The sequence below is a fragment of the Lepidochelys kempii genome, chromosome 3 (genome assembly GCF_965140285.1).
Source record: "Lepidochelys kempii isolate rLepKem1 chromosome 3, rLepKem1.hap1, whole genome shotgun sequence".
Lineage (NCBI taxonomy): Eukaryota > Metazoa > Chordata > Testudines > Cheloniidae > Lepidochelys > Lepidochelys kempii.
Window position 1 is genome coordinate 205,679,424 of NC_136382.1, and position 505,758 is coordinate 206,185,181.

General features: G+C 44.3%; 2 protein-coding genes across 3 annotated transcripts; both read left to right on the forward strand.

Moving 5' to 3' along the window:
- Nucleotides 1-11,505: 11,505 nt before the first annotated feature.
- SCP2D1 (SCP2 sterol binding domain containing 1) lies at nt 11,506-11,979 on the forward strand. The gene has a single exon (XM_073336762.1). It carries the CDS (start codon nt 11,506-11,508, stop codon nt 11,977-11,979), a length of 474 nt encoding a protein of 157 aa, XP_073192863.1.
- Nucleotides 11,980-151,523: 139,544 nt separating this feature from the next.
- On the forward strand, nt 151,524-480,897 carry SLC24A3 (solute carrier family 24 member 3). Of its 2 annotated transcripts, none has more exons than XM_073339750.2 (17): nt 151,524-151,977; nt 194,549-194,686; nt 353,389-353,465; nt 385,262-385,336; nt 390,162-390,246; nt 392,522-392,625; nt 427,361-427,435; nt 433,847-433,872; nt 435,628-435,681; nt 436,374-436,519; nt 444,479-444,639; nt 445,251-445,515; nt 447,477-447,643; nt 449,723-449,837; nt 451,116-451,228; nt 473,001-473,066; nt 473,892-480,897. In XM_073339750.2, the coding sequence occupies exons 1-17, from the start codon at nt 151,773-151,775 to the stop codon at nt 474,039-474,041; spliced, it is 2,022 nt and encodes a 673-aa protein (XP_073195851.1). In that variant the 5' UTR covers nt 151,524-151,772; the 3' UTR covers nt 474,042-480,897. The 2 variants fall into 2 exon arrangements, with proteins under 2 accessions (XP_073195851.1, XP_073195852.1); XM_073339751.2 differs by having other exon boundaries at nt 436,374-436,507.
- The last annotated feature ends 24,861 nt before the right edge of the window (nt 480,898-505,758 follow it).

The following is a 505,758-nucleotide window of genomic DNA, read 5'->3' on the forward strand; positions in this document are numbered from 1 at the left end:
TCAGTAGTTTTCCCACCTTCTCTATCCAGAAATGCTGCAAAACCAGTCTCTTGCATGTCTGTCCGTTCCTGGTATGAACCAAGAAGAGCAGAGCTGTATAAAAACAGACAGCATTTAAATGTTCAGAACCTCAGCTAGTATTCTGTTAGGGTTCATTTTGATTTCTCATCATTCTTAATCCTAGCTGGTTAGCTGAACCCTAATTCTGGCCCAAAGAGTGACTCCATCAGGCCTGATTATCTTGTGTCTATGGAAGAGTACACTAGGTCATTCCTTAGCCAGACTAGAGTTAGCTGTATTGCCTGAGAGGTTCAGATGATGTACCTCCTTCCCGCTCCCTGGAATGTCGCTCTCAGAGGCTGTGATGTTGCCAAGAGAAGAACGCACAAGACAACTCTATTCTAGTAGCAAAGTGCTGGCTGATGAAAGCCAAGTGTTCTTCAGAAACCTGCTATTGAAGGACAAGTCTGCCAGACCCAGGGAAATACAGAGTAAGCACAGTCCCTGGTTAGTCCAGTGCAGAGTGCCAGGAATGTGATTGTCACCCTGGGCCATCCTAGCCAGGAACACACCCAATCACTCAATTTTCACAATTTTTTGTGGTGTCTGCTGCCGTGTCTCCAGGCACTGGGGATACCCCTAAAGTATTGCCGTATTACTAATTAAGTAAAGAATGGATGTGTCCCAGGGAAAATTCATCAGCATTTAGCTAAAGATCTTCTGCTAGAGAATAAAACATACAGCTGGGCCCTCTATCTGTCATGCCTGCTACCCAGAAGGGAGCTGTAGCTCCAACACCTCTCCATTCTAAAGCCTCCACAGCTAACCCCTCCGATAGTATTCCCACCCAGCAATTTCGTGCCAAGGAAACACTCCACACTGCTTCTTAGCTCAGGCTGCCAGGGAGCAGGTCTCATTTATGGCATGGGTTGATAACTCTGTCAGCCTAATTAGCATAATCAGACACGCTCGATTCCAGGAGGCCTCTAGGAAATAGAACTTTCCCATAGCTTGTTTGAAGAGTCAGGCCCAGTGGTTTCCAGGTTTGGCAAATCCAGTTAAACTTCTTCCTGCATCTTGTTAGATGGGAGAAAAAAAATGATCTGTCAGGATGTTCTCTATTGCCCTTCTCATCCCTCTGTGCCTGGGAACTCTTACCCCCATCAAACAGCCATTTAAGGACATTGATAGGCAGCAGAGCTGGTAGTTTGAATGTGTTTACTAATGTCCTCCTGATGGTTGTTCAGGTGCCATCTCATTCATGACCCCCCCACTCCTTTTGGTGACAATACAAACATCTGAAAAAACAGAGGGTCCACATCTAAAAAGTGTTAAGATGAGCAGCCCCTCCACCTCCTATCCAAAATGTACAGGAATGAGAAGAAGCATGCTGAGAATTTTAAGTGATCTATAATGGCACGGTCCAGGACCAGGAGGAAGGCGCACACACAGTTTATGTTCTGTGCACCATGTCGTCGATTTGACTGCATTAATCTTCTGGGGTCTGACTTGAGGAAAGAAAACAGGAGGAGTTAGGCAAGGACACCCCATTCCGGCATGAGCATATTTAAAAAAAAAACCCGTAAATCCCACTGCAACCCATTTTTAGTAACTGTGACCCCCATTAACCCAGCACGGGACTCTGTCTCTTAGCAGTTGGTCTGTATAAGAATCTGGTTCTACTTCCTGGTAACAGAGCAATCAACTCAAGCAGTAGCAGCTCATGCTCTTAGATCCAGCGGTCCCAAATTCAGTCCGTACTTACCTTCCTGTAGCAGGGCAGACACCCCTCTCTGGCCCTGAAAGAGTTAAAAGCCAGCCCTTGGAGAGGGCTGGGGCTGAGAGCCAATAAGAAGAGGCTGGGAGGCAGCCAATCAGGGCCAGGCTAGGCCCTATAAAAGAGCTGCCAGGCCAGAAGGCAAACAGTCTCTCTCTAGCTTTGGAGAGAGATGGACCAGCTGCCTGGGAGCACAAGGCTCAGCTCAGCTCAGCTCAGCTCAGCTCAGCTCAGCTCAGCTCCTGCCTGGCAACTCCCCAGGCTGAGGCCTTGGGAAAGACCTAAGCAGGTACTGGGGCTGTGGAGGTGCAGCCCAGTGATAGGCAGAGGCAGCTGGTCCAACCCTCTTGCCAATGATGAGTGGCCATTACAGACTGCAGTTTGCCCCAGGGAAAGCGGGCTAGATTGCGACTGGCAGTAGCCACTGAGGCAAGGTGGGCTTAGAGGGTTGGGGGTTCCCCTGGGAGGGGAGACCCAGAGTGTGGGGGCACTGCTGTGGGGCAGAACCCCAAGGTAAAGGGCACTGGGGTCTGGGAGGGACATGGGGCCTGAGGCAGGAGAGACACGGGCCAACAGGAGGTGCTCTGAGGGCTGGAAAAGAGCTAATTCCTGGGATGACCACCAGGAGGCGCTGCAGCAGTGAGTGCTAGATCTGCTACACTTCCCCACTTGTGTTACGCAACACAAGCTGAAGATTCACGAACACTGCTCACTATAAAGTACAACAGATCGAGGACCTTAATAAGAAAGGTTGCTTATCATTAATGTAGTTCAGTGGGGATGCCTGTAGATTCCCACCCTTGGCAGTGAGTATGTATGGAAGATCCCCAAAAAGAACTGCAGTATTCATGGACAAGCAATTTTACATAGTGTTTTAACACACAATTAGTACTTATTAGTACTATCCTTCTGAGGCAGTCAGATTTATGGTAATAAGTTGAGCACTGCTAGGACAGGATTGATTTAGTGTTCCAAGACACTCCAAAAATGTGTTAACTTTGCTGTCAGATATGTAGCATAGCAAACCAGATGATTTTATGCAGTGGTAGAAAGGTTCCAACTGCAGTCATTTGAATGCCCTGCATAACTCATGGGGGTACTCATCCAAAGCCCACTGAAGCTAATGAAAATCTTCAGTGTAACTTGAAGGACAATATGGAGAGGCTAAAAATGTACAGAGAACACAAGAAGAGTTTGCACAGTACAAGGACTTCTATAAACAAAAAGAAGGATGGGGGTGGGGGGAAAGGGAAGATGCTGAGAAATTCTGAGCAGAAGGAGACAATTTAAGAAGTTCAAAGCTAATAAACAAAACAAAATTCCAGAATTGGAGCTGATCAAGAACTGGAATTGCCAACATTTCGAAATCTGCCTTTGTTCCAAAATGGAACAGCAACAACAACAAAAAGTTTGGGGTCAATTGAAACATTTTGTTTTGGTACAATTGAAATGTTTTGACTTTTATATTAGACTATAATATTTCCAAACAATGTCAATTTGAAACGAAAATCAAAACGTCCCATTCCAGTATGGTCAAAGCGTTTCGACCTTAACACTTCATTCTAAGGTTTTCCAAACAAAATTTCATCAAAAGCAACGTGCTCCCGGGGGAACGGTTTGATTTTGATGAAATGGCATTTTCAGAGGGAAAACTGTTCTGTCAGAAAAGTTTTGACCAGCTCTGCCCCACCTAATGTATCAGAGTAAAGCTTAAACAGGCTAGAACATTGTAAGCAAAGCATTACACAATAAGAAACCAGGCTCCCATGCATCTGTGATGAATCTGCTGAGCAATAAGAGTTGAGAAGAGAGCTGTGTAATAGGTGGTGCTCTTCTCTTACTCCATAGGGCTCTAGTCAGCATCAAGGGAAGGTTCTCTGTCACTTGGAGCGTTGGTGATGGGTGATTCACAGAGGCAGGGTGTCTGGGTTGCCCAGGGAGGAGCATGCTGGTTGCCAGCTGTTGGAGTGTCTCAGAGGGTAGCTGGCTCTCAGAAAGGGTTACGGGCCCAGCTACCTCTGACAGGATCCACAAGGGGAACTGAGGCAGCTCAGGTTCACCTGGGAGTAGTTAACTCACTGAGACGGGGAGGCAGTTAGTCAGGCAAGGAAGATGCTGGGCATGCCAAAGGTTAAGGACCTCAGGTAGAGGAAAACCTCCTGAGAGGAAAGGTGGCTGCCAGAGAGCTCGCAGGGCGAGGATCCCTCCAGCAAACTGGTGAGAAGCTGCCAGACAAATGGACACCCTAAAGAGGCAGAAACAGGGCAGGAGGCTGGGGGAGGCTACAGAGCTAGGAAGTAGCCCAGGGAACAGCAAGGGATGGGAGAGACTGGTTCTAGCTGTACCAAACAAGGGCCCCGAGCTGGAGCCCAGTGGAGCGATGGGCCTGGGTTCCCCCTGCTAGGGACTTTTAGAGAAGAAACTCCTAAACCCAGGAGACCCAGGACTGATTAGCTGCTACTGGAGCCACACTCAGCTGCAAGGGGGTGAGCAGGAGGCAACGGGGCCCCTTCTACAGACTGCCCCTTGGCACCCACCCTCTGTAGAGCCTGAGAAGCTGTGATCTTGATTTCCTGGGCCATTAGCTGCTTGGAACGGTACCAAAGGCTAGAGCTGGTTTAAATTTTTCCCATTTTGATTTTTCAATGTGATTTCTCAAAGATTCAGCTTTTGACCAAAAGTTTTCGTCAGGGTTTGGTCTGATCTTTAGCCAGCTCCAGAACGGGGCAATTTTACTTTTGTAAAATTTCAAAATGTAAAAAAAGACCATTTCTTCAAGAAGATTTTGTGTCTTTTTTTTTAAAGTGGGTTTTCAACCCGGGACTGTTCCGAGTCAGCTGGGTGAGTGCAGTGCTCCAGAATCCCTATGATGAGGGAGTTTTACCACAACATCATCTTCCTCACATGCTTCACTTCAAGCACTGTGCATGGTCCCATTGACGTCAGGAGGGTTACTCAGATACTTGATGTGAAGTACAGCTATAAGTGTTTGCAGAAATAGGGCCTACCTAATTGTCACTAATTGAACTGTTTATGTTTAGCTCAACCCTGGCAGTAGATGTTCTTATTCAAGAATGCCTTTTAAAAATTGCCAGATTGGATAAGGTCAAGGTACCAGCCCTTGTATCAAATAACACTGCCATCAGCACCAAGATTTTAGTTCCTTTGCTTTAGCATTGAATTTTATTTTCTCCAAGTGAAAACAGTTCCACAAAAATCAAACAGCTAAGCCAGCTCCTTTCCCCTGCTGCAGGGGCTCCTGCAGAGGCGTACCTGTAGAGCTGGTTAAAAATCAGAATTTGCACCCTGCAGGAAACTGAAATTTCAAAGTCTGATTTCATCCCAAGCCAGACGAGGACAAAAAGTCGAAGCCTCAGATTTTTTTGTGTGCAAACCAAAATAAGCCCCCAAATATTTCATTTCAACCTCAGCGAACACTTCATGTCGACGGTTATATTCTGATTTGTGCACAGTATCACAAAAGTCAAAACACAACATTTTGATAATTTCCCCATCCAAAATTTCGATGGGACTCAATGCACTCCTGTAAAACATTTCAGTTTAATCACATCAGCGGTTTCCAATAGTTCTTCAACTGTTCTAGTGGAAAATCTCCCAGTAGCTCTATTTCCTTATTCTCTACAGGTCTCTCTCTCTCTAGCTAGCCTCAGGCTGCCCACTAGCTAGGCCTGCTGGGAGATATCTGACTCACATGCTCTTATTACATGACCACTGGATGCGTTCCCTTTTCCTGGGAAGGCAATCTACGCTTGGTGTAGGCAAGGCTGAGTCCCCAACCCTCTTAAAGGGCCAGCTCACCCTGTAAAAGGTCTCATACAAGAGCTAAGGCCCCGATCCTCAAAGGTGCCTGGCTCCCATTGATATCAATGGGCATTAGGTGCTAAAAACCTTTGAGGATGTGGGCCTAAAAGCGAAAGGCTTCAAAACCAGGTCATAATGAACTCTTTTTGCATTAGCAGTGGTTGCCACAGCGAAAAAGTGAGCTGCAAACCTTGCCGAAAGCAGCTGCAGGGGATTGGGCAGGCGTGTGGGAGGCGGTCATTAAGAAACACTGCAAATACAGCCAGGAAGCTGCAATTAGGGATGTTGTCACAGACAAAAAAAATGCCCCAAAGACCAAAATTCTAAAAGCGTCTGTGATCAAATCAAATTGCATATAGCAGTGAATCAAAGTGGCCCTAATTATCCGGCCACAGTTACAATCAGCACAGGTGTTCATTCATAAAGGGAGGAGGTTGCTAGGCTGCCATGGCCCCTTTTCCATGGCGATGCTCACCCCCACCGCAGCATGGCATAACCTAATTTAGTTGGCCTTCCTTTATGAGGTCTGTGATTGTCTTTGGATCTAAGACAACCCTCCCCCCCCACCATGGTAGCCATTACAGTCTCTCATCATAACAACAGCTACAATAGTCACAGCTTTCATCATCTGTTCACCACCCGAGGGGTATGAGAATGCTTCCCTGCAATAGACAGACGTTCTTAGGGGGTGTCTACACTGCCAAGGAAGATGTACGGCAGTGAGTCTCACGCTGCAGGGCTCACAGCTCAGGGTCCAGCCTGGGCCCAGATGTCTGCACTGATATTTTTAGCCCCAGAGCACAAGTCCCGCGAGCCCAAGTCAGCTGACCAGGGCTCTGAGAGTCGCTGCTGCGGGGTTGATTATTTATTTATTGTTGCAGTGTAGATGTACCCGTAGGCAGTTCATGATCCTTTCTCTGTCCCTCTCCCTCCCAGCGTCATAAAGGCAGGAACAGTAGGGGACAGAACATCGGATGCAGCCAGTGTTAAAGAGTCGGAAAGGTCATCTGTGTAAGGTCATCGTTGTCGCTGTGGTGACGAAAACCCTGGCCTGTGTGGAATGACTGTCAGCCCCCCTCTTTGTACACACAGGGCCAGAGTCTCAGCTACACTGAGGCCCCTTTTACAGGGCCCTGGCAGCTTAAAGAGGTTTGAAACCACAGGGGCCCTCCCTGGCAGGGGTAGAGATGGCATACGGGCTTGACACTGGCCCTGTTCCCCATTGCCAGAGTAGCGGATGGATTGGAGACATGTCAGGAGCACACTGCAACAGCATGTCTAGTCCCTGCTTCCCAAGTCCAGGGGAAGCACAGAGTAAGTTGGGTGAGCCCTGTGGCCAGCCCACGCGTGGTCTCAGACAACAGGAAGCACAGGGGTGTGATGAGTGTTTAGTGCCTTGGGTGTCATCTGAGGTAATTGCCTGTGAGTCCTAAGAGTCCAGCCAATCCACAAGCCAGCCTCTAACCAGGTAGCCCTCAGGTAGGTATATGTTCCTAATGAAAGCAGTGATTCCAGTCTGGTCATTACCTTGCCAAAAAGAAAAGGAGTACTTGTGGCACGGCTGCTACTCTATTACCTTGCCAGGGATACTCCCAGCTGCCTGGTAGTTCTGGCAGACAGCCCCGGCACCATCCTGGGCCTGCTCCAGCTCCAGCTCCAGTCCTGGCCGTTACCCGGCTGTTCTGACCAGAGGTGGCTTCTAACTGCATTTGTGCCCCCCACCACCATGGAAATGAAGAATCAGAACCGGAGCCTAGAAACTCAGAACCACATGGTTCTCCTGCAGACACAGCCAGCCCCATGCAGCATCCTGCCATTTGCCTGTGAAACGCTTGAGTATCACTTATTCGCAGAAAAGGTCTCAGCATAGATTCTGCTGCATCCTGCCATAACCAAGCACTAAGTCACACGCTGTTCCAAGCTGGGAGAAGTGCAATGAGCTGTAGCTAGGTCATTGGCTATTTCAATAGAAAACATCAAAGGCCATTTCCTTTTCCTACTCATTTGTTCAGTTAGTTTTCAGAAGCATTGACGAAGATATTTCAGTAGAGCAGGCACCAGCAGTCCACTGGGCTGCCATTACAACCCGTGCTTTGGTCCCAGTTATTTCCACCCCCCCACCCCCCTGTGTTACGTCATTTTACATTGTTTTGCAGGCTGAGATAATCTGGAGAGAAAATCTCTGTTATCAATCTCGAGCGCTTGTGTTTCTGAATGATGAACATCCAAGACATGAGGCTAAGTCCATGGGACTCGGCAACCATCTCACTGCGGCTGACGATAACAACAAGACTTGCGGCTTTCAATCGCCAGGCATTTGGCATTGTTGTTGATCCTGTCAATACTATGCTGAGGGAGGGAAGTGGGAACCTCCCCATGGCACAGCTGGCAGATGGAAGCAGAGATTAAAAGCCAGATTCTGCTACCCGTACTCGGGTCAAGTAGTATCCTAGAGAAGATTAGATTTTTCCGTCTAAATGGGCCGGATCCTCGGGTCTGGCTGAGCTGTGCTTGGAGCAGTTCCCAAGCCGGCTGGGCAGGGCAAATGGCTGCCCAATGCCACCTTTGTTGTCTCAGAATCCTGGTAGAAGCTGACGTTTGGTTGAGTCTGTTGTAACTAGTGCTGGCAGGAACAGCCTGATGGGGCCAGTCTGCTGGCCAAGGGTCGTGAGAGTACAAGATGCTTCAGCCATGCTCTCCCGACACACCTGTAGGCCATGCTCTCCCCTCACCCTCAACCCTTGTGCACCTCGGATCTTGCCCAGTCTATCTCGAGCTAAACTTCTCCTGTTTCCTCCCAGACCCTCTCCCCTCCCACTCTGCTTTTTCCACGAGCAGCTCCTCTGTCCTACCCACATCTCCAATGCACTGGACGATGGGCGTTCTTTGCACCAGCCCGGGCTTGGTTCCCTTGTTTAGCTGATGGTTGCAGGCTGATTTGTTGGTTCGTGGCACAGAATAGCTCATGGCTTTGCAGCTGTGGTGGCAGTGGGTTTGCCTGGGTTTCTTGCTCTACTGGCATTGCCTAGGAGAGCGAGTCAAATGTGAGATGATATAGGGGAGGGAAGAGAAACTATATGCCAAGAAACATCACCATTAGACAAAGAAGTTTGCATAATGTTTGGGTGTATGTGTAGGGTGAGGGTCTAGCCTGGAGAACGGAAAATGAAAGCCATAGGTAAAGAAGAGGACAGTCGTTTGGAATGTCACCTAGCCATACAATCCATTTGAGTCCCCCATGTAGCAGTGCGTTGCTGTCTATCTGAAGCCAGCTTCTTCTTAGAATAGTAATACCCAGGTTTTGTACAGTGCTGTTCATCAATAGATCTCAAAGCATTTTACCAAGGAGGTTAGAACATCATTATCCCCATTTTACAGATGGTGAAACCAAGGCAAGGAGAGGGTAACTGACTTGCCCAAGATCATCTTGTAGGTAATTGGCTGAACCAGGAAGAGGAACCAGGCTTGAATGTCAGGCCAATGCTGCCTCCAACAGGTGATTAAATTACACTGGAACACTCCCACACCAAAATCTGATGCCCTCAACACCTCTCCAAGTGAGGAACAAATCCCTACAAATGGGTAAATTTTGGGGAAAGATCCTGGCTGTGATGGCAATTTCTAGCAGGCTTCCAAGTCAAATGAGCTACCCCATTCCATATGTTGGCAAATGGGCTGCTATGAAGCCTAGCTAAGCTACAGCAGCGTTCAATTGTGTGCTAGGAAGGGAGACAAGTTTCTAGTGAGAAGACCCAGCTAGAGAACACGATGCTGGTGGAAGGAAATGTTCAAAGAAATAAAGTTTTGGTCTGTGAATGGAAAGTTACTGTGCTCCCTCAGTCAAAGCAGCATCCAAGTGAGATAGCAGCGTCAGCCACACATTGCTTCACATCAGGAGAATTCAGTGCAGTGTTAAAACTCAAAAGAGAAGAGGAAAAAAGCTGATTGGAGTGAAAGTTAAAATTCCCTCAAATCATTACAGCACAGTCAGGGAGCCACCTGCTAAAGAAACTCTCACAGTGTCTTCATTTTCATTTCCAGCTTCTCTAGATAGCTTCTCCAGAGAATGTAAGTAGAGGTGTAGCTAGGCACCAAAGCCCGTGTATGGACTTACAGAATAGCACATGCACGTGTGGATGAAGTTCTATGGCCTGTGTGATAGAGGAAGTCAGAGTAGATGATCTAAGAGTCCCAGAAAATCTACAAAACTCTGACTCATTTGTGTCTATGAGAAAACATCTAATTTCAAAGCAGCCAGATTCATATACAACTAGAGATGGATGAAAATTTGTGGCTGGTCTAGCAGGATTGGTGAATTCTCAGTGAGGAAGGATGGCCTAGTGGTTAGGGGGCTGACCTGGGACTTAGGAGACTCTGTTTCAGTTCCCTGCTCCATCACAGACTTCCTGTGTGACTTTGGGCAAGTCATTTAGCCTCTCTGTGGCTCAGTTCCCATCTGAAGAAGAGTGAGGCGCCCCTGGAACAAAGAAACTGCCCATTGAAACATCATGAAAATAATGTGCCTATGACTGAGTCGGTCATGGACTACATAGATATAGATGGCACAGGGGTTTGGTGAGGCTGAATCATTAAAGATTGCGAGGCACTCAGATACCTCAGATGGGTGCCATATTAATACCATAGACTTGGTTTACACCTAAAACGTAAGTCAGTCTAGTTATGTTAATTTTGCGCCCTGTGTGATATAGTTAGGTCGACCTAGCCCCCATTATAGATGCAGCGTGGTCGATGGAAAAATTCTTCTGTCAACCTAGCGCCTGCCTCTCGAGGGACTGGATTTACTACCACGATGGGAGAGCCCCGTTTCTACAGCATAGTGGTACAGCGGCGTAGCTGCAGCTGTGCCATTGTGGCACTTGCAGGATAGACAGGATAGTGATCCTGGGTAGCATACAGAGTCACTTTGTGGGTTGTTGTTACTAATATTTTAAAAACTTCTTGTCTCTCGCAAATGTGTAAAATACAGAACAGGAAAACTGGGAGTAAGGCTGTGGCATATGGAGCTTTAAGACAGAGAGTTTGCCTGGTTACTGCGGCTTTAAAATTTGGATCATTCTGGACTGGCAGGGCTCAAAAGACAAGTCAGAAGGCAACTGTTGCAGCTGGACTGGATTGGAGGCTGGACTCAAGAATGACGTGACTGTGGCTATAGCTGGTAGGTAACGAACCCCCTCCTCACTGTGCTAACAGTTCACTTTTTGATACTGTATTATTTTCTTGCTGCTGTTGTTCTGATCCAGTTAAAGTTACGGTGAAAAATGTGTAATTGTATTATTAGATACTGGGACACGTAACAAAGGCTACATATACACATCTCAAGGTGGCTATGCACACACATTTTGAAGAGTTAAAGACAGTCACAAATACTCAGACTTGGTGTCTGTGACTGCTATATTGTGTAACCCTGTGATATATACAGGTTGTGTGTAGTCTACAGCCCACAGTTACAAATGCAGTATTCCTGAATTAAGCGTATAACAAACATCCCATTGCTAGCCAACAACAACAAAACCCCCCAACTTATTTCACAACTATGATATAATCATGGCTGTTAAGTAAAAAGCATGAAATGTGACAGTAAATGCAACCATCCCCACATTTTAACACTGTAAAGTATTAACCAATAAAATTACAGTATGCAAATGAACTAACACTTTAGGCTGATTGGCTGGGTTACCTCTGATGTCACAATGCCACCACCCCAACAATGATTTCACATTATTGAAAAAATTTAAATAATACCTTTAATACAAAAGCAGAAGGCAAGGTTTACGAAAGAAACACAAAAGTACGGTACAATAATCAGCAGACAGACAAATCAGACAACGGTTCATTGTTGGTATCTTGAGGTCAAATTGTAGTCTGCAGCAAATCTGCAAAGAGAGATGTGGAAGGAAAGAAAGAAAACGTACCTTCAGACTAAGATCAAAGAGACAGAAGAAGCCACTGGCTCAGGCTCCTACATGGCTCTGACCTCCACCTCCGCTAAATCTTCAGGGAAAGCCGCCGGCCTCCAGAGTGATCTTATATTTGAGGAAATTGGTCGCCGTATTAAGGAAATGGGAAGCCAGATGGTCAAGAAAGTGAATGCCATATTTCAGTGGGACATCACTAGAGATGGAAAGATGGTGGTGCAGTGGACTCTTGACTTAAAGACTGGCTCTGGAGAGATCTACCAAGGAGCTTCACGTTGTCCTGCTGACACGGTCTTTACCCTTTCCGATCATGACTTCATGCAGTTGGCCCTGGGCAAGATTAAGCCCCATAGGGCACTCTTTGTTGGCAGGCTGAAGGTAAGAGGCAACATCATGTTGGGTCAGAAGCTGGAGATGATTCTTAAAAATCATGCTAAACTCTGAGCTACACAGTGCCTTACTGGTGGCAAGAACGGCCAAGACTGAATTCCTTTTGTCATACAGCAGAGTTGCTCACAATGGAGACTGAAAAAAGCACATCCTATTTTAATGCAAATTCTTACTATTCAAGTTTGGAGACACTCTACAGCTAATTTGATTGATCAATTATTATTGTTACAGTAAACTGGGAGTTAATAGCATAATGCACCATGTCTCTCACTGGTCCTCAATGGAAGCTTTCGTCATGCATTTGCTTAGCCGCAGCAAGCATATGGAATGCGTACAGTGCTTTACATTTCAGTCTCAGGAAAGTATGTGCCTGCCACTCTGAGGTTCAGGAGAGCAGGGTTCACACCCTGAGCTTCCAAAGATGACTGGGGCTGGGAGCACTGCAGTCATCACCCGCCCAGAGAAGGTTTTGAACCTCCAGTGTTCCTCCACAGCCAAATGGGAAAGTAGTGGTGAGACACTGCCAGATTCAGCCCTCGGGTAACTCCACTGAATGCTGGGGATGAATATGGCCCATTGAGACATGTTCAAGACGGAGTTATGGCCAGTACTTTTAACCAGAGGGAGGTCACTATAACATGGATTTGTGGAGGCAGGTGGGGGAGGCAGGTACCAGTAAATCGTAAAACTGGGGGGAAGACATAGCATGGGCAATCTCTAAACATAAGGAGATCACTTCTGGAGCATGTCATTAAGGCATGTTCAACATTAGTTGGAGAAGCCAATGGGTGCTGCGACTTCCCCAGAGTTCTGGAAGCCATGCAACACAACACCTCAAAAGAAGGTGTTCCATAAGGCTGAGGAGCTCAAAAGTCCAATTGGCTGCCTTGCATGATGTTTTTATGGAGGAATTGCTGTAGCTGAACAGGCCAGGGGCTCTTTTTCTGACACTGGCCAATTCCTGACCACTGACCAAGTCTGTGAATCCAGTCATATGTGAAGCATAAGGATTGATAGGCCATGTTGTTTTATCTTAACTTGTGCGAATGTAGATGCTATTCTTATCATAAGTCTAATCCTTTGTTGAAAATTACTAAACTACTTGCCTTAATATTTTCCTGCAGCAGTGGGTTCCACAGGTTAAGTGGGCCTTATATAAACATCCTTTTAATGTTTTCCCCCTTCATAGTATCACCTTGTTCTTGAATGATGGAAAGGAGAACTATGAGCACCTGCCCAGGTTTATCTCTGCCAATCACTAATTTATATATCTCAGTCATATCTCCTGTTACTTTTCCCTTGCCAAGTTAAATTGTGGAGTCCTCATAACACCCCTGTAGGATAGGTGTGCATTTTACACATGGCATATTGAGACATAGACAAGTATAGTGATTTACAAATCACTGGCAGAGATGAGATTAGAACTCAGACCTCCTGACTCCCAGCGTTTTGCTTTCACCACAACACCTAACTGCCTTCAGTGCCATAACAGTAGTAGAGCTGGGCAGGAGCTGGACTTTTGGTTCTGTGGGAATTTCCATAATTTTGAAATGTTTTCCATTCTGAAAGGGAGCAAAAACAAATATATATTTTTAAAATTTCCTTTGAAATGAAATTCTGAAAAAAAAATGGGTTGATTGAAATGTTTGCTTTTGATAAAAAACAAACATTTCATTCTGATTTTGACCTTTTTAAACTTTTTTAAAAGCATAGAAACAATGATGAACTTTGTTTCAACAAGTCTTTTTGAAATGGGACATTGAAATGCTCCATCCTGAAAATGCTGAAGCGAGACGTTACATTCTCAAAACACTTCATTTCTTTTTGTACAAAATTTTGTAAAAATTGACACTTTTAAAAAAACGTTTTGATTTCAACAAAAATAATGTTTTTCACTGAACAAAGTATTTTGATGAAAAATTTCCACCCAGCTCTAGGTGACAGTTGCTATGTTATTCCACATCCCTTTCTCAATGCAACCTAACATCTTACTCACCACAAAGCAAACATCTTTGCTCTGCTTTCCAATAGTGATGCTTTATCGAGATACTCAAAGGTATTTAGGCTCTTAACTTAGGACCTTAAATATCTTTGAGGACCTGGGCTTTAGATCTTTATCCCGAGGGGATACAACCAGTTCAAAAATTGTCAGTGTGGCTGAGTAGTTTGACTTGTTTTTTCTACAGAGCATTACATTGCAAGTTGTTTGCGCTGAATTAGCAATGGGCCTGAGTCAAACCCTATGAGCCAGCTCTCCTGAACTTTGGGGAAACTTCAGATCCAGACTGGCCGGTGCCCTTGGTAGTCAGGGCTCTGCTGTAACTTTACAATCTGCACTGAATAAGGGGTGAGTAGCTGCCCCAGGGGAAGAGCAAGGAAAAATTGCCACTCCAAGTCACCATTCCCCATCCGCACGGGGAGATGTAAGTCACATTGAAGAAGAGAAAGGGCTGTGACAATCTAATCCTTAATGAGCTTAACCTAAACTCCTGATCTTCTGAACCTCCAGGAGGCTAAGATGTAGCCTTTGCTACTCAGGTGTGTGTTACTGAATTCCACTTTTCAGGGAGTTGCCCTATTCTCTAAGGACTCTCTGGAGTTTCTGGTCACCCTCCCTAGTAGTCCTGACTAACCTAAATCAAAATGCACATTTGTCATAAGAACTCCTTGTTCTTACATTTGTCCCAGTTTGGGGGATAGGTCTGCTTCTAGCTACGATACCCACTTCAGGCTCACGAAGCTCTTGGTGTCTGTATAGAGGTTAGAATCTGCCATTCCATGGTATTCCTGTTGGAAACTTTGCTAGAGGATGATTCCTGCACAGGTTGGTGTGATGTTCACATCTTAATGCTGGCCTGAATGTCACTGATCTTTAGTTCACTGCAAGATATCAAGTCAGGAGGAGACCTGCCTGATTCTAAAAGAATGAACCGTTCACCCCAAACTGAGCCAAACTGTATTTTTGAGGCTTGAAATAGTGCCTAAGGGCCAGATTTTCAAAGGTATTTAGGTGTTTAAAGATGCAGATAGGTGACCAATGGGATTTTTCAAAAAGATTTTCAACGGGAGTTAGGTGTTTAACCTGTTTGTGTGGTTTTGAAAATCCCACTAGATGCCTATCTGCAGCTTTAAGCAGCTAAATACCTTTGAAAATCTGGCCCAAAATGTTTAAATATTATTTGAAAATGGGACTTAGTTTCCTAAGTCACGTAGGCCCTTTTGAAAATTTTACCCAGTGACTTTTCAGTATTAAACTGAACCTAACCCACTCACCAAATATGTGTATCATGGGATGTTGTGAAGGTCAGAAGTATAACTGGGTTCAAAAGAAAATTAGATAAGTTCATGGAGGATGGGTCCATTGATGGCTGTTAGCCAGGATGGTCAGGGATGTAACCCCATGCTCCCAGTGTCTCTAAACCTCTGACTGCCAGAAGCTGGGACTGGATGACAAGAGATGAATCACTTGTAACTGGCCTGTTCAGTTACTTCCCTCTGAAGCATCTGGCATTGGCCACTGTCAGAGACAGGATACTGGGCTAGATGGACCATAGGTGTGACCTGGTATGGCCATTCTTATGAGTTTAAGGCCTGAAGGGACCCCCTGATCATCTAGAGGCCCAGGGGCACCTAGCTATGATCTCCTTTTCACACTCCTTAGTTAATGCGAATGGGACTCAAGCTCTTAACCAGGAGGTGATATGGGCCAGTTTGCTAGCAATCTGGGTTGCATTGGTGCTTCGGATCACTGATGTTTTGGAAGAAGTAAGGATTTTTTCACATATAAGGAACATTGACCAGTGACCATCTCATTTCTGGGAAATCCCTTTGGAGTGTTTAAAACCCTGAATTCTCCTTCAGCCTCAAAGCTTTTCCAATAGAACAAGCCCTGTTGGGTGAATTGGAATCCAGATGGGAGTGTCCTGCCAGCAGTGACAGCATTAGTCCCTTTTCTCAAGGGACAGAACCCCTTTGTCCCAGGTGCAGCAAGGAGTCACCTCGAGTGAAGGCACCAGACATCACAAACAAGAACCCAAGACCCAACCTCTGTGAAGAGAGGGGAGAAACCACTACAAGCAGCAAGCAAGCAGGGAGGACACTTGAGCCACACCTCATGGTTTGGCAGGACAACAAGAATAAAATCCAAGGGTCTGAGTCTTCCCTGCTGAAGTCAGTGACAAAATAGCTATTGAGTCTAATGCAAGGATCAGGCCTCAAGTGATCAGTCTAGCACCACTCTCCTTTTCCATCATGCAGATTACTCGCTCATTCTCTGAAGTCATCCTCTCCTGCATAATCGTGTATAGAGGTCCCAGTTGAGATTAGGGCCCCATCGTGGCAAGCACTGTACATCCACATAGAAAGAGACGGTCTCTGCACCAGAGCGCTTACAGTCTAAATAGACAAGATCAAGGAAGGATTAATATCCCCATTTATTGGGAAAATGAGGCACAGAGAGATTAAATGACTTGCCGAAGGTCATACAGGGAGTGTGGCAGAGCCAGGAATTGAACCCAGAATTGAGTGCCAGTCCAGTGCCTTTACAAGACTTTCCTTCCTCCTGCAAAAGTGGTAAGCGCCACAGAAGGGGAATGCTGATGCCCTGTGCTGTTCCTAAATGGAGCTCCCTTCTGTGCTTAGAAGCTTTAGAAAAGAAGGTGACTTTGCAGGATGATTTCTGATCTGTGTGCTGCACATGTAGTGTCGCGGGGTTTGTTTGGATTGGGCAGGGAACACTCCCTCAGTACAGACACAGCAAGGATCTGATCATCTCTGCATCTCAACGGCAAAATCCAAATCGTGCTTTCAGGAGAAGTGTCTGCACCGCTGAGACATGGTCGGCCGATGGAGGTCTTTGATAAGGCACTAGTAGTGTCATTTGCAGTGATAAAAGTTTGCTATCTTAACTAGTCGCTTCTGTTGGTTTTTATTTACTCAGGCATTTGAGTGCAGTTTTGGGAAATTCACTGAGACAACCTCAGATGAAACCTTTAGCAAGAGGAATGATAAATATTCAAATGAGATCTCAATGAATTTCTAATATCCGTGAATGCAGCCATATGGGATATTACAAGAAGCCAGCAGATAAGAATGCTTTTTGAATTCTTATGCTGGCATACAGTGACGTTTGATGTTTGAGCAGATTTGGTTACATTTGTACCAATAAATACTAAACACAGGATGATATCATTTCATTTCCAGCCAGGGATACCCAGTACCAGAATATCTCACTCAAGCAAACCAACGTCCAATGTAATTTCAGAACTGTGAACTAAATGTAAAACAGGGACCGGGAATCTTTGTGGAGATGTAGACAACTTGTGTTGGTTGGGTTCAAAGTTGAAATATGTGCAAGAGCCGCTGTATATTTTTGACTTGTAAGACACAGATGGTGGCTTTTTTAATAATTCAGAAGAAGTTATTAAATATATCAAGAAGAAGGTAGGAGAGCAACGCTGAAAGAGACCAGGACATGCATGAGGCTTGTTTTCTGGAGAGTTTAACTCAAGTCTGGGAGCTTATAGAGGGGGGATTTTCCAGACACTGCAAATACAAAGTGGATCGCTCATGCTCTGCTCTGAGTGTCCTGCAGACAAAGCTCCCAATCCTGCAAACTGCCTGGAGCTCCAGGCATTGAGGATAGCAAACAAACATACTATTGAGGGTTCTGCCCTCTTCTTAAAGGCACAGTTTCCATTTCTATTCAGGGCACATGGTTAACAATGCATCCACTAGCAAAATACAATGAGTACAAGTGCCACAATAAAACAAATATTTAAAAAACATAAACATTCACTTCTGAATATCTTCAGATAGCAGTTATTCCAGGCTTGTCACATGTACAACGAGATGTTGGTCAGATGAATGTATAACTTACAAATGTTTTACAGGTATCCTAGTAGAATATGCAATACAACTCCTAATTACTTATCAATGTGGAGGTAATCTAGGGACATTTTAAAGAAGTTAAGGGGCCCATATCTGAATTTAAATGTGCTATTGTTTCTATTGTAAATATGTTAGTCTGTTTTAATGTTTCTGCTACAGCTCCTTGTAATGTTTTCATCTGAGTCCCCAGCATATATGGCTGTTGTGTTATATTTCAGTATAAGTAGGTTTTTATCTGATGCATTTTACATATTGAGAAAATAAACATTTTAAACAAAGTACGTGTGTGTGTGTGTATTTGTGTTGGTTTTGATACATCTTGGTATTCTGGGGGTGATTCAAGCAGATTTGTTTCCTTTACAAATGGGTTCAACCTTTTCTGTGGTGCTGCCCTGAATTTAGTGGTCTCTTTTTGTTTGTTTGTTTAGATTAAAGAACAATACAAATGCCCATTGGATAAACTCCAGGCACTTTAACAATTAGTTAGATTAACGATGGTAAATAGTAACCATCTCACAGCAAAAAATAATTGTAGACAAATTGTACTGGGAGGGCTTGAGCTCTGTGTTGAGAGCCTGGGGCTAAACCAGTCTCTATTGGAGGATGGGCCCCACCTGAGAGGAATCAGGTGATTTCTGTATAAAAGGAGCTGCAGCTCTCCTGTGTCTGTAAAAACTGCAGGAAGCAAGAAGGTTCTCGCAGAGCCCTAAGTTAGCAGGGGAAAATTCAGTGCAGGCAAGGACGCTTCAGGGAAGAGAAGGAGGAAGAAAAGCTCTCCTAACAGCGAGGGCTAGGAGAGACCCTGACTAACTGGGGAAAGATCTGGCAGACATTTGGGGGAACTTGAGAAGAGAGGCAGGAAGTAGCCCAAGGAAAACTGCAGCAAAGGTAAAGGAGCAAATCTAGCTGTTCAGTACAGGGGCCTGGGCCAGAACCCAGAGTTGAGGGTGGGACTTGGGTTCCCCTACTGGCCCCAAGAAGGGGGGTGTACAAGCCCATTGCAAGGGTTATTGAGCCCTGCATAGGTGCAGTAGGTTGAACTGAGGACTGGCTGAGGAAGAGTCCCAGAGAGGGCAGAAGGATTTTTGTTTCTGTTGAAGACATTTTTGGACTTTTAGTTTGGGACAGTTGGGACCCTGGAAGGGGTGGACTAAAGAAGGTGACCCAGCCAGAGAGCCAGGTTACCATCTAGGCTGACCAGATAGCAAGAGTGAAAAATCCGGACAGGGGTGGGGGGTAATAGGCACCTATATAAGCAAAAGCCCCATATATAGGGACTATCCCTATAAAATCGGGACATCTGGTCACCCTATTACCATCTGGTCCCTCATGGTCTCTCCTCCTTGTGTGCTCCCACACAGTCCCTCCTCATTTTGCTCATTGTGTGCTCGCTTGTGATCCATCTTTCTCCTCCTCGCATCCTCCCTCATGGTTCCTCCTCATTCATTGCCTTGTGGTTCCTCCTCATTGTGCTCCCTCATGGATTGTCATCCTCCTGCTCCTTACCTGCTCCCTGTAATTCATCCTTATCCTTTTCTCACACTTCCTTATGGTTCCTCCTCCTCTCATGCTCCCTTAGGGTCATTTCTCCCACCCCACTTTTCTTGCCCTCTTCTCCCCCCCATCTCAGTCCCTGCAGACTCCAGTCCGGTTCTGACCCTGGCTTCCCCAGCCTGTCCTGGATCTGCTGCTGTCTGGAGCCTGAGTGTGGTGGGATTTCTAGGCAACCACTGGGCCTCAGCTGCTGGAATCACAGCATGGTTGTATTGTCTCCTGTGATGAGATGCAGGGACAAGGAGGATAACCAGAGAAGCAAAGAAATTATCAAGGGCAGGATCCAATGGCCAGGCCCCTGCCCGCAGACCACTATACTCCAAACAAGAAACTGTAACCGCCAATGAGTCTGGGCCAAATACTACACCACGAGAGAGATCAATGGATCCCTGTCCGGTGCTGGTAGACTCTTGGGCACAGGTTTGCACTGTACGCTCAGTATTGTGGATAAGAGCCACGCAGGGAGCCTGAAGAACGTTGAGACCTTTTGGTGGTGTAGTCCCAGGTTCCAGACCAAACCAAACTCATCTCAAGATCATGGGAATATGACAAACCACTGTTGCTTGGGACACCCTCCATCTAGCCTGTGACTTCCTGTATCATCAAGGAGAGACAGTTTGCCATGACACCTGTGGGGGTGAAACGAAGGTATACAAGGTCGCCATGGAGACGAATGTGACTCTATCCCTGGGGAGTGAGATGGTTGTTCCTGCAGAGGTGAAAGGGAACCTGACAGAAGGGCTGAAAAGGCACGATGGAACCCCCACCATTAGGTCGACATGAATTCCTGGTGGCCTGGATCATAGGCAAAATATGAGAGGCTGTGTTGCAATGAGAGGTGCCATTATGACCCCCAAGTCATGTACCAGGGAATGGGGTTTGGTACCTGGCACCTGAAGGTGATTGTGTATCCACAGGCAGTGTTCCAAGTACTGGCAATTCAGCAAGGTGCTGGGAAAAGAGGGAGTCACTGAGACAGACTGAACCCGGGAGTGAAGCAAGTGCTGGAGAAGCTACGCCAAGCCAATTTAAAGGTGAAATCAGTAAAATGCATTTTTTTTCTGTAATCAAGTAAATGACCTGGGGCATGTCTGTGATCTCAGAAGATTTGTAGTGTGGGGGGGCTGATGGGAGTTCTAGTCGCCTGCTTAGCAGATCCATCACTCAAATGTGGGTTGAGAGGCATGGACTTTGAGAGAAACAACTTAAGATTCTTCCTTTTATGTTTCTACTTCTTTTCTGTGCTTGCAGAGAGAGAGAACCTGCCCAGCCAAAGTCCCATTCTTGGGTTAATGCTCCTATCCCATTTATGAAGAGATTTCAGTTGCTGTTAACTTCTGAAAAGGAAAATTGGGGCTACGTTGGGTACAAGCAGCCGCCCACAGCAGTGAGGCTCAGGGCCCAAGTCTACAGACTCGGACTCGTGCTACGGTGCTAAAAAGCGCTGTGTAAACATTTGGGCTCAGATTGGAGCTCGGGCTCTATAGCCTAGGGAAGTGGGTAGCTGGAACCCATAGAATGAGCCCGAGTCTGTAGACCCGGGCTCTGAGACTCGCTGCTACTTTGCAGTGTAGACACATCCGTTGTGGCTTGGAGTTGAAGTTAAAAAAGCGACTTGGGAGTCTTAATCCTATTTTAAAAAATGATCTAAACATGGAGGGCCAGATTTTCAAAGGTTTTTAGGTACCTGAAGCAGCAGATAGGCACCCAGTGGCATTTTCAAATTGACTGCAATGGGAGTTAGCTGCCTAACCTGTTTAAGTGGAATCCCACTAGGCGCCTCACTGCATCTTAAGGAACTGAAGTACTTTGAAAATCTGGCCTTTCGGAGCCTATATCTCATTGAAAGTCAATGGGATTTTGTCTCAGGCAACTAGGACCCTCTTTTGAAAATGGAACTTAGGCGCTTTGGAAAATGCCACCCTAGGACTACATGATTGCCCAAGGGAGTCAGAACTCAATTTACGCCCTTGGCCTGTGTCTTTGATCCAGGCATGTGATGGTGTTTTTATTATGTGCATTGCAGCAGCAGCCAGAGTCCCCAGCCAGGAATGGGGCTCTGTTATGATGTGGCTCAGTGCATGCATCTGGTGAGATGCAGTCCCTGCCTTGGAGAGCTGGCAATCTATTTAGACAAGACAGACAGGGCGGGATGGGAAACAGAGACATGAAGATGGGAAGGGACATGCCTAAGGTCACAGAACAGGTCTCCTGAGTCCCTGTCCTGTGCTCTACTCACTGGATCATACTGTGCTGCATGCTTTTCACCCCACCTCCCATCCCCCATCTGGAGCAGGTAGCCAGGGACTGGGCAGAACCTTGGTTCCGTCCCTATCACTGACCAGGGCAGCTGGGGTGGAATGGGGCATGTCATCATAGAATCATAGAAGATTAGGGTGGGAAGAGACCCCATGAGGTCATCTAGTCCAACCCCCTGCTCAAAGCAGGACCAACCCCAACTAAATCATCCCAGCCAGGGCTTTGTCAAGCTGGGCCTTAAAAACCTCTAAGGAAGGAGATTCCAACCACCTCCCTAGGTAACCCATTCCAGTGCTTCACCACCCTCCTGGTGAAATACTTTTTCCTAATATCCAACCTAGACCTCCCTCACTGCAACTTGAAGCCAGTGCTCCTTGTTCTGTTATCTGCCACCACTGAGAACAGCCCAACTCTATCCTCTTTGGAACCCTCCTTCAGGTAGTTGAAGGCTGCTATCAAATCCCCCCCTCACTCTTCTCTTCTGCAGACTTCTGCATTTACGGCTGGTGCAGGCCAACAGTAAATGAGTCCCTCGTTGCTCATGGCCAGGATTAAAGACACTACCCAGCCCTTTGATAGCGGGAGTTCTGAACCTAAGGGTTTCATTCTAGCCGTGGGAGCAATGCTTGGGTGATGCCAGAGCTGAGCCCCACTCATTCAACACTGCCTCCTTTGATGAGAGATCAGATTCAGTGCAAATGAGCTGGTCCCTTCCAACCCTGATATTCTGTGATTCTGTGATTCCCACCCCCCGCCCTCCATTTTCGCCAGTGAATTCCAACACTGGAAGAGAGGCAAATTTCTGACTCTCTCTCTCTCTCTCTCCAAGCATCTGACTTGGCTAATCATAACAAACATCTGTCAACTACTAAAAATAACCGCTTTGTACCATTTTGCAAAGCATAATATTTATATAGCTCAGCAGTATAATTAAAGTAATGTTTAGTTAACACTTGAAAACAGCTGGAAACTCACCAAAGCACATTGCAAGATTTATAGCCCATATTAATAGCCTGCTTGTTAGGAAGCGTTGGGGAATTTTGCAGACTTTCAATAGACACTGAGATGTAGAGCCTGATCCTCAGTGGGTGTAAAGTCAATGGAGCTACACTGATTTACAGCAGCTGAGGATCTGGTCTGTGGATTAGTATGTAACACTGGCTTCTCACCATGCTTAATAAAGATCCATTTCCTGCAAGTCTGCATGCTGCATTTCATATTGCTAACAAAACACAGAGGAGCTCATGTAAATTCAGGCCCCTGTACAACAGTGACTCTAGGACAGAAACTGCCCTGAAAGTAGAGTTGCCAACTCTGACTGAAGCTATTCCGGGAGATCCCCCCAACATGACATAATGTCATTTTCTTAAAATATCCTATTAAAATCTCCTGCATTGCTTTCAATAGTCACCGGGAGATTGATGCTGAATATTCCGGGAGACTCCAGGCCGAACCGGGAGGGTTGGCAAACCTGCCTGAAAGCCTTCTGTAGGATGGCCTTTATCTCTGGTGGGTGCTTCAAAAACTGTGGGTGGAGGGCTGGATCTCCCCAACCTGTCACTGGAAGAAGGAGTAAACTGCAAGTGTAAACCCACAATGATTCCACTCCACTCTGTGGCAATGGCCCATGTAGGGGACTTTGGGTCTCTAAACGTTGATGAGATATTGGCAGGAGCCCATAAGCAAAAAGCTGTGTCCTCATTCCTGTATTGGTCTCTTCCACCTGTCCTAGCCTAGGAGTGAATAAAACTAATTGATTTCCATCTGAATGATCTCTCAATGTCTTTTAGCTTAAAATGCTCACAAGATGTGCCCTGTAAGAAGTGTTTGTACTGTGATTTAGGGAGGATTATTTAATTAGTTTAATTTTGGATTAAAAATAATCAGATGGAAAGATGCAATAGCAATGTAATGGGTATATTGGCCCTTTTAGAGTAGAGGGCCCAGAAGACTCCATACTAGGGAGCCGCAATGAAAAAAGACCCAGGAAATAGCCTGGTAGAGGAAAAGAGGAAATAGTGTCAGGGAATTAGGAATTGGATGGAGAGGAGGAACCCCAGGACACTGTTCCTTTAAGGGCCTGGGATCAAGAGCCCTGTTGGTAGGGTGTGGCAGACACCCCTCTCTTCCAGCCAACCAGGAGGAGCTGTCTGGAGGAGGGCAGTATATAGACTGCCTTCTCCCTCAGGGAAGAGTGTAGCAAAAGAAGGAAGCTTGGGGCCAGAAGGCTAAACTCCAAAGAGAGAGAGCAACGAGAAGTAACCCTGTGAAGATCTGGCTGTAGCAGGAGAAGTGCATGGTGTGGATGACTGAAGAACTAAAGATAAGTAGGAACCTTTGGCTGGCAGTGATGGACTTTATTGGTGGGACTGTTTGAGGTCATTAAACCAGCCTCAAGTGGAGGGTGGAAGGACTAATCAGAAAGGCTGGGGGGGTAGTGTCTACAAGGGGCCCCAAAAGGGGGGAATGGAGAGAGGCTGCTGCAAAGAGAATCCGGCCAGGAGGGGCTGCTCAGGAAGTGGCAGCTCTGTTACAAGCAGTTTTACTTCTTTGTCAGGTGAAATGGTTTTTAGTTGTGGAATTGAAAGGAGGAAATATTTGAGACATTTATCGTTTTGTGGTGGAAAGCGATCCTGGCAATATGGCAACGTGCTTCTCGCTCAAATGAGCTGGTACTCCTCATTCTCAATGGCATGTTTCCTCATGTTGTTCTGCTCTGGGTCTGGATGCTTTTTTTTAATGGTAATTACAGCAGTCGGCGCTCAAGTGCTGGTAGAAGCTCAGTGGGCAAAGGCTTTGACTTGCATGGGGCTGACAGTGTAGAGGGTCGGAAGCACTGGCCTTGTGATTGACCAGCGACACCAGCTCAGCAGCAAACCATCCAGGTGAGAGGATGATGGTTGGCCACGTGGGGACATTTTTAAACATACTATTTTTTTTAGGGTTGATGCTTTCAGTGTCCCACTCTTGCATGTGTACGCACACACATAAATTGTGTTCACTCTTTGTCTATTTTTAACTGATCTGTTAAAAATCTCCTAACATCTCTCCTCCTTGCTGTCTCATTTCCAGTTCCCTCTGGAGCGATGCTGCTCAAGGAACTGAAAGTGCAGTTTAGTTGGTTGTTTAATGTGGCTACCTTTCCACTTGGCTTCTCAGCAGCAGCCAGCCCAGTGGGTGACAGCAGGGGTCTCATGGCAACCTAGTGTTGTCATTAGTGGATCATCATGGTGTACAAACTACAACAGTGCTCCATGATCCACTAATGACAACGGGCTGACACTGGGCTGGCAGGTGTTAGGCTGTACTTGGGCACAGGCCTCCAGCAGATCCCTGGTATCCATGGCAACTGTGTTCTGAGCCCTTGACCAGTTATGTGGGGATGCCAATCCCTGCCCCCAAAGGAAATTCTTGGAGGGCAAACTCATGAGGCCAGGCTTCACACAAGCCTCAGTAAAGGTGGCACAGCCCAGACAGGGGGAATGGCAAAGGTGGCTTTGTGCAATGTTTGTACCTCCCTGTCTCAGGGCTGCTCTGAGAGCCATGCTGCCTATCGGCTGGTCTGCAAAGTGCTCTAGCCACTCCCCTTTCTGCCTCCAACACCCCCTCCTGCCCCTTGTATGCCTCTTCATTGCAGGCTACAAGAAGGGGCAGGACTCTGGTCACATTACTTTAGCCTTACTCTACCCCTGTGGAAATTCCTCTGGGGCTGCCAGAGCAACGTATAGGGGCCGTCACGGGGATCAATATCTGGGCCATAGAATCTCCAGTCCCTCATGTGGAATTAACCTGCAGAGGCACCAATTTAGCCTTTCCTCTTTTGCATCCAGTTTAACCTCTTGAACCGGGCAGAGCAACAGAAGGATTTGCTGTGACTCTTTGTCGGTATCACATTAACTGTGTACCGAAATGGCAATGCCTCTTGGCTTTCATCTGCTAGTTCAGACTCCATCACCATACACACCCATGCGTATACCTGTTTGTGGAAGGGTAAATAACCAGTTAGTGGAACAATGTAGCTGGAGATGTGGTGGAGAATCCACTACTCAAAATCTTTACTTGAGGACTGGATTTCTTTCTAAAAGGCTGGCTCTAATTCCCACGCAAGCCGTGGGCTTGATGCAGGAATCACTGCATGAAGTTCTCTAGCCTGTGGTCTACAGGAGGTGAGAAGAGACGGTGACAATGGCCCCTTCTGGCTTTGGAATCTATGAATCAATGTGCTTATAGAAAATAATTTTCTGCCTTGATAAGATGCTGTATTGACATCAGTGGAGACTAAGGGTCAGATGCTCGGCTCTGCTAAATCAATGGAGCTGTATTGATTTATATGACCTGAAGATCTGGCCCAACGTCTGCAATGGCATATTGCCCCTTCCTTCAGTAAAGCCACTGGAAGGGATTAAGGGCAAGGAAAGTTCCAAATTGTTCCATGGGATTTTGCCCTCTAGGGAAAGAGTAATAGGGGTCCATTTCCCAACCCCCATGGATCCTGGGGGATCTGCATGACATAGGAGCTTAGAGGCAGTCTGCCCACACCCACTTTGCTCTTGCCACACTCTTTTCCATTCCAAACTGGAAGCAATGAAGGCGTTTGGCTTTGCAGGCTCTAGGCCAGTGGAGGGCCATGGTTACAGTAAGATGATTCTCTTGGGGCTGATTAGACAGAATCTTTGGTCAGATATCACTAGCGGTGTGGTACAAAGTGGCTGCAGGCCACCAAGGATCTGGCTCCATAGATCTACTATAGACCCCTGCTAAATGACTGAAATTCCAGGGGGCGGATTACTTGAGCAGACCCAAGGCATTGCCATAATATAATCCCAACCATCAGGAAATTGCAGTTCCTGGTTGATGAACACCCCAGATGCTGGGCCTGATAACTCTATTGCCTTGTACGTCATGTTATCATTCACACCTGCTTTGTGTGTGTGTGCTTCTTCACACATTGCAAAGAAGTGTAAGCACTGGGGGTTGGTAATACTGCTCAAGTTAAGCACATGCTTAATAATAAGGTCCCAAAGCGCTTTACAAAGGAGGTCAGTATCATTATTACAGCAAGGCAAAAAACTGCAAAATGCAGATTTGGAAACATGAAAGCAACATCATTTGTGAAACACTTTGATGAATTGTTCATGGGGGAGGGATCCCAAGATTTTGAAAGAGTCTAAATGACACTTTTGAAATGAGTTTTTTTTTTGTTTGAAATTTCCTTCATATTTAAATGTTGTTTAAAATTAAAAACCTAAGAAAACCTCTCAATGTAACAAAAACATTTTGGTTTTCCAAAACGAAAAGCTTTTGTTTTTGTTTGACTCTAAATGAATTCCCCCCACCCCTCAGAATTACCAGGGAACCAAAAAAACCCACTTGATGCCCAGCTCCCATAAGAACAGCCATACTGCGTCAGACCAAAGGTCCACCTAGCCCAGTATCCTGTCTTCCGACAGTGGCCAATGCCAGGTGCCCCAGAGGGAATGAACAGAACAGGTAATCATCAAGTGATCCATTCCCTGTCGCCCATTCTCAGCTTCTGGCAAACAGAGGCTAGGGACACCATCCCTGCCCATCTGGATAATTGCTATTGATGGACCTATCCTCCATGGATTTATCTAGTTCTTTTTTGAAACCCATTATAATCTTTGCCTTCACAACATCCTCTGGTAAGGAGTTCCACAGGTTGACTGTGCATTGTGTGAAAATATACTTCCTTTTGTTTGTTTTAAACCTGCTGCCTATTAATTTCATTTGCTGGCTCGTAGTTCTTGTGTTATGAGAAGGAGTAAATAACACTTCCTTATTTACTTTCTCCACAACAGTCATGATTTTATAGACCTCTATCATAGCCCTCCTTAGTCATCTCTTTTCCAAGCTGAAAAGTCCCAGTCTTATTAATCTCTCCTCATATGGCAGCCGTTCCATACCCCTAATCATTTTTGTTGTCCTTTTCTGAAACTTTTCCAAGTCCAATATACCTTTTTTGAGATGAGGTGACCATATCTGCACACAGTATTCAAGATGTGGGCGTACCATGAATTTATATAGAGGAAATATATTTTCTGTCTTATTATCTATCCCTTTCTTAGTGATTCCTAACATTCTGTTTGCTTTTTTGACTGTGGCTGCACATTGAGTGGATGTTTTCAGAGAACTATCCACAATGACTCCAAGATTTCTTTCTGGAGTGGTAACAGCTAATTTAGACCTCATTTTATATGTATAGTTGGGATTATGTTTTCCAATGTGCATTACTTTGCATTTATCAGCACTGAATTTCATCTGCCATTTTGTTGCCCAGTCACTCAGTTTCGTGAGATCCTTTTGTAACTTTTCGCAGTCTGCCTGGGACTTAACTATCTTGAGTAGTTTTGTATCATCTGCAAATTTTGCCACCTCATTGTTTACCCCTTTTCCCAGATCATTTATGAATATGTTGAATAGGACTGGGCCCAGTACAGACCCCTGGGGGACTCCACTATTTACCTCTCTCCATTCTGAAAACTGACCATTTATTCCTACCCTTTGTTCCCTATCTTTTAACCAGTTACCAATCCATGAAAGAAACTTCCCTTTTATCCTATGACTGCTTACTTTGCTAAAGAGCCTTTGGTGAGGGACCTAGTCAAAGGCTTTCTGAAAATCTAAATACACTATATCCACTGGATCCCCCTTGTCCACATGCTTGTTGACCCCCTCAAAGAATTCAAGTAGATTGGTGAGGCATGATTTCTCTTTACAAAAACCATGTTCACCATTCCCCAACAAATTATGTTAATCTATGCGTCTGACAGTTTTGTTCTTTACTATAGTTTCAACCAGTTTGCCCGGCACTGAAGTCAGGCTTACCGGTCTGTAATTGCTGGGGTCACCTCTGGAGCCCTTTTTAAAAATTGGTGTCACATTAGCTATCCTCTGGTCATTTGGTACAGAAACTGATTTAAATGATAGGTTACAGTCTACAGTTAGTACCCCTGCAATTTCATATTTGAGTTCCTTCAGAACTCTTGGGTGAATACCATCTGGTCCTGGTGACTTATTACTGTTTAGTTTATCAGTTTGTTCCCAAACCACCTCTAATGACACCTCAATCATGGACAGTTCCTCAGATTTGTCACCTAAAAAGAATGGCTCAGGTTTGAGAAGGAGTACTAGTGACACCTTAGAGACTAACCAATTTATCTGAGCGTAAGCTTTCGTGAGCTACAGCTCACTTCATCGGAGAAGTGAGCTGTAGCTCACGAAAGCTTATGCTCAAATAAATTGGTTAGTCTCCAAGGTGCCCTAGTACTCCTTTTCTTTTTGAGAATACAGACTAACACGGCTGCTACTCTGAAACCTGTCAGGGTTTGAGAATCTGCCTCTCATCCTCAGCCATGAAAACCGATGCAAAGAATTCATTTAGTTTCTCCGCAATGGCCTTATCGTCCTTGAATGCTCCTTTAGCATCTGGATTGTCCAGTGGCCTCACTGGTTGTTTAGCAGGCTTCCTGCGTCTGATGTACTTAAAATTTTTTTTGCTATTACTTTTTGAGTCTTTGGCTAGCTGTTCTTCAAATTCTTTTTTGGCCTTCCTAATTATATTTTTACACTTCATTTGCCAGAGTTTATGCTCCTTTCTATTTTCCTCACTAGGATTTAACTTCTACTTTTTAAAGGATGCCTTTTTGCTTCTCACTGCTTCTTTTACTTTGTTGTTTAGTCACGGTGGCTCTTTTTTGGTTCTCTTACTATGTTTTTTTAATTTGGGGTATACATTTAAGTTGAACCTCTCTTATGGTGTCTTTAAAAAGTTCCCATGTGGCTTGCAGGGATTTCACTTTTGGTGCTGAACCTTTTAATTTTTGTTTAACTAATCTCCTCATTTTTGTGTAGTTCTCCTTTCTGAAATTAAATGCTACAGTGCTGGGCTGCTGGGGTGTTTTCCCTGCCACAAGGATGTTAAATTTAATTATATTAGAGTCACTATTACCAAGCGGTCCAGCTATATTCACCTCTTGGACCTGATCTTGTGCTTCACTTAGGACTAAATCAAGAATTGCCTCTCCTCTTGTGGGTTCCAGGACTAGCTGCTCCAAGAAGCAGTCATTTAAGTTGTCAAGAAACTTTATCTCTGCATCCCTTCCTGAGGTGATATGTACCCAGTCAATATGGGATAGCTGAAATCCCCCATTATTAGTGAGTTTTTTATTTTAGTAGCCCCTCTAATCTCCTTGAGCATTTCACAGATAGGGAAATTTTATAGGGATTGTCTTCAGCACATGCTTGAATACTTTGCTGAATTGGAACATTAGAGAACAAACATTGCAGAGTAGCGTTCATTGAGAAGTTGTGTGTGCTGGGTAAATAATTTTTTGAAATGCACTTACTATGAGGGGGGAGGGGAAAATATGTGGCTCTCAAACCAGTGGTATGTTCCAGTCCTGTTGATTAGCCATTTGTCTCAGCCAGTGGTATTGGTGTATGTATAGATCTGTTTGTGTGGGAGGAATTGTAATTGGGACAGCTAGAGCCCTACCAAGAGCTGGGGATTTTGTTTTGATGGGAAGCAGGCCTTCCCCCAGTCCACACGTGTGTGATTAAACCAGTTACGCAGGGAACACAAGGGAGCCATTTACTCATTTACAAAGTTAAATATATTGTAGCTAAATATTGTAAATTGCCTGGCATGTTTGTATAAGTGAGGTAGGGGATGTTGGGTTCAGTAAATCAGTTCCATGGTAGATCTGGTGGGGCTGTGGGCCTCTTAATTCTGTTTCTCACATTCTCCTCGGTTTCATATTGGATTTCTTGACCTGCTACAGCCACCTTTGTGCTTTCTCCCATGCTGCCCCCTGCGTGTGGGACAGCCTTCATGAATGGATTGACAGGGCCAACAGACTCTCCTCCATCAAATCCCTCCACAGGACTCACTTCTACTATAATGCCTGCAAGAAATGAGCCACGTGAGTCTTTCTATTAATGAACAGGTCCTATGGAGAGATTTGCTGTAGCAAGAATGGTGAGTGGTACAATGCAAAGCACTGACCCCATGTGGGACTATCATTCTGCTTCACTATAAAGCTGTTTTCTTGGAATCCCAGCTCACTATTATTAATTTGTATTATGGTATTATTTAGAGACCCCAACTGAGATCAGGGCCCCACTGCGCCAGGGGCTGTACAAACATGTAGCAGTACTGCCATCCCCAAGGATTCAGAAATAATGAGTTTGACTAAAAATAATTATGATTTAAAAAAAAAATCTGGGGTTTTTTATTTGTTTTTTGGTATTTGACCCCTGAGGTTACCCTTGCTTCTCGTTTTCCATGGTTGCTATGTAACCACGAGGGCATATTTTTAAAATGAAAGTTGAAATTCCCAAATCCTCTCTTGACTCCAGCAACTGTAATTTTTTAAAAAGAAAAACACGAAATATGGCCAGACTCACAACCAAATCACAAAGAGTTGGTGACACTGAAACAGCAAAAGACCTGCAGAGTTTGCCATCACCCTAGAGAAGTAATGGGAAGGGAAACCAAGGCAGAGAAAGGTGAAGTAAATTGTCCAGGGTTGGACAGAGACTAGAGGGGGAGCCAGGATTAGAATGCTTATCTCCTTACATCTAGTACAGGGGTGACCAACCTGAGCCTGAGAAGGAGTCAGAATTTACCAATGTGCATTGCCAAAGAGCCACAGTAATACATCATCAGCTCCCCCATCCCGTTCCCCATCCCTCCCCACACCTCTGGATCAGCTGTTCCGTGGTGTGCAGGAGGCTGGGGGGGGTGGTGGTAGAGGAGCGAGGGCACTGCAGGCTGAGGGAAGGGGGCGGGAAGGGGTGGAGTGGGGGAAGGACCTGTGGCAGAGCCAGGAGATGAGCAATGAGCACCGCACCCCCCCCCCCCCCGGCACATTGGGAATTTGGCGCCTGCAGCTCCAGCCCCGGAGTCGGTGCCTATCCAAGGAGCTGCATATTAACTTCTGAAGAGCCACATGGCCACCCCTGTCTAGTACAATGGCCTCCCTAGTGGGCCGCACTGTCTCCCACTAACAAGCTATTAATATGTCTTTACTTGATTCTCTGTCTCTCCCCTGCTGTCATTTTTTTTTAAATACAAAATATACTGCAGTAGCTGTTCTCAAGAAGTTGCTTTCTATCCAGCTAAAAAGTCCCTCTAGTTCACCAATGCAAACCTATGGCAAATGCTGAAATAAACATTTAAAAACCCGGAGCAGTAAAATTGAATAACAATAGCACAGCTCAGCAGGCAACTGAATTACTATGTTAAAAACTCTCTCCAAACAAAGTAGTGAAAGCTACAGATGTGTTGTCACTTAATCATGAAATGATCATGTATAAAATTGGCTCTTTAGAAGGAGCACTGAGCATATGCTACCTTCATTCTTCATTCCTTCAGTTGTTTTATACATGGCCTGTTGGTGTATACGCTTGCATGTGAATTTGGACTGAAGGGATGAATGTTGTCACTATGTGGGAACATGGCAGAGACATAATTATCTGCATCATTTCCCTTTGTCTGGGAAACCGCTTTTGGGGCAGGAAAGAAAGTCCCTTGTTCTCACCCTGCTTCATCAAAAAGGGATCTTAAGGCAGCAACCTTTGCAAACCTGGGGCCCTGAATCAGCACTGATTCTTTACTCTCTTTGGCAAAGCACTTAAGCACATGTGGTGAGGCAGAAAGGCCCCACACCAGCAGAGAAGGGGTTAAGGAGAGCCTATGGGCCCAGCTGGTCCCGCCCTGCTATACCAGCAGCCAATGACAAGCCTGGAGGGGGAATAAAAGGAGAGAGCCTGGCTCACTTTAGGGCTAACTGGCAAGAAAGGAGAATGGAGCTCAGCTTGAAGGAGGCTTTGCTTGCCTAGAGATGGTCCTGCTAGCTACAGCAGCCAGTGGGGAGTAAGTTAGACTCCCCAAGGAGCAAGTGTGACACAAATCGGAGACTGTTTGGGAATCAAGCCCAAAGGAAAGGGCATGAATATCCCCCACCTCCCCTCCGAAGACTGGGTGGATGGCTCAGTATTGAGCTAGGTTTCCTTTTTGTTAAATGTTTTGAGGCTGAGTCCATCAACTTCCCCTCAGAAGGAGATCAGACAATATGCTGGTGGACCAGAGCCTGCCTCAGTGGACTCCAGAGATAGAGACCCCCAACCCTGAGGAGATGTATGACCACATCTGGGCACTCAGAAAATCCACAAGGGGGCGCTGCTCTAGCTGAACCTTCACAATGTGCTTAACTTCAATGAGGCTTAACTAAATACTTTCTTAAGAGGGTTGGTGCTGCTGAATCGGGGCCCCAGGCTTGAAAACGGATGTTGGGCCTAAAGATTGCTTCTTGATAGAGTGGGGTGAGAACAAGGCATTTTGTTCTCCTATGCCAAAGCTGTTTCCCAGACAAAGGTAGAAATGCAGATAATTATGCCTCTTTGCTCAACTGGGTCCTGGGTGTTTAAAGTTAGACTCCCAACTCAGCTGCAGTTAACAGGAATCACTATCTTTGGAAACCAGACACTTGGGCCCAGAGTCACAAAGATATCTAGGCACCTAACTTCCTACTGAGGTGCTAGGCCTTAGGTGCCTAAATATGGACTTGGAATCTAAATTTAGGTACCCAGGTTTGAAAACTTTGGCCACAGTGATCACTGTGTTTTGAGAAGTTCCTTTGGGTAAATCATCGTTTTGACTGGTTGGGCAAATTGCATGTCAGAATTGCTGGTTCTTATTGGTAACTAAAAATCAGTTCTAGTTAGGTAACCATTCACCTGTCAGATGTTCTGGAGAAATTCATTGATTTGTTTTTTTTGAGGCCAGAAGGGACCATTATGATTTTCTGTATAACACAGGCCAGAGAATCTCTCCTATAATTCCTGCATCAAGCCAATAACTTGTGGTTGAGCTCAGTCAGATCTCTTAGAAAGACAGCCAGTCTTGATTTAAAGACTTCAAGTGAATCCACCATGTTCCTCGGTAAGTGGTTCCAGTTGTCAGTTAGCCTAATCTTTGGAAATGTGCAACTCATTTGTAGTCTGAATTGTCTAGCTTCAGCTTGCAGCCATCAGATCTTGTTCTGCCTAAATCTGCTACATTAGAGCTCTTTCTCAGAAATCTTCTCCCCATGTATGACGTCTCCCCCGCCCCCGTCGCCCCCTTTTTCACTGTCTTATTCCAGGGAATCAAACACACACAAACAAAAAGCTCTTTGTGAGGGTTAGATTCATGTATTTACTTGCTTCCCCGCCTTCTCCTGACTTTTGCTTGATAGATGGCTGTTTGACTTTTTGGGTGCCACAAAGAAAAAGCAAGGGAATAAAACTGAAGGAGAAAAAATTAGGGGAAAGAAACCCTGGTCATTAGATTTCTTTGAAGGAAAAGTCTCCTATGCAAAGCAGGCTTTTCTTTCTGTTAAAATCTATTAGATATGAGAAGTAAAATAGACATGCCTGGAGGTCAGTGGCAGATCAGCTCCTAACTCCCTTAGGTTCCTTTGGAAATTCCAGTCTAATTTAAACAAGTCACTTATCCAAGTAGATTGATGTATTGGAGGATGGCATGTTTGACATTATCACAGAAGGATGAACACACTTCAATACCTGACTAACCTGCAGAGCTGTACCTGGGGAAAGGCTGAATTACCTATGTTGCATGTGAAGATAGATCAGAAGTGTCCAGTGAACCAATGGATAGGGAAGCCCTGTGAGCCGCTAGGTTATCCAATCGGATACAGCATGCCCACTGGATTTTTAAAAACAAATAAGTGGCTGGCTATATGCTTAGCAGATCTCTGTCTAAGCATCTTGGTTGCTCAGAGAGCATGAAGGTCCCTGGAGTGTGTAAATATGAGAAGTCCTTATGTAAGAACTGGAACTGATGTGCACAGTGACTCACTCGGCTTAGCATGGTAACATATTGGGTAGCGCATCCACCAAGGAGGTTCTCATGGTGAAGTTGCATAAGGGTATCCTTGACTGGCTCCGTGGTGCAGGTGAGCCCCCCAGTTGGTGTCAGCTGGCCAGGGTGGAAAGGTGACAAAACAGTTCTTGGTACAGGGCAAGCACTGGTAGGCTGAAATTCCTTTCCACTGAGGTCAGAACAGAAGGTATCATCAACTGGCCTGGAGTTGTGTATGTTACCATGCCAGGGATACAGGCATGGGAAGGACCTGGGGATTACAGTGGACGAGAAGCTGGATGTGAGTCAGCAGTGTGCCCTTGTTGCCAAGAAGGCCAACGGCATATTGGGCTGTATTAGTAGGAGCATTGCCAGCAGATCAAGGGAAGTGATTATTCCCCTCTATTCGGCACTGGTGAGGCCACACCTGGAGTATTGTGTTCAGTTTTGGTCCCCCCACTACAGAAAGGATGTGGACAAATTGGAGAGAGTCCATTGGAGGACTTAGGGCACATGACTTACAAGGAGAGGATGAGGGAACTGGGGTTATTCAGTCTTCAGAAGAGAAGAGTGAGGGGGTATTTGATAGCAGCCTTCAGCTACCTGAAAGAGGTATGGATCTAGGCTGTTCTCAGTGGTGGCAGATGACGGAACAAGAAGCAATGGTCTCAAGTTGCAGTGCTGGAGGTCTAGGTTGGATATTAGGAAACACTAGTTCACTAGCAGGATGGTGAAGCACTGGAATGGGTTACCTAGGGAGGTGGTGGAATCTCCATCCTTAGAGGTTTTTAAGGCCCGGCTTGACAAAGCCCTGGCTGGGATCATTTAGTTGGGGTTGGTTCTGCTTTGAGCAGGGGGTTGGACTTGATGACCTCCTGAGGTCTCTTCCAACCCTGATATTCTATGATTCTAAGATTGGAGGCCAGATGCTCGGATGGTGTAATCAGTACTGCTCTACTGAAGTCAATGGAGCTACAGTGAGTGACACCAGCTCAGGATCTGGCCATGGATTTTTTCTCTGAATTACAACAGATGATATCAGTGTTTCTTTCCACATATTTTTTACTAACTTTTGATTTTTCTGCAAAGGTGACATATTTAAAAAAAAATCAAACTCAGAAATGAATTTAAAATGGAATGAATGTAAAAATCAAAATTAAGAGAAGGAAGAACACTTTGTTTTATAATGACTTATAGTGCAGTAGCACCTAGGAGCTCTCGTCATTGACCAGGACCCTATTGTGCTAGGCAAATAGACTCTCTCTGTTTAAGAGGGCTTAGAATCTGAATAAAAGACAAGAGACAACAGGTAGCTAGACAGTCAGATGGGGAGTACAAGGAGACAGCACTGGGATAGGCAGTGGTCTCAGCGCAGCTGATGATCCATATTGACACAAATCACTGTTGCTGAAGGGGATTCTCCTTTAGCTCAAGTGGCCGGAGCCTATGACTTGAGAGCAGGAAGGGTAAAGCTATTACCATGAAGTTCCGAGTGTTCCCCTGCCATGGTGCAGCATTGCTCCAACACTGGCATTCGAAGATGGCCCCAGATGTGTTACCATCCTATCCCAAACTTCTCTTTGTTATTAATTGACTGGTAGAACTGATGTCAAAACAGGGTCCCAGTTGTCAACAAGTGTATACGTTACCTTCCCCTTCTGTGTACAATGATTATCAACAGAGCTGGCTGAAAATTTGGGGCATTTCAAAATTTCAGTGCAACATTTTTTGGTGGAAAACATTCATCAACACTTGGAATTTTCAAACCCGTTCACGAAGAACTTTCAGCATTTTGAAGCCCTCTCTCATGATCAACAAGGGGCACTTTTCCCCCTGGTGTTTAAGGATGGCCAGTGAAGTCAATGACATTGATTAAAATGGAATTTTCCCAAGTCTAGGCATGATCAGTGTGAAAACCTCTTAGCAGCGCCAAGAGACGGCTGTAATAGTGGCGTGACTGATTTGATCTCTGGGTGAGATTAACAAGCCTTCTACACTGACGGTCACCTCTGTCCCTTGTTGGCTGAAGCAGGATGATTGTAGACCCTGGGCTTGGGGATCACCAAGGGGAACAAACACCGCTCTGGGGAACGTAATGATGCTATTAATAGTTTGCACATCTCTCCACACAGGGGACAGCAGGAGCAGCTTGAAGGAGCCTTCACAGTCTCCTGACACTCACTAAGCACTGACATTTATACTCTACTCTGGATTCCCCCTCCCCTGTTCGCTTTATTGTCACTGACGATATGTTCCTTGTCCTACCACTGCAGCCCCGCAGCTGCCCGGCCTCACACTCCCAACACGCTGTGCCCCACACTCTGCTTCCCTCTGATCTGCTTTCTGTCCTACTTCCTTTCCACCCCTCCCTTCACTCATTCTCCTTTTGTACTCCTGCAATCCCTTCTTGCCTCTGCTGTTAAAAGAGCTGCCACGTTTTACCCCTTAGGTATCTGCATTTGAGGGAAGGGCCAAGATAGTCCTCTCTGGATGTGTCAGATATCTGGGGAGCCTGCTGGATGTAAGGTGCTATGTGGACATAAGGGACACAAATCCAGCTACTATCAGAAATCCTATCTCCACTGAAGGCAGTAGGAGTTTTGCCACTGACTTCAGTGGAGCCAGGGATTCACCCAATTATCGTTTCCCCAACATGGTGTTGCATTAATTTGGACCTTGCTTCAACTGTGGTTTATTATTCTGGTACCCCTAGCAGCCCCAATAGGGGTTAGGGCAGTGGTCCCCAAACTTTTAAGTGTTGCCCCATGGCTGGGGCTGGGGTTGGAGACAGAGCCATGGCTGGGAGCGGGGCCAGGCGTGGGGTTGGGAGCTGGGGCCGTGGCTGTGGCTGGGGGCAGAGCAGGGCTGCATGGCACTCCCTCCTTGCCCCCCATGGGGGCTGGCCTGGGCCCACAGCCCCCCCAAATGTTCCTCTGTGCCCCCCTAGGGGCGAGCGCCCCACTGTTTGGGGACCACTGGGTTAGGGCCTCATTTTGTTCGATGAATGTACTATTCTGGCAGGTGTCCAAGGGGAACAACCACCGCTCTGGGGAATGTGATGATGCTATCAAGAGTTTGCACATCTCTCCACACAGGGGACACCTGTTCTGTAGTGGGGGTGCTGAAGGCGGAAACCATATATTTGGTTGTTATTACTGCTTCATGCCCCGGGGTGCTGTGGCACCCCCAGCACCTCTAGTTCCAGCCCACCTGGTCACCAGGCAGCTCTCGCACAGTCTTCCAAGTTTTTTCTTAGTGCGTGAACAAGTTTTGACTCTTGGAAAGACATGCTGTGTTGTAGGTAGTTCTTGTTATGAAGCCTAATGTGTGGCGGCAGTGAGTGGCCTTTGGAGAGGGAGCTGTGTGAGCAGCAGAAGAGTTTGCTCTCTGCCTTGGCCTCTGATTAAAGTCAGTTCTTGAGGCAGAGTTGCTCCCTGGGAACCAAGCACTTGAGCTGAGATTTCCTGAAAGACGAGATTGTGCTTCAAGCTGTTTGACCACCTCTGTTCCATGTATATGTATAACTAAAACAAGACGAGAGAAAACAGCTGGATGCAATGAACAGCTGGGGCAGCATAAGGTAACAGCAAGACAGTTAAGATCAGCGTAATAAGAAGAGGCCAGAGCATACCAGCTGCTTTAATCATTAAACTCAAATAATTCTTTTCCAAATAGTCTTTCTGATGTCCAGCTGTCCACCTTAGCCATTGATGTTTTTTTTACTCTACACCAGTTTGTGAGTGAGATTTAGTGCCTGGCACTTGACTAGATATACATATTTTTAAAAGGCATATAAGAATTCAGTGGGGATTTGATAAACAAAATCAGTTTCTAAATACCATTCGAGGGAGGCAGTAGATGAAGAAACTGGGAAAAGAGGAGTGTCAGCACTGTCTAACGACTCCTCATTTGCTTTTATTCATCTCTTGCCATTGTTTGTGATTGCGGTATTTGCAAGCCGTTCATCTGACTTCCACGTATGAATATTCCTTGCAATTTTCTTATATTGTTTCCTAATTTCACATTTAGAGCAGCACACAACCGTGCTCTGGCTGCTGTCTCGAGGACGTGGAATCTGGCTGAATAATCCAGCCCTGGATTTCTCAATTTCTGGAGCTTGTGTGTTGCACAAAATGGCATTCAGTTTTGAAAGGCACAAGCCTTCAGAAGCTGAGGATGCCAGCTGGTGTCTTTGAACATGCAGCACAGAAGGGAAATCACAGTGGAATTATGCAAAGCAGTTGCTTTGCAGTTGTTGATCAGAACCAAATGCTCTCAGGTTGTCGCTGTAAGGATTCCACTGCTTAGTCTTAAAATACAGTGTTCACATCGAGATGCCATTTCTGTCGAAGAGGTCATTCCACCTGACAGCGCTCTGAGTTAGTTTCCCAGATCTGAAAAAGAGTCTGTGTAGTTCAAAGGCTTGTCTCTCTCACCGGCAGGAGCTGGTCCAATAAGCTCACCCTTCTTTTCTCTCTAGTATCCAGGGACCAACACTGGACACAGCTAGATTCCTTGGCTGTGTGTTTTAGCAGGGGATGTTCTAGGACAAACAGTGGTCACCTTCAATACCTTGTTGCAGTTCAGGTAGGAGGATAGAGAGCCACATGTGGTTACAACAGAACTCCGTGTTTTATTAGCAATAACACAGAAGAGAGATTGTGGATTGTTCTGCTCCCTGTCCAGCTGGCTGACTGGGCTCTGACTCTGTTGTTAGCACTGCGTATCAATCACCTGCTTTCCAGACACGCAGAGAGGCAAAGGCAGTAACAGGAGAGCACTCAGAGGGAAGGACCTGGAGTCGCAATCTGCAGGACTGCTGCATGACGGCACCCAGCATAGGCTCTGACGAAGGGGCTGCTACCAGAGCAGGGTGAAGAGCAGATTTTCTGGATCTCTGGTGACTCTGAGCAAACAAAAACAAAAACCCCGGTTTTGGATAGAATCAAGAAAGAAATTTTCAAAACATTCCAGTGAATCAAAAAGTAGAGATAAAATAATAATTGAGGGTGAAGTGAAACACTTTGTGAAATTTTTCTGATTTTTGACCATTTTAAAGGTTTTATTTAATTTACTTAAAAAAAAAATGGAAAATTTGACATGAAAATTCCTTTCAAGCCCAAACCCCATAAAAGGTTTTGGGTTTTTTTCTGGAATTTTCTAGGTTCTTTTGACATGAACAATTTGGTGAATTCAACAGGAAGTCTGGAAGCATTTTGCCAAATCTGCATTTTTTCCCCTGCTGCTCTCCAAAAAAGTTGTTTGGAAAAGCTCTGCCCAGCTCTAGGTGTGACCCCCTCAGGGGATCTGTTAGCAGGGCCGGGGGCTGCATTATGGCTTGATCAAAGAGGAGTCCTGAAACTTTATCCTACCATGTAGTCCTGGGCCTGAGAATCCCTGGTCTTTTGTGTTAGTTCCTGTCAGCACAACACCCACCCCTTGCTTGCCTGAAGAAGAAATGGGGCCAGCATCTAGCTAAGTATCCTGCTGGGAAGAACTGCAACGCTTCATGCAGGAAGAGATGCAATGGGAGGAATGGGTGATATTAAAACAATCCTATTATAGAACTCTTTCGGTCAGCTATTCCACTCGCAGCCATTGGGCAGCCCACTTCAACTTTGCCTGCTGGAGATCTCGGAAGCTGCCTGCTGTCTGCCTAATCCTGACATCGGGATGCTTTGCTGAGCCTGCTAACTGCTGAACGCTCATTACAAATGATGCCCTAAATTGCACGTGCCAGGGTGAGATGGACCAATTAAAGGCGACTTGCTGCTGCTTAGTTGCCAGACTCTGAGCAGAACTGAGTCAGGTCCCAAAAAGAATCGATGTGTCTGCCAGTTGGGAGGTTTTGTATCTTCTTGTACAATGCTAGGCATTTCTCACCAGAGGAAGAAATACAAGAGCATGTCAGTTATTCTCAGTACTACCTCTGGGTCCCAAATGAGATCAGGCCTCCCCATGGTAGGCCTCCTACAAACTGATAGGAAGAGAAGTCACCGCCGCAGAGATCTTACAGGTTCCACAGACAAGACAGATAAGGTGTGGAAGGTGAAGTAACTCATCCAGCAGCTCAGTACCAGACGCAGGAACAGAAGAAACATATTGCACAAGCTTCGTATCAGTTTTGTGTGTTGGTCTGTCACAGAATTCATTCTTACTGCATTACGCTTACAACAGTGACATTTGGGCCAGATTCTCACATACAACCTTAAAGTGGGTATAAATTACAGTGAAAGAGTCCTTAGTGTAAGGGCTTGTCTGTACTTGAAAGTTAATTTGGATGAATGTAGGGTGTACATTTAAAGCCCAATAGCTATTCCTGAATAGCCCCTTGCGTGGACACTTATTCCTGTTTAGCTTAATCCATGAAAGAACCTAGCACAGAAGTGGATCATGCTAAAGAGGAACAAGGCACTTCTATTCTGGACTAAGTGTGTCCGCACATGCATCTGACGAAGTGGGTATTCACCCACGAAAGCTTAGGCTCCAATAGGTCTGTTAGCCTATAAGGTGACCCAGGACTCTCTGCCGCTTTTACAGATCCAGACTAACACGGCTACCCCTCTGATACTCCACACATGGAGTTATTCTGAAATAGCTATTCCTAAATAACTCTGTGTAGACAAGCTGTAACTGAGAATCAGGCCTATTTGGTTTTAAACAAACACGTAAAGAATCTTTGCTTTGAAAGTTGTGGAGTATCTAGGAATAAATAAATAAGAGTGGGCACAATGACATCAGTGGTATATATATTGCACAGCCGGGAAAGACATTTATTTTTAAGGTAATAAGCAAGAGAGAAAAGAGCAGAAGAAATAAGTAGACCCCACTCTTCAAAAGCATGGGAACTTTTGTGCTCATGCATCCATATTTGCAAGCACAAGAGTTTGTGCACCTGCCACAAGTTGGCCATGTGCAATTTTGAAAGATCTGGACCACACTTGATTTGGACATTCTATAATATCTGGGCACACTGTTACATTCCAGTCTAATTCTAAGGCACATCAAAAACTTAAAATTACAAGATGACTTAAGCTTGTAATTTAAAATTTTTCCACCTACTATTGAATGGTCCACATGTTGGTGCAGTCTCCTCTTGCTGGCTCAAAGTTATAGGCTAAATATTGACCCAGACCTTGGACATAATACAAAAGCGTAATGTCATAGGAGCAAAAGTTGCTGATATTCCTCAAGATCCATATCTCAACCATCCAAAATGGATGAATAACTATCAAGAAACTCTCCTAAAGACACCGCCCCCGGGGTCAGTGCTGGATGCTAACTTGGGGTGGGGGGTGGAGGAAATATGCTTTTGGTAAGCACAATAGTGGAAGAATAATTCATGTCTCTCTGAATCTTACATACATAACCTTTCCATACATAAAATGCCATAGTCCATCTTTAATAATGATACATTTTAATTTAAAAACTCATATTAAGATATTCTAACTTATTACACTATAGCAGGTCACAATGGGAGAAGGTGGACACCGATGGCTGTAACAGGCGCACAAGTCTGTATGTATTTGCTAAGTGTACAATTTGACAGTTTGGGTTTTTTAAAATAAGATGAGTGACCAGGAGAGGTTAATGAGTCACTAAGAGGCCACTAGCCTAGCCTGTATCACGCGGCAATTTGCAAATGGATGGATGATTGTGGTTGAGCAGTGTCCATTCAAATTAATTTGGGGAAGATATTTCATGCAGAAGGGATGGAGGAGAAGACGGGCATTAGTGTAATGTGGTTGACATGGGATAAGGGCCCAAGCTGTGCAAATTGGTCAGCTGACAGTCCTTTGTACCACAAACCTAGCCGCGTCGTTACAGCACTGCTGAGAGTCCCAATGTGACCTATTGTTTTTTGTGGACGTTAAGAGTGTAAATAGCCTTGTGGCTCTTGGTTTTAGTCTCTCTGTGCCTTAATCCCCCATCTGCAGCCTTTATGTTGAATCCTTTTCTTCCTCACCTACTCTGTCTTGTCTATTTAGACTGCAGGTGCTTCTTGTCAGGGACTGTCTCATAATATATGTTTGTACAGCACCTAGCACAATGCAGGCTTTAGGTAATACTGTGATGTTCCTTGGAAAGGGCCTACTTAGAAATGTAGCCAAGGAGCTTTTGCCGTCTCACCCCTTCTAAGCCCCTCAACAGGGAGGGGAATTCTCCACATGGAGGACGGGAGCACACCCTCAAAGACCATTTGTGTTCCAGACTGACTTGTTGATGTATACTCTTTAAAATGAACAACCTGGGTCTGAAATACCTTTCCGCTGTGGACCTCTAAGACAACAGAGTTGGCTGGATTGCCCTCGCTGTCTGTCCTGTGGTTGCACCAGAACCGAGTCAGCAAGCTGGGCCTTCCCAGTTCAGGAGTCAGGTCTATGGGAATCCCCCTCTGAAAATGCCTACTGCCAGCTTCCTGTGGCTGTCTGCTAATCTGGATACAAGGCCTAGGTATTCAGCTCCATCTTGATCTCACCAACGTTTCCTTTTAGGATCTGATTTTTTTTAGGCCCATTTGTATCGAAAATCCTGGTTCCCTGGGCACAGAGGTCAGTTCAGTTTTGTTTCCTAGATACTATATTTGAGAAAAGAAAGAAATCTCTGGCATTAATAGCTCACTGGGGGAGGACGTTTTCTCAGACCTCTGCTTCTGATCCATAAAAGGGTTTAGCTTGATGAAGCTATCCTTGAACTGTAGGCGTCTAGCCTGGAGAGCTCCTTATTAAACCACAAATTCTCTTAAACGTTCATTGCCCTCAAGCCCTAACCTCCTTCTGTGAACTGGCTATTATGACTGGCAGCATAAAAGTCACTTCTGCCTGTTTGTGCCACTTCCTTTTGTGTGTGAGAGGAGAGAGCGAGCACTGGCAAGGGCGTCTGGGTTTGTTTCCCTATCCCATTTAACATCAGTGAAATGGTATCCAAATTTAGGCCGTCATTGTGAGGCTTTCTGCTTTGTGTTAGCCACAGTAATGTTCAGAAGTTGGAAAGGGCAGATGAACTGCAGGGAATCTCCCATCATTCACTTCATTTTTAGCGCCTCGTTTTCCAAGTGACCTGTAATTCCACCTAGTCTACACGGAGGGCTCTGAAAAAGAGTTTCTCAACAGCTCTTGCCTTTCAAGTGAAGGGGAATATATTTATTCCTGCAGAACTTCTGCCCCCCAGAAATGGTAAAAGCAAAACTAAGCATGTAGGTAGTTTAATTTTTAAGGGCCAAATTCTCTCGGGAGACGTCTTCGCTGCCAAAAAAGGCACGTTCTTAATTCGGGTGAGCTAACTCCTTTAGCTAACTTGGCTTAAAAGAACAATGAAGGCTTTGCAATTTAGCTTTTAACTCGGGTCAGCAGCTCAAATTAAAATCCATAGGGGAGGTTGGGGTGGAACACCAGCTGCTGACCCAAATTAAAAGCTGAGTTGTTGTGACTTCACTGTGGTTTTAACCTGAGTTAGCCAACGTGGGTTAGTTAGCCTGAGTTAAGAACCCAGTTTTTTTTTGCAGTAAATGTGTACCCTTGGGTCCATTCTTCTCCACAATGCAAATCTCTTCGGCATGTTTCATGCTCATGCCATGTGCGGCACTTCCCTTTGTGTCAATGGTAGATCTGTGAGGTGCAGGGCCTGTACTCCAGACAGCGATTCTGTAAACTCTGCATTGTGAAATCACATTTTTATTGCCTCGCTGGTTTCCAGGTCAAAATTCTAAATCATTTGGGTAAATCTCCACAACTACTGAAATCCAAGGATTTATACTAACTGAGGACCTATCCCCATTTGACTATTTCTAACACTAGCCCTGCAAATTCCCCCTGGGATCTGAAAAGCAGGCTGGATTCTTTCACTCTCTCGCATCATCACCAACAATAAAGATTCTATAGGCAAGATGAGAATGTCCCCAGTTACACCTGCATGGTCCATGGGACTGCATAGGTGTAACTTGTCTCCAGTGGAGTTGTACAAGTGAAACTGGGCCACTCTTTGCCCCAGGAGCAGGCATTTCTGCTGATGAATGAAAAGTAATAGAATCCAGCTCACTCTCCCATAGCACTTTTGCTTCTTCAGGGCTCCTAGCAATCAAAAGCACTAAAAGTTTACCTTTCTCCTCACTTAATAGCTATGACTCTGAGCACAGGGAGAAAATGTATTGAGCAAGAAGAGGACATTTCACTTTACAAAGCAGAATTGTACTCAAATGTGAATATACTGGACCTGAATCTTCTCTCAAGGCCCTGGGCCGAAGCTCACTGAAGTTGACTTCAGTTGGCTTTGGATCAGGCCCATTTGCCAGACTAAATCAAGAGTAACCCTGATGAACTCAACGTCATTACACTATCATAAAATCAGGGCAAGGGAGAGGAGAATGAATGCTCATTTGGTTGTGATTCGAACAATGATTGCGATGAAGGTTTTCAGAAAGCAGCTATTTCAATTTTCAGGTACACTGCTCACATCTGAATGCATTGGTGCTGGCATTTCTCCTTCGGCTTCCGGGGCTGAATGAATCACTTTATGAACAAAATGAAAATCTCCAGTTCTGTTCTTTAATGTAGTAAATTATGTATTTATACTCTGTCTTGAGGGGGCAAGTTAATCTTTGTTTCTGCTTGTCCCCTTCTCAGGTTGTCCCCAGACATTTGAAGTCAAAGTTCCTTAACCCAGTGAGAGATCCTCTTTATTCCAAATGGCTTTTGAAAGTGCACCCTGACAAAGCCATCATTTTTGAGGGATTTAGCCTTGCTAAAGCCAAGAGAAATCTTGTGCCTTCAGAAAACTCTAATCTCCAAGTTATCTGTCATCACTAACCGTTTTTGCCAGCAGATCAAACATAATTTAGATTTGTTCTGCACGATCCGCAGGGACATTACGGTACACTCTCTTGTAGCAATCCAGCAGCAGCAAAGGGAGAGAAGTGGGAGGGGGAGCCTTGTTTGAGCTTTAATCCTGCAGGCCAAAGGAGGAGTAGGGCATTGTTTGAGATTCCTAACAATTTCAACTGAGCCTGCACTTTTGCTGTGTTCTGATTGCTTGCAGGGAAGAGGAGGCTGTCCGATAATACTTGGCTTTGCAAGCTGATTAGGTCACCCTTCAGCCTGTTAAATGCTTCAGAAAATTAAATCTTGTCCTCAGCTCTAGTTGGGAGCCACAGACTGTATAAATGAATCCATCAAAACGCCTTTCCCCGCCCCCTGTGATTACTGCTTTTCCTTTAACCTTCTGAAAGTGACACGGATGTGTTCTCAGTTCAAGTCTTAATTCAAGGCTATCAGGCTTTTAAGTCATGCCACAACCTAGTTCTACTGTAGCAACATCTAAATAGACAGTGTGCCTCCTTGTACCTGCTAAACACTTCATTGCTTTACCTCCCCAAAACTTAACTGCCGAGTCACAAACAAGTGGTAAACTAGTGTGTAGATCTTTAATGATAGGTTCTACCCCATGTAGATTCCCATCAGCCCGCCCCCTTTAGACGAGTCTATGATGGAATGCACCCCTGTATTGACACCCCACATACTATTGTTGTAATTTTTGTACAGAATATGCCTTCTGAGGTATTTTTTTTTAAAATAAATGAATAATTCATGTAACATCATGATGAGATGTGTGTAGTAACCTTACATGTAAAGTTATAAATGTAAGCTGAAATCATGACTGAATTGTGTTTATCAGACAAATCTGGGGACTGGGTAAACCTGTTTCTCAAAGATGAAGGACAAGCTGATGCCTCTAGCTAGGTGTCATCAAATCTGATGGGCCATCACGTATCAAGTGACCATTCTTGAGCAGGAACAAACAGATCTGCATCTTAGCAAACAACAGTATGGAACCTTGTTCACTGCAAGACTCCTTGACGCCAACCTCACAGTGGAAATGAACTTTATCTAGGGCTAACCCTCAAGAAAATGCATTTCAAAGGGTGACTGAACTACAAAAGGGAGGGGCAATCCTCTATCTCTCCCTATCCATCTCTCTCCTTTTTACTTAAGAAGACAAAAGACACAGCCACTGGACTTTGGCAACAGATCCTGGCTTGAAACTGGGTTGGCAATGCTGCTGGGAATCTGTGGTAAGAATTTCACCTTGAACCAAGTCCAGTTGAGTTTAGAAAGCATTTTATCTTTATTTCTCTTGCAACCATTTCTGACTTTAATGCCTTATACTTGTGCTCACTTAACATCTCTTTGTAGTTAAATACACTTGTTTTAATCTTTAATTAAAACTAATCCAGTGTTGTCTTTAAACTGAGCTGTGTGGGTAGCTCCATTTAGGGTAGGAAACTGCTGTATGCTGATCCCCTTAGAGGGACAATGGACCTAATGTATCTGGACTGTCCAGAAGAAGGTTGAACAGTGCAGAACACATGTTTTTTGAGGGAAATACAGGACTGGGAGTGTGTTGGGGTCACCCATGTGAGCAGTAACCAAGGCAGCTGGAAGCCAGACTGTGGCTGGTGTGTTGCTAGCAGGCTGTTGGGGTCAGAGCTGCTGGACCAGGGCTGTGGCTACACACAGATGCTTAGCATACTGTTTGGCTGTTTGAGGAGTCCAGGTTGGGAGCTACAGCAGCAAAGCATTGTGAGGCACCCCAGCTTGCAGAGCAGGGGTGACACAGCCTCTCACTGGTCTGGATTGCACCTCAGAGTGTCAGAGTCCACAGGCCACTGACTGACACCATAGCAAGGGGGTTATTGGCTTGATAACTTTGCTCTGAGCACCTTATCCTTGGTTGCATAATCCAGCTGCTTCTGTCCCAACTGACACTAGCCCACCTTTAGGCCAGTTGGTTTTAGATGAAGTTTGCTGCATGTGCATATTCTTGTTGTTTCCTGCCTCCTGTGATTTTTGTTTCCACCTGTGGAACAGTCAAAGCATCAAAAACCATTGCCAGAGCTCCTGGGGACTTTTGGCCAAATGCATCCTGGCGCTGAGACTGAGAGGCAGCAGCTTGCATCTCCTATATTTGGGAGGACAATCCTCCTTGCGCTCCCTGCAGCCACAGCCTGTCTGGGGCTTGCAGCAGAAGGGGACTGTCCAGGTGTAGGACTCCCCCAACCGTGTCTCCTCCTGCTCCAGGGGACTCTGTAGGGCCAGCATAGTGCTTGTTCTGCTCCTCATGCAGAGACCTTTATACTGGTCCTGTCTTCTGTGGGGGTAGGACTTTCACGGGTTTAAAGAGAAACACTGAATCTGCCCTGTAACACTAGGCTGGAAATTAAGAAGAGATTCCTGGTTCAATCCCTGTGGACTCCCAATACCTGCATTCTTCCGTTAATTATTTAGTACAAACTTGCTCCTTTCTGACCCTCCCTGCAATGCACAGAATGAGTCTCTCGGGGCTACAGCCTGCTGTATGGAGAATGGACTTGGTGTTGCTGTCTCTTTTCCTTCTCTGAATACTATGATGCAGCAGCATCTGGAGATTTCACTCCCATGCTGTGTACTGCCTACGGTAGACCATTAATGACTGAGATGAGGAATCTTACCTGGGCCTTCTGTCCAAAAGGGCAGAACACCAGCAAACAGATCACCAGCTGAGCATCCACTGCTGAGTGCCTGCACGTTGGAAAAAAATTGACCACTAACCATCTCCTTCTTCCAACCCCCACCAAATAGAAATAGCTGCTGCTGTTAGAACCTATGCTACATCATCCTGAAAAAAACAATGGCGTATAAAACTCCTCAAAGTCCATTTAAAATGCCAACCACAATGGAGCTCCCTCCCATCTTTACAAAGAACACTGAAAGGGAACATGTCAAGGGAAAGTGAGAATTCAGCAAACAATTAAAAATCAGCCTTCCAAATGTTCTTTCTGGGTGCCACACAATTCCCTGGCTGGTTGGGTGTTTGGTGCTGATGTCTCATATGTTGGAGACCCTAAAGGGTTTTCATCTTCCTCTGCAGCATGGGGCACAGGTCACTTGCTGGTTGGAACTAGAGCACCCGGTTTATTCTCTGTAGCTTGAAATGTTGAAATCAAGATTTGAGGACTTCAGCAACTCAGCCAGAGGCTATGGGTCTATTGCGGGAGTGGGCGGGTGAAGTTCTGTGGCCTGCAATGTGCAGGTCAGACTAGATGTTCATGATGGTCCCTTTTGGACTTAAAGTCTGAGAGTCAGAAAACGATTCTGGTGTTGAGCTGCCCTGTTATTTATGAAAGATTATTAAAATCAGCACCATTTTAGTTTTGTGGTTAAGCCACTGGACTGGGACTCAGGGTTCAATCCCTGGCTCTGCCACAGATTTGTGTGTGAACTTGAAGTCGCTGAATCTTTCTGTGCCTCAGTTCCCCATCTGTAAAAGGAGGACAATGCCAGAGTTGCAAAGGTATTTAGGTGTCGTGTGGGATTTCCAAAGGTGTTCAGGCATTGAACTTCCAATGGGAACATACCCAACGGGAGTTAGGCACCTAGGAGCTTTGAAAAATCCCGTGGGGCACTTACCTGCAGCTATAGACATCTAAATACCTTTGAAAATCTGGCCCTTTGCCTCCTAACTTGCAGGGCTGTTGTGAGGATATATTCTTCGATGATTAAAAGAGTTAGAGACTGGACCAAATTCCATTCCGGATTCTCCATTTCTTCAGTGGAATTCCATCAGTAATGAATGAGAGAAAGGACTGTCCTGTGGTTATGGCACTAACTTAGATTCAATTCCCTGCTCTGCCACAGGCTTTCTGTGTGACCATAGGCAAGTCACTTAGTATCTCTGTGCAAATGGACATAATACTTCACCAAGGTGTTATGCATTGAAAAAGATTGTGATATGCTCAGATATGACAGCAACGGTAGCCATGGAAGTACCTAATATGCACTCGGGTGACCAGATGTCCCATTTTATAGGGACAGTCCAGATATTCAGGGCTTTTTCTTCTATAGGTGCCTATTACTTCCCAAACCCTGACCCAATTTTTCATACTTGCTGTCTGGTCACCCTAAATATGCACAGAGTTTGCTCTTCTGGCTTCAATCTCTCTTAGTACATCAAGAGCTGCTCATCATAAATTGCTCAGTTACACTGGGAATAAATTCTTAATGGCTACTTGCAATGTCTTGATTTAAGAATTCCACTGAAGAAATGGAGAATCCGGAATGGAATTTGGCCCAGTCTCTAACTCTTTTTTTTAGCTACACCTGCAAGTACAATATACAAGCTGGTACAGCCACATTAATATCCTGCACCTCTGAACTTTCCATCAAAGATGTCTGCCATAAGGCACTAATCAGTTTGCACTAACTGGCATGGGAGATGGAAATGTTCCTACAGAAGGTACTGCCAAAGGGTCCTTTGGGGGCATCCCGTCTGTCCTGGGTAGAAAATGCAGTTGAGGCAGGGAGCATGCAAGAAAATTACCTTAAAATGGAAGAAAAAAATTGAAAACAAAGGAACATGAGGGAAAACAGAGGGAGAACACTACCATTCAGTGAGAAGGTTGGACATCTCTTCAGGAACTCGTGAAAGTGCCCTGTGGTAAATCTTGTTTCATGCATGTATTATAATCCCTAATAGCACATGGCGGGGGAAGGGGAGGAATAAACTCACCTCATTCTCTGGGCATTGGTCACAAAGACCAAAGATTCAGAAATAGGCCTATAAGGCCTCACCGTCATCATCCTCAAACACGGATAATCTACCAAGGACCATTGAGCCAGCCAGAATGACCATCCCTGATGGCATCACACCAGGCATGTGCTGTGAAGTGCCCAGATCTGGCTCAATCCTGTGAATCCACTAATCGCTAGAGTGGCCCCCAGGCAGTGCCAGGTAGAGTCAGGACACACACCTCTTTGCATGTCAATGGAGATAGTGAGAGCACAGTGTGCAGGGGTGTTTTTGTCCATGCAGTTGACCTAGCCAAAAAGCACGCAGTGCCACTTTTTACTACAATGAGTGACTGAAGAAGGGCAAGATCTCTGAGATTATGACATTTTGCAGAAAGTCAAGACATTTTATGCTTAGGATGTGGTGCTGACAGCGCATATGGAATGCCTCGAGCTGCTCCAAGTCTGCCTGTAAGAGGGTCCAGGTTTCTAACTTGTAGAGCAATACGTGCAGTATGTAGGTCTGATAGATATCTGATGGATAGATTCTGAATTTTGTCTCAGTGCAAAGATGTTTTTGCATCCATAAGCATGGACTTCATGCAGGAAATGGCAAGACCTATTAGTTGAAGAGCATCTTGTTTGCTGTGACCAGTTGAACTTTGCTTGCAGCCTAGGTAGGTGGAACTTGTCAATCCTCTCCATGACATTGGAGCCATTTGGCTTTCCAAAGGGGAAGACGGTCACCATTTTACCACCTGATTCTGCAGGTGGAGGGGCAAAGATAGGTAGCACACAGTTCCCAACAGTTCAGCCCTGCATAGACAATTCAGATGAGCACAGAGCCAGCCACACCACGGTGAACTTATTATGAGTACACCATTAGCAATAGGTATCTCAGTCTCAGGGAATATGCGAGATTAATTAGGTTCTGATTATTAGTCATTCTTTGCAGTTCCTAGATGTAGTCAGTTCCCACTTTTCTATACTATTTTAATTGCTGCTGTTAAGATATGTCCAGGAAAACATGTTGGATGAATGTTGTCTTTGTCAGGCCAGTTGACAGCTGTTTTCACAAGGGTGCATGTATTTCTGGGAGCTCTCCAGGTACAGTTGATTCTCAGTTGAACTTTCTTCATTAGAAAGAGTGAATGTGTAGACTGTTTTATAAGCAATCAAAGACAGTGGGAGTTCTCCATTAGGGGGGCTTTGTTGAGGCTACTATCCTTTGTCCTGGGGTGGGTCAGCTAGACCTAGATACCTCTATGTTCATTCTCAGCCCAAGTCCCATGCTGTCTTTTGACTAAGCTTTGGTCACTTTTTGTGAGCCCCCAGGCATTTGAGGATGATTGTTCAAACTGTAGTCAATACTGAGACCTTTCTTATCCAAATCTAGTTCATGGAATTCTCCCTCCCCAAAGAGGTCCTGGAAAGATTCTGATGATTTTGTAGTTACTAATGCATACTTTATACAGCCTAGGACAGAGACGTGACTAAGGGGTTGGTAGAAACCAACCAGATAATAAATCTTTGTTGTCCCATGTGGAGAAATCTTGGACTGTTTTTACTTTCTGTTTTATGAATCTGAGCTGTGATCTCCATTGATTTTTGCTACTTTTCTATTCCTGTTTGAGCTACTCTTTGGTGATTGTATAACTACAACAGCCTGAATTCTTGTTGAAAAGCGAAATTGTCATATGCAATTTCACCATGCTGTGGGTACCACTACATACCTGAGATAAAACTAGGCTAGCACATGCATGCTCAACACCTGAGGTTTTTCTCCATGGAGAGAGGCTGGGAAGAAAGAGTGATAAGAATCTCCTGGCTTAGCTTTTGTGGCCTTGATAGACCAAGTGCTACACACCACATCTCTTTGAAATATCCTAGGAGCTTAATATCTTCATATCCCTTAGCAAAAAATGAGGTGTCCTGCTCTTTGAGAAGACACTCTTGTTGGTCTCGTGCCCTTTAACCAAACAGTTCCCAAGATTACGATCTGCAGCATCTTCAGCCCCAACTCACAATTAAAGACGGCTAAGCCAGGCAAAAATAACAACCATTCAGATATCTTTCTATTGTAATATAAAATAAAACAATACAGAATATTAAAGCAAACGAGCTATGATATAAAGCGCTGCAGTCTGTGCAATCAGATCTGGAGGTAATAAGCAAAGATTTATGGTCAAGAAGAGGGCATTCTCCTTGATGCTTTTTGTGCCTGTCACTTACCGAGAGAAAGTAGAGATTTCCTAAGAGTTTCTTTAATTAGACTGAACATTTCATTTAATAAAATAAGTAACCCAAACCAGAAGATTGTAACTTATAATTTCCAAGTCTCATGTGGATGAGAATAATTATAAGTATCTCCTAAAATTCAATAAAGGTAAAGACAGGTTTGAAATAACTGAAGTTGTAATAAATTATTATAATTTTATTAATAAGCCTCAATATAGCTGCAAAAGTGGTTATCCTCAAATAGCAGACTGCTACCTCTATGAGGCATGACCACCAGAGGGTGACAAAGGGCCCAGCTTGTGTTTGTGTGGGTTATATACACATCAGTCAAATTAAAGTGATACTGCAATGTCTTTGGTGTGTGGAACAAATATTGAGAAAATGCAGTATGGTCTAGTGGGTGGAGCCCTAACTGTGCCTCAGTAAAATAAGGATAATGACATCTGCCTCTTTTGTAAAGCTCTTTGAGTGCTATTTTTAGAAAGTGCCATATAATAGCTAGGTATTATATCATATAAGGACATAATGAAGGTGGGAGATGTTGCTGCTTTTCTTTCTCAACTATTAGCATCTAGTTCCTCATTTCACCAGTGACTAATTTAGCATTACTTTCTATCCCAGTGGAATTGGATATTTAGAGCCTGATCCTCTTCCATCTGAAGTCGAGGGGAAATCTTCCACGATGCAAGATCTGGTTCTGAGTCAGGCTGCCTTCTTTAGGGTGCCGATTCAGCAGTCCATCCCCATTCAGCAAAGCACATGCTTAAATCCCATTGATTTTCAATTAGATTTCAGCACATGCTTGAAGTTAACGATGTTATGACTTTCCGGGGTGCAATACAGACCAGTGAGGGGCTGTGTCACCATTTGCGCTGCAACCTGGGGTGCCTCTCAATGCTTTGCTGCTGTAGCTTCCAACCTGGGTTCCTCACAAAGAGCCAAACAGCATGCAGGTCACCCCCTGAGTGTCTTTGTATAGCCACTGCCCTGGTCCAGCAGCTCTGACCGCAGCAGCTTGTTGGCAAACACCAGACACACCCTGGCTTCCACCAGCCTGGGTTACCACTTGCAGGGTGACCCCAACACACTCCCAGTCCTGAGTTTTCCCCCCAAAAGTGTATACTGCACTGTCCAGCCCTCTCCTGGACAGTCCAGATAGATTAGGTCTGTCACCCCTCTAAGGGGATCAACATACAACAGTTTGCCATCCTAAATGGAGTTACCCAAACAATTCACAACATAATCAATTTGAATTCAAAAATAAAACAAGCTTTTTTACAAAGAGAGATTTTTAAGTGAGTACAGGTAATGAGGCATTAACGCCAGAAATGGTTACAAGAGAAATAAAGATAAAATGCTTTCTAAACTCACCAAACTAGACTTGGTTCAAGATGAAGTCCCTTACCACATGTCTTCAGTACACTGCTGACCAAATTCTCAGGCCAGGATCTGCTCCCAAAGTCCATCGTCTATTTCTTTTGTCTTCTTAGATGGATAGGGAGAGAGAACTGGGGATGTTTTTTGCCCCTCCCTTTCATAGTTCAATCACCCTTTGAAATGTATTTTCCTGAGAGTGACCCCTAAATAAAGTTCTTTGTAGCTGAGACCAAGGAGACATGGAGTCTGGTGGAGAAAGAAAGCTTCATGCTGTTTCTTTTCACCTGTTTATGCTGAAATGCAGATTTTCTTTCTCTTTGTTCTTCTCCCTCTTACTGTCTGAAGACTCTGTTTACATCTAATATGCAAATTGAGGTAAACACACAGCTCTTTGTTTAAGACAGGCCTGCTTGACCAGTTCTACCTAATCAGGGCTTTGTGAGTTTGAACATGTGCCTTTAACATCATGCAGGGGAGAGATTTTATAACTTTACACATAATGTTGCTACACACACTTCACCATGATATTATTGACTAGTGAGTTGTTGTTTTTTTTAAAATTATACATCACAAGTCAAATTTTGTACAAATATTATTACAATGTATGTATGTATGGTGTGAATACAGTGGTGCATTTAGTCACAAATGTGCTTAAGTGACTTGCTTAATAAGGATGGATTTAATCACATGATTAAATGCTTTTTGAAATGGGCCCAGAGACAGCTCTCAAGAATGGAGAAAGGAGGGCTAGAGGGAAAATTTTCAAGATTATTTAGCAGTTTTAACACTCACAGACCCTCATTCATGGCTTCTGAGAAGAACAGGTAACACACCGGGTAGAAAAATAAATGTGAGTTTTGTGAAGTGATACTGTTAGCTTGTTATTAGCATTAAAACTCTGCATGGACATATGTTTAATCTGAATCATAATGCAAATGCTTCATTAGTCATCCAGTAAATTAGATTTGTTTCTTTAATCTTTCTTGTTCTATGAATAGCTGTAAATTTTCTTCCAAAGTCCTCTTAAAAAGTGGCGGTGATGCAGTTCAACTTGTCTGTTCCCAAAAAACGATAGAGTATTCTTTAGAATTTAAATAGTTCTGACCAGATCTAGTTTCTGCCTTGGTCTGTATTTGAAGCTGAGGGTTCATACTGATTGCTTAGTCTCTTAGGTTCATGCCAGGCTGAGTGTCACTTGTCATAATAAGAGCTACGTGACAAAAGGAGTTGTTTGGCACTTAATGCTGAGAAAATATGTGACTTTTATCATTAATTGATTTAGGAGACATTGTCCACAGCACTGCATGTCCATAATAACCCAGCTGTGTATTCTCTCCATCCTGGCACTGAAGATGAGTTTAATTCTATAATTGTCATACTCCTTGCTGCATTATGCATTCAGCTTCACTCTTCAGAAAGAAACATCAAGGAAGATACTGACAATTAAAAATCTGCACAGTAAGCTTCGGTGCCACTTGAGTTTTCAGCTAGTAAAATACAAAGGTATAACTGCCAACAGGAGCTCTCTTCATTAAAGGGACATTACCAAACAGAAGCCAGGAATGAACACTGTGTACATAGGTAAGCTCATAAAATGTCATTTTCTGGGCATCTTGTCTCCTCTTGGCTGCTTGTTGGCATCTGACTTCCCATGTGACACCAGGCTGGAGAATTTCATCCTGTGATTCCTGTATCAAGCCCATATCCTATGGTTGGCTAGACAGAACATTAGAGAGACAAGGTAGGTGAGGTAATATCTGTTATTGGACCAACTTCTGTTGGTGAGAGAGTCCAGTACAAGGTATTACCTCACCCAGCTTGTCTCTCTAATAGCCTGGGTCCAACACGGCTACAGCTACACATCATAGATAGAGCATCTACTTTAGAAAGACACTTATCTTGATGTAAAGGTTTCAAATGATGGAGAACACAGCATGTCTCTAGGTAAGGTGTTCCAGTGGTTAATTGCCCTCACTTTGCTGCTGGCATATAAACAAATAGGTAAAAAAAAAAACCACAGACAGGGAAGGTGGGGAAGGGACATTAATGTTAATGTCCCTGTATAGGAGAAAGGACCAGATTATCCCTTGCACTGCCATGAGTGGAAGGGACTCCTATCTGGCACAGCTGAGGGGGTGGGTTAGAGGGGACATGCCACTTCAATTTCATCAGCCTCCCCCACCCCTTATCTTGACCCTGAGAAGGCTCCACCATGGGTGCTGACCAGGGGCAGGAATGCGTAGATACCGCAGTGGTGAGTGCTGTGTATATGCACAGCTATGGTCGGGACTGGGCTGGAACAGCAGATGTTCGCCGCAGCATTGTCTTCCTGGAAAGCTGCTGGGAGCGGCCCATCTGATCACACTGACCCAGTCTACACCATCTGACTCCCTTCCCCGCTTCGGGCATAGAAACAGCTCCCCATCCAGTAGCTTCTGTTGCCCCAGGGGGCTGGGGACCAAGACAGAGGTGCAGGGCAGCCAGCATTGCTCGTGAGACACACAGGACTTGCATTGGGGCAACATGGCCCTCAGGGAATCAGAGCAACTCTGTGAGTGCAGTACTGGTGTGTTCCCAGTTCCCTATCGGGGCAACCCCGGGAGGAGCCAATCTGGCCAAAAGTCATTGGGGCCGGACTGTGCCCTTTTTTTATTCAGCTGAGCAGGAAGTAAAGAGGAGGGAAAGGTGCTCTAGGCCGCCGCTTGGCCTCTGCAGCTGTTGGGTCTGATGAAGAGTGCAACCCCTACCTTCCAGTGCATCTCCTACCTTCCAGATTTCCCCAAACACACACTGCAAAAAAATGTGTGGGGAGTGGGTGGAGCTTGGCTTTGCCTCACCCTGTCACTGGAGTGCACCATATCTGTGTATAGGTAAATAGTGAGTAGGTACAGTGCCAGTAGATGGCGCTCAAGAATTCATAGCATGGTTCCTGGTTTTGGAGGACCAACAAAACTTGCCATGCTCTGCAAATAGCTTCTTATAGCAGCTCTTTATGCCAGATTTTAGCTCTCCCCAGCTGTCCAGATTAGCTGGCCAAGCACAAGGTAGGGAAATAAACTGCATCCTCCTAAGGGGCACAGTAAGAGGGGAGGAATTGTCACAACTGAGTCCCAGTTCCTTCTCGAGGCTGCTCTGGGATGGAGCAATCACACACACTTCCCCTTGCTGAGGCTGGGCCTGAATGCTCAGTCTGGGTCTTAGAAAGGAAAGGCACTTTATTCTCCAGCTCACAGCAGGCGATGGTAAATAATGGAGAGTAAGAATTAAAAATACCAAACGACCCTCCTGATAAACAGTTTTCAAATGAGTGCAGTTCTTGGCAATGTCCCTTTCAGTTCAGTTCTAAGACTGTATCTCTTGCCCTTAGCACTGTCAATTCGAAGCACATTTCACTTTCAGAGGGCAGCTTGGATATTAGTAGCTTGTTTGTGTTTGCTAATTTTATTAGGTATGGATTGTTTATCATTAACTGAACAGACCTCTCGTCCTTTCCCCACAGGACAGCTTTGAATAATACATGCCGAGTCTCAGCAGACCCACTGCTGCCACAATATTTTAATAAATACACAACGCTGCATTTGTCTTTCCTGTGTGTGCCAGAAGAGGAATTATTTTGGATACTGATATCAACCCAAGCAATCAGCTGTTCAATTGACTATTTGCAACTGGATCCACATGGCTAACAAGAGATGATAAATTCTTTCCCTGGCTCCTCTGCCAAGACTGAGAGATCATGGCAGTCACTGCCTTGACAAGTGGATTTATTCTCAGTGACGATTCACTCTCCTCTCTATCATCCACGCAAGGTGGTGGCTTGTCCTTCCCCAGCTGGAATACTGGCATCCCAAATATACAGGCCATTTTCTCACACTTTTCTTCGTTGGTTTCTTCCATGAGAAATTATAAAGATCACTTGTCTGAGTACATGTAGTATCAACTTACACCAGAGCTGGTTGGAAGACAGCCCCTTTTCCCCCCCTGTAGAATATTCTGATTTTTTGATATCATGGGAGATGTAGTCTGGCTGGGGAACCCAGCTTATAGAGGAAAATGGGGACATGAGAAACCCAAACTAAAACTCCCGTGAGGCACTGTGGCAGCATTTCCAGGTTGAACTATAACACTTTTTGGATTTTTTTTTTTGGCGTGTCTGTTTTTTTGATGAAAAACTAATTTTCAGGGGAAAGCAGACTTTTAACAAAAATCATTCAATCAAATACTCAATTTCCCATCAAAAAGCAGTTTTCACGGAAAATTTTCAGCCCACCTTAATCCACAACCTTCTGTACTATGGGCTTATTTTTGCTTTCATTGAAGTCAATGGCCAAACACCCGTTGCCTTCAGTGTGGGACAGAGATGCCCCAGTGAACATCATGTCTGAGGGCCAAGAAAATTATACAAGTATTATTTGTATAACAATTGAGATTAGGGCCCCAATGTGTGAGACTCTGTGTAGGCACATATTAACAGACAACACATGCATAAAAGAGTTTACACTCACTCTGTATGTCTACACTGCAACAACAACAACAACAAAAAGATGTTCTTTATTCAGATTAGTTTAATTTCAAGTTAAAATAGCAGGGAAGGCAAGGCAAGTTGGCTTTTAACTCAGGTTAACAGCTTGAGTTGAATCCATGTTTCCCCTATTCGGTTTAACTTGAGCTGCTAACCCACTTAAAAGCTGAGTTGTCATGTCGTCAGTGTTCTTTTAACCTGGGTTAGCTAGCCCAAGATAAAAACAGATATTTTTTTTGCAGTGTAGACATACCCTAAAAGGAGGAGGTAAACAAAAGCAGCACAATCATCCCCATTTTATAGACTGGGGATTAAGGCCAAGATCGATTCAGTGATGTGCCCAAGGAGTCTATTGACAAAGCCAATACTTGGAACCTTGATTTCTTGACTCCTACTTGAGCATTTTATCCATTTGTCCATCTTACCTCAATCAGCAATCTGAAGCTGTAATGACTATCGCTTCTGCCCTTCCCTCGGATTATTCTTAAGGAGTGTGAGGAAGTTACTAATTGTAAGGTTATCAATGTAATTTTTTATTGTGTAGGGTATTTTCTTCTTCTCTTGAGGGAAGTGTGGCTGGGTTAGTTGATCAGTGTTGTGGCAAAGGTATATCAAAGACATGTGCCTTACATGTGCTAAGAGCGATAGAGAAAATGTGGTGATGGTTATTTTCACAACATACAAATAGAGAAGTTGGATAACAATGGCCACACTGGGTCAGACCAATGGTCCATCTCGCCTGGTATCCTGTCTTCTGAGAGTGGCCGGTGCCAGATGCTTTAGAGTGAATGAACAGAACAGGGCAATTAGTAAGTGATCCATCCCCTGTTATCCAGTCCCAGCTTCTGGCAGTCAGAGGTTTCGGGACACAAAGACCATGGGGTTGTGTCCCTGATCATCTTGGCTAATAACCATTGATGGACCTATCTTCCATGAACTTATCTAATTCTTCTTTGAACCCAATTACAGTTTTGGCCTTCACAACATGCCCTGGCAACGAGTTCCATAGGTTGACTGTGCATTGTGTGAAGATGTACTTCCTTATGTTTGATTTAAACCTGTTGCCTGTTGATTTTATTGGGTGAGCCTTGGTTCTTGTGTTATGTGAAGGAGTAAATAAAACTTCCCTATTCACTTTCTCCACGCCAGTCATGATTTTATAGACCTCTATTTCCCCTTAGTCATCTCGTTTCTTATTGGAGGTGGCCAGCAAATGGTATCATGATTGGTCTCTGAAGGATTAGCTTTAAGGAAGGACTCTCTAAGAAAAGGGGAAAGAGAGCCTAAGAAGGAAAGTTGCCTCAAGTGGCTTTTTAGTGACATGCATAGCTAGTACAGGTGCCTAAGAAGGCGTGGAACAGAAATTTCTATCTAAAACTTCTTCTGTTCTAATGACCTGGGGCTAATGATCCAGCTCCATTGAAGTGGGACAGATTCCCCTTGATCTCAACGGGCTTCAGATCAATCCCTCAGCCTGCTCTGACTGAAGCTAGAAGGTATTTCAAAGCCATGCCCCAGAGAGATGACTTGGTGTCTGTGACATGACTCCGCAGGGAAATGCTACTGAAACAAAGACCCTAGCGTTCGGGGAACAGGTCATTGTTGTTCTGGAGGAAATTCTTAGTGAGACACAGTAGGAAAAGGATGTAAGTTACCCAGGCTACCACTAATGTCTTTGCACCGGCAGATGTAAATGGGTGTAACTTGAAGAGAGCTACGTACACCCGCCAGGATCTGGCCCCGTGAACAGTTCCATGTTTGCTCTTCCCTAGGAGTACCATCCCCATAAACATCTTGTTTGCTACTGCTGCTGCAGCAGCAGAAGAAGCTGTTTAGTTAGCACTATGCGGCAGATTAGGTGTAGTCTCTCCATAATACACATGTGATGTGGGACAGGGTGATGGGTGACCCCAAATCAGTCACCCATATGTGTCATAGGCCTGGGCAGAGTGTGGGAGAATGGGTCCTTCCCCTGGGGCTGTGGGAAGCCGTGGGGGTTGAGGGGTTTGTAGAAGCCGTCCCACACTCACCCAGCAGTAACAGCTCTTGTGGCACGAGGCTGGCTGGGCCCGCTTCCCTGCTCCGAGCATTATGACCTGGTACATGGAGTTGCAGTGCTGTTCAGGTCTGGCCCAGCCACCCCTCCACCATGATGATGGGCAGCCAGAAGGGCCAAATTTGATTGAGTGGCGCCGTGATGCCACGTGCCAGGTTCCAATGCCACTCACACAAATTTGACTTGGACAGTCGCCAGTAGGGGGCTGGTTGGGCCAAACCTAAACAGCGCTGCGCCCCGGAGGTTGCAATGCCAGGAGTGAGGAGCCACGCTCAGCCAGCCCCGTGGGACAGGAGCTGCTGCTATGGTATGCATGATGTACTTATTTAGTACTTAGTACAGTCATGTGTATATTATATATTGTGGGTAAGAAATATTGAGTAAGCCATATGGTTTTTGCACTGTTCCTGTTTACTGGTCCTGACATGCCATCCATGTTTACAAATGGGTCCTGAGCCAAAATAGTTGCGAACCTCTAATCTAGGGCGCAACTTCTGCTAAGAATTGTACGAGTCCTGCCTCTTTAAAGGCTAAGATGTAGGTGCTAAGGTAAAGGCAAAAACGAGCTGTCTGCTCAGTTACCCATTCGGCTGAGGACAGTAAGCAATAGAAAGGGAGTTAATTAGCATTCCGAAAGCATCTCCTCTGCCAACAGACAATCACTTGGTGTAAGATGGGGTTGAAAGTCCCCGGTGGTACAGATCAACCCTCGGAGCACTATGTGGGGGATAAGATGCAGAGGGGGAGTGAAAACTGTTTGAGCTGCAGCACTGAATGTAATCCCGAATGAACTGGGAAACGGACCCCCTGGGAGAATTGCTTCAGAGGTGGCGTGTCTGGTATGGTAACGCATCAGGCACATCAAAGAAACCTGAGAGGTATAATAGGGCTGTGAAGGGAATTTGAGAGATCTGAAACCAAGGACTGACAGGCTGGGAGGCTGAACTGGTCACTGAGGGAAAAGGAGAAAGTTCAGCCTTAGAAATGTACAGGTTTATTTATTCCTTTCATTCGCTGTAACTCAACTTAAGGCGAACCCAGCTGGGTGAGCTTTTGCAGAGTTTCATTAGGCCAGCTTCTCGGCTGATGTAAACGAGAGCACTCCATTGATGTCAGCAGAGGCGTCCTGATTTGCGCCAGCTGAGGTTCTGGCCCTACATGTGGTGTTTATCCCCTTTCTTTGGCTTTGATCTGTTGTTCTCTCGCACATCTTAATCAATTTTGTTTCTAATTAGACCACTTGGGTCTGAGGCTGGGGAATTTCACGTAGACTGGGACAGAGAAGGGAGAAAAACAACCTGCATCCTCTAAGAAGAGGCAGCGAAGGAAGGGAGCGTGGAATGTCTCTCTGCTCAGGATCCTCAGGCAAGAGGAGGTGGGTTTTTTTTGCTCCAGGGGTGTTCTCCAGCAGGTGCACAGGAAGGCTTACTGGCCAGACGGGAACTGAGCTGAAGGTGGGAATGGGGACCCCTAAGATGACCTCTGTGGTTCTACTGCAGCTGTCTGAAGCCACTTGCATTCACAGACTCCGTGCCTGTCCCCTGAAACAGACATATGTGCGTCGTTGTAATAGAGCTCAGGGTCTATTACTCCATAAACAACAACTTCTGCCATCTGAGCTGAAGGAGACTCCTGTATCTGAGGCCTGGGCATGCTCCAGTTAAGTCAACAGGGGCTCAGTGAGAGCAGGAGCATATACCATTAGTATTAGGGTGCTTATCCTATTTACAGGCTGGCCACTAGGTGCAGAGTGCTAGGGTTTATATCCTATCTATAGGACAACCAGTGGAAGGGGGTATAGTTGCATACACATGAGCAGATCTGATGCTCACCATTACAGAACACAATGGTATGCCACCAGCTAGTACATTACAGTTCCACCTCATAGCTTTGACATGGAAACGTAGTTGTTCCCACCACCTGTAGGACATGTGCTTTGGGGCTAGGCCCCTGTTGGGGGATATTCTCACTCTATTTCCTGTGCTGGTCGCAGAATTTTCTGTTAAGTATGTTTAGTGCTGGCTGAGGGGCACACCATCTGGTACATCCCATATCCTCAGCTGGTGTAAATCAGCAGAACTCTGAAGTCACTGGAGGTATGCCAATTTACACCAGTTAGGGGGATGACCCAATTTTGTTAAAGTGGCCAAAATCCAAATGACAACCCAGATTCCACCATGACTCAATGAGGTCAGTGTGGGCTGTAGAGGGCGTAAACAAGGACAGAACTTTCCTCTCTCGGTTTGCCTGAAGCCTGCACATTGCAGTGACTGCTATTAACATTTAAACTCCACAGGGACATAAACAATCTGGGCCAGAGAACAGTGCATCTAGCCCCAAAGCATTGAAATGAGCGAGCCTTGAAACTTCTGGAGAATAACAGAAGTCAGAAAGGATATCTTGTTCCAACTGAGCAAATTAGAGATAATACAGGCTGCTTCTGGCATAGATGACCCACATTATACCCAAAGCAAACCTACTCTTGGGGTGTGCATTCATCTATAATCTACTGGTTGAATTTCAGCACCTCTTCTAGGTATTATGTACTGTCTGATTACTTTTATAGTACAGCGGCTTAAGATGTTAAACTATATGAAATTTGCAAGCCCTCTGTGTGTGTGTGGGATCATATGTACAAGTGACTGCGTTATCCTCAGCATGGTGAGCTTGCAGCCAGCATGATCATTTTGAGCCGAAACCAGAAGTGTCATAAAAATGTGGCTCATTGCCATGTGCTCATGCGGGCATACGAGAGACTCGATCGAAATGGCCTCATATGGAGTAAAATGAATTTCTGGACAGGGGAAAAAATACAAAAAAATTCATCTAAGTCCCTTTAATCATAACACTTGAGGTAAAGAAATGTTAAATTATATTTGGGCTACCAGAGGGTCTTCTTTAAATCAAGCCAGGAGGCTGTTTTATTGCCTTGTGCTCAACAAATCTAGAGTAGTTTTGTTCTCTGTAGAGGACCAGTAAGGCTCTTTATACAGAATAGTAAAACAAATGGCCATGTTACTCTTTCCAAACGGCAGTCAGGCTATGAATCCACAGGGAAAACCTTGTGCTGTGGAAAATTAGAAACTGAGGACCATATTCTCATTTACACTACGGAGCTGTTGTAAACATAGGTGCTGGACCTGGGGGTGCTGCTGCACCCCCAGCTTGAAGTGGTTTCCATCATATACAGGGTTTACAGTTTGATTCAATGGCTCTCAGCACCCCCACTATAAAAATTGCCCCTGATTGTAAATGCAGATTAAATTGTCACCCACCTTGCGGCCCATTACATCGCCAGAATGGTGTAAAGAGGCCTTAGTGAAAAACAGAATCTGCCCCGACCTAAACAAGGATGGCCAGCTGAACTGGGGTCATGACACTCACATGCTATATCATGCTTTGGAGCCAGACCACATTGTGGTGGGTCTGTTTTAAACTCTCAGAGTAGAGGTTTATTTCATGATGATAACTGTAGCACAGAAATTGTGATTTATATAGATCTGTTCATGGGGAAGGGAGTGATATGCATTGACTGGAGATCACACCCCTTTTCTTTATCTGAGTTTTCTCTTTTACTTAACCCTCAGCAATCTGAGAGATTTCTTTGCTGTGTAGGAAATCACACTGAAAATCAGAAAATTGATGTTGACTGTTTTTAGTAGAGCTCTGTAAAATATTTCACCACAAGCTGTCCTGACTACCATCTTTTAACACAGTCCTTTGTGTTATTGTTCTTTCAGCTACAATAACCTTTATATATAAACAGCGTCAGGCCAGATCCTCAGGTGGAGTAAATCTGCATGTCTCCATTGAAGTCAATTAACACCAGCAGAGGATCTGACTCATAATCTTCAAATCTAGCTCTACATGCCAGGGATTATGATTTTTATACTGCAGATCTTGCTTACTTCACCTGCTTTCCTGCAGTATGTCCAGTAGAACCTCAAAGTTACAAACGCCTCAGGAATGGAAGTTGTTCATAACTCTGAAATGTTCGTAACACTGACAAAAAGTGCTGGTTCTTTCAAAAGTTTACAACTGAACATTGATTTAATACTGCTTTGAAACTTCACTATGCAGAAGAAAAATGCTGCTTTTAACTATCGTAATTTAAATGAAACAAACAAGAAACAGTTTTCTTACCTTGTCAAATCTTTTTTTTTAAACTTTCCCTTTATATTTTTTAGTAGTTTACATTTAACACAGTACTGTACTGTACTTGCTTTTTATTTTAATTTTTTTTTGTCTCTGCTGCTGCCTGATTGCGTACTTCCGGTTCCAAATGAGGTGTGTGGTTGACTGTTCAGTTTGTAACTCTGGTGTTCGTAACTCTGAGTTTCTGCTGTAATGCAGTCGAGGAAAGTCACTCCTAGAAAGTCCCCAAATCATTGCTTGGCTTCTATATTTGGCCAGGAAGTGTGAAGAAGAATCTTTCCAAGGTGCCCTGCACATTTGCATTTTGTTTCTGTGGCGCCTTGTGCATTAAGGAACACTGCCGGGCTTTTGTTTTTCATGTTTCCCAGAACTAGTTGTGGTCAAAACACCAGTTGTATTGAGGAACTGATCAAAGACAGTCTGAGTGAAGGGAAGTATTGCAATAGGATGTAACAAGCCTGTAATGCTCATTCATGTTCTAGATTACTGCAAGGGAAGCACCAGGCATTGGGGAAACTATAGGGCCGGTGTAAACCAGCATAGCTCCCTTCCACTTTAAGTGTAGCTCTACAGAGGGCTGTGTGTCTATCATACTCGTTAGCCCACCAATGAACATTGCATGATAACAAGCAGAAGGAGACGTTTAAAGAAAGGACAAAAGCCAAAGCAAGACAAATCAGTTGTTGGGACTGAATGCACACTGCAGCCCCAACGTTTACTAGTGACACCTTGCACTGCTAAGTGCCGGGCATCTGAAAGAGCTTTTAAAAAGGTGCCATTGCTCCCATTTGATAGACAGAGCTGCTGAAGCAGAAAGCGCTTACAGCTCATGTTCCCCTAAGCCTCAGCAGCATCCTGGGGCTAGTGTTGAAATGGTTTTGTCTTGGCCAGGCTGCCGGTTTTATCATTTTCATCAGCAGTTGAGAGAGGGGCAGGCAGATGATGAGCAAAGTTTCACTTTCCTGATGCCGACAGAACCTAAGGGACTTGCTCACCATGAGCCAGTGGCAGAACCAGGTGCAGAACCCTGGACCCTAACCAGTGCTATGGTGCTTTATTTTCAGGGATCAGCAGTATGAGGGGACCTCCCTATCTCATTTGTTCCTCCGCAGTGCCCAGGCGTAATGCAGCCACCACAGATCATGGCAATAAGATTCCATCACATATTCCCTAGTTCTCTCCATCCGGTAAAGACCCACATCTGACAGTGTATGCTGATGTTCTCTTTTTCTGTTGGCTGCACAGGTCCTAGAAAATAGGGCTAGCGATTTGGAGAGCCCTATGAGACTAATGACATTTACACTGCCATGGAGTGCGGGAACAGTCTATAGCCCTTGGGGCAGGCAGGATACAGCAGGCTCTCAGGCTGAATTTGGAGAAAACATAAGTATTCAGGTCCAACAAAACTTCTGCATACAGGAGCAAAGAGCGTTCGTAGGCAGCCCATCGTGTCTCCTACCTGCTCGCTCCTTAAACAAGGACAACAGCTGTGCCATCCCAAAGCAGTGATTTGTCTCTGTCGTCCTTGTTGCATTGCAACTCTAGGTGACACAGACCAGATTTATTTTGGGCGAAGAACATGCTGCAGTTCCCTGTCCAGCCAGGTCACGCTGTTTCAAGAAGTAAACTTTTTAGGGTCTATTTCATTTGACAACACAGTCCTGCAATAGCACCGCAGGACGTAGAGATGAGGGGAGAGCTTCCCACCACACTGCCTTGGTTCATGGCCAAACGAGCTCCATTTTATGGTGATTAAAAATAAAGACAAGGATGTGAGAGACAGAGTATGGGTGGGATTCTTTACTGCAGCTCACTCAATGTGCAGGCCAAAAGCAATGTGTTTCATTAGCAAACAATGATGTGTCAGACAGATCTTATTAAGCATGGTGAGAGGTCAGCGTTGCATGCTCGGGTGTGTTTGGGAACAGCCAGGCTGTAGCTTGCATTCCTGAGCCCCTGGTGTCACACCAAACTAGATCCCTTATGGACCTGACCCGCCTTCCCTTGTTCCACTCATCGTACTACAGGAACAGGACAACAGTGGCTTTAATTCCCCCTCCCAATTCTGGGCTAGTGCAGGAGTCAGTGTGGCCCCTTGGTGTAAATTAATTGGTCTCCTAAAGGCCAGCAGTGTAGTGCTCTGCATTCTGGAGCACCCCAGGGTTCCCCAGTGTGTGCCACACTACAGCCCTGCCACTTCTGCTCCCTGTATCGGAGCTTGCATGGAGAGCCACTGTCTGGTATTTTACAGCAGCCCTACACAGCATCTGTGCCAGAATAATTCTGCCCCCCTGGCTGCCACCTGAGCAGTGTATCGGGGCTACAGCACAGTGGAGAATCTCTCCCCATATGTCTGGGGCTCGGAGGTGGGAAATAAAACCTGTTCTAGTAATAGCAAAGTGCAGGTGGAGAGTGGATCTATTTGGATGAAGAGGAAAGAAGACTTTTAAGGAAAAAAAAATTTGCATCTTGAATATTTGATAATCTGCTGTTTGAGTGAGCTTTAAAATTCCATCTCCGTATACGAGAAGGGAACTGAAAATTGTGTATCCCCTATTATTGTGGGTGCCATAGAACCCACAATATTTTGTGCTCCTGCCTGATGGCTTTGTCAACAGCAGTTAAATAACAAGCCCAATTCCCAGGGCTGTGCTGACAGCCGTGATTGATGCTGGCGAAGTGCAAAGCCAAAATAAAAGTTGAGTCAAACTCAACCTTGTTCCAAATGTCCCTCATTCTAACCAGGCCACGGGGAGGGGCCATTCAGCCCTGAAATACGTTTGAAGTCATCTTTCAGATATTCTGTGGAAGCTGTGTGAAATCCAGTGGGTTATTGGAGAAATCCCAGAATGCATCATTCTAGGACAACACAGAGCTCATAGGGCTTGTGTGCTGCTAAGTTCATGGTAGGTGTGATGTCTGTTCCAGTGGGGGGCAGGGTGAAGGTGCCTTTCACCTCTTACCTTGGGCTTTCCAGTCTGTCTCGCTCCCAGCCTCCTACTCCATGCACCCAGCCTGTCTGCCCCTTCTCCTGGAGCATGGGCGCTTCCCATGGGTGCCCCTTCTCCCAGAGCTCTGGGGCAGGTTCATCCACCCCCTGAGGCTGCACCACCCCTGACACAGGCCACTTTTCCTCTGGAATGATCCAGCCCACTGCTTCCATTTCATTTCTCTTCCTTTATCGGGGTGAACCCCAGTGCTCTCTAAAATGGAATATAGAAAATGGCCTGGGTACTTGGTGCATAAGCTGGATGTTCAGAAGCGCAGGGTAGCACATAGATCTCCTGCTAGCAAGCACGATCCAGGTTGGAAAGCAGACTGAATGTAACCAGGAGACAGAGTGCACGTTGTGGGAACACTGTGGAGCAGAGCCGCATGCTTATTATGTAATTCAGTACTAGTGCTGGGACATAAGCCATTTAATTCCCATGTGATGAGCTCCCCTGAGTCCTACAATAAGTGCCCAGGCCTGCCAACACTTTCAACACTGCTGCTGTATTGTGGGAGTGCTTGTCACCCCCCCCCCCCCCCGCAAGATCCGAGCCCCATTGTGCTAGGTGCTACATGGACACACAGTGAGAGCCCATCCCTGCTCCAAAACTAACTGAAAAAGACAAAGGGTGGGAGCAAGGAACATGGATGAGCCCTCTCATGGTACAAAGCATTACCCCTAGCATCAAGGGTCTGCACAGCTAATGCCTGTCTCCTGCACATTAAAGCCAAAAAGCCAGGCTCCCGTTGGCGTCATTGAGACTCCTGGTTTGGACTATTCTTTTCCAGCAGCATGTTTTCACCACTCAGGCCCCATGGCCATGTGACTTTTCATGCTGATTCGCAGGTCTCGTGAGCTTCAGAAAATACCTACAGTCCAGATCCTCAACGGTGTTTAGACACCTAACTCCCATTGGTAGGCTCCTAAGTCTCTTTGCCCAGTAACACTAACTCTCATGATGGCAACAGGGGATCTGGAGGCAATAATCTTGTTTCTGTCATTCATGGCTTAAACCTTTTCCTCTCCTTGTTGGTTCATTACTGCCTTTTCCCAAGCAGACAGTTTGTAAAGTCCCTGTAAGAGGGGAAGGAGCCTGGTTGGTAGCAGTAGTTAAGCATCAAACAGCGTGACAATGGCGAATACCTTGAATCGCTACTGCTGACGGGAACTGGGAGGTTCTCTGAGGAAAAGCCGTAGTGGCCAGCTCTGTAAAAGAGCAAAGTGGGGGCCAAGGAGTGAAATGTTTGTGCTTTGAAACACTGGGTTTCTCAGTCAGTCAGTCCTGCTTCTTGGTTATGTAAAAAATGCAAGTTGGAGGCCTAATGGGGGACACGTCAATGTGGTTGTTCTGCTGCACTCGTACCAAGAGACCAGCTGCTCCTAATTGCAGTGGCTTGGCATGGCTGCATTCTCAGCACCACACACAGCCAGCAGGGATTGAACCTAAGACAGCAGGATCTTAAAGGACGAGCAGGGACTGCCTGAGCTAAAAGACCCACCACTGTTAGCTAAGGCTCATCAATCTCTATAGCCCAGCCGTCAGCAGAGAGAAACAGAGCACCATGCTGAGTGGAGGTGGGTCACAGGTGCAAAATGTCTCCTTCCCTACCACCTGCCTGTCCCCCTGAGTTGTCCCCTTTGTGCCATGGTGGCCCAAACCTCCCGGACACTGGCCCTGTCTCCCCACTGAGACATATTACCCAGCTCAGGGAGTGCTTTGTAAGTAGGGACTGGGCATGACAGTGGAGGGGTATGGAGGAGGCATGGCCAGCACATGCTGCAGTCTGCCCATCCCCTGTTGACAGATGAGGCCTTGGGGACAATTGGCAACTGCTGCAGGTTACAGCAGATCCCAAACTTCCTGTTCCCCTCCATCCCCTCACACCTGCTGTGGTGAGTAAATTTCTGCTGCAGCCCAGAATCTGGGCTTAAGTGAGGTTGTATGGTTTGTTCTTGACACAACAAACAACATGAAGGAACCAGAGTCCTAACTATAGCTGCACACTGCTACTCTGGCTCTAAAACATAAACTGGGTGAGCGCCACTAGAGGGCCCACAAACTGATTAATGGGCTACTCTTGCTAGATTTAAACCATTAACATGGCTTATGGAATTGCCCCTCTGGCTTACAAGATTGTTGAAGGTAACAATTCTGTGCTGTGAGCAAGTGAACCTACACCGCGGACTCTTCTACTTCATCATTTGACTATTCGCAGAGAGAGTGGGGGGTGTGTGACCTAAAACAATGCAGAGAAAACAAATCCATTCAGTCAGTTTATAGAATAGCACTTTCAATTGACTGTCGAATGCCCCAGTTCCTGTGAGTTTCCCATCTGTTTCACAGATTTCTTGCATGGGGCAATCAGAAATGCTTCCTTATGCATTAATGTGGCAAAGAGCATCTCGCTATCTTGCTGACTCAGGAAGAAGCTGTCCGTATAACCATAGGCGCCGACTCCGTGGGTGCTCTAGGGCTGGAGCGCCCACAAAACATGTTTGCGGGTGCTTAGCCCTCACTGGCAGCCAAGCTCCTCCTCCCCCCGCAGCGCCTCCTGCCTGCCGGTGGCCCCACCACCGATCAAGTCCTCCCCCTCCCTCCCAGTGCCACCCGCGCACCACGATTAGCTGTTCCACAGTGTGCAGGAGGCTCTAGGAGGGAGGGGAAAGAGTGGGGATGGGGTGTGTTTGGGGGAGGGGGCGGAGTGAGGTGGGTGAGGCCTTGGGAGAAGGGGTGGAGTGGGGGCTGGGGGGCGGAGTGGGAGTGGGAAGAGGCGGGGACTTGGGGGAAGCAGTGGGGGTGGGGGCAGGGTCTGGGGCTGAGTGGGGGTTCAGCACCCCTGGGGAAACCTGGAAGCCGGCGCCTGTGCATATAACCCAATTAGTGCAGCTGCATTGGAGAGGAAGGATGGCCTTGCAGTTGAGACACTGCACTGGGACTCAGGCTTGGCTTCTGTTTCCAGCTCTACCCTCCACCCCTGTGTGACCCTAAGCAGGTCATTTCATCTCTCTGTGCCTCAGTTCCCCTTCTGTAACATGGGGACAATAATTCTGCCTCCTCTGTTTGGACTGTGAGCTGTCTGGGACAAGGTCTGTTGTCTCTTGTTACGTTTGTGTACACGACAGCATAGCACAATGGCACTCGCATCTTGGAATCTGCAGAAAGAGATGCCACGGCTCAAGCAATTTTTTACTTTTATAACTGATATGGCAAGCCCAGGGGTTGTGGGGCTATGAACTGCCAAGCCTAGAGGTGCCGGGGCTCAGTCCTAGCATACCCTGGCACAAATTAAACACTGCCTGTTCCTATAATACTCCCTGTAACAGGGTGCGTTTGCCCTGTGGGCTGGACAGGCTGAGCTAAGACCGTCTGATTACAGAATGAGCCCCACCTGCGGGGAATGAGGCAATTCCCCATAAAGAGCCAGGCTTCCTGGTGATAAAACCCCGCTGGGGAAAGAACTGGAGTGAGAGCTACATAGGAAACTCAGTGCAGGCAAGAAAAAGGCCTGGGGGAGACCCTTAGTAACAAGGGAAGTGACTGGGAGACCTGGTGGGATCTGAGAAGAGTGTTTGGAAGCAGCCCAGGGAAAACCGCAAGCAGAGATAAAGGAGCAGACCCAGCCTAGAACCAAGAGTCAGGAGTGGGGCTGGGTTCCCCTACTGGCCCAAAGGAAGAGGGGGAGCAAGTCCATAGAAAGGATTATTGAGCCCCCCAAAGGGGCTGTAGGCTGAGCTGTGGAAGAGCCCCAGAGAAGGTGGAAGGACTCTCCTCTGGTAAAGACGCTTTGGGACTTCTAGTTTGGGACAACTGGGACCCTCAAGATGGTGGCCTAGCTGGAGGGCTGGTTTGCCAGGCAGAGAAATCGCCATAGCAACCATCAGCTCAGGGTGCTAGCCCAGCGAGAGAGCTGCGATGCCGTGCCTGGCCACGAGGGGGCACCCTGTGGTGAGTGAACTGGGTTATTGTCCCTCAGAAATGGAAAGTAATAATGGCGTTTGTTCGGATTGCCCGTTCCCAAAGGACAGACATGAGGCAATTGACGGTCTTTATTAGAACCAAATGTAATTGTGCATAATAATGAAGCAGTGCACCGTTACCAGTCTGAGTTATAAGTTATACAGTGCAGTAAGTGTGCACGGTACTGTATCATGCACAAAGACGGAGTCCCTGCCCCAAAGAGCTTACCGTGTAAGTGAAGACAAACCGGAGATGACAAGTTATGGGCATGCGGGGCAGGAATAAGGAGGAGAGGCAGGACAACATGACTACATGATCCCTCAGGAGCCTGGGGACTGTCTCAAAGGTAGCAAATCTGTGTCCTGTTTGTTTTCATTGAGTTTATTGCTAAGTGGAGAAAGCAGCTCTGGTTTAGAGCCATCCTTGAATGACCATGGTCACAAGGGTTTCTTTCATCCAAGAGGCCCTCGTCTGTTCCCTAACATGTGTGGCTGGCAGGTCCTGGGAAGGGGCAAATCAAGTCTCTGGTTAGAGGCAACGACAGCAGAAAAACAAGGCTCAGCTGTCACAAGGACCTGAACTAGTGGTTGAGGAGAAGGTGCCCCTCCAACTGGCCACGGGTGGGAACAGGAGGTGCTGACTCACGTCCTTTCAAGGAGTAGCACTGCCAGGGAGCTGCCTTCAGGCAACACCAGCCAGGGGTGGGGAGGGGAAATCCACACAGATGGGGCTGTTTTAGGGGCCAGCAGTAAAGCTGTGTCTCCTGCCATACGTAGTCCAGTGCTGGATGGCACCACTTTGTCATCCACGAGCCGGGTTGGCAAACTGGACAAGAGGGGAAAAGTCATAGTGGGAGAGTAGAAATCATCAATTTTGTAACGTCAAACGGCAACATGGCATCAGCCCCTCCACACACGCACTGTGAAGTATACTGTAACTTTAAAACACTGCTGAACAACTGCCATTGTCTCCACCGCCAGCCGCACCAGAGGCTGTTGTGTGCCGCCAAACTAGTTGCAGTGCTGTTAAAAGGAGAACGCGCCTGTTTGTTTAAACCAAGCGCCTGGCTGCGCCTCACAAGATGTGCCTATCTGATAAACATGTCTGGGCTGGGGAAGCGGTAGATGAAAGCTGTTTTGTGCAACGAAGCCAGACACGAAACAAAGCCTAGAGGAGACTGTGATTTCCAAACTGCCTATCCCTCTGAGTGAAAATCACGGAGTGAAGGATGGCTTTGGCAAGGACTTCTATAAATGGCATGTGTGTCTGGAATTCCTTCAGCAAACATTTCCTTATACTCCCTGCTTCATCTAGTCGATGAAAGGCTGAGGGGATTGGCAGTGAATTCTCCTTTCCTTCTCACCACTAATTAAATTCCCTACCCCATCTGTACAGCACAGGTGAGGCTGGATATGTTGTAGATGTGTAATATTTAACATTATAGTTCAACCCATTGTATGTTAGGGGCCACATCCACTTCAATGGAGCGAATGCTGATTTACGTCAGCTAAAGAATTAGCCCTCAGTTCTTCGAACATATGCAATGGGTTCCACGGTTATTCCTCGCAGCTCTGTACTTTGGCATCTTTTTAGTGCTAGAAGTTGTAAAGGATCAGCCTCACTTCAGGTTAGGCCCAACACTTGCTTTTGTTAAAGTGTTTTACAAACCCAAATATGAACCGACGTGGTTTCATCACATTTAAAAAAAAAAAATTAGGGGAAACTTGTTTTTATATTTCAACATTCTCCATGTGATGATGCAAACCCAAACGCCAAACCAATGCCCGGTTGTGCTAGCAGCGGAGACCCAGAAAGCACCTAGAAACAAAAGTGAAACTGACCAAACTGAAATGAAATGTAAATGGGGAGGAGGGGGGAAGCAAACAGAGCATAAATGATGGCCAGCAAAAATAATTTAGGTTTTGAAAGTGATTTTTTGGTCTAATAAACTAGGATTATTAACACAAGAAAGGATTCATTTTTAAAGATATAAATCTGAATTTGACAATCTCCCTTAAGACTTTTTGGGAAAAAGTTAAACATGCACAGTTTATGATTATAAAAATGGGGGTGTGACTGGGATGATTTAAAGTCTTTGAAGGTCTCTCTGCTGAACGGGTAGTGTCTGTAGGATATGCCCTAGGGGTACCCAGGGTTAAAGTACCTCTCCACCCCCTGCCCTTGGTATGAAGCAGGCTTGTCTCTGCTTGCTGTGGATCAGCCCCTTGAATCTCCCAGCCTCTGCAGCACAAGAACTGCCCCACCAGGCCTCATTTTCTCTGTACAGGTAGCAAGAAGCACACACCAAACCCCAAGTCCTGCCAGCATTTCCTTCAGCATCCAGCCCCGATCCACTGGCCACTCGCAGAATTACCAGGCTGCTGTCCCCAAGGAAACAGTACACACTAGCTTGCCAGCTCTGTCTTAGGACCATCACTTTGTTTAACACTGCGACCCTGGCATTTATCTATAGAGAAAACAGATTTTCAAGTGAGGGTGAGTAAGAATATTGGAAACAAATGGTTACATTTAAAACAGAATCATAACACGCTTTCTAGAGACTAAACTTAACTAACAGGCTAGCCTCCAGTCTAAGCTTGTCTCGACCAAAGTTCTCTCCAGTGTTTTCAGCCAGGCTTGGTGAAAACCCCTTTTTTCATGAAGCAAAACCACTGTTCTCTTACTTACTCAGTGAAGGGTGTTGTCTTTGCCCCCCAAATACAGTAGAGCAAGCCTTAGATGTGCATCTCAGATAGGGTTTGCCCTCCTGCCCTCCCCATACTCCTTCTGCTGTTTTTTCTCTTCCTGTTTAGTTCCTTTCTGCAGTCCCCACAACCCTTCATTAGCATTCATTTCAGATGGGTGAAAGGAGCCAGCTAAATCAACACTAACCTGACAGGAAAATGGTTTGTCACCTTTGCTGGTGACCAGTCCCTAGACATACACCTTATCATTTTCCGTGTCTGTATATAACTCCTTACAAACAGCCGTACATGCGTCTTGCAACAATATCAATGAGCAGGGTGACACCAGCTCTTATTTGAGATGTCACATTTACACTCTAGTTTGCCCAAGAAAGTCATACTAGACTCAGAAGATTCCTGTAGCCCCTTCCCAGTTGTCACTAAGTGGTGCCTAGGTCACGGTCTGTACAAATTATAAGTCCTATGTGTCTGTCAGGCCGCAAACTCCATTTTGCATATGCAGCCTCCTGCCTTCTTAGGGCCTGTTTGCCTCCACCTTGGGTTGAAAATTTCAAAGGCTGGTGGCAAAAGAGGAATGGTAGAGGATAGTTGACTCTTCAATACCCAACCATCGGAAGTCTAGTCACTCTAGCCCAGTGGTACCCAAAATTTTTACCTCACACCCCCCCTTTACCCCTATCTGTGGCTCCGGAAGGTTGTGGCTTCAGAAGGGGGGGCATGGATAGGGTAAGGGGCTGAGACTGGGGCCACAGCTGGGAGCAGGCATGGAGAACAGCAGCCTGGGGGCTGGGGGCAGAGGTGGGTGGCGCTCCCTCCCAACCCCCTGTGGGGGCTGGCCCAGGCCCTAGCTGTGCCCCCCTGAATGGTCCTCTGCACCCCCCCTAGAGGGGCTCACTCCACAGATTGGGGACCTCTGCTCTAGCCCAAAGACTAGTCCCTGCCCAGAAGAACTGGTTTAGCCGGAGGGAAGTCACCTTGGCAATGAAGACCCCTGAAAAATTTATGCTCGTGGGAAGGCTGGCAAGGATAATGCCTGCCACGGGAATCTGAAGGCTTTAAAGGGGCAGGAGCTGGTCTGCATCGGAGGCCATTTTGTTTGGTCCATGAGGGGGAGACCACTTGCCATGTAACAGCCCGCTTGAAAGCTTGTCTTTCTCACCAACAGAAGTTGGTCCAATAAAAGAGATTACTTCACCCACCTTGTCTCAGCGTTAAGAGGCATTTGAACAAATTCCTCTAGCTAGGGACTAAATCTCTGTTTTTGTCCTGCCTCAGACTTGTACAGGGAAACAAATTAACTGTGAGAGCTCCATGGCTTTTTAGTGGCAGCTCTTAAGTAGCATTTTCCTCCCTAGGGCCTGCAGGAGCTGGAAAGATCCATGGGAAACCCAGCTTCGACCTCACAGATCCACAGCCACTTTGTCTATCAAGTGCCCTCAGAAGGGTATTCATCACTTTGCTCTTGCCTGCACAGGGCAGGGCCAGGGAGCATAAGTACCTAATTCTGCCACCGGCCAGGTGCATGGTGGGGTATTTTCACTCTCTCAGAAACCACTATGAAAAGACAGGTTACTTATTTAGACGGTAAATTCTTTGGAGGGAAGAGACTTTGTGTTCAGTTTGCACAGAGCCTAGCGCAATGTGGTTCTAGTTCATAACTGGGGCTAGTAGATGCTTTGGTAGTATCAATAATAAACCAGATGGTCTATCATTCATCTTACACCCCTATATTTGCTTTACGAAAACCAAGGAAATTGGCCAAAGAATGAAAAGTATTATTTAAACCCAACTTGTATTTGAAGGTCTGCGCCTGCTGTCCTTCTTTGCTTAGATCCAGCTGAGCTCCGCCTGTGGAAGGACTGCAGGATGGAGACTGAAGCCATATGAAAACATGCTGTTCATGGATCTCTCAGAAAAGGAGATGCACATTTCTCAGACACTGCAGAATGAGATTTCCCTGTTTCTCTTTAAAAAGTGACACTCGGGGGTTGTCTTCAGTGCAAAATTAATTTGAGCTGAGTGTTGCCCTTAACTCAAGTCCCGTCCACACATGCAAACCCTTAACTTGAGTGCTGTGATGCTCTTAACTGGAGCTGGATGGCCTAAGAGGGAGTATAGGCTAATGCTGGAGTTAGTACAACTCATCAGCTGCTGACACAACAACTCGGTAGTATGGACACACACGCGTGCCCTTTGAATGCCACTGGTCCTCCAGTGCTATCCCACAATTCCCCCCGTGTGCCCAGAAAGAACAGGCAACCTCTCCACATGTCACTGGGAAAGAATTCACAAGGCGGCTCAGCTTCCTACGGTGCAAAGAACCATTGGATGTGCTCCGACGTCTGTCTTAGCGGCTCACACAAGTGAGTGCAACACCATTGTGGATGCAGCCGCTTGTGTGTTTTATCATAGGGCGGGTCTACGCGACTGCTTACGTCACTGTAACTTGTGTCGCTCAGGAGTGTGAAAAAGACCCTTCCCACCTTGAGCAACGCAAGTTACCATGACCTAAGCGCTGTCCATACCAGCGCTGTGTTGGTGGGAGACACTCTCGGAGGTGGAATCATTATGCCAGCAGGAGAGAGCTCTCCCATTGGACGTGCTACAGTGACACAGCTGCATTGGGTGACCTGCACACATTGTGACTGTCCCCCCACCATGTTATGCTACTGTGAGAGGAGTGACTTGAGTGTAGATAACTCAGCAGTGAAGACATACCCTCTGAGATGTCTACAGCCCTGAAGGCACGAGCCAAGGTAGGCTGTTACAAATTCAATGTAACAAACTTCTACTGAAAAAGAAACTTGTGAGGCAGCCCTCCCCCCCTTTTCTGAGCAGATTTAACACACCAGTCTGGTAATGTATTTGGCCTGGCATTACATGCTCCTGAGTGTTAGGAATGTAGCAGGGTATAAACATTTATACTGTCCTTTCTAACCCTATCGCTTTGATCTCCTCCATATAGTTTTCCAGCAATGCCTACTGGCAATGGAAAAATGAATTAGCTTGAGCTAATTTGTTTTTCCTTCATATACAAGTGCACTAACTCTTGGGAAACGACATGCCAAAGCGGGGCTCCGAGGCTGCTGTGCAGATGTGTGCAGCTAAATCAAGCTTTAAAAAGACTTGGAGAGGTGGGGTGTGGGTGTGTGTATGTGGGGGCAGTGTTTAAAAATGTGTGTGTTCTTCAATGCTAAAATCTTAACTGCTTTGGGGAAAGAATGTGTCTAGCTACGTGGCCTTTTCTGCAGGCCTTTATATGGGAACAGAGAAGAATGTTAGAAGGATAAGACTTTTCTCTTGTACACACGCAGGAAATATAATTATCGGGCCACATCCTCAGCTGATGTAAACTGATGTAGTTTCATTGGATTAATTGGAGCTACTCTGGATTACAGCACAGAATCTAGTCCAATGGCTTTCTATCTTGCTGGCTCTCTACTGCTGGAATATGCATGTTGGGCAAATGACTGTGGCTATTTAGATTTTGCTACTCTATAATATATGCTTATTGCTTATTTCTATGCACAGCCAAGACTTTCACAAGTGACTAGTGATTTTGGGTGCCTGGGAGAGGTGCCATAACATGGCCTGATCTTCAGAACGTGCTGAGCCCCCAGCTCCAAAAATTAGGCTTGTTTGCGGTGACTCAAATTGGCACCTGAATTGTAAGGCCCCCCAAACCCACGAGTCATACTTGAAAACCTTGGCCTGTGCCTTTCAAAGGCTTAATGCTTCCAGTCACCTCCACTGGGTTGGTGTGTCAGCCCTCGCTCCCCAGAACGAGCTCAGTCTCACATGAGACACCACTGGACCTATTTAACCAGGAGATAATATGGTATTATCCTTGTATTCTAGCTTGGTCATATCTTGCACTGATGGCTGCAACCTTCGGGTTAGGTGGAGAGTAGATTGGCCAGAGCACTGACAATGTGTGAGCAGTCATGAGAAGATCCATTCAGAACCGTGGTCCTGGGCTGTGGAGGTCAGATCTGGACTTTCCCAAAACCGGGGAGTGGTTCACAGCCGGAGATTCTGCTCATGCCCATCTCTGCTGTATTTGTGGATGCCACAATTCTTCAACCATAGCATCATTGTTTCCTTAGTACCCAAAGCACTTTGAATGACGACACAAGACTACTTTTTTTTTTTTAAAGGACAGAAGCCCCTGGCCTGTGCACATAGCCAAGACGTTTAATTGTGTGCTTAACTGGCTGCAGCGCACAGTACATTTACTTTAGCACAAAAAATGTGGCTTAAATTCCTGAGAGTAGAACAGGAGTTAGCCCAATGACAAATGGTGTGAATACGTTAGCAGGGCAGAGGAGATTCAATAGGCTATATGCTCGGCAGTGAGTGATCTCTGCAGTTCTTAAGTCATTCATTTCCCTCCCGCTAACTTCAGAGGTAATTAAAATACCCTTCTGTCTTCAGACTGTCTTGAAATCCACAGGAAAAAAGTAACACGCAGCATTTGGTGGCCAGACAACCTTCATGCTGTGTATCGATGAAGGAAACATGATGAGCATAAACCCTTCCTTCTTCTTCAGCTGATAGGTGGGTTGAATCTGGCTTACACTCTGTGTGTGTGTGTGTGCACGCACGCGTGTGCTGCTCCCTTTGAAATGCCCAATGGTGTGCGTACAATGGCAAAATAAAGCCCTACCCCTTTATCAATGTATTGCAAAGCCTGGTGCTATGATATTCACTTCCTGTATCTATGGAAGAGGAATGCATTACACTAATATTTCTTTGTTCTCTGCCTGTCATGTACCTGCCTCTCCAATTGCTTACAAGCTGTAGTGCAATATATGTGGTAGATGGTGTGTGTAGCTATGTAATGGGTTGGACGGATTGTCAAGAGCAGTTTTGCACCAGGGTGGGGGTGGTGGGGAGTCAAGAAGGCAATGGGGAAGAGGGGGCGGGAGAGCATGAGGCATTGAAAATGTTGTTGTAGTCTAAAGTAAATCAAGTCTTGCTCCCCCACTTCCTGAACACCTTTCCCTTCAAGGTCATGTGTTCTCTGTCAACCTCTCCATACACACACACACACATCAGTTATGCGGGCTTAGTATCGGTATTGAGACGTGTTTTACGCTGGCTTCTCGAATAAATGTAAGAGGATTGCTAAATGACTGACTTCAAATAAGGGATCACCGGCCTGAAGAGGTTGAGAAATACTGGTCTTATTGGTCGGGTACTGCATTGAACTTTAATTTTAGGGTAGTTAAAGAGACCCAACAATTCAAGAAATAAGGAATTCGGGCTGAAAGTATAGGGCTGTTCTTTATGTCTGGAGAAGCAGGATAGCTTTGTGGTTAAGGCACCGAAGAATCAGGTGATGTGGGTCCAGTTCCTGGCTTTGCCACAGACTTTTTATGTGACTTTGGGCAAGTCGCTTAATTGCTCCGTGCCTCAGTTTCCCATCTGTGAAAAGTGGATAACAATACTTCCTTTGTCTGTCTCGAGAGATTATAAGGGCTCTGGAACAGGGTCTGTATAGCATCTAACACAAGAGATTCCTGATTTCAATAAGGGCCTCTGGGCACTATTTAATACTAATAATCATTATTACAGGAATATACAAAATGGCGGAAATGGACTGATGTGGTCACAGCACAATCCTAAGAGCTTTTGCTGGCAGATTATGAATAAATGTGAGAATTACACAGTCCATTCCTGGACAATTTGTGATCAGGAGACAAAGGTAAAGTCTGTCCGGTTAACTAGTCCTTTTGATCCTAACCAACTTGCTCCACTGTAGTTGTCGTGCAGAGTCCAGGCTGTAACTTCACCCTTAACTAGTCATGTTGGGGTACCAAAAGCATCACACACAGCATTTAAAATCATCTGCTATTTTGAGGTCTGTGCAAGGGATGATGCTACAGGTGGAATTTCAGTATTAATTCTGTATGTTCTGGCTCATGTGGGTGTAAGCCAGTCTTTCATGGTTATTTGCATGCACTGTTTGAACACTAATTCCTTCTGTTATGGTCCTGTTTAAGAGGAGAAGAGCTTAGCACCAACCAAAATACAAGCTTTGAAAAGTACCAATGATCCTGTGTAGATACAAGAGCTTAAATCTGTATTTTACCATAAAGATGATGATTGTTATTGAAGGTGATTGGTTTGGTAAGAGTTGAGAGCATTCTCCGTGCTGCACAAGGCACAAATGAAGACATGGCCTCTTCCTTTAAGGTATTATAAATCACAAAGGAGCTGACAATGTAAAAGCATTGTCAAGGCCATAAGGAACACAGTGTCAGTTAATATGCATTTTTCAAGCTTACATAACTAGCCCTTCCTCCTTCTGGTTTCCCTACTTCGTTTGGGTTGCACCCATGAATGCCAGAAAACAGCAGAAAGGGGCTCACTGAATCTACAGATGGGCAAATTGCTCTTTTGTGTTTGAAAGGCGAGGACACACTGTGCCTGCCAACCATTCTGCCACCTCCCAGAAACCTCCTAACTACCTTCACAAAAACCTCGTTGTTCATCTTGGGTGCAAGTGATGCTCTAGTCCATTCAGACTGGTGGGGTAATCGTGCTACTTTATTGTAATGTTGTTGGACTGGCAAAGCATCGGTAGCTCATCATGCACCTGGAAAGAAGGAGAAGCAAAGTGCTACTAATGTAGCGTGCCGGGTCTTGAGCTTTCGAGAATCAGAGCTTTGGTTGTGATCCAGAGGTCTATTGTGTGGTTTTGATTTAAGATCTACTGCTTTCCCTGTGTGGTCGTCTGAGACAGCTGCTATTGTGGTTTGCAAACTTTCTCACAACACTGGTAACCAGAAGCTCCTTGACTGCAGTATTTCAGCTGAGTGGTTAGAGGACCGTCTGCCAGCTTTTGGCCACACACTGGAGCAGACTTAACCCAATAATAGAGTCTCTAGTAGAGCCATTAGTAGTTGGAGTCATTGTGTGTTCATTCCAAAGGTTACCGCAACTTAAACTCATGCTGGGCTGCTAATGTTCTACAGGCAGCAGCACTGGGGATGGGAAACTGTCCCTGGCCAGGGCAGGGGAAGCTGTAATAAGCTTATCTCAGCAGGTAGGCTACCTTGCTTATCTTACTGAGTATCTTCATGCTTCTGTCGATCCAACTTTCTTCGTACTGAGTGTTAAAACAGACTATAGCTTCCAATATTCCTGGGAGGATGACTATAGATATGTAAACCTTAATTGTTACATTTCTTCATGTTCCATAGTTCCTGACACCAGCCATTTTTTTAAAAATGAAACTCTGATCTTTATTGAAAAATGAAACCTCCCCAGCAGAACTGTACTAACACGAGAGGTTATTTGTCCTTCGTATAACTCCACAGAGCTCAATGGAGTTTAAGGGCCAAATTTATTCATAATGCCATGCAGAGTTTGTCAGGGATTAATTTGGCCTATTAAGAATGAGGAAAATATTGTGAGCCAACTGTCTGTACAAAAACAGGCCTATAAAGGATAAGTAATACTTGTGGTAGGCTATGGTACATTAATTATCTGAGTAAACCCACCACAGTAACACTTGGTTCTACTTTCCTTCTGCTAAGACCTGGCAGAACAATGCTTGGTCAGACTAAAGTAATCTTTTAGACCTGAGCCTCTGCTTTGAAGTGACACCCGGCCTGCATTTGTATTCTCAGGACCCCAAATGAAAGTGTGGCACTGAGATACCAGAAAAGGGGTGAGGGGGAACCATACAGTCTGCAGATGGAAAAGACCCACTAGTGTTAGCCATCTAGACCAGTCGCTCTCAAACTTTCTAGACTACTGTACCCCTTTCAGGAGTCTGATTTCTTTTGAGTACCCCAAGTTTCACCTCGTTAAACCTCCACCATTGGACTTGAGTCCTCACCTGCAACACCTAGGCCTGGGCCTCTTTCCCAATGGAACAATCATATCAACTGCTGTCGTAACCTACAGGCTAATCCTGCTATTGGTCTCAGAACAGCTGGTTATAAGCCACCACCTGTTCCTGTGTGGGGGATTCTCACTTCCTGAGGGGAAGGGTTAATGCTTGAAGGGCCAGCTTTTCAAGAGAGCTCAGGGCCCAATTTTCAGGAGCTCAGCACCCAAAACTGGGGCCGGCTTTTCCAAAGTGTTCAGCAGCCTGTGCTGGGTTCCTCCTGGGTTTCCCTGGTAACTGGAGTATCAATGAGCCTGCCTGACCCACCAGCCTGGGTTCCCTTTACACTGTACTGCTGAGGCAAGCCAGCCAGGCCCTCCCTCAGGCTTCAGACTACACTTTTACCAGCACACTCACAGGTAGGGACACACCTGGCTGCAGAAACACACAGAACTTGAAATCAGCTCTGCATGGGAAGACTCACCCTGAGTGATAAACAGGCTGGCAGATTCTTAAGGTACAAGCTGCCTTGGCTTTCCCAGGTTTTCATACACAGACTAAAAATCCCTCTAGCCTGGGACCATTACTTCCCACAGTTCAGTCCTTGCCCCTCGGGTGTTTCCAGGTGTGTTGTTGTAGGGAGAGTGAGGTACCATCACAATGTCACTGTCCCCCTTTTATATCTTCTTCCCACTTGCTGGAAAGATCTACTGCTGTAATTTGGGTCAAACAGTTCCCATTGTATAATGCTACCTCTGAGAGGTTTCTATTGTACCCAGTTTATGGGGTAATTCTTGTGCATCTCCTCAATAAGCCATGAACATTGTTTGGCCTTTTTACTGTTGTACCTGAAAGGCTGCTTGTGGGTGTTTTCAATCTCACAATGTGTTTCAGTAACACATACACAGCCAAGCTTCATAACTTCACATATGATGGTAGCACATACAATCCAAGGAGATATTAATGTCTAGCAGATAAAGACTTTTATAGTGATACCTCACAAGACATACTTTGTGAAAAACACATCCTGATGACATGACAGTGGTGAATATTGGGGTGCCAGGGTGTCATACAGCCAATGTCCCAAACTCTTCTGAAAACATGGCACCCACTGTAAGTGCCTCCAGGCCACTGCACCGGCTTGGCCCCACACAGGTTTGCCTCAGGATTTCTAACAATGAAAGGAGCCTCCCCTGTTGTTCCCTTTATCCCTGCAAAAAGGCTGCTCTCAGACTAACTCATTGACAAAGTTAAAATAAAAGGTGAAGAAAAGCATTTGTGTTGGAAACTGCTCAGCAAGTGAGCCCATCTTGATCGCCTTTCTGTAGCACAGCCTGTGTGCTCTGAGGCGTGCTGATTTGCTGTCTGTGTTACACTTTCATGGCAGCCTCTCCAAAACAAGAAGCCTGAGGTGAAACAGAAGCAGTCCTTGACACATCACGTCTAAACAGTATTCTATACCTGCCTGGTTGCAAGATGAGCTTGTGGCTGTGACAGGCCACAGAAGACCGTGTGAAATATCCTAACCTCCAGCAACTCATGTAAATGACTGAATTCATCTCTCCCTGCAGCAGAATGACCTCTTTCCCTTGGTGTCAGAAGGAATCCAGTGGGCCATGCAGACAGGGTCTCTTACTGTCTCCCTGGAACCGAGAAAGCAAACTTGTTTCCTACCTTTTCTTATTATTATGGTAGCGCTAGAAGCCCCAGTCATAGAGCAGGACCCCATCACGACAGCAGCTGTTCAAACACGGAACAAAGAGGGTTCCTGCCCCAAGAGACAAGACAAGAGACAACCACTGGATACAGACAGGAGTACAAGGCAGCAGTGGGTACGTCTACATTTGACCTGGGAGGTGTGATCACCAGCTCCCTTAAATGTACCTATTGGCCACCATGATGGGCAGTGATCTCAGAATGCCTGCTGCCTAACCATTATTAAACCCAAATCCTACCAAAGCAGGATACTCCACTGCACATGCTTCTGCCCCTGGGAAGAGGAGAAGAGAACAAACTACTCATGGCCGATTGTGTAGTAGTGGTGCTTAATGCATGTCTGGAAGGTGCTTAGCTACTACAGGGACGAGAGCAGTACAGGGATTTCTGTGGAATAGAACAAGCCCTCTTCAGGGAATTAAGCGTAAAAGATTTTATTTGCTGCAGCTATTTTTCTTTCTTTCAACGAGGAAGAAAAATCATTTGGCCAGAGGAACAAGGGAGCACTGTGGGGACTAGCCAATATAGCTGGGAAACCAGTTACATTGTTTGCCCCTGGGCGACAGACCGAGATTGCATACAATAGGGCACTTGGAATTGAAAATGGTCCTGCATTTGATTGTGAAATCAAGCCAGTCAAAAGTGGTGGTGAGGAGCAACTGCAATGATTCAATGTAATGACCCTCTACCTGTAGCTGAAATAAATATACCAGCCCTGTGTTTGCTAAAATAGCAGCAGAACAGGGAAAGGAAAGTGCCGTTGAGGCACAGGTATTGAGGTTGGAGTCACAACAATTTTTGTTTTACTGCGTGAACCTGGAGAGTCAGCTGCTCAGCCACTATAAGTCAACATATCTCCACTGACCTCAGGAGAATTGTGCCAGTTTACAGAAGCTCGGGATCTGGCCCCAAATTGAATTTCTTCTTAAGCAGAATGCGCCTTCCCCAGTTCTACTGTACTTGTACCATTACTATACTTGATTGTACTTTATCCCGACAACACCCGTGTGAGTCAGTGCAGGGCTAGTATCCCCATTTTACAGAGAGGAAATTGAGGCACAGAGAGACTGACTTGCTTGGGATCCCATACATAGTTTGTGACAGAGCACAGAACTGAATCCAGGCCTTCCAAGTCCTGATATCAGCGCCCACCACTCTGCTTTGCACATGAAGCAGGAGGCTCTCGGGAGCAGCTGGCCAGGGGCTCCAAGGCAGAGGGCAGGAGCAGCGCGGGGAGGGGCATCTGAAGTGCATGTTACTTGATAGACTGCTGGGCAGCCACACAGCTTAGAGGGAACTTAGCTGACCACTAGGCCATCCTTCCACTCTTCAGCAAAGTATTTACGTGTGCACTTTAGTCCATCCCTGTTCAACAAACACTCCCACACAGGCTGAATTTTAAGCATTAAGAACGTTGTTCAAGGCCCACTGAAGTCAAATCAACACTGCAGTTGTCAGTAAACACAAGATTTCCGTAGCCGTTTTGCTAACACTTGCAGTAAATATATTGGTGGGGGTGGAGAGGAGGCAGGCATACTTTTTTGCTAATGTCCGCAATTGGTTGTGAAAAGGTAGGCCACTTTTTTGGTTTTAAAACCTTTTTGTTTTTTTGAAACAAACCAACCCATTGTAAACAATAAAATAACAACACTTACTAACACCTGCTATGCAAGTTGCTTTGACTCTTTGGTTGTCTACTTCCTGATTTCTGACCCATTGGCCTTTTGGCAAGAAAGCCCATAGGGCCTACTCCTCCTCTCAGTTTCACTAGTGTAACTCAGGTGAGAACTGAATCCGGCTGTTACTGTCCCTGAATAGTCCAGCTGAAGCCAATGTAACTCCAACTGTAAAGGTTTGCGGGACTGGCCCCCAAGTTTGGGAGGCCATAGCTGTCTGCCTATATCTGAGCCTGGGGTCTGTTCGTGCCAGTGAGTGCTCTTGAAAAGTGATGGGATGTGGAGGGGTATAAATTAAATATCTATAACTTATACTGCTGGTAAACAGGTTTGGTTTGTTGCATTGTACAAACAGAACTCAGCTCCTCAGAAGAGCATTTTGCCAGCTTGTTTTCATCTTACAATTGCCCAGCAAAGATCTGTAACTATTCAGACCTTATTTTCCCCCCCTTTAGTTTGGAGGCAAATGCTGGTGATAACCTGCAGTCATGACAATTCTATGTCAACCCCCCCTACTCTCATATTTCCTCTCCCCTAAACATTTTCACCGGTATTGCTGCTATGAGGTCTGTTTGTGGCTTCAGCAGCTGCTGTTTCAGTTGCCAGGATGCTGCTGCACAGCTCCCAGACATTTCCCAGGCCCACATGTCTTAGCAAGTGCAGCTGGTGCTTTGGTAGTAACGAGCAAAGAAAGAGGGTCATCAAGTCTAAGTTCTTTGCTAACAGACGGCACAGGACATGCCTCCATTCAGGTAGCATTCCTGGTGATTTGCCAGCTTGTGGCAGTGAAAGCTGCCAGAGGAACTCACAACCTGGTTCTCTGCAGCCTGTGTCTTGAGCACCTGTGTAAAGTGCCACTGTTGCGATTTGCACAGGTCTAAATGATGGCACATGCTGCAGGGCAGGGGAGGATTGGGCCAAGAGTTTCTGCTGAAGGGGAGGAGGGGAGGTGGAGAATATTATCTTCAATTACTGCATTTAAGCCCTGTAACCTCTCTGCTCCCAGAAACACCTCAGCATCCGATCAGTGAGCCAGATTCACAGCTGCAACAAGCTGCTTGTCTGCGCCTCCTGATTGCAGGGGTGAACAGGTGATGCTGAGGGCCCCACAATGCAGAAGTGGAGAATAGGGAGGGAGGAGAGAGAGGATGTCTGCACTGGAGGGGATACCCTTCCTATGAGGCAGCTTTAGAGCTGCTTTTGCGGCATCACAGAGCAGCCAGCTGCGGGGCCAGGAATCCAGCCCATGACGTGGTGTGGAATGTTTAAATACAATGTGGCAGGACAGGAGTGGATCAGCAGGGAACTATTTATATTACTATCAAGTAATTAATGTATCTGAACCCATTGGTGCTGTTCCTAAAGCCCCAGCTCTTGGAGTCAGGTGCTAAGTTTTTTTTAATGAAAGCTGAGATTCTCATGTTAAGTTTCTACCAGTCATCTTTCAGGATAAGAGCTTGAAAATATGACTGCTAGATGCTATGATACCAGAAGTCTCTAAGGTGCCACAAGTACTCCTTTTCTTTTTGTGATGGTAGATGGTATGGTATGTGACTACGTTGTAAAGGAAGTTTGGCTGGGAAAGCTCTAGTGAAAGCTGGGGAGAAATCTGTAAGTTCTGTGGTGTAACAATGAAGAACTGGAACTGAAAGCCACACTGGTGGATGCAAAGTGACCCTGGCAATCTTAAGAAGCCAAGAAGGGTGATGTTGCCAAGGGAAGCAGAGGAAGCAGTGGTAGTAAACCCAGAGATAGACCAGGAGATAGAGAGGTGGGGGAGGAAGGAGTCCAAGGAAGCAACTCCAGGGTCTGAAACTGAGCAGACCTGGATTGCTAGTCATAGAGTCTCTGGGCCAAACCCGGAGTTGCAGGCAGGCCTGGATTTCCCCTACCTGCCCCTGGCAAAGTGGCCCAGGACCTGAAATTGGAATAGAAGACTGTCTGAGATGTGCCACTTGTAGGATTCGTTACCTCAGAAGTGTGTGTGTGTGAAATATGTAGTGACCTGGCTGGAAGGCTGAGTCCCAGAGGTAGAGGGACCAAAGAATGCGCAACTGATGACCTGGGGCAAAAGCCACAAGGAGGCGAACCTGTGGGGCCCTTCACAAGCTGGAAAAGCTGTTTTCACTGCTGCCAGCCTCCAGGAGGGGAGGGACAACCCTGAAAACATCCGGGATTGATGACCCTTTCTCTCTCCCATCTCCTGCCAAAGGAAAGGCCAAGAGACTTTCCAATCTGCCCCTTTACTTCTGCCTGAGGGGCCTGATCCAAAGTGTCTTTGGTGGGCTTGGGATCCAGCTCCCACCCTGTATAGAAGAGCTTAAGGCCCAATACTCTGTGGTGCAAATTGGTGCAGCTTCACAGAGTTCAATGGACTTTGCCAGTTTACTCCAGCTGAGAATCTGGCCCTTAGCCTCATTTGTCATCTTGGACCCCAGCCACCAGACCTCCTGAGCCTTTGCTATTTGTGATGAAGGCTTTTGTACCATGTTTCAATAAGACACTTAAACCCTCCTTCTTTTATTTTCTATTAAATGTCACTAATTTAAATTGTCACAGCTTGAGGGCTGCAAGCCAAAGCCTCTGTGGTCTCTTGTGTAATGGCAGCCTCTGTGCTGATCAACTGGGAGCAAAAGAGCATTTGTCCTGTGGGAGACAGAGGAGCAGCTGCCTGTGGATGCTTGAAAATAAACCAACGGGGGTGGGGGGCAGGGTTAGCACGAGTAGCGCTCCAGCTGGAATGACGCTTTCTGGCGTTGTGCTCCTTGGCAGGAGCAGAAAGGGACATGCACATCTCTTGATTTTTCCTCCCCATTGCAGTGGTACTGGAGTGGGGGGGGGGCAGGGTTACAGGCTGTAGGGGACGGGGACTTGGAGATTCTTGAGGGGACAGATTGTATTCAGCTTTACATTAGCAGTTTGAATCCAGTCTGTGTTGGCAGAGGCTGATGCTTGGCTTTCAAAGGACTCGAGGGCACACACCCAAATCCCATTGAAATTCAGTGGGAATTGGGTGCCTAACTCCATTTGACTTCTCTGAAAACATCAGCCTGGAAGTGTCCCTCCCTGCCTGGTGTCCTGCATGAAGGGGGTTGCTGGTTTCCACCCAAATTCTAGAGGGCAGTTGTGCATGTCACATGACCCGCCATCACCATTTGCAGGAGGCAATGTAGCACTCGTATGGGAATGCCAGGGTTAGATTTACCTGCACCCTGTCTCCTTAAGGATTGAAGGCCTACTGAGGTGATCAAAAGGGAGGGGACTGTTATGGGGTGCAGATGTGGTTGCAGCTACCAATTTTGGAATGTTCCAAAAAGACTCTGCAACAATGGGGACGGTGCAAAGCGGGGATGGGGTGGTGTTTTTTTGTTTCTGGGATGCTACGCTTAATAAAACTCCAGCTTTAAGATTGTCCATGGTCTGGTTGTATAACATGAGCACCCAGGTGGGTGATGGTAAGAGAAGCCAAGAGTTAAATGGGTCTGGAAACCGAATGCTCCTCGAGGTGGCTGAGGCATGCACGGTGTCCAGCCCTTGCAGAGCATGGGCTCAAGCTGGACTGAGGAGAGAGAAGGGAATTCATGGCCAGGGCTGTCTCTTTCAGAAGCCCCAAACTGACTTGGAGAAGAGACACCAAGAGAAAGCAGAGCATGAATTTATCCCAAACTAATGGAGGAATTTCCCTCCAAGTCTGCGCAATACAAAAGCACCCTTCCCCTGTTTCTCTACGGCTACTCTCTGGGTGGGATTTTCAACAGCGCCTACGTGATTTGGGAGCACCAGGCTCAGGTGAAGTCAATGGGAGGTGAAGTGTAAATTTTCAAAAGTGACTGGTGATTTTTGGATTCCTTGATTCTTTTGGGTGCCAAACTAGAGATGCCTTCAAAGGGTCCTAATTTTTTTTTGAGGCCAGGGGCTCAGCATGCTCTGAAAATCAGAGGGCCCTTTCCCCTGCAACCTGGGAACTCAAAAATAGAGGCATCTAAAATCGCTAGTCACTCTCACCCGAAAACGTAGGCCTGTGCTCTGAAGTCACTTTAAGGTGTTCTTTGAAACTCCACCTTCTGTCTGTAGCAAGGGTAGTCTCCTCAGACAGTATCTCAGTGAAACCTAGGTGTCCTGAAGAACTGTTCTTGGTACAGGGCTTCAGAAACGCATTTAAACTGGCTGCCCTCATGGCAGGAGCAATTTGGTGCTGGCACAAAGACTAATATTTAGAGCTACTGAGCCTAAAGGAAGTGAGGAGCCCACAGCATCTATGGAACTCACACCCTACATGGTCCTACATACTCACACCCAAAAGCTTGTCTGAATCCAGAAAATTTAAAGCTCAGTTGAGGCCCTTTTAAAAAATTGACCCTTACAGTCTTACCTGGTGTATTGAAAGTATATACGTTAGTGTTTAGTGGCCCGTGATATACCAGAGGTCAGAATAGATGACCTGATGGTCCCTTCTGGTCTATGACTCTGACTTTCAAAAGTGGCCACTGAAAATATTTCCAGTGTTGCCAGCTCTCATGACTTTAGCACAAGTCAGGGAATATTTGGTGTTTAGAAAAACACCCCACCTCCCGGAGTCACATGATGGCATGAGAATCTCCGCTTCTTTTTAAAAATAGTTTCTAATCCATGTGGCCGTGGAGAAAAGCCCTAAAGGCTCATAAACCAGAAGGCAACAAATTATTATCTTTTCTTTTTCTTTTCTTTTTTTTAACCATCTCATGATTTTGAAGCAAAGCTCATTAATTTTTCTGGTGGTCTGATTCGTGATTTTTGAACACTTGGGGTTGGCGATGTGGTAGCTACTCCCCTGAGTCATCCAGTATTACAATAGTTTTCTTTATCACTTTGTTATTGCGTGAGTTGATTGCACAAAGAATCTGGGATACGTTCTCCTGCAGTCAGGTGGCTGGAGATACTCATACTGGGGATTATACCACTGGGGCTCCAAATGAAGTCAATGCGGTATGTGTAAAGCAAACACATAAATAGATAGAGAGCACAGCACAGCCAGAGCAGGGAGCAACAAGAATCTGCCCCATTGCATCAGCTCTGCAGAAAAGGCTCTCTATGAAATACAACTCCATGAAGAGTGGAGCTGAGAATAAAGACCTAGCAGGGAAATGCTGAAGCTTGGCATTGGTGTGAGAATAATGCCTAGATTCCATAGTCAGTAAATCTATATAAATAATAGAATACCAGGGGCTGGGTGTAATAGTAGAAAATAAAGGCACTGAGGCAGGCCTTGTAATCCTAGCCCATCCTGACAGGAGTTTGTCCAATCTGTTCTTACAAACCTCCAATGATGGGGATTACACAGCCTCCTGTGGAAGTCTATTCCAGAGCTGAAGTACCCTTATAGTTAGAAAGCTTTTCTTGTTATCTAATCTAAATCCCCTTTGCTGTGGATTAAGCCCATTACTACTTGTCCTACCTCAAGTTAACATGGAGAACAATTGATCACCATCCTCTTAATAACATCCCTTAATTTATTTGAAGACTTATCAGCCTTCCCACCCCCAGTCTCTTTTCTCAAGACTAAACATGACCAGATTTTTTAACCTTCTCTCATCTGTCAGGTTTTTTAAACCTTTTATCACTTTTGTTGCTCTCCTGTGGACTCTTTCCAGTTTGTCCACATCTTTCTTAGAAAGTGGTGCTCAAAACTGGACAAAATTATTTCAGCTGAGTCCTCATCAGCAGTGAGTAGAGTGGAACAAATACCTCCCCTGTCTTACATACAACATTCCTGTTAATACACCCCAGAATATTTGCTTTTTCTCAACTGCATCACATTGTTAACTCATATTCAATTTGTGAACCCCTGTAGTCCCAGATACTTTTCAGCAATATTACTGCCCAGCCACTTATTCTCCGTTTTGAAGTTGTGCATTTACCCTGCTTCCTAAGTGTAATACTGTGCGCTTGTCTTTATTGAATTTCATCTGGTTGACTTCAGACCAATTCTCCAATTTCTCAAGGCCATTTGGATTCTAATCCTGTCTCCAAAGTCCTTGCAACCCCTCCCCAGCTTGGTCTCACCTGCCAATTTTGTAAGCACACTCTCCACTCCATTATCCAACTCATTAATTAAAATAATGAACAGTAGTGGACCCAGGACTGATCCCTCTGGGGCCCCCATGAGATGCATCCCCCCAGTTTGACAGCAAACCAGTGATAACTACTCTCTGAGTATGGTCTTTCAACCAGTTTTGCATCCTCAGTTCCATGTTTTCACGTTTATTTGCTTGTAACCCTTTCTGACTTTATTCTTTTGCTTGGCATCTCTTAACCATCTTCTTTTGTGTTGTACTGTTAATATAAACCAGCTCAGTGCTGTGTTGAAATGATAGGGGTATTTATCCCAGTTAATAAACTGTGGTGTGCTTTTTTGTCTTCAGAGGAACAAAGAAAGCTTATTATTTCTCTGAACTGTCCAGGGAGGGTGAAATATTAAATCACATGTTTTGGGGAAAATTCAGGTTTGGGGGTGTGTTGGGGTCACCCTGCAGGCAGCAACCCAGGCTGGGGCTGTAGACCGACTGCTGGGGTTAGAGCTGCTGAACCAAGGCTGTCTAGTACACAGACACTCAGGGCATGATCTGCATACCTGTAGGCTGCTAGCAAGCATCTCAGGCTGGGAACTACAGCAGCAAAGCCTTGTAAGGCACCCAGGGTTGCAGGACAAGTCATGACAGAACCTTCATTGGTTTGGATTTCACCCTGTCACACCCACTTTATAGCAATTTCATGTAGACAATATTTCCCTAACTTGTTTATGGGAATGTCATGTGGGACTGTGTCAAAAGCCATACGCAAATCAAGATATATCATGTCTACAGCTTCCCCTCCCTCAACTAGGCCGATAACCCTGATAATCATCACTCAGCGTGAAAGGTGTTCTGTAAATCTATACTACTGATTTATTTTCCCCTAAGTTCTGGCCTGCTGAATTCACACTTCATTTATTGTACAAATCCAACCTAACGCCCTGTGCTGTGCGAATTGGTGTCGAGGCTCCGTTTTAGCAAAGGAATCGCAAATCCTCAATGTTCTGCAAACAGCATGGTGCTTTGGAAGGAATGTGTTTTGCCATGTGGAAGTGGGCATTTCGACAGATTATTATTTGGCTTTTAACTACCAAGGCCTTTGAATGCAGTATCCCATCGAAGTGATCAAAAACAATCTACTTTGGAACAGATGACTGTAAACAATGCCCAAGGAAACTCAGCGAGAAAGGAAAATGAAAGCTTTTTCAAAAGAGATGAAACAAAATCATTACACAGAACAACTTCAGCATCGTTGCCATTAATAAGCTCAACATATTGAGCCACTGCTTGTGGCGTTACAAACTGACCTCCAATTTTTGCTACTAATGGTAAATGTAAATAACGGGTACCACTTGTAGCAGTAGAGTCTACAATGAAGTGAGCTTAGTACAGACCACCAAAGCCTCTCAACAAAAGTATGTCGTACATTTAATAGCACCCATAGAATTCTTTTGGAAGTGATTGAGAAGTCAGAAACACTGACCTCTTCAAAATGTCCTAATTGCTGGAATCACAGCAATGTCTGGAAGCCCCAATTATTAATTATTTGTATGACAGTAGTGCTTGGAAACTGCAGTCACGAACACTCAGTGTGCAAACACACACAGAAGGGCAGTCCCTGTCCTGAAATATAAAGAGAGGGTGGGAGGGAAAGTAGAAGGAAGTGACTTGCTCCAGGTCATGGCATAGCTGGGGCCAGAGCTCTGATCTCCTTGACTCATCATTCAGTGCTCTACCCACTAGATCACACTCCCTCTTCCCTTTTGAACAGCTGCCCTAACCAGTCTGTTGCAGCACCGACACCCCTGATGCACTGTTCTTCCACTCTGCTCACCTCACTACCTACATTCAGATTTGCTCTGTGGAGGTGGGGGTGCTAGAGTGACCAGATAGCAAGTGTGAAAAATTGGGACAGGCGGTGGAGCGTAATAGGTGCTGATATAAGACAAAGCCCAGAATATCGGGACTGGCCCTATAAAATCAGGACATCTGGTCACCCTAGCCGGTGCTCATATTAATGACAGTTTTCTGAGGTTCCCTGAGGCCAGAGCCCTCCGCGTCTCACCTGCCACCTATAGTCACTGGCCGATTATCAAGAGGTAAGTAATATACATGATCATTGTATTACAGTAGCACCTAGCGGCCCCACAGTGCTAGGTAGCATACACTCATGTTGTGAAAGTCAGTCCCTACCCAAGGAGACTCCAACTTACATTGGCAAGGCAGACAACAGGGAAGAGAGGAGCTGAGGCCCAGAGAGATGAAGGAGCTTGCCCAGTGTTGCATAGGGAATCTGTTGCAGAGCTGAGAACTGAACCAAACCTTCTTGAATCCAACTAGCCCCTTAACCACAATCCCTTCCCACACAGCACTTTCACCCTGTTAGTTACATGCTGTGTCTAACGCAGCTGCTACTGAGCCTCACAAAGTGTTTTCTTTCGAGTGGTTAAAAGCAGCCCCTTAGTTACTCATGCAGCCCCCATGGTATCAGTAGGGTGACACAAGCATAAACTAGGCCCCTACTGTCTGAGAGAATTAAAATCATCCTAGTCCAGATTGTCTAGTGTAGGAGACAGCACCTTGCAATCACTCCTGAGCAGAGCTGGGCAGCTTTAGCCATTCATAGGGTGCTCTTGTGATGTTCCCCTTGGGAAGGGGTGGAAATGCTGGATATGTTGACTGGTGAAGACAATCATGGGACTGCCCATTGGCTGATGTCAATCAGCTTCAATGGAGCTGTGGCTGATTTGCACCAGCTGAGAATCAGGCCCACAGATTGTAGAACTACACAGCCTGGGGATCTGGCCTGTTGGCTTCAGTGGAGCTATGGCTGACGTACATCATCTGGGGATCAGCCTCCATTTACTCTCCTGTTCTCTTATCTTCATTGCCCATGATCAGCATTCAGTGATGCAAGTATTAAGGGTTGTATTATTACCAAGTTTTATTAATATTTTCCATTCTTTCTGTTTCATAGCTGATAAAAAGAAACTCGACTAAAAGCAGATATCAGGCAATTTAATTAGCAGACATATATTGTGGGGGGGAAAATTGCACATAATTACCATGTGACATTCACTGGAAATGAGGAAATGTTTTCATCTCTTAATAATTACCAGTTGACTCACTTACCCACACTATGTTAGATCAAAATCTCTACAACACAAGTCTTAGGTTTTTTTAACCTTGAGTTTCTAATAACACATACGCTGCCAAAAAAGAAATCCGCTTAATTAAGGGATGACAACCTGGAGAGATGTTTTACGTGTTAAGTTAATTTTTTCTATACCGACTTCACCATAAACTGCAGATCAGACCCTCCTCGAATACACAATCACTTCAAACTGGAGATAAGCAAACTATTGGCCGTGAACAGTTTGCTCACTGAATTGAATTTTTTTTTTTACCTCTTTACAAATTTGTGCAAAAACAAGATCACACTTTCCACAAATTGGTTCATTGTCTGAAGTTCTCTGAGGTCAGTAGGAGCTGTTGGGTGCTCAGGACTCTTGAAATAGGAGACAGGTGTCTAAACATGAATTTAGGAGTTAATTATAATATCTTGCCCAAATTTCTCCATTGAAAATACATAATCAAACAGGATTAGAGTTTATACAATCACCACGTTCATGCAGCTTGCCTGCTGGTGCACTGATAGTGATGCCTGTTCAGTTTTTTCTCATTATGTCCTTGTGCTCCCCTGTCAGTCTGTATCCATCTGTTATCGCTTGTCTTTGCAAGCTCTTTGGAGCAGGGACTATTTATCTTTCTGTTTGTGCCTAGCACAATGGGGTCCTGATCCATGACTAGGGCTCCTGGAAGCTATGATCATACAAATAATTTAACAATAATAATTAATAATTCTCTATTGGTATTCTCCTATGAAACATTGCAAATATTACCATGAAAGATTACCATTCAAATGTGCGTCTATCTGCAAAGGGGGAAAGAATACATTGGTATATTTACTAAATATGTCATTATAAACTCACTTAAATCCAGCACATTATAGAAACTAATAAGAATACCTAGCTTTTATATAGCACTATTCATCAGTAGATCTCAAAGCACTTTCCAAAGGAGACAAGTGTAATTATCCCCATTTTACAGATGGGTAAACTGAGGCACAGAGCTGTGAAGGCCTAGATTCTCAAAGGTATTTAGGCACTCACTCCCTTGAAATCAGTGGGAATTAGGCACCTAAATATCCTTTGAGGATCTGGACTGAAGTGACTTGACTAATATCACCCAGCAGGCCAGTGGTAGAGCGAGGAATAGAACCCAGGTCTCCTTAGCACTCAGGAATGTGCCTACTTTAAGCACAGGAACAGTTCAATGGGACTACATGCATGCTAAAAGTTAGGCACATGCTTAAGTATCTTGCTTCCATGAATCTGGATGAGCAATAATTCACTAATGATGCCCAAATAGCATTGCCGAGTGACTTCTGAGCAGTAGTTCAAAGTATATTATCAGAGCCAAAACCGGTTTATTGATTATAAGGCCTTTATCCCATTCACAAGCCTGGAAATATCCACAGATCTGAATGCTGCACTTCAAATTTCACCCAAATAGCAGAGTGTCTGCAAAATCACTGAATGGGTGACAGGGATGGATCACTTGATGATTACCTGTTCTATTCATTCCCTCTGAAGCACCTGGCATTGGCCACTGTTGGAAGACAGGACACTGGGCTAGATGGACCATTAGTCTGACCCAGTACAGCCGTTCTTATGTTCTTAATACTCTTGCCTTCTACTTATGCAGACTAATAGTGACATCTTGTATTTTATGAAGGCAGATCCTCACTATAGTTCTCATATTGTTCAGCAAAAAACTGCAGCACATGCTTGAATTTAACTTAAAGTTGGGCCCAGGATAAGGATGGGATTCTCAAGAGTGCTCCCAGTTCCCATCTAGGGTCAATGGGCCATGGGTACCTCACTTCTTAAGGAGATTTTGACAATCCTACCCTGAGGGCTTTGCTCAGAAGGAAAGATTTAAGCATCTGCTTAAAGGCTCTGCTAAATTGTGGGCCCTGGTGATTTTACAGCAGCTGAGGATCCAGCCCTTTACTTTGAACGGGATCTTAAAGTGGAACTACAGATGGTGACAGAGATTAGAGAGAGAAGATGGTTTTCTAGCATTCTGCTGTAACTCTCATTGAGACTTAGTTCTAGTGGAGATTCTTTGTGAGGCTGGGACCCTGCTGCAGGAGGGTCCCTCTGGCACACACCCCTCAAACTCTCCCTACTGCTACCCCCAGTTCCACCCCCCTGGTAGTAGCAACAATGGCAGTGCTAACGGAGACAAGACACCAGTGGCCACTGGTAGCAGTGATCACAGTCCCTAGAGCTGCTCTGAGCAGGTTAGGAGGCCTGGTGCTTAAAATGCTTGAGATCCTTGGAGCCCTGTATTCATTTTATCTCCGGCTGTGCCGACTGGTGAAACTGCACCCAAGGTAACAACAGCTGGCGATTTGTAGGAGGAGGAAAGCCAGTGCAGAGGCACAGCCTAAGAGTACAGGTTTCAACGTTTTCTCTCCTTGCGAGGGCAGACTTCCCACTTCTCTTAAGTAAGCTGATGAGATCATTATTTAATGAATTGAATCAATTTGAAGTGTAATTAAATTTACTGTCCTCCAGCAAAAGGGTGTCACTGCAACCCCAAATAAGAATGGAAAGATCTTCAATCCAAATAATGGTCTGATCCTACTCCAACTCTTATTGATCCAAAGACTTCAGTGGAACTTGGATTGGGCATTAGGTGACCATGGTGTCTTTGCACATGGCATTGAGAGGTGGAGCCTAAGGTTAAGGTAGTTTTTTAAAAACAGCCAATCAGGAGAGCCTGACAAAAGGTTACTTGACATATCTGGAGTCACCGAGAGAGAGGATTGTGGGTAACGGGTCTTGAGGTATAATGAATAAGAGAGACCATTTTTCTCCCCACCAACCGTCCAGTTGCCCTTAACTCCAGAGAGATGGACCTAGATGAGATTTCAAAGAGGCTGGATTGTGAGTGCTACCAGCTATCATGAACAGTCATGTCTTTGTTGTAACTCAGTGTTCTGCCAGTACTACCAAGACCTTATAGTCAGTTTTCACTAATAGATTTTCTGTATAAGCCAATTAATCTTCATGTTTCCTCTACAGCGCTTTGTGATTGTAGACAGGAAACGTGAGATCCATAACTATAAACCAACATAAGAAACCACAGCATGGAATATCTTGAGTTTACAATACCCATTCAGCTCTTTGCTTCCATTCACACACAACAGCTATCACAGGAGTTTTACAAGCACTGCTTGTGATTGGAGCTGAGTGCATCATTTGCAACAAATGATGAAGCCAATGAACTATGCCTCTTTTCCTGTTCAAGAATTGCCCATGAACAGACTGAACAACAAACACATCTGGGAAAAATCAGGGTTATTCACTGAATAATTTCTGCAAAGAATTCTTGGTGTACAGCTTATTCCTGAGCAGTTTGTTCCCAATATACGCTACTTGAAATTCAGGCTGTCTTCATTGGACCATGTGGGTTATATGCTCTGCTTTCTCTTCTCTGATTGGCTAAGTGTAACTCTTAGAATTGAGTTTCCATTGTGAAGACTTGTGATTTATGAATGAAAAATTAGCTTTCTGCAAACCCTCCCTTTCCATAATTACTTTAAAATATGCTGTTTCTATGAAGATTCCTTCCAGCACACTTGTTTGCTGGACTATTCATAGGAAGCAAACACACAGTGGAATTAAATGTTTTAAAATTCAAATGGATACTCACATTGAAATTTTTCACAGTACTCACCCAGTCCTAGTTGTAACAGTTGATTACAACATCTGGGAGCAGAGCTTTCCCTAGGCCAGGTTGGATCAATGTAGTGAATTATGCTGTCCTTCCCATATAGACAAGATGTCACAAGCACTGCACCTGCATCCATTCAACCAGTCCTCCTAACTGTATCTCAGAGTGCAGGGCCTCTGGTTTGGAAATTACCTTGGCAGTATTAGGTTGGTGTTTCACAACTCCTCCAATTCACTGGCACAGCGACAGCTGCAAGGCTTTCTGATGGTGGATATTTCAAAGCAATTTTGTCAAAACCAGTGTCATTGTGTGGATACGACAAAGTAGGTTCTCAAAGGACCCTAATGATTTGGAAAACTCCAAGGCTTTAGCTCAAATGCTTAGTGATGGCCAAAAAACCCCAAACCAAATCAAAACAACATGATCATTCCCCTCTATTCGGCGTTGGTGAGGCCTCATCTGGAGTACTGTGTCCAGTTTTGGGCTCCACACTACAAGAAGGATGTGGAAAAATTGGAAAGAATCCAGCGGAGGGCAACAAAAATGATTAGGGGGCTGGAGCACATGATTAATGAGGAGAGGCGGAGGGAACTGGGATTATTTAGTCTGCAGAAGAGAAGAATGAGGGGGGATTTGATAGCTGCTTTCAACTACCTGAAAGGGGGTTCCAAAGGGGATGGATCTAGACTGTTGTCAGTGGTACCAGATGACAGAAGAAGGAGTAATGGTCTCAAGTTTCAGTGGGGGAGGTTTAGGTTGGTTATTAGGAAAAAAATTTTCACTGGGAGGGTGGTGAAGCACTGGAATGGGTTACCTAAGGAGGTGGTGGAATCTCCTTCCTTAGAGGTTTTTAAGGCCCGGCTTGACAAAGCCCTGGCTGGGATGATTTAGTTGGGGATTGGTCCTGCTTTGAGCAGGGGTTTGGACTAGATGACCTCTTGAGGTCCCTTCCAACCCTGATATTCTATGATTCTATGAAAGTTAGGATGCATAAAGAATAGGATAGAGAATAGAGTTGATAGGAAAAATGTTATTTTTTCAGACATTTTCCGCAGAAAACTTCAAAAAACCAAAATTATCAGATTTTCAGCTAAAAATTGAAATTTGAAATGTTTCAGCCAAACCTTGAAATATTTTCATTCTGAAATGCAGCTATGGTGCCGCAGGGAAGTCATAGTTCAGGTGCTGCATGCTCCTATTCTTTATAAGCCAACTCCCTGGCTGGACTGCATCTCCCACGATGCACCATGGTCTCCCCTTTTGCTGGTGGGAGGGGGTGCATCATGGGAGATGAAGTCTGGCTGAGGAGCCTGGCCCAGAGAAGAAAAATGAGAGCATGAGGCCTCCAAACTACAACTCCCATGAGTGACCTCAGTGCCATTTCAGATGAGAAAAAAAATCAAATCCTGAGTGTTCAGTTGATTGACTAAAAACTGAAATTTTCTATGGAAAGCAGATACTTGTTGTGAAAATCTAGTTTATCTGGCAACCCTTTTTTCTATCAACAAACAATTTTGAGAGAGAACTTTAGACCAGGCCTAACAGAGAATAATACTGAAACTATTATTGCCAATATATAACTGATCATAAGCCCTCATGTAGAATACTGTTTTCAGGTTTGGGCACCCTCTCTCTCTAAAAGGATACAGCAGGAATAAGGGTGTTCTGAGACGTGATTAGAAACATGGAAAGACTTCCATGTGAAGAGAGCGTGAAAAGACTGGGGACTGTTTTCCTTAGAGAGGAGAGAAATAAGAGCCAAATAATGAATGGTCTGGGGATATTAGATGAGGCATTTCTATTCAACCTGTCTCTCAATACAGAAACAATAACTGCCAAAGAGAAACACACAGATTTAAAATTTTATAAGAGTGTAAACTTTTTTTACTGGTACATGCTGAGGCCAAGAGCTTAGCAGGATTCAAAAACAGGATTGAATTAGATGATAAGAATATCAAGAGTTACAATAGCAAGGAAAGGATTAAAAAAAACCAACAAACAAAATGAGGAGTTTGGAAAGGATATAAACTGCTTCAGGGCACAAACCAACCTATAAGCAGGGGTGGGCAAACTTTTTGGCCTGAGGGCCACATCGCGGTTCCGAAACTGTATGGAGGGCTGGGTAGGGAAGGCTGTGCCTCCCCAAACAGCCTGAGCCCTTCCCCCATCCGCCCCCTCCCACTTCCCGCCCCTGACTTCCCCCCTAAGAACCCCTGACCCATCCAACCCCCCTTGCTCCTTGTCCCCTGACTGCCCTCTCCCAGGAACCCCTGCCCCTAACTGGGCCGCCGGGACCCCACCCCCTATCCAACACCCCCGGCTCCCTGTTCCCTGACTGCCCCGACCCCTATCCACACCCCCACCCCCTGACAGCCTCTGCAGGACTCCTACGCCTATCCAACTCCCCCTGTCCCCTGACTCCCCCCTGGGACTCCCTACCCCTTATCCAACCACCCTGCTCTCTTAACCATGCTGCTCAGAGCAGTAGGACTGGCAGCCGTGCCGCCCGGCCAGAGCCAGCCATGCCACCACGCTGCCCGGCAGGAGCTCGCAGCTCCGCTGCCCAGAGTGCTGGTGGCACGGTGAACTGAGGCTGCAGGGGCCATAACTGCTATAACTACTGGGGCTTTTCTTGGAGGCAGATTATCACATCGCTGCCTCTGCAGGATTTCTTACACCCTTTCTCTGAAGCATCTGGTATTGGTAACTATCAGAGACAGGATACTAGACTAGATGGACCCTGGATCTGATCCAGTCTGTCAATTCCTACATTCTTATTGCTTTTAAGCCATGTCTCTGAATAGCTGGCTATTTTTGTCAAATAGGATTGAGACATTATGGGTCTCCCCATATGAAGTAGCAGTTTCTGGCCAAGCTGGGCTGTGGAGAGGGAGGGAGTGATACATGCTTTGGTTCCTGGCTGGATAGAATCTGTTGCATTTAATAGAAACTGGCTGCTGCATCGCCCTTTGCTTCTTCTTGTGCAATTTGTGTAGTGCTGAGCACTGGCTCTCTGTAGTCTTCCTTTCCCGAGTACCGTTGTCATTGTGGTGCCCGCTCCCCACTGGCAGCAGCCTTGTGGTTTGGCTGGCGTGCCGTCAAGATAAGGGGCTGTTGAATTCTATCTGTTCCCTACATGTTTTGCGGTTGGTGTGTGTTTCAGCAGGAGAGCGCAGAGCTCAAGGAACACATTTTGGGGCCGCCCAACAACAACTGACAGTGGAAACATAAATAGTTCCTGCTAAGGGATGGTGTTTGCTTTGATCCATGTGCCAGCCTCAGAGTATCACAACAGTTTGTTCTTTTTCCTCCTGTCGACTTGCTTGTTTAAGCTGTTCTCGTTCCTGGTTCAGGGTGTGTCTTTGGCTCTGCTACATTGTGCAGGGCCATCAGCCTGCGAGACTGGTAGGTGCATACATAGCTGGGAATGAGGGAGTGCACCTTGCAGAACCCAATAGGGGGTCTGTAGTGATCGTACTACGAATATCTGAGTTATAGCCAGTATCTGAAACATAGGCTTGTTTAAAGGAAGGACATCAGGGGAATGGTGTGACCTCCTGCACGAGCTGAGGGACATTTGTGTCTAGGCCCGTAGGTGGCTTTTGGATAAGGCAGATGTATGCAGTTTGTCTGGGTGCCCCGTCTCCTTGCTGTCAGTGAGATGTACCTGCAGTGGGTATGTTGAGTGAGGGGGTGTGCATGAGCCATGGAGATGCCTGGTTAATTATTTAGGTCACTGGGGGTTAATTTGACTGTACATTCTGACATAAACAGCTCAGGCTGTTGTTATCCAGCATACTAAGGTCTCCATTTTGGTTGATTTGCCTGTAGCCAATGAGAGAGCCTTGTTTTCCCATCAGTCACTGCCCTTCCTTCACCCATTGGTCGGATAGGCACACTACTCTCTGCCCATGAGCCATGTGCTTAGCCATTAATTCCCCTTCTGAGATATCTAAATTGACCCATTTTCCTTCTGATCTTAGCCCAGATCTTGCTGCTGAGAGAGACACATTTCTAGTGCATCCGAGGAATCTTTTAGTACATCAGGTAGAACTAGGAAGAGAGAGTACTCTTCAGTTCTGGCCCCATCCTTTTAACTGACTGCAGGGCATGCGGGGCAGGTGATGCAGAGCACGCAATGTAGTGTTGATTTTCTTGTAAATGGGGAAAGGTGGGTAGTGTTCAGTCAATGCCATCCCAGGTTATTGTTTGTGCATTTTCAACCACAGGAGCTAGTCCGTTTCATACAGAGCAACTCTGCCCCCTCCCCATCTTCACATAAAGATCAGAACTCACGATGGTACAGGGGACTGCCCCGGTTCAATATTCTGCTCACTGGTCCAAGATGCTGCTATCAGTTGATATTTCCTGCTGTGGTCTAGGACTTCCTTTTCATGTAAGGATTTTGGGTTAAAGTCTGCTGCAACAGTCCCCTTTTCTGCATCACTTCTCTTCTGAGCAGGCATATAGCTGATGGGATGAGTTGTTGATACTGACCCAAGTGGCATTTGCATTTCTGATACTGTCTGTCTGTCTCCTGGGTCTACATGTGCTTCTCCCATTACACATAGACTCTGCTCAGCCTCCTGCTGAAATGCTAGTGCCCCAGAATAGTGCAGGTGTGCAATAGTGCCCCAGGGGAGCAAGCGCTATCTGGATGCTGAGTGTGTAGTTAGCTTCAGGCAACTCCGGCAGTCAGAGCAGTAAGCAAACTTTCAGAAATCCTCTACAGCTTGCCCATAGCTTTGAAAATTCCCCTGATTTTTAAGAACATCCCCCTCTGAGCTCCCCAGTTTTCTGATACAGGTGCACACCAGCCTGCAATGTGTCTGAAGATGGACACCCACAAAACAGAGGTATCTGAAAACAGTGAACACTGGGGGCAGGGTGTGCCATTTCAGAACACTGGTGACAGCGCAGGGTCTAGCCCAAGCAGCAGCAGCAGCTTATAGATCTATCTTGAATATTTCTTTGGCCCTAGTCACTGTAGTCTCTGAGCACCTCACAATCATGGATAGATTTATCTTCACACATCCCTGGGAGTGCTAGTACTCCCATTTTACAGAGCGGGGACTGAGGCACAAAGAGGCCAAGTGACTTATCCAAGGTCATGCAGGTAATCTGTGGCAGAACAGGATTTGAACCCTGCTCTGCTGAGTCCGAGGGCAGTGCTCTAACCACTAGCCCATCCTTCATTGCGTACATAAAATGTGTCATTTAAGTGCAAGAATATCCCAAGGAATTATCTCACTGCACCTCCCTCAACCCAGCCCTCAGCCCCATGTATTGTGGGGCGATTGCTCATGGCAGTGAGGAGGAGGCTATGTTTGTGGGGATGGGGTGGTGAAACTCTTTTGCAGGCTCACCCAAAATGGCTAAGGCCAGCAATGGGAAGGGCAGCTGCACCATTACAAACAAAGATGGCTGTGCCCAGGGCTGGTGCTAGGTTGTTGCTATTAATACAACTGCCCAGTCTGCTTGCCTTTGTTTTTCTGCGTGTCTTCTTGCCCACGCCTGGCTCCTCGGCCCCTGTGTCATTAATGTCTTTTGTGTAGCTGGAGCCCTGTGAATGCAAGCTGTTTCATCCTGCTGGGGTTGTTTGTATTAGCAAGTGTAAGGTCACGCTAATTGCTTTGCTGACCGGGATAGCTGCTTAAGCTGCAATCCTACGTGCTATAGCAAGATGGGGGTTTTCATAGCTGCCAGTCCTTGACTTGACCCACACCCTTTGATGGAGTAAACTGCCTACAGTAGGATCTGCCCACTGGGCATCAGTTTGCCTGGACATTGCGCCAGGTTCATCACAGGAACAAAGGGTAGGTTACTTCTTACTTTAGTCCAGGTTCAGTAAGTAAACGGCAGTCTGAATGTAACCCTTTCCTTTCCCACTTTAATTAGTAGTTCTGTGGTGGTTACCAAATTCTGGGAGAGATTCTCTGCCCATCCCAGCCCTTATATGTCACAGTGGCAGTGTATGGGGCTAGAAAGATGCCTCAGGGGGGCGGGAAGAATTCCCCTATCCCAGAAACAGCATGGGATCAGCAGAATCAGCCCTGGACAGCTCCTTTTGCAAGCCCTGGTGTAGGGAGAATGCCATTGGGCCATCTCCATAATGGATGCCCCAGTAGTGATTCCACACCACAAGTGACACAGTCCAATAGGCACTGTAAATTAGAGCAGCCCCTCTGGCTCCCCTTATGTCTGTGGGGCTCAGCATTGGTTAGGGGGTTGGATGGTCTCTGTGCTGTTCATAAACCAGCTATGCTGTTGGCTAGCTCCTGAAAGTCCATGTGGTGGGCTCCATGAATGATGCTCACCTTTGGCAGAACTGAGTAAGCAGAACTGACATTAGGGGGTTGGCTGCTTGTGTTTAACTGCAATACACCGGCCCTCCACTGCCAGCACTCACTGTTACAATGAGCAGCCATTAAGCTTCCATCCTGCAGCCCCCAGTTCTGGCCGTGTGCTGCGTGAAGTCAGACCTCTCCAGACACAAGAGGTCAGTAAGATGATCAAGCAAGGCCTGCAGGAAAGGGGAAAGAGAAAAATATCTGAATTGGCCCTCCGCCCTGTGCAGTGGACATTATCTCACTGTACTTGCGATTACTTCTGCAGTTAGAAGTTGATGGAGAGGCCATGCTGGAAATCTCAAGCAGCAGCAAATATAAAATATGAAAACTCACTGACTGCTGACATGGGGCAAAACGGGATGCAGCATCAGCCAGTTTGCGTATTGCAAAGACGTGGGGATCATGTAAAGCTCACTACAGATCACCACTGTTGACTGCACCAGCATCTATACACCTCTGTCTGTGCTAAAAGAACATGGTGCCAGCACTAAGTAAATATGTCAAGATTCAGCAGCAGCACCCAGCTTGCCAGGAGTTTGAAAATTCCCCATAGGCTTGGAGGAATAGACCGGACTGAAGTTGAAAGTTAGTGTTATAGGGTGGGTAGAGGGGGAAGGATTTTTCTGTATGAGCTTCTTAAATTGTTCCAGTGCTCCCACCACTAATAAAGAACATGGCACTTGCTTGGCGGATTGACTCGCCCAAAATCAGAACTTCTGAGCCAGCTAAATGGAGCTGTGGTAACTTATGCCTGGTAAGGATTGGGCTCTCGGACTCTGCGGCGGTGTGGGGATAGAAAAATAGGTCCTGACAGAAGTTGAATTCGAACTGGTTAGGCCAACTGGCTGAAATCCATTTGTTTGTGCTGTTATGTTCCATGCAACAGCTGGGTACAGTGCATGACTTACTTGGATGTTTAGGTCAAAGGTGTTCAGGAACCATAGCAGAGCTAGCTGGCAGAGGATAGAGACAAGCTTGGAGTGTTTTTTTCCAAACCTGGGTCAAGATCCTCTGCTGGTGAAACTGGCATTAACTTCCATGGAGATATGCCGATTTTCAGCCCCAGCTCTCTTGCTTGTTTCTTATCCTTCTTGTCACACAGTTTCCTTGAGGTAGCCTGCAGAATGGGGACATTCACAAGGGAAAGGATGTGAAAACCATGGCCGCCACTCGTAGTGGAGCGACCAGACTCCTGGGATGCTGATCGTCCGATGTCGATAGAGGAGTGATATTTGACAGCAGCACGGCCAGGGTACTCATGGTATGGCCTACCAGCACACCTCTCTGGAAGTGAAGGACAGGCCCAAAGGGGCAAGGGAGCTGGCCTACCTACTCTCTGGAGAAATCAGCTGTCCAAAGAAGACTGTGGAATGATAAGCTGACAGCTCTGTGGAGAGAGGGGGCCAGAGGTGGAGACAGTCGAGTGAGAGGGTGTAGTGTGGTGGGGAGGCTAGGAAATGGTCTATCGGAAAGAGGCTTACCTTTCGGGGTTCTGGTGGTGAGGAATTTAACATCTCAACCTCTTCAAAACTTGTAGCTCAGCTTGGAACTCTATGTCAGCTGAAAACCCCTTCTAAGTTCTTTTGGATAAGATGTAAAACTGAGTGCTGCTGAGTGCCCCCCACGGGCATGACCTAGCACAGGGTGGTTTTGTTTGTTTTGCAAGAACAGGGCATGGTTAACCAAATTCTGGACCAGGTGCCAACTTGTGCCATCACAGTCTGCCTTCCGGAACTGCCCATCTCATCATTCCCCTCTGCAGTCTCAGTTGACTACGTTATTCTTTGCTGCCCCTCAGTAATGGCATTGCTGGCATAGAATGGCTGCCATGTTCCACCCCCAGTGTGAGTGGGTGAGAGGTGCCTATGGGCGGAACACAGATCTCCTGCAGTGAAGGTGTTCTATCAATCAAGGGTGCTAACAGTCTTATATAATTATGGGGGTATAATGCACTGAGTGAGTGAGGAACAAGACGTGCTTGGGCAAAGTACTACTACAGAGGAAACATACTGGAGACAATGGGTCAGATCCTCAGCTGGTGTAAACTGGTGTAGCTCCATTGTTGCCATGCCAATTAGCATCAGCTGTGGATCTGATCCTGTCTTTCCATGCAAAACACTAATTCAGGCCTAATTCTCCATTCCCATGCATTTTCTGGAGTCATTTACATCAGTAGCATTTTACTCTCACTTTGCACTGTTCTATATTGGCACCGTTCTACACCCTTCTCTGTATTCATTCACACTGGTGTAAATGACAACACAAGGTGTCGGGCAATTCATAGATTCATAGATATTTAGGTCAGAAGGGACCATTATGATCATCTAGTCTGACCTCCTGCACAACGCAGGCCACAGAATTTCACACACCACTCCTGCAAAAAACCTCTCCCCTATGTCTGTACTACTGAAGTCCTCAAATCGTGGTTTAAAGACTTCAAGGAGCAGAGAATCCTCCAGCAACTGACCCGTGCCCCATGCTACAGAGGAAGGCGAAAAACCTCCAGGGCCTCTTCCAATCTGCCCTGGAGGAAAATTCCTTCCCGACCCCAAATATGGTGATCAGCTAAACCCTGAGCATATGGGCAAGATTCATCAGCCAGATACTACAGAAAATTCTTTCCTGGGTAACTCAGATCCCACCCCATCTAATATCCCATCACAGGCCACTGGGTCTATTTACCATGAATATTTAACTACCAAAACCATGTTATCCCATCATACCATCTCCTCCATAAACTTATCGAGTTTAATCTTAAAGCCAGATAGGTCTTTTGCCCCCACTGCTTCCCTTGGAAGGCTGTTCCAAAACTCCAAAAGCAATGGGAACACTGGCTCTACTTCTTACCTTCGTCATCACATTGCAAGTCCTTTGTTTCTTATTTAGAAGGACAACTTGCCCAAGGTCACCCTGCAGGCCAGGAATAAAACCAAGGTCTCCTGACTCCCAGTCCAGGTACTCTGCTCATTAAACCATGCTGGTAACAGGCAGCAGCCATACAATTCTGAATCCTATTAACCTAAAATGAAGGAAAATCTTCTGATGAAGAAAAAGACTCGTTTGATCTTTTAATTAAAAACAAATCTGGGGACCAAAAATTTGCAGTTCTCCTGGGTGGTTGCTTCAGATCCATTAACTGCAAAATGATTATTATTACTCACTAAATCTGGTCAAGGCAATCATACGATCTAGCTATAGGCACAAAGTTGCCAGGCTTAAAACATTAAGCTATCCAGGAACCAGCTGCTGTTGTGTATTTTCAGTCATGTTGGTGTTGATTTGCACGGACAATACAAAAATTGTTCAGAAGTAAATCCCTACCGGGCCAGCATGTGCCTACCCAGATGTCTGATATTCTGATGCCCAGCAATATCCAGAAGTGCTGTGCACTAAAAAGCGTTGCTAGAGATTGTTTTAAGCTTGTAAACAGGAATCTGAAGATTTGCACTGTTAATCTTCAGTGCCAAAGAACATGATGATTCACGCTCTCTCACCATCCAAGCATTCCAGGCAAATTGTTCCACTACACCTTTGCTGTTACCAGCAGAGAGGAAAAAAATATTCACCATTGCTGACTGGTATCATAGGGGTAGCCATGTTAGTCTGTATCCACAAAAACAACAAGGCCTCCGGTGGGACCTTAAAGACTAGCAGATTTTTGGGCATAAGGTTTCGTGTGTAAAAAAACCCCACTTCTTCAGATGCATGGAGTGAAAATTACAGATACAGGCATAAATATACTGGCACATGAAGAGAAGGGAGTTACCTTACATGTGGAGAACCAGTGTTGAAAAGGCCAAGTCAGGGTGGATGTAGTCCACTCCCAATAATTGATGAGGAGGTATCAATACCAAGAGAGGGAAAGTTGCTTTTGTAGTGAGCCAGCCACTCCCAGTCCCTATTCAAGCCCAAACTAATGGTGTTAAGTTGTGCGTGGAATACAGTTAATTTGCAATGATACAGTTCTGCGGTGATCTGGAAGCCTACTTTTGCCATCTCTGACTCAAGGAATATTTTCCACACACCACTGAACAGTACACTGACCCACAGGAACCCTCCTACCAACACTACAAGAAGAAGAATTCTGCATGGACTCCTCCTGACGGTCGAAATGACAGACTGGACTTCTACATAGAGTGCTTCCACAGCGGTGCACAGGCTGAAATTGTGAACAAACAGCATCACTTGCCCCATAACTTCAGCTGTACAGAACGCAACGCTATCCACAGCCTCAGAAATAACTCTGACATTATAATCAAAGGGGCTGACCAAGGAGGTGTGGTACATAACAGGTCGGATTATGAACAGGAGGCTGCCAGGCAACTCTCCAACACCACATTCTACAGGCCACTATCCTCCAATCCCACTGAGCAATACCATCTGCTCAGGAAACTCCCTGCTATAGCACAGGAACAAATCTATACCGACGCACCCCTAGAGCCCCGACCTGGGGTATTCTATCTGCTACCCAAGATCCATAAGCCTGGAAATCCTGCATGCCCCATCATCTCAGGCATTGGCACGCTTACAGCAGTGCTATTTGGACTCTCTCCTCAGACCCTACGCTACCAGCACTCCTAGCTATCTTCGAGACATGACTGACTTCCTGAGGAAACTACAATGCATTGGTGATCTTCCTGAAAACACCATCCTGACCACCATGGATGTAGAACAGGGGTCTCAAACTCAATTTACCTGAGGGCCAGGGCCAGTCCTCAAATCCTCCCAGCGGGCCAATAACGTCACTGAAGATGGTGTTCAGAAAAGAAAACATTTATATTGTATTTTTTATTTCAAATTTCTTAGAAATAATAAAACTGTCATACAACTATATACAATTCTTCGCCTGCCAGAGAGTTTTTAGTGTTTGCCAGGCACCTGGCAATGCTTCAGTTCTGTCAGTTTGTTGATGTTTGGCCTCAGTGACTGAGCCGTTGAAACCTTCAGGATTGCAGCAAGGTGGGCATCAGACAGTTGTGTTCGGTATTTTGACTTGTTTATATTCTTTGTGGAAAAAAGTGACGCTGCCTCCATGGCTGACTTTGCCCGGCGACGAGTGATGGTATCTCTGTCCCTCTCCCCCAGCCAACGGGAGCTGCGGGGTGGGGGGGAGGGGGAGCAGTGCCTGCAGCAGACATTGCTGGCAGCATGTCTGCATGCGTCTCTCCTCCGCGGGCCGCAGTGGGGAGGTTCTTGGGCCGCAGATGGCCCACAGGCCGGGACTTTGAGACCCCTGATGTAGAAGCTCTTTACACCAATATTCCAAACGAGGATGGACTACAAGCTGTCAGGAACAGTTTCCCTGATGAGGTCACGGCACACCTGGTGGCTGAGCTTTGTGACTTTGTCCTCACCCACAACCATTTCAGATTTGGGGACAACTTGTACCTTCAAGTTAGCGGCACTGCGATGGGTACCCGCATGGCCCCACAGTATGCCAACATTTTTATGGCTGACTTAGAACAATGCTTCCTCAGCTCTCTTCCCCTAGCACCCCTCCTCCACTTGCGCTACATTGATGACATCTTCATCATATGGACCCACGGGAAGGAGGCACTTGAAGAATTCCACCTGGATTTCAACAATTTCCACCCCACCATCAACCTCAGCCTGGACCAGTCCACACAAGAGATCTACTTCCTGGACACTACAGTGCTGGTGATGGTCACATAAACACCACCCTATACCGGAAACCTACTGACCGCTATACTTACCTACATGCCTCCAGCTTCCATCCAGGACACATCACACGATCCATTGTCTACAGCCAAGCTCTAAGATACAACCGCATTTGCTCCAATCCCTCAGACAGAGAGAGACAAACACCTACAAGATCTTTATCAAGCGTTCTTAAAACTACAATACCCACCTGGGGATGTGAGGAAACAGATTGACAGAGCGAGACAGGTACCCAGAAGTCACCTACTACAGGACAGGCCCAACAAGGAAAATAACAGAACACCACTGGCCATCACGTAGAGCCCCCAGCTAAAACCTATCCAGCACATCATCAGCGATCTACAACCTATCCTGGAAAATGATCCTTCACTCTCACAGACTTTGGGAGGCAGGCCAGTCCTCACTTACAGACAGCCCCCCAACCTGAAGCAAATACTGACCAAGAACTACACACCACACCACAGAAACACTAACCCAGCATACACACAAAGAAGTTGATAAAAACCATAAAATACTCTTGCTGGAAGGTTGCAATGTAACATGACTGTATTTCTTAGAATCCAGAATAAAACACAAGAACCCAAAACCCTAGAAAAACAGGCTGCTCCCTTAAAAAAAAATAGAGGCACAACTCAACCAACCTTACTGTAGCTGCCTGTCTGCAAACTGACTGCTGCTATGCCCAGATCACATGGGTCTCTAGAAAGTTTATTCCATTCATGGAATTGGTATAACCCATACCAGCAAAATCACTCTCTTACTGGTATAAGCTCTATTTCCACTAGGAGGGTTTGCCAGTATAGCTTGTCTGGTAGAGGTATAGCTCTACTGGCAAACCCGTTCTAGTGTAGACAAAGCCCTACTGTTCACAGCCGAGGGGAGCATATAACAGGAGCCAAACTGAATTGGGCCTGCTGAGGAAACATGGTTGGTAAACAGGGCTTGGATAACCTGGGGACCTACGCTAAAGGTGGGATGAATCGTGGGATTCCACTCTGAGAGCAGTGCAGGTGATGGGCTTGTCACTTGAAAGGAGTGCCCGTGGAGGGATGGAGTGAGGGGACAAATGTACAGTTCACCCTGAAACCGTAACAGTTGATCTCCCTGTCCCTCTTCATTGCTAGCTAATGGGGCAATGTCACAAAGAGCATACTAACCAATGTAACGTTGGTTCTCCAAATGTACCATCTCTGCAGAGCCAGCATGGCCCTTTCCCCTCCCTTCTACGGCAGACATTTAAAGGATCTGTTGGGGGAAGCAGGGGTTTTTAGACCCTTGGCTCTAGAATTCTGGGACAGAACGGGATTGCAAACTCTCCCAGAACCTGACTGCTTTGAGATGGCTTCCATGCATGTGGTCCTGCAAAGTCAATACACCCAGAGAACAAATTATACTTTGGTCAGTAACCCTTTATAATTTCCCCAATGCACTGCCGATACAGAAATCTTGCTACACATTGATTAACATAAGCGGAGAGGCAATATTACAGTGAATTGGGGGTGAAATATACACAAGGAATTCTGCACTGACTTGACTAGGGAAGGTGAGAGAGTGGGGAGAGCATTGAATGATCCCAGTGAGCCTGCCACAGAATTCCAGCATCCCGGCTGCATAATTTAGGTCTACAGGACACAGGGTCTAGAGAGAGAGAGGCCACAAGGGCATGTAGCATGTGAAGCAGAGGCAGTTAGCCTGCAGCTTCTGGAACAACAACTCTCAATCTGTTGGCATTGCCTTTTATGAAGCCATTAGAGCTGAGAGGATGATCCAGGAAATGACAGCCAGCTTTGAACCAGAGTGGTATCAGACCTATTAATGAAATGAGCGCCCTTTCCGCTCTGTGTACAGTACAGTTCTAGGGACGGGAAGCGAAACTTGTAAGCAAAACCTGGTAGGAGTCCCTGAAAATTAATCACAGCTCACCTGCTTGTGTTAAACTAAAGCCTGTTCTCCTCCCCCAACCCCCACCCATTTTCAGACAAAGAGGGCAATGCCCCAAGTCACAGTCGTTGCCAGCGTTATGGAGAAAGAGAGGAACAACCCAACGGCTACAAAAAGTATGGTGGCAGCAGCTAATGGAGAGCAAGGATGGTCCAGTGGTTAGGACACGAGGCTAGAACTTGGGAGCACTGGGTAGTCCATGCTCTACCACTGATGCCCTGTGTGACCTTGGGCAAGTCAGTTACTCTCTGTGCCTCAGTTCTTCATCTGTACAATGGGGATAATAGTATTGCCCTCCTTCCCAGGGGTGGTGGTAGGATAAATCCGTGAAAGATTGAATGTGCTCAGACACCAGGCGGATGGGGGCTGTATAAGTACCTAAAATATCTCTCTAGATAGGTGGTTGACAGATTATTCGTGGGTGTGTGGCCAGTAGTAAGGTTGATGCCCTGGTTCCATTAAAATCAATGAGCTTTTAGCCACTGGCTTCAGTGGAGCCAGGATTTCATCCTCTGTGTTTAGAAACTTTAGGTCCAATTCGTTTTATCTATTTGGCAAGCAATTATTTCCCCTGGTTTCTTACAATATGTGGCACAGAATCATAGGGTTAGAAGGGACTACAAGGGTCATGTAATCTAACCTCCTGCCAAGATGCAGGATTTATTTTGTCTAAACCATCCTAGACAGATGGCTATCCAACCTCCTTTTGAAAACTTCCAGTGAAGGAACTTCCACAACCTCCCAAGACGTCTGTTCTGTTGTCCTAATGTTCTTACAGTAAGGAAGTTTTTCCTGAGTTTTAATCTAAATCTGCTCTGCCATAGTTTGAACCAATTGCCTCTTGTCCTGCCCTCCATGGCCAAGGAGAACAACTTTTTCTCCATCTTTTCAATGGCAACCTTTCAAATATTTGAAGACCGCTATGATGTCCCCCCATAATCTCCTCTTTTCCAAACTAAGCATAACCAGGCCCTTCAGATTTTGCTCATATGGCTTGCCGTCCATCCCTTTGATCATCTTCGTCACTTACCTCTGGATCCTTTTCAGTTTCTGCACATCCTTTCTATACATTGGTGACCAAAACTGGACACAGTACTCCAGCTGAGGCCTAACCAGTGCCAAGTAGAGCGGTACTATCACCTCCCATAATTTGCATGCTATGCCTCTGTTAGTGCAACCTAAAATTGCATTTGCTTTTTTTTTAAAACAGCATCGCATTGCTGACTTATGTTGAGGTTGTGATCCACCACAAGTCCCAGATCCTTCTCAGCAGTGCTGCTGCCAAGTCACTTACCCCCCATTCTGTATTTGTGCATCTGGTTTCTCTTCTGTAAGTGTAGCACCTTATATTGGTCTTTGCAGAATTTCATTTTGTCTATAGCCCAGTTCTCCAGTTTATCAAGATTCCTCTGAATCTTAGCTCTATTCTCCAAAGTGTTGGCAAAGTGAGCTGTAGCTCACGAAAGCTTATGGTCAGATAAATTTGTTAGTCTCTAAGGTGCCACAAGTACTCCTTTTCTTTTTGCGAATACAGACTAACATGGCTGCTACTCTAAAACCTGTTATTAGTGGAATGATGTCAGATTGGAAGAAGGTCTCAGGTGGGGTTCCGCAGGGATCTGTTCTGGGTCTGGGGTTGTGTAACAGCTCTATTAATGACTTGTATATAGGAATAGAGAGATACTTTGCAGATGACACAAAGCTAGGGGGGTTGCCAACACTTTGGAGAATAGAGTTAAGATTCAGAGGACTCTTGATAAACTGGAGAACTGGGCTATAGACAAAATGAAATTCTGCAAAGACCAATGTAAGGTGCTACACTTACAGAAGAAAAACCAAATGCGCGAATACAGAATGGGGGGTAAGTGACTTGGCAGCAGCACTGCTGAGAAGGATCTGGGAGTTGTGGTGGATCACAACCTCAGCATAAGCTGTAGCTCACGAAATCTTATGCTCAAATAAATTTGTTAGTCTCTAAGATGCCACAAGTACTCCTTTTCTTATTCCACTAATAGTTACTCGTTGTTTGCAGTTGTTTAGCCAATTATGTATCCACTGAATGGTAGTCCCACCAAGCTCACATTTCTCCAGCTTACTTATCAGAATGTCATGTGGGAGTGTGTCAAAAGCCTTGCTGAAGTCCAGGTATATTATCTCCACCGCGTTTCCCCCTATCCACCACTCGTTATTACACTCGTAGACAAATGTGCTTAGAAGTGTGTGTGAGAAGTTGATGTAATAGCAATGTGTAGAGAAATGTGAAAGGGTAGAAGATTCTGGTATGCATCACGTAGCTACAAGTGTTTATTCTACATTGTTTTCTGTCTCAGTTGATTCAACAATCAGCAACATAGCAAACGAAATACATTAAACTTATTTCAAAACTACTTTGGAAAAGGTCACATAAAGTTTACTCAACCAGTTAGTCATATATTAATACACTATCCTAGCGCACGTACAGGAAAATGAATCAACATGGTTTTATCTCATCCTGATGTCAGTCAGTATGGTTGTTTTGAGTGCAGTGCACAATTTCATGAGTACCTTCTCCTATTTCTACTATAAGGGAATGAACAAAAAAGAAATTTAAAAACGGGTGTATTATTAAGCTGACATGTATTGTGTGGCTTGTAAGCTTAAGAAATGTCAGATGTTTTCATTCCCAGTAGGTTGATTATGGGAATTTATTGAAATGATTCCTACCGAGTGCCGATATCAAAAGCCAGACACTGCTTAATGAAGGAAGGCAATAACACACATGTCAGGCTCTGCCTTGCACTGAATTTGGACCATTCATTAGCCAGGCAGAACTGAACAGCCAGCCACTAACAATAATGGGTCAGGAGAGCATTGAGAGCAGCATGGTGAAACAGAACCGAATGTAATTGCTGATTGATACAATCCAATGGAATGCTGAAACAGAAGGAAGGAAGTCGCCTGCCTCTTTGCTTCCTACACCACAACCTCAAGAGCTGTGGCTGCTGCTGAAATGTACACAGTGCCTTGTTACAGTCCTAGGTGAATGTTTCTGAACTCAATGCTGTTTCATTTACTGTATTAATGTGTGATAGGATGTTATCGTTCCTTTCTATTCATCCAGATCGCCCCATATCACTGACCTGTCCTCTTCATTATTTACCACTCTCCCAATTTTTGTGTCATGTGCAAACTTGATCAGTGGTGCTTTTATGTTTTCATCCAGGTCATTGATAAAGATGTTAAATAGTATTAGGCCAATTCCTGCGGGACCCTAGTGGAAACAGACCCACTTGATGACAGTTCCCCATATACAGTTATTTTGAGATCTATCAGCTAGCCAGTTTTTAATTCATTTGATGTGTGCCATGTTAATTTTATATTTAGGGTTTTTTTTACTCATGTGGCATTGAGTCAAATGCTTTACAGAAATCTAAGTATATTATGTCAACACTATTACCTTTATCAGCCAAACTTGTAATCATATCCAGTTAGGATCTATTTACCATAAATCCATGTTACTTTGCATTAATTAAAGTCATTACCCTCCTTTAGTTCATTATTAATCAAGTCCCATGTCAGTTGCTTATCTTGCCCAGCATCTATGTTAGGCTGACCGGCCTATAATTACCCTGGTAATCTTGTTTGCCCTTTTCAAAGATTGGCACAACACTAACTTTCTTCCAGTCTTCTGGAACTTCCCTAGGCCTCTGAACCTTATTGAAAATCAGCATTAATGGTCCAGTGATCTCCTCAGTCAGCTCTTTTAGAACTCTTGGGTGCAAGTTACCTGGACCTGCTGGACATTTAAAAATGTCTAACTTTAGTAGTTTCTGATTAACATCCTCCAGAGATACTAATGGAATGGAAACTATCACCGTATGATGAGACTGCATCATCTGTTTTATCTCCAAATACAGAACAGAAATATGCATGGTTGTTCTCATGTCAGTCTTTGCTATATATAGCATGTGTACCATCTACTTACCCAGCATGAAGCTGATGATGGCTGTTCTTCTCTCAAACAGTGCAGGCAGGGACAATGTGCTCACCACATGGGGACCTTAATATAATCCAGGACATGACCACCCTAAACAGCAATTGCAAATATGCCTTTCCCCTTCAGAGTCTCCTCCATCTCTGAGTCAGGGAAAGCCTTGCTTTCCTCAGATATAGCAGGGTCTGGTATTTTGTGTTGAGGCCAATGACTGGTGTTGCCAAATCCGAGACACCCAACCACAGTCGCTGCTTCACTCCCCTGCTGGTGTCCCATGGCCCTGCATTAGCCTCAAATTCCCTGATTAACTGCTTTCTCCTTAGGGACCACATTCCCATCTCTGAGCCAGTGACTTTGCAGGGCTTGAGTGGCACAGAGGAGCCAGAATTGGCAGTACCCGGCAGCAGAGAGTTTCCTGATGACTGGAGCTCCAAAGTGGCATAAAACCAGCAAAGTTGGCTTCTGCACCAACTGACCCAGAAACCTCTTGGCACTGGAGGTGGGTCTGCGGCATGGCAGAGCTCCCATGAGCTCTGCCAGTCCTCAGATGGAGTATGTTCCCTTATGCACAACTGGTCTAACTTAGAACAGCTCCTAGGCTGCTCTAATTCATGCCAGGGCTGGTGCAGACTAACCCAGAGAATCCGGGTACCATAACCAGCTCTGTGATTGGTCCCCCCCCCAATACACACACATTCTTCTTCTCTGAGTGGCTCTCACCACAGCAGAGAATCAGTCCCTGAGCAGAACAGTTGTGCTCTGTTTTGCTCATGTACACATGTGCACACACGCTCACAGAGCCATCTGTGATCTGTTGTGTGTTTGGAGTTTGTTAATACGTTTGGAGTGGGCTCTTGGGCAGCCAATAAGTGGCTGATGACTCAGGAGATTCACTTGCCCCTGCTTTTTTTTGGTGCCTCTGACACAGCTGAGCTCCTAGCATGTGGGGGATGCTATTGAAAATGCTGGCTAAGCAGCCTGCCCCTTACCCACAACCCAGCCCTACGTTCCCAAACTCAGGGACAAGGCCACCACTACCAACCTGATCTGAAAATCCCCTGTGCACCCAGCTGTATGCTGAGCCCCATTTTCAGTGTGCACTGTTGTCTCCCTCTTCCCAGGGGCAGAGGCCTTCCCCGAGAGCTGGAGCAGCAGAGCTCAGTGGGGCCCAAAGCAGAGGAGCAGAGAAAGGCCTGGCCTAGAAGAGGCTGAGAGCAGGGGTCTGTCAGCGAGAGATCTAAGAGCATGTGGTACAGATGGATGGAAGAAACCACTTCTCTGGTGCTGTGGTTTGGCTGAACTGGAAGGAGACAGCCAATACACTTTCATTTTGCTTGGGCTTTTGAGCACCACTAGAGAAATGTGGTTTCTCCCAACCAGCTGCTCTGGGCCAATGAGAGAGCTGGTGTAAAAGTAAGTTACCGCAAACTGCTGGGTCAGACAATGCTGGGCTCTTAAAGAGGTGAGTGTATTCACGGCCACTGCCTTTTGGGGGCAATGTTCCTGTGACAGAATGGGGCACGCGTAGGATGCTAATGATGTAATTGTGCAAGATACACAACCAATAATGTGACATGTTAGACATATGAACATCTTAAAAACTGCAGTGTTTTGATTCTTCTTAATGTTGGTTAAGAGCTGGGCCAGGAGCTCTGCTGGGGTCTCTGCTGAGCATGGACCTCTCCGACATTTTCAGGCCATGATGTGTGGAGCTCCTCTGAGCTCTCCAAGTGAGGGACATGGAGCTCTCCTGGGTTCTATGGTGCTCTGCTGGGTTTCCCGTGTGTTGCTCATCCTGTCACATGCCAGAGAGCCTGGTATCTGAGATCCATCAGCTCAGGAAGAGACCTAGGGTCAATACACAATAAAGGAGGAAGCTGGAGGCCACAAGCAACCAGAGGCATGAACAGGGCAGGCAGGTCTCAGGGAATCGCAGCAAAATCTTCTGCCCCATGGGGACACCATCAGGGAAGGTGACAGGGGCAGGCACTTCTCTGTGGTGTTGTCCAGAAAGGAGGAGCTGGCAAGCCTCCTTGTGCCTACCGGCTTGGAGAGGGACTTCCTTGACCCAGACCTGGCCTGTGAGTGGCTGAAGCCTGGTATGGTCCCCTCCTGCCATGGACTTACTCCCTTGTTCTTCCTCACCTACTGGTTCCACTAGGGTCTCAGGGTGCCCCTCTTCCTGGGCCAAGTTCTCCTGTTCTCCACGGTTGACTGGTCTTTTCAGGATCCCAGGGTGCTCCTGTTCCCGGGCAATGCTGCCCCCATGTCCCTGGTCTTCTGGGCCTCCCAGTGTCCCATGCTGCTTCTCTTCATTCCTGTGCATTGTGGTAGGGGCCTCTCCTCCCAGGTCGTCACCCTGGGGATCTCTATTATTGTCTCCCACACCTTCACCCTCCTCTCCGCAAGACTGGTCCATCTCCTCCAGCAAGTCCCCTTCGTCCTCTGTCCTGTGAACCATGGCCACCACCTCAATGTCCCCACAGTCCCCTTCCATGCTGGTGTCATCTGGGAAGAGGTGAGAGAAATCATCCACCATCACCCTCTCCAGCTCACAGGGGTCCCAGTCCCTGACAGAGAAGCTGAAGATCTCTGCAGAGCTGTGGAGAGACCTGAGAGTTAGGATCAGATGGAGCTATGTATATAGGGGATAAGATGCCTTGCCTCCCTTCCAGTATACAGGACTCCTGGGTTCTGTATCTGGCTCTGGGAGGGGAATGAGAGGCAGTAGTTAGAGCTGAGGGTCTAGGAGTCAGAGTTTCTGGATTCTATCCCACGCTCTGGCTGGGAATATTAACTGGCAATATTACTTATTTAACAACAGCCTCTAAAAGGAGATATCGAGATCAAGAGAACATAAAAAAGATAGGAAGAAACCCCCCCATAATGCCTTTGTGTTAAGAGTTTAACACTCAAGCCAATTCCCCTATCCTAACCTATATCTCGGACAGCAGGGCTGTAACCCTCTGTACCTGCCCCATAGCATTTATAATGGGGAGATCAAACTGGGCTTCCCTGTGACCATTAATACCCCCCAAAATAATTAAAACCACAGATTAGAACAGAGACTAGATGATAGAGCTACACGTTTGTGCTGGGATGAGAGGTGAGTTTAGAGATAAGATAGAAACAGAGAAACTAGAGGTTGCATTAGAGATGGAATTAGATAGATTAGACTGACGATACGAGATGGATGGTAAAATAGAGAAATTGGGATGGACAGATGGCTGGAACAGATCTAAAGATGACTCAGTAGGGAGGTTAGAGAGCGGGATGTATTAAAAATTGAGATGCTGACAGATAAATGATGGCTAGGTTAGAGATTGTGATGAATAGATGGGATCGAGATTGAGATATATTGATAGATAAGTGGATGGACTATGGATTGTGATAGATGGGTGAAGAGATGGATGACATGTTAGCTTTCTCCCCTATTCAAGGCTGGGGAGAGAGACTCCCTATGTCCCCCCAACCCCGACCCTTTCCCATCCAGTCCCAGCCTAGCTTTGAATCTACCTCCTCCTCTTTCTCCCACAGCAGCAGATCAGGGGCCCCAAGAAGGAGCTCCAGCACTTGAGCTTCTGCATGTGCTTTAACATCCTGGTATTGGCAAGAGCCTCTTGTGAATCGAGATTCAGCTGCAACCTGAACCAGCTTGGGATCATATTCTAGCAGGCAGGGGTGCCACGTAGCCTCTAGGCATCCTGTGCCAGGGCTCTATGACACTATGGCCAAAGGCCAGCTCATAGCTGAGTGATGTCACTACAACCTCTGAGCCCCCATTAGCCAATCCTCACCTTCCCCCTCCAGTTCATTTGCATATTGCTACTGTATTACCTGAGCTGCAGCAGCAGAAAAAGGGACAGGGAGGCAAAGGCAAACCCATGGCCTGATGGTCAGAGATGCTGAACACCTACATATCCCAGTGAACACAAAGGATGCTCAACCCATTTGAGAATAAGGCCAGGAAACTCTCCTGAGGAGTGAGGAAGCAAAGAAGTGGGGGGAGATGCAGAGGCCCCGTCTAAGGGGAGCAAAACAAATGAGAGCAGATAGAGAGATGGCTAGATTACAGATTGAGCAAGATGAATGGATAGATTAGAGATTGGGACAGGTAGAGAGAGGAATGGTTGAATATTTTTAAGGCAGGCTGAGAGCCTCATATAATCACAGGACTCCAGGAGCAGGAACCTTCACAGGGAGAACACCAAATAGGGCAAGACCCGAGATGACATGCCAGCCCTGGGGATTCCCTATAGGCTGTGGGTTTCAGACACTTTTAAGGAACTATGGAGAAACCTTGTCAGTCTATGGAGAAAGCCCTCTGATTGTCTGTCCTTCCCCACTTCTTTGCCCCTTCTGGAAAGGCAACCAATCCGAGATGCTTCATGTGGTGAGGCGCTTCCTGTCTTGGCAAATGGAGCAGCCCTGCAGAGCTCTCCCACAGGGCTGGGGCCTACTGCTCAGTCTCCTGCTCCCCTGCTGGCTCCGCGACAACCTAGTCCAGCTCCAGTGCTGCCCCCTCCAAGGCTGGTATGCGGGGAACACACTCCTCCTCGCATAGGCACTGACTTCTTCTCTTCCCAGGGGGTGCTTGACACCGGTTACACCTCAGGACCTGCCCCCACTCCACCTCTTCCCCGAAGCCCCCATCTGCCACTTCCTGCCCCTCCCCCACCTCTTCCTCCCCCTGCTCCTCCCCCTCCCACCCAGCACCTCCTGCACGCTGCTGAACAGCTGATTGCGGCAGGCAGGAGGCGCTGGGAGGCAGGGGGAGGAGCTGATCGGCAGGGTCACTGGTGGGCGGGATGTGCTGGAGGGGACGGGGGGCGCTGATCCACTGGGCTGCTGGTGGGTGCTGAGCACCTTTTTTTTTCTGTGGGTGCTCCAGCCCCAGAGCACCCATGAAGTTGGTGCCTATGCTGGCTCATCCTAGCAGAGAAGGGTCCAATCCAGCACATCTGAACACTGGGGAACTTCCAATCCAGATGCAAACGTCACCACCAGCCTTTAGCACTGGAATGGGACATGCAATAACTGTGGATTCTAGAACTTTGGAACTTTGCTTCTCATGACCTTCTCTTTTTCTTAGTGTCCTGGGAACAGGAAAAGCATCACTGTAAACTCTGGGGTGAGTACAAACCTGGTCAGCCGTTGCTAGATGGATTCCTCCATTGCTCTTATGTGGCAATAGAAAGCATTTGTATTTGATTTATATTTGGACCTCAACATTCACTTGCTGATATTTTTTGGAGGTGGAAAAAAGGGAAACTTTAATTTCAATGTGCATACATAACATGGTACCACCACAGGGCAGTGGGTCCCGAGATTAGGCTACGAAACTGGCATTTGAGAGACCCACATTCAATTCCCTGCTATGCTCCAGAATTCCTGTGTGATCCTGGGTGTGGCTCAGTGCCCCATTCCTAAAATGGGAATGATAGCACTGCTCTGCCTTCCTGGAAAAATACACCACAATGTTCTGAGGTGATTGATGCTGTGTGACAATGGGGCCTACATAGGGAGCTGTGATAGAATTTTGTATGGTACCATCTCCCCAGTGCGTCCCATTTACAGACAGTCTTTGGTGTCATGCTTACCTATAGTTGAACTTCTGACATAATCTCTTAACAACTAAGTTCCCTTGCTGGAACTCCTTGAGCACTTCAGCAAGTAGTTGATGCATTTCTGCGAGGTAGATGGCACCCCACCTTGCACAGTTTGTGTGGCCATATCTCGTGAAGAATGGCAGCATACATTTGAAGGTGAAGAGATGTGGCTTCCAATTCCTTCTGTCTAGGCACATTTGGACATGAGCAGTAGGGCCACCATTTCCATGTACTCCTACCAAAAACCTGAAGTTCACACTACCTTTGCCTTTGTTGGTCAGAGGTGAGATTTCGAAATCCTTGTGAAGTATGAACTGACATGAGCTAACCATAAGAATGTGACTGATTAGCTTTCATACTGAGCTCTTGAGCACATGCTGCTATCAAGTCCAAGCACTGTGGAAGAAGCAGACACCACTGTGTTTGAAATGTCAGTTTGTGGGCCTCCATCACCCTAGCATGTGACATGCCATTCATAGCTTGTTCTGCTGAGTTTAGGCCAAGAACTCTACTTTCAATCCAGGCATCTGATGCTTGTGTCAGCTGGCCTATACATTTTTGAAAGTTTATTGAGCTATGGGGGCTTCCTAATCATGGAGTAAGCAACTCTCTCTGTACTCTGGTGTGGCCCATTTTAGTTCCATCAGTTTACAGTACAGAGTTTCATCAACAGTTAGAACCCCATGCTGCTGCCCAAGCACGGATGACACGCTTGAACCTTCCTACAACAGTATTGAGGGTGTCTAGCTCATGAACAGAGGCTTGAATGATTGGCAAGTATCCAATCACAGTTATTTCTGGTTCTTTTGTCATGTGCAATTGGCTGAAATGTGTCCATCCACATCTTGGGGTCTCATTTTGATGTTTATTATAAAGGCTGTCTCAGAAGCTTTTTGCCTGCACTGCAGCTTTGAAGTTTTCTTCGGCTTCAGAGTACCGCTCTTTGCAAACACGGCCCTTGAATACTGGTTTAGCGTTACCATTTCTCACCTCGGCTGATACGAGTGTGTAGATTGCATCGGGAACATTGAGTGTGCTTTTGTCTGAGGGCTTTAAACCACTCAACATCAGATCAAGGGCAAGCCCTGTTTGCCAGCAACCACTTGGGTTGCATGGAATGTGTTTTTCCCATCCAGAGAAGCGTCGTTAATGTCAATATTGTTGGCTGTATAGTGAACAATCTTCCTGGGAACGGGGAGGAATAACAGCACTGTTCTCAGCATCCATAGCTTGTAGGATTTTCTCTGCTGGGGCTATGTCCAGCTTCAGGATTCCTTTGTAACTAATGCAGTGGCCAGCTTTACGGAAAAGCGGAACAAGTTGCCTTGACTTTGCCTCAGGGAGGGGGCAGCCAAAACCAATATGCTTTGGTGTCCATTTCATTCCATCACCCACATTATATAAAATGTCTTGAGCTAAGCACCTCGAGTGTCACTGCTTCTTGTTTCTCAACATTCTCCATCAATATCCCGCTCAGGAAGAGGTCAGCCTTCAAATAGCAGGTGGAGGCTGTGTGGAATGCAAGCATCATCCTCACTGACACTCAAACCTCTTTGGCCAGGGCGTGACCAAGTATCTCACTGAACTTTCAATGCAACGTGTACCAGTGACAGAAATATGTCTCTTGGGGATGGTAAATGGGGATGGCCATTTGCGAGATGGGTACATATTTATAGTTGTCTGGAACAAAGAGTGTTTGTCTCTCAGCAGAAGACAGATCAGGCAATGAAATGAAATAAATCCCACATCTGAGCTTGGCATTTTTCCTTCTATGATGATCCACAACTGATACAGGAGTGTAGAATTTCAATGTTGGTTTCCTTTGAAAGATTTCAGTCATGATGCCAAACCTCAGGATGCTCCAAAACCTGGCCTTGATTTTGCTGCATGCTGAAGCTCATTTTGAAGCCAAAGCGTTGCTGTGTCAGTAATTTTGGTGCCCTCACTCTTCTTTATCACAGACCTCATAAATGGGATGTAGCAAGTCAGGTGGTACTTGTCTTCAGCAGCTATGAGGTTATTTATTCCAGCGAAACGAACACTCATTTTGTGGTCAAATACAGCTGCCTTCATTAGCTGTGCTCTCATCTTGAATGTAGTTATAGAGATGAGTATCTGTTTAAGGTGCACTTCTTGACAAAACATGAAGCATCTTCCGTCCGTAGGTTTCACAGAACTGGACTTTCTTGTATTAAAGACACTGGTGTCTTTAGGGATTGCCACAACCCCCCACATGTGATGCATCAGTTGCAGATGCTCTTTCTTTCTGCAACCTCTGGATTTTGCCTTTGTCAGTGTATTGGGCATAGCAATTTCTAAGCCACATGACTGTCACTGTCTGTTCTGACTGAAAGATGAACTCAGTTCTGTCAATGGCTTCTCTGTATTTGCCATCTTGCAGTTTCATTTCAACGGCTGTTGCTTCCTTTATTCTGTGCAATTCTTGTTCACCTGCTTCATGCAGCTCTTGGCAAATAATGCAGAGACTGTGGGAAACTGGCATGGATCTCTTGAGACTTACTACCACTTGCATGGTTTACCTACAATTGTAACCAATATGAGTATCATAAATCAACATCTCATCTAACTACTGGTGCACTGTCTATTTGTAACAAACAAAAACCCATCACTTCTGTGTTAATTCTGTTCTAACTACAAAGTATTATGTACTATAAAAACAAATACTTAGCCTGCAAGAAAATGATTTCACATTACAGGAAAAATAACTTCTGTGTCTGATTAACTTATTTCTAATATTATGACCTATGGATAACTAAATGCTATAAAAAGTTTAGTGTAAAAAAAGTTCAATATAATAGGTGTTAATACCATGACGTGTCTCTTCTCATTTCTGTTCTTAATAGGCTGAAAAAGAATGATGTCAAACAGCTTGATTTTGCTGACCCGTTCATGCACAGGCTGTTGGTGTATCAAACATTTTCGGTGAATGTTGGTGGCCATATTTATTGGCAAGTTTGAGAGTCTAAACATCAAAATTCACCTTGGTAACAGCCATTTTTGAAATCAGCAGGTTCAAATTATTTTAGAAAACGTTGTCACCGTCTTTTAACAAAAACTGCCCCTGGACTCCTTATAGAGGATGGGTGTCTGAGGTGTCTACTGGGCTAGCAGTGAAACTGACCTGACTCTTGTTGTCAAGTTAACAAGAGTCTGGCCAATATCACTGCTGCTATATCCAATATCCTAATGGGCCGCTGTGGAAATGACAGGAATTATGTCAGATTCAGTCAGCAGCTGGGCTTTCAAGGCTCCCTGCTCCATGGCAGCCAGCCGGGTGGAGCCCAGGGAGCTCAGCAGGCCACTGTCTGAGGTCTGTTGGAACTTTGTTGAAATTGAACTGTTCCCACCAAACAGCTCATTTTCAATGAATCTGAAAATTCCAATGAAAAGTTTTGTCAAACTTTTTTCCGACCAGTTCTAGTGAGCACATTATAGGAGATGGCTCATAACGTGAAATGCTTTGTACTGCTTTATCTTTATGAAATCATTTTAATTGTAGCTGAGGAGGGTAGAATGGGGATCAAATACAAGAGGCAGGAAGCACTGAAGAGCTGCAATCTCTTTCTTTCTCTCTTTGGTATTTATGGAGCACAAATCACCAGATTATCTAGGCCCTGAAATACAATAAAATAAGAAAGGCATAAGCCTAGAAGCCAAAGTGGGCTCAGCTTTTTGCTCTTGGTCCCCGGATTCTTTTTTCTTCTAAGTTTATTCTGGTATCAGTCAGTTTGGAACTAAGCTTAGGGTAACCAGATGTCCCGTTTTTTGGGCCTTTTTCTTATATAAGCGCCTATTACTCTCCACCCCCTGTCCTGTTTTTTCACTGTTGCTATCTGGTCACCCTAACTATGCTGGTCATACCTACCAAGACTGATAGGACAGTCAATAGTCTCTTGTGGTTTACTGTGCTGAAGGCTGCAGATAGATCGAGTAGGATAACCACAGAAGTTTGACCTTCATCTACAGAAATAAGACCACTGATGTGTGCTGTATAAGTCTTTCCTATGGCACCACCCAGTCTGAGGCCATGGTTCAGCAAATCTCTTAAATATGTGCTTAACCTTAAGCGTGGGAGCAAATCTACCCCTGTTCACCAAAGCTCTTAAATTCCTGTTTGAGAGCTTTGATGAGTAGAGGCTGGATTTAAACATGGGCTTAAAGTTAAGCATGTGCTGAAGTGCTTTGCTGAATCAGTTAATTCCTATAGAGATAGCTAATGTAGGGCTTTTTTCTAACTTGATTTCACGGGCGTAGTTTTTGGGGGGGACATTGTCCCCTCCCCCAAACTGCAAGCTTCTGGCAGGTGTGGAATTTTCCCATCCACATGTGGCCCTGTTGGCCTGACTGGATCTGCCCCGCCCCCCACATATAGAAATCAAACTACACCTATGCTTGATTCTAATTATTACTGTGATTATCAGTATAAACTGTTTTCCCATCCACATCACTTGCAGGTTCCAAAATGATGGATGCATTGTCCTCCAAAATTATAAAGCCTAAACAGTCTGTGCTAAATCCCTGGAAATCTGCAGGGAAGCATACACAGAGGCCTCTGCACTGGTCTAAGCTGTGTACAGGTTCTCTCGTGTCAAAATAATAATACACATAAGTAATAAGGGGGTTGAGATCTCAAAAAAGGAGGTCTCGCTCTCTTTTTCTTTACATGGAAAACTCAACTGAAATCAGTGGAGTTAACGGGTGCAAGGGAGAAGAGAATCAGTCCATTGCCTAAGGATTTGATGAACCTGCTGAGTTGCCAGGTCATGAAAGGCTGGGAATGTGGATGATTAACTCACTGAACCAATACCGTGAACACCAGAGAGTCTTCTTTCAAAGCCTTAGCTATTTACTTCAAATATTGGTGTCTTTCTACCTATACAGCTTTGCTATGAGCAGAAAGGGAGTGCTCATTTACTGCCCTAATTAATGACATAACTTGTAATTATCCAGGATACTACAGGAGATCAGCACAAAATGCATTACAAGCAGAATGACTGAATACCTGCTTGGCTAATTGGAGAGATTTTAAAGGATAAAGTGGATTTGTTAGTTAATATTGGTTATGCTAAATCGGTCTTGGCTAGCACAGAGCATTTCATCATAGGGTGCTCCAGTTGTATAGCTCTGAGATCTGCAAATTAAAGGTGAAGTATTAGTGCAATCGGTATAATACTATCAGCTAGCCAGGTGATATTAGTTTGTGACCGGTAGGTAAGATGGTTTTGCTAAATCAGTGGTTCTCAACCTTTCCAAACTACTGTATCCCTTTCATGATCTGATTTGTCTTGCGCACCCCACGTTTCATCTAATTTAAAAATGACTTGCTTGCAAAATCAGACATAAAAATACAGAAGTGTTACAGCATACTGTTACTGAAAAATTTCTGACTTTCTCATTTTTACCATATAATTATAAAATAAATGGATTGGAATATAAATACTGTACTTACATTTCAGAGTATAGTATATAGAACAGTATATAGAACAGTATAAACAAGTCATTGTCTATATGAAAGTTCAGTTTGAACTGACTTTGCTGGTGCTTTTTCTGTAGCCTGTTGTAAAACTAGGCAAATATCTAGATGAGTTGAGGTACCCCCTGGAAGACCTCTGCATACCCCTAGGGTTACGCGTAACCCTGGTTGAGAACCACAGTGCTAAATTATAGCAAATGCCCAGTGTAGCACTCCCCATCTGCTGTTCTCATAAGAGTCCTCCTTGCCTGCCATCTTTACTGTGCTTATCCTCACAACACCCGTGTGAGGCAACATCCCTGTTGTACAGATGGGGATCTGAGGCCCAAAAACACTGAATAACCAAGACGAAGTCACACGGGAGAGTCCAAGAAGAGCAGGGAATGAAACCCCAGGCTCCTGAGTCCCAGGGTGGCCCTAACCGCTGGGCCATCCTACCGTTCCTCAAGACCTTTCTTATAACAAGCCCCACCCCCCATTTCACATGCTCGTGTTTAGGTTATGAATTTAAATGCTCAAATGTCAGGAAACGCCATGGTGTCGAGTTTGGGAGAAAAGCTCCTTGTGGCACATGCGTTGTATTTTCTATTTTTGTCACGCTTTAGATCTATTGGGTTGAGATTTTCAAAGATGCCTAATGGGATTTGGATGTCCAATTCAAATAATGACAATGGAATGTCCAAATCCTCTAGACAGCTTTGATTGTCAGATCTTCTTCCCTTTTGTGTCGGACCACTACGAAGGATCAGCGCATATCTCCATATCCCTGTTGCTCCAGCCAGTCATGTCCATATGTAGCCTTTTGTGGCAACCTCTGGCAGAGTCTGCTCTGGATAGAAGATGCTACCTTGTGAGGTTGGAGGCCCACCAATGGGTTATTATGATGGGGTCAATGATGATCCCAACAGAATACCAGCCGGTTGGATCAGAGGACAATCACGAATGCTCTGAAGAGATTAGCTCAGTCCATCCGCTTGTATTCCATGAGGTCACAATGTGATAACCTTTTCTACCAGGTCTCTGTAAGAAATCAGAGGGGATGGTTAACTAGCCACCAGAGTGGGTGATCTGCATCCTATTGTGGGAAGAGTAACAAAAGCTGGCTGAATCAGCCATCTGTATGGGAGGGAAACTTTGGGGCCAAGACTGTCTTTTTGTTCTGTGTTTGTATAATGCCTAGCACAGTGGGGTTCTGGCCCATGACTAAGGCTCTTAAGCGCTACAGTAATACAAATAATGAATAGTAATAATAATAAATACCTGATGGGTGGTGTTGTTCATCTCCCCTGGTAGGAGAATGGAAATCCTGCGAGGGCTTCCATTCAACTCAGGAGTTCTCATTCCAGCAGAAATCTGTCTCTCTTCTGCTCCAGGCACTGGGAAAGAGGTAAGTGGAAGATGAAGGCACTTGTGTCAAAATTTAAGAAAAGTCAGACTACAGGATCTAATGGTCTCTTCTGGCCTTAAAATTTATTTCATTGTTTTTACAAAATTCCGTTATACATTAACTAAAAGGCCATGACATTAACAGAGCATGCTATAAAATATTACCAGAATTAATGAAAGCTATATTACCATTGAAAATACGAATCAACAAAGTGCATTTTGTGATGTTTGCCTTGCGTTTTGTAACACTACTTAGTTGTTTGTGAAAAAATTCTCATTTGCATAAAGACTTTCAGTCATTAATGCAAATGACTGAGGTTCTGCTGCATTACAGTTGACTAATTACTGTATTTGGCTGGCTACAAATTACTGATGTGTCTCTTACAGAAGTGATAACTAATTTAGGAGCTTTTTAAAAGGCTGCTCCTTTGTGTACGCAGCATTGTGAGATGGATAGTGGGACTCTGACCATTGTTGTCCTTACAAGACCATTATTCATGATCTGAATGGGAATGGTGGAATAGTTAGGGGAAGGTAACTTTGCCAGTGATCTGCAATCCCTTTGGAGGTGAAAAGTGATCAGACTGATTCCCAGGGTAATTGGTAGGACTAGTTGAAAGAATGGGTTGGGGGAATCACAATTTAAAAAACTGATTTTTTTCTTGTTTTCCAAATTTTGAAAACATTCAAAATGTTGAAAAAGGTACACTTGTTCCAAAGCTCGTCAAAAAATGAGGGAGGGGGAGGGAAATTATTTTGACTTTATTTTTTTCTTTTTTAATTTGGAACCTTTCAATAATTTCGAAGAAGTGGCTGGTGTTTTAACAATCCAGGTGCTAACCAGTGGCCTGGCTTGTGTTCAAGAGAAAACTCAATTAGTTTTCAAAGGAAACAGCAGGAAGGTTTTATCCAGTTGATCCTAAAAGTGCATTCCCTCTTGCAGATTTAAGGGAGATTAATATAGGGTGTTATGCTGATGCATCTTGTCCTTCCCCTCCACCCCTCCTGTCTTCATAACTCAGCTGCATAGCTCCCTTTAACCAACCCCTTCTTTCTTCTGCTCACCCACCTGTTTGGTCATCAGCCTGCTTCTCCAATGCTTGCTCAGCTCTCTGCTGGTCCCCACCCAGACATGGACTTCCAGCTGATGTGCCTCTCCCCAGTGTGGAGGCCAATGTCTAGTATCGTATAGAATCATAGAAATGGAGGCTGGAAGGGACCTCGAGAAGCCATCGAGTCCAGCCCCCTGCACTACCCTAGGGATCAGCAATGTTATCTGGTAATGGGAAGGGGTGAGCTGGTGGATCTAGATTCAGTCTATACAAAAGTCCCAACCCTCCCATGTATTGAGAAAATCTCACTGACCTCTTTCTAGCAAAGCCATAAACTCAAGCAAACTATATTCTCCCTGATCTTTCCTTCCGCTTCTAAGCTTAGCTCTATCGTGTCACAGACAGGATATGTCTACACTGCAATCACGGGGTCTAGCTGCAGCTCATGTAGACATACCTGAGCTAGCATTAGTCGCGCTAGCTCAGGTCCTGGAGCAGTGAAACTACGCTGATGCGTGCCCTGTTGCAGCCTAGCTGTTGTGGTTAATGTTAGCCATGCTAGTGTTAAACTGCTGAGGACTGGTGATGCATTTGAAGAACGTGTTTACAGGCCGGAGAAGAGAGTGCTATATCTGTATAGCAGCAACATCCCAACTCTTCGGGGCGCTGTCACTTTGACCTCTTTTTCACATTCAGTTAAGGCTCCTGAATTTTTCTCTGCTAATTGATGAAATGTTCTATGTAGCCTTCCCTGCCCCATGCACACACTTTATCTGACAACATGTAAAAGATGGTGAGCAGCAGAGCATATAACTAGTAACAGGGAAGATCAGCACCACTCTGATCTTTGCATCTACTCTAATTAAATTACTGCAGCGGGTACAGTAAGTTTAGCTCACCCAGCCAGGCTGCAGAAAGACAGCCGAGTTTATTATAAGTGGGGAAGCTGCGCTACCAAGAACTGCTTGTGTCAGCCAGCATGTGATGGGCTGATTTGGGGCTAGAGTTTAACCCAGGGAACGCTACATAGCCCAGGTCCTTGCGGGGCACAGAGAACAAACGGCCCATTCCCAGCAGGTTAAGAACACGATCTCTGCTATCTGTGAGCCTTACAAAAACCGGAAAGACTCCTGAGACGATGGCGTTGAAGGAGGAAAGAAATATTTATCTGCTGGCCAAAATAAAAAGACAAATAGGAAAATATGGGAAAGGCCTCAAAGAGTGATAACAAAGCAACTGATTTTACAAGGGCAAGGTAATAAGTGTCCGGGAAGTGGCCCTTTTCTGTGGCTTACTGGAGATGCTGAGCTAAGCAGCAAGCACTGCTGTGTCCCCAGTCCCTGAGTGAGAGTTGAATAGCCAAATCCTTGCACTTTCTTTTTCATTAAAAAAAATTATATATATGCTGTAGCGAGTTGGAGTGGTCTCCCTCTGTAGCTGACATGGAGGAACCACTACCCTCTGGCTGCGCCTTGCAGCTGGCCTCCGCACCAGGGACCGAGTTGTACCAACCCCTGCCCCTGGAGGAGGACCCGAGGGAGGGGGACTGCTGGGGCTGCCAGCGGCTGAGTACCCTGAGCTCACCAAGGACCCAGGAGCAGTGGAGCAATATGGACAGGCAGGGGTAGGAAGGAGCCCAGGGAAACCCGATGTTAGTCCGGTTGTGTTGCTGTAACCACTGTCAGCATGTTTTGGCAGGATCCCCACTGACACAGGGTAGGATTCCCCCCACTGTTAGAGCCCTGGGCTGGGACCTGGTGGTGTAGGATGGGCCCAGGTTCCCCTACCCCCGACTGCCAGCCCTACTCCTGGGGTGGCAGCCTACCCACCTTAGGCCAGATGGCTTGCATTAGTTTGCTGTCTGCCCAGCCAAGGAACTGGACCACAGACTGCTGCTGCTCTGCCCCACCCAGTGGGCTTGAGCCGGACTCTGTCCCAGCCCAACAGTTGGGCTGAAGACTGCTTATTGCCCTGCCCTGCTCCAAGGGGCCAGGGCCCAGACTCTTCATTGGCACATGCCGGGCTAATTCCCTGTCAAGTGGCTGTCAGCCGCTAGGTGGAGTGGCCTCCCTCTGAGATGATAGGAACGAATCACTCCAAGCCACTACATACACATTCCTACCACAATAACTGGCCCCTTGTTCAAGGATCGAATGGACATGGAGTCATCTGCCTCCTTGTGCTCTACCCTGTCTGTTTGTTGTATCCACCTTTTGTTTCTCATCTTACTCTCAGATTGTAAACTCTGTGGGGCAGGGACCCTCATTTTGTTCTGTGTTTATACAGCACCTAACACCATTAAGCCTTGGCCCAGGACTGGGGCTCCTAGCCAGGGCATCCCTAAGTGGATATGGGGCCTGGGACAAGTCAGCCTGTATGGGCTCCCCTTAACATTTTTTATACAGATGAAATCTGGTATAGGGAGGGGACACCGGTGCTGGGGGGCCGAGGGACGATGAAGAGTCACAGGGTGGCACCTGTGCTTGGGGCGTGGGGTCCCCCTGTGCTGGGGGGTCCCAGAAAAGGGAGGGGTCCATGCGGAAGGGCAATGGGTGGGGTCAGCCTGGCACTGGTGTGTTCTGGAGGTGCTAGGACACTCGCGGCCAGTGTGGCAGCGGGCGACGCCGGGAGCTGACAGGGAGGAGCGGGGCAGGCTGGTGTCACTGCTGCCACTGCCGAAGACTGAGCCCAAGCCCCACGATGCCGAGCAAGAAAAAGAAATACAACACGTGCTTCCCACTGGTGAGTGCGGGCCCGATCCCCGCTGCCGGTGCCAGGCCCCCCAGACGCCCCAAACTCCACCCACCGGGCTGGCCTAGCACCCCTCGCATGACACATGCACACTGAACCGCATTCCCAGCCAATGAGAGCTGCGGAGCCGGCACTTGGGGTGGAGGCAGTGCGTGGAGCTAGGAGCAGAGGGAGGGACATGTCGCCGCATCCCGGGAGCTGCAAGGAGCTGGCTAGGGAGCCTGCCGGCCCCCCTCACAAGCACCCACTGCGCCCCCCTGGGCCATCCCCCACCACAAGCATCTGCGGCACCCCCTGGACATCCCCCCCTCCAAGAGTTAGTCAGGGATATATAGTACAAGTCATGGACAGGTCTCAGGCCGCGAATTTTTGTGTACTGCCCGTGACCTGTCCGTGACTTTTACTAAAAATACCCATGTCAAGTCTAACATCTTAGTTATTTTCACTCTTGCACTATGGAGTCTTCTTTCATGTTCTTTTATAACCCCTTATCAATTTATACGTTTATAACCCCTTATCAAATTACACTTTTATAAAGGTTTATTCCATAGATCTGCAGTCAGGTCCATCAAACACTTTTCCAGAATGCTGACAGGCTTTCTAGGGGCCACACTTTGGCTGGTTAACACTTTGTGACCAGCCCGAATGAGTCTCTGAACCCAGAGCTGAAGGGGATGCGAGCAGTGGCAGTCTCCAGAGCCACTGGAAAAATATCAATATTTGGGAGAGTGGGATCCAAACTGAGGCGCACAGACAAAACATCTCTTCTGGGGAAAAAAAAGCTGTGGATCTCACTTTTGTTCCAAACGGGTGAGATGAGGAGCTTGGACTGGTTACGCATCGGCGTGAGAGGCATGAATTAATCTCACACATCGTAGGCCTATTCTGCGTGTGTGAGAATGTGGAGCAATGGAACAGAAGACAGGAGAACGCCCATTGAATAGATTTGGTAGACACAGAACTGCTTTATTTGTAAACTCGATCACTTTAAAATTTCACACACTGGCTGCTGGAATTGAAAAAAATCCCCAAGCAGTAAGCTGCAAAATAGGTATGGCCCAGCCTCCCTTTCAAACCACAGGAAGCCCTGGTATCCAGTGCAGTAGCTAATATTTTTTTAATCATACCAGCACTTTTATAGCACCTTTCATCCTGAAGCAACCCTGTCAGGGTTCCTTCCCCACTCTGAACTCTAGGGTACAGATGTGGGGACCCGCATGAAAGACCCCCTAAGCTTATTCTCACCAGCTTAGGTTAAAAACTTCCCTGAGGTACAAGCTTTGCCTTGTCCTTGAACAGTATGCTGCCACCACCAAGCATTTTAAAGAAAGAACAGGTAAAGAGACCACTTGGAGACGTCTTTCCTCAAAATATCCCCCCAAGCCCTACACCCCCTTTTCTGGGGAAGGCTTGATAATAATCCTCACCAATTTGTACAGGTGAGCACAGACCCAAACCCTTGGATCTTAAGAACAATGAAAAATCAATCAGGTTCTTAAAAGAAGAATTTTAATTTAAAGAAAAGGTAAAAGAATCACCTCTGTAAAATCAGGATGGAAAATACCTTACAGGGTATCAGATTCAAAACCCAGAGGATCCCCCTCTGGGCAAAACCTTAAAGTTACAGAAAACAGGAATAAACCTCCCTCTTAACACAGGGGAAATTCATATAGAACAAAAGATAAACTAATCCGCCTTGCCTGGCTTACCTATACTGGTTGCAATATTGGAGACTTGGATTAGGATGGGTTGGAGAAGATGGATTTCTGTCTGGCCTCTCTCAGTCCCAAGAGAGAACAAACACGTAAACAAAGAGCACAAACAAAAGCCTTCCCTCCCGCAAGTTTTGAAAGTATCTTGTTTCCTTATTGGTCCTTTGGGTCAAGTGCCAGCCAGGTTAGCTGAGCTTCTTAACCCTTTACAGGTAACAGGATGTTGCCTCTGGCCAGGAGGGATTTTATATCACTGTATACAGAAAGGTGGTTACCCTTCCGTTTACATTTATGACAAACCCAAATTGTTTTATACATTCTGCAATCTCAGTGTAGTCATTGCTTCTCCTGCAACTGAAATAGACATCGCTGAGTATAGCAGCTATTTAACAACACACAAAAGACAACAGAACAGTTTAGTCCGGGAACTGAAGAATACTGTATCCATTTGAAAAGGCTGGGAGAATTTAGGTAGACAGCATGCTAATTACCCAGATTGGAGTTCGGCCAGGACACTACGGTTAATACGAGAAATCAAGAGTTCAGGCTCTCATCTGAACTCAATGCTGACACTGCAGGTGCAGCAGCATGCCCGCTAATACAGTGCTAGGGCATTGGTTTAATGCTAACTGAGAAGGAGGAATGCTCTCTGCTGAATTACAGATACTTACATGTCCCTTGGAGGTTTCCCATCCCTACACTGACCTAGGCTAGCGCTGCTTTTCTTGTGAGATCTGACTGGATTTCACCCCGCTGTCATCTTGCCTCTAACACCCAACTGTACTCTGGCACCCAGCAAAAGAAAGAAAATTGTTCTGTGGAACTGACTGTGTTGTAAATGAACTCCAGTGTGTCCAGACAGTGATGCTTATGCCAGTGGAACTGAAGAAGACCCTAAACTACAGGTTGAATTACCCAGAATTCCCAAGAGCATCACACCCTAAAGATGTAGGCGGGCAGTACAGACCACCGATTTGACTTAATGCATTCCCTCTACACACGCACACATCATATAACATTTGCAATCTTATCTTGTCTACTCTAAGTGAGGTGTGATGCGGAGCTGCCAAGTGGTGCCGTTACCATAGAAATGGGGGTAAACAATGACACCATTGACACATTAAAATGACCATCTTGAAATATTTGCATTCCTTTGTTTAATGACATAAAATTGGATTTCCTTAGGACCTCAGAGCATCCCAACAACAATTTAAAGGCTAAAACAAAAATCTAATAATAAATATGTACAAGGATCATTGGGAAAAAAACAGGATTTCCCCAGATTCAAAGGCACTGTGTACTACTTCTGGGAGATTTAATGTAGCAAGAATGCAGATTGGTATTCACCTGGCAGTTTGGCTCGTTTGCTGTAAAGAAGAATGGAAACATATCATGCTGTGTGTGTAGGTGAAGTTTATCTGCATAATCTGGAGCATATGATCCCAGAACTTGAATGTAGGAGACAGGGCATATTCCCATGTCTGAAATTAGCCCAAAGGCAGTAGCCTATACTGAGCTTCAGCATCATCAAGCTCTTTAATGACATGTTGTAAGCACCCAGTGTCTTCAGACTCAAACACCTTTTGAGTGTCAGCCAACCTTTGCCAGACAAATACTGGAACTCCATGAGTGCCTCCTCCCTTGTGATTGAAACCAGTCCAAAAGGGAATCCCCTGAACGTGAACACTATCAGTGTCATTTGGTATGGACAGAACATCATGAGGTAGTAGTCTTAATACAGCAAGAGAGACCCTGGAGAGCATTCACCTGCAGGTGACAAGAGTTTATTTTCTGAAGTACTTTTTCATGGCAAGGTGGCTCTGGACGTGTTCTAGGTTTTTTAAATGCTGCACACTGCATAAGAGACTCTGACTGTCCAGTGAGAGTGACTTTTCTTTCACACACTTCAGTGATATTTCTTGTGATGCAGGACTATCTGAAGACTGTTCTTAAAATATCCCTCCAGCCATTGAATGGCAAATTATTTAGTTGGTGTTGGTCCTGCTTTGAGCAGGGGGTTAGACTAGATGACCTCCTGAGGTCTCTTCCAACCCTAATCTTCTATGATACTAAGTGTTCTTTCCATCAGACTGCTTTGATGTGTCTATAGTATCATCTCCTCCACCAATGAAATTTCCACCAGCAAGAAGTGGTATAATTCCATTTGGAATGAACATACCTCTCTGGAGTCTTTCCACTTTAGTTTTTGAAGCAGTGGTGAACCAACTCTGCTTATCATAACTAATACAGAATCCATGAAGGTGGTAGGATGACAGTTACATTGTGAGACCCGAAATCACGGTGTAGCTGTGCAGCAAGGCACATATGCAGTGGTGTGATAATTTGGCAACTGTTAAATACCATGCACTGCACAGCGGAGAGGCACCTTTTTGAATGCCTTCTGAAGGATGGTACTCATTGCTAGCTGAATTACATGCCACTTTATGTATCAAACAAAGGACAAGTTCTTGCACTAACTGGGGCACAAAAGTAGCTGACCTCTGGAAACTTCAATCACCTGGCTTTGAATAATATTCTGAGGGTTTCATTTCAGCTATTTCAGACATAAAGATTGAAGCAACATTATACAAAACCACGTAAGAACACACGAACTGCAATAGTGGGTCAGAACAGTGGTCCATCTAACTCAGTATCCTGTCCCCGAGCGTGGCCATTACCAGAGGTTTATGGAGAGTATATACAACAGGGCAATTTTAGAGAGATCCACCCCTGTTTTCCCCTCCTGGCTTCTGGCAGTCAAAGGTTTCGGGTCACCCCAAGCATTGATCCCTGACCATCTTGGCCAATAGCCAGTGATTGGACCTATCCTCCATGAACTTACTTAGTTCTTTTTTTAACCCAATTACAGTTTTGGCCTTCACAGCATCCCGTGGCAATGAGTTCCACAGGTTAATTGTGCATTGTTTGAAAAAGTACTTCCTCATGTTTGTATTGAACCAGCTGCCTATTAATTTCATTGGGTGACCCCTCTTTTTTGTATTCTGTGTATTCTGTTATTCAGGGGTAAATAACACTTCTCTATTTACTTTTTCCACACCATTCATGATTTTATAGACCTCTATTAGAAGGTGAACACCCCTAATATTTTTAGTCTCTCCTTGTATGGAAACCATTCCGTACCCTTGATCATCTTTGTTGCCCTTTTCTAAACCTTTTCAACTTGAACTATATCTTTTCTGAGATGGGATGACCAGATGTAGGTTCACCATGGATTTACATAGCAGCATTATGATATCTTCTGTCCTATTTTCTATCCCCTTCCTAACAGTTCCTAACATCCAGTTGTGATAAGTGCCACTTTGGAACTGGCGTACCACTGAGCCTGCCTGATCCACCAGCCTGGGCTCCCTTTCACACTACTGCTGTGACAGGCTCTGAAGCCCCCTCCAGCACACATACAGTTAGGGACACGCCCAGCTGCAGCTTCAAAGAGATACTGAGATCAGCTCTGCATGGGAAGGCTCAGCTAAGGCACCTCCCACTTCCTAAGGCATGCACCCCCCTTTTGGAGTGTAAACCCAAAATTATACCATCTTTCGCTGCACAGGGAACTGTACAGCATAAGATCATAAAATTCGCCCCCTCCCTCAATGTGGTGAGAGATATGCAACAGCTTTCTGCCCCAAATTATAATTTCCACACATACTAGTTTTAAACAAAACAAGTTCATTAAATAGAAAAGATAGATTTTAAGTGATTCTAAGTGATAGCAAACAGATCAAAGCAGCTTACCTTAGTAAATAAACAAAACTGCAAACTGAGCTTAGCACACTAAATAGGTAGGATATGAATTAGTAAATTCTCACCCTGGGTGATAAACAGGCTGGCAGATTCTTAAGGCACAAACTGCCTTGGCTTTCCCAGGTTTTCATACACAGGCTAAAAATCCCTCAAGCCTGGGATCATCACTTCCCACAGTTCAGTCCTTCCCCCTCAGGTGTTTCCAGGTGTGTTGTTGTAGGGAGAGTGAGGTACCATCATGATGTCATTGTCCCCCTTTTATATCTTCTTCCCACTTGCTGGAAAGCTCTTTTGTTGTGAGCTGGGTCAAACAGTTCCCATTGTATAGTGCTATCTCTGAGAGGTTTCTATTGTACCCAGTTCCTGGGGTAATCCTTGTGCGTGTGTGCATCTCCTCAATAAGCCATGAACATTGTTTGGCCTTTTTACTGTTGTACCTGAAAGGCTGCTTGTGGGTGTTTTCAACCTCACAACATGTTTCAGTGACACACACATAGACAAACTTCATAACTTCACATACGATGGTAGCACATACAATCCAGGGAGACATTAATGTCTAGCTGATTTAATCTTTTAGAAGGATACCTCACAAGGCATACTTCGTACAAAACACATCCTAATGACATCAGAGGAGTGAAGTTTTGGAATAGCCTTCCGAGGGAAGTAGTGGGGGCAAAAGATCTATCTTGCTTTAAGATTAAACTCGATAAGTTTATGGAGGAGATGGTATGATGGGATAACATGGTTTTGGTAATTAAATATTCATGGTAAATAGGCCCAATGGCCTGTGATGGGTTTTTAGATGGGGTAAGATCCAAGTTACCCGGGAAAGAATTTTCTGTAGTATCTGGCTGATGAATCTTGCCCATATGCTCAGGGTTTAGCTGATCGCCATATTTGGGGTCGGGAAGGAATTTTCCTCCAGGGCAGATTGGAAGAGGCCCTGGAGGTTTTTCACCTTCCTCTGTAGCATGGGGCACGGGTCACTTGCTGGAGGATTCTCTGCTCCTTGAGGTCTTCAAACTACAATTTGAGGACTTCAATAGCACAGATATAGGTGTGAGGTCTTTTTTAGGAGTGGTGGGTGAAATTCTGTGGCCTGCATTGTGCAGGAGGTCAGACTAGATGATCATAATGGTCCCTTCTGGCCTAAATATCTATGAATCTATGAATCTATGACATGACAGTGGTGAATATTGGGCGGACAGAGTGTCACACCACTTAGCTCTTTTGACCATTGCAGATTATTGTTCCTTGGATGACTCTGTTCCTACGTCAGATTACTAGCAGCTTGGATAGCATCAACTAATGTTATTGTGCTGCATAGAACATGGTAGACTTGCCTAGTCCATGTTGTGCATGGAATGAAATTGAAGAACCATAGTGTTTTGCTAATCTTGTCAGTAATTTGTTCCTGGAATAGCTTGCCATTTGTACATCTGAGGGAAGTAGCTCTTTATATCTTTGTAGCAGCTTGGACAGGAGAAGAGCCTTCTTGTTGTATGTAAGAATCATTGTCTATTTCTTCAATCAGCTGGTAAAATGCAATGTCATAAGGTGACCTTATTGTTGCAGTGTAACTAGCTGGTTTTGCTTTCAGATTTGTTGGACTCAAGTAGGAAGAAAGGCATGTTGAGTGATCAATGGCATCCTTAGCAATCAAGTCTTCCACAGATATTCTGGGCAACGTGTCATCATCTCCTCTTGGACTTGCTGCCTCCCTTATTTGGGTTGCTTTCTCAGATGTCTCTGTTTTATGAAGTTTCTTGACTTCTTTGTGTGTGTTCTCAAGCAAACAATGCAACAAGACCAATACTGGAGCACATGCTTGCTCTGGTGGCTATAGAAGCAGGTGAATCTCATGCTCTCTGATCAGATTCAGAGTCTGTTTTCTTTTCTGGGTGAATTCACTACAACTCTGACAGATGCCAAACTCACCTAGCTTGTGTATTTCTGAAAGCAACCCTTGTGATGGAGTACTGGTGGCACATCATCTCTACTAGGAGATTAATCCAGTAGCCACCGATATAATCTCTCCTGGCTCCTGCTGCCAGCATCACAGAATCCTGCCCAGCACTGGTGGCTTTTGCCAGATTTGCATCCTTTTGTTTTCCTTGACAAATAACCCATTTTTCAAAGTTTGTGGAAAGTTTTTTTCTCTTTGGTGGACGCTTTAAAAAGCTTGTATCCTCCATGTCTTCATATTCTGTAATTCCCTGTGGAGGTAAAATTTCCAGAGCTTAGCACTGCCCTAACCACTACCACCGGTTTTCATTTTATACAAGGATACAGACTTGTGCGAATTAGATCTCTCTGTTAGTATCAAAATTGCCATTTTTGTTGAGTGAGCACTTTGACTGAAGCCCTGTAGGAAGCTGTGTGTTTTTAATCTCTAAAACTGTACATAAGTGATGCAGAATTAAAAATCTCGTGTCTAGGATATTTCAAAGGCTAGTACTGCATGGATAGGCAATTACAAATTAAAACCGTCTACCAAGCAGACTAGATGCTACATTGTATGTACAAAAGCTTACAAATGGAGAAGCATTACATTAGGAATTGACATACATTTATATCTCCCTGCTATGCGATGCAAACTGTGGGCATGCAATCTACTACTGCTGCTTCACAACCTTCAGTGTGAGATTGGTCTGGTTAGCAAATTTCATTTGAAAATATAGAAAAATTATAATCGCTTGTGAGGTACTTTGACAATTAAGAATATGCCATGTGACAACATTTCATGTGAGTCTATTGCAAAACATTGATCTTTGCTATTTTTGCCACACGCTAAATAGTTTAATAATTTCTGGGGGAAAAAATGTGCCCATGCAAAACCAGTAAAAATGGCTTAATACATTGCTTGGTAGCTTTGACCACCAAACACCAAAAGATCTATCTTGCTTTAAGATTAAACTCGATAAGTTTATGGAGGAGATGGTATGATGGGATAACATGGTTTTGGTAATTAAATATTCATGGTAAATAGGCCCAATGGCCTGTGATGGGTTTTTAGATGGGGTAAGATCCAAGTTACCGGGAAAGAATTTTCTGTAGTATCTGGCTGATGAATCTTGCCCATATGCTCAGGGTTTAGCTGATCGCCATATTTGGGGTCGGGAAGGAATTTTCCTCCAGGGCAGATTGGAAGGCCCTGGAGGTTTTTCGCCTTCCTCTGTAGCATGGGGCACGGGTCACTTGCTGGAGGATTCTCTGCTCCTTGAGGTCTTCAAACTACAATTTGAGGACTTCAATAGCACAGATATAGGTGTGAGGTCTTTTTTAGGAGTGGTGGGTGAAATTCTGTGGCCTGCATTGTGCAGGAGGTCAGACTAGATGATCATAATGGTCCCTTCTGGCCTAAATATCTATGAATCTATGAATCTATGAACCACATTCAGCGGTTGAAATGAAGGAAAACCGTGAAAACTGTAGTCAGAGCCACTTGCGGTGTTTCTGGAGCTGTGCAAATAAAAAAAAGATATTTGCTCATTTTGGGTGCCATCATTCCAGGTTTACAGCACCATCTAAACGTACTTAAAATGAGCTTTCAAATGCTATATGCGGTGTGTGTGTAGGGTGGATGCATCAAATGCCAAAAATGTGGCCCTTTTTGGAGAATTGCCACATACATCATGGGTAGGGCCCTATCAAATTCAAAGTCCATTTTGGTCAATTTCATGGTCATAGGATTTTAAAAATCATGACATTCATGATTTCAGATATTTAAATCTGAAATTTCATGGCGTTGTAACTCTAGGGGTCCTGACCCAAAAAGGAGTAGTGGGGGCGTCGCAAGGTTATTGTTGGGGGGGTCATGGTATTGCCACCCTTACTTCTGCGCGGCTGCTGCTGGCGGATCTGCCTTCAGAGCTGGGCAGCTGGAGAGTGGCCTCTGCTGGCCAGGAGCCCAGCTCTGAAGGCAGCGCCGCTGCCAGCAGCAATGCAGAAGTACGGATGGCCTGGTATGGTACTGGCACCCTTCCTTCTGTTCTGCTGCCTGCAGAGCTGGGCCCTTGGCCAGCAGCCACCACTCTCCAGCCGCCCATCGCCACCCTTACTTCTGCACTGCTGCAGGTGGTGCTGCCTTCAGAACTGGGTGCCTGGCCAGCAGCCGCTGCTGTCCAGCCATCCGGCTCCGAAGGCAGCTCAGAAGTAAGGGTGACAATACCACAACTCCCCTACAATAACCTTGCAAACCCCCCCTCCATGACCCCTTTTTTGGTTGGGACCCCCAGTTTGAGAAACGCTGATCTTCCCTGTGAAATCTGTATGGTATAGGGTAAAAGTACACAGAAGACCAGATTTCACGGTGGAGAGCAGATTTCATGGTCTGTGATGTGTTTTTCACGGTCTGAATTTGGTAGGGCCTAGCTTCCTCAAGATCCTTTGGGGAAAAGGCCTCCATCCCTGTGGTCAGTAAACGGGGCTTTGTCACTAACAGGCACAGTCTAGCCCCAGCCCACTGTCTATGACCCCCTCTATGGGCATAGAGTAGCCAGAGCACACTGAGCTCTGATCTTGCCCTCTCTGCAGGAGAATGTGCGGGGGCTGGCCAGGAGCCATTATGATAGCGCACTCTGCTGGAGAGGGAACCCTCTCTTACTGCAGGGAAATTTTTTAGCTGTTGCTGCCTCCTTTGCAGTTGCATGTTACCCTCACAGCTGTCACTGGAGTCTTCTGAAGTGGCTGGAACTGTGCGGGAAAGGACCATTTCCCCCTGTCCCTGGAGGGGTTAGAGCAGCCTTGCAGCTGTTACTGAAGCCTAAGTGTTGCCTTAGCTGCCGTTCTTGCTATGGAAAAGGCATGGCCAGTGGATCTGGATAGTTACAGACTGACGGGCTCTGACCCCCACGCACACCCGCTATGGGGCACAGGAAATCCCTGTGGAGCTGTGCTGAGCCACAAATCAGCTATTTTGCAGGATTTTTATTTTCGTAAACAGCTGATAAACTGAGCATGATTCCCTCTGCCCCCTTTAAAGATCTGTTTCGTTATATATAGTTTGACAGACACCTATTGCCCCTGCCAAGAAAGGGAAGAAAGAAAGCCAGAAAGATTTGTTTGCGTGTATTTAAACATCATGAGAACAGAGCCGACCAGCACCGCTTTTACCCTACACCTTGCACTTTGTTGTTTTTTCAGCTGAAATGTTTCTTTATTTTATGATCGATCTGAGCCCACCCAGGAAGAGAGCTGAACTGAACTGGCCAGATTCACTCTTCATTTGAGTGTAGCAAATGATGGGGGGATGGGAGGCGCAAAGATGGCTTTAAGCCACCTTTGTGACTCCATAATTCTGGCCTTCCCAGGTCCTGGCATAATTTAGAGTAGCTCTCGGGCTGCTCTAAGTTGCGCTGACCCCCTCTGTGGGCACAGAGTAGCTGGAGCACACTGAGCTCTGGTCTTGCCCTCTCTGAAGGGGAATGTGCGGGGGCTGGCCAGGAGCCATTATGATAGCACTCTCTGCTGGAGAGGGAACCCCCTCTTACAGCAGGGCAATTTTATAGCTGTTGCTGCCCCCTTTGCCGTTGCATATTACCCTCACAGCACATTGGGCAGACACTTGCCCAGATCCTTCTGAATCTGGGAAAATGATCAGTGATTGGCGACTCAGGGCTTTTTCTACGCAAGACGTTCACTTCAGGTGTGAATTTAAACTGGTGTAGTTAAACTGATGCAAACTTCTGTATAGACACTCCTATTTCTGTCTGAGTGGCTGATTTAGATTTAGTTTTAAGTTGATTAGAAACAGGTTTAAGCTAAATCAATATAAACTACTCCTAATCTGAAATCAGAATGTCCATACAGGCTTTTGAACCACTGTAACGAAACTAAATCAGTTTAAAAATGACAGGTTAAACTAATGCAATTTCCCCATGTAGGCAAGGCCTTAAAGGGCTGGGTATGAGGGAAAAAACAAGACATTGGAATAAAAGGCAGACCAAGAAAACAGCAGGTATTTGGGGATGACACCTTTTCCTGCCCTTAGGATAGCATATGTGCTGACATACAATTTAGATTCCTAAAGCGAGAGGACATACAGCTGTGTTGTCTCATGGGTAGAGCACTGGATCAGGACGCAAGAGACCTGCTTTGTATCTTGGCTCTGACTCTGGCCTGCTGGGTGCCCTGCCCTGTGGTGAGAGAGTCCCAGCATGGCACCCTGCTGCCATGGAAGGAGGAAGTGAAGTGCCAGGAACAGGTATGCATAAACCCTTTGTGCCTCTTCAGATAACAGCCTTTGTTTTCGATTTGTGGCCGAAGCTGACGATAGGAATCTGGGTCTCTGGGTCAAATGTTTATGCCTTGATCCACATGCAGCACCTAGGCCCAGATCCTCAAAGGTGCATAACTCCCATTGCAATCAGAAGTCAGCGCAAGGGTCCTAACTGACTCAAAAGAGGCAAGACATGACGGGTTTCGATTGCAGCCCTGGTGTGGGTGCTGCTGACAGAAAAGTACATACAAGGTTTCTACAAGGAGGAGGGAGAAAAATTGTTCTCCTCAACCTCTGAGAATGGGACAAGAAGCAATGAGCTTAAATTGCAGCACGGGCGGTTTAGATTGGACATTAGGAAAAACTTTCTTTTGCGGTAGATAAGCACTGGAATAAATTGCCTTGGGAGGATGTGGAATCTCCATCATTGGAGATTTTTAAGAGCAGGTTAGACAAACACCTCTCAGGATGGTCTAGATAATACTTAGCCCTGCCACAAGTTCAGGGGACTGGACTAGATGGCCTCTCGAGGTCCTCTTGTGTCTCTTGAGCCCACGCCTTGCTGTTACAGATCTGTTCACCATTTCACCAGAGAGAGAAACACAGCGCTGCCCCCGGACGCCTGCTCGTTCGAGTATTCTTCTTCCTTGAGGTCCAGCGGGACCCTGGAGGAGTGTCAGCGCTGTGCCAAGGTCTGCCTCCTGATGGAACAATACGACAAACAGAACTTGAAGCAAAGCAGCCTCCTTCCCTGTGCAACGGCAGTGCGCTCTACTCAGATTTGTTATAGGAAAATGGCTTGTGGTGAGTGCAAGGTTATTTTTCTCCCTTTCACAATGCTGGTAAGGAAGCAAACGTCCCTGGTTGTTGAGTTACACAAGCTGTGTGAGATTTCTCTGTTGTATATGTTTTATGGGAACGTTGTCAAGGCTGGTAGAACTCCGGGCCAGATTTTGCTTGGGCCCCAGCTTTAGGAGTCATGTGGTGACTTCAAAATCTCAGCTTTCGTTTAGAAAATGAACTTTGAGCCCTCATGGTTGTGACAAGAACTCCCCCATCACTAGAGTACCTCTGAATTTTTAACATGTGTCTTTTTACCACAACTCTGTGAAGCAGGGCAGTGCTATTATCCCTATTGCACAGATGGGGAATGGAGATGCAAAGAGACCATATGATAAACCTGTGACAGCAAGGACTGGAACCAAGGTCACTGGTTTCCTAGGCTAGTGCCCTATCCACTGGACCACCCTTCCTCCTTGTTGGGTGTGATAAGTCGGTATTTAGGGCCTGATCCAGCAGCGATTAGGGTTGCCAGTTTTGGTTGTTGTGTTCCTGGCGGTTTCTTCGTGTGACAATCCTGGAGGGTTGGCAACCCTAGCAGCCATTGCTGTCAATAGGAGGCTTCCCATCATTACAGTGGGAGTTAGAACAAAACAGGGACCACTCGAGCTGTCTGACAGGCTGCCGATTGCCACAGTGTGGTCAGGGTGGAGCCGTCATGAACCCTGAATAGCTGAGATGATGCTGAATGCAACTTGTTTTGGCCCGTGCTGAGCACAGTGCCCGCCTGCCAGCTCACTGGGACGCTCCCAAGTGTGTTCCAACACGCCTTGCCATTTCATAACATAGACAATCCCTCAGGGAGGAGAAGAGCCCTCCACCTTTTCTTCTTCCTTCCCCTTTCCTGACAGGGTTTGCTCTGCTGCTGCTGCCCACAGGCACTCGCCCTTAGAGGAGTGACGTGGCTTGGTGTGGAGGTACATCAGCAGGTTCTTTCCCTGGGTGTCTAAAAGAGCGGTGGCATTTGCCATCTCCCTCTTTTGTCTTCCTTTTCTTAGGTCTTAGCTAAATGTAAATTATTCCGGAATAGTCCGGAGCCCTGAGTTCTATTTCCAGCTCTGTTGCTGATCTGCTGCGTGACCTTGAGCAAGTTTCTTCCCCTTCATTTCCCCTCCCACCTTTTATCTGTCTTGTCCATTTCGATTGTAAGCTCTTTGGTACAGGGCTCACTATGTGGGGCCCTGATCTCAGCTGAGTCCTCCAGGCTTAATTTTAATACTAACAAGTTACAGCAAGGCTTAGACACAGGTAACTCCAAATATTACAAGGGGAGACAATGTAGATTTTCCTCTGTGTTATGAAAAGGAGGCGAAAAAAAGTTAAAAAAAAAAAGACGAGAAAGGAAGCACCAACAAATAATTAAAAAAGAACCTGTAATCTCCTTCTCTTGGTGGTCTTTATATGAATTTCAGCCCCACAGTGCATCCACCATGCTGCTTCCATGATCATCTTTGATGCTCGTTTTTAACCTTGTTATATACACGCATGTGTTTGAGGGCCTGATTCCCTGCTGCCCTGCCCACTGTGTAGTCATCCACATTTCATAGACTCATAGACTTTAAGGCCAGAAGGGACCATCGTGATCATCTAGTCTGACCTCCTGCATATCACAAACCACAGAACCAGGGTGACCATATTTCTCAAAGGGAAAACAGGACACCGTGCAGGGCTGACATGAACCCTCCCCACTACCTGGCCCCAGCTGCTCGCCTCAGGGGGAGGAAAGTACCATTAAGGGGAAAAAGTAACAGATCCATCAAGGTTTCCACTAGAATGGGTTGAAATTTGTCAAACATATTATTTTTGGGTTGAAGAGTGGGGGTTTTTTCCAAAATGAACTTTTTCACAAATACTTGTTGACATTTTTTGTTTTTAATTTTTTTCTACTGAACATTTTGAGAGAAAACATTATTGACATGGTCATCACAATTTTGATAATGTTTTTAATAAAAAAAATGGTGTAGGTAAAAATTCACAAAAAAATCCAAAATGATGAAAAATGGGTCCCTTTTAGAAATGAAAACAACATTTTTTTTTCAAAATTAGTTTTTCATTTTTCTACTATCTAATTTATGCATGTCTTAATGAGTAACTGGGTATATTATCATCAGTGTGCTCCCTTCCCCCTTTCTTGTCTGTTTATGGCCTTTGCTTGTTGTGTCTTCTTAAGTCTAGTTTATCTACTCTTCAGACCTGGCACTGTGACTTTGTTTGCTCTCTTTAGCCTCTTTAAAAAATGTATTTCGTTCAATACAGGCACTTATACTATGCTCATCTCTGTAGAATCTGAGCACCTTCCAGTCGTACGTGAAGCCACGTGACTAACCTCTGTCACATGTAGTTTGTTCTTTCTCTCAGCCTTTTTTCTGGAAGAGACTTGCATGTGCGGTGCAATGTTTTGTTTCGGTAGGGTTTTGTTTTTGTTTTAAATATCCACACTGCGCTGTGCTGATGTTGGAGAAGGCAAGTTGAAGGAATGCACCCGTCACTTGGAGTGGAAAATGCTGAGGTTTATGATAGTCCTTAGGTCCTGGGGGAGCTCATTTGACAGTCTTGGACCAGCGCCCAGGAAAGCTCTGTCTTCTACACAGATGAGCTTTACCTTTGTGGTAGAAGAATTTTGCCTGCTTATACATATAACGATTATAAGAAGAAGAAACTGAGCAAAAGAACAAGAAGAACATAACATTTTCCTCAGAGGCTGAAATCTGAGCTGCATTTTTCCAGACAGTAGTCCAGCACAAGTGGTAGCAGTACTAACTTCCCCATGTTTCCCGGCTAAAGTTCCTTACTGCTGACATGAAGGAGCACCCTTAAGGGGTGAGAAGATAGTTCAGTCTCCACAACCATTCACTCCTTGGCCTTTCTGCTGAGAATGCCAACAAAGCTGCCAGTTAGGCCAAATACCCTGGTTCGTTTTGGTGACATGGACCCACTGGGAACTGGACTGAGACCACTAAACTCATTTCACAGAAGCCACTGAACGGCCCATCAGATGCATCAACAATTTTAGCTTGGATTTGACAGGTGATCTAGTGGTGAAAGTCTCTATAACTCCCTGAGCAGTGCAAATCTTGGATCATCAAGAGTACCTACTGCCCCCTAGAGGTTACTCCCTGGGAGTAACTATAATAAAAACTAAATGAGGAGCAGGTGTGAAAGGAAGAAAGGAGAAGAGGAGGTATACATCTAGGAATATATGAAGAATAGTGTTTGCCCCTACCCTGGCCTATGCCTTCTATGTTGTTTTTTCATGTGCCGTGCTCCAGAAGAGAAAAATAGCAGCTTTTCTCTCAAAAGAGTAACCTCCACTGAGATTTCTCTCCCTTCTGCTTCATTCATGCTGACAGCTGAGTTCAAAGCCTGCTCCACCCACATACTCAATTATCAGTGGGAGAGAAGAGGGAATTCTCTTCTGTCTCTGATAAGGAAGTGCATCCGTCTATTTAATAGAACATCAGGACTAATATGCTATTAAGCAACTGACTCGAAGGCCCCCTAGATATAGGTTAGTTACATGGAACTCTCTTTTTCATAAGCTCCCCTTCAAACCTGCTCTGCTGCTTCCCATTTTGCTTCCCTGCCAAAATTTCAGGTTGAACTGAATCTTTCTGTGAGCAGCAGAGTGGAGCAGGCCCAAGAGGGGTGACCTGAGATGAGCTTGATGTAAATGACACAACTTCTTTTTCCTCGTTTCATTATGTCCCTCCCTCCGTCTGATCATTAGGCAGTTCCGATGTTTTGCAGAGTCTGTGTTTTTTCCTGCTCTGGTTCGTGCTGGCTGACCCTGTAGCTCCAACTGAGGGGAAGATGTGTAGAAATACCAGGGTTGTGTGAATTAAAATAGCATTGAGAAGGGTTGGAGGCCAGTGTTTTGGTTCTGTCAGGAACACGAGTCTCATGTGAAAGTCAGTGGGACTCATGCTCCTAAATTACTTAGGCTATTTTGAAAATGCCAGCCTCTTTTCCTAATATAAAATACCTGCAGAGTAGTACTCAAGAGCCACCCTACAATAATAAAATGGTGTGCATAAACAATGGAGGTGGGAAAATGATTTTTGTGAGGAAACTTATGGTAAAATGTTCACGGAGTTTCCAGACACTGAATAATTATGTTTAAACTTATGAAAAATATCTCAGTGCCACCCTCTTTAATGTTGTCTGTGTGACATATCTCAAAGCTGTGTGTGAGCCGGAAGCCAAAAATTGCTTTCTGTGATCACGTGGGATTGTACCAGAGCATATTAGTCGGTTTCATGCTGGGACATGTGAAATAATTTGGAGATTTCTTTTCACCTACTCCACCAGTCTATAGTGATTGCAGAGGACATGTTCATGCAGAAGAGAAAATTGCTTATGATCCTAAACCCTTTCCTTTTAGGTTTCAGAGTAGCAGCCGTGTTAGTCTGTATCCGCAAGAAGAAAAGGAGGACTTGTGGCACCTTAGAGACTAACCAATTTATTTGAGCATAAGCTTTCATGAGCTACATCCGATGAAGTGAGCTGTAGCTCATGAAAGCTTATGCTCAAATAAATTTGTTAGTCTCTAAGGTGCCACAAGTCCTCCTTTTCTCTTTTCCTTCTAATGACCACAACTAAGGTTTTCCCATGGATACAGGTCACATAACTAGATAGTTCACACATAACTACAGGTCACTATCACCAGACTGTCAGTGCTGTGGAAGTGGGAAAGAATGAGAGAAGAAATTGTTTTCTGTGTCCATATGTGTGATTTGGGGATGTGTGCACTCACTGTGCCTCAGTCCCCCACATCTGTAACATGAGGATAATAATTCTCCCTTTGTCTAATTGGACTGTAAACTCTTTGAGACAGGAGCTCTTCTTACAGTGGATTGGTACAATGCCCGAATTTCAGTTGCTTTTAGGTGCTGGGTATTATTAACAAAGAGAGAGGAGTGGAAAGATTCAGGCCACTTCAGCTCTTTGAGACCCTGATTCACAGCCCACTAAAGCCAATGGGAAACTGTAAAGCTTGTCTACGCTGGCACTCCTCCACCATTGCATTACCTGTGATGTAGCAACCCCCGGTGGTTGTATTGGCTTGAGTGGTAGTGGAGTCTGGCCGTCAGGTTTATCACCAGAGCCGCGTGGTTAAAATGCCAGCAGTTTACGCCAGTGCTCCTGCTCTTGTGACCGCTGGGGGAGCTGTGCTGGGGGGAGATTTGAAGCAAAATGCTCAAACAGACAAAGCCTGAGTGTTTGGAAATGGGAGTGTTTGGTTAGAGATCTCTGTACTGGCTGTTCAAATAGGGTATCAGGGGTCTAGGCTCAGTTTATTTGGCTGCAGAGTATAAGCTTGTTAAAGCGCGATAACCTGTTCTAAGACTAAATAACGAATATTTGCATTTACTGGGCACCTCCCAAGTGCGAAGCTTGGCGTGCTTTATACACACCGCTGAAGCTGAGCGACGCTACCTTTACAAGGTAGGAAAGTCTTGCTGTGCCCATTACAGAGATGGGCAGACTGCGGGCCAGAGCAGTTAGGTGACACATGGCCAAGGCCCCATTGTGAATCACAAAAGTGGGGTCAGAACCAGCTCTCTACTCCCAGCCCAAGGATTTAGTTACAGGACCTGTTGACGGCCTGTCTGTTAGGGTATGTCTATGCTGCACCCTAAATCCGGCCAGGCTCCATCTCCGCTTTGAACCCAAGCCCCCTCTCTGTCCACACACAAATCAGTCTCACTCCCCTCAGCAAGCACAAAGGACCCAGCTCCTAGGACCTTGTGAGGGGGGGTTGGTCAGAGCCTGAGTTCAGCTGGGATGTGGGTCCAAGTCCTGTCATTTTGCAATGTGGACACAGTTCAGGCCAGGGACCTGAGTCTCAAGGTCACTGTAGCACAGTATGGATGTATTAGCACCTGTGTGAGAGCCAGGTCCAGCAATTATAAGCCCAGGTTTCCCATGCACTGTGGACGCTTAAGCATAGGCTTGGAAACACAACCCGGGGTCCTGGGACCTGGGTGGACAGGGGCGTGGAGACACTGAGAGGGGCCGAGTACCTGACTCCAGGACTGACTGCAGCTGGAGTGGGAGGGGGGCTCATCGCTTCCGACTGATTGGCTTGGACGAGCCCACCGGCCCCATTTCACCGGGCAGAGCTGGGCTTGCAGGGGAACAGGCCGCCCTAGGTGACCAGCGAGCAAGTGTGAAAAATCGGGACCCTTTTTTTTCGGGGGAGGGGGGTATGTAAGACAAAGCCGGTAATAGCGGCATGGCCCCGATACTATTGGGACCTCTGGTCACCCCGGGCCGCCCCTTCCAGGGGAGAGGCTGGCTGGGCTGGGGTGCGCGGAGCAGCCCACGCCTGGCTGTGCGGGGCGGGGGTGGTGTAGGGGGACCCCCCTTCCCCACTCCTCCACCCCAGTGGCCGGGGACCAGCCAGGCGGGGCGCCCCCGGGGGCAGGGCCGGGCGGCCCGAGGCTGCTCCCCGCGGAGCCCCGGGCTGGGGCGGGGGGCGCGGCGAAGGCACTCGGGGCGGATCGGAAAGCGTCGGGTGGCTCCTGTCCGCCTCCCCCTCCCCTGCCCGCGCCGCGTGTGTCTCCCTCCTCCGCCCCTCGCCGGGGCTGGCTGAGCGGGCGGCTGCACACGGGCTGGGGGCTCGACTCCGGCTGCCGCTGCCATCGGCTCCCCATCCATGGCACAGCCCGCTGCCGCCGCCGCCGCTCCCCGGGCCGCTGCCCCTCCAGCCCGGCGCGCCATGGAGTAGGGGCCAGGCAGCCCCCTGCGCTGCACGGACCGGGGGTCCCCCCCCTTGGAGCTCCGCGCCCCCCAGCCCCAGCCCGCAGCCCCCCGTCCTCTCCTTGCGCCTGGGCCGCCTCGCCAGCCGCCGGGGGAGCCCATGGAGGCGGTGGCGGGGAAGGAGAAGCGGCGGCAGCCAGCCGCGGCGGCGGCTCGGTTCTCCCGGCCGGAGATGCTGCCGCCTGGGAGCCGGCACAGGAGCCAGGCTCGCCGGAGACGAAGGGAGCTGCTGCTGGCTCAGCTCTGCCTCGTGGGCTCGCTCACGCTGCTCCTGGCTTCCCTCTCCAGCTGGGCTGGGCAATCCGGTGAGTCCCCAGCCCCTGGCACGGCCGTCGATCGTGTCTCGGGGCGGGGGGGGGGGGTTTACTGGGGCAGGGAATGGAGTTTATTCTAGGGTTTCTGCTTCCCTGGGCGGGGGGGGGGGGGCGCTCTCTGGGTGTGTTATTTCAATGGCAGGTATCCCAAGAGAAGGTTCATAATCCGTGGCTGTTCAAGTATTCAGTCCAACCCATTTTCGCTTGCTTTGGTGTGCCTGGATGTGTGTTAGATCTATAGCTGTGCAATCAGCACTGGTCGGGCTCTTGGTGATCTCCAGGAAGCCACTGTCACCTCCTGGAGTCCAAGAGATTAGAGACCAGCTCCTACAGCTTGAGTTGTACCTAATATCGAAAGAGATTCACTAATCTAGGTCATTTACTGGCAGGTGTGCTGCTAAAGTGACCTCTATCATGACACCTCTGAAAGAAAGCGAGGAAAAGTTGTAGTAGCTGGTCTCACTCCATAAATATGTTTATATGTAACAGTCTGTCTCCTGCACTTACCTCCACCTCTGTAGCTGTGCACATAACCACCTGGGTTTCCTAAAGCCTAGTGAAAACATGGATAATATCCTTCACATTCCTCCACATAGACTATAACTTCACCTTGTGCTATATGCATTAACACTCCTCACTTGCTGTGAATGTAACAATAACTAATGGAAGGCGACTTTTTGGCACGGCTCCTCAGACATTGCTTTCAGTTCCTCCAGTTTTGATTAGTATTGGTGAGATCCCATCACTTATGCTTATGGTGCTGTGGGAATCTTCACATTTTGCTTTGTATGTGCCGTTTTCAAATCTGTTTTTGAATTTCTCCAGTCCTCAGTGAGATTGACAGTCCACTTTAAGCTCAGTGCCTGTTCAATTTCCACAGCCTCAGATCTGAGCACCAACACAATCCCACTCCTCACGCTTCCCAGTCCTGGGCTTTTCTTGAGATGACATAACCAATCATGGAAAAATGGGGTAGTCAAATGTGCAGAGGAAACTACCTGGACTGAGATCACTGTACTCATTTCACTTGTGATCTAAGCAGGCTAAAACCGAGGTCTCCAGAAGAACTGTGCATTCAACCACTCTACCACTTAGTCTTTTAAATTCCATAATTGGTGAATACATATTGACTACATTAAGAAGAAAATTAGTGCTCTTTAAAAATAACATCCTCTCTAGTACAACATAAGGTTAGAATTGCATGCATCACGTTTAAGGTGCTTTAAAAATACCTATTAAGAGACAAATCTAAAATGTTGTTAGATTGTCATTTAAAATGAATGTTCATACTTTTTGCTTTTGGTGAGCTTCATTTGATTTGAACAGCCTTTGCTTTAATGACAAGGTGATGGTGCAATGTAAAGTATTCAGTTGTCAAGCTGACTTCTCTATTAGTTTATTTTAAAATGTGATCTTCTCCATATGTTTTATTAGTTCCAGGGTTCATTTGTCAACATTGATTGCCACATGGGGACGTTGTGAATGTTACATGTTTGCACTGATGTGACAGGAGAGAAACTTTCTAAATGTATTTGCATGAGTTGCGGATATAATTGTGTTCAGTTGAGCTACAGCTGTATAATTCTAGCTGAAAAGGTATTCAGTTAGACTTATTTAATCCTCTCTGTGCAGTTGGTCTTAATGAGGTGAAAGTCTGTTTACTCACCTTTAGATAAAAGAAATTCCATGTCAATTCATACGTTGTCTATTACGATTGCAGTTCATGCAGTCATGTTCAGTGAGTTATAGAGTAACACTGTATACTTTTTTCAAGGGAGATAATGGATGGGATATAATGAAATATTTGGCTTTTGGAGAGTGAAATAGATGCCACTGCAGTGAGTGGCTTTTGAAGCCTTCAGGAAAGCTAGGGCAATTATGATCATATGCCAGAGGATTTGTTAGAAACTTGAAGCAGCTCAGTGTGCCATTTTGTATTGAAATGATTTCTGGAGGAGTGACATTTGATTTCAGCTGTTCATTGACCATCTCCTGGTTCATTTTTTCAACAAGCTATAAAATGACTGAAGTGTGAAAATACTGAACAATATTTTTATCAAGCTATAACACGTGATTAATATTTACATTTAAAATATGTCTGTGTAAGCAAAAACTGTGCAAAGCTATTTTTCTTTAAGTGCAGTACAATGGCTTAAATTTAGTCCTATGGAAACATTAATGTTCATAGTGTTTAACTGTATAAAGTAAAGAACTAGGTAGTTTGTGGTATTTAGGAAAGGTAGTAAACACCCTAAATAATGGTTGAATGCAGTACTTTATTTATTATGTGTACTGCCATGTTTTGAAGGATTGTTGTAATTTTAGACTTAATGCTCCTAAACTATTTAGATGTTTGTTTGCTCTTATCATTTTTTAATTAGTGCTGTTTCTTCTTAAACTTGTTCATTGCTCTTTCTACCTTGAGAGCTCAATATAGGATCAGAAAAGACAGAAAACATCTTCAATATAAATACATGCAGATATCTTTCACTTTTATAAATTACTTTCTTGCAGAAAAATCCCAGAGTTCTCCTTTGCTTTGAGAGCTTTGCCATTGACTTCAAAGTAACCAGGATTTCACGCTCTCTATATATCAACTGTATAACTTAACACCACTGAAATGCAGCCACCTCTGAGATGGAACAGAGCAGCTGCTTAATATTGCACAGCATTACTACACAGCAGTTATTAGATCATGTGGAAAAGGGGAATACCAAGTCCATTTTAAAGTGCAAATGTAGGGCAAAATTCTCTCTGATCTGTAGTGTGGATTTCTGTTGCATATTTTGCACTCATTGAACGCACTGTTTTCCCACTGTTGTCAAAGGGAACTCCATATGTGGAACAAAGGCAGAACATGCCGTAGAGATCTGTACTGAGATAAGAGAGAAGTATGACCATATTTTGTTTAAATTGTTCAGAATGTTCTGCACCGGGTACTAATAAATGTTGTCACCGCTGACCCTGTTTTTGTCTTCATTCAGTTTTGGTGAGTGTCTAGCTGCATCTTTAGTCAGTGTTACTTGAAAACTGATCCGAGAGATGAGAAATATCATTGAATGTCACACATGTATCACCGTATATCCATCAGCAAGGTGGGAAGATGGAGCTGGGGGCAGGTACCTTGTGCATTCAGGTCAAAATAGGTGGGATTTTCAAAAGCTCTCAAGTGACCGAGGAACACAAATCCCATTGACTTTCCAATGGGACTTATGCCCCAATTCACTTAGCTACTGTTGAAAATTCCACCGACTGATAATAGTCTGTATGTTTTAGCTTGGTTGTATGTGGTGGAATTTTTACATGTTATATTTTAATGATTTTTTAATCTGTGCAAAAGTTGTTCAATTATTTGGAAAATGGGACCAGACACAAGCAATGGGCCTACTCAGTGTGAGTAAGATGATTTCAGCCTAGCCCTATGGTGTTTATAGTGTCTGTTTTAATATAAAGTTAATGTAAGATTTTAAAATAAGGACAGAGGCCCTAGCTCAGTGAAGTCTTTGAGCAGGTGTGTCTGACTTTAAACACATTAGTCTCAATAACTTCACTGGGATTATTCATGTGTTTAAAGTTACGCAACCGCTTAAGTACCCAGTTGACCTGGGGTTGAAATGGAAATGTGGAAGCAGTTTCAGTTCTCATAATGCCTTTTAGATCCAAGTATGACAATACTAAAACAACACAGTGTTTGAATCATCTAAGACCTATTTAATACTTGTTCAGTTTTCCCCTTGCTTTACATTTTCTCCTTTGATCTCTTCCGCTTTTCTCAGTTTTCCTAGCTGTTCTTTTCACCCACCTTTCCCTCGAGACTTCAGCAGCGCTGTAGCCTGAGACATCACTGTGGGACTCTTTGCCAGGGAGAGCTGGCAGAACTGACAGAAAGCTCACAGGGCTATGTAGATCAGCCTGACAGTACAAGATTTTTACAACATCCCCGAAGCCCAATAAAATGTGAAATGGGTCTATGTCCCTCACACTTCCCCACTACAAATGTAAATATTCACTGTTCATTTCTAAGGTTTGGACTGAGTCTGGTTTCTCTCTGTGTGTTTGCATAGAAGTATTTCTGTCTACCTAGAAGAGTCTTAGGAAAATAGGCTAGTGAATAGCTGAGGATTGCAAGCTGTCCCTGGGAAAGGATTTGGGAAGACCGGTAACCAAGGGTAACTATCTTTACTGTGTGTGGCCTATTGGGGGACTCAGGGGACCTGAATGGGGACTCAGGGGACCTGAATTCTATTCCTGGTGTTGCCACTCATCTGCAAGGTGACCTTGGGCAAGTCACATTCCCTCTCTGTGCCTCAGTTTCCCCATCTGTAAAATGGGGAAATGATACTGACCTCCTTTGTAAAGTACTTTGAGATCAACTGATGAAAAATATTATATAAAAGTTAGGTATTATTGATGTATGATGGCAAGAACCACAATGTATGAATTAAAAAAGGTGTACCCATCACTTGTGGCTATATTTTCTTACTAGGGCTTACAAGTATTGTATAAAGTGTGTTCCCATGCATCATATTCTCCCCTAGGCAGTTGTGTGGAACTTCCAAAATGCATTCCATGCAAATGGATGGGAATCCAAAGTCACAACATGCATTTTCTGTGCCCAGAAATAAATGTGTAGCTGGGGTGCCTGGTATTAAATCAGGAGTCAGTGGAGTCACACCGGTTTAATGGAGGTCAGACCCACGTCTGTGGTGTTGGAGCGTAACTGAGTGCACCCAGGATCTGCTCTGCACTGTGCAGTGGACTGGAGGTTAGGGATAATTTTAGAAGTGTCTCATTACCTGTAGCAATATTTATTATTTCTCAGACTCCCCTGGAGAAGGAGGCAAATCACAAGTTCCAAAATCCTGGACTTGGGATTTTTTCCCCTTGCTCATCAGCCTGACTCTTAAGCATGTTTTACAGGAGAGGTGAGGAGTGTGACACCCTCTTTCAGATTGTGATGATTCCAGTGTTTTGGGGCAGGTTTCTGAGTCCTGACTGCTGGGTACTGGCCTCACGTACAGGAGAAAAAGGGGAAAACTCAACTCCCAGGATTGTTTTAATTGCCTGTGGTTTTAGAACAGTGGTGAGGAAATGCTGGGCCCAGTTCTGCAGCCCTTACTCATGTGAGCAGGCTCATTGAAGCAAACGGAGCCACTCACATGATTAAGGGCTGCAGGACAGGGCCTCTTGGGAGCTTTGCTCTAACTTGAGCCATGTTGAGAGTTCAAAACAAACTCTGAGTCAAGGCCAAGCTGGCAAGCTTTGTCAGGTTTCGTGCCTTGTTATGAATCCAAAATTCAGGCTACTTTTACAGAAAGGATAGTTGAGTTCCATTGCCTTTTTGACCATCGTGGGCCAGTTGAGGGCTCTGAGCCTGATTATTTATTATTAATTATGATTAATCATGTTTATTATGATTGTATATAAGAGCCAGCCAAGAGTGAGGCCCCATTGTACTGGGCAGTGTGCAAACACAAAGTCCCTGTCTCAGAGAGCTTACTGTGTACGTGACTTACAATCTGATGCTTGGTTACTCGGTTTCTGCACTTGGGTAGGGTTGGAGGAGAAAGGTGGCCAAATTACTGTATGCCATTTGCAATCCCTTTATTCTGGGCCCATGCAAGGGTCTACCAGGCCCAGGGTGTAAGTTAGAACAACTTCAGGGCTGATCTAAATTACACTCTGTTTCCATGGCCAGAGACAACCCGTGCCTGCTGATGGTGGTGGGGGTGGGGGGTCAGAGTGAGGGCAGCTGGCTTCAGCAGTGTTACTGAGCATGCTCAGTCTATGTGAGCATGCTCAGTACAAGCCAAGCAGTAAATCTAGGGGGAGGCATGTGACCCCGCATGTCACCCACATGCATCACCTTTGTCCATGGCCCACTATGGGACATAGGAAGCAGAGAATAGCTGTAGCCAAATTCACGTCCCTGACATGTCTCTGATCCCTCCCCCACAATTGGGTGGGCAGTAGGGAGCAAGGGCTGTGTCTTTCTTTATGCCAGCTCTCTGGTGGCTGGGGAGGCTCCAGTCTTCCTCTTCCTTTAAGGCCCCTTTATTGTTCTGGAGTAGCATAAATGGGCCTTTACAATACTGGGAGTTAGGCCCTCATTTCTTAGCCTGAAATTAGGCAGAACTCTAACGTGTTAGCTGAACGTTTGGGTTAATTCAAACCGAGAAACTCAAAGCAAACTTAAAGGAACATACAATGAAACCAAAAAGCATCTGTCCTGCACACCTCTGGAATGAAACTGCAGTTGCACGTGACTCTGACCCTAACCCTGAAGTGTTACTGTAGTCAGTGGACTCCAGGGTATGGGAATATATTGTCAGAAACCAGGGTGGGCATTAGGTCAGAGCCTGATATGTGACCTTTTCTGCAGGGAGCTTGTTAAGCCTTGTGAGAAATTACTTGTTCGTTTATTTAGTGCTTGTGCAAGGTCCTGGGCTCACAGCCCTGGAGAACGAAGTCCTCTGTTTAGCCATAGGACAGCATAGGCAGAAGCAGTGCTGACCAACTGCTCTGCTTTGCCACCATGCCTTCACCATGACTTTAGGCCCCCTTTAGCAATGCACATAATTATGTGCTTAAGTTCCATTGACTTTGATGGATAACAACATATTGTTGTGTCACTGTCTGTCCCAAGTCTCTCTAAGTGACTTTGATGGAATTGAAGCATGTCTTTAAAGTTAGGGATGTCCTTAAGTCCCATCCTGAATAAGGGCCTTAAAGAGTGAGTGGCTGAATCTCCAGGCCTCTTTGCTCCCTGGTGCCTTTGCCAACAAACGTGCCAATTTGTCCAGCTTTTGAGGGTGGTTTTTGTGAAATGGATGTTTCCCCAGTAGGATCTGAACTGAGTCCCCCCAACAAATTTTGCATGACCCACAAACAGTCAGTTTGCAGTTGTTGTTGTTGTAGCCATGTTGGTCCCGGGATATTAGAGAGACAAGGTGGGTGAGGTGATATCTTTTGTGGGACCAAGTTCTGGACCTGGAGAAGAGCTCGGTGTAGCTTAAAACTTGACTCTTTCACCACCACTAGTTGGTCCAATAAAAGGTATTACCTCACCCCCCCCGTGTCTCCCTAATATGATAGTAAGGATTTTCAGTTACTACTCTCCTTGCCTGGATTTGAAACACAGCTCTTGAGGTGATCTGTTTCCTTTACACTGCTCCTTTTGTCTTCTGAAAAACAGCTCATTGTAGAAGGGAGAAGTTTGAAAAATGACCGGCGATTTGGAGCACCCCCATTTTTGGGCACTGTAACAGGGTGGGTTTGCCTCGTGGACTGGAGAGCCTGGGGCTCAGCTTGCCTGATTACAAAAATGGCCCCTACCTGACAGCAATCGGATGATTCCTGTGTAGAAGGAGCCAGGCTTAAGTAGGAACCTCAGGAAGGAATTGTCAGTGAAAGGGGGAAAGCCCAGGAAACTGCTACTGTAGAAATAGTGTGTGATGAGCAAGCAGGCTCCTGCAGAGCCCTGAGTCAGCAGGGGAAAAGTTCTCCAGGGAGGGAAGCCTGGGAGAGCCCCTGATCAAACAGGGAAGAGGCTGAAAAAGAGTCCGAGAGGGGAAGATGGTTCTGTTTTTGCGTAAGACATTTTTGGGGATTTCCAGTGTGGACTGCTGTGTTCCCTGTTGGAATGGACTAAAAATTGCCCTAGCTGAAGGGCCGAGTCACTGGACAAGTTACCAGGCATAAAAACTGCTGGAGTGACCTTTGACAGGGGATGCTAATCCAGCAAGGAGCTGCTGTGCCATGCCTGGCCCCGAGGGGGTGCACAGTGGTAAACGTACCCAGTTACAAGCACTAATTAAAATAGTTTAAAGAGGTCTGATTTCCAAAAGGCAAGTGCTCAGCATTTCCTGAAGATCAAGGCCTCCCTTTAAAAAACAGAACTACCAAAAGCATGAGTTTCTTTTGAGAATCCTGGTTATAAAGTCTCCTTATGTAGCAGTGGGATGGCTTCATGGGGAATGGGGGGGGTGGGGGTGGGAAGAGATGGTACAGGTGAAAATTTCTCTTGTTCCATCATGGCTAAGTTGTCTCTGAATAGTGAAATATATCAGATTGTTCCAGAAATTCCTGCTAAGTGAAACTCAGCCACTTCTCACCATCTGAATTACTTTCTTTCTTTATGTGATGAACATGGAGCTGCGCTGTAGTACTGTATGGAGCCTGGAGGATGATCTGGTTATTGGGATGTTCATTGTCTGAATATATTAGGTTAATTTAATAGTGGGCTGTAAGGAAAAGCAGGCCGGGAGGAAACAATGGCTCAGGATATGCCACTCCTCAGTAAACACTTATGGGTTGTTAAGAGACAACGATTAGCTGTGAAAACTACCTCCTGGGTGCAGTCGTCTTACTGGCCTGGTTTGGTCAAGAAGGGCAAAAGCTCAGGAACTGAGAAGAAATGAGGGACTGTGGCTGGATTTTAAGGGACTCTTTGAAGATTGGAGAAGTTATCAGGGTGCTGATATCACAGAAACCAGCCTGACACTGGCACCTGCTGAGTTGTTTGAGGAAGCTCGGCCTGCCTAGGCCTCCATCACGGAGTGAATCATAGAATCATAGAATCATAGAATATCAGGGTTGGAAGGGACCCCAGAAGGTCATCTAGTCCAACCCCCTGCTCAAAGCAGGACCAATTCCCAGTTAAATCATCCCAGCCAGGGCTTTGTCAAGCCTGACCTTAAAAACCTCTAAGGAAGGAGATTCTACCACCTCCCTAGGTAACGCATTCCAGTGTTTCACCACCCTCTTAGTGAAAAAGTTTTTCCTAATATCCAATCTAAACCTCCCCCACTGCAACTTGAGACCATTACTCCTCGTTCTGTCATCTGCTACCATTGAGAACAGTCTAGAGCCATCCTCTTTGGAACCCCCTTTCAGGTAGTTGAAAGCAGCTATCAAATCCCCCCTCATTCTTCTCTTCTGCAGGCTAAACAATCCCAGCTCCCTCAGCCTCTCCTCATAACTCATGTGTTCCAGTCCCCTAATCATTTTTGTTGCCCTTCGCTGGACTCTCTCCAATTTATCCACATCCTTCTTGAAGTGTGGGGCCCAAAACTGACACAGTACTCCAGATGAGGCCTCACCAATGTCGAATAGAGGGGAACGATCACGTCCCTCGATCTGCTCGCTATGCCCCTACTTATACATCCCAAAATGCCATTGGCCTTCTTGGCAACAAGGGCACACTGCTGACTCATATCCAGCTTCTCGTCCACTGTCACCCCTAGGTCCTTTTCTGCAGAACTGCTGCCTAGCCATTCGGTCCCTAGTCTGTAGCTGTGCATTGGGTTCTTCCGTCCTAAGTGCAGGACCCTGCACTTATCCTTATTGAACCTCATCAGATTCCTTTTGGCCCAATCTTCCAATTGGTCTAGGTCCTTCTGTATCCTATCCCTCCCCTCCAGCGTATCTACCACTCCTCCCAGTTTAGTATCATCCGCAAATTTGCTGAGAGTGCAATCCACACCATCCTCCAGATCATTTATGAAGATATTGAATAAAACCGGCCCCAGGACCGACCCCTGGGGCACTCCACTTGATACCGGCTGCCAACTAGACATGGAGCCATTGATCACTACCCGTTGAGCCCGACAATTTAGCCAGCTTTCTACCCACCTTATGGTGCATTCATCCAGCCCATACTTCCTTAACTTGCTGACAAGAATACTATGGGAGACCGTGTCAAAAGCTTTGCTAAAGTCAAGAAACAATACATCCACTGCTTTCCCTTCATCCACAGAACCAGTAATCTCATCATAAAAGGCGATTAGATTAGTCAGGCATGACCTTCCCTTGGTGAATCCATGCTGGCTGTTCCTGATCACTTTCCTCTCATGCAAGTGCTTCAGGATTGATTCTTTGAGGACCTGCTCCATGATTTTTCCAGGGACTGAGGTGAGGCTGACTGGCCTGTAGTTCCCAGGATCTTCCTTCTTCCCTTTTTTAAAGATTGGCACTACATTAGCCTTTTTCCAGTCATCCGGGACTTCCCCGGTTCGCCACGAGTTTTCAAAGATAATGGCCAGTGGCTCTGCAATCACAGCCGCCAATTCCTTCAGCACTCAGCACTTCAGCACTTCAGTGGTGGTAGGGCTGTAGGTAAGATAGACCTGTGTAGAGTGTAGGTTTAAATACTTTGTTCCTATTGGTAAAATTAAACAGCACTTTGATGTTAAGGTCACCTGGTCTCTCTGTTCACCACTTCTCACAGACTCCTGAAGGGAAGAACTGCAGGTGCCACACCAGTGGAATCTGCTGGGTAAACACAGTTGATACACAGGAAGCTGTAAGCCATGGTCTGACCTAAGAGTGAGAGAACCACAGAATGCCACTCCAGAAGAGGTGAAGGTGAGGGGCCTGACGCCTGAGGGCGTGCTCTCAGAGAGACCAGGATGGGGACAGGTAGCGTAGCTGTGACACCTCTTTTCCACCATTATTGACTTCTTTTAGTGGTTTCATGTTTTTAAGGCAGTCATCTGCCCCAGACCACTTTGTTTGCTCCGTTTCATCTGTCTTCAGCTCTCTAAATTGGGAGCTGATACACGTTTTGTAGCAGGAAAAATTGTTTAAAGGAAAAATAAAATCTTTCAGTGAACTGTCCCTTGAACTGGATTGTGTTGCGTAGATACCTGTCAAAAACCATGAGCCAGGTCCCCCAAAATCATGAGATTTTTAAGAAAACAATAAACTTGGAGTTCTTTATATTTGCCTTCTGGTTTCTGAGCTTTTTGGTTTCTCTTGAGGGATACTTTCAAGCTTCTCTGTGTACCTGTGAGGCTTTGAAATGTACTTTTTTTTTATGTGATAATCAAGATTATAGAATTATAGAAAAGTTGGGCTGGAAGGGACCACGAGATATCAGCTAGTCCAGCCCCTTGTGTGGAGTCAGGCCAAATATGACTGGACCATCCCTGACAGGTGTTTGTCTAACCCAGTGTCTCTCAACCTTTCCAGACTACTGTACCCCTTTCAGGAATCTGATTTGTGTTGTGTTACCCCAAGTTTCACCTCACTTAAAAAATTACTTGCTTACAAAATCAGACATAAAAATACAGGAAGTAACAGTGTTACTGAAAAATGGCTTCCTTTCTCATTTTTACTGTATAGTTATGAAGTAAATCTATTGAATATAAATATTGTACTTACATTTCAGTGTACAGAATATAGAATGGTTTAAACAAGTCATTGTCTGTATGAAATTTTAGTTTGTACTGACTTTGCTAGTGCATTTTCTGTAGCCTGTTGTAAAACTAGGCAACTATCTAGATAAGTTGATGTACCCCCTGGAAGACCTCTGCATACCCCCAGGGGTACGTGTACCCTTGGTTGAGAACCACTGCCCTAACCTGTTATTAAAAACCTTCAATGATGGGGATTCCAGAACTACCCTTGGAAGCCTGTTCCAGAGCTGAACTGTCCTTATAGTTAGAAAGTTTTTCCAAATATCTAACCTAAATCTCCCTTGCTGTGGATTAATCCGATTACTTCTTGTCCTACCTTCAGTGGTCATAGAGAACAATTGATCACCATCCTCTTTATAGCAACCCTTAACATATTTGGAGACTTATCAGGTTCCCGTCCTGCCGGTCTTCTTTTCTCAGGACTAAACATGCCCCTTTTTTTAACTTGTCCTCATAGGTCAGGTTTTCTAAACCTTTTGTCATTTTTGTTGCTCTCTTCTGGAATCTTTCTAATTTGTTAATAACTTTTCTAAAGAGGGGGTCCAAAACTGGACACCGTACTCCTGCTGAGGCCTCACTAGTGCCGAGTAAAGTGGGACAATTACCTCCCTTGTCTTAAATACGACACTCTTATTAAAACATCCTAGAATATTAGCCTATTTTGCAACTGTGTCACGTTGACTGACACTCAGTTTGTGATTCACTATAACCTTCAATCCTTTTCTGCAGAACTAGCCACCTCGCCTGTTCATTTGAGGTTTTTCTTCCTAAGTGTAGTATTTCACACTTTTCATTACTGAATTTCATCTAGTTAATTTCAGAGCAATTCTACAATTTATCAAGGTTCTTTTGAATTCTAACCCTGCCCTCCAAAGTGTTTGCAACCCCGTCCAGCTTGATGTTACCTGCAAATTTTAGAAGCATATGCTCCACTCCATTATCCAAATCATTAATGAAAATGTTATAGTACTGGTCCCAGGACTGACCCCACCAGGTATGCCCTCTCAGTTTGACAGTTTGCTCTGTGAGTATGATCTTTCAGCCAGTTATGCATCCACCTTACTGTAACTTGATCTAAACCAAATTTCCCTAGTTTTCTTATGAGACTGTCATGTGGGACTCTGTCAAAAGCCATGCTAAAATCAAGATATATCATGTCTGCAGCTTCAACCCCCCACCCCTATTCCAGGAACTATTCTAGGAACCCTGTCAAAGAAGGCAATTAGGTTGGTTTGGCATAATTTGTTCTTGACAAATCCTTGTTGGCCATTCCTTATAACTGTACTATCCTTTACATGCTTACAAATTGATGGTTTAATAATTTCTTCCACTATCTTTCAAGGTATTGAGGTTAGGTTGACTGGTCTATATTTCCCTGGTTCTCTTTGCTTCCTTTTTTAAAGATTGTCCTCTAATCATATGCCTCCAGGAGCTGGGGCTTTAAGAAAAGCACTGCATAGAGTGAGACTCATGATAAAATCACAAGAGTTGGCAACACTGCTTTAGACTGATTCCTGATGAGCACAGTGTGAGCATTTTCCATCAGGACCCATTTAATTTGGATTGCCGACTGTTTTATTTTAATGATGGTTGCATCCCTACTTAGGTGTGTTTTTGTTTTTTTTAAATGTCCACAAATACAGAGCCTTATCATTTGGCCTGATCTTTTTGAGAGACTATTCCTGCTTTGTGTAGCTAGTTAATGCTGAGGGCTTTTTGTTGCCTTTTTCAAGTGAGAACATAATGAGTTCATGAATTAAAGTGTCTGATAGAGGCATCTGGTTGTTTCCACTCTGGTACGGTTTCATTGGGTAATTTTGCAAAGAGGTGGTTTTCTCACACAAATAGTAATAAGCTCTTGACCAGGCTGCCTTACAACGATTCCCTTCCCTTCCAAGGCCTGTGAGAGAATTTGCAACTTGCTGGAGTAGAGCTGTGAATTACCAGACTTGAATTCATGTTATGTTAATGTGGGCAACCACTGTTCAGTTGTGCTTTGATTGTATATTTCTTCAGCGAGTGTTCGGTTTTCCGTTGTTGACCTTGTCTATTGCCTTATCTAGAGGAGACTTTAAGCAGGGGATTTTCAAAAGCACTGAGCATTGGCCTTCTCTTAAGAAGTTTTAATTCTATGGAAAAGAGGTAGGTGTTTTTGACAATTCTACCCTGAAATTTCCCACTGCTGGAGCTTCACCAATGCTAGCAGGAGTGGAGTACTAGTGTAGACAGAACCTTGATGGGTGCTGGCATTTTAACCACCATTTCCTCTAGACATGCTCTGAGTAAGGTTAGATAATACAGTGGTTAAAATGTCAAGGCTGGTCTATGCTAGAGCTGAACTGGTTATAGTACTGGTGGGGGGGGGGGAACTACTGAAAAGTTTTGACACAGTCTAAAGTTAGTGCACAGACTCCCTGCTGATATGAAAGGGGCTAAGGTTCCATCGCTGAGTATCATTGGTAGAATATTAGATCCTTTCCCGGCTTTAGAACAGCTTGTCCTTGCATTATTTAATGTCAAGGACAAATGGACTGGGGATTTTGCAGTTAGCTAGCTGAAACTACACACAAGGGCCAGTTTCATCTTTCTTTCTTTCTTTTGGCTTCCAGCAAAACGTACCCCAAACTGGCTTACATAACTGTGCCACAAAGAATACATCTGTGCCACTGCATAGTCAGATTTCAAATAAAAGCAAAGTACATGTAGGCGGTTTACTGGATAATTCACTAGCCTTTATCTGAAAGACCACACTTAACACCTAACCCTAACCAGACAGCAAATCCTGTTGGCCAGATAACGTCTACGTGAATTACTGCACTTTTGAATCCCATTAAGATGACATCTGGACTCAGAAAATCATCTGCCTTCTCATCAGGGATGTTTCAATTAACACCCCTTTGCTTTACTTCTCTCCCCCCCCCCGAACTCTTGCCTAAAATTTTAAACCAGAACCTTTTGGGTTAAAAGAAATTCTCATGTTTTGATTTATTTATATTACTTTTTGTTCTCCAACACCTCTGAACTTTGTCCTGGACTGCAAGCAGAAAAGCAGAGGTTCTCGGAGGCGGTTTGTGTAGTCATTTACACCAGTGCAAAATTTATGCACCAATCATCGGAGTGGCAGAGTCTAGTCCTTTTCTCACACTATTGAAGTCAATGGACTTACACTGGTGTAAAATAATTATAAGTGAAAGTGGACTCTGGCCCAGAGTGAAAATACATCCACTTTATGCTGCTGTAAATGGCTACATAAGATGCAGGGCAAGAGAGAATCCAGCTCACTGGTCTCATACTGCTGCCAGAAGCAGGAAGGACTGAAGACCATGCACCAGAGATTGTTCGCCCAGCTGACTTTATAGATTTAAGAGGTTCAAAAACATCTGGAGTTTGTGGGTGCTTAATCGAGACCAAATCCCCAAACTGTTTGAGCCCTTCACTAATTTTCATGCATCTCCACACAAAAAAGCAATATAGCAAATAACAACGAATAACTTTTCACTAGAGTAAGATCAGCTTAAGTCAGGGCTGAAGACAACTGGGAATGTAGTTGGTGGAAGCTAATTATGTGTTTGTCTGCCATGCGCTGCCAGCTACTATTAGACCCCAAGCTAAGGACTGACATCTCCTGTCTGTGGGAATAACCTGTGCAGCTGATTGGCAACTCAGGGAGTTTTAAGTTGCCTGGCTTCCACTGAATTCTCCTGTCAGGAGGGTGTGGGTTTCTACCCAGAGATCTCCTGAGATCCATCTGGGGTCTACTAGAGGTACGACATCTACATAGATGCCCTTTGCTTCCTTATCAGGCATGCAAGTGCTCCCATGCCTATGGACAGCCCAGGGACCCTCCTTCAGGGGAGCAGTTCCATACCATGGCCAGGTAGTTTGAGGGGGAACATAATGGTCCCCTCATGCTGTCCCCTGCATGGAACTGGGGATTCCTGGTGGACTGTGTCCATAAGCTTGGAGGTGAGGGGAAAGGAAAACATGCCACATAGGTAACACCCTTCCTCCCCACGTGGGTCTTTTGTGTGAGGAAGCAGAGAATTGTGGGAAATTCTATGACATTAGTGGATGTGTTGGTGGTGGTGAGGTGTTACAATCCCCAGTTTAAATAAAACTGTCTTCACATGTGCACCGGTCATAAAAATAATTCAAAGAAATGGATTTAGTTGCCTTTAAATATTCCCTTGGTGGGCTGTAAACCCAGCTGCTGTGCCAAGTGGAGGAGAACCTGAAATTGAAGCTTCCCCATGTGTTGACCATTATTTACCTCCAAGAGCCATCATCTCTTGCATGTCTCAAGTATCCTGCATAATACTTGAGACATACAAGAGATGATGGCTCTTGCCGATAGGAACTTAGGCTCCAACTTGAGAAAGCATGTGCTTCACTTGAAGCATGAGCGTAGTGCAGTTGATTCCTCTGTGCATGAAGTTGTGCATAATAATACCTAGCTGTTTCAGCAGTAGATTTCAAAGTGCTTTACAAAGGAGGTCAATATAATTCTTTCCATTTTACAGGCAGGAAATGACTTGCCCAAGGTCACTTAGCAGGTTGGTGGCACAGCTAGGACTAGATCCCAAATCTCCTACATCCTAGTCTACTGTGCTAACCATATGACCACACTGTTTCTCATAAATTCATTTGCAGGATCAGGCTGTATGTAAGTCTTTTTCAGTGTTGAAGGCGACCAAAAGTTAAACAGTAAGCGAGCGGTATTGATGGTGATATGTGTAAATGTTGCAGTGTTGGAAAGAGGAAAGAATTTTTGTTTCAAGAGAATTGTAGATTGAGAATCTCTGTTATGGTTTGTCTCTTTGACCGTCTATTTTTAACAGTCCCTTCACCTTTCATTTCTGCTCACGGCACCTATTTTTTAAATAAGAACTTCAAACAAATTTGAATAGTTCCCGTTATGCAAGAGCACGTTAAAGGCCAGGAAAAGAATCCTTTCTGATAGGCAAGCCAAAAAAAGGTTAACAGAATTTCAAATAACTGAAAGGCCTGCTTTTTAAAATAATATTCATTCAGAGACATACTCGTTTCTTTTCCTTAAGATGGCCCAGAACATCCTTCAATATTAAGGAGAGAGAGAAAACTAGCCTTACATGGGCATTTCTTTCTGTGTGTAGAAGATGCACCTTTCAGTTCCTCTGAGTGCACCTTCCCTTCACCCCGGTTGTTTTGTTTGACCCCCCCACCCCAGTTCATAGGGAGCCTTTTCAGAAGAACATTGTGTGTGCATGTCAGGGCAGTGCAGGGGTTTATTTTAGGCAGTACATGGAAATGAGCCTTGACAGTTGCAGAACAAACTTGTGTTAAGGGATTCTCTCCTGTTTCTCATTTTTAGTGAAGTGCCACATAGGCAACTGCAGGGGGTGGTGAGTAGAGAGAGTTTTAGTGAAAACTTATTGCCATGCAAACTGTTAATTACCTTACAAGTCATGGGCTTTCAGCCATATCAATTGTGATAGTAAACTGTTTGAGTCACTCTCGTACAAACCATAATGCACTGCAGTCTCTTTGCTCCTTTCTGTATACAGTGTATTATGGTACAGCAGTATCAAATATATATAATACTCCTCCAATACAGATGATACCATAAAGAAATACATACGTCAGCTTCATCAAACTCTCACTCTAATGCAAAATTAACAGTGAGCTCAGACGTGTCAAGGCAGAATGGTTTCTCAAATGCATAGCAGGTGGGGCAGTCAGATATGCTGGTCTGTTAATATAAAAGCATATGGGGTCATTTAATGTTTTACGCAGGTTTGCTGAAATTGCTTTTGAACATCTGCTGGAGATAGAAGTAAAAGCCTTACCGTGAGTTGGAGTGAATTAGTGACAGTGCTGTTGGTCATATGAAGGTGGAAAGGTAGCACAGAATAATAAAACAATGGGCTGCAAGGGACTTTGAGAGGTCATCAAGTTTTGCCCCCTGCTCTAAGGCAGGACGAAGTAAACCTAGACCATCCTTGACAGGTGTATGTCCAACCTGTTCTTAAAAATGTCCAGTGATGGGGATTCCACAACCTCTCTAGGTAACCTGTCTCACTACTGACCTGTCTTTATAGTTAGGTTTTTCTAATATCTGACATAAATCCCCCTTGTTGCAGATTAAGCAAGTTATTTCATGTCCTGTCTTCAGTGGACATGGAGAACAATTGATCACCTTTTTCTTTATAACAGCTGTTAACATATTCAAAAACCATTATCAGGTCCTTCCTCTGTCTTCTTTTCTCAAGACTAAATCATGCCCAATTTTTTTTAACCTTTCCTCATAGGTCAAATTTTTTAAAAACTTTGATAATTTTTTTGCCTCTCCTCTGGACTCTTTCCAATTTGTCCACACCTTTCCTAAAGTGTGGCACCCTGAATTGGAAACAGTGCTCCAGCTGAGACCTCACCAGCGCTGAGTAGAGTAGGACAATTACCCCTTGCATCTGACACTTCTGTTAATACATCCCAAAATGATATTAACCTGGTTTGCAGCACATATTGAGAGACAATCCGTTATAACCCCCAGATGCTTTTCAGCAATATTACCACCTTTCCAGTTGTTCCCCATTTTGTAGTTGTTCATTTGAGTTTTCCTTCCTTCACATTTGTCTCTACTTTCATCTTGTTGACTTCAGATCAATTCTCTAATTTGTCTCGATCCTTTTGAATTCTAATCCTGTCCTGCAAAGTACTTGCAACTCCTCTCATCTACATTCTACCTGCAAAGTTTGTAAGCGTACTCTCCATTCCAAGTCACTAATGAAAATATTGAACAGTCCTGGACCTGGGACAGACCCCTGCTGGACTTCACTGGATATGCCCTCCAAGTTTGACAGTGAACCATTGTTAACTACTCTGTGAGAATAGTCTTTCAACCAGTAATGCATCCACTTTTCAGTAATTCCATCTAGACCACAGTTCTGTAGTTTTCTTATGAGAATGTCATGTGGGACTGTGTCAGAAGCCTTACTAGAATCAAGATATCATGTCTACTGCTTCCCCACACATCCACTATTCCAATAAGCCTGTCAAAGAAGGAAATTAGGTTGATTTGGTATTTGTTTTTGACAAATCCTCTTTGATTATTGCTTATCACTCTATTTTCCTCTAGGTGCTTATAAATTGGTTGTTAATAATCTGGTCCAGTATCTCTCCAGATCTTTGGCAGCCAGCCTAACTTCAATAATTCCCCAGGTGGTCTTCGTTCCCCTTTTAAAATATAGGTATTATGTTTGCCTTTCTCCAGTCCTCTGGGACCTCACCCATCCTCTAAGTTCTTGAAAATAATTACTAACGGTTCTGAGATTTCAGAGTAACAGCCGTGTTAGTCTGTATTCGCAAAAAGAAAAGGAGTACTTGTGGCACCTTAGAGACTAACCAATTTATTTGAGCATGAGCTTTCGTGAGCTACAGCTCACTTCATCGGATGCAGCATACCGTGGAAACTGCAGCAGACTTTATATATACACAGAGAATATGAAACAATACCTATTCCCACCCCACTGTCCTGCTGGTAATAGCTTATCTAAAGTGATCATCAGGTGGGCCATTTCCAGCACAAATCCAGGTTTTCTCACCCTCCACCCCCCCACACAAATTCACTCTCCTGCTGGTGATAGCCCATCCAAAGTGACAACTCTTTACACAATGTGCATGACAATCAAGTTGGGCTATTTCCTGCACAAATCCAGGTTTTCTCACATCCCCCCCACCCCCATACACACACAAACTCACTCTCCTGCTGGTAATAGCTCATCCAAACTGACCACTCTTCAAGTTAAAATCCAAGTTAAACCAGAACATCTGGGGGGGGGGGAGGGTAGGAAAAAACAAGAGGAAACAGGCTACCTTGCATAATGACTTAGCCACTCCAAGTCTCTATTTAAGCCTAAATTAATAGTATCCAATTTGCAAATGAATTCCAATTCAGCAGTTTCTCGCTGGAGTCTGGATTTGAAGTTTTTTGTTTTAAGATAGCGACCTTCATGTCTGTGATCGCGTGACCAGAGAGATTGAAGTGTTCTCCGACTGGTTTATGAATGTTATAATTCTTGACATCTGATTTGTGTCCATTTATTCTTTTACGTAGAGACTGTCCAGTTTGACCAATGTACATGGCAGAGGGGCATTGCTGGCACATGATGGCATATATCACATTGGTGGATGTGCAGGTGAACGAGCCTCTGATAGTGTGGCTGATGTTATTAGGCCCTGTGATGGTGTCCCCTGAATAGATATGTGGGCACAATTGGCAACGGGCTTTGTTGCAAGGATAAGTTCCTGGGTTAGTGGTTCTGTTGTGTGGTATGTGGTTGTTGGTGAGTATTTGCTTCAGGTTGCGGGGCTGTCTGTAGGCAAGGACTGGCCTGTCTCCCAAGATTTGTGAGAGTGTTGGGTCATCCTTTAGGATAGGTTGTAGATCCTTAATAATGCGTTGGAGGGGTTTTAGTTGGGGGCTGAAGGTGACGGCTAGTGGCGTTCTGTTATTTTCTTTGTTAGGCCTGTCCTGTAGTAGGTAACTTCTGGGAACTCTTCTGGCTCTATCAATCTGTTTCTTTACTTCTGCAGGTGGGTATTGTAGTTGTAAGAAAGCTTGACAGAGATCTTGTAGGTGTTTGTCTCTGTCTGAGGGGTTGGAGCAAATGCGGTTGTATCGCAGAGCTTGGCTGTAGACGATGGATCGTGTGGTGTGGTCAGGGTGAAAGCTGGAGGCATGCAGGTAGGAATAGCGGTCAGTAGGTTTCCGGTATAGGGTGGTGTTTATGTGACCATTGTTTATTAGCACTGTAGTGTCCAGGAAGTGGATCTCTTGTGTGGACTGGACCAGGCTGAGGTTGGTGGTGGGATGGAAATTGTTGAAATCGTGGTGGAATTCCTCAAGGGCTTCTTTTCCATGGGTCCAGATGATGAAGATGTCATCAATATAGCGCAAGTAGAGTAGGGGCTTTAGGGGACGAGAGCTGAGGAAGCGTTGTTCTAAATCAGCCATAAAAATGTTGGCATACTGTGGGGCCATGCGGGTACCCATAGCAGTGCCGCTGATCTGAAGGTATACATTGTCCCCAAATGTGAAGTAGTTATGGGTAAGGACAAAGTCACAAAGTTCAGCCACCAGGTTAGCCGTGACATTATCGGGGATAGTGTTCTTGACGGCTTGTAGTCCATCTTTGTGTGGAATGTTGGTGTAGAGGGCTTCTACATCCATAGTGGCCAGGATGGTGTTATCAGGAAGATCACCGATGGATTGTAGTTTCCTCAGGAAGTCAGTGGTGTCTCGAAGGTAGCTGGGAGTGCTGGTAGCGTAGGGCCTGAGGAGGGAGTCTACATAGCCAGACAATCCTGCTGTCAGGGTGCCAATGCCTGAGATGATGGGGCGCCCAGGATTTCCAGGTTTATGGATCTTGGGTAGTAGATAGAATATCCCAGGTCGGGGTTCCAGGGGTGTGTCTGTGCGGATTTGATCTTGTGCTTTTTCAGGAAGTTTCTTGAGCAAATGCTGTAGTTGCTTTTGGTAACTCTCAGTGGGATCAGAGGGTAATGGCTTGTAGAAACTCGTGTTGGAGAGCTGCCGAGCAGCCTCTTGTTCATATTCCGACCTATTCATGATGACAACAGCACCTCCTTTGTCAGCCTTTTTGATTATGATGTCAGAGTTGTTTCTGAGGCTGTGGATGGCATTGCGTTCCGCATTTGTGTGGGGGGGTGGAGGGTGAGAAAACCTGGATTTGTGCTGGAAATGGCCCACCTGATGATCACTTTAGATAAGCTATTACCAGCAGGACAGTGGGGTGGGAATAGGTATTGTTTCATATTCTCTGTGTATATATAAAGCCTGCTGCAGTTTCCACGATATGCATCTGAGGAAGTGAGCTGTAGCTCACGAAAGCTTATGCTCTAATAAATTGGTTAGTCTCTAAGGTTCTGAGATTGCTTCAGTTAGTTCCTTAAATATCTTACTATGAATTTTTTCAGACCTGCTGACTTGAATACGTCTAACTTACCTACATATTCTTTAACCTGTTCTTTTCCTATTCTGGCTTGTGTTCCTCTTCCCCTTGTTAACATTAATTATGTTAAGCATCTGGTCACTATTAACCTTTTTAGTAAAGACTAAAGCAAAATAGGCATTAAACACCTTAGCCTGCTTGATGTCATCAGTTACTCATTTATCAGCTCTCCTTCCCCATTAAGTAGAGGACCTATGCTTTTCTTTGCCTTTCTTTTGCTCCTAATGTAATTAAAGAAACTATTCTTATTGCCTTTTATGTCCTTTGCTAGATGTGTACCTCATTTTGTGCCTTAGCCTTTCTGATTTTTGTCCCTACATGCTTGTGCAATTTTTTTGTAATTCTCCTTAGTAATTTTTCCATGTTTCCACCTTTTTTTTTGTAGGATTCCTTTTTTTATTTTTTTCAGGTCATCAGGGATCCCCTGATGGACTCATATTGTCCCATTAATATTAAGAACAGAAGAATGGCCATATTGGATAAGACCAATGGTCCGTCTAGCCTAACAATGGCTGGTGCCAGATGCTGCAGTGGGCATGAAGAGAACAGGGCAATTATCACGTGATCCATCACCTGTCGTCCAGTCCAAGCTTCTGGCAGTCAGAGGCTCAGGGACAGCCAGACCACGAAGTTGCGCCCCTGACCATCCTGCCTAATAGCCATTGATGGACCTGTCCTCCAAGAACTTATCTAATTCTTTTTTTAACCCAATTATATTTTTGGCCTTCCAAATATCTCCTGGCGATGAGGTCTACAGGTTGTCTGTGCATTTTGTGAAGAAGAACTTTGTTATGTATGTTTTTAAACCTGTTGCCTATTAATTTCATTGGGTGACCCCTGGTTCCTGTGTTATATGAAAGGTAAATAACACCTCCTTATTCACTTTCTCCACACCAGGCATGGTTGTATAGACCTCTCTCATATTCCCCCTGAATCGTCTCTCTTCTAAGCTGAACAGTCCCAGTCTTTTTAATTTATTTCATATGGAAGTTGTTCCATCCCCTGATCATATTCTTCCTGACTTTCCTTTGCATCAGGATAGTTTGAAGTTGTGACTTTAATATGGTCTCCTTGAGAAACTAACAGCTGTCCTGAACTCCTTTATCCCTTAGATTTTTCTTCCCATGGAACATTATCTACCAGTCCTCTGAATTTGCTAATGTCTGCTTTTTGAAGCCCATTTTCCTTATTCTGCTGCTCTCCTTCCTTTCCCTAGAATTGTGAAATCTATCATTTAATGCTCACTTTCACCTAAAGTGCCTTCCCTCTTCAGATTTGCAACAGTTCCTCTTTGTTGCTCAGAATCAATCTAAAATGACTGCCCCCTGGTTTCTCTTCCACTTCAACAAAAGTTGTCCCCAAAACATTCCAGGAACTTATTAGACATTATGTGTTTTGCTGTATGACTTTTCCAACAGATGTCTGGGTAGTTAAAATCCCCCATTACTACCAGGTTCTGTCTTGGATATTTGTTTGTTGTAGAAATGCCTTATCCATCTCCTCTTCCCTATTTGCTGGTGTATAGTAGACTCCATGATGTTGCTCCTATTTTTTTTCCTGCTTTTAATCTTTACCCTGAGACTTTCAACTAGTCTGCCTCTCACCCACTTCTGGACCTCAGAACAAATGTACACGTTGTTAATGTATAATGCAACACCTCCCCTGTTTTTCCCCTTTCTGTTCTTCCTGAAAAAGCTATAGCCTTTTGTACCAATATTCCAGCCAGGAGATGTATCCCACCAAGTCTTTGTGTTGCCAGTTAAATCCTATTTTAACTTGTGTACTAATACTTCCAGTTCTTCCCATTTTCTCCCATGCTCCTTGCATTTGTGTATAGACAGCTAAGATATTGAGCAGATTCCCCCACTGGTTTTCCTCTTGTTGCTCCTAAGACCTTATTGTAATTTTCCATGTCCTCCCAACATCTTGCTGTATGTTAAGATCACACTGTTTTATGCTCACCCATGGGCTTTTGTGACATTCCCCCTCTTTGAACCTAGTTTTAAAGTGCTCCTCACTAGGTTAGTGAGTTGCTGATGCATGAAGATACTCTTCCCTTTCTTGGCCAGCTGGACCCTGTCTATTCCCATCAGTCCTTCCCAGTACAGCCTCCCATAGTCAAGAAGGCTGAAGCCCTCTCACAGACATCATCTGTGCAGCCTTGCATTATCTCCTGACTGAGTCCTTCCCCTCCACTGGGAGGATGGACGAGAATACAATCTGCAATTTGGAGAAGTTTGAAGAGGTATTTCAACAAGTTAGGAGATTGACCAACTCCGCAGCAGCTAGGAGGAAGGCTGGCCACTAGAAACCTGCTGCTGACCACTTGACACCTCAGATTTTGGGTAACTATATCTGAGGTACTTTAGACTGTTGTTTTAGATGAGTGCTTTAGACTCAATAAAAACAAGCATTTTTGAGTGAAAGCACTCTTGGGTGTACCAAACATTTATCAAACAGAGGAGGTGTGTCCCCACTGATTTATGTCCTGAAACCACCTGGAAAATAAAGACTAGTTACCATAGTTTCCGGTTCAAAAGAAAACCCCGGGTAACAACACTTCTGAGTTAGTTCTCATGGGCAGGGGAGTTTCACAGAAGAGTGTTAATTGTACAGGAGAAAGTGTGATTACAACACTGGAATTCTCCAGAGAAGAGCTCAAAAAAGTTTTTCCAAAATTACCAGCTCTGCTTCCATTTTTGTGACTACACAAGACTAATTGTGAGAGAATGATTTATAAGTAGCTTCCTCATTTACTTTCTTCCACAGGTCCTGCCTAATGTTTTCAATATGCTGTACAGCTATTAAACTGGAAACAAAAGCCCTAGGTTAAAATAACATGCAGGTACATTTCAGAATGATGCACATTGCTGGGAATCCCACTGCTGATTTCCCCATATATGGCCGTGAAGAACCGTAAAGGTTCAAAACACAAAACAACCAAAGCAAGAGACTTTATCTCAGCCCTGTACTCATAGGTATTACAGAACACCTCCTTCACCCCCATGGCTAGCTCTGTTAGCTAGTACAGAAGGCTAAAGAACAGATTCTCATCTGGTAGAGATTGACTTTGCTGGAGTGACACTGATCGACATCAGTCAAGAATCAGGCCAGAATAACTTGCCTAAGGTCACCTAGCAGGTTAGTAGCAGAGCAATGAATAAAACCCAGGTCTGCCTAATCTCACTCCGAGATAACTAACGAATGAATACTGCCTCCTGAAGAAGGAATAGTGTCAAATGTTTTGGGATGATATGGATACAGTTTTATTAAAGCCCGTGCTGAAAATTCTCTGATTAAATAGAAGCACTATTTTCTATAGTGTCTAGTCATTTGTTCTTCCCAAATATTTTAGGAGGACTTCAATTATTTTATGAAGAGGTACGCAGGAGCTGTATTTCTTAATAAAAGTAAGTGAATTCAGCTGGCTGTGGATCATTTCTTGTAGAGAGGAAAAAATGGGGTGGCTGATGTACTACTAGCATTGATATCTGCTTCTGTTTTGTCTGAGTGTAATGCAGGAGGTAGAGAGCCATTCCCAAGGCCATGCTAAAAGTAGTGAATGATTAGGAAAGAGAGTGTGTTAATATCACGCACCTGTAAGGATATTCTATAGATGTTTGGGCGTAGGCTCTAGGACTCTGCAAGGCGGGAGGGTGCCAAACCTCGGGCTGCAGCCCAAGCCAGAGTGTCTACACTGCAATTATACAGCCACAAGCCTGAGTTGGCTGGCATGGGCCAACCGCGAGTGTCTCATTGCAGTGTAGACATACCCTTGAAGACTACAGCTTCATGATAAACAGAAGAGTTAAATGTCTGCAGTACAGACATTCACATATGATAATCACAGTATTGATCTGAGAGGCAAGACAGAAGAGGCTGAAGACATCCATAACAAAGATCCTCTGCACCTTCCGCACAGTCTTTAATGTACCTTGTAGGGAGGATGATCCTACACTGTGGGATACTCTACAAAGGCCAGATTTCACATGAGGACTTTCCATGTCTTTTTTCTTCTCCCTCCCACAGCCCAGCAGCCATAGGCAGAGTCCTCTCCAGGCTTGTTCTCTGGTGGATGGAAAAGAGCAAGTTTGAAAAGGTTACTGCTGGATCGCTGAACCAGACAGAACAATCCTAACAGATACCAGCCCAGGAGGCTGGGAAATGCATGACAGAAGGGGACAGCTCTAGGGAGTTTGATCACATGAAGACAGGAGGCTCAGTATCAACTGGCTGATATAAAAGGAGTACTTGTGGCACCTTAGAGACTAACCAATTTATTTGAGCATAAGCTTTCGTGAGCTACAGCTCACTTCATTGGATGCATTCAGTGGAAAATACAGTGAGGAGATTTATATACACACAGAACATGAAAAAATGGGTGTTATCATACACACTGTAAAGAGAGTGATCACTTAAGATGAGCTATTACCAGCAGGAGAGCGGGGGGTGAGGAAGAAAACCTTTTGTTGTGATAATCATAGAATATCAGGGTTGGAAGGGACCTCAGGAGGTCATCTAGTCCAACCCCCTGCTCAAAGCAGGACCAATCCCCCCATTTTTGCCCCAGCTCCCTAAATGGCCCCCTCAAGGATTGAACTCAGAACCCTGGGTTTAGCAGGCCAATGCTCAAAGCACTGAGCTATTTCTCCTCCACCAACTTAATGTGCTTAGTGTGGACATATGCAATCGACTGTATAAAATCGGTTTCTAAAAATTGACCTAATTTCATAGTGTAGACGTACCCAGGAAGGCTACTAATGTCCCTTTGCGAGCAAAGACCATGCATATGCATCACCGGTTTCTAATTCTTGCCATCAATCATCTTCTCCACACTTGTTTTTCACTATATATCTCCCACTCTTTATACGAACACTGGGGAAGTTCAACCCGTATCCGTATCATTAGGAGCACCCATGTAGACAAGGCCCATGAGAACGAAGCTTGAGTGGTTGTAATGGGGTCAGAATCCAAGGGAGGGTTATAAGACACACAAATGCCCATATCTTCAGCTTTTCTGTTTTGTGTTTTATTCTTTGGCTATCACCAAGTTTTCTTAATTTTTGTTTCCCACAAATGCTTTCAGGGGACCAATCTAAGTACAGAATTCTCTGAAAGAGTTAAATACCAGAACTGATATATGCTCTGGGCAGAGCCCTTGTCCTCATATTTACCTGTAAAGCACCTAGCACATTTTCGGTATTATACGAGCAGTTAATAACAACAGTTACATGCCACAGATTTATGTAGCACTATTCCAGAGAAGCGGGAGCAGGCGGGAGTGGGGAAGAAATGATGATGCAGAGGGGGGGGAGAAAATAGTATTTTTAACAAGAAAAACATGTTTTTATTGAAATCAGACACAACTCCCCTCCTTTCCTTCTGTGTGTTTATTTTTTTGTAAGATTCTGTTTTTTAATGAAAATGAAGGAAAAATAGTTCTTTGGCTTCATTCGCATGGTTACCTTGTCAACAGAGCACCATGGTGTTTAGACAACCCTGACTCACAGTTACTTATGTTGTACTTCTTCTTTTTCGTGTGTGTGTGTGTGTGTATGTGAGTTTTAGATCTGTAATACACTGGCCACTAGAGAGGTACATCACACACACAGCTGGCATATTACGTATCCATATAACAGTTGTGGTAGCTGAAAGAATCTGCTGGTTGTTCTTGGCAGGTGCCCATCTGCCACTATGGCTGCCTCTTGCAAGGTTCCACCCTGTTGGTTTGTAGAGGGGCATGGGAGATAATGCCTTCAGCATGCTGATGACACGTGGCTTTGTCTCCTACTCAGCTGGCGCTGCTGCTGAGATTCAGTAATCTACCCGGATCTAATTCAGTTGGATTGTAGCTTGGATGATGGGTACATCCTGGAGAAGACTTAACAGTAGAGAGAAACAGCAAGAACTGACTTGAATTATACCATACTCCATGATCTGTGGGAGCGTGCCTGCTGTTGATACTGGGGTCCATAACCTAGGTCTTGGCAGATCGTCATCTATTTCTACGTGTCTCTAAATGGAACATAGCCAACGCTGCATTTTATTGCCTATGCTTGGCATGGAAGTGCCTCCTTCTCTTTCAGCTGCAGGCTTTGCTACCATCACCCGTGCCCTTTTTACTTCCATCTTGGATTGTTGAGTGCCATCGACATGGGCTCAGATAGTCTGGGGACTAAGGTTGATGCGAAATGTGCCTGGTGTAGAAAGTGGTTGGGCTTGCTTCATGGCACTTCATGCAGAGAGCGTGTCAGCTGTTCGGAGATCTGCTCTAGTTGCTGGTTAAGTGAACTTTAAGGTGTTGGTTTTGATGTGAATGGTTTGGTGTCTGTTTACCTAAGAGACAGGCTCTCTGCCGGTGAGCATCAACGACAGCTGAGCCAATATCTCCTATATTTAATAGAGATGGCACAGAGAGATCCTAATTTCTGGAATTCATTGCCCATCTTTGTCAGACAGAACCTGGATTTGTTGACCTTCAGGATTCACTGCATGGCCCATTTTTCCTTGGTGGGAGCGGGGTGGGGAAGCCCTCAGTTTATTATCTAATTTGGAGATCCTTCACTGTTATAAGGTAGATTGTATGTTGCAGTGGCTCTAGGTGGTAAAGGCAATTTGCTATGAAGGATATGTCTGTTGGATGTGAGTTAAAATTTTGTGCAAACACCTAGTATCTCAGGTGCTTTTTAAAAACTGAAATAAGTAAATGTTATATGCAAGCATAACAACATTGTGATAAATAACACTTGCACAGTGTGTACTCATCCGTCTCAGCCAGTACCACCTTTTAATAGTCAAAATTTCAGACTAGTTTTTAGACAGCTGCTATTTTTGTAATGTCACTTTATTGGGGGGGGGTGTTTATATTGCAGTAACACCTTGGAGCCTCAGCCCTGAACCAATTGTGCTAGGTGTTGTACAGATACAGAGTAAAAAATCATTCTTTCCACATGACCAAGAACGTGTGCATGTTCCCTCCAGAAAATTACCCTGGTCTAGGCTCCAGAGCTTACGGCTTCTAGTGACAGTTTTCAGGTGTGATATCACTTAAACCATCCTGGTTAGAAACACTTGTCTTATGACATTGAAGGGTGGAAATTTCTTCCTTTCCAGCTACATGTGGCATTTTGTTTCCAGGTCTAAGTAGCCACAAGATCTCGGCGCTTAATAACATAACATGCTGATTGATAGAAAATCAATTTTAGGTTATTTTTAGAAGTGTTAATAATTTATTAGTACTAATTTTTCCTCTCTGCCTCTCATAAAAAAAGAAAACCACACCATGTGGTGATATCAAGGTTTCATTCACGTAATGATCTGGGATGACCTGCATGAGTTGTAATGTAGCCATTCCAAACACATGCCAATGAAACTTTATACCACTGTGCTCTCCAGCCTCCCTTTGCTTTCCTCTGCTGCCAGCCCGGGAAGGCAGGATTACGGCCTCGTGACTAAATCAGTATTCCCCCAGGGAGTATAAAATGGGACCGTAATAGTGATAAATCACTCTGCCCCTACTTTTCCCTTCCTCCTCTCTCCTTTTACAAGCTGTTCAGTGAAGGAAGGAGTGGGCCTTGGGGCCTGAGTCGAAGCCCACTGAAGTCAAAGGGAGACTTTCCATTGACTCTGCTGGATTTTTGGATCTGGCCCATGCTTAGAGCAGTGGCAGAGGAAGAGTTTAGGAATGTTTTGGGCAGACTAGAGCAGGGAAAAGTGGCAAACAGAGAGGAGCAGGAGGATACAGTGTTGTAAGCGGAGATGTCGGAAGAGCGGGTGGGTCTTTTAGAAAAAAGAGAGGAGGGAAAGAGGGGAATGTTAACATGGAGTCATAGAAAAAGAGATAAAAGGCCCCATAGCAACTCCACTGAGGGGTCTGGTCCACAACCTGCAGCAGGCAGTTTGGAAGAAACAGAGGAGAGAGGAGGATTCAAGGGAAATTAAATGCTTATTGGGAGAGTCAAGGGGAAGACCTCGGTGATGCTGTGGTACTTGTGCATGTTGGGGGAGATTTGCACAGTCACAGATGAGATTTAGGTGCCCAACTCTCTTTGTGCCTTTGGAAGATCTCCCCTCTTCATGAATCCTGAAGCTCATCCATGATTAGTAAGTCGAAGAAATTGCCAGTAACTTATGCAAAGCAAACCAGAGGGCATCACTCCACCTGCCCCCAGGATTAGGCTCTGCAGCAGACACAGAGCAAGTGGCTATGTTAAGCTTAATTGGTTGTATTATTTCTCCTGGGCAGGGTTGGGATATTACTGGTGTTTGTACCATTTTTGGGAGCAGCAGCACAGAGGAAAGAAATGGTCTATCGCTTTGTCAGGAGAGAGGTATTATACCAGGGACACAGACAAAATCAAGCCTGACAATCAGCAGATGCCAAGCATTTCAGATAACATCAACAGCTTTCAGATCATCTATGTGTAAAAGGCATCTTGCTAATGAAATAAATGTCCTGGTGGAGAATTTAAGATTCCCCTGGGTAACGAAGTACCAGAGAATAATGCTAAAAATACTAGAATGCCCTTGTATAAATGAGGGGAGCACTCGCACCTTGAATGTTGCACGCAGTATAATTTCAAAAGGGATATAGCAGAAAGGGAAAGGTCCAGCAATGTCCAGTGGAAATGATGATGAGGGGCATGAAAAGATGTTCATAGGAGGAGAGATTCAAAAATGTAGACTAGCTTAGAGAGGAGGAGAAGAAGAGGGCTCAGGGTAGAGGTATATAAAATAATGGTATAGAGGAGGTCATTTGGGCGCTTCTATCTAGCCTCTCTTATAAAACAAGAATAAAGGGATGCCCAGTTCAACTAATAAGCAATTCATTAATAACTAATAAAAGGAAAGGTAATTTTTGAAACAGCATGTACTTAACCTCTGAAACTCTCTGCCACAAGATAGTAAGCAACAAATGTAGTCTCCTGTTCAGTTAGTCTCTTAAGTGTGTGCTTGAAGTCGACCCCTACTCAGGATGGCATCTAAGCAAGTGCTTAATTTAAGCATGTGCTTAAGTCCCATTGATTTCAATTGAACTTATGCATCTGCTTAATATTCAGCACAGGCTAACTTGCTTTCCTGAACTCGGGCAATTGTAGGGTTAAAAAAATCAACATTTAATAGTTTGCCAAAAAACCCCATTGTTCAGTAAACAAAAATGTTTGTTAATGTTTTGATAATATTTTCTATCAAAATGATAAAAGTCACGATAAATTTAGAAAAAGCCAAGCTTCCCCCCCCAACTTTTTGCTACTGAAAAAAAGGCCATTTTTCAACGTGAAATATCTTTTATTTTGGAAAAAGTTCCATTGACTTTACCAGTAACTGTTACAGGGGATATTGGTGGAAAATGCAGAAGATGTCAAACAGTCGGACGCACTTACAGTACCTATAAATAGGTATTTAAAATGAATTTTGGGAAGACCTCTTGACTTTTAGGGAGCAGAAAAGGAAAACTGCACCTAAGGTGAAAACATCTTATTCTTCACTAGCTGAGCTGCTAATTTTCTAGTGCCAGTAGTACTCAGCGTGCATTATTACCCCAGCTGGGGGCCTCCATTTCTCACAGTAGAACGGCACTGAATTCAGGCACCGTAGAGTATGTCATTCCCCCAGAACTGATTCAGCTTCCTTGATGCTCCTTTTTCTTTAATGAATTCAGGCCCTTGTGACTCCTACAGCAGTGACAGGCGGTGCTAACACTCATATGTACAGGGAGGAGAACTGCTATTCCCAGGAAATAATGTGTGTGTGTGTGTGAGAGAGAGAGAGAGAGCATGTGTCTGGGAATCCCAGAGTAAAAGTATTTGTTAAATGCAATGACTTTGTGGAATGTTATCTTTCATCTGCCCTTAGATAACGGGTCTGACTTCCCCATTATTAATTATTATTGTTTATTTATATTATGGTAGCACCTAGCGGCCACAACTCAGATCAGGGTCTCATCATGTTAGATACTATATGGACATGTAGTAGGATACAGTCTCTGCCCAGAGACAAGACAGATAGAAGGTGGGAACAGGCAGAGACGTGAAGTGGCTTGCCTAAGGCCATACAATGGGTAAGAAGCAGAGACTGCTGACTGTCTGCTTAGTGCTCTATACACAGGCCCACACTGGTCCAGTCTGACTTTGTTCTCTTTTAAGTTATTTATTTTTTAAAGTAGTGACGTGAGCAACAGAATGTTCTGCCTCCTGCAATGTCATTCTTCGATATATTGGACTTCCTTATGCGGGCTATGTAAACATTTCAATTAACTCAGCTCAGTATGATCATGCACTAACAACCATACACACACATTTAGTTGTACACAACATTTTTGAACACCAGTGCAGACGCACAACTGTGTCAAAACCACACATAAGTGGGAGACACCCTGATCAGTGTCACATTTCATTCTGAAAGGAAAAGGTCTGTTTCAGGTGAACCACTTGACAAGTTTTTCTTAACTAAAAAATGGATGAGTTAGCCATAGCATCTACATATCTGTGGTATGTCAGTATCTCCACTCATAAAGGTAAAACAGTGACCGAGAATTTGTGATTCCCAAACTTCTAAACAATGAAACACTTTCCTGTAGGGCTCATTAAAAGTCCTAGCAATACTCACTCATTGAGTGAGGAGCTCCAGGTCTTGAACCCAGAATTGGGGGTTACTAGGAAGCCTTTGCATCCTGGCTGCCATCCAGCCGCTTGTTAGCAACTGGTGATTGGAGTGGTAAAAGGAACCTTAGCCCCACCAGAGTCACTGCCCACAGCAGTCCTAATTGGGGGAGTGCCTGCCCCACTGATTGGTCCAGTTGTGCTATTTAAGACAGAAGGAGATGCACAGATAGCTTTCTGTAACTGGAGGAATTCCTGGTTGGCTGTTACATTTGCCTTGCCTGACAGCTGAGCCAGGGTTCTAAATCTGAATGGGCCTGGGCAGAGAGATTTAGAAATCAATACCCAGTCAGGCAGTTCTTGTCCAGAAAAGATAATCGCTCAGGGTGATAAACTATAACTGCCTGGAAGAATAAATTCCCAGAAAGGCCTGTGAGACAGAGGAGGAATCCAGTTAAGGGCCTGTCAGGGTTCCTTCCCCACTCTGAACGCTAGGGTACAGATGTGAGGACCCGCATGAAAGACCCCCTAAGCTTATTCTTACCAGCTTAAGTTAAAAACTTCCCCGAGGTACAAACTTTGCCTTGTCCTTGAACAGTATGCTGCCACCACCAAGCGTTTTAAAGAAAGAACAGGGAAAGAGACCACTTGGAGACGTCTTTCCTCAAAATATCCCCCCAAGCCCTACACCCCCTTTCCTGGGGAAGGCTTGATAATAATCCTCACCAATTTGTACAGGTGAACACAGACCCAAACCCTTGGATCTTAAGAACAATGAAAAATCAATCAGGTTCTTAAAAGAAGAATTTTAATTTAAAGAAAAGGTAAAAGAATCACCTCTGTAAAATCAGGATGGAAAATACCTTACAGGGTATTCAGATTCAAAACCCAGAGGATCCCCCTCTGGGCAAAACCTTAAAGTTACAGAAAACAGGAATAAACCTTCCTCTTAACACAGGGGAAATTCATATAGAACAAAAGATAAACTAATCCGCCATGCCTAGCTTACCTATACTGGTTGCAATATTGGAGACTTGGATTAGGATGTATTGGAGAAGATGGATTTCTGTCTGGCCTCTTTCAGTCCCAAGAGAGAACAAACACGTAAACAAAGAGCACAAACAAAAGCCTTCCCTCCCGCAAGATTTGAAAGTATCTTGTTTCCTTATTGGTCCTTTGGGTCAGGTGCCAGCCAGGTTAGATGAGTTTCTTAACCCTTTACAGGTAACAGGATGTTGCCTCTGGCCAGGAGGGATTTTATAGCACTATATACAGAAGGGTGGTTACCCTTCCCTTTATATTTATGACGGGGATCTCAGTACATTCAGTGTGTATGGGCCAAGGTATTGAGGCTGTAGACATGAATTATAAGGGCTGGGGCAGAAGAAATCCTACATCTCTTCAGATGCCAAGGTCATCAGCTTTTCCATAAGTTAGCGATGAGGATTAACGAGAACCATGATGAAAGGAACAGAGGTCCCCCAGCCCTGAGCCAAAAGCAGGTCATCAGCATAGCGAACCATTTTGTGTTCTCTGTTACCCAGCCACATCTGCCTTCACATCCTCTGCCTCTCCGTGAGCCAAACGATGCCCCCCGGCCCCGCCCTCCCTCCGCACAGTCAAATATTGGGGACACCCCTGCACCCTGTCATCTTCCACTAGCCAGGGAAAATGGATTAGGTTTCCTGTCATGGAGTAGGGCCACTTGATTTTAATAGCACTAGTTGGTGTGGGACTCTCAGCAAGCTGCATGATCCACCCTGTCAAAATGACAGCATGACTTAGTTCCTTTGGCTTCTCTGAGACAGCTGGTTTTTCCCAGAGCCTCTGTTTTCAAGGGTGTTTGTTAGGTTTGAAGTTCCTGCAGGGCCTCTCTGAGTGATCAGTGCTGCAGGAGCTCAGTGGGTAATGCTCTTTGCATCTGCCATGTTGAAGTGCTGAGGGATGACTGATTCTGAGGTTAATATTAATTTCACAAAATTTCTTGTTAAAAGATTTTTCAGAAGTACCTAAGTCCCAAAGGGCCTTAGGCATTACAGTGCTGATCATTGTAGTGCCTATCTTATAGGGGCCTAGCCAGCCAAAGGAATCCACAAACCCTGGGTTAGCTGTCTACGCTACCTAATCAATGCATGGGGGTGTGGAGTGGGGAGAGAGATTGGCTCCTAAATCACTTGGGTGCTTTTGAAAATCCCACCCACTGTTAGATAATTTTTAAATGCCTCTTAAGTGATCTGCTGCTTGTTCTCTAAACTCGGACCTCCTGATCATCCGTTTATACTGTCCACTGTGCTTCTGAAGCTACTTCTCCTTTACTTTAGCTTCTTGTCTTGTCTTAAAGGGGACAGTATTTTAGCAGGATTCTAGTTCACAGTGAACCAGTGATCAACAGCAACATAATCTTCTCTAGGACCCCAGAAGGGTGGGTTTGAAGAACTGTGGAAATTCAGAAACTCCTTGCAAACAGGAGCTTAGAGGCAGCGTCGTCCAGTGGGTAGGGCACTGAGCAGGGAGTCCGGAGAGCAGCGCTTTATACCTGGCTCTGCCCCTGACTGGCTCTGTGCCCTTGGACATGTCACTTCATCTCTCTGTGCATCTGTTCCCATCCCACCCTCTGTTACTCTTGTCTAAGGTTTTCAAGGCAGGCAATGGCTCTTGCTATGTGTCTCTGTACAGTATGTAGCACAATGACCTCTATGTCCTACTCCAGGGGTTGGCAACCTTTCAGAAGCGGTGTGCCAAGTCTTCATTTACTCACTGTAATTTAAGGTTTCGCATGCCAGTAATACATTTTAACGTTTTTAGAAGGTCTCTCTCTATAAGTTTATATTATATAACTAAACTATTGTTGTATGTAAAGTAAATAAGGTTTTTAAAATGTTTAAGAAGCTTCATTTAAAATTAAATTAAAATGCAGATCTTATCAGTTTAGTGTGATCCTTGCCCTTGCTTTTCCTTGCTGAGTTTTCCAATGCCTGTAAATAGATTATCTTCTTTGGGGAGAGAGAGGTTCCATTCATCCAGGCAGGCAGTGGGCTGAGCAGGGCCGGCGGCCGGGACCCCGGCTGGCAGGGGGCTGGCGGATGGAACCCCAGGCCGGCAGCAGAGTACCACTGAAAATCAGCTCGCCATAGGTTGCCATAGGTTGCTGACCCCTGTCCTACTCTAATACTAATACAGATGATGGTGCCCTAAGGGACTCCTATTGCATACCCTCTTTCCCCTCCTACTGAAATTTGTAGAAATAAAATTGGGTTTAAAGAACTGGCTGCTATTCAGAGCCAGGAATTTTGTTTTTCCATAGGCAGCCTGTTTTCCATAGACAGCCAGTTTTTCCATAAGCATTTATGGTCCGTGTTGAAATATGCCCCGCCAAATCAGACTACAGTGAAATAATCAGTGTATGAAATGATTATGCAACCCTGAGCTCAGATTACTCTGTGAAAAACTTGTGTCTGACCTGACCAGGCGGCTGCTGATTACTTACCACGTCCCACCTATACACGCTGGGGGGAGTGGACCAAAAGCAATACATTCAGAGGAGTGAAATGAAATTAACAAGGAATAAAAATGAAAGGATAACTTCATATGGTGTGGTGCTCCAATTAATGCAGCCAAAGCAATCCTATTAAGGAGAATCGCGGTGGGATAGCTTGCTGTGAACCCCCAGCAGCTTGCTGGCTGATGTCAGCATATGAGATTGTTCTTGGCTGCTTCGGTTTGGTTCTCCCCAGGAATACTGTGCAGTTGTAATCGCTGTAGTTATTAGAGACGTTTTAGGGGGGTGGAGATAATTTGTCCAGCCAAGCGGAAAAAATAGAGACAAAGAAGAGGAAAAAATACAGGAGAGAGAGAGAGGCAAAAGGTCTTTAAAAAGCTGTGTTGTTTTCGGCTCCTGCCAGCAGTATCTCAGTTTGCATAGAAAGTAGTTTATTGTAAGCGAGAGCCGAGGATACCTGCCAACATTGGAAAGTCCTTAGTGGTAATGCATTATGTTTTTGAAATGCCGCAATGACAAATCAGTCCCTTTTGTTTGTTCAGCTGGGCTAGTCTCTGGTCTGTCGGCTTCTCTCCGCTGTCTTCTTTTTTGTCAGCTGAAGTAAATCAGTGCAGCTCCAGTGGAGTCCAGGGAGCTATCCTGATATATACCAGCTGAGGATCTGGCCCATTGTCTCTTCTTATGAATGTTGTTCCAGTTCGGAGTTCTTGTGTCCACAGCCCCGACTCCGTTAGGACAGCTATACAAAAATCAAGTTTGCTCTCTGGCTCTTGAGTACTCTCTCTATCCCCCGCATCCAACCCCTGAGCCACATGTGCACTCCCGCTGGAATCTGAGGGAATAATATTCCCCTACGTCCTGTGGCTCCTTTACTGTGTTGAGTTTCATGTTGGCAGCATATGACACCAGTGGGGCTTTCAACAGGCGATCGGGTGGAATCCAAAGCGTTGGTCTTAACCTAAAAGCCTGGAAATGGTTTGGGTCCTGGTTACCTAAGGGCCCTCCACTTCCTCTGTGCCATGCTGCTACAGAGGCTCTTAGGGAGGGCTTTGGATGGAGCTGCCTCATTGCAAATGGATGGGCATGGTTGGCAGGGCATTCTCTCTGAGGCTCCCTTGAGTTCGGAGGTCACTCCCCTGCCCCGCCAGAGCCCAGGTGTGTTAAACCTGCAAATTCCAGGCTTTTGCGGAGGGGCTGGGCTGATGACTGAGATTGATCTAGCTGTCAGGGTGGGATGAGCAATTCTTCATACCATGTAGTACATTATCGTTAATATCTGGAATAAGAACCCAGACTGTGAATGTCTCCATTCTTCCCATTTATTACCTTGCACTCTCCCCCATTTATTTGTTTTATCCACTTGCTGTGCCTAGACCTATGTACAAATTGTGAGCTCTTAGGGGCAGGGACTGTACAGTGCCTAGCGCAGTGGGGCATGATCCCTGACTGTGACTCCCTGCCCCACAAGCATTACCATAATCTGAGTCCTTTTCAGCTGGTAAAACATTGCTTAGGGCACAAATAAGACTCCACCATCCCTGTCTATCCTGGGCCTCTCCAGCTTGGGTAGCCCTATCGGGAATTAAAACTCACCCTGGCATAACTCCCACAGGGTCACTGGAACATACAAGCCTTCCCAGCATGTCTAGGTGCAGTCCCCAGGATTGGACTGCCATGGCAGAGGTAACTACTAATATAAATCGTGGGGAAAGTGCAGGGTCTTCTATAAACCTAGAGAGATAAAGAAGTCAGGTTTTTCCTCTTCTCTGTAGGGATATTATAGTAGCCTACACATGTAGCTAACTGGTTTTTAGGGAATATTTGGGAATATTTGTGGGTACTTAGTTGGCCATTGAAGTGATGGGTAGGGTTAATTTTTATCCCCAGGGAAAAATCACTAGAATCCCCTACAAATAAATCATCTACTTGCCTTCCCCTTGCCAGAGATTTTTTTTTAAATGATAGTTACATTGACTGGCCACATGAAATCACCCCTGCTCCTCAGCCACATACGTGTGTGTGTGTGAGAGAGAGAGAGAAACCCAAGGCCAATTTGGTTTGTACGTGACAGAACATAAGCAGGTATCATCTCTGAGACCCTACTAAGACTGTTATCAAGACTCTCTTTTAAGTCTGTGATCAGCTCTTAAGGTCTGATTTTGAAATTCAATAGACATGCTTGAGATCAGTTTGTAATTGAGGGACACAAGTATGTTGCGCACTAATGTACTTGATCCATTAAGAGAGAGCCTGCAGGGTATTTTGATGTGTCTCTTTGATACTTCAAGCAGTATACTATACGTAGTCTGTTTGAATGAATAAATAAGAGAGACAAGGTGGATGAGGTAATATCTGTTCTTGGACCAACTTCTCCTTTTTCTTCATGTAGTGGAGTTTCATTTCAGATGGTAAAATTCAATATCTCCTATTTGTTTGCAGTGTTTTTGTAGTCATATTGGTCCCAGGAAATTAGAGAGACAAGATGAGGAAGCAAAAAGACATTCTAGTTATCATCACTATGGGGACATACGCTCAGAGGGTGCCTTTCACTTATTTCTTAAGGCCCTATGTCCCCTCAGTTCTGATAACTAGAATGTCTTTTTGCTTCCCCATCTTGTCTCTCTAATATCCTGGGACCAACATGGCTACACCAACATTGGATGAAATAAGACACCCTGTGCACAAAACCTTCACACAAAACTGAGACCTGATCAGCTGTTTTTCCCTGTATTTCACTTTTGTAACCATTAGGAGTATGCAGCAGCAATCTCGTAATAGAGATTGTTCTCACAAGACTCCCACCCCAATTTGGCAGCTCCAAGAAGACTTTTGAATAAACACAGATCTGCTATTTGTATTATTTAGGGCTTGTCTACACAGGAATACTCAGGAAAATTAATCTGATTAACATAAAGCATGTATTTAAAGGGGATTAGTTAAGATACATTAAACCCCTGTGTGGATGCCCTTACTCAGAATTAAAGTGACCTTAATTTGGTTTAGTTTAATTCACTTTCAAAGGGACGCCTGGGCAAACCCAGTCTTGACTCACTAGCGCTTCCTCTGATCGACCCTGCCCTTTCTTCCTTGCACAGATCTTTCCCTCCTCCCTAGAACACGCCCTGCTGACCTCCCTAAACCTCAGAAGACTGACCATGTTTGATGAATCTCAAGGGTTAAACCAGAGTTGAGTCAGTTCCACTTTCACATAATCTGCCAAGACACTGAGTCCAGGCTCCTGTGTTCTCCTCACTACAGCTGATGACATTGCAACCGCCTCAGGCAGGGTTAGCTTCAAGCCGCTTCCTGTTCGATTTCAGGATGCACTGGGGAAATGAGAAACCCCAATTTTGGGCCTTAGCAGCAATGGTGGTTTTTTTAAATTACATCATCAAATGTATTTATCTGGAATTTTAAAATCTTGGCATGCATTCTGTTCATAGGCCAGGGTCTTCAAGGGCCAAAACTTTTAGTAAAGGATTTCATTTCACCTTTCCTTTTTATTTCCCCTTGATTTATAGAGACAAATTCTATTTACACCTGATTTCAGAGTAGCAGCCGTGTTAGTCTGTATTCGCAAAAAGAAAAGGAGTACAGTACAGCATCCGATGAAGTGAGCTGTAGCTCACAAAAGCTTATCCTCAAATAAATTGGTTAGTCTCCAAAGTGCCACAAGTACTCCTTTTCTACTTACACCTGAGTATCCAAAAGCGGAATTTGGCCTATAGGTTGCAAACTCAGCTCTGAGATGGTTTAACCTAATTAAAGCTGGAGACTCTGAGCCAGATCCTTCACTGCTGTACATCAACATAGCTGTATCCATTTCAGCTGGACCTAATTCTGCTCTTACGCACACCCATTTAAGTGAGTGCAGAATGGGATGCTTTTACTCACTGTGTGTGTTTGCCAAATGGAGCTTTTCCCAAGCTCATTCTGAATGACTTATGTTTAGTTTTCCTTTTGGATAGGTCCAAATTCTGAAACAAGAAAGCTGCTCTGTATTGTGAGGAGAATGAAGAGATCTGCCAGGAGTTTAGGGGAATAAAAATCCTAGAAAGAGGATGTTTTTTTTCTCTTTCCCTTTACCGGAGAATGAAACGGTAACTGCTCAGAAAAAAGTCCTTTGTTCTGAAAACAAGTGCTGTGTGGATCTCTGACTGCTTAGCTCAGCTGATGAAAGTATGTTTATTATGACACATGAAGGCTGAAGCTGTGCTATTGTAAATCAAGTTACAAAATTAATCTGAATTAATGCTTTGGGATTAAAATCTGTCTCCATCCATGACATATTTATACAGTTAACTCATTGAAGGTCATTTAGAGACCAAGCAATTAGGAAACAGTGTATTTTGAAGTGCGTAAAGTGTGGTGAATTACTGTAGTTATTACACACACAAAAACTAAGTTAAAATACGGATGTTTAATTTACAAAGTCAAGGGCTTAAAAGTTACAAAATGGCAGATTTAACATTTCCTGTGAAATCTTAATTATGCCCCTTTGTGTGTATCCCCCCTGTGGACAGAATGAAGTGGGGTCCTGTGGAAAAAGCAGTATGTCATCTTATAATTAAACGATGTCATAATACGTACTCACACACAATGGAATTTCTTGGGATAAAGAAAAGGCACTTTTCTGACCACAGTGATTTCTTCCTGCTGAATTTTAAAGGCCTGCTGCAAACAATGGAGATGTTAGAGTATCTCAAAAGTCACAACATCTTTTATAGTGGAAAATATCAGGCAACCTAAATATAGGGGCTGTGACCACCTCCCCCTATAAAAAAACCCCTTTCTTTAATCCTCCGTGTCCTCTGAGTCCCTGCCAAAGATTTGATGATCCCTCCTTTTGTATTTCCCCCACTCTCTATTGCTCTCTCTCTCTCCCTCTCATACTGTGATGGGCTGTATGAACTCTGCACTGGTACTAAAAGGGTTAAAGGGACCTGGAGAGCACAATTAGTGCCCGTGATGGCACTTGGAGGGTGTGCAGGTTTAATTAAGACTGAGACTGAGCTTGAGAGGAGCTGCAGGAGGGAACTGGGATGGGCCATGAAGGAAGAAGGGAAGCGGGAGTGGAGGAAACTCTTGAAACAGGCCTGGGAGAAAACCCCGAGGGTCAGCAGCTTGGTTGGGAGGAGCTGGTGTCAAGGGAAGAAAGTCTTGTGAGGCAGCACGTTGTAGAAAAGCAGGAAAGTGCTTTGCAGAGCCTGGGAAGGCAGTGAAACCTTTGTTAAGGATTGGGCCTAGCAAGGCTGGAAGAGTGTACGTTCCATTGCATTCAGTTTGGACTGTGGGTACGCAGCGGGTATGTAGTGGGAAGGAGTGAGAGGGAACGGGACCTGGCTGGAGAGCCAAGTCATAAGAAGTGGACCACCAGCTGGCTTGAATGGCATTTGGTGAAGGCAACTGAGAAGGCCTTGCAGTGCCCAGCTATGAGGGGTCGTGCGTGGCAGCCAGCCATTTGACAAATACCCTCCGTCCTTCTATCTGAGACGGATGGGGCGGGGCTCCCTTTTGAAGCTAACATAGTGTAGGCCCCAGTCCTGCACAAGGATCCTGCCTCTGAGCTGACCCTTCCATGCTCTGACATGCTCTTGCAGATTCAAGGCCATAGTTTCTTAGTTGTCTGGAAGAGCCTCAAGTTGGTTGATACGAAACCTCACCTCCTCTCTAATGAGTAGAATGACATAGCTTTCTAGCGGTCTGAACAGCTGTCACAATGGGAGCAAGAGACCAACTGCAATTATATGCATCTTTAGGATAACATGTAAAATGCTGAACTAACAAAACCAGAGTTAAAGAGAGTCTGGATTCTAATGAAAGAAAGATGTACAGATGTGATGGAAATCCAGCCTAAACTCCATTTGCTATTTATTACATTGGGCTCAAGGATTCAGTAGGAGATGTGCTTAATTTTTTGTGTGTGTGTGTGTGCTTAAAATGCTCACAATGTCTCAAACAGTGTTTTCCCTCAAAGTTTGAAGCTCTGTAGCATGCATGTAGCTAACATATGGGCATACATTCTCAGCTAATTAGACCAACATGAAATGTCCAGGCCTGAGCAGTGTCATGCCAAGAATGTTCTGGAAAATGGTCAAAAGTTTTTGTTGACATTGTTAAAGTAGGGCTTTATTTAGCAGCACCTCCTCTAAGCCAAAGAGAGAGAGAAGATGGGAAAGAGTGGGGTGGAAATAGGAAACAAAAGTAATAACTGAATGTTACCTTTCACCAGGTTACTTACCATATTCATGAAAATGAAACCATCCTGTAATCTGCAAAGATGTGAATGACTGATGGACCAAAATATTCAATTGGAGATGATTGCTGGTTTTGGTACACAGGGTTGTTTTTGATCATTTCCAACAGCCGAATATGCTTTAAGCACTCATAGGAGTCTGGGTTCTGTGCTGATGTGTTGTATTTTCAAGTTTATTATGCATAAATTACAATTCGTTTTGGTGGCCAATTTGTCGTCTTTTCCCTTCACACTTGTAAACTTCCCAATTCATGCATAAAAGTCTGTGGACTGTTCAAGTTCATCTGCAAGGAGGGCTGCTTTGGAGCAGTGGCATTTCCCCAGAAGGAGAACAAAGCAACCAGGTGGTGGTGGTAGGACTTATGAATTCAGAGGGACTCAGAGGTGCAAAGGAAGCTTGTGCAGGAGAGAGGAAGAGAACCACATATTTTCATAGCAGAGGGGTCTTGTTTAACTGTGGGACCAGCCAAGGTCAAAGGCAGTTGAGCTGGAGCAGAGTGGAAGACTCCATTTGGAGGAAAAGTCATGAGCTGTAGGAGAAGGTTCTTGGGCACCCCAGAGAACTCCGCCCCTAAGCCCCAAAAATGCTCCAGAGCGGTGAGGAAACTGAGGCGGGGAAATGTGTATAGGTGTTTTACTATTTTATCTGGCTCTGTTCGTCTTCTGTGCTGTAGAAAGAGTAACTGTGGTTAGAAAACTTTCCGAAGCCTGTGCATGAATCATCTGCAACACCTACTACTTGTCCCTGAAGATGTGAACTGTAACCCAGAGTAACCGCAAGGTAGAGCTCTGGAAAAGGGGTGCTTAAACTACTGGGAAATCTGAGAGACTGGTCCTGGGGAGTTAGGATCGCTGGACTGCAGGGCCTCGTTTCCAAGAAGGAATAGCTGATAGTGTCTGTACCAAGGAAGTGTGAAAAGTCCCTTGGGAGAATATAGGTGCTAGCCTTTTTATCATCCTCAGAGCAAGACCATTCATTTTGTGCCCTTTTCCTCTAGGTTATGATGTCCTGAGCTATCCTATGGAAACTTACGATAAGTGGAGTGGGAGGAGGCTGCTGCAGGCAACCGAGGACAATGCCACTGAGAACCCAGAGGAGACAGAAAATCGATATGTCAAGAACTGCACTGAACCAGGTAGGAATGAATAATTTCTCCTCCTCCTTTTGAGGTTATAGCCAGCTGCCCTAGCTACTGAAATTCTGTATTGATACCACCAGGGTTGCACAAATGCTGTACCTATTAGTTTTAGTGTCCTCAAACACTCTAATCATATACTCCCTGGATGTATGTGTAATATTAATGCTGCAAACTCCTGGGATGCAAACTATTTGGAATGCATTAGTAGCCGAATTTCCAGATTAAGCAAGGAGATGGGAGGGATGAGATCGTAGCAGGAATGTTTTGCATATTTACTGCCTGGAAATGTAACTTGAACCTTGGTGTAATGGTGAGGAGTCAGGTAACCGAGACTCTCACCAATAGGATTACAGTCTGGAAATGTGGGATGTAGTCTTATAGTAACAAAAAAAAATATCAAAAATTGATTTTGGAGGAGGGATTAAGCGGAGCTGAAGCTCTGCTTTTTGAAGCTGCCTTTGCCAAGTTGTTTGTTTGCTTATTCTAAAAGCCTCCACATCTTTATTTACAGGGTTATATCCTTTCACTGTCATTAAAAAATGAACCACTCGCAACTCTGCACAGAATTATCACAGCTCTTCCTGAGCATAAAAAAAGAGTAGGGATTCTTTAATTTGCATTCACTTGATTATGTATTGCATTTGTTTTACCTAACTGAAAACCCTGATAATAAATCACTAATGGTAGGGGAAGCTTTACAGGAAACCCAAGCCTGTGTTTATTTTTTTAATGGAAGAATTTTGATGTGGTTCAAAGTTATGGAAAGAACTTAAGGCAGTTCTGTATTCTTCAAAGGATAATATTGGTTAACCTCTCAAAGAAATTCTGTTAAATACAGTTTGTATTGTAACTCTGTGCATATATATTTCCCCTTTCGTAATCATTAATAACATTTCTGAGACAGTTGGATGATTGTTCCATTTTCAAAGACAAATATATTACAAAAATTATTATACCGCTCTTTCCTTGATTATGATCCTCCAATGCAAAGAAGATCCCTTCTTACACTTGCATACCAACATTTGTAATAATCCGTCTCCATCTCTTTCTGAGCATAACATCTGCTGTCTCATCCCCATAAGCCTTTTCCATTACCATCCCAAAATAAACTTGGTCTATTTGAAATGTGTTTTTTGCAGGCGTGTGAAGAACAATAATCACAGGAGTTAACTGTGTGGTTTCCATGAGATAAAGCAGAAATGGTAATGCAAATTACAATTGTTACCATGAATTGCCACGAGGTGATGATGGAATATGTTATTTTATGGTAATTATGAAGCTAATTAACACATCGCTGGCTTTTGTAGACAAGTATGGTTCTAAAAATGATTTCTCTTTCATTGAAAGCTGATGCCGTTTTTGTAGTCAACACCTAGCCAGCGCTAAAGGAGAAAAACATGCTTTTTGTTTTTCTCCTAAACTGTTAGAGCTGGTAAAAAAATGTCTGACGGAACACTTTTCTGTTGGTCAATTCTGATTCAACAGAATCTAGACACTCCTCGGGAGCATATTGATTCCATCAAAATTTTTGACGAAACACCAGCCAGGCTTGTCACCTGTCAGCCCAGTTTCCTGCCAGCCAGATCAGGTAGTCCTGGCTTCCTGACTGCCCCGCCCCCAACCTGGCAGCTGCCTTTTGGCACTGCTCAACCATCCAGCCGTGGAATCAGGTAGCCGCAAGAGTCAGCTGCCCAGAGAGTTGAGCAACTTGGTGCAAGCCAGTTCTCGGGAAACAGAATTTTTCATTCTTTGAAAAACTTCAATTTATTTTACTTTTCATACTGATTCAGGGCAATTCACCTCTCATTCCCCCCCCCCCCAATGCCAAAACCAGAACTTTCTTTGGGAGGGAAATTCCATTTCCCAGCCAGCCTTTCTCTTTTCCTCTGTCCTAGAATGGAAAGAGCCTCCTTTTAGCAAAGCCCTACTAATAACTTTCACATTTACATACATGGACAGGGTGCGTTGTGATTTCATTCACTGCTAAGCTTCACTGATACTGATCATTCTGCCACTGCTAAACAAAGCTGACTTAGGGCCTGATCCAAAGTCTTTGAAGTCAAATCAAGTATTTCCACCTGCTCCAATTGATGCTGGATCTGGCCCTTACATAGTAACCTTGTCTACTGTGATATCTACTTCCAAACTGATGATAGAAAGTTGAATATAAGGGGTAGAAGATAAAATCTGACAGGCAAGAAGGCTGTAGTCACAGAATGTATCTCTTTGCCGTTGTACCCATAAAGGATAGTATAATTTTTTGTTTCTTGTTTAGTTACAAAACTGCATTTGCATTATGAAACCTGAAGGTTTCTAACAACAATGGGTTAGAATTTTCAGGAAAATTTCATCCCTTGTATGTTGAAATGTTGATGGAAAAGGTGAATCAAAATTTGTAATTTTGACTCTTTTTGCTGTATTTGGCTTTTATTTTTCTGTTAGCCTGCGGTGCAAACTGGAAACAAATTTTTGTGTAAAAATGTATACATCTTTTCTTTTAACACAGTGTATTTTTTTCAGTTTCTCTTGAGAGTATACTCTTATATTTTGTACCTATCTTTTTTTCTTTCTCTTTTTTAGGTAGTTTTCAGAGTGTGCTCACTAAGTAAGCCAGTTAAAAAATTTTATTAATTAAGAGTCACATGAAATACTGTTTGCTTAATTTCCTTTGACATATATATCTAAATGCATTCTGGAAATGATTATTATTAATAATAATAATAAATACATAATACCTAGCTCGTATGTAGCATTTTTCATCAGTAGATCTTGAAGTTGAAATACAGGGCCACATTCTGACCTTTGTAATACTGGTGTCAACACCCGCTCAAGTTAATGCAGTTACCCTGGTATAACAGCCAGAATCTGGCCCATGTATGTTATTCTGCAGTATTTGTATGCACACTTTGAAATACTTGTAACTTCTCACTCTGTGAAACCATCAGTAGTTACTCTGTTGGAAATATGAATGAATAGGATGAATTTGACCTATTATCTTTATAATGCTTATTGTGTGTTACACAATTCCCTCTGGTCCCATTCCACAGAGCGTGTGAGTCTGTTGCAGCCCATAGATGCAGAGCCTGGCTCTTTAACGCAAGCTGTAGAAACTCCTGCTATTCGCTCTGGAAGATTCTTGGTTCAGTCTTAGGTTTTGGCCAAAATTGGAAACTGGCATGTCTTTATTTATAAAACCTGTCAAACATAAAATATGCAATGCTGATATAATATCCATCACTACCCGTCTCTTTTGTATTTTATCAGTATATGTAGAATTTGTTAGCTAATGTAAATATATTTGGATCACACACTGAGATCTTTTGTGAGCGACCTGTTCCAGAACCTATTGCAAGCTAGAACCAGTTATAAAAGCTACAAAAGGTGCACATTCAAACTAGAATACAGCTGTTTTTTGTTTTTTTTTTAAAAAAGGTACATTGCAAACAAGATGAGATGTGCTTCTGGATTTATAATGGAAACCATATTTTTGCAAATATAGTCATTAATTTTAGCTACGTATTCTTACTAGCTCCCAGCACCTGCAAGTACATTTGAAATTCATATTGCTTGCTATTGGGCCTGGTATACAAGAGACAGAATTTGGATGACAATGTTGTTGTTTATTATTTGTATTGTGGCAGCACCTAGAAGCCCTAGTCATGGACCCCCATTGTCCTAGGCACTACATAAACCCAGAACAAAAAGATGGCCCTTGCCCCAGAGAGCTCGCAGTGGTGGGCAACCTGCGGCCCATCAGGGTAATCCGCTGGTGCACTGTGAGAGAGTTTGTTTACATTGGCATGGCCGCCCGCAGCTCCTGCTGGCTGCGGTTCACCATTCCCAGCCAATGGAAGCGGCGGCCAGCACGTCCCTGCAGCCCGCGCCGCTTCCCACAGCTCCCATTGGCTAGAAATCATGGTGAGTAATCACTTTGAAGAAAGATTTTTATTAACCATACCATGCATTTCAGCTTTTAAGACCACGTTCCACTTTAACAGTTGTGGATCTTAAATGAATTAGAGTGAATATTGACTATTAATTTAAGGAGCTCTCCTACTATTTATTTTTTTAAAACTCAAATGGACATGTGGAAGGATTTTGAGGAAACCAGCTTTTTCCCACTGTCTGTGCAAACTCGTCATACGCATAACTATAATGAACAAAAGTTAATCTTTCGACAGTTGGGCTCACAGCATAAACAATATAAATAAATAAAATCAAATGACTAACTGTAATAATTTCTCTAAGTAGGGAGTTTGCACAGAGCAGATAGCAGCTTCTTAATTAACAGTGGCCCACAAGAGGCCAGGGGACTAGGAGGCTAGAACTAGGCAGGGATTTTATACTCCAGAATAATGAATAGTTTTAAAGCATCTTCTCAAACATGTAAGTAAAAGAGCCTGATAATGTGTACTTCAAACAATTCAGTGCCGCCTAAGATCTTCATTTTTCAGAAGGTCTTTAAAAATCACTGCTATCAAAGGATGCAGCTGGGCTGACTGCTAAATAACACCGAGGCTCTGTCATGGGTGCCCTGGGCACACTGGGGAGAAATTTGCAAGGAAATAACCATGTAGCTGCCACTTGTGTTAAGGGGAATCATTATATCTCCTGTATCCCACTGGAAATTTACTCTGAGTGCTGTAGAGAAGTGGGCACCCTTTAAAAAGAAAAATGAGCATGACTGAAGTCCAGCATGATGCATGGTCACCATATGCATTATGCCCCTCTGCAGTCCACACATGCTGTGTCCCTTTTGCTGATTGCAGGATCCAGGGATTGCAGGATCCAGGATCTAGATTAGTCTAGGGGACAGAGGGTTCAGTGTACAGAGTATATAATTAAGGGGACAGAATGAGCCACCTTCACATGTATACCAGTGTCACAGTTTGATTTTTAACTGTGGCCTGCTGTTACATCAGCCGATTGGACTTCTTTTGAAAGAGACTCCCTTCCAGTAGTTTCTGAGGAGAATGCTGGATGTGAATATCTCAGAAATTATTGAATCTATTCATTTTCTGAAATGAGCATCGCAAAATATTAAAGCCATAATATTAAATTCCAGATTAGCTTTTGTTTTAAACACCCTCTTCCTTATTTAGCAACACACTGCATTTGCTGCACATCCAAGTACCTATCAAACCCCAGCAATGATAATCCTGCCTGAGACCTAAACAGCTCAAAAGCCTTCAGCACAGCCTGGCTAAGCATCCAGGCTAGAAATATGGGATACTAAAGTGGAATGGGCTGTCAGGTACAAGTAGTGTTGTGGGTTCATTTTGCCAGCTGTGCGGAAGGTTATACTGTAGCTCCCCTCCATGCCTTCGAGCAAGCAAGAGTGCTATCAGTCGGCATTTCTAAGTGCTGAACCAAAGAGGCAAAAAGTGGCTACAGAAGGAAGCTGGGTGTCTGCATTTCTGCTGTGCTGTTGGTAGTGTAGAAGGGAGACAGAAGAATGGTTTTTCCATCCCGAGTTCCTTTTCCAGGATCTCCTGGCTGTTTGCAGAGGTTCATGGTGGCCTCCGCTAATCTACTCCTCTCCCATTATCCTCTTTTGTTTTGTGTTCTTCTTCCCTGGGCCAGTAGCACCAGCAACCTGGAGTTGACCAGGTTCTTGGCTCAAAGGCATCTGATCAACTTGGACTCTTAATCAGGGTGGAGGTCTTGGGCCTAGACAGTTAAGGAGATCCTGAATTCTTGGCACAACCTAGAACACTGGATTGTGGGATGGGGAATTACCTGCACAGAGAACAGAGTTTTGCTCAGTTACTGTAACAGCTGCCATGAAATACATTTTATCCTTTTTATTAAGCACACTTAAGACGAAGACAGAATCAATACAGAAGCTTAAAATGAAGAAAAACGTTCATGTTCGCAGGTTTCCCTATTCCCTTTCCCAGCCATCAAAGGAAATCTCCAAAGTCTGCTGCAGTTTCCACGATATGCATCTGATGAAGTGAGCTGTAGCTCACGAAAGCTTATGCTCTAATAAATTGGTTAGTCTCTAAGGTGCCACAAGTACTCCTTTTCTTTTTGCGAATACAGACTAACACGGCTGTTACTCTGAAACCTTTAATTTACTGTCATTTGTACTCTGTCTTAAAGATGGTGACACATGAACATGATCGGGGGGAAGAGAGCATCAATTTTAGGTGGTACCCTTTGGGTTGCTGTCATTGGAAGTCTGAGCCTGATTTGCCTTAAACGAATACACACACAGGTTTAGCTGCTTGAAAAATCGCAGCCACTGCACATGGTCTCATAGACTTCAAGGTTGGAAGGGACCATCATGATCATCTAGATCATTGTCTCATTAGCCAAACTGTGAGCAGAGTCAGGCTCAAACATAGCTCATAACCTGTCTGGTCACAGCAGTGTTGCAAAAGCTGGATTTGTCCTGGCTGGGTAAGCAGTCTCTAATTAGACAGAAGGCATAATGAGAAAAGTAAGAAGGGAGGTAGAAATAAGAGGGAGGGATAGAACACTGACACAAACGAAGGGTTAATCGTAGGAACCTCAAGTTCTTTTTATTTGCCTTCTTATTTTGCGCGTTTAGGGTGCACCGGGGTCACATTTTGAAGTTTTCTATGCAGCCACAAGGGCTAGAAACTTACATTTTCCTTTAAGAATGAAGGCTGAAATCATCACATATCCACTTGACTCCAGGAGGTGGGGCTTTAAGGAAAACAATAATCATCATGAGACTTATGACAAATTCATAGATATTTAGGTCAGAAGGGACCATTATGATCATCTAGTCTGACCTCCTGCACAACGCAGGCCACAGAATTTCACCCACCACTCCTGCAAAAAACCTCTCACCAAATTCTTGAGAGTTGGCAACACTGGCTATGTATAATAGTCCCACGTGCTGAGTTTCAAACAGGACTGGCAATAGGATAGGAGATAGAGGAGGGTGTTTGGTTTTGATCACAAATGTTACTATTTACCAACTTCTGTTGGTGAGAGAGACAAGCTTTCAAGCTACACAGAGCTCTTCTTCAGGGCTGGGAAAGGAATGAGGAAGTTTCTGTGTTGCTCAAAAGCTGTTTTCTCTCACCAACAGAAGTTGGTCCAGTAAAAGATGTTACCTCACCCACCTTGTCTCTCTAATATCCTAGGACCAGCATGGCTACAATAACACTACATACTGTAATTTACCAACCTCAGAGAAGTTGGCCTGTTAATGTAAAGATATAAAAAGCTGTTGCGATACTTTAGAGATCATTTCCTCTTGATTAATTGTGTTTCACTTTTTTTTTTTTTTTTTGGTTATTCATGTGGCTCTTGTTTTGGAAATCTGTTTTTGAAGGGTATTTTCCCTCCATCTGGTCCTTGCTATGGAAATACGGCTGCTTGGACTTCTGATATTGCAGCTTTCCTGCCTAAATTCTAGCTCTCTGCATTCAGTGCAATTGGATTGTTTTTCAGTGTGAACTGGAATTGGGATTATTTTTTCTTCTGCAGGGAAACATTTTTTCTGAGGGTAGTTCAAAAACAAACTCGTCAGCACGTTTGGGGGTGTGTGCTCAGCACAAGTTGGTGTGGGTCAAGGAAGGGGGACAATCATCAATTATGCCCCCACATCCCTGCAGAAATGTGCTATGAACAACACTCAGTAAATATAAAGTCTTGTTAGTGAGCTTTGCTGGTCTTGATTCCTTTTGTTATCTGGAACTGACAAAAAATAAAGACCTGGAGAGATGAAAATGACAAGGCATAGAGGAGCTTATTTAGAGGGGAAATGGTGCATTTTCCTTAAAGGTAAAGTAACTTCTCTTTATCATTTGGCTGGAAAAAAAATAGCAAAGATGGTCAGTGATATAGCTGTTGCCAGAGTATGTAAAACTGAGCGGCTAAGCATATATTTCACTGTCATGAGAGCACTTGTAAAAAGAACTAGGGGTCAGCTGTCAGTGGGAAAAGACTCCATGTCTGGCTTCACTTAATACTCCAAGTGGGGAAACAATGCTTTGCTCTTGGGGATATGTGCTTGGAAAGGGGAGGGCTGGGGGGATGAAATTCTAGTGACACTCTTCATGGCACTATAGCTGACAGTGTTGGGGTTTGCAGTGGGGTTTAGCTATGGAAATACTCAATGGGAGTGACATGAATACTCTGACTGTCCTGTGACATGCATAGTCTGTGTGTGCCATCCACACGTGCATGTGGAGGAAGTGCTCTTTTAGTGCAATGTCATAAAAATGATCTTGCTGGAATTTGACCGTGTGTGAGTTTTAGCTCCAGAGTCATGCTGTGACTTTATTTTGATTCCTTGCAAGTATGTTTAGCCGTTCTCAAATTAGAGCAGTGCGAGCAGCATATTTGACCTGACTTTAGATATTGCTGTGTATGGCACTTAGTAAATAGGTTTTGTTTTGTACACTGTATTTTGCTGGCCTTTTGTCTATAGGATCTGCTAGACCTATTTGGCTGGGTTTGATTTTTTAATTGGAGATAGTCGGGTACTTATGCTGGGACTTACAAAGTAACCGAAAGGATGACCAATTCACTTTGAATTTCAGTGGGATTTGTGTGTGTCATTTCTTCAGGGGACTTCGAAAATCTTAGCCCTGACTTGTAACGCAGCTGAAGTATAAAGTTCTTTGTAACAGCCATTTTCCTTAATTAATGTGCTAGTCGCTGCTTATAAAATACAATTTTAGGAACTAAAGGCTGAGCCTTTTTTTCACACTGTTAAAAAAATAGACTCTCCCAGCTAGAATAGTGCTAAAAGCGTTAAGGTCATGTGCCAAATTGCTCTATGGCATTGAGGCCAGAATTTGACCCCTGGTATTTAGAGAGACCACCTCTGCCTCCATGAGTCACGACGGAGGGAAATAATTTGCTTCTCTGCTATTCAGGAGAGCCTGCAGTTGGTTGCTCTTAAAGGGATCAGTTTCAAAGGAACTGAAGCCGGACCTCCTGTGTGTAGGGCCTATTTGTGCCCACATTTTTTGTGCCCACATTTTTGTGCCCCCCACTCTGGGAGTTTGAAACTCAAGTCCTCAGTTTTGCAGTTACAATTCCTTTGCAAATAGAAAAGACAGGTGCAACTTGCCCATAAACAGGGAGGCAGACAAAAACTGCATAGGAATGCAGCACAGTCAAGATGAGCGAGGTGCTTGAACTCTGCATGAAGGCTTAGTTCCAACCCAGATGCAAAAGAGATTAGAGTATCTTTCTGGACTAAAGGAGCTAGAGTCTGGGACAAAGAGGTTCTGCAAAAAAACCTCAAGGAGTAGCCACATTTAGGGAGAAATATTTAGGCTTCAGTTTCTCTTTGGTGGGGATTGTCTGAATTATCAGCAAAGACCAGTCCCACCAAGGGAGCAAATTAGATTATATAGAGCGTGTATATTCTGTTCCAAGCAAGATGGGAACTGCTACATGGTTACACCACCCTTCTGATAACTGAGCACTTGTATGTGCCATAGATGGCTGTTTTGGTTTTCTCAGTATTGCCAACTCCAAGCTTTCAAAAATCATCTGTTGCCCCCCCCATCATGTGATGGCTTGAAAATCATGAGATTTTACAAAATAATACATTTGGGGTTCTTTTTGTTTGCCTTTGGGTTTTTGAGTCTCCTGAATCCCCTCTGCTCGTATGTCCTCTGCAACGAGGAGGGCAAGAAACTTTGAATTTGCTAGGAAAGCTGAGCTTCTTCTGACTCCAGGAGCTCGGGCTTTAGGGAAAACACAGATAACACAAGGTTTGTGGTAGAATCACAAGTATTGGCAGTCCTATATCCCCATTTGTCATTGATACACTGTCTTGCATTTGGTGACATTAAAGTAGATGTAACAAAATGTAAAAAAATGTCCCCACACAGTCCCTCTCCTTTTCTAACTAATTTTCTACATAAAGGGGAAGTTTCTTAATGCCTCATCCCCTGGGAACTAGAAAGTGCCACAATACTTTGTCACAAAGTTAATGGTTTGTAGAATAAGTTATTGTAAATGTCAATACATATTTTAAAATACTTATTATTTGTGTTACACTAGTGCTTATGAGCCACAATGGTGGAGTAGGACCTCCTTGTGGTAGGTGCTGTACAAACACAGCATAAAAAGTTGGTCCCAGCCCCAAAGGGTGTACAATCTCTAATATGAACAAACCCCATTAGACTACTTGGCTTTTGGCTCATCCATCATTCAGCCTCCAACTTTCTGCTTCTCAACACGCCCAAGGTTTGCTCCCGTAATCTACTAATGAAACCTTGTTATGACTTGCTGCTTAATTGATAACACTAGTTATTAGCAAGTTTCCCCCACAGTAATTATTTTTAGTGGAAGTTACCACGTTGTTACACCCTAGCTATGCAGTAAAAGACATATAGAGTATTTATGATTTTTTAGCATGCATTGGAGGCCAAAGAATGAATGACCTTAGCCAACCAAGAAATACAATAATTGTCCTGATAAATAATGCCTACAAAAAAAAAGGAACATACATACATAAAATAAGGGAAAAGTCTTGTGCTCTTTGTGATAGACATTGGTAGGACATCACTGAGAACCAGTTAGAAAGATCCATTGTCTTCCGAAATTGACTTGGTACCTCATACAGCCATAGCGTTTAAGGTCAGAAAGGACCAGCTGATCATCTAGGCTGACATCCTGTGGATCACAGCCCAGCAGAGAACTGGCGGGACCGAGGTGCACCAATGCTCAAGGCCCCCATCGTGGTAGGGAACTGATTAGGTGAGACCTACCCAGATGATCCTGACAAACGACCCATGCTCCATGCTGTAGAGGAAAGTGAAAATACCCCCAGGTCGCTGCCAGTCTGATCTGGGGAAACTTCCTTCCCAACCCTGTATCTGGCGATCAGTTAGATTCTGAGCACATGAGCAAGACACGCAAGCCAGGCATCTGAGAGAGAGAATTCTCAATACCACCTTAGAGCACCGACCTACCCTGTCCGATGTCCCATCTCCAGCAACTCTTAATACTCTGACATTGATACGAGTGCCTTTCAGCCTGAAGTGCCCAAAGAGTATTGCAAATATAATAGACTGAAACAGGACCTTTTGCGTACAGGGGCAGCTGCATCCACCACCAGCGTGTAGGGTGGATCACAGCAATAGCATGTACAGAGCAGCGCAGTTAGGGGGAATTTAGGGCCTGACTCACTGGTGCTGATGGGAGTTGTTGAATGGGCGTTAGATTGGGCCCTTTTGTAGGTGATATATAATTACCTGATTTGGAATTTCACCACAGGATTATAACCTCTGCTTGTCTCAAAAAAATTGGTGACACTTGATCATGGTCACAGCGCTGTACTTCGTCTGAAAGACAGCGTCTCCAGCTCAACCTAGATAATCCTCCAAGGGCCTTTACCTTACTTAGCTCTCCTGAGCTCAGCACCTGCAATTCTGAGCAGCCTTTACGCAATCCACGCAAGTGCCGGAGAGGGCTCAGGGAGTCCTTATTTCGAACATGCACACACACTCACTCTCTCTCTCTCTCAGTCTTTTGCATTTAATACTGCTGGGCTAGCAATAGGCTGCACGAATGAATCAGTCTTTGAAATAATAAGATGGGGACTTTGTGTATATTCAGCAGAAAGTCATGAACCCTTTAAATTAGGCGTAGGTTGGGCGTGACAACTTTTCCCTTTTGTCTTTTTCAGAACTATGCTAAATACAAATCCCGCAGCCTCCTCCCACCCTCACTATTTAATAAACCCTGTTCTCTAGGGACTGTTAATCCAGCATCTTTTGCAGGCACTAAACATTCTCTGACTTTGACACCTGCCAATTATGGCGAGAAGGTTTCCTCTCCAAGTGGCTTTTATTAGAACTCCTTTCAGTCAGGATGCTGGCCACAACTGGAGGATGGCTCGGTATGTGCTTGAAGATGTCCTATTTCCACTGAGAGGGAGGGATGTGCAGTCACAGAGAAAGGAATTGGGCCTTCAATACACCCACCGACACCGGGGGCAGCTGAGGGAGAGACCTTTTGGTTCACTGATGCTTTGCTGAGTGCATTTGGAGCCTGGTGTGTCGGAGGACAACAGTGTAAGGTGTCTTGCTTGCAAATTGATTTCTCTATTAAACTGGGGCTCAGAAAGACATAGAGACTATATTGGTCTGAACCTAGGGGGATGAACTTCTTTAATTTCTTCCACTGACAGAGCGAGCCATTGCAATCTTCCCTGGATGCAAGCCTCCAGCTCCTGAGAATGCACGGCCTGCCAAAACATGCGATAAAATACACTGTGTGTTTGTGTCTTGGTTGCTGTCAGCTCTGGAATGGGCTGAAAACCTGAAACTCATTTTGCTTTGGACCTCAGCTTGGCTGGCTGCCAAAAGATGAAAACCAAACATGACAGGGCTGCACTGTACATCTCAACCCAGCAGAGCACTTATCCCATATCACGTGCACTGCTCGCTTCGGAGCCCACTGCTAGTTTTGTTCCTTTCTTCCCAGCGTAACCCTTTGTTTTCCCTTTTGAAGCCATGGCAAAATGCAGGCTCACAGAGAATGAGCGGTGTCCCACCAGGGATCAAAGAATCATAGAATATCAGGGTTGGAAGGGACCTTAGGAGGTCATCTAGTCCAACCCCCTGCTCAAAGCAGGACCAATCCCCAATTTTTGCCCAGGATCCCTGAATGGCCCCTTCAAGGATTGAACTCATAACCCTGGATTTAGCAGGCCAATGCTCAAACCACTGAGCTGTCCCTCCCCCTGATCCAGAGGGGTCTGGAGCCCTATATGTTGGATTGAGGAGGGAAGAGACTGTGAAAATGGTCCCCAGTTTAAAAAAAAAATGGAGGAGCACAGGGTGCAGTATTAGAAATCAAACTTCCTAAGCAGAATTGAATGATCACGTTTGCAAAGGTAACTGCAGTTGGATAAACAAATCTCTGTTACTTTTTGTCTAAATGCAGGAAGCAAATACCAGCATTCTTAAGTACAAAGAAGGGAGAAAATACTTTCCTAGGTACATCGCCTACAAATTCTGACAAACATGAATCAAGAACCCATACTGAAAGGAGATCAGCAATGGAGGAAAAACTGGGCTCCTATGTCACCCACAGAATCTTCCAGGGTAGCCAGACCTGAATTGATAATGTTATAAAAACAATCAAAAATAAAAACCCCAATGCATTTTTCTTGGGGGGGGCGAACCTTCTTTTTTTTTTTTTTTTGGTATACATTCTAGAGAAGCCAAACATGACTCCAAGCCAATTTGTTTATAGTAGGTGTATGTATTACTCTGTAGATTGATAGATTACAAGTCCAGAAGGGACCATGATGTTCATTTAGCCTGTTCTCCTGCAGAACACAGATCCTATAACTTTACCCAGTAATTTTGGCATCAAGTCCAGAACTTCTGTTTGAACTAGGCTCCTTTTGAGACTTTTTCTTGTTAAATTCTAATACTTTGCATCACCAACATAGAGAGCCCAGTTCTGCCTTCTGATATATCCTATCAACTCCTACTGAAAACAGTGGGAATTATGTATATCTGAGCAAAGGGGTGGGCCCATAGAAACCAGCCCACAGAGCGTATAACTGTCCGGGGGAACGCCCACAGCTACCTTTTATTCGAGATCCTGCCTTCTTATGGCTCTCCTTTGAAACCAGTGCAGTCAGCAAACTGCTGCCTGCCATGTTAGCCAAAGCTCTAGAGTGAGCCGCGTCTCTGAAATCGGACGCTTGATAGATGACCTTTGGTGAGTGGAGTCCTTTTGGAAGAGGGTTCTTCACTCCTCTCTTATGGACAGTCTGAAGTCAGCACTGGCATATCCTGTCAGCATGGGTTAAAGCTCCACTTCAAGTTTTGCAAATACAATGGCAGAGCTTGATTAGATAAAGGAATAAGTGTTTTCGAGCTGCATCACTGTTGTTGTAAGGCGCTCCTCTGTGTGTTGGAATTGAGAGTCAGTTTTGCAATACACAATCACATTTCATGTGCAGGGGATAACTTCTGTACCTCTCCCTTTGAGTTTCTAGAGTGCCCATCACTACAGTGTCTACGGCCCAGATTTTTAAAGGTATTTAGATATTGCTCCACTCAGCGATCCAAGGGCTAGATGAGATGGCTAAGACCCATTTTCAGAAGTGTCTTAGGCACTTAGACTAGGTCCCATTGACTTTCATTGAGACTTAGGTTTCTAGGAGCCTGTCACTTATGAAAATGGAACTTCGCTATCTCAGTTGCATAGACCTTATAACACTGAGTGGAGCAACCCTAAATACCTTTAAAAATCTGAGCATCAGCACTTCCCAGGTACATTAGATCACTATGGTGAGTTCCTTAGGGATCTCCATGGGTCCCTTGTTCTTTTCCCTGCCCTGGTTAAGTGGGCTTTGTTTGAGTTATACATCTTCTGCATTTCTCCTGTCACTCTAATTTTGGTGTCGAAGCTTTCTCAAAGAGTAGGGACTGGCAGAGAATCCTGGAGTGTAGTCAGGCTCTGAATTAGCCTGATCCCCTCAACTAAGGATACTTTATCTCCAGTTCTCAAATGCTTTAATGGGCTTTATGAGGTGTGTTGCCCCAAGAGGACCCAACTGTCTGAGTGGGTTGTGGATAGAATTGCTGATGTAGCTGGGTCCTAACACTTTGGAGTCTTTTAGGCTCAGGTTCAGTGCCTTAAACTGGCAGTGGAACTGGACTGGGAGCCAGCAGATGGATCAGAACACAGGAAATGATGTATTTCTCAGGGAGGAAGGCAGGTTTGCCTCTCTGGTGATTTCTGTTACCAGTGGCTGTAGTTGTTGTTTATTGGCTGTAGCTAGCATGGATCTGTTTTGCAGGTGGTGTCTCGAATGTCGCTACGGAATTCTTGAGTTGTATTGTGTACGGTTGAGCCAACCTCTGTCAGGGTGATGGGGCAGGTAATGCCATCTGGGCCAAAATCTACTTTTCTGCTCACTGGGTTCCTCTCACATTTGGTTGACCTTGTCCAAGAGGCAAGAGTAGAACTCTCTGCAGCTGTCAGTGCTTTGGGTTTCATTAGAGGAAAGGCAGTTGCTGTGCTTAGGGTAAACTTGCTGAATAGTGGAACAGCATTCTTGGAAACTGAGCTCGTAACAAACTGGATTCTGTTTCCAATTAATTTGAATCTTTTCAGAGTCTGAGATTATGCCCTCCCCGCCATGTCCTGTTGGGAGTTCATTGGGCAATAGTTAAAGTCCTGATAATCAGTTTATATTCCCTACTGTATGATTTTAGGATTTCATATTTTGATTTGTATGTTTTAGGTGTAGAAAAAATATTAACTTAATTTCTCTTGGGAATCTGCTTTCTTAGAGAGGGGTGTGTGTGTGTGTGTATTGTGTGGTAATCTGCTATAAATGAAGTGTATCTGTAACGAGCCAACTTTAACGCTAAGAAATCATTCTGAAGCCAGAAGATCTCAGAAGTTCAGCTTAATTTATCCATAACTTGTCCCCCTTGTGCAACTTTCTTAAAATATAGTCTGTGTTCATTTAAAGGTGACCTACAAAGGAAAAAAGGGAGGAGAAAGCCCACATTTCTCCACCCCACAAGAATTCCTGCAACAGAAACAGAGAAGAAAAGACCTGACGTTCCTGAGAATTCAAAGTGGAAAAGGAATGAACAAGCAAACCCCAAATCCTTCAGGCCTTTGTTAGGCACATCGTAATGAAGGCTGGGAAAGGGCACAAAGCTCCCCTCTCCTCCCCATTCCCCTTCTTTTCAAGCCATCTTTAACTAATACAAGTGGAATATAAAAATGGAATTCCATGTGCCACTTTACGTACCATCATCAGAATGTGCATTGCATGGTTGGTTACAAGGATGTTACATCTTAGTAAATGGTTGCTTAGTGGCAAGGACCTGATCCTGCAAAGTGCCAGGTGCCTATAACAGGGTTCAAAGAAAGAACTAGATAAATTCATGGAGGATAGATCCATCAATGGCTATTAGCCAGGATGGGCAGCGATGCTGTCCCTCGCCTCTGTTTGCCAGAAGCTGGGAATGGGCAACAGGGGATGGATCACTTGATGATTACCTGTTCTGTTCACTCCCTCTGAAGCATCTGGCACTGACCACTGTCAGAAGACAGGATACTGGGCTAGATGGACCTTTGGTCTGACCCAGTATGGCCATTCTTATGCCTCCTTTCAGATGCTGAGCACTGCCTTTTGGAAAGTTTTGGCCAAAATGAGTTGCTGAGGGGTGACTGGGAGCATGGACTCAGTTGCACACTGGAAGTTGACTCCATTGCATAATGGCAGTCATATCCCATAATTTTTGCACCTTTTTTCAAATCCCACAAACCTGCATGACCCTTCTCACTGTCCGTCTTCTCCGACAAAAGCACAGAACCTGCACAGCTCTATACTCTTGTCACGAGCTTTGCAAGTACAGGGAGCATGATCCTGCAGTATTTGCAGAGCGACAAGACATACCCGAATCAGTGGGGATCATTATGATTTCTTGGAGGACAGATTGCTGTGGGACATAGCGAGAACCAATTCAAGTGGTTGGTGGTGTTCATGGTGCAGCTGCAGATGGCAAAGCACCGCTTCTGGGCCCGAGAAACAAGCACCGTCTGGGGGGGATCGCATCGAAATGCAGGCGAATGACGAACAGCAGCTGCAGAACTTTTGGATGTGCTAGGCAACGTTCCTGGATCAGTGGGCCGAGCTCGGCACAGTCCTCCAGTGCAGTGACACCAAAATGAGCTGCACTGACCGTGGAGAAAGAAGTGGTGATCACACTATGGAAACTTGCAATGCCAGATTGCTTCCAGTCAGTCTGAAATCAATTTGGAGGCAGGAAATCCACCTCAGGGGCCGTTGTCATGCAAACGTGCAGGGCCATTAATCTCCTCCTGCTATGTAGGTCTGTGACTCTTGGCAATGTGCAGAACATAGTGGATGGATTTGCAGCAATGGGTTTCATGAACTGCGGTAGGGCTATAGATGGCGTGCATATCCCTATTTTGGCACCAGACCACCTTGCTACAGAGTACATTGAGAGAAAGGGCTACTTTTCTTTGGCAATGCAATCATTGGTGGATTGTCAGAGCTGCTTCACTGACATCAGTGCGGGCTGATCAGAGAAGGTGCATGACGCACACATTTTGAAGAACACAGGGCTATTCAGAAAGCTGTAAACAGGGACTTTCTTTCCTGACTGGCGGATTACCACTGGCAATGTTGAAATGCCAGTAGTGATGCTGGGCAACCCAGTCTACCTGTTGCTCCCTTGGCTTGCGAAGCCATATACAGCCATTTTGACAGCACCAAGGAACGATTCAAATAATTCAACTACTGGCTCAACAGGTGCAGAATGATAGTTGAATATGTTTTTGGTTAATTGAAGGAACACTGGTGATTTTTACTCTCAAGCTTAGACCTCGATGAGAAAAATATCCCAATAGTTATAGCTGCCAGCTGCATCCTGCATAATATAAGAGAAGCAAAGGGGGAAACATTTTCGCCAAGGTGGAGGGTGCTGAGTTTGAACAGCCAGACTCAAGGGCTGTTAGAAGAGCTTAACGTGGAACTAAACAGCTCAGAGAGGCTTTGAAAGACCATTTTAACAGTGAGCCACAGTAATACTTAGTTGCACTGTGCACTACCTGGCCCTGCTCTTTTATGGCCTGTTAGGAATTGTGTGGTGATTGCTGTACATGTAGGAATATAATATTGTCAGTACATCTATTAATTTTGTTTGTGGCTTATCCTAGGAGTTACGTCACACGGTCAGTAACCAGTAATTGGTTGCTTTCAGACCTGCTAAGCACTCAGTAGCAGATGTTTCAAATGAATAAAGATGAGCTATGTTTTAAATAATAGACATTTATTTTGTAATAGAGTTCAGTGCAAAAAAAAGTGAAAATTTAAAACAAGTAGATTTAAAACTTACTAAAACATAATAGACTAAGAGAACAAACTTATGAAGGGGAAAGAACACTCATGTCCATTTCAGCTACACCGACACCAGCCAGGGCTTTCACAGATCAGTGTGTGTGAACCTGTGATTGTCTTTTAATGTCCACCAGGGTGGAGTGGTAGGGGTATTGTGGCCCCTGATTCTACCTAGAATGTTGAGGAGGATCATAGGGAAGTCCCAGTATTGAGTTCTCATTGGGCTGCAGAGGGAGGTGAGCCTGGGATTGTTGAACCTGCAGGTCCACCAGAGTCTGCAGCATCTGTGCGGGCTGCATGAGAAGCCCCATTATGTCTTGGTGTATCTCCGTCTCCTTTTCCTGTGCCATTTTGCTCTCCATTCTTTCCTTCTCCGGGCTGTCCTCAGTGTTCCTCCTCCCTTCCTGTGCTCATGGTCCAGTGCAGCACTGGCTTGTAGGATCTCACTGAACGTGTCATCCCGAGTCCTCTTCTTTCTCCTTATCTGAGTCAGGCGTTCTGCGGACATGGAGTGGGAGACCCTCAAGGCTGCAATGGCAGCAGCTTCAGATAAAACACACAGAGGTACCATAGTCAGATCCACTCCGGAAAGTGAAATTTAATATGCAGAACTCCCTCCATATGCCCCCCTAAAGTTTGGGCTTGCTTGTGCATGGTGCCAGTCACAGCAGCCGCCATGGTGAATATGGCCCACGGTGGGGTCAGGGAAATGAGGAGTGAATTGCTCGGTAGCATAGGGCCTTGGCACTGAATCCTGGCACCACTTTCCACAGGCAGTGGTGATTTCATCTGATCTCACTCCTGAGGGTAAAAAAGGCAGAGAGAGCACAGCTGCTGCTGGAGTCCCAAAGCCGCCCAGGCCCATATGCTGCTAGCCTGTGTACTGCAATGGGGCCTGCCAAAGTTATTGCTTACTGGTGTGGAAAAGGGTCTTAGCACCAAGGAAGAAATAAGGCAGCCCTCCCGGGAAGCCTTTGGCAGAGGATGCAGAGTACCTCCATGGAAACTCATCGAGATCTCTCAGGAGGATTCAAGGGACATCTCTGTGTATACAACCAAACTGCACCACATGCCTCCCCCGCCCCACATCTATCTCTAGAGGGGACTGAAAAGCAGATAGCAACTCTACCACTCTTAATGGTTCCACTGCCTCTTCTAGCACGAAGAAATTAATGAAAACTCGAAAGCTGTTACTTGCTATTGGGGGCGGGGGGGAACCCCTTAATGGAAAATGTATGTACACACTTGCCCAAGGTTCCTTCCCCTGCCTCGGGTTCACCTGTGCTCAACTGGAAAGACTGGCTGGACTGTGGCGGAGTCAAAAACAGGCCCTGGCTTGCTGTGCAGCGGGAACCCCCGGTTGCCTGTCCCCGATACTCCTCCTCTTCTTTTCTGGTCCTCCACCTCCTCCTCGCTGTTCATGGCAGACGTCTATGACCCAGGATCCTCACAGGTTTCAACAGTGTTGTGCAGGGTGGGGTGGGCTCTCTGTTGAATATGGCCTGCAGCTTGTAAAAGTGGCAGCTCTGCGGCTCAGCACCGGATTGGGATTGAATCATAGAATCATAGAATATCAGGGTTGGAAGGGACCTCAGGAGGTCATCTAGTCCAACCCCCTGCTCAAAACAGGACCGATCCCCAATTAAATCATCCCAGCCAGGGCTTTGTCAAGCCTGACCTTAAAAACTTCTAAGGAAGGAGAGTCCACCACTTCCCTAGGTAACGCATTCCAGTGTTTCACCACCCTCCTAGTGAAAAAGTTTTTCCTAATATCCAACCTAAATCTCCCCCACTGCAACTTGAGACCATTACTCCTTGTCCTGTCCTCTTCTACCACTGAGAATAGTCTAGAACCATCCTCTTTGGAACCCCCTTTCAGGTAGTTGAAAGCAGCTATCAAATCCTTGTTCATTCTTCTCTTCTGTAGACTAAACAATCCCAGTTTCCTCAGCCTCTCCTCATAAGTCATGTGTTCCAGTCCCCTAATCATTTTTGTTGCCCTCCGCTGGATTCTTCCAATTTTTCCACGTCCTTCTTGTAGTGTGGGGCCCAAAACTGGACACAGTACTCCAGATGAGGCCTCACCAATGTCAAATAGAGGGGAATGATCACGTCCCTCGATCTGCTGGCAATGCCCCTACTTATACATCCCAAAATGCCATTGGCCTTCTTGGCAACAAGGGCACACTGTTGACTCATATCCAGCTTCTCGTCCACTGTCACCCCTAGGTCCTTTTCTGCAGAACTGCTGCCGAGCCATTCAGTCCCTAGTCTATAGCGGTGCATTGGATTCTTCCATCCTAAGTGCAGGACTCTGCACTTGTCCTTGTTGAACCTCATCAGATTTCTTTTGGCCCAATCCTCCAATTTGTCTAGGTCCCTCTGTATCCTATCCCTACCCTCCAGCGTATCTACCACTCCTCCCAGTTTAGTGTAGTCTGCAAACTTGCTGAGGGTGCAATCCACACCATCCTCCAGATCATTTATGAGGATATTGAACAAAACTGGCCCCAGGACCAACCCTTGGGGCACTTCTCTTGATACTGGCTGCCAACTAGACATGGAGCCATTGATCACTACCCGTTGAGTCCGACAATCTAGCCAACTTTCTACCCACCTTATAGTGCATTCATCCAGCCCATACTTCTTTAACTTACTGACAAGAATACTGTGGGAGACAGTGTCAAAAGCTTTGCTAAAGTCAAGGAACAACATGTCCACTGTTTTCCTTTCATCAACAGAACTAGTTATCTCGTCATAGAAGGCAATTAGATTAGTCAGGCATGACTTGCCCTTGGTGAATCCATGCTGACTGTTCCTGATCACTTTCCTCTCCTCTTCTGAAGTGCTTCAGAATTGATTCCTTGAGAACCGGCTCCAGGATTTTTCCAGAGACTGAGGTGAGGCTGACTGCCTTGTAGTTTCCCAGATCCTCCTCTTTCCCTTTTTAAAGATGGGCATTACATTAGCCTTTTTCCAGTCGTCCGGGACTTCCCCGGATCGCCATGAGTTTTCAAAGATAATGGACAATGGCTCCGCAATCACATCCGCCAACTCTTTTAGCACTCTCGGATGCAACGCATCCGGCCGCATGGACTTGTGCACGTCCAGCTTTTCTAAATAGTCCTGAACCACGTCTTTCTCCACAGAGGGCTGGTCACCTCCTCCCTGTGCTGTGCTGCCCAGTGCAGTAGTCTGGGAGCTGACCTTGTTCGTGAAGACAGAGGCAAAAAAATCATTGAGTACATTAGCTTTTTCCACATCCTCTGTCACTAGGTTGCCTCCCTCATTCATATATAAGGGGCCCACACTTTCCTTGACTTTCTTCTTGTTGCCAACATACCTGAAGAAACCCTTCTTGTTACTCTTAACATCTCTTGCTAGCTGCAACTCCAGATGTGATTTGGCCTTCCTGATTTCACTCCTGCATGCCCGAGCAATATTTTTATACTCATCCCTGGTCATTTGTCCAATCTTCCACTTCTTGTAAGCTTCTTTTTTGTGTTTAAGATCAGCAAGGATTTCACTGTTAAGCCAAGCTGGTTGCCTGCCATATTTACTATTCTTTCTACACATCGGGATGGTTTGTCCCTGTAATCTCAGTAAGGATTCTTTAAAAGAGAGCCATCTCTCCTGGACTCCTTTCCCCTCATGTTATTCTCCCAGGGGATCTTGCCCATCAGTTCTCTGAGGAGTCAAAGTCTGCTTTTCTGAAGTCCAGGGTCTGTATTCTGCTGCTTTCCTTTCCTCCTTGTGTCAGGATCCTGAACTCGACCATCTCATGGTCACTACCTCCCAGGTTCCCATCCACTTTTGCTTCCCCTACTAATTCTTCCCGGTTTGTGAGCAGCAGGTCAAGAAGAGCTCTGCCCCTAGTTGGTTCCTCCAGCACTTGCACCAGGAAATTGTCCCCTACATTTTCCAAAAGCTTCCTGGATTGTCTCTGCACCGCTGTATTGCTCTCCCAGCAGATATCAGGGTGATTGAAGTCTCCCATGAGAACCAGGGCGTGCAATCTAGTAGCTTCTGCGAGTTGCTGGAAGAAAGCCTCGTGCACCTCATCCCCCTGGTCCGGTGGTCTATAGCAGACTCCCACCACGACATCACCCTTGCTTCCCTGGTCTCCTGGTATGCCTGCTGCAGCTCCTTGGCTTTCTTGTGGCACTGCTGCTGGTCCTCGCTGTACCCCTTTCTCTTGCGTCCCCCAAGCAATCGGCTCATAGATGTTCATATTCCCACGGCTGGTTCACAGCTGGGCCTGCACAGCCTCTTCTCCCCACAGGCCCAGGAGATCCAATACCGCCTGTCTACTCCAGGGCAGAGTGCGTGGCTGGCAGGATCAGCTGGGCAGCTGCACTCAACAAGGAGAGCTGCTAGGTATGCTCCGCAAGCCAGGCAATCAGGAGAAGGAATTTAAAAAATTCACAGCACTTTGAAGAGGAGCGGGGGCTTCTGGTCTACATGAATCCAGTCAGTGGAGTTCACAAATGGTGGCCAGAGCGGTCATTGTTGGGCATTGTGGGACAGCTGCTGGAGGACTGCTAGGTTGGACATAGGTAATGCAATGTGTACACACGTGCTGCATCGACCTCCATTTGACCTTGGCTCAATGCTTCTTGTGGAGGTAGGGTTACTATGTCAGCGTAATGAGCCACGTACATAGGTGGCAGACAAATTTTAAGCATAGACACATGTACAACTGGGTCGACACAAGGCCGCTTACATTGACACAACTTTGCAGTGTAGACCAGGCCTTCGTCATCTCTTCACACCAGAGCAATGTGGGTACTTCCCACGACCAACAGGCAACAGATAGCTGACTTTTTGTTGAGAGTGTTTATTCTTATACACTGCTAGTCTAAATGGGCTTATGAGGAAAGACAATGCGACTGGAAGCTAGGATAGCCACAAGAGAGATGTTGGCAGTCCTTACAACCCTTGCTTTCCTTATGCAAATGAAGACTCTCTGAAAGCATGTGGGTAGAACCAGGGTTATCAGCTAGGCTACAAAAGAAAGAAGGACTCGTAGTTAAAGCACTTGATTGGCGTTCAAGAGATGTGGTTCAGTTTCCAGCACTTGTACAGACTCCTTGGGAGATGTTCACTTACTCTCTAGGTGCCTTAGTTCGAAGGCAGTGTGGTTGAATGTATAGCACACTGGCTTGGGGCACTAGAAACCTAAGTTTTATTCCTGATTCTACCCCAGGCCTGCTGGGTAAATCACATCCCCGTTCATTGCCTCAGTTTCCCCAGCTGTAAAATAGGGGAAATAATACTGACTCCTTTATAAAGTGCTTCTGAGATCTACTGCTGATAAGAATTAGGTATTAATATTATTTGTTCCCTATCTGAAAAATGGGGATAATAATGTTAACCATACTTCCTTTGTCTGTCTTGTCTATAAAGGGGTCGGTCCTGGGGCCGGTTTTGTTCAATATCTTCATAAATGATCTGGAGGATGGTGCGGATAGCACTCTCAGCAAATTTGCGGATGATACTAAACTGGGAGGAGTGGTAGATACGCTGGAGGGCAGGGATAGGATACAGAGGGACCTAGACAAATTGGAGGATTGGGCCAAAAGAAATCTGATGAGGTTCAATAAGGATAAGTGCAGGGTCCTGCACTTAGGACGGAAGAACCCAATGCACAGCTACAGACTAGGGACCGAATGGCTAGGCAGCAGTTCTGCGGAAAAGGACCTAGGGGTGACAGTGGACGAGAAGCTGGATATGAGTCAGCAGTGTGCCCTTGTTGCCAAGAAGGCCAATGGCATTTTGGGATGTATAAGTAGGGGCATAGCCAGCAGATCAAGGGACGTGATCGTCCCCCTCTATTCGACATTGGTGAGGCCTCATCTGGAGTACTGTGTCAGTTTTGGGCCCCACACTACAAGAAGGATGTGGATAAATTGGAGAGAGTCCAGCGAAGGGCAACAAAAATGATTAGGGGTCTGGAACACATGACTTATGAGGAGAGGCTGAGGGAACTGGGATTGTTTAGTCTGCAGAAGAGAAGAATGAGGGGGGATTTGATAGCTGCTTTCAACTACCTGAGAGGTGGTTCCAGAGAGGATGGTTCTAGACTATTCTCAGTGGTAGAAGAGGACAGGACAAGGAGTAATGGTCTCAAGTTGCAGTGGGGGAGATTTAGGTTGGATATTAGGAAAAACTTTTTCACTAGGAGGGTGGTGAAACACTGGAATGCATTACCTAGGGAGGTGGTAGAATCTCCTTCCTTAGAAGTTTTTAAGGTCAGGCTTGACAAAGCCCTGGCTGGGATGATTTAATTGGGGATTGGTCCTGCTTTGGGCAGGGGGTTAGACTAGATGACCTCCTGAGGTCCCTTCCAACCCTGATATTCTATGATTCTATAAAGATTTTAAGCTTTTGTGGGGCAGGGACTTTCTCTTATTATGTATATTTAAAATTTCCAGAATATTGCTCTCTGTAGGCCCTAATGAAATACAAATAGCAAATCAAAGGAAATGTATACCAGATATAAATGTTCTAGCAAGGAAAATCTTGACATAGCAAATTTAAGTGGGATTTATTTTCTACATCCAAATATTATTCTCAAGTTGCAATGGATGCAAACTACTGAGCTAAATATTTTTAAAATGTCCAAAAATATTGCTCAGTTTTCTAAAATGACATAATCCACAGCATCATCTTATTTCATACACCTGGTGTTTTGTAAACATATTTCCTGTGGCATTGTATGACAGTGCTCGGAGAGGAGGACAGCTGGGTTTTTGAACTATTTTAGAGCTCTGAACAGATGTAAGTTCTCATAATGCTGCAAATGTCTGCAAGCCATCCCTGTTGTGTAGCACAAACATAGCGATTTGTGAGTGGGGGGGATTATGAATAATTGAAATTCTACATTTTCCATCTTCTAACTGACAATACAGTGATTATACTGACAACTTAGAGGCAGACTCTGCTGGCCAAATCCTCAGCTGGTGGAAATCAGAGGGGCTCTGTTGGACTCAGTGGAACTATTCTGATTTACACCAGGTGAGGATCTGGCCCTTGGTCACACAGTATTTAAAGCATAGTGTGACCAGTGGGACAAGTGCAGGTCCCTTGTGCAAAGCCTGGGAAAACAGGAGAATCTCTGTGGGTGTTCTGGGGTACATATCTTTTCCTCCATCTGTGTCTGCAGCCTCTGACACCAGATGATGCCTCTGTGTAGGGGTCTGGGGGGAGGAGTTTGAACAGTCGAAAAACAGTCAACTCTCTCTTGGACTGCCTCAGCCCGCATTCCACTCCAAAATGCTGAGCAGAGAGCCATTGCCGATCACTACTCTTTGGGTGTTAGAGAAGTTGGATCTTTGAGCAAGGTCTCTCCATGGCCTGCTTCCTTGTGTGCCATACGATAGTTCAACCACTTTGCAATCCTTATGAGCCCATTGATTAGGGAATGGGGAAGCATTTGCCCCAATATGTTTAGTGTTCAAGAATGTCACTCTGCATCATAATGTGTAGTCTATTGTTTGACAAGTAATATACAGTGATTTAAAGGGAGACCATATTTTATGCGTCAGGGGAAAGAATTATGGTTGAGCTTTGCAGTCTTAGCCTTAGAAATTTCCTGAGGGCTGAATATATGATTTCAAAAACATAATATTTCATTAAGACCAGTGCTGGTGTTTTGCATTAAATTACATTTTCATAGTTTGCACAATGGAGGTGGTGGGGGAAGAAACAAATCCAAGCTATTCAGCTTCTGGATCTTGTATGTTCTTTGTATCAGAGCTATTAGTCTTATACAGTTTGAATGTGAAGCTGTTTGACTTGATGCATCCTGAACCCAGTCACCTTAGCTGAGGCCTTCCAAAACTACCTATCCTTAACAGACTTATATGTTTTTCTCTCTAAAAATATTACACTCAGATAATTCAATTATCTTGAGTTATAGATGCAAAAATTAGCTTTTTTGTAGCTTATACTGAGCTAGAATAATTGTACTAGAAATTTCAAACTGAAAATGCTCATACATTTTCAAATTCTGGACCAATTAGCTTAAAATTTGGTTTGATAGTTAAATCTCAATGAGATCTACAAAAGAAGCTGAGTTTGAAGTTTCTAATTTTAGCTTTTTTTTTTTTTTTTTAATCAGAGTAAAAGACTTCTGGTCAAAGCATATGGAAAAACAGTTTCTTTTCTAACTAAGCTAGTTTTGCTCAAACATTCAAAAGAAAAGAAGTCTCCTTCGAGTGGAGATTGAGAGCAGTCATGGAAAATCTCAACCCCAAAGAATAGCTATAAGTAATTGAAAAGAGAGGTTAAGAACAGAAATTGGAGTTCAGTCTTAACTATAGAAGACTCTACTAACTCCAGCCATTGGGGGGGGGTGCTTGTGTGTGCATGCATGAGTACTTTGCAGAAGATACTTGAATACTTAAAATTTAAAATCTGTAAAAAGACTTTGAATTATTATGCTCCAATAAATATCTGAGAGTTATGTTTTTTTATCAGAAGGGGCAATACATTTTCAGAAAACCAAATGCAAAGAAAGAAAGACAGTAGATACATAAGAATGGCCATATGGGGTCAGACCAGTGGTCCATCTAGCCCAGTATCTTGCCTTCCAGTGCGGATACTTCAGAGAGAGTGAACAGAACAGGGCAATTGATCAAGTGATCCATCCCCTGTTGTCCAAGCCCAGCTTCTGGCAGTCAGAGGCTTAGGGACACCCAGAGCATGGGGTTGCATCCCTGACCATCTTGTCTAATGGCCATTGATGGACCTATTCTCCTTGAATATATATGGCAGTGGGTCTCAGAGCCTGAATGAATAGGCTAGTATTCATTTTGTGCACAAAGGACCCAGAGCCTGATGGGCACTGAGGTAGAAATTGATGGGCATTCTTGGGTTTGATGGTACCATCTAAATGACATCCCTACACTACACGTTGGCCCCAGTTTTGTAAAGCATCATTATTCAGGAAAACACTCAGGCGTGTGCTTTACCTTAGGCTTCGTGTTCACATAGACATGCACTGGTTTAACTAATTCAGTTTTTAAACCCATTGAGTTTAAACTGATATAATCCCCTGTGTCAATGCTCTTTAATCTCTTTTTAAATGGTTTAGCTTGATTTAGCTTAGCTGATTCTTCACCAGTGTAATTTATAGCAACAGAAGACATTTTAAAACCGATGTGTCTGCACATGGGGGGATTTGCACAAATTTAACTAAATCAGTTTAACAGCTAGGACAAGATTGTGTGGAGACAAGGCCTAAGCACTGTCTTGAATAAGGAAGAACTAAAGCTATGCTTAAACACTGGCCTGACTCAGAACCTTTCAGATGACCCATATAAACATTACAGAGACAAGTCCAGAAGAAGAACTCCATGTAATCTTGAAAGTTCATCTCTCTCACCAACAGAAGTTGGTCCAATAAAAGTTATTACCTCACCCACCTTGTCTCGAATAGCCTGAGACCGGCAGGGCGACAACAACAATATGTGGAATCAATCACATTAATGATTACAGGAAATGTGTGTCAGATGCATTCTGACCAATATCATCTCATTGATTCCGTGTAATGGAGTCTCTCATCGATACCAGCATAGGGGGATTCAGCAAGCACTGTAGATGAACATATATGTGAGGTCAGACCAAAGCGAGAACTGTAAACGTGGTTACATATGGGACGGACAAGATTGTCCATATCCATTGCAGGCTGTTGTATCTTTGCTTTGTGCTGTTCATGCTTTTCACATAAGGTGTTAATGCACTTTCCTTCCAAGTGATTAACGATGATGAGTCACATCTACCATCACCTTTCTCAGTCCCGGTATGTTGCTTCCCAGGTGCTGGGGCCAATGTGACGTGCTTTCAAGTTTGACTTCGGTGTGTCTTTGGATCATTTGTACTGGGCACCATGAGACTGGGAGTCTTTCTTTAGCTGACTATAAGATATGGCCTTGGTATTCTTGAGTCGGCCAGATGAACGAGCTAGCCAGACCAACACAGCTGAGCTTTTAGGAGCATGCATTGAATGCCAGACATCTGACATCTTTGTAGTCCCCCTGCTGGTCTGTCTGTAGCCATCTGTTCTCTCGTCTAAATGACATATATATTTACATTGTGAGCTCTTTGGGGAAGGAACTGTCTTTTTTTGTTCTGTGTTTGTACATCACCAAGCACAGTGGAGCCCTAGTCCATGACTAAGGCTTGTAGGTGCTATGGTAATACAAATAATAAAAAGAAGAAGATGTAGCAAGAAGAAGATATACTTCAGCATTTGCATACTGGATACTTTTTGGAATGTCTTTCCAGTGCTGATACTAGGGTATTTCACCCCAGGGAATATGATCCAACATGTAAAATACCCAAGCATCTGTTTCCTAGGACCCAGTGCAGTTGATGTCATCTTAATTATTGTAAATAATTTCAGGAGATGCTTCAAAAAATATTCCCAGCATCAAATAAAGAACATGTCAGAGCTAAGTGATCTTTCGTTTAAAACATGACTGCTGTCAGAGTGTAGGAAGTCATGGCAGTTGGGGTACTAGTTTGCAAAGTGTCAACAGTAATTACAAAGCAGACAGTTTAAAAGCTAGACTTGAGTGGAAGAGTGGACTTCACACTGACTTTGGGGCTGTGCGTCACTAGAATGTTAGCACGTGGAGTACCTAACACAATTTCTGCCATGCTAGAAGAGGAGATTATCACGACTAAACACAACATGAAACACTTCTTAGAGCTCAGAAAATAATTAGAAGGGGAAAAAAAATCCGACCAAAACCTATTTCTCTTGTTTCCAGTAAGTCCATGAAGCAAGACATAATAGGCACTAGAAATACAGAGTCACTAACAGTAATGCGTTTTGGACCCTTCCCAAAAATGTGTGCTATTTAATTAAATGGAACTACACCAATTTGCACCTGCTGAAAATCTGGCTCAGGGTCTGAATGACACATATATCTCTTTTTTTTTATCCATAATGAAAGATCTCAATGTAATTTAGATTTGCATATCATCCCAAAGAGAATAAGGCAAACTACACCTCGAAAGAAATCTAATTCAAGCCCCAATCAGCAAAGCATTGAAGCATTTGCTTAAGTCAGTCTCTGTTCTGTAAAGTAATTAGGCATATGCTTAACTCGAAGCACATGCTTAAGTCCCCTTGAAGTCAACAGCCTGATTCTCTTTTCCACTAAGGCCACTTTCTAGGACTTTTGCAATGTAAAGGGGCCTTAAAATGTAGGTGTAAATATAATTTCATCATACTTCTAAGGTTACTTTATGCTGCCAGGACAGGATAAAGTGACCTTAGTGTAAATGAGAATCAGGCCCAATGGATTTAATCACTTTGCTTAAGGTTAAGCAAGTGTCGAATTGCTCTTCTGCAGGGGTGGCCAACCTGGGGCTCCGGAGTCACAAGCGGCTCTTCAGAAGTTAATATGCGGCTCCTTGCATAGGTGCTGACTCCGGGGCTCGAGCTACAGGCGCCAACTTTCCATTGCTCAACCCCAGGCCCTGCCCCCACTCCACCTCTTACCCCAAGGCTCCCACCCCTTCCTGCCCCCTCCCCTGAGCCTGCTGCACCCTTGCTCGTCCCCCTTCCATTCCAGAGCCTCCTGTACAGTGAGAAACAGCTGACGGTGGTGGGCAGGAGGCACGGGGAGGGAAGGGGAGGTGCTGATCAGCAGGGCTGCCAGTGGGCAGGAGGCGCTGGGAGCGGTCGGGGAGCTGATGAGAGACTGCTGACGTATTACTTTGGCTCTTTGGCAATGAACATTGGTAAATTCTGGCTCCTTCTCAGGCTCAGGGGTTGGCCACCCTTGCTCTTCTGAATAGAGATGAATGGCTAATTCAGGGCCTTAACCCTAAATTAAAGTTTCATTGACTTCAATAGAGCTATGTTAGCTTACCCCAGCTGTGGATCTTGCCTCCTGTATTTAGGGTTGTATTATATTATAATTCTTGCCTTAACGGGTTTTGTAATTGGCGAAGTTGCTAAAGTTTGAAACTAAAATGGGTAAAAAGGAAGAATGTGGATGACCCACCAGAAGCTGTTAATTTTTTGGAACTTGGGAAGTTCATGCCAATATCGGGTATTTAAACAAAGGTGCCAATCCTCAGCTAACGTAAATTGTTTTTACACACACACACACGCACACACACAGAGTTATGGTTTGAATTGTCAGTGTTAAAGCAGCCTCGTTTAGTGCAGAGCAGTAGGTACAATAAAAACATTTAATTAAAATAGGATTTTTCAGTGATTGCATAAAGCATTGTCCAGATGAGCCCAGGGTCACTGAAGTGTGTAAATTCTTTGTTGCTTTCCCCTCTTTTTCCATTCGGCAAGGGAGAGGCGAATCGTTCTGTCTGATAGCTCTGCAGGAAGAGGAGTGGTTTTGCTGTTGGTTGAGTGGGTTCAGTGGGAGCAGGTGGCCGTATTCTCAGCTCACCGTAGTCAGAGATCCCATGGTGATCAGAGAAAATGCTACAAAGACACACTGAAAGTGTATCGCAAGAAAACTGATATGGACACCACAAGTTGGGAGGAGCAAGCCATCAGCCGACCTCAATGGCGCCACATCCTCCATCAGTCAGTGGCCCGCTTCGAGGAGAAGTGCCTTGTCCTCAAAGCTGAAAAGAGAAAGCAGGAAGGAAAAAGAAAGAACTTTCTCCCAGCAGGCAGCTGGCCTGCCAGGAAATGTCTGTACCTACTGTGGGCAGATCTGTGGTTCCAGCATCGGACTTCTGAGTCATCTCAGGACCCATATGTAAATCTGTGCTAGAGATCATCCTGCAATCAAGGGATCGCCAATGATGATTCCCAGGGAAGTGGATGTTTTTTCTGTTTGGGCTTCTCCTGACAGATTTCCATGGATGATCGCACTTGGCAGCCCCCTGTCTTGCTGGGCACATAGAAGACAGCCCGTACCCCAAGGTTCTTACAGTCTGAAGAGACAAGACAAAGGATATGAGGAGACGAAACGGGTATGTCTGCAATGCATTGTGTCTGTTAGACCTGGGCTTGTGGCATAGGTGCTAGAACTAGGGGTACTGGGGGTGCTGCTGCACCCCCTGGCTTGAAGTGGTTTCCATTGTATACAGGGTTTACAGTTTGGTACAGTGGCTCTCAGCATCCCCACTGTACGAATTGTTCCCGTGCCCCTGGCTTGTTGAGGGCACTTCAGCGTCCACACTACACTGTAAACCTGGATTCACCATTGCTGGACCTGCCTCTCACAGCTGTGCTAACACATCCATACTGCACTTCTGACTCGGGTCTGCAGCTTGAGCTGCATCCACACTGCAAAATGACAGGGCTTGGATCCGCATCACAGTGGGACTTGGGCTCTGACCTGCCCTACTGGGAGGGTCCAAGGATCTGGGTCCTGAGTGCTTTCTGACCTGAGTCAGACTGATTTGTGTGTGGACAGAAGGGGGACTTGGGCTCAAACCTGTGTCAGAGCCTGGGATTAGTGTGCAGTGTAGACATACCAAAGAAGTGAAGTGACTATGACAATGTCACACAATAGATCGATGGCTAAACCAGGGCTAGAACCTAAGGAAACACTACACTGCAAAAAAAACCCAAACAAACCCTGCAACAGCGAGTCTCAGAACCTGGATCAACTGACTTGGGCTTATGCTACTGGGCTAAAATAGTAATGTAGACATTCCTGCTCGGGCTGGAGCCTGAGCTCTGCGACCCTCCGGTTTTCAGAGCCTGAGCTCTAGCCTGAGCGGGAATGTCTATGTTGCTATTTTTAGACCCAAGCTCTGAGACTCTTAACCACAGTGGGGGTTTTTTGGTTTCTGTTTTTTGCTATGTAGACATACCAAAACTCTCCTGATTCGCAGGCCAGTGTTCTACCCACTAGACTACACTGTTTCTCAGTCAGGGAGCAGCATGACAATTTTCATCATTGCAAAACGTTTTTGGCGCAGGCGTATTCTGCCTTCCTCTCCTTTCGCCTCACCATGCACTTAGCCACAGAGAGGGCATCCTGTACATGCAAAGGGGTGACAGATGTACACGGTAAGGAAAGACGAGACAGTAGAAAAGAGTAGAGTGCTGAAATTTAATAACACAGCTTCTCTCTTATGCTTAAAAATTATACCTGCCAGAGACTGAGTGGGGCTATTTGACATTTGTAAAAGTCATCAACGCATCAGATGGAAATTTTAAAAATATACAACTCAGCTCAACGTTATTCAATGGAAACTGCTCTGACCTTTAAAACTGGCTAAACATTTGTGCATCACATGCGTCACCCGCTTTGTTGTGACTTAGGCTGCAATTGCAATGGTAAAGTCGCACTGCACATACCATCTGTTTGTCTCATGCTAATGTGTTATTTCCAGATTAGTTTCTTTACCTTTTTCATTGCAGGCTTTGCTTTCCCTTCCAGTACCAGCTAACAGAGAGGCAGGGTGGTCCAGAGGTTAGGGTACTTTCCTCCGACTCAGCAGATCTTGGTTCAACTCCTTGTTCTGCCACAGATTTCCTCACTGACCTTGGATGAGTTGCTCTGTGCTTCATTTTCCCATCTGTACAATGGGGATAACAACACTGTTTTGTGGTGCTCAGGTACGGTGGAGATGGAGGTTACATGAGACAGAGTTTAGTGTATCTTTAATTCCATTGCTATTCAGCTGAGCAATTTGTTGGCTGTCACGGGACTTAATAATGTACTGAAGGGTTTTGCTGAATCTGATCAGATCCATCTTGGGAAGTCTCTGTACCCCAAAGAATATCTTCTCCTTTGGAGTGCATAATCAACCATGCTCTTATCCAACCATGAGGCATCCAAGCCCCCTTCAGCTAATCCCTCTAGGCCAGATCCATAGAGTCACTAGGGCTGGTTGACCATGGAGGATGTGTACTTCTATAACCAAATGGAATGTTCCTTCTTTGCCTGTACACAGTGCTGTAGATTTTCAGTGGTACTCAGGAAAGCAAGTGGCACCCACAGGGCCTGGCTTTTTAATCAATTAGCAAGGTGTGCATTATTCAATTGTAGCTGTATGTCTTGGATGTGTGGGGAGCTGCCAGGCTTAGAACAGCCACCAGTATTTATTTTTTCCATGCTCCCTCCAGGATAAGGCCAGTATTCAAAATAATACATTTTTTTAAAAAAAGTCTGTCTCCAGTTCAACTCTGACCACGAACCACGCACAAAATGCTAGCTCTGTATAAACACTTGCTTGAGAGTTGTTGTTAAGCATCTTCCCAAAGGGAATAGTTCTGGAAATATATCCATGCCTTCTGGGATGAAACTGTGAAAGAAAGTGCAACTATACAGGAAAAAAAAACCCCACCCTCTCCAATGCAGTATATTCGCAGCTAGTAATTATTTCCAATGAGAAGCATTTAAATATCCAAAAAGGCTGCTTTATGTGATGCATCCCTTTTTTCCTCTTGTTTCTAGCTTTTCTTCTACCCTAGGTGTCCTCTTTCACCCCACTGAACTTGTCATCAGCACTGGTGGCCAATGATTAACCTTGCCAGCAGCTACTACATCCTCCCATCCTTGCTATCAATAGCAGATATCAAACCAACCCATCCCTTCTAAACCAGACTAGACACAAGATCAGCCCTGAGCATTGGGGGTTAGTTAATCATAGTAACAGCTGGTGATAGGTTTATGTTTGAGGGGAAAACATCTTTAAAACAAATCCTTTTATTAAAAAAGCATTAAAAAGGTACCAAGCATCATACCCACATCTACAGCCTAAATCAGTCCTGAGTCTTGGAGACCTGTCAGCCCAAGAAATGCAGAAGCAACATTAAATACGTCCCATGCACTTGATGATTGTCAGAGTGGGGATGATGGGATAAATGACCGTTTCTGATTAGCATTTGTTAAGAGACTCACAGAAGAAATGCATGGCAGAGTTAGTTCTCCTGCTAATCGCTACATGACTTCCAAACGACCTGCCAAATTGTGACACTTCTGTCCTTCTGCAGTTCTCTATGCCACCACTGATTTGACGTTACCTCCGTCAGCATCCTGATCGCTTTCAGCTGCACTGGCAACAAGGAATGAGAGGTTATTATTAGCCATTCGTAAAAGATGCTGTCTTCTGATTCACTTAATTGAGGGGAGAAGAAGGAGAGAGAAAGAGGTGATAATTGTTTTGTGTTCAAACAGGAATAATTACTGCTGTGGAATTCCACTACAAATCAAAGCTGCAATTAATCATTAATTGCCAACTAAGAGGCAGATTAGCAGAATCCTGGGTCACAAATTTTCCTTTGGTCCCAGTTATGGCCAGGTGGATGAGAAGTGTGTCCCTCTAACTGTGGATGGGCTGGCGAGCGGGAGCATGCAGATTCACAGTCAGAGTGTCTGACAAATTGTGAATCTCCATTTCCAAGGAAATCGCTTTATGGTCTATAGAGTCTGGAAGCAAGGTTGTGTTGCTCTGTAAGAACAATGCTGGGAGCCCTGTGCATTGCAGTCTGACACTTCTAGTAGCATGTTGGGAACGAGGTTCAGTCTGGGTGTCAGGAATCCGGGCCTTTAACTGAGCCTGTGACCAGGAAACTGCCCTGTAGCTGAACATCCTGATTGACCAAACCATGAAACTGGCTCAGAGGTGTCAGACCTGTGTTTATGCCCAGCAGCAGCTCAATGCTTACACCTGCAGCTGTGATCATTCCTGTGCCTGCCTTGTTCCCAGCCTTGCTCCAGCCCTGTTCAGTTCTTGACTCCTAGCTCTGACCCCTGGTCCCTAACTCTGACTCTGACCTTTGGCTCTGATTCATGCTCTCTGATTGTGGCTCTGACCCTTATCATTGTTCCAGGCCACCTCTGCTCTCACTAATAGGCATGACCACCCATGCAACAGTCCATGAAACTGGAGACCAGTCATCACTTTGGGACTATAAAAGTGTACAAGACAAGAGATGTTTCAGAATGTCTCTGACACCGGAAAGTGTAAAATGCATCTTATCCCAGCAAATCCATGCAAATTTACAACGTAAACATCAACTAATGCATATGGTTTCACCAGTCCAGCTTCCATGGAGATGAAAGGGAGTCTTTCCATTCACCTTAAAGGGAGTTAGATTGGACCCTCCATGTGAGGGGATATTCTGTATAAGGAAGAGCTGGAGACCCAGAATGCCGCAGTTTCCCTGCCGCTGTAGGAACTAGTTCCGAGGCCACGACAGCTGACTGCATCAATTGGGGCAAGTCGACGGACAATGTAAGTGTGGAAGATGCCTGGTTAATGGGAATGCCAATGATGAAATAAACTATAACAATTCAGCTCAATCAGAAGGATATGAGCAAAAACATGGTGCTGACCCTGGTGTGTGGGTGTAGGGAGACCACAGCGTATGTGTGCATATGTACACCTCGTAGGATTGCTTCCGCAGTAACATCTGTGCATGCCGGTCAGCTGCGGTGGAGATCATCTCAGTACTGCCCAGGCCAAGGGAAATGCAGTGTGCAGTTACATTGGGTTAACAGCGTTACAATTCTGCAAGACGTTAATATGAACATCAGTTTCTCTTCTATTCTGGGGGAGAAATGGGGGGGAAGATAACTGACTTTCTTCTCACAGCCTGGCTCTGACTGACGGAGTGCAGATTGACAGGGCTGCCATTCATACTACTGGCTACTGACTGGTGTTGCCCAACATATGGAAATCAACAAGCTCAGACTCACACCAGTGACACACAGCCCACTGCTGCTGTTAGCAGTTTTAAAATGCACTGGCAGCTGATATGAAAGCCAAGGGAGAGGAATGAAAAAAAATCCTCCCAGAATCCCCAAAGAGCAGTAGCAGAAGCATCTAGGGAGTGGGAATAAATGTCAGTGAATTGAGACTTAAATTGAGACTTTTGAACACCTGCTGAGCATGAGACGTGGGTAATTAATGGCAAGTTTCTCCCCCTTTTTTTTTCTGTCGGCAGTAACCACAATTGTAGATTTAATCAGGATGCATGAATAGGCAAATATTCAGGCTGGACTATGGAAAGTTCCACGGACTCACCACCTAATGGGGTGGGGGTGGGGGATGGGGAAATAAGGTGTTCATGCCGTGTACATGCTTCAATTATTTTTATGTTCCTCCTACACTTGCTCTTTTTACATTTTAAGTGAGACTGTCACAGACTGTTTCAGAGCTTTGCTACAAGCCAGCGTATCTCCTTCTTCATGCTAAACACATCTCCTTCTCCCTTCCCCCGCCGCGTAATAAACGGGACGTCCTTGGATTGCATTGAGGTCTTGTGTACTCCTGGGAAAGACTCTTGCTTGGAGGGACACTTAACTTTTCCTTCAGTTTAGAATTAATATCTAGGTTAGCACACAGGAAGGGGAAAAACATGTTGAATTTGTGTATCTGTTACTATTAATAATTAGGATTGCATTTACTGAAATAGCTCCTGAAAGGTGTCAAACCATTTACCGGACATTAAAAAGTAAGCGCTCACCAGTAGTAGTGAAGGTGGCACAATCAAACCCCAGAAATAACGTTTAGCTCATAGATCATAATGAGTGAGTTGGAAGGGGGCCAGGAAGAGGAGGAGGAGGAAGGAGGTAAGGCCCCCAAAGAAGAGGACGTGAAGCATGGAGAGAGAGATGATAGGAAGAAGAGGAGTGGGCAGAGATGAAGATCTGAACTACGGGCCTTCCTTCTATTAAAATGTGCAGGTGGGAACTTCAAAAGCCCTCCGCTTTGGCCCAACTCCACTGCCATCAAAACAAACCACCAAGCTCCCATTGACTTCGTGGGAATGGAGTTAGGGCAAGGCTGAGTGCTTTGAGCAAGAATGAGAAGAATAAGGCTGGATGTCCTAGAGCTCAGTGCCTGCTTCTGGAGCCACATTTTCAAAAGTGCTTCGCTCCCCCTGACGCACCTCAATAAGGGGCAGGTTTTGACAAGCGCACAGCACTCTATTCAGAAGACACTATGCAGGCTTCCTCCCCGCCAGCTCTGCTGATGCCACTGTGGCCTGCAGCATCCCCACTCTTCTATTCGTGGTCCTCCTGTGAGCAGATCTGTTCCTGTGAGTTTTGTGACCCAGGCAAATATCTATTGATGAATTAATTGATTAAGACACATGAGGGCCTGAGTCTCATTTATACTGTGGGCTTTTTACACTCACTGGGAGTGTAAAGGCGCCTAAGAGTGTGTGTAAATGTAATTTATGCCCACTTTATTTTTGATTATTTATTTATTGATATGATTTAATTTGTATTGTGGTAGTTCCTAGAAGCACTGACAATTCTGGACTGGGACCCCGTTGTCTTAGGTGCTATATAAACACAGAACAAAAAGACAGCCCCTGCCCCAAATTGCTGGCAGTCTAAGGCCTCTTTAGACCACCAGAGTGGTAGAAAAGGTCCTTCGTGTAAATGAGAATCTGATCCATACATATTTCCCTTATGACCTTAACTAGATTTCAGTCTAGGTCATCAGGATAAAGGCCAGTGATTTAACACTCATTTGCCATCTAGCTGGTTGACTTTGCTTGTCTTTTTGAAAGTTGTTTGCAAGGCTCTTGTATCCGTGTTGGTCCTAGGCTAGGAGAGGGACACGGTCTTTTATTGGTGGAAGAGACAAACTTTGGAGCTACACAGAGCTCAAAAACTTGTCTTTTCCACCAACAGAGATTGGTCCAATAAACGATATTACCTCACCCACCTTGTCTCTTTCTTCTTGAAAGCTGATTATTCCCCTGAGCAAGTGGCAATTAGATCCAGAAAACAGAACCTTTCCCCTTCCTGTGTGCTAACCTATATATTCTAAACAGAGCAATTTTGGCTTGTCGGCCCAGTTCAGAATTTTGTTGCATTTTTAAAATTCTGAATGAGACATGCTCCTACTTTTTACAGCCTTTTATCCCAGCCCAGAACAAGTACAGTATTGCAAGGCAAATGGCTCCTTACGTAGATCTTAAAGGGCATTTTCAGATTCTGAGCAAGATCTGTATTATGCATATGTGCAATGTCATGAAAATTAGATACATTGTTTAAAAAGAGGTTGTGTCCATATTCATAAATGCCAAGTATTTGGGGGTGATTTTGAATGGCTCAGGTAATTAAGTAGTTGAAAAGTGGCAGAGTCTGGTGGCTGATTCACCTCTAACATACACCTGTGAACACTTGGAGTAGCTCCACTGAAATCAGCGCAGGTACGGCCGTGCAGAAGTGGGGTAAGTGAAAGGAGAATCAGGCCCAAGCGAGACATCTTAGAACATAGGAACATGTGATGGGGTTTATGTTCTGGATAACTGTACCACTAGGAACTGGATTGAGGCTACTTCCTCATTTCACAAAGGGCACTAAGCCACCATATAGTAAAGTATTTTAGTCACTACCATGCTGGATAATATGAAACACTGGATTTCAATACCTTTGGGATACATAAGAATGACAGCACCTTTAGGGAATGTAGTAACTGTTAAACTGGTTTGTTGTTCCATGTGACAAATTCTCCATCCCTTGGAACTTTTAAACCAAGATGGGATGGCCTTGTAAAGGATATGCTCTAGTTCCACCACAAGTCATTGAAAAGGAACTGCTAGGTGAAATCTAGGCCTATATTTTTGCAGGAGAGGATCAGAATTCTCCATTCTGGCCTTAGAATCTATGAATTCAATAGAAATATAGTGCTACAGTACAAAAATACTACTCCTAATAATAATAAATTGAATAGAAGGGTGACAAAGTCTGTTTCCTAATTACAGAGATATCTGTAAATCAGACAAATCAGACTTAATTTATTGCATAATACGCTGCTTCAATAAGATTTTGGGAAGAGACATTTTTCTCTATTTTAGCTGTAAATTTTTCAGAAATGGCTGAACTATTAAAATGACATTTGCATGTGTGATAGATTAGATGTATGCAAAACCACAACATAATTAATTATCCAGTACTTGGCATTATGAAAATAATTCCACATCAACTTTGTAACTCTGTGTTACATTATTATGTAAGTACTGTAAATTGCAGAAATAGAAGGCAATGCAATATAAAATCATGCGGCATACACTGTAAATTATTGACATTTCTAAAGTTTCTGTATAGAAGCCAAGGAGAAAAAGGTATAAAATTTAAGTGCCACTGGGAGGTTCAGAATCCTTTATAGCATATTTAAATAACCTTATATTCTGTGACAGTATATACCCTTTTGCTGGTCTTTCTCTTTAAAAGCAGAAATTGTCTGAGGCTCTGAAAACATTAGGGTTTATATTGTATGTTATGACAAAGCTTTTCAGTGAAGTGGAGATGTATCAATGTATTCGGGCTCAGAAGAGAAGGTCATTTGAGATTCAGGGTGAAAAAGACTATTCTGAAAATAGAATTACCTCTTGAAAATTGATTTACTTACCTACATTGTAAGTTAAATCAGGTTTCCTGCTCATTTGACTACAGAAAACTCCATGATTAGTTCTGACATGAATATGTGTTAAAAGAATATTAAGGTTGCATGGCAAAGCAATCCAAATTCTGGACATGTCAAAGGTAAGGTTGCCTGTGCAAATTCATACCTTTGCCCTCCTGTGCATTAAGACATAGTCTCTTCACACAATCCCATTCTTTATTGTTTGCAGGATCCCTACTTCGAAAAGAAGATGTAGTCAAAACCAGATTGAAACTCGACAATGTTGTAGGTTTCCACAGGAATCCCAAAATAAGTCCAGGTTTGCTCGAAGGGTGCAGAGCGAGTTGTGGCTTTATAATGAAACCGCAAATCAGTCTAGTTCTGCACAGCTCTGTTACATCATTTGGGCTTGCGCCCTGCACTGTGCCACTCAAGACCCAATTCTGCGGCCTCTACTCACATGAATAGAGCCATCAAAGCCAGTGTACTACTCAGGTGAGCAAAGGAATTTGGGGTGGGTTATTCAAAGTGGCCTGAAATGGTTAGGCACCGAACTCATTAAAAATCAGTGTGAATTAGTCTCCTAACTCTTTTCCTTTGAAATAAAAATTTCCCTGGGAAGGATTTCAGGGACCGGTAATGTTAATAGCTGAGGTATCTTTGAAACACAGGACCCGTATTCCTAATTATCTCTGGATGAAGTGTTTCTGAGGTGCAGAGAGACTTTGGGAGAGGTTGCCTTGCGGAGCTGTCACAGGTGTGCAGTGGGTTGTTGAAAAGGGAGGGTAATTGCACTTGTTTTGCCAGGTGCAGTGCTGAAAAATAACCCTGGGTGATAATTATATCTTTGGGTGGCATGTTGCATGCTCAGAAGCTAATTGAAGTGCCGCCCAATTTATCGTGAAGTTATTTTAAGGGATTAAAAGGACCGCTTTAGTAATTTCCAAGGAATTTGCTACAATGCCATTATTGTGAGCCTCAGCATTTCATCTGGGCACTCAAATGCATATGACATCAACATCTAGCCCAGACAAGATCATTCTCACACTCCAGGCCCTCCCCATTAGCTGGTTGAATCCCTTAAGTGAAGACGATTAAAGGATTTGATATGTCCCATGATGGAAACCCCCCAACAACTGGCACCTGTTCATAGGCCTCCAATGGACCTGTTCACGCAAATAACTGAGTCTCTGATTCTCCAAGGTATTTAGGCTCCTAAATTCTGCTGATTTCAATGCAAGTTAGGAGCCTAAATACCTTTGAGGATCTGGGCTTGAATTGCTTCTGTGGTTAAGTAGTTTGAAAATTCAGTGCGTGAAAGAGAACCTCAAGAGGTGCTTTGGTAAGGTAGGTGCCTGTATTCTGCTGAATGGGGACATCTGTGCAGGTTGTGCTTCCTTAGGCCTTGTCTCTGGTTACTGGGGGATCGACACATGGTGATTGATCCACCAGGGGTTGATTTAGCGGGTCTAGTGAAGACCCACTAAATTGACCACTGATCGCTCTCCCATCGACTCTGGTACTCCACCGCAATGAGAAGCATAAGGTAAGTCGACAGGAGAGTTTCTCCCGTCGACCTAGTGTGGTGTAGGCACTGCAATAAGTCACCGTAAGGTATGTCGACTCCAGCTCCGTGACTAACGTAGCTGGAGTTGCGTAACTTAGGTTGACTTAACCCCATAGCATAGACCTGCCCTAAATGTCCAGTCTTGAAATCTTCATTCAGGCAAAGCTCTCATTATTCTACTACCCATTTTTATGCAGAGTGGCGCTTTACTCCCTGACAATTCAATGGGATGTACTTCTGGAGTGAGGTATTGCTCAGTACGAGACAGGGTTGCAGCCTCTTTGGTAGAAATGCCTGCTTAAAAAAAATCCAAGTGCTCCCCTCTGTAACCGATGTGACCCAGGGGAATTCATGTAAAGTGAGCTGTGCATATAGTTTATTGCCGGTTCACTGACGATCTCTCGACTTTTGCATTGTTTGACAAACGCTGCGACTTCATTGGATGATTTACAGGGAAGTAACTTTGAACATTGCCAAGTGCAGTTCTGCTCTGAAAAATGAGCCCATGAAATGGCTGTATGGGGCTTCACACAGCTGTTCAGCTGCACAGGCGTTCTGGAAGCAAATGTTTTAACGAAGTGCCTTCTTCAGTGTGACGCTGAGCAGAGAGAGGCAAAGAAGGCGTTTCGCCAGAACCTTTGTCTGCAGAACATTATTTATTTAGCTTTGGATTTACACATGAGCATTTAGAAGCATTGCATCTTTTCTGTTCTTCATTGAAGTGGAGCATATTAAGTATGGTCATGTCTACCACAGGTGCCAACCTGTGTTTCTGAGACTGGAACTGTGAGGCCAAGATTTTCGAAAGCAGCTTACGGTTCTGAGTGCCACAGGGTTTGAGCGCTTGGAGCACCATAAAGGAGCCGATTTTCAGCATGTTCAGGTGTGTTCTGAGAATCCAATCCATTTAAGATGCCTCAAAGAGACCCCCAGAATCACTAGTCACTTTGCAAATCTTGACCTCTCTCCACTTCTATGGATTAGAATATACAGCTCTAACTTGATCTCCAAGCGTGTCGACTGCAGGCTGTCTAGGCAAGGCATGGAGCTATTTAAAAATAAATGTTATAGCACTCTTCAGTCTAAAAATGTGCAGCATGAAAATGGAATGTTTCCTTGTCTATGACTTCTTTGGGTTTTTTTTCTTTACTTGTTATGGCTGGAAAATTACAATCTGGTCCATGTTATTTCAGAATCTCTGTAACTACCAGCCATCTTCTGCCCTTCTGTATGTTTTTCCTACATGGTGAGAAAGTTCTGTATTGTTGGAGCTCTCAGCCAAGGACTCATGAATGTAGAAGGGTCAGTGTACAACAGATGGGCAAAGAGTGCCTTTGGAATCAGAAATTGATTGCATTAAAATAGCTTTGAGCACTAATCTGGGGCTGAGACACAGTAGTTCAATTATTGGACAGGTAATGAGTTTCTCTAAAGCAAGAGCTGGGTACAGCTCCTGTTCGGTTTTGCAGGCCTTAGGTGCTTTGTTTCCAGCACAGGCTGCACCTAGCCGCTGTGAAAAGAATTAAATCCTGGACCAATTAAATATATCAGCAAAGTGGGATTTTTTTCTTTGCATGACACTTTGTCAGCTCTTATTTACCAAAAACCAGAATCCTTTTATAAGAACCATTTTAGGATTCTCTATGTTTAGGGCTGTGTCATGTGGTGTATGCACCCCATGCTGTCCCAGCTGCTAAAGACTTAACAGAGACACATGCTGCCTCCTCAGTTGGGGCTGATTGGTGGCCATTCAACAGCTGGTGAGATAAAAAGGCTGCATTAGCAGGGAGGGGTAGCAGCTAGAGAGACTGAGCAACTAGCAACCGGCTGGTGGGAAGCCCCCTTGGTAATTGGACCTCCAAGAGAAGAGGATCACCGTGCATGAGTCTGGGAAACAGCCTACGGGAGAGATGTGGTAGGAAGCAGTGAGGGATTGAGAGAAACTGGTTCCAACTGCTTCATAGAATCCTAGATCTGGAAGGGACCTCGAGAGGTCATCTAGTCCAGTCCCATGCACTCAAGGCAGGACTAAGTATTATAGGCAGGAGCTTCACGCAGACCCTCTGGATTGCAGCCCAGAGGGTGGGTAGGTCTGGGTTCCCCTACCAGCCCAAGCTGAGGGGTTAGTAAAGCCTGTGGAGCAAAGGGGTCTGAACCCCAAGAGGCTCTTGTCTGTTGACCCTTTCCTAGAGTTATTGGCCTCCTGACCAGATTCTTTGCTGGTCTGAGAGGGGAGAGACTACTAATGACCCAGCTGGAGGGATAGTGAGGAACTTCCAGCCATAGGGCTAAATGGTGATTTAGCTAACGGAGGGGAAACTGAGAACATGCCGTAACAGCTGCTCAGGCATGGTGGGGAGCAGCAGCTGCTGAAAGCAACCCCATGCAGGCTGCCTTTTATGTTATGTATTAGCTAGTGAGGGCAAAATAGTCATTTGCTGGAATGAGTACACCCGGCATGTACAAACCACAGTGAGGAATATCTCAGTGGGTTATCCTGAAATTCATAATAAAAGAAGCAGAATTTCCCAGTAGCTGTTCTAGCAGATAATTGGTAGCAAAACTATGGTTAAATGTTGACTGCTAATATAGTAAAGTTTGCAGAATCACTTCCCCTGTTCTTACACAGCCATGATTCTATGCAACATTTCCCCGTTAAGCTGCAATGCTCTAATCTTGGTAGTGATCCAAAATGACCTATTTTGGGGAGGAGTTTGGGTTGTGGGGAGGGAATTGGAACAGAATCCAAGATTCAGAGTAGCAGCCATGTTAGTCTGGATTCTCAGAAAGAAAAGGAGTACTTGTGGCACCTTAGAGACTAACAAATTTTTCTTTCTGAGAATCCAAGGTGGCATTTTTAGTTAGCAATTACTGGAAAAAAGAATTTTTTTTCTCACAGGTAATTGTGTTTTCCCACATAGATAATTCAAAAATGGCAGATGGTTGGCTCTCTAAACTGAGCATCTAAGGAATGCTCGGAGTGAATGGTATGCTCCAATCTCACCCTCCCCCCTCCCACACACACACACACACACACACCCACCCATCCATCAGAATAAAGTTTTAAAGAAATGAGAGCTCCCACCATTTAACTTCCACAGATGCAGATTGAAAGGCCCAGTCCTATGAGGTACTGAGTGTAACATTTTCAAATCCACCTTAGTGGCTTAGGATTCTAACTCCCATTTACAAAAATGTCTTTGCCCCAGATCCTCAAAGGTAGGTGTCCAAATATCTTTGAGGATCTGGCCTTTAGGCTCTTAAGTCTCATTGAAAGTCAGTGGGATGTAAGCTTGTAGGTTCCTAAATCCTATTTCCAAAGTGATTTAGTTGTATGGATGACCTGAGAGCCTTTGAACACTTTACAGAGTCCTTTAAACTGGAGTGGGGGCACTCAGCATAAATGAGAACAGGGGAACTGCTGGGTGCTGATTACTTCTGCAAATCTGGTGGTTTCAATTAGATCCCTTAATAGGAGACGACAGTCCAGCTATTAGTGGGCAAATGCTGTGCAGAATGGCTACGTCCCATCTGGTGGGCTGAAATGTGGCAATTTTGCAGTTACAGCAGACGAGGTATCCAACATGGGTAATGGAGTTGGGAAATGAGCCATGGCCTTCTGAATGCGTGCCAAACCTCCTAGAAAGGGCTTTCAGAGTATTACTCCTGGGGTTATAGCTCCAAAGGTGTGTGAACAGTAATCACTAATGACTTTCCAATTGGAAAGAGGCATAAGGGGCCAGAAACAAAGCCACCCCCTCGTGCAAATGGGAAGTTGTGTTATTTAAAGTATTTTGACCCTTGGAATATTAACACAAACAAATTGATTATGACAAACTAGAGGACAGAGGGACCAGTGTTACAAACAGCCACTTGCTTATAGTCAGGTGCACTGTCTGCAATAGACAGCATAGAATAAAAACAGATCAGCAGACCAATGAGACTTTTCAGTAAATACTTTGTCTCCTTTGCCAGGTGTGACCACTGTATATTTCAGAATTGTCTAAGGTACGCTTAGCAGGTTGAAATTCACTAATGGATGTGGTGAATTCATAGAATCATAGAATATCAGGGTTGGAAGGGACCTCAGGAGGTCATCTAGTCCAACCCCCTGCTCAAAAGCAGGACCCATCCCCAATTAAATCATCCCAGCCAGGGCTTTGTCAAGCCTGACCTTAAAAACTTCTAAGGAAGGAGATTCCACCACCTCCCTAGGCAACGCATTCCAGTGTTTCACCACCCTCCTTGTGAAAAAGTTTTTCCTAATATCCAACCTAAACCTCCCCTACTGCAACTTGAGACCATTACTCCTTGTCCTGTCCTCTTCCATCACTGAGAATAGTCTAGAACCATCCTCTCTGGAACTACCTCTCAGGAAGTTGAAAGCAGCTATCAAATCCCCCCTCATTCTTCTGTTCCGCAGACTAAACAATCCCAGTTCCCTCAGCCTCTCCTCATAAGTCATGTGTTCCAGACCCCTAATCATTTTTGTTGCCCTTCGCTGGACTCTCTCCAATTTATCCACATCCTTCTTGTAGTGTGGGGCCCAAAACTGACACAGTACTCCAGATGAGGCCTCACCAATGTCGAATAGAGGGGGACGATCACGTCCCTCGATCTGCTCGCTATGCCCCTACTTATACATCCCAAAATGCCATTGGCCTTCTTGGCAACAAGGGCACACTGCTGACTCATATCCAGCTTCTCGTCCACTGTCACCCCTAGGTCCTTTTCCGCAGAACTGCTGCCTAGCCATTCGGTCCCTAGTCTGTAGCTGTGCATTGGGTTCTTCCGTCCTAAGTGCAGGACCCTGCACTTATCCTTATTGAACCTCATCAGATTTCTTTTGTCCCAATCCTCCAATTTGTCTAGGTCCCTCTGTATCCTATCCCTGCCCTCCAGTGTATCTACCACTCCTCCCAGTTTAGTATCATCCGCAAATTTGCTGAGAGTGCAATCCACACCATCCTCCAGATCATTTATGAAGATATTGAACAAAACTGGCCCCAGGGCCGACCCCTGGGGCACTCCACTTGACACCGGCTGCCAACTAGACATGGAGCCATTGATCACTACCCGTTGAGCCCAACAATCTAGCCAACTTTCTACCCACCTTATAGTGCATTAATCCAGCCCATACTTCTTTAACTTGCTGACAAGAATACTGTGGGAGACTGTGTCAAAAGCTTTGCTAAAGTCAAGATACAATACATCCACTGCTTTCCCTTCATCCACAGAACCAGTAATCTCATCATAGAAGGCAATTAGATTAGTCAGGCATGACCTTCCCTTGGTGAATCCATGCTGACTGTTCCTGATCACTTTCCTCTCATGTAAGTGCTTCAGGATTGATTCTTTGAGGACCTGCTCCATGATTTTTCCGGGGACTGAAGTGAGGCTCACTGGCCTGTAGTTCCCAGGATCCTCCTCCTTCCCTTTTTTAAAGATTGGCACTACATTAGCCTTTTTGCAGTCATCCGGGACTTCCCCCGTTCGCCACGAGTTTTCAAAAATAATGGCCAATGGCTCTGCAATCACAGCCGCCAGTTCCTTTAGCACTCTCGGATGCAACTCGTCCGGCCCCATGGACTTGTGCACGTCCAGCTTTTCTAAATAGTCCCTAACCACCTCTTTCTCCACAGAGGGCTGGCCATCTATTCCCCATGTTGTGATGCCCAGCGCAGCAGTCTGGGAGCTGACCTTGTTCATGAAGACAGGGGCAAAAAAAGCATTGAGTACATTAGCTTTTTCCACATCCTCTGTCACTAGGTTGCCTCCCTCATTCATTAAGGGGCCCACACTTTCCTTGGCTTTCTTCTTGTTGCCAACATACCTGAAGAAACCCTTCTTGTTACTCTTAACATCTCTCGCTAGCTGCAGCTCCAGCTGTGATTTGGCCCTCCTAATTTTATTCCTACATGCCCGAGCAATATTTTTATATTCTTCCCTGGTCATATGTCCAACCTTCCACTTCTTGTAAGCTTCTTTTTTATGCTTAAGATCCTCTAGGATTTCACCGTTAAACCAAGCTGGTCGCCTGCCATATTTACTATTCTTTCGACACATCGGGATGGTTTGTCCCTGTAACCTCAACAGGGATTCCTTGAAATACATCCAGCTCTCCTGGACTCCTTTCCCCTTCATGTTAGTCCCCCAGGGGATCCTACCCATCCGTTCCCTGAGGGAGTCGAAGTCTGCTTTCCTGAAGTCCAGGGTCCGTATCCTGCTGCTTACCTTTCTTCCCTGTGTCAGGATCCTGAACTCAACCAACTCATGGTCACTGCCTCCCAGATTCCCGTCCACTTTTGCTTCCCCTACTAATTCTTCCCGGTTTGTGAGCAGCAGGTCAAGAAAAGTTCCCCCCCTAGTTGGCTCCTCTAGCACTTGCACCAGGAAATTGTCCCCTACGCTTTCCAAAAACTTCCTGGATTGTCTATGCACCGCTGTATTGCTCTCCCAGCAGATATCAGGAAAATTAAAGTCACCCATGTGAACCAGGGCATGCGATCTAGTAGCTTCCGCGAGCTGCCGGAAGAAAGCCTCATCCACCTCATCCCCCCTGGTCCGGTGGTCTATAGCAGACTCCCACCACTACATCACTCCTGTTGCTCACACTTCTAAACTTAATCCAGAGACACTCAGGTTTTTCTGCAGTTTCGTACCGGAGCTCTGAGCAGTCATACTGCTCCCTTACATACAGTGCTACTCCCCCACCTTTTCTGCCCTGCCTGTCCTTCCTGAACAGTTTATAACCATCCATGACAGTACTCCAGCCATGTGAGTTATCCCACCAAGTCTCTGTTATTCCAATCACGTCATAATTCCTTGACATCACCAGGACCTCCAGTTCTCCCTGCTTGTTTCCAAGGCTTTGTGCATTCATATATAAGCACTTGAGATAACCTGCTGATCGCCCCTCATTCTCAGTATGAGGCAGGAGCCCTCCCCGCACAGACATTCCTGCCTTTGCTTCCTCCTGGTATCCCGCTTTCCCACTTACCTCAGGGCTTTGGTCTCCTTCCCCCGGTGAACCTAGTTTAAAGCCCTCCTCACTAGGTTAGCCAGCCTGCTCGCAAAGATGCTCTTCCCTCTCTTCGTAAGGTGGAGCCCGTCTCTGCCCAGCACTCCTCCTTCATGGAACACCATCCCATGGTCAAAGAATCCAAAGCCTTCTCTCCGACACCACCTGCGTAGCCATTCATTGACTTCCACTATTCGACGGTCCTTACCCAGGCCTTTTCCTTCCACTGGGAGGATGGACGAGAACACCACTTGCGCCTCAAACTCCTTTATCCTTCTTCCCAGAGCCACGTAGTCTGCAGTGATCCGCTCAAGGTCATTCTTGGCAGTATCATTGGTGCCCGCATGGAGAAGCAGGAAGGGGTAGCGATCCGAGGGCTTGATGAGTCTCGGCAGTCTCTCCGTCACATCGTGAATCTTAGCCCCCGGCAAGCAGCAGACTTCTCGGTTTTCCCGGTCAGGGCGGCAGATAGATGACTCAGTCCCCCGGAGTAGAGAGTCCCCGACCACCACCACCCGCCTCCTTCTCTTGGGAGTGGTGGTCGTGGAACCCCCCATCTCAGGACAGCGCATCTCATGCCTTCCAATCAGCGGAGTCTCCTTCTGCTTTCTCCCCCCAGACATATCATCTGGTCCACTCTCCACAATGGTACCTGTGGAGAGAACATGAAAGCGGTTAGTAACCTGTGTCCGCATTGCTGGAACCCGGACATTCCCCCTTCTTCTTCTTCTCCTTCTTCTGGAGGTCACATGTTGCCAAGCTTCTTCACTGGCCTCTTGGCTCCGCTGTGCAACCTGCTCTAAATCTTTAGAGCTTTGTGCCCGTAGAAGCATATCCTGACTTTTGTCCAGAAAATCCTCCGTTTCTCGTATGCAACGCAGGGTCGTTATCTGTTGCTCCAGACCTTCAATCTTCTCTTCCAGTATGGAGACCAGCTTGCACTTTGTACACACAAAGTCGCTTCTGTCCTGTGGAAGAAAGACAAACATGGCACATCCAGTGCAGGTCACAACAGCTGAACCCCTCCCTTCCATATCACCTTCTTACTATGAGCTTCCTCAGAGAAGTTGGCAAGATGTAAGCCTCACTGGGCTCACTCCAGGCGAACTCCCAGGCAAACTCCTGCTGTGTGCTGCTCTGCTGTCCCCCGCTGCTCAGCGGGGGACAGCAGAGCAGTCCATCCCTGGAAAGAGAGACTGGATATCCTTCTAGAAAACACACTAATTCATTGTTTCTCAGCCTCTCCACTTTGGCTACCCTTCATTTGAACTCAAAACATTTCACAACTCCCCTGTTACATTTTTACTCTTACTTTTATAGTAAGTGTATACTGGCTGAGCATTGATAATTGATTTATGTGTGCCAGAGGTGTGCGCGGAGTGAGACTGCCTTTGTTTTAGATTGTAATAAAACTTCCAACATCACGTGATGCATCCCCAGTTGTTTTTTATGCCCTCTCCTTGTGGGATGTGACAGACCAGTTGAGGAACACTACACCAGTTCAACTACAGATTTGGGGGTTTGATGCAGCAGTGGCTGAGTGAAATTTTATGGACTGTGTTATGCAGGAGGTCAGAGGTTCATAATGGCTTTAAAATCTATTAATATGTGGGTTTTTTTCTTCTTTGTGAATCACTTTCTTCTTCTGGCAAAGGTGAAATAAAAACCCTCTAGTCCTTTAAATATTTTCCAAGTTGCCATTAATGATTGAATATCAGATTTCCCTAAAGTATCTTCTTTTTTTATCGTATTTACTGCAGCTCCCACTGGTCTTCTCCATTTCCCTCTCTTCTCCCCCACACCTCGGGGCCAAATATTAAAATTTTAAATAAAGGACAAAGTAGTACAGGTTAGTCATTTCTGTGCAAAACATGCACACGCAGGGCCTAGACAAAGGGATGGATTGTATAAAAAGGCCACTGCCAGCTGATATTTGATCCCCCCTCCCAAAAATGGAATAAAACAAACTTTTATAAAATCTAAAACCCATAGAAATGCCCCCCGCCCGCATGTTATTGTTTCACCTCCCAGGAAAACAGTTGTGTTTCAATCAAATAAACATTACCAGGCAATGTCTGAATACTGCAACCCTAAGGCCCTGATGAAGCACGGCACTTCAAAACGTACTTATTGGAAGCCCTACATCTGATGCATATGACTTCCCCATCTGTACCAGCACCACTGTGTTGGCTGGCAGATAGTGGGTGTGGCAGGGATGGGGGCTCCACCCACTCCTCACCCTTGCCTGCTCACATGCACAGGAGGGGCACTAGCTGTCCTGAAGAGGCTGCTATTTCCCTCCTATACCCCCTCCCCCTGGCATTGTGCTAGCCAGGTAGCCTGTGCAGGGGACTTGGGGGGACTCTTCTTTTTCTTTCCCTGCATGGACTTATAGAGAGATCCACACCCTTAGCTCATGATATATTACTATGGGACTATGCTAAGGTCGCACCCTCTGAATGAAAGCTTTTGCACCTGGAAGGGGAAGTAAAGAGAATTGAAGAGCTCTACCAACACAGAATTTGAGCTTGTAGCTTCTCAGTGCTGTTTGAGTCATGGCTCTGTCTGGATGTGCTCGCATTCCTTATTGCACTCAGCAAGTTGACACAGCAAGTTCTGACATCCATTCTACTCATGTGGATGTTCAAGATTAGAGGCTGTCCAGTGATTACACCATAGCTGCAAGGCCTTGTTTTATACAGTCCACAGAAATAAGGGACATGTTGGCAGGGGGGAAATGTCTCTGATGTGCAATGGAGCAGGATCAGCAATACCTCAAACTCTCAATAACCGTAGATGGATGATGTTGTCTAAAGTGTACCCTTCTAAGTAACTATTCCTAATTCCTTGGAATTAATGTGTGGTTCCTTGTGCTAACGCTTACTGCTGGTGGGGAATGTGTCTCAGTTTGAGTTCTCAATAAACAACATGTCATTGATTTGTGCAATACAGGACAAGAATACTGTTGTGCAGACGACCAACATCAATACCCCCTGGGGCAGAGAAAGTTGGTTCTATTGCCTGCCAATTGCAAAAGATCACAGATGACTAATAATCGATGAGATTATGAACATACTATAAATGAATGGGACACGTGGAATGGAATTCTGCAAAAATAAACAATACTAAATAGTAGTCAAGAGAGTTGGAAGGGATATAAATCCTCATGCTTCAGGGCTCAAGTGAGCCGCTAACTAACGGAGGTCCTGAGGGAACTTTCCCTGGGGCAGTTATCTCATCACTGCCTCCTGCTGGGTTTCTTGTATTTTCCTCTGACGCAGTGGTATAGATCAGTGTCAGACAGGTATGGTGTTGGGGCCTGTGCCTTTAGGGGCTGAGCACAGTCAGTTGGAACCAGACATAGAATAAAGCAGATATCTTGCTAAACTGTAAGCACTGAGTGATCACTGAACTAGATGGACCCCTGGTCTGAGCCAATCTGGCAATTTGTATATTCCTTTGTAACATAGTGCATGGTTAATGCCATGAAACATACAGTACTCCAGTGGAAGGACGAAATCCTGGCTGCACTGAAATCAATGGGAGCTTTGCAGTTGTCTTTAGTGGAGTCAGATGTCATCTGAAGTGTCCGGTGACCATTGTTTCAAAGTTAACATGACCAATTCTGGGGAACATAGGGGAGGGGCAAAAATGGAAAGCCCTCTTCAGCGTTCAGCTAGGAAAAAGTACTCGGGGATAAATTTTGGGCCCAATTCAGGAAAGCATCCCTATTGAGGAAAGGCACTTAAACGTCTGCTTAGCATTGAGTATGTGCTTACATGCTTTCCTGAGATGGCGCCATTATGAACAAACATTAGCGCCACAGACTAAGGCTTGCAAAATTGCATTTGATAAAAATCAGTTTTGCTGCACAGATGCCCCAGAGCCTCAGGACAAGGCAGAAAACGATAAAAAATGGATTCAAGTGAAACAAAATTGCAAGCAACCAAATAAAGTCTGCGTTGAATCTGACAACCTGTGGGCCAGGATTAGCCTGAAGTGAATTAAATAGATGAGGTACCAACCCTTCAACAACATGATTGCAGGGGAAATAAGAACTGATCCTTAACAGGCTGAGTATTGCTACCGCACATTCATAATATGTACATCACCATCAGCAAAAGCCTTTTGGGGAAGGCCACAGAAACACGCGCATTAAGCATTGATGCACAATGGACTGTCAAAATGCACTTCATGGGGTCAGCACCTATTGATGTGAGAGTGGTGCCCTACAACTGAGTGATGATCCCTGAGGATGCCCACCTTTGAGTTGATGTTGCTTGGCCAATTCATTCCCTTTTTCAAGCGATTTTTCATATTAGACACCTGCTTTTGGGCATTTAGTTTCTGATCTTGGATTTCATAGAACTCAAGGCTTGAGTTAAACACACTGGCACTCAAGGAAAAGGAAAAAAAAAAACCTTGGGCTTTTCACCATGGAAGATATAATTGCATTCTTTGAGCATGGACTAAGATCTGATTAACCTTGTATCAGATGAATCAGGAAGTCAAAAATCTAATGTCCAGAATTCCAAGGGGCTCATATTTTATCTCCTTGGAAGCAGGCTTTTGATCAAGCAACACAGCTCCCTGAAACATTTATGTTTGGTAGTCTCCCCGCCCCTCCCCTCCCTGTGATGGGGTATACAAACCCCACACAGGCTGGAAAGGGTTAATGAACTGCGGTGAGTACAATCAGCCCCATCTGCTACAGCTGTAGTGGGGCTCAGTCTGTAGGAAGGGGCTGAAGGGGAGAGTTCACCTACTGGCGACCAGCTGGCTGGGATGGAGAGCAGCCAAACTGCTGTCACTTGGGGAGAGGAGCCTGGCTAGGTCCAGGAGCCACATCGTATAGTGGCTGGTCAGAGCCTGCCTGGAGAAAAGGCAGGTCTGACACTGGACTCTTTGGGTTTATTAGGGACCTGGTTGTTAAGCCAGGAGACTGCAGGTGGTGCCCCATGTGAGGGGAAGGATCAGGTCTGGCAGCAAGATGGAGTCTGGCAGCAAGGGCAGGTAGAAAAATAACTTCAGAGTGGGGGCTGAGAATTAAGCACATCTGGGATAAAGTCTCCTTTATTTTGTGTAATTTTGGAACCTGCTGCCCTAGAGGGGGCAGGGGTTTAAACTTTTGTAGTGACCTGGCCAGAGTGTTGAGCCATAAAACAAGAGATCAGGCTGGCAACCCTGTTGGGGAAACTGAGGCAGAGCAGATGCTACATCATGCCAAGCCACGAAAAGGCATGTGGGGACAGTGACTTGATGAGACCCCCTGCTATCCGTACACTCGCTAACTTGAGGCCTGGGTAGAGCCATTGAAAGCTTACAACACGACTCCATCCTGAACTCAGAAAGCATTTACTTTGAATCTTTGTGGTCATTGTGACTTGTTCTTATTGCATGCAGTGGGCTGGAATTTCCAAAGGAGACTAAGGAAGTTCAGTGCCTATTTTGGTAGGATTTGAACTTCCCTTAGGCTCATTTGAAATTCCCAGCCTTAAACAACATCCTTCTCTTTGTTTTGTCTTTCAGGGCCTAAATCTGTCTTAAAGTACAAGTTTTTCTATCTGATTTACTCATTTCAGTTTCATAGTGCTCATCCTACTACAACGAGTGGGGGCAGTCCATCCCACTACAGAGGGGAGGGGAAGTGGTTGTGGAATGTAATTTATGTAATTATTGGTCAGCCAACACCTTGAGCTTAACTGCAAAGCAATTTTTTTAAATTCCGCAGGCTGTGGTTCCATAGCACTTCATCTGAGACTTGCAAAGTTTCAGACACTGCTTAGGCTGACTTCTTTTTTTTTTCAATTTGAAACCTGATCTTTCAAGGGGGAGGAAAAATCTGAATCCAAAAGGGGAGATAAAGAACCAAGATCTGAGCGAAGAAGCTTAAATTATTGTCCGTGGATGCTTGTTGCGATGAATTAATTCTAAATTGTCGCTGGCTCTCCTCTGTACGGCAGAGTGAAGGGAATACAGATTAAGTTGATTAAGAAAGGATTTGCTTGGTCCAATAAGCTAGTCCCCGCAGCTTAGAACAAAAGGAAAGCTTCAGCTGTTTGAACTCAAAGTGAAAGAATAATTTTTATTACTAACAAGAAAGTCATAATTACAATAGATAGCCTTCTAAATGAGGGCCCCATTTTTTGATATATTTTTATACATGGAAACCAAAAGCTTAGCACGTTTTAAGGACATGCAAATCGGTTTATATCCTTTACATAAGGGATAGCTCAGTGGTTTGAGCATTGGCCTGCTAAACCCAGGGTTGTGAGTTCAATCCTTGAGGGGGCCATTTAGGGAGCTGGGGCAAAAATTGGGGATTGGTCCTGCTTTGAGCAGGGGGTTGGACTAGATGACCTCCTGAGGTCCCTTCCAACCCTGATATTCTATGATTCTATGTGTCAGAATGTCATGAAAGGATAAAGGAGCAGATAGTTAAATATTCAGAACTCCTTAAACTGGGGATTGCTGAATGGGGAGGGTATAAATCTACGAGGGCATTCCCTTTGCTTATACTTCTAGTTACCCAAAGATCCTGTGTTTTGATCTCTCATTTGGCTTATCCGGTAGCGGAGAATGAGCTGCACTGGGAGCACCTTTGGAAAAAAGTGCTAGCACTTTAAGAAAAAAAGGAAAACAAAAAACAACAACCCAGTATTGCCAGACCCAAGCGCTCAAAGCTCATGAGTCAGGTCCCTGAAAATTATGAGGTTGGCAAAAAATCATGACTTTTTGATTAAAGTAAAAAATGATGGGTTGTTCCTATTTGCATTCTGCTTCGGGAATCACATTTTCAAGCCTTTCTGTGGAACCAAGAGGGTGAGAAATTTACTAATTCAACAAAGCACATGTGTTGTCCCGTTGACAGCATGCACTTAAGTGCTTTACTGGCTTAGGGGCTCGCTTACAAAAGAGAGACATTATTTTCCAGAAATGTCAGTATTGTCACCCCTGTATAGACAAATATCTGCCTTTGAAGTTGAATGACCTTGCTAGACTATGGTACCTTCACTCTGCCAATTTTTAGTCACACGATTAGGCTTGTTAAAGTTGCTGAAACTACCCGCGTGAGTAAGGATTAGTCAAGTAAGTGTGGGTTTGCTGGATCAAGCCCTTCACTGGCTTGGCTGGGGCCCTGTACTCCCCTTAGTTGCACAGAGAAGAGCAGAAGTTGCCCAAGAGTCAACGAAGAGCAGGAAGGGGGATAGAGATGAAATGCAGCTAGGTACCTGCCACTAGGCCCGCTGTACAGCTCACCCCACTTTGTGGTGAGAAGGAGTGCATGAGGTGGAGGAGTGGGGAAGGGGTGACTTCGCATGGCGTGTCTCCTGAAGAATCCCAGGGCAGTTGCACAGATCTTTACCTTTCAAGTTGTTTCTCCAGGCAGCGTTGACTCTCTGTGTGCCCTGAAAACTCCTTTAGGTAGCCACAGGCAACAAGGCAACCGAGCGCCTGTCGGTGGCACGGTAGTGGCACGTGCGCAGGTTGCGGCTGTGGCTCTGATGTGCAAGCATGGCTGCGTGTGGAGATTACTCACGTAAGCAGAGTGCGTCCGTGTATGTGTCACCCAGTGGGGAGTGTATGGCAGGTCCACAGTGGATCTGAGGGTCAGTAGCACAAGCTGTATCGTCACATGCCTTTAACTCGGGATGTCTCCAGTTCAATCCCTAGTATGTACCACAACTAGTGTTTCTGAGCTGTCTGAAAACCACATCCACTGTTTCATTCTGGCCAGTGAGAATGTATCTATTCAGGTGCTTTCCTAGGGTCTCGCAATAAATAAAGGAATTTGTGTTTTATTTGACCAAAATAGGCATTGGTGTCAACTGCTTTTCCGCCGGGGCTGTTGGTTAGTATTTCCGCTTGGTGTGGGAAGCTTGTGAGCGTCTTACGTAGAATACTGTGAGGAAGAAAAGGAACCGTTTTAGTAGCTCAGCTGTCTGGCTGATAAGAAAAGACTTAAGAACACGGAGTTGAAGGGCAATCTTACATTTCCCCAGCTGCTCTATTAATATTCTGCTGAATTTTGGTGATCACAGAGACTGTATGCTAATTCTGCCTCGTAGAGGTCTCGCGGTTTCTTGTATTGTCTGCCACGGGCATATGGCAGCAGTATGAACTGTTGCCATAGCAACCTTTCAGAAATATGACATCACCAGTGCTGTCAGATATAAGCCCTTCAAGGCTTTTGGATTTCAAGGATTACATAACTTTGGAAGGGTTAGGCTAGGGCATGGATCTAATCCGTTTTCAAGGTTTTAGTCAAATTAAAATGAAATGAAAGTTTCATGGCAGCATCAGCTGTTGATCTGGAGCATTTTACAACCTAGCTCTGCATGCGCTGCACCATGCTGGATTATGGGGAGCCCAGCAATAGAGACACTGGACTTTACCCTATTTAGCGATTGTCTCCGCCTTGAGTCCTGCTGCAGACACCGGTATGTTGCCCCTGTGAAGCCCAAGATGTGCTGTGTCCCCATGCTGGAGCTGTGGCTGAGAATCACCTGGCCCATGAAACCAGGATTGATTGTCTTCTCTCAGTTGTTTTAAAGCACAGAATATTTATTCTGTGGGCTGAGAAGAGTTTCAGGTATTTTAAAAAGACATAGCTCTGTGATTTCATAGTATGTACCCACCCTCTATGTTTCCCAGCACAGCCATGCTTAAGGCCTATGTAGTAATACATGGTATGCCGCCAGTCATCATGTGACCCACGTGACATCAGTGCATTGCTTGCCTCTACTGCTGATTTAACTTGCAGGTGGCAAGAAGGACCAGTGATGGGGGGAGATAATAGGATGCGTGCAATGTCCGTGGCTGGAGGGGGCAGTGGGCTGGCTAGGACGCATGCTCACTGCAAGGAAGGTGAGAGCCAAAGAAAAGTGTAGTCCTGATGATTCCTGACAGGCTCCCTCTTGGATGGAGAAATCAATTGAGTGGAGTCACTTTGAGGTGGGGGCGAATAAATGTGGGCTGGCAAGCATGCACATCTGTACATGCATACAGATGCCCTGCATTCCAGCGGGTCCAGATCTGCTGAAGGGCTGAACACACGTCACTCCAAATGATCCCCCCAGGAGCTGCCACTGTTCCAGCCCCATGAAAGGCAGACCCCTGCTGCGCTGTGGGAAGGTGCATTGAGGCTGAGGGAATGTGGTGAAATTATGGAGGTCTGGGTCTATGCTCTGAGTCTCAGATGAGCCAGTCATACAAATTATAGTAAGATAAGAGTTTTGAGCAGCCCTCCTGAAAACAAGTCTATGAATTCATCCTGCAGCCTTTAGGGGCATTGCTCCCTGCCTACTGCTTTGATTTAAATGTTCTGACAGAAGGAAACATTTTAATAAGAAAAAAGAAGTTTGATGTGGTTTATTTTTCTTTAGTCAGCATCTGCACTGACATTCATAAATGGGTACCTAGGTAGCTGGAACTTAGCTGTGTTCTGTAATGATTTTATTACAGTGTTTCAATACAATCAAGTCTGATTTTGATCTTTATCCTGCTAGAAAATGCTATGCAGAGTGGAATGGAGCATTCAAAATATCCCAGCCACCTGGTTACACATAATGATGTTTTGAGAGTCAGTTTAAGTGAAAGATGGGCATTTATGATAAAACTACGAGTTGCTTTCTGTGATTGTTGTTCTTATCTAGTCTGAGCTTCTGACTGAGTGAATCAAATTATGATTATACAGAAAATATTTGCCTTGATAAGTAACTATATAATAGAGAGAGAATGTATTTTTCTTGTTCTTTAGGGCAATAATCAACTATATTTAGTGCTTACATGGTTTTATGGGTACTTTCCTTGGGTAGATTTCAGCGTTTTTCAAATGTCATGAAGTGCTTTCTGAGGGTAAGAAATTTCTGTTAATTGAGAGTAATGCTTTTTAGACACTCCCCCCACGACCACTACTAAGAATTATAAAAGGTTTATAAGACTGCAATTGTGGAGTTAAGTTGTAGGATTCAAGTGATGGATAGGACTAGAATGTCTAAAGCCCTAACTGCTGCAAACACTTAGAGACTTAACTCTAGCCTGCAAGTAGTCCCCTTGATTTAAAGACTACTACTCATGTGAGTAAAGATAAGCACCTGCGTGTTTGCAGGATCAGGGCCTAGGCATCTTCCTTAGACAACTGAGCTGATGCTGTTTTTTAAAGACAGCACTATTGAATTACTATGGCATCTTCTTAGCACAGATTTACTCCTGGGACAAACAAGTACTTACTTGTTTTATTTGTGTTACAGTAGATGTTGGGAATCTAGTTTCCCACACTTATTAACAGAACATTATCCAACATTCTTGTCATCTTAAAAGCTGAATTGTTTTGATTATAAGCATTTTAAGGTCTTAAAAAACGTATGAAACAGCCATTCGACATGGACTGATGGCTGAAGCAGGCGAAGGTCAATTCTGAGCAGTGGTCAAATGTGTGTGGGTGGTAGGGTTGCCAATGTTGGTTGGACGTATTCCTGGAGGTTTCATCACATGACATAAACTTTGATTCCTGGCGATTCCAGGACAGTCCTGGAGGGCTGGCGACCCTAGCACTAGTTGGGTAGCCAGGAGGTCGGTCAGTATCAGTGGCATTCTAGGGCAATGGCCGGAGTTCTGACAGCAGTCAGTAGCCGGGAGATCCAATTCAAGGCAGCGGATCAGTGGGTTAGGGAGGTGAGGGCAGCAAGGTAGGTCAGGTGAGGCAGCAACCAGTAGGCAAGGGCCTGCTGCTCAAACAGCTTCCTCTTTCCGTTGGGGTCTTTCTATAGCCTTGGTATCCAGTGAGAATGCTGCCTGTCCAGCCAAATGGGAGCCTGGAGTGTGGCTGCTGTGGGGGCTGCAGGCCTTGCGCCCTAAGGTTGTTGACCAGGGGCAACGGTTCAACCTGCTGTTGTGACATGTAGGCTAGGGATGATGTCTAGGGACCCAGCTTATCAGGGTTCAATAGCAGGGTCCTGAAAGATAGTGAGAAAATATGCTGAAAGGAGAGAGGTAGTGAAAGGAACTTAGAAAAGTGAGTCATATAAATTAAAAGGTAACTTATTAGAAAATGATTATTATTACTTATTAGAAAACTTATTAGAAAAGGAGGACTTGTGGCACCTTAGAGACTAACCAATTTATTTGAGCATAAGCTTTCGTGAGCTACAGCTCACTTCATCGGATTGAACTGTAGCTCACGAAAGCTCATGCTCAAATAAATTGGTTAGTCTCTAAGGTGCCACAAGTCCTCCTTTTCTTTTTGCGAATACAGACTAACACGGCTGCTACTCTGAAACCAATCAAGTTAATGTATGTGGTATTTTATGGGGGGCTAAAAATGGAGGCCGAGATTTACAAAGTTACTTTAAGGAAAATCTCACCCATAAATTTGAAATGTTACATTCATTTTTTTAAAGAAAAAAATTCTTAACTATTCATATAATTTCTGTGTCAGCCTGAGAACGACATATCCTGAGGAGTCAAGTTTCACATACGGGTATTACGGCCTTTGTTTGTTTTTTAAGTATGTGAGCCCACACAGTGGCCAAGAACGTGAGGAAGTGTTTAACTGGACTAGTAGGTGTCCTGCAACCCATCACACAGCTCTGCCACTGCACTTGAATCCTGATCAGCTGCAGTCCTGCTCTTGAAATGATTCTATTCAGGCTGAAAGAATTACATTGCTCAAGTATTTGGTGATTTTGGATTGTGAACCAAGGAAGAGCAAAATAAAACCTCCACACTCATTTTTACATCTAAGTAAGGCCCAATTTAGGGGAGTACTTACAATTTTATCTGGACTTAAGCACATGCTTAAGTAAGTTCCTGATTTAGGGATGCCTGGATATGGGGCCTAAACCAGGGTTTGAATTTAATTTGGGGGGTAAAAACTGGTGTACTTACTCACTAGCTCCTGAACCGTTATACTGCCTTAAATTTAATCTCTGCATACTTTGAGACCCTTTTTTAGAGTGCAGTTCACAGTGGATAAGGATCTGTGCAACTTAATTAAAGGTTGTCCTTGCCTTTTCCTACTCTTCACTATGAAATACCTCACTGAAGTGTTTGTTTGCTCTTTACTGGCTTAGTTCCAGCTCCGTATACCCTCCATTTTAATTTTTCATAGTTCTTAGCTTTGGTATTTCTTTGTCCACCTTGTTTAGACTTCCCTGGCTCCATTATGTCTTTTCATTTCAAGATCTTCTCCAGCACTGTCAAAGACTTGCAAAAGTGAGCGTCTAAAATGAGGCTCCCAAATCCATATTTAGCCACACAAATAAGTCACCTGATTTTCACAAGCGCTGAGTGCTCAGCAACTCCAGTTGAAGTCAAATGGAACTTCCAGGTGCTCAGCACTTGGGAAAACCAGGCTACTTCTTTAAGTGGCTAAACCATAGATTTAGAAACTTAATCAGAATCACCCACTTTTGATCATTCTTGCTAAGACAAGGGTAATCAAATCACATGTTCCAAGACATAAACTCATCACCACAAAGGGGAGGAAGGAATTTTTTCCAGTTATGTAGAGCATTGCATAGTTGGCCAGGTGTATTATGGGGTCATTATTATGTCATCGTTGCAAGTACCAGGTAGACACAAGCCATGGCACTTTATGTTCCAGTGGTCTGATCCAACATGGGAAATCCTATGTTCCTTTTACATTAGGGATATTTATCTTATACCAGATCTGTTCCTCCTATCATTCCTTTTTTCCCATCTATATCTGCTTCTTTCCCTCTCTCATAACTGTGAAGATGTAAGTTCATCTTGTTCTGTAACTTTTAGATTGGGTTACAGCTGGCAATAGGATGAACCCAGATTTTTCTCTTGGAGAAAGAGATTCAACGCCTTCTTGCTGTTGTCTATAATGCTATCTTTGTCTCGTTTGTGTAAGAAAACCATTGACGCTTAAAATGCAATTAGCATAACTCTCAACTCTCCAAGACCAAAATTGGTTGCACAAAGCTTTTAACATCTGCCATAAAGATTCTAAGTCAAGTACACAACAAAGATAATGGTGGGGGAAGCTTGAAATGATGCCGGATTCATTTTTAAACCATGTATAAAATGTTCTGTACTCTGGATTCATGATTCAGCATTCTTGATGTTAATAATTTACAGTAATACCTGGTGAGTTAATACCAGGTTTGTCTGGGACAGAAGAATGTCTTGGTCTGAAATGAGTGACTTATCTTGGAATCAGGCTGAGTGGAGCGTTACTATATGGAAATCAAGGGAAAAATTGAAATCAAGAGTAAACCAGCATTTCCATTCCTAAGCAGCAGCAGTAGGTTTTCAGGTGGACCTGTGCAGAGCTCTGTTCTCAGCACAGTGGTGCTAAATGTTTCTTAGAAAGTAATGCAGCAGAACACACATCTCTTGGAAACAGGTACACTGGAGAATTTTCTTTTTCTGCTTACCTGCAAAAGGTGTGTTTTATATCTCATGTCACTTGGGCCTGGGTTGTGCATTTGTAACCATGTGTAAGAGGTAGCACATAGCCATGCTATCCCAGGAACATCACGGGAAAGCAATCATGACTCCAAGATGATAATACCCCTTTGCTCCAAGGAGACAGTAATTTACTACTAGCCTGGACCAGTAGCAAATTACTACCATGCTTCCTAGTCCAGCTCATCTTTGCTGGCCTGTGCGTTGGGAGCAGAGACAAGGCTACATCTACTCTCCACTCACTTGCCTGGTAGAGAAGACTGGGTGCACAATACCAGCTTACCCTCCACACCCAGATCCAAAATCCGGGATGGCCATGTAGGGGAAAGGCATAGAAATGTAGGGCTGAAAGGAACCTCTTTAAGTCATCAAGTCAGCCCCTGTACTGAGGCGGAACTAAGTAAACGCAGACCATCTCCGCCAGGTGTTTGTCCCACCTATTCTTAAAAACCTCCAATGACAGGGATTCCACAACATCCCTTGGAAGCCTATTCCGGAGCTTAATTACCCTTAGGGTTAGAAAGTTCTTCCTAATATCTAACCTAAATCTACCTTGCTGCACATTAATTCAATTACTTCTTGTCCTACCTTCAGTGGACATGGAAAACAAGAGATTATCATCCTCTTTATAACAGCTCTTAACATATCTGAAGACTGTTTATCAGACACACACACATGCACTCCGCCCAGTCTTCTTTTCTAAAGACTAAACGTGCCTTGGTTTTTAACCTTTCCTCGTAGGTTAGTTTCCTTATAGATCAAGCTAACCTTTTAACATTTTTGTTGCTCTCCTCTGGACTCTCGCTAATTTGTTCACATCTTTCCTGAAGTGTGGCGCCCAGAACCGGGCACAGTACTCCAGCTGAGGTCTCACCTGTGCTGAGTAGAGTGGGATAATTGTTAGCTTCTTTCGCAACTGCATCATTGTTGACTCCTATTCAATTTGTAATCCATTCTAACCCCCAGATTTTTGTCAGCAGTCCTACTATCTAGCCAGTTAGTCCCCAATTTGTAGTGGTGCATTTGATATTTCCTTCCTAAGGGCAGTACTTTTCACTTGTTTTTTATTGAATTTCATCATGTTGATTTCAGAACAATTCTCCAATAACTCCCCATCCTGGCCCTGCACAGCCATCTAAGCCAAGCTACCACCCAGCCCTTTACCAATAGCCCAGGGTGGAGTTTAAGCCAGTGGGCAAACTCACTGACTGGAAAGGGAGGGGGAAAACCTCACAATAGTCTCCTAATGCAAAACTCTTTCGTCAGGGCTGGGTACTAACCAGCTAGAGCTTTTCCAGATCCAACAACTGGGAGGGGAAAGGTCATCCTCTTCCTTGCTATTGTGGAGACACCCATTCTAGGACTTCCCTGACACTCATTCTCTCATCTGTTCACTTGCCTCAGAGTCAAGGAGCCTTCTATTTAGCTTCCTGGAGATCACATGCTTGCGCCAAAGTCATGTGATCAGCAACTACAGGCCTGAGTTATAACGGGCAGTAACATGTGCATTGGACCATGTATATGGGCCCCAAGCCTTAGTACCGTCTTACAGAGAGGTTGGGCCCCCAACTCCCAATAACATTCCATGGGCGTTGGGCATTCAACTCCCCTTTGTGCCTTTGGAAATCTCTCCCTTATTCAAAGTGGCCACTGGATGTGTTCTCCTCAGAAAAAGCAGGAGTCCTGATTGTGGCTATCAGATTCTGTGTGAAGCGGGTGTTTAGGCGTTATTTGTCAATTCATGCTGTGTTTGTGTTGGACCATCTTTTTCAAAGCACCATCGTTTTGAAAGAAGTTTGATCTGTGCTGCCTACGGAGGATTGAGCCAGTTTCTAACGGTCTCTGTTGGCAGTTGACAGCTGTCCGAGGACAGGAGACAGTCACTGAGCAGGAAAAGACGAGGTGCATGTATTAATCTGTTTTACAGTGTCGATATATTTGTTTACTTGTCATCTCCTAGCACACGTGATGGACGAAAACCGTGATCTGGGTCGGGGATTCAGTTTCATCACCACTTTACCTTGCTTCACCTCAGTGGTAATTTTGAGCATTTCATGATTGTCACTTGAGCATAAGTGCCAATAATAGTAAGGATACATTTACCACTCACCTACTTCAGCAATCACTTATCAAACTCTGTGGACATATGTTGCAATATGTACTCTATATAGGGAAACATAATTCCATATGGGACTACAGATTTATTTTTTTAAACTACACACAAATTGCACCATCATGGAAATCTGCCTCTATAAATAAGAGGCTCCACTGCAGTTGTTAATTGCTGTTAGTTCTTTTGCAACGGTGCATGACTGAACAGAGACATCTAGGGGTCTGGTTCCAGAGGACTATAGCCAAGCAACTTTTGCTGATGTCGATGGAACTCAGAGGGTAGCTCTGTGCACAAAGAAATGAAACTATACTCGCTCCCCTCCTCGCTGAGTGACTGCAGCTGACTGTTTAGCTCGTGTAGCTCTGCACGTCTTGTGCCTCTGAAACCCCAGCCTCATTCCTATTCCTCTTACTCCCTTTTCAGTGGAAAGTTTTTAGTAAGATCTTGGAAGTCTCAGCTTTTTCTTGAAAGGCCTCTGTGGCAGAGGTATGATGCAATTTGGCATCAGCATGAACCTCTGAGATAATGAGGAATTGGTTGGATGGAGAAGGATATGAAAGAGCTCTCCTGACTGAGTTGCTCCTAACTGGATGCATAAGCTCCTCCAGCCATAATCTGCCCTCTATTTGCAGGGGAAACTTCTATTGCTGTTAAGGGAAGGTGTATGCATGTATTAAGGACAATATATGGCCCTTAGCTTGAGGAGCATGTTAACTATTTAGCCTTTCTGATAGCTGACATTTCTCTGTGCTGCAATGGGTGTACAGGTTCTTTGGCACCAGGGGAGGGGGCTTGAAAGACATGATTCAGCCCCTTTCCAGTGCTGCCCATGTGGGAGGTCCAATGAGCCAGAGAGTAGTGTGGCATTTGGGAGTCAAATAAGCCCAGAGTTGGCTTCCAGAGTCTCATCTATGAGTGCCTGCCTGAGCCAAAAGTAACTGGGGACGTATCTTGCCTTCCAACCTGCACCTGAGTGAAGCAGATGCAGCAAAGTGAGGCTCAAAGCCTTAGAGAAGGTGCTGAATAGGTCTGGGTGAGGGAGTTGAATAAGAGCTGGAATGAAGATCTCTGGAACATGAGTTGTTCTTTTTATATTATTTTGTGTTTACGGACCATTAAGCTACAGGGGAGATGTGGTTATGGACTCTGCTGGTTTGTGGCTCTGCACAAAACCTGTAAAATAAATCTGAAATCCTTGCGAGGGTTTTCTCTACCTAATGTGGGAGTCATGATGCATGGACAATGGGGCCCAATTCACCACTGCATCTTGTGGGGTCATTTATACCCGTGAAATGTGAAGTGCCACTGTTCTGATCTGGTAAACAATGTAAAGAAGCAGAAGAATACCCAAAGAGAAATGTGACACAGATTGTATTGCAAGAGAACTGAGTGGGACATATGAACTGAAGATGTTGGCAGTGAAAGACAAGCACAGGCAAATAATTGAGGATGAACAAGCAGAGAATAAGCAATCAAAATATTCTTTCTAAGAATAATACAAGATGCAGAATACAGTAGATAAAACGGTCCTGGAGAAGCTTCCCAGTAGAGATGAGGGAGAGTAGATGCTGGAATTCTTAGAAGAAATAACCCTCTTGATAGAAAGTTTGAAAAAGGCACTGGGAAGTGACAACATAACAGCAGAGCTTCCACAGGAATGTGAGGAATGCACATGGCCACACCCAAGCTATTTAACAAGATTTAGAAATGAGCAAGTGTCATGAGAATTGGGGAAAATGAAATCTCCTTTTTTAGAGATGGTACTGTGTGTGAGCTCCAGAACCACAGAGGAATGAGCTTAGAGAGTGTTCTGGGAAAAGCGTTCACCAAGATACTGTTGAGGGGAATTAAAGAGATACTTGGAAATAGTGCTTGCAGAGGAACAGGCCAGATTTAGACCAGGACAGAGTACAGCAGACATGCTATTTGTGATAAGAGATATTGGCGCAGTACACAGAACATAATCTCACCTGCTACAACAACTTTATAGACTTCAAACAGGCTTTTGATTACATTTGGCAGAAAGGGTTCTGGCAAGTTTTGAGAACATACGGCATCCCCGAGAAATTGATCAAGCTGATAGAAAACATCTACAGCAGGTTGATGAGACTGGACAAGAAGCTGACAGATGGTTCAGGGTGACCATAGGAGTGCGACAAGGATGCGTGCTATCTCCAGATTTCTGGAAGCAGTAATGGTTGAAGCACTGAGAGATGAAAGGGGAGGAGCCATGTGGGAGGACAGCGAATAACCTTAGATTCACAGATGTTATTGACCTCATAGCATTGACCAATGAGGATTTACAGAGAATAACTCACACGATTGACCAGCAAAGCAGAAAATTTGGATTGAAGATCAATACAGAGAAAACCAAAATTATGGCAATTGGAAGAAAAGAGGAAGCAGCAAAGATCAAAGCCTGAGAACTAGAATATGTAGAAAAACTTCTGTACAGTGGAGGACTAGGATTGAAGAATGGGAATTGTGAAGATGACATAAAAAGAATTGGACTAGCCACTACTGCATTTGGAAAACTCTGAAGAGCTGAAAGGCTACAAACATTTCAATTTAAAAACAAAAATGGCATATACGAGACAATTGTGCTGATACTGCTTTATGGGTTGGAATGAGGGGGTGTGAGGAAGGCTGACAACTGAAAGAGATTGCCTGACTGCAGAAATGAACTGGCTGAGGGGAATACTGAGGTTGTCAAGGCTGCAGGAAATAAAGAGGTGATAAGAAAAGGGCAAGAAATTACACCGTTACAGAAGATTAAAGAAAGATGACTGCAATGGTTTGGGCATGTGTCAAGAATGGACCTGGAAAGGAAACCACACATGGTGATATATATATATCAGAGCATAAGGAACTAGAAATAGAGGAAGCCTGAAGATGCACTGGGTAAACACGGTGAAGAATAACATACCACAAAAAGGTTCAGAGATGAACAAAGCTGTGAAGCTGGTACAAGACCAGCAAGTGGTGGGAAGACTTCATTTGGCCCCATCATGACTGTTGAGCTGGCGGATGGAAATCAGAGATGACGATTCTGGTCTGGCAGCATTTTACACCCAATTTACACTTGCTTTGTAAGTGACTGAACTGTGGGTAGGCAATAGTGAATTGGGCCTAAGAAGATTAGGAGGCTTATGGCGTCAGTGTACCTTCACTAGCAAAGAAGAGATGTTCTTACCTCATGTTACCTAACGCATGAGATAAAATCCTAGTGAAGGCAACATAAGGAAGTGTGGTATTTTCACATGAGTTAGCAGGTCAGGGTGAAGACTACGGTGAAACCTAGGGTTTACTCTGGTCTGGTAACTCATGAGAATAACTCACTTCCTTAGATTGTTTTCACTAGGAATTTACCTTATGGGTTAGCTAACATGAGGTAAGAGCACCTCTTTTTCCTTGTGAAGACAAGATCTAAACAGGAATCAGGCCCTTAGTGTGTGGAGAAAATAAAATTGTGCAATTATTATTTTGTAAAATGTCCACTGCGAAAACTGAAATTATTGGAAAAGTACACTTATTTTTTGGCCATTGTAAGATTTCGGGTTAATTAAAAGTAGATTTTTAAAAAAAAACTGTATTCTTATTTGTTTAATAAAACTTTAACTTTCACTGAACACTTATGCTTGTCAGAGCCATTTGCATCATTAGGCACTACGCCCAGTAGTGTTTATGGGACTGACCGCTTACTGTTTAAACAGCTGGTCGCACTGGAAAAAATGGAAGTTGGTTTTCCTGCCTTTTGGCATAAAAGAAAATGTGAAATAAGTAGGTGGTTGTGGGTTTGGATTTTTAATTTTTTTTTTTTACGCAAATCTGGCAAAATAGGAATTGAACAGTTTTGGAAACAGTAAAAAGTGTGTGAGGTGGTTTGGGTTTTTTTACACCCTAATAGCAAGAAATCGTTCGGTTATCTTCTGTCTCTGAATACTGAATATTGAGTGGGATAGCTCAAATGCCTGTGTCTATCAATTAGAGAGGACATTTGAGAGTCCCTTGACAAGGTGGCTTGCACAATTACGTGCCACAATGCACCAGGTGAGAAATAACGTGTAACTGAATTGGATTACAAACAAGGGATCTGCTCTTCAGCAGGTATTACTCAGCGCAGGCCCTTTCAGTCAGTGGATCTGCACTGATTTACTCCGGTCGATGATGTGGCCAGATAACTTTGTGGTAATTCTGGTTTTGGTTTATATATTTTAAATTGCACTAAACTTCTGCTGTAGGATTAGCTATCAGCTCCAAACCCACAGCACAATGCAGCCTCTCTTTGGTTCCTGTGGTGTCACTTATGTAGATAGTGGGGGAAACATATGTTCTTATGGAGGGCCGTAAAATCCTGGATTCATTGAAGTCAGTGCAAAAACGCCCACTGAGTTCAGCGGGACCATGACTTGTCCCTCACAAAGAAAAAATCCTTTCCCATGTTTTAAATGATCCATATGTCTAAAGACTCTCATGTGATTTTTAGTAATTCTGAGTACACATAAATGAAATATTCGACACTCTTTCTAGTTTTGTGGCTCTGTAGCCCATCTTCCAATGTTACAATAGAAAAAGCCATTGCTGTCCTGAAGCAGTACTTGCTACCTGGTACGCAATGGCTGTCTTGAAATAATACTCCAAACTATCCCCCAAGCCTTAGTTCAATCTAGAGCTTAACCAAAAACATCAGCACTAAATAACCTTAACTGATCATATCTCATATTGCATGCGCCAATCAAATGTGCTGGCACTCCACTGATTTGGTGGTGGTGTAATTTGAGGCAGATTTCAACGTTACGCTGTGTAAGATACCGCTAGCAAGGAACAAAGACAATCATAAAATTGAAGTTAGTAACTGAAAGTCAGGATTAGGCGTTGTGCATGTGCAGGCGAAGAACTGAAAGTATGTTTTTTATGTAGCATGAATTGTATAAGTGGAGTTGGATATACATTTGATTTTATATTGAGTATGTTTACCTGTGACATTTAAAGACAGCTGGGGAGAGGTTATGTAGGGACCATTGCATCGGTAGTCATAACAAATATCATCTCCATCAGTAGAGTGCTTTGTTTTCCACAGAAAAATTTGACTGTTTGCAAAAGTGAAACCCAAAATATTTCTGCCAATAACCAAAATATTTTGATTTGGAAATGGTGCCTCCTGGCTCCCTGGTCCGACTACATCTCCCATGATGCACCATAGTCTCCCATCATGGTGAGGGGAGGTGGCTGCATGACGGGAATCTCTGACAATAGTTCATCATGGAACATGTAGTCCGGCTGGGGAGCACTTCCCCAGAGTAGAATGGACATATGAGGAAATTGAACTACAACTCCCACAAAGCACTGAAGTATGATATCTGAAACAAAATATTTCATGTTTTGGGCAATAAAATTTTCCATAGAAAAACCAAATTTTTTCCGAGGGAAGTAGGCACTTTTTGTGGAAAAGTTTCATTTTGTTTAAAAGCCAATTTTCCATCAGAAAAACAGTTTTGATGGAAAACTTGGCCCTAGTCATGTGACGATGTGAGAAGCTCGGCTTTCATTTCTAGCCTTTCTAGTTATGGAGAAAAGCTGGAAAACAGGAACTGTAAAGCTCAGAAACTAGAAGGCAATTAGAAAACACTCAACTCGATTGGTTTTAAAATCATGTGAGTTTTAAACCGATCACTTTTCAGAGGGTCAGACTCACGGTTATTGATCGCTTGGTGCTGTCAGTAGCACCCGTCATACTGAGCTTTTGGAAAAATGAGCCCACTTATTTGGGTGAACTGGGAGCGGGGCTCTATGGATAATCTGGCCCTAAATGTGGGTGCCAAGATTTTTTGGAAAACGTTGCCCTTAGTGCTTCCCCTTCAGTGGAACGTCTCACCGCTAACGTCACGCACATGCTTAAGAGCAGTTCTAAAGAGCAAGGAGCTTAACTATTGGAAGAAATAGCTCTTTGAATCTCTAGCAATCCCCAAACAAAACAAATTCCCACTGCTCAAATAGATCCAGGGTAATCAAATGGATCAGTATGAATTGCAGTTTATCCCCATTGGGCTGACTGAACTATCCCTTAATTGAATTCATCATTTATGTTTTAATGTCTAGCTGCCCCTGGGAAACAGTCCCCTGTCCTCACCCGAAGGTTTTTCATGAGGCTATTCTGTTTGTTCCCTAGATTTGTATATCTGAGACTTTAATTATTGTTTGTTATAATGTTGGGCTTTTAAGGGAGTATCAGGAATGGCTTGGTGTCAAGGCAGTTGTTGTTAATGATAATTGTCAAGGCAGTTAAAATAAAAACTATTTGTTCTTAAAAAATAAAGTGCCAGAAAAGCATTGCACCTGGTTAGGGATTATAGAGTGTTGTCAAACGCAAAGCAAATTTTAAGACCACTTCTTGCAAAGCACTTTTTATTTTTCTGTGGTTAAAAAGGCATATCAGCTGGAAGAAAAATGCTGAACCTTGGGTGATCCACAAACCAGATGGCAATTTACTGCCTAAATGAATAACATTTGCATACATTTTCTTGTCTGTGAAGAATACCCTTTTTTTTCCTCTGTCTACAGAGGAAAAGAAGAGTGTCTCCTCCTGTCAGATTTAGAATTAAGCACACTGATCCCCACACATCAAGACTTTCATGCTTGATGACTGGAAGCCTCTGTGGGGGTGTCTACACAGCATTTTGGAGCAAGCCTAGGGGAGCCTGCCAGCCCAACACAACAGACTCAGGTTAGCACTTGGAAACCAGCTGTGTAGACAACACTTTGGAGTCACGGCTAGGGCTGGAGCTTGAGCTCTGAAGCCCGCCCCCTCCCAAGATTTCAGAGCTGGAGCTCCAGCCCAAGTCCCAACTTCAGAGCATGGTCTGTCCACCCGGGCTGAGGGGCTCCTTCCTGTGTGCTCTGACATGCTGTATAAGGCATACCCTGTATCTAGTTATGGAACTGACTAGATTAAGCCTAGAGTTTGGTTCAGAATTAGAAGTGCTCAAAAATGAAAGAAAGTTGCAAAAATTTCAATTTTTTTTTCATTTCATAGGGTTCAAAACAACCTCTCTTTTCTTGAAAATTTTATGTTAAGTTCTTTTGACTTTCCCCCCAATTTTTTATCAATACGTTATTGGTTATTTGTTCGCTAAACAAAAGATGTCCATTAATCCCATTGATAACATTTTCTATAATGTTCTGATAAAAATGGAAAAAGGCACTACAACTTCGAAAAAAGAAAAAGTAGATTTTTTCACAACACACTCTTGATTTAACGAACGCAACTCCCCCCTCTCCCCCCCGAAAACTGAGTAATTTCATCCAGCTCAATTCAAATACAGCAGCCTGTATGCTCATCAATGCAGGTTTCAGTCTTCATCTTCAAAATCCATTATTGGATTGGCCCAAAATGCCTGAGAGATTATGTCCCGTTATGGCATCCTGACCTTTTATGACAGTGATGTTCAACGCGAAGAGTAGAGCAGTAAACCTCAGCAGTGAAACTCAGGTGTGCTGGAGATTGTTTCTCCTCTGGATCTAGGCTGTGAGAGCAGCATGTTCAAAGAGAACATCATGACCAGAACAGAAAGATAAGCACTTGGAAACCCCCTCTCTGCCAAACCAAATCCTTGTATTTCTGTATTTCAGAAATAAAATGTGTGAACATTCTGGGAGAGGAGAAATTACCAGGGAAACAAAGGATCTGACCCCATTAACCATAGGCCCTACTAAATGCAAGTCATCCATTGCCAGTACTGCCAACGCGGTGTTCAAAAACTGTGAGTTGGGCCTCAAATAATGACATTGGCTGGAAAATCATGAGATATTTTTAAGTAATCAATTTGGGGTTCTTTTATATTCGCCTTCTGGTTTTTGAGCCTGTAAAGGTTGCATTTTCCAGCTTTTCTTCGCAATCACAAGGGCTAGAAACTTTTGTTATGCAATGGAAGCTGAGATTTTCCGGTAAGAATGTGACTCCAAGGGCTGGAACTTTAAGAAAAACACCAGTACTGAGAGACTAATGATAAAATCACCACAGTTGGAAGCCCTGCATGACTATGTAGGGGAGGGGTGGTGTTTAAGGAGTTTTTTGACGATAGTAAACATTTTTTTGTCATCAGAAACTGCTGATTTGTTGAAACCAAAACTTCATGCAGAAACATAGCAGTTGTGGCTAAGCTTTTTCAGATCCAGATTGGAATGTTTGGTGAGAGAGACCCAGGTTCAAGTCCCTGATCTGCCTGATTGAGATCAAGGACTGGACCTTTGGTCTCCCACATTCCGGTAAGTGCCCTAGGCTAGTTATTGGTTACAATGGGGTGGGGTTGGCTTTCTCTCTCTCTCTCTCTCTCTGTTTTTTTGTTAAAAAATCTTCAAATGAAACTAAATACCAAAACCTCCAAATCTTTCACAAAACACAACGTTTGTTTTCAAGCCAGTTCTAAACCGGACCATATGAATCTATTCAATTTTGTTCCTTTCTGTCCCTTTCTCTTTTCCTGCTGGTTTGAAGCAAGTCACAGCAGTTTTCTGAAACAAAATATTGCTGCTTTACTTGGGACATTGCAGGGGTTTTGCTCTGTGGGCTTCACCTCCAAAAAGCAACCCCAAACCAACTATAATGGGATACATAAGAGGTTGGCCATGAACTTAAACACCAACCCTTCTTGACTTTACATTGACCAGGAATACCCTCCCCAGCACCCAGAATATGGGACCTAATTCTTATATATGCTAGGTTTCCCCTTACACTGCTTTGCGCCCATCCCCTCCTCCCCGCCCACCAGAGTGGGAGTAAATGAGAATCTGGTGCTTCCCTTTTAAACTCTTAGCTTTCAAGTATGGTCACTGTCAGACAGCCACCTTTGGGGTCAGGAAGGGATTTTCCCCCAGTTGGGAAGTTTTTTTTTTTTTTTTTTTAAGTCTCTTACCTCTGAAGCATTAGGGATGGACGCAGCTGGAAATGGGCCACTGGCCAAGGTGGGCCAGGGCTCTGAGTTGGCACTGAGCATTGAGCTCGTTGGTTGGCTCTTGTGAGTTTGGGGTTGGTTTTGAGCTAAAAATGGCAATTGGGTGACGAGACTATTAGCATTTACTGCTGCTCCCCCAGACGAGCACGCATCCACGGACATATGTTACTGTCACTTGCCCAGATTGGCAGCCTCTTGCAGCCCTGCCTAAAGAAGAGACAGTGTGTATTCCACTGCCCCAGGTGCAGGGCAGAGACTGAACGGTGCCTGAGAGTCACCATGTCAGCACTGCTTCCCCTTTGCTCTCACGGGGCAAAGTAAGCAGTGCCAGCCTTTATCCTGGCAGAGGTCACATCCCACTCGGTGTTGGCTCAGGTATCCTGGTTGGCATATGGGTGGATGGGAGGTTCCAATTCCCGGTGGCCAAGGCAGGGTGGAGGGCAGTCTAGAGCAGTAGTCAAGTGTGTGCGTGTGATAGGGTAGCCGGCAGGTGAAGCCGTATCACAGGCAGTCCGGGGCAATGGTCGGCATCTTCGTCGGGGTCAGTAGCGAGAAGATCCAATCCAAGAGTCCGGGAAGGCGAGGTCAGATGAGGCGTCAGGGCGGGGTTGGACAAGGTAGCAGGGTGAGATGGTCTGGGGAGCAACCAGCAGGCACTATTCTGCTCAGACAGCTTCCTCTTCCTGTTGGGGGCGTTTATATAGTCCAGGTACCCAGTGAGAGCACAGCCTACACATCCAGTCAGGGGCCTGGCTGCTGTGGGCCTTAGTACTGAGGTCAGCGATGCCAGTTCAATACATCCCCAGGTGCAGCAGCCAAGGCTGCTGCCTGAGGACCTGGGTTCAGTACCAGGGTCCTGACAGAGACAGAATCAAGGCTCCCCACACTCCCTGCATGGGAGGGGGAGCTGTGGCCCTCCAGGCTGGGCTCTTCCCCTTGTGTTGTGACCTGTGATCTAGGTAGCAAGTGCAGGGGCTGCCGTTTATTTCCCTTGGCAGCACACTGCTGGGCTAATTCCTGATCCTATGGGGATTGGCTGGCAACTTCCTGCATCTTGCTACCAGCCCTTAATGCGGTTCTCCTATAGACTTCCTGCCCCTTCCTGTTGGGCTGGGTGGAGGGGCAAGGTTGCTAAATACAGCTGCGGTGCTGAGGGTTGGTGCTGTGCTAATCAAATACAGATCCACTGCTGGTTGTAACCAGTTTTATGGGGTAATAACTTTTGGGGTGGCATGTGGCTTCAGGTTTAATTCTTAAAAGCAAAACAAAAGACAACACCTACTTAGGCCTTTAGACTGGGTTAATGGCTGGGGTAGCTAAAGTCAGCAACCCATTCAGCATGTCAGACTTGTCCACCTTTACCGTCCCCCAAGCAAGGACTAGAGCCAAGACTTTCCCTTCTTCACTAGTGCCACATGAATGCCTGACCCACCACAGTGTTTAGTAATGCCGCCCCTCTGCCAGACCTGACTAAAACCGCTGTGATAACAGCACCAGCGCTTGTAAAATGATGCTGACAATTTGTCTGTGTTACAAAAATTATCTGATTAACCCTTCCTGGTAGAAAAGTATTATCACCACAGTTTTACTGATGGGGAGGCTGAGGCAAAACAACTAAGTGACTCACTCAAGACCATGGTGAAAAGTCAGTGTCAGAGCAGGGATTGGCACTCAGCAGTTTCTGGTTCCCAGTCCCGTATTCCATCTGCTAGACCCCCATCTTTGTACTATGTGTCATATGTGAAGGGAGTACATCCGCCAAGCTTCAGGCTACTCCCACTCAGTACTATGGCCACAGCCATCTGTGGATGCAGGACCACTTCATTCCAACTCTTCACATTCATGTCACAAAAAATTCCTCTGGGCCAGATTTGTAAATCAGCATCACTCCATTGACCTCAATGGGACTATGTTGATTTACTTCATCAGTGGATATGGTCCTAAAGCTTTAGATTTTTTTTATAAACCTGGTGAATTATACTATTATAAATATACTAGTATATTATTATAAATAACTATTGTATTATTATACTGTGCCTGTGTGCTTTATCATTGCCCACAATTATGCTTTAAATAAAGCAGAGCTGGTCTGAAGCCAGTGGAAAGACTCCCAAGGACTGCAATGAGCTATGGAACGGGACCATATACGCTTGCTGCAATGTTCATCCCATGCAGTCCTGGGCAGGCATTTCACCAGCGTTGTCACAGGGGTGGGAAGGCATACAAACCACATCAGGGATGGAGCAATGGCATTGGCAAGGGATGAGGTTCATAGTCACTGATTCTAAGGCCAGATGGGACCACTGTGATCATTAATCTGATCTCTTGCATAACACAGACCACAGGACCTACCTGAATTGATTCCTCTTTGAACAAGAGCATGTCATTTAAAACTGCCAGTGATGACGACTCCACCGCAAACCTTGGTGGGTTGTTCTAATGGTTAATTACCCTCACTATTAAAAATGTTTTATTTCCAGTCTGAATTTGTCTCGTTTCAACTTCCAGCCATTGGATCTTGTTATACCTTTGTCTGGTGCTCAGTAGTCCCCTGTTTATACCTTCAAAGATGGTATTAGCTCTTTGGCAACAGCATCACACTGGGAGCTCATGTTCAACTGATTATCCACCATGACCCCCAAATCTTTTTCAGAGTCACGGCTTACCAGGATAGAGCCCCCCTGTACATATGGCCTGCATTCTTTGTTCTTAGAGGTATGATTTTACATGTGGCGGTATTGACACACATAATGTTTGCTTGCGTCCAGCTGCCTGGACTCATGTCGCTCCAGTTGTAGGGTTGGGACCACAATTCTCCTCCTTTTTTTGTGTTGTGGGAATCTAGAAGCCACAGCCACAAGATAGTCCCTGCCCTGAAGAGCTTACAATTGGAGACAATAAGTCCATTCTCATGTATTTTATATCTAAACTACAATGGCATTTCTCAACTCAGAGGTCTCATGAATAATTCTTTGTTAGTTTAGAAACAAAGGAAGGGTTACATTGCTTTCTCTTAGTTCTATTTCATTCACTTACATAACATAGAAAACACAGCGGCAGGTATCATAAGGTAACCCCCAGCACAGTGTGGATCGATCATTTCACATGTTGCTTTTGCTTAATCTTCAGCTTATTAGAAGAAAGCAACTGTGCCTTTTGCTGGCAGCCCAGGGTCCCATGTGCTTACCCACGTGTGTAGCACCAGCTTGCAAATAATTATCTGATTGGCTTCTAGCCACTAAACTTCCAGTGACCCGCCTGCTGATGTTGTTTTGTGTTCTGCCTTCTCCTGACATATCTCTGCTGAGCACATGGCATTGTTTTCGGGGTAAACACAAAGACCAACGAAGAGAATTGGAAACAGCAGCCTGGACTGGCGCTGAAGAATAAACTTTGTGATTGGTATCGGAAGTACAATCTCTGTTCTGGCTGCCCTCTGTAAAAAGGAGACCAGTTGTTTTTAAAGTGAACAATATCAAAATGAACTGTGCTCCACTTTTGTCACCTCTGCCCCAACACACAAAGGTAGCGTTGGCAGAACGCAAACAAGCAGCAGTTATTGAAGTATCATGCTGTCTTGTAGGTGAATAGCCTGGGGCTTGGTTTATAAATTCATAGGGATGCAATGGCCTTTCTAGCTACATGGTCTAATGGACAGAGCGCTGTATTGGCACTCTGGAGGCCTTTGTTCTATTCCCAGCTCTGCCACTAGTCCGCTTGCTGAGCTTGGGTAAGTTACTTCCCCTCTCAGTGCCTCTTTCTCCTCCCTTGCTGTGCAAGGGACTGACTTCCTATGTGTTTGTACAGTGCCTAGTACAATATGCTCTGGGACTTGGGTGGGGCCTTTAGGTGCTACGGTAATATGACTGATATATTGACAGTGTAATTTTACTACTACTTCGAGTGATGGTCGCTATTGTATTCCACTGTGGGATACACATACGCACCAGAGAATTTGAAGGTAGTGTCCGTTGGTCCATGCATGCGCCCTGGCTGACCTCATGCCTCCGACCGATGGGATAAAGGGTGGGGTAGACCGACCACCTCTCCAGTTCCTTCTCATGCCGCGTACTCCAGGTCGGAACCTTTAGCGTCTGCAGCTTTGGCTTTGTTCTACAAAACAGAAACCTCCAAGTTTTGTAAATAGTGTTAGTTTTTAGTCTCCCGGGGGGACAACCGCCCCCTCATCCGTACCTTGTTTGGGTACTGGACTGTGCCCAATACTCCAGGCTTCAAACTCTGGGCTTCCTGCCCACAGTCCTTCTTGGTCAGGAACGACCACAAGTGCTGCCTGTACTACTACGGGGAAGCTCACATCACTGCGAGGTGCAGAATCTGCCCATCGTTCCCCAGCTCTACCTGAGGAGGATGGGAACTTTGCCTCCACAAATGCCTTCTGGAGGAGGCCATGATGCCCCAGTCAGATCCAGGCTGGGGACCTGCCCCCGTACATCAGCCTGATTCAGCAAGGAGTGTGCCTCCCGCTGCAAAGTCCAACTCCAGTCCAGGAGAATCTACCCCCACGGACCCCATGGCAGGGTCTTGTCGGGAAGCACTCTCACAAGCACAAGACAAAATCTTCCTCAAAGTCCACCTCAAGGAAGTCTGACTCAGCTGTAAGCAAGCCTACCAACTTAGCCCTTGAGGATTTAGTACGTCCTAACTCTCAGAGGCATGACAAGAAAGCCCATAAGCATTGGGCTCCTTCAGTTTCAGATGGTGTTCCATCGGTACCATCATCCCCAGCTCCTCCCAAACCCTGGGATCCATCAGCACTGACGAAGTCCAATCACTGCCAACTTTGGAGACCACCGTCCTGGGAGTGCATGCTTAAAATCTAAGGGAAAAAACTATTGATGGTGCTAAGGAGTGGATGATTGGCAGTGAATAATTGTGTATTTATGTTCCCATGCTGAGTTTGGAGGTGAAAGAAAAGTTTATACTACCAATTACCTCTGTTCTGTAGTTGCAGGGTGGGTAGAAACTATTGGACTGAAATGCTGATCCTTTTGCATTGCCTATATTTACTCTGTATAACAAAACCTAAACAAAGAACCCAAAGACTCTACCCGTTGTGAAGTCATTAAGCATTTTGAATATGAATCTGTGCATTTCCTCGAGAGCGAGCCGGACAGCATCGAAATTCTGTTTTAAGATGCATAGGTGAAACGTCACCTTTTTAAAAAAGTTCTGCATGGGGAATTTTATCTCGACATCGCCACGCAAGGCAATAGGATTTTGAGGGATAAAATCTCAGACACAGAACTCTTGAAAATTGACCCTCCGGCAATTTAATGATCTCATAATGTTCCAACTTGGCAACAAAGAGAATAATGTGTGCGTGGGGGGGGGGAATCTCTGCATTAAAAGAAATTTCAAGAACACCTTAGAAAACGTTCCCAAGCAACCACGAACTCGCTCAAGGGTCCTGGCCACATATTAGAGAGAGAGAGAACTGTATATCCCAAAGAGTTCAAGAGGAACAACTTGGTACTGTAGCTCTTGGGTGGAAGAGAGGCAGCGTTCAGTGTACTGCCAGAGTGCTTGAGGAAAAGAAACGGCGGTGCTGAACGGACGTGGTCACCAGACAGGAAGCCTTTCAGGGAACTAATAAGAAATAATATTAGGGAAGAATTGGAATACTTTCCCCACGTGTCTTGTAGGAATATCCTGCCCATCAAGCAAGGATTGCTATAGCAAAACCAACACTTTCATAGACTGTCGCAAGACTTGGTGATGGGTTTGAATGCCTGTTACATGCTGGCCCAGATTCCCTGCTGGTGCAGATTGGCATCGCTCCATCTCAGCCATTGGGAGGGAGAAGCCTGTAAAGGAGTCAAGTTATGTCCCAGCCTAGACAGACAGTCTGACCGCGGGGGGGGGAAGCGGGGGAGAGACTTGTGCTAGCTTGCCAAAAATAGCACTGTGGACCTTGCAGCTTGGGCTCTCAAGTGCAGGGTCTGGGTGACCTGAGGAGCCTCAGCCCCAACACTCCTACTGCTGCTTTTCGTGTACTACCTCGAGCGTCACTAGGGTGACTCTGACTCTGTCTGGGCAGGGAGGCTTACTCCCAGCTGCAGTGTGGGCATATTCTATGGGGCATCTGTCTGTAAGCAGGTGTGAAGAGGCTGGATTCTGACAGATCCAGTCTGAAGCACAAGGATGTGACTCTAGAAAATACAAGGACTGAAGAAGACCTGTAGCAAAAATGTCCACCATGAGCGTGAGAGATCCCTCTCTACAGCAGGGGAAGATGGAAGTTAGTTAGTGCACTTTTCTTTTTAAAATGCCTCTCGTTGGGATTGCCAAGAAGCCATATTTAAAGCCTTTTCTCAGAACTGTCTTTATTTGGTACCATGCTTGACCGTATTATTCTTTCTCCATTTAGGAGAAGCAGGTTAGGCTCACTCTAAGCCAGTATATAGTGGTGCAGAAGAAAATAGCAAAAATCCTTGACTGAGAGGTCTGAGTTAGAGATACTGTGAACTTAATTGTTTTAATAACATCTGCACCCATGTTATCAGGAACCTTATATTTTTAAAACTGCTTTGCCTCTAATCACCTGGTTTCCTTTTCTCAGTCTGTGCTACTTGTTACATTTTGCATTTCACTCAGCGTCTACAATTAATATATGCCAGGGGGTTGGAATTTTTAAATCCAGCCAAGTGTTTGACTGGAAAATATTACAATGATCATTAAAGGGCTGCTGTTCTTTTGCCCTCAGAGGGAACCCAAAATATATATAATTGATACCAGTGGATTAACTCCAGATTTACACCAAGGTCACTGAAAGAAGAATCTGGCCCTGAAGTATTAATGAGCACTTTTAGATTCCCAATCCCATTACTTTTCGAAGGGAATTGGATATCCATGTCTCTTAGGCAGCTTTGCCAATCCCAGCCTAAAGGTTGATCCTATACTTTGTGGTGGGTATCCTGGAAGCTTTGTGGGGAAACTAACTAACCTTCATTCCTCCCCCTTCTGCTTCCCAGTGAGCTGTTTTTATAAAGCTCCCCTGTAGAAGCACTTAGCTCTTGATGGCTCTGAGTCTGCTGCCCTTCTTCTTTACCCTAGCCCTTCCACTGGCCTGAGATCTGAGCAGGAACCCCTGTCTGCTGGATCCAACATCAGGCCTCCCCCATGTTGCGGTGCAAAGTGGTTGGACTGGATTTCAGGGACACGCATCGTGGTGTTAATTACCTGGAAGCTTTACTACTCAGCCAGGACAAATCCGAGCAAACTCAGTTCATTCTCTGTGCCCAGTAGCAAGCAATGAGGAATGCAACAGAGAAAAAGCTGCAGCTTAAGCTCTTTAAGGGCCTGATCCAAAGCCCTTGGAAGTAAATGGAAAGACTTCCACTGGCTTGGGTGAGCTTTGAATCGGGCTGAAGACTGTAACCTATCCAGAGATGCATAGGTTGAGGGGAAAGGATATTTTTAAACTTCCATAAAAGCAGCTTACATGGAGTCATGCTACATTTAATGTTTGTATTGATCCTTGGAAGGATAGGAGTGGATTGCTGGTATTATGCAGAGCCTTGTGGAAGCATTAGTAGGTATTGCAATCATCCTGTACGGAACTTAAACCTTTGCACGCTCCCTGCGTTCCTGCACCAAACTGCCAGCTGCCTCCTCCACATGTGGCTGCTTGGAATCCATGCCACCAAATCCTGGTCCTTGCCCCCATGAGTTCCTGCTGCTCTGTGATAGCCACTTCCCACTGGTCCCTCAGTAAGGGAGGGATCAGGACCTGCCAGTAGAACTTAGGTCACTGTGAGAAGACTGGTTCCTGGCAGAGATGAGGCGAGTTGGGACTTACTTTAGCTAACTGATACAGTTCTGCCTTCTAGCACCCACACATCTTTCCTACTTCTGGGCAAAGCAGGTAACGTGCTAAAGGCCCGATTCACAATTTCCCGGTATCTTGTGTTATCACCACTGCAAAGCAGGGCCGAATCCCTGCCATTCTGATGTGGTAGAGTTTTAGATTGGCTTCTTTGAAAATCCCAAGGGGAGTTAGATGCCTGATTTTCGTAAGTGCCTTTAAAACGCCCATCCTCCCACTTTGCACTGGTGTGAAAGGCTGCTCCACGTACAGGGAAATAGTGAACAGAGCCGAGTGAATAATGGATTTTTCCGTTTGGGGGGCTGATCTGGAAAAAAATGGTTTGATTTAAACCAAAACCAGTATTTAAAAAAAATGTTTTTGCTGAATAAAAAAACCTCAAAATTCATTTTAATCGACTGCGACTCACAACAAATTTTTTTGAGTTCTTCATTTGGATTAGTCTGTTTCAGGGTACCCCACCACCCTTTTTTTGTGTTTGGCCAAATTTGAATGTATTGTCCAAATTTGAAATTAAGATTCCTTTTCACATCAATCTTTTTCTAAACCAAATCTTTTGAAAAGGAAACAACTGACACAAAATGTCTCAACTCTTTTTTGAAAATTTTTCCCAACCAAATCCATTCATTGAATTCAACCTAAATTTGGTAAATAGTTCCAGGCCCCCCAAAATACCTTGTTTTTTCTCATGGAAAAAATAATTGGTCCAAAAAAATGTTGCCCAGCTCCAATAGTAAATCAGGCTGAAAAGAAGCCAGTCCCCAGGTGAGCACACCTGGGAACCGTGCAGTTTGCTCTGTGAAATAATGCAAAAATCATTTTTTGTGTGTGTGGGAGGGAACATTTGAAATCCACACACCCTTCGTAAGGAATGGGAAAAGATCATGGGAATGAATGCCGCAAAGAATCTGAGAAAACACAGCTTGAAGGCAAAACATTGCACTCATGATGAACCAGTGAGAGATGTTATCGCCGGAAAAGCAAAGGAACGTGAATCTGCTGAGCCAGCTGCTCCTGCGTTCTGGTATGAGTCAGCAGTTGTGGGCTTTTTATTAGTTCAACAGTATAAGAGGATGATATCTGTTTAGTCTTCTTCCAGATGACTAATAATTAGCAAATGTTAATTGGAAATTGCAATCTAGGTTTCTTGTCTGGTGTTTAGAGCAGGGGGCTAGGAACCATAGCTCTTGGACTGTATTCCCAACTCTGCGAGTACGGTTCCCTGCTGTATGATTAGCCAAGTTACTTTCTCTCTCTCTCTCTTTCTTCCTTCTCCTCCCCCCACCCCTCACCCCCCACTTTACTTCTTGGTAAAATGAGAATAATAATAATACCTACTTCACAAGTGTAATACTCTTTGAGAGCATTAGATGAAAGATGGTCTAGAAGTGAAAAATGTTGTTTGCAATCAGAGTGCTCAAAACTACTCATCCATCTCTGAATTTATACCCATGTTATCTCTGCAAATGTCAAGTGCCTTACATGCAATACAGGAATTGCCTTCAAATTATCTTTGCAGAATTATTTTATGGAACACCAGTCTCACTTCTCTGTTAAAAACTGTAATTAAAATATCACACTCGGCTTGATTGTAAAGTGTGCTGTCATATTTTAAACAGTATTCCTTAGTCTGGACTGTACCTTTTCGTTATGAAAACGCCAATGGCTCCAGAGGCTTTCAGTCTAGATGCTACTACTAAGGGTTTGTGCTGGAATATTGGAGAGTTCATATACAGCGATTTTTATCCAGTGTATCCCAACTAGTTGATGTTTTCTTTCTACTTTTAATCTCAACTATTCCCCAATTAGTTGTGCTAAAGACTGAAGGTACAATTCTGGCCCCCTTGAACTCAATCATAAAACTCCCATTGACTTCAACTGGGTCAGAATTCCATCCCTGACGTGGTTTTTAGGTCTAGCCACCCCTATGACAAGGCTGGCAAAATGCCTGCACAGGACTGCAAGCGAAGAACGTTGCAGGAAGCTCCGCCAACTGTAGTGAGCTTTGGAGAAGGGAGTCTTTCCATTGGCTTCAGTGGGCTTTGGATCAGGCCCTAAATATACTGGGACTTTATTGGAATTAGCAAATTGCCACCCCATCTACACAATCTCGAGAAATGGCTCAATGGCAATGCCCATAGCTGCCAAAGTTTTCCTGACCCCACCCCATCTCTCTCCTCCCGTCTGTTGCCGTAGCTGCATCTTCCAAACTCTTACTTGATCAGACTTGAAAGTCTCTGAGTTTAGCGGGCTGGGATTTCAGCCCAAACAAAACAGAGTCTGACTCCTACACGCCTGAGAGTGGAGCAGGTTGGCACAGCTTTCACCCCACCTGTACTTGTTCTGTAGCTAAACTGCAAAGTTCAGATAAACAAAGTACTTTGCATGGCTCCCCCTGCCTAGTCCAGCTGTGAGTCTCGCACTAAATTCTCTCGTTTAAAAACCAAACAGCAGACCCCTTGAATCTATTGGCTGAACTCTTGTCTGTTAATAGCCCAAATGCCATTCTTTACCATTCTTCCTTGCCAATATAGTAGATCTCCTCCTTTTGATTTATGTCAAGATTGTCAGTGGAGCGGCACTATCCTCTCTGTATTTGTCTATCATTGTCACTCTTTCTTTCCCATGCTTAGGACCAGTCCAACTCCCATTAACTTCAGTGGGAGTTGGATCACACCTGTACATATCAGTTGCCCCTGCTAGTTACTATGCAGATGATCGATGCAATGGTTTGTGTACTCTTCATATTATTAGATTTTTTTAGGTACGATCTCAACCGGGGCATGTACCATTACAAGAGAGATGGAGACAACTTTTATTCTAAAATGAAAGAATAAGTATTTACATGCCTCTTCATTCTCCTGGCACAGGAAAGCACACTTCTGTGGGATGTTGCTTTGACCCCTGAAAATTTTGGAACAATATTTGCTTGTGGGTTCCTAGATGAAGCTCTTAAGTATGTTTTATCCCCATCAGTAAGACATATTGAGAGAGTCACCAACATGATCTCAGTCAGTAATACGATGATTACTTAATTTTTTTTATAGTGTGATAGCACTCAGTGGCCTCACTCAGGGTGTTGTGCTGTCCGAAGTGCCATATATATATGTGAAATTAAAAGACAAAGCCTGCCTTAAAGATCTTGTGACCTAAACATATGGCAAAGAGCAACAGGTGGAGAAAACAAGCAAGAACAGCATGATCGAGTGTGGTATAATATGTTGCAGTCACAGCATACTGATGGCAGGATCTTTATTGGAAGTTACTACGCTGTAACCTGTGATCTGGTGGCCCCTGTACTGTATAGTTCTCCGTTTCTGGTATTTCTGCCAGAACTACAGTAGAATGGTCACAGCCTGAATTTTATTTAGAGGTTTCTGTAGGCCAGGATTTTCAAAGGTGATTTTTGAGAGCCTCAGTTTTTGGGTGGTCAACTCTTAAAGGGGTCTGATTTTTCACTGGGTGGGTGCTCAGCACTTTCTGCAAATCCGGCCCCTTTCAGGGGTCTCAAGCTAGGCACCACAGACTCAGACTGAGGCCCCCAAAATCAGGAGTAACTTTTTGAAAAACTTGGCCTTGCAGCTTTTCGTTTCTCAAAGCCCATGAGATGTTACTCACAGTGACCTAAAACGCTACATTATTCGTAACTCTGGCCCATCAAAGAGCCTTTCTGTCTATACAATTATCGTACAGGACTCATTGCACTAAGAGGAGGATACACGTTATGGCAACTTTGATTTTTGTTCTTTGTTACGTCATTAAGGCTAACGTGGCATTGCACAAATCATCCCCTGCGTTGTCTGTTGTTTGTATTGATTGTCCAGCCATTAATTGTCTTGCACACAATTATGTCGTCATTCTTTTCTCTCTGTCTGAATCATTAAGAAGCTAAAATCACACATGCAATATGTAGCAAGGGAAAACCTGATGAAAACAACCCCCTGGATGTATCACTAACATGGGTTTAATATTTCAAAGGTGTCCGTAATTCCAACACAAGAAGACAGAATATAATATTTTCATCCAGTAGTTCCCCTGTAGCTAAGGGTTCATCAGCATTCTGCTTCATAGGCCAGATCCCCAACCTGGTTTCAGTGAAATCAGCAGAGCTACCCTGATTTACACCAGCTGTGGAACAAGCTCTACCATGTTTTTTTCTAAAGCACATAAGACTTCCCCATACAAATGGCTAGAAAAAGGAATGTCTTCTATAGCAGAGACATGCTTCTCCAACCATGTTCCCTGCTGTAAAACAGTCAATACGTTGAGATTTAAAAGGATACTCATTTTAGAAAAGGTGGGAGGATACAGTGTGTACGGGACTGATCTATAGCTCATAGGAACCAATGGGAATCTTTCTCTCCAGAGCCCAGGGGCTGCTCCCTCTAGGTGGTGATAACCCCCGTGTTGAGCACCAAAATAAGACAATTGAGTCCAGTGGGTGGGGCAGTGGCCAGGGAGTCAGGGCACCTGGGTTCTATTCCAATCTTTGCCACTGACCTGTGTGATCTAGATAAGGCATGTTGGAAAGACCTTTTAATTTACAATAATAGAAAAATGAGAGTGCACTTGCTACCTTTTTAATTTTACACAGGCCAGAAAAAGCATCTTCAGTTTGGTTGATTATTAGACAGATATCTGATATTATGTTGCACTAAAGCAGGGAGAGCTTGCCTGTAATAAATCTCTCATTTTTTAAAGCACCATCTTCAGCATTAAACGTGTTAACAAGGCTTAGAAAGGAGTTAAATTGCTGTGCAAAATATTATTTAAAATGGAGAAGAGAGAGAGAGGTAATACAGCACTGGTTGTTCTCAGCTGTTGACTGGGACCTACAGATCAAAGCAGATGTCAAGGGTGTTACACGGGGTTCTGTCGGTTTCATCTGATTTTTTGGTATGCTTGTATTAGCAATAGTCATGTTACTGAGGCAGTGTTGCCAGCTCTGGAGATATCTTATGATATCTGGGGTTTTTTTTGTAGTTCCAATTGCTGGAATCCAGAGATGGCATGAGAACCTCAGCTTTCGTTAGGGGGGAAAACAGTAAGTGTCTAGCCCTCATGGTTGCAGAATAAAAGTTTAAAAACATGAAGCAAGTGTGATCTATAGGGTCAGGAACCAGAGGGCATATAAAAAGAACCTAAAATTTATTATTCTAAATCTCATGGTTTTCAAGCCAATCTTATCATTATGTGAGGCCTGGCTCATGATTTTGAACACTTGGAGGTTAGCAATACTGCAGTAGTACCTAAAGGCCTGAAGCAGATCACAAGATAAGAGTGTGTGTGTATACACTAGGTATGTCTACACTGTAATCAGGAGGTGTCATTGCCACATGTGGAAACATAACCAAGCTAGCTTTGATTCAGTTGTAGCATGTACCCAGGGTCCTAGGCAGGCAGGCTTAGCCTGTGCAACCATCTTTGCTGCCGCAGCTTTGTTGCAGTTACTAGATCAAAGCTAGCTCAGATATGTCTACGCACGCTGCAGTCACACCTTCTGCTCGCAGTGTAGACCAACAACTGGCAAGAGACAGGCCCTGTGCTGAAGATCTTACACTCTCGTCTGTAGGGCAGGAAGGAAAGTAAAGGTACAGAGAAGTGAAGTGACGTGTCCAAGGTCACGTATCAGGGCAGTGGCAACTCCAAATCCATCCCCTCCTTCCACAACGCAGGAGGTATAGCATGGAGTAGGGGTCATTGCTATGGTGACCCCATCTGTCAAAACAACCCTGTAACAATCTTGGGGTTCATTAAACAACGATCTGGAGAATGAGAGAAATAAAACTTCTATTAAAAAGGAGAGAGCATCCGCAATGAACTGCTGTACAAAGCTCTGTTCTCCACCCCCTTGCTTCCAGAGCACATCTCAAAATTCATATATTCATAAAACTGTCTCTTCTGGGGGAGTCTCTCTACATTTATAATTTTTCACAAACAAACCCATTGGAACCATGGGCAGCCAGTTCCAACGGCAGATAGGGCCAAAGTTAGTATAAAGCCACCTTTGCACGCAGCCCCATGCATGCAAGCTGCACTGGTCGCACAAAAGCGAGGACTCAGGAATGGTTCATTTTGTATAGCTTAATTTGCAGAAGACCAGGGTCTGAAAAGTCCACTTGCCCATTCATATTGCTGCAAGATACAGAACCAATCCTGCCAATAGATAGAATTAGTCATATGCATAAATGTTTTCAGGATCAGGCCCTAAATGATTAACCTTTGACATACAGGAGATGGTATAATTGAAGGACATACTTTTCACGAAAGTTTAAAATACATAAGGAAACCTTTGGCTTGATGTGAAAATCACAACATTTTGAATATAATGCATTAGAAAGACACACAGTGCAAAATGTGATTCTGAATGCCAGCCAAAGCCCTGAAATCAAGTAGATGAATAAATCAATTGAAAGGACATTACACTGAAAGGCTGTAATGAGACCCACTACACCGCAAGTGATATGGTATGGAGAAAATTTATGGTATGTGGTATATGTCCTGACTGGAGAAACATAGTGCAAATGTCTCTTCCGCATGCTGAATAGAGATCGCTAACAGTTTTGTAGCTTCTTAAATGGTGCTACTTAGTATGGCTTCAAAATCATAAAGTATGCCCTAAACATATATTTTAGCTCCTGACAGGTGAAACTGCTGGCAGAATAGGTTTACAGAACTTTAGACAGACAGGAACATACTGCTTGCGCTTCCTATGGCAGCATTTGGGAAAAAAAGGCATTTGATGGCCTTGAATAAACAAATAGTTCTGTAACGTGTATTCTTATTACAAGTAGGCCTGTTACTCAATGAGGGGGGAAAACAATAACCAAAAATATGGAAATGGCAGAAGTGCTAAATTACCTTTTTTCTTTCCAATTTTCACCAAAAAGGTTAGTAGCGATTGGACATCTAACATAGTGAATGCCGGTGAAAATGAGGTAGGATCAGAGGCTAAAATAGGGAAAGAACAAGTTAAAAATTACTTAGACAACTCTTCAAGTCACCAGGGCCTGATGAAACACATCCCAGAATACTGACTGAGGTGATATCTGAGCCATTAGCTATTATCTTTGAAAAGTCATGGAAGACAGGAGAGATGCCAGAGGACTGGAAAAGGGCTAATATAGTGCCCATCTATAAAAAGGGAAATAAGGACAACCCAGGGAATTACAGACCAGTCAGCTTAACTTCAGTGCCAGGAAAGATAATGGAGCAAATAAGCAATCAATCTGCAAACAACTAGAAGATAATAAGTAACAGCATGGACTTGTCAAGAACAAATCGTGTCACACCAGCCTGATAGCTTTCTTTGACAGGGTAACAAGCCTTGTGGATAGGGGGGAAGTGGTAGATGTGGTATATCTTGACTTTAATAAGGCTTTTGATACTGTCTCACATGACCTCATAAACAAACAAGGGAAGTACAACCTAGATGGAGCGTTACTATAAGATGAGTTCATAACTATTTGGAAAACTGTTCTCAGAGAGCAGCTATCAGTGGTTTACAGTCAAGCTGGAAGGGCATATCAAGTGTGGTCCTGCAGGTATCAGTTCTGGATCCAGTTCTGTTCAATATCTTCATCAGTGATTTAGATAATGGCCTAGAGAAAGTTTGTGGACGATACCAAGCTGGAGCAAGTGCTTTGGAGGACAGGATTAAAATTCAAAATGATCTGGACAAACTGGAGAAATGAAGTAAATCGGATGACATTCAATAAGGACAAATGTGAAGTACTCCACTTAGGAAGGAACAACCAGTGGCACACATACACAATAGGAAATGACAGTCTAGGAAGGAGTACTGCGGAAAGGGATCTTGGGGTCATAGCAGATCACAAACTAAATATGAGTCAACAGTGCAACACTATTGCAAAAAAAAGCAAACATCATTCAGGGATGTATGAGCAGGAGGGTTGTGAGCAAGACACAAGAAGTAATTCTTCCACTCTACTCCATGCTGATTAGGCCTCAATTGGAGTATTGTGTCCAGTTCTGGGCACTGCATTTTAGGAAAGATGTGGCTAAATTGGAGAAAGTGCAGAGAAGAGCAACAAAAATGATTAAAGGTCTAGAAAACATGACCGATGAGGGAAGATTGAAAAAATTGGGTTTGAATAGTTTTCCTGTGTGCAGAAATTTGACTTTCAGCCTGGAATTGATTTCTTGTATGATATTTAAAGCATGCTGTGAAACTGAAGGTGAAAACCTTATGTTTCTTCATCAGTTAAAGTTTTCAGGTGCTATTTTTTCCCCACCTCAAGAATGACTTCTTTATCATCATCAAACTTGTCTTGGACTTAGTCTGATGCAGAGACAAATGGTGTTGGCCAAACCTGAAGAAATTTTGTTTGAATCAACAAAGTTTTAGAGCATTAAAATAACTAGTAGAAAGTAGTGTGCTCCTTACAAAAGCCTGAGAAGTGAGATGCTTCAGACATACGTATATCTTCTAGACTATCAGGCCATTCTGTTCAGTGTCAATCTCATTGGTCAGTCTTAACTGGACAAGGTGTGACTCTATTCTGAGGATTTAAGTGGTGCATAGGCTTGTCCTTCATGGAGGTGAATTTCACCCACTGTGACTGACTATGGGGCCAGACCCTCAGTGGCGTAAATCAGCCAGGTCGATTTACAGCAGCTGAGGATCTGGCTCATATGGTGTAAACAGGTGACTGCGTATTTAAATAAACAGAGTAGGGGTGTGAATGGTTGGGCAGAGAGCAAGAAAGACCAGCGCTGACATGGTAGATGGGCCAGTAATAAATTATCTTGAATTTCACATGCTCTGTAGGCACAGTCCCAGAACATTGTGAGCAGAATGTGAGAACTGGTGACCACTCATTAAGTTACACATTTTTGTCTTTTGGGGACATGCACTTTCTTTTCCTTTCTTTTTAATGAAATAAGAAATAAAAATCAAGCCCCCAGGGGAATCCTGTATATACAAACAAGCCATGCTGGTGAGACATTAACACTGAGATTTCACGCAGAGAATTCTGGAATAGTTTCCATAGCCACTGTCACAACTTGGCCACCTACTGAATGGAACACACCAGGAGGACAAGTCGCTCTTCCTGGGAACCCAAGCTTTGGCATTCTTAACTCTAAAGCAAGCAAAATGTCAGCCATAAAATTTAAATGCATTGTATTAAGGACTCAACTGTTGCTTTGCCACAAGACCTGAGTACGTAGTTGTGCTGCCCCAGGAGCCAGACTGCAACCCAGAATCACAATTGAGTCCTAACTTCCTGCTTCACCCCTTACTCCAGGGGGGAAGTAGACTGCTCCAATTCCTGTACCTCCCCCAAACTTCTCCCCAGGATGTGCCCATTCAGACAAGGTTGTGCCCATTTGCTGTCCCTGTCCACCCATGCCTTGCCCACCTTCATGGGAGAGGGAGTACCTGCCTCACCGTGGCTTCTTTCCCTCCCTCCCCCCCCACTGCCCTGCTGTCCATAGTATGGCTATACCGGGCAATGGCGCTAGGGGGTCATAAGGCACCATTTACTCTATGCACCCACTCACCAGAATAAGTGAGAATCTCACCCTAAATAGTTAATCTGACAATGGGCAAGGGTGAGCACAGGACTGATCTGTCTACCTACTGGACCTGAAACTGCTTGCTGAGGGAAGTAATATATGAAAAGGTTCTGATCATAGCTCACAATTTGAGCGGACAGGGAGCGCTGCAGAATTCCAGAGATGTAATTTCACAAGAGAAAAAATCCCTGAGCAGAGAGAATATTCAGAGTGACTTCTCTCCCACTTAAATGAACAAAGGATAGACATCTATAGCAAAGTCCCCCAACACAGAAGAGTGGAGAGAACTGTTTGAGGGAAGAATAGTGCCTGCAATCAGCTAGGATGACACCACCTTTCCTTGCATGGAATAGGGGCTAGGAAGTTTCAGAGAGAATTCACTCCAGCATACATATCAGTGTCAAGGAGAAATTCCTGTTTGCTTATGTGGCAAAATTTAGCATTTGAAAGTTAGGCTTTCTGTAAAGAAAGCTGCCCCAGTTTGCACAGGGCAGCGTTTGGAAAGCTCACATAGTGAGAAACTCCTCATACATATAAATTAAAAATTGCATTTGCAATGAAAGGTTAGATTCAAATTGGCATTTCGGAACCTTCTGCTGCCAGCAACCATATTACTGTAAATTGATGTAATTTATATTTGCAGAGGTGTTGTAGCGATGTTAGTCCCAGGGTATTAGAGAGAAAAGGTGAGTGAAAGAGAAGCTTTCGAGCTCCAGAGTTCTTCAGGTCTGGGAAAGGTACTCAGTTTCACAGCTAAATGCAGGGTGGAAAAGATTGTTTAGCACAAGCAGTTCACATAGGGTAAGAGACCATTCAAGTGAAGTGGACAGTTAACACCACTGCAGTTGTAGGACAAAGGAGAGTTAGTGGCTATAGACTGTTGTAATGAGCCATAAATCCAGTGTCTTTATCAAGTCCATGATTTTTAGTGTCTAGCAGAGTTATGAATTCAAGCTCCCAGGCTCATCTTTTGAAGCTATTGTGGACGTTTCTTTTGAGGACGAGGACTGAGAGGTCAGATGTGGAGTAATTATTTTGTGAAAAGTGTTTGCCCACGGGTGAGATGGTATTTTTGTCTTTTATCATTTTTCTGTATGAGCTCATTTGAGAGCATAGTGACTCTCTGGTTTCACCCACACAGTTGTTGGAGCATTTAGTGCAATGGATGAGGTACACCACACATTGTGATAGGCATGTGTAGGACCCATGGATCTTGAAAGGCGTGTCATTGGGGGTATTGATCATTGTAGCAGAGGAGATATGTCTGCAGGTTTTTGCAGCTGTTTTTCTGGCAGGATCTTGCTCCTTCGAGCTTGGCAAGGTTGGAGGGTTGTTTGAAGGCTAGAAGAGGGGGCTCAGGACAGATTTCTTTCAGGATATGGCACTAACTGTTTTTAAGTGAAATTGTGACCCAGTATTTCAGTCTCTTGGAAATTGCCTGATTTTTCTTATCTGGGGCCAGATTCTGCCACATTTATTCCGGGTAAGTAGCATCTTGCTCTGCAGGAAGTCTCACTGAAACCAGAACTAATCAACATGTTTTCTTCAAAACTTCTTTTCAGTGAATAATGACTTTTTTGACCACAGCAAATCTTTTTGCAGAAAATTTTTGATTTGGTAAGAATTCTGTCTTGTTGATGGAAAAAGCAGAAATTGAAAATTGAAATACTTCCTTTCAATTTAAGTTTGGTGGCTTTGTTAAAAAAAATTGAGTTTTCATTTGTCTGTAAAACTTCTGGAGTTTTTTATTTTTGAAACCAAACTATTTAACTAAAATCTGACCTTTTTTAATCCAAAACTAGTTTTTCATAACCAACTGTTTGTTTTTTGTTTTCTGTCAAACTACTGAATGTCTTTCACCAGAAACGTAGAGGAAAAACAAGAGTTATTTTTATTTTCAAAAGTTCATGTGAAAAATGATTGGTATCTTTTGGTTAATTCCATCTCTGATTGAAACTAATGGGACTATTAGCTAAGTAAGGCAGTACTCAGCCTGAGGAATGCTAACAGCATCTGACGACCTAGGATTTCTTGTTCTGGATAGATGCCCCTTTCTGGGATGCTCTCCATGATTAAATAGTGTGCTTGGACCAATCAGAGATGGTGAGGATGCTGCCAATCTGGTGTTCTGCGGGTGGCACTTCCTGTGGTACTTGATCCCCTGGGATTCATAATGCCTGGATCACCCCTCTGCCATGGCTGCTGGCGGGCAGTGTGGAATCATTAGTCACCTGGAGCCCTGCGGATCCAGACCTCTGGATCTTTACAGTTTCCCGACCTTTGTTCATAGCCCAAAGAATCTCTGGTGGTGGCTTTGTTGTGCGTCTCCCCATCTCTGGGACTCCCTCAGTGTCAAAGGTACATGGTTGATTCTGTGGCTCTTTGATCCTAGTGAACCCAGGAGAGTGAGATTTTAATGAGGCCAGGAGAAAATGCTGCTTCTGCTGAGTGCCAACAGTGGGAAATAGTTGCAAAAAGAAGGGGAATTTCATACCAAAATGGGGAGAGGGGGGACTGAGTGTGTGGGGAGAAGGAATACGCATGGGGAGGAATCTAAGCATTGGAAGAGAACGGTAGATAATGGAAAGAAGCCACCTTTTCAGGCTGTAAGAGGAGGGAAGTAATACAAAATTCACTGCATGGGAGAATGGGGTCAAAATTAAGGAGCTGGATAGAAAGATAGATACTGTCAGGAAACAGAGATGGGTTTTCTGTTTGGGTTAGAGAGGGGAAAGGCTGAGATGCAGAGAAGGCCAGTGGATTGAGGAAGAAGCAGAAGTCCTCAGATGGTTAAATGGGCTTGGGTAGGCACAAAAGGTAATAGAATCTTCAAAACTTTAGAGGTTCGCCTTCTACTAATTAGTGGACTACACAGAGGAAGGTCCTGGATAATACAGTGCTCCCAATTTCTTCAAGCAAAACGAAGATTAGCATGCTAGATCTCGCCTCATCTTTTCATTGTTAAATCCTATTACCTTGTTTTTCAAAATTGTACGAAACAATAACCAGGGAAAGAAATGTCCCCTGCATCCACCTCTTGTGCATTCAACTGTAGAGAAAAAACGCCACCTACCTTTTAATGAAGGAGGGACCTGGCAGAATTAGAAATGAATCCGAGTGTGCCTGCAGAAGAGGAAATTGAAGATATTAGTGCATGCATTAATTTCATCCAGGCCTGACTTGTCCGATGCAACTTCAGTATATTCACCCAATAAAAAAGCTGACTTGAAGTTCACAGTTCACTGCCTTTTCCTAGCTTTCACACTCATGCTTCTAGTTGGCTTGGCGGCTATTAGTTGAATGAGAGATTGAATATAAAGTTAATTCACTGCCTCTTTAACCCTTTAAAAATCAGTTCTTTGCTACGTTTCTGATATGCAGCAGGGCCGCTTTTCCAGTTAGCACAGCATTTCCTTCTCATTGCCTCTGAAATGCCTTTTGATCTTGTCTGTCTTCCCGCATGGTTTTTGTTTATGGAATGGTCTTCCTGTGAAAAATAGAGGGAAATCCTGGTCCCTGGGATGCCAGTGGGACCCATTATCTGTAATACAGTAGTTTACTTTTTCATATATTCATCAACAAAGACCCCGCTCTTTCATTCAGGTTGTGCGTATATGTAATATGGCTCCTTTTTATTGTATGTGACAAATGACAGACATAATGCTCCATGATGGGTCATTGTTTTCTTCTTTGCAACAAGAATACACAATGTATTAAGCCTCCCCTCCCACACCAACTGGGTGTGGTTTGAGAAATAGCAGGGGGAGTGAGAAATTGAAACAAAGCATCGTTTAGATGGTGCCAGCTGTCTCCCGCTGTAGGAGCCATAGACACTGATGGCTGAAGGCACCAATTCCATTGAAGTTTGTTGCATTTTTAGATAATGTGGTCTTGCCTCATTTCTTCAGCTACCCCTGATGTGTCAACAGCGTGACGGGTTTTGTTTAGTGAAGAAACTGTTTTTGCTTTAGAGTTGGGTCCTCTCCATGAATAGTTAGAGGAGAGTGTGCGTGTTTATACCCTGTGCCTCCGTAGGACTATAAAATCCAGAGTGGTCTCCCTAGATGCTTGTTTGCTGGATGTCACACAGCAAGTGCAGGCTACACGAGGAATTAGAATATTTGTTAAATACTCTCAGCCATTATGTTGTGGCAGGTAATGTCACTGTCTCTCCAGGCTGCACCAGGCCTCTTAGCTACCAGTCCTGATTCAGGCACCAAAAGAAGCACTTTTCTCACATTTCGGGTCAGGGGAGGCCCTGATTCATGGAAGCTTCTCCGTTCAAGATAGTCCTTAACCATGTGCTTAATGGGATCCACAATGGAGTTTAAGTGCATGCCTAAAATTAAGCAAATGCTTAAGGATTGGCCTGAACAAGGAAGGGTAGATTTAAACACATGCTCTCCTGAGTGGAGGCCCAACATAATGCAGCCTCAGGCTGCAGTCACATGCATCAGCTTCCTCTTCAGGTTTGCCAGGGAAGCAACTGGAAGGTTCCATCTGGCCACACTCTGGCCTTCCTCCCACTTCTGGAACTGCACAAGCCCTGCACAGAAGAGCTTCTGCACAAAGGCAAGTAGGCTGCGAAGGCTGCACTCCTCCTCCTGTCTTCAGGGGCAGACCTCCACCCGCTCCGTCACCACTGGGTTTCTGGTCCAGTCTTGGGAAGTGCATGTGCTCACACACACACACTTGAGCCACTTGTGATTTCTCTCCCCTGCCTCAAATGACTTCCTTTTCACTCCTTGTGGCTCTCTTTCCTCCTTAGCCCTCTAACTTTACATGCTGTCTCATTGGGCGCTGTATGGACGTGTAAGGAAACTGCATTTTGCTCAGAGGATACGACTGCTAATCCCATAGAAATACCATGGTGGACACCTCTGAGCAGGTGGGATAAATGGGAGGCAGCAGGCTATTCATAGCTCAGTCCACTGGTAGACCCGCCTTCTAATTGCACTGAGTTACCCTGTATAGGATGAGCTTGCTATAAGCACAGCAGTGCGGTGTGCCGAACCACTTAGAGCAGTACAGCAGTTATCCCTGTGAGCTCAGGCTTTTTGTCACAAACGTTTACATTTTCTGCTTTGGCAAGAGCAGTGAAAGATTTGCAAACAGTTCCCTGAAACCTAGATATTTGCAACTAAAATATCCAAACTACCCTGGCTGGAAAATTCTCGAGGTTGGGTGGAAAGCTATGTTTTTCGACTGGATCCTTATCTGTTTTATCACCCTGTGCAATATCTTCCTCCCCGCACTTTTCAGGTGCTATTGAATTGTAAAGTAATGGTAATTCAAATTCTAACTCAACATCTTTAGCTACGAGAGTCTCATTCTGCTTCTAGCCTGCTGAAACAGAGAAACGTTTACCAACCTCCTTTGGTTTGTGATGTAGATGTATTTTATCTCCTTATATCCATTAAGGCTAAAAGCCACATGTTATGCAAGTGGATTTTCTCTGTATTGGTGTTTCCAGGAGCCTAGTCCATTTCTTATTACAGCTCATGGGTATGTTAAAAAGAAATGGAGTCCCACTCTTGGGAATCGATGAAATTGCAAAATAAAACTTTTGAGGCTTATAGTACAAATAGCTGCATCTTTGCAACCAACAATTAAGGTTCTCACAAATGTGCAATCTGTCCATAGGTGTGGCAGAAGTTGACTTTAAAAATTTTATATAATTCTGACAGATACTGATTTATTTTAACAAATTTCCAATTACATTTTCACAGTGGCAGGAAATTATGGGGGTGGGAGAGGTAAGGCAATAATTACTTAATGACTATGGACATTGAGATTCAAAAAGTTAAAGCATTATAACTGTTAAAACACAAATGGTCAACATCACCTGTCAAAATATACAAGGTAAATATCCTTAAATCAAACTCTAAGTTCCCAAGCAGCGGTTTTCTTTCTTTGCCTGTCTGTAAATTTCAATTATCGTCAATGGCCATATTTGTTGTTGATTTGTGTGTGTGTGTACGGTGAAATTGACATTTACAGATAATACCCTTCCAAGCCTATCTATACTGTAGAAGGGGCAGCGTTGTAATTTTTCAGAGTAGATGCTGCATGTTGGAGCTCTCCAACTAAGATGGCTGTACTCTACAGGCAGCCATGGAGCTTTCCTGCCCTTAATTAATCCATTTTCTTAATTGTGCCATTGCCTGGAATGGATTACATTGAAATGAATGGATTTCCTATAGAACAGAAGGTATATGACTAACTAATTAATTTTCTGCACAGGAACGGTTGGGCTAGGCAGCTGAGGGGCTAGGTGAATCCCCACACATAGCTCTCTCCTGAGCTCAACAGGAGCAGAAATAATTGGAATGGATGGATCTGTCATCTCAGGAGAATTTCTGCAGCCTGTAGATCCCCCCTTCAAATGCATGATGTCAGCAGTCGGCACTGGCTGCTGCTCTTAAGGCATACTTATGCAGATGCTAATGAAAAGCAGTGCATAGCAGGGGATTCTTGCAGATTCATGCAGAAAAAGGCTCTCGTTGCTTCACCAGCCTCATCACTAGCACGTGGCACACAGACTTCGTACAAAATGCACATGTCATTTCTCGTTTCTTGAGGGAAGCTGCCCGTTCACACGAGGAAACTTTCTCGAGTTGACTTTATTCAGGATGGCAGAAGGGGGATAGGACAAGGCAGAGTGCATTGATAGACTAGAAATAGACAATTAAATAAAGAAAAGGTATATCCAATGCTGCATTTTTCTATCTGCTGCTGCAGATGTAACCCGTAGGTGCACATGCCAGCTCAAGAAATGGTGCCCGGGACCTGACAAAGAAGCCACTCAGTATTAATAGACTTTGCATTAGAAAATAATGTTGGTGCAAGAAAAGAAATAGGACTTGACATATGGACCTTCTGTTCCAATGCAGTATGTGTTTCGATTGTGCACCCAGAACTTTGGCAACACAATCCACATGTGTTGCCCTCTGCTACTCTCCTAGACTGCTAAGACTTGCAGGCTTGTCCAGTAATGCTTTTGGATGATCCTTTCGTGCTTGGCTCTTTATAAACTACTTGCTCCTGGCCAACACTTTTGATCATATGACTCTTAACCAAAAGGTTAACTTTTCCCTCTGGAATTCATCTGGATTTATGCTAGGACCAGCAGCCGTTGAGATTGACCCCTTGTTCAAAAGGAAGAGCTTGACCACATCAATGAAATGAGAAGGACAGTAGTTTAACTTCTTGCTTGGCAAAAAATACTTTCAATCAAAACTTACCAACCACACAATTTGATTCTGTAAATCAGGTAAATACAGTTATGCTCTGCGCATTGAAACTGAGTTAAACTTTATGGGCCGAATTGTCTGCCCATGTAAACTGGTGCAGGGCTGCTGATGTCAGTGGAACCGCATAAATTTATGTTAGCAAAGAGTTTGTTCATAGGCATTCTGTATGCACAGTTATTACTTATTAACTGGGTTGTGTTAGGACCTGGGAGGTGTCGGGTTCCCAATGTGCTAAACGCTGTACAATTAATACTTATTTGTATTACCGATAGCATCATGGGACCCTGTTTTCATAGAAACATAGAACTGGAAGGGATCTTGAGAGGTCATCTGGTCAAGTCCCCTGCACTCGTGGCAGGACTAATTATCTAGACCATTCCTGGCAACTAATTATCTAGACCATTCCTGGCTGGTGTTTGTCTAACCTGCTCTTAAGAATCACAAATGATGGAGATTCCACAACCTCCCTAGGCAATTTATTCCAGTGCCTAAACACCTTGGCAGGAAGTTTTTCCTAATGTCCAACCTAAACCTCCCTTGCTGCAATTTAAGCCCATTGCTTCCTGTCCTATCCTCAGAGGTTAAGAAAAACAATTTTTCTTCCTCCTTGTAACAACCTTTTACATACTTGAAAACTGTTATCATAGAATATCAAGATTGGAAGGGACCTCAGGAGGATATCTAGTCCAACCCCCTGCTCAAAGCAGGACCAATCCCCAACTAAATCATCCCAGCCAGGGCTTTGTCAAGCCTGACCTTTAAAATATCTAAGGAAGGAGATTCCACCACCTCCCTAGGTAACACATTCCAGTGTTTCACCACCCTCCTAGTAAAAAAGTTTTTCCTAAGATCCAACCTAAACCTCCCCCACTGCAACTATCATGTCCCCTCTCAGTCTTCTCTTTTCCAGACTAAACAAACCCAATTTTTTCAATCTTCCCTCATATGTCATGTTTTCTAGATGTTTAATCATTTTTGCTGCTCTTCTCTGGACTCTCTCCAATTTGTCCACATCCTTCCTGAAATGTGGCGCCCAGAACTGGACACAATACTCCAGTTGAGGGCTAATCAGCACGGAGTAGAGTGGAAGAATTACTTCTTGTGTCTTGCTTACTACACTCCTGTTAATACATCCCAGAATGATGTTTACTTTTTTTGCAACAGCCCTACACTCTTGACTTAGACTTAGCTTGTGATTCACTATGACCTCCAGATCCCTTTCCGCAGTACTCCTTCCTAGGCAGTCGTTCCCCATTTTGTATGTATGAAACTGATTGTTCTTTCCTAAGTGGAGTACTTTGCATTTTTCCTTATTGAATTTCATCCTATTTACTTCAGACTGTTTTTCCAGTTTTTTTAGATCATTTTGAATTTTAATCCTATCCTCCAAAGCACTTGCAACCCCTCCCAGCTTGGTTTCATCTGCAAACTTTATGAGTGTACTCTCTATGCCGTTATCTAAATCATTGATGAAGATATTGAACAGAACCAGACCCAGAACTGATCCCTGCGGGACCCCACTTGTTATGCCCTTCCAGCATGACTGTGAACCACTCATAACTACTCTCTGGGAATGGTTTTCCAACCAGTTTTGCACCCACCTTTTAGTAGCTCTATCTAGGTTGTATTTCCCTAGTTTGTTTATGAGAAGGTTATGTGAGACAGTATCAAAAGCTTTACTAAAGTCAAGATATACCATGTCTACCACTTCCCCCCATCCAGAAGGTTTGTTACCCTGTCAAAGAAAGCTATCAGATTCATCAGACATGGATCCATGCTGACTGTTACTTATCACTTATTATCTTCTAGTTGTTTGCAAATCGATTGCTTAATTATTTGCTCCATTATCTTTCCTGGTACAGAAGTTAAGCTGACTGGTCTGTAATTCACCAGGTTGTCCTTATTTTCCTTTTTATAGATGGGCACTATATTTGACCTTTTCCAGTCTTTTGGAATCTCTCTCGTCTTCTATGATTTCTCAGAGATAATCGCTAATGGCTCAGATATCTCCTCAGTCAGCTCCTTGAGTATTCTAGGATGCATTTCATCAGGCCCTGGTGACTTGAAGACATCTAATTTCTCCAAGTAATTTTTAACTTGTTCTTTCCCTATTTTAGCCTCTTCTGATCCTACCTCATTTTCACTGGCATTCACTATGTTAGACGTCCAATCACCACCAACCTTCTTGGTGAAAACCGAAACAAAGAAGTCATTAAACACCCTCTGCCATTTCCACATTTTCTGTTATTATTTTATTATTTATTATTATTTTATTATTATTATTATTTTATTATTTGTTATTATCTTGCAAGGTGCTGAGCAAACACAGAACAATAAGACAGCTTGTCAAGGTTCCTTCCCCACTTTGAACTCTAGGGTACAGATGTGGTGACCTGCATGAAAAACCCCCTAAGCTTATTTTTACCAGGTTAGGTTAAAACTTCTTTCCCCACAAAATTCTCCCAAACCCTACACCCCCTTTCCTGGGGAAGGCTGATAAATATCCTCACCAATTTGCATAGGTGAACACAGACCCAAACCCTTGGATCTTAAGAACAATTAAAAGCAATCAGGTTCTTAAAAGAATAATTTTAATTGAAGAAAAAGTAAAAGAATCACCTCTGTAAAATCAGGATGGTAAATACCTTACAGGGTTATCAGATTCAAAACATAGAGAATCCCTCTAGGCAAAACCTTAAGTTACAAAAAGACACAAAAACAGGAATATACATTCCATTCAGCATAACTTATTTTATCAGCCATTTAAACAAAACAGAATCTAACGCATATCTAACTAGATTGCTTATTAACCCTTTACAGGACTTCTGACCTGCATTCCTGCTCTGGTCCCGGCAAAAGCAACGCACAGACGGAGAGAACCTTTGTTTCTCCCCCCTCCAGCTTTGAAAGTATCTTGTCTCCTCATTGGTCATTTTGGTTAGGTGCCAGCGAGGTTATCCTAGCTTCTTAACCCTTTACAGGTGCAAGGGTTTTTCCTCTGGCCAGGAGGGATTTAAAGGTGTTTACCCTTCCCTTTATATTTATGACACAGCCCATCCCCAAAGCACATACAATAACGTACTTTGTGTGACAAGATAAATAAGAAGTGTGAAATCCAGGCCCCGCTGAAGTCAAGGCCAAAATTCCCATTGACGTCAGTGAGGCCAGGATTCCCCCCAAAAGGTGTATAGTTTCCTGCCTGAAGAATATGGTGCAAAATATACTTGTTTACTATGACCTTATAGGGATAGGCTAAGAGTGTTTGTTTTGTAGGGCTCACTGTTTCTTTTGGAGATTGCAGGGTTTGATCAGTTCGAAGAAATATCACTTAAAAACTCCTAACAGATTCAAATGGTGGCCTGAGTCATTCTCTTAGAGCTGATGAGCTTTTATTGTTTCAACTGCGTTTTTAGATATTTGTACTAAATAGTAGCAAAGGAACAAATGATCTCTTCCCTTTTCTGTTTGACGGGCTCACATAGAGAGGATTTGCTGAACTGTAGTTCAAAATGCTGCTCTGGAAATGGGCAATTATTGACTACCTTCACACAGTCCATAGGTTTCAATATTAGGCTGTGTTTCCATGTTTCCTGCCCTGACACTGACTGATCTAGCTCATCGGAATTGTTGTCCGGACCAGGGCTGTATGGGTTTGATCCAACGCCCGTTGAAGTAAATGGAAAGGCTCCTGTGGGATTTAGATAATGATTGGTATCACACCAGCACCCAAGGTCCTATCGTGCTAAGAACTGTACAGACACACAAGAGACAGTCCCTGCCCCGAAGCGCTTATAGTCTAGTCAAGACAGGCATAAGGTGGGAGGATAGAGAATGAAGTGACTTGTCCAAGGTCACACAGAAGGTCGGGGCAGAGCCAAGACTAGACTCCTACCCTGTGTCACCCCACGACAAACCAGCCAGGGGTTAAATGAAGGGACAGAGATGGAGGAGCACAACTCCTCATCCTCTGTTAAAAGCAGAGAGGAGGCCCATCTCCTCCGCCTGATTTCAAAAACCTGGCCCAGTGAGTGCAGTTGGGTTTTGCCTCAATAGGGGGAGTAGAATCAGGGTCAGACAAAAAGAGTAATAAGTAGAAAGACAGAGAAAGGAGACAGATTTCAGAGTGGTAGCTGATCTGTCACTAAACAAAAACTCCAGGGCAAGTGGGTCACTTGAATCATTAAAAACTAGACTGGGCAAAACACTGGCGAAACTTCTTTGGGATTTGCAGAGTGCACAAGGTGACTTACAGAAACAGGCTTTTTCTGTCTCTATTTTCTATTACTTCTCACTCATTTGCCACCACGCGAAGTTCTCAAATTTGTTGATCCGTAAATGTAGCTTCTTCCAGGGTAACCAAGTTGTGTGTCCTCCGACCTTGATTCTGAGCTTTGCCAGCAGTGGTAAGGTATTGCCCCATTTTAAGACTCTCATTATAAAATATGGTTTCAGAGTAGCAGCCGTGTTAGTCTGTATTCACAAAAAGAAAAGGAGTACTAGTGGCACCTGAGAGACTAACCAATTATTGAACTTATACTCAATTAAATTGGTTAGTCTCCAAGGTGCCACTAGTACTCCTTTTCTTATTATAAAATATGATCCTATTTTAAGATGCTTGATAGTGCCAGAGCACTAGTTCCATTTAAAACAAAAAGAATATAATGGGGATAAAGAAGGAGCTTTGCTATCTTGATAAAACAGATGATCTTTTATCTTGCCATACGCTAAATAAAGTCCTGCACATGTATGGATTTACATGAAATTATAGCCACCCTTGTAGTTTGCAGATTATTTTTCCATTTTTTTAAGTGGGAGGAGACAATCTACATGCACCTGTCACACTAGAGGTTTAAAAGTTCTTAGCTCACTTCTTGTAAGTCTGTACAAGTTCTTAGCTCACTTCTTTGTGGTCTGTGCAAATGGAACCTGATCACCGCCCAGTGTCCCCTTAAGTTCATTGGGACTCCCATGACTGGATCTCTTTATGGGCCTGGAGCCTGCAATTTGGCTCACTGTGTTGGTGACATTTCTCAGAAACCTTGAGCAAAATTCTTTCCACCATTTTGATGTTAAATGGGAATGGGAATACATTTTCCCCAGTTTATCAAAATCATACCTGCCTTTTTGTTTTGTTTTGTTTTTTGTTTTTCAGACAGGGTTCTATTTAGAGCTTGTCAGAACAATTCAGATGAATCACTTTTTGTTGGAGTTTGCTGATTTGGTCAAAATGTTTTGCAGAGCCTGTTGTGTTTCAATAAAGTTCAGTTGGACACCTGTCTGGTTTCCTGCTATCTTTCCCACCTGGCAGGTTGCTGGGGAGCCCTGCCTTCCAGGTTCCTGTCTCCTTGGTAGACAACCTGGTGGGTTTACAGGGAGCATGGAAGTCCAAGGAGTCCCAGCTCCCAAGCTCAGGGCTCCTCAGTAGCCCACCAGGCAGATTGCCCTGGAGCTGGGCTCCATTCCCATTTGCTGAGAATGTCATTTTTGTGTGAGGGGAGAGAGTTCATTCTGAGTTAGAACAAAACCAGACTTCAAAATAATACAATCTGACACCAGACGGAAATGTCTTCCTCTGCCCAGCACTTGTTCTGACAGAAATGGCTGAAAAGTCATGACCACAGCCCCCACTAAGGTCTAGTTATGTCTTCTGCTTGTTTTGAAAAATATTGGCTAAGGTTTGACATAGGAAGATGTAACTTAGAAATGAGTAATGAATTGCACAAATACAAAACGGGAAATGACTGCCTAAGAAGGAGTACTGCAGAAAAGGATATGGGTGCTATAGTGGATCACAAATGACATATGAGTCAGCAATGTAATACTGTTGCCAAAAAAGCAAACATCTTTCTGGGATATATTAACTAGTGTTGTAAGCAAGACACGAGAAGTAATTCTTCCACTCTACTCAGCACTGATAAGGCTTCAACTGGAGTAATGTGTCCAATTCTGGGCACCACACTTCAGGAAAGACATGGACAAATGGGAGAAAGTCCAGAGGAGAGCAACAAAAATAATTTCAGGCCTAGAAAATATGACCTATGAGGAAAGATTGAAAAAACTGGGTTTGTTTAGTCTGGAGAAGAGGCGGCTGAGGGGGGACATAGTCTTCAAGTATGTAAAAGATTGTTATAAAGATGAGAGTGATAAATAGTTTTCGTTATCCAGTGAGGACAGTATAAGAAGTAATGGACTTAAATTGCAGCAAGGGCAGTTTAGGTTGGATTTGCAGAAAAACTTCCTAATTGTCAGGGTGGTTAAGCACTGGAATAAATTGCCTAGGGAGGTTGTGGAATATCCATCATTGAATGTTTTTAAGGACAATTTAGACAAACACTTGTCAGGGATGGTCTAGATAATACCTAGTCCTGCCTCAGAGCAGGGGACTGGACTAGATGACCTATCAAGGTCTCTTCCAGACCTGCATTCCTATGATTCTGTGATAGACACTGGCATTTGAAAACTGCACGCTGAGCATGTACAGGAGAAAATGTCTTCTTTCCAATGTACATACTAAGGCCCTGATTCAGCAAAAGACTTAAGCACCCGCTTAACTTCAAGCATGGGAGTAGTCCCAGGGTGCTCATGCACTTAAAGTTAAGCATGTGCATAAGTGCTTTGTTGAATCAGGGTCTTAAACATAGGTGCATGCACAGCTGACTAAGTCTGCATTTGGATCAAAGAACTTTCACGCCCAAAGGACAAAAATTAGTGGAGCTTGTAAAGAATGCAAGTTGATTGCATCTAGATTTTCTTTTTTCTTTAGTTTGTTTTGTTCCTCCGTCCCCCACCTCCAAACTTCTTAAGATTTTTAAAACAAACAAAGCGAGACTTCATGCAGCATTCATTATTTGAAGTCAACCTCTCACACTTAGAGAATTCCGAAGTTTGAGTTTGCTCCGGCACCCGTTAACTTGGCTACATTGCATATGTGTAGTATCATCTTTTCCTCTTGTTGACTATAAATCATGTTGTATTATTGCTTTTTGTTATTAAGGTATACAGAGCTTTGGCATGCATGGGATGTGCAGGTTGGCTGAGTTAATGGAGAATCAAACTTTTGAAATTTCCTAACTTGGAGTTCACAACCTTGCTCAGTCTTTTCCTTTAAGTTATAGCTTTAGTCAAGTACATCAGCCTAGCTCCCTTCAAATCTGTGGCGATTGATTTACACCAGTTGAGAATCTGGCCTACAGTTTTCATGTCCCTTATAAGGTTATAGGAGCACTATGGGATCAATACTAAAAATAAAATATTTACATGAGAAAGACCACAGTGTTGCTGTCACTAATCATGAAAACTTTCTCCTTGGAAACTTCAAAGACAAGCAGGGGGAGAGGGCAAGCTAGGAAGGGATAAAGCATTATGAATGTCTCTAAAATGAAAGCCACTGCTGCCAGAATTTTACAGCTTCTTGCTAACATTGTCATGATGTTATTTTGGAAGAGTATTAAAGGTGACCTGTAAAGGGTTTTTAAAAACTTAGACTTTTGCCCTCTTTTGCCTTCTCTGTGATGAACAAAGAAGGCCTGGAAGGTTTTATTCTTTTTTAAAGAAAAAGGAGATTTTCTGCTGGGTGTGGGTTTTTTTTTAAAATTATTATTATTTTTGCTTTAACCTTAGCAGCATCGGGAATGTCCTGTTTGGCTTTCCCTGGCTTGTTGGAGCCCTTTTGGGAGGCCTAACATAGGTAGTTCTTCTAGTCTCCCACAATTGCAGCCCCCACTTTGGCAGAAGATGTTCCTTTGTCCTTCAGGAAGGTCACAGTCTAGGTCAGCAGCAAGGAATGGAGAATATACATTCTTTAGGGCAGGGATTGTTTTTCTTTTCTGTCATTGTACAGTACCGAGGACGAGGGGTTCTTGGTCCATGCCTGGGGCTCTTTGGTGCTACTACAATACAAATAAATAATAACAATTGCAAGTGGTGTAGCCTTCTAGCCCTCCCAAAGTCTAAATCCAGGTAATAATACCTCAGAGTGGTGGACCCAGGCTGGCACCTGGCAGATTAACATCATCTTCCCCTAGCAGCCTCTTTCATCCTTCTGGAATTTCACATAATTTTCTCGTCAGCGAGAGGATGGTCTTGTGGGAAAGGCACTGGACTAGCACTCAGGAGATCTAGGTCCATTTCCTAGCTGTGCCACAGACTTCCTGTAGGGTGTTGGGCAGGAGTATTATAACCTGAATGCACAAAGGGGCCAAATTGAAGTTGGGCAAGCATCCTTCCTTCTGGCATTGCTGAACTTTTGAGTGTACAGTGGCAACATTCTTCTAATGTAGTTTTTTTTTAAATGTAAGTTTACAATACTATTAAAAGCTTTTAAAAAGAAAAAGATGTTTTGAGTCATGGCCAGACCAGCTACAGGTGTTAATGTCCTGCATAATCTCAGCCAAAACGACCTTATCTTTGTCCAAAGCATGCCGCATATCCGCACACACCTATAGCATCTTCAGGGTGGGCTACGTTATTTGAAGACTCCCGGGGATGGGGGAGTAGCTCTCAAGACTTCTTCCTAACTAAACAACCTGCTTTCTCAGTACAGCTTTCTCATGACAAATGAACACACTGATATCAAAATATCAAGAGGAGTGGTGGATTTTTCCTTTCTCCATCTGGTTTATATAATAAACAACTCTTCAGTTTTCAAGGCCACCCTCTGAATGTTTAACAACAGAATATTTCTTCATTGCATTCTGTCTATGAGGTATGTAAAACTTTTACATGTCAAGGATGAAGCAATTCCAGAAGCAATGTATTGGTATGCCACTTCATTTGTCTGAAAGTAAAACTGCATTTTGATCAAGGAGAAGTCCTGGTCAATAATGTTTCTAGGATTCAGTATTTGCTTTTGAGAGTGAAGAACTGTCCCAGTCAGTACCAACAACAGCCACAGGAATGTTTTGCAGTACATGAAATGCAATTTAGCGCAGGTTAGCTCTACTCTTGTTACCTTCTGAATTGCCACTCTATATAAATAATCGTGTATTTGCAACATGTTCTACTGCTGGAGATCAGTGACGCTCAGCTGGTGTACATCTAGGGTGGTTGAGCTCTTCTGTCTCCTCCCCCAACATATCTTCACTCTGAGCAAATCACTAAGCAACTGTTTCAGACAGCATATCCTAAAAAATGTCCTGTGACACAGGGTACCAAAGAGAAATGAAACAGGAAGTGACCAACCCAGCCTCACACTCCAAAAAAGACCATACAGGTCCCCACAGTACATTTTCACAAATGTCCTCCACAGAGTTTTGATCACCCTCACCATTCCTACTCAAATATGCATGAGCTGTCCAGATGGCAGAAGTAATGTGTTTGTGTTGTCATGCTAATTCCTAGCAATAAAACATTTTATGTTCCTTGAATATCGGTAGCACTGTTCTCTTCAAAAATGGTAATAAAGTGCACATTTGCTTATTAGTAATGAATGTCAAACCATTCAGCATGATGGAAATATCCTATTTCCATGGCTTTGATAAATAGCTGCTGGAAATCATGAATTTTTAATAGAAGTCCTATATTTAGGGGCTTTCAGTTTCTGAGGGAGATAAAAGACTCTTCAGAGACAGAGCTCCGCCACCGCCTAGTCTTTTGCAACTGCTGCTACCTATTTAAAGCCAGTGTTGTCTTTCTAATGTATGAATATTATGCAGACATTGATTGATATGGTTTTTATGCTGGAGATCAGGCTGTCCATCAGGATAAATCAAAATATGTTTCTGCAGAGAAAGCTGTATAGTATCTAGTTTCATGTGACTGTTTTTGTTTGGTTTTTTTTTTTGTATGCTCTGACCAGTCTGATTCTCATTTACACCAAGGCTCCTTTACACCTGGCGCAGTAAAAGTGGGCATAAATGTAGTATGTCAGGTCAATGTAAAGAGGCCTTAGTATAAATAAGAATCCAGCCCTAAGGTTTAGGTTTGTGCTTCATTACTTGCCATAGAAAGCACACAGTACATCCTGTATAAGTGAATATGCAAGAAATATCATCATGTTCCCTCTTCACAGCTGCAGCCACTGTGGGAATTTGGTGTATTATGATAATACACTCAGTACAACAAAGGGCATTCTGAATTATAAGCATTGAGTGCGCTACGTCTTGTATTAATGAATAATTAGTTAACTGATGATCAGTCCCAAAGGGGCCCCTGTGCATATTAACCCAACTAAAACAAACTCTGAAGAACAAGATGACCAAACTTGTATAAACCCTAGAGTGAGAGTACACAGCGCCCATTGTGACCCAGCATTGACGCTGGTGCAAACCAGTGTACAGTTCCTAAGCCCTGATTCTGCAAAGTCTCAATGGAACTGTTTGTGAGTTTAAAGTTAGACACGTGTGTGTGACCGGGGCCCTGACCTCTGACAAGCTCTCTTGGCCTGCAGGGTGAATTCTGCTAAACAACATTGAGATCCTGTAACAAAGATATTGGCTTCCCTACAGAACACGAAGCATTTAGAAGAACCAGCTCTGTGCAGGCAACTGAAAAGAGAACAAAGTCATCTGAGCTTTGCCCTGCAGAGTTTAAGTTTTGAATTTTGGGACAAGTGGAGCATGTGTCCTATCCAGTCTGTGGGTCAGGATAGCCAGCTGTTCCAGTTTCATGGATTGAAGCCCTCAATTTTTTTTATTTATTTAGTGTGCTGGATTCTTAGCTTGTCTGTATCAGTGTAGATCCACTCAAGTCAGTGGGTGAGATTCCCCAAGTGGTGTCAATGTGACAGATTCTCTGAGGATGTCAATCAGTGTCGTTCCGCTGAAGTCAGTGAGACAGATTCACAGCTGGTGTCCATTGGCAATGTATCATTGAATTCCATGGGCAGCTCCTCAGCTGACGTCACTCATTGTCGCTCCATTGATTTAAATGGAGCTATGGAGCTGCACACAGCTGAGGATCTGCCCCGCCTATGTTTGATACTCGCCGTAATATTTCTCTTCAGCTGCTTTAGAGCATGGTCTGTAATTGCTGGAGGCATAACATGATCAGTGACAGTGAGTGAGCTGTGACCAATGTTCATGTGGTCAGCCCGCAGGTTTGATCTTTTGTCCTAGTCTCTCCTCCCTAGGACAGTAAGAGCTGGGGGTACTGGAAATGCTGCTTACACATGGCTTGCTAGAGAAGGAGGACTTCGTCCTGCACCCTTGGTTACCAGGAGAAGAAATGTCACTGACAGGGTTTGCTTCCAGCTTGTATTCCCAGAAGCACAAGGAAATGTGTGGCCTGAGTTATGAGACTCAGGGTATGTCTACACTACAAAATTAGATCGAATTTATAGAAGTCGTTTTTTTAGAAATCGGTTTTATATATTCGAGTGTGTGTGTCCCCACAGAAAATGCTCTAAGTGCATTAACTCGGCGGAGTGCTTCCACAGTACCGAGGCTAGCGTCGACTTCCGGAGTGTTGCACTGTGGGTAGCTATCCCACAGTTCCCGCAGTCTCTGCTGCCCATTGGAATTCTGGGTTGAGATCCCAATGCCTGATGGGGCTAAAACATTGTCGCGGGTGGTTCTGGGTACATATCGTCAGGCCCCCGTTCCCTCCCTCCCTCCGTGAAAGCAAGGGCAGCAATCGTTTTGCGCCTTTTTTCCTGAGTTACCTGTGCAGACGCCATACCACGGCAAGCATGGAGCCTGCTCAGGTAACCGTCACCGTATGTCTCCTGGGTGCTGGCAGACGCGGTACTGCATTGCATTGCAGCAGCAGCAACCCATTGCCTTGTGGTAGCAGACGGTGCAATAAGACTGGTAGCCGTCATCGTCATGTCCGAGGTGCTCCTGGTCGCCTCTGTGAGGTCGATCAGGAGCGCCTGGGCAGACATGGGCGCAGGGACTAAATTTGGAGTGACTTGACCAGGTCATTCTCTTTAGTCCTGCAGTCAGTCCTATTGAACCATCTTATGGTGAGCAGGCAGGTGATACAGATTACTAGCAGTCGTATTGCATCATCTTCTGCCGGGCAGGCAAGAGATGAGGATGGCTAGCAGTCCTATTGTACCATCTTCTGCCCAGCAGCCATGAGATGTGGATGGCATGCAGTCCTTCTGCACCGTCTGCTGCCAGCCAAAGATGTAAAAGATAGATGGAGTGTATCAAAACAAGAAATAGACCAGATTTGTTTTGTACTCATTTGCAAACACCCCCCCCCGCCTCCCGTCTAGGGGACTCATTCCTCTAGGTCAGACTGCAGTGATTCACAGAGAAGGTGCAGCGAGGTAAATCTAGCCATGTATCAATCAGAGGCCAGACTAACCTCCTTGTTCCAATAAGAACAATAACTTAGGTGCACCATTTCTTATTGGAACCCTCCATGAAGTCCTGCCTGAAATACTCCTTGATGTAAAGCCACCCCCTTTGTTGATTTTAACTCCCTGTAAGCCAACCCTGTAAGCCGTGTCATCAGTCGTCCCTCCCTGCGTCAGAGCAACGGCAAACAATCGTGCATCTTAGTTGAGAGTGCTGTCCAGAGCAGTCACAATGGAGCACTCTGGGATAGCTCCCGGAGGCCAATACCATCCAATTGTGTCCACAGTACCCCAAATTCGACCCGGCAAGGCCAATTTAAGTGCTAATCCACTTGTCAGAGGTGGAGTAAGGAAATTGATTTTAAGAGCCCTTTAAGTCGAAATAAAGGGCTTCATCGTGTGGACGGGTGCAGGTTTACAACGATTTAACGCTGCTAAATTCGACCTAAAGTCCTAGTGTAGACCAGGGCTAAGGGATGTATTTAAACACTCTAAGGGCATGTTTACACTTACCTCCAGAGTGATCAATCCAGCGGGGGTCGATTTATCGCAACTAGTGAAGACGCGATAGATCTACCGCCGAGCGCTTTCCCGTCTACTCCAATACTCCACCGGAACGAGAAGCGTAGGTGGAATCGACGGGGGAGTGGCAGTAATCGACCTACCACAGTGAAGACACTGCGGTAAGTAGCTCTAAGTATGTCGACTTCAGCTACTCTATTTTTGTAGCTGAAATTGCGTAACTTTAGACCAATTTAGCTCGCCCTTCCCTCCCCACAGTGTAGGCCAGGCCTAAGTAGGAGCCACCTCACTGATTAGTAGAGCCCTGCACAGATACAAAATTTGTATCTGCATCCAATCCGCAATCCATGATCCGCGGATATAAAGCAGATATCCGCAGATTTGTTGGGCTCTATTGATTAGCCAGTAAATTATTTGTAAAGGTTAGTTGCTTGGAGCAGGTACTGTATCTTAGTATGTTTTTGTACCATACCTTGCAGTTCTGACTGGGCCTCCTTGGTTCAATCTCAGTATAGGGGAAGACTTTCAAAAGCACCTGAGGATTTAGGAGCACAAGTCCCAATGATTTTCAAAGGGACTTGTGCTCATTCCTTTAGGTGCATTAGATAATTTCCCCCTTACATTTAAATAATAATAATTTGGAGCGTTAACTACAGAAAAGTGTAATACCTGTGGAAAAAACATAGAGATATTTCAAAAGCATTTGCTCAAACTCTATTCTGCTTATACAAACCCTTAATTTGCTCAGCTGTAGATATGCGTGCATGCACATTTGAGCTTTACATGTAATTTGGATGTGCACTTTAGTGTATGCCTTTTTAGAAATCTGCCCCACTTTGTCTGAATAGGTTTTAGGTTGCTAATTTCAGTAGCAGTTTATTTCAACTAAATTATCCCTGTTTGGCATGGATTACAATACTGATCATGATGATTGCATTTGGTATTCCTATGAATACTGTAGGATTATTTCCACAAGAGTTTCCCTGTAAATCAGCATTCATTAATATACCATTAAAGTAAAGGATTACTCTTAATTTCTCTCATAAGTCTTCATTAGTTAGGCACATCTTCTTCACACTGCAGCCTTGCGAAGGACATTTAAAGTCTTAATTTTATATGAGAAAAGCAAAAATATGGATGCCTGCAATACCTAACTCATTTCTACCTGTGTATTTTCTGTTCTTAAAATTGACCAAAGTAAGTATTGCGAGTGTCTTTCTTGGGACAATTACTGTTGGGATGGGAGAAGGAAGTAACAGCAATGTTCCTCTGCTCGCTTGTGAGGCTGATTCATTGAGTGTCTGAAATTTGAAAGAAAAATCCCAATAACCTGAGGTGCAACATTTGGAAAATGAATTATAAATCACTGTGTGTGTGCGAAGTAGCTGAAGTAGCAATGGCCCTTTCAAAGGCTGCTGCAGGGGGATGTCTTCATACACCAGCTTTGAAAACATTTGCTCATTGTGAAGTGACTGGTTCACACATTGGTAGAGTGGACTCAGTCCTTCATCATTCGGGTGGATAAACTATTTTATGCAATTAACTGGTGATTTTTAAGACCAGACCATACAAACCGAAGCTGTTGTGGCGACGTATGAGCTCATTGTGCATCTTTTTTGTAAGATTACAGGGTTTGTGCAGCTGTCATTGTTCAAAATTTCCCATCACCGCACTGTTGTTCATTATCCTGTATGTCAGCTGGCTGCTGCCCTCTTACTGGAGACCGTTTCAATTCCATGATACCCTGTGTGCATAACGTGTAAGATGCTTTGGGGGGGAAGATGCTGTATAAACATAAAACAGTGCCATGTACTCTTTTTTTAACTGAGACATGCAATATCTCAGGACAGTTCTCTTACTTATCGGTCTGCCAGGAAACTGATTGAGCCTAGTGATCATGAATCACAATGATCCCACATTAACTGGGAAAGAATTAGTGTCAATGGAGCAAATACAGATTGCTTAGGCCCACATTTTCAAAGGTATTTAGGCAGCTAAATTCCATTGAAATCAATGGGAGTTAGGCACCTAAATACCTTTGAGGATCTGGGCCTCAATGGAAACAAAACCAAGTATTAAATAGCTTTGAAATTCTAGTTGGTATTTTTAATATATCAATTGCTAAATAAAGATTACAACTTAGATTTTCAAAGCTAAAATTCATGGGAATTGGGCATCCAAATCTGCTAGATGGCTTTGAAATTGCCCTCTAACGGTATGTTTTCCTAGGCACTCACAAGCCCTTAATGAGGGTTGCTGGGACCTAGTGACTTTGGTTGAGGGTAACTAGTTTGGGGAGTGTCTAGTCCACATCATGGCATTTGTGTGCTGTACTTGCTTTTAGAGTTTGCAAGCCAGCAAAGCTTCATAGTCCTGAAGACCGATTCTCCTGATTTTGAGTTTTTCCTAAACAAAACCAACCAAATAAAAAAACTCAATTACCACAAAGGAAATGCATGTTAAAAATGACATTCATGGAAGTTTAAGAGTTAAGTGCTCCAAGTCAGGAAATACCAATGTTAAGGCTGAACATGCAACCTTGTCCCTTTCTGTGTGCCTTAAGGTGTTTTAATTACATGGTAAGATACTATTTGTTAAACAGTAGTATAATATTCAAGTTGCATAGATGTGCTTGTACAGCATCTTGTAATAACTATCATAGAAACATAGGTCTGGAAGGGACATCAAGAGGTCATCTAGTCCATCCTCCTGGCTGAGGTAGGACCATCTCTGTCTAACCTGTTCTTTAAAATCTCCAGTGATAGGGATTCCACAACGTCGCTTGGTAACCTGTTCCATGCTTAACTATCCTTATAGTGAGAAAGTTTTTCCTAATATCTAAGGTAAATCCCCTTTGCTGCAGATCAAGCCCATTACTAATTGTCCTACCTTCAGTGGACATAGAGAACAATTGATCACCCTCTTTGTTACAACACCCCTTGGACATTCTTGTGTATTTATGCTAATTTCATTGTCAGAATAGTCCAGTATATCTTTGTTGATAGCTCTGCTCAGCAAAGCACTTAAGCACATGTCTACCTTTTAAGGGTTTGAGTAGTCTCAATTAGATTTTAATATGGTAAGCTCTATTTTCTTCAAGGGGTGCATTTTAATAACTTTGTCAGCACCAATGTACTAGCTTTCAAAGCCTTTTTAAGGCCATGTTTTAGCAATGTTAAGCCTCAGTCCAGCTTAGTCATTTTGTTCCTGAGACAATATTTTACACATTGTGGAAGTCACAGCTGTATAGTGAAGACATCCAGCTGTTGTTGCTTAGCTGTTTTGAGCTCATTTAATGCAAACTTTTTCAGAGATAAGTTAGCGGTGATTCACTGATATTGCTGAGAACAGTCAGAAGCAGGGGTCAGAGTTGTTCTCCTTTCCCCCCATTGTTTCCAGGACTCCCAGCATTGCAGTATAGTTGGGGTGCTGGAACTAGGGGTGCTGGGAGTATGGTAGCACCTCCTGGCTTGAAGTGCTTTCCATCATGTACAGCGTCTACAGTTTCATTCAATGGCTTTTAGAACCCCCACTATAAAACTTATTCCAGCACCCTGGGTATAGTACTGGTTCCACTTAACTTAATTCAGCATTTCACAGCTACTTGGAGCATACAAATATTGGTACTTCAGGCTTCTGTGATGAGGAGGGAGGGAGGCCGCAAAAGTGCTTAGGCAGTTAAACCCCAGACTTGGGTGCCTAAGTCCCAGTTCCAGGACAACTGTGATCCACAAACCTCCCACTGAACGCTAAAAGCACCTTAGCTTACTCAGCACCTAAGTTTTTCATAGTTAAAGTTCCCTTGGTGCCTCAGTTTCTCCCTCTGGGCTTGTGCACTGCTGTGTCATTCTAGGCATTCAGCTGCCTATCTCCTGCCTAAGCTGCAGAGTAATCCATGAACCAGGGGAAGGTCGCCATTCAACCACCTAAGCCACATTATCATTCTCTCTCTGTCTCTGACCCAATGACTGTTCACTGTGGATACATTCTTAGGGTCGTTGGGCTAGAGAGAGAGAATGAGGTGGGAGACTATGAGTTCAACCCCCTTCTCCAACCACTTTTTCATTATTTAATCCACAGTGGAACAACTTCAACAGGAGGGACTGAGGGAGCCCCCCACATCAGAATATCCCATAGCCCAGTGGTTCTCAACCAGGGATCCGGGGGCCTCTGGAGGGCCATGAACAGGTTTCAGTGGGTCTGCCAAGCAGGGCTGGCATTAGACTCGCTAGGGCCCGGGGCAGAAAGTCAAAGCCCTGCCACGTGGGACTGCAACATGGGGCCCAGAGCTCCACCACCCAGGGCTGAAGCCAAAGCCTGAGCAACTTAGCTTCATGGCGGTCCTGTGGTGAGGCCCCAGGCAGCTGTCCTCCTTGCTACTTACTAACTCCAGCCCTGGCTTTTATATGCAGAAAAACAGTCGTTTTGCCACAGGTGGGCCGTGGAGTTGTTATAGCATGTTGGGAGGGGCGGGGCTCAGAAAAGGTTAAGAACCCTGCCGTAGCCTAGTGATTAGAGTACTCACCTGGGAGGTGCAAGTTCAAGTCCCCTCTCAGGTATAGGCGCAGAAGGGAGACCCCTGTTCAAATCCCTTTTCCCTCTCTGCTTGAGGTGGGAATTGTTTTTTGTGTGGAGCAAAGTAGGCACCTAACTCATTCCCTGCAAGAAGTGCCTCAGGCTCTGACTACAAGTGGAGGGTGCCCACTCATCGATTGCCAAGCACCTCCCTGGAGCCTGGAACTTGGTGTCTGCCTCTGAGAATGGTGGGGTTTAGTGCACACCCCTGTCATTAGCATCTCCCATTGGCTAGCTTAGGTGGCTCCCTGCCTAGCATGCTGGCTTTTGTGGATCTCATTCTTTGGTGCCTGTCTCCTGCCCTTCATTGCATAGGGAGCCTAGGCACGCAACTCAGGCTTCCTGGGTCGCAGTGGAGTTCTTGGATTTTCTGGGCACCTGAAAGTTACGTGCCATGTCACTCAGCATTGCAACACCTAACTCCCTTGGTGGATTCCAGCCCCTCCTACTCTTTAAGGATGGCCTGTGGCCTCCATTCAGCTGTGCATTCTCTAATTTGTAGTGCAGCATGACAATAAAATTGGGCTAATTCACATCCCAGTCTTCACTGTAGTGTGAAGTGCAAGCTGAACAGGCTGGGTGGCCATTAGCACTGGTTGGTAGAGGTGTGGTTGTTGTCTGGCAAAGTAGTACAATTGAGAGGCACTGTCTCAGTGTCATAAAGTCAAGATGGATGAAAGACTACTCAAGGGACATGAATGCATAACAGCATGTAAGCCTAGATCTTTGCTAGGTCATAAAGATGCTTTCCCTCACAAGTTCTTCACAGGGGCCATGGGTCCAAGTTTGTGATAAATCGTGTCCTTGTGCCTGTGCTGGCTAATTCTAGCAGACTCGCCGTGTTATCTCTTTCACAACCTCTTCTGTGTTAATTGCAGTAAAGGGAACTGAAAGGGAACTGCAGCTAAGGGGACTTGCAACTCCGTCTGCCTGTATCTCTTTCTAACAACTAAATTGGATAAGTACCGTGTGGTTTGCCAGCCCAAGTCTCAGTTGCAGCTGGCTAGAACACAGAAGGAAAGTTCCATTAGAACCTGATTGAAAAATAGACATCTCAGGGGATATGTTGGATTGCAATGGAGACTTTGCTCTCCTTGTCTTAGGATACGGAGCATATGGTCAGGGATGTGGATTTAAGTTTTCTTAATCTTTCATTTTTTTTATTTTTTAAACACCTCTGAGTCATTGTGGTTCCTTTTCAGTCTGTTCTTGGCTGGATTTTACGTTTTCCAAGCATATGTGTGGTTTTTTACAGTGCCGCATTAAAGAATTACTGATAAAAGAACAAAACCTTAATAAAATCAGCTGTCTGTACCTGTGACAGGCGTCGGTCGGTCCTCCGAGCCCCTAGGGGCGAGGGAGAACAATGGTCTCCGTGCCAGGCCTCGGCCCCAACTCCCAGGCGTTGGGGAATTAGCAGGAAGGTGTGCCGGCCGGAGTCAGTAGCGCGCCCCTTGGGCGGGGGAGCGCCAGGGTAGGGGAACGCAGGCCCACCCAACTCCACTGCGTTCCAGCCCAAGGCCCTGACAGTGGCAGTCTGCGCCCGCTGACCAAACACACCCACCCCACGGTGTAGTTGGGCCCCTGGGATACTTCCTACCCAGTCTCTCTCAGGCGGGTCGCTCCGGTCCCTCCATCTCCTCCGGGTATTCTGCTGCTGGCCACTCCCGCTCCCCCTCGATATCAGACTCACGCTGGCCCAGGCTGCAGTCAGGCCCCTCCAGGTCCTCTGGGTATTCAGCGGCTGGCAGCCCTGGTTGCCACAGGCCTTCCCCCCGGTCAGGCTCCTCCTTGCCCAGGGCTTCGCCTGGGTCAGCAGCAGGATCGCGAGGGAGCATCCTGTGTCTGTCTCCCTCCCTGGTGCTCTCCTCGCTGGGCAGAGGGCCCCGCCCTTTGTACTTCCTGTCCCACCCTTCCCCTTCCGGGGATTGGCGGAAGCTTGGCCTGGCCCCGCCCACTCAGGCTCAGAGGGTGGCTCTTTACCCTCTGGTTCGGAGGGGAGCCACCCTGGCCCCCTACAGTACCCCAAACAATTTTATAAGTTATGCTGATTACAAATTCAAATACGAACATTTTAAAAATTACTGATTTTTGAAAGACTTTATTCATCTTTAATATTTATTTGTAAGATCAAATGGTCTTGGACAATGTGCCTTTTTCTTAGGAAGGTTTCAGGGATGCAGTTTTAAAATAAACCTTTTTAAAACTGAATTTTAATGATAAACCAGAGATTTAGAAGAAACCAACATGTTCTGTTGCATGTACACACAAAGTCTATACCAAGAATAGGCAGTTAACTTAAATAAATCAATAAAACAAAATCTCCTTGACAGTGGTCAGTCACTTGATGTGTTGTGACAAGTGCTTATGCTAACCAGTATCCTTCATAAGGAAGGATAAGAGAGAGGTCCTGGAGGCCAAATTTAGGCTACTAGGTAAGAGATTGAAGTCCAGGACCTCCATGGTAGCATTCTCTGAAGTGCATCCAGTTCCATGCGCAGGGCCAGTTAGACAGGCAGAACGGCAGGGTCTCAATGCGTGGATGAGACGATGGTGTAGGGAGGAGGGATTTAGATTTATAGGAACTCGGGAACCTTTTGGGAAAGGGAGAGCCTATACAGGAAGAATGGGCTCCACCTAAACCAAAATGGAACCAGATTGCTGCCACTTAAAATTAAAAAGGTTGTAGAGCAGTTTTTAAACTAAGGGCTGGGGGAAAGCCGACAGGTGCAGAGGAGGATGTGGTTTGGACAGAGACATCCCCTAGGGGAGGATCTATAAATGGAGATTTTCTATGTTCTAATAAGGAGAAGATGGAAGATGATAAAATACAGGTAGGATCTGATGAGAAACAGTCAAATGAAAAAAAGTCTCATTCAATTACATCATATAATGGCAGACAGCTAAAAAGTGACAAGTTTTTAAAGTGCTTATATACCAATGCTAGAAGTCTAAATAATAAGATGGGTGAACTAGAATGCTTCATATTAAATGAGGATATTGATATAATAGGCATCACAGAAACTTGGTGGAATGAGGATGATCAATGGGACACAGTAATACCACAATACAAAATATATCAGAAGGACAGAACAGTTCATGCTGGTGTGGGAGTGGCATTATATGTGAAAGAAAGTGTAGAATCAAATGAAGTAAAAATCTTAAATGAACCAAACTGTACCGTAGAATCTCTATGGATTCCATGTTTGAATAATAAGAATATAGCAGCAGGGATATATTACAGACCACCTGACCAGGATGGTGATAGTGACTGTGAAATGCTCAAGAAGATTAGAGAGGCTGTTGAAATAAAAAACTCAATAATAATGGGGGATTTCAACTATCCCCATATTGACTGGGTACATATCACCTCAGGAAGGGATGCAAAGATAAAGTTTCTTGATACCTTAAATGACTGCTTCTTGGAGCAGTTAGTCCTGGAACCCACAAGAGGAGAGGCAATTCTTGATTTAGTCCTAAGTGGAGCACAGGATCACGTCCAAGAGGTGAATATAGCTCGACCGCTTGCTAATAGTGACCACAAGGTTGGTCCTGGGGCCGCTTTTGTTCAACATCTTTATTAATGATCTGGTTGATGGGATTAATTGCACCCTCCGCAAGTTCACAGATGACACTAAGCTGGGGGAAGAGGTAGATACAATGGAGGGTAGGGATAGGGTCCAGAATGACCTAGACAAATTGGAGGATTGGGCCAAAAGAAATCTGATGAGGTTCAACAAGGACAACTGCAGAGTTCTGCATTTAGGAAGGAAGAATCCCATGCACTGCTATAGGCTGGGGACCAACTGACTAAGCAGCAGTTCTGCAGAAAAGGACCTGGGGATTACAGTGGACAAGAAGCTGGATATGAGTCAGTAGTGTGCCCTTGTTGCCAAGAAGGCCAATGGCATATTGGGCTGTATTAGTAGGAGCACTGCCAGCAAATTGAGGGAAGTGATTATTCCCCTCTATTTGGCATTGGTGAGGCCACACCTGGAGTATTGCATCTGCTGACAAAAACTCTTCCAAATGGTGAGATCTGCACAAGAGACTGGTTATGCTGGAGTATAGAAAAACAATCTCTGTACTTGTGGCACCTTAGAGACTAACCAATTTATTTGAGCATGAGCTTTCGTGAGCTACAGCTCACTTCATCAGATGTTTACCGTGGAAACTGCAGCAGACTTTATATACACACAGAAATCATGAAACAATACCTCCTCCCACCCCACTGTCCTGCTGGTAATATTACCAGCAGGACAGTGGGGTGGGAGGAGGTATTGTTTCATGATTTCTGTGTGTATATAAAGTCTGCTGCAGTTTCCACGGTAAACATCTGATGAAGTGAGCTGTAGCTCACGAAAGCTCATGCTCAAATAAATTGGTTAGTCTCTAAGGTGCCACAAGTACTCCTTTTCTTTTTGCGAATACAGACTAACACGGCTGTTCCTCTGAAACCAATCTCTGTACTGTTTTCAGAGTAGCAGCCGTGTTAGTCTCTGTACTGTGCACCCTGCTTCATTTTGAACAAAAGTGCTGCAAATGCATCAGTTCTCTCTGATCAATCAGGATGGAGCATCAGCAGAGATTGGAGGAAGTTGAAAGACCGAATACCATTACATGAGAGTTCAATGTCACACAAAGAAAACTATGTTGCATGGAAATCAGCCAGTAGGGCAGCATCAGCTGAAAGTTCAGTTGAGAATTTACTCTTGACTGACCTCTCTACAGAAACTAATAACTGGAAAAAACTTCTTGAGCGCATCCTGAATGTCATCCTTTTTCTTTCTGAGTGGGGGTTTGCTTTCTTTGATTCCAGTCAACGTATTGGTGATCGTGCAAATGGAAACTTTCTAGGCATAGTTGAGCTCCTCAACAAATATGACCCACTTTCATCAGAGCATGTTAAACGTGTTCGAGAATCGCAAGAGAGTCAAAAGCGCATGCAAGTCCATTATCTCTCCACATGAATACAAAACGAGTTTATTGAGCTATGTGGGTCATTCGTACAAACAACAATTCTTGATGAGATTCAAAATGCCAAGTATTTTCAATCATTATTGGTGCCATTCCAGATTGTTCTCATAAGGAACAGACTACTATGGCTATTCTATATGTTAAGATTGTAGACAGCTCAAAATTTTCAATTGAAGAAAGGTTTATTTTGTTTGACAATTTCAAAAGAAAAACTGGAAAAGAAATTGCTGCTTGAGTACTTGCAATTCTAGAAGATTTTAAGTTAGATTTTCAAGTCTGCATTGGTCAAGCCTACGACAAAGGAGCTAATATGGCTGGGAAGTACAAAGGTGTACAAGCAGTTCTGCTTGAGCATAATTCAAACTGTATTTTCTTCAGCTGTGGAAATCACACACTAAACCTTGTAGGTGTTGACTGTGCTGAATCATGCAAGGAAGCAATTACTTAATTTGGAACTGTCCAGCAAATGTACAATCTCTTCAGTAGCAGTCCACAAAGGTGGGAAATTCTGAAGCAATATCTTCCTGTTTCACTGCATGGGATGTCCAAAACTAGATGGTCTGAATGGATTGATGGTATTCAGCCAGTTGCGCAGCATTTGAATTCAGTGAGACAGTCTTTAAAAGAATCTCTCAATCTCACTGCACAGGCTCGAACTGGACTTCAGTCTACTCAGAAGCACATGTCCAAATTTGAATGCATTCTGGTGTCATCTTTGTGGATGAAGTTACTTACAGTGATCCACCAAACTAATCTGGTAATTGAAGCATGCATGAAGTTCATGTCGGGCTTTAGATCAGGAACAATAACAAAGGCCCCGAGTCAGTTTAACCTCAGGCTGTTTATCCAAAAGTCCTTTCTTTGCCTGTTGGTTTCTGGAGAACCTGGTTGGAACCAGATGATGTGAGTGTCCCCAGGAGGTGGTACCTCTCGGGAGGTGTTATAACCTGAGTGATTTGCCTTGTTCATTCCCTACTATTTTCACTTTCTGGAGGAGCTGTGGAAACCCTTCCCTGTGGAGTGCACATGATCCCTGGCCCACAATGACATGCAAACCATTGATACCCTGCATATGATAGGGTCTCCCAAAGATATTGCCAGAAGCTGCCCTGTCTGTCACACCCTGCAGCCCTGCTGGATGCTGCAGGAATGTGTTTGTCATCCTCAACGCCTGGTCTTTGGCAGCCTTGCCAACTAAAATGGACTCCCTTTTTGTTTTGGGGCTTACTGTAGCTAGAGGGTCAAAGCATATTGGGCATAGCCGTAAAGAGAGCACAGAGATAGTGGACACTGGGTTGGTATCATGATGACTGTTTGAAAAGAGAAACAATTATTGGAGCTCACTTGCCTTGTCTGAGCCAGTCTGGCTAGAGGAAGAACAGACCATGGAGCTTAAATCCCCATACGCTGCTCCAAATTAATCTCTCAGTAATGCCAAATGCTGACTTTATCAGAGTTAAATAGTTAATGGGGATGCTTACTGTAAAATAGCCAAGAGATTGTAATCACTTAAAGCGTTTAGAATTTTGGGGGAGCTTAAAGAGTATTAGAGTTTGCTCTGCAGATGAGCTGGACAGTTTAAAAGTCAAATTTCATTTACAAGCTACAAATCCCTGCAACGATGACATGGGCACATGTATGTGAATGCCAGAATGTATGGGTCACATTGCTGCACCTTCAGTTCTCAAAGAGCAGAAATGCTGTTACATGTGGAGACCCGTCTTAATCAGGATTTGGGAATGCTGCTTTCAACTACCTGAAAGGGGGTTCCAAAAGAGGATGGATCTATATTGTTCTCAGTGATACCAGATGATAGAACAAGGAGTAATAGTCTCAAGTTGCAGTGGGAGAGGTTTAGGTTGGATATAAGGAAAAACTTTTTCACTAGGAGGGTGGTGAAGCATTGGAATGGGTTACCTAGGGAGGTGGTGGAATCTCCTTCCTTAGAGGGTTTTAAAGTCAGGCTTGACAAAGCCCTGGCTGAGATGATTTAGATGGGGATTGGTCCTGCTTTGAGCAGGGGGTTGGACTAGATGACCTCCTGAGGTCCCTTCCAACCCTATGATTCTATGAATGCGTGTTTTCCAGCTGTTTTTTGGTAGGGGAATCAGATGTGCTTTGAAACTTACAGTGAGATCTCAATGGTAGCCACCCTTCCACTCCCATGATCTAAACGTCTCCCTGCTGCATATTCAACTTGTCATGATCATTCACATTGCTAGTGTTACTGTTTCTTGCAATTTTATCATGAGTCTTGATATTTGGTGTTTTCCTTTAGAGCCTCATTTCTTCCAAGTCACATTAATGTGTGAGAATCTCAGCTTTCATTTTAAAAAAACAAGTTGCTAGCCCTCATGTGAGGAAAAGCTTGAAAATGTGCACCTGAAATGGTCCGATGCCAAAGGCCAAGAAAAAGAACCACAAATGTATTATTTTTAAAATCTTGTGATTTTTTGGGGGTGGGTGGGGGCTGACACACGAATTTTAAACGGTTGGGATTGGTGACCCTTCCTGTTTAATTAGTGGGATTCTTCCTGTGCCATAATCCAATCCCCCCACAAAGGAAAAAAAGACATGAGCCAAGAGAGTTGGGGTGATGGGCTGGTATATGTCTGTACAAGTCAGTATCACATTGTGACCTTCACTTGACATTGTAACCATCATTTTGAAGAATGTGGCTTGCATTTTGAGTGTGTAGCTGTGATTGCATAGAGATGTCAAGGACAGACCAAGGCAGTTTATTGTAATGCCAGACGCCTTCCAGATAGATTGACACAAGAGTCATCAATGGTCATTGCCTTAACAATAGCTTTGATACAGGGAATGGCTTGGCTAAAGGAAACCGGTGTCCCAGTTGCACTCCACGGAGGCCAACCACCTGATAGGGCTCTCTAGCAGACCAGGTAGTTGTATGACAGAGCGGCTAGAAACCTCATATAAGTTTAGACTAATCCTGCTCCCAAACGTGTATAGTTGGAGTTTATTGGGTAGCTGTCTGATTACCATCTGTAGTAGAGGGTTTAGTTACTCTCACCAGCCTCTTCTAGTCAAGGTGCTCCTCTAATAAAAAAGGATCCTCTTCTCCCATCAGCCCAGCTCTCCAGGGCAGTGACTGGAAGTCGGTCACTTATTCATTCTGTCCCTTCACTCACCTGTCTCTAGCCTTCACCTAGCAGAGACAACTCAGCTGTCCCATCTCCTTGGGGTGCTTGTGGAGGAGAAGGTTAAATGACTCAGACTGTCAGGGAACCATTGTGAACTTCAAGGACCAAGTCCTGGACCCACTGTAGCTACATCAGAGGACGCAACATCTGAAAAGCTCCAAGCGTTGTGATGAGACTTGGGGCCAGAATATGATCCCAGGGCAACAGTAGGGCTGCAGTGGCCCCTACAGGGACAGGGGGGATTCCCCTGCTGCAGAAGCAGCATAGGGCTGATGTACGTGGCCTTACGTTGCTCCCCTTTGCAGCCCACATAATGGGGGAAGAGAGAGAGAAGCCATAATGCTTTCACTATGCCTTTTCTTCCAGTGGAAGCCATAAGGGATGGCAGTGTCTCCAGCCAGATCCAGAATCCAGGTGACACAAAGGTGGGTTGAAAACTGGTTGCCCATTCGACCTTACGTACTGTGCTTCACGGGAACCTTGAAGTATTCTTTCAGCAAGTCAGCACGGTATGAACCAGCCCAGACCCCTCCGTTCTCTTAGAGATTGCACTGACTGGAATGACCCTCGAATTCCTGCTCCCAGAGCCATCAGGCCTTGGTTTTGACATTGCCATCACACATTTTGCTTTTAAAGTCTAGCTCAGGCTGCTACAGTCTGACCAGTCGTTCCTGCTTTGTTATTTACTGTATCCTCTGAGTAATTTCAGTCATTCTAGTTTAACAGCACATTATGCACCTGATGCCGGAGCAAGTCTATATAAGTGCCTATTGCATTGTTTCAGGAGAATGGCCCAATAATCTGATGCACTCATACTTTCTGTCTCTAAGTTCTATTAGCACAGCAGAAGTTCTGGTCTTTTACATGTAACCTCCAGGGGCAGAAGACTCCAGCTTTCTGTTTATTCTCGAATCTCTTGCCAGAAACCGACAATCTCCCACTTTCAAAAACCAAAAACTTATGCAACTGTTTCCTTGCTACTGGCTCAGCCTCCTTTTGTCTCCTTCTGAATGCTGAGGTTAAAGCCATGCCCTGCTTCATTTGCATCTGAGTGTGCGTGTGTTGGGGGGGGGGTAGCTGTAGCTGTGGGCAAAAAATGTCTTTGGATGGTTTGAAAGATCTTTTGTTCCTCTTCTGTTCTCTGTCCTTCACTGCCCACCCTCCTCTACAGGTCAGCATCACCCAGGGCCAGTAACATTCAATGTTCTCATGTAAAAAGCCCTCTAGGAAACGACAAGCTTGGGTTTTTAGGAGAAATGGTTTTGGATTTGAAAGAGGAAAGCATACACTTGTGCTCGGACGGGAATGCTTAAGTAGTCTGGGGTGACCTGAAGCGGGCATATGCCAGATGAAGTCCATCAGAAATGCCATTTCAGGTCAGGAAGGGGGAAAAGTTTTATTTTGGTTGGAAACTTATATAAAAGGGTCATGCTAGCACTGCAGCCTGCAAGGCAAAGCGAGGGAGTGTATAGCTTTGTGTAGCTCTGTAATTGCATGACCTCCCCTTGACTGGGCAGCCTGAGTTCTGTACCATCAGCTGCTAGTCCACAAGTCCCATTCTCTAGCCCAGCCCCAAAAGATCCTTTCAAGTTGCAAGGGCTTCCTGACTACATTAGCACTTTGGTCCCAGTCATGGTGTGCCTGTTGTAGAGTCTTCTCTATTCCCCTGCTTTAGACATAAAGAAACAGAAGCATCTATTGTGGCCACAGAGCCTGATCCAGGTTTGGCTGCTGGAAGGACCCATCACTGAAGGGATAACAGCTGGAAGCACCACGCCTCTTCGAGTACTGGAGGGACAGAGGGAATGGGCTAAGGAACAGCACTTGCACAGTTGTCTAAGGTGGTGTAACATGCACCCTCTTTCTCCCCCATCAGAGTTCATTGGTAACTGTTCGTGCGCAGGAAGGAAGGGCAGGGCTTGGACAGCTCGGGGTTAGGTTGAAAACTGAGACTAGTTTCAAAGAAATTTTCTAAGTTGTTTCTGTTTAAAAGTTCCTGAAATTGACTCTCTTTACCACCGTTACTCTGAAGTTGCTCTTCAGATCAGCATGAAATGTAGACTCAAGGTTCCTGAGTCGTCTTTAAAAAGTGTAAACCAGAAGTGATGGGATTTATATTTCCCTGGATTTCACTTAACTGAGGAAGGGATAACATTGGAGGGTGAACTGATAGCTTGTTTAAACACAAGTGATTCATAACAGTGACCTACAAATAGTAGTCTCTCAACCATCCTCTTCTGACTGCAAATACCAGCTATTACGGACCTGGCTGATTGCCCCAGTGGACAGTCACCAATCTGTTGCAACTGGACCCAACCTTGGGATCCCAAGTGCTTCTAAGCCAGCTGGGTCTGGGCAGCATCCATCCCAGCACTAATCCGCTCGACCTCTAAGGCACACACCTGGGTGCTGACCGACTGTTTGCCCCCCTTCCTTGGGAAGTGGGACTTCATAGTCCAAATGCTCCAGGCCCAGAAACTGGTGCTAAACCTCCCAAGCCTCCCCAGATGCTTATGCATGCTCACCCCAGAGGTCCACCTCACTGGGGACGCTCTGGGTTATACTTTAACTCTTCAGGGACCACAAGGCAGGGAACGTAAGGAACACAGACTTTGCATGGGGATTTCTAAAACCAGTAACTTTTACTCCCAAAGCATACAAGAGTTACAGATCTTTAGGCAAAAGAGAAAAACCCTACGTGCTCTCCCCTATGAATACGATCACCCCTTCATGTGAGTCCTTAGGTCCAGTGTGTGTGTCAAGCAAGTAGCTCGCTCCTTCCCTCAGCCTCCTGCAGTCCTTCTGTTGCCAGTTGATCTTTGGCTGGTCAGAGAGAAAGGGAGAGAAACTAGCTGGACTGATCCTGCCCTTAAATCCAGCCCTGGTCCTTCATCTGCAAAAGGCATGCTTCCACCACTTGAGCTACCAGAGAATTCCTTTAGCGGCTAGTAGCAGTACATCCCTTGTCCTCTCTGTAGGCCACCAGAAGACAACACAAAAAATTCACTCAGACCGTAATAATTTATTATTGATAGACAGTAGTGCCTGTGGGCCCCAGTTGGGATCGTGAGCCCATTGTGTTAAGTGCTACACAGACAGAGTAAAATGGTATGACAAGATATTTCAAATATATTGTTTAATGTCATTCTGTCAGAAGTTGTCCATAGCGTTTTTTAGAGACTTAGAAATGGCTTGACTTGGAAACGCATTCTGTGTAGCAGAGGAAGAAATAATACTAGGTCAACAAAATGTGCAAAAACAGGAAAGATCCCTGGAGCAGATAGCCCAACAGCCAAATGCTTTGGCACCATTTTTGGACCAACTAATTCCCAAGCTCAAACCACTGTTTGGTTATACTGTAGCAAAAAAAGCCGTAGGATCCTTTTGAAATAAAGATAATGATGCAATAATCCATTGCATGTAAGCGCTTAGGTGCATACATCCTGAGGCCTAATGCAATGTAGTTGTAGCCACATCAGTCCCAGGAAACCAGAGAGACAAGGTGGATGAGGTAATATCTTTTGCTGGACAAACTTCTATTGGTGAGAGAGGCAAGTTTTCAAGCCACACAGATCTCTTCTTCAGGTCTGGGAAAGGTACTTGTGTGGCTCAAAAGCTTCTCTCTCTCACCAACAGAAGTTGGTCCAGTAAAAGGCATTACTTTGCCCACTTTGTCTCTCCTGTGACCAAAGCCTCAGACCTACATCATGGCCCACAGTCTGCCCGGAGCTATGTACACATGACCCGTTGACATCAGTGAGAGCTGCTTATGTATAGCTGTGGACAGAATCTAGCCTTCTGATGCCAGAAACTGGAAACCAGTTACATTAACTTTGGCCAAGATGTTCCAAATTGACTAGCGGTATCGCCATGTCCAAATGTTCAAAAAGCATGAGTCTGGCCTCAAAAAATCATGAGATTAAAAACAGCCATACTGGGTCAAACCAAAGGTCCATCTAGCCCAGTATCCTGTCTGCCGACAGCAGCCAGTGCCAGGGGTCCCAGAGAGAATGTATAGAACAGGTCATCATCAAGTGATCCATCCCCTGTCACCTATTCCCAGCTTCTAGCAAAGAGAGGCTAGGGACACTATCCCTGCCCATCCTGGCTAATAGCCACTGTTGGACCTATCCTCCATGAACTCATCTGACGACCACTTCTTGGGAGCTGCGGTAAGCACTGCCAGGATCCTGCACCCCAACCTCCTGCCCCACCCTGGAACCCCCTTCTGCACCCCAGCCCCACCCCAGAGCCCACACCCCCAGCTGAAGCTCACTCCCCCACCCACGCTCCAAACCTTTTGCCCCAAGCCCGGAGCTCCTTCCTGCACCCCAAACCCCTCATTTCTAGCCCCACATGGAGCCTGCACCCCCAGCCCAGAGCCCATACCCTCCCACACGCCCCAACCCCCTGCCGCAGCCTGGAGCCCTCTTCCACATCCCAAACCACTCATTCCCAGCCCTACCCCAGAGCCTGCACCCCCCTTCCACACCCTAACCCCCTGCTCCAGCTCGGTGAAAGTGAGTGGGGGTGGGGGAGAGCGAGTGATGGGGGGGAACTGGAGTGAGGGGGTGGGGCCTCAGAGAAGGGGCAGGACGGGGGTAGGGCAGGGTGTTCGGTTTTGTGCGATTAGAAAGTTGCCAACCCTAGTCTACGGGAGCAAAGAGAACATTGGAAAAACATAATAGAGCTTGCCTTCTAGGCAGACTTTTGTAGCTTTCACAGCTTTACCTTGTAGGGTTAATATAATAATCCATTCTCTTTGAGGGAAGACCATTATCTGATTGCTTTGAAGGGACATGCTGAGAACAGTTAGCTGGAAAATTTACAGCTCAGTGGACTGTGGTTTCTACATTTGCTCCCTAAAGATTGTGAAGTTGCTTACCTTTATAGTCTCAAAAATAATTCCTTGAAATTTTTTAGAGATGACATGGTTGCTTTCTTAAAACTTTCAACTTCTCCCTGACATCCAGTCCTGGCGTCTTCAGCAAACACTTTGTGTGAAAGGTACTGATCATTTTAGGCTACTTCTAATGAAATGTTATTTTTCTTGTGTCCTGGGACACATCAGAGCCGATGCTTTGGACTCTCAGTCTCCTCTCCATAAAGGAATTTAGAAGCATTTGTCTTTCTTAATGGTCATTGGTACGAGGCCAGATCTGTTCTCGTGTAATCACAGAATGCCACAAGTCGCTACCTCTGATGCATCCCCAGTTCACAGTGGCTCCTGCCACCTCAAGATAGAAGCTTGAATAAATATGGTTTAAGATTGAAAATCTGTTTTAATTCGGATAAGATGCTTTCTTTATTCAGATCATCCATTGTTTTGAGATCCAGGCAAAACATCAAAAGAGCTTTCTTAGACATGTTTATTCTTCAGATGCCCACCTCTTTGGACTTTTAGCCCATATGTACATAATGTATTTAACTTAAAGGGGATTGTGAGTGATGAAACAGCAATATAATGAAAGACTTGTGCTCTGGTTTGTTTATATTCTGTAAAGCCTCTGCAATGGGTAGAACAGCTCTTCATTTCTTGGCAGTACTTTTCTTTCAAACTGAGGGCTTACGCTTTGCGTGTGTCATTGGAGGGGCTGATAGCACTGCCTACTTATTAAAGTTGCCTGGCACCATTATAAAATCTTGTACTCAGTTGCTTTCAGCTTTGCCAAACTTTAACTATTTGTCTGAAATCTTCCATACCGGGTGTCTGTCTCAGGCTGATTTTGAAATTTCTGCCATTTTTGAAAATGAGGCTGGGGAAAACTCATTTTTTCCCCCATGTTAAAAATTCTGGCAAATTCTTTGATAAGCTCTAGCACTCCCATGCTTTGCAGTAGAGACTTGAAATTGGCCCGGGGGGTGGTCTTTGTGTTAGGGATGTGCCTTTTGCTGTCCCCAGGAAAATCAGCCCAAATTTGGCCAAATTATTAGCCTTTGAAAAATTGCAGTTTGCACATGCCCAGTTGAGATGTCTTAGATTTTTAAGCAGCTAAATTCCCTGAAGATTCCATCAGTACTGGCACTAGTCCTGGGCTGAGAGTACTCTCCACCCCAATCTCCCCTTCCCCCCCTGCTCCTTTGTGCATGTGCATTATGGTGCAGTCTTTAATTAGATGAGTAGGTAGTGTTTTTTCCCACAGGACTCCTTCCTCATTCACTGCACAAGATGGGCCTGCTCTAGGGATGAATCAGGGTAGTGTAGTGCTGGTGGCTGTCCGTAGGACACCTGCTTCGTTTGTTGCAGAGGCTGGAGGGTGTGTAGTGAATGAGGCAGGGGATTGCAGGATGAAAAAGGAGGGCCTCCTGATTAAGGCAATTGAATGTTGCCCTGGAGAATTGGATTCTATGGAGCATCTGCCACAGTGTTCTTGTGTGATGCTGGGCAAGTCACTTACACCAAACTTTTCACAAGTGGTCGCTGATTGTGTTCCATATTTACTGGGTGCGTGACTTGAGGCTCTGGGACCTGATCTGCAGAAGTGCTATCTAAATGCTAACTAGTCTGGAAAAATCAGGTCCTAGGCAGCTCAAATTGGGCACCCAAATATAGTGCATAATTTTGACCTTAATCTCTTTGTGCCTCAGTTTCCAATCTGTAAAACGAGGATCCACCCTCTCACCTCACAGGGCCATTGTGAAATTAATTCAGTAATGTATGTGAAGCGCTCAGATCCTGTTGTGGTGAGCACCATAGAAAAGCCCATGAGAAAATTAATAATTCTGTATTCCCAGCAGGGTTTGAATCGTGTGTGGTAAATAAGGCCTGGGTCACACATCAAACACCCAGGAGAAAAGAAAACATTGAGTAGCTGCTCGTTAAGTAAGCACCATCCGTTTGGTGCACGGAATGATCATGTAATTAAAGATATAAATAAATAAAGCTTATGCACAAGGGGGCCAAATTGAAGATTGCACCGACAACCTGAACTCTGGCATTTCCTAACTCTTGAGTGCTTTACATTGCAGTCTTAGTGGTGGTGTTTTTTTTAATGGAGTTGTTTTGTGTGTAACAAGTGTTAGCCAGACCTGCACTGCTCAGGGGACAATGTGATTTAATTTCTGGTTGATGATACAATAGAGTGTTCTGATTTCAGAAGCTGTGAGTCTGGCTCATTACTATCGTAGTAGAGTAGTTTTGCTTCTAAGCCCATCAGTTCAGCCCGTTCCAAGCACACAAATCACCTCTTCCAGTCTTAGGCAAAAATGAGATTTAGGGTGACATCTTGACCCTATAGAACTCAGTGATAGTTTTGCCATTGATTTCAATGGGTCTAGGATTACACACACGCTTTCTCTCTCCTCCCAGGAAGAGCTATGCTGCCTGGCCTTCACTTGAACCAAAGAACCCCACACTAGAGAACCTATTCAGAATGCTACTCTGCTTCCACTTGCAGTTGTTCACAGAGATTGGGCATAGATTTGAGAGTGCTCAGAACCTGTCAGAGTGCACTTAGCAGAATCCAGCCCATCATGAATAAGAAAATAAGAAGTGGCTGTTCTATCTGCAACGACACTAGACTGCCTAACAAATGTCTGAGATGTTGCAAGCCTATAATACCTCCTTTCTGAAAATGCAGCTCGCCCATTGCCTGCGATTTGCCAGTGGCTGTGTCTCTAGGTGAGAGTTTGCATGGAAGTTCAGATGGAACTTTCTCTTATGCAGCTGTGGAGCTTTTTCAATCCCTCGCTGTGCTCTTCTCCTTGGAGGAGAGGATGAAGTTTGTCTGAGCCTGTTCCAATTGGTGTAAAATATTGTTACCGTATCTGAAAAGCTTAGGGCGAATGATGGTAGCTGTCTCCTCCAGTGGTCTCTATTCAGTTCTCCACTTCTGCAGTGTTATCTTAATTTAGATGGAATATATGGGCCAAAGGTGTTAACATAACACAGTCACTGTCCATTATTAAACAGTGTTAAACAAGGTCTGGAGTTTGATATAAAGCAAACACACCGTTAAACACCCTTTTAACCTTTTATTAAAAATAAAAGAAGCAAAAACAATTAAAATATTTGAAAGGTAAAGTATTAAATGAGGCTTTTATCTTAACAGCTTCCCTTGTTCACTCACCTTTAGCTGGAGGGAGTTTTTAGAAGAAAACCCCCTTGTCTGACTGTCTTAGATGGTATCCAGGATGGCAATAACTGTCCTTTTGGATAAAAGAAAAGTTAGTTGAGATGAGCTGTTGCTATTATTGTTAAAGTCCAATCCCATTTCATTCCATGGAGTGGCTGGATTCGGCTGGAGCCACAGAGGTGATGATGTCATCTGCATCCCTCTCTCTGACCTGGTCTGAGCAGGGCATCCCTCAGGATCAGGGTGATGAATACATGCGGACCCTAGGAGACAGTGGGGGTCATAACCACTATGGGAAAGCTCACTGCAGAGCCTCCATCTGTTCTTTATTTCCCCTCCTCCCCCAAAAGAAATCTTCTTTAAGGACCCAAAAAGGGAGTGATGGAGCCCATGCCCCTTGTTATATTGTCCACCAATTCAGGCTAGTTTCGTACACCCTAATTTTGGTTCAGTGAGTTCTGGTTCCAAGCTTTTTTCTTTTTTATCAGGCATGATCTCAACACTGTCCTTGTGTCATATCTGTAGGCCTTTTTGTCTGGACTAATTCAATCTTTCTGTCTCCCTTGTGTACCTATTCCCATCAACTTTTATTATTACAGGTTATTGTGACCTCTTATGAACTTTCCCATATTTTTTTTATGGTTGAGCTCCCACTTAGGGTCAGTTTGTAGGCCCAGTTATCACAACAGCAGTGAAAACATTGTCTCAATTTCTGCAAGCCAAGATATATCACTGCTGCATTTCTCTCTGCTGAGAATATCTTTGGCATCTGTACCAAATAGCTAATATTCCTATGTCTCTGACCACACATTGACTTCAGTGAAACTATGACAATTTACACCAGCTGTGCATTTGGCCCCAGGACATTTTATGGGTAACAGGGTGGAGCCCCACTGTAACCTCATACTCCCTGTGTTCCAAATCTGAAAACATGAGCACACTTTCCTCTCAGAATGCAAATTGCTTCCCCCAAGATGTGACAATGATACTTTTTTACATTCCTGGTTTGATATCTTTTTTCAACAGTCACTTATAGCCAATTCACGTCACCTCCATCCCACACCCTTCAAGAAATTAAAAAAATAAATGAGGTTAATGGAAGAGGAAGCAGATTCTGCTCTTTGTTAAAGTGAGAGCACTGTGGAAACCTAAGAATGGCCACACTGTGTCAAACAAATGGTCCATCTGGCCCAATATCCTGCCTTTTGACAGTGACTGGTGCCAGATGCTTCAGGGGGAGTGCGGGGGGGTGAACAGGGGTAATTACTGAGTGAGCCATCCCCTGTCGTCCACTTCCAGCTTCTGGCAGTCAGAGGTTTAGAGACACCCAGAGCATGGGACCGTGTCCCTGACCATCTGCCTAATAGCCATTGATGGACCTATTCTCCACAAATGTATTTAATTCTTTTTTGAACTCAGTAATACTTTTGGCCTTCACAACATCCCCTGGCAATGAGTTCCACAGGTTCACTGTGTGTTATGTGAAGAAGTACTTCCTTCTGTTTGTTTTAAAGCTGCTGCCTATTAATTTCGTTGGGTGACCCCTGGTTCTTGTGTTATGTGAAGGGCTAAATAACACTTCCTTATTCATTTTCTCCACATCATTCATGATTTTATAGACCTCTATCCTCCCTTGTTCATCTATTTTCTAAGATGAACTGTCCCAGTCTTTTTAATCTCACCTCAAATGGAAGTTGTTCCAACCCCCATTCATCTGTGTTGCCCTTCTCTGTACTTTTTCCAGTTCTAATATACCTCTTTTGAGATGGGGCAACCAGAACTACTGCAGTATTCAAGGTGTGAATGTACCATGGATTTACATGGTGGTGTTATGATATTTTCTGTCTTATTAGCTCTCCCTTTCCCAATGGTTCCTAATATTCTGGTACCTTTTGTAAAGCCAGAGTAGTTGTATGTAAGCCAATTAAGTTATTCCAGGTTTCCACCAGTGTATTGGCCGAGGATATTTCTTCTTTGTCAGGGATTTGTTGTGGTTATGGTGTTTGTAGTGATCTTTCTCAACGCCAGTTTTCACTGACCAGGGGGCCTGACTGATGACTGACAACCTTACATGAGCATTATGTTTGCTGAGGGAAGCTTTTGACACTGGGCCTGCATGGACTACCTCCAACAGGCTACCAGCTACTGACAAGTTCATTTATGCCTCAACTTGTTTTTCTTTTGGAAGAGTAACAGTAAGGGTAGCAGTGAGAAAATCACAGCATGTTAAAAGTGAATCCCCAAAAAGCTGGGGTCCCTGAAAATCACTGCCCCAAATCTGACTTATGGCAGTAGAAACAAAACCCTTCCTCTTAAAAAATGGCATAAAACCATCTTTTCAAAAAGCACCTGTAGTCCTTAGCCAACCCCCCCTCTGAACTATCCAGCTGTGCCTAGTCACCCTAGTGCACTTCTCTAACTGCCTGCCCTCACCTGTATTACCCTTGTCCTCCCTTGCCCTCTCCCTCCTTTGTTTAGCAGACTCATTTGTTGCCTCATGTTTTAAATTAGACTCTGATCCTGGAAGCTGTTCCACAAGGATAGACATTTTGTGCAGAACCCCCTGGCCCTCATTGGGGCCCTAAGCAGGTACTGGGGTGCATCCTCAGGGAACTGCTCTCAGGTTTGGGTCCATACATGCTAGGGTGAGAACTGCCTCTCTTTATGGCTTTGTACAGCACCTAGCACACTTCTAGCCCTGATCAGTATTTGGACCTGAAGGTGCTACACATAGAATTCAGATTTTCAGAAGACTTTCTGGGTGCCTGGGAAGGAGTGTACGACCTCTCTGCAACCAAGACAGCCTGGATGCAATCAAAGAGGCACCCACTTTAAATGTGCCTGAGTTTTAAAAGATGGGTGCTGTGCACTTCATGAAAAATCAGTGTCTTAAACTCAGCACCCAAAAATGGAGGCGCTCAAAATTACAAGTCACTTCTGAAAATCCTTTGTTATAAATAATGACAACAGCACTGCTCCTTCTTTAGATGTCCTGTTAAATAGAGCTGAACTCCAACGTAAAATATCACGTAACCTGGTGTAACCTGCACATGGCCAGACCTTCACTCCCTAAGGCCTAGAGCAGGAACAGCAAGAATTGCTACTGAAGTCAGGAGTGGGGCTTATTGGTGGAGTTAATGGGGAGAACATGTACAGACAAGGGAGATTTGCTGATTGGCTTATTAGGGAAACCCTGAGCTCTGTTGGGCTATGCCTAGGGCTGTTGGTCTCTTGCTTCTCATGAGCACTTAATTCACCCAGAAATGAGAGACAAGCCATCACTTCCTATGAGAGCAGGCATGTAATTACAAGCAGTACAACTATGCATGTTAGATATTGTATATGTTCCGATCCTGTGGCCTCACACTCCTCCTGCTCCTCCTCCCCTGTACACATTTCTTTTCATTCTTTGAAAAATCCAAACAATTCGAATTATGTTTATCAAACGGTGGATTCAAATTGGCAGTTAGGAAAGGTGGGCGATTGGTAGGGGAAGCTAAAGGTATGGATGAAAAATATATGATCATTAGGGTTAAAGATGATAAGAAGCCTAAATTAATGTATACAACCAAAGCACACTGAATCCATGGGACTCTTTCTCCGTTGAGTTCACTGGGCTTTGGGTCAGGCCCCAGATCCTCTGTCCTTGTGTCTGGTCCTTTTTCTTCCGTTTGAGGGTGATACTGAATTATTGCTCCTATAGGAAATGTGAAATTTTATTAAAATATTATTCCATGCTGCTGAAAAGGATATATAAGTAAATCCCTCAATGAACATCTAATTAGCTGGATTAAGAGAAGCAGTTTTGGACTAACTGGATTGTTTTTTATGTAGAGATGAGGGCTCATTCATGAAACAGCAGCATCATAGTTACTGAGGAAAAGATTGCTGGTGTTGGGGGGGCAGGAGGAACATGTCTTTGATTACTGACTGCTAGTGATTTTGTTTCAGGGACAAATTGGCTAGGCAATTCTGATAATATTGCAAGATTTCTCCTTAGGGAACAGGCAAAAAAACTAATGGTGTAGTTCCTAACCTGTAGTGCAAACTATCTCAGGGCCAGGTTCTAATTCCCATTATGAACTAACTCCTTTTAAGACAATGAAGTGACTGACTACAAATTTACACAGCTAGCACTGAGATCAGAACTTGAACCTAAAAGCTCTGTGGTTGTTAACATCCTGCCCTCTGTGAAAACAAGGAAGAACTGGGGAATGATACATTTTGGATGGTATTCCAGGCCAGTTAGGATGCAGGAGAGGCATTTTTAATGCATCCATTTCTGTTCAAGCATGCCTATTTAATGTCCTGTGCTCTGATTGGCTGGCAAGGAGCATGGAAACATTTAGTCATGTGTAGTTGTTTCTGGGTTCCCTCCCTCATCTCTCAGAGCAAGTACAGTCCAGCATTGTTGCATTGTAAGTATCTCGCCAGCCAATCTAAATGCAAGCAACTATAGGCATGTTGGAATCCAATGAGAAAAATGTTCATCTGCTTAGCAAAAAAATGAGCTAAAAACAGTTTGAAACTGACACTCTGCCCATTCTGTGTGTGGTGAATGTACTCACTTAAAGGGAAAGCACAGCACATTGGCATGAAATGCAACAGAGAGCAAGTTGCTGCAAAAGATTTTGGATTTCTGGGTGTCTTGCAAGAGATGTTTGCATTTGCCTGCAGCTACCATATTGCTATTCTTTGTTGGTTGAGACCAATGCAGTTAAACCTCTCACAGTGCCCGTCTCTTCCAGTGGGATTGCCTGATCATTTCTCTATAATGGGTGCAATCAGTCCTGGGGCTGGAAATCCTTTAAAAAACACACAAACTCAGGGTCTGTGACCAGGTGACTCAGCACAGGGGTGGTCTGGGCAATGACCTGCCCCCCTGGATTCTGGACTCTTCCGGAGCCTGAAATATCCCCTTACCCTAAATTAAGAACAGCCATAGTGGATCAGACAAACGGTCCATCTGCTCAAGTGTCCTGTCTCTGACAGTGGCCGGTGTTGGATGTTTCATAGAATCATAGAATATCAGGGTTGGAAGGGACCTCAGGAGGTCATCTAGTCCAACCCCCTGCTCAAAGCAGGACCAATCCCCAATTAAATCATCCCAGCCAGGGCTTTGTCAAGCCTGACCTTAAAAACATCTAAGGAAGGAGATTCCACCACTTCCCTAGGTAACGCATTCCAGTGTTTCACCACCCTCCTAGTGAAAAAGTTTTTCCTAATATCCAACCTAAACCTCCCCCACTGCAACTTGAGACCATTACTCCTTGTCCTGTCCTCTTCTACCACTGAGAATAGTCTAGAACCATCTTCTTTGGAACCACCTCTCAGGTAGTTGAAAGCAGCTATCAAATCCCCCCTCATTCTTCTCTTCTGTAGACTAAACAATCCCAGTTCCCTCAGCCTCTCCTCATAAGTCATGTGTTCCAGACCCCTAATCATTTTTGTTGCCCTCCGCTGGACTCTCTCCAATTTATCCACATCTTTCTTGTAGTGTGGGACCCAAAACTGGACACAGTACTCCAGATGAGGCCTCACTAATGTCGAATAGAGGGGAATGATCACGTCCCTCGATCTGCTGGCTATGCCCCTACTTATACATCCCAAAATGCCATTGGCCTTCTTGGCAACAAGGGCACACTGTTGACTCATATCCAGCTTCTCGTCCACTGTCACCCCTAGGTCCTTTTCGGCAGAACTGCTGCCTAGCCATTCGGTCCCTAGTCTGTAGCAGTGCATTGGGTTCTTCCGTCCTAAGTGCAGGACCCTGCACTTATCGTTGTTGAACCTCATCAGATTTCTTTTGGCCCAATCCTCCAATTTGTCTAGGTCCCTCTTTATCCTATCCCTGCCCTCCAGCGTATCTACCACTCCTCCTAGTTTAGTATCATCCGCAAATTTGCTGAGAGTGCAATCCACACCATCCTCTAGATCATTTATGAAGATATTGAACAAAACCGGCCCCAGGACCGACCCTTGGGGCACTCCACTTGATACCGGCTGCCAACTAGACATGGAGCCATTGATCACTACCCGTTGAGCCTGACGATCTAGGTTCAAAGGGAATGAACAGAACAGAGCAATTATCGAGTGATCCATCCCCTGTTGTCCAGTCCCAGCTGCCTGTTAATTTCATGGGATGACCCCTGGTTCGTGTGTAATGTGAAGGGGTATATATCAGCAGTCTGCCCAATGCTGCCTATGGCTGGCACCACATGCCAGAATGGCATGTGCTACAGCCCTTCCCCTGGGTCCACCCTGATATGCCCCATGTGCTGGGGATTGTTGCAGGAGGGGAGAAAATGTGGAGTTACAGGGTATAGGGGCCAGAGCAGGAAGCAAGGCACAATTCCTCCCATTGTCTGGGTGTATTTTCAGTTCTGCAGCAAAGTTCTGTTGTGCTTTCCACCTCACCTTTAATTTTCAGTTGTAATTTTTCCGCTACACTGTCCATCGGCATAATTTGGTGATGAGAGCTGTGCTCACACGGAGGGCTAATCGGCAATTCTTGGGACAACAGCTCTTTAAACGGTGCCTAATTAGAAGTCTCTTACAGTAAGAAACAAGCAGGGAAATTCATTGAGGATTTACACATCATGCAGGTCCCAGAGAAGCCAATGGGATTAGAGAGGGTGTGAATAGTCAATGAATTTGCCCCAGAACCTAAAATCTCAAAATATCACTTCACTAGATACCAGGAACATAGGAATTTTCAGACTGGATCAGACCTGAGGTCCGTCTGATCCAGTATCCTGCCTCTAACAGTGTCCAGCACCAGATGCTTCAGGTATATGACTCCCACAGTAGGCAGATGAGGGGTAATCTGTTCCCCCATGAAGGTCTCATCCTAATCACTGATAGAGATTGTTTTAAACCTTAAGATATGAGGCTTTCTCTCCCTTCCAAATACTGTTTTAGTGTTAACTTCACATTGTTCAAAGAAATGTCCAGCCTCTCTTTGAATCTTGCTAAGTTCTTGTCCTCAGTGACTTCATGTGGCATGAGTGAGTTCCACAGACTAATGAGAGAGAGAGAGAGAGTGAGTGTGTGTGTGTGTGTGTGAAGTTCCCTCCTCTTGGTTTTGAATTTGCTACCTTTACAGCAGGTTTCCTATGTTGCAGTCTCTGCTTTTATGTTAGGAAAATGGATAGCACCTTCTGGAAGCTGCCAAGATCAAATAAGAGCAATGAAAATAACCTTACCTGTTCCTATGCATAAATCATGCTTGGAGTCAACTATATATCAGGACAGCCATTCCTAGCAAGTCATCTGGTGGTGGCTTGTCCTACCTCCTCACATCCTAGGGCTGGTGCAGGTGCATATACACAGTCAGGGGAGCCTCTGCCTCTGCAGCATAGCGCAGGTGCTCAGGAAGGAAGATCCCCTATGGGGACCTTCTGGCTGTCTGCCCTAACTACTTATCTATAGAGTCATTCTCACTCTCCTCCTGGCCCAATGTGTATTTATTTATCCACACTAGAACAGCTTCAAGAGGAGAGACTGAGGAAGCTCCCCATCAGCCTGTGCCATAGCCTAATGGTTAGGGCACGCAGCTGAGAGCTGGGAAAACCCTGTTCAAATAAATCCCTTCTCATTAGGCAAAGGGAAGAAATGAACTAGGGTCCCCCACATAAGGGTTATAAAGGAGGCTACTGCCACTTTCTGTCTCCCACAGTTGTTTTGTGTGGAGTTAGGCAGGCCAAATGATGGAGCCCCGCAGGTGAGATAGACGGGACAGTGCCTATCTTCACCTGGTTTGAGGATTGCGCTGGGTCTGAGGCATTAGACGGGTGTCTGGGTACCTGCCTGAGGCAGCGGCATGCATACAGAGGCAGAAACATAGGCACTTAGGGAACTTTACAGTGAAAGTGTAGATGCCTCCTGGGTTAGGTGGCAGCTAAGTGAGGCCTAAATCTGGTGCTAGGTGACAAAGTCCCTTTGTTAGTCTGGGCCCAAGTGACTTGCCAAAGCTCACATACCAGATCAATGGTCTAGAACCCACTTCTCCCAAATCCCCATCCAGTGCCCTGTCTTCCTGCTCTGTCCAATTCATTTCAGTTTTTTATTAACAAAAACTGCATCCAATCGGACTCCACCTTTGATCTGTCTTAATCGGTACTCTGCCCTCCGTAACCCTGGATGTCTTCAGACAGCTAGGAATAGTTCAACACAGCTGCATTCAGCCTGACTAACCAAAAAAAAACCCCCCAAAACAAAATATACAGCCCTGTGTGATGAAGGAGTTGAAACTGCACTATGATTTATATTCAGGCAGTATGCCATAGCTCCTCTTCTCTTGCCATAGTTAATTAAAGGGCTGCTTTTCTAAATTATGCACCTCAAGCTGCCAGCAAGGTGTGAGAACATGCACAAACAGAAACATTTTCAGAAGAGCAATATATGCGATGAGTGCAATTGGAGTTAGAGAGGTTTATGTGAGCAATAATAATATCAACCAGCTCTTCTGCAGCAATTTTTAGTAGGTCAGTTTCACTATCCCCATTTTACAGAGGGGAAAATTGAGGCACAAGGAAGTGAAGTGACTTGCCCAAGGTCATCAGATGCATTGGGAATAGAATCCAAGTCTCATGAATGCCAGTGCAGTGCTATATCCACTAGGCTACACTGCCTCCCAGTTGTTTGCATGAACACTCTAGATGAGATTCTGGGTCCCACTATGGCCCCAGGATGCTGCTGCAGCCATAAAAGCCCATTAGGGTAGGTCTTCACTGCAGGGTTAACCCAGGACCTTACTGGGGTGTAGCCTTAACTCTCCTCCCATCCATATACAAAACCTTCATACTCAAATGTGGTGGTGCTTTCCATGCAGGCTGGCTGGCCTGGGTGGGGATGTAGGTTACAGCCTGGGTGATGCTTTCATTCTGGCTGGAATCCACCCACTTTGCAGTGAGGACACAGGCTAAACTAAGTGCTGATAACTCTCCAATACCATCCCACAATTCCCTCCCTGTTCCGAGAAGAACAGGTTAGCTCTCCGACAACGCCTGGGGAAAGAATGCTAAAGTGGCTCGGCTTATTGCAGCACAAAGAATCATGGGATGTGTTCCTAAAAGTGCCTCACTCACCCGGGTGTGTTGCTGGGACCAGTGAGGACACAGTAACTCGGGTAGGGCTTTGCAGTGTGGCCACTCACTCGAGGCCCAGGCTAACCTGGGTTGCCAGGTGACAGTCACCTGAGTTCACTCTGCAGTGAAGACATACCCTTAGAGGGGCTAGGGTTGCCAACTTTCTAATTGCACAAAACCAACTACCCTACCCCCGCACCTTCCCTGAGGCTCTGCCCCTGCTCACTGTATTCCTCCTCCCTCGGTGGCTCACTCTCCCTCCCTCACTTTCACTGGGCTAGGGCAGGGGCTTGGGATGCAGGAAGGGGTACAGGCTCTGGGGTGGGGGTGCTGGCTCTGGGGTGGGGCCCAGGTTGAGGGGTTTGGCTTGCAGCAGGGGGCTCCAGGTTTGGGGGAAGCTGAGGGCTGGGGCGTAGGCTTACCTCGCACGGCTCCCGGTCAGTGGTGCAGTGGGGGCGGGGGGCTAAGGCAAGCTGCCTGCCCATCCTGACCCTGCATTGCGCACGTGCTGGAAGCAGCCAGCCGGTCTGGCTCTAGAAGGCGCCGGGGGGAGGAGCAGGAGGCTCTGTGCTCTCTGCTCTCGCCCGCAGACACCACCCCCTCCCCAGCTCCCATTCGCCGGTTCCCAGCCAATGGGAGGGCGGAGCCAGTGCTCAGGGCAAGGGCAGCGCACAGAGCACAGTGCCCCAGGTCAGGTAGGGACTAGCCTGCCTTGGCTCCGTAGCGCCACCAACGGGACCTTTAATAGTCTGGTTGGTGGTGCTGACCGGAGCTGCCAGGGTCCCTTTTCAGTCGAAAACCAGACATCTGGTCACCCAAGAGGAGATCAGGGGAGAATCCCCCCAAGCAAAGGTACTGAACGGGTCCCATGCAGGAAAATACTGGGGGCAGAGGCAGGATGAGACATTCCCATTGCACAGGTATTCTGTGCTGCAGCAAACTACAGGGCAGCGCGTATCCAAAGGGGAAGGAGAACCAAAAGGTAGAGTGGTTCCTGGCTGCCCCACTTCAGCTGGCGCTGCTCAGAATTAGCCAGGTGTCAAGCTATCTGGAGAGGCTTACGGGTGTGAGTACCAGCCTCAGGGCAGACTGTCCAGGAACAGGGCACACACCCCAAAGTAGTTGTGTGTTCTATAATTCGATTTCACCAACTGAGGAACAAGTGTGAACTCCTAAAGCACTATAACAGCCTTACCATGGAGTCACAGACAGTTCCCATTGGTCACTCCAGTCTGTCTTGCCACCCAGGCAAGCTTGTCTCTGTGATAGATGGTCCCTTACATAAAAAATCACAATAATATTCAGGTTACTTCCAGTCCCAAAGGACCAGTCACGTACCCCAGGTCAGCTGTACCTCAGATCTCAAACCAAAGACAGCGCTCATAGCTAATCCTGTAATAACCATCTAAAGATTTATTGACTAGGAAAAAGAAATATGAGTGTTGTTTACAAAGTTAAAGCAGATAAACATACACACAAACGAGTTACAGTCTTAGGTTCAAAAGGTAATAGAAATTTCTACAATAACGAAAATCTGTATGTCTGTTAGGGCTAACCCAAGCTAAAAGCTGGGAACCCCTTGCTTATGCTTAGAAATCTTTGGCCCTCAGAATTCAAGCCGCTTAGGGATCACAATTTCTCCTTAACAAGCATTTTTATTCCCTTCCCCCAGTGTTCAAGCTGTGATGGGACAAGGTCTTGTGGATGTACCCACTTCAGGTGTGTGGGGGAAGCAATCTACAAAGAGTTTTGTCCCCAGTGGCCTGCCGCTTCCCGCAGCTCCCATTGGCCGGGAACGGTGAACCGCAGCCACTGGGAGCTGCGGGGGGCCATGCCTGCAGATGGTCAACGTAAACAAAATGTCACCGTGGCTCGCCAGGGGATTATCCTGATGGGCTGCGTGCCAAAGGTTGCCGACCCCTGATTTAAACTTTACCTTATCACATGGGACACAGATATTTTAAGTAGGATTGATACATGCAGCATTGTATAAACATTCCACAAAGGCTAAACACTAACACACAGATGAGCCAGATTGGATTCTAGCTGTGCATTTATCAGTGTTCAGTGAGGACTGGGGCCTTGGCATGGGCTGGCACTGGGTCTGCCAGCATCACCCTAGGCAGAAAGACAGCTTTTTGCCCCCACTCCATTTGGGCTGTGTCTTTCAGTAATGTGCCACCTTGAGACACAGCACAGAATCTCAGCTTCAGTTGGATGTCCAAAAAACTAGATTGTCAGGAAATTAAGGGGGAAAACGTAACCGAAGTGTCCACAGATCAAAGTCTCCTTTGCTCATTAACTCATGTTCCCTCCTAATTCTGCTCTGGTTTATGCTATTACCTCTGCTTCTGACAGCTCTTCCCTTCCTTCAAGCAAATAGCCTCTCTGATAAATAGAAAGCCAGTGGCATGGCAAAGGTGGGCTTTTATTGATGTTGAATCATGTATTATGTTAATTACCTTAAACAATATTAAAAATGTTTCTTCCAATCTCCTTTCAGCTTCTCAGAGAGACTGAATTTGTACCTCTGGAGAAAAGTCTCCCTCTCAGAGAATTTTAAAAAAGAGTTTTGAGGAGAAAAACAGGGTTTGTCTTTCCTTCTACAACCACTTATAATAAAAGCCTTTTGTTCAGTGGGATTTGTATGGAAAGGTTTTTCAGCTGTTTCCTATTACTTGGGCTGTGCAATAGAAGATGAATTGGAGCCTTTCTCTAAGAAGGAGTTATTTGTTATTGGAATTTGTGGCTGTTCATAATGCATCAGACATGAATAGGCAGATAGACCTTGCCTTACTCAGGGATGAGTAGGGGGTCTCTTTTGTATGCATAAAAACATAATGAATGTAAAGTCTGTTATCTATGGCCTTTGCTAGTGCGGTGCTGAGTAAAACTAGGAAGTTGGGAAATCTTGCCACTCCGGTGGTATAAAGTATAAGTTTCCCATTCAGGTAGGGCACACGTGTTACTCATATTGAAGCCAGTGAGAATTAAGTGAACTGCTTTCCTGAATCCGGGCTCCCCTTTCTAGTGATGTAGTGTCAAGAGAGAGCAGAGTTTATAGCTGTCACATTTTTGGGTATAGAAATGCTGCTATTGAACCAGGGCTGATTTCTGCCCATCTTGGGTACTGGGATTGGGGGAAGGGGAAGGAGGATGATTTTTTTCAGGGTGTTTTTTGTTTTAAACTTTTTAGCAAGGCAAAATTACGTTCATATACATCATTCACTACTTGTTACTTATTCAGGATTGTGTTATGTGACGCATCGCCAGAACGGGTTAAACATTCTGCAAAATAAATAAACCTCAAAAGACATGTGGGAAGATAATGTTTGTGTTTTTGTGTATTTACATATGTATGAGTAGGGTCAATGATGGAATCAACAGTCCTTGTCTATGCTGTATTCCGATGTCATTTAAATGAACTGTAAACACGGGATCTCGGTCTTCATCTCTGTTTGAAATGTACTGTGAATGATGGAGGAACAAGCAAATGGCCTTTTGTCAATTTTATAGCTAAGTACCGGTGATGGACCTCCTTCAAAGTCACCCTAATTACCTTTGTCAGAGTAGCAGCCATGTTAGTCTATATCCGCAAAAAGAACAGGAGTACTTGTGGCACCTTAGAGACTAACCAATTTATTAGAGCATAAGCTTTCATGAGCTACAGCCCACTTCATCAGATGCTTAGAATGGAACATATAGTAAGAAGATATATATATATATATATATACACACACACACACATACAGAGAAGGTGGAAGTTACCATACAAACTGTAAGAGGCTAATTAATTAATATGAGCTATTATCAGCAGGAGAAAAAACTTTTGTAGTGATAATCAAAATGGCCCATTTAGACAGTTGACAAGAAGGTGTGAGGATACTTACATAGGGAAATAGATTCAATATGTGTAATGACCCAGCCACTCCCAGAGTGGCTTTTTGTTACCCTTTGTTCCCAGAGAAACATTTTCTCTGCAGTCACAAAAGCTAGGAAGTTTCAGTTAAAAACAAAAAGCCCGCTGAGATTCTCACGTAATCACTTGATTCCAGGAGCTGGGACTTTAAGAACTCTAAATATGGAGAGACTCACTATGCAATCACAAGACTGGGCATAACTGTGTTTTACATACTTAGATACATAAACTTAGATTGTAAGTTCTTTGGGGCAGGGGCTAATCCTTTGGTTCTTTGTTTATACAGTGCCTAGCACAATGAGGGCTTTGGTCCATGACTGGGGCGTCTAGGTGTTACTGCAATTCAAATAAGTAATAATAATTATTAATAATAAAACGTATTGGGTCTGATTCTGATACTCAGGTCTCTGTGCATCATTTTTGGTAGTATAAAGGTGCTGTAATGTGGGTACAGATTACACGTATAATTACTTTATGGCCATGTCATACTGCTAGGCAGTGCAAAGGGTCCAAGTGTAACTGAGAATTAGGCCGAGATGATGGATCAGTAAAAGCCTCCATAGCTATGTTATGTGGTTGGGCTCAGTGGAAGTGCGCATCAGACGTGCATGCTAAAAAAGCCACAGGTGCAAACTTTCCAACAGCGGTGGCAGTGCAGTGCATTGGGACATGCTGGCTTCAGATATGTCAACCAGCAAGAATCACAAGGGCTTGTTCCATTCCCAAATATAATATTTCTGCTAAACATTCAAAACTGCAAGCATGAACTCTGAGCTGGCTGGTGATAGGACTAACCTTATTTTATAGCCCATAATACACGAAACTGATTTTGCACACGTGTTTAACCATTGTGCAACAAAATGGAGAAAATGGAAGCAGCTATAAAGGAAGCCTAAGACAAAAGAAACCCTTTTGTTCACTCTCCAGGTACCCATGACCATATGTATTGTGTGTATCGCCTGTATTTCCCTGAGCAAGCGGAGCAGTGAGCAATAAACCGTAGAAATGAATCCTTGAATAAATTCACTGCAGTCTGAACATCTACAATAAATATTTCATTTTTAGTCATTAGAATTCATTACTGCAAAGGTACAGAGAATCCCATCTGCTCAAGCATTGTTAGGCAAGAGTTAGGCCTTGTACCATTGTTACAGTGTATGGGACAGTGCCAACCATGACTCGTGGAGGGTGGGGGTGCTGCATGATTTAAAAACATACTCAACAGCACTTTGCTATTTCAGTTGTTTGTTTTCAGTAGTTAAAAGTGGAGATGCCTGTAAAACATTAGCCAAATGATTTATGATTGATATGGAAACATAGCTTGGTTTCTTCACATTGCAACTCATGTCACCTTAAGGTAAATGCCACCCTTCTGTCTTCCATGTTGGAACATTTTCCCCCAGAATGCAAGAATTTAACATTTTAAAATATATTGGGGGCACTGACAGACGCTGGGGACTGGTGATGGACTCTCCAAGGACAACAGTTCTAATGTAAGCTGGGTTGGTTGTAGTGGCCATAGCAAATTGCCAGCCAGTGACTGATGTCTTACAGCATGGGAGTTAAGTTGGGGGTCTCAACCCAATTCCTAATGGTCAGATGTCACAAGCACAGAGCCCATCACCTTCATGGTCGGCCCCAGCAGAGAAGTCAAAGATTGAATGAGCACAGGGACTATTCTATCCCTTCACTCTGCTAGGTGATCCCTACAGGTCCAAGTTATAGCACACTAGTGGGACAGCATGAGGAGGTTATGTTGCTGCTGTCCATGCTTTGCCTGCCTGCCCATAAGCTGAGAACTCTCATCAGCCTTTGGGGATAGTGTCACTGTCTTTATTCAAATATTGCAAATGACCGTCCTGTTAGCCTCTTGTTTGCTAACCCTGAAGGAAGCAGTTCTAGCTGGAAACTATGCGTCAGGTGTTCATTTGCTCTGAGGCCCCTTGTGACAGAGTGTGAGTAGCCTTGGGCTGACTTACCACTCTGGGCACTTGGTAAGCATCCCCACATGGGGCAAATTAGAGAGATAATTGGTTAGGGATGGAATGATTAATCAGTTAACATGGTGGCTCAGCTCATTAAGTGAGGACAGCTAAGAGAGAGATAGGAAGAAGAAGAGGAGAGAGGTAGGCTGGAGGGAAAGGCTAGAGAAACCCAGGATTGCAGAGAGGTGAGATCTCTTTTCCCCTCTCGCCCTGTGCTTGGGAAGAATGTAAGAACCATGAGGTGTGGGGAACGTCTTCGGTTATATTTACACTGTAAATAAGGCACTTGGTTTTGCATTTGCCATCAGTTCTGTGTGAGGACTGTTTGCAGTGCAGAATCCAGGGTGAGGGAATCTGGCCCAGTGATACCCCTTGGTGCCAGTCTGGCCATGTAAATAAAGGGGCATATGTGTAAATGGGAATCTGGCTGTGTATATTGTTGAATTGCACTGGCACTGATTTCTGTTTTGAATCAGAATTAGCCCCCAGTGCTATGAAAGACAATCAAGGGTTTCCATGGGCACTTGCTTGTTTTATACCACTAGATTCAAACAATTCACTCACGTGGTCCGGCAAGGCACTGAGCGCACCAGAAAGGGACTGAGCGTGGGGCAGTCTCCACCTTGTATGATTGAGTCCTTATGCCAAAGTATGAAGTTGCAGTTCGGTTCAGAACCAGTCCTTCTAATGTATTAATAGAGCGTCTGGAAGCTGCTATACCACTTCTGTGCTCGCTTCACACAGCGCTAAGCTCTAGCTCAAACAGATGTTATGGGCTTGCCGCAGGAATGACAGACTGGGTTAAGTTCTCTGGCCTGTGTTACGCAGGACGTCAGACTAGATGACTGTAATAGTCCCTTCTGGACTTTAAATCTAGGGGTCAAATGTAACCTCAGCATATGGCTGGGTATTCCACATCTTGTTCTAACCATTATTAGCTTTTAGGGGTTGGAGCTTTTAGTAAATTGATGCGCTTTCAAGAACATTTATTCTGCACATCCAGAGTTTCCCCTTGAACATGATCCATACTGAGCCCACATCCTTCTGTACCCTCACCATGCTGCAGAGCAATCAGAGCAACTGAGGTCTGAGAGCAGCTGGTGCGACTGAAAGCATGTGTCTGAGCCCTGCCTGGGGCAGCTCCATTCTGTGACCTCCCACTGCTGAGTGGCTATTTGGAGAACTGAGTTCTGCGAGCAGCTGGTGCTATGCAGTACCTGTGAGTTTGAACTGTATCAGCCTCTTCCCTTCTGTGACCTCACCCTGAGGATTGTGATCTGGGAAATGGAATTCCAAGAGCTAGCTCTTTTTGCTTTGATTTTTGGTAGGGCCTATAGCAATGTCAAGTTGATAAACCTGAGGTGCTATTAATTATTATTCTTACTGAAGAGACCTCAACCAGGTTCGGGCCCATTTTGGAAGGTGCTGTATAAACAAATAGTAAATTTAATCCCAGTATTTCCAGCCCCAAGTGAGTCAGGCTCCAAAAGCCACAAGATTGGCTTAAAAATCATGAGATTTTTTGTAAAAAGCATACATTTGGGGTGCTTTTTATTTGCCTTTATGGTTCACCAGGGTCACATTGTCAATCTCTTCTCCACATCTGCCTCTTTAGGCACCTAAATACATTGACTTCAGTAGGAGATGAGTTAGCCAAATGCTGAGTGCTTTTGAACCCCTCCCTCCCCCCCCCCCCGAATTTCCTGGCTCGGTGTGGTCTGGTTCTCATTTACACAAAGGGTTTGTCTACACTGCCCCGCAGCGTACTACAGGGTGTGAATAGTAGCATGCACCAAAGTGCTGTGCTGAAACTCTCTCATGTGGAACCACGGTCATGTGAACTAGGAACCTTTTGGTTTGCACCAGCAGCGGCCGCACAGGGGAGTTACACCGCAGCACTTTGGTGCATGCTGCTATTTGGACCCTGTTGTCCGAATTGCTGGCCAGCGTAGACGTAGCCTTAAACACCTTTTCCAGCTGTCTAGCAACGTAAAGTGTCCTTTTAACGAACGTAAGTGCAATTCACCTTAGCCCTGAAAATGCTGATAAAAAAATTCATCAACATTTTTTTGGAGTCTAGGTAATTGAAAATTGTATTTTTAATGAACAGTTTGGTAAAAATGTAGAATTCAGAATTTTTCAACCCTAATTCATACCCATTTTAAGGTCCATCTGCTCTGCCATAATGGCTTGGAGGAGCCTTAGTGTAAATGACCATCAGGTCCTCGTGTTTTAACTCAAAGCCCTAACAGGGTTTCCATCAGATTAAAATTCACAGTTCTGAACATTTTTTACCTATTTTTTGTAACATGAAGCACATAAAGTGACACTAGAATCAGGATTGGAAGGGATCTTGAGAGGTCTTCTAGTCCATTCCCCTGCACTCATGGCAGGACTAAGTATTATCTAGACCATCCCTGACAGGTGTTTGCCTAACCTGCTCTTAAAAATCTCCAATGATGGAGATTCCACAACGTCCCTAGGCAAACCTCCCTGTGGCTGAATGAGATTAGAGGGGAAGAAATTCTTTGTTTATTTTTTAATTTGACAAGAACTTGGTGCATATTCAGCTTCCAAGTTCCCCCTGTCAGTTAAATGTACCCAGTTTTTTTTCCCCAGGGGTCCTTCTTCAGCAACAGGAGAGAGGGAAAAAAACCTTTGTATTGATAAAAGTAAAAGGTGGTTGAGAAACCACAAAAATGAGTATGTTTATCAACTTGAAATTACTCATTTGTTCTAAGCTTTTTGGGGCAGGGACTACCTTTTCATCATATGCAAGGTACAGCGCCTAGCCCATTGCAGTCCCAATCCCTGACTTGGGCCTTTAAGCACTGCTGCAATACGGATAATAAACTTTTTGCTCTCTGATGGATTTAAAATTACACAAGCAAAGAGGTTAGTTTAGAAATACACTGAAGTCACTTTCTGGTTCCTGAGTCTTCCATCTTATCTGACTGCAGAGTTTTGTGTATAAAACATAGACTGGTGGGCCATCAACCCTAGTGTTTTATTCTCCCACCACTGGAGTCAATGTCAAAACTCCCATTGACTTAATCTGGGACAAGAGCAGGTCCCAGAGTAGTTAGCCTGCTGAGCAATGCAGTGAATTTTGTTTAAAACGCTATTGCAGCTCCAAGAGCTATTGATCTGGTAGAGAATGTTATTCAAATCTTTGCAGTGACCTAATTTTTCATTTAGACAGAGATAGCGAAGGGAGGGTTGACCTGAGTTCATGTGTTTCTCAGATCTCAAGTGCATCTTTTTATATACTTCTCACACAGTCCCTAGAGCTGGTGGATTCCATTGTTTGTAATTAGACTTGACAGCTCTAAAAGTAACACTACTAAGATCTTTTTATTTTTTTTAATGCAGAAGTACCCTCTCAGTTACATGAAATCCTAATGTCATTCATCCCAGGATAACAAAGAGCCCTCTATAGTACAAATGTAGGAATAGGTACTAATTCCCTTCAGTAATGCAACTTCCTTATTCTGAATCCAAGGTTTCTATGGAAACCTCTACAGCTCATTTTGTCTTGGGAGCTGCACTTAAAAAAAAAAAAAAGTTTGGAGGGGAACCATCAAATAAATGGGGGGAAGGGTGGAGGGAGAAGAGAGGTTTCCAGGTTGGTGAGAACGAATATTTTTGGTAACGTTCAAGTGACTGATGAAGTGTCATGTTCTTTGTGCATCTGTTCTCCATAGCAGTGTGCTAACCACTATGAGGTAGCGCTCTTTGCTACTCTGAACAAAGAGGAGATTCTGTAATATTTTCCGTTCAAAGGATTTTCACTTGCAATGCAGATGATTTTGTAAGGCAGTTAAAGCTTAGGAGAAGATAAGCAGGATTCTGATTTAATAAACGACATGCTGATTTTAAAAATGGCAAAAATTCATTCCCGCTACCCATTTTATTTTGACTGAAATATAAGAGCTCCTTACCAGGCAAGGATAAAAATCTGCTCCTACGTGTCCTTTTGAACATTTTGATTAAAATTAACAGCTGCAGAATTTAGTCCTGATCTCTTATATGTTAGTGGATATCAATGTGCGTCTTATAAAAATCAATAGCTGATGTTGTAACGTGATAACCACCATGTTTGAGATCAAAATGATACCCATTGTCTCTGCTGCTGTTCTGTAGCAGCTACTAATTAAATAGCGAATGTAAAACAACATCATTCCAATTTCATTTAGACCAGCTGAGGATCTGGCCCTTGATTATTTGTCCTTAACAAGTTAGTCCATAAAATGTCATCTGGCTAATTCAGATTCTACCACTTCTACTATCTAATAGCTCCTATGTTTACTTTTTTTAATTGCTAATAAAATGTTGCTTACAACAGAGTGCACTTTAAAATTTGAACCGTTCAAGCAGCCAGTCCTCTCTGAGGACATCACCCTTTCATTATTCGCACCTTCGAAACAAAAGTGAATTGCAAACATTTCAAAGCTGAAATTCATACATGGGCAATAGTAACTTTTCAAACATAGGAACAATAGAAGTAATACTGCTGACTAATACTGTACCTAATATCATCTACATAGAAAATCTTCATGGAAAAACTGATCCTGTATGGAAATCTTATTCTCCTGCAGAGTTTGTAAGCCAAGCGTCCTGCAGACATTGAAGGCCAGAATCCGTACAACTGGACAGAAACGCAGCAGGAATCATTTATTCTGTGGTTTCAGGTTTATTTACAGGTTTTTCTGGTACAGTCAAAATAAAAGACTGGCAAAGTCTCTGACCACCTTCTCTCCATGAAACTGCACAATCTGAAAATACTATAATAAATAAACTAAACGCCCATGCAGTTCAAACATGGCAGCTGTTGTCCGAGTAGCTTTCAGGTAGCTTCCTCCATTTCTTCAGGGAAAAGAGCTCCTTTTTTGTAAGGTACTGCTCGTATCTGTGTTCCTCTGCACCTGATTCATCCCCGCCAACATCCTCTAACAAAAAATGCAGTAGATAGCTTATGCAAATTTGAAATCTTTTGTAACTCCATGAATTCAGGTACAAACCGTTCAAAGCGCTTGCCTTCGGATTATGTCTTGATAACCTAGTGAGAGACATCTTAGAAAAACCTTGGGGAGAGAGACATCGTGCTAGAGAGGTGGGAGGTCTGAATTTGGATAGGATTAAATGTTTGTTGTGCACAGAAGGAGTGAGGGCTGGGATTCCCCATCCCTTTCCAGTTGCTTGCAGCTTGCTCTATTTTTATGCTGTATTTTTTTTCTACCTGCCTTTACCTTTGTCAGTCTCCTTGAATGAGTACAGACGCTGGATAGGAGACTGAAGTTTTATCATCTCCATGTATCAAAAACTGTCATGCTAAATTCTTTTATGCCTCTGGGTGCGTGCAAGTGGGGTGAGTAGATACTTGTGTGTTAGTGAATCATTATGTACATTCATAAAACCATACCTGTCATGTTTCCTTTGCAATCCCTGGTAGTTGTGATTGATTGTGAAAATCTCTTGGAAGGAAGATGTGATATGAACGTTTGCCTTTCACATAACAGTGCCGTAGCGGAGGAAAACTGAATCGTATAAGATAGTTTTCACTTCATTGCCCTTTATCTTTGCCTTCCGTGGTGTTTTTTTTTAAACTCTAGTATTAGTGCTGGAATCTGTTTAAATAGATTCTTAGACAGTAAATTCTTTGAGGCAGGCTGTGTGTCTTAGTATGTATTTGTACAGTGCTGAGCACAATGGGGGAGGGAGGGGAGATCTTGATTGGGGCATCTGGGTGCTACTGCAAAATAAAATCATAATAATAAAATACCCATTGCGTCATATACCTAAGGGTCACAGACATCAGTCCACATAAAAGGCCAAATTCTGCCATTTGAGGCATTCACATGGCTTCATTTGTGGCCCAGAGAGCGGATGCAGACGAAGTGTACAACCAAGTGCTCTTTGTCCTCTGATTGCCGGAGACAGTGGGTGATAACTGGCATGATGTTTGCCTTTGCCGCAGATTGCTTTTAGTAAGGTCCTGTGGCATAATTATGTAATTGCACCAGATCTAGGTTACCCTTCAGACTGTGTGCGCTCATGGGCCTATCTTTGGCAATTATGGGTATATTGTAGCATGAGGCAACGAACAGTCCATATTTGCTAGCTACTTCCCTGCTTTCATTCACCTGGTGTCTGGTGTGACAGAAAGACGCTCCTGTTTCACAGGGTTGGACTACCTCTACGATTTATGTCTTAGAATCTCTTTTCCTACACTATGGGCTTGTCTTCATTGCAACAGTTAGTACACACGAGGTATCCCACTCCAGCTAGCCTAGCTCCAGTGAGAGCAGAGCGATCACCCTGCAAAACATCACCACAGGCTCGTCTTATTTGCAAGGTAGTTTATGCTACAACTTGAGTTTTGCCACAGCCCAACTCACAGCCACACACACAAATCTTGAGCTCCAGGTAAGTGGTGCTTTAAACTCCAGCAGCGAAGACAAGCCCATAGAGGACTCGGGGCAGGGCAGCATGGTCCTGGGGTGTGTAATATACCTGAGCGGCCATCCTGTACTGCCACCTCCGCAGCTGTGGTGTCACGGCTGCTGTTATGCAAGCTAGCGCCATCCAAACTAGCTCAGGGATGTCTATGCATGCTGCAGTCACACCTCTGATTGCAGAGAAGACGCACCCTCTCTGCTACTGCTGGCATTACCCCTTTCACGGAAAGACTAATATTAAGATCTCCTCTGTACTTTCATACTGGCTCACACCTAGTTTGAGGATAACTTTGGCAGGACTTATAAGAACGGCCATACTGGGTCAGACCAATGGTCTGTGTCCAGTGTCCTGTCTTCCGACAGTGGCCAGTGCCAGGTGCTTCAGAGGGAATGAACAGAACAGGTCGTCCTCAAATGATCCATCCCCTTTCGCCCATTCCCAGCTTCTGGCTTATGACACATTATAACATTTCATTTTTACACTCTCTGAAATGTGTTCTTAGCAATGCTAACCTGCTGTTTTGGTCAGAAAAGTGACTGTGAAAATGGCAGTTTTTCACCTGACAGCTCTGCTCCCTGTGTGTATTTAGTCCTCGCTGCTTACACTAGTCACATTAAGATGTAGCTTTTTACTCCTCTTACACGGCAGAGGTAATCCAGCTATGGGAGAGTGAGCTGGATTTTTTTTTATGTAATCATCTACATAATTGTTAATTAAATTCCAGCTGTAGAACTTTATTAAGGATAAAGATGTGAAAGCCAATAAGAACATAGCTTGATTTTTGGACTCCTGGTTGAATGTGTAGGGCTGCTGGTTAGCAAAAATGACAGCTTTTTATTTGTTAGCTGAGCAAACTCAAACTGGAGTTATTGAGCAATACGATACTGTAGCAAAGCAATGACTCACTGGTGCGGCACCTCCTGCTGGTCATCCAGGGAATTAGCTCTCCAGCATATGGAGCACCTTCTGCAGGCCAGTGTCTTACCTGTCACTGGTCCCGTGTCCCTCCTGGACCCCGGTGCCCTTTACCTTGGGATTCTGCCCCAGCAGTACCCCCTCGCTCTGGGTCTCCCCTCCCAGGGGAACCCCCAACCCTCTAAACCCACCTTGTCTCAGTGGCTACTGCTAGTCATCATCTAACCCCTGCTCACTGGGGCAGACTGCAGTGTAATGGCCACTCATCATTGGCAAGGAGGTTGGACCAGCTGCCTCTGCCTAACCCCAAGCTGCACCTCTGTAACCCCAGTACCTGTTCTGGCTTTTCGCAAGGCCTGCAGGCTGGGGGTTTTCCAGGCTGGAGCTCCCCAGCTCCTCTGGCCTTCCCCCAGCCCTACTCCACTCTAGGTACCCTGCTCAGCTCCCAGGCAGCCAGGTCCTTCTCTCTCAGAAGCTAGAGAGAGACTCTGCCTGAGCTCCTGGCTCACAGCCCTTTTATAGGGCCAGCTGTGGCCTGATTGGGGCGTGGCCCCAGCTCTGGCTGTTTCCCCACTCAGCCTATGCCTTTCTCTCGGCCCCGGCCCCCTCCACGGGCTGGCTTTTAACCCCTTCTGAGCCGGAGAGGGGTGACTGCCCCACTACAGACACATTTGGAAGGCCATTTCTACAACTGCTTTTCAGCATATAACTGAAAGCTATTCCAGCAACCTAACTGGCTGACAATCTTTAAATGCTTTTTAATCCAATTAACACATGTAGCGTTAACACAGCATTTCATTAAATGAAAGTAATTTGCCTTTATTTGACTAACAAAACCACATTTGCAATACTAATCATCACATTATCCATCTCTAGATGGTGGTAGTAATTGTCTGCTCACCTTGGAAATACATTGGCTAATCTTGCAGAATACCTTATTTGCCAACAGCAAATCGAATGATCAAAGCAAGTGAGAGGTGTGGGTTTGGTTTTGTCTTGTTTGCACTCTACTTAGTCGATAGTTTTCCCTGACACTTGTTATGTTATTGGAGAGAATCAGTAAGTCTGTATTATACTGTAATAAAGTCTGGACTTGCATCCGGGGATGGTAGAGGCAAACTGCAAACCATTGATATATGTGCATTCAATACGCTGGGCCTGATCCTCCCCTCCTGCTGTAAAGAAGGAGGGAAGCAAAAGCGGGTGCAACATGGATGTAGGTGAGGAAGCAGTGGCTCCATTCCATTGGCTGCATGCTTGTGACCAAGGTAGCTACAAGGCAATCTAACCCTCTTTCAATTGTGTTGCAATTAGTGTCGTTAGTGCCCGCAACACAAGCATCTGATTGGCCAAAACGCGTTAATATTGAACAGATTTTGATCTATTTATTTTCAGTTTCAATATTAAGGATACAGATTCCTAAAGAATCCACAACCCAAAGCAGTCTGACTGAGCAAAGAGATGAGGAGCCAAATTCTGATCTCAGTTACGTTGCTGTAAACCCTCTGTTTTCAATGAAGTTACTCTAGGTTTACATCAACAGTAACTGAAATCAGAAACTGGACCTGTGTTTTCTCGTGATGGACTGTTGCACTGAGTTAAAATGCATCTGATTTGGTTTTTCTTTCCGTCATACTATCTGAAATAATTATGTCTCTGTATGAAGTTTCTTCATGGTTCACTTCTACCAACAGATGCTCTCTTCTAAGCTAATTAGGCCATGGAGTTTGCCTGAGTCCTACAGCATTACTGCAGAGTAAACATTTATATTCTTCATTCAGAGCAATAATAACTTAGCTTTTCCCCGGCAGCAGACTCAAAGGCAATTATTTGAAATGAATACAGAACTTCCAGTGGAATCTTCTCTCATACAGGCAAATACATCTAAATATAGAGCAGCTGTTATCTCTGCAGAGTGTGTTTAAGGGACTCTGCAAATGGGGCTTGGTTTTTTGGTTTTGAAAGACACACCAACCCCACACAAACTAGTTTGCAAGCTTTGATTAGGAACAGTAAGAATAGGAGCTGGAACTCTTACCAGTAATATCGGCCCTGGATGTAGCAACCTGAAACAGGACTTATTTCCAGCAATTTATTTATGCACTGGAATGCTACTGAAGTGACGATATGAGCAGCTGGTGGCATCTTAGCCATTAAAAAGAGGGCACACGTGTTCAAATGTGATTTGCTTTCAAAGGTTAGCTCTTTAGGAAGTGTGTCCAAGTGAACAGAGCACTGGACTGGGGCTCGGGAGACCTGGGTTCTATTCACAGCTCTGCTACTGACCTGCTGGCTGACCTTGGTCTAGGCATTTACCTCTTTGTGCCTCGGTTTCCCCATCTGTAAAATGGGGATAATGATACTGCTCTCCTTTGTAAAGCACTTTGAGCTCTATGGATAAAAAGTGCTGTATAAGAGCTAGGTATTACTGGTGATTACAAAAATGAAAGAAATAATAATATTTACTCCTCATAATACTTCCAAGTGTCAGTTAGTGTTAAGTGCATTTGCCCTTTTCCTGAGGAGTAGCATAGCAGTCACCAGCACATGTGACACACTTACTTGATGAATAATGTAGTGTTGGCACCATGCGACCTCCAGGCTGCTATTCTCCAGCTCTGTGTTTCATATTATGGCCATGGGGGTGAGGTTGTAGTGACAATAAGTGTGTGTGTGTTACAGGCCTCCCTCTGTGCCTGATTGACAGAGGGTATGAGTCTGTTACTGCCCTCCAGCTAGAGAGCCTCTGCTCTTTACCTCAAGTTCTAAAGCAGTGGTTCCCAAACTGGGGTTTGTGAACCCCCGGGGGTTTGTGAAATGCTACAGGGGGTTCTCGGGGGAAAAATTCCCTAATGGCGGATGGAGCTGTCCCTAGGGACCCCGGGCAGCACGGGGCCAGCAGCCCAGAGCCCTGGACTTCCAAGAGCTAAGCAGATCAAACAAGCATATCTATCACACTGAGGAGATTTAAACTTCAAGACTCCTTTTATGAAATGGAAAGGGAGGTGGATATTTTTTGCTGTTTTTAAAATTAAATAGGCAGCTAGTATTGTTTTTAAAATTATTATGAAGAATAAGTTTAAGCTTTGTTGTAACGTGGGTTGTTTGCCTGGACTGCTCAAGACCTGAATGCTTGGTTAGGAGGAATCTTTGAGTTGGCTTCTTAAATACCTTCATGCTGTCTCACATCTGATGCTCCTTGATGAAACACAGGAGCCTTGTCTTATAACAGGCTTATTCAAAGTGATACAAGCTACGAAAGTGAGATCTTGGAAGAGTGTTGCCGTTTTCATAATGTAATAAAAACACTAATGATAAATAATAATTAATAATAAATAGTGTGTAATAAGCATGTCATAAAAACAAATTTTATATTTCCAAGATCATTGTTTTTATAATTTATACTCAGGTAAAGGAGAAAATCCCTGGAAACATTCATTTTTAGGACGGGGTTCACGAGACTTGACATTTTAGTGAAAGGGGTTCACAGGTTGTTAAAGTTTGGGAACCACTGCTCTAGAGGGATCCTGGTGCGTTGTGATCCTTCATTCAGCGTACTTTGCTATTTTTCAGCATAGTTTGCTCTGAGAACTAACAAAGTTCCTTGTAGAGCTAGTGTCATACAGCAAGAGTCTTGCTCACCTTGGGGACATGGAGAAATGTTTTAGGTAAAAAGGAATTTGGTTCTGATCCACGAATAATAAATTCAGGGCAAAGTTCAGAGGTGAGATGAAGGGTGTCTACAGTGACATAATTGACACCTTTTTCGTGCCTTCTCAACATGTAAATTACACCATCCGACACATTTTAGATCATCCTCCATTTATCTAGAGCTAGTCAAAAATCAGAATTTTTCTCCCATGGAAAAGGTCAATATTCTGACATTTATTTTCACTCTGAATCAGGATGAAAAGTCAAAATTTTTCATGGAACAGAAACTTCTGAAAAATATTTGGCCTGGAAATGTTGAAGCATTTTGTTTCAACTTGGTTCCACAATAATCTTTATCCCCCCAGAACTGCCATGATGTCTCATGGTGGAGTTGAAAGGATCTGATTTTTATTGGTAAATGTTGGCAAATGTCAATTTCATCATATATACACAATCCCACAAAATATTTCCATCAATGATGACTGAAATTTAACGATAGACAAAGTAAGAAAAGTTCTGCTTGAGAACTTACTAGAGTCAAAATCCAGTGATTTAGGCTTATTACAGACGGACTAGTGAATGAATAGTGAAAACAGGTATGATTTGTTGATTTAAAGGTATTTACTTTTATTATTGTGACATGATGTTGACAATTTGTGTTTTAATGGTTTATAAAGCTTTAACTTTTTGAATCTCGTCAACTGTCATTAAATAATTCTGACCCACTGTCCCCAATTTCGCACAACTGTGAAAATTCAAATCACTATAATTCTAAAAAAACACTTAAAACCTCTAGTTTTGCTCAACTGTGAACATTTACATTGATAAAAATCTAAAAAAATGCTTAAAATAAACATCAGTATTATCCGTTGAAATTATTAGTAAAAAAACAACCAAATTCTGCCAGGTCTGTTAGTGGGAATTGTAGTTCAAGTACCTCATGTCACATTCTTCTCACTGGGCCATACCGCTTTTCCCATGATACACCATGGTTATGTGAGTCCCATCATGCATCACTTTGGTTCAACCAGAGGAGAGACCTATGCGAGCTTGGGCGAGGCACTTTGGCCCAGATCCACAAAGGTATTTAGGCCCCCAGCTCCAAGGGGCTAAGTACACTAAGTGAACTAAGTACAATTGCTAGATATGAAAAACAAACATGACCTCAGGAAAATGTCCTTTCTGCCAGAAGAACTAGTTCGAAAGTATATAGGCAGGTACATGTGCAGATCTTTTATTGCTCCAGAGGAAGATGGGGCCAAGCAGCCTTCTGTTCATCAGGACGCCCCATGGGATGATGCTATAGTTTATAGTGCTGTAAGTGCTCTCCTACCGTTGGAGCTGTGACATCTCCCCCACCCAGCAGAATGCACAGGTGACGGTTTCTGTCACTCGTGGAGTGGAAACTGCCTCTATGATAGCTGTGAGTGTCCACTTTGAAAATGATTGCTTCATGCTTGGTTTGAATTGTTGTCGCCGATCCTGTGTTCAGATCGGATGGATGGTGTTTTCTGAGGGCGCAGATTACCGTCTACATTTATTTCACTGGGGATCAAGTATCCACACCCCAATCACATCGTTAATGCCTTGTCTGCATACATCTTTGTATTCTGTTTATTCCCCTATCCAGACCAAAATGGTGGCAGGAGATGTCTGACTCTGAGACAAGACCCAGCTATTCCTAATCATGATGCGTTTATTCCAGGAGTGTATTATGCTGAGAAGCCCATGGCAATAAATCATTTTGACTTTAAACATTTCTAGCACCTGCCATTCTTCTCCTCCTCCCATTCTGAGGGTTTTCCCTTTTCAAATACAAAATGTTGTGTAAAAAATGCTTTGTGATCGGTATTACTGCACATCTGCTTAATCCAGAATAGAACATTTTCCTCTTTAACATTTTATGGAGTATGATGCTGTGCTTAGAATTTGTTCAGTATCTCTGAGGCATCTTCGTGAGATATAATGTTATGGTTGCTATGCCTCTGAATTACACAGTAAATATACACATATCTATAAATGGCCAGAGGACAGATTAAGCAAACACACATATCATAAAGCAGTAGCAAAAACCCATGGCATGGGATCCCATATTCATATCTATTGCAAGATTATCAACCTACAGAAGGACTCAGCTGTTTTTATTACCTTACTTTACCATATATTGCATCTTTCCAATACCTTGATTAAGTGTTTCTTTTTTCTCCTTTCCCAGCTCTCCATGAATTCCCCAGCGACATCTTTACTAATGAGGACAGAAGACATGGAGCTGTAGTCCTGCATGTCCTCTGTGTAAGTGTTTTGACTTCATTTGCACTTTTTTTTTAAACTGGAAGTAAAATATTATCAGACAAGCTGATGTAATTTCTTATTCATCTGGTTTTCTGTTGTTGCGGTTTCTTCCTGTGGATACATGCATATGCACAGAATTCCCAAGAGCCATTCACAACCTCGTTTGAGAATGGCGAGTTACAAATAATTGTGATTCTTTAATATTGCATCTTTTCGTTTATATATGTTGTTATGCTTTTAAAGGCCCCGATCCAGCATGAAAGCACATGCTTAAATTTGCACAAGAATAATCTCATTTAAAATCAATGGGACAATTCACGTGCTTAAAGTTAAACATTTTATGTGGAAATCCTTGGGAGACAAGAACTATACAGCTTCAGGATCCCACTTTTACAGGCTGCTTTTTGGCATAGGATCTGCCTTTAATGTTCTCTGCACACTTGCCATCTTTTTGACTTTTTTAAAATGAAAAATCAGTTAACGGGTTACAGTCTTCCATGAGAAACAAACAAGTAGAAGTGGTTTCAAGGGAAGGTACAACTGTAAGGCTGAAATGCCAGGCAAGCTGGAGGAAATCTGATCACACATGTTAAATCTCTTAGCTTTTCATGGCAGGGACCATGCAGATAGCACAATATGCCGCCGAATCTGGGCCTGTGTGTGGTACATCATGTGAGCAGGGCCTGGCCCAGGATTCAAACTGCTATGGGCCTGAGGTGCTCAGAATGAGCATCCTTTGAGCAGAGGAAGTCTGTAAGCAAGTGTTAAGTGTGTGGTACAGGTCCCCCTCGGTGCCAGATCCCCAGAGGATATAAATCTGTTACCGGCCCATCTGGAAAGCCTGCACTTAAGCAATAGTAGCAGCTTATGCTTTCAGCTCTGAAGTTCCCTGGTTCAATCCAGGGTGTATCACCCAAGATGGTCACGGCCATTACATCAGGCGATGCCTCACTAATTGCAATGTCACTGCCAGGCCTCTATAACTTTATCTTTTAGAAAGAATTTGATGTATTTTTTGTAGTATTTTGAGGGACTCGGGTACTTCAGAGATGAGCACCATAGAAGTATCTATAAATAACAACAAATAAATGTAGTGCTCCACATTCTGAGGCATCATAAATACAATATTTTCTTTCCAGTACTACTGAAAGCATTGCAAAGTCAGAGTCAAGCCTGAAAAAGCATGAGATGCTTAAAATGCTTAAAATAAACATAGATATTATCCATCGAAATTATTATTAAAAAAACCAACCAAATTCTGCCATGTCTATTGGGATGGGATGTCCACCCCACACAGGCCCTGAAAGGGAAATGAGGGCCTCAGGGGCCAATTATGTTATCTTGTTGCACCCAGAGAATGGACCAGGCTTAATTAGAGCTGAAGCCCAGCTCAGGAGGAGCTGGGGCATGATTATAGAGGCAGGAAGTTTAGCGCGGAAGAGGGCTGTAGGGAGAGAGTCTGGAGTCACTCTGGGATTAGAGAGGAGGAAGTCCAGAGGGAGAGCGACCTCTGGATCCTCCCGTGAGTAGATGAGGCTGGCAAGTGGCCAGGAGTTACATAGAACAGCGTCTTCAGTGGGGAGCCCTGGCAAAAGGACAGGAACTGGAGTCCCAGGGAAGGAGCCCTGAGTGGCATTTAATTGAGAGGGATGTAAGATCAGGCTGGGTGTTTGCTAGGGGAATCCAGGAGAAGGGCCTGAGAGAAGGGAGGACTCAGAGTGGTTGTGGGGAGTAGGCCTAAGAAAGGCTGCACAGGAAGAGCCCCAAGGAAGCAGCCACAAGGGCTTGGACTAAGCAGATCTTGGCTGCTGGGTTTAGGGTCCCTAGGCTGGAACACAGTGTAGCAGGAGGGTCCAACTTCCCCAACCAGCCACTGGTATGGTGACATGAGGCTGCGGAAGGGACAGGGACAACAAGGAGCCCTGAGAAAAAGGAGTGAGGCCCACAGTGCCCAGAGTCAAGGCCAAAGGAATGATACAGGATCTTGGGCTAAAAGAGTGGACTAAATCTCCTGGCCGGAGGGCTGAGTCACAGGAAGAGACAACCACTGGAGGACCAGCGTGGCTGTCAGCAGTAGGCACTAGATGGAGCGAAAGCTACTGTGCCACACCTGGCCACAAGAAGGTGCTCCCCAGAAGTGAGTCCATTCCTTACCAACACATTTTGGGTTTTTTTTTATTTGCCTTCTGGTTTTGGAGCCTTTGGGTTCTAGTTTTCAAGCTCTTGCCCACAACCATGAGGGCTAGAAATTGTTTTTAAATGAAAGCTGAGTGTCTTGTATAATCACATGACTCCAAGAGCTGGGGCTTTAAGAAAAATGCCTAATATTATCAGACTCGGGATACAATCTTGAAAGTTGGCAACACTGTCTCTCAAATACTTTTAGTAAGAAAGAGCATGTGCCATAATTTGCAAGACTGGGATATCTGAAAATTGTCACAGAAGCACAGCTATCATGGGAGATCCCCTGTAATCACAATTGAAAGCCCAGATTTCACAAAGTACTTAAGCACGTGCCTAGTTTTAACAAGTGAATAGTCCCATTGTAGTCAGTGGAATTGCTCATGTACTTAAAATTAGACGTGCTTAAATGCCTTTTTTTATTGGTGCTTTGAAATACTAAAGTAGTAATTATTGTACTCCAGGAACTGGGTAAAAATAATGAGTGTTTTGAAACTGGAATTGTGTGACGTAAATTCTGGTCTGCCAATCCATTATTCTATGCTTACAGGACCTTATGCTCAACAGCTTCTGTAATCTCAAAGAAATGGAAGTGCACTTCTCCCTCCAGAGCCTCTTATTAACTTCTGTACTGTAGATGAAAGACAATTCTTTTCCTTTTAATGTCTTTATAATTGATATAGAAGTGCCAAATCGTCCCTACTTCTCATGGGTGAGAGGCATTTTCAAACAGCCAAGAAAATACCTGCTTCCGATGAATATTTAAAAACATTGTATATCTTTAGTCGGCTTAAATGAACAGTCACTGTTAGAAATGTGTGATTCATGATTTCCTTTCCCTTTCAAATTACAATGTATCACATCCTATCACAAACACTGCGTTATGATTTTTTTAGGAGCTAAGTGACTCCAATTACAAATTTGTTGTATAGTGTCAGTGTTGGAAAGCTGAATATTTCCAAGGATCGGTGGCAAAATGTTTGATTATGGGATGTTCTGGAGTGTGTATCCTAAACCAGGGTTAGAGAAAGAGCTCATTTAGTGGCTTAGATCACAATTTTTACACCTGGGTGCCCAAAGAAAGGTGCTTAAATAAGTGATCAGATTTTCAAAGTTGCTGAGTACCCAGTTGTTCCCGTTGATTCCATAATGATTTTTGAGTGCTAAGTCCTTCTGATCATCAAGCCATTTATTTTAAGGTGCCTACATGTGGATTTAGGAGTCTAATTTGAGGCATTTGGTTTGACTGTATCTACTCTTTGAGAAGCCTGGGTTTTTTTAGGGTATTTTGGTCATGTGCAAATATTCTAGGAAAAGAAATAGATGATCAAAAAAATCCCACTTCTCGGGAAGTTTTGCATGTGCCAGAGCAGGAAACAAAATCGTGATGTCTGAGGAGGCCTACATCTTAACTCTCACGCAACAATAGCTCTCCAACAGATGGCACCAACTCTTTGTACTAGGGACAAACGTAAAATCAGGCTGATCTTGCTTGCTTTTGTAACATGCTTTGAGATCTGCCGACACCTCTGTAAGCAGGTGTAACCGAGGGCTAGACCGGCGCAATGTCTTTGCTGGGAGTCAGTGCAGCCTTGCATGGTAGGGATTGGCTGTGGAACCCAAATTCTGGGTTTGAATCTTAGGCCTGACTCTTAAGTCGCAGTGATGTTTTTAATTCTGCTTACCATTATTTGGTGGCACAGTGGACTGTGCTATGCATGCTGGTGCCCTAGCTATGTAGGATGGGCTTTCCAAACTCCCCCAGTCCTAATTCTTCTCCATTGAAGTCCATTGTGGTTTTATCACTGACTTCAATGGGATCATACTTGGCTGAAACTGAGCACTTTGGGAACTTTCACCCATAGTGAGTGTGCACATCTTGTGAGGTGGAATGAGGTGAGGCTGTCGAGTATCCCTGTACTCTGTCACTGTGCGCAGTACACGATCTACTAAGAATTGAGGGAAATGGGTCATCTAGGGCCAGTCCCCTGCGCTGAGGCAGGGCTAAATATGATCTAGACCATCCCTGACAGGTGTTTGTCTAACTTGCTCTTAAAGACCTCCAGTGACCGAGATTCCACAACCTCCCTAGGTAATTTGTTCCAGTGCTAAAATACCCTGACAGTTAGAAAGCTTTTCCTAGTATCTAACCTAAATCTCCCTTGCTACAATACCATACCATGCCACCCTTACTTCTGTACTGCTGCTGGCAGCGGTGCTGGCTTCAGAACTGGGCGACCGGAGAGCAGCAGCTGCTGGCCAGGAGCCCAGAGGTGCTGGGGCTGTGAACTGCCAACTGGAGGTGCCAGGTTTCACCCCAGCAAGCCCCGGCACAAATTAAGCACTGTAGGCACCTAGTGGGATTTTCATAAGCACCCAGGCACCTTTAGGTGCTTAAATACCTTTGTAAAACTGGCCCTTAGTTACTGTGTCTTGAGTGATATGCAACTTTGCTTTGTCTGAGTATTTTGTCAACCCCTCTTTTTTTATTACCTTCTTTAATCGCTGACTGTAAATTAACCCCTGAACTGTAGAAATGACTTTAGTGGAAGCCATTCACTTCGCCCTAGGACAAAATATGAACCTGTGTATGTGTGATGTTCCACAATAAATTCCTATACTGTTCACATTTCTAAGGTCTTAATCAAAGAAAAAAGATATTTTTAAAAGCAAGCTAGCCCCAGAAATTGCTTCATACTGAACCCATTGTAACAGTGAGATAGTAAAATCATTATTTTCCATCTCTGTGCAACAGAACACATTTGCTCAGGCTGCTTAAAGAAAAGAAGGGAGAACTATATTTTTGATTTATTAATTACATTGAACTCACATAAAGTTTTCTGGGTACAAGGGACTGGATAAATCATGAGACAGGTTCTTTTCCAATCTACCCATGATTTGGGCTTCCTATTTTCTGCTCCTAGGACAGCTTAATATTTTATAACCTTTTATATTATTTTTGAATAAATAAAATGCAACTGAACATAAATCAAAACAAATTATGTTCATTGTTTCTTGCAGGCCTAAAATTCAAGGTATAGCAACTATATCAGATTCAAATATAGCAAATATTCAAAACAGGTATACTTGACTCTGATATAACAATATTTAAGAATCTGCTATCCCAATAAGGGATTATTTGTTTTTTCTCTATAGTGACACATGCAAAGTGGTGAAGCAGATGTCTTACTCTATTGGGGTACTGTCATTCCATGTAATAGTTTTATTTATTTTAAAAAATCAGTATTTTGTGGAGGGGAATGATATTGTTAAATTATGGAAGAAATTGACCCCCAAAAAGAATGCACGTCACACCATGTCGAAACACCACTCTTTTCATCAGCGAGGCATGGTTTTAACAGTTTAATATTTTAACATTTTTAATAATATGTTGATTAATACTTAGTTGCCAATACGTGCAGGCCTTAGGTCATATTTTGCTTTTATTCTGCATAATGAATGTGTTTATACGTAACAAGGAACATATAATAAACAGTCAAAACAGAGTATTCTGTTTTGTCTTTTAGTGTAAATGTTCAGCCCAGACCACAAGATTTTAACATTCAAGACTTGTAGTCACCCTTCCACGGTACTATCTCTAAAGGCAGTGACTAGAAGGTGGTCAGTGGCAGTTAACTTTTGCCCCATATCAATGTGCTGACTGGTGTTTGGCAACTCTGCTAAGAAGTGTTAACTGACAGTGGATTTCTTGTGCACTGCTAGATACAAAGAGGAGACTGTGTTTACTTTCAGCTTATGATGGCAAAGGAAGAGTTTAATATTAGCCATTATTGTCCGGGGCTTCAATATAGCTCCCTTTCCAATGTCCTTGAAAACATCTTTAAGAAGTTGTGTTCCACTCTCAGCAACCAGCTCCCTTGTCATTTTCTGTACGTCATGCATGTCGACAGCCCAACCTGTCACGTGTAGACTCCAAACCCATGCAAGCCTGCAAGCAGGATTGTTGAAATCTGGAGGAAACCAGGGAACTCCCTGTGTAGAACTTCTTCATTTGCTACCCCAATAGCAGACCTTGGACAAGAATTTGGGATGGGCTCTCCTCTTCCTTGTGTTATGAGCTGGCAACCCGTTTCAATGAGGTTTTCCCAGCTTTCTTTACTCATTTAAGGATTCGTAATCCTTGCACGACTGACATTTATTTACCCAAACAAGATTCTGAGCAACATTAAAGTTGTGCATCTGAACTGACTCTATCACTGAAACTTCTGCAGCTCTGTCTAGTTAGGAACATAGGAACTGCCAGACTGCATCAGAACCATGCTCCAACTCATCAGATGTCCTGTCTCTGTCAGTGGCCACCCCCACATGCCTCCAAAGAAGGTGTAAGAACCCCTCAGCAGGCAGATGTGGGCTAATCTACCTCCCACCCCAGCTTCATCCTGACCTCCAATAGTTAGAGATTGGCTTAAGCTCTGAAGTTTAGTTATCACTTAAAGTGGCAGTGGCATGTTGCATGATACTGACCACAGTGTACATCTGAGTTGGGGGTCTGTGCTGTGGATCTGAATTGTATAAGTGAAGGGACCAGGTGGGCTCATGAGGGGTGTGTGCTTACGTCCTACACAGGGCTTGCTGTGAAACCAGACTTACTTACAGAATTCCTAAAGACAGCATTTTTACACATGAGGGCAGATCCTTCGCTGGTGTAAACTGTCATAGCACCATTTGGAGATATAACAGTTTATACCACCTAAGGATCTGATCTCATCTTTTAGTGGGCCAGAGGTGAAGCCCACTGAAATCAGTGGAAAGATTCCTATCAGCACTGGTAAATATATCACCTGTTCTTCAAATGGGTGTAACTGTTATTTTAACCTATTGTCATGGTGAAAGCTGATCTTAAAAAAAAATGGAAGACAGTAATGGGCTTTTATAAGGATGCCTCTTTTGTCTCAGTCGAAAGAAGTTGTCATCTGGCTAGGATGCTAAATCTGTAATTCTGTTTTGTTTTCTTTTTTCCCCTCCAGCAAAGCAATACACTTACCAAATGTCTGATCAAATCAGAGAGTGTGCACAACCATGCACTTTTTAAAGAAGGTTGCAACCATAAAATCAAATTTTTATTAAGGTTCTCTAAATCTGTGGAGAAATTTGAACTTCACAAAGTGGAGTTTTATAAGGGGAGGAAAGAGCCTTTTCCTCATGTTTGTTGATTTACTGTCAAACTCTTCTGTTAATAATTTTAATCAAAATGTGTTTTCCTCCTCCTCTCTCTTTATCCTTATTGGTGACTGTATGTCTGTAAATTATGCTTCAGCTGGACTTTTTTTAGGGCTTGGCTGAAAATTGCAAAGCAGCCCAGGGTAAATACTACAAATTACTGAGTATTTTAGAAGGAGCAATATACAGCCTTTCTAGGGGAATCCAGAGGCATTTTCCCCTTGGCATTACAAAACTAACAATCAATAACACAAAGAAATAATAATATAAAATAAGTTGTTGTAATTTGATTCATTCCAAGGGCAAGAACTAAATTACTCTTCACAAATACCTTTAAAAATCCAGGAATCCTGCCTGGATGGTTTTGCTATGCCCAGAGAAGGGGTGTCACATACATACACACTTCTTTCTGCTGTGGCAAACTGCAGATGTGTGCAGTTGTGATTAGCAGAGATGTCTGAGCTGGAGACACCACAGTTTAAACGATAAGAGGCTGCTGGCAAAATGTTCTTCATGGTGAGGTGAAGAGGTAAACTCACATGGTTAAAAAGGTTTGGCAAAGCTATAAGCAACTTAAAATAGGCTCTTATAAGGGGAAGTATCAGGCAACCTTAATAATAGATGGTACAATCAGCCACTCCTATAATTTGGCCACATCTTCAGTTGGTGTAAATAATTCATTTGCAGTCAATAGAGCTACACTGATTTACACCATCTATGGATCTGGCCCCCAATATGTATAGTGTGGATACGTGTATACAAAGATGCTAGCGTTCAGTAGTCAATAATGCTTTCCTTCAGAGTTCAAATACTGTAAAAAGGAGGACTGTATAGGCACAGATTTTCATAATTGTGCCCACATATAATGTGCGCGTGTACTTACAGTGATTTGAGCACAAGTAAGCAATTGTATGTGCATTTACAGGGCAGTTACATGTCTAATTTGTCAGGTTTGACATGGTAAGCGTGGGCACAAATTACACACCTGCTTTAGTGTGAGCAGTTCCAAAAATCTAGGCCATTATTTATAGAGATTGTCTGTCTTCTTTTTTTCTTCTGTATGAAACGAGAGACCATCCACACCTCATCTGTACGACCTGTAATTGTCTCAGCTTGTTGGGTTTTTTTATATATATATATACTTCCTGAACATTTTTATTTAGTTGATTTGAGACCATTATGACTAGTTGTTGGTTCATGAATTGCTATTTATCATGCACTGATACAGCAAAGTCATTGCTACATCGAGTTGACTTATTTTTAATTCGCTCTATTATGTGGACTTCAAAGGCTATGTAAGTATTTGGAATGAAACAAAGGAAGGTCCTATCTTCAATTACTGTAACCTCAGTGTTTCATTATAGAACGTTTCCAATGCCTGCATTATTTAAACTGTATAAGTTTGCAAATATTTTTCTGTGGAGGTCATGTGGTTAGGAATGGGCAAACTGGTTTAGAGAAAATATAAAATCAGATCAGCCTTTGTCCTTTGTTCAGGGCTCAGAACAAATGAGCTCTAAGAAACTTGTTTCCTTTTTATTCCCCCCACATGTTTTTACACGTCCGGGTTTATTTTGGCACCAGAAGTGGAAATATTGAGAGAGGCCATTCTCCTGGAATCCCTGACCCAGTTGGAACCAGAAAGTACCAGAAACTAAAAATAGTCTTCCAAGACTCAGCTTTGTTTCTAAAACAAAGAAGTTTGGTTACGCAACAGTTGAGTTTTCTGAGGTTGGTGCATCAATAACGGCTAGGAAGCAAATAACCAAATACCTCTAAGCTACCTTGAATTATTCCCTTCTCTTTCTCTTCCCTCTCTCCTCCCCAACTGTATTTTTGGCTGTGTTTACTTTTAGATCTTTCCCTGGACGTGACAGAATTTTAACATCAAACCTTGCAGGCACGAAAAGGGACTGAAAATTATAGTGCATAACAAATACTCTGCGCAGTGGGGTATAGCCTGTGAAAACAGATATAGCTCCTCCAAATTTGGTTCTGAGACACTCTGTTATTATCGCAGTGCCTTCCCGCCATAGGGGAGAGGCGGGAGAAGACCACTGGAGGCAATGCTGGGTAGAGATATATTTGTGGCCAGTCTGACTAAAATCCAAGGAAACTTTGGTTGTCTAGAACTAGATGATGAAAGCAATCCAGTGAGACACCAAGTGGCTAAACTACTGCAGTGATCTGGGGGGCAGATCTAATGATAATTTGATAGTAGACTTCCTGAGAGAACCATGGACAGCACCCTTTTGAGTTCTTTTCCCTTGGAATGAAGGATTTTTGGTAATGTAGATCCAGAACATTTGAACAATGTTCAACTCGCCCAAAAGAGAGTGTGCACTTCTCTACAGAGCCCCCCACACTGCAAGCAGGACCAGGAAAACCCTTAGGATTTAAAATGACAGTTAACAATTTTAATACAGTTTTCAGTATGCCACAGACAGCCTGTATGCAGCGGCATACCAAGTGAGACAAAAAGGAGTCTTACCCTGGCAGAGCCAGAAGGAAATGTTGTTCTAAACTTGCCATGGCTGGAAGTTGCTCTTACATCAGCCATAACAAGATTTCTGTTAGTAGTTGTAAAGAGGACAGGATGGCCTCTTGATGATATTGTGATGGAACTTATCAGCCCGTATATTATAACTTGGAAAACAATGAAAATCAACCAAGTCTTCCAGTTATGTGTGCATAGTACCCAGGGCGTAGTACCCAGCCAGAAACTTCTCCCAACTCTCTTTATGAGGGGTGTTTTTAACAGAAAATAGAACAGTCTGACTCAAGACAAAAGATATGACCATACTGTGCCATGCCACTCCCTTCATTCCTAATACTATAAAAGCTTTTTCCTGTAACTGTTAAGATATTTTGCCAGATGCAAACCTTCTGCTTTTTACATTGGTAAAACTTCCACTTTGGTAAATATCCTATAAAAGAGGTTTCAGAGTAGCAGCCGTGTTAGTCTGTATTCGCAGAAAGAAAAGGAGTACTTGTGGCACCTTGGAGACTAACAAATTTGTTTGAGCGTAAGCTTTCATGAGCTACAGCTCACTTCATCAGATGCATTCAGTGGAAAATACAGTGGGGAGATTTATATACATAGAGAACATGAAACAATGGGTGTTACCATACACACCATAACCAGAGTGATCACTTAAGGTGAGCTATTACCAGCAGGAGAGTGGGGGGGACACCTTTTGTAGTGATAATCAAGGTGGGCCATTTCCAGCAGTTGACAGGAAGGTCTGAGGAACAGTGTGTGTGTGTGGGGGGAAATAAACTTGGGGAAATAGTTTTACTTTGTGTAATGACCCATCCACTCCCAGTCTCTATTCAAGCGTAAGTTAATTGTATCCAGTTTGCAAATTAATTCCAATTCAGCAGTCTCTCGTTGGAGTCTGTTTCGAAGTTTTTTTGTTGAAGAATTTCTACTTTTAGGTCTGTAATCGAGTGACCGGAGAGATTGAAGTGTTCTCCAACTGGTTTTTGAATGTTATAATTCTTGACGTCTGATTTGTGTCCATTTATTCTTTTACGTAGAGACTGTCCAGTTTGACCAACGTACGTGGCAGAGGGGCATTGCTGGCACATGATGACATATATCACATTGGTAGATGTGCAGGTGAACGAGCCTCTGATAGTGTGGCTGATGTGATTCGGCCCTATGATGGTGTCCCCTGAATAGATATGTGGACACAGTTGGCAACGGGCTTTGTTGCAAGGATAGGTTCCTGGGAGACAGGCCAGTCCTCGCTTACTGACAGCCCCCCAACCTGAAGCAAATACTCACCAGCAACCACACACCACAGAACAGAACCACTAACCCAAGCACTATACACTTTGTAGTCTATTGTAATTGAAATAAATATATTTGAAAATGTAGAAAACATCCAAAAATATTTAAATAAATGATATTCTATTATTATTTAACAGTGCGATTAATCACGATTTTTTTAAAAAAGGGCTCCAGAAAAGACCCCAGCAATTACAGGCCGGTAAGCCTGAATTCAGTACCGGGCAAACTGGTTGACAATTTTGTTCTTTGCTATAGTTTCAGACACATAGATTAACATAATTTGTTGGGGAACAGTCAACATTGTTTTTGTAAAGGGAAATCATGCCTCACCAATCTACTAGAATCATAGAATATTAGGGTTGGAAGAGACCTGAGGAGGTCATCTAGTCCAACCCCCTGCTCAAAGCAGGACCAACCCCAACTAAATCATCCCAGCCAGGGCTTTGTCAAGCCGGGCCTTAAAGACCTCTCAGGATGGAGATTCAACCACCTCCCTAGGTAACCCATTCCAGTTCTTCACCACCCTCCTAGTGAAACAGTGTTTCCTAATATCCAACCTAGACCTCCCCCACTGCAACTTGAGAACATTGCTTCTTGTTCTGTGATCTGCTACCACTTTGACCAGCTTACTCCATCCTCTTTGGAACCCCCCTTCAGGTAGTTGAATGCTGCTATCAAATCCCCCCTCGCTCTTCCCTCACTCAGAATTCTTTGAGGGGAGTCAACAAGCATGTGGACAAGGGGGATCCAGTGGATATAGTATATTTAGATTTTAAGAAAGCCTTTGACAAGGTCCCTCACCAGAGGCCAACAGAACTAGGTAGATATCACCTTAAGGTCATAATCCTACAAAAATTTATGCACATTCTTAACTTTACACACATAGTAATTCCAACGAAGTCAGTGGAAATATTTATGTGCATACATCTTTGCAGGATTGGGGCGTAAGTCTGTAGCTGGTAATCCAGCTATTAGCTTTAAAAAGGAAATTCTATAATAATATGGAACGTGAATAAGCCTGAAATCTGTACATTTTATTAAATTAACACTCTCAAACATCCTCTCGGAGTATTTTATATCTTGCTCCAGATACATACATTCTTAATAGGAGATCTGCAGTTTTGCTATATACAAAAGTGTTTATTATTTGGTGACAGTCATAAAAGGTTTCAGGCTTTGAAAGTGGTGTGCACAAGGTAAATGGTGAATAATACACATTTCCCTTTCAAGGGACAATTTTATTTTACTTTGCTGGGTTCAAGAAAGAGTCCCAGGAGATTCCGTAAGGGGATTATAGTGGATGAATAAAAGTGCATCTATATAAGTAATGCCATATCTATGAAAATTCTCTGCAAAGAAAAATGAGGATCTAGAGTTTTAAAAGGAGCTAATATGTATTCAGTGTGTTTTATTTTTAAGGTGAACGCTACTATTTCTATTTGTGTCTCATACAGTAGAAAAAAATTGTGGTCGGTGTAGTATTATAGTGGCCACAGGTAGCATAGTAATGACCTCATTCTGATTTCAAACACCGGTATAAATCAGGAGTAATTTCTTAGAAGTCAATGGGTTTACACTGGTATAAAATTTAGTGTAAGTGGATATAAGGTCCAATATAAGTCAGCTTCAATTTCAGTTTTCATTCCAAATTTCACTTTCTAAATTTCTTATAAGAAGGGATGCCCTTTTAATATTTTTCATAAAGCCAAGTAAGTCGTTTAAAGAAATAAATTCCTTTTGGGGATGAAAATTTCCTTTCTTGGTCCCAGCCAAAAAGGTATCTGTTTAAAAAAAAAATTGCCACAATGAGCTCAGTGAATTATTTCATCATGAATGAAGATGTGTGTTCCAATTAGGAGTGTTGACCTAAAATAGAGTCTGAGTCACCTCCACATTATGCCAGATTTACACAAGAGAGCGACTATTGATTTCCAGAGTGAATCAGGCCCAGAAATTCTAGTCTTGGTTTGGTTTGTAGACCTCATTAAGATGAGAGATACAAGCATTGTATGAAACCAGTCTTTTCAATTATCTTCAAGCTATGAATGCTTTAAAGTCATCAGCTTCACTCATGTGCATTGGAAGTTCTGCTAAGAAGCAACAACAAGGCACATTTGCCAAATTACTTACTTTATTGCAAACAAACCCATGATCAGACTATTGGTTACTGATCTCCATCTCTTTCAGAATGTGCAGTTATTGTGGGTTTGGGTGGTGCTAAATAGTAAATAATCTAATGCAGGAAAGAAAGCAGCTTGATTAACCAACAAGTAAAATAAGTATGCTATTATGGCAATAAAGCCACTTGCCAGTCTGGATTAGTAGGCTATTGGTGTATGGTTTGGGCATATTGTTAAGAGACACAACGTAGTATGTTTGACCACCTAGTCCCAGATCCTCCAAGGTATTCAACTCCCATTGAAATGGGAGGTGCTCTGCACTTTCTGAAAATCAGGCCTCTTTTAAGGTGTCTCAGGTTAGGCACCCAAGTATTAAGGCACCTACAATCACCAGTCACTTTTGAAAATTTAGGCACAGAACTGTAGTTCATATTAGAGGCACCTAGATACCCAGGAGTGGGTGCCTTATATATGTGTAAGAGACCTGATCTAAACAGTAGAATCTTTCTCTTTTGAGATATAGTCATATTTTGTCCAGCAGCATTCGGCAATTTAGTTTATTGACCATGCCCAGATTTTGTAGCTTTGACTTTGAGTAGAAGAGGTGAGATTCTCATTGATGGACTCAACATATCAGCTTCAAGAGCAGATGGTTGATGGCTTTCCCACCAGTGCCAATTTCCACCTTAAGCCAGAGCTAGCATTCTCCAGCCTTTAGTTAAGGTCTAGATCTGTGGCCAGATGCATCCCAAATTCAATCTGGCCCTTAGACTATAGAAAATGGGCTTTAACTGAGACAGAGAATTATACACAGGCTTTAGTTCCTATAGAAAAGCTGGTGGAAGAAAATGTGCCAGAGATAAAATAACCTACCTACCGATCCAGACTGGTTAGTGAGAGCTGAGTGGTTCTGGTGATTTGATGGAGCATTACATTGTATAAAGCAGCTAACATACTACTAAGAGGTAAAAGCTAATATTTTGGAATGGCAGAGTTTTAACTGATGGGGTGGGAAGTTAGAAGGGAAGAGAGGGACTTAAATCTGATATTTGAAATCAGGGTCAGCTCTAGGTTTTTTGCTGCCCCAAGCAAAAAAAATGTTGGCTGCCCCCCACCCCAGCCCTGGACTCCCACCCTTCTCCCCTGTTTCCCCAGCCGTGGGCTCTCCCCCCGCCCGCCACCTGCACCCCCTGCTGCCCCAGCTCTGGGTTCCTCCCTGCCGCCCCAGCCCTGGGCTCTCAACCCCCCCCCACCTGCATCCCCTGCCACCCAGCCCTGGGTCACTGGTAACCCGCTCCTAGGGCAGGTCATCAGCATCCCGCTCATGACACTAGCAGGGGCGGAGGCTGCATCCACCTGACTCCTTCCCGGTGCCCAGGGGGCTCCTGACTCCTCCTGCTCCCCCCTCGCCTCCAGCTGGTCCGGCGCTGGAAGGGTCGGGGTTAGCAGCGGGGCTCCAGGGCCGCGCTTCAGCCGAGGGTCCCTCCAGCTGGGGCTCCCATCTCCAGGACTGGCTGGGAATTGTGAAGGCAGAGCCGGGAAGACCGCCCCGGCAGGGAGCTGAGGAGCCGGGGCAGGGCAGGCCCAAAGGCAGCAGCCGGCGGGGAGCGGAGCCTCGGAGAGCGGCAGTGCCCCGGGCACCGGTCCCCTCTATGGCCCGACTGCTGCTGCTTCTGCTGCTCCTGGCCGCCCTGCCGCAGCCCCTGGGTGGCTCGGGCCGCTTTGCCCAGCCCCGGCTGCGGCGCTTGGGGGCGGCCACCCTGCGGCAGTTGCAGGCGGCTCCATGTGCCCCATGGGGTGGCCCCCAGGCCGAGTGTCCCACGGTCTATGTGTTGGAGCCTACCAGACGGCTTGGCTGCTGCCAGCAGCACAAACCACATTGCCCCAGGGCACCCCCCACACTGCTGCTGCTGAACCCCAGACCGAGGGCCAGCTTTGGCCACCCACTGCAGCTCTTCCACCTGGACTTCAGCATCAGCTTGGGGGCCGGATGGGCCCAGTGCCACCCCACGCACCTGCTTGCTTTGCTGGTGTCTAGAGCCGGCAAATAGACATTGCGGTAAAGGGAAAGGCAATGGGAGCTGTAACTGATGCTGCAAAAATGCGCCAATGTAAGGAAAACATATTGAGTTCTTGTGTTGATTACTACAACCCCTAATTGGAAGGCTACTCTTAGATGTGTGGTCTGTTTTTTTCCTCTTTATGCACACAACTAACAAATTGTACATGAAACCTCCCTATTGTCAGCAATGGAACCTAGTGCTGATGGTAGGATCCTGCTCGTGATATGAACATTGACACCCAGCTTGGCATGGTTGGATAAATGGGCTTTCATTGTTATTAGGTGGGTGCACCTACAATAGGCTCTGCCCATTTCAAACAAACAGATGACTTGGTCCATTCCTCAAGGAACTTTTGATCTACTGTAGTTCAGCCCCAAACAAGGTGGATCAGACACACAGAGGTGGGAGGCTACTCCAGAGTTGTTCTTTTGAGTCCCGCTGCTAGGGAGTAGGAACGTATCTAACAACTTAGCTCTATAAATGGAGTACATTGTCCTTGGATCACCTAAACCTTTGTCACATCTGTTTCTCCCATGCCCTCTGACAGTTTCACGTTGCCACATGCCAGCCCAGACAGGGTTCCCTTGCAGTGGGAGCTGCTACTGGGTGACATGACTCAATAACTCTAGAGATTCTGGGTGAAATCATTTCCCCATTTAAGTCAATGGCAGTTTTTTCATGGACTTCAGTGGGTCCAGTTTTCACCTTCCTTCTTTTCCTTTTAGTGTCATTGGATGCCTTTTCTACTTCTCCATTGTATCTGCAGTGCGTCCAGATGCAGAGCCTTTCTATAGTGCGAGCCGCTTCTAACCTGAATACAGGAGGGACAGGAGATTAACTTCTCAAAGTCGAGCAGGATCAACACATAATAGCTCACTGTCATGCAGTGAGCCATTACACCACACCTTTTCTATCTCACTCCTGCCATACAAAAGCTGGTCCTGAAAAGGAAAAGGAAAAGATGAGGAAAGACATTAATTACTCGTTGACAGATTATCCCCAATGATGAAAGAGTCAGCACTTCTGGGAGTCTGAGATTCGAAGCGCAAACAATGAGTTTGGAAAAACTGTACAAAGATCTGCATATTCAGCTGCAGCTACTGGGGAGGCATAGCCAAAAGCAGTCTCCCCCACCTCCGCTAACCTAAGCAGAGTTCCTCTGCAGTCAAAGAAGTGGGATTTCCTCTGGCAGCTGCCCTGAGGAAGAATATTCATGAGTTCCAATCACGCTCTTCTTGGCTAGGCCGGCCGTGCCTCTACTAATTACAGCGCTTTCGGTGACAGCAATGTGGCCTCCTTAAAAAATGTAGAGCCTAGATCCTCGTTTGTGCCAGAGCTGTGTTTGGTGCAGATAAGAGAAAGGGAAAAGGAGTCTTTAAGCTGCCTTTGCGCACCCCCCATTCTTTGGAGCAAGAGTGGGCTGGTTCAGCCTTTGTGGTAAATTAGAGCAACCTTATGGCTGCTCTAAACTATGCTAACCTTGTAACAGCCCCCGAAGGGCTGATATTCTGGACTGGTATCACCAACACCATTTTAGATTTGGCACACGCCCCACGAGGAGTGGTGCAGAGCTGTAGGAATCCCATCATGCCCATTTAATAGGGCCTTGTGGCCTTTCCGAAGCACTGGAGCCATGCAAGGAGGTCTTAGCCTGGGCCAGGATCTGGCCCTATGAGTTTTAGGTTGCATGCAACTAAATACAGGAAATGTCAAGGTAATTTGAGTGTATCTTTATAATTGCTTTCCAAGTTGTGCGGCGCTCTGACGTATCAGTTTTCTACATTTGTATAGTATTGTAGCCTTTGACGCTTTATGTACAGCCTTTTAGTCACTGGTGTTTCATTCTGCTGGCTGGTCATCGACAGGCCCTTTGGCAGAGTGGCACTCAGGGCTACATTGTGACACACACACACACACCCCTGGCTCTTCCCGTGGGCCTTTTAAATCTTCCCATCTGAGGCTAGTTCCTTCCTTTCCCCCCATACCTGTCAATGTAGGTGATTAAGGAGTCCCCTTTGTTGGCTAGGAGGCAGATGTAGGTTGTTGGAAGTGAAAGTGAATTAAGGGGATAGAATGGAGTTAATGAGTTCTTAGTCCTGACTGACTTTGGCAAGCAGAAATGGGGTGTGGGTAAGTAAAAGAAACTGATACGTCCCTCAGGGACAGAGTATTTCTTCTCTTCCCATATCCTCTTGGAAAAATATCACTGAACACTAGCACATTTTAATACTACTTTGATGGTTTGTTCCTTGTGCTAGGTCTATAAAGCAGCAGTTAATCTTAGAATAAGTACTGTTATGAATAACTGGAAGATATATTGAACAAATATGGTAAATTATAATTCGTAAACACATTTCAAATAAGATATGTCATCTGCTCCAATGTAGAGGGCCATGATTACTTTTCCTGTCCTTGTGTGTTAGAAGCATGGTTTAGAAAATAATTACTTTACTTAATCTGGCATTTGTAATCCTTTTATGCAAAGCATTGTATCTTCATTTTTTAAAATGCCCTTTTAGGGAGGAAAAAAGCCAGATAAATAGGTTGCCTGTTTAAAGGCTTTAAGATGTGCTGAGCTAAACGTTGCTCAATGAAGATTGACCTGAGCTTAATTTTTTTGGACGTCCTCTGCTATCGTTGCCTCCTCTGTGTGCCTTCTTCTCCAACACCAACCTTGACGCTTAATTTCCTTCTTTTCTCCCATTTGCACCCCAGTCCTTGTTTTCATGCCCTTTCCTATCTGTGGTAGGGCCTGAGTCCCAGTTCACCAAGCTATCACCATCTCCTTGTTCAAATACCACCTCAAAACCCACTTCTGTGATGCCCACAAGGACTGAACTTACCATAAACGTTAGGGAAGAAGCGAAGAGATGAAAATCCCTCTCGATTGAATCCAGAGGTGGAGACACTAGTGTCTTGGCTTGTGTGTGTCAAGCTTTCATATCGTATCTGGATCAGTTATTAGCCACCTAGCTCTCATGCAAGCTTCAGTTTTGTGTAGGCACTAGGAAAGCTGGGAAGACTGCATTGTCCAGTAAGGAGAGTGGATGCTGCCTTTGATCAATATATTGATGACACTGCAGCCCAAATCATCCCACTATCTGCCTTTACACATTAGCCAGGAGGGACCTTGTGTTACCCCATGCAAGAGAGTTCTCAGGGCACAGAAACAGTTGCCCAGTACCGCCTTATGTTGTCTTCCAACTGCAACTATCTATCCTTGTCTGGTTCTGCCTCTGGGAAAGTCCACACCATGGGGCAAAGCTGATCAGCTACCAGTGAGAGAGCTGTACGCTTGCTGATGCAGCAGCAAGCCAAGTTTGGGTTGAATGCAAAACCTGAAACCCTCCAGGTCTGCTGTCAGATTTCAAAGCCATGGTGTTTGAGTTGCCCATATGACAGTGTTTCAGTTTGGGAACCAAATTGTTTTCTGTTCAACCACTCTGTGCTTTATTACACCACAACCGCTGCTGCCCACTAATTTAAAAAAAGGGGCCAAATCCCAGCCCAAAACAGCATTTCAGCAACACTGAGCTGGTTGTAAGAGAATAATCAGAGTGATGGGTCAAATCTGTTGTGCTGTACGGGCCCGATCCAATGCTGGTTGAAGTCAGTGAACAGACTCCCATTGTCTTCAGTGCCCTTCAGGTCAGGTCCTGTGTCCCACCACACCTTGCATTGCAGGTAGGCACAATAGCCTGATGTACAAAAAAGGTTAGAGGACACATGGCACTCCATGCTAATTTCCCCACTTTTATAGTTTTATGTCACTACTTTTAATGTTCTTCTAGGCCCTGACCAGGCAAACACTGAAACATGTGTAAGTTTACTCATGTGAGTAATGCCATTGAAATCTCAGTGCTGTTTTTGGCTGCAATTCTACTCCTTTTAAAAAAAAATCAGTGGGCTGCAGGGATCTGTGTTTTGTATGTTCTAAGTACACTGCTGCTACTTACATGAGTAAAGTTATGAGCATGCTTCAGAGTTTGCAGGATCAGGCCCTTACTGGTTTTGGGGGCTGCTTTTCTGTACTGAAGGCTGGATGCACTTTCATTCGAAAAGGACACTGACTTTCAACTGCTTCAGTTCAGGATGGAGGGGTGAAACCTTTGACAGGCATTGCATGGATTCCCCTTGCTGCTACTCATGGACCTGTCTGCATTTGCAAATGATGTAAGTAGAGTTCTCACTTCATTTGGTTTTCATGTAAAGACTCCCACAAGGATTTTCATGCACTTCATCAGACGGTCAGTTATAAGTACGGTATCTGTCCAGACTAATTGCCGACAGTATCTACTGCATGTAGCACAGAGTATAACAACCTTGTGTGACCTGGAAAAAATAAAAAAAGCAAAAGCATACAGTAAGTGGAAATTCTGTGCCTCATGTTGAGACAGATGCTGAAATGGACAATTTGCAGAGCTTGTAATGACCTGATTTGCCTTTTAAGTCTTTGCTTTTTCTCAGGATGAGAACCATGCTACCAAACAATAGTAGACTGTAGGAATCCCAGGCAAGCAAATGGTATCCTGTGCTCTGTGATGAACATACATTATATCAAATATAGACAGCACACTCAATTAAGAGTGATGATGTGTGGATTAGTGCTTCTGGAGGCATTAAAATGCATTTTAAAAGGGAAGATGCCTAGCATGATGGGAGGACCCACTGCAGACTATATGCTGCAAAATGGATAGTAGCAAGACAAATAGCAGGGCATCTTTTTAGAAAATAAAGTTTCCACGAAGGAGTTATATTTCAATGGAATGTAGGCACTTTCACTCTTAGGCTCCTTTGGAAAGCCCACTTCTTGTTTCTCAACATCCTTTCTATAAAGCATAATGTTTGTGCTTCCCTGTTATTATGATTTATTTGTATTGCAGTAGCAGCACGAGACCCCAGTTAAGGATCATGCCAGGTATATTTGTAAGACCAAATTCTCATTTTTGCACAGGCCCCTTTGCACCTACTGGCAGTGTAAAGCGTTCTTAAAATGGGCATAAATTTAATTTATGCTCATTTCACAGGCCCAGTATAAAGGGCCCTTAGAGAAAATGATAATCTGGCCCATAGTCTTCAAAATCGCCATTTATTATTTTGATACCAAACTTCAGTCTGCCCTCATAGAAATTTTCTGTCTCAACTGTTTTTTTGATGGAAAACTGGGTTTTCGACAAAATGAAAATTTTCATGGAAAGTATTTTTTTCCCCACAGTAAATGTTGACGTTTCCTTGGAAAGCTGAAAACCAGAAACCTTTTCTGCCAGGTTTTTGATGAAAATTCAAAATGTCTCATGGAAAATGTCAACCATTTTTTTCCAAAAATTTCTACCAAAAAAAATCCATTTGCCGACCAGCCCTACTTCGAGTATCAAAGCCTCAAAGGTGAACAAAGCTGAGTTATCCATTAACTCACTCAGTTTACACTTCATAAGTACAGTAGTTATGACTTGAGGGCAAGAGACAAATTCAGCAATGTGAGTGTGCCATCTCAACTCCATTGGGTAGATAGAACCACACCACAGAGACCTGGGTAATAAGGGCACAAACACACAAAGGTAATGGTGAAAATGCCCTCCTTCTGCTGACGTAAGAAACCTACCTACCTTTGCTTCCTAACCCATCCCAGGAGAATATGGGAATGAAGAGCAAACATCTTTGTAGGCTGGGAACTATGGTGAGATGAAGACTACTGGAAAGAAAATACCATTTCCTCCCTCCTTTCCTGACCATGTGAAGCAAGGGAAGAGACAGTAGGATTAAAAGTATGTTTTAAGATCAGACATAAAATTTGAGGCTTGCAGGAAATTCACTCCAAAGATTATACAATCCCAGGCTGGGAATTCCCCTTGAAGGTGCCAATTCAGCAGCAGCATGTGCCAAAGTTTAACTGATTGAGTTCAGTGGGGCTTCTTGTGTGCTTACAGCTAGGTCTGGGCTTGAGTACCTTGCTGAATCAGTCCAAGTAGGGCTCAGAGGTAGCTGCCAGTTCCAGAGACAGCAACAGCTCATTAGCAGGCAGTCCAAGAGCCAGCAGAGAGAGACAAGGCCTTGCACAGGTGGTTCCGGCCTACTGCAGTTCCCACCAAATCAATGGTATTTGGAGGCTGAATCCCTCTTACCCATTCTAGGGAGAACAAGGGCAACCTCCACCATGGAGAGTTCCTAGGAAACTCCCCTGAGGGGTTTCTCTTGGAAGTTTCTTCTCCTCCAAAGTTCCAGTCCATGCTGTAACAGTATGTAGCGAAGTCCATGGATTCTGACCCATGCCACGTGACAAAGGCATGGTGACAAGGGAACTGTTTTGGTCTTACACATACCACAGATGTGAATTCTACTGCCCTGACCCTCTTTACAACAAAGTCTTGGTTTGGATTTAAAACTCAACAGATGTGCAGCAGTTTCCTTATAAGTGCAGTCACTACGCAGATGGATGGATATCTGTGCTGCTCCTGATTGGCTAAGGACTGCACACATCCTATTAATGTTTGCTACCAGTAACAAAAGTAACTACTTAAGTAGTAGTTTACACACAGCCCTGCTGTGAGGGAAGTAGAGCTGTATTATCCTTATATCCCTGATGTGAAAACTGAGATACACTTGACTATATTTGAACCCTGTGTCTAATGGCTCCTCCCCTTAAGCTGTGGGAGGGGCCTTCCAATGCTTGCACCCACCCACTCCCAGAATTCAATGGGTACACTTTACTTCTCTGTGTCTGTTTCCCACCCATCTTTTGACTGTTTAGACTGAATCCAGTTTATAAGCCTACTTATTTGCTTTGTTATAACTTTCTTATCCTCAAATTGACATGACAATATCAAAAAGGATGGAAGGATGAGAATGCTGCTATTTAGTATCAAGGTTTACAATTCAGATAAATAACTAGAGCTGAGGAGAACAGCCAAGGTTTGTTGAAATCAACAGTTTTATAGTCTTCCAGGCAAGATTTACATTGGCTTTATTTTCATCTAAATTAAAATAACTTTTAAAATGTAGGAGAAAATAATGATCTTTCTGCTATTTGTCTTTCCTTTTTACCAATGTGCCTACAAAGGAAATTGTATTACTTTTTTATTGGGTGAGTTATCAGAGTCATTAGATTGCTTCCTGAGCCTACGCCATTTTATAATTGAAAATATGTGGATTCTCACATAACAAATAGGCAATTCATTTCTTGCTTATCTCTAGCATTTCTCTCTTGGTTTTTTGCTGGAGTAAAGGTCATGTTTCAGAGGTATTCCCACTTGCCATTTTCCTGCTTGAGTGCCTGCATTAGCATTTCTGCGGTAATGTAGATCAGACAAGGAATTATCATGAAAACATAATAAAATATTTAAAGATATAAAAAGCTACACTGAAAGTTCTTCGGAAAACCTTTGTGCCTTGGTGTCACACATTCTGCATCAAATACTTGAATACTGATCCAAATGTTGGCCTGGATGCCACAAAGACTTATGCATGGTTTTCACCTTATGCACCATGAACAGACCTAGTGCATAAAGTTAAGTATGTGCGTAAATCTTTGCCTTAGGGCTTTCTTCAGGATTCCTTACTCAGCAAAACTCCCATTACTGTCTAAGTCCCATGAAGGAACTAGCCCTACTGTGATATACTGTTAAAGTCAAGAAATTCAGGCATCTTTGTCCTACAAACAGACACTGACATGTCTAGATGCTTGCCCCATGGTACCTAGTGTACTGATGATAATCAAAAGACTTTCATTATTCCTGGTGAACGTCAGTGGGTGCTTTGCCTGAGTAAGATGGGCTGAATGGTGCCTTTGGGGATTTGTCAGTCCAGATTAAAGATGGCTTTTGCAGTCCTGCAAAGCCTATGGCTGTGGGCTTCCCCTAATTTGTGGGACCCAGAAATGTAAATAGGAATCTCAGCTTTCATTAAGAATAAATGTTTTTAGCCATTTTCCCACACTAGTGGCTAGGGTTGAAATCTTGTGAACTTCAGGAAACAGACAAGTTATGATTGTTGTTGTTGACAATCCCAGCACAGCTACCTAGGGCTGAGCTTTGGGTTCTAGAACAACCATAGCCAGACATCCCTGGATTTTTGGGAAGGCCACAGATGTACAGTAGTGGGTGGCACTTGTCACCCAAGATATCACTGAGGGCACTCGGGCCACTGCAAGTTGCCTGCCAGCCATCTGCCTATAGCTGAGCCAGCTTCTCTTCTGAGCATCCAGCAGGAGCTCAGGCCAGAAGAAGGGGCAGCTCAGTAGCGTGTGAGTAGTAGGATTTGCTAGACTGATCCCCAGGGCCGGATTTACACCTTACACGCCCCAAGGCACAGCGCAGGGTTGTATGTAAACTACTATTTTAGTTAATATTTGTAAAAATCGATATCAGTCCTGAACCTCACCAAAATGCATGCTAAGCCCTCCAGTGTCTGAACCTCCGTTGACTTGGACAATAGTCCCATGCAAAACTTTTCTACATATTGGCACAACCCAACACAAGCAACTGGGCTTACTTCAGCAGTTGTAGCCCACTGGCGATGGGGCCCAAAAGATCCACCTTGCATAAATAAGAACTGACATATCGGGTCAGACCAATGGACCATCTAGCCCAGTGTCTTGTCTTTGGCGGTGGCCAGTACCACAGCTTCAGGAAGAGTGTACAGAACAGGGGAGTTGGAGTAATCCACCCCGACTTCTCCTCCCAGCTTCTGGCAGTCAGAGATTTAGTGTCGTCCCAAGTATGTGGTTGCATCACGGACCATCTTGGCCAATAGCCATTGATGGACCTATTCTCCATGAACTTATCCGGTTCTTTTTTGAACCCAGTAATACTCTTAGCAATCACAACTTCCCATGGCAATGAGTTCCACAGGTTAGTTGGGTGAAAAAGTACTTACTCTTGTTTGTATTAAACCTGCTGCCTATTTCACCATGTGAACCCTGTTTTTTGTATTGTGGGGAAAGGGTAAATGACACTTTTTTGATATTCATGATATTATAGACTTCTAAAATATCCACCCTTAGTCACATCTTTTTTAAGAGAACAGTCTTAATCCTTCAAGTCTCTTCTCATGTTGAAACCATACTTTTGATCATATTTGCTGCCCTTCTCTGAACCTTTTCCAGTCTACTATAACCTTCTTGAGATGGGATCACCAGAACTGCACACAGTATTCATGGGGTGGGCAAAAGATGGATTTATTAGTGGCATTATGATATTTTCGGTCTTATTTTCTATTCCTTTCCTAATAGTTCCTAAGATTCTGTTAGCCTTTTTGACCGCTGCTGCATATTGCGCTGAAGTTTTCAGAGATCCATGGTGACTCCAAGATCTTTCTTGAGTGGTAACAGCTCATTTAGAATTGATCATTATTAAGGCTAAGATTTTGTCATGGTTCTTTTTAGTAAAAGTCACAGACATGTTACGGGTAATAAACAAAAATTTACAGAAGCCATGACCTATCTGTGACTTTTGCTGCTGTGGTTCCATGGTTTCCCCCACCACTATGGTGGCTGGGAGCTGTAGGGTTCCCCCTCTTCCCACAGCAGATGGAAGCTGCAGGGGGGCCCCCCTCTGCCCACAGCAGCGGGGAGCTGCAGGGTGACCATTTTTTCCTGAAGAGAAGATAGAGTCCTGCAGCCCCTGGGGCTGAAGCAGAGAATGTCATGAAGGTCTCTGGAGGCTACAGATTCCATGTCTTCCATAACATAATCGTAGCCTTACTTATTATATACTGTAGTTGGGATTATTTTTTCCTACTACATGTTCCATACAGGATGCTTGTTATTATTTAACATTGCTTGTATTAAGGTAGCACCCACAGTGGACTAGGTCCAGGCATACAGTAATTTTGGCACTGCTATAAAGAGCTCACAAGCTAAGAAGGCTGGAGGAAGAAGGATAAAACATACATATTTTTTCCAGGTGGGCCTTGACCTAGTTGGTGAATTTTACAGCAGAAGTGAGCCTTGTGGGAGGACTTAAAAGAAGAGTAGTTGCCCTGTAGATCAGTTCAGAGAGGGCATCCAAGGCATATGGGGTAATGTGGAAGTGTCACGGAGCACAGACTCACCTGGCAGCACCTCCTGCTGGTTGTCTCAGGGAATTAGCATCCAGCCTCCAGAGCGCCTCCTTCAAGCTGGTGTCTCACCCCCTCCTGGACCCCAGTGCCTTTGTCTTGGGTACTGCCCCCTGGCAGTACCTCCACAATTCTGAGTCTCCCCCTCCCAGGGGAACCCCCACCCACTATCCCCACCTCGCTTCAGTCTTGGTCTACTGCCAGTCACCAACTAGCCCCTGCTCCCTGGGGCAGACTGCAGTATAAGCCCTCATCACAGGCAAGGGGGTTTGGACCCGCTGCCCATGCAACCCCCCATACCTAATAGGCCTTCCCAGGCCTGCAGCTTTCCTAGGTCTGAGCTGCCCTGCTCCCAATCTGGGTACTTTCTCAGCCCTTGCAGCCAGGTCCCTCTCTCTCCAAGCTAGAGAGAGTCTCTCCCAGAACTTCTGGCTCAAAGCCTTTATAGAGCCAGCTGGGCCCTGATTGGGGCGTGGCCCCCAGCTGCCACCACTTCCCCCAATCAGCCGAGGTTTTGCTCCCTTCCCCAGCCCCAGCCCTCTGCAGCGCTTTTCCAACCCCTTCAGGGCTGGAGCGGGTGCTCACCCTGCTACAGGAAGAAAGCATAAAGATGGTTGCAGAAGAGTCAGACAAATAGAATCAGGGTTTGCAATAGGATCAATAAAACACCAACGATCAGAAAGCCAGAGTGCGACTGTCTGACAGATGAATGAATATGCAGAATGTAAGAAGGTCCCTAATAAATGTTAGGCTGCTTGAGTTTGAGTCACTGCAAATGTTTACAGTAGATAAATAGTGTGAGACAGTGTTTACATTTAAAAATAGTTTTATAAAGGGACCAGATTTTCAGTATTTACAGCAAATTAAAACAGCCTCGTATGCTGTAATTCCTAATGGAGATTTATGTAACTTCATTTGCATCTCTTTAGTAAGATACAGTAAAGGCTCCTAAAAAATATCTTTCTCTGTGACCAGTAATTCTCATTTTGATATGTTTATCTTGAAGAAATACATGATTTTAATATAGATTTTTATTTTATATATATTTTATATATCAGAGGCTCTACCAACAATCCATGTCTAGGTGTAAAATGTTGTCCATTAAAATTACCCAGAAAACTATAGACAGAGTGAGAGAAGACTTCCAGGATGTGAACTGCACCTACAGAATCAACCAGCCACAGGTTGGAAGGAATTGCTGTTGAATTCCCTGAGAGAACACAAAGCAATCGGTAACGTGCACGTTATGGAACAAGACCTCTTCTAAATTAGAATCATGAGTAAGGTATTGGGTGTCCTAGAAGCAAATAAAGATACCATCAGAATAGTGGCAGTGACCACAGAGGCAACATGTTTTACCAGCTACTGTGGAACGTTGCGTAGGGCCCCCAGTGGCAGGAAGTCCACTGGGGGATTGTTGTGGTGGTTGAAAGCAGATGAAACCTCCCTTTGTGGGAGGTCTGGGGAGCCTAATGGTGGGCAGGATTTACCCAGGGACAACACATGGGTGCCAGTGTGGCCTGGTTCCCTTGAACCATCTCTGGCGGCAGAGCTCCCCGTCCTGAGCACAGCTGGTGCAGTTGGCGGCCAGGGGGCCAACGCAGCGTGTTCTCTGCTGCATCCTTATTCCTCCACTGTGCTTGTGTTAAATCCCTTGAAAAATAAAACACCTGTCCGTAGGAGCCAATTGCTTACCGTGGAGGGGCGGTACACTGGTGCCGTGAGAACAATGGCATCTCCCATTCCCAGGGGAGCATGGCACATGGTATTACACACTCTTAAATGGCAACCTCTCGTCCCTTCAGTAGCAGCCAGTGTAAAGCAAGCATTCTGGGAACATTCACGGGGCTGGGAGCCCACACGTGCAACCCGTGGGAGCAGAAGCCCAAAGGCATCACTACTGTCTTCTTCAGGATGGGAAAGGGAAGCTGAGGAGCACAGCGGTACCGAGGCCTGCCCCCTGGCTCAGGAGGGGAGGGACAGCCGAGCATTCCGAGTGCCCCTACTGATTTTGCTGTAGAGAAGGGGAAGAGGCCCACTCCACTTTATTTGGGAGCAGGGGGAGGCGGGAGTGAGCATGTGAGCAGATGGCTGCATACAGTTGTGTGTGTGTGTGTGTGTGTGTGTGAGTGAGGGGTGGGTGCAGGTGTGATGGATGTGAGGGGGTAGATATGTGGGAGTGGCTGGCTGGGAGTGGCTGCACAGACTGGATGAACACAATAGATTAAATTTGAACTTTCCTATGCAGCAGTTCAGGAACACTTCATTCAAAACAGCTTCAAAGCAGATATAAAAATCCTGCCTTGACCCTGGAACTAACCTATCAGCTTTGAGGCCCATATTCTTATGTCTGTGAATTTTAGACAGGGGACTACAGTAGGACTTCTAAAGAAAACGTACCTGCAACCTTAATCATGGAGCAGAGTAACATGCACATTTACCTGTGGGAGCATCCTAGCTTCTGTCTCCCAATTCACTTTCAAAGCAGGACGTCAACCATATTGTATTTACTTTGTGTGGGGCAGGGTGAATGAAGAGGCTGGGTGCCGGAGAGAAAGGAGGGGAACCATGGCAGAAGATGAACAGGGAGAGGAGCTGTCAAAAGGATGTTTTCTTTTGATCTAAATCATTCCCAGTCAGCCGATTCACCATCTGATTTTGGCTCCTCTTGGTTTTTAGGGGTCTTTCGTTCCAGTTTGAATATTCAGTTTCAAATGTGCATATTTCAGCTTCAGGGCACCTTCTGTTAACTTGGCAATAGCCAATCCTGGGCTATAAATTCCTCGGCCTTCCTCTCAGTACTTCAGCCCCTGGCTTTAGAGCGTATGCAGCCCATGATACAGTTATTTCATATACAGGCAGTAAGCCCAAGTTACGCTTAAATATGGTCTCTAGAGTTCTTTGGACAGCTCCAAAGTGGATTTCTTTTTCAGTTGAGCATCAACCTAAAATTCTCACTGTCAACAACATAATATATTAAAATGTTGTGGGTTTTTTTCTATATTTCATTCATTTTGTTTCTGTTGCTTTCTCCTTGTCATTAAAGATTTCCATTTGCCCAAATCTCTCCTCTTCTCATTTTAAACCGGGCCCTTTTTTCCAGTTAAATATGGGGATTCTTTCCTGACTTCATTTTATTTTATGATCAGCATTTCCTCTTTATAGAAAAGTCTGCTGGCTGAAAAAAGCCAGGGAGAGAACAGGGAGATGGGAAAAGTGGTTAGATCATGTCAGCAGGGCGAGGGAATTGGGAAGGCCTAGTTTAGCCCCCAAACAATTATCAAGCTGTGTGGTTACTGGGTCGTAGGTTTTGTAATGGAAAAAGATGACCAGAAAATAAATATGACTGTGTGTGATCATTTAACTTGCAACGAAGAATGAAGCCAAATGAGGACAAATAATTGACTTTATTCAAACATAATTCCATCAGAATTCCAGACTGATTCCCACAGGTCTCTATTCCACTTCTCTAAAACCACCTTATAAACAACCCTCAAAAACCCACAAAGAAACCCTGGGAGGTATAAATTCAGTAAAGAGGCATTTGGGAAATTAATCTATTGTGGCTAATGCTGAATAAAAATGCCACAAACAGCTGTGGTGCTGAAGTTGCACAATTCAGATAAATTAAGTAACTCAATTAACAATCCCTCATATACAGTAGAACCTCAGAGTTACAAACACCTCGGGAATGGAGGTTGTTCGTAACTCTGAACAAAACATCATGGTGGTTTGTTCAAAAGTGTACAACTGAACATTGACTTCATACAGCTTTGAAACTTTACTCTGCAGAAGAAAAATGCTGCTTTACCTTTATTTTTTTTTTAGTAGTTTACGTTTAACCCAGTACTGTACTGTATTTGCTTTCTTTTGTCTCTGCTGCTGCCTGATTCCGGTTCCAAATGGGGTGTGTGGTTGACTGGTCAGTTCATAACTCTGGTGTTCATAGCTCTGAGGTTCTCCTGTATATAGATATGTGCATCTGAATCCAGTTAACATTAATGACAACACTGTCCACACTCATTTCCTACCGCTTTGGACTGATATGCTGTGTGATGGCACATCCGCGCTTTGTGGCTTGGGGTACGTCTACACAGCAAAGAAAAACCCGCGGCTGGCCTATGCCAGCTGTCTCAGGGTCACAGGGCTCAGGCTATGGGGCTGTTTCATTTCTGTGTAGACTTCCAGGCTCAGGCTGGGGTCCCACAGCCCAAGCACTAGCCCGAATACAAAGTCTACACAGCAATGAAAGAGCCCTGCACAAGCCAGCTGTGGGTTTGTCTTTGCTGTGTAGACGTGCCCTGTGTGTGATGGTGGTGGTTTTTTAAAATACTCTTCTTTCCTTGATACCAGTGGAGAACTATGATCATGACAGCCTGTTCTTAGGTACTCAGGCCGGTAGAAAAGCTGCACTGAGAACAGTTTGTTGTACCATTGCACATTCCCTACCCCTGCTGTGGCGCCTACGGCCCTGATCTTGCAAACATGTGTGTGCTTAATTTTAAGTACATGCGTAATCCCACTGGGACAGAATTCTGCACCGCTGAAGTCAATGGGAATTTTGCCAGTAATGTCCATGATGCAGGATCAGGCCCTTGATACATAAGTGTTTGTACGGTTGGGGCCTATGCTTCTTTACCTCTGCACCATGCCTACTCATCACTGGCTCTCTGCAAGCCAGCATCGGCAGTCCTGTCCAGAAATCAGTCTGCAACACAACACAGTGTGCCACCCCTGGGCCCAGAGCTGGCTAGAGCTTTTTTTTATGAGTTCAAACCAGTCTTGTCTCTTTTTTTCTCCTGTGTAGCATTATTTTTACGAGCCATCAAGGGATATGACAGGCAGCGCAAAACTTGTAGACTGCTTTGAACTTTGAAACAGCTCAGTCTCACTCCGAGGCTGGAAAGGCAACTGAGGTTGTAATGCCCTCAGCAGAAATGTGAGAAGAAGGGAATCTGGGATACAGTGGTGTGCTCTATGGACCCAGCTGTAAAAAGCACTTATTTCTGGGGATCTGTACTGTTCACTTTCAGACATACCCAGTCAGTTTACTCCATCTGACAGACTATGCATTTAAAAAAAAAAAGTAAAATTGCAGAGAGAGAGAGTTTCTAAGGTTAGGGTGATTTGCTTAATCAAAAAGAAAAGGAGTACTTGTGGCACCTTAGAGACTAACAAATCTATTTGAGCATAAGCTTTCGTGAGCTACAGCTCACTTCATTGGATGCATTCAGTTGTATTTTCCACTGAATGCATCTGATGAAGTGAGCTGTAGCTCACGAAAGCTTATGCTCAAATACATTTGTTAGTCTCTCAGGTGCTACAAGTACTCCTTTTCTTTTTACAGGTACTGTAGTCTGCCAGGAATGAGATCCAGGAGAGAAATGTAGCATCCCAATATACCCTGGGGCTGTTCCGTGGCAGCTGATTGAGACAGACCATTTCCTAATCTCTGTTGGGGATGCCAGGCTTATAAATACAGCATATACCTCATTTTCCACAAAACCTGTAGAGCCAAATTATGACGGACCCTGCATGAGTGCACTAGATGGGGAGAGCAGCCATAATTTGGCTGCAGGCACCCAGAGGAGCACACTAGCTAGATTTGGGGAGAGGACTCTGCCTTCCCTCTTGTGTCTCCCTCCCCATTCCACACTGGGAGAAGCCCTGGCTAACCCATCACCCAGGGAGTCTTGCACCTCACTGCTCTGACCTCAGCTCCACTGGGTGCATAAGGCTTTGCAAAAGCATAATAAGCCAGATCCTTAACTGAATGATTTAAACCAGCTGGGGATCTGCTCCTGTGCTGCATGGCCCTGCGTCTCCCCAACTCAGTTCAGATCCCAAAGAGCCATAGTGGGCCCTATGATTTTAGTTAACATTAAAATGATGAATTTACATCTTTTCCAGCCACTCATTTGTGGGGGCGGGGAGGGGAGTTCTTTCTAAGACTAGCATTACTTTGGATTAAATAAAGTCCTAGGATTAGAATTCTAGGTATCATTCCAGGGAGTCTAAGCACAAACACACTTCTTTGCTCTGCACTGAAGCATTAGCAATTGAAAACCCCTTCTGGAGAGTTCAGTTTTTCATGGAACACACTTATACTTTAAAAAAAACCTCGAATTTATGGAAAAGGAGGATAAAGGAGATATTGAACGTGTTTAAGCAACATCTAGAGAACTTAAAAGAATCATTTGTCACTGTCTGATGCTAAGTGACGGTGGCACTTGATAACTTGTAAGAGTTTTGGATAAATACTTCATGATCCTTCCATAAACTACTAGATGTCCCATAAATTGCTGTAGCAATAGAATTTAAAAATCCAAGTTCAAGTGGGACATTACAATTTGTGTCTTTCCCTGGCACCTTCTAAACTCAATGTTATGTTTTCTCTTTCAGGCCATGTATATGTTCTACGCTTTGGCAATTGTCTGTGATGATTTCTTTGTCCCTTCATTGGAAAAGATTAGTGAAGTAAGTATTTGTAGATGTTTCTTGCATGTCACTTTAGTAGCAATTTCCCTTGAAAACCTCAAGATGTGTCCATAGTAGATAGCATTATATTACAGTTTCTCATTTGGGTTTTTTTTTAAAAAATTTAATGGGTAAGAAAACAGATGTTGTGTTTACATTGATTTATAATATCGTGCAAATGATTGGTTCCACTTTGTGCATTTCTGTTACAGGCGCCTGCGTGTGCATTTCTTAGTGGACAAATAATATTTGTAGGGTACCCTTATAAAGCTTGTGATTGCCACTTCAGTAACAATAAGAACAGTTATATCTGCAGAGCACCCCTCTCTTTAGCAAATAAAGCATAAATACTATGTAGTTAAAAACATACCTTAAGAAATACCCAGGAAAAACGGTCTTGTGGTTAAGTTGCTCAGTTGGGACTCAGAAGTTCAGTTCCTGGCTCTGTAACAAACTTCTTGTGAGAGATCTTGGGCAAGTCACTTACCCTTTCTGTGCCCCACAGGTTATTGACGTTTCTTCTCTCCCAACATTTGGTTGTCTTATCTATTTAATTTACAAGCTCTTCAAGGCAGGGACTGTTCCTTAGTACATGTTTGTTCAGCATCTTGCAAAATGCGTTCCCAGTTTTGGCTGTGACCTCTAAGTGCTACTGAAATAAAAATTATAGTAATACATTTCTAAAAATACAATATAGCATACTGTAATTCTGACAAAGATGGCCAACAATTGCATATTTTTAACCTTCTGATGAAAAATATCTGTTTGAGCCTGGATTACATTAAAATAGAAATTTTTCCAGTAAAGCTAAATTTTAAAATTTGCAAAATTACAGTTCTTCCAGCTTCTTAAACTTCTGCACTCTAAATTCTGAGAAACTTCCTGTAAATCATTCCATCAGCTGCACTGGCCAATTCTTGGGGGGAAAATGAGAGAAATTAAGATGTACCTTGACTTTGACATGAAAATGTTGATCCACTGGATACTTCCAAGTTTCAAATGATGTTTTAAACCCTCTCTACATCACATTGGATCAAACAGGTCACCCAAAGGGGCAGAGTTTGGCCAAAAGAGGACTATTTTGGTCCTACACACACCACAAATATGGATTCTACTGCCCTGACATTGATTTCAACAAAGTCTTGGTTTGGATTTAAAATTCAACAGACATGCAGCAGTCTCCTTATCTGTGCAGTCACTGGGCAGATGGAGGGATATCTGTGCTCCTCCTGCTTGGCTAAGAATTGCACACATCATCTTACTTTTGCTACCTTGGTCCCCACCCCAACCAGCTTCTCTGCTCCACCCACCTGCTGTCTTGTCTTTAAACTGTGAGATCTTTGGGGCAGGGCCTTTCATTTTCTATGTTTTACAGCACCTAGCATTGGGAGCCCTGAGCTCGCCGGCCTGTACACGCTACTGCAATATGAATGTATAATAACCATAATGATTAATGGTAAAAATTCTGCTGAGTGCATTTCACAATGCAGACTTCAGTTTAAAACACTGGGCCAGATCCTCAGCTGATATAAATTAGGAGCTATGGTTGATTTACATTAGCTAAGGCTCTGATCCCTATTTGGATTTCAGACCTCCCTGCAAGATTCTAATTCCATTATAAATTGTTCAGCAGCAAGAAAAGCTGCTCTCACACATTTCAAGCAATTGCAAAGGAAACTGTCCCCATTTGGCTCAGGCCAGCGGGATGAAATTTTAGAAGATAAGGAGTTCTTCCCAGCCTGAATAAACACAGAAAGATAATTATTTGTTGAGCGTGGGCAGTATTTTTGAAGTGTCTTCAAATCTTTCCCAAAGCCAATTCCATGCTACGAAATCTGTGCAGCAGGTAGAAAATACAGATTGGTTTTGCCACTTAGAGATCTTTGTCAATTGGGAAAGACACCTGCAGATCTCCCCTGATGGCAGAACCACAATTATCCATCTTCCTGAAAACAGAGCTGCTCCTGAGCTGCGGGAGGAGGTGTGGGAGGTTAGTTGCAAAATCATTTCTATCTGACAGCTCTGATGGAAGCTGACTCATAAACTGTACTGGTGTTTCTGGTTCATCGGAATACAGCACAGCCTTGTCTCAGCGAAAAACATATGGATGATCAAAGGGGTGACTGGGCAACTGATCCATGCCAGAGATACAGTTGTGGTGCAGAGAAGAGGGAGTGTGGTTAAACAAGTATTAGATAAATGTGATCATACTGCAGACCATAGCAATGTGATATAGGTTAACAACACATGTTAACCATGATTATCCAAAGATGCATCAATTTTCTCAAAAACATAAGTGGTTTTTTTTCAATATATTTGTTCTCAGCCCAAAGGTGACCTTTTTGAGACACAAAGTCCTTTCTTTCCGATGACCTCAAGCTGTTCTCGAGTTCTGTGACAGTGAAAGAAATACATGATCCTCTTTTCAGAGTGGCTCCAACTTATTTTTTTGTCTTAATCTGAAATGACTTGTCTTAAAAACTTCCAACTTGCATGGTCATAGCCTTCAGTGTTAGCATTCAGATGTTCATGGGAAAGCGACCCAGCTAACTTGGGAAGGGTCTCTACTGCCTTTTCTCCTGGCCCCCTTGTCTGCCTTTTTCAGACTAAAGGGGAAATAGTTTGATCACACTTTCGGATAACATCTGGTGCTGGATTCTGCTGCCCTTCCCCACACAAAGTAACTGTCTACTCCACAAGAAGTCCCGTTGAAATCAATAGGGAGGCTTTGAGAGCCGGGGATTATTCAATGTCACTAAAGGTGACAGATGTGCAACCCTACTGGGTGACATGGTATGCTTGGTATATTTTTAGTAGGTTCTCTCACTTGTTAACTTGCAAAATTCTGTCATTGGAAAGAGGTCTCACTGTCATTTGGTCACATTAGGGAAGTTCTATTGCCTAGGAGCTTGTAAGCACTTGGCAATTGACAGTCCACAATAGCACCTCATGTGGACATGCTTATTCCAGAATAAGAATGGCTTTTTCGGTTTAGTTTAATCAGAATTGGAAGTGTATTAATATTAGGGTTATAATAGCATATACAGGCCCCAACTGATATTACTGTGGAATAGATTTTTACCTCCTTTTCCTTGTCTTTGGACTACCCAGCTTGTCATGACCATTTGAATACATTGTCTCAGATTTCTGTCCCAGGGAAGCCACTGTTATAATAATCTGTCTTTAGGAAGTACGAACTCAAGCATAACCCTTGACTGATTATCCCTCCTCCGCAGGTATCAGCAGGGTACAGGCTGTATGTGATACAATGCGTGCATCTGTGTTTCCACTGAGCCTGGTGCAGCAGAAACTAGCCCTTTGGGAGATCTGCCTTTGATCCTAGATATGTCTTTCCCAATATTTTTAGTCCGGGTTAGATCACTTTCAGAAAATCTTTTTGTTCAATCAATTTGTCACGTTATTATGACAATATAACACTTTTAAGCTTCCTGCCTCCCATGGAGGCCAGACTCTGCCCACCCACCTCCTCTTCCATTGCCCCCCCATATTATATATGAAAGACTGTATGATTAGCATGTGATGGGGGCAGAGTTAAGGGTATCTGGCACCCTTGTGAGAAAATGAAGCTGTGATTGAACTGTTAACTGAGGATTCGATTGCTTGTTCTGCATTTTTTTTGCAGAGTAAATTAACTCTCTACCTTATCTTTGCATATACATAGTTTGCTGAGGTTAATATTTATGAAGAACCCTCAGAGATTCTTGTGGTAAAAATACAATGCACCATGGGATTCTTTTCAGGTTTCAGTGGGAATTAATGGAAGATAGAGGAAAAGTGTTTAGCGCGCCTGTCAGCTGGCTTGCTGTTTGTTGTTTTAAACAACCAATGCTGTCTGAAAAGCGTTTCCTTCACATCCCACTGCCCCTTGTTCCACTGCTGACCCATAGCCAGGCACGGCAGCTTACGTGTTTGGGTCTGTTTTGTGTAGAAACAAGGTAGCGGTTTGCAGCCATATTGGAAGGAGGTCGCTTTCTAGCTTCTTCGCATAAACCAATGGGAGGTGTCAGATGGTCCCGTTGGTTTCAGTAGCTTGGTCCCATTTACTGAGCTGTCGCTCGCACCAATGGAATGGTGGGACTACAGAAAGCATATAGAAAATAGTTAACTAAGCAGATATTTGAAAAAGGGTTATACCAATGAAATATGTACACAGTCGTGAGTGCTTTTCCTCTCAGGAAATAATGTTTCACATAAGAACAACCTCCGTCTGTCTATAGCGATGAAGGCTAGAAGTGGGCTTTGGGGTTTCTTACAGCTAAAAGAAATTTGGTAAGTATGCGTATTTTAAGAGAATGCCAGTCCCTGATTATCAGTGGAGATTTTTAGCTGCTGCTGGGTAAATCCCATACAGGGAAGTTAGCACCTTGGGTCTGGGGTAATCACACCCTTACGTACTCCACAGAGCACATGGGCAAGAACTTGGCTTCATCCCCCAGCCCCCACCACGTACTGGCCAGAGTAGGTGAGACAACATGTGTATGGGGAGGAATTGTGACTCAGAGGGGCGTCATCATGCCTCCTGGGGTGTTGCAGCTAATATACCTTGCCCTGCACAGGGCAGTGCCCAAAGGAACAATCTAGCCCTCTGTAAATTGAGATCAGAAGGCACAACCATCTTGCTTTATTAGGTTGAGAATGCAATATTTCCCCAAGGTAACTAATGCCTCTCTGTCCTGTTGGTTCGTCCCTTCTTTCCATTTAAGCATATCAGCAATGTCCTGCTCAGACAGACATTAACTTTTTCTGTTGAATTCCTTCTCACGTGCCAGTGTTATAATCATGGATTTCATTTGTTTCTTTGCAGCGCTTGCATCTTAGTGAAGACGTGGCTGGGGCAACTTTCATGGCAGCTGGAAGCTCCGCTCCTGAGTTGTTTACATCTGTTATAGGTAACTAACTAACCAGCCATTTCTTCTTTAAACAGTTTTTAAAGGCATTAAGTACAGCTGGAGTTGCCAAATGACTCTAAGAGTTGTAATAACTCTTAACCTGTTCTCTCATGGACGCATGGAAGATTAATTGTGGTAAATCCTTATTAAGTCTAGGAGCTATATGTATAATCTCCTGGTGTGGATGAAAGAACAAACTCCTGAATTTCTGTTTTTATGTACAGTGTGCGTCACCAAGCATAATCCAGTCTCTGTGCACTGTGAATAGATTAACACGCTGCTAAATTGTACCAACACACACACAATGGCCATGTTTGTGTCCATTACAGATGACGAAGCACAGTTCGAGAATGGGCCAGTCCCATCTACACGGCAAGACAGAACGATGTTTTTAACTGTGTCAAGAGGCTACGTAGCTTGATTACAGTGTAGATAGAAATTTGAGTGCAGATCGGCGGGGGGGTTATGGTTGGTCTTGTTTCGGATGAGGCGCTGGAGCACAGGGGTGTAGGTGTGTGCACAGGAGATCTATGCAAGCAGCTCTCCCGCATGTCCAACCAGCCCCTCCTTCTCTTCCAAGAAAGTGGTGAGAAATTCCCGACCCTCTCTGTAACACATACAAGGGCATGCCATTAGGGCTGGTGGAGGCTGCTGGCTTGTGAAGCTGTGGATTCAAAACCTTCATAGGGAGAGATTAGTTGAGAGCTTTAAAAAATTGTCCTTCATCCCACCAGAAGGCTCAGTTTAGGAGAGAAGGATGCATAGCCATATTGCTTAAGGCACTGCTGGAAGGTGCTCAGATACTACCTTGATGAGCACGGTGTAGAACAGAGGATCTGAGGGCTCCCTCACAGCAGCACTCTGCTTATGGGGGGGGCAGAATAGAGGGCTATCCTATTGCAGCAATGCTCAAGAGTGAGGGGCTTCTTTCTTCTACACAATTGGTTCAGAATCGGCAGAACCTGCTCGTTTCAACCAAGTTTCACGACTGCTGTTGTTAGCACGGTCCTAGCAGTGGTTCCTTTGACCACTGGGGACAGGGATTTTGATCTGAGAATCATGCTATAAACAGCCTGGACTGAGGGAAGTGTGTAGCCTTCTTTATACCCATCCGTGCAGCAAGAGAGTAATTAACCACTGGCGCAACTTACCAAAGGTTGTGGCAGAGTCTCCATCACTGGAAATATTTTAATCAAGATTGGATGTTTCTCTAAAAGATCTGCTCTCATTCAACCACAGCTGTTGGACTTGAAACTGGAATTCATTCAGGGAAGTCCTATGGCCTGCATTATACACTACATGATCCCTTCTGGATCTTAAAATCTGTTCACCTAAAATTGACCAAAATGGGGACCGTGCTATCCTAAAAGGGTAAGATGGTTTCAACATGATTTGGCTGTGCAGGTGGGACCATGTTCCAACATGGTCAGGTCACTACTTTGTTAGAACACAGTCCCCGGCTTGGTAGAAAGAGCCCCTTGTGTAGCATGGTTCTGAGGGGAAAAAATCCCAGGCCACAATGGTCAGGGAAACTCTTTCAGACCCCTGCTAGCAACAGCTGAATTTCAACAGACTTGTAGCTAGCAGGTGACGTTAGCTGGTTATTTTTTATTCGCTGACATTTATTTCTATGGTACCCATTACTGTAGCACTTTTGATAACACATTCTTACTAATCCTATCAAAGAGCCAGATTGTGCCTCCTTATTCACCCTTTAACTTTCCTCCACAAGTTGTCCTATTAAATTTGAGTCAAAGTGGCAGAATCAGGCAAATGACTACAATAGAACCGCAGAGTTATGAACACCAGTTACATACTTACCGATCAACCGCACACCTCATTTGGAACTGGAAGTATGCAATCAGGCAGCAGCAGAGACTAAAATAAAAAAAAATTCAAAGACAGTACAGAACTAAACTAAACTAAATCACTAAAAAAATAAAGGGAAAGTTTAAAAAAAGATTGGACAAGGTAAGGAAAGCACATCGGTCTGTGCTTGTTTCATTTAAATTAAGATGGTTAAAAGCAGCATTTTTCTTCTGCATAGTAAAGTTTCAAAGCTGTATTAAGTCATTATTCAGTTGTCATAAACTTTTGAAAGAACAACCATAATGTTTGTTCAGAGTTATGAACATTTTAGGGTTACGAACAACCTCCATTCCTGAGGTGTTTGTAACTCTGAAGTTCTACTGTATACAGCAGCGGGGTGCAGTTTTTTGGAGTAGGATCCCTGTTCTTTCCGACTTACACGGTTTGCCTTGAACTTGTGTTTCAGGTGTTTTTATCACAAAAGGAGACGTAGGAGTCGGAACCATCGTTGGCTCTGCCGTATTCAACATTCTCTGTATAATCGGTGTGTGTGGCCTTTTCGCAGGACAGGTAAGAGCAACTAACGAGTTCCACAAGGTTCTTAGTTCCATTGGTTCTCCATATAGCCCAGCAAAATACCAGTGCAAGTCAGCAGTTCATGCAGACTGAGGTTTCCATTCATGGCAGGGGGGAAGACATGGGTGTGCAAAATACAGGGGAGCTTTATTTAATTGGGGGTCTGAAGACAGCTTTGGGGACAACAGCAACAGCGTGGAAGGGAGCTGCGAGTAAGCAATACTGCTGCCGAAGTAGTTGGTTCAGAAATAAGTGAGGACGAAGGGAGGAAAAGCTGCATTTCTTGGAAGTTTTGAGTCTCGACTTTAGCGGAAGGAACAGCAGGTCTGAAGACCATTCTCCAGCATCATGTGAAAAGAAAAAAAGAAATAGGGTGCAAGTGAGACATATTTTAGGGCTTGAGCTTGCACTCGTTGAACTCAGTGACCCACAGAAATATGACATCCTTCCCTTCTTCCCTGTTTTCACTCTTATTTACATTCTTCCCCCACTTTCCCTTCATTTAGTGCAGGCTAATTGAGGCTTCTCTGTCACCAGCTGTGACATGACTGAATGAGTAGCCAGTAAGGTCTTTGAGGTTTGGTTGCAGATAACTTTTGTGTTTCTCACCATTTCATACAAAGATATTGATAACCCCATCCTGTGTGTCAGATCCTAGTCGCTAAAACAAATCTGAAGTTATAGAAGGAATGCAGCAAATGAGATGAAAATATCTTACAAACAACATCTTATAAGCAGCTGCATGTCAGCTGTATTGCCATCTTAGATGACAGCTGCAAACACTGGGAATGTTTATGGCAGAGAGGACAGGGCTTTATCAGCCGTAAGACCTTGCCTATGGAATGCAATCCCACCAGAAATAAATGAGCGCAGATATCACCTCTTTCAGATCAGAGGGGAAGAAACGTCTCTTCCCACAGCAACAAGAGCACAATGGCCTTGCAGCACCTAACTCCAGTTAAATTAATAATAATTTAAAAGAATGTCTTGTTCTTTTCATACAATCAGACCTTGTACTCAACGGGTGGAAAGGAAAACACCATTGGGCCAGATCCTCAAGTGGTGTAAATCGCCATATCTCTGTAGAAGTCCATGGAGCTAGGCTGTTTTATGCCAGCTAAGGACCTGGCCATATGGTCTTGACAGAGTTTTCTTCTGTTTTGTCCCACGAAGGATGGTGGTGGCTGCACTATAAAAACCTAGACAGATTCAATTCAGACTTTATGAAACAGGTTTCAGATCATTAAGGGGGTTGGAAATACTATACGTAGGCAACCCTATGGTTTCATTTTAAAAATGCTTCTTAAATCTGACATTCTTCCCTGGCTCAAGACAAGAGTAATTTCCTACCTGCTCCTCTGTCATTCTGGCAGTTGCAGGTGGCAATGCCTGTTGTTAAGTTGCCTGACATTTTCCATTACAAGTCCCTGTTTTCAGTTGCTTATAACATTTCCAAACATTAACCATTTGGGTTGAAAATTTCCATGTTGGGTATCTGCTTCAGGCTAATTTTTTACTTATTTTACTTATGTTTTTAATTTAAACAAAAACAGCCATTTTTGAGAATGAGATAGGGGCACAATAGATTGTGCCCACATTAAAAAAAATGTACAGCTTTTTCACTGAGAAGCGCTAGTGCCCCCATGTTTTAAATGCTTTGTGCATGTCAGACTACCTACAATTTCCTGAATTATCCATCCGAACTTAAAGTAATTATGTTGTGAAATTTGAGTTCCTGTCTGAATTAGACAGGTGATTGACTCTGTGTAATTAAATATCTGAGTATTGCAGTTTGCAGAAATGCCAAATATTTTCATGTTCTTTAAGGTGGTCTTTGAAATGTCACTGTATGATCCTGTATATAAATAGGAAGTGAAGAACAATAGTGCAGGCAATACAAGGCAATGGGTCAATTAACTCTGAAAGACCAGACAGGGAGAAGGGGATTGGATACCTGGATCAGTACGAGAAAGTGAGCAGGGAGTTTGAGTTTTCACCAGAAAGTTTGGAATCCAGCTTTTATCATTTTTTTCAAGATGAAACTGGATATTTTCACTATTAGAAAGATTTTGTGGATAAGCTGTGCAGCTGGCATGTTCTGTAGATGGATTCCCTGAAGGAACATGCAGTTTAAAGCTCGCTATGTGTACTCAGTGTTTAAGTGGCACCATTGTAACTCGTACTGTGAAAGCCCATATGATTCAGGCCAATTATTAATTACCAAAGCTTTCCCAGGGCATTGAGCAATGTTCCCTGGAGGTGTTCTCTTTTAATCAGTAGGAATTTTTCTGAGTCAGGTTGCCATGAACAACATTCAAACGGATGGAGATTAACTGTGCAACACGATGACCTAGGAACAACCAAATATTTCTTCTCACTGTATTTCCTGGCATTGTTGTCCAACAGTCTGAAACCTATTCCGAAAATGCAACCACAAACCAGAATTCTAGATGGAAAGAAGTTTGAAAGTCCAGAAAAAATTGCACTATTTTGGGAGCCCCTTGGATTCTTTTTTAAAAAGACCTAACTTAGAACCAAAATGTTCTTATAACTGTCTCAACTCTCCTCCACCCTCCCACACTGGATACATTTCAGAAGTTCAGGAGGGACTTGGCTGCACTAAATTATTCTGTGTGTGGTCTAGTGACTACAGAATTAGGAGTGTGGATCTCTACTTGTTCTTTAAAGGTGTTTAGGAGCCTAGCTCCCATTAATTTCAATGGAAGTTAAGTGTAACACCAACAGACCCCAGTCATTGGTGGGCAGGATTGAACCTGGGATCTCTGGAGGTAAATGCATGAGCTAAAAGCCACAGGGCCTTAGCGAAGGCTGTAGCAGACTCATTAATCTCTCTAAGTGGTCTCGGTGCCACTAGATGGGACAGAACACCACACCAAAGCCATGTGTGGGTTACATACTTCCCCTAGCTGAGGAAGCACGTCCTGAACTTCAGAGACTTTCCAGCTGAAATCCTGGATGAGCCCCCACTTGTAACACCAACAGACCCCTGTCATCGGCAGGCAGGATCGAACCTGGGATCTCTGAAGCTTATTGCATGAGCCTTTACCGCATAAGCTAAAAGCCACATGGCCCTTAGCTAAGCCTGTAGCAGACTCATTAGTCTCTCTCTAAGTGGTCTTGGTGCCACTAGATGGGACAGAGCACCACACCCAAGCGGTGTGTGGGTTACATAAGCACCTTAAACATCCCTAAAAATGAGACCTTTAACCTTTGTTTGCTTAAGTTTTTTCATCTGTAAGAGAGCAGGTACAACTGTACTTACTGTAACAGGGTAGCTGGCCCCTTAAATGAAATTGGGTCAGTTCCCCTTTTCCTGTCCAGGTGCTGAGCCAAGTAAGAGGGTGGGGCCTGGGGTGGTGCTACATGAGGCCTGGTGAGAAAGAGTGTTAGAGCAGATTGAGTCAGTCAGGAAATGTCAGCTCCTAGAGAGAAAAGGGGTTCCTGGGAGAGGTCTGAAAGCGGGGGAGAAGTAAGAGGGATTTGCTGGCTGGCATCCCTGAGCCAGGGCCAGAGGGCGAAAGACAGGAGGAGCAGCAGCAGCAGCTGAGGGAGATGCCTGCTGGCTCTAAGCCGGAGAGTCAGAGCAGAGGGCTGAAGGAAAGAGGAGTAGCAGAGGGGGTTCCCTGCTGACTTCCCTTTGCCAGAGAGCTGGACTCCAGAGGAACCATGACAGGCTTCCAGCTGGCTGTGCGAGCTCCTGCTGGTAAGAGCAGGGTTGTGCCCCAGAAGGAAGGGCTGGGGCAGCAATCCTAGCAGAGGGACAGAAGAGGACGATTGAAGAGTCCAGTGGTGGTGAAAGATGCCGGGATGGTGAGATTGAAGCTGGGTTCTAAAGAATACAAGTGCTGGGGGATATAGACTATGTTTGGGGACATTTGCTTACGGACTGTTTGCGCTAAGTGTTAGTTAATAAACTCGGCTGATGGATTGAAAGATAAGTTCGTATGGAGGTAGTGGGGACCTAAAAAGGAAACTGAAGTGAGGTGCCACTTGCAGGACGGCCCTGAGGCTACTTGTATACACTTAGTTCATGAAGCAGTTCTGGCCATTACCTTCCAAAGCGCTTTGAAATCCTCAGATGAAAGGGAGTGTAGCAAAGCGAACTATTATTTCCAGATCGTGAGAATTTGGTGGTAGAATGTCAATGGATGGGTTTTTGAAAAGTGCTCAGCTTTGGCCTAACTCTGCTTCCATTGAAGTTAGGGAGAGTGTGACCATCCGCTAAATGGGAGCAGAGTTAGTCCAACACTGAATGCTTTTGAAAATCCTCCGCTAGCTTTTTGTAAGGCTTTGTAAATTTGACCAAGGTTACGGATTCAGTTTCTGCTGAAGAACACAGTATTTTGTGGTAAACATGGCCAAAATTAAGTGTTTCCCCAGATTTGTCCAATAATGAAATGCTGTATATTCTCAAAGATCTTCCAAAATGGACGATATGTATCGGAAGAAAAGGAGAGTAGACTTTTAGTTTTGGTGTTGTAGCACACACATCTCAGATGCCTCTTCACAGGGCTTATGTTAAGTGAGGGAAATGAAACTTTACAAGGCAGCTTTTTCTATGCCAATTTCAGTCCCACAATGTTCATGTGAGCTTAAAATTCAGGAATTAACCAACTAACCCATCCCTACTCAACATTCCTTTCCAATTGTGGCAGTTAATAGCCAGTATGGACATAGAGTTTAACTATCCTCTCTGATCATGCTGTTTACCTCAATATTATACAATTGCATCAGTGGGATAATAGACCCTGTGGGGCTGCGAATTAGGAAAAGCTGCTTTAGTTTCAGCATTTTGGTTTATTGCACTATTCCCAGTTTCTAGCACCTTTTCCTCTTTACTGTTTTTCTTAGTGAGACTGTGTGCATTTAGAAACAACCATTATTCCAGCTTGTTATTGTAACCACTTGAGTGCTACCTCAGTGCCAGGCACATCACTTTGAAGAGCCAGCTTTCCATTAGGAATATGTTGTTGTGTGTCAACCTCCCTCTCCCTTGCCTGATAACTTTTCCTTACATCATCCCACGTAGCATCTAATTTACACTGTACAATCCTTGGGCCAGAGAAGCATGGCCCAAATCCTCAGATGTGGCCGAGGAGCAGTCAGCATGTGTGTGTGTGTGTGGGGGGGGAATATGCTGATCTTCAGTCAATAAAATGCTTTACATACCTAGCTGCAGTTTGTCTGTGCTGTGCACTATATAACAAGCTAATAATTCTTGATGAAGTTGAATTCAGGAAGCAAAGTGGTTAATCGTTTCCTTCTTCGGGGACTTGGTCAGCTTCATCTTCGAGGGAGTGATATGGGGGCCTTGAAGGAACTTAGAGGACAGTGGAGTAATTGAAGCAACCAAAAACTAATGACCAATATGAATGGATCAAATCTTTGGCTAGCATAAATTGGCATCGTGCCATTGATGTCATAATGTTGCTGTGTGACTGTGTATTGGAACCCCTTCTGAATCATTATACAGTAGCACATGGAAAATCCATGAGACCCAGCCGCTTCAGTGCCCTAGATGAAATCAGAACTGTTTTTTAACTATGCAGCAGTCCTTGGGGGAGCAATTTGTAACGTTGCTAAATGGGAAGAAACTGGAGAGACATTTCCAAGCATAACTCTTTGACTAAGGGATTCTCTGATACTTTTTGTTTGTTGTGAGGGATGGGGGACATAATTTAGGACCCACATAAGCAATTCAACAAGCAGCCGTGTTGTAAATTGAACGAGAATCCTTACATAAAATGTACAGGGCTGCTAATCCAGCCGCAGAGCAAGAGGCTCTCTGCACATCTCAGGGAAGATGGTTCTTCAGCTAATGGCCCATCTGGGCTCTGGGTTGCCATGACCTAACCTACATAATTATAGCACTGATGTGGCAACAGCTTTGAAATGATCACATAACTGTTCCCTGTAAGGGTGGTTCCTAGGTCATCATGTTGCACAGTGGGCATGGAAGTGCTCTGTGAGTTATTTTTCTGCACTGTTTTCCAGCAATGGGTGTGTTGTTTTATCTTCACAAAAACATAGGTAGGAACCTATGTATTATTATTATGTGTTATTTCTATTGCAATAGCACCGAGGAGCCCAAGTCATAGGCCAGGACCCGTCTTGTGCTGGGTGCTGTACAAACCCCGAACTGAATCACAATCCCCACCCCAAGCAGGATACACTCTAAGTAAGCTTGCAGTCTAGGTTTACCAATGAACAGAATATGCTTAGAGAGTGAGATATACCATACTATGGGCCAGATTTGGGCTGGCTCTTTGAGATGGACAAGTTGGGGAAGGATTCAAGGAGCGCTCTTCTCTATACAGGTCAGGCACAAATGCAACCCCTGATGTCTTCTGAGTTCAGGGACTGTTCTGTCGTATCGTCTCTGGGGCTAGCCCTTTTAAATCGCCCGGGTCCCTGGGCAATTGCCCCCTGCTCCTCCCCTCTCCCCCCCACAACCTGTCGGCGAGCATGGTCAGGGACCATCACTTCGTTACATGGTTGTGCAATGCCACTGCAAAACAAATAATGGACAATATGCACCAAACTTCTGCCTTGGCTCCATGAATGCAGCTCGCGCTGCTGGGGAGGGCACTTCTGAGGACAGAGTCTGGCCACACAGCATGAGGTCTTATTTTGATTTCACCCCAGAGAAATGAGTTTATTTTCAGACGACTATTTTTATAACTATGACACTAAGTACATTCCCAGCCCTGAAGAAGAGCTCTGTGTAAGCTCAAAAGCTTGTCTCTCTCATCAACAGAAGCTGGTCCAATAAAAGATCACCTCACTCACCTTGTCTCTCTATTTTTATAACTGAAATAAATTTGGCAAAGGAGTCCAGAATTAGCAAGTCATCAAGTATCATATTTGTCTGTCTTTTCAGAGCAGGAATGAAAGACATCTAGAAAGAGTTTGTCCAGATGTGTTTATAGGATCTTGTGATTAAAGATGCTCAAAAAAATGGTAAAAATATTTAGAAATTTGTTAGTTTTCTTGGGGATTTTTTTATTTTATTTTAATGTCAACAAAATATTTTGAAAATAAAAAAAATGCAACCGGCTTTTTATCCTTGGGGAAAGTGGATCATTGCTAGCCTATTAGTTGAGCACCTTACCTATTACAATAGAAGACCTAGGAATGATTATTATTTCATTAGTAGATCTCAAAGCACTTTATAAAGGAGGTTAGTATCATTACCCCTATTTTACTGATAGGGAAACTGAGGCACAGAGCCATGAAATGACTTACTCAGGGTTACCCAGCAGGCCGGTAGCAGAAATGGGACTAGAACCCAGGTCTCCGGAGTCTCAGGCTGTGGTCTAGGCAACACTGCCTTTTATATTCTTTATTATGAAGTAGCTTAGTCATAGACCCTCTTCTGCCCGGAGGCTGCACTTTAGGGGAAAGAGGCTGGCTGTGTTCTCCCCACAGCACCCTCTAAAAGCCAGGCCTGACGTCCCATAATGGGAGAAGGCTGGAGTAGGGTTTCATGGTACAAAGGCAACAAGAAGATAGTAGGAAGAAATGCTTCACCTAGGAGGGAGCTTTTGGAATTTGAATAGGCTAGTAGAATATTCAAATATAATCATTAGTGTAAAATAGCATTTGGGAGTGAACAACTGACATCCTAAGCCAGTGCAATAATTCAACAGACTTCCTTTTGCTTTCTTTATTTACGTATTGAACGTGGATTTTCTAAGGTAGCTAAGGCCCCAGTCCCACCAGTGACTCCATCAAGACACAGTCTGGCACTCTCCCATTGGTTTCCATTGCTTACAGAATTAGGGCTTAACAGATAAGAATAGAATCTCTAGCCTACCCAATTCTTCCTTGTTTTATTATGTCATCATGGCCCTACCAGATAACTAAGTGTTAATGTCACGGGCCCTTTTAAAAAACGATTCTTACACTAAAACTCAGTCACCACTGTAGATGAAAACCATGTTCAATATTGCTTGTGCTCTTCGTTCATTTCTGGCCAACCAGAAAAGACTGGGTGGACTAGAAATCAGAGCACCTTGAACAATGTCAGCGACTAAGAAGATTCACTTTGTGGCTCTCATTTTCCAGCACAGAGCTGCAATTTTTGAGTTGCAAACCCTGAAAGGAGGAGATATAAATATGAACAAAACTGCTTTCGCTGAACACTTTAAAAATCATAAAGACATTTCTACTAATATTAGGCTTTATAAGGCCCCTGCCTTCTCCCCTTGCCCCTTTTTAAAACAAAACCTAAAATTTGAAAATGCGGCCTGTGTATTGATATTTATAGGTGTACAAAAGAAGCGTCATCTCTCCCCGTCTGTCCCTAAAATTGGCTGGTTTCTTTTAGACTTCGGGGCAGAAGTGGATCTAGAGTACATCAGAGATAGTCAAGCCAGGGTGTGTTCTAGAAAAACAGAAATGTAAGATATGGTTGCCTCAAAGTGAGTCAGTCAGTTTTCTCTTCCAGTGAGTGATCTGACCCATTATAATTTAAGAACAGTGAGAATATTGTACATAGGGGCGGTGATGAAATGAAGGGAGAGGCCCCGGGAGTTTCTGTGGGATGTAATAATACAAGAACAGGAGCCAGGCTTCCTGCTCCCCAAGACCGAACTGACTCCTGGGGGATCACAGGGCTCAGTGCCCATTGCTGGGGGCAGAGGAGGGGAGGGAAGGCTGCCCTACAACACAACTAGGGTTCAGGGCAGAGGCTGGAAAAGGTCTGCATAGCTCTGTCTCGGGCTTGAACCCCCTGCTCCAGAGCTTCACCCCACCGGGTTCCCCCACACACTCCCCACAGCAGCTCCTGGTCCCTCCGCAGTCTGGGTGGTCCAATGGCACAGGGACTGTCTGTAGGATCATGTGCTCTGGGCCCCGCTCGTGGCTGACCCAGCCTAGCATGCAGCTGCTGAGTGAGGCCAGGCTGCTGAGCTTCCTCCATGGCTGCAAGGGCAGCCACATCTGCAACACGGAGCTGCTTGAGCCCTGCAGGCTGCTGATCCAGCAGGGGAGTTCGGGGGCAATGGGGGTTTTGAGGAGATGATGGTCCCTAGAAGAGGAAGCCCCCCGGACTCCTATTCAGTGGTGGGAGTGTCTATCTGTGCGCTGGGGATGGGGTGCCCCCGTGCATCACTGAGCCCCTCATGCCCGCAGCACAGAGGGGCCTGGCCACTGCCTCAGAGACACTGGACACAAAATCAGTTGCTAAACGAGAATTTCAGGTGGATCTGACAACCCAGGGAGTCTCAAACATGTCTCCCCCACCCCATCACATGCTCAGGCCCAGGGCGGATCCCCCCAATCAGCCCTTCCCCCATGCCCGTTCCTTAAGAAAATTCTGATTGCCCCCCCCTTGCTTGGGGGTGGTTTGGGTATGTATTGTTCTCACTTTGATGAGCAGTGACATTTCCCAAGGCCTGTTAACGAAGGGCCAAGTTTTGCACAAGTGACTAGTTTCTGAGCACCCAACCTGACACACCCGAAAGCAGGGCCTGAATTTCAGAAAGTGCTGAGTGCCCCACATTGAAGATGAGGCCTCTTTGGGCAGTGAAAAACAGAGACATCCAAAATCACTATGTATTTTGGAAATGTATTTTGAGGCAAGAGAGAAACTCACACCCTTGAGTTACCAGACACAATCCCATTGACTGAAAGAGGATTATGCACCCAGAAAACTTTGCGTTGCTTCTTCCCTAGAACCTCTACAATGTCACTGAAGTAGTTTGTCACTAACACAGAGGGAGACTGAGTTTGCCTGGACAGCGCTATATCACTCTGGGTTTAGATACATTTTCCAAGGTGCCTCCACGGGTTCAATTCATGGCGCGATGGCATGGCTCCACAAAGGTGCTAGCTACGCTGCAGGATGGGTATCGGAGAAGCTGTTTCCCTCGTCATCTCTGTAGCTCAAGGAGCTCGTGTCTATTCCACTTCAGCTGTAGAGATCTCAAAGTCATGTATCATTAACACTATTTATTTAGCCGCTGCCTGATTTATATGTACACTTGGGAACGAGGGAAAATGAGGAGGAGTGGGAGAAATCTGAGAACACTGTGTGCGGTGAAAGCAGGATATCAGTTCCACCCTTAAGACACAAATCAGGCAGCCTTTCGTGATGATGCTTGTTATACAGCAGGACAGAGATGTGAGAATGGGAGGCTTCCCTTTGAGCTGGTGGTGGATTTAATTAGGATCATTCCTTGATTGTCAGTCACATCTGTAGAGATGTGAAGACGATGCCCCACACCGTAATTCCACCCACACCTTATTTTCAGCCCCACTGTCCTCCACTGTACACTCGTCTGTGGACCTGTGCCTCCTTCTTACCTCCTTCCTCCAACCCTCTCCTCATCCTTGCCTAGAATGGTGTGGAATTTTTGCAAGCACACAGCATTGGTCTAACGCCAGTAGGAGTTATACCCGTTCGCTTCAATGGGAGCATCTCAACGGGATTCCCCACCCTGACCTGCAGCTTTGCTGTGGTCTTCATGGCCTGTCTACTGATGTTCCTCAATATTCACCCAAAATAGAGAAAGCAGCTGTAATAGCATGAGCTATAGACAGTTCATGGTGTTGTCATATGTAGAAGAATTCTTACATATCTCATACAACTTGCATTTGGTAACTAGGCACCTAGCAGCTGGGTTCTTGTTACACCACTGAACCGTTCTCCACGATGAGACAGGAGAGTGTTCTGAATGGCATTAGAGGCTTGCAGTTGCAGTCATGTGCCGGAGATTCTACAGTTGTTATCCTGTTGTTCAGCGGTGACATTGTTTTTCTAATTGTGGGTATTTCATAGATTCATAGACTCTCAGGCCAGAAGGGACCATTGTGATCATCTAGTCTGACCTCCTATATAACACAGGCTATAGGAATTGAATTAATTCCTGTTTTAACTAGAGCGTATCTCCTAGAAAAGCATCCAGTTTTGATTTTAACATTCCATCCGATTGAGAATCCACCACATCCTTTGGTAAGTTTTTCCAATGTTTAATTAACCTCACTGTTAAAAATTTGAATCGTATTTCTAGTCTAAATTTGTCTAGCTTCAGCTTCCAGCCATTGGATGTCATACCTGTTCCTTCAGGGCTCTCTTAGATAACTGTGTTGAACTACCTAATTTGTTAGGGTGGATAAGCAGTGCCTACTTACCCAGAATCTTTCAACTGCCCCATTCAGAGGTAGCCCAGTTCATTGCATTAATCTTATTAGTCTGTCTCTCACTGAAACTCCTCAGAACCTAATGGTAAATTTTCATTATTGTGTCTAAGAGACAGAGGCTGTCAAGTACCAAAATCAAGTGCCTTGGGTCGGCCACATTTCCGCTTCAGTGGCAATCTTTTGTCTGAATAAATAAAATGAATGCTGAGGGTTTTCCATTGTCTGAACTATCATTAACATGTGTAACTGAGGAATGCTTCTGAAAGGTTGTAAGCTAGATTGTGCTTTGATATATCTGGAAATGTGAAAACTTTCCCCATGAAATAGGGGAAATGTTATAAATAAAGAAGAGTAAGAAAAGGAACCTCTGAACAGGAATTTAATAACCAGGGAGAATACTGCTTATTGAAGAGATTGGGATTTTGCAATCTAATTTTGTATATTTTATTCTTCCATACAGTTAGTCTGCATGCATCTTAATCTTTTAAGCTTTAATTTCACTGTCTTTATGCAGTTCAGACTGGCCTAGCTATTGACCTCTGTTTTGTGATTGCATTTATGAGATACTTTCCCTCTGACTTTTTTATTTTAATTTTTTTTGTATTGGAAAAGGGTTTATAGACATGGAGCAGTAGTTTAAGGATACTTAATGTACCAACTGTGTGCTGTTCTGGTAATATAGGGCAAAGTTTTGTTTTGTGTCAGATCTGTGGGCCTGATCCTCAGCTGGTATCAGTCGATGTAGCCCTGGTAAAGTTAGCACAACTACACCACTTAACAGCAGCCGAGGATCTGGCCCTGAGGATTTTAGTTAAATGCAAAACATAAGACTAGGGAGAAACCAATATTGTTCATTATATACCGTAGCACAGGGGAAAAAATCAAAAGGGGGCCACTGCAGAACATATAGAGAGGAAAGGAGGTATCACTAGGGTTTTGGAACTATGCGTCATCATCTAATATAAATACATTGAAACAGGAGCCTGAAAAACAAAGCATCACAGTGTGAAAGCACCCAAGCAGTGAGCCCGCTAGCTATCCACCCTCCAATAGTGTCACTGGGTACCCAACAATCCAAACCACAGAGCAGGTTGAGCTAAAAGGTGAATTGGCATTGCATACTGCAGGGTGAAAGGAGGAGATGCTGCGGCTGCAACTTCCTTTACATGTTGCCCTTTAAAGGGTATTGCTGAGTGCTGTAGTACTTTCCATCTCTTACCCACACTGACCTCTTGAAATGGTTGAGCTGGATTTTTCCTCTTTCTTTGCTTTTCTAGAATTGCATTTTCTCAATATTTCTCCCTTGAGCAGCCGCTCCAAAAGGACATTCACCGACTGCAAATGCAACAGAATCTTTCTGGTGCTGTATTTTCACAAGAATGCTCCTTTTTCTCAAGATTTTCCCCCCATGAGGTTTGGCACTGGTGACTTCACAAAGAACAGTCAGACCAAAGCCGAATGATCCGGCAGGTTAGATTTCTCTTCAGCTTCCACTCCCTGTGCAACAAGCATTGCAGCCATGGGATTCGAATAATTATTGATTTCTGCAGAAATTGTGCCAGGCAAAAAAATGTCTTTATTGGTACCAAAAACTAGTGGAGAAGACTGTTTTCCCAGTTCTATAGGTGCAACACTACGCCCTGCTGTTTTTGTCCCATCCACTCGAGCACATTGAGAAAGCTGTGTCAAAGGTGTCCCTGAAATCTGTTCCTTTTAACAGGTAACATCAAGCTTGTTCCTTAAAGAGGAGAATCTCTAAAGGGTTAGATGTGGAGTTTGGATAAGCACTAAAAGAATTTTCATGCTTATCTGACTTTCATTGAATTAGAGAGATGAGATGGGTGAGGTAATATCTCTTATAAAACCAACTTCAGCTGCTGAAAGAGACACGTTTTTGAGCTCCACAGAGTTGTTCTTCAGGTCTGTGGAGCTCAAAAGTTTGTCTCTCTCACCAATAAAAGTTGGTCCAATAAAAGGTATTACCTCACCCACTTTGTCTCTCTCTCATCCTGGGACCAACATGGCTACAAGAACGCTGCAAACGTCTTCTCAAATTACCCACACTGCTTGAGAACAGCCCCCCTCATGGTACTTCTGCATGGACTTACGTGCTTTGCTGTGTCAGAGGCTTTGCTTCTAGTTCTAAACTAGAACCACAATATGAAGGCCCTTCATCCTCTTCTCTTGAGGGTCAAGTCTATTATTTTTGCAATCACACCTAGGAACCCTAGTCATGGACAAGGCCCCATTGTGCTAGGCACTGTACAAACGCAGAACAAAAATACAGGCCCTGCCCTGAAGAGCTTACAATGGAAGTATAAGACAAGAGACAGCAGGTGGTTATAACAAACAGGGAGCACAAGGTAATAATGAGACAATACTGGTCAGCATGATAGGCAATGGTCTCAGCAAACCAGCAGCCAGGCCATTAGTTGTCAAGTGTTTTGCAGGCTCATGGGAGAAGAAGGATTTGAAGGAGGACAGTGAGGTGGCCTTGCAGATGTTCACAGGGAGCTCCTCTCATGCACAGCAGCTGGCCTCAGAGACAGTGCGTAGGTACTTATTGAAAAAGTTAACCCATGAACCATGAAGGCTGGCACCACTGGCAGAGTGGAGGCGGGAGTCAACGTCTCAATAGCAGATTACAGATGATTTTGGATAGGGACTGTCCGTGAAGGTTCTGTCAACTTCTCAACCATAAGCCCCTGTATTCAGTTCATCATTTGTTGCCCTAGAACAGTGTTATCAGCCAGGGAGGTCATGAAAGACAAAGGAGGGTGGGTGGAGTGGTGAGATGTTGAAAATTTTATTATGGTCTGAAGCAAAGAAAATGTCACTCCCCACACACCCAGACCCTCCAAAGTCAAGTACTCTCTGTCAACCTCTCGAAACACACACACAAATCAATTCTATAGGTTTATCATTGTTAGCGTCAAGACACTTTACTCTTACAGTAACTGTAAAGGGATCACAAACATTATTGCTTCAAATAAGGGGTTAGCTGCCTGAAAAGATTAGGAAACACTGCCCTTTGCCAACTCTTCTCCCAAATATCGACATCTCTCTGAACTTGTCTGTGAATCCTTCAGAGAATGCATCTTTGGTTCAGGAGGCCTCCCTGATACACAGCACAGGGACCTATGAACTCCAGGAATTTTAGTTGAACAGTTACATTAAGCTGAGCAGTTCGCTGGAGATTATAACTGTCAGTCGAAGAGGAAAGTATTTTGTTTACCGAGTGATGTTGGAATTAGCACCCTCCCTGTTTCCATTCTGAGCATGTCACAGAGACAGATTGCTGCCTCCCTAGCAGAATACCAAGTGCTGCTTAAAAGAACCGAACACACACGGAAAAATAATCAACATCAAGGTGGCAGTCTGTGCTGATCATCACGATGCAACCCAGGGAGCAGGAATTCCCAGTGGATTCTGCAAAGAATAAAAGACCAGCAGCAGGCTGAGTGCCTGATCCAAAGCCCATCGAATTGATAGGAGGACTTTCCATTGACTGAGTAGGCTTTGGATCAAGGCAGACGGGCCCAGTCCCGCAGATACTTGCTATTGAGTAAAGGCCCATTGACTTAAAGGGCTTGACCCTGCCAGGTTCCTAACCCCTCAGCTCCCATTGAAGTCAGTGGATGTTATGGACACACAGCTCAATGGAGGAGGCGCATAATCAAGTCCTAAGTGAAATGATAGAAGGTCAAGCCCTGAGGGCACAATCCTTGAAACACAGACCCACCTCTAATGAGACTACTCACAGAGCTAAGTTACTCACATGCATAAGTATCTGCAGTATTTGTTTGGTCTTTGCCTACGTTTATATTGATCACCTAGTTTCCACTTTATTTTTTATTTTTTTGTATTTTTATGTATTGGTTTGTTTCAGTCATACCAAGCTCCTCTGCTGAGCCAGCTGTGCAGTGATAGAGCGGGGGCATGGACAGATTCCGTCACTGGTAACGGGGGGCGTGACAGGAAAAGTTTGAGCACCACTGTTCTACGACTTGCCCAAAGTCACGTGGGACGTCCGTGGTAGAGCAGGAACGTGAACCTCGGTCTCTTGTGTCCCGGACTAACACGCTAACTACGGGCATGTCTTTCCTGCCCTGTATATTGTATATTGACTTGCACCTAAAAGCACTGCTAACCCACCCCCCAAAGTAATTGATACACTGGCTTTCTGCAGTCATTTCTTGCTGTGAGCTGTAGGCAGATTTGCGGAAAATTTAATACTAATAACAAGATGTCACTACCTTAAATTAAGATATAGTCGTTCATAAAATAACAACATGTGATTAAGAGACAGGTAGTGGAATCTCCTTAATTATCTGAATGTCACGAGGAATTCTTAGAATAATAAATGTCAAGCACAGAACTGTAGGTAATGCCTTTTGGAAGCTAACTGAGAATGCCTGAAAAATACCTTTGTGGCTCTCTTGGGTCTGAAGCCCTCCACATAATCACAAAAGAGAGGGAGTGGGTGAAACCCTGCCCCATTGAAGTCAATGGCAAGACTCCCAGGTTTCACTCAATGCCAGCTTCCCTTCATTGCCCCATTAGTGTGCCTCTGCCCTGATAGGGAGAGTAATTTTTATTTCTGTGTCTGTTCCATCTTTTGTCTCTGTCTAACGAGACTGCCAATAAGGTTGTTCCTAGTGACATGTATAGTGTGGACCACTGAGAACTGTCCAGTATCAAACAGCCAGTAGGTGATAATCTTCAGCCACTAAACATCTCAGCTTCATTCAACCTGGTGATCCAGCGCTGAGAGTATCTGTAAACTCAGTTGGTAGCACATCAGACCTTTAATCTGAGGGTCCAAGGGAAAAGTCCCTGTTGAGGCAGAAGTGGAAGAGTGAACGAGTAGCTATGGCACAATACTGGGGATTGGGAGATCGAGGTTTGATTCTCTGCTCTTTCATAGACTTCCTGTCTGACTTTGGGTAAGTCACTTAACCTGCATCTCAGTTCCCCATCTGCAAAATGGGGCTAATAGAATTGCCCTACTTTATAGGGTGGTATTAAGGATAAATACATTAAAGATTGTGAGGTGCAGTATCTGAACACTACTCTGGTAATGGGGTCCCCTTATAAGTAGATAAGACAGATGAATAAACCATAACCAACCCCTCGTGCCACTCGCCTTCCCATTTTTACACACTTGCCAGCATGACTAATACTTTCCAGTTCTACGTCCAGAAGCTTCATAATATAATTTAATTGGTATAAAATAGCACCCAAGCATTAGAATGTCTCTGCAACTAGTAGCTGCCCTTCCATTTCACTGAGCTAAACCCTGGGGTTAGAGGGCCAAACAGAACAATGAGATAGTGCACTAACTGTTCAACTCCAGGGGCTCCAACTCTTCCTAAATACCAAGCGAAAGCATGTAATTAACGGATGGATCCCAGTATGCTATGAATCCAGGGGGGTGGTTTGGGCTTCTCTCTATTTTCATTTGTCATGGGGTATAACATGCTGCCTATACATAGGAAAATGTACAAGCCCTGGCATGAGACAATTCTGTACGTCTGTGTGTATTCGGGGGGGTTCCATCTCTTTTCTGGACAACAGTGTTGTTTCCTTGGTGCCTTTCTTCATGTGTAAAGAGAGTTGAGCAAAGGGCCCTGAGATATTGAACTTGGCTTTGCTTCACCTTGCAAGTAAAGCTCTGTGACATTTGATGTGGTTTGAAGGATCCATAAGAAATTTTTTAATTCTGTTCCCCTTCATGTATTGGTTTTAATCCCCAAGTTACAACTGGAGTGCCAGATTTGAACAAGCTGAATAAAATTCAGCAGAAACGACACCCTTTGGCCTGGTTTTGCATGGAATGCCTGCAAAATGGCGTTTCACATGATTTCCACCCAAAACAATGCTTTCAAACCTGCTGCAAATTTGAGCTTTGCAGCAAAAGTTTGGGCACAGGTCAGATTGCAGTCTACTGTATCACGTTTGTTAACATTACAGTCTAGTTTACAGTGACCTGGCCTTCTTGCAGATATTGTGTCACTGTGTCAAATCAAGTCGTTACCTCTTTCACAAATAGCTGTTTGGAAAAGCACCGATTATTTCATATAGATATTTTAATTTTCTGCTTGGATTCACTGAGCAGCTGTGATTTCTCATCTTTGGACTCTTGGTTGGATTTGTGTAAGGCCATTAAGGACTGTTAATGATGTTTATCACCAATACAGCTGCCATTTATATCAGTGTGGCATAAGTAGAATTAAACATCACTAATATTAGTAATTATTATTGCCCGTGCAATTAACAATCCTGAAACCTATCAGCAAGATGATGTTTCTCAATGTACTGTCTATTATCTCTGCAGAAACAAAACTAGAACCAACACAAAGTTATCGCAGCTTTGCTCTCTCTCAATGTCAGAACTGCTGCGATATAATTGCAGCTGAATGGTTATCAAACTAAACAGCTCTTGTGTCAGTTACTGACCTGCCTGAAAGTGATTTGAAAAGTCTTGTGTCTAACATTTTATTCCACGCTCCCTAGAAAAAGGGAGGATTTCAGGACAGGATTTAAGGCTTTTTGCATAATGAAATGATGCAGCTTTTTAACAGCATTTGCTTCTTCATGAGGGATTTAGCTCTATCCCATTTTAATATGGAGTTTGACATGCTGCAGTGTCTATATGAAGGATTCTTTAGGGCCATACAGAGGGACACGTCCCCTGTGGGGTTCAGAATTCAGATCTTCCTGAGCACTGCAGGCAGGCAAGGGCAAATCTAGATTCGCTGCCACGTAGATTGTAAGCCCTTTGGGGTGTGGGACCGCCTTTTTGTTCCGTGTTTGTACACCCCCTAGCTCAGTGGTGTCTTGGGGTAGGACTGGAGGTACTAGGCATTATGGTAACACGAATAATAATGAGGATGGGAAAATCCATTTATTTATTCCATTTTTTTTCTCCAAGGAGGCAAGCAATTGTCACAGTTCCTTTCTCCCTCTTCATGGAGCTGCTCAGAGCCCAGCTCTGGTATTCAAGTTGTATTCTACCTCTCTGAATCTGGCCCTGGGATAGATTAGTTTTGGTCTGCCAGTAATTCAGATTTGGGACCTCATCCAGTGCCCACTGAAATTAATGGGAGTGTGTCCACTGGACTTTGGCTTGAGACTTTAATGCAAAGTGGGGCCTTCTCTACCCTCAGAAATTGCACCAGTTTAACTCAATCAGTGTCTAAATCGATTTGGGTAACTCTGTGCAGCCCCCCAACTCAGACACTCTTAAATGGGTTGAGGAGCGACTAATGTTAGTGTATCTTAATTCAATTTGTTAGGGCTTTAGGTGCTGGTTGGTTGATGCCACTTTCCACAGGACCCTAGGCTTCTTAGAGGTCTGTCAGTCAAGCCCAACCCTGCCAGTCTGAGGAAGTAAGAGTATAGTCAGCTGTTTAAGTAAAAACTTAAATACTGCTGCAATTTAAGGGGATTAGCAGATATCCACAGTAAATGCTGAGCAATAATACTACAGTATTCCCTTCCTAAAGGACGTATGGACACACACTGTGGTTAATTTAACAATGTACTAAACGCAACTGCATGGGCAAATAGTTAAGCAGGTGCATTTTTGCATGACGTTACTCAGTTTGCATACACGGTTGTGGTGTTGGGATGTGCAGTCCTTTTTCCTCATGCCACAGGACCACAATTGTGATCAGCTGGTTCCCCCTCTGTTCAGAGAGCATGCAGGTAGCTGGTTCTCAGCGAGATGCCCTCAGCTCTCAAACAAGTTTTCCTGACCCTCATCTCTGTGTTTCCTCCACCCCAGCTCCGGGATAGCTCTGGTCTGTTGAGCTTCAGGGCATGTTGCAATGTCTGTCTGTTTACATGGGCTGCTGCAGAGGCTGGGGTTTGGCTCTGCATGGAGAGAGGAATTCTGGGTCTTGTTGGATTCTGCCAACTGTTAGGAGGTACAAGTGCTATTTAATTGAATTCTTGTCATTTGCACCGGGGGTGCCAACACCTTGGATAGAGGCCCCTTCTTATTTAAATCAGACACACATTTTAAATGGACAACTGTGAGCCTGAGTTGCCTTAAAATCTGGGCCAGAACCTCCATCTCAGTTCATTCCTCACGGTAACACTGGCCAGCAATTAATCTTTTGACTTCCAACACTATGAAATCCTATTACAATATCCGAGGACTGATTAGCAGTTTCCATCAAGGATTTTATGAAACATGATGGTCAGACATGCCACTGACGTGCCACCGTCTTCCACAGGGAGCTCCCTCCAGCTTTAAAGGGACATCCCTGGCTCCTAGAATAGCTCACACAAATCAGAAGTAGCATGCAAGGAGATTCCCAATTTATATCTTGCCACAGCTAATTAAAGAGACTGATACTGTGTGTGCTCCCTGCAAATTGCAGGGCTTTGGAATGCTTGTAAATTACCATGGATAGCAAGCAATATGTCAGGCAGCACAGAAAGCATTTAGAAACCTGATCTCGGCCTCCAGCTGTGTGGCAGAAACGCAGCTTCACTGACTGCTCCCATGCAATTCAGATCGGAAAGGGAAAAGTGCAAAGAATGATCCAAACCTCTATGCTTCTGAGGTTCCTTTAGACCATTGTAATGCTTATTACGGGCTTATTAAGAGTACTAAACAGCTGAGGTAGCAGTATGTGACACAGCAGTGCCCTCTTTCCTGCTGTGTGCCATTCTAACTTGCCCCCTCGCCTTTCCTGTGTCCACTGCAACGTGGATGTGTGGCACAATGGAGATACAGCAGCAGCAAACCTTTCAGTATATCTCTTTCTGCATGTCTCTGGTACACTTTCCTTCATCTTCTCTTAAGAACCTGTTTGTTGATACAATTGCCTTTATATTTTTGCCTGCTATTAGCAGCATGGAAGTGGCTTGAATCTGGAATTTGTGTAAAAGAGCTATGCCATCATGGACAGTGGAAAAATATTATTATTTATTAAACATGTATAGTGCAGCAGTGCCTAGAGGACAACCAGATCGCAGCCCCTTTATGTTAGACACTGTACAAACATATAGTAAATGATAAGACACGCAAGTGGGCTGAGGTGGGGATTGTGGGAGGTGGGATAACGTTCTTACCCAGAATCAGCACCACCTCCTATCCAATGGCATCTACTGGAACCAACTGCTGTTCATTTCACCAAATGGCAAGCTTTCTCTCGGTCATTTCCCTTTTATGTTTACAGCTGCTTCTGCGTGCATCATACTGGCAATCAGTGTAAAGAATGAGTGAAAGGTGACTTTATAAATTAATTGTATTTAGAAAGTAACTTCACCTATGCTGAGGGCTTGATTATGCAGTTGCACAAAGCCCCGGGCTGGGGGCAGTGTGGAGTTGCACTGCCCAGTGAGGAGCAGCAAGGGAGGCTATGCATGGGACAGTTTGGTGGCACATGGGGACATGCAGACAGCGAACAGTCTGGCCCTACATGTTCAAAGCACACATGCCATTGTTCCGTCTTATTGCAGGTCAAGCCTGAGATTTTCAAAACCACCCAGTACCGGCCTAACTCTGCTCCCACTGAAATCAACTCCAGTGCAAACAAAGTTAGGTGGTCCCACCCCAAACGATTAGCTGTCTGTAAGGATACCACAGCAGTGATCTAGCCACTAAAGTTAAGTCACCTCCAGGGAGAGCCTAGCGTTGTCTTTTATCCATAGCATCAGGTAAGGAAACATTTTGCTGACTGCGCCTCAGTTTTACAATTTTCAGAGGGATAGCCGTGTCGGTCTGTATCAGCAAAAAGAATGAGGAGTCCTTGTGGCACCTGAGAGATCGTGGAGTTTAAAAGTTTCCTTTAAATGAAAAGTGCCCTGCTAGTCACTCTAAGTGCAAAGCAGATTAAAACCGTCACTCTAGTCACCTTAAAAAATGGACAGTGCAAAGGAAGCCACCATATTGTTTGTGACAAAGGCTGCTCAGCAGATGAAATACTAAGAAAAAGGTTCAGAGAACTATCATATTATGCCTAGCACCTACTGTCCAAGGATCCCCAGGCACTTTCCACGCATTAATGACTTAACCTAACAGCATCCCTATGTGAGGTGGGAATAGTTACCCCTGGTTTACAGATAGGGATTCTGTGGACCAGGCACTTTCCCAGGATCACTTAGCTGGTCAGTAGAAGAGTCAGGAATAGAACTCAGAGCATATGGATTCCAGTCTTTTTGCTTATGTGACGGCTCATGGCTGCCATCGCGGCCAGCACGCTGGGGACTGAACCGGGGACTTCCAGAGCTAAAAGCATGAGCTGCTGCAGCTTGAGCTAGAAAGGGCAAAACACCAGCTGAGGCAGTAACAGATTCAAAGCCTCTGTGGGTGAGGCACAAACCAATCAATGGGTTACATTGAACCACTAGATCAAACTCTCTCCTGAGAGCAGAGTTTGGGCTGCCAGCGTGGCTTCTTATGTAATCTTGGGGTGAAATTCTGGCCCCACTGAAGTCAGTGAAAAACACCAATTGACTTCAGTGGGCCAGGATATCACACTTGAAGCGCAACACGGTAGGAAATCCATGAGGATTGCTTATATTAAAGCTAATTTAAATTACATAAAATCTAGAATGTTCTAGAACGGCCCTTGAAACAGCTCTCAAAGTCTCCATCTTTTCTCCAAACTCCATCCTGCTGAGTAGTGGTTTCAATGTCGTTGAGTGCCAGCAAGGTAAATTTCTTCCGGAGAAGCAGCAACATTCACTGAGAGTCACTGGGGAAAGACACAGTCGCAGCTATGGAGACTCTGAAACGGAGACGAACAATGTTCTGAAAATCCAGTGTCCGTGTTGGTGATTTATCTGTGTAAGCTATTGCAGTTAATCACTGTAAGGTTTTGCCTTTAATTTCTGAGCCCCTTTGGCCAAGAATTCCTGCCCCTCAGCATTAAGAAATTAAGTCATAGGTTTTGGTACCTAGAAAATCTAAGCTCTTGTGTCAAGGCATTAATAGAGAAATCAGATTAGAAGGCTAGCTTTCAAAGCTCAGGATTTCAAGTCAGTATTTACCACCAATCGTACTGCATAAGAAAGGCAATGCAAGAAAAGGAGATGAACAACTGGAACGTTTCTGAGTGAAAAATGTGTGTGGTACATTCACACAAAGATCTTGGATAAGCTTGTAATATTTGATACAGTGTGAACCAACACCTGTTTCGTCTAGCAAATTAAACAGCAAAAATACTCTTATTTACCAAAGAGCGTGCACATGTCAGTACAGCTTTATAGACTTTTGGTAGCAGAAGCGGCATGCACAAATATCCCTTATATGAATGCTAGCTTTAGATAAAGTATTACAGCTTGCATCAGAGATTCTGTAGTGATTTGCCCCATTTTCTGGAGTAGGCTATGCTACTGGCCCAGATTCTCTGGGTGCAGCAGAGGAGGGAACTGTCAGAGTCTCTGCCCAGCAACAGGTGTAAGTTAGAGCAGCCTGTGGGCTGCTCTAAACTGCACCCACTGACTATGGTCCATAAAGGACTGTGCTCCATTTAGGGATTGACAGTTCACCTGCCCACCCTTCCGATCCTTTCTTCACCCTGATACATCTTTTGGGCCTAGAGATTTGGGGAGGGTGCTAATTATGTGAGCGCTACCCACTAGTAATTCCCCTATGCCAGGGTAATCCCAGCACGGAAATTAGGCACAGTCTCCATTCTTACTACCCCCTAATACAGCAGAGGAACAGAGCGGAGCAAATCTGGTCTATTATTTGTATAAGGAATCCAGAGTGAACAATCTCTTGCTTTTCCTTTTGTGCACCCTTGTAGTTTTTGTATGGTCAACCGAAGTTCTTGCTTGTAGCAAAGCTGTCAGTAACTGGTTATCATTTTCATCCTCCTAGACTCTCTCTAGTTACGATGTGTGTGCCTTTCATTTAGAGCCAGTCGGGAATTTTTCAACAAAAATTTTTCGTCAAAAAACACGAAGTCGCAAAGTTTGTTATAGCAAAACAGGGTTGGTTTCGGTTAATCTCCCAAATTGAAAAATTGCTTTTTTTGAGGTTTGGAAATGTTTTGTTTTGACATTTTAAAAACAAAATATTCTGGTTTTCCTCTTCAAAACAACTTTGGGTTTTGAAATTTAAGCTGATTGGAGTGAAAAAAAAAGGGTTTTATTAAAAGGGAGAAAATAGTCCTGATCAAAACAACAGTTAGGAAATTATCTTATAAAATGTTTCAATTGACCCAAACTGATTTTTTTCCCCATTTTTTCAGTTTGTGGAAATAGATTTTACCTTTGTCCCGATTCAGGGAGGGAACCTCTTTTTTTTTTTTTTGAACTCCCCAAAATACTGGTCGGATTGGAAGACAGTTTCCTCCCAGCTCTACTTGCATTACTTACATTTGCTGCATGTCACTTTGAAATGCTTATTACTAGACATGCCTAGGCTGAGCTGTTCCAACACAGAGCTGCTGCTTGTCACTTTCAAAGTCTACCAGATATTTTGTTGTTTCCCCGCTTGCCTTACCATTCCTTCTAACAGCTGAAATTCAGTGTCATCTCATTCATGAGCCAGCTCTGACAGGTGTGAGGCTCTAGTGGTTACTAACCTAAGGGCTAACTACCAGCCACTGCATTCTGCACCACGAACACCTCACTGCCATGTAAGCTTTCAGTGCCACACACAGGGCTGACAGGTCCAGTGGAAACCAAAATATGTTTCAGACACGGAGCTAGCTGCAAATCGGATAACAAGTCTGGTCAGCTTTCTTCTTGAGAATGCCGGGGGCTGGCAAGAGGGTTTTCTGCCCCAGCTGGGAGGAAAGGAGTAGTCAGGAAGAGTGATGGAGGGGCATGTCTAAATAGAGGAGACAGAGGGCCATGTGGGTAAGACACTGGAATGAGACTCAGAAGCCTTGGAGTAAGGTGCTGACTCACCACAGACTGTGTAATCTTGGGCAAGTAATTTACTCTCTCTGCCTCAGTTCCCCATCTATAAAATGGGGATAATAACGCTTCCTTGGGCTGTTCATATTGCGTGCTCTTTGGGCCAGAGACTGTCCTACTGTGGGTGTGGGTACAGTACCTAGCACACTAGGGGAGCATCTCAACTAGGCCTCTTAGGGTACATCTCTAGTGCAATTAAACAACCGCAGCTGGCGCGGATCAGCTGACTCAGGCTTACTGGGCCTGATCTACAGGGCTAAAAATTGCGGTGTAGGCATTTGGGCTTGGGCTGGATCCCAGGCTCTCGGACCATGGGCCTGGGCCCTAGCCCACGTCCACACGTCTACAGAGCAATGTTTAGACCCTCAGCCCTGCAAGCCTGAGTCATCTGATCCAGGCCAGCTGTGGCTATGTGCGCGGGTCTTTTTTTCCAGTGTAGACATGCCCTTAGTGTTACTGTAATATATACAATGATAGTACTTGCAGGTAAGGATTGGTGGGAGAGTTTTCTGCGATCCAGAGATCTTGAGCACTCTACAGCTAACAGCATGATAGCAGCAACAGCTGAGTTTACAGAATCATCAGCACAAGGTGAACCAGAGGAAGGGGGATTTTTGTAGCCCTTTCAAGTGCAGCTCTGCTCTGGGGAGTGGCTTTGCAAAAACAGCACTGGTGGGTTCGACATCTCTTCTGTTGCAGTGATTTCCATATCTGATTGCTCAGTGTAGGAATAAAAGAACAGCTTGCTCACCGGCCCTCCAGTCTGAGCCTGGGCTTTGAGAGATGTTTGCTCTTTCTGGCTCATGCATCTACATTAGTATAATAAAGACATTGCCCTCAGTTACACCTGTGTCCCTCTGTTGTCCCCGTTCTTCTCTCAGTGGGGATGCACGGGTGTAACTGGCAGAATTTGAAGAAAATGAGGCTTCACAGATGGCCTCACAACTGAAATTTAGTTAAATACCATAGCCAAACAGGCTCCCCATTCTCCGTTGAGTTAACAGGTGCTTGTCTGACTTACCAGCCTGGCTACCAAGCGTACTGTGGTTCTTGGGGATTTGGGGTAGTCCCTGATGACCTTCCCAAAGCTCATGGGTTGGAAAAGCCCACAATGAGCCTAAGGCATAGAAGAGTCCTAAGGATCATTTGGGATTCCTCCTTCCAATAAGCCTTTAGCAGTGTCTAGGGAGCAGGCTGGGGGCATTTCCCTCTGTTCTGTGGACCTACCAAGGTCTGCAGGATGAGAGAACCTTCAGCCATTGGAAGGAGATGGTCAGAGCCCCTTGTGAGCCTTTCGGTGGGAAAGATCACATTTTTTCCTTCACCCGCTCGGCGAGCCTCCCTCGTGATTGGTTTACAGGTTGAAATCTATGTCCATGAGAATTCATTTTGAATTTTAGGTGTCGTCTCCAGTACTCATGTGCTTTGCTTTACTAGTATCAGCAATGCTTGTGACCCCTAGTGACGCCCCCGGTTCAGGAGTTAATAACTTGTGCAATTAAAGTAAAATTAACTAAACATTAGTGCTGTGCATTAGATCTCAGCTAGGGGAGCCCAGTAAACTAAGTGTTCTCTCTCTCTCTCTCTCTCTCTCTCTCTCTCTCTCTCTCAACTTGCTTTCATTCTTTCTCCTCCGACAAAGGAGAAAATGTTCGCAGACTTCTTCGAGACATTGTCCCTATGGGATGGGCGTGTGCCCGTGCACTCTTGATCAGAGATTTTGTCAGCAGTGTCCAATGCATTTGAGGACTTGACAGTAATAATTAAGACTTGGAGAGTCTTGACACTGGCTGGATGTAGGGTCTTCCTTTCTTGCAAAATACACCCTTTCTCCCCTCCCCCGCAATTGCCTCCTCAATGTGTCTCCTGCGATTCTTGGCAGCACATGATATTAAAACACCATGTGATTTAATTATTAACCCATCTAAGTTATTGACCAATCAGGAGGCTTTAACTGTGTTATTAACCAATTGTAGTTGATAACATAATAATACTTGGTCTGTCATTTTGCTGTGAGAATTTTATGTATACAATTTTATATAATTTCCCCTGCCATACTGTTTAAATATGAATACGTAGTACTATCGTAAATGAAACAATGAATTCACACTACCTTGGATCTTTGGGGTAATGTTGATCACTAATTTTGCTTCTGAACCACTGAGGTCTGCGTATCACCGGTCTAAAGGTTCAAGATAAATAACTACGTTTTAGATAAAAGAAAAGAAAAAAAATGGCATTTCCTGTTTTCCTTTTTCTAGAGTGTTTTCCTCTCCACGTCATTTCTATCCCTACTCTCACTGTTGCTCGCCAAAGATTTCTTCACTGTGGGACGCTTGGTCTTGCTGAGCGAGATATGGGTTTCAGGAGCATTTGTAATCAGTCCCCTTAGGGCAACTTTTCCATGCTGGGTGGACTGACAATTTGATGCTTATATTGGTTTGGTTACTATGGTTGCAGTGCATAACCTAAATGGCAACACCAGGAATTAAGTTGTCTCTTGGCTACATTAAGATGTATGTGTCAGCGTGTGAAAGGTTTAAAAATGTAACTAACAGCCCTTTACATTTTCCACAGTAACTCTTTAGGGATTGACTGTAAAGAGACAAGGAGAGGGATATATTTTTAACTGAGCAATCTGTAATGTCGTAGTTACGGTTCGACCGAACCCTATAATAAATTCTTCATCTCACAGAGAAATGTAGGGCCGGATTCTCTCCCCCATCCCAATCCCATTGCACTGCTCCAGCAGCACAAAGGAGACTGAATTTGGCCATATATGGCCTGCGGAGAATTCGCCTGCGGTTGAGGGGTTCTCATCAGGCATAAATCTGCTGTAACCTATGCCATCCCCACCCCCAACCCAGATGGAGGGGAATCTCGGCTTTACTTTGCAATAGCAGCATAGATGTGCCATGACCTATGTGAAATATGAACTCCTCGTACAAGCCCAATTCCTTATATAGGTCTCACTCAACTTCGCATCAGAAGCTAGGTTCTTTCCAGCTCTTAAAGCATCTCCAGTCTGCCATCGGGTGCATGTTTGTAATCCCATTTGAGATAATGGGGTTGTTCAGGTGTGATGCAGGGCAGAATCTGACCATCTGTGGGATAGCACGGCTGTATATGAAGGTCGATTTTGACCTTCAGGATTGTTATTACATATGATGGTGCATGATTCAGTTCATGATCTTTCAGATCCCAGGCTGAATTGGACCCATGAAGCTTACATAAGGAGTTCACAGAAAAACCTATGTGAATCAGCTGATACAGGGTATTATCCCTGTATAGTGATCATTCATTAAATGGAGGTTCCATGGCAAACAACAAACTTCTTTAACTGGAAAATGATAGAAATATTACAACATCTCTAAGTAACGCAAATGATTATAGGGTAAAATGTCCAGCCCTGATTCTGCCCATCACAGCACACAGGATGATATACAGCATCATAAGAACAAAGTTAAATAGAATGAATGTAATTTTATAAAATGCTTGTAAAAATGAAAACACAAAATCAAAAACCAACAAAAAAGACTATCTAGGATCCTAAATATGGATTTAGGAACATACCTCTAGGCACCTAAATTTGAGTATTTCAATCATAACCTACAGACATGCTGAGACAGACCTTCAACTGGTGTAAATCGAATCTGGCCCACCAATCACATGGGCCTGAATCTCATTTCAAATAAACGTTCTTTACATGGCTCTGGCAGTATAAAGCGACGTGAACGTGAGCATGAATTAAACTTACACCTACTTAAAAAGTCACAATTTAAAGAGGCCTTAGCGTATGACATTTCAAACAATTTGTTTTGCTAGCAGTCTAGAAAATGCCAGTAATGTACGGGTTAATACCAGAGAACTCCGGGGACCTGTTTTATTTCAGCTTTCTGAAACGGGACCCTTTATATAGATAACGTGGAATGAAAATGAAGCTACTGTTGATTTGATTGAATTCTTGCACAAGCATGAGGATGTGGCTGGAAAACGTATTTATAAAGATAAAGCTGGTGTAAATTGGCCCAGCTCCATTGACTTCACCAGAGCAGTGCTGATGTACACCAGTGGAGGATCTGGCCCAAAAAGTTTGAAGTGCACTCAAGAAATGGAAAATAAAGATTTGAGGATACAGTTCAACTGTGGGGACGTCCTAGGGCTGTGGAAAAAATAGAGCAGAGTTTAGCAGATTGTAGATGTTACAGCCCCGTGACAGCTTTTAATCTGCCCTTTTGAGACTATTAGCTAATGAAGTCAAGGACTGAATTACTCAGTGGCCTTTCTCTTCTACAGTCCTAGTTCCTGTCTAAATTGGCCCACAGTGACCCACATTCCTTCCGATTTCTGTGGCTTTGAAAGGTACTGAGTGAAAGGAACTATGCAGCAATCCTGTTTTATCCTCAATTGAACGTGTATTACATGTCCTTTTATTCTTAAGGCTTGTCTTCATGGCACTGCTAGCTTGAGGTATAACCTGAGTGCAGCCCTTAATGCAACTCCTGTCCACACAGCGAAATCTCTATAGCTTACGGGAGATGGTGTCTTAGACTTAAGTAGCTGGCCCGTGGGGGATGAGGGGAGGGTTTGAAGCTCAAATGCTGCTGATGCTGGAATTAATAATACAGAGGGGACAGTGGGCTGCTAATAATGAAGGCTGAAAATCACAGGCCATGAGTCCGGTGCAAAAACAGCAAATTTTAACACTCACCGCAACTGTCAAATTACGCTGCAACTCTTTCGAAATGCCACTTGCAAATTTGCCCCAGCCACTGCTCCATCCTTGCCCATTAGGGGCAGGGATGGAGGAGAGTGGGGCCAGGGACCCATGTGGGTCAGGGTCAGGCTCTCCAGGCTCTCTCTGCGAAGCCCACTCCAGCTCTGTGGGCTTCGCACTTCACCCAGGAGCAATTCTGCCTCTGTCACGTGGCATGGGCCAGGCCTGCTGAACAGCAGTGGTTCCTGCACAACCTTGAGGACTTTGCCTTCCATAGCTGCCTGGCCACATTGCGGGATGGGCTCAGGGAGGGCCAGGTGGGGGTTGGGGCGTGTACCTCCAACAGAGCACAGGGCTATGCCAGCCGCACACAGGGCCTCCAGCCGTCTGAGCTGGGGCCAGCTCTAGGATGTGGGGGCTCAGCCCCACCCTCACCCCACCCTAGCGACTGGAGAAATGGGAGGATAGCCAGCCCCTGTTGGAAGGTAGAGGACCCAAACTCTAGTCAATTACAAAACAAGTGTTTAGGTCCTGCACCCTCACACACACACACACCAGCACCCCGAACCGCAACTTTAAGAAACAGTGGCAGCAACTTTTGAACCAAAATATCACAACTTTCTGATGGCCATACTAATAACACAAACACTGTGGGGGTATATCTACATCGCAGTGTAAGGTGTGATTGTAGCACAGGTAGGCCTGCCCATGCTAGCTTTAATCTAGCCAGCACCGGTAACAAGAGCAGTGAAGATGCAGTAGCGTGGACTTCAGTGCAGGCTAGCAATCTGTGAATACTCAGGGCCTGATTCTCATTTTCACTGTGTCTCTTTACATGGCTGTGGTGGGCAAAAGGGCATAGACTGGGTGTAGATTGCAGTTACAAGGCCCCTTTATACTGCCTGAATGGTGCAAAGAGGCCTTTGCGTAAATTAGAATCATGCCCTACGTCTTCTGGAACATTCCTTGGGCCAACAGGCTGCAAAATGCTCAGTGTTCTAAGGGTTAATCTTTGACAATGTGGGCAAACAGTTACACTTCAATCTTCTGTGAAAAGAAAGGTTTTTACAGATAATGAAAAGTGAAAATGAAATTTCTTTTGGTTTGATTGAATTCATGAAGAAACATGACTCGGGGATGTGGCTGGAAACCATATTTTATGAAGGGAATGTCTGACGTACCGTCTAGAAATGGAAAATAAGGATTTAAGGAGACAGATTAGTTATGGGGCTGTGGAAAAAATAATCATAGTTAAACCTTAGCTGATTGAAGAAGTTAACAGCTGTATGAGCATTTGTCATTCACCCCATCAGTGCTCTTAGTTAAGAAAGTCAAGAACTAAATTAGCCTTCTGTCTTTTAGGATCATGGTCGTCTCTGACATATATATTTTAATAGTGTGAGTGCATTGTGTACTGTACACAGAATGGCCACCTCTCCCAATTTTATTCATAGATTTTAAGGCCAGAAGAGAGCGTTAGAAAGGTACTAGCTCCCCCCAAAGTGGGCAGGCAGAAAGCAGGACCATGTCTGTGGAGTGAAGGCTTCCTCTAACAATGTCTATCAGAATTACCCCTGCACTTGTACAGCGATGCCCCGCTTCCGTCACAGGCCTGTGTCTTGTGGCCTTCGGAAGTTCAAAGAATCCCTTCTCACGGTTCTAAAATTGAATGCAACCACTTCAATGCAGTGGTCCCCATTTAAAGTCAACATTTGCCAGCAGTGACCACAGCGCGAGATAGGGAAATACTGCAGTGTGAGATAACTGTTGACAAATGTTGCCTTTTTCATGACAGCCACTGTGCATGCATATTGCAGAGTTTTCCTAAGGAGAACTCAAAATAGAGCAATTGCAATTGCTAGTCTGTATCTTGTGTTAGAAGTTTAAAAAAACATCCAGTAAATGTCCAAGGTTCAGGAGAATGGATGGACTATGAAAGCTAAAATACCAATAGCGTAGTCAAAAAAGTGAGGGCCTTGTGTTAGAGGGATAATTCCACTGATTTTTGCCCTTGGACTGTAATTCTGATTGTGACCGAGTTCTGCTGCTTTAAATGTAAGCCTTCCAAAAAGGAGATTCTGAATATAAGACTCAGTAGTATATCTGATCCTTTCCCAAGTGTGTTGTCCGGTGCGACCTAGCTAAAGAAAGCCTTTCTCTTTCTGAGAACTATTATAAACATATTCTCAATGATCTTTCACACAGTTTGAAAATGTGTGTGTTCCTCGAGAATTGAATCTTAAATTCAACCACTTTCTAAGATAAGTAATCCCTACTCTAAGGACTTGAGCTAGATATTTCCAGATTAACTCATCCAGTTGTTCTTGTGTTGATATCATCTCATAACTTCTGAGTTGTTATGCTTGATTAGATCACCAAGTCTGATCTCCTGTATAACACAGGCCAGAGAATTTCACCCGGTTACCCCTTCACTGAGCTCAGTGATTTGTCTGACTGTTAAAAATGTGTGCCTTATTTCTAATTGGAATTTGTCTAGCTTTAATGTTTTAGGTGTCTTCTAATTTAACTCTGTAGCCAGGCACTTTGCAGACTTAATTAGGTTTAATTCAGAGACCAACGCCGTTAACTACAAGCTAATATCCCTGCAAACTTAGCTCCCAATTCTGCAATCTGCTCTCTGATGGAAAACAAACTGCTGCATCTCATGGAGCTCCATTGAAATCAATGAGATTCCACGTAGTCTGTATCTGTAGCAAATTTTCACTGTTACTCTATCCTATATACTAATATGGAGCACCTATTGATATGGTATACAGTATTCATTTCATATACATGACCTTGTCATCAGCAAATCATTGGTGGATGATACAAAGTTGGGAAGCATTGTCAATACAGAGGAGGATCAGAATGTTATACAGGAATGACTGGATGACCTTGAAGACCGGAGTCACAGAAATGAGATGAAATTCAATAGTAAGGTCATGCACTTAGGATCTAATAATAAAAATGTCTCCCACAAGCTGGGGCAAGAGAGGACAAGAAAGACCTGGGTGTGTTGGTCGAACACAGGATCACCATGAGCCACCAACATGACGCAATGGTGGAAAAGGCAAATATGATCCTAGGATGTATCAGGCGAGGCATTTCCAGTACAGACAGAGAAGGAGTAACGCCACTGTACGTGGCACTGGTAAGATCTCAACTGGAATGCTGTGTACAGCTCTGGTCACCCATGTTCAGGAGAAATGAATTCAAGCAAACAGGTGCAGAAGAGCTACTAGGATGACCAGCAGAATGGAGAGTTGATCTTATGAGACTGGAAAAACATGGGTTGTTTAACCTAGCAAAAAGAAGGCTGATAGGGGAATAGGATTGCTCACCGTAAACACTAGGGAGGGTGAAGAGCTATTTAAGCTAAAAAAAATATTTTGGCACAAGAACAAATGGGCCAGGGACAAATTGAGGCTGGAAATTAGAAGAAGGTTTCTGCCCATCAGAGGCATGAGGTTCTAGAACAGCCTCCCAATAGGAGTTGTGGGGACAAACAACTTAATTAGTTTTAAGAGCAAGCTAGACAAATTTATGAGTGTGCTTGTATGTCCTGATTGCTTGTGATAGTAGGTGGCAGGGCTCAACAGCCCTCAGGCTCACTTTCAGTTTATGCCTTCTGTTCCTAAAAGCTCATGTTTCAGCCAGACATCTGGAGGGGTCAAGATAAGATCCCCACCGCCACCCCCCCACAGAAATACAGTATGCTCTGGGTTGAGTCTCCGTCCTCTGAATCATTAGAGATGGCCATGTTGGAGATGGGACACTGGACGGGGCCAGTGCTGTGAGGTGGCACCAAGCATCCTGTCTCTAGGGTGCTTGGCTGGCTGGTTCTCGCGCACATGCTCAGGGTCTAAGTGGTCACCATGTGTGGAGTCAGGAAGGAATTTTCCCCCATGTTAGGTTGGCAGTGACTTTGGGGGTGGGAGAGAGGTTTTACCTTCCTTTGCAGCATGGGGTGTAAATCACTGGTCAGGATTATCTGGATATATCTCATTCAGTCAGCTCCCTGCCATTGGGGGGAACTCGGGCATTGGTGCAACTTAGTCCCTCTTATTCTCTGCCTGTGGCACATGATAGTGTAGTCTCCTGTGGGCTGTAACAGTTTGGTCTAATTTTGGTTGTTGGGTGGTGGTGGCCTGTGATATACAGGATGTCAGACTAAATCATCTGGTGTTCCATTTGGCCTTAAACTCTGACTTTCATGACTTCTGTTTTCCTGCCCTACTCAAAGTAATAATACACAGCCTTACAAGAGTACACTTAAGTATCTAAGTGTTTAGGAAAAGTCATCTTTATGTTATATTGTACTAGTTATGCACTAAGAGGCAGAGTAGGCCTTGTGTGCCTAAATTACTTGCACTCTTTTGAAAATCCCATCTAGAGTGTGTAATTAGTTGACTGTTGTGATCGTGTGTGTCTGAAGGTGTTTGGCAACACACCACCAACATGCCCGGCATGGTGCACTTTCAGAGGTCTACAAAAGGCAGCCCCTCTCCACACTGTGCTGCATCTCAGATGCATTGGAGCAGAACTACTTTTGTGGGCTCTTCACAAAATGACAAGTGCTTAGTAAGTCCTCTGTGCTTCAGCTCATCCCTCTGTCAGAGGGATATAGTAATGCTTGCCTTCCTCACAGCTCTCTTCTGAAGTTAAATTAATGAATGTTGGTGAATGCTTGGAGATCCTAGGGTGGGAGGTGCTTTCTGTCCAGTGTTAGTCTGCATTTCTCAATCCGTGGATCACATCCCAAAAGTGGGTGTGGGGGGAAGCAGAACATTTCAAAAGGTTCACGTGACGGCTCCGGTCCCTCAGGATTGGCTGGGCTGAGCTCCCTATTCTGGGCATTGCGATCTGCAGGGTTACAGCACCACTCAGATTTGGCCCAGCCATCCCTCAGTCAGGAAGATGCGGAGGTGGGGCTAGGTCCAACTTGAGTGAGTAGCACTGTGAGTCCATGCACCAGGTCACAGCTGTGCTCTCACAGATTTGGCCCAGCTGCCCTCCGACACAAGGGAGTTCAAGGCCAAATCTAAGCAGCACTGCAGCCACAGAGGTTGCAACACCCAGAGTGAGCAGCCAAGCCTGGCCAGCCCTACAGGACCAGGAACTGCAGGAGCCACTGCTGCGGGGTGACTGCAGGGTGGGATCTGCAACAAAGACCCCCAGGCCTCCCCCCCCCGCCCGCTAGGGCCAGGACCCAACACCTCACCTCCAGCCTGTTGACTGGGTTGCGACAGGCCCTCAACTTTAACAAATGGGTCCTGAGCCCGAAAAGTTTGAGATGCTCTCATGTAAATGGCTCTGCAAGGTGGAAGGCAGCAGAGAACCAGGGCTCCCTGCATCCTCCCAGTTTTCTGTCTGTATTCCTTTCCATTTTAAAATATAAACATTCCCCGCGTTTCGCCTTTAAAATCGGATCTTGTGTGGTGCTGAGCCCGTCACACAAGGTGCCGAAAGCTCTCTCTGGGGGCTTGCAGGGTTTTTAACAGAAGATCAGTACCTCAAAGGATTGGGCCCTCAATCCCTCCACCACCCACACATCTTACAGGATTCTAGAACTGTGACTTTCTCCTAACCAAACAATTTGAGCCCAAGTTCTGCCTTCAGTTACAGCTATTAAAAAACCTTCTGATACACAGGGATGATTAGACCTGCCTAGAAGTAACTGAGGGCAGAATGTGACCATGGATAAGCAATGCAAGTGCTGTCCATTACCATGACTTTGCCGCCTTTAGGTGCCAGAGATTCAGTCTCACCTCTGGCCTTTTTGTGCCTCTGGACAGCGGTCTCAGAAATGCAGTGGATTCCTAAACTTGGATTTCTCATATCACATACTAATGTATGGGGCAAGCTTGCACTGTGAAATGACAGTCCATCCTTTGACACAGAGAACTTGTGATGACGAGAGCCTGGCTCACTCCTACTTTTTGCATATTTTCTCAGGTGGTTGCACTGTCATCATGGAGTCTGCTGCGAGATTCAATCTACTACACACTGTCTGTTGTTGCACTCATTGTGGTAAGTTTTTGAAGGCTATTATAACGGTGCTTCTGCTCAGGAAAGCTAAGTGTGTCCTATGGTCCGCATCAGAATTGTCACTGGGGGCAGATTAAGACGTAGGCACTATAATCTTGTGCCCTGGCTCCAGGAGTCATGTCACGGCCAAACCTCAATTACAAAAAAAAAAAAGCTGCTTCTAGCCTTCCTGGTTGTGGAAGAAAGCTTAAAAACACAACACAGGTGTAATCGATACAGCAGTGCTCGCTTGAGTCTGCAGAGAGCATGAAACAATAGCTCTGAGAGGAGTGAACAGCACCATTCATCTCAATGGGGTGGTAACTCTGAAACCCAGAGTACATCTGTACTGCGGCTGGGAGAGAGCCTCCCAGCCGGGTAGACAGACTTGTGTTAGTGGGGCTCACATTAGCCCACTGAAAATAGCTGTGTGGATGTTGGGGCACCAGTGGAGGCTTGGGCTTGCCACTCAATCTCGGACCCCCCATACCCTCAGAAATGCATGAGCACAAGTCCTGCTAGCTCAAGTCTGTCTACCCAGGCTGGGAGGCTTGCTCCCCGCTGTAGTGTAGACGTACTCCCAGAGGTCTGGCCTCCAGTCAGGCCATGGAGTGGATGCTTAGTCCTATTTCGTTCCTTATGTGAGGAGAGGATGGAAGGATCTGTGCATTTCCTACCTCAAATTTGAGTCATTCCCCCCACCCCCCGTCCCACATCCCCTTGGTCCTTTGGCTCTGCTACCAAGAAGCCCTCCATACTCAAGAAGGGACATGCTTTGCCCCAGTGGTTAGGAAATCAATTCATGAATACAAAATGTTACTATAAGTCATATACCTGTACACAGATGCATGGGATTTAGTGGGTACTGGTGGTAAACCCTACCAGTGAGGTTGCAAGATGGTTTCATTGATAACACCTTGTGACTAGTTGTTATAATTCTCCAAAATATTTAGCAATTGTGAAAATCAGGCCACTTATATAGCACCCTAAACGTGAATTTAGAAGCCAATGGCCTGATTATCAACAGTGCTCGCTGTTCAGCTCCTATCCTGTGCGGTGGGAAGTGTAAGTGCTCAGAGCTGCTGAAAATCAGGCCACAAAGGGAAACGATGCTCGCATAAGAATTGAAATGTGAAAACGACAGCAGTTAAATGGCACAGTTTCATCCAAACTCGCACAAAGTCAGGAAATTCAAAAGTTACGTTTCCCAGAGCAAAGCTGCATTTTGCATAAATGTTGTTTTCATCTATACATTACTGTCGTCTTGGACATGTAGCCTAAAATAAACTATTCCCTACTAAAGAGGAGAAGGGGAGAGTGAGATCTTCTTGTGTTCACTTTAATACGTTTGTAAGGTCAAGTCAGCATTGTGGTGAGAAGATGAACATTTGCAATTCCAGAATTCGTGTGACTGTAATTCGGCAACATTAAAGTTTCCTGGCTGTATTTTCTTTTGCCGTTGCATGCATGTGCCTGCATACTAGGTACATATTTCATGTGCATAGCTAGCCCCTCCCCCTGAGACTTCCAGCAAAGAGTTTGCCTCAACTTGTTTGTGCTTTGTAATTTCACCACTGCAAGGTCAGCCTTCTGCAATGTATGAAAAATAGCTTGTCTTCAATCTAATGCATACCTCAACATCCAGGCAAGAATAAAAGCAATGTAATTGACAGTAATGATGTGTGAAACCAACAAAGGCTGCTTTGTAACTTCTATGGCTTGAGAATAATAAAGCATGAGAAAGTGGCTTTTGAACAATAAACCAGCAACCCCATATATTGTAAAAAATTACCTCCTAAGGGCAGAAAGGCATGCATGAAACATCCCAGCTATTTTATTTATTTATTTGTTTATTTTTAATCCAAAGGAAGAGTGGCCATGGAAAGCCACTTTGCTTCTAACCTGATAGTGTTTGGATTGTGTATTTAATTTGCAGAACAGTTGCAAATCAGTCAGGGGAGCGGGGCTGGGGTTGTTTTTTTTTTAAAAAAAACCTTCCAGTGATCTTTCTGCTCACAGGGCATGACAGCTTTATTTTTGGATGCTTCTCGGCATCCTAACAGTGGCCTGATACAGTCATACCTTTTGTGTCATATCTAGAATATTCCTTAAACTAGGTATATAGCAAGAAACTCGACAGATCATTAATCAAAACTCTCTGGTACCTGGAAACAAGGTATATATTACTATTTCATTCTGGTTCCTTCTCTCTTCCATCACAAATGTCTTCCATGGGGGGGCTATTCTTCATGGCTACAGAACTACAAAAGTTCTGTTCCTTGGGATCTTTACTCCAAAGTACTAGGATATTATCATTCCTTCCTGGGCCTCAGGTTAGATTCTGTACCCCACTTGCCCGGAGTCAAGCCCAATCCTCAGCAGCTCCTTGCTATCAACAGGGCTATGTCAATTACCATTTGTTAAATGCACATAAAGGCAAATGGGGGAACGGGGAGAAAGGAAAAACAATTAAAATATTTAACCCCTCTGCTTGACATTTTCTCCTGTGGTATTAAAAGATCTTGTTAGGTCAAACAGAGTCAGATTTCAGTGGTAGCATTTGTTTGGTTCTTAAAATACGTAGCCTGCCTTCCTCCCCTCTAAGACCCCACCTCCACCTAGAGACAACCACCTGATAAACAATACACTGTCACCTTAACTCTGCCCCACAAGGGATGCTGGCCTTCCAGACCCCCCCTGCCCCAGAAGCAAGTGGATGCTGCTCCAGAACTATACCAAAGGGACGCCCACTCTGATTACTTTGGTGGTAGATAGTTCGGGGAAGGAAATGGGGGGAAGTCTAGCCTCACACTGAAGCAGAGTGAGGGCTGTGTGCAGTCTACAGTGTAGGGGTGTGGTTGTGTGCCGATGGGTGAAGGAATAAAGGATGTCCTGCTAGGTGGCTTTGCTTTTGAGGTTTTGCATCAAAGCAAAGCAAAGTGGTTACACATGCAGCACCCTTAAGCGCTCCGTCCTGTCGTGTTTAATGCCTGAATTTTAAATAGTATCACTCAGTCGCGGAGGAACATAGACGACTCCTTATCATAAGCTCCCAGGGTGAAATCCTGGCCCACAGAAGTAAAAGGCAAAACTCCCGTTTACTCCAGCAAGATCAGGATTTCACACACACACACACACACACACACACACACACACACACACACACACACACACACACACACACACACACACACACACACACCTTTAGATGCTGTTCCAGTTCAGTGCTGTGCTCCCTACTTGAAATCGTACTGATCATAAATGGTACCTGTGTCGCACCTTCCTTTCGCGAGGCACGTACCCGCTGTAATGAGTCAGCCTCCTCACGCTCCTGTGAGATGAGTGAAGACAATGCATTGTCTTCAGGCCCATGCCCACGCAAGGTGAGTTAAGGACAGACATTAATCATGACATGGTCCCTTTTAGTGGCTGCTCTGTGATTTGAAGTGAACCAGTTTCTCTCTTGCCTTCGAAAGACACTGTCATGCTGAAATGAACATTTATTTCACATTAATCATGAAAATAACTAGATGAATGGCATAGAGAAGAAAAGAGAAAAGTGGTCAATTTCACAAAATGCAGGTGCACACTAGTTACACTTATAACTGATCTTTCTTGCTCTACCATAGGATGACCAGATGTCCCGTTTTGAAAGGGACAGTCCCATTTTTTAGGACTTTTTCTTATATAGGTGCCTATTACCCTCCCTCCCCACATCCTGTTTTTTCACAGTTGCTATCTGGTCACCTTACTCTACCAGTCATATGAATATTCCCTTAGCCACTTTTTCTATGAGATAAAATGGGCTTCTTGATCATTGAAAGAAGGAAGTAAATTTTCTTGGGTTAGAATAAATAAATCCCATATGATTATTGTTAATTTTGAGACATGAATGTGTAAAAACAAGAAACATCCAAACACGTGTAGGTCCCAGTTCAACAAAGGACTTAAGAACACAAGTCCATCCATGCTCAGCAAAACACATAAGTATGTGCTTTATAAGAAATCCCTTTGACTTAAATGGGACTTAAGCACATACTTAACTTCTAGCACAATATGGGATCTTCTATAATGGATGATGTTGTGTGTGGAAGGTATCCCATGTTTGTTCTTTTAACAAATAGACTGTGATGCTCTCATGGATGTGTATGCTCCACCATTGTTTTGCCTAACCATATATGTGTCTGTTGGCAAATAAATATGTTCCCATTGATATTGAGTATTTTTAAGTTATGGGTTTAACATTAAATCACTTAAAAATCCAGAGGTTAGATGTAAACTGGGTTGGCTTCATTTACACCAATGTTGGCTCTATAACTCTTTGCCAAATAAAAAATCCACCAAGACCTTCTTTTAATTAGAGCTTGGCAAAACAACATCTAATTTCTCAAACTGTTCCAAAGTTATTCTTTGTCATGCATTAGAATGAAAAAATTCAACAATTCCAAATTTTAAAGGGACACTAGCCCAAATCCTCAAAGGTATTTAGGTTCCTAACTTCCACTGATACCCATGGGAGTTAGGCACCTAAATATCTTTGAGGATCTGGGCAACTGTCAAAGTTGTTAGGCGAAAACACGTGTCCTATGGCTTATTTTCATTTTTATTTGCAAAGATGAGTGTGCGTGCTTACGTGTCCTGTCACACCAAAACATCGTAGCCTGAAACTATTGTTGGCACATAAAACACTGGTGAGTATGAGCAATAACCTGTGGTGTGCATGATATATCACAGCCACATTATCTTCTGATAACCAGTATTACTGATGTACATTACAAACAAAGAGAGGTTTGCTCTTTACAGAGTGTACAGGCTACAGGGGGTGTTTCACTGGGGTTTCCCTTTCCTTTGGTTGTTCTCTGGTACCATAACAGTGCTTTCTCATGGTGGTGTTTTCCTAATGAAACTATATCTCTTCATGTAGTGTAGAGAGGAGGGCAAACAAAGAGCCATGAAGCTTTAGAACGGCTGAGCTAAAGTTTTCCCCCGTCTAATAAAAGTTGAAACCAAGTACAACCCACAGTCATTTCCTGGGATGTCAAATTGTAGGGTGACTATGGACTGAGGCTGTAGGCCCCATGGCCCAGGGAAGTACAGCTTTGGCACTGACGTGGTGGCGTGTTGTCACTCAGCTATTCTGGGAGGATGCCCCTGGTCCCAGGTTACTGTAAGCATGTCACCTACGCAGCTCTGGACTTGACAGAGTCACACTCTAACAAGAGCCGTGGTCTGACACTGAGCCAAAGGGAAAAAACCATGGGGCCTCTTTGTTAGCTGTCAGGTAGCATAAAATATGTTACACAATGTAAATGTTCAGCAGAACAGGAAGGCTGGATGGCGCCAAGGGATGGAGAAAGCAGGCACTTTGGGAGAAGACTTCAGGATAAGCAACCCAAGGAAGCCCAGCTATCTTCTTGACATTGTGTTGCCACAACATCTTGTCATGGCGCATTACAACGTGCTACCGTTCCACAGGCTGAAAATGATTTTGAAATGAGGCCTGTGGTTGGGGGTGACAGTGAGGAACCAGCAGGGAAGCCAGTAAATTGCAGATGTCCATTTAAAGTAAGAGTGCAGGGAAAGACTGGCAGCTCTGACTATGACCAGCCCGATATCCGCTGGCACTCTTTCATTCTCATCTCCCATCTCCGAGAGGCCCTGTTGGAAATAAGCTATGGAACGTGAGGGCCATCTAGTGGTGACTAGGAAAAGCTAACCTTGAAGTTTCTCCTTTTAAAAAGTGACGCCAAGGATAAATTGACAAAAGTCAGATGTAACGACTTTTGTGACATGCTGTTATTGTTACTCAGAAAGATACAACACTTGGAGAAAGACGTATTCCCTTCCCTGGAAGGTTTTGTGTGACATGATTGTGAGGCCGGGTTTTCACCGGTATTTTGAGTTCAGTTGGAATAGTAGGTGCTCAGCACCTATGAAAATCAGGCCCTGGGCCAGATTCTTAGCTGGTGTAAAATGCATGTAGCTTCATTAACTTCATCGGCGCGATGCTGATTTACACCGGGATCTGCCCCCCTTCCCCCCAAAGGTACATGTCACATGATTTCCATGGGACACCCTGTTTCCCACATAACTTCATGTGTTTTACCTCCATTAAATCACTCACATCCTTTGGACACTTGCTCTGAATGCACCTTTTATAAAAAAATCTCAGAGCACTTGGATAAGACTGTCATCCCCATGCCATTGATGGGACAGACTGGGGGACGGAGAAGTTAAATGAGCCCAAGAAAACAGCACCCTCGTGGTACTTAGGCCTTGTGCCTCTGTCTCTCACTCTGATCATTAGATGATTCTGCCTCTCCTTGCCACGTGTTCACGTAATGGGGTATTTTCAGCACGATGTACGCTGTCGCATTTCATGGATAACGTGCCTTTTTTTAATTTTCTCCACAGTTTATTTATGATGAAATCGTTTCTTGGTAAGTGTATCCAGCTGTCACTTTCTGATTATATTACAGGAGCTGAAAAATCAGGGTTAATGAGAGCAGGGAAAGCTAAAGTTCTGCAGAGCAATTCAGGCACCAATTTCCTGCTCAGCAGGAAACCCAGTTAGCAGGTGGACTGGCATAACTCATTTTCTAAGCTAGGGAGGAATGCCTAGGACAGGTTCATTCAGAGCGTCCCCTGATGCAAGGAGGCAGCGGTGTCAGTCTGAACCCTCTGTCCACCCACATACACTCCTCCAGAGGGCTGTGGTGTCTACGTGGGCAGACTGGCAATACAGCATGGCCCTTAGTCAGAGATCTGCTGCCAGGGTGAGGTCAGAGCGACTGGGAGGGGGCAGTGAAAGCCAGAGGGGAGATGCTTTGAAACATGAGCATTAGAAATGTCTTCCAGCATGTCTTCCCTGACTTTGTCCAAACGTTTGAACTTTTAAAAAGAAATTGAATGGGGTGTATCTTTATAATGGTGATGTTAAAACTAAAATGACCTGAGGTAGCATTAAAGGGGACTGTCCAGTTATAAATCGTTTATTTAAATGATTGCATTTACCTGTGTTATTAATAACACCGCAGCTTAGTAAAGCTGAAAATAGAAAAATCTAATTTACTTTCAGCTGTTTACTCTGTTTGCTTGCTGTCTATCTCTCAGATCGGACAATGACATTAGTCAGTTATACTTCATTTTCAGGTTTTCTATAATGTTTGGGTTAAAAATGTTGCAGGGAGTTGCAGGGGGCGTAATTTGTTCCCCCTGGGATGTTTACTTTTACAGTTCTGCAGAGGTTTTTGTTTTTCTTTTTAAACTACAATTAAATTTGAGGGCAAATTAGACTTAACAGCTTCCTTTTAATGAAATACGTCAACGGGGAAGCAGAGCGCTGGACTGTCAGAAACAAGGAAAGTGAATTAATATGGTCAGTGCTAAATCTAAGAGATCAAAAAGCCAGAGCTCGACTTAAAAGAAAATGAACAAAGAGTCTTATTGTGTAGAACTGTGGTGATGCTTATTGCTGGGGCTAGTGGTTTGTCAGAGTAAACTGTACAAAATGTGAGGTCTGGTTGGTGGGGGGACTCTATAGTGAGAAGTACCAAAAGCCATGGGCTGGCTAATTTTAATACAAATGTCCTTTATTTTGTAGTAGAAACTGCTAAAAAAAACCCTCTTTTCATAACATTTAACTAGCAGTTTAAACCATGCAAAGCTGCTTGTCCAGTGCCTGCTGGCTCAGCTGTGTAGCCACAGCAGCAGCATGGAGAGAGAGCTGGAAAGAGCTCCTGCTACCGCTTGTTCAGTCTCTTTTCTCAGCAGCAGTAGCGCTCTTAAACCAGCTCTGGAAGCTGGATGGGCCTGATTCTCCGTTGCTTTGCACCATGTGTCAACATTCACACTGTGCAAAGCGGGCATAAAATGTCTCCACCCGCTCCACTGCACCCATGCCCCAGGCTGCCCTTCCCGAAGTGTCCAAGTTGCTTAGTGGTTGCACAGCTACATGTTATTTTTGTAGTTGATTTTGATTTTTTTGCCAAGCAGGATCAGAGTAGGAGTCAGAATCCCCATGCTTTGTGCGCAGCCTACTTCTTAACCCCCTTTCTGGATATGCACTACAATGTCCAGTGGATTGAACATTTCCATGTGGGTTTACTGAATGGCTAAAGCAGGGAGTGCCGTCAGGCACAGGTGACCTCTCTCTGCTCTCCTGTGATTTGTCCCTCATCTGCCTTTGTTTGCAGGTGGGAGTCCCTAGTCCTAGTGCTGATGTACTTCATTTACATCCTGATCATGAAGTAAGTCAAATATGCCCTTGGCCTATTTAAAATGCAGGGCTCTGCTTTGTGATGTGCTTTCAGAGTCTGCAAAGTAATTCAAGAGCAGTAAGAGGCGGCAAAGGGTTTCTATAATGCCATCTAGCCCAGGTACTTCTCTAGCTCCCATTACATAGTGTCTGAGCACCTGGCAATCTTTGATGTATTTATCCTCACAACACCTCTGTGAAGTAGGCCAGTGCTATTATCTTTAGGGTATTGGTCGGGAAACCAAGGCACAGAAAGACCAAGTGACTTGCTCATGGTCACACAGAAAATATGGGGAGGATCAGAGAATTAAACCCAAGTCTGATGAGTGTCAGGCTTGCACCCTGACCCCTGAACCATCCATCTTTTGACCAAGACAACAGAATTAACAGAATTAATATCAGAATTACAGAATTACAATCTGCATTTGTTTTAGCATCCAGGATACTTTTTACACATGATGTTTTATGGACTTTCATGTTTGAGGACACAGAGATTGTTTTGCAAGTAACTAAGCTAGAGCTGTCCTATTCTAAGGCTAGATTTCTTTAAAACCACAGGGCCTTCCTTGCCCCCTAGTATGTTATAGTTTGGTCATAGGTGGTCTGGCTCAAGAAAAGACAGGCTGTTGGGAAAGCTGCATATAGGGAACAGAGATACAGCAGGTGTTTGTTTTCTTTGCATAGGTTTAATTCCTCCTTACATCACTGCTTTGAAAGGAAGACAAAAAATGCTGCAAATATGGTGAACGGATTATCAAATAACACAGAAATGGATGATAACAGCAATTGTGACGCCACAGTGGTATTACTAAAGAAAGGTAACTGTTCCAGTAAGTCATGCTGCTTGTTTGTATCATTCTGAATAATCCTCACTCACGTTTGCTAGTAATTAAACTACACAGGATGGTTCTGTATTGTCAGGGATTGAGATGAAGGGGAATATAGAAGAACTTTGGCCTGTTTGTAATCCACACCACCAGATGGCAGTGTAGTTACAGTGGATGCAGATCCATTTCCAGTTGTGTGCATCCCATCCTTGGAGAACACCTTCCCTGAAACTTCTTAGTCTAGGATTCCCTTCACTGGGGCAGTGCACACAGAGACATGCTCCCAGCAGAGAGTGAGAGCAGTTCTACAAATGATGCAGTTCAGAATTCCATACAGAGCGCTAATTACAGTCGTCATCCAGTGAGCACCACAGAAACGCAGCAGCAGGAAAACACCTCGAGTTTTTCTGCTACCCCCAGTTGAGGTAAGGGCATGGTCATTCATACACTTCCTTTCATAGAATCATAGAATCATAGAATATCAGGGTTGGAAGGGACCCCAGAAGGTCATCTAGTCCAACCCCCTGCTCAAAGCAGGACCAATTCCCAGTTAAATCATCCCAGCCAGGGCTTTGTCAAGCCTGACCTTAAAAACCTCTAAGGAAGGAGATTCTACCACCTCCCTAGGTAACGCATTCCAGTGTTTCACCACCCTCTTAGTGAAAAAGTTTTTCCTAATATCCAATCTAAACCTCCCCCACTGCAACTTGAGACCATTACTCCTCGTTCTGTCATCTGCTACCATTGAGAACAGTCTAGAGCCATCCTCTTTGGAACCCCCTTTCAGGTAGTTGAAAGCAGCTATCAAATCCCCCCTCATTCTTCTCTTCTGCAGGCTAAACAATCCCAGCTCCCTCAGCCTCTCCTCATAACTCATGTGTTCCAGTCCCCTAATCATTTTTGTTGCCCTTCGCTGGACTCTCTCCAATTTATCCACATCCTTCTTGAAGTGTGGGGCCCAAAACTGGACACAGTACTCCAGATGAGGCCTCACCAATGTCGAATAGAGGGGAACGATCACGTCCCTCGATCTGCTCGCTATGCCCCTACTTATACATCCCAAAATGCCATTGGCCTTCTTGGCAACAAGGGCACACTGCTGACTCATATCCAGCTTCTCGTCCACTGTCACCCCTAGGTCCTTTTCTGCAGAACTGCTGCCTAGCCATTCGGTCCCTAGTCTGTAGCTGTGCATTGGGTTCTTCCGTCCTAAGTGCAGGACCCTGCACTTATCCTTATTGAACCTCATCAGATTCCTTTTGGCCCAATCTTCCAATTGGTCTAGGTCCTTCTGTATCCTATCCCTCCCCTCCAGCGTATCTACCACTCCTCCCAGTTTAGTATCATCCGCAAATTTGCTGAGAGTGCAATCCACACCATCCTCCAGATCATTTATGAAGATATTGAATAAAACCGGCCCCAGGACCGACCCTTGGGGCACTCCACTTGATACCGGCTGCCAACTAGACATGGAGCCATTGATCACTACCCGTTGAGCCCGACAATTTAGCCAGCTTTCTACCCACCTTATAGTGCATTCATCCAGCCCATACTTCCTTAACTTGCTGACAAGAATACTATGGGAGACCGTGTCAAAAGCTTTGCTAAAGTCAAGAAACAATACATCCACTGCTTTCCCTTCATCCACAGAACCAGTAATCTCATCATAAAAGGCGATTAGATTAGTCAGGCATGACCTTCCCTTGGTGAATCCATGCTGGCTGTTCCTGATCACTTTCCTCTCATGCAAGTGCTTCAGGATTGATTCTTTGAGGACCTGCTCCATGATTTTTCCAGGGACTGAGGTGAGGCTGACTGGCCTGTAGTTCCCAGGATCTTCCTTCTTCCCTTTTTTAAAGATTGGCACTACATTAGCCTTTTTCCAGTCATCCGGGACTTCCCCGGTTCGCCACGAGTTTTCAAAGATAATGGCCAGTGGCTCTGCAATCACAGCTGCCAATTCCTTCAGCACTCTCGGATGCAACTCGTCCGGCCCCATGGACTTGTGCACGTCCAGCTTTTCTAAATAGTCCCTAACCGCCTCTATCTCCACAGAGGGCTGGCCATCTCTTCCGCATTTTGTGATGCCCAGCGCAGCAGTCTGGGAGCTGACCTTGTTAGTGAAAACAGAGGCAAAAAAAGCATTGAGTACATTAGCTTTTTCCACATCCTCTGTCACTAGGTTGCCTCCCTCATTCAGTAAGGGGCCCACACATTCCTTGGCTTTCTTCTTGTTGCCAACATACCTGAAGAAACCCTTCTTGTTACTCTTGACATCTCTGGCTAGCTGCAGCTCCAGGTGCGATTTGGCCCTCCTGATAACATTCCTACATGCCCGAGCAATATTTTTATACTCTTCCCTGGTCATATGTCCAACCTTCCACTTCTTGTAAGCTTCTTTTTTGTGTTTAAGATCCGCTAGGATTTCACCATTAAGCCAAGTTGGTCGCCTGCCATATTTACTATTCTTTCGACTCATCGGGATGGTTTGTCCCTGTAACCTCAACAGGGATTCCTTGAAATACAGCCAGCTCTCCTGGACTCCTTTCCCCTTCAAGTTAGTCCCCCAGGGGATCCTGGCCATCCGTTCCCTGAGGGAGTCGAAGTCTGCTTTCCTGAAGTCCAGGGTCCGTATCCTGCTGCTTACTTTTCTTCCCTGCGTCAGGATCCTGAACTCAACCAACTCATGGTCACTGCCTCCCAGATTCCCATCCACTTTTGCTTCCCCCACTAATTCTACCCGGTTTGTGAGCAGCAGGTCAAGAAAAGCACCCCCCCTAGTTGGCTCCTCTAGCACTTGCGCCAGGAAATTGTCCCCTACGCTTTCCAAAAACTTCCTGGATTGTCTATGCACCGCTGTATTGCTCTCCCAGCAGATATCAGGAAAATTAAAGTCACCCATGAGAATCAGGGCATGCGATCTAGTAGCTTCCGCGAGCTGCCGGAAGAAAGCCTCATCCACCTCATCCCCCTGGTCCGGTGGTCTATAGCAGACTCCCACCACTACATCACTCTTGTTGCACACACTTCTAAACTTAATCCAGAGACACTCAGGTTTTTCTGCAGTTTCGTACCGGAGCTCTGAGCAGTCATACTGCTCCCTTACATACAGTGCTACTCCCCCACCTTTTCTGCCCTGCCTGTCCTTCCTGAACAGTTTATAACCATCCATGACAGTACTCCAGTCATATGAGTTATCCCACCAAGTCTCTGTTATTCCGATCACGTCATAGTTCCTTGACATCACCAGGACCTCCAGTTCTCCCTGCTTGTTTCCAAGGCTTTGTGCATTTGTATATAAGCACTTGAGATAACCTGTTGATCGCCCCTCATTGCCAGTATGAGGCAGGAGCCCTCCCCTCACAGACATTCCTGCCTGTGCTTCCTCCCGGTATCCCGCTTTCCCACTTACCTCAGGGCTTTGGTCTCCTTCCCCCGGTGAACCTAGTTTAAAGCCCTCCTCACTAGGTTAGCCAGCCTGCTGGCAAAGATGCTCTTCCCTCTCTTCGTAAGATGGAGCCCGTCTCTACCCAGCACTCCTCCTTCATGGAACACCATCCCAAGGTCAAAGAAACCAAAGCCTTCTCTCCGACACCATCTGCGTAGCCATTCGTTGACTTCCACGATTCGACGCTCCCTACCTAGGCCTTTTCCTTCCACGGGGAGGATGGACGAGAACACCACTTGCGCCTCCAACTCCTTTATTCTTCTTCCTAGAGCCACATAGTCCGCAGTGATCCGCTCAAGGTCATTCTTGGCAGTATCATTGGTGCCCACGTGGAGAAGCAGGAAGGGGTAGCGATCCGAGGGCTTGATGAGTCTCGGCAGTCTCTCCGTCACATCACGAATCTTAGCCCCTGGCAAGCAGCAGACTTCTCGGTTTTCCCGGTCAGGGCGGCAGATAGATGACTCAGTCCCCCGGAGGAGAGAGTCCCCGACCACCACCACCCGCCTTCTCCTCTTGGGGGTGGTGGTCGTGGAACCCCCAACCTCAGGACAGCGCATCTCATGCCTTCCAACCAGCGGAGTCTCCTTCTGCTTTCTCGCCCCAGACATATCATCTGGTCCACTCTCCTCAACGATACCTGTGGAGAGAACATGAAAGCGGTTAGTTACCTGTGTCTGTGTTACTGGAACCCGGACATTCCGCTTACCTCTTCTGGAGGTCACATGTTGCCAAGCTTCTTCACTGGTCTCTTGGCTCCTCTGTGCAACCTGCTCTATATCTGTAGAGCTTTGTGCCCCTAGAAGCCTATCCTGAGTTTCCTTTCCTGAGCCCTAGAATTGATTTGCAGTTAGGGAGCTATGCGTGTGCTCTTGCCACTTCTGCAAACTGGGGTTTTCCTTGTATTAGACAGCTGTTTCTGCCAGCTAAAATTACTGCTCTGGATCAAGATTGAACTGCTGCTGCTCTTCTCAGTCAGCTCCTGAGCTGGTGTAAACTGGTATTAATTTCAATGGAGCTACACCAAGTTACAGCAGCTGAGGGTCTGGCCCATTATGTTTACAAACCTCTGTGTGGACCCTCTCATTTCAGATCAGGGTTTGTCTATATGGGAGATATTTCCAGTTATACCAGTATAATTATACTGCTATAGTGATACCAGAATGACTCCTTCTGTGGACATTCTTATTCTGGAATTAGAGTGGCTTTTTTTTTTTTTTTTGCCTCTACTTAAACATCTTCCAAACTGACATAAGTTTAACTGGAAAAAGACCATTCTAATATAGGGTTGCCAGGCATCCAGTTTTTGACCGGAATCCCCGGTCAAAAAGGGACCCTGACAGCTCCAGTCAGCACTGCTGACTGGGTCGCTAAAAGTCCGGTTGGCGGCCCCAGGTTGGAATCCCCTCCCGCACCCTAACTCCCTCCCAGAGCAGCACCCCAAACCCCCTGCCCCAGGTTGGAACCCCCTCCCACACCCAACCTCCCACCCCAGCCCTGAGTCTCCTCCTGAAGCCCTCACCCCCTCCTACACGCCAGCCCTGAGCCCCCTTCCACACCTAACCCCTGCCCCAGCCCTCAGCCTGCTCCTGCACTCCAAACCCCTCGCCCCCAGTCCGGAGCCCCCTTCTGTACCCCAAACCCCTCAGCCCCACCCCAAAGCCCTCACCTCCTCCCGCACCCCATTGGGGGCCCTAAGCATGACTATTACCCCCCCAAACACACGACACATGCTAAAATAGCGAATAAGGGGCCCCCTTGAGCTGCTCAGGGCCCTAAGCAATTGCTTAGTCTGCTTATGCCCAGCATCAGCTCTGCCTGAGAGCCAGAGGCTGGAGCACAGAGGAGGGAGAAGGCAGGACAGGCCTTGTGTCTTCTCCAGCTGCTCAGGGAGCAGGACCTTAGCGTATGCACAAGGTGCCTCAGGCAGACTCATCGCTGAATTTGGTCAGCTGGTTGGACCATTAGCTTTCCTGGCTCAGGCTGGGTACTGAGCAGGATGAGACAGTCCCTCAGGGAGCAGGGGCAGGGCCCAGCTGAGGTCTGGATGGAAGAGACTTTATTTCTCAGTTTATTTGGACTCAAGGTAGAACCCCAGGAAGAGACTTCTTCCATCTTTGGACTGTGTGGCATTCCTAAGGGACCCTAAACCAAAGGGGAAATTGTGGTATGGTATTGCAGAGCCGGTCCCCTCTGGCCCAGTGTGCATGCATACAGGTCATGAGGGGGCACAAAGGAGACAGCTGATCCTGTTACATGCTATTATAAAAATGCTTATGCCAGTATATTTTATTCTGGTTTGAGGAAGTGAAATAAGCAATACAAGCATATAATTGTGTCTACTCTGTGGCCTTAACCATCATAGCTACGTCTGCAGAAAATCACACCCCTTACTGACATAGGCCAGAAAAAAATTAAGCGTAGACCAGGCCTTAGTCATTCAGGTAACCAGCTGACATCAGGATTAGAAACACAAATAAGAGAGTTTCAGTTATGGATTCGTTTACGCACACTTCTCTACAAATAATTCCTTTCTGCGTGACATTTCTCATGTCTGGGTGGCTTTTTTATTTTGAAACTTTGTGGTTACTCAGACAAGTCGTTTGAGAGAAGAGATGTTTCTTCACTTTTTGAAAATTGTTTCAATGTTTATCTGGCAACTGGCCACTAGTAGCCAAGAAATGACTGACTGAAAATCTCCAGTGTTGTTTCACACACTAATCTGCAGTATTAGCTCACACACCGCATTGTTTTTACCAGCGTAGACAGTAAACTCTTTGGGGGCAAGGACTGTGGTTTTTGTTCTGTGTTTGTAAAGTACCTAGCACTAGGGGGTGCTGTTTCATGACAAGGGCTCCTAGGTGGGACAATAATACAAATAATACATATGAAGTTGGAGTGAAACTCTATTGCAAGGAGAAAAGGAGGACTTGTGGCACCTTAGAGACTAACAAATTTATTTGAGCATGAGCTTTTTAGCTGTAGCTCACGAAAGCTTATGCTCAAATAAATTTGTTAGTCTCTAAGGTGCCACAAGTCCTCCTTTTCTTTTTGTGGATACAGACTAACATTGCTGCTACTCTGAAATCTACTGCAAGGGTCTCAGGTTTCTCATCACTTTCTGAGCCTCTGCCTTTCTGGACCCACTGAAATAAGAGAGTCAGAAAAGGGTTTCTGTGTTTGAACTGTGAAATATTTTTGGATCATTTTTATTAATTCCTGAGTTCTGCCTGAAAATTGAAAGCCCCGGGGGCCTGCTGCGTTTCTCATGAGCAGTCTTGAACTATAGATTTGACAAAAGTTTCAAGAAACAACAGGTCTGCCATTTTGGTTTATACTAGCATAAAAATAATACCTTTTCCCACTTCAGTAAAAACAAAGAAAATACCCAGGCAAAATGTTTCCTTAATGAGTTAAAGCTGAGAACATATTGTTCTTTGTGGCAATATCTATAAAATAACAATAATAATAGTTATTAATTGTGGTAGCATGTTAGAGCCCCAGTCATGGACCAGAACCCCATTGTGCTAGGAGCTGTGCAAACACAGAACAAAAAGATGTTCCCTCCCCCAGATTGCTTATGGGATGTTGTTGTTTGAGTTCAGAGGGATCAGGATTTGACCTCAACCATGTGGTACATCTAGAGTGAGCTGAAATGCCTTCCGTTCATGTCCTTTTTCTCTGGCCACTTAGGACAGGTTCTGCACATTGGGTCAGCAGCAGGCGAGTTGCCATCACAGAACAGCTGTGCCTCACTTGCTCTCAGATTTGGTGCCCCATTCCAGCACTGAGCGCACTGCCCAAGGATACAAGAACCTGCATTTAGTTTGCCCTATTGTGCCGCAGATACACAGCAAAAGCTACCTGCCCCAACACATGATGAAATGGTGGGTGAGGATTATATCCTCATGCAAGTAAAGATTATGCTTTTGGAATCAATGCAGCCAGTACCACAGGCCTAAGCACCAGATGGCATCTACTGCAGTGGTATATTTGCTCTTTGGAGTGTAATCATTGTGTGTAGTATGTGTGTGATAAATTCTTGAGAGTAGTTTAGATTTTGCAATGAAAAGCCTCAATGGTGGGCCAAGTGAGAGATTTATTTCAAATCCGGTTGCTCAAGGACAGAAGTGACTGAGAGAACATGCACTTTAGATGCCAGTGTCTGAAGTTGAGTGACTCACCGTGGGCCCACGAATCTTTATGGTTCACTGAATTCAACCTTTTGAGAACCATGTACTGTGGTGTGGGAGCGAGCGGTCATCTCTCCTGGACCACCCTTGCCAAATAGTTCCTAAGCTCCTGGGGGTTAGGGTGCTGAGAGGAAAGGGTCGCTCTCTTATGGGGTGGTTTGCAGTGTGAAAAAAAGATGGAAAACCTGTTGATCTAATGCAAAGTTGACTGTTCGGGCTGCTACTTTTGAAAAGAGGGAGAATTGTAGAACTCTTTCACTCTGAGAGGGGCCACTGGATCAGCAAGCAAGGTACCTCACTCCTTTCTCTGTGAATTCTCTGCAGGGAATTTCCATCGTAAAGCCTCGGTGATCATGGTGGACGAGCTGCTGTCTGCCTACCCACACCAGCTTTCCTTCTCTGAGGCTGGGCTCCGGATAATGATAACCAGCCACTTTCCTCCCAAAACCCGTCTCTCCATGGCCAGTCGCATGTTGATCAACGAGGTACGTGTTACTCCTTGCTCCTCAGCCTGAGTCTGTGTCCATCCTGAACTCATCTACTCCCACAGCAGTCTTCAGACTGAAGGGAGACTGACCGGCATTTCTGTGCTCTGATGGAGTTTCTCATCTCCCTCACCCCTGTCCAAGAATGCTGCTAAGCCATCCCTTGACACTATTCCCTGATGAGATACCTAAAGAGAATGCTTTTTCTACACAATGTACCAGATCGCACTAAATGGCAGAAGGGTTCCATTCCCACCCCCCACCCCAGGAGAAGATGCTCCTAGACATTGGTCTCATTCTCATCTCACTGACAGTGGTTCTACAAACACTGTAATTCCATTGACTTCAGTAGACTTCAAATTGACACCAATGTAATTTGGATTAGTATCTGACATGTGCTTTCGGTGTTTTAGATTCCGTTATACTCAGTCCTTCCTTTACCGAAAAGATAGTATTTGTGTCAGATCCTCAGTAGATGTAGATGTCACATTTACACCAGTTGAGGATCTGGCTCTATATTTTTTCAAACCTGCTTTTACAAAGTTCTTCGGATCTCTCCTTATTTTTGTTATAATCTCTTTTTCACCAAGACTTTGTAACTGTGTTTCCAGAGGCAAAGGCTGATAAACAGCAGAGCCTACACCAATGGGGAATCGGAAGTGGCTATCAAAATTCCTATCAAGCATGCCTTGGAGAACGGGACAGGCCCCAGCAACTCCACTGAAAGGGGCGTGAATGGGACCCGAAGAGACGAGGACATGGCTGAGGCTGGAAATGAGACCGAGAACGAGGACAATGAAAACAACGAGAATGACGAGGAAGAGGAGGAAGAGGAGGATGATAATGACGGACCTTACACTCCTTTTGATCTACCCTGTAAGAAGCTCTTGGGCTTTCCTTGTTTCAGTATAACTTTGAAAACACCAAACAGCATGACAGTTACATTTGAAATTCTAGGTGCTTCTCTGATAACCCCATCGTTCTGACCATAAGAGTTTAATTCCTCGTCATTGATGAAATGGGATTGTGTCCATCTGGTTTAACTAGATAAGGCCTCCTCCCCTCTGATGGAAGTAACAATAGAGTGGAATGTGACAGAACCCAACCAGGCTGCTGTAACTGCTACAGACACCTAAGACTTGTCTGGACTAGGGAAAAAGGTGTGGTTTTATCTGTGTTATCTAAAACCTGGTGGTAACAACACATGGTGAAAGCCTACTGAAGACAAGGCAGTGGTATTATTAACAGGTGTTAACAGGTCAAAGTAAACACCTTTAAAAACCACACACTGGGATTTTTCCTCATGTTAGGTTAAATCCTAGTGAAGGCAAGGCAGTCGGTAGTTTTAACAGATGATAGCAGGTTAAAAGTATAGAGGAGCCTACAGTCTACCTCGACCTGTTAACACCTGTTTATACTAGTTCACTAACATGAGGGAAGAACAAACCTTTATTCCTAAAAAGAACAGGAGTACTTGTGGCACCTTAGAGACTAACAAATTTATTAGAGCATAAGCTTTCGTGGGCTGCAGCCCACTTCATCGGATGCATAGAATCGAACATATAGTAAGATATATATACATACATACAGATAAGTTGGAAGTTATCGAACAAACTGTGAGAGGCTAATTAGTTAAGATGAGCTATTATCAGCAGGAGAAAAAAAACTTTTGTAGTGATTCCTTTATTCCTAGTGTAGATTCGCCCATGATGAGCTGCGTAGTCTTGCAGGACTGCACAAACAGTCAGAACTGTGGCCTTTTATCATCACTTTGCACTGGTCTAAACAACTACCAAGATGCAGGACAATGGTGAACGTGACATCAGGGCCTAGTTCTCAACTGCACCAAGCCCCCTGTATTGGCTGTACAAAGGGGCATTCAAGTGTGTGTGAATATAGTTTACTCCTATTTTATGTCCCCATTTATACTTCCAGAGAGGTGTAAGGGGGCCTTAGGGCCAATGTGCTTTTTGCCCATTATGTTCAACATCCTTAAGTCCTGAGTGTCATTTACACCACTCCGGCAGTGTAGATGGCCTTAAGTGGCCACATTTGGGGTTTATTTTCCAGTCTTGGTCTCTTGGTCCCCACTTTGACATCTTCCCAGGGCTGGCAACATCCTAGCGTCACCTCATGATGCAGTGCTGCCCTGTTACTGTACCTTTACTAGCATGCAGTAACACTGTGCGGGTGCAGAAGTTACATCAGTTCCACCCTTTATCCCCCTAGTACTAGGCGTGCCAGCTCGGGATTGGCCCTTTGAAAACTGGGATGAATTCCATGAATCTGTGATGAGTGACAACCCTAGGCACACACAGACCTGGGCTGCAAATTAGCCAGCATACTCAGTCCCTACAAGGGACTGCTCCTGCCAGATATGGAGTAGTTTCACAGCAAGTCCTTTTCCAGGGCTACTCACCCAAAAAGCTGAACTGCAGTAAGAGGGTGGTGCTCAAGCAGGGGAAAATGAAGGCTCTAAGAATGCTATCAGGAGGCTCTGAGAGCCAGGGCACTAGATCAGATCCCTCCTTAAAACTCTCTTCTTCTATGATACCTACAAAATACCTGACAGCAGCTAGGCAGCTGATGTGCTATGACCATGGCTTATCACAGTAATTGGGATCATCTCAGTCCCCTTGTGCTCCCCTTGCATCTCCCTGCCCCTTGTCTTATCCTCAGCTTGTATGTTCTTGGGCAAGGACTGCCTCTTTGTTATGTGTTTGTAGGGGGTTCAGCAGCTCTTGCTGTGAGCACAATACACATAATAAATCCTGCTCAGGGTTAAAGCAGAGAGGATGGGGCAGAGATGTATGGTTGTCCCCTTTTGTTTTTGGCAGCTGGCAAAATGGAAATCCTGAAGTGGCTGTTCACCTGGCCATTGAGCTTCCTTCTGCACTTCACGGTGCCTAACTGCAACAAGCCCTACTGGGAAAAATGGTTCATGGTCACCTTTGCTTCCTCTACCCTCTGGATTGCAGCCTTATCCTACGTGATGGTGTGGATGGTACGTATCGAGGGGGGGGGGACAGGGGGGAGCTGACTTGGGGCTGCATCCAGAGCCTGTTGAGGTCAATGGATGTCTCTTTCCATCAGCATCAGTTCCCATGTATGCTAAAGCCCCTTTACACGGCAGGATCCAATGCTGTCCCCATTGAAGTCAGGGCAAAACTCCCATTGATGTCACTGGGGCCAGAATTTCGCCCCAGATTTTTAATTTGGGAGTAAATTCCACTAACACACAAGTTAAGGCCACGTTACCACCAGAATAGTGTAGACAGGCTTTAGTGTAAATGAGAATTTAATTTAGACTCTTTAATTGCTTTCTCTCTTTTTCTCAGTGGAGTAAGCAAGTTTGAAAGGCAGGGCTGACAAATGCTACACCCCAGCCCCTGCGCATGCTAAGCCATGAAACTCAGTTTTTCGGCTGGCCCATTTTGCTGCATTGCTACTCTACTCAATAGGGACTACTTAATCTATTTCTAGCTTGTTATTTAAAGGTGGTTGGGGATCAATAAAATGAACAGAAGCCATCCAAATGTAATTGGCTTATTCTCTGCAATTACAGTCCTGCGTGCTTGTTAGTTCATTAAGCTGCTGCAGGCCTCATTAGACAATTGGATAGGTGATAACATCTCTGTAACCCCCGTTATAATAATGCCAGCAATGCAGCATGGATCATGCTTCCTTTCCAATTCCAGCTGTCTTGAGGAAAAAACAGACAGTTATGGGGTGCAGAGAAGGGTTTGGGGGAACCTGGCGTTTGACCACTTATTCTGATTTTAGAACTACAGAAATACATCTAATCTATTTCTAAAGAACTGAACATGCCTTCTTCACTGGAAATCAGAAATTAGAGAAATCTTCCAGTCCATGCACAGTTAACTCCTATACTGAATGCAAAATTAAGGTCAGGTTTTTCTTTCAGAGCCAAGCCAAAATCTTGCAAAATAATTTTTTAAGAAAGCCTTAATTCCCTAAGCAGAAAATGGAGAGTGACTAGTCTCCCCTGCCCCCCTAAATGTTCATTTGAGAGGATGAACTGTTTTTAAGAACGAGTACCTGCCCAACCTTTCCAAAGCTGGAATACCAGAAACCACAGGATCACTGTGTTGCTCATAACATATGGTTCAAATTTGTTAGACTACATTTTAGAGAGTATGAAAATCAAGTATTATCCTGAACTGAACTTTTTTATGTCACTCCTTGCAAGTAGATACGACCACTAGTGTAACTTGCACTGATGATAAGTTCTGTGTTAAGCAAGAGCTTCCAACGTTCCAAAATGCATAATGATTCAAAGAACACTAATAGATTGCAACATGCATACCAAAAGACATGAAGATGGTTAGCAGTATCTCCTGTGTGTTAAGTTGCCTGCACTGACTTGAGGCTGTACCCCTGACTACAATATGCTTATGGTATAATTATCTTTGGTTTTCATGATTATTTAACTATTATTTGTATTATAGTAATGCCTAATGACGCTAATTCATAGACTTTAAGGCAGAAGGGGCCATTATGATAATCTAATCTGACCTGCAAATTGCAGGCCACAGAACCTCAGCTACCTGGTCCTGTAGGAGCCCCCTAACCTCTGGCTGAGTTACTGAAGTCCTCAAATCATGGTTTAAAGACTTCAAGTGACAGAGAATCCACCATTTACACTAGTTTAAACCTGTAAGTGCCCCGTGCCCCATGCTTCAGAGGAAGGCAAAACACCTCATGAAGATCAGGCTCCTATTGTGCTAGGCACCATTCAGACAGTCCCTGCCCCAAGTAGTTTACAGTTCAAATAGACACAGCAGATAAAGGGTGTAGAGAAAAGAGAGGCCTCATGAGGTGAAGTGGCTTGTCAACGGTCCATGGCAGAGTGGGGAATAGAACTCAGGTTTCCTGACCCTATGCCAGTTGCCCTGCCCATTAAACCCCTCCCTCTCTTCATTTTCCCTTTTTAAGAAGTTCTTTTGCATCACCATCAAACTTAGTTATAGAAACTGACCCAGATCATATTGCAATGTAGGGACAAGTTTGACTAGGTTTTAAATAAATTTAAGCCTCTTGACAGTTCTACTTATTTCCCTAGGTTACGATCATTGGCTACACATTGGGTATTCCAGACGTGATCATGGGTATCACATTCCTGGCAGCTGGAACCAGCGTGCCGGACTGCATGGCTAGCCTTATAGTAGCAAGACAAGGTAGGTTTGCCTCCTATATTAGCAAACATGGATGTGAAAGCATCTCCTACATGTCCACTTTCTGTTAAGAAGGTACAGAGGAAGTATGGCTTGCTAGCCTCCAGATAAGCTTTCCCGATAAAGTGGATGATATGAAAGTGCATCTTCCCTGAGGTGTCCAGATGCTATTCCCAAGCTTTGAAAAAACAAGCTGGGGCTGAAGGGCAAGACATGAGCATTCCCCAGCTCTCCTTTACTAGCTCAACTGGAAAAATGGGTATGTTTGCTACTCAAGTTCTGTAATATATGGTTCCCAAGATGTGGCAAAGATGCAAAGGTTTGAAATAAGACTCCAACTGATCTGTAATAGACATAATTACTTGAAACTATTGCAGCCTTTGGACATCCACTCTGTATTATTCAGAACCATAGGTTTTCAGAGCTATACTCTGGGCAGGGCAGTATGGGAAGAGGGATTAGACACAGATGAGGTAGAACAGCCTCCGTCCTTCTGTTCTTTTCAGATTCTTATGCCTCTAGAGGCAGATCATCAGCTGGTGGAAATTCTCATAGCTCCATCAGAGCAGAGGAACTGGCCCTTGGAGTCTTTTGTTGGTTCCACTTAACATTTGGGAAGGGCCACTTATATCAATCAGTCAAATTTGTGGGGGTGGGGCTGGACTACTTTAGTGGCATACTAATATGTCCAAAGGAGCAGCAGGGAGAGGTTCTGATGAGTGAAATCAACGCTGATTTGAAATTTAATATTTGCAGAGAGAACAAGAGATTGTCCTAGAACTAACTTGCCATCACAGAGAAGGTAAAAGGCCACTATTGAGTCTGGACCATGCTTTAGCAGCATAGCCAATGCCAAGCATTCAAAAAACCATGTTCAACTTGAAAATTAAGGATTAAGTTTATTTGTCTTCTGGTTTCTGAGACTTTGGGAACACTTGAGTCATTTTCTCCAGCTTTTCTCCACAACCAGGAGAGCTGGAAAATTATTTTTAATGAAAACAGATTTCCATTACTCCAGAAGCTGGAGCTTTAAGAAAAATTGAGTTGGCAATACTGCTTTGGGAGGCCAAGAGGCTGTTTTCTGGTGAAACATATGCTTCCCCAGTATGCCCATCTTTTTTTTTTTTTTTAAAGAAATGAGCATCAGTCATAAAGAAAGGCCAAATCTAGCCAGTGTTAATCTATACAGAGTCAGGAGTAGTTCAGATGCAGATATTCTTGTTGAAGAGCAAGAAGCCTTTACTGAAATGACTGATTGTACCCTGTTTCCTGTTTCTGCAGGCATGGGGGATATGGCTGTGTCGAATTCCATTGGAAGTAACGTTTTTGACATTTTAGTTGGCCTGGGTCTCCCATGGGCTCTGCAGACTCTAGCAGTGGATTATGGTTCATATGTAAGTCTTATATTTGATTGATTTTTTTAAATTAAATACAAATATTTCTTTTAGGCTTCTGTCATGTTTTCTGTCACGTAAAAGTTCTTTCAGTTGAAATTTGAGTGAGCAAATAGCAATACCTATGTATGATTTAGGGAAATTGTAGTTAATTCTGTCTAAGATTTGTGGCATGAGTACTTTTATTTCCTGTTGAATGCAATAACCCAAACTGCAATAAGATACCATATTATACTGTATTTTGAATAGATACATGAGCGAGACAGAGGTAAATTGCTTAATAATAGACTGAGATCTCTACTCTGAAGGGATAAAAATAGAATGATAAAACACATAGATGAGAAGGTTTGGATAGGAACAAACCAGCATAGCTTCTGGAAAGGAAATCATGCCTCACTAAGCCATTTGAATTCTTGGAGCATGTCAATAAACTAGTAAATGAAGGAGGCTGTTAAGAAAATTAAATATCACAGGATGATGGGTAAAACAATACCGTGGATCAGAATATCACTAAAGAGGCAGAAAACAGAGTGTAGAAATAAATGATCTGTTTTCAACATAGGAGAAGTTGAACAGAGGGGGTGCCCTAAGGAATTATATTAAGATCATTGATGTTTAATAGATCAATTAATAATCTGGAAAGGGGAGGGAATACTGAGATGGTAGTATTTGCAAGGGACAAAAATTATTTAGGTGAGTTAAGACTAGAGAAGACTGTGAGTATCGAGAGTAGTCTAACAAAGTTAGGTGACTAGGGAACATGATAACAGATTAAATTTTTTGTTGGCAAGTGCAAGGTGATGCACATAGGAAAGAATCATTTGAACTGCTTCTTAATATTGCAAGATACTAAGATAACTAACTACTCAGGGAAACGACCTGGACATTGTTGTGGGTAGTTCCATGAAAATATTTACTAAATGTGTAATGGTGGTCAAAAACCAGAGTGTTAGGGTGCCCATAAAGGGAGAAGTATCAGAGACTCCCTCAAGTCCACTAGAGACTTTGTATTGCTATTAATTCTAAATGGAAGACACTAAGATTTTACAGTGATCATGTAGATATAAACTGTATCATAACATATACACACGAGATGGGCGAATTAACGTTGCACAGGCAACCTTAATTCTGGCATTTCCTAACATATGAGTGCTTGACTTCGCAACCTTTAACATTCTTTTAATACAGATTTTTGTATATAACATTTGTACAGCTTTACCTGTGGAACAATCTTTTGATGCTTAAGTGCAGATCCTCATCATGTGTAAATTGTCATAGCTTCATGGAAGTCATTGGAGCTATAACAATACACCCGCTGAGTATTTGTCCCTTATTGTATCATGCTCACCTTCACTTTATATCTTCCTGTATAGTTGAATGGTGAGGAAAAATTTGATAACAGGTTTTTTAGTGCCTGGTTACTCTGTCTCCTAGATTACATTTGGGATTTCTTTGTGAAGCTGCAGTAATCATTTACGTTTGAGATTATGTTCTGTTTCCTGTGAGGGGGAAGAACATGACTGATGGAGGGGGGAACAACAGAGGAATCACTCTTTTTCTGTAATTTGGGAAGTGTTAGAAAAAGTCATTGGCTAATTTTTGAGACGTTGGTGCCAAACCTGATCAATGAAAGGTGCATTTTTCATATGTGTCATACCCTGTTGTAATTATAGAAAGTTTAGGGAGAAAGCCTGTTGTGTCTAGCCCCAAAGTCACCCCAACAGCAATTGTGCTGATATACTTTAAAATAGCTTTTTAAATTATTCCGAGGAAACAATTTTTCATTATGCTTCATTCCTTTGGGGAAGTTGGTAACATAATTTAAACTAGTTTAGAGACAGACACTAGACCTTGTCGTTCTGTTGCAAACCCCCATATCTTGTACTTCAGATATTCAGACTAAAGATTTTTGAAAAAGGGAAAATGCAGTTTTGAAATCTGACTTTTCCTTTTTCTCCAGCGTTAGTCACTGAATGACACAATTACACTATCTCCTTTTAATTATCATCATCATTATTTATGTTACCATACCACCTACGAGCTCTAGTCATGGACCAGAACCCCACCATGCTGGGCACCGTAGAAACACGGAACAAAAAAGACAGTCCCTGCCCCAAAGACCTTACAATCTAAGTAAGATTTCAAGGCAGTTGCTAAGGGTGCACTTCGGTGGAACCAGCAGCAGTGTCTATGCTTCAGGCTGTGTAACATTTTTCAGTCTAATCCTTTGTTTTCAAGCACATGTACCTTTCTTAAAATTTCGCCTTGTGGGCCGAAATGTTCCTGACCCCTTGTCTGCCTGAAGGTGACTCGTTTGCAAAGTGGGAACAAAAAGAGTTCTGATATTTTCCCTATTTGAAAATACTTCTCGCACCATTTTTTTGAACATCTCTGCAGCTGAAATGGCTGGGGGTTGAAATGTGAAATCAGGCATGGAAATAGTCCTCACTGAGCAGACATGCCTTTGGATGTTCTGAAGATAGCTGTGTTTGATTTGAGTGGGTACTGAGCCTTGGACAGTTATTTACTGAGAAAGTACAGTCCTTTTTATACTCCCACTAACTACTCATGGTCATGTGCTTAAAGTTAAGCATGTGCTTAAGTGCTTTGCAGGATCAAGCTTGCGTTGCTCCAACATCTGTCAGGAAGGAGCCCTTTACACACTTAGTGGTAAAATTCAGACAAAATACACTGTGCCTGCTCCGTAAAGGATTGTTAGAGGCACAAATCCAGACACGTTTTCTTTAGAACAGCCAAGATGTCTTGACCTGCCTGGCTCATACAGTGGGACTGCTCCTGTGCTTAATTTAAGCACGTGCTGAAGTGTTTCACCAGGTCAGGCCCAGAGCGCTCAGCACATTGTAGGATCGAGTCCAACGTGCCTGGCTAAGGAGGGCTGTACTGTGCTTCCCTCTTGTTCCTGAGCCTATACCAGCAGCAAAGGATTGCACCCCTGTGCCACCTCAACTGGCCAAAGTTTTGTGGGGCCAGAGTCAAGGCTGTAACCACACACACCCCTCCTTGCCCACCTGCTGCAAGCAAGGGCTGTCATGGGCCCATGGCATCCACTACCCCCTGCACCCACAGACCTAGGGACAATCAAGACCATAGTGAAAAGCCCATGGATCTTGTAAAGTGCAAAGGGATTAGGGAGTGCTAGTGAGCAGGGCTCAGGAAAGCGTATCCCTCCTCAGGTGCACCGGAAAGTGCTTTCTGAAGGCGTTGAGCCAAACAGTTCCTGATTATGGAATTCACCCGTACCATTGCCAATTCCTGCCAGCCAGGTGAGCTTTCAAGTCCTGCAGAGTGAAGCTGCTGCTTCTTCATTTCATGGGTTTATCTCTCAGCCCCGTACCCTAATCTACCCAAAAAAACCCACCAACAGCCTGGGAAATTCCTTATCAATGTGATAAGGGAACATTAAAGGCACAAGGTCAGGCACTCAAGGGTCAGGAATTGCCAAGAAGGTTTTCCCACCCCCACAAATGCATCCAGGATTAATTCACAAAAGGAATAAAGACACCTTTGCACGTGGATTAAATTTTGGCACCCTATTGAACCAATCCAGTAGGTGTTATTTATTGCTTTAAGTGAATGCAGTGCATATTACCTGGCAACCCTGAAGACTGCAGTCCCCTGTCTATCTTCAGGGCATGTTCGTTATTTAGATGCAGTGTGGTCCAATGGATAGAGTATTGAGGCTCAGGAGACCTGGCTTCTATTCCCAGCTGTGCCAGTGACCTGCTCTGTGTGTGACCTCGGGCAAGTGACTGCCCCTTTCTGTGCCTGTATTTTACCTCCCACCCTTTATCAGCCTTGTTTATTTACATAGGAAGCTCTGTGGGGCAGGAACTTGCTCTTACTATGTGTCCGTACAGCACCTAGCCTGATGGAGCCCCAATCTGAGTAGGGGTCTCAAGGAGCTGCAGTAATACAGAATCCTAGAAATGTAAGGCTGGAAAAGACCTTGAGAAGTCATCAAGTCCGGCCCCCGGCACTGAGGTCTGGTATACCTAGACCATCCCTGACAGCTGTCCGTCCAGCCAGTTCTTAAACACCCCCGGTGACGGCACTACATTCACTTACAGCAGTAAACCACACTTAGTGGCTTTCTAATATGAGACCCCCGCTCAGCTCAGGGCCCCCTCCACCTCTCCTGGGAGCCTATTCCAGAGTTTAACTACCCTTATCGGCAGAAAGTTTTTCCTAATAAAAATGGCAGCAGTGCAAGCTCTCCTGCCCCGCCGCACCCACGTGGCTCCAAGAGAGAGCAAAGGACCAATATAAACTCAGTACATATCAAAAAGATCTGTGCATATATTTCACCTTTTCATTGTTTTAAGCATCAACATATTAAACATCTTCCATGAATAATGATATTTTCGATCTTGACTAAAGATCCAAAGCTGAAGTCTCGGTGTGGAGGAGTAGTGACCTTTTGACAGAACTCTGACATTTCACTTGGACTGGGAAAAGAGGCTGGGGTTAAAAACAAAACTAAATTAAATGTGGTAGGAATCAAATTCATTTTTCTAGGTCGGAGCTCATCCCTATATTTGTTGTGTTTTTCCTCTAAAAAGGACATAAACAAGAGGCTGAACATGAGTAGCCTGTTTCATGTATGTGTAACAATGTCCTCACTGTTTAATTTATCCAGATTATGTGTTGTGCAACGTGGTCACATGTTTAAAGAGTAGTCTTACAAACAAACCCATAACCCGCAATGAGCGTTTCCTCACTATTTACTTCAAGTTCATGGATTTAGCCCAGAATCCACAGCCAGCTAAACTAAAAACTGTATCTGGCGTGTAAGGACTAGATTCCACTTGGTTCAGATACAGTCTGCTGACAATGACAACATTTGTGAACTATGATTGTTCATTATTTATTCCGCCCCGTCGGTGTGCCTGGTACTGGATTCAACATAGAGAAGACAACCACACGAAGCTTACGCTGAGGGATTTGTGAGAATAAGTGTTAGGACTCCTCACACAAACAAGGCTTACTCACATCATTAAGGCCCTGCACAACTGGGCCCATGTTTTTGACAGACAAATATGACTTTGCTTACATGTTAAACACTGGAAGATTTCAAAGCTAATAATTACTATTTCTTTAAACGTTTGGCATGTTCCCAACTTCCCATTTGGATTGCCTCGTCCAAAAGAGGAAGTCCCCAAAGCTATTACTGCAGCTTTGAAGCATTCCCCCCACCCACACACACACACACACACACAAGAAAAGATTAAAAAAAGAAAAGCCGGTTTGAGCATAATTACTTTTAAGTTACCATCCAAAACTGCAAATTACGCCACCAGAATGAGCAAGATAACTGAATTGTGCCGTGGTCGGATGAGGGGATTTGAAATTAAATTTGAGAGGGTAAAAATGCATTTTAATAAACAAACTGGTAAGGCACTTGTAGCTTTAAGACCAATGGAGCGAAGACACTGGTGGAAAGAGAAAGTGAACTGAAAGTCAAGCCTCCAGTCCAGAAATGCGCTTAAGTGCATGAGTAACTTTAAGCATGTGAATAGGTTCGTTTGCTTCAGTGCCATAGGGAAATGAAGTTTAATATTGAACAAGACATTTCAGGTCATTTTAACAAATCAAAACCTTTCAATTCAGGACAGCCTGACCCAAAACAAAATAATGTTTCTGTTTTCCTGACAGAAATTCTTTTAAAAAATGTTGGCAGAATTGAAGTTTTCCCATGGTAAAATTTTGATTTTGTGAAACCACATCTTCCATAGAAAAACCCTTTTGATGGAAAATTCTCAACCATCTCTTCACTTGAGTACATGTTTAAGTCACATTAAGTCAATGGGATTTAGGTCCATGCTTAAAGTTAGGCACATGCTTCCATGCTTTGCTGAATCGGGTCCAGGATGACTATCTTAAAACACACAGGGTGAAATCCTGATTTTGGGGTGGGGGGGGCAAGATTTTCACCCATATCATATGCTCCTTGGGCCAGAGTTAGCTTGGACTCATACCGTCATCCATCAGAGGAAACCCATCCACATGGTTCCTGAACTGGTTAGCCTGCTTGTCAGGAAGGTAATGGTGACAGAAAGCAGCGAAAGGATCTGTGATGACCAGTGCAGCCCAAAAAGTGGAAGGATCTGCTGGCTGGGACAAGGTCCTGGGCAGAGCAGCCAGTGAAACATTGATTCAGTACATCTCTTCATCAGTCTCTGCCAGGGGGGCTTTAAAACCATGGCAGCAAGTCTGAGCCTGGGTCTACAGACTCAGGTGCTCAGGGCTTGCGCTGTGGTGCTAAAATCAACATGTAGATGTTGCTGTTCGAGCTGCAGCTTAGGCTCTGACCCACTCCCCCACCCTGGGCTTCAGACCCTGTGCTCCAGCTGGTTTTAGTGCCAAAGCACAAGCCCCATCAGTAGACCCTGAGACTCGCTGCAGTGGGTTTTAAAACACAGTGCAGACACAACCCTAGTCACATACTAATGCTGCCCCACCCCCTTCCTGAGGCTAGGTCAGTGAGGCTGCCTGTGGGGAACCCTAAAGGGATCCTTCTGTTGGAGGAGAATGGCCAGGGCAAGAATCCACAAACAAAGAGGTGTGAAGCCAAAGTCGTTCTTATTTAAATAAAGTGTGGGGGTACAGAAAGGAAAAAGGGAAGGGATTCAGCCCAGCTCCTAAGCAGGCTTGGCCCAAGTTGAATAAACCTCAAGGCCTTTGCCATTTTCCCTCTCCTTGATCCAAACATTCAACTCAAAAGGAGTTGAGTGTGGAGAAGGGGTATCAGACATCTCACTCCACTTGTCCCTCCTACTACAGAGGAAGAATCTTCTCCTGCTCATGAAAAATCTCTTGATCTGTTCTATTCTTTTCTAACCTATTTAAGTTCTTGTACTTCATCCATCACCTTGTTATCTGAGCATGGTAATGGCCATCCTGACTACCTAGAACAGCTTCTCGATTAGGAGAGGAAGCTTGCACGCTTTAAGACACCAGGCAATAACTGTAGATCACTGGAAACTAGCCTTAGGCAGGGTCTGTTTTATAGCATTTCAGCAGATGCTTCCCAGTGTCAGTTCATTCAGTGTCCAGTTTCTTTTTATGCAAACAGATGCAGAGTATCTCATTATTTACTGGAGCACTATGTCCAATTCCAGTACAGGAACGGAATGTGACAGCATTTTCTCTGGCCTTCTATATCAGACATGGTTAAAACAGTTTGTCCCTGAGAAAAAATTCTCTGTAGAACTGACAAAACAGTGGTCTTAACAGACATTCTACAGGTTCCTTAGCATCTCAGGACCTGCAGTATGCTTGTTTTAACAATCCAAAATATCCTTGTCACCAAGAATATCTGAAGTTCACCTTCAGGGAACTTCACTATCAGTTGTGTGCTCTGATATTCAGATTGACATCTGCTCCTAGACTGTTCTCCTATGTAATGTCTGGTGAAATCCCTCTACATCTGCTGTTTTGTCCCATCTGATTCATAATCACCAGTGGCCAAATTCTGCTCTCATTTACACTGGTGTAAATCCAGGTGAAATCAGTGGCGTACGCTGTTTTTACACTGGTGTAATGCAGAGCAGAATCTGATTCCTTTTTCTTCATCTGTGTGACAAGGTTGGGTATCACAATGTGTACACACAACTGGCAGTGAGCTGTGCTATGATTTTATAGATGCTGACATTTTTTTAACCTTATGTGGTAATGTGGTTTCACCCACGAACCAGCCGATCAAGTGCTCATAGCAGGAAGTAGGTTTAAGTGGTAAAGTTCAGAATGTGAGGCCCCATTGTATTGTTAACAGTGTGTTGTGCTTCATCCAAGGATCTCCAAGTGTCTTACAAACATTAAGCCTCACAAACCCCCTGTAAAACAGGATTCCCATGCCCATTTATTTGTGTATTTATTATGTGTATTACTGTCGTACACATATTTATTATGTGTATTAAAGCCACAGCTAATGGCCCCAACTGAAATCAAGGCCCATCATCCTAGTCACTGGAGGCATCTAACTCCAGTTGAAATCATTGGCACCTAAATATCCTTAAAAATCTTGCTCAGTACAAACACATAATATAAATAGAGTCCCTGAAAAAAAGCTTACTGGTAAAGACTGGGCAGGGAACCAGTCAGAGAGAGATGAATTGATTTCCCTAAACTCACACCAGAGCTGGGAATAGAACTCAGGTCTCCCAAGTCTCAGTGCAGTGCCCAAGCCGTCCTATTGTAAGTGACATTCCTGGTTCTGTTGGCTTGTTTCCCATGCTCTTTGCTTTGGTGAAAATACATTTTAGTGCCTGGATTATTTTATTCCTCAGCTTTTATTTTGGAAAAAATCTCCATCTCTTGTTATGTGTTTGGAAGCCCGCGCCATATTGTTTGACTTCATGGAAGTTCCCCTCCTCCTACTTTCCGAAGTAGTGTAAAACCTGTCTACATTTTGAATGCAGACTGTTGGTACCCATCAGCATAAATGGGGACCTAATCCAAAACATTATTCATCACAGAAGGCATTATTCCAATGCCATGAGAATCTACAAAACGGGTGCATCATTCATCAGAATCAAAAAGGAATCCTTCAAGAAATGGAAACATGGACAAATTGCTAAGGAATACAAAAGCATAGCACAAACATGTAGGGACAAAATCAGAAAGGCTAAGGCACAAAATGAGTTAGCAAGGGGCATAAAAGGCAATAAGAAGAGATTCTTTAAATACATTAGGGTGTAAAAGAAAGATAAAGGAAAGAGTGGGTCTTCTACTTAGGGCTTGTCTACACTGGCAATTAACAGCGCTGCAACGTTCTCACTCAGGAGGGTGAAAAAACACCCGCCCCGAGCGCAGCTATTTGCAGCTCTGTAAAGCGCCAGTGTAAACAGTGCCCCAGCGCTGGGAGCTACGCCCCTTGTGGAGGTGGGTTTTTTAGAGCTCTGGGAGAGCTCTCTCCCGGCACTGCACTGCGACCACACAAGGCACCTTACAGCAGTGCCACGGCTGCGCTTTAGCGTTGCCCCTGTAGACTAGAGCCAAGCGAGGAAGGAGAGCTAATAACTGATGACATTAGGAAAGCTGAGGTGTTTTATGCTTATTTTGCTTCAGTCTTCACTAAAAAGATTAATGGGGACCAGATACTCAACACAGTTAATATTAACGACAAGGGGAAGGAATGCAAGCCAAAATAGATAAAGAACAGGTTAAAGAATATTTAGTTAGATGTATTCAAGTTGGCAGGACCTGATGAAATTCATCCTAGGGTACTTAAGGAACTAGCTGAAGCTATCTCAGAACCACTAGCAATTACCTTCAACATCTCACGAAAGACAGGCGAGGTCCCAGAAGACTAGAGAAGGACAAACATATAACCTATCTCTTAAAAAGGAGAACAAAGAGGAATGAGAATTATAGACCAGTCAGCCAAACTTTGATACCTGGAAAGATACTGGATCAAATTATTAAACAATCGGTTTGTAAGCACCTGGAGGATAATGGGATCACAAGGAATAGCCAGCATGGATTTGTCAAGAACAGACAAACAATAGCAGGGCTATTGACAGGGCTTTGACAGGGCTAATGGCCTACTGGATGGAGGAGTAGAAATAGATGTGATATATCTTGATTTTAGTAAGGCTTTTGAAACATTCCCACATGACAGTCTCATAAGCAAGCTTAGGAAATGTGGTCTGTTAGGATATAGATGTAAAGGCCTGTACTCGAAGAATTTAGGTGTATTCTTATCACTTGGCTAGTTAGAGGTATAAAAGAAAGAATCAAAATCACTGTCTGCCAGTGTAAGGTCCTTCTCTTACTGTGACAGTCTGAGGCCCTGTTCTTAGGCTAAGGCCTTTGGCTAAGCAACAGAGGCAGCCATAAGCTGGGAAGTGAACGGTCACATCCTCACATTCCAAACTAGTCACATTGAAATAAGGTGCTTTTGGGCTGTTAGGAATACAATCCTGTCCTGATAGTGCCTATCACCTCCAGAGAAAGGGAAGTGCCTAGAAAATGTAAAAGGAAATTTAGTTTGATAGCATCTTGTCTGGCAAGAACTCACTTATCAATAGCTGGGATGTGAAATCCTCACTTCTGTATTGTTTTGTCATTATAGTTCCCACTTTGCTATTGTTTGTCTGTATAATCTCTGTCTGGTTCTGTGATTGTTCTGTCTGCTGTATAATTAATTTTGCTGGGTGTAAACTAATTAAGGTGGTGGGATATAATTGGTTACATAATCATGTTACAATGTGTTAGGATTGCTTAGTTAAATTTCAGGAAAATGATTGGTTAAGGTATAGCTAAGCAGAACTCAAGTTTTACTATATAGTCTGCAGTCAATCAGGAAGTGAGTGAGTGGGTGGGTGGGTGTGGGGAAAATTGGAACAGGGAATGGGGGTGGGGAAATTAGAATCATGTTTGGCTAAGGGCAGGAATGGGAACAGGAACACAGGTGTAAGGCTCTGTGGTGTTAGAGCTGGGAAGGGGGACACTAAGGAAGGAAACTGGAATCATGCTTGCTGGAAGTTCACCCCAATAAACATCGAATTGTTTGCACCTTTGGACTTCGGGTATTGTTGCTCTCTGTTCATGCGAGAAGGACCAGAGAAGTAAGTGCGTGAAGGAATAAGCCCCTAACATGGTCTAAATGAAATCACTCTAAGGTGGGTGCATAACTAGTTGACAGACCATTCTCAGGGAGTAGTTATCAATGGTTTGCTACCAAACTGGGAGGGTGTGTCTAGTTGAGTCCCCCCGGGGTCAATCCTGGGTCTGGTACTGTTCAATATTTTAATTAATGACTTGGATAATGGAGTGGAGAGTATGCTTCTAAAGTTTGCAGATGACACCAAGCTGGGAGGGATGGCAAACATTTTGGAGGACAGGGTTAGAGTTCAAAACAACCTGGACAAATTGGAGAAGTGATCTGAAACCAACAAGATGAAATTCAATAAAGACAAGTGCAAAGTACTACACATAGGAAGGAAAACTCAAATGTACAACTACAAAATGGGGAATAACTGGCTAGGTGGTAATACTGTAGATCACAAATTGAATATAAGTCAACAATGTGATGCAGCTGTGAAAAAGGCTAATATTCTGGGGTGTATTAACAGGATGTTAATATGTGAGGTAATTCTCCTGCTTTCCTCAGCATTGGTGAGGTCTCAGCTGGAGCACTGTGTCTAATTCTTGGTGCCACACCTTAGGAAAGATGTGGACAAACTGGAGAGAGTCCGGAGGAGAGCAACAAAAATGATCAAAGGTTTAGAAAACCTGACCTATGAGGAAAAGTTGAAAAAACTGGTCATGTTTCGTCTTGAGAAAAGAAGGCTCAGGGGAAAGCTAATAACAGTATTCAGTTATGTTAGGGACTGCTATAAACAGGACAGTGATCAATTGTTCTCCATGTCCGCTGAAGGTAGGACAAAAATTAATGGGTTTAATCTGCAGAAAAGGAGGTTTAGGTTAGATTTTAGGGAAAACTTTCTAACTCCAAGGGCAGTTACGTTCTGGAATAGGCTTCCAAGGGAGGTTGTGGAATCCCCGTCATTCAAGGTTTATAAGAACAGGCTGGACAAACACCTGCAAGGGATGGTCTAGGTTTATTTGGTCCTGCCTCAGTGCGGGGGGCTCAGCTTGATGGCTGCGAGATCCTTTCCAGCCCTCCATTTCTCCAATTCTATCATTTGGTCTCTGGTATCCTTCTCCCTTTCACACTCGGCACTGGGAAGATCTTGGAAAAGATGGGCTCAACTGAGGTGATCTTTAGTTCTTTCCAGTGGTGTGGAGTGAATCTTGGCTATAGTGAATCTCCCTTCTTGGAATCATTTGTTCCCACATGGACTACAATGTGGGCTGCTCCTTTACAATGTCAGACAATCTCATTGTGATCATTTCTTCTGGCACCCAGGAGGCAAAAAGCCACCCTGTTTTTTTTTTCCTCTGGACACAGATGCCTGGAGACAAATCTCTCCCTGTGCAGTCACCAATCTAGCTTACTGGATCTTTCTTTCTTTCTTTTCTTTCTGTCCCTGGATTACTTCTGGATCACAGATTGACAGGAGTCTGGTCAAAGCCTACAGCTTGTTCTCAATCTAGTTTTCCTCTGGGCAGAACAGCTACTGTTGGTGACCAGATGGAAAGGTTCCATAGTTGTTCGCTGTCTCCTCCTTCAGGAGGATTATCCACAATCTCAACTCTGGTGGTTCCTTTTTTTGCCTATCCATCTTGTCATCTTAGGTTTCTCCCAATGCCTTCAGCTGTTGCTCAAACCATCACCTCCATCCTTTCTCCACCAGAAAGTAGAGCAGCTTGCAAATCAGATGCAAATGAAACCCTCCTGGCCTTTGTCTAAGAAAATAAATATCAAGAAGCTTCCTCACCAGATTACCATGGTTCCTTCTGTATCTTGTCTATATCCCAGTTATATTAATTCAAGGTAGCCTCTTTACTTGTTAAGACCTGTCAGTATGAAAGACCTGTCAGTCTTACTCCTTCAGAACTCACCTCATCATTGCTCACAGAGTTTGCTTGGTCGCACACCCTTCTACCTGCCTCTGTACTGGCCCCGTCGCTCATCCAGCCCTCATGCAGAGCTTTCCAGCAAAGACCCACACCGTCCTGTCCCCTGCAGCCCTCACATTTTCAGTTATTCAACACTTGGAGTCCTGAACTGGTTGTTGCTTCTGAAATGCCATTGGACTCAATCCTTGGGAGCCAAGTAACGCAGGCCTAACAAGTCCAGAACAGAAACAAAAACCATCCATGGAAAAGGTTTCCTATCTTTCTTCCAGGTGCTTCCCAGGGTCTCCATCTGGCAGCCTTAGTGAACCTACAGCACCTTCAGCACTCAGAACAGGTTTGGGCCAGGATTTTTTTTTTAACTTCCTTAGGGGAGCAAGGTCAGATCCACCTTGAACTGGAGCTGTCATTCATCCCACCCCACTTTCCCCTCCTGTATCTATTTTCAGCCTACGTCTCTGTACAGCGAGCTGCACGATGGAGTGTTGATCAGTCTACCCATCAGCCACTGGGACAGGCTTTAACTGTGAAGGCTGTTGAAAGCTGATGTCTGGCTCCTGTTTTGGGCATCCCCCTGGTGCAGTCAGAGAGAACTGCCTCTGAGATGAGAGGTGAGGCTGGCACCAGCTCCACCACAGAAGAATGTTCTTGCCTCCAGCCACGGGACTTGTGTAGTTTCTTTGGCCAGGGGCTCTCAAACAAAACCTAGTCCTTAGGCCTATTCAAATTCAGATGTATAGTACTAATATTCACCTGCTAATGTCCTGCGTACACATTCCTAATGAGCGTGCTTTGCAAAAGTGCCGCTGATGACCACATGTTGGCATCATTTCATATCACTGTATAACAATGACTGACTGGGCATGTAACCGTTTTGTGTAACTAGTTCCTGCCTGACAAAGTATTGTTCCACCACTGGAGTGTGCCCTCCAACTCAGCCTCCATGATGTGAAGTCTTGAATTCTTCTGAAGCACTAGCAACCATAGGGCCAATTTTGCAGCCCTCATTCATGTAAAGTCGCATCTGTTCACATGGGGCAGCATTGCCCCTTGCAGTCCAATCTGAGCTTCAACATTGCCTCAGACTTTGCGGTGGGACAACGTCATTCCCCCTCCACCCCAGCTCAACTGTGTTGGACTGGGGGAGTGAAGCCAGTTTCCCACCCACTCTCCACCCGTCTGCACACGCAGGGGAAAAGCAGCCAGGTGGCAGCTGCTCTCCCCCTCACCCAGAGCCTGATGATATCCATAGCCTGTGACTGGGAGTAACAGAGCTCATGACTCTCCTTGACAGGGGCATAGCTGGCCTTGAATTGAGCCCTGCAGCTTCCTTTACCTAGTTTGCATTGATTGATTCTCTTCATCACAGACTTTTATGACTGGGTGCTGGAATGATGTACAGGGATAAAAGCTTCCAATTAGTGTTGCCGGGCATCTGGTTTTCGACGGCGCAGCAGGGCCAGGCCAGTCAGTGGCACAGTGGGGCTAAGGCAGGCTTCCAACCTGCCATGGCTCCGCAAAACTCCCGGAAGTGGCCACCAGGTCCCTGCGGCCCCTAGGCACAGGGAGGCTCCATGCACTGCCCCCGCCCCAAGTGGCGGCTCCACAGCTCCCACTGGCCAGGAACCGTGACCAATGGGAGCTGTGAGGGTGGCGCCTGTGGGCGCGAAGGCAGCGCGCGGAGCCTCCCTGGCCACCTATGCACCCAGGGGCCATAGGGACCTGGCAGCTGCTTCCTGGGAGCCATGGTAAGCGCCACCGGGACCCCGCGCTCCAACCCCCTGCCCTGCCCCAGCCCTGAGCCACTTCCTGCACCCCAAACCCCTCATCCCTGGCCCCAGCTGGAGCCCTCACCCCCCTCCCACACCCCAACCCCTGCCCCAGCCCAGTGAAAGTGAGTGAGGGTTGGGGAGAGCGAGTAACGGGGGGATGGAGCGAGTGGGGGTAGGGCCTTGGAGAAGGGGCGGGGCAGGGGGGTGGGAACGGGTGTTCAGTTTTGTGCAATTAGAAAGTTGGCAACCCTACTTCCAATCCCAAAGGGAGCTCTCAACACAGGATCAGGTCCTCCTGTACTCCCTGCATTCATCCCTTGTTACCTTGAGTTTGTACATGCCTGCGTTGTTCAAAACCAAGCCCTCGCTGATGCGAATTGTGTTGGATTGTGCAAAGGAAATTCACACAGCAGCCCTACTCAAAACTATCCAGTCGGGAAATGCACACAGACAGGCAGGAAAGTAACACATGTCCTAAATTACAGCTGGGTTTGTTGCACTCAGGGGACCCCGTCATATTGCAGGGAATGCGGAGTTCACTGACTTGTGATGCCAACCCCGGCACTGCAGGAGAAGCTATACTAAAATTAGGTTTGGGAGCAGGCTCAGAACCCTCAGCTTTCGCCAGCAGAGAGGGCTGGAAATATACCAGAGCCCTTGCGATCAAATGATATAATTTCTTACATATATGTATCCTGGAGCACAACCAGTTTTGGCTTTGGCAACAGCAAGTCCTTTTCCTCTCAGCAGTTTCCAGAACAGAACTGGAGATTGGAATTACATTATTTCCCTTTTATCCCCAGTGTTCAACTTCAAATGCTGCTAGGCAGGTTGCCCTTCAGTGCTCATTACTGCAAGAGCTATCTGGAATTCATGGTAGCATCCTTGCATGGCCCTGGGCAGTGCACAAAAAGGGAGAGGGGAAGCGCCCCATTTAAATTCAAGCTGTATGTGTTTTGAATTTGCAAACCTGTCAGCTATAATCCGTCAACTCAGGGTCGTCTCCTGTTCTGCTTAGCTGTGTGATTACAAGCCAAACCTCTAAGGAGAGTTTAGTTCTGATTTCAATACCAGACAGTGCTTTTGCCTAAGCATTTGAACCACTTGTCAGAGCCGTTGAGGCTTCCCCTGTGGCTAGTGGGAAGTTGAACGGGGAATAGGTCAGGCCGCAGCATTATAGTGATTGGCGAAAGGAGCCAGTGGGAAGGCTACAATAGCAGAACTATGTGCAGGTAAAGTCAGGGAGACACTGAGCCATATTGTGGGCTGAGGAGAACGGCAGTGTATGTTACATGTCGGAAGTAAGTTGGCTGGAAGACAATAAAGCAGTGAGACCTGCATCACTCTGGCCATGTGTGTGTATGTTAAGTGAGCATAATTTACACCCCACGTGACAGAAGCGGGTGTGGCAGGGAAAACATCTAGCTGGTTAAGCAGGTAAAATAAAGCCGTAGGAGCCCATTTATGCCTACTTTGCTTTCCTGCCCTATTGTCACATGCCCTGTGACACCACTGTTTACATCACCAAATAATTTGGCCCAGGCAGGCACTTGCAAGGGAGGTGCAACCTGCTTACACCAGGTCTGAATCTGGCCCCCTGAGCACTCATCTCTTCTTTCTTTCAGGGATAGGAGAATCACAATGGTGTCTTTTGGAACAAAAGCTACTGTGATTTCATTGATATTAGGCTTGTGCGTTTAGGTGCCTTCACGAGAAGTGTGCTAGGGCTAGGAATGGGCTAGCTAAGTGTGCAGCTGCAATCTTTTTGCCCCCTGCTGCTCAGGCAATGAGCTCAGGCCTGCTGGGAAGAGACCTTTCTCTCCTAGAGGGAGAACACCGTGCAACAGCCCCTCAAAGACTGGAAAAGCATCGCACTCCAGATCCAAATGTCCTTAATCTCAAACAGGCCTGGTCCTTTTCTGACTGCCCCGTCACATCTTAGTATTCAGTGACTCTTACACACCCCGCAGCAGCAGGAGGGAGGCAAAAACAGGAACTGAAGCTGGAACAAAAAATGGATTATAGCCATGCAGCAGGCCAACTCCTCAGCTGGTGCAAATCAATGCCGCTCCTAGTCAGAGGAAACCACAGGAGCTATGCCTATTTACAACAGGTAAAAATCTGACACGTGGGCAGTTTTGTATCGGTGACTTTCTTTACCGTTTTCCCTTCTGTTGTTGTCAATTCACCTACGAGCAGATTCTTTCCAGTTTTCCCCCTTCCAGTCTGAGTCCTTCCACTTCGCTGGGCCCGCTCTCACTGCCATGTGTCATGCCAGAGACACATTTCTGACTCCTGAACCACCATGGAAACCTCTTCTCAGTAGCTTGTATAACGCTTTGCGTTTCCCAACAAGGGTTTTGCCCAGTGAATTGTAATTTTTGTTCCAGAAAATACAGCTGCAATATCTATTCCAGGCAGCTGAGCTTCCTGACAAAGTGCATTCCATGGCAAGCCTTGTTTTCCCCAAGGAAACCATCCCTCTCTGTTTACATGGAAGGGGTTTAATCCTACCATCAGAAAAAAGGCTTGTGTAATGATTTTCATTTCAGTGAGGCCGTAACGCTCAGCAGCACATCTTTGAGCCTCATCTGGAGAAATATTCGCCCCTGTCCGCACCCTACCCGGGAGTCACTTAGCCCATTGTTCCAGTCAGTCGCTCTGCAGCTGCTGTCCTGCTAGTCCAGAACTGCAGTGCCTCTCCTTTGTGGCTTAGCCCTCCATCCAAGGCACCACCATCCTCTGCTTCTGGGATGTTCTCAGAGTCTCCTTCCTCAAAGTCTCAGGCAGTCTGCACTGCGCTGCCTGTGCCACTCTTGCAGTGGTTGGTAGGGGAATCTGGGCCCACCCTCTACCCCGGGTTCCAATCCAGGGACCCTCAAACCAGCAGTTCAGACCTATCCCTCTCAGGCCTGACTGTTTCCTATCCTGCCTTTCTCAGGTTCCTGCTGTCCCCCTGGTCTCAGGGAGTGTGACTGCAGACTCACCTGACTGCAGCCCCCTCTCTCCTGTTAACTTCCTCTCTTCATAGACCCTGCCTAGCTCCTCCCCTAGCCAGACTAAATCAGCAATTAGGCCCTAGCATGCCCTGTCTTTTCTCCAGGTGCAGCCAAGAGGTTAATTGGCCTAATTTACCCCTTTAGGCCTCGTGTGGGGGTGGACACCCCATCACAGGGGCACAGAGTGCTCAGACATGAAAATTAAAGATCAATTAGACAGATATTCTCCCATCACTTGCAAGAAATCATCGCTTTCTAGGAGGATCCTACACCTCACAAAAGAAAGGTGGTGCAAGATTACCTGTCTACAATGGGTCATTTTATTTGCTTCAAGGATAGAAGCATATCTAATTAACTAAAGGTGAAAACGAGAACTGTCAAGCTGGAGTGAGAGTTCATCTCTGCTAATGCAACTCCATTACATGAAAACTGATGCTCAAGTCTCCAGCTTGAGGTGTTGCGATGGGTGGAAGTTGATTGGATTATTTGATTTGCTGTTGTGAGGTGAGACACACTTTATACTAAGTTTCTGTTTATAAATAATTAATAGACGTTGTAAACATGTTACAGTCTTGATTCATGTGTGTTCTAGGGGGTTGTTTCCACATCAGTAGAAGGTGTTATGGTGGTCATAAACAATCCATTGCCCTGTAACAGCTGAGTAATCATTTATTAAAACATCTGTTAATTCTTTATTAACCCTTCATAAACTCAACCTTCTTGTAAGGCCTGCTGGGTTTTAAGACCAGCAGACCTTATGGTCATGCCTTCTATTAAGGCTCCATTTATAAATAGGGTATAAAAGATTAATAAATGATTAACAGATGTTTAGTACATTTTAATAATTCTTAATTAAGAAAAGGATTTTTTTTTTTTTTTGCAGATGGGCTGAAACACAAATCCCTGTAACAATTGTCGTTTTGTGTGTCAACATTTGGCCCATTTTAGATGTAGGTTTAAGAACTTTTCTGCTTTCAAAGGTACATTTCCTGTTTTCATACGAGTCCAGTCATGTCACTGAGAAGCACCATCTGTCCTTCATGTTGAATGCAGGTATTTTCCATGCTAAAAACATCCAGCTGCTTCAGTTTATTTCTTTTTCCGCTAGATTCCACTTTGGTTGGCATATTTAATACCACCGGTTATTAAATATATTGAAGTCTGTAAGAAACAGTTTCTAATCAAAATCCAAACAAGAATTATTGTACAAAAAAACTATTGATTCTTGGTCAGCCACTGGCAGCTCTGCAGGAGCCTAGGGGCTGGATTTTGATCTCAGTTACATCAGTGTAAATTCATACTACCGTCATTAATTGAGCCAGTAAGACTACTTGCTGTTCTAGCTTAGGGTCAGGAATAGATGGGAGTGGTCCAAAGGCAAACAGCCTAGCCTCAGCAAAGAGTGTGTGTCAGCATGGTCAACAGGCCCAGAAGGGAATCTTATCCAGACCTCCTTCCCATAATTACACCATGCACAATGTGAGGATCTCAGAGGAGAGCAGAAAGGTTTAGAGAGAAGTAACAGAGAAGGTCCTCAGAACTCAGACAAGGACAAGACAAGAACTCCTTCCAACCCTAGGAGAAAATGTTGTTTCAGAAAAACTGCGAGGGCTTTTAAGAAGTGGTAATTGATGCTGTGAGCAGAAATGGCTCAGGAGCCTTCTTCCATTCTCCATCCACAGCTACAGAAGCACACGGCTCCCTGGGTGGCACTTGCAGCCTGCATTTTACATTAAAAGCAAGATCAGTACTTTCCCCTCCTTCAGTTACATGGGCGATGCCAGTTTTTGCCTTACTGTTTTGAAGCAATCCATGTTCTAGTTTCCTGGAGCAGTCAGACTACTGAGAATAACACATGATGGTCTTGTTAATCGGAGGCAGCAGCAGAATTCCAGAATTTGATTGGTCTACGGGTCATATATAAGAACTGTAACATCTCCAGTTTATAGCAGCAATACGAATTTAATGAACAGTTCTCATTATTATAATTTAGTTTCATTCCAGTGGTTTCCAGAGGTCCCATTGTGCTGGGCTCTGAACAAGCACGGAATAGGAGCCAATCCCCGCTTCAAGCCAGTGTAAGGCTCTGATCTTGCCATGTAGGTGCACCCTGCCTCCAGTACAGACGCCCACTTCATAACTGCTGGTATTAAATATGCCAGTCGAAGTGGAATCTATCAGAAAAAGAAATTGTGCATGCATGGAGGGATCTGCCTTCATGGAGTTTATTGCAGGATTGTGACTCAAAATGCCAGAATCGAGCTCCCCTTTCCAGACTCAGACAGTCAAATTCTACTCTCAGTTGCAATGGGGAACTGAAATCGATGGAGTTGTTCTGGATCTACACCTGTGTCACGAGCGCAGAGTTTGGCCCAGCGGGTGGCCAATTTGTTTTTCCTGCGTGTATACGTAGAACTCCGTGAGTGCCTTAGGAGTCCTGTGCCATGTAGTTCTTGATCTTGTAGCGTCCCTGGCATTTGCAATTCCTAAATCTCTTACAAATGTGCCACTTTATAATCCAGCTGAGAGGATGTGATTGCTGAAAGATGGCTGGTGATACACTGTGTGCCATTATTTCCCCTGTTGGCACTTGAGTAAATTATATTGTCACAGAAAATTCTCATTTGAATTGCTCTTTGGATTAAGGACAGTTTTACAAACCAGAAAGAAATCCAGCTGTTAAAACACAAGGCCCACATTGTTAGAGGTGTATGAACTTTTATCCTCAGAATTATTTTCTGCTTTGCAAATCATTTGCAGTAATGGACTAATGCTTTTGCTTTGCTCTGTATACATCTGTAGACCCAGCTGAGTAATTAACAGCTGGAAATCGGCCCACTTAAGGAGGAACACTGCACTTTCAGCTGTCCCCTTGGATCCCAGTAACAAGTAGAGTTATGCTATTGGAAATATTCCCGCACTAAATGAAAATACACACACCCAGACAAACATTAGTAATGTCCTCATTCAAAGTATCTTTTAAGGATACTTGTAGTGTGTAAAGGGACTTCCTGCTAGAAAGAATCTTAAACTGAGTGAAATGATTTGCCTTTTGGAGGCCTGCTGATTCTAACTGAACTTTGCTAGTGATTTCTTTGCACAGAATGAGCCAAATTCTTCCCTTCTGTAACTCCATTGATTTGAGTGGAGGACTGAATTTGGCCCAGTTACTTTATAATGCTCTGTTGCTAATAGTGCACTGCAGGAAATACAGCTTTAATCGACTGCAGCATCTATCCAGCAAAAATTCTCTACATTAATTTGCTTGTATGTGATAATATAAAATAATTTTTGTAATGAAACTTATTCCGTGAGGTGTACCCAGGAAAGCATAAGCAGAATTTAAGACAGTCTTAGATTATTTAGGCTTTAAGGTTTTAACTGCATGGAGGAAATAAAAAATCCAGTAGCCTGTGGGGTTAAATGTCATAGCTTATGCTACCCACTGCACAATGGCCAGCTGCTTTGCTTCCCATTGGGAAGGTATTAACCTTACAGTGAAGGAAAAGGCTCTTGTACATTTCTCTCTCATTGAAATCCTAGTGCAAACACCTGGCCTTCTATGCAGTGGGCCAGCTGAAGCAGAGCTTGAGTCGACCAGCTTGAGTCGGGAACTGTATTCTCTGATATGCCAGTCGTTAATGCTTTAGAAAAAAACAATTAAAGTACATAAAGGAACAAACAATAACAGCTCTGACAGACTCATATGAGCATAAAGGGAGGAAGGATGGTCCAGTGGTTAGGGGTTTATCTCGGGAGAGGTGAGTTCAATTCCCTGCTCCTGTGTGACTTTGAGTAACTCGCTTAATCTCTGCACATCGGTTCTCCAGCTGCCCAATGGGGATAATAGCACTTCCCTACCTCACAGGGATGTTGTGAGAATAAATACATTAACGACTGTGAGATGCTTGCATACGCGGCGTGATTGGAGCCTTAGTTAGATAAACAGAACGAAGAGCCTTTTCACTTAGCACTAAATAGTTGAGATCCCCGCTAACGATATAAACTGACCATGCCAATTTGCACTGTTAGATTCCATCTTTGTTCCCTTTATGCAGCCTAATAACAGTAGGGGGGAAAAGACATACTTATCCCGGAATTTCTTCCATGATAGTTGGAAAATCAAATTATGGGTCAAGATAAAAAGGCCTTTCCCTATATTATTCATGCAGGAATCACACAGGAGTCAATTAAAAGGAAGGTACAGTCTCATGGTTTAACCTTACAAGAAACAAAAGGAGAGACAAGTAAGAAAGTTGGGGTGGGAGTGGCAGGCTTTATAATGCTCTCAGTCTCTGAGTATGTCACCCTTTGATCGAACACCTTCTTCTGGAAAGGGGAGTGGGCTAAAAACAGTGATGTAATGGTCTTACTTGGCTTTTACATTGCTGGAGGTGTTGTTTAGAGACTGCGGTTTATGGCTACAGAATAATTAGCAGAGATGAAATCTATTGTTCAAACTTCTCACATAGTTTTAATAAAATTCCTTCTTTTCAGATCCAGTTAAACAGCAGAGGACTTATCTATTCCGTTGGCTTGCTGCTGGCATCAGTTTTTGTCACAGTATGTATATAATCTCTTCATGTTCTTTATTTCCAAGATAGTAATTTTACAGAAGTTTGCTTTTTGTCCACATGTTCCTTTTCTCTTAGAGCAGCAGCAATTGCTGTGAGTCCCATTGAGAGGTACTGCCAATTCCTACTGTAAAATTTCCAGGGGCCTAATCTGGTATTTTGCAATCTATTATCTGACCTGACACGAGATGGCTCATACATTGTGTATTTTTTCCTTGAAGGAGCCCCAGGAAATTCACTAGTAATCCTTAGTCACTTTCCATGGGAGAAATGAAACCAGACTTACTCTTGTGTACAGTCCACTCTCCTGCTGGGCAGATATGAGTTTGCTGTAAAACACAGCAAAGTGGACATGTTCATATTCAAGCATCAGACTGTTTAAAGCATACAGAGGTGTTTACACCTGCAAATTGCAGGCCCAGATACACACACAGCTGAGAGCCGTTTTAGACACACAGAAGGGAGCTGGCCATTGAAAAGTTTAAGGGGTATGTATCTCATAGAATTAAATGGAATTGTTCTTACCAGAATGAACTGACTATTAAAATATTGAGCCAGATCATTACCTGGTATTAATCAGTGCAGCTGATGGTGCTATGCCAATTTATTCCAGCAGTACATCTGGCCCACTGTATAGTAATATCCTAAAATGATAAGTTGCAATTGAGAACAGAATATTCTTCAAGCAAGTCAATGGCACTCAGCAGTGGAAAAGTAAATTTCATGGTCACACTATTGAGAAAGGTGCTTGCCACTGATTGTAAATGTTTTTGATGTTGCTGTTTACTCTGAGCAAATACTGTGTGTATTGTAGGTATTTGGTGTCCACATGAACAAATGGAAGCTGGATAAGAAGCTGGGAATTGTGTGCCTTTTCCTGTACGGCATCTTCTTATGTTTCTCCATCATGACAGAATTCAATGTTTTCACTTTCGTGAACTTGCCGATGTGCAGAGATCACTGATCCAGGTGGCAGACTGTCGAGAGGTACTTCCTTCTTACCTGTGCAATACAAAACACGGCTGGCGTCTCCAGAACACGGTGTACCCAACAGTCGTGAAATATGTCCTGCTCACTGTTCATAGGATTCTCCTCCCATCTCGGTTTACCCTCTTCCGACCCCGAAACCTGGAAAAATCCTGCATCGATGTGAAGATATTTTTTTTCAACATTAATGTGATTTCCAAGTTCAGTTTTTGAACAGTGACTGGGATTCTAAATGAACTGGCTGCTATCTGGCGTTGAGCCAGGCAAAACTGATCTGCTACAATTCCTTCCTTTTTAAGTTATTTGGTGGAAGACTAATCTAATTTATGATTTAAGACTATTGCTAGAGTGCAGAAGAAGAGGGTACATTGTATATGGGGTGTTTTTCAAGCAGAACTGTGGGAATCTTTTATTTTTTTCAGAGATCAACAGCCTCTCTTTGCAACTTCTCCTTCTGAGCGCTGGATTTCATGTAATGATCCAAAGGTCACAAGTGCAGTGTATTATGGGAACTCAATTTGAAATACTCAGCATATGAGTGGATTGACTGTTAAAAAAAAATGACTGGCAAGGCAGTGGATAACAACTTTATACTATGATTAACGCATCTCCTAAAGGTGTTGTAAGGACTGCAAGGTAAACATGGATTCAAAGGGTAAACACTGCTACCATTTTCATTATTAATGTCAGAGCTTTATTGCTAGGTTATTTATATGACTTCCAAGCAATGGTTTAGGACTGCCAGCCCACAAGAGCTAACGAGGAGAGGTCCTGGTTTTTAATGATCCACACATTGCGATGCAAGGTCAGAAGCTTCAGAGGATCGTCCAACTTCTTGTAGTTTTTGGGGGGAGTGTGTAGTTTTATGTCTTATTCGTTGTGAGAAGGACATAAGCACAGTCACACATTCTCTAAATGAGTTGTAGACACTGGTTTCTTTAAAAGGAAGAGGCATATTTTGCACCGACATTGTTACTGAAGTCATAATTTGCCACTCTTTAAAGAATACACTGGACCTGGCCAAAAAATTTTACAGCTGAACTTATCTGATATCAGATTGTTGTGGATTTATTCCACCTCCTTCTGGAGGAAGAAAGAGAGAGCGAGAGAGAGAAATGGCACTTTTAAAATGCAGAATATCTTTAATGCAAATTCGCTCACAAATCTAAGTTATGATGAAAGTTTTGCCATTCTCTGTTCTAACAGACCTGCAAGGTTTTGTATAATACTGTATTAATATGGAGTCAAATTCCACTACATGAGGAACACCTATGATTGCCACACTTGTATGTACTGAAATTGTGGATTCTTTCCAGTGCTGGCTGTTGTATTTACTTTAAGCACTGATCACTTCTGATTCATTTGGTATGGTTTTTTCCTCTTCCTTGTATATGTTCTTCTATGAAGCGTAGTAAGATACTACCAACAAGGTGAATGTTTTTGTCTATGGTACAGACGGTGGCCAATACTGGTAGACAGGACACAACAAAAACAGGGCCCTAAGAGAAAAAAAAAATCTGAACTAGCGGAAGAAAAACAGTTCAGAGTGAAGACCCGTTTATCAACTCATTTGCACTTTTGCACTTGATTATTTAAGATTAATTCTCTTCGGACAAATAGTGTAAAATAAATGTTTCCAATCTGATCTCCACTCGACACAGCACGTTACTTTCTGTCCTTTTCACACGGAACAAGTGAAAATACACATTTATTGGGCAAGTTCCATGGACAGTTGGTGCATGGCCACCTTGGGTAAAAGCAGTCTGGTGGGTCTCTGGAGGAAAGCAGGTGTGAAGACAGTGCAGATGTGAATAAAGGGGAGAGAAAAGAGGGGCTCCATTTTATATACGTGTTGCTGTTTTTTCTTCAGGAACATACTGTGATCCCACTTGTTTCGCTAAGCAGCATTGTAAGACCAGCATGCTAAGAACTACACCATATGGAAATCCCATTGCATTAGAAATCCCCATTGTACCTTCTTAGTGTGTTTTTAATTAATAATAACCACTAAAAAGTCTAAAAAGACTTCCTTAAATTAAAAAATAGTAGCATGATGTGATACATTTCAATAAATTCCAACCCTGAGGACAGTTATAAGCTCACAACAAGATATAGTAGCTCCTAAGCTGAATCTTTCCTTACTTGCAGAAGAGACAATATTTGGGAAAATAGTTTCACATCAGGGCCTATTATTATTTCTATTTTGAATACTTATACTGCTGCTCCAATGGAGCCAGTTGGATCTATTTCTACGAAATAGCCATTATCTATCCCATGGCACAAAAATTGCATGACTGGTTTTTTAGGAACTTTTCCTGTTGACGTACATCAAATACTTTAGTATCGTAGCTTTGCATTGTATGTGTATCCTGAAATACATTGTTCTGAACTTTGTGCATTTTGCAAGAATGTTGTGAAAGTTGCTCATTCCAAGTGTAAGCAAAGAGGTATCTTAGATACACTGAACTGCTCTTACCTGTGCCATATTCTTATGAGATGTGATAGACCATTTGCTATGATGACAGTTTGAGTTAGATGTACTTGTGATCTGAAACCAAAGCAGATGATTCAAGCTTGATTTGAAATAGAGGGCCGGTTGACTGTGTGAGTTCTCATTTGTTTTTAAAAGACAGAGCCTTTCAAACTGATAGCTTGATTAAATTCCATGGAAAAATCTCCAAGACAAAAATGTAAGCACTTTTCTGTGCAAAGTTTATTCTGCGATCACTCTTCATGAAAGGTCTCCCTAAGACATACAATAATAAGATCGCTGCATACGCTGACTGATACTTCGAGTATTCACAGCTTTCATTTTGTTTTCCTTCCAAGCTTTCACTTTAGTTTTCCTTCCTAGCAATCGTAGACAATTTTTAACGAGCATTTCAAAGAGAGCTTAAAGAGCCTTCTCCCCAGTAGTGAACACCTCACCTCACTCTACCTTTTGACCTGATTTTATCTAGGCTGACGCCAAATATCTGATCCCATAGTTTCAACTCCGTTTGACACTTCCTTGACCGTGATTAAATGCCAAAATCTTGTGATGTGGGTGGTTTTAAGAGACACAGGAAAGATTGCTTGTGCCCTACCAAAGTAGAATTCTCTACCTGCATTTTATTTGGATTTTTTTTTAAGAAATAGTGCATTTTTTTTTAGCTATAGGTACCTACAACAGAAAATATCTTGCATGGAGGGCATTTACACTAGTGTGGTTTGGGAGGTTTCTGTGTTGTTCTGTTCCTTTGTGTTTGACTTTGTATCCTGAGCTGTGTCATTGAAGTTAGTGAATTTGCATGCTTTGGATTTGTGGCTTTTGCGCCTGTGAAACAGGAATTTATGCTAATTTTAAGCATTCAAATGCTTAACAAAAATTTCTTTAAAAAACAAAGAAAAGAAAGAAAGTAGGAAAAACACCCACAAGTGCTGAGGACACAACATTTAATGTCAGTGTAAGAACCTGAGGTTAACATCTAAAGAGCAATGACAGTAGCCCAGATTTCAATGACTTTTCCTAATAATCTGTAAAATAAAATGTAGGTAGCAAATACTGTTGGATAATTTTTTTAAAAACTACAACTTTCTGACTACTGCCAAATGCTTCTGTTACCAAATTTATCTGTTCAAATTAAATATGAGGACATGTCAGATAATGCTGTAATGTCAAGCTCTGTCTATATTCAGAGATATGCCATTCATTTCATTCATTAATTCTCTTGCTGAGAGTAGAGAGTAGAATACACACTTTGGATCAACCATTTCTAGAGAGCTCAGTCTCCTGCCAAGATTGTGGCCTGCTCCGTATTAAGGCTGTGGTAGGCGAAGTCGGAAGCCATAATATCCTTCCAGTCTGTGTGAAGCCATCCACAAAATCTTCTCCGTCCAGCTTTTGTTGGATCAAATGCATAAAGCTGGTGGACTAGTATGGACTCCAGCATAAGAAGCAGATGGCCGAGCTAGCTGAGATGGTGTTGAGTCACTTGAGAAGACACTAGAGACTGATTGGTCTGACAGCTGACATCCTCATTCAGAACATGATGAAGCTACCATATACCTTCAATACGACGTTACTGTTTCATGTCGAAAGTATCCAGTTGGCGCATTTGCGTCTCTGTTATGGCTCAGGTTTCAGAGCCATACAAAAGGATGGAAGCCACTGCTGCTTGATAGATACTCCTCTTAGAGTTGATATGTGGTGTTGATGCCACAGAGGCTTCCGAAGAGCATGCATAACAATCTTGACCTTGCTGAGTTGATGTTTCATGTCAGCAAGGCAACCTCCCTCCCTAATGACGATGGAACCAAGACACTCAAATGCGCTGACAAATTCAATCTCTTGTCCATTGATTATGATGGATAGGGGTAAAGGTCCATCAGCCACTTTCATCAGTTTGGTCTTCTTCCAATTGACTTGAAGACCAGTCTTACTTCTTACTTGCTTCTTCTGTAAATATATTCAGGGTATTAATGAGATTAGCATTTGAAGATGAGAATCTAGCTGTGGTATCTGCATATTCCAGCTCTGCTATGCAGGAGTCATGCGATACCACCCCTGGAATGTGACTAGTGACAGCTTCCATCATTCAGTCAATAACAGTATTGCGCATATGAGGGCAGCCAAGCATCCTTGATGAACACTGCTACTGTACTCAAACCAGCTGGACATCCTGGTACCTAAGTGGACACAGCTCTCACTTCGGTAGTGTATTTCTATGAGAAGGTGGAAGAGCTTACCAGGCACACCAGTAGCTTGTAGACAGGGCCACAGGGAACAATGATCAACAAACTTGCAGGCAGCGGTTAGATCAGTAAAAGCTGTATACACCTCTTATTGTCTGTGCCAAAACTCTTGACCTTTTCCAATAATTTTTCTAATGATAAAAATCTGCTCTGTGATTGATCAGCTTGCTGTAGACAGCATAGATTCTTTATCGGGGGGTTAGCATGCTCAAGAAGAACCAGCATGAACAGTTTACTTGCAGTGGAAAGCAAAGTCATGTTGCAGTGGTTGGAACAACCAGACTATCGCCTTTCCCTTTCTAAAATGGGAGAATAATCCCATGGCTCCAGTCATCAGGTAGTTTCTCATGAATCCATACTTAGTTGATAATATGGGTAAGCCGTCCCAAGACAGAATCCTGGCCATTTTTGATCAGCTCAGCAGCTATACCACAAATATCGGCAGTATGGCCATTCTTGAGCTTACAGACTGCTTCAAACCTCCTTGAGAGTGACATCCTCTGCATTACATGGAGGGTCTCTCATTGGGCTCGTCACATCCTCCCAGAGTTGTGGAGCTGCAGCTCTGATAAGGTGGTTAAGAAGCACCGGAAAATGTTTTTTTCCATCTACTCAGACATTCTGCCAGTACACACAACACATTACTCAAACCAGAACCCCTCTCCCCCACTGGCTGATGGAACCAAAATGTTTGGACCTTTGCACACAATGTAGATTTGCTGTTTGGAGCATGCCTTGAACACTATTGATGCTCCTACCCTCCCATCACTGAATTCCACGTTTCTGTTGCAGGACTCACTGAGACCGGTTGGAGCAGCCCCAGCAAGACAATTATTAACAGCAGTCATTACGTATGGTCAGGCCCCAGTGATGAACTTGTCAGCCATGTCGGCCTCAGCAGTGTCGCCTTGGCCTTGTCAAGGAATGCTTGTAAAGCCCTCATAAGCTGACCTCCCCTCTCCAAATGTATCCTGTGGCAAGGACTTTCTTGTAGCCATGGCTATGCGATGCCAGCACTCCACTGTGGGCCAATACTAGGAAAGCTTGGCCAGAAAGCATTGAGTGTTTTGCTGTGGATGCAGTTGTGAATGGCATTGGTGAGCAACTGCTTGAACTTTGTGCTGCAACTGGACTCCATGTTTCTGATACCAATTTCCAGTGGAAGAACATACACACATGGACTTGGTATTCCGATGGGGGACAAACCCACAAAGCACAAGATCACGTTCTCATATTTAATTGGTGGAGAAGTTGTGTGCACCACTATTGGGTGTTCGGGTGTGCTGAAGTGGTCAATATCGATCACAGGTTGCTTGTGGCCATGGTGGAACTGAGGTTGAAGGCAACTCAAACCAAGCCTTCCGTTAGTCATTTAGACTTACTGAAATTGATTGACTGCTGCTGTCAAAATGGAATGCCAGCTGAAATCTGCAACTGATTTGATGCGCTAGCCCTTGCAGATGAAAGCCTTGAACAGGAGCAAATCAACAATTTGTGAAACTCTTTCCAGTCTTCTGTTATGGATGCCATCAACAAAGTGCTGGGGAAAAGGCACCCCGGGCCTAAACATAAATGGATCAGTGAACAGACCAATGTTCCCTCTAATTTTTGACAGGCCGTGTGCACAACAAATTTTTTCTGTTCAAATTTTTGACAGGCCGTGTGCACAAAAAATTTCTTCTGGGGAGATTGTTGTGCTTCTGTGCACATTTTTGTGTGTGCGCTGTTTCGCCGTGTGCGCACGGTTTAGGATCTGTATGCGTGCGCACACGCGCACAGCTTTGAGAGAACAGTGGAACAGACCCTGGACAGCAAAGAAAATTGCCATGTGGCTTGCTAAAATGGGAACAACCAAGAATACCAATGCCTCAATGCCTTGCATAACACAGCTTTAAAGCAGGACATTTGGGGCAAATAAGGCTCAGTTGATAAAAGCTGCATCAGCCAGAAATGAGTATGGGACTGTCTATAAAGAATTGCGCCCCTTAAAAGCTGGTCCAGGGAACAAATCCTCACTTGTCAAAGATGGACACTATAACACACCAGTTTCAGAGTAACAGCCGTGTTAGTCTGTATTCGCAAAAAGAAAAGGAGGACTTGTGGCACCTTAGAGACTAACCCATTTATTTGAGCATGAGCTTTCGTGAGCTGCTGTAGCTCACGAAAGCTCATGCTCAAATAAATTGGTTAGTCTCTAAGGTGCCACAAGTACTCCTTTTCTTTTTGCGTATAACACACCAGTTTAACTTTAAAATGATATAGTTAAATCAGTGCAAACTCAATGTGGACAGACATTCTTAATTGGATTTAAACCTGCCTTATAGCAATGAAACTTCATCTGGTAAAGCGTTGGCTTAAGCTAAATCAATATAAGGTATCTTTAAATCCAATTAAGAGCATCCACACAGGGATTTGCACAAATTTAACTGAATCAGTTTAAAATCACACGTTTAGGTTGAAGGGATGCGAGTTTGAATACAGACATGGCCTTGGCAGCTTTGCTCCAAACATAAGGAATCACATGCCTGGTAATGCGTGTAGTTTGAACATGCTATACAAATGCATTGGGTATATTGTGAGGCACTACGCTGAAAGAAAGGTTTCCAGTGTCCCAAGACTATGCGTGAAACCTTGGCGCTGTTGAAATCAATGGCAAAAATCTCATTGCTTCAGTAGGGCCAAGATTTCTTCCTATATGTCTTTACAACAGCACATCCTGTTGGTCTTAAAAACAGTTATTTAAAGATATGAATAAGTGAATCAGACACAGAACTCTTTTTTTAAGCCAAATCAACAAGCTAGTTCTTACTAATACAGCTTGGCACAAGTAAGGAGATTGCACATCAAAGTGCTATAGGCGTTAGGAACTGTAGGAGCCTGGAACTCGGAGCGTATTTCACTTGGAGAAAATTCATTTACTTTATCCCCAGCTCTGCTGACTCATTGGACAGACAATGAAAAGATTTTAAGTTTCCAAAAGTGGAGTTGTAGCCAAATTTATGCGATGGGGGAAAAGCAAGGTATGCCCAACGAGGCAAGCATGGAAGAAAAACACTTTTTTGTTTTGTTTCTTTGATCACACTTCCAGTGGTATAATTTGTAACATATGGCTGTGAATCTAACTCTATCCACTTCTAACAGCCCACTAACTACGCCAAGTCTTTGAAGCGTGGGTGGAGCCAGCTAATTTAATGAAAGCTTTTAGTAAAAGAAGCACAGGTCTTATAAGGTTCCAAATATTTTAATAGTTTTTAATTGTAATTTTCAAATTATCAGTAAAACAAGTTTTAAAACTTCCATACAAAAAATCTCGACCCCCTGTCTATTTTGTTCTTTTCAATTGAGTAGTACTTGAATGTGCTAAAATTAACATGGAATGTTTTTAATAATAAATGTGACTTTTTGTAGCAAGTTGGAGAAATGAGGTTCAGTGTTAAATACCTGAACCTATATGGACAATCATGATAGGCACAGAAGTTTGCCCAAATGCTGAATATTTTCCCGTTAGCCTTGTGGTTTCAGGTCAGCATATCTGTGACAGGTAAAGCAGGTAATTTTCATCTGTAGTTTAGGAGGTCTCTGTTATTGGATCCTGTAGAACAGTGTACAGATTTCATAAATAGAACCAGCTGTAAGGTTGTTACAAATTGTATCTGTTTCTTTCTTACCTCTTCTTGCAAAGAAAAAATGCCAGTCAACATAATTGACTTCATCAGCGATAAGAAAGCTAATCTTAGTTACGATGTTACAAGAAGTGTCCAGATAAAATTCTACATACAGATAGATTTATATTTGAACATAAGTAACTGATACTGGATGGTTTTGGTAAAAGAATTCTTTGGACAGATGATCTGTTTACAAACCATTGTATAGCTGGTTGTCTCTACGTACAGCATGGCAAGATTATAAGGATTCATGCCAAATTTTTGAGCCATTACACTAGGTGAGAGCCTTAGGAAAGAACACTCCTTTATCTTCACTATTAACAGAAGAGGCAATAAAAGAATGCAACTGCCAATGACATTAAGTTAATAACATCAGGAGTATTTTGAACAGAGTAGCTGTTCTGAAGTTTTAGTACTTCCATAGTTTTAGATTTCATCCTTCACATTTAATATATATTACCTGAATTTTAACACCATCTTTGAGAATGAACCAAATGTTTTGATTCCTATGAAGAGTTGCAGTTAAACTCAGGCAGATGTGTACAATACAGTTTCATTTTGACGGGGGCCAGGCTGCAGTTACTTTGCTGTTCAGCAGAGTGTTAGCAGGGAGATAACTACAATCAGAATAGAGTTTCTGAGACTATATTTCCTTTCAGTTAGCCATGACATTATGGAAAAGAAAAATGTGCTTAATGTTCCATTGTTGTTGGTTTCTGAAATTAGATAGGCTTAAAGTATTGCAGGAGAGGGGTTGTGCAGTGGACAAGGTGCAGCCCAGTGTCGTGATGGTACTTACGGTCTTAACACCACACACAGGGCTTCTGAGGCAGACAGCGCATCAGGAAAGCGTGTTTAGGAATCTGCAAAGACACAGTGAAACCCAAAATATGTCTAGCATTGAACAGGGCTGGGGCATGACCAGTATAGCTAGGAATATGCTGATTTTGTGTAGCACGCATACCCTGCCCCTCCCCCAGCAACCTCTATCAGCAGCACTCCTGTGGAGGTCCAACTATAACTTAAAGTTCTCTCTCCGCCCAAGACCCTGAGGGAGGCCATGGTGGTACCACCATATGCACTTCATTGGGGTAAATGCCCACAAAGATATAGGGGGCCAGGCTGACACAATGTGGTGCCATTTACACCTCCCTATGGGCTTGATCCAACTCCCGTTACAGGCCATGACAGGAGTCCCATGTGCTATAATGAGAATTGCATCAGGCCTTAAAGCCCCGATTCAGCAAAGCATTTAAGCATGTGCTTAAGTCTCAAATAAGTCAATGGAGCTTAAGCATGCACTGAAAGCTAAGCATATGCTTATGTGCGTTGTTGAACTGGGGTCTAAAGGTCAGGTTCAGTGAATCTAACCCATTGGTATCGGTGATTTTTTTAAAGCGTTTCAACGAATACAGTCTCTGTACCATAGTCGTGTGGATTTTATAAACAGCGGATGCAGTAAAATATACCCACTCCAAGCAGTGCTATAGAAAAAAGTCCTTCAATGATGAATGACCAGAATACAAGACTCCAGCAAGGAGAGATTTTACTGAATGTGCCTTTGACTGAAAAGAAAGAAGTGACTTTGAAAGGCTTTATAGATTTTAACTACGAGTGAACTACTGAGCAAGCTTTTTACTCTTTATAGTATTCTTTAGGAAAGTAGATTTTCCCCGTTAAGTTTTGCCATGAGTTTGCATATCACATTCCTGGATTTTGCTACACAAATGAGGCAGCATGTCAGAATGTTTTTAGCAAACATGGCCTGATCTTAAGCCCACTGAAGTCAATTGAACTCGATGAGCTTTCGGTCAGGCCCACAGTCAGGAAAATCAAGAATGCGTATTACTGTTTTCTCCTACAGATAGATAACAATTCAGCTGGTCTGATTAGCAAAGTTTGTGTGTCACTGTTCATTTGATTCTGAGTGATTCATAAACACATGAAAGGGTGTGAGATACCACATACTGTACGTTGAGTAAGCTTGGCAGTTTCTGTGTATTCCAAATGTTCGTTGACTGACTTGAAGCTCTTTGTTGCATTTCTCGAGAACAAATGCTTTTTTTTTTTTAGTGTTTATAGCCTAGTTTGAAGGAGAAAATAGACTTCTAGTATGGCTGACAAATTTTGGGCTCAGGTACTGCAGCAATAGTTACCCCTTTTCTCCTTCTGTGTACATGGCTGCATCTGTAGGTGTGGAGGCTAAGATATGACATAAGCGCAGAATCCTGGCCCCACTGAAGTCAATGGGAATTTTGCCATTGATTTCAAAGGAGCCAGGATTTAACACCAAATGTTGAAAGCACTCTTACAATAACATTCTGCTATAAGGTGAGAGTTCACCTAAATTCTGAGTCCAGTCATTACTTACACATACAGACCCATTTGAATCCATAGGATTACTGCAGGAAGGACTACTCTTGTGGTTGAGGGTTTGCAGAATGAGTCCTTTGTCAGTACAAGTCTCATTGTCCGCGATGTTGTTCAGGACAGTCTTTGTCAACTGAGGTTAGTTTCCTTTAGTCGGATGGGGAAGGCATCTTGCAATTTATTTATGAAGGTCCTTATGGGATGGGTGGTACAGAATCCATCCACCAGTCTCAAAGCTATAAAAGGAGGTCTATAGCACACGCCAATTTCATCCCTGTTGTAAGAATAATAGAGTTATACCCAGGATGACTATAACTCCGTGTCATAATATTTGTAGAAAATGATCATAATAATGGAACAAAACTATGTGTGTGTGGGGTGTGGATGGGGAGAAATACATTTCATAGCAGGGATGCTCTTGAAGATTTGAAAGGTGAGGGATCAAATTTCCCTACAAATATATGACTGTCTGCATGTCTCACCACATTTTTAGGACACAACAACATGAGTGATGGCTGGTGGGTCCATAGGCCTTTATATAGGAAGACTTCTGACATAGTTTGAGAGGTAAAAAATTTGAAAAATTAGCAGATGTAAAATAATGTTGGCCCAATGCTGTGGATTCTGTTTCAAAAGCAGCTTCCCTTCTGAATTTGGTTGGTTGCTTGTAGATGGGTATATTATTGGTTTCCTTGTATCATAAGGATGTAAGATTGTGCTACCATAATCCCTTTATTAAGTATATGGTCAGCCTGTGGATTTAAATGTTTACAAGTTCACTACCTAAGACAGAATTCATGCATTGGACTAACAGAAATAGGAGGCAGTTTTGGGCCCAAGAATAGGTGGGAGAAAATGCAGAGTGGACCTATTGCTTCAAGTACCTGTCTCGATACCTCGTGGGTGTAACTCACGGTGTACCCTTACGCTGCACATGTTCATTGAAACATCAGCTCATTACACAGGCCATTGGAATCCTCTCCCAAAATCTTTTCCCAAAGAGAAATCAGTGTCTCTTCAAAGTGAAATTTGCACATTACGCAGGTATTTTATATCTGATCCTCTTCCTGGGCATCCCTGTTTTGTTCATTTATAAACAGACAACACGTTCTGTCCACTGTAAGCAAGTGAAGTAGACAGGATCCTGGCTTTTTTTATAGACAAAAGACAATGATTTCACTATGAGTGTTACTGATCCAACTGAATGATTATAGTTTTGACGTGGGTATTTTAAACTTCCTGAAGCCAGGCCATCCCATATTTAACTATATTCATTAAAGGATTTGATCGTGAATATGACAGATTTTGGGCCTTATTTTTTTTAAATTTTAAACGAAGATTTATATTCAAGTGTGTACATTATGTACTTTAACCCTGTATGTTCGCTGTTATTAAAACAAAGCCCTGTGGTAGCTGGCTGCCATATGAATAGGAAAATAAATCAATTATGGCTGTTGAGAAGACAGAAACTGATGTCAGTATTTAAGATACTGACAGACACACACACCTTTTTTGTAAGTGCAAAAGATGGTTACTTGTTTTTAACTTGTTTCCGTGTTTGTATCAGCAAGTAAATATTAGTTTTGCATGCCAATCATATATGTATATAAGAAATATAACGGGACAAGTCGAAACAGCATATCTTTGTAAATTCAGTAGTATTTCCAATTATTGTTACTACCACTATGCTAAATTCCAGTTCCCTTTCCTGAATGTAAGAAAGTTTTTAAAAAATGATCAAAGAGGTCAGGAAATTGTGCACTGAAATATTTATACACTTATTTATTTATTTCTCTTACATGAAGAATTACGCCCCTGAATCAGGAAAGCATTACCTTGTTCAGGAAGAGCAGTTAAAACCCAGGGCAGTCAATGGAATTTAAGCCCATGCTTAAATTTAAGTGCAGGCATAGGTGCTTTCCTGAATCAGGACCTAAAGTTGGAGCTGTTTAAACACATTAGTACCATCCTTTTGAACTTCCGTGAAAAGTGGTGAGACATTTAATTTACTGTGATTTTTTATCAGCTTGCTAGTCCCCTTCCTGCAACCTATATGGTGAGGGTAGTTATCGAACATTGAGAGAACCTGAAAAATGTCTCTGTGCTGGTTACTAGTACTGATCGCTGGAGTAGAAATGCGTAAATATCAAACCTTCTCCTCTGTCTGTCAATCTATCATATTTTGAGGGCAACCATCCCTGTTTTTTCTGAGCACCATTTACAGTCATTAAAATTTACATTTCATGAGGTGCCAACAGGTATTTCATAAGAGATCTTCCTTTCCCAAGTTTGAATCAATTTCTTCCGAAAACTGTTTTTAAAAAAAGTCTAGGTTAAATGTGATGACCTGCATTTTTGAAAACAGGTGTAACATGGAAGTAAATGTTTGGGTGCAGATCCTCAAGCCGGTGTAAATTGTCATGGCAACATTGACAGAGCAGTGGATCAGCCCCTTGAACTCTTGCAATAAAATGCTCTCACTACTTGCAAACAGGCGAGTGGGTACCCCCATTTCAATAAATGTAGGTCAGTGCATCTCCATTCTCGGAGGATGTATCACTTGGCATTGCTGTCAAGGTGAATTATGATAGAGCTCAATATGGAGGAGGCAAGAAACAGTGCAGGCGTCTTTGTAAGAATGGAACAGTGGAGAGGAAAGGTCAGAATTTTATGCTTGAGCAAGCTCTTAGACACTTAGGTATTTTTCATTTTAGAAAAAAAAGCTGGCAAATCAAAAGGATAAAGGCTGATTATGAAGCAAGTGTTGCATAAAATTGAACCTCCGTTTATTGTAGAGTTCATGACTCAACTGAATTCTTCTTCTTAAGTTCTCACAGAAAACATCTTTTCCTGGTAGCTCTCCACAGTGAGTCTAAATCTTCACGTACAACATACATTTCTTTGTATCTAAATTGGGATATGAAATCAGAACATTCATTCCTAGATAAACTAAAACTCCAGCTAACGTATTGAATTTGTTAAGATCTTGAAAAAAGGCAAAAATAAATTCTTGATATCTTGGTCATTAAAGCTTTCTAATTTTAAAAATGAATGGCATATCAAAAGGGCACAGCAGATAAATACATGTTTTATACAGCACAAGCGGAGAGCAAATGCAAATGAAAGTAAAACTGCATTATGAAACACAGATTCTTGTGTAATGAGAATGTTGGCAAGTTTTTCAAGGATTGCATTTATGTTGTGCAAATAATATTTGATCTTTACAGTTCACTTACTGGTTCTGAAAAGGGGTTTTGTTTTGTTTTTTTCCAGCAACAAGTACTGTATTTCCTTATCAGGGAAAATGGGGAAGATGAGTCCAAAGTATTGCATGAGTCAGACTTGATTCTTACTTTAGGTAAATAAGTGTGTATCACTGATCATGAAAATCTCCTGTGCACATGTGTCAGTGTAGACCTATATACCTTAGAGACTAATTGCACCCTTGTAATTACTGAATTCTCAGGGGCAAATTGTGATCAACTTCCTCATAAGAGTAGCCTCACTGAGTTCAACATCTACTCTCATGAACAAGGAAGTCACAATTAGGCTCTTAGGCCTAGATCCTCAATGATATTAGGTATCTAATATCATGAAGGAATTTTCCTCCAGGGCAGATTGGAAGAGGCCCTGGGGGGTTTTCGTCTTCCTCTGTAGCATGGGGCATGGGTCACTTGCTGGAGGATTCTCTGCACCTTGAAGTCTTTAAACCATGATTTGAGGACTTCAATAGCTCAGACATAGGTGAGAGGTTTATCGCAGCAGTGGGTGGGTGAGATTCTGTGACCTGCGTTGTGCAGGAGGTCAGACTAGATGATCATAATGGTCCCTTCTGACCTTAATATCTATGAATCTATGAAACCTAACTCCATAGTTAGCTGGTTACATAAATGTTAAGAGCTACTTTAATCCCCACACTGAATATACAAGAGGGAGAATAAGCTCAAAGAGACATATTCCCCTCTCTGACAATGACCTGTGCAGTGTCAAATTCCCCAGTAAAATGGTGAAACCACGGAAATGTTCTCATGATTAGAAAGCACGAGCAAAAATTCAAAAGGGGGCGTGCACACAGGAAAACAGGACTGGTGCTTTTTTTAGTGCATTGTTATGTATCCAGAAATAGGCACAGGATAAACAGTCCTATGGGGTGAACTTCACCCCTGTGCAGAAAGGCAGTACAAGGCTGACGAGACATTTAAACCCATAAATAGGATTTAAGTTGGACTTACGTGCCACAGAAGCCTAGTGCTAACCCTCTGCAGAGAGGTGAATTTCAGCCATCGTAAGGAGCAGGGCTTTGGGGGCCAGATGTTCCTTAGAGCTCAGCATCCCAACAGCTCCCATTTAGGCACTAAATAAATGGATGGATTTTAAAAAAAAATATTAAAAATGCTGAGCACCCAGTGGCTCTCAGTGAAAGAAATGGGTGCTGCTGAGTGTGAGCCCTTTGATTTTTGATTTTTTTTTTTTTAGTGGCACTGGCTTGACAGCACATGTTATGGCTAGAATGAGTTTACAATTACACTGTTGTAAGAGAGAAAGACGAATGTGGTGTATTCCCTGGAACCCTTACGGAAAACGTTTTTGTTTTGCGAACCTTGCTAAAGCCTCCAGACCACTAAACGCAGTCTCTGGTGGGGTTTGTTCTAAGCTAAGCTAAACAGTGATCAAACTGTATAGCTCTCCTTAAACTACTGTGGGCATGCTTATTTTTCTACTTAATGGTGCATCAGAAGCACAGCAATAAAAGTGACTGATCTGAACATCTTTTATTCAAATAACGTTATCTGGGTTCTTTCCCATTGAGTTTGAAGACTCCATGATGCTTCTAACCATAATGAAGAGAATGTAGGTGCAACTGAGTGTAAATCTGAAATGCACACAACGTATAGTTCACTTTTAGCAGCCGGGGCTCACCAGCAAGGAGAAAATTCAACTGTTTATAGTAATAAAGTTCTATTCCAAATAGCTTCTTATTAACGTGCTTTTGAAATGTCAAAATGGCGATGCCACAGACAAAACATTTGTTACCTTTTCAGATAAGTTACAATAATTTTGTCATACTTGTACAAGTGTTATTGTCTGTCTTTCTGTACGTTTGTTTTGCAATTTGTTATAGAGTACTACTTGTATGCCTCGTTGTTCCACTTGCCTGTGTCAGTTAGAAATTCAACAGAAATGAGAGCATGCATTTCTCTATTTGCTGGTAACCTATGAATTAAAAACTTGTATTTTCCGTGTTTTTCAAGTGTTATAGCTATAAACAAAAATTCACATCACTGTTGTCTAAGGAATATCAGAACGTTTTAATAGATTGAATTACTTTAAATGTTTTGTCATTTGATTTGATACTGTGTCAGATATCTACACTAAAACAATACGTTTTATCAATAAAAAAAAATCTTCTCTTGGTACTAACTTAACGCTTTAGGGCACATTGTGACAAACAAGTAGAAAATCAACTGTGGGTCAATATCCTACTTTTTAATTTTCTGACTTATTCTTCTAAGGACATCCAGTACCATTGTTTTGATCTGAACATTTGAATAAAAAAAAAAACAGGGAAAAGAAATCCATTTAGTAGTGTTTATACTTTACATGCCCTTCACTATTAAATTTTCACCCTCTGGGACTTCAGAAGCTCTCTTGGACATAGTGCAGAAGGAGGTTGCTAGATTGTATGTATCTGACTCCCATACAGAAAAGAAACATTGAGGAATTTTATTTGCCTAATAGATAGATGGCCAGATTCTGCTCTTTTACATCCATCTAAATCTGCAGTCACTCCACCGAAGTTAATAGAGTTGCTCCAGATTTACACTGGTTTAACTTGGAACTGAATCTAGTCCAATATCTTTGTTTTGGGACCAGTCTTGCACCATTGAAGTTGATGGCAAAGCTTTCATTGACTTCACTGGTGCAGATTCAGGCCCCATGGAGCCAGCCTTAGAAGACAAAACTTAGGAGGTGCTGTTAGTACAGCAAGACTTGTTGTAATCAACTTTTGTTGGGAGCCAAGCTTCAGGTACCCTGTGAAAAGGAATATTATAGATAGGAAGGGTTATACATGCTTCTGGAATAGTGAAGTACCTGGAAGTAACTTGAAGAGGAGCAATTTTTGTCTTCAGTGAATGAGTCAGACAGTAACTTCTTCAGATATAAAAAAAATATGGTGATGACAATGTTATTATGTAGGATAGCCCTTTGATCAGATGGGATTTATTCAGTGTACATTCTGCCCTGCACCAAAAAGAACTTGGATAAAGGTTAGATTTCTCCTTGTCCCTATTCAAAATGTTGCTTGGATCACACAAAACATTGGCATCTACATTTGCCACACCTGAACTGTCCCATCCATACAAGGACCACAAAACTGCTCATCTTTCACATGATCTCTGCATCTCCCAACTTGTGGAATTTGTCTCTCTGGTGATGCTGATCTCTGTGGACCTTCTTGGAAAGCATTAGTCATTGGGAATGCACAAGCTCTCCCTTTGCAGCACCAGGGATTCAGAGCCATAGTTATAAGCACACACTTCTCAGTGCCAAGATCTCCTTGGATATGAGATCTAACTCTCCTCTGCCCTCAAGCACCAGGATAAGAATAAGCAGAGCTCAGGGATGGTCTCCACAGCATGGGACTGGGTGTTATCACAAAGGAGGAACAGCACCTGCAGCCAGGGAGCTCAAGAATAGATCAAAAGTTTCTGTTCCAAGGGCACCTCCAGCCCTTACAGTAATAACAATGCCTAGGACTCTGTCAGCTCTCCCTGCTTGGGTGACAGGTTCTTTGTGGCTTCTACGCAATATCATTCCTTATTCATGGGCAGCAGTGTGGCCTACTGGATCGTGCAGTGGCCAGGGGTTCAGGACAGTTGGGTTCTATGCCTAGCTCTTCTACTGACCTGCTGGGTGACTTTGGACAAGTCACCTCCCCTGCCTGTGCCTCAGTTTCCCTGTATGTAAAATGAGGATAATGTCACTGACCCCCTTTGTAAAGTGCTTTGAGAGCTACAGACGAAAAGCACTGTATCAGAGCTAGGTAGTAGTATTCCAGCGAGCTGAATGGTCTCATCAGAAATGTCAGGCTCCACATGCTAACTTTGGCTTCTCTTATCATGTATCCTTTTCCTAAGAGGTCGGTTTAGGGCTCTTCACCAATTGGGCTAGCTCGTCTCAGACACTTTTGTGTGTGTTGGTGACAGCCACTACCACAACAAAGCCTTTCCTTTGGCCATTCTGAAGCACCACAGCTGTTCCCACCGGTAGTGGCTGTATATCTCTTGTATCAGGAAGGACCCGTATGCCCATACATGGACAGCTTGCTGGCTGATTCAAGCTTACACAAGCCCACCCTTTGAGAAGTCCCTGGCAAGGACAAACTGTCTGTTTCTGTCATTATGTCCATGAATAAATGGAGAATAATCTGCCTTGATGTTCTTCATCAATTCAAGACAGGCACAGACTGGGAAAAGAACTGATGTATGCATTTCCAGTCAGTCTGTTGGTATTTCAGAAGGTGGTTGGCAGAGAGCTCAGGCCAGTCTGATGGCTCTGTCTTAGGCCAGACTATATTGGTACACAGATCTGTTGGGACACCCCATGTCGTTTTTCACTATCACTAGACCTTTTGACTCAGGAAAATCTAGGTTCACATCCTCATTTGGAGCCACTCCCCCTGGCTGCTTAGCTCATGGGACGTTAAGGGACTCTATCTTAAAGGTGCTCTGCAAAGGACTTTAAACAAAACCTGGGATTGGGCTGTTATTTTATTCTGTATGATGTATAAAAGCCTGGACATTTGGGGACACGGTATTTATTACTGCTGCTTTTTTAACCTTAGAAATACCAGGAACATCCAGACTGGTCTTTCCTGGTTTTGCTGGAGAACCTTTGGGAGGTGTCTCTCTCAGGGATGTTTATTGTATGTTCTAAAACTTTAACTGAAGGAGTGTTGAATCTGTAACAGAACTTTCTTCAGCCAAAATATTAATCAGTCGCTGAAGTTTCATAGGTGTAAATAAAACACAAACTACAAACAAAGTTTTAAGCATTCTCACTCAAAAATACCTTCCTCACCCAGCCGCTTAACTTTTGTCATGTTACCGTTGCACTTATTCTCCAGTCAAAGTCTTTCAGCCTTGACAGGACCTGAATTTCTAGTGTTACACACTCACACCCACATACAAGAAGGAAAAACTAGGGCAAAAACCCATTTTATTTGTCTCTTTGAAGGTCACCTTTAGCCTACTCTGTGGAGGTTACACCTGCATTTTTGCCATCTGCTTTGGAATGTTACTCCCAGAAAATAAAAGGCTTGTCTCTAGGGGTAGCAGACAACATCCTCTCTCCATGCTCTGCCACGTTCATTTGGAGCTATTTATTACACCTGAAGTATCTCTGCCTCTGCTTGTCATGGATCAAATTTCACCTGTCTGCAGCCTCATCATACAGCTCTCCAGCTGATAAGGTCTTCAGCCATCTCAACATCCTGGAGCACCTCAAAGGGCTAGTTAATTATTTCCTCTGTTGCCTTTTTTTTCACTGAAAAAAAATCTGCAAAAAGTGTTAGATGCAGGTTTTGATGGTTGGTCCTCCAATCTCTTTATTCTACAGGGACAAAGTTGCCCTATATTCACATCCAAAATTTAGTGTCTGGATGCACCCAGACCAGAATCTCAATCTGGTTTTCCTTCCAAACCCTCATTCTCACCCGGAGGAAACTAGGCTCTGAACCCTCACCAGAAAGAAGAATCATAGAATATCAGGGTTGGAAGGGACCTCAGGAGGTCATCTAGTCCAACCCCCTTCTCAAGCAGGACCAATCCTCAACAAGACTTACATGTTTGTTTATTTGGGTAGGACTAAGGCCTTTAGGCAATCACCTAAACTTTCCACCCACTGCCTATCAAAGTGGAGTAGGCTTGGCACTGATCCTTGTTCTCCCCTGGCAAGAGCATCGGTATCTGCGGGTTTTAGGAGTCATTTGAACAGGACTAAAGCAGCATTGACGGCCTGTCACTAGTGTTTCAATTCCAGATACATGAAGGGCTACTACCTGGTGTTCTGCACACAGCTCTGCTCTCTCAACTTGGCAGCCAGAGCTGGTGCTTGTTTTGGGAGGGGAAATCTACAATACTGGTTTAGTTAGAACACCTCAGCCCACCTTCCTGGGGGTTGTACTGGCAGCTAGACTCCCACAAGTGGGAATAGACAAAGGCCACCTTGCAGAAGAAAGAATTATTACATACCAGTAACGGTGGCTCTTGGAGAGTGTTGAACTTGTACATTCACACGCCCTGCCCACTTCCTCAGGTTTTTGCTCTCTGGGACTATGTGATTTTTAGCTGAAGAAACTGAGGCAGTTGGAGACCGCTCAGCCCTTTGTAACCGCAGCTCCTACCATTTGGTGCTGTGAGGTAGGGGCTCTCATGCAGTCCCAACAGGCAGTCTAGAAAGTTCCAGAAGTTCATTAGCAAATGAGTGGCCACATCTCCCAAGTGGGATTATGCAGAAGCAAGACTCAGGGGAAACCACGGGTACTGTTTTTTGTGGCTGTCGCTTCAGTAATCATCCCTCCTCAGACCAGCTCAATATCTGCCCCATTTCCCTTACATCTGCTCTAGTTGCAAGGGAGTTAGCGTTCAGTGAGAAGTGCATCTTAAACCGCCTGTCCGTCATGGCCAAGCAGTGCCCTGAAATTGGTGTGACCCTCTCTATAGGGCCAACCAAATCACTAGAGATGAGCAGAACTGAATATTTAAACAAGCAAATAGCACAGCGTTGAGAGCAGGTGCAGAGAAACCACTTCAGAACTAAGCAGTCACTCTATGCCTCTCACACAAGAAGATTTTACAAGCGATCCTTTTTAGAGAATGCATGAAAATAATGCAGCATAATTAAAGTATCAGCTGTGGTGCAAATGTGTCAAGCAAATAACATTGAAAAGAAACTCAGTTATATTTCTTAAATCGAAGCTTTGTCTGCTCATAGAATCATTTGCTTTAGTTGCAGAGAAAGCTGGTATTCAGCATTATATTTCCTAACGTTGCAGAGCAATGCCATCTGGTGCATACACACATACTGGTGAGAATTTTCACCCTTAAATTGGATAATAATATATATTAGATCTGGGTGGGAAACAGTTTTTCTGTACTGGAAAAATTTGAGATTTCAACCCTTTTCCAATCCCAAATCAGGACAAAAAGATGAAATCTCAAAAAAATTTGCATCCCAATAATCTGAGGAAAAAATTCGTTCAGGTCGATTTAAATGTTTAATTTCAGTAATTTCAAAATTGTTTTGATTTGCTTTCAACTTTTTATTTTTGTTACCATTTTTTCTATAAATTAACTTAAAATTTCAAAACTAAAAGTCCTTTCAAACCCAAATATGGTACTTTGTTTAGAAAATGTCAAAACAGGACACTTTGACAATTGAACAACTTTTTTCTAATTTTTTTTTAAAGGGCAAATTCACTGAAATGGTCTCTTTCCCAGAAAATTTTTGACAAATGGGACTTTTTTTTTTGACAGCAAAACATTTTGTCAAACAATTCCTGAGCATCTATAAAACTTCTTTTAATACAATTAGAATTTGCTCATGTCATACTTATTATTGGTAGCTGCTTTTCATTTTCCAGGATATGTTCTTTGTCAGATAGTAAATGACAGCTTTTTCTTGGTGAAAAAGAGTTGGAAACTAACTGAGCTTGTGTGTGTGTGTGGGTGTGTGTATATATATACACACACACCACCTCTGGTCCACTTAATAATGTAATCTGTGTGGTATAGCCACTTCACTGATATTCTTACTAATCATCAGTCATTGGAAACTGCTACTGCTGGCCATGATTAGTGCAGTGTGTAGGTAGAAAAGCTCTATGTGGTAATTACCTTCTTGTATCCTTGGATGACAACTGAAACATGTATGTATTATGGGCCACATTTTGGCACCCGTACTCATAGCGAGTAACACTACTTGAATAATCCCATTGAAATCAACATGGCTACATGTAGAGTAAGGTGCTGTTTAGTGTGAATAAGAGTGAACACGGCCTACTTTTCACTGCGGTATGTAGCTACATGTACCCTGCATGCCGCTGCCAGTGTAGACAAGGCTTAGGCGTACAGTCCTATACTTTCACTCCAGTTGCATCCTCTCATTTGTCATAATTAAATTCAGCTGGGTCTTCTTTGTAAGGGGCGGAGCTCAGCACACTGATGAGGAGCTGAGAGGCCTGGGGGAGAGTGTGTCTTGGAATCCTCTTCTGTGGTGGGAACTGTGGCCAACGGCCAGGAGGGTCATGGAGAAGACGCTGGTAGAGAGAGCCCTGTGGTGAGCCTTGATAAAAGGGCAGGAACTGGGTATCTTTTGGCTCAGCCTTGCTGATGAATGACACCAACATTCGGCTAGGTTTTAGGAGGGCATCACCTTCATAAGGGATTTCCTACACAGGTTTATGCCAGGGCCCTAGGTTTGCCCCCACCAAGTCAGCAGATCACCTGAGATCCATTGAGGCTCATTGTTTTCACAAGCTGAGGTGAGATGTGGTCTCTGTGCCACCTCCCCCTGGGCAGATCCCAAACCCCAAGCGCCCTCCCCAGCAGGGCACTGATACCTTTGAAGGGAAGGTGAAGCAAAGCTGTGGAGGAGCCCCTCTCACAGCAACAGGCACAGCCCTTTGTTGTTATAACGCAAAAGCACCTGGGGAAATGTCCGCAGTTCAGCTGCTAATAAAAAAAGCACAAGAGTGCTTAACACAAGCTGCTCTCATTTCTTTCCTGGCTACTGAAACACTAGGCACATCACTGTACCAGCAAGGTTAGGACCCGATCTTGCGCCTGGTTTGTGTGTGGCACGCCTATCTGCTTCTCTAGGAGTTCAGTGCATGGCGTGGCTGGGAGGTTACACCAATATAGAGCATCGTGCAAGGGAAAGACTCTGGAGACCCTGTCTGATGGATCACCCCACACTGGCAGCAAAAGGCTTAACAAGAGCCTGAGGCCTGAGATAGCCCACATGGTGTCACCTGGAGGGTGTGGCAAATCAATGTGTTATCAGACCCTGCTGTGTCTTCTTCATAAAGGGAGGAGAACAGAACCTCAGGGGTCCTTTCCTGAGATGGGAACTCTGGCCAAAGGCCAAGAGGGACACTGAGAAGCCATAGGGTGGCGTGAGCAAGTCCCTGTGGTAAGTCCTGATAAAAAAGCAGGAAGTGGACCTCCAGGGAGAAAGCTCTAGGACAGTGTTTCTCAAACTGGGGTCTGCGGACCCCAGACACTCCAGGCCCCACTGATCAACTCCTCTTCCTCCCTCCCAGTGCCTTCTGGGAACAGCTGTTGGGGGGAGGGGGTCCCTGAAAATTTTAAAATCAAAATGGGGTCCTCCGGTTGCTAAAGTTTGAGAGCCGCTGCTCTAGGAGACATACCTGGGTCCAAGAAGCCACAAAGAACTCTGCAGATCCCAGAAAAGGGCCTAGAGGCAGGCCAAGGTAGGAAGATATCCCCAGAGACCGGAAGGAGTCTGGGACTCAGAAAAGAAGGTGGGCCTGGACACCTCAACTGGCCCCCAAGGATGGTGATGTGAAACTCCTCCTGACAGCTGACTCACAAGAAGTGGGAGACCACTGGTGTGGCTGTCAGCAGAGGGTACCAGAGGAGAGCCCATTGTACCACGCCTGGCCATGAGGAGGCACATTGGCCAGTGAGTCACACTCTGTTAAAGCCTTTTTTTTTCAGTGCTCTCTTATCATGTTACAGCTTGCATTATATGCACACAACCTGGTGGTTGGGTATCATGGCTACAGGATTTTAGACGTTGTTTAAATGTTGTTTGTATGTATGTTTGACTCATCCTGAATCTCTCTGAGGTTTCTCTGTTTAGGCCTCCAGCCTTTCCTTCTCGGGGGTGTAATCCCATGATTCTTCCACTCGCAGACCGGCCCCTAGGATACAGTCCCCTGTGTACCAACAGTGATTTGGTTTGACTGGGTTCAGAGCCTGCAAGTCTTCCCTTCAGGAGCTAAGAGTAATGGTTAATACAGGGAGTAGAGAGCTTTCTTTTAGCAAAGCACTGTTTAATCTTAACAGCAGGAGCGCCACAAAACATAAAATAGGACTTTAGAACAATAAAAGAGTCTACATTCATGTCTATCTTACCTAAAGGTTACCATTTCTCTGGAAGTTTAGGAAGGTCCAATGACTTCAGGAAACCAAGCCAGTGTGTGTGTTCCTCATGAACAGTCCCTGACAACTGCCACCACCTTTGGACACAGAGAGAGTTTGTGAACTGTTTATGGTCCTTTTTGATCTGTTTGTTCCCAGGCTTGGCAAAACAGCTGTATAGCTTTGACTGGAGCCTGCAAGTAGCATCTTCACAGTTAATAGCTTAGGTATCATTGCTTAACCTCCTGACAAGTTTACCCGGAGGTGCTTTATCTGGATCCATAGTGTTGCCTTCCTGCTTGTTTCCTAACAATTCTGTTATTAAACTAAAACATTACAATGGCCATACTGGGTCAGACTAATCGTCCACCTAGCCCAGTATCCTGTCTGTGACAGTGGCCAATGCCAAATGCTTCAGAGGGCATGAATAGAACAGGGCAATTTTAAGTGATCCATCCCCTGTTGTCCAGTCCCAGATTCTGGCAATCAGAGGTTTAGGGACATCTAGAGCATGGGGTTGCATCCCTAGCCACCTTGGCTAGTAGTCATTGATGGACCTATTCTCCATTAATGTGTCAAATTCTCTGTTGAACCCAGTTATACTTTTGGCCTTCACAACATCCCCTGGCAATGAGTTACACAGGCTAACTGTGCATTGTGCGAAGAAGTACTTCCTTATATTTGTTTTAAATCTGCTGTCTATTAACTTCATTGGGTTACGCCTAGTTCTTGTGTTATGTGATGGGGTAAATAACTCTTTCCTGTTCACTTCCTCCTCACCATTCATGATTTTATGGACGTCTGTCATAGCCACGCCTTAGCTGTCTCTTTTGTAAACTGAACAGTTCCAGTCTTTTTAATCTCCTTGTATGGAAGCTAATTTTTGTTCCCCTTCTCTGCACCTTTTCCAATTCTAATATATCTTTTTTTGAGATGGGGAGACAGACCTGCATGCAATATTAAAGGTGTGAACATACCATGGATTTATATAGTGGTATTATATTTTCTGTCTTGTCTTTCCCTTTCCTCATGGTTCCTAACATTGTTAGCTTTCTTTGACTGCTGCTGCACATTGAGCAGATATTTTCAGGGAACTATCATGATGACTCCAAGATCTTTCTTGAATGGTAACAGCTAATTCAGACCCCAGTATTTTGTATGTACAGTTGGGATTATTTTTTTCCAATGTGCGTTACTTTGCACTTATCACCATTGAATTTCATCTGCCATTTTGTTGCCCAGTAACACAGTTTTGTGAGAGCTCTTTGTAACTCTTCATGGTCAGCTTTAGACTTTACCATCTTATGTAGTTTTGTATCAACTTCAGATTTTGCCACCTCACTGTTTCCCCCTTTTTTCCCAATTCATTTATGAATATGTTGCACAGCACAGATCCCAGTACGGATCCTGGGGGGGGGGGGGGCACTGCTATTTACCCCTCTCTCTGTTATGAAAACTGACCATTTATTTCTATCCTTTGTTTCCTGTCTTTTAACTAGTTACTGATCCATAGCAGAATCTTCCCTCCTATTCCATGGCTACTTACTTTGCGTAAGAGTCTTTGGTGCAGGACCTGCTCAAAGGCTTTCTGAAGCTACCATATGCATACAGTGAACTAACCCAGTGTAACCATACAGTAAAAATTCCAATGACCCAGTCCTGGAAGTGCCAGTCCACTCCCTGCTTGACAGAGCTATGCTGGTTTACACCAACACAGAGTTCTCTTCCTATTTCTTTCACTCCAGTCACAAGAAATTACTTTTGTATTTAAAAGGGTTGATCTGGTCTCCAGAGACTAGATCCCCAGCTGCACACAGAACAAGCCCATATTTCAGAGAGCACCAACAGAATAATATAAACGCTTTTGTTGCCTTGAAAATAGCACATTTAGCATCACACCACAATACCAGAAGAGCATAGTAATGGAAGTCCTGGAGAGCAATGAGAAAATGTTAGCTGCACTAATTAAATGTGAATCTGATTAACACATCTTTGTTAGGTTCAGTTAAAAAGCAATTTGTGTTAAGAGGTATATGTCAAGGTGACAGATAATTAGTTAAATGTTGTTCTCTCTAGTGATTTGTTTTCGTTTAAATTAACAGACTGTGTATTGTTTTTCCCCTTTTAACTGGAGGTTTTAAATCACTCTCATTTGCCTTTAATGGAATAGTTTTACGGCCCGATCTCACAACCTGAAACATGGCCATTTTCTTGTGTTTTGTTTCTTAAAGTTTTAAAGATGAAAGCAAGACTCATATTCGTTAGTGGTCTGCAAGTTAAGACTGTCCTGACACCTGATGCCTGGAAAGGCCAGCATCTGGTTTGGGGATGGAGGCAAAGAGGCTGAATGAGATCCCTGGTGTGAAGATGTATAATATAATGGTGCTACTCCATCATGATAATTAAGGTTGAGACTAAGCCTTGGGAGTCCGGTGCCTAAATACCACTGAGAATCTGGGACTAGCTTTCTGTTTAACTCTTTTCTAAGCACTCTAAATCCTGGCATACTCTGTCTTGAAAATTATTGTGCTTTGTGAGGGTCTGAGATGGGGTTAGTGGTCCAAGTTTGAAATTGTTTAATCAAGGTTTCTGAGATACATACAGCCCCCCTGTAACAGGGCAACCTGCGTTCAGGGCCAGGAGGCTTGGGGCCAGTGATCCTACTCTGCTACACCTGTCCTGGCATACTGGACTTAAGAGGAAAGTCTAGCAGCTGTGGGGTGACTAGGGAGGAGAGTTGACAGGCTGATCTTACCTCAAGGTAAGAAGCCTGGTTTGAGGGCCAGGAGGACTGCGGAAGGCCAGGGTCCTTTTGTAGGAGGTGTGATGTTCCCCTCTGGTGTGATCTGCTAGGTCACTCTAATCCTTGACTCTGGGAGCCAGCCTTATCTTGCTTTGCTATGAGAACCCCTCACTCCTGGACTGTTCACACACAGCCTCTGGCATGTAAGTTGCAACTTGGATTGTGCAATCGAATGACACTAGCCAATATCTCTGGTCCCAGATGCAACCCTAGGAACCTCCGTCTTGCAGTGTCCAGTTATGTCCGCTGGACGCTGCAAGGTTATATGAGTTCGTCAATTTAATAAAAACATTGATATGTACCAGGCTTGTTCTCCCAAGGGGAGTCTCTGACATGCTTCAAACCAAACGCACTGCTCCAAGTAGAATAAATAAACAGATTTTTTAATTATAAAGGTAGATTTTAAGTGATTATAAGTCAAAACGTAACAACTCAGATTTGGTCGAATGAAATAAAAGCAAAACGCATTCTAAGCTGACCGTAACACTTTCAGTGCCCTTACAAACGTAGATACTTCTCACCACAGGCTGGCTGGTTGCTCTTCAGCCAGGCTCTCCCCTTTGATCAGCGCTTCAGTTGCTTGGTGTGGTGTCTGTAGATGTGGGTGGAAGAGACAGAGAGAGCATGGCAAACATCTCTCCCTTTTATCATGTTCTTTCTTCCCTCTTGGCTTTAGCTCCCCCCCCCCCTTCAGAGTCAGGTGAGCATTACCTTACCACAGTTCCATACTGACCAAAGGAACGGGGGTGACTCATTCAAACAGGTCCTTTTGTTGCTGCCTAGGCCAGTGTCCTTTGTTCCTGTGAGGCTGGGCTGGGTTTGTCTCATACCTGCCCTGATGAGGTGTGCTATGAGTAAGACTGCTGTGAGGGGAACCCATGCCTCTGCTGCTCTGGGTCCCCTGGTGGGGGGTGGGGGTGAAGTTTCTGTGGCCTCAGCAGATTGCAGCACTAGTTCCTCCCTTGGCATCTCTGATGCATTTCTTGGGTGCTGATTTTTGTCTGCTTCCCCTTGATGGAACTGGGGCTTCTCAGGCCACCTGCCCTAAGCCTCCAGGTCCAGTGCTGAGCCCTGAGATACCTCCATTACTTAAACCCACCCGTCTCCCAGAACTCCACCCCAAAGATGTGGAGCTTCTGGTTACAGTTTAACTCTCTTAGGGGCACGCAGTCACTGTGAACCAGTCAACACACACCTTATGCCCTGTTATACTTAATCATGTCTAGCATAGGAGATTACAGATCATACTAAATGCATGTCCCTGCTTCACTACTCCAAGGCATTCCTTGGACTGGTGTCTGAGTCCCTTATGTTGTCCAATGTCCTTGGGCTCATCTGGGCTCAGGAAAGACCCCCCCCCCACCCTCCACTCCATCAGGGTGCTACATGCCATGTGACCTCTCCCTCCTGAAATCCCTTACTCAGCTTCTGTGACCTTGCTCTCTCTTGCCTCTTCCTGCCTTACGCCTCTGTTCATGTGTGTTTCTTTATTTAAATCGCTCCTGGTCTCTTGTTCTACTCCTAGTAAGTTTCTACTGCTCTTACATTCTCCCCTCCTTTCAGAGGAATCAGATAAACAGCTTTTCTAAGGCAGCAGTTTACCCACTAACCCAGGTGTTTGCACCCGAATAGGGTGGTTATGTCCGGAACACCTTCTGTTGTATCTGTCTGGTGTAGCCTGCTCCAGGGCTTGTCAGCAACAGTGGAGTCACATACATACAGGCACTCATAGTACAGCAGTTCTTCATAATACAACTTCACAATATCAGTCAGAATTCATAAACTGTACAGACATGACCCCAGTTCACCACAGGGTGGGCCTGGAATGGATTGTTGAATGAACTCAGAGCCCAGGTATCTGTTGGTGGGTGTTGAGATAGACTGTTGCAGCTGTTGGCTGCAAGGGGGCTGGGCTGAAAATTCCTTTATTTTTTGCTTTTGTTGTCCTTTAGCTAAAGCACTCTGTTACACAGAGAAAGTCACTTAGACGCGTGCAGCGGGATTGGGTTCCACTGTATGCCAGAGTGTTTCCATGTAGCCCCCCTCACAGAATAACTGGATGGCTCAGGGTGACATGCTGTGGCCACTGAATTAGAGTGCCCTGTTGAAATGTGAGTTCAAATTGGGCCCTTGGCAGCTTTCTAAAAGCATGTGTTGTGCATATTAGTGTCCTTTCGCAAGGGGTCCTCCGGAAGTCTTGCCCTGACAGTAACGCTTCTGGTTTTAAAAGCTGATATTTCAAGCTACTCTTAGATTCACACTCTGAATTTTACATCAGAAGTATGGTATGGGAAAACAGAATTAATTAAATATAAGGAAGATGAAAGACTTTAGTAAGCTTTAGGGTAATGCAATCATACTGCATGCTCCTCACCCATTTCCTGAACAATGGCACTGAGTGTGATCAAAGAAAAGCAAGAAACTGCAACTTTCATCAGTAGCAGCATTTCATAGTGACTGCTGAGCATCAGAAATGCACTCTCAATACAGAACCCTATTCTAAGGACTGGCATGTGGTTGACATTGACTAAGGCAGCACCAGGATATATTGTCAGAAAAACCAGTAACTTATGATTTAGAATGAAAAACAAACATAAAACAAATTTGAGCTGTCTACAATAATTCATCCAATCTGTGCAAACTAAGGGATCACATCTATCATAGAAGATTAGTGTTGGAAGAGACCTCAGGAGCTCATCTAGTCCAACCCCCTGCTCAAAGCAGGACCAACACCAACCAAATCATCCCAGCCAGAGCTTTGTCAAGCCGGGCCTTAAAAACCTCTAAGGATGGAGATTCCACCACCTCCCTAGGTAACCCATTCCAGTGCTTCACCACCCTCCTCGTGAAATAGTGTTTCCTAATATCCAACCTAGATCTCCCCCAATGCAACTTGAGACCATTGCTGCTTGTTCTGTCATCTGCCACCAGTGAGAACAGCCTAGCTCCATCTTCTTTGGAACCCCTCTTCAGGTAGTTGAAAGCTGCTATCAAATCCGCCCTCACTCTTCTCTTCTGAAAACTAAATAACCCACTTCACTGCCTCGCGGAGAGCAGGGTTTGCTTTTAATGATGTAACATGGCCTCCCTGTCTCTCCCTGCTCCCTTGCCCAAGTGGGGAATAAGCAGGCATTTCTCATCCTGGCTCAACATCTTCCTGTTGGGGCATGTAGTTCAAGCCACAGTCCAGTCCAACTAAGGCAGTAATTCTCAAGCTTTTGTACCCCTTTCACATAGGAAGCCTCTGAGTGCGACCCCTGCTCCATAAATTAAAAACACTTTTTTATACATTTAACACCATTATAAATGCTGGAGACAAAGCAGAGTTTGGGGTGGAGGCTGACAGCTCGTGACCCCCCCCCCAAGTAATACCCTCGCAACCCCCTGAGGGTCCTGACCCTCAGTTTGAGAACCCCTGAACTAAGGCACCTGACTTCAGAGATGAGGAATAGAAAAGTAAGTCATATTAATATTTCCGTTTATAAACTCCCTAAAACATTTCTGAAATAAAGTAACGGGTAGCATGCACAGAATAGACTCATACATTCCAAGTCCAGAAGGGACCATTGTGATCATCTAGTCTGACCTCCTGTATAGCACAGGCCAGAGAACTTCCCCAAAATAGTTCCTAGAGCAGCTCTTCAAGGAAAGCATCCAATCTTGATTTAAAATTGTCAGTGATGGAGAGTCCATCACTGTCCTTGGTAAATTGTTCCAATAGGTACTTACACTCACCATTTTAAAATGATGCCTTATTTCCAGTCTGACGCTGGTTTAGTGAAATATAAAGGCTTTATTGACACTTATTGAAGATGGCCTACAGAACCCACTTTGCTGTACCACATGTGAATAATGCAGACATACCATTAAAACCTTTACATCATATCATCAGGAGGTAGCTGTAATTTACAGCTGGGGCTACATTGGAGCCCAGCCCCATTAGCAGAAGCTGCTCAGTTGTACTTGATGATGACCTGTTCTGTTCATCCCCTCTGAAGCACTTGGTACTGGCCACTGTCGGAAGACAGGACACTGAGCTATATGGACCTTTAGTCTGACCCAGTATGGTTGTTCTTGTGCCTCCTGCAGACTATTCTGGCCACATCTCTCCCCCCCCCCCCCCGGGGTATCAATGCCCTTTTGGAGCATCCCTGGATTCTTGTGACCCTTTGCACGCAGTATATGTGAGGGAACTGAAGGTACTTTGTGCCACCACAACCTCCCTCTCTGTATTTTCCAATGCCCAGGGCTTTTGCTTGAATCAAGCCCTACCAGTGTTTGAAGTGTAAACAACAACATGGTATTTGGTTGCATTAATACCCCAACATGGCTCTCTTCAGAGTGCCCTATTTATGGAGAAAGCCAAACTGTATGGAAAGGCTTGTTCTTAAAGTTTTGCTAATGAAGCAAAATGCAATAAGTTGGTATGTTTGTGAAATATTGCATGTGTGGATCTTAGAATGAACTAAGAAACACACTTTGTCTGAACTACGCAATCCTTATATTCAAATTGCATTGGGTGCTGTAGGTCATTTTCAATGTCTCCATTGCATTAGTTGAAGTCAATGAGACTGGGTGTGGAAAAATTTGGCAGACCAAAAAAGTGCAGGAGGGAACACGGTAACTGCCATACAGTCTCAGATGACAGGTTTCAGATGAGTAATCAGTCCAGTATCCTGTCTCCCCCTGAAGCCAGTGGTATCTGTTTTGGATGAAGGTCCAAAAAACCCTGCAGCAGGCAGTTATGGAATAATTTGCCCCACGGAAAGTTTGTTCCTAATCCCCATCAGTGAAAGAAGTGTGTTAAGACACCCAACCACAGAAATTATCTTGGAGTTACACACAATCTTCAGCAAGTCTGGGCTTATGGGGTTTTATTGCACTTATTCCATTAACCCTCTCCTGCCTCTGAGACACAGGAGGTTTAGTTAGTTACTGTGTGAAAGCCACTTG

Bases quoted from the DNA above. Each gene is read 5' to 3' on its own strand.
- SLC24A3 (XM_073339750.2), top strand. From the start codon at position 151,773: ATGGAGGCGGTGGCGGGGAAGGAGAAGCGGCGGCAGCCAGCCGCGGCG. The intron at 444,640-445,250 runs GTACGTGTTACT...CTGTGTTTCCAG, and splicing joins GTCGCATGTTGATCAACGAG to AGGCAAAGGCTGATAAACAG. The intron at 451,229-473,000 runs GTAAGTCTTATA...CCTTCTTTTCAG, and splicing joins CAGTGGATTATGGTTCATAT to ATCCAGTTAAACAGCAGAGG.
- SCP2D1 (XM_073336762.1), top strand. From the start codon at position 11,506: ATGTGGAAGGAAAGAAAGAAAACGTACCTTCAGACTAAGATCAAAGAG.